This window comes from Ixodes scapularis, unplaced genomic scaffold (genome assembly GCF_016920785.2).
Source record: "Ixodes scapularis isolate PalLabHiFi unplaced genomic scaffold, ASM1692078v2 PGA_scaffold3__209_contigs__length_174095766, whole genome shotgun sequence".
Lineage (NCBI taxonomy): Eukaryota > Metazoa > Arthropoda > Arachnida > Ixodida > Ixodidae > Ixodes > Ixodes scapularis.
Genome location: NW_024609868.1, coordinates 91,806,660 through 92,383,375, shown reverse-complemented (window position 1 = coordinate 92,383,375; position 576,716 = coordinate 91,806,660). Strand labels below are relative to the sequence as shown.

General features: G+C 46.2%; 3 protein-coding genes, 2 long non-coding RNA genes and 1 pseudogene across 8 annotated transcripts; 3 read left to right on the top strand and 3 right to left on the bottom strand.

The window, feature by feature from the left end:
• The first annotated feature begins 101,677 nt into the window (after positions 1–101,677).
• LOC115330819 lies at positions 101,678–116,912 on the top strand (annotated as a pseudogene).
• A 75,769-nt stretch (positions 116,913–192,681) lies between these two features.
• On the top strand, positions 192,682–415,091 carry LOC8029921. The gene is made up of 5 exons (XM_042292550.1): positions 192,682–192,730; positions 287,039–287,101; positions 293,919–294,085; positions 359,595–359,799; positions 414,856–415,091. The coding sequence occupies exons 1-5, from the start codon at positions 192,682–192,684 to the stop codon at positions 415,089–415,091; spliced, it is 720 nt and encodes a 239-aa protein (XP_042148484.1).
• Positions 415,092–460,453: 45,362 nt separating this feature from the next.
• LOC8029922 lies at positions 460,454–506,597 on the bottom strand. 2 transcript variants are annotated; one of them, XM_029992855.4, is made up of 11 exons: positions 506,347–506,597; positions 495,348–496,952; positions 492,701–492,814; positions 488,619–488,865; positions 486,236–486,274; positions 484,965–485,075; positions 484,087–484,176; positions 481,505–481,576; positions 479,094–479,155; positions 473,439–473,487; positions 460,454–462,827 (listed from the first exon to the last, which is right to left on the bottom strand). In XM_029992855.4, the coding sequence occupies exons 2-11, from the start codon at positions 496,916–496,918 to the stop codon at positions 462,693–462,695; spliced, it is 2,490 nt and encodes an 829-aa protein (XP_029848715.2). In that variant the 5' UTR covers positions 496,919–496,952; positions 506,347–506,597; the 3' UTR covers positions 460,454–462,692. The 2 variants fall into 2 exon arrangements, with proteins under 2 accessions (XP_029848715.2, XP_002408325.3); XM_002408281.5 differs by lacking the exon at positions 479,094–479,155 and having other exon boundaries at positions 462,735–462,827; positions 506,347–506,551.
• A 1,318-nt stretch (positions 506,598–507,915) lies between these two features.
• On the top strand, positions 507,916–519,406 carry LOC115318326. 2 transcript variants are annotated; one of them, XR_005798827.1, is made up of 5 exons: positions 507,916–508,115; positions 509,041–509,236; positions 510,393–511,360; positions 511,654–511,839; positions 519,272–519,406. It is a non-coding gene; the product is annotated as an uncharacterized LOC115318326 (long non-coding RNA). The 2 variants fall into 2 exon arrangements; XR_005798826.1 differs by having other exon boundaries at positions 507,930–508,115; positions 510,393–511,839.
• A 6,974-nt stretch (positions 519,407–526,380) lies between these two features.
• Positions 526,381–534,847, bottom strand: LOC115320908. Of its 2 annotated transcripts, XR_005798829.2 has the most exons (5): positions 534,651–534,836; positions 533,530–533,725; positions 531,405–532,373; positions 530,926–531,111; positions 526,381–526,517 (listed from the first exon to the last, which is right to left on the bottom strand). It is a non-coding gene; the product is annotated as an uncharacterized LOC115320908 (long non-coding RNA). The 2 variants fall into 2 exon arrangements; XR_005798828.2 differs by having other exon boundaries at positions 530,926–532,373; positions 534,651–534,847.
• A 10,265-nt stretch (positions 534,848–545,112) lies between these two features.
• LOC8029923 (S-adenosylmethionine synthase) lies at positions 545,113–568,719 on the bottom strand. The gene is made up of 9 exons (XM_029992856.3): positions 568,470–568,719; positions 566,751–566,828; positions 562,974–563,096; positions 559,895–560,007; positions 558,682–558,825; positions 557,657–557,875; positions 552,930–553,112; positions 548,029–548,162; positions 545,113–546,047 (listed from the first exon to the last, which is right to left on the bottom strand). Exons 1-9 carry the CDS (start codon positions 568,609–568,611, stop codon positions 545,945–545,947), a joined length of 1,239 nt encoding a protein of 412 aa, XP_029848716.1. The 5' UTR covers positions 568,612–568,719; the 3' UTR covers positions 545,113–545,944.
• Between the last annotated feature and the right edge of the window lie 7,997 nt (positions 568,720–576,716).

Here is a 576,716-nt window from a genome sequence, read left to right as displayed (position 1 = left end):
CGCGCAGAGGCTCTCGCATGAAGGCTCTCGCGCGGAGGCTCTCGCGCGGAGGCTCTCGCGCGGAGGCTCTCGCACGGAGGCTCTCGCGCGGAGGCTCTCGCATGAAGGCTCTCGCGCGGAGGCTCTCGCACGGAGGCTCTCGCGCGGAGGCTCTCGCACGGAGGCTCTCGCGCGGAGGCTCTCGCGCGGAGGCTCTCGCATGAAGGCTCTCGCACGAAGGCTCTTGCGCGGAGGCTCTCGCACGGAGGCTTTCGCATGAAGGCTCTCGCGCGGAGGCTCTCGCGCGGAGGCTCTCGCGCGGAGGCTCTCGCATGAAGGCTCTCGCACGAAGGCTCTCGCGCGGAGGCTCTCGCGCGGGGGCTCTCGCACGGAGGCTCTCGCATGAAGGCTCTCGCACGAAGGCTCTTGCGCGGAGGCTCTCGCGCGGAGGCTCTCGCACGGAGGCTTTCGCATGAAGGCTCTCGCGCGGAGGCTCTCGCGCGGAGGCTCTCGCGCGGAGGCTCTCGCATGAAGGCTCTCGCACGAAGGCTCTTGCGCGGAGGCTCTCGCGCGGAGGCTCTCGCACGGAGGCTTTCGCATGAAGGCTCTCGCGCGGAGGCTCTCGCGCGGAGGCTCTCGCGCGGAGGCTCTCGCATGAAGGCTCTCGCACGAAGGCTCTTGCGCGGAGGCTCTCGCGCGGAGGCTGTCGGGCGGAGGCTCTCGCATGGAGGCTCTCGCGCGGAGGCTCTCGCGCGGAGGCTCTCGCGCGGAGGCTCTCGCATGAAGGCTCTCGCACGGCGGCTCTCGCATGAAGGCTCTCGCACGAAGGCTCTTGCGCGGAGGCTCTCGCGCGGAGGCTCTCGCACGGAGGCTTTCGCATGAAGGCTCTCGCGCGGAGGCTCTCGCGCGGAGGCTCTCGCATGAAGGCTCTCGCACGAAGGCTCTTGCGCGGAGGCTCTCGCGCGGAGGCTCTCGTGCGGAGGCTCTCGCATGAAGGCTCTCGCACGAAGGCTCTCGCGCGGAGGCTCTCGCGCGGAGGCTCTTGCATGAAGGCTCTCGCGCGGAGGCTCTCGCATGAAGGCTCTCGCGCGGAGGCTGTCGCGCGGCGGCTCTCGCATTATGGCTCTCGCACGAAGGCTCTCGCGCGGAGGCTCTCGCGCGGAGGCTCTTGCATGAAGGCTCTCGCGCGGAGGCTCTCGCACGAAGGCTCTCGTGCGGAGGCTCTCGCACGGAGGCTCTTGCATGAAGGCTCTCGCGCGGAGGCTCTCGCACGAAGGCTCTCGTGCGGAGGCTCTCGCGCGGAGGCTCTCGCGCGGAGGCTCTTGCATGAAGGCTCTCGCGCGGAGGCTCTCGCACGAAGGCTCTCGCGCGGAGGCTCTCGCGCGGAGGCTCTTGCATGAAGGCTCTCGCGCGGAGGCTCTCGCACGAAGGCTCTCGTGCGGTGGCTCTCGCGCGGAGGCTCTTGCATGAAGGCTCTCGCGCGGAGGCTCTCGCACGAAGGCTCTCGTGCGGAGGCTCTCGCACGGAGGCTCTTGCATGAAGGCTCTCGCACGAAGGCTCTCGCGCGGAGGCTCTCGCGCGGAGGCTCTCGCATGAAGGATCTCGCACGAAGGCTCTCGCGCGGAGGCTCTCGCGCGGAGGCTCTCGCGCGGAGGCTCTCGCACGGAGGCTCTCGCGCGGAGGCTCTCGCATGAAGGCTCTCGCACGAAGGCTCTCGCACGAAGGCTCTCGCGCGGAGGCTCTCGCGCGGAGGCTCTCGCATGGAGGCTCTCGCGCGGAGGCTCTCGCACGGAGGCTCTCGCGCGGAGGCTCTCGCATGAAGGCTCTCGCGCGGAGGCTCTCGCGCGGAGGCTCTCGCATGAAGGCTCTCGCACGAAGGCTCTTGCGCGGAGGCTCTCGCGCGGAGGCTCTTGCATGAAGGCTCTCGCACGAAGGCTCTCGCGGGGAGGCTCTCGCGCGGAGGCTCTCGCACGGAGGCTCTCGCGCGGAGGCTCTTGCGCGGAGGCTCTCGCGCGGAGGCTCTTGCATGAAGGCTCTCGCACGAAGGCTCTCGCGTGGAGGCTCTCGCATGAAGGCTCTCGCACGAAGGCTCTTGCGCGGAGGCTCTCGCACGGAGGCTCTCGCGCGGAGGCTCTCGCATGAAGGCTCTCGCGCGGAGGCTCTCGGACGAAGGCTCTTGCGCGGAGGCTCTCGCGCGGAGGCTCTTGCATGAAGGCTATCGCACGAAGGCTCTCGCGCGGAGGCTCTCGCGCGGAGGGCTCTCGCGCGGAGGCTCTCGCATGAAGGCTCTCGCGCGGTGGCTCTCGCGCGGAGGCTCTCGCGCGGAGGCTTTTGCACGGAGGCTCTCGCATGAAGGCTTTCGCGCGGAGGCTCTAGCGCGGAGGCTCTCGCATGAAGGCTCTCGCACGAAGGCTCTTGCGCGGAGGCTCTCGCGCGGAGGCTCTCGGGCGGAGGCTCTCGCATGGAGGCTCTCGCGCGAAGGCTCTGGCGCGGAGGCTCTCGCGCGGAGGCTCTCGCACGGAGGCTTTCGCATGAAGGCTCTCGCGCGGAGGCTCTCGCGCGGAGGCTCTCGCGCGGAGGCTCTCGCATGAAGGCTCTCGCACGAAGGCTCTTGCGCGGAGGCTCTCGCGCGGAGGCTCTCGGGCGGAGGCTCTCGCATGGAGGCTCTCGCGCGGAGGCTCTCGCGCGGAGGCTCTCGCGCGGAGGCTCTCGCATGAAGGCTCTCGCACGAAGGCTCTTGCGCGGAGGCTCTCGCACGGAGGCTTTCGCATGAAGGCTCTCGAGCCGAGGCTCTCGCGCGGAGGCTCTCGCGCGGAGGCTCTCGCGCGGAGGCTCTCGCATGAAGGCTCTCGCGCGGAGGCTCTCGCGCGGACGCTCTCGCGCGGAGGCTCTCGCATGAAGGCTCTCGCGCGGGGGCTCTCGCGCGGAGGCTCTCGCGCGGAGGCTCTCGCACGGAGGCTCTCGCATGAAGGCTCTCGCGCGGAGGCTCTCGCGCGGAGGCTCTCGCGCGGAGGCTCTCGCATGAAGGCTCTCGCGCGGAGGCTCTCGCGCGGAGGCTCTCGCGCAGAGGCTCTCGCACGGAGGCTCTCGCATGAAGGCTCTCGCGCGGAGGCTCTCGCGCGGAGGCTCTCGCACGGAGGCTCTCGCATGAAGGCTCTCGCGCGGAGGCTCTCGCGCGGAGGCTCTCGCGCGGAGGCTCTCGCATGAAGGCTCTCGCGCGGAGGCTCTCGCGCGGAGGCTCTCGCGCAGAGGCTCTCGCACGGAGGCTCTCGCGCGGAGGCTCTCGCGCGGAGGCTCTCGCGCGGAGGCTCTCGCGCGGAGGCTCTCGCACGGAGGCTCTCGCATGAAGGCTCTCGCACGAAGGCTCTCGCGCGGAGGCTCTCGCGTGGAGGCTCTCGCGCGGAGGCTCTCGCGCGGAGGCTCTCGCATGAAGGCTCTCGCATGAAGGCTCTCGCGCGGAGGCTCTCGCACGGAGGCTCTCGCACGGAGGCTCTCGCATGAAGGCTCTCGCGCGGAGGCTCTCGCATGAAGGCTCTCGCACGAAGGCTCTCGCGCGGAGGCTCTCGCACGGAGGCTCTCGCGCGGAGGCTCTCGCATGAAGGCTCTCGCACGAAGGCTCTCGCGCGGAGGCTCTCGCGCGGAGGCTCTCGCATGAAGGCTCTCGCACGAAGGCTCTCGCGCGGACGCTCTCGCACGGAGGCTCTCGCGCGGAGGCTCTCGCATGAAGGCTCTCGCGCGGAGGCTCTCGCACGGAGGCTCTCGCGCGGAGGCTCTCGCACGGAGGCTCTCGCGCGGAGGCTCTCGCGCAGAGGCTCTCGCATGAAGGCTCTCGCACGAAGGCTCTTGCGCGGAGGCTCTCGCACGGAGGCTTTCGCATGAAGGCTCTCGCGCGGAGGCTCTCGCGCGGAGGCTATCGCGCGGAGGCTCTCGCATGAAGGCTCTCGCACGAAGGCTCTCGCACGAAGGCTCTCGCGCGGAGGCTCTCGCGCGGGGGCTCTCGCACGGAGGCTCTCGCATGAAGGCTCTCGCACGAAGGCTCTTGCGCGGAGGCTCTCGCGCGGAGGCTCTCGCACGGAGGCTTTCGCATGAAGGCTCTCGCGCGGAGGCTCTCGCGCGGAGGCTCTCGCGCGGAGGCTCTCGCATGAAGGCTCTCGCACGAAGGCTCTTGCGCGGAGGCTCTCGCGCGGAGGCTCTCGCACGGAGGCTTTCGCATGAAGGCTCTCGCGCGGAGGCTCTCGCGTGGAGGCTCTCGCGCGGAGGCTCTCGCATGAAGGCTTTCGCACGAAGGCTCTTGCGCGGAGGCTCTCGCGCGGAGGCTGTCGGGCGGAGGCTCTCGCATGGAGGCTTTCGCGCGGAGGCTCTCGCGCGGAGGCTCTCGCGCGGAGGCTCTCGCATGAAGGCTCTCGCACGGCGGCTCTCGCATGAAGGCTCTCGCACGAAGGCTCTTGCGCGGAGGCTCTCGCGCGGAGGCTCTCGCTCGGAGGCTTTCGCATGAAGGCTCTCGCGCGGAGGCTCTCGCGCGGAGGCTCTCGCATGAAGGCTCTCGCACGAAGGCTCTTGCGCGGAGGCTCTCGCGCGGAGGCTCTCGCACGGAGGCTTTCGCATGAAGGCTCTCGCGCGGAGGCTCTCGCGCAGAGGCTCTCGCGCGGAGGCTCTCGCATGAAGGCTCTCGCACGAAGGCTCTTGCGCGGAGGCTCTCGCGCGGAGGCTCTCGGGCGGAGGCTCTCGCATGGAGGCTCTCGCGCGAAGGCTCTTGCGCGGAGGCTCTCGCGCGGAGGCTCTCGCACGGAGGCTTTCGCATGAAGGCTCTCGCGCGGAGGCTCTCGCGCGGAGGCTCTCGCATGAAGGCTCTCGCACGAAGGCTCTTGCGCGGAGGCTCTCGCGCGGAGGCTCTCGGGCGGAGGCTCTCGCATGGAGGCTCTCGCGCGGAGGCTCTCGCGCGGAGGCTCTCGCGCGGAGGCTCTCGCATGAAGGCTCTCGCACGAAGGCTCTTGCGCGGAGGCTCTCGCACGGAGGCTTTCGCATGAAGGCTCTCGAGCGGAGGCTCTCGCGCGGAGGCTCTCGCGCGGAGGCTCTCGCGCGGAGGCTCTCGCATGAAGGCTCTCGCGCGGAGGCTCTCGCGCGGAGGCTCTCGCATGAAGGCTCTCGCGCGGAGGCTCTCGCGCGGAGGCTCTCGCGCGGAGGCTCTCGCACGGAGGCTCTCGCATGAAGGCTCTCGCGCGGAGGCTCTCGCGCGGAGGCTCTCGCGCGGAGGCTCTCGCATGAAGGCTCTCGCGCGGAGGCTCTCGCGCGGAGGCTCTCGCGCAGAGGCTCTCGCACGGAGGCTCTCGCGCGGAGGCTCTCGCGCGGAGGCTCTCGCGCGGAGGCTCTCGCGCGGAGGCTCTCGCACGGAGGCTCTCGCATGAAGGCTCTCGCACGAAGGCTCTCGCGCGGAGGCTCTCGCGTGGAGGCTCTCGCGCGGAGGCTCTCGCGCGGAGGCTCTCGCATGAAGGCTCTCGCATGAAGGCTCTCGCGCGGAGGCTCTCGCACGGAGGCTCTCGCACGGAGGCTCTCGCATGAAGGCTCTCGCGCGGAGGCTCTCGCATGAAGGCTCTCGCACGAAGGCTCTCGCGCGGAGGCTCTCGCACGGAGGCTCTCGCGCGGAGGCTCTCGCATGAAGGCTCTCGCACGAAGGCTCTCGCGCGGAGGCTCTCGCGCGGAGGCTCTCGCATGAAGGCTCTCGCACGAAGGCTCTCGCGCGGACGCTCTCGCACGGAGGCTCTCGCGCGGAGGCTCTCGCATGAAGGCTCTCGCGCGGAGGCTCTCGCACGGAGGCTCTCGCGCGGAGGCTCTCGCACGGAGGCTCTCGCGCGGAGGCTCTCGCGCGGAGGCTCTCGCATGAAGGCTCTCGCACGAAGGCTCTTGCGCGGAGGCTCTCGCACGGAGGCTTTCGCATGAAGGCTCTCGCGCGGAGGCTCTCGCGCGGAGGCTCTCGCGCGGAGGCTCTCGCATGAAGGCTCTCGCACGAAGGCTCTCGCACGAAGGCTCTCGCGCGGAGGCTCTCGCGCGGGGGCTCTCGCACGGAGGCTCTCGCATGAAGGCTCTCGCACGAAGGCTCTTGCGCGGAGGCTCTCGCGCGGAGGCTCTCGCACGGAGGCTTTCGCATGAAGGCTCTCGCGCGGAGGCTCTCGCGCGGAGGCTCTCGCGCGGAGGCTCTCGCATGAAGGCTCTCGCACGAAGGCTCTTGCGCGGAGGCTCTCGCGCGGAGGCTCTCGCACGGAGGCTTTCGCATGAAGGCTCTCGCGCGGAGGCTCTCGCGCGGAGGCTCTCGCATGAAGGCTTTCGCACGAAGGCTCTTGCGCGGAGGCTCTCGCGCGGAGGCTGTCGGGCGGAGGCTCTCGCATGGAGGCTCTCGCGCGGAGGCTCTCGCGCGGAGGCTCTCGCGCGGAGGCTCTCGCATGAAGGCTCTCGCACGGCGGCTCTCGCATGAAGGCTCTCGCACGAAGGCTCTTGCGCGGAGGCTCTCGCGCGGAGGCTCTCGCACGGAGGCTTTCGCATGAAGGCTCTCGCGCGGAGGCTCTCGCGCGGAGGCTCTCGCATGAAGGCTCTCGCACGAAGGCTCTTGCGCGGAGGCTCTCGCGCGGAGGCTCTCGCACGGAGGCTTTCGCATGAAGGCTCTCGCGCGGAGGCTCTCGCGCTGAGGCTCTCGCGCGGAGGCTCTCGCATGAAGGCTCTCGCACGAAGGCTCTTGCGCGGAGGCTCTCGCGCGGAGGCTCTCGGGCGGAGGATCTCGCATGGAGGCTCTCGCGCGGAGGCTCTCGCGCGGAGGCTCTCGCATGAAGGCTCTCGCACGAAGGCTCTTGCGCGGAGGCTCTCGCACGGAGGCTTTCGCATGAAGGCTCTCGCGCGGAGGCTCTCGCGCGGAGGCTCTCGCATGAAGGCTCTCGCACGAAGGCTCTTGCGCGGAGGCTCTCGCGCGGAGGCTCTCGGGCGGAGGCTCTCGCATGGAGTCTCTCGCGCGGAGGCTCTCGCGCGGAGGCTCTCGCGCGGAGGCTCTCGCACGGAGGCTTTCGCATGAAGGCTCTCGCGCGGAGGCTCTCGCGCAGAGGCTCTCGCGCGGAGGCTCTCGCATGAAGGCTCTCGCACGAAGGCTCTTGCGCGGAGGCTCTCGCGCGGAGGCTCTGGGGCGGAGGCTCTCGCATGGAGGCTCTCGCGCGGAGGCTCTCGCGCGGAGGCTCTCGCACGGAGGCTCTCGCATGAAGGCTCTCGCACGAAGGCTCTTGCGCGGAGGCTCTCGCACGGAGGCTTTCGCATGAAGGCTCTCGCGCGGAGGCTCTCGCGCGGAGGCTCTCGCGCGGAGGCTCTCGCATGAAGGCTCTCGCACGAAGGCTCTCGCGCGGAGGCTCTCGGGCGGAGGATCTCGCATGGAGGCTCTCGCGCGGAGGCTCTCGCGCGGAGGCTCTCGCGCGGAGGCTCTGGGGCGGAGGCTCTCGCATGGAGGCTCTCGCGCGGAGGCTCTCGCGCGGAGGCTCTCGCACGGAGGCTCTCGCATGAAGGCTCTCGCACGAAGGCTCTTGCGCGGAGGCTCTCGCACGGAGGCTTTCGCATGAAGGCTCTCGCGCGGAGGCTCTCGCGCGGAGGCTCTCGCATGAAGGCTCTCGCACGAAGGCTCTTGCGCGGAGGCTCTCGCGCGGAGGCTCTCGGGCGGAGGATCTCGCATGGAGGCTCTCGCGCGGAGGCTCTCGCGCGGAGGCTCTCGCATGAAGGCTCTCGCACGAAGGCTCTCGCGCGGAGGCTCTCGCGCGGAGGCTCTCGCACGGCGGCTCTCGCATGAAGGCTCTCGCACGAAGGCTCTTGCGCGGAGGCTCTCGCGCGGAGGCTCTCGCACGGAGGCTTTCGCATGAAGGCTCTCGCGCGGAGGCTCTCGCGCGGAGGCTCTCGCGCGGAGGCTCTCGCGCGGAGGCTCTCGCGCGGAGGCTCTCGCATAAAGGCTCTCGCACGAAGGCTCTCGCGCGGAGGCTCTCGCGCGGAGGCTCTCGCATGAAGGCTCTCGCACGAAGGCTCTCGCGCGGACGCTCTCGCACGGAGGCTCTCGCGCGGAGGCTCTCGCATGAAGGCTCTCGCACGAAGGCTCTTGCGCGGAGGCTCTCGCGCGGAGGCTCTCGCACGGAGGCTTTCGCATGAAGGCTCTCGCGCGGAGGCTCTCGCGCGGAGGCTCTCGCGTGGAGGCTCTCGCGCGGAGGCTCTCGCGCGGAGGCTCTCGCATAAAGGCTCTCGCACGAAGGCTCTCGCGCGGAGGCTCTCGCGCGGAGGCTCTCGCATGAAGGCTCTCGCACGAAGGCTCTCGCGCGGACGCTCTCGCACGGAGGCTCTCGCGCGGAGGCTCTCGCATGAAGGCTCTCGCGCGGAGGCTCTCGCACGGAGGCTCTCGCGCGGAGGCTCTCGCACGGAGGCTCTCGCGCGGAGGCTCTCGCGCGGAGGCTCTCGCATGAAGGCTCTCGCACGAAGGCTCTTGCGCGGAGGCTCTCGCACGGAGGCTTTCGCATGAAGGCTCTCGCGCGGAGGCTCTCGCGCGGAGGCTCTCGCGCGGAGGCTCTCGCATGAAGGCTCTCGCACGAAGGCTCTTGCGCGGAGGCTCTCGCGCGGAGGCTCACGCACGGAGGCTTTCGCATGAAGGCTCTCGCGCGGAGGCTCTCGCGCGGAGGCTCTCGCGCGGAGGCTCTCGCATGAAGGCTCTCGCACGAAGGCTCTTGCGCGGAGGCTCTCGCGCGGAGGCTCTCGCACGGAGGCTTTCGCATGAAGGCTCTCGCGCGGAGGCTCTCGCGCGGAGGCTCTCGCATGGAGGCTCTCGCGCGGAGGCTCTCGCGCGGAGGCTCTCGCGCGGAGGCTCTCGCATGAAGGCTCTCGCACGGCGGCTCTCGCATGAAGGCTCTCGCACGAAGGCTCTTGCGCGGAGGCTCTCGCGCGGAGGCTCTCGCACGGAGGCTTTCGCATGAAGGCTCTCGCGCGGAGGCTCTCGCGCGGAGGCTCTCGCATGAAGGCTCTCGCACGAAGGCTCTTGCGCGGAGGCTCTCGCGCGGAGGCTCTCGCACGGAGGCTTTCGCATGAAGGCTCTCGCGCGGAGGCTCTCGCGCGGAGGCTCTCGCGCGGAGGCTCTCGCATGAAGGCTCTCGCACGAAGGCTCTTGCGCGGAGGCTCTCGCGCGGAGGCTCTCGGGCGGAGGATCTCGCATGGAGGCTCTCGCGCGGAGGCTCTCGCGCGGAGGCTCTCGCGCGGAGGCTCTCGCATGAAGGCTCTCGCACGAAGGCTCTTGCGCGGAGGCTCTCGCACGGAGGCTTTCGCATGAAGGCTCTCGCGCGGAGGCTCTCGCGCGGAGGCTCTCGCATGAAGGCTCTCGCACGAAGGCTCTTGCGCGGAGGCTCTCGCGCGGAGGCTCTGGGGCGGAGGCTCTCGCATGGAGGCTCTCGCGCGGAGGCTCTCGCGCGGAGGCTCTCGCACGGAGGCTCTCGCATGAAGGCTCTCGCACGAAGGCTCTTGCGCGGAGGCTCTCGCACGGAGGCTTTCGCATGAAGGCTCTCGCGCGGAGGCTCTCGCGCGGAGGCTCTCGCGCGGAGGCTCTCGCATGAAGGCTCTCGCACGAAGGCTCTCGCGCGGAGTCTCTCGCGCCTGGAGGCTCTCGCACGGCGGCTCTCGCATGAAGGCTCTCGCACGAAGGCTCTTGCGCGGAGGCTCTCGCGCGGAGGCTCTCGCACGGAGGCTTTCGCATGAAGGCTCTCGCGCGGAGGCTCTCGCGCGGAGGCTCTCGCGCGGAGGCTCTCGCATAAAGGCTCTCGCACGAAGGCTCTTGCGCGGAGGCTCTCGCGCGGAGGCTCTCGAACGGAGGCTTTCGCATGAAGGCTCTCGCGCAGAGGCTCTCGCGCGGAGGCTCTCGCGCGGAGGCTCTCGCATGAAGGCTCTCGCACGAAGGCTCTTGCGCGGAGGCTCTCGCGCGGAGGCTCTCGGGCGGAGGCTCTCGCATGGAGGCTCTCGCGCGGAGGCTCTCGCGCGGAGGCTCTCGCGCGGAGGCTCTCGCATGAAGGCTCTCGCACGAAGGCTCTTGCGCGGAGGCTCTCGCACGGAGGCTTTCGCATGAAGGCTCTCGCGCGGAGGCTCTCGCGCGGTGGCTCTCGCATGAAGGCTCTCGCACGAAGGCTCTTGCGCGGAGGCTCTCGCGCGGAGGCTCTCGGGTGGAGGCTCTCGCATGGAGGCTCTCGCGCGGAGGCTCTCGCGCGGAGGCTCTCGCGCGGAGGCTCTCGCATGAAGGCTCTCGCACGAAGGCTCTTGCGCGGAGGCTCTCGCACGGAGGCTTTCGCATGAAGGCTCTCGCGCGGAGGCTCTCGCGCGGAGGCTCTCGCGCGGAGGCTTTCGCGCGGAGGCTCTCGCATGAAGGCTCTCGCACGAAGGCTCTCGCGCGGAGGGTCTCGCGCGGAGGCTCTCGCACGGAGGCTCTCGCGCGGAGGCTCTCGCATGAAGGCTCTCGCGCGGAGGCTCTCGCGCGGAGGCTCTCGCGCGGAGGCTCTCGCACGGAGGCTCTCGCATGAAGGCTCTCGCGCGGAGGCTCTCGCGCGGAGGCTCTCGCGCGGAGGCTCTCGCATGAAGGCTCTCGCGCGGAGGCTCTCGCGCGGAGGCTCTCGCGCAGAGGCTCTCGCACGGAGGCTCTCGCGCGGAGGCTCTCGCGCGGAGGCTCTCGCGCGGAGGCTCTCGCGCGGAGGCTCTCGCACGGAGGCTCTCGCATGAAGGCTCTCGCACGAAGGCTCTCGCGCGGAGGCTCTCACGCGGAGGCTCTCGCATGAAGGCTCTCGCACGAAGGCTCTCGCGCGGAGGCTCTCGCGCGGAGGCTCTCGCACGGAGGCTCTCGCACGGAGGCTCTCGCATGAAGGCTCTCGCGCGGAGGCTCTCGCATGAAGGCTCTCGCACGAAGGCTCTCGCGCGGAGGCTCTCGCACGGAGGCTCTCGCGCGGAGGCTCTCGCATGAAGGCTCTCGCGCGGAGGCTCTCGCGCGGAGGCTCTCGCATGAAGGCTCTCGCACGAAGGCTCTCGCGCGGACGCTCTCGCACGGAGGCTCTCGCGCGGAGGCTCTCGCATGAAGGCTCTCGCGCGGAGGCTCTCGCACGGAGGCTCTCGCGCGGAGGCTCTCGCACGGAGGCTCTCGCGCGGAGGCTCTCGCATGAAGGCTCTCGCGCGGAGGCTCTCACGCGGAGGCTCTCGCACGGAGGCTCTCGCATGAAGGCTCTCGCACGAAGGCTCTCGCGCGGAGGCTCTCGCGCGGAGGCTCTCGCACGGAGGCTCTCGCATGAAGGCTCTCGCACGAAGGCTCTCGCGCGGAGGCTCTCGCGCGGAGGCTCTCGCACGGAGGCTCTCGCATGAAGGCTCTCGCGCGGAGGCTCTCGCGCGGAGGCTCTCGCGCGGAGGCTCTCGCACGGAGGCTCTCGCATGAAGGCTCTCGCACGAAGGCTCTCGCGCGGAGGCTCTCGCACGGAGGCTCTCGCATGAAGGCTCTCGCACGAAGGCTCTCGCGCGGAGGCTCTCGCGCGGAGGCTCTCGCATGAAGGCTCTCGCGCGGAGGCTCTCGCGCGGAGGCTCTCGCGCGGAGGCTCTCGCATGAAGGCTCTCGCACGAAGGCTCTCGCGCGGAGGTTCTCGCGCGGAGGCTCTCGCACGGAGGCTCTCGCATGAAGGCTCTCGCATGAAGGCTCTCGCACGAAGGCTCTCGCGCGGAGGCTCTCGCGCGGAGGCTCTCGCGCGGAGGCTCTCGCGCGGAGGCTCTCGCACGGAGGCTCTCGCATGAAGGCTCTCGCACGAAGGCTCTCGCGCGGAGGCTCTCGCACGGAGGCTCTCGCATGAAGGCTCTCGCACGAAGGCTCTCGCGCGGAGGCTCTCGCGCGGAGGCTCTCACACGGAGGCTCTCGCACAAAGGCTCTCGCATGAAGGCTCTCGCACGAAGGCTCTCGCGCGGAGGCTCTCGCGCGGAGGCTCTCGCGCGGAGGCTCTCGCATGAAGGCTCTCGCACGAAGGCTCTCGCGCGGAGGCTCTCGCGCGGAGGCTCTCGCGCGGAGGCTCTCGCGCGGAGGCTCTCGCACGGAGGCTCTCGCACAAAGGCTCTCGCATGAAGGCTCTCGCACGAAGGCTCTCGCGCGGAGGCTCTCGCGCGGAGGCTCTCGCACGGAGGCTCTCGCATGAAGGCTCTCGCACGAAGGCTCTCGCGCGGAGGCTCTCGCGCGGAGGCTCTCGCACGGAGGCTCTCGCGCGGAGGCTCTCGCACGAAGGCTCTCGCGCGGAGGCTCTCGCGCGGAGGCTCTCGCACGGAGGCTCTCGCATGAAGGCTCTCGCACGAAGGCTCTCGCGCGGAGGCATTCGCGCGGAGGCTCTCGCACGGAGGCTCTCGCATGAAGGCTCTCGCACGAAGGCTCTCGCGCGGAGGCTCTCGCGCGGAGGCTCTCGCGCGGAGGCTCTCGCACGGAGGCTCCGTGTTCGATACCAGGGAGCGGACTCCTTTCTTATTTATTCTTTAATAAAAAACATATCAATCAATCAATCAGTTTATTTTTCCCTTGAAGGGGTACACAATCCTCCGAATGGCACCTTGGCGCACAAGGCAATCGTGGCACTTGACCGGGCACTAAGGTCCAACAGGGGGGGGGGCAAAGTCCAGCAGCAACAGCATTAAGGGTTAAACTTCGACAAGAGAAAAATACTTATACAAGATATAACGGATACACACACACATACACACAAGTGAAAATGGATGAACTCATAAAATTGTAATAAGGAATACTCGCGCACATTGATGTTGCTTATGTTAACATTGTCATAAAAATAAAGATTAAAAAGTAATATAAGACATCAAGTAAAAAATAAATAAATAAAAATAAGAACAGCACTTTCGGTATAAACCATAAAAGTGAAGAAGCTAGATTACACATTCATAAATTTCCGGCACATATAAAAGTAGCAATCTGGCATTGTCCACACAATAAAATCTAAAAATAAACGTATCACAATGTATACAAGGTGTGTAATAAAAGCGGATGCACAAACAATGCTGGCTAAAATATTAAAAAAAATGTATTTCAACATATCTAGAGAATTATCAACTCAATGGCAATCAAAAAGGACCGTAGATTTTTTTAAAATGTAGTTTGGTTTGCAGTAATTATGAAATTGTTGCCGACTGCATTTAGGAGCTGGGAAACCTAAAAATTAATTATTTGTTTTCCGTAGTTAGTCCTAATAGATGGTAGTCTGTATGTCCTTGTTGTCCTTAAATTATATTGAGACAAATTTGCAGGAATGAGGTCAAAGCCGTTTACTCCGTTTCTATGAATAAGCTGCCCGAGCTTATAATGGTAAAGTTTAGAAAGTGGAAGGATATTCAACCTGTCAAATAGGCTTTCGGCTTCACTACCGTGATTCGAGTTGGCCATTATTCTTAACGTACGTTTTTTTTAAACCTATAAGTCCATTACAGTTGGTTTTAACCGTTGTGTCTCAAACTAGTAAACAGTAGTAAAGTTTTTGATAGAAGAGGGTGTAGTATATTTGCGTTTTCAACCATGCCGGTAGGAGGTCTTTTGTCTTATAAATTATTCCTATTGTTCTAAAGAGGTCACTTTTTATATGCTCAGTTTGTGTTTTCCAGGATATTTGCAATCAGTTCTACGGTCCATAATGCAGTTGTTTATTGTTAAACATGGCAGTTTATTGATCTTTTTATTTTATGCCGTAAATAACATGTACTTTGTTTTTGCAGCATTTAGTTGCATTTTGTTTATGCCGAGCCACCTGTTTAAATCGCATTGGTAGTTATTAGCTTCTTGTTCTATTTCATCTACGGAGGTACCAGAAAAAGACTAGTATCATCAGCATACATGACTAAGTTTCAAGAAACTGAGATGTTTACAATGTAGTCTAAATAGATTATAAAAAGCAGAGGTCCTAATACTGATCCCAGAGGAACCCCGTATTTAACGGTCTTACGATCATAATGGATGTCATTGATTTGTACGAACTGCTCGCGATTTTGTAGGACACTCTTTATTAAATCCAATGCTTTACCCCTAATGCCATAGCGGGGAAGTTTTTTGTAGTAGGATGTCATGATTGATACTGGGTCAAATGCTTTTCGAAAATCTAAGTATATGCCCAGAGTAAGAAGTTTATTTTCAATGTAATTTAAAATTTTATCTTTTTTATGTAACAAGGCATCTTCTGTTGATTTACCCTTTTGAAATCCGTACTGAGCTGTGGATAGAGCTGAGAATTTTATTAAGAAAGCTTAAATTCGACTGATTATTAATTTTTCAAGAACCTTCGATAGTACGGGGAGCACAGAGATGGGACGGTAATTGCTAATATCCTTTTTATCGCCATTTTTATGAATGACAGTTACTCTCGCAGTTTTTAAGGTATGTGGGCAACTACCTGTTTCAAATATAAGATTCATGATATGTTGCAAGGGCTCACATATAATGTTAGGCAAGTATTCGATCGGTTCGGCTTTTATGTTATCATCCCCGCAAGCGCTTTTATTTTTTAGTGATTTTATAACAGCCTTAACCTTAAAAGAAGTGAAAGGATTCAGCATAATAGTATGTTCTAGGTGTGACGTGGTAATGTGATTGTAGTCCTACGCTTTGAACGTATTGTTGGACGCAGTGAATGGCTGTTTGGGCAATGTCACGAAGGTTTTATGGCTGTGACCCGAGACCCATATGCATATGTCATCTGAGTGTAGCGAAATTTCATTTGGAACAAAGAGCTTAGGCAGTGCATCCGGAAGGCCAGCCATGATGACATTGAAGAGCAGTGGTGATAGCACGCTTCCTTGTGGTAAACCGCGAGCGCACGAACGAGAAGTGCTGAGGGACGACCCGAGCTTTATCTTCAGACTTCGGTGGCTCAACAGGTTGCTGAGGAAGCCTTGGACGCGATCAGTAATTCCCATGGCTGTGAGAGATCGAAGAACTGCTGAGGGATCAATATTATCAAAAGCCTGTGTGACGTCAAAAAATACTGCCAGTGTTGACCTTCCTTGATTGGTATTGTGCTCGATGTCACTTACAATATCAAGAATGCTGTCTGTTGAGCAAAGTCGTGGCCGAAAGGCAGTCATGCAATGTGGGAATAACTTCTTTCTGTCGGTTCACCACATAAGCCTGGCATGCACCATCCTCTCCATAAGTTTACACAGGCACGATGTCAAAGATACTGGACGATACGAGGACAGGAGATCTGGATGTTTGGAAGGTTTCTTGATTGGTATCATCCATGCCGTAAGCCAGATGTCTGGTGTTTTGCTAGTGATCCATATTTCATTGAAAAATTCAAGATATATTTTATTTAGGTGGTTGGAAGGTTTTGTAGCATCTGATTGCTGATTTCATCAGGGCCAGGGGAACTCTTCCGCCTACATGCTCGCAGAGCCGCCTCAAGTTCTTTCGCGGTAAATGCCGTATCCAGAGCCGATGTTGAAGTGTCTGGTTGAATGTTGCTTGGTGGCTTGCTTTGAACTGCTGCGTACCTGTCAGCGAACTCTTCAGCAATATTGGCAATGTTGGTGCCACGCGAAAGGGCCAAGGATGCGTACGGTGCACGCGGTTTTCTTCTACCGGAAAGGCTGTCGATGATGTGGTATACCTTGGAAATGGGAGTGTTCATATCGGAGCTAGAGCACAGCTTTTCCCACTGCGCTCGGCTCAGCTTCTTTGCGTAACGGCGAATAAAAGCATTGATGCGACTAAATTCGGTTTTATATATGCCAGCTCCCGTGCGCATAAGAGATAGCTGCGAAATCCGCCGTGCAGCGCAGATATTTTGTAACGTGAGATCGGGTGCTGGGAAATGCTCTGGAAGCCGAATTGTTTTTGTTGCTGCCTTCTTGCTTTGAATTATTGTGTCCACGATACTTAGATTTGAGTCACCAAGGCCAGAGCGAAAAGTGTCCCAATTTGTGACATGAAATGTTCGTTGTCGGGAGGTCTGGTAACCTTTCATAGAAACAAAAATTGAGAAATAGTCGCTGCCCATCGTGTCAGGAGCTATTTGCCACGTTACTTGAAGTTCCGACAAATGTGCGGTCACATCTATGGCACTCAAAGAGGCAGGATATCTGAAAAAGGTAGGTGATCCGTCATTTGCGATTGCGAGCTCTTCAACTTCAAAGATTTCGGCCAGTAGTCGTCCTCGTTCATCAATTATTGCGTCTCCCCACAATTCATGATGAGCGTTCCAATCGCCAGATATAATGACTGGCGTTGGACAGCGTTTACAAAGTTCTTTTGCTCTAGCGTCTACCGCTACCTTTGCACGAGGCCGTACATAAACCCGATACGACGCCGAGATATTTTTCTCTAAGTTGCACTCTGGCCGCCGCTAGGTCTATCAACCCTGTGCACAAATAATCAACTGGTATATCTATGTGAGGCACTCCGTTACGCACATCGAGTGCTGCACTATACCATTGGGAAACGATGAGATCGATGGGTTTTTGTACACGTCGTACCCGGAAATTGTTCGCTGCAACGGTAAGCCCGCTTCACATAGTGCAAGATTTGGGATAGGCATTGTCTGTAGCAGTAACTTTAACTCGGAAAGACGGGGTTGGATTCCAGCGCAGTTCCACTGAAGCAGCAGTGGTACTTTTCTTGGCGGCTTTAGATTTCCTCCACTGCTCGTGGCCTCAAATAAGGCTTAGGTGGTGAAGAGAGTGACGAGCGTTTTCAGTATTGAGTGAGAGGTTTGAGCCCAGGGTGCAGCGATTGAGGCAAGTACATTGCAAGATAAATTGAATAGGAGCTTCATAATCGAGGTCCAGGTTGTCTCGACAGTCTCTGTTTCCATCTCTGGGCCCGTTTGCTCGAAGGGCTAACCGCGGCTAAAGTTAGCCGCAGTACCTAGAAGAGGGATTTTTTAATCACGTGACTGGTTCGATAGGGCAACGGATGCGGGGAAACATGGCGGTGCCCCGGTGAGTGAGCGCCGCTCGCTTTGGAACTAATATGTCGTTGTATCTGCAATATCGGGCGCGTTAGTCAGCAACGAATGGTACAGGAGGCCTTCGCTTTGCCTTACCTCACTGCTCGCAAAGCATGAGCAATGACCTCGCCGCATTTTTCTAGATTGTCTTTCGATTCTGGCCATTCCTAAGCCTAAATGAACGCGATAATTGTTGGCATGGCAACGTCTTCGGAAAGCGGATTGCCTTGACTTAAGGCCGGTTCAGACACTTGCGTTTGAGTGCGTTTGACTGCGTTGCGTCGAGAACCAAAAGCGAGGCACCGGCACATTTGTGCTTCGTATGAAGCGTGGAATCCAATTCAAGGAATCACCTTGGCACGCGCTATAAGCAGCAGGGATGTCCTGGTTTCTCGCTGCCGCAACGCAGTCAAACGCAGTCAAACGCAACTGTCTGAACCAGGCTTCAATCGGCCGGGTATTGATAGCACACAAAAGCAGACAGCGTCACAGTAAACCTTTTTCTGAATCACCCAAGCATCGAGGAGAACGCTGGAAGTGTATTTCTATGGCTCGCGCTCGCTGGCCTTCCCCTCATAAAATATTCCAAGTAAATAATCATAATAAGGCTTTGACGAACGCGCGTGCAAAACAAAAAATTTGTTTTAGACTTTTTGCTTTAGAACAATTACTACTGCAGACAGCACGTACAACGCGTGTAACTGCACTCGTAGCATGCACCTCGGTGCTTGGGCGTTCATTTAGGCTTAGGGATGGCCAGAATCGAAAGACTATCTTAAAAATGCGGCGAGGTCATTGCTCATGCTTTGCAAGTTAAGTGAGGTAAAGCAAAGCGAAAGCCTCCTGCACCATTCGTTGCTGACTAGCACGCCCGATATTGCAGCTACGACGCCATATTAGTTCTAAAGCGAGCGGCGCTCACTCACCGGGGCACCGCCATGTTTCCCCGCATCCCTACCGAGCCAGTCACGTGATTTCAAAATCCCTCTCCTAGGTACTGCGGCTAACTTTAGCCGCGGTTAGTGCTTCGAGCAAACGGGCCCTGATGTGTTTTTCTTTGCCTATCTTGGTTCCTGCTTTCGCTCACTCACCGTACGTGAAGGCTTTGAATTTGGTTTCGTTTTGGCAAAGATGACTGAAATGTTTGGTTCCTGGTCTGCCAGCGCAGCGGCATACGTTATTCCTGGACGTGGAGGTGGAGGTGTCTTCTGCACTTCGATCTCTTTGCTTGGCTTTACAATTAGTGGTGGGTCAGTTGGTTTTATGTTGGGTTGTGAATTCTTCTCTGCCAAGTTGCTCTGCTTCAGCTGCTGGAGTGCAGATTTTGCCGAAGAAAAGCTCAGATCGTGGTTTTTGGCATAGGTTAGAATGTCTTGTTCATGTTTCCACCTAGGGCATAATGGTGACGTTGCCTCATGCGAGCCGTTGCAGTTCAAGCACTTGGCGGGGCGATTCGAGCAATCGACCTTTTCTGTGCCTGTTATTATGTGCCACTCACCGCATCTACTGCATCCAGGAGGTCTCTTGCAGGCAATGGCGCGATGTCCGAAGCCACTGCAATTTTTGCACTGGATCGGCCGATCCTTGAAAACTGCCACTAAGTGTCAGACGTGGCCAAGGAGAACATGGGATGACAATTCGGTACCAGCGAAGTTAATCTTGACAGACTCGGAGGCGCCCAGTCTACGCAGTCTTGTTATGCGAACTGTGGATCTGATGTTCTCAGTGATCTCGGCGTCCGATAGGTTGATTTCGACATCTCGAATCACACCTACTGCCGCAGAGCGCGAGGAATGTTCGTAGGCGGTTACTTGTAGGCCGCAGATGGACGTGCAGTTGAGAAGCGTTCGCGTTGTCTGGCCGTTTCGTGTGTCTACGGCGATTAAATTGAGTCTGCAGTGTCATTGACGCGTACTTCGATGATGCACTCAGGACAAAGCTTTTCTAAAGCTTTAGAGATCTTGAGGCTTCCAAACGTAGTGATAATCTGATCAGGCTTGTTTGATGTAAAGATTACCGTCAACGACTCAGTGCTTCTTGAGGTTGTGCAATTTCCTGAGAGATGCACGGTAGATGAGGAGGTAGAGCTCCCCTGCTTTCCCTTTTTCGAGTTGATTTAACAGGGTGCCACTTGCCGGACGCATTATCCTCGGCGTCCATGTCGGCGATGTCACTAACGGATAACGGTGGGAAGAGTTCGTAACGGTTGCCTTCAGGGAGGGACGAAGGACCAGGAGGGCTATGTTGCGCTTTTTGCACTCCCAGGAGACTTGGAAGAGGGAAGTGACGTCAACGACACAGCAAATGCAGATGGGATGTTGACAGAAGAAAACGAAATCAACACCCAATCTGCGTTTGCCGTGTCGTTGACGTCACTTCCCTCTCCCTAGTCTCCTGGGAGTGCAAAAAGCGCAACATAGCCCCCCAGCATCGGTTGGGCAAGTTTGCTGACCAGGCGTGATGGCAGAAAGGGCTGCTGAGCTGTCGCTTGAAGGAATCATGCCCTCTCCGGCTTGCTGGGACATCATTGGGGCTGGAACGAGGGCCCTGAAAGGGCGCCCTCTTCGACTTCAAAGGAATGCGATCCAAAAGTAGGGTTTCAAGAAGCCGCGAAGGAACAGAGCGTCCGCTTACGACCACTTCTTCGTCTTTCTCCCATGTCGTAGAGTTGAGTGCGTGTTTACCTCAAAGTTTTCTTTCTCTTTCTGCACCACAGTCTCGGGTATTTAACGGCATAATTAGCTAAAAAAAATCTTGCTACGGCAAAAAAAAAAGAAACTGCAGCGTTGAGCTTTCATTTTCACTTCGTTCCCCTAGCTCAGAACATGGTTACCAACTCGCCCAACTTACTACTCCCCTAGCTCAGTGTTGTTCAGAGGTTAAAATGAAATACTACAAGTAACAAATTATAGACGAGAAACCAGCAAGTGACTATCTCCCTCTTTCAAACCGATCGCTAAGCTGCCTCAGCGGCGTCATTACATAGTTCGCTCGCTCTTTCGATTTCTTCTTTTTTTTTTTTTCGCTAATACGAACAGCTGGTGCCTCGTTAATGAGAACTAATGAAAAACAACTTAAAGGCAAAAAAAAAGAAGAAAAAAGGTGTTATAGATGTGTTGTAGAGCCTGCGATGTTTTAACAATATCGCGCAAACGCCGACCGACCTAAAGTCCCTTGATACTTCTTTTCCAAGTAACGACAACCAATACAAATGACAAAATGGCGCCATTCAGTTCAAACCTGCGCTGTGCGTCGCCAATCGCTTCCTAAGAACTGCACCGGCACGCAGTCGGCGCTTCGAAGAATTGTCGCTACTTGTAGGAAGCCCTTATCTAGGGACGTAAGACCGATAGGTAGTTCAGCGTCTTATTGCGACGCCACACAGCGAGTCAGCGAGGTTGGGCGTGTGCCTTCTGACACACGCGCGTATACGGAGAGAAAGTCGTCTGCTGCTTGCGCAGGAGGTGCGGTGACGTCAAAACGACGCCGAGCTCTGATTGGCTTTGATTGCAAGAATAGATGCCTTAAAGTCCGCCCACTATTTGTTTTCAATCAGCTCGGCGTTCTGATATCCTCGCAACCCCTGTGCAAGAAGCAGACGAACTTGCGCTCCGCGTAGTTTGGCTGACGTGCTGTTTCACGCCGCGATAAGGCGCTGATCTATACCGGCCGGTCGGCGTTCGCGCGATATTAGGGAGTTTTAGAATAACGTGCGCAATTTTAGCGCACGCTAGCGCTAAATTTAGCGCTTGTATTAGCGCACCCGACGCGAGAGAGGTTTAGAATAGCGTTTCTCCGTCGCGACGCAAAAGCCCAAGCATCTCGCGCCTGCGACGCCACCAAGACACAGTCACAATTTTTATTTCACCCACGAAATGCTGTAACTTAAGAAAAAAAAAGCTTTTTGGTCCAGAGTATTATTTTAGATTTGTTTAAACGTGATAATGCGACGCGAGCGGTTGACCGGTCGTGTCCGCTTGCGTCGCCTCGGCAAGAGAGGTCTCGTGTACTGACCTTCTCACATCGTACCTTCGCCGAGAAATGTTCGCGCGTCACAAGCACCAAGCTGTCGGTGATCGTTGGCAAACCGAGTACAATGCCGTCCCGTATTGAAAATCGCAGCCGCGAGGATGCCGCCGACGTCGCACTCACGACGTCGCCAAAGCAGCCGCTGACATATTCCTGGAAGCCGTCATTTTCTTTCAACTCTGCTCGTCTTGGCTTTAGCCAACTTCTCATCACGAATCCTCCTTGGAGACGCGCAAAGAATCTTTGCGTACGCACGCTATTTCCGAGAAATAGCGCACGCTAAAATTGCGCACGCCAAGCGCAAAACCTGGTTTGCGTTCGGAGCATGCGCAGTGGCGACGACGCTATTCTTTGCGCACGCAAAGCTTTAGCGTGCGCTATTCTAAAACTCCATATTAGGGGGTTTTAGAATAGCGCACGCTAAAGCTTTGCGCACGCAAAGAATAGCGTCGTCGCCACTGCGCATGCTCCGAACGCAAAGCAGGTTTTGCGCTTTGCGTGCGCAGTTTTAGCGTGCGCTATTTCTCGGAAATAGCGTGCGTACACAAAGAGCCTTTGCGCTTCTCCTAGGAGGATTCGTGATGAGAAGTTGGCTAAAGCCAAGACGAGCACAGTTAAAAAAAATGGCGGCTTCCAGGATTATGTCGGCGGCTGCTTTGGCGGCGTCGTGAGTTCGACATCGGCGGTATCCTCGCGACTGCAATTTTCAGTACGGGACGACATTGTACTCGGTTTGGCAGCGATCACCGACAACTTGATGCTTGCCACGCGCGAACATTTCACGGCGAAGAAACGATGTGCGAAGGTCAGTACACGAGACCTCTCTTGCCGAGGCGACACAAACGGACACGACCGCTCAACCGCTCGCGTCGCGTTCTCATGTTTAAACAAATTAAAATGATACTCTGGACCATAAAACTCGTTTTTTTTTCTAAAGTTACAGCATTTCGTGTGTGAAATAAAATTTTTTACTGTATCTTGGTGGCGTCGCAAGCGCGAGATGCTTGGGCTTTTGCGTCGCGGCGGAGAAACGCTATTCTAAAACTCTCTTGCGTCGCGTGCGCTAATACAAGCGCTAAATTTAGCGCTAGCGTGCGCTAAAATTGCGTACGTTATTCTAAAACTCCCTATTGTTAAAAGATCTGGAGGCTGTACATGGGTCATGGGGCTAAGTGAGAGGATTTAATTAACGAAGTAAGTAGGAGAAACTCGCGAGATAAGTCTGGGAACGTGAAAAGGGACATATGACATGAGCTCGGGGCGATGAATTGATTCGTGAAGGAATTTATACAAAACATATTAAATCTCGCTCACGTCTTCTTGAATGCAATGTAGGGCGGTAGACCGGTTACAAAATTCCACGCTATCACCTGCCCGCCGTTGCATGATCACGTGCTCTGAGCATGTATTGGACACGAAGGCTATGTGCGCGTTCGGCGAGGACTCGGATCCAATTGCACACTTCCTGCCCAAGAGAGATGGATGGATGCAAGTTGATGGCTATACCCTTTGTAGCGGGCGGCAGCTTGCGCCACCTAGCCTAAGTCTAAAAACACCAAGTAATGGCGACTGCCAATGTTGCTTGATGGATTTTTGAAAAGCGTTTATTCAGGATGAAAGTGAGTTCTTGTTTGAATGTGTTTTCTGGTAGCGCTTATTTTCAAACTTAGGAAAATAATACTTTGCGCAACATTTTAATTATCTTAAGTGGCACACATCGTGTGGTGATGGATTGGATTTTTTTTTATGCGCAGACATTTAAAATAAATCCCTATCGCTGAAAGACAAGAAAGGTTGACTTTGTTTTTAATGACAACGCGGCTTATATTTACCATCAAAACTGTTTAAATGAAGTCTAAGTTTAAGGCATAAGAAAATTGAGAAAGAATTACTTTTTATGCACGAAAGCTCTGGTCCTTTGTTAAAAAATCTAATAATACATCTGCAACATTAAAAAAAACATATAGAGACTATTTTTTTAGATATACATAGGTAGAAATTATTTAAAGCTTATTCAAATAAAATAAACCTTACTTATTAATTTTAAATTAAAATTTTTTTATTTCACACAAAAGTAATTACATTAGCTTAAACACATCAGTGTATTTGCCTTACAAAGTATGATGTCAAGAGGGCTTGAACGAAAGATTGCTGGAATGTGTTCAATCATGGCTTTGGATCCACGTTCCAATTTATATATGCTTACATTCCTTTTCAATTTCGCTTCACTTCGGAACGTTTTTCGAGAGTTTCGATGGATTCTGCCCATGAAAAGACGTCGCGCAATATTCTACAAACGCATGGCGACTGCGGAAATGTAATAAATGTCACGATACTTCATTCCTGAGGGGTTTTAGGAAGCCAACAATACACGAATAATCCAAGAAACGCGCCATTTTTAGCTTCGCCAGAAAAAATCCCTATTCTCTTTTCTTCTTACGAAAAAAACAAACAAACTAAAAAAAAAAGAAAAAAAAAGGTTCTTTCGCGTTTTTTGGCAGCGGCAATAAAGGTGAGCTGAAGGAACGAGCACAGTGAAACCAATATGTTCTTTCCGCTTCCTTTGTAGACAGAGCGGATATAGAACAAAATTTCTTTAGAAACGAATTGGGGCCCAGAGAGCACGCTGCCTGCTCTCTTTCCCGGCTTAGTGCCCATCGATTATCGGTCCAGCGTCTGTGCATAGAGCCGTCAGTCTCTTTTTTCCTCTCTAGTCATGCCAATCGCAGCAGGTCGCAACGAGGGTATACCGGAAACTTTGTCGGATATCACACGTACTAGACACAAAGAAGCAAGAAGCTGTCAAAGCAAACACGAATACCATTTGCAGTGGATAGGTGTTGTGGGTACATTTTACGTGACTCGAGTTTTGTTGGTTGGCCTGTTTGACCTCCGTGCAGGTAGACGTTTCAGTTGGGGCCATTTCCGTTGCAATTTCAAGTGTGACGTCGAGCTGCTCCTGACTTTAGACTTTTTTAATCGAATACCGCCTTGTGCGCATGTGCGTGCCGGTGTAATCTGGGTCCAATGGATCTGACCCATTTTAATAAATTGTAAGCGTAAGATTTTCATGCTACGGTTCTGTAACGTATATCGTGTAAGTGAGGTAAGGCGGTGAATTGTTTTGTTAAAATATTGAAAGAAAATATTTTCTTATTGTGAAGTTGCCAATAAAACAAAATCTTCCAGTGGCAGTTAAGCCGTTTTCGAGGCAAAGTGAAGAAGAAAAGGTTCTGTGGGCCATTAGGGCGTTTCATTTAACTAAAAAAAAAAGCAGAAATTAAAATTGTGTTGACCTGGCCGGTCGGATGCCAGCCATTGGCTGATGCCTGGCCAAAATTCGGTGCCATCCGGGGTGGCACACCGAGAATTCTGTTGAAATGCAGTCACCGAAAATTTTATTGAAACAAATAACTCGCCAAAATTCTATTGAAATGCAGTCTCCAAAAATTCGGTTGAAACACAGTCACCGAAAATTCTATTGAAATACAGTAGTCAAAAATTGTATTTAAACACAGTCGCCAAAGAGTCAATTGAAGCACATTCGCCAAAAATTCTATTTAAACACAGTTACCAAAAAATCTATTGAAACGCTGTCACCAAAACTTCTATTGAAACACAGTCACCAAATATTCACATGAAGCAAAGAAGCCAAAAATTTTATTAAATGCAGTCGCCAAACATTCCATTGAAAGACAGTTGGCAAATATTCAATTGAAACGGTGTCCAAAAATTCGATTGAAAATGCAGTCACAAATAATTCGATAGAAACGCTGTGGCCAATATTGTGTGAGGATTCTATATGAGAATATCAATTGTTTCAACAGAGACTAAACATGATGTATTGAGTGAATCCTTTATACTTTCAATTAACACTCGCTTACATTTTTGTAAGGGCCCTTACCAAAATGATCAATGAGTATCAATTGGATTTCTAATGTATTTCTATAGTCAATTGAAACTCGACGTCTGATGAGTGATCATAAGAAACTCAATATCGATTCTATTGCATTTACTCATTAGGAATGCAAATGACTGGGGTCATAAACTCAATATCGGTTCTATTGAATTCACTCATTAAGGAGGAAACTGAGTTGTCTAAGGATTCCATATAAATTATTTTGAATTTACTCATTAAAAAAATTCACTTCAGTTCGCTCATTATCAACTCAATATCTATAAATTTTAATTAACTCATTTGGTATGCAAACGAGTTTTATCATCAAGAACTCAATAGCGGTTATTTTAAATTTGCTCATTACATTTGCAAATGAGCTTCATTATAAAGAGCTCGATATTGATTATTTTAAGTTCACTCATTAAATACATAAATGAGTTTCGTAAATTTTTTTTCATTTTGAGCTTAGTCATTAGACATGCACTTGAGTTTTATTACTTCACATACATTTGTTTGTCTTCCTATTAGAGATTAAACGAGTTGTTGTCATTGAGTAGTCGACATCAGCTGGTTTACGCCCTTTTGCTGTTGAGAAACCCAGTATGGGGACAACTGACAATAACCATGAGTCTATTGAGCCTAATATATTAGCCAATTCATAAAAAAGGAAGCAATACAATATTTTAAAGCGAGCAACTACCATGCTTCATCTTGTTCTGAGTGGTGCTATGCAGAGAAACGATAAGATACCGGCTAGGAATCACTTTTGTGGATTTAGAGATTCCACCGAAGGATTATTGCTTGTACCAATGTTCTTTTTTATTAAGGGTTAAAGTCCAGTGACGTCGAAACATTGTTTATCATTTACCAGACTTCCGAGGAGGGAATAGCATACTGGGAACCTTAATAAATGCTGAGGTGGTCACCGGCCAAACGAATATCTTTCATATGCAGGGTACATAAGGCGGTAAAGTAGTTATGGGCACTGGCCCAGTATAGTTACGGGCACTGGTTCTATTTCTCATTACTCTGATTGACTGATGATTAGGGAAGTGTGGGTAGTGTGTTGTGAGTACTTTATGGGCTGTGTTCCAAATCTTACCCAAATGGATCCGAGTTACTCCGGCGGGTATTGTCACGTGACATCACAGATTGAAAAGCGCTGGACGCGGGCAGGTTTTGAGACGCCAAGGTACAAAGCCCCTACCCTGGAGTAAGATCGAGTAAATTTTGGAACACGACCATGATGTTTGTGTTCGTAGATAAATATTCCCAACAAGTTGCAGGATATTTTGTTTAAACGCAGTTGCAAAAGCTTCTATTGGAACTAAATTGCAAACACTATATTAAAACATTATTGCCAAAAATTCAATTGAAATGCCTTTGCTAAAACTTTCATTAAAACTCGGTGGCCAATATCCTATGACGGTTCAATGCAAATTCACGAGAAAAAAGCTATTGAGTTTTAATTGAGACTCATCGAGGTGTATTGAGTGAATCCTTTACACTTTTAATTGAGAGTCGTTTTAATTTTTTGTAAGGGTTGGTTGGTGTCGGACTCGATCGATCGGGCCTGTTGCTCGTTTGGCATTAGCCTCAAATAAACGCCGTGTGGATCATGTGTGCATCATGCGGTACGTTCTCTTTACCTCTTGAGCAGGTGACCTTTCTTCGTTTTAGTGGTGGAAACATCACGCAGCAACCTTGGGCATGCCACGCCAGCTCCGCGATAGGGCTACGCGTTTACGTTCATGACTTCTATGTCTGTTTTCGTGGTGCTCACGGTGTCGCGGTAGCTTTCGGCAGTTTATGCGACTGCCGAAGCGGGCACAAAAGCTACTACTCGGAGACCAAAAGCTGGTTCCAAGATTCTACGGCCAAAGACGAACAAGGCAGCGCAGCGACGGGCTTCTGCACCTCAAGTAGCAAACAAACTAGCTTACCTAAATCAAACCACAGAAGCGAAGCCAGTTAAGACCACGAGCCAATTATTTAAGCGGCGGATTTGAGTGGTACGGAAGTGAACATAATGTTTCTTTGCTGATTGTTTCGCTGTTACGCTTGGACCATGCAACGCCTAGAACGGCTCTCTCACCAGCGACGGGTGCCATCTTGCTTCTAAAGTCACCGACGTCATGTCAGCGTCACGTTGTGATTGGTTACTGTATCGTAGTTCGCGCGAAAGTGCTTGAGATAACTCAATCCATAAACGGTAAGCAAAAAAAAAAAAAAAAAAGAAGAAAAAGAGAGGAATAAACAACATTTTTTTATCGCTCGACTGAGATTGCGGTTGAAAACGTGCGGATCCGCTTCGCGGTTGCTGATCCGCTTCCTTTGTGGATGGCTCATTGAACCGGCAATCATCGGTGAAAAATCTCATGGAAAACTAAGCGTTCAAGTCTAAGAAGGGAAGGGTTTCGACAAAACCAAAACCAAAATTTCCCGAAATCGGAGTTTTTAGGTTTTATCTGATCTTGTATTGTTCACACCGGCAGGTGTTTGTTGGTGCACCTCAGTTTTACCCGACTTTGTATTTTTGACACAGACGAATGTTTATCAGTGTTCTTAGATTAACATCGAATAGTTTACAGCTTATGTATGTATAGGCTTCTGTACTTTGTGAGGGAAATTTCGGGAGTGGGGGTTCCAGCATGGGGTGTGCTATGGGAATGTTGGGAGAGGGGGTGCATAAAACACTGGTATCAGTGAGCCGGCACATCCATTTAGCGACCGCCCGCGCGCAGTTTGTATTTTGTGCGGCGCAGTTTATTTATTTATTGAAAGTACCCTCAGGACCCGAAGGCATTACAGAGGGGGAGAGCACATACATAAAGCAAATATAGTAGTATAGTAACAAGTCAACAATATTAAATATGTAACAAACAAAGAAAAACAACAGGTCATGGGTCACTGCTAAAATAGTTAGTGATGGAATTTCTAAACAGGTTAGTATCCGTTATAGTAGCAGTGAAACCGGGGAGGTGGTTCGATTCCTCGGCTGTGCGCGGTAAAAAAAAAGATTGAAATATTGTGGAACGAACTTGCAACTCCAAATTTATACTGATGGTCAAGACGGAATGAAATGTAAAAGGGAGAGTAATCGTCTGACTGCGTAGGAAAGGATTATGAAAATACATTTTATGAAATAGGCATAGGCGTGAAACTTTAAGTCGCAAGGAGAGAAGTGGTAAACATAAACTATTTTTCATCGATGTGACACTAGCAGTACGATGGAAGTTGGAAAGAATGAAACGGGCTGACCTATTCTGAATGGATTCTAATGCAGTGATTAGAGCATTGTGACCGGGATTCCAGATGGAGGCTGCACCTTCTAATTTAGGCCTGATTAGTGTTTTGTAGAGTCTCAATTTTAGTGGAATAGGTGCCGGTGACAAGTTGCGTTTTAAGTTTCTCAACACGCAGTGAGCACGGGTAGTAGTATACTGAATATGGCGCTTACATGAAAGGATATTTGTTAAGTACAAGGTACAAGTGGCAACGTACAAGGCACTTGTACGTTGCCACTTGCTCCAAAAGGTTGCCATCTAGGTGGTAACAGGGACTGTTGGCAGGTTCGCGGGACACTCTCATCTGTTTACATTTACTAGTGTTTAGTTTCCTTAGCCATAAATCACACCGACGGGAGATAGAGTTGATATCAGATTGAGGTGCAGACAGGTCAGAATCATGACAGATTTCACGGTAAATTGTACAGTCATCAGCGAAGAGACGAACGGATGACGACGCGTTAATTGGAAAATTGTTAATGTAAATTAAAAATAGTAGTGTGCCTAAAACAGACCCTTGAGGAACTCCAGAATTCACAGTCACAGGAGGAGAGTTTTCTTTGTTAATTGTTACATATTGTGAACGGTTATTCAGGAAAGACCGAATCCATGAGGGAACGTTAGGGTCAATGTTAAGTTTTGAAAGTTTTAGCAGTAATAGCTCGTGTCACTCCTTATCGAATGCCTTGGCGAAATCTAAGAAAATGCAGACCACCTGGGAGCCTCGGTCAAGAATAGAATGGATGTGATGAGTGAAGGATAGGAGCTGAGTTTCACAAAATAATGATTTACGAAATCCGTGCTGTGCTTCAGTGAAGAAATTATTCGACTCTAGGAAATGTACGAGTTGGGAGAAGATAACGTGTTTCAGAAGATTACACGGTATGCTTGTTAATGAAATGGGACGATAGTTGTTAGGGGAATGTTTATCGCCATCTTTCAGAATTGGAACCACCCGCCCCACTCGCCAATCACAAGGTAAAATACCATCGTGCAGCGACTTTTCAAACAGTTTGAAACGAATAAGAGAAAAGTATAATTCAGTGTTTTTCAGAAACTTGGAATTAATACCGTTCACTCCTGATGAGGATGATAATTTTAGTTCATCTATAATTTCTGCAATACCAGCAGGATCAACGAAGATAGCATCTATTGACAGGTAACAGGAACAGTTCATCGAGAGGTAACTTATGTTGCTAATATTGAAGAATGATTCAATAAATATACTATTTAAGAAAGTTAGCACATTCGTCACTGGGCACGCTATCACCATTTGAAGTTTTGAGAGAAATCGAAAGAACGGTCCTTTTTGTTAACAGTATTCCAGTTTCCTTGATAGTGAGGTATATAAACTTCTACTAAACATATGTGCTTTTGTAATATAAGCAATGCCCGGAGGGCACGACACCACTGCGGAAGCCATGACGCAAATTCGCTTGTTCGTTCCAGGTTGGTTACCTCAAACACGTCAAATTCTATCGCTGCAATGACCTTTGTTTACTTTTGGTGTCATGCCCCAGCGACGATGTGTGCTCTTGGTAGAAAGTGATTTGTTATTACTGTTTCCAGTACTCGTACATTTTTTTTCGGTCTCTCAGCTCCTCTTATTAATGTCGGGAGAGGTCGAAATGCATCCGGGCCCTGATACCGCCATTGACCACGTAGCTAACCCAGGACCTCATACCGACAGCGCCCACATAGCGAGTATTGCAGCTGCTGTGCAGAGGATCGAGGCTACGCAGACAGACATGTTGGCGAAGGTTGTGTCTCTAGAGAGAGAGGGCGAAAAGCTACCGATATAGCAGTTCAACAACTGTTCTCTAGTTTAAGCGCTGTGGAAGCTAAGTTGGCTGCGACCGACACTGCATCTGAAACTACGCTTCAGCATTCCCGAAGGCATGGCTGTCGAGCTGGTGAATACCCAGAAAAAATGTGAAAACAATGAAAATCGACTTAGAAGGTCAAATCTGTTGTTTTTTTGGTTGCCCTGATAACCAAGCCGAAACGTGGGGGCAATCAGAAGAAAGAATCATCGTTTTGCGCGCAGAACTTGGGAATTGAGTTCGACCCCTTAAATCTTAAAAGATCACACCCGCTAGAAAATTCAATTCCAAGAAAAAATTAAAGATAAAGAAAACATTTTGTCCCTCTGGTTTCAAGCTAAAAGATACCCCTTACGCTGTGCGTGAAGATTTTTCCGAGTCTGTGCGACTTGCTCGGAGCAAACTTTTTCAATACGGAAAAGACTTAAACGTACCGTTTAAAGTACGTTTTAACAAATTGCATATAAAGAACAAACGATTCGTATTTAACCCTGAGTCTCAATCTGTCATCGAACTCTTCTAACTAGCTCGGCAGTATAAAAAAACCAAAACGTTACCTCCATCACATCAAGCTGCAACACGTGATAAAAAACCAAAATGTTTCTGCCCTCTTCACAAACATTCGCAGTTTCATTCCAAAACGAGACGAGCTTCATGACGTACTCGAGGATAGCGCATCAGACATAGTGATTTTCACAGAAACGTGGTTGAAATGCGATATTGAGGACAAAGAAATATTTTCTATTAACTTTAACTATAACGTTAAAGTTAATACCACCACCCCCTGTCCACTCCGGCATGACCGGAGTGGACAGGGGGTGGTGGTGTGCTCATTGCGATAAAAAGGCAGATATCTTTTGGCGTGTGTGTATTGAACAACAGCTTGGAATTTACTTGCATATGCGTTTGTACTCCCTCGAGTAAGATTATTATAGGAGTGTGTCATAAGCCACCTGACTCTGCTTCATCCTTTCATACCGATTTGTGCTCTCTTCTCGTTGATATTAAAGGTCGTTTTCTTAAAGCCGACATGCTGTTATTTGGCGATTTTAATTTTCCTTTTGACTGGTCCAAGTTATCCCTTGGTGGTACAGCAGCATCTAAGAAATTCCTGGAAATGTTTCTCACTTTAAACTTCACACAGTTAGTTGATCAACCAACCCGTGCAGATAATATCCTAGACTTGATACTGACCACACCACCAGACATCGTAAAATATATTCACTACTGTGAAAGGCTAAGCGACCACAGGCTACTGTATATTACCTTATCACTTCCCGTTATCGTAAATCATTCTATTTCTAAGATCATTCACGATCCTAATAAGGCAGATTATGAATCAATAAACCGCGAGTTGACAACTTTTTTTTACTCTTAGGTTGATAATTTTTACCTTAGATCGGTGGAGCATAACCCGGTGCTGTTTAAAACAAAAATGAATGAACTTGTGAAAATATTTGTTCCTACAATCCGTATTCGTACAGATTCGACTAACCCATGGTTTACAAAAACTTTCCTTTCATTGCGAAATAGAAAAAAAAAAGACTCTTTGCGAAGGTCTAACGTGTCGACACGACCGAAGTTTGGGAGGCTTACAATTCTTGCCTCAAAGAGTACACCAGGAGCCTTAAGCTGTCCAAAAATAGATTCTTCTTCCATGACTTACCGACCATCCTGCGGACTAACCCAAGGAAGTTCTGGAACTTAGTATCACCAAAAACTAATAACCCTACGTACATCTTACCCATGAAAATGGCGACCTCATCCCTGAAAGCGAGAACCCTAAAGTACTAAACGACTACTTTTCCTCAATTTTCACTATAGAGTGCTCAGCCACTATCCCTACTTTCACCGAAGAGCTTCACGAGCGAATGTCTCCAATCAGTATAGACCCTGCTGGTATCGTAAACCTACTAGAAAAATTAAAATTCACATCGTCCGCTGGTACTGACAATATAAATTTAATAAATTCTCAAAAACACCAGCATTATTTCTAGTGAATTTTTGTCGCTCATATATAATCAGTCCTTATATGAAAGCCTCCTTCATTCAGACTGGAATATTGACAAGGTTGTCCCGGTTCTTAACAGGGAATTCGCTCTACTGTCTCTAACTATCGCCCGATACCTTTAACATCTGTCTCATCCAAACTACTTGAGCACATACTTTACTCTCACATTATGACTCACTTAACAACAAACAGATTTTTCTTTATGCATCAATATGAATTCCATAAAGAACTACCCTGTGAGACGTAGCTCTGTGACTTCGTTCATAATCTACACACTAACCTCGAGTGTCATGCTCAGACAGACGCCGTCTTTCTTGATTTCTCCAAAGCTTTCGACCGTGTCCCCCATCAACGTCTCCTTTCCAAGCTGTCCTCTCTCCACCTTGATCCTTTAGTGTTTGCATGGATACGCGACTTCCTTTCCTCCCGCGTACAGTTCACGGTCTTCAATGATCACTGGTCCACCTTCACAAATGTCTCCTCTGGTGTTCCGCAAGGGTCCGTTCTCGGGCCTCCGCTTTTTTAAATATTTATTCATTACCTTACTTCCACCTTTTCCTCTAAAATACGCCTCTTCGCAGACGACTGCGTCGTCTATAACAAAGTAAAATGTGTGCATAATCACAAACAGCTACAAGATGACCTTCTAGAAATTAACCAATGGTGCAACACCTGGTTTATGTCACTAAACAAATCCAAATATAAATTAATCCGCTTCACTGAAAGGAATCTATCCTATATCATCAGTACTTCCTCGACTCTGACCTAATCGAAACCGTTTCAATGTATCTTGGTGTAAGACTAACATCAGACTTTTCATGGAATAACCACATTGAAGCCATACACGCTGACTCATCGAGAACTCTAGACTTCATTCGACGTAACCTGCGCACCGCTCCTTCAGTCGTTTGCAAAATGGCGTACGACACGCTCATCAAACCAAAATTAGAATATGCAGCTTCCATCTGGAGTCCTCATCAGGCTTACCTCATAAACCACCTGGAAGCAGTGCAAAATCGGGCCGCTCGTTTCATCTTGACCACCAACGATTTTTCTGTCAGTGTATCCACGTTAAAATTCAACTGACCTTGTCTTCCTTGCAGCTCCGCAGAAACCTCTCTCGCCTCTGTCTTCTTCATAAAGCTTACTATCATTGCCCCGGCCTCAAGAACTCGTTTTTATCACCTCCCGACAGAACAACTTTTCGTCTTAACAATGCCTGTACAATCAAACGTATTTCCGGTTCCACAAAAGCATTCAATCAGTCTTTCCTTCCTCAAGTGATCTCCGACTGGAACAGCTACCATCCTCCATCGTCACCATCGTGGACCCAGAGGTTTTTTTCTACTAGGCTTACGGATTCACTTTTATTGTTATTAGTATTTTTTGCCAGTAAGTACTATTAATGAGCTTGACCTGGATGTATTAATTAGCTTGTGTTTCTTCCTTTTCTCGTTTGCATAACATGTATATATTCCTCCTTTATGTAATTCCCTAACCGAGCCCTTAAGGTGAATATAAATCAAATGAAATGGAAGATGTCAAACAATAGATTATAAAGTGTTCATATTTGACTGGCACCTTCGAAGGTTTATGTTGTACTTTTTTATAAGTAACAGTAGGTTTTGTGTGTACACGCACCTGCAACTCTTTCGTTATTTCCAATAAATATTACTCCCAGCATAAAATCTGATTTCTAGAAAGGCAGCATCAATCATCGACTTTTTAATTTAGAATACAAGATAATTTGGTAGAGAACGTTCAACGATTAGTGAGAAACAAAGAATAACAGCGTTAACATAACCAATCCTGTGCCACCAGAAAGAAAAGTACAATGACACGAATGATGAGAAACCGGCGTAAAATCAGTTTATTGATAAAGAACAAGCAAACACTTTTTGACTCTGAAGAGGCGGTATTTGCGCTTTTTTTACGTTCTGAATAACATCACGACGGTTATTACTTTATTTTGTCAATATCTTTCTTACCACCCGTTTTAATACGACGCCCGTGCAAGGGCGAAACACGAAAGTTGAATCCTGTGAATCCTCAGACGGTTACTTTGCGAAAAGAAAGACACCGCGCAAAAGTTCAGATTCCGACCTCGCACGAAAACTCGCATTTTCCATTCTCAATTTTCGCGCGACGCTCTCCCGAATGAAGAGCGCTGACGGCGCGGAAAGGGGAAACGAACGCGAACAAAACCGAACAATACTGTGATACGCCAGGCATCCGAGGAAGATCGAAGAGAGTAAGAAAATAAGAGAGAGAGAGATAAAGAAAGAAGAGAAAGAAGTGTTTGAAACTTGGATATGAAACAACATGTCCGCTCGCGTGCCTTTTATCTTTCCCCGTAGCAGTGCTCGAAGAGGACGCGCGCAGCAGGCACACACAGACGGGCGGAAGCGCAGAGCAACGCCGGGGAATCCAATGCCCCTCGGAAGACAGATAGCCGGGAAGTGCCCGTGGCGGTTACCAACACACAGAAACACAGGCACACGCAGCCCGCCGTATACACCGAGCGAGGGCGCCTTGCTCGCGAGAGCCGAGGAAATCAAGACTGCCACCGCGCGACATGCATCACCCGCGAGAAAACGACGCCTCCGTCGCCTCCCCCAGCAGCGGCAACGCCGACCAGAGAGCTCTGCGTCTTCTAAGAAAGGCGACTTCCTTTCGATGGACCCCATTGGACGCTACGAGTCATCCGCAGCCAGTCCAGTGCTGTGAACGTGCCGCAACACTGCGCGACACCCATGCCTCAAAGCAGCGCGCCTTCCGAAAATCACGTGACACTGACACCGCATTAGATTGGCCCCAATGACTGGTGCTGCGGTTCATCGGAAGGAGCAAACGGAATATACTGACCTCACGCTGGGAAACTGCACGCGCGGAGATGAAACAACCGTACGCCAGCGGGGAAAGAGAACGATGCTGCTGTTTCGTTTGTTGTCGCGCGGACTACCCGAGAAAGAAAATTTTGTTAGCAACGAGCGGGCAACGTGCCGCAAGGCCCTTCCTTTCCGTTCGCTGTTGTTGTTCTTCTTCTGGGTGTATTTTCAACTTCTGATTTGGTTTGTTTTCCGCGACTTTTGTTTGGTCTTGCATTGACTTGCTCCAGAATTGTGGCCCGCGTATACCGCGGCATACCGCGTGCCACAACGAGGTCACCGAGTCGTTGTATCGTGTGTTCTTGAGAAAACAGAACCACGTTTCTCGGCTTGCGTCAAGTAACTACGTGTTCCAGGAAGCTGAAACGCCGTGAGAATGTGACGCTAGGGGTTGGGATAGTACGCAAACAATTTGAGAACATGACGTTATCCGGATTAGAAGATAAAAAAGAAAATCTAAATTAACCTGTGAGCCGACTTCCACCTGAGACTAAAATTCTCAAAACAAGAGCTGACGTTGTGGACACATGTGGGATTTATATAAGTGAAAAACACTTGGTTGCATAAAAGAGAAATATTGATTTCTACCTCGTCGACAGTTTCCGTGATAGAAGTGGCACTTGATATTTTGGAGTAGGTTCCGTTGGAGGCAAGGCATTGACTTGGAGGTGCCATTGACTCTTTTGGAGCAGATGCCAATATCTGTTACCACATCACTTGAAAACAAAATTTGACTGCATCCTTAAACGCGTTTACTGTGATAATGACTATAGGGCTCTTTTCTGATACTGGCACATTACTTATTACCATTTATAATAAGAGTACGAAAGAAAAAAACAACAGACCGTTAATATAAAAAAACCGAGACTGTGGAAAAAAACAACACATAAACTAAAATATCCTTCTAGCATATGTGTCATTTTTTTCCTTTTAGTGTGTTGTTTCGTTTTTATCTGCAGCCTCTGGGTTTTTGTTAGGCCTAATATTTACACAGATATTCCTTTTTTTAGAACAAGGCTGTTGTCAGGGTAAGTTCCAATTACAGTGGATTTATATAAAACAAATAGGGCTCCAAAAAGTATTATAGAGCATCACTTCTGCTCGGATAAAGTCTCACTCCCCTCCGCCTTTTATACTCGGTAGTTTATTTAGCCCGTAAATATAAGATCTTTGAAATGCCATCAAAAACAAGCATATCCATTATTTCTCGAGACAGATTTTTTAAAATGAGTGGTTAACCTACAATTTCAAGGAACATAGACCAGTTATAATATTTATAATTTCCGAGGCTATCGCACTAACCCAGGCGCTCCTCCATGTCAGCCGCTGCTCCTAGCACTCCGGTGCGAAGCGGGGAAGCTCGACCCTCGCGCTCTGGTTAGAGGCGCTGAAGGTTGACGCCCCCGAAATCCAGGTCCAGCCGACCCTATAACATACACATGTAATTTGACACCCCCCCCCCCCCCCCCCCTTTCCCGCATCCCAAGTCATGGCCATCCCATCTACTTTAAAGAGGTACTCCGGCGATTTTCTGAGCTACCCCTGCTAACTATATTTACTTAGCCCCGGCGTTGACCCTTTCCGGTATGTTATTTAGTGTCGCGGAATTTATAATAGTTTCAAACTCAGCTACTCTTTTTTTTTGTTTCCACAAATCCTCATACACCTAGAAATCTAAGGCCGACTACAGCCATCACTAAACTTCCACAAAGAGACCTTCAGTTACAACAAAATAACATGCACCCTTGTATCTTCAACGTTCGTCACTTAAAAGATAACCAAAAATCAACCGTTACTCCTCTTCCCCTTCTCCCCCACCTTCAAAATAAACAACAAATCCAACTACACCAAGAAGCAATTGTAGTTTTTAAGACTGACCTTCCAAAAGCACTAGCCTCTTCTTCACTTGCTCGTCTTGCGTACAGCAACATCGAAAAGCAACTGTTGTTAAGTTCGAACACGGGATTTTGTTAAATTGAAACGTGTGAGGTTGTTGTAAAACGCTCGTGCAATGAGGGGGAAAAGTACACTTGGCTCGTCTAATCGCCCACCACAAACATAAATAAATAAATATATATATATATAAAAAAAAACAGATTTCGAAGGTGAATATATCAACAAGTGAAACCCTGCTTCTGCTTGTTTTCTGCTTGTGGTGCCCTTCCGTCACGGCATTCAAATTCGTGTGTTGCCATTTGATAAAAAAGATTAAAAAAAAAAAAAAACTTTGCTCGATCTAATTAAATTTTTTAACTGTAGCGGAAACGAGTTTTTTTTTTTTTTTTCACGCCTGAAATTTGTAACGGGAACGCATTCCAAAATTTAAAAAGGAACGAGGGATAAGCTTTCGTTCTCTTTTTTTTTTTTTTTTTGAGGAACGTGTACAACACTGGTTTTGTGTCAGAAACAGGCCCAAATGATCCATGTTGTACGCATGGGTTTAGTTCTCAATCAATTTCGCTGCTAGAGACATGACGGTTCCATCTAATCCCCAAAATAATCTCAGAACCCCCCCCCCCCCCCCCCTTCCCGGTCTAAATACGGGGGGGTTGCTCCGAGACCCCCCTTACTTCAAGCCTTCTGGAAATATCTGCATCCGCGATTCGCCCCTAGGTTCAGCCGTTATAAAGACTTGAATTTGTCAGTCATACTCCACTGGCTAAACTGGCCTCCTAAAACGGAGACATCAAACGCCGTCAAACAAACTTCATATGCCGCCTAAACTTGCACGTATAACTAATTTCGCTTTAGAACAACCAACGTGAACGCTCTGCGATAGTGAGAAGCTTGTTTCGCATTACACGACACGCAGTTCGCGAAACACCGACTCGGTATAGTTTCACGATTCCTTTAATAAAGTAACCGTACACTTCTCGAGAGGTTAATTGTGTTGCGTGTACGTTCACACAACGGGAAGTTCGTGAGTCCCAATGGGCGTCTGGTGTCTCAGCCCTAGACGAGAAATACGATGCCTAGTTCCCAAGTAGTTGGTTGTTGGTTGAATAACTTGGAGAGTAGTCGCCGCCCATCTCTAAGCCGGATTAAACGTTGCGCCCAGGAAAAGCTCCTCTTCGCGCGTCTGGGCAGATGCAACAACAACAAAAAAAAGATAAAACACAGCTGCGAGAGATTCCGGACAATTAAACGAAATGGAAAGAGAGGTCGCTGTGTCTGTCCACGGTGGTATGTCTGTCCAGTTTATTTACTCGCCCATCCCATCTTTTTTTTTTTTTTTTTAGATGTTGGGTGCGATGCGCCGTTCGCACTGCGTTTCACTTTACAATGGACTGCAGGAAACGCTGCGCACCATCCCAGCCAATGTGGCGCTGTGAACGCAACACGTGACGGTACGCACCCCGCGCGGCACACGAACACCCCCTATAGAACAATCAAAGCCCGTGCTCTAGAAATTCGACGTCATCACACCGAAATCGAACGCAGATTATAGATTGGACACGAGGGCTATGTCAGCTCTCGGCTGGGCCCCCGTGTCCAATCAACGCCATCGAGGAGACGTGGGGTTCGGGCCCGATTGCCGAGTTGGTGCCATCCTGGTGTGACGCGACGTGACGCAGGAGAGAGAGGAGGCTGTTCGCAGGTTATGATAATTCCAGATGGCGGGATGCGTCTCTCCCGAAAGGCACGTGACACTCGCATGGCATTCGATTGGCTTCCATGTTTCGTAGCGTCCTTTGTGGTCCATCGTAAGGCTCAAGTAGATATGAAGCTTCTGGGAGGTGGCAGGACGCAACCAGAGGTGAAGACAGAAGTGTGGAGAGACAAGCCCCCAACGATGACCAAAACCACAGCTGTTTAGGTCACCCTCGGGTGGCCATCCGAGGTTGACCTAAACGTACCAGCTGAACGCGCAACACTCACGTTTAGGCAGGCAAGTGCTGGCTTTAAAATGGCTTGTCCCGTTTTCTTGTATCCATTACGTTCAAAACCTGCGGCGGTGATGGCGCAAGCGAACTTCCAGAGAATTTAGCCTTATTTTATTTTATTTATTTATAAATACTGCAATCTTTAGCTAGGATTTTAGCAGGGAGGGTTTACAATGGTGAAAGTATATATACATAGCTCGAACAAAAGCAAAGGAAAAAAAATACATACAAGATGTAACATAATGAAATTAAACAAATACAATGCGAAAAAATATTAACTAAGGTAAGAGGCAAATAATGTCAAAGATGGCTACAAAACTAAATCATTAGTCAGGATATTCAATCAATTATTGTTCTTGGAAAAAAGAATACGCAATTATTGCGTGTGCGGAAATACCTTACCATTAAATCATGCCTCTGTCTAGTCGCATATACCCGGACAAAAAGGTAACTAGTTGAGATATGTCAATTTTATAATACCCTTTAATAAGTTGAAACAGAAACTTGAGACGGGAATCATGATTTCTTCGTGTTAACGGTGGTAAGTTGGCTCTTGCTAAAAGCTCGGTTAGAACTAGTAAGCCCAAAATTGTTGTATAGAAAGCGAGCGTCCTTTCTCTGCCCGCTAAAAATTTTAATAATATTAGTCATGGGGAAAGGGTCCCAAATAATAGCAACGTAATGTAGCCTTGGCTGAACAATTGATTTATCTGCTAGAAGGCGAACAGGACGGGTACGTTTCAAGGCTTTTTTGAGAAAGAACAAACTTACCTATGGCGTTAGATCCTACGGAGTCAATGAGCCGAGTCCAAGTAAAATAATTTGAGATCCGCAGACGTAAGTACTCATAGTGTGTTATCTCGGAGAGAAAGGTATTATTACCAAAGTAATTAAATTTTAATGGTATTTTCTTGTTAGTGATCCTCATAAAAACACTTTTGTCATAGTTCATACTCATCTGCCGCGCATTACACCAAGCAGCAACTTTTTGGAACGCACTAGTTAGCAACAAAACATCCGATATACGTTAAACCCGTTTAGAACGAACCCACGCACAGCAATTATTGTCGATATCGAACTCGCGGAAAATTTAAATAAAAATGCATGTAAAGAAGTACTTTTGATAACGAACAGCATATTGGCTATATCGAACTTTATCCCCCCGGGAAGGCTTCCAAAAACGCGCAAACAATCGTCTTCTAGCCTGTGCCCCCCCCCCCCCCCCTCAAAAAAAAAAAAAAGTAGGGAAGAAATAAATTTTCAAGAAGCTCAAGTCGCGGACAAAATTGATAAAGAGATGCGATCCAGAAAAGGAGGAAGCTAAAAAAAAAAAAACATTCTGCACGCACGCACAGAAAACAAATCTTCATCCCAAAGCAGTTGCCCACGAAGGAAAGGGATTCAAAAGAGAAAATAAGCAAAAAAAAAAAAAAGAACTCTTAAGCGTTTTGTTTAAAGGTGGAAGTGAAGAGATGAGAAAGAAGGAGAAACTCTCGCCTTACAACGAACGCATCGTGGAAGTTCGTTGTAAATGGTTTTTGCTATATCGAACTACTTGCTATATCGAACTGGTCGTAGCGTCTCCTGCTGTTCGTTATAAATGGGTTTGGCTTACTATCTATTTCTGAGTAAATTGCACAATCATCAGCGTATAGGTTAATTTTAACCGGAATGTCCTGCAAAATGTCATTAGTCAGTATTAAAGAAAAAGCAGTGGTCCAAGAAAAGATTCATGGGGAACGCCAGAGTCAATGGATAGTTTATTAAAAGAACATTTGTTAAACACTACAAGTTGTTGTCTATTAGAAAGGTACGCCGAAATCCATTTAACTTACCGGGTGTTTTTAAAAAAATCTTATCTAGCTTGTATAATAACTTTTCATGCGATACCTTATCAAATGCTTTCGTAGAGTACAGGGTGTCACAAAAAATGTACAGGTATTTTTTTACCACAAAAATAAACCAGGCATCGCTGAACGCTCATTCTCCGCCCAAAAGTAGCGCTAGAGGTCACAACCAGATGCCAAAGTTTCAGCCCGATCCGATACCTTATTCAAAAGTTATGTGATTTTCTGAAAAGTTCAATGGGAAAATTAAGCCCATTTTCGCCCGTTTTCAGTTTCTGGGACCCATAGAGCCCCATGTATTCAAAAACTCCGTCAGCCGCCATTCTCCCATTGAACTTTTCAGAAGATCACTTATAACTTTTGAATAAGGTATCGGATCAGGCTGAAACTTTGGCATCTGGTTGTGACCTCTAGCGCTACCTTTGGGCGGAGAGTGAGCGTTCGGCGATGCCTAGTTTATTTTTGCGGTAAAAAAACAAAAACAAAAAAAGAAGAACCCTAAATTTTCTTTTGTAACAGCCTGTACATAAAAATTGCATCTGTCTATTTTCGGTTATTGATTGAGGTTGAAAAATCGTGCATCGTTTCATTTGGCTGAGAACATTTTGAGTCCATCCTGAACCCATGTTGATGTTTAGTCAGGATATTGTATTTATCGACAAACGCCTATATATTGCTACGTATTATGTGCTATAAAAGCTTGCATTACGCTGATGTCAGTGGAATAGGATGGTAGTCTTTGATGCTCTGCTTCCTCCCATTCTTATGGAGCGGTTTCACTCTGGCAGTTACTCAGTCGTCTGGAATTCGGCCTTCGGGAAGGCTTTGGAAGGATTAATATAGTGCCCTTCCACCGCACTAATGAACGAAAGTAAGCATAGAACGCCCGGTTCACGGGATTTCGTATATAGGTTGCGTTCAGAGCGTCGTATACGCAAGACGCTGATGCACAGTATACGGCAAAGTCATTAGAGCAACTGTTCGCCCTACACAACACGAGATGCAATGCAGAGTGCGCCTGATTTGTTACGCGGTTTTCTCCGCGGCCCTGTCGTACCTGCCATTTTGGTTGCTGTGGACACAACCAACAGAGATTCACTCGCTTTACTTCAGTGGCCGTCGCGCCAACCACCGACAACATGCAATCACGCGAGCCACAAGAGACGAGCAAAAATCGCGAAAGAACGCGTTCCGGCCAGTTGTGTGTTTTCCCGCTAGTTGCCGTTCGTTTCGCCGGAATCGCGAATAGGGAGGTGCCTCGTCCGGCTTGTTTTCCACAGAGTTGCATGTTTACTCAACACAAAGCACGTGGACTGGATTTCATTACGTCATCTTCCTCGACTGAGTACTGCGTCAATGCTCGACTGGGAATCGTCTTCAACGCACCACTTCCGAAAATCCCAGCACGCAACAAGACGCGCGTTTCATTATGGGACCTATTTGGCTATGGAGAGAAGTGGCAAGGAGTTCGTCAACGGTGCTTTCGGATTCAATTGTCCTTGGACGAAGCAGTGCGTCTCAGGAATGCATGGAGATAAAGTCAGCGCTCGTCTGCATTGCACCCATTCACCTTCGTGAGAGCCCCCTTTGAAAAATGAACCTCCAGCAGTCGCAAGAACCTGTATAAACTTAGCGTGGAGTACGAGTACGGCCAGTGGCGCCCCCTACGTTTCTAGCAGCCTCACTAGCACTCCAGAGCGCAGCATGACCGTCCAGGTTCACGAATTGTTTAAGAAGCCCACTGAGGGGAATATGGAACAAGATGGCTTGCCCAGTACACTTCTTCTTCCAGGGGCTTGCGTAGTCCTGTGTTCATCTACGCACAAACTGGCACGTCAAAAGCACCCCTTTCTCTTCCCCCAAAAAGTAAGAAAAAAGAAGTACTTTATCATTTTATTTTCATTAGTGGGCGACACCTACAGTAATATAAATCCAAGAGAACTCATATATCTAAAAATGCAATCACTGTATTGGGTAGTGACACGGGATATCGTGAAGTGAGGTTGACAAATGGAAACAGAAACTTAGTTCCAAAAGGTTCCAGAGATGCTTTGCGCGGCACTAACCGCTAGGATCGCTTCGATTTTGTGAGAGCGCTCTACTGGCGCTTGACCGATTGAACTCGAGCCCAGCCGAGCGATGCGTCAGAAACTCAACCAAAAAATTCATGTTGTTGCTGCGCCGGGTTTAGTTCTCATCTGTGCTACTTGGCTCGCGTCGGTTGTATTTCCTCCCCAATAGCCCAAATGCCTCGCCTCTGGGAACGCAGACAAAGGACTCGTACAATACCCTTCGTACAAACCGGGGCAAGGGTACGAATCAGGGCGTCATCTAGAGGGCAATTTCACAATACATCGTATTTTAAAAGCTTGAAACGGACCAGTTTATTAATGTAATCTTTACTCGAACAATGCCAGGTGGTTCTTCGAGCCCTACACTACTTTTGGAAGCGAGCAGTCGCTTTACTTTACAGCAGCAATCAATATTGCACGCATTTGCTCTCCGGAAGAGCCGATACCCCTTGCTGCTCAAAAATACTTGGTTTGAGAATTTAAAGGGTCTGCCCACTCCGAGATGTAAACTCAAACCTCGCGGGAGTCGTTGGGTTAGAGCGCAAATCTCGAGCGCAGTGGGAGCTGCGTCCATTCGGGCCTAATATTAGTCCCCGTGCAAGCGAACCGGCAGGTAGAACGGCAAAAAGTAAACATTCTCACGCTAGTGAAGTAGCCAGGATTTTTTTTTTTTTTTGGCCGGGAGAAAAGGGGGGGTACGAGGTACGAGGCGGCTGGCGTGTGCATGATTTGGAGTGCGAAGAAGGGTGGGCGGTAAAGATGCATGTGTATACTATAGGGAGAAAACTTAACCTCCACCCCCCCCCCCCCCCTCCCCCAAGGCTACGCCACTATACTTCGTTTCAGCTTCGGTCCGAGCGCAGCAAATGTTATGAGCCGAAGGGCCAATCAAACAGCCAAAGAGGCACAACGTCATGGCGTGCTCTCTGAAGTTGATAGGACCAGCTGCTATTCGCCGTCTCTCTGTGCGCGCTCCTCCGCCGGCTAGTCCTATCAGGCGCAGAGAGTACGCCATGACGGTGCGCTTTTTGCGCTGTTTGATTGGCCCTTTGCCTCATAACATCGGCCGCGCTCGGACCGAAGCTGAAACGAAGTATAACACACGTACAGCACGCTTTATCTAGTGGTTTGCCGTTTTCTAGAAGAGATACGTCGCACTGGCCGTGCGTGCGTGTGTGTTCATGCATGCGTGTCTTTGTGTCTGTGGTTGTGTGTGTATGTCTGTTCATGTGCGCGTGTGTATTTCTTCGTATGTGCATGTGTGCCTGTGTTCATCTGTTTGTGTGTTTGTCATTGTGCTTTTTCGCGTGTGTGTGTGTGCGTGCGTGCGTGCGTGTGCGTTTGTGTGTGTGTGCTTCCGAGCGATTGTAGTCTGTCGAAACGGTTCCACCCGGGGCATTCTCTTATCGACGGCCTGGGAGAGGCATACGTGTTTTGCATTTCTCCGAGCTGAAAGCACCAACTCGTTGCTTCGGTGAGTCCGGGGTTTGCGGGCTATCGAGAGCCGACTCTGCCTACCGAAAGAGCTAGACACTGAAGCCTGGAATTACCGTCAAACTGCAAACAGGCTCAGTCCCTCTGTGTCAAACAAATCATATCTCCGTGTCAAACAAATCAAGGGGGCATCGTCGATTGTGTCCACATATATTTGTGGTAGCGACTGGCCATGTGTGTGGCCAGAGCGGCCAGAGCGAACCAGGTGTGTGTGCATGTGAAGAGGATGTGCCCCGGCTTGCACAGGGCACGAGACTGGGAGCTGGACTCGCACGAGACAGGGCCTGAACTCGAACGAAGCAGGGACCAGTTATGATGATGTAAATAAGTGGAATTACATAAAACATGGCATCAGAATAGAGGAACGACGAGCATTCTTCACCTGCTGCAGAGAAAGGTGAACAATGGCTGAAGCCAGCCTCAAACCTTCTGCTTCGATGGCATCGTTTATGATTCAGCCACCTGAACCTTTCTGCTTTCCGTTACCAAATGAGTGTCCCAAATGGAAGAAACGCTTCGAACGGTTCCGAACCGCACCAGGACTTTTCGCAAAGCTTGAGGAGCACCAAATTGACACCTTCCTTTATATAATGGGAGATCAGTCAGAGGACGGTCTCAGCACTTTCCAGTTGTCGGCGGAGGATTCCAAAAATTTTGTCGTCGTACTGCAAAGGTTTGAGAGCTACTTCATCCCAAAGCGGAGCATAATTTTCGAGCGAGCACACTTCAACATGAGATCCCAACAAGACGGAGAGTTAATTGAAGAGTTCGCAAAGACACTTTATACCCTGTCAAAGGACTGTGACTACGGAAATCTGCGAGAGCAACTGGTGAGGGAAAAGCTACAGCTTAACGCCGACCTAACGCTTCAGACAGCGCTGGAAACAGCCCAACAAGTAGAAAACGTGCGCAAACAACAGGAGAAACTAAACACCAAAATCGAAATTCTAACGTCCACAAGATTTCGTCATCGATCAAAAAAAAAAAAAAAAAAAAAACTGCTTCTACGGTTCTCAGTACAAGCAAATGCGAGTGTCCTGATGATAGGATACAGAGGGAAAATACTCCATACCAGCGATGCAGGTGGTGTGGGAGAGACACGCATCCACGCACCTCGTGTCCAGCGCGGTCCAAAGTATGCACAGATTACCACAGGAAAGGGCACTTTTTCGAGGTATGCCTATCAAAAAGAATGACCTTCGTAGAATCTTTAGTTCCGAAAGTTGGTTTATGAATAGTGACAAATCCGCAAGCAAATAGTTGGGATGTTGATGTGTTAGTCCAGTCCGAGCCAGTGAGATTTAAGATCAACACAGGCGCCGACAAAACTGTAATCCCACCAGCGGTGTTCAACAAGCTTGAACCACAACCGCTACTGCAAAATCCACCTCGCCAACTTCGTGAACCAGACGGAAAGGCGCTAGCAATACAAGGTGTGGTACTCATCGCAATGTCGTACAAAGACCGAGTGTCCGAGCAGAGCATCTATGTTCTTCAAGACGTCACCATATCCCTTCTAGGAAAGCCGGCTATCGAGGGGCTCTAACTATTTTCACCAATCAACAGAATCGAAACGACGGTAAACCCGAAAGTCGACTTTCCATTACTGTTCACAGGGTTGGGAAAATTATCTGGGGAATATCACCTGCAGCTTCAGGAGAACACGAAACCGTCGTGTCGCGATCCCACTGTACGAAAAGACGAAGCAAGAACTTCAGCGTATGGAGGACATCGGCGTCATCTCCCCCGTCTGTGACCCAACCGAATGGTGCGCACCCATGGTGATCGTACCAAAGTAGACTAAAGGCCGGTTCTCACATGCAGCGAAGCGCTGATGTAGCGCTCCTCGCGTGTCGTCAGCTAATTATCGTCTGCCATGAGCAACAGTTTTGGTGGTGCAAAACAAAGCTGGTGAACGCTCCCGTCAGCACGCGCTTAGCGCGAGGTCAGCGCTAAGCTTGTAGCGCTCCGCTGCATGTGTGAACAGGCCCTAAAGCAGTGCGCATATGCGTTGACTTCACAGAATTAAACCGCTATGTCTTGACAGAGTGGCATCCCATTCCGTCCGTCGAACATACTCTTGGCCTTCTTCAGGGTGCGAAAATCTCCACGAAACTCGACGCTAACTCCGGGTTTTGGCAGATTCCCTTGAGCGACGAAAGCAAGAAATTCACAACGTTCATCACACTTTTCGGGAGATTTTGTTTCAACCGACTCCCATTCGGGATCTCATCTGCTCCAGAAAATTTCCAAAAACAACTGTCAAGCATCCTTGAAGGACTCAGCGGTGTCGTATGCCTCATGGATAATGTTCTGATTTGGGGATCCTGCAAAGAAGAACGCAACGAAGGACTCCGTAACGTCCTTAAAAATATCTGCAGTGCAGGAATTTCTCTTAACAAGGACAAATGCATGTTCGGTGTACAGGAAGTCACGCTTCTTGGTCACCGAATAGACAAATGGAAATTCGACCCGACATTTCAAAACTTAAGGCTGTTATGGATATACCACCGCCTACATCAAGGACAGAGCTACAGAGGGTCCTCAGAATGGCGACCTATTTGGCTCGGTTCGTGGCCAACTTCGCCGAAATCCTGCAGCCACTAACCTCGATGCTCTCAAAGAAGCCAGAGTTCGTGTGGGGACTAGTCCAGCAAAACGCATTTGACATATGGAAAGCTGTCTTGTCATCTGAACCAGTACTGGGCATCTACGATGCCAGCAAAAAGAAACGGTAGTGACCGCAGATGCCTCATCGTATGGACTTGGTGCCATTCTCCGTCAACGACAAGACGACGGGAGGTTCCAAGTTATCGTCTATGCCTCGAGATTGCTGACAGATAGAGAAAAACACTACGCGCAAATAAAGAAAGAGGGCCTCGCGCCAGTGTGGGCGTGCGAAAAGTTCAGCGACTACCTCGTCGAGAGAAGATTCAAGTTATAGACTGACCACAAACCTCTCGTGAGTCTATTTGCTTCCAAGTCTTTAAACGATCTCACTTCACAACTTCAGCGAATGCCCATGCGCATGATGAGATACGCGTACGAGATAACGTGCGTTCCAGGAAAGCAGCTCATGGCCGCCGACACGCTCTCAAGAGCTCCTCTTCCCCTAAAAGAGTTGTTTGAACTGGAAGAAGAGGTTGAAGCATTCGTCCAATTTGTAAAGTCAACCGTTCCAGCTGCCAGTTCCAGCCTCCAGCGGCTTATCGACAGCCAGGAAAAGGATCCGTCTTGTCAACAAATAAGATACTACTGCAAGAATACATGGCCCTGCCGGCGTGTCCTCAACAGCGAAGTTAAGCCTTTTTACCCGTTTTGCCATCAGTTCACCTTTGAAGACGACTTGCTTATGTTAACAGCAAGGATCCTTGTGCCAACATCTTGCAGATCGGAAATTTTGCGTCTTCTCCACGAGGGACACTTTGGCATCGAGAAGACCCAGGCGCGAGCTAAAGAGAGGTTGTGGTGGCCAGGAATGATGAAAGAAATTGAAGAAAAAGTTAAGAGCTGTCATCTTTGCATCGAAGCATCAACAAATAGAAAGATACCGCTAAAACTTCTCGAACTCCCCGAGAGACCCTGGCAACGGATCGCAATGAATTTATTCTACCAGATGGGGCAGTGGTGGTTAATCGTGACCGACTATTTCTCCAGATATCCATAGATCGCCTGCCTGGAGAATACGACCACACAAGTCGTAGTGAACCATTGCAAGAGTATCTTTGCACGACACGGTATTCCAGAAGTTGTCTTCTCGGACAATGGCCCACAATTTTCACGAGTGTCAACTTCAGAATTCGCCTCTTTTGCTAGAGAATACAGCATCCAACCTATAACCTCGAGCCCTCACTATCCACAAAGCAATGGACTTGCGGAGGCTCCACGAATAAGACAAGAGACCCGTATGAGACCCCGCTGTCTTATCGAACAATACCCCTGAAAAACGGGTCCAGTCCAGTCCAGTCAAGGTATTTATTTATTTATTTATTTATTTATTTATTGTACTTTTCCGGTGCCCCTAAACAGCCCGTAGGCCTACATAAGGGTGCACCATTGAGACTTACATGCAGTTTTGCATAAAAAGAATGCACTCAAACGCATGCATAATTTGAAGAAACAAAAAAGTGAAAGCCGTTTACAAATCCCTGTAACGGCGAATTGGAGCGCAGCTCTTGAGGAGGAGGAGTGAAGGGTACTGAGGGGAGGGTAGACCCCTCCTCCTCCCCTCATTCTTTAATATGCTCCGGGGGGCGGTCACGTGACCTCGGGGGGGGGGGGGGGGGGGTGTCACGTGACTTCGGGGAGGGGGGTCACGTGACCTCAGAGGGGTCACGTGACCTCAGAGGGGTCACGTGACGTGGGGGTCACCTTGGGGTCACGTGACCTTGAGATGACCTTGGGAGGGGTCACGTGACCTTGGGGGTCACGTGACCTTGGGGAGGAGACCACGTGGCCTCGGGGGTCACGTGACCTCAGAGGGGTCACGTGACTTGGGGGTCACGTGACCTTCAAAGGGTCACGTGGGGTCTTGGGGTCACGTGACCTTGAGATGACCTTGGGAGGGGTCACGTGACATCGAGGGGTCACGTGACCTTGGGAGTCACGTGGGGTCACGTGACCTTGAGATGACCTTGGGAGGGGTCACGTGACCTGGAGGGGTCACGTGACCTTGGGGGTCACGTGACCTTGGGATGACCTTGGTTACGCCGACGGCGACGTCGACGGCGACGCCGCTCAAGCCGGGAACGGGCCCCTAAGAGCTGCGCTCTAAAACGTGAAATATAAATATAAATGAGAAGAGTGCATAAAGTTGAAAACAACACTGTTCGCTAAAAAGGCTGATACAAGAGAGCGTCACATGATAAAAGCACTAGCAGAGACCGCATACTACAACTTTCCCGCAAAAAGATGTCTACTTCGGGCGTGTTTGCGACACTTGACATGTTAAAATTATACTGGATACGCTCAAAGGGTCATAAGCTTTTTGGCTCAGAGGAACCGAAAACACGATGGGAGCGAAGAGACTTGCCAGGTACAGCAATGAATACGGATGAGGTTAGCTTGGGGCAATCTATGAAACCGTGAAGACATTTGTGTAAAAATAAAAAGTCTCGTGCCTACCTCCTTTCGGAGACGCAATGCAGGTTTAAAATCTTCAACAATCGCTCATGGCTGAAATAAATTCGCCTGTTAAAATAACGATCGTGAAGTAGTCGAACAAACTTCTGTACATTTTCAAGTTCATTTGAGTTTGTCTGGTTTAAACGATTCCAAACAACGCTGGAGAAATCCAGTTTAGACAGGATGAGGGATCGATACAAATGCAAAACGCAAGAATATCCCCTAAAGTTTCGAGTCATTCTGGTAATCGCGCCCAAAGTACGGTAACGTGTATTGCTCAAGTATGCCAAATGATCATAGAATTTAAATTCACAGTCCAAGAAAACTCCTAGATCACGTACAACTGAAACGCGCTCAATCGAGCACTTGTTCAAAGTGTAGTCAAAGGTGTTAAAGAAATGTTTTCTCGAAAAAAATGACTTTTGTTTTAGCCGGGTTGAGAACCAACTTGTTGTCCTTGCACCAGTCTGCCAATGCTGTAATATCTTTCTGTAGCTTATTGCACTCAGAAATGTCAACAATAGCTCGAAAAAGCTTAACGTCATCGGCGAATTGTGACATTTCCGAGTGATTTATGCATGAGCAAATATCGTTCACGAAGATGTTGAAAAGCAGAGGCGATAGGCTAGAACCCTGCGGGACTCCCGATCTGGAGAGGTACGCGGTTGATGGTGCACCACCGTATGAAACAGAACTCCATCTGTCATGCAGATAGCTCTGAATCCATTCGCAAAGTGGTAAGGAGATACCATAGGACGCAAGTTTCTTAACTAGCAATGAATGGCTCACTAGGTCAAATGCTTTTTTAAAATCAAAGTAAATTGCGTCGACCTGCTGCTTCGACCCTAGTTTGGCACCCACAAATTCCGTAAACGCGATTAAGTTTGTTTCCACAGAACGATTTGGCATAAAACCATGTTGTTGCACGTTTATACGCCTGGAAAAAAAAAAGCATGATATGACAATGCATGGCCTTTTCTAACACCTTGCCGAACGAACAGATCAGTGAAATTGGACGATAATTACTGACAGTTAGTGCCGACCCATCTTTGAATATTGGCACAACTAGAGAGTACTTCCATGCAGTTGGAAAAAGCCCATCTTTCAACGACCGATTAAATATAAAAGTTAAAATCGGAGCTAACACGTCACCGCACCCTTTCACTATAAACAAAGGAATTCCGTCGGATCCAGCCGATTTCTTAGGTGGTAACGCCCGAATCGCCGCAAAGACGTCGTTAATGCTGAGCTCGGAAATTGATAAGCATACGTTTTCCTGGTCTGGCAATGTGCAAGTTTGAGACGTTTTTCCCGTGGAATCAAAAACAGCAGAAAAGAAATCTGCAAACGCTTGACAGACGCCGCTGAGACTGCTGATATGTTCCGAACCGTTAGATAGTGTTATCTTCTGTGCCGTTTTCTTTTTATTCGAGAAGTTCCTGGTATATCTCCAAAGACTTTGCAGATTTTGCTTTAGGCTTGATTCAACACTTTTGAGTATGGCTTCGGTGGTCACGACGATAAAGACGCTTCGCTAAAGCTCGCTCCGATTTGAACTTTTCGTAACAGAACAGATTATTAGTCAGCTTGTAATGTCTGTGATAACGTAGCTTTTTCCTCATTGTATGTTTCAATTCGTGGAAAAACCAGGAAGGGTAGTGATTTGTGACACTATGTACGTAATCCGGAATGAACATCTTCATAGCTGTTGTCACTAGGTCTGTAAACATTAGTACTTGTTTTTCCACGTCATCTTTACCTGATGTAATGACTGACCAATCTGTGTTCGCAAAAAACTCGTAAAGCCCCAGGTAATTCCCCTTTGCATAAGAAAAAGCAGTCGCTTGCGGACATGCTGTACCTTGGTTATCAGCTATAGTCAAATCTACTTCAAACGGGACATGCCAGGTGTCAACAGGGACAAGTGGGGCGCTAGCTTGTTGTAGTATACATTCGTTATCATTGGTAAGGAACAAATCCAACACGTTGCCTTTGTAGTAAGGAACAAATTTAACACGTTGCCTTATGGGATGCCGATTGCGGTCAAAGCTTCCCATCCCGAACAGACTGCTGAGGCCAACAACTCCAAACCTAGAGCAGCTCGAGAGGTTTGAAGCAAGCAACCGTCTCAGGCAACGGTTGGCCTATGACAAACGCCATGGTGTCCGCCATCTGCCCAACATAGTCGATGGAACAGATGTATGGGTTGTTGATCTCCAACGGAAGGGAACGGTGCAGTGCCCAACATCAGAGCCACGTTCATATCTCGTTGACACCGGCCAAAGTGTCATGCGAAGAAATCGTACGCATCTCATATCATACACCAATGAGACCACTCAGACCTCCAGGCATTTGGCGGCTTTTGCCGATAGTGATGGGCAAGAAGTACTACAGGATGGATGTGAGGACGCATCATATCCTCACACAAGAACGGGACGCTGCATTAAACATCCTGCTCGATACCTAAATGACTGATCATTCCCAAGGAGAGGGCGATGTGTGGTAGCGACTGGCCATGCTTGTGGCCAGAGCGAACCAGGTGCGTGTAAAGATGATGTGCTCCCGCTTGCACGGGGCACGAGACTGGGAGCTGGACTTGCACGAGACAGGGCCTGGACTCGAACGAAGCAGGGACCAGTTATGCTGATGTAACTAAGAGGAATTACATCAAACAATATATTCCGGTTCTTCGGATACCCGCGTCCCACTAGAGCGACATACAGAAACAAAAGAACGATAAGCCTCAAACCAGACTTTCGCGATTTGAGAGGCTTTGTAGAGTAAAGGAGGCTATGCTCAAACACGAGCATCATGCACGCGAGAGTATCTTTGGCAGGCTTGCAATCGCTCATGCTTACTTCGCGAGCACCGAACATATAAACGGCTGCCAAAGGTACCATCGCGAGCATGCTGCATGGGTTTGAGGCTTGTCGCTGTCTTCTGTCTCTGTCTGTCGCTCTAGTGGGACACGGGCATGACCGATTCGGTTGCGATTCGGCACTTGATTGGATTGATGCTCTTGGGGTGAGGACATGCGTTCTATTACGCTGGGTCTTACACGCCGTTTTGCTTTTTTCTTGGATTGTGTTTCACTGTATGTCATTTTTTCATTCTTGACTTTATTGGCGCTTACTAATAATGTCGAGCGAACCCGAAGATATACAAGCAAGAGCACGTCGCTTTGAATGGTACTTCCACACTGCACCAGGTTGTGTGCTTGTAACAGATTATCTCAAAACGTGACGCTCGTTCTTGTATGAAGGCCCCTACGCACAGTTGCGTTTGAGAGCGTTTGAGTGCCTTTGGCAGCGTTGCAGCTGCGAGAAACCAAAACATCTCTGCTTCCTATGTAGCGTGCCTCGATGACTCCTTGAATTAAATTCCATGCTTCATACGAAGCACAGATGTGCCGGTGACTCGCTTTCGTTCCTCAAAGCAACGCGGTCAAACGTACTCAGACGCTTTGAAACGCAACTGTGTGTAGAGGGCCTTAGGTTTGAATTGCACGCGCCGTTTTCTTATGTTTGCTTACGTTACATTCAAGTCACCGAAACATTCGTTTTTCGAATGTCGTGTGCACGGCTATCTCCTTGAATTGGTAACCACGATTTTTTTCGATTTTAGGGTTACCACTGTTTTTATTGCAGGAAGTATTTTCGAATGACGATGTGTAGTTTTTTTTTCGGTGCCTCGTCTATTTTTGTAAATATCTTATCTCAAAGTTTTATTTCGGAGGTCTCCGGCGAAACCGAACATACCGAGTCGAAAAGATGGCAACCCTGGTGATGAACTGCATGTCCATCTTGTGATGCAAGGTTCGTACCGCGGTGCCGGAAAATGTACGACTGGCTATAGTCGCAAGAGCAGTTTCGATCAGTCATGTAAAATTATACAGCTGTTTTATTGCTATGCTTCGTAAATATCAAGCATCTGTAGCAAATATTAATACACAATGCCGGCCGAAAGGCGAGCGTTCGCCGCGATGGTACTCACTGGGCGTCATTAGGGTGCCTAGGTGTCATAATTGACTGTGGTGTTTGCAGCGCAGGGCTCCGAACAAGCTTCCACTTTTCTTCTGAGAAGAACTGCGATCTTGGTGGTGTGCAATGCACGTTACAGAAGTGTTGTGCGTGCTCATCGTAAGAGCGTACTAAGCAAGAACCAACGTTACTAGAACACTCAGTTGGGAAACTCGCCGTCGAATCCTAGGCCGCTGGCGTCCACCGAGACCGAGCTAAATACGACAACAGCGCCACTCTTATCATTTGTCTGTACTGTGGTCACATTGAGCTTTTAGAAAGCATGTTTTTGCGTAAAAACAAACGGAAAAGACTCTTTTTGTATGAATTTTGTTGGAGTTTAGTACAAAATGAAGGGCGCGTGATGTTTTTATCATCTTTAGTTTGCAAGGTTCTGCGGAACAATTACTATTGTTTTTATACAACCATGCCTCAGCGGTCCTTTCAGGTGGCGCGTCCCGACCTAGGTGCATTTTAACTCCGGTAGTAAGACGCGGCGCGTCCGCTGAGGAGACAAGGGCGGCACCCCTGTAACCTCTTCCGCCGCACCTGTTTCGGCACCAAAATGGCCGATTTAAGCCAAAATAGATGTAACATGCAGTTCCTCAAGTGGCCGCTGCGGAAGAAATGGCGGCGTTGTGTTCGCCATTAGCTCGGTTCTGGTGGACAGATTGGGGCCACTTTTTCAGAGCAGTCTGTGTGGGAGTTTCTCAACTGAGTGGTTCTAGTAACGTTGGCAGGAACGAACTCAACTATGGCGGCCAGTGAAGGTTTTCGGAGTCCCCGGCTTTCCGAAATCTCTTCGACTAACGGCGGCGACCTTGCTCAACTCCGAGTTTTGGAGGAAGTGGTGAAAACGCACAATCGGGTTACGCAGCCGGTTGTTTGCGCAACCCACATCACAGCAAGGCGCGCTCGACGTTGCAAAACGATGCCAGTCCCTTGGGCTTTATGCAGTTCGGCCAGTGGCATAGCCAGGAAATTTTTTCAGGGGGTGTTTTTCTTTGGTTCAACCGTTCAAAATGCAAAGAAAGAAGAAAAAAAAAATGCGCAAACACAATTTAGTTACTATTTTTCTGATTTTCAGGAGACAAAATTTCACCCCTTTTTTGTTACATCTCGTTACATCTTGTTACATCTTTAAAGAGGGAAACTTTAATGGTGAACAACAAAAACACGCAATCATGAAATATAATAATGGACTTTGAACAAAAAAGTCCAGACAGGCCCATAAAACATTCCGGTGTGCACACTTTTTTGCGGAACATTCGGGTATTCAGTGACTAAAAAAACTACGGAAGAGTGCCAGAGTATAGTGGTTTCGAATACGGTTAAACATAAAAACTATAATGCGCACTGGGGCAATGAGCAAGTAAAGCGTAACGTTCATTGTTCCTGCGCGGATCACATTTTTGAGAAATGATCGTGCTATGATCATGTTTTGGGTTCATTCCATTTTTCGTTGTTGTTTTGCGAGAAACAGGCAGAGGAAGGTACCAGTTTCTATCATTTTGTGGGGAATAAACATTTAGTGGAAGTCGCCGTCGGTCAACAGAAAGAAGCGAGGGGACACTTTCGGGGCTGACTTGGACGTTCCGGTGAATGTTCAGAAACGCAACACCTAGCAAGCGCTCCTTGGACGTTGAAGCTCTAAGGTAAGACCTGAGTCTTCGCAGTCTCGAGTACGAACGTTCCGTTTCAGTAGTGCTAACGGGAACGGTCGCCAGGATTTGCAGCGGGCGGTTTACATTAGGATACAAGGCCTCCGGGCAAAGGCAAGCTGGCTGTACCGATGCGACGCGCTAAGCGGTGCGGTCCTTCCAGATCTCGGTGCAAACCTGAACCTCCCCAGGCAGTTTATTTCACGAAATGAATGTTCCGCAAAGGCTGGAGATTCGCTCGAGGTCGAGGCTTGCAACCTAGAGATCAATGTCGCTGGCCACAACTTCACTTTCGCATAGGGAGGACGATGCTGCCAGACGTGAATGTGCCGACTCTGTTGGAGACCTTAAAGGACACATGCAAAGGAAAAAAAAACATTTTTTTTTTTTAGACAGCTTCAATGGAAAAAAAGATGTCATAAAAGGATTTTACAACGAAGAAACAAAACTTTTAGAGCTATATTTACGGCGCTATACGAATTTGTAGTTGGCGCTCGCGGGAGCCGCCACTGGTCACGTGGTAGGCCCGCGCCCCGCAGTGCTGCGTCGAAGCCGCACGCTGAGCGTTGTGCGAACGCCGCTTCAACGCGTTTCTCCAAGCCGCCGTCGCCGCCGCCGCAAAAGTTCGCTTGCTTCGGGGCGCCGCCGCCGTCGTCTGACCGGCGCACAGGTCTATCACATCTGCTCGCGCTTTTTCAGGAGTTTCCTTTGGGCTCTAAAAGTTACTTATTCGTCTTGCTTTTTTGTTATACTTCAAACAAAGATGAATAAGTTACTTTTAGAGGCCATAGGAAGCTTCCGAGAGAGCGCAAGCACCACGTGATAAATAAAGACCAGTCACGTGATAAATACGGACCACTTTTCCGCGGTGCCCGCGGGCGCCAACTACAAATTCGTTTTGCGCCGTAAATATAGCTCTAAAATTTTTTTTTCTTCGTTGTAAAATCGGTTTATGGCGTCCCTTTTCCATCTAAACCGTTTAAAAAAATTTTTTTTTCCTTTGCATGTGTCTTTTAATGACACACTTGATATTATAGGTCAATAATCATTCTTGAAAAAAGCGTCAAGCGATAGCTTGGCTATGTTCAGTAGCCAAGCTATCGCTGGACGCTTTTTTCAAGAATGATCATTGACCGTCATGACTCACGTGCTAAACGGATAAGTATAAACATTACCCACTGCAGCGATTAAAGAAGTCAACTAGGACGCTTTGAAACCAAGTGACAATGAGCATTTGAAAGTTGTTTCCACGGTGCATATGCTGCCACGTTTCCTCTCGCTAAGTTTTTTTTTTTTAATTCTTGTTTTATTAAAGGGGAGTTTTTTTTTTAACATTTTGGTTGGTTTATTACTGAAAGTAAAGGAGTGCAGGCTAGTAAACTCTAAAAAAGGGAAGGACGGGACGAAAACAAGAAGGAAAAAAAAAATTACACCATCTTCCCGAGGGGAACCATGGGGTGATGCGGAGCACATTTCCATCATCATCGGAAGAACGGAGTGAAGTGGAGTCAACAGCGGTGAACTGAACGCGCGCAGAATTGGTTTGCTCTTTAAGTTTATACAGCCTTGACGGAGATGCGCCTCAACGGGTAATCAGTCTCTTAGCTGTAGATGTGAAATTTAGCCAGTGCAGTACAACCGCTAACCTGGGGTTTTTAACGTGCACCACGCATTAGTGATCACACGAACGCGTGCCGGTACGAAACTCATCCAGATCGAAACGGGCGGGGGCGGCGGGGATCGAACCCAGGAGGTTCCCAGCGGAAGGTTTCGCTCCACGCTCCGAGCTGAGACGCCCTAGCCCACTCGTCCACTTCCACCCCTGAACGCGCGCAGTGCGCTACCGCTGCTTATATTCAAACTTGAAGGAGAAGAAACTAGAGGAGGAGAGTTGCGCGCGCGGTGTGAGTAGAAGCGAACGCACGCGAAGTGCACGCAGCTGGTAGAGAGAGAGCGGAGAGAGTAACGCGCAGCTGTTGGAGAGAGGGAAGGAGGAGAGTTGCGCATGCGTAGTGTGAGTGCGGACTACGACGCCGCGGGACATAGACCCGAGCAAAAGATGCTCCGCATCTAAAAAAAAACAAAAAAAAAAAAACAAACGCAAAGTTGTTTGTCATTTCCTCGTACTGTGTTCACTGTAGGGTTTGCTGCCCTAAAATTGTCGTCGAGTCCTTGAGACTCAAAGGGTAGGGGGAAGTTAGTCGAGCCACGTGCCCTCTCCGAGGTGAGGTGAGGGTCCAGCGAGGTCAGGATTTTGCGGCTGTTGTGACGTCGGGAGCTGATCCATTCGCACTTGAGAGCCTGAAGAAAGACTTCGGTTACACGACCGAGTTTGACGAGGGCTCTTCGGAGAGCCGGAGCCGGACTTGCGTTTTTCGCTCAGGGTGAATTTCGCGCGGTTCTTTCTGCGCGCTCTCGAGCGCTCTTTCCAGGGCGCGCGAGATCGGGAGGTGGAAAGAGAGTGCGGTGGCCTGATCGGCTGGTTCTTTCCGAGGGCGCCACTTCCTCTCACAGCGCTCCCTAGCACTCCGTCTCTAGACGTCGGAGTGCGGAGCGGCGCAGGCGTCGCGTGGTACTTGGACGTGGATCACGTGGTTTCGCATGACGATGGCTGGCAGTGATCTGTAGTGGTGTGCGGGGTCCGGCATGACAGCGATTGATATGTGGTTCCACAAAGTGATTGTGCATTTGATGGTGCGAGGATTACAACGGGCGGAGCGACATTCGTTTGTGACCGTAACAAGAAAGGTCGAGGTTGATGTATTCCCAGTGCTTTCACGAGATGGTTCATGTCACGTCGGTGAATCCGCTAAGCCAAACCGACGATGAGACAGCTTGCAGAGCTCGTCACTGTTTTACCGGGTTTTATGGTCGCCTGAAGAAATTTTCGGGTTTGGGAATGTGCGTTCAAAGGTTTGTGTTGTAAAATAAAGGGAGAGCCGAATATAATGTACTGGACTTGTGTCACATGGCGATATGTGCTATACCCTGCTTGCACGATATCACGCTGAGAAAAAAATGTGGTTTATTAAGCATTTTATATTTGCCTGTTCTGCTGTACGCATGACCGCTATCGCAGTGCGTTCACCGTCGAAAACGCGTTGAGTTGACAAATCTTTCCAAACATTGGCTTTCGTTCCGTTCTGCAAAAATCAATTCGCACACTACCGTTCTCTTTTTTACATGTCGATGTGTAGGACAATTTACGTCACAACTGTTATTTCATCACGTTGCGAGCGTAAATTTTGCTTAATTGTCAACCGTACGCTTTATTTTTTTTTATGCATGAATAATGTTAAGGAGTTTTACTTCCGTGACGTAAATCTGATAATTTCGGAGCGCTCTGAAGCCAGCAATTGTGATCGGCTGAAAAGGATCCCGAGTAGCTCTGGCGGCGAGGAGGGGGCGCTCTGCTGAATCAAGGTCAGAGGAGAGCACTACATAGCTCCTTCGGAGCAGAGTAGCGCAATCTAGAACGCCATCTCTCGGCGACTAGCGGCGAACGCCTGGGGGTTCTAACTCCGATCGGAAATGCATGGGGAACGTGAGAAAATCGTTGTTTTTTCAATATTGTGGGGATGTGCGGAACGCCAATAGTTTTTGAAATAATACAGAAACATTTTAGAATAATTTGCACTAAGTTGCGTGCCATGTGAGTACGTAATTTTTTTTTAATTGCCTGAGTGGCATCACGCAGCAAACGACGCGGTGACGTCACGGCAACGTCGCACCGTCCACGTGACCCGCTCCGGCCAACCCAGGAAGTCCATCTCCGCTGCGCACAAAAATCGTCTGCTTCAAACGCCATTGCCTTGGAAGTTGCCTTATAAAAATTTTCACACGCATCTGATGTTATGAAAACTTTGACAAAGTGTTTAGTGCTTTACCAACTTCACGACGGACTAGTTTCGAAAAGTATGAACTCGGCGTTGTTCTTTTTAATTAGCAGTGTTGCGTCGATCTCCATGTGCTCTCCCATAGGGCGGGCCGCCTCCTGGAACCCTGAGTACCTCGTGACTCGCGCCGAGATGCTCTGTCAGCCATGCCATGTTGTCGGCAAAACACGCGGATCAAAGGATTGCGCTACTCTGCTCCGTAGGAGCTATATAGTGCTCCAGGTCAGGGGAGAGAAGTGACCACCCGAATAGACCGATTACATCAGGAGTTGCGCGACGCCACCGCTGCCGTGGTGCACTCTGGTACTTAGAGTTCTCCCCAGTTTTTCGGCCCCGTCAATGCGCATTGTACACCCGGCGTTTGCAAATTTTCGGGTTAGCACGATACTTTTAGCCAGGTGTTTAGTCATGGTTTTCAAAGGGTGGCTTCACCTGTTGTATGCCACGGAGCTATAATGACAGCACCAGGCAAAAAGGCCTCGGATATTGTCTTCCCGAAAGAAAGAAGCATGGCAAAGAAAGGTAAACAAGGCCAGACAGAGCGGCAGGAAAAATATCGTTTTACGATTTGTTTCGCGATTTGCTTTATAATTTATATCCATCCTATGGCACGTCAGCTAAAATGTGTAAGATTACAGGGCACGAGACAAAGAGCGTGCCGAAGTGTTCCGTACGCTGGAATCTCTCTGAACAATCGCTCCGTAGAAGTCTATGCGTTGGTCTATCTCAAATAGGACCTCCGCACTGGTTTGCGGAGGCCCTTTTTAATACACTTTTTGCTCGATGTATTTTGGTGGTTATAACTGTTACTGCGACATGTTTCAAGCACAGCTGGGTTTTGTATTTTGCGAGGTGAATCTTCTATGGGCGTACGTCGCTGGGCCGAGTGTTCATCCCAACGTAGCCTAGGGCAGGTTGCTCCAAGCCCGCTCACCTCATTTGGAGTTTTGCCGGCGATAGCCAGTTGAGTCGAGCGAGCTCAACCCGAACGAGAGAATCACACAGGACACCCGATCTGTCAGGCAGAATCTGTCTCGAATCCTTTTTTCTCGTGCTCCCTCTTTTTTCTTTTTCTTTTATTTCCCAGGGCGCACAGTCGTGCCATCAACTTCGATTGGACGAGGAAGTAGAAGAATTTGAAAACACTACATTCTTCCTTCCTTAAAAAAAAAAAAAGAAAAACTGGGGAATTTTACGCTTTTAACAATTCGCGTGATACAAAATGACGCGATTTCTCTAATTCACTTATTTCCTCTCTTTCATGAGAAAAAAAAAGAAAGGAATTAACAAGATTGTCTTTGCTCATCGCCGCGGAAAAGAAAAAGAAAACTTATACCAAGGTAAATGAAAAAAAGATATGTTCATAACAAAAAAAATGTTCATTACAAAAGCTGCACGGACACTATAGTCGGCATATGTCTCTCTTCAAAGTTTTCCATCGATATCACTATATGGTCATTTTGAATAGAAGACAGTCGTAGCACCAATGAGCTGCACATAGTCTTTGAGGTACACCGGAGGTCGGATCTGGCGGACTGGTCGACCTTGACTTTCTGTTAGAGCTGCAGCTGGATCACTCGAAGTAGCTGGAGCACCTACTACAAGTGGAGCACTCACATCACCTATGCTATCACTGCACTCACTCGTGCTGCCTTCGAGGGGTTGCATTGATGATGCTATGCCGCTGGAGGGTGCTTTGGGGTGGGACAGAGCTGAATCACCAGAAACAGCCGGTGACGAGTACTGCCCCGGATCTGGAAGAGCCGAACCCGGGCCCTGGGCGCAGGCTTGTCCAGGATCCAAAACAGATACAGGCGTGGAGGCGTTAGGTGATGGTTCTGTCACCGGACCAGGCACTGGAGTGATGTCGGGGGAGGGTGGCTCCTCAACCAGTACAGGATCATGAAGTAAGTCCCTTTGTGGTGGTTGTGTCACCACTGGAATGAAACTTGCATTTGACGTAGATGAGTTATAAAAGTGCATCGGCTGGGTGATTGGGGAAAAATCGTCATCATCCCAGTCAAAACCGAAGTCGTCATTGTGTCCTTGCGGAATGTTCACGGATGCCTTCGTCAACTTCGCAGCATTCCATCTGCGACCATCAGAAAACTCGTAAGTGGCTGGACCGATCTGGGCTTTGATGACTTGAGGTTCTGAATATCTGCTTGTCAACTTATCTCGGTGTCGAGGCTGGAAAACCCGAACAGCTTGTCCCGGCTGAAACTGAGGTCGTTTTACAGCTCGACGACGGTCGGAGTACAACTTCATCTTATCTTGATAGTGGTGGACCTTAGCCGATAGCTGTTCCCGTTCTGAAGGAAGGGTTACTGGAACTTGTCGTGTAGGCAAGCCCTGTACATCCAGCCTTGAACGATGAATTCGTCCATGAAGTAGTAGCGAAGGTGGTTGACCTGTTGCTGGGTGGCACGTCCTACGGTAGGCTTCCAGGTGGTCGCGGACAGCGTCGGGAAGCGGGCGGCCTTGGACCACAGCTAACTGGAGCCAAGATTTTAGGACTCGGTTAAACCTTTCTACTTGACCGTTGGCCTGAGGGTGGTACAAGGATGTTTTGATATGCTTAATGCCATGTAAGCGGAGATACTCTTGAAACTCATGAGAAAGGAATTGAACTCCGTTGTCGGAGACAATCTGTAACGGCAGTCCCTCACGGGAAAAGACATCCTTAAGAAAGTTGATGACTGTTGTCGTTGTGACAGAAGGTACAGCTCGAACCTCTGGCCACTTCGAGTGGTAATCGATTAATACAATGAAAAACCGTTGACTAGGAGGTGCACGCTCCACAGGTCCAACAATATCAAGTCCGAGTTTCTCCCAAGGCTGCTTGGGAAACTGGACGGGTTGTAACGGTGCAGGCGCTGCTTTTACAGTCTTGTCAGTGGAGTGGCAGACAGTGCAGTTCTCCACTTTAACCTTAATGTTCTGATTCATCAGAGGCCACCAATATTGGTCTCGGGTGGCGCTGATGGTTCTGGAAATCCCCTGGTGTGTTTCATGTGCGATTTCAATTACTTGATCGCGTAACCTCTCCGGAACAACAATCTTCTCTCCTTTGAAGAGGATTCCCTCGTGCAGTGACAACTGGTCGCGGATGTTAAAATAGGGCTTCAACTCCGGTGTGATGTCAGATGGCCAGGATGAGATCGTATACCTGACCACGCTGGGCAAAACCAAGTCATTGGCCGTAGCCTCTTGGAGGTCAGTGTTGGACAGGGGGGTCACTATAAGAGACACGACATCTTCTTGAAACACAGTGCCGTTCTCTGTGTCAGATACAGGTAGACGAGAAAAAGCATCGGCTACAACGTTAGTGGAGCCTTTCTTGTACTCAATCCTGAAATTATAGTTTAGGAGTCTCGATGTCCAACGAGTGATGCGTAGAGGTCGGACACCTGAACCTCGGTTTGACAACAAGGTGACAAGGGCTTGATGATCTGTCTGTACGGTGAAGTGACGTCCCCACAAAAAAATATGCCACTTTTCGCACGCCCAAAGCACGGCGAGGGCTTCCTTCTCTCCCGTTGAATACCTTCTTTCGGCGTCTGTAAGTGAACGTGACGCGAAAGCGACTGGACAAAGCTTGTTGCCGTGCTGCTGTTGGAGGACGGCTCCCAAACCGTAGTTGGACGCGTCTGTTGCCACGACGATGGGCAACGTCGGGTCAAACATGGAAAGAATAGGCGCGTGCTGCAAGCACGTCTTTACTTTTTGGAAGCTGGCCTCAGCCTCTGGGGACCAGACGAAGCGAATTCCTTTACGGAGCAACCGGCGCAACGGTTCAACCACAGTGGAACAATGACGTATAAATTTACTATAATACTCGACAAGCCCCAGGAAAGCCTTGAGCTTTGCTGGATCGGACGGCGTCTCACAGTTCAGGACTGCATCCACCTTAGATGAGAGGGGTGCTAAGCCTCTCGTGGAAAGATGATGGCCCAAGAACGCAAGTTCCGTAACGTTGAAAACACATTTCTTGTTCAGTTTCATTCCCGCCTGGGAAATGCACGTAAGTACGTGGCGCAGATTATCGTCGTGTTCTTGCTGAGACGCTCCATACACAATGACATCGTCTAAGTAAAATTGTACTCCCTTACAGTCCTTCAGCAGCTTGTGCATCAATTTCTGAAAAGCAGCGGGCGCGGACGCCAGTCCAAAACAAACCCTTTTAAACCGGAAAAGCCCTTCGTGAGTTACAAACGCAGTCAGGTCGCGACTAGCAGTGTCGAGTCGAACCTGGTGATAGGCGGATGCAAGGTCCAACTTCGAGAAATGTGCGGCTCCTCGCAAGGAGCTCAAAAGTTCATCAATATGTGGCAGAGGAAAAGAATCTATAACAACAGCTTGGTTGGGAGCGCGCAAGTCCACACACATCCGGATGCTACCATCCGGCTTCTTTACTATAACAACGGGGGACACCCATTCTGACGCGTCGATGCGCTCGATTACGCCTTGGCGCTCGAGCTTAAAAATCTCTTGAGAGACGGCATCTCGCAGCGTGAACGGAATTCGGCGAAGCTTAGATTGTACAGGCGGCACGCTGTGCCGCACCTTGACTGAGTGGGTGTAATTTTTTACCAACCCCAACTCGGGACCGAACAAAGACTCAAAATCTTGAAACCCCGGGGGTAGCTTCGACGTGTCACGCAGAGGGACACCAGCGGGACTTGCGTCGGAATGTGCATTTGGGCACTGAGATGCAGAAGTACTGGAGTTGCGTTCATAATGGCTCACTTGTATAGGGTAAGTTGAGCTCGACGGGAAGCAAACCGGCCTGGCTGACGATAGGTAGCCAGGGTTCCCGACAGCCTGTTGACCCGTTGCATCACCTGCCGATGACGGACGTGGGTGGGGAACGTTGGTACCCGACGAGGGAATCCCGAACGGATCCTGAACACTTGACTGCTGGCGGCGCGACGATGCTGTGAACGGGCCGCGCCGCTGAGCGTCAACGGGTCTCACATCTCGCTGGACAGGTCGCCCCTTGTCAGCTGCATCAACATGTGCACATTCATTTTCGGCACCCGACAAAGTAATCTTGAGCTCTCTCACAGCGTCGATACCAAGCAAGGAACGTCCGCTTGAAATGACGTAAAACTCGAGGGGTGCATATCTGTCCTTGAAAACCGTCTGACCGAAAAAACACCCCAAGACAGGGATTGTCCCTTGCATGTAATGCACAAGTCTCTTGGGTGGCGTATGCAGCCGGATCTTGCAATCAGGGTCAAGTTCACGAAAAATCTTCTCGTTTAGAATGGAGACATGAGAACCAGTGTCAATGAGTAGGCGTAAGGGAAGTCCATTTACCTTAACGTCCGCGATGAAAGCATTCATGCGGGATCGATCGAAGGTTCTTTGTTCCGTGGTTGATACAAGAACGGCGTTGTCCACGGCTGTTATGCTGTACTGGTAATCGTACAGGGGGTCGTAGTCCTCCTCTGCAACGACCTCGACCGGACTGTTCGGCGACGCTCGACTGCTGTACTGTCGCGCCGCGTTGCGACCTCTTGCCCGGGATGGAAATGCAGCCGGGCGTTGATCTCGCGGGAAGGACGTTGGAGGAGATTGACGACTCCGGCAGACAACGGCGAAGTGCCCCATCTTGGTGCAGCGAAAACACTGCGAATGTAGCGCTGGGCATACCTCCCTGGGATGGTAGCGCCGGCCGCAGAACTAGCAGTTGTCGCCGCCACTTTCCCACTCCCTGAGACGATAGGGAGGAGGTTCTCGTTGCGGTGGTTCACTCATTCGAACTGGGGCGCGTGGTACATGACTGGCCGTCAATGGCCTCCGGGACATCCCAGGAGCGACCGCCGGGGATGGCCAAGAGAATCCAGGCGGGTAGGTGTGATGGCCATCTTGCCGAGGCCTTCGCGGGCTGGTACCGCTCGAGGGACCTGGAACCTCGATGTACTCGACAGGCACGTTCGTCGTTGGGGTAGCAGGCATTAGCCGTTGGTTAAACTCGCCAGAAACCCGCGCCAGCTGTTCAAACTCCCTTGCTAGCTGAACTGCGCGCTCGAGAGTTGGCACGTCGGTGCCCACACACTCACGGAGGATGCGATCTTGCACTCGCTTCGACTGGAGTCCTTCCAAAAACGTTTCACAAAGGTGCTCATCAAGAGTGTTGCCGTACCCGCAGAACGAACCTTGATGGCGCAGGGCCGCAAGGAATTCCAAGACCGTCTCGCCGGGCAATTGAACTCGCGCGCGCAACTTCTTCCGCTCCAACACAATGCACCCCGAAAACTCGAAGTGTTTCTCTAACGCGCTCAGAAATGCGTCGAATTCATTTACGCCTTCAGCAACCGGCTCAGCATCAAGACGAAAAGCGGTCACAATCCGCTGACCCTCGACGCCTAGCAACGAAAACAGAATTTGCTTCTTGCGCTTCGGCGCAACATCGTCTAACCCAGAAGCGCCAAGAAACGACAGGAATGCTTGCTTCCAAGACGGCCAAGCCTGCAACGGCAAACCAGGGACAGCAAGGAAAGGCGCAGGAGGGGGAAGCGCCGCCATAGCCATAACGACGACAGTTCAATGAAAGCCTAAAGTGCTTACAGCAACGGGCCACTACCCAGAAGACGGAACAAGACTTGGAACTGTATCGAATTAAGCAAGTATCCCATCCTCGTCGCCATTTTGTATTTTGCGAGGTGAATCTTCTATGGGCGTACGTCGCTGGGCCGAGTGTTCATCCCAACGTAGCCTAGGGCAGGTTGCTCCAAGCCCGCTCACCTCATTTGAAGTTTTGCCGGCGATAGCCAGTTGAGTCGAGCGAGCTCAACCCGAACGAGAGAATCACACAGGACACCCGATCTGTCAGGCAGAATCTGTCTCGAATCCTTTTTTCTCGTGCTCCCTCTTTTTTCTTTTTCTTTTATTTCCCAGGGCGCACAGTCGTGCCATCAACTTCGATTGGACGAGGAAGTAGAAGAATTTGAAAACACTACATTGGGCTTCGAAAAATCAAGACAATCACAAAAAAAAGAGCAGCAATTCTCGATATGCATAGCTTGAAATGAAAAAACTTTTTTCGGAAGCAGTCTTCACTTTTCTTTTTTACACAAACGTAAAAACACCACCTAATGCAATTTAGAAGTGCAACACTCACCGCCAAAATGTAACAAACGAACTTCGGTCATTTTGCGGTGGTCTATTAGGCTGTGTTTCTGATCCAGAAAAACGTTTCCCCCGTCGGGCGAATATTAGCGTTCGGAGCTTGCGCAAACACAATAAAACTGAATAGAAACTACACGAAAAATCATCTCCACCCCCAAGCTTTCGGATATCTGTCATGGTTGCTTCTTTTTGACATGTCAATTCTTACGGCGCGTGAGGCATGGCCTTTCTGTAGACATGGGCGTACCAACCGAGGGGGGGCAGGCGGGCGCTTGCCCCCCCCCCCCCCCCCCCCCCTCCTCCCATCCCTTCTGAAACAGCCGTCACTGGGCAGGGCAAACACTGGACGGTGGCGCCCAAGGAATACCAAGGGCACGGCCGCCGGCCCCGGGGGGGGGGGGGGGGGTCTGATTTGCCTGCCCCCCCCCCCCCCCCCCACACACTCAAAAACAAGTTGGTACGCCACTGTCTGTAGATCATTTCGTTGTGTGCAGGCTTCTCCCGCAGTTCACCTGTCCCCTGTCGCACAGGCTGTCAACCAGAATGCAACAACTTTTAGAAAACTATCGCTCACCGAGAAAGTCTGGCTCCTCTTACTTCATCGTTGATTAAACGTTATCACAAGACAAAGCACTACCAATCTCAATTTTTCACCAACACATTTGATGCTGTTCCGCGGTGCTACACCGAGCCGATGGACCCTCGAAGTTTTTTTGTTTTTTGCCATTGCACTAGATGTTCACTTGTTTCCAAGTTAATCGAGACGTTCGAGCAGACGGAATGCTCGAGTAGTGGCGTCGTTGTTTTTTTCCCCGCGGCCGCAGTGGGACCACCGCGTGAACGGCTGTGGGTTCACGAGTTCATCAAGACAACGCAAGAGGCGACGATGAAGCAGACGACAAAGCGAGTCCAAAGCGATAAGACGATTGAAGTTGCTTTTCTGCGCTTGCTTACAAATTAATGCCTCACAAACAACCCGATCTTATGAAGTAGAGACATGCAGGATAATCAAGCTGATACCGGAGCATTCCAAACAATAATCTACGATGACGTACGCGCAGCCCTATATGTAGCCGGGAATCCGGAAAAGGATGACTACAATTTGCATGACGGCGGCACCACTTCCGGAATGGTCGCGACTGCGCAGTTTGCTTGGTGACATCGGTCTATTTACCATCAGTCCACGGACAGTGTCGTCATCTTTGTTTTTCCTTGGGATGTTGTGGGCCCAGCCCCTCGCCGTAGTAAGTTGTCGAACAGAAAAAAGAATTACATGTGATTTTTACTGCCTTGACACACACACACACACAAAAATACCGGACATTGGGAAGCGAAAAGTGCATATAACTCTAACGGAATGTATTCTGGGTAAAAAAAAGGCGTAAAAAAAAAAAAAAACGCGACGCGACAAAATGTTTTTTAAAATTTTTTTGATACAGTGTGTTGAAATTGAACAAAAAGTGAAAACTTTCTCTGTTTCATACTTTATTTTTCAGTACTCGTGCATGATAAAGGCACAAAATTTGCTTAATTTTGAAGGCAAGGAAAGGTTGTACACGTTGTATTACTTTAAAAGCGATACTAAACATAATCGACTAAAAAAAAGAAAACGCAGTTTAGGTCACACTTTTTCGTGAAGGCATGTTTGGGGATTTTCACAAAGATTCGATCGAAGAATTATGAATATTAGCGGGAAGGTCGTTTTACCGACTTGCATATATATCACAATAAAAAAATATAGAAGCTCTATTTTGAATCCTTTGAGATTGAGAGTGGTTCAAAACGCCACCACACATGACAATTGTCAAAACCCACCATCGGCATTTGCTCTTTTTTTAGCATATTTGATGCTTAAAACTCAAAACCAGTGCATATACCTCTAACGGAATGTATTCTGGGTAAAATAAGGGTGTGAAAAGAACGCGACGCGAAAAAAACAAAAACAAATTTAAATTTTTTTTTTTTAAACAGCGTGCTGAAATTGAACGAAAGCGAAAACTTTTTTGTTTCATAATTTATTTCTCAGCGCTTGTTCTTGATAAAGGAACTAACTTTACTTAATTTGCAAGGCAATGAAAGGTTCTACACGTCGTATTATTTTAAAAGCAATACTAAACATATTCAACAAAAGAAAAAAAAATCAGTTATTTAGGTCACAGTTGTTCGCGGAGGTATATTTGGGGATTTTTACAAAATCGGAGTGACAAATAATAAATAGTAGTTATAATTTCATTTGACCTACTTGCATATATATCACACAAAAAAAATATTTACGCCCTCTTTCGAATACTTTGAGATTGAGAGTGATTCAAAAACGACACACACGACAATCGTCAAAACCCCGTCGTTCTTTCCCGCTTCTTTGAGATATCTTTTTTTCTCAGAAAATAAACATGTCGGGACATTAAAATAAAAAGGATTGCTCTTCTTGAAACATACGCCACAAAATGTAAAAATTTCAGGCAAAATAAAAATATACGACTGCACCTCGTTGCCTGAATCCCAGTGAAACCGCCCATATATAAATGGGTGATTTCATCTCAAATCGTCCAGGAAAAAAAGGTAGAATTTTTAATTTTGGTGAAAAAATATATGTTATTGCGTCGTCTCTAAAAACGTTGTCGCGACCAACCGCGAGTTTGCTGGATTTTTTGTTCTCAATTTACTAAGTTTAAAAGAGGCCGGGGCGGAAAGCAGTGTTTTTCGCTTCCGTCGTGGGTCGGATGTTTCGCTCGATGTCCCGGCGTGGATTTTCAGTTAACAGTATATTAACTTTTTTCAAGCACTCTGTGAGCACAGTTAAAAGGCTCTAATACCATGAAATATTTTTAGGCGCTTTGATTGTTTTTCTGTAAAAATGTCAAAAACACCCCTAGGTTAATTGTTAATGGAATTTGACATTTAAATACTGGCGATCTACTGGGGTTACGTCGATATTTTTTATGTCTACGGAGAGTCCAAAACACGCTCTGTATATATATTATAAAATAATTGAGCTGTATAAAATTTCCTTTGCGGTACGTTTACGTTAATGTCATGCTAAAACCAAAAAGTATCGATTTTCAGATCGATTTTCTAAAGAACAGTTTTTATTTTTTTAATTTGGTTTTGGACGACGCTGAGCAAGTTTCTAATTAGAACCGTATGTCTATTTTCACTAATTCAAAAGTTAATTAGTGAATTTTAATTAATTAGCCGACTTATCACGAAGATTAGCCACCCACATAATGTCCCCCTGGGCGTATAACTCACTCGCACAAACCGCATAAGTGCAGCTTTCATAACCTTAAAAAAAAAAAAAAAAAATATATATATATATATATATATATGAACGAATATGTGCAGATGAATGAACCGTACTTAATCCAATGAATTAAAGAATCCAAGTTTTCAGGAACCCGCCGAAAGCCAAAAATTGGTGGAGCCAGGATTTGAACTCTGGGCCCCCCAATGTCCGGTCGGGTGTGCTAACCACTACACCACTCCACCTTGGCTTTCTGGCGTTTCCTACCTGTCTTATTAATGCACAAGAAACGAAATGTATCCAATCGGAGGTGTTCTGGAAACACACGCCGCCGCGTGGAACGCGGTACGACGTTTAGTGTCACGTGGTACGTGCTCGTTTGTGCTCCAGAAATCCTCCCACTGTTTGTCTCGCCCCGTGTACATGTAGTAGTATTCTTTGTTTATGAGCTTTAGAGACACGGTATCATCATCATCTGCGAGAATCAAGAGCCACGTTATTGAATATACAACACGGGCACTTCACGTCATCGTACGTGGTCTCCGAGGAGGATATGAACGAATATGTGCAGATGAATGAACCGTACTTAATCCAATGAATTAAAGAATCCAAGTTTTCAGGAACCCGCCGAAAGCCAAAAATTTGCGGAGCCAGGATTTGAACTCTGGGCCCCCCAATGTCCGGTCGGGTGTGCTAACCACTATACCACTCCACCTTGGCTTTCTGGCGTTTCCTACCTGTCTTATTAATGCACAAGAAACGAAATGTATCCAATCGGAGGTGTTCTGGAAACACAAGCCGCCGCGTGGAACGCGGTACGACGTTTAGTGTCACGTGGTACGTGCTCGTTTGTGCTCCAGAAATCCTCCCACTGTTTGTCTCGCCCCGTGTACATGTAGTAGTATTCTTTGTTTATGAGCTTTAGAGACACGGTATCATCATCATCTGCGAGAATCAAGAGCCACGTTATTGAATATACAACACGGGCACTTCACGTCATCGTACGTGGTCTCCGAGGAGGATATGAACGAATGAATGAACCGTACTTAATCCAATGAATTAAAGAATCCAAGTTTTCAGGAACCCGCCGAAAGCCAAAAATTGGCGGAGCCAGGATTTGAACTCTGGGCCCCCCAATGTCCGGTCGGGTGTGCTAACCACTATACCACTTCTTTTTTTTTTTTTTTCTTTATTGCCGACATTGACACAGAGCAACCAAGAAGTACAGTGCTGTAAAAATGCCGTCAATCACTTACCGACTGACTTGGCATGGTTAAAAAAAATTTACATTTAACAGAGTTTCCATTGTTGGTAACCACTCCGGGACATTTGATCGAACCTTCCAAACTTCGACAATATAACGGACAGACTCGGAAAAATATTCCCCAACAGGCCTTGTGTCAACATCTGCATGGCGAACCGCCATGCGGCATCTCCATATGCTGTGAAGGCCGAACAACATGAAAAGATCGAAAGGCACACAATTCTCGTTTTCGACTGCTAGGAACCGTATGCCATGGGAATCCAGAGGAAACTCCTTTTTTAGAGTACGCTGCAACACATCCCAGAAAAATATAGCGTCCCAACAGTCCAAGAAGACGTGTTCAACTGACTCAGGTTTCTTACACAAAAAACAGTGGTCACCCCACGCGACAAACATACCCCTCTCCACCATCCACGTTTTAACAGGCAGGGTACCGGTGTGCAACTTGAAAAAGAAGGTTTTGATGCACGCTGGGACGGACATTTTCTTAACGCGTTTCAGGACATCCTGTCCCGAACCTGTAGAATACAGAGCTCTATATAGTGGAACCGGCAGGGTAACGTCAACAAGGTCCTGGTACAGCTTTTTCCTAGTGACTTCACTCAGATATTCCAACGAAAAGCGTGCTCTTAGGAATTTGTACGCTCCCACCACTTCGCGCATATAACCGAAAATACACCCACCATATCCATACTCTGACGATACTATGAACTCGGGCAGAACATTACACAATCGCACTTGACAAACTGTGCTCAAAAACGGGTCCTTGACTTTACGTAAGAAAAGGAAACGATTTACCAGCTGCTTTAAAAACAAATGAGATAGCGCCAGGCCTCCATCACTCACACTGCGAAAAAGACTAGTCCGGCTCGTGCGCTCATAGGAAGAGCCCCAAATGAAGACCGCAAACACCCGATGCATTTTTTGGATATTCATCCTGGAACAATGTAAAACCTGAAGCACATACCACAATTTACTGATTAGGAACACATTGCAAACAGTGGATCGGGCAAATACCGAGAGATCCCTTCCTCTCCACTTCTCAGCTTTTCCCTGCAATTCGACTACCTGGGTCCTCCAAAAAGGGTCGCTGTCCCGATAGTTTTCCAGGGGGACCCCTAAATACTTTACCGGAGTCGAGACCCATTTGACGTTTTCAAACACACTGGGCTTCACGTCCCACTCCCCATGCCAAAAACCTATGCACTTTTCCCAGTTTACGGCACTACCACTTGTATTGCAAAAACGTTTTACTAGTGCTATCACCTCTCGTACGCTTTCTCTGTTTGCACAGAACAACGCGATATCGTCTGCGTAGGCCAGTACTCGCACCTCGGAAGCATGTAGCTTAAAGCCACGAATGACGCTGCTTTTAACTACGCTCAAGCAGAAAGACTCTATGTATATGCAAAACAAAAGCGGGGACAGAGGGCAACCCTGTAGTACGGACCGGAGGACGCCAATACGTTTACCAACTGACTTGTTTACAACCAGGCTTGTCGTGCACCCCTCGTACGCCATACGAACACCCTCTATAATTACGGAGCCTACGTTTACATGTTCCATTATCGCCATCAAAACCTCATGTGACACACGATCGAATGCTTTTTCCAAGTCAATCTGGAGCATTGCAATTTTATCATTCGTTGCGTCACAGCATTCTAGTACACTTCGAGCGGTGTGAATGTTTGTTGTTATCGATCTTCCTTTTATTCCACACGTTTGGTGTGAACCAACTATTTCTCTTATTACTCCTTGAAGCCGTCGTGCCAAAATCTTCATTAGTACTTTGTAGTCTACGTTTGTTAAGCTGATTGGCCTATAGGATGTAACCGAACGCAATTTGACAATATCTTCGGTCTTGGGTATTAACACCGTGTGAGACCTCACAAAGGAGGGTGGTAGTTTTTTTCCTTCATAGGCCTCGTTAAAGACATTGTGTAGCACTGGCGCAACTTCATCTCTAAAGGTCTTATAGAAAGCTGCACTAATTCCGTCGGGTCCAGGTGTTTTTCCAGGGCTCAATTCGTCTATCGCTTTCACTATTTCTGTTACGGTGATCGGCATCTCAAGAAATTCCTTTGTCTCCTCATTTAGCTTCGGCAAGAGCACTAAGAACTCCTCCATAAATTCTGTCACTTTCACTGGGCTGTGCGCGAACAAGTTTGAATAATACTCAAAAAACGCTTGTTCAATATCTGTTTGGTCCTTCATAATCTTTCCATCTTTTTCGATTTCACTTATAGTGTTCTTTCGTGCATAACGTTTTTCCATGCCCAACGCCTTTTTTGTCGGAAATTCCCCTACAGCGAACTTTTCTGCTCGTGCTCTGATAAGAGCTCCGTGATAACGCTCTTGATCAAGGACTTCCATTTTTTCCTTCAATTCACGTATATCGTTTTTGAATTCGCCCGGTGACTTACTTTCTTCTCTGATGAGCGTTTGAAAGTTTCTGCGCAGGATCGCCTCCTCATGTCTCTGAAGTGCCTTTACAGCACAGGCTTTTTCTATGGCTATCATTTTAAACTCTTCTTTAAAACCCTCCCATTCTGCTGCGTAGTTGCTTGAAACTTCTTCTAACTTGTTTAAGAGGCCTCGTACCAATTTTGTAAACCCTTCGTCGTCTAGGAGTCGACAGTTCAACTTCCATAGTTCCCAGGAAAACTTTGGTCGCCTATGCGTGCTTCCCCAAACAAAAGAAACTAAGCAGTGGTCACTGAACGATACCGGAACTACTTGATATTCGTTGCAGACTGGCACTTGTTCTAATGATATGTAAACTCTGTCTAACCGAGCATGGCTGATTCCTTGGAAATGAGTGTACTGAACAGTTCCCACGTGACCGATGCATTCCGCTACGTCATAAAGACCTGCCTCGCTGACGATGTCGTTCAATACCAACGTGCCAGCATCTCTGTACGGGGTCACTCCGGTCTTATCTTTTGCTGAACAGACACAATTGAAATCTCCTAGTAAAATAACATTACGTTCGCACATACAGTACCCACGGACAAATTCAAAGAAGATTTTCCGGTCCACTGCAGACGTCGGCGCGTACAGACAAATAACACGCCAGTGTGTCGAATAGTATGTGAAATCACAAATCACAAGCTTACCCGTTAGACATGTGACGACAGACTCTACAGTTATACCTATTGAGTCCTTTAAGAACAAACAGCAACCTCCGGAAGTTCCTACTGCATGACTTACACAAACGTTGTACCGCGATGTAAAGGGTCGTAACATGCTCTGAGTGCGCTCGTCGCTCTCCACCTTTGTCTCTTGTATTGCAACTATGTCTAGCTCTTGGTCAATAAACAGGCGATTCAGCTGATACTGCTTACGCCTATCACTTAGACCTCGAACATTCAACGTGCCTACACGCAATGGCTTTTCAAGGACTGGTGTGGTCATTTGCGTGTGCGCACAAAGAGCATATCATGCCTCAATAACAAACAGTTACTGGGGCGGCGGGCTGCCTTGAGACAAGGACGATGACCGCCTTGGTGACCCCCCGCGACTTTTCTTGTTCTTGACGTCGTCCCCCTCTTGTTGCGAGCTCTGCCGAGGCTGCTCACCTGGTCCAGCCACAGCCGCATCTGCCCCTTCGTGTCTTCGCTTAATCATCGCCTGGTTGAAGTCCATGTCGTTGTCGTGTTTCTCGCCCTCGGAGGTTTTCGTTGTATCAGATCCAGGCACAGTCCTGTCTTCGCTACTTTGCGTCGTCGAAGAAGTCTGCTCAGCCTCCGACTTTCCTTGCCGTTCTTCATCCGTGGTATTCGGTGCCTCAGTAGGTGCTTGACTGTTGCTACCGTGTGCACCTTCACTCTTCGCACCCCCGGCCACGCTTGCAGCTTCCTCGGCCTCGACCTCGTCCATCAGTTCCTCGTTGACGCCGCCACCATCGTTGTGCACTGCCACAGCCCGGGCATACCTGCGGGTGCAGTCCGTGCTTTCGTGCCCGAAACCACGACACTCTGAGCACCAAGGCGCCCTACACTCACGCCGTATGTGCCCAATGCGTCGGCAACGTAGGCAAACGGGCGCACGCCCCGGAACCACTACCAGGACCGTGCCCCCGTAGAATCGAAGCTGGTGTGGCAGGCTCTCCAGTGTTAGGTCCTGGCGGAGAGTTAGGACGACGGACAGCGTTGTAGACTCGACGCCCACGAGTCCGTCTACCTTCCACATCTCACGAACGACGCTCTTTACCTCGCCGTACGGTTCGAAAGCGCGGCGGACAGTGTCGACGGGCACGTCAAAGGTCACCCAATGCAGCTTCACCCTGACCTCTCTCCGATATGGGTCAATCGCTAGGCAGCGACGCCCCTTCACCTGGATTTCACCGGCTTGCAGCAGCTTCTCCTTGGCCTCTGGTGTTTTCAACTTGAGGAGCCACACGTGACCCATTTGATAGGCTCCGAGACCCGCCAACTCCGACAATACTCCAGCCTGTTGTAACGGTCGCACGAAATCTTCGGCCCGGTATGGGCGTCCGCCGGTGTCGCAGTGCAACACCACGCTGTTCTTCACCATTTCTCCTGTGGGCAAATGTGGCAGGATGGTCCGGTATTCTTCAGTCATAGTTCCCTTAGTACCGGCCGAAGCCTCAACAGTTCCCCGGCCTGTGGCCGTTGAGTTTTCCTTGGAGAACATTGAAAAGCGTCCGTTTGGAACGGCGTCTTCTTCTTTCTCCCACTATACCACTCCACCTTGGCTTTCTGGCGTTTCCTACCTGTCTTATTAATGCACAAGAAACGAAATGTATCCAATCGGAGGTGTTCTGGAAACACAAGCCGCCGCGTGGAACGCGGTACGACGTTTAGTGTCACGTGGTACGTGCTCGTTTGTGCTCCAGAAATCCTCCCACTGTTTGTCTCGCCCCGTGTACATGTAGTAGTATTCTTTGTTTATGAGCTTTAGAGACACGGTATCATCATCATCTGCGAGAATCAAGAGCCACGTTATTGAATATACAATACGGGCACTTCACGTCATCGTACGTGGTCTCCGAGGAGGATATGAACGAATGAATGAACCCTACTTAATCCAATGAATTAAAGAATCCAAGTTTTCAGGAACCCGCCGAAAGCCAAAAATTTGCGGAGCCAGGATTTGAACTCTGGGCCCCCCAATGTCCGGTCGGGTGTGCTAACCACTATACCACTCCACCTTGGCTTTCTGGCGTTTCCTACCTGTCTTATTAATGCACAAGAAACGAAATGTATCCAATCGGAGGTGTTCTGGAAACACAAGCCGCCGCGTGGAACGCGGTACGACGTTTAGTGTCACGTGGTACGTGCTCGTTTGTGCTCCAGAAATCCTCCCACTGTTTGTCTCGCCCCGTGTACATGTAGTAGTATTCTTTGTTTATGAGCTTTAGAGACACGGTATCATCATCATCTGCGAGAATCAAGAGCCACGTTATTGAATATACAATACGGGCACTTCACGTCATCGTACGTGGTCTCCGAGGAGGATATGAACGAATATGTGCAGATGAATGAACCGTACTTAATCCAATGAATTAAAGAATCCAAGTTTTCAGGAACCCGCCGAAAGCCAAAAATTTGCGGAGCCAGGATTTGAACTCTGGGCCCCCCAATGTCCGGTCGGGTGTGCTAACCACTATACCACTCCACCTTGGCTTTCTGGCGTTTCCTACATGTCTTATTAATGCACAAGAAACGAAATGTATCCAATCGGAGGTGTTCTGGAAACACAAGCCGCCGCGTGGAACGCGGTACGACGTTTAGTGTCACGTGGTACGTGCTCGTTTGTGCTCCAGAAATCCTCCCACTGTTTGTCTCGCCCCGTGTACATGTAGTAGTATTCTTTGTTTATGAGCTTTAGAGACACGGTATCATCATCATCTGCGAGAATCAAGAGCCACGTTATTGAATATACAACACGGGCACTTCACGTCATCGTACGTGGTCTCCGAGGAGGATATGAACGAATGAATGAACCGTACTTAATCCAATGAATTAAAGAATCCAAGTTTTCAGGAACCCGCCGAAAGCCAAAAATTGGCGGAGCCAGGATTTGAACTCTGGGCCCCCCAATGTCCGGTCGGGTGTGCTAACCACTATACCACTCCACCTTGGCTTTCTGGCGTTTCCTACCTGTCTTATTAATGCACAAGAAACGAAATGTATCCAATCGGAGGTGTTCTGGAAACACAAGCCGCCGCGTGGAACGCGGTACGACGTTTAGTGTCACGTGGTACGTGCTCGTTTGTGCTCCAGAAATCCTCCCACTGTTTGTCTCGCCCCGTGTACATGTAGTAGTATTCTTTGTTTATGAGCTTTAGAGACACGGTATCATCATCATCTGCGAGAATCAAGAGCCACGTTATTGAATATACAATACGGGCACTTCACGTCATCGTACGTGGTCTCCGAGGAGGATATGAACGAATGAATGAACCGTACTTAATCCAATGAATTAAAGAATCCAAGTTTTCAGGAACCCGCCGAAAGCCAAAAATTGGCGGAGCCAGGATTTAAACTCTGGGCCCCCCAATGTCCGGTCGGGTGTGCTAACCACTATACCACTCCACCTTGACTTTCTGGCGTTTCCTACCTGTCTTATTAATGCACAAGAAACGAAATGTATCCAATCGGAGGTGTTCTGGAAACACAAGCCGCCGCGTGGAACGCGGTACGACGTTTAGTGTCACGTGGTACGTGCTCGTTTGTGCTCCAGAAATCCTCCCACTGTTTGTCTCGCCCCGTGTACATGTAGTAGTATTCTTTGTTTATGAGCTTTAGAGACACGGTATCATCATCATCTGCGAGAATCAAGAGCCACGTTATTGAATATACAACACGGGCACTTCACGTCATCGTACGTGGTCTCCGAGGAGGATATGAACGAATGAATGAACCGTACTTAATCCAATGAATTAAAGAATCCAAGTTTTCAGGAACCCGCCGAAAGCCAAAAATTGGCGGAGCCAGGATTTGAACTCTGGGCCCCCCAATGTCCGGTCGGGTGTGCTAACCACTATACCACTCCACCTTGGCTTTCTGGCGTTTCCTACCTGTCTTATTAATGCACAAGAAACGAAATGTATCCAATCGGAGGTGTTCTGGAAACACAAGCCGCCGCGTGGAACGCGGTACGACGTTTAGTGTCACGTGGTACGTGCTCGTTTGTGCTCCAGAAATCCTCCCACTGTTTGTCTCGCCCCGTGTACATGTATGTAGTAGTATTCTTTGTTTATGAGCTTTAGAGACACGGTATCATCATCATCTGCGAGAATCAAGAGCCACGTTATTGAATATAGAACACGGGCACTTCACGTCATCGTACGTGGTCTCCGAGGAGGATATGAACGAATGAATGAACCGTACTTAATCCAATGAATTAAAGAATCCAAGTTTTCAGGAACCCGCCGAAAGCCAAAAATTGGCGGAGCCAGGATTTGAACTCTGGGCCCCCCAATGTCAGGTCGGGTGTGCTAACCACTATACCACTCCACCTTGGCTTTCTGGCGTTTCCTACCTGTCTTATTAATGCACAAGAAACGAAATGTATCCAATCGGAGGTGTTCTGGAAACACAAGCCGCCGCGTGGAACGCGGTACGACGTTTAGTGTCACGTGGTACGTGCTCGTTTGTGCTCCAGAAATCCTCCCACTGTTTGTCTCGCCCCGTGTACATGTAGTAGTATTCTTTGTTTATGAGCTTTAGAGACACGGTATCATCATCATCTGCGAGAATCAAGAGCCACGTTATTGAATATACAACACGGGCACTTCACGTCATCGTACGTGGTCTCCGAGGAGGATATGAACGAATGAATGAACCGTACTTAATCCAATGAATTAAAGAATCCAAGTTTTCAGGAACCCGCCGAAAGCCAAAAATTGGCGGAGCCAGGATTTGAACTCTGGGCCCCCCAATGTCCGGTCGGGTGTGCTAACCACTATACCACTCCACCTTGGCTTTCTGGCGTTTCCTACCTGTCTTATTAATGCACAAGAAACGAAATGTATCCAATCGGAAGTGTTCTGGAAACACAAGCCGCCGCGTGGAACGCGGTACGACGTTTAGTGTCACGTGGTACGTGCTCGTTTGTGCTCCAGAAATCCTCCCACTGTTTGTCTCGCCCCGTGTACATGTAGTAGTATTCTTTGTTTATGAGCTTTAGAGACACGGTATCATCATCATCTGCGAGAATCAAGAGCCACGTTATTGAATATAGAACACGGGCACTTCACGTCATCGTACGTGGTCTCCGAGGAGGATATGAACGAATGAATGAACCGTACTTAATCCAATGAATTAAAGAATCCAAGTTTTCAGGAACCCGCCGAAAGCCAAAAATTAGCGGAGCCAGGATTTGAACTCTGGGCCCCCCAATGTCCGGTCGGGTGTGCTAACCACTATACCACTCCACCTTGGCTTTCTGGCGTTTCCTACCTGTCTTATTAATGCACAAGAAACGAAATGTATCCAATCGGAGGTGTTCTGGAAACACAAGCCGCCGCGTGGAACGCGGTACGACGTTTAGTGTCACGTGGTACGTGCTCGTTTGTGCTCCAGAAATCCTCCCACTGTTTGTCTCGCCCCGTGTACATGTATGTAGTAGTATTCTTTGTTTATGAGCTTTAGAGACACGGTATCATCATCATCTGCGAGAATCAAGAGCCACGTTATTGAATATACAATACGGGCACTTCACGTCATCGTACGTGGTCTCCGAGGAGGATATGAACGAATGAATGAACCGTACTTAATCCAATGAATTAAAGAATCCAAGTTTTCAGGAACCCGCCGAAAGCCAAAAATTGGCGGAGCCAGGATTTGAACTCTGGGCCCCCCAATGTCCGGTCGGGTGTGCTAACCACTATACCACTCCACCTTGGCTTTCTGGCGTTTCCTACCTGTCTTATTAATGCACAAGAAACGAAATGTATCCAATCGGAAGTGTTCTGGAAACACAAGCCGCCGCGTGGAACGCGGTACGACGTTTAGTGTCACGTGGTACGTGCTCGTTTGTGCTCCAGAAATCCTCCCACTGTTTGTCTCGCCCCGTGTACATGTATGTAGTAGTATTCTTTGTTTATGAGCTTTAGAGACACGGTATCATCATCATCTGCGAGAATCAAGAGCCACGTTATTGAATATACAATACGGGCACTTCACGTCATCGTACGTGGTCTCCGAGGAGGATATGAACGAATGAATGAACCGTACTTAATCCAATGAATTAAAGAATCCAAGTTTTCAGGAACCCGCCGAAAGCCAAAAATTGGCGGAGCCAGGATTTGAACTCTGGGCCCCCCAATGTCCGGTCGGGTGTGCTAACCACTATACCACTCCACCTTGGCTTTCTGGCGTTTCCTACCTGTCTTATTAATGCACAAGAAACGAAATGTATCCAATCGGAGGTGTTCTGGAAACACAAGCCGCCGCGTGGAACGCGGTACGACGTTTAGTGTCACGTGGTACGTGCTCGTTTGTGCTCCAGAAATCCTCCCACTGTTTGTCTCGCCCCGTGTACATGTAGTAGTATTCTTTGTTTATGAGCTTTAGAGACACGGTATCATCATCATCTGCGAGAATCAAGAGCCACGTTATTGAATATACAACACGGGCACTTCACGTCATCGTACGTGGTCTCCGAGGAGGATATGAACGAATGAATGAACCGTACTTAATCCAATGAATTAAAGAATCCAAGTTTTCAGGAACCCGCCGAAAGCCAAAAATTGGCGGAGCCAGGATTTGAACTCTGGGCCCCCCAATGTCAGGTCGGGTGTGCTAACCACTATACCACTCCACCTTGGCTTTCTGGCGTTTCCTACCTGTCTTATTAATGCACAAGAAACGAAATGTATCCAATCGGAGGTGTTCTGGAAACACAAGCCGCCGCGTGGAACGCGGTACGACGTTTAGTGTCACGTGGTACGTGCTCGTTTGTGCTCCAGAAATCCTCCCACTGTTTGTCTCGCCCCGTGTACATGTAGTAGTATTCTTTGTTTATGAGCTTTAGAGACACGGTATCATCATCATCTGCGAGAATCAAGAGCCACGTTATTGAATATACAACACGGGCACTTCACGTCATCGTACGTGGTCTCCGAGGAGGATATGAACGAATGAATGAACCGTACTTAATCCAATGAATTAAAGAATCCAAGTTTTCAGGAACCCGCCGAAAGCCAAAAATTGGCGGAGCCAGGATTTGAACTCTGGGCCCCCCAATGTCCGGTCGGGTGTGCTAACCACTATACCACTCCACCTTGGCTTTCTGGCGTTTCCTACCTGTCTTATTAATGCACAAGAAACGAAATGTATCCAATCGGAAGTGTTCTGGAAACACAAGCCGCCGCGTGGAACGCGGTACGACGTTTAGTGTCACGTGGTACGTGCTCGTTTGTGCTCCAGAAATCCTCCCACTGTTTGTCTCGCCCCGTGTACATGTAGTAGTATTCTTTGTTTATGAGCTTTAGAGACACGGTATCATCATCATCTGCGAGAATCAAGAGCCACGTTATTGAATATACAACACGGGCACTTCACGTCATCGTACGTGGTCTCCGAGGAGGATATGAACGAATGAATGAACCGTACTTAATCCAATGAATTAAAGAATCCAAGTTTTCAGGAACCCGCCGAAAGCCAAAAATTGGCGGAGCCAGGATTTGAACTCTGGGCCCCCCAATGTCAGGTGGGGTGTGCTAACCACTATACCACTCCACCTTGGCTTTCTGGCGTTTCCTACCTGTCTTATTAATGCACAAGAAACGAAATGTATCCAATCGGAGGTGTTCTGGAAACACAAGCCGCCGCGTGGAACGCGGTACGACGTTTAGTGTCACGTGGTACGTGCTCGTTTGTGCTCCAGAAATCCTCCCACTGTTTGTCTCGCCCCGTGTACATGTAGTAGTATTCTTTGTTTATGAGCTTTAGAGACACGGTATCATCATCATCTGCGAGAATCAAGAGGCACATTATTGAATATACAACACGGGCACTTCACGTCATCGTACGTGGTCTCCGAGGAGGATATGAACGAATGAATGAACCGTACTTAATCCAATGAATTAAAGAATCCAAGTTTTCAGGAACCCGCCGAACGCCAAAAATTGGCGGAGCCAGGATTTGAACTCTGGGCCCCCCAATGTCCGGTCGGGTGTGCTAACCACTATACCACTCCACCTTGGCTTTCTGGCGTTTCCTACCTGTCTTATTAATGCACAAGAAACGAAATGTATCCAATCGGAGGTGTTCTGGAAACACAAGCCGCCGCGTGGAACGCGGTACGACGTTTAGTGTCACGTGGTACGTGCTCGTTTGTGCTCCAGAAATCCTCCCACTGTTTGTCTCGCCCCGTGTACATGTAGTAGTATTCTTTGTTTATGAGCTTTAGAGACACGGTATCATCATCATCTGCGAGAATCAAGAGCCACGTTATTGAATATACAACACGGGCACTTCACGTCATCGTACGTGGTCTCCGAGGAGGATATGAACGAATGAATGAACCGTACTTAATCCAATGAATTAAAGAATCCAAGTTTTCAGGAACCCGCCGAAAGCCAAAAATTGGCGGAGCCAGGATTTGAACTCTGGGCCCCCCAATGTCAGGTCGGGTGTTCTAAACACTACACCACTCCACCTTGGCTTTCTGGCATTTCCTACCTGTCTTATTAATGCACAAGAAACGAAATGTATCCAATTGGAGGTGTTCTGGATATATATGTGCAAGAATAAAAAAAAGACATCCTGTATATGTATATATATTTAGATTTTTCTGTTGAATAATTATAATTTTTTTTGGTGGTAGTCTTAAATTGCGAAGTGGCTTTGGGCGGGTTCTCTAGTCCTCGCAACAACACTAAACCAATGGTAAAAGAAATCCCAGAATTGTTTTTTTTTCCTTTGCTAACATTTTTTTTTTCATTTTTTGAAAGGGAGAAAGACTGCCACAGATCCAACTTATTGACACACGCAGGATGAGAAGGGGGCAGAGAGATGCTTCAGTTGTCCGTCCTCCAGCGCGAGCTTGCTGCCTTCAACGACGTTTCGGCTTCTCGCGAATTTAGTGTGTGCACGCGCAGCCAAGTACGGCAGAAGTCAACGAGAGGACAACATTGTGCGATATATATTCATCTAAGAACAATGTTATGCTTGGTTTTGAATATCTTGATATATTTGCCGAACGTATTAAAACAGGATGTTATAGGTTTTCTGTTTCAGTCAGTATAGTCATCAAAAAGAAACATGTGCACGAAAACTCGAGACGGTCCATATGTCGTATAATTCGGTGTTGGTGCGGCTGACGACACCTCCAGATACGCGAGGCTTCCAAGACCCTGGCAGTGGTTCTGCACTGGCCAAATTCTCAATGTACGGCTGAGTCAGCGGGTGTCGCTCGTGCGGTGCAGCACGGTAACGTTTAGTGTCACTCACCGAAGAACGCACTCAACATCGAGTGTGTTCCGTAAACTCGCTACATTTGATCCAGAAGACCGAGTGTATAGCCTCCATGGCAGTGCTTCAGGAGTAAATAGAAAACTGCATTAAGATTAAGGCTCTTGTCTGTTTACTTCCTCGTCCTTCCTAGTAGAAAACAACAAAGCTGCATAAAATTAACGCATTTTTGTTTAGAGAAGTACCGTTAGATATGAACTCGTTTCATGCCAACAAAAAGTAATATATCGCGAAAAACATAAGGGTAATATAGCTCTCAGACTTTTCGGCGTATATACATTGCACTTGATTGCGCAACAACGCTCGGCGCCCGTTTGTGTTTTTCAAATACGAGCCGAAGACAGGGGCGGATACAGAACTCCGTTTTGGGGGGTGGGGGGGGGGGGGGAGCGAAAAATTTGCAAGGATACTATCCTCCCATTCTTTCATGTGCACCGGGGGGTCCACCCGTGTCAAATTGCCCTCCGAGCAGGGGGGAAGAAGCGGGGTCGTCTTTTTTTTGGGGGGGGGGGGGAAGGCCGCCGCCCCTGTCGGACCCCCCCCCCCCCCCCCCCCCCCCCCCCTTTTTGGATCCGCCCCTGGCCGAAGAGGTACCGATTGAGTGCGAACCGCTAACTTCGGGTCGTATAGTATGGAGCAGTCCGCAGCCCCGCGGACCCCAAGTCACCCATGGTCCGAACAGAAGACCTTTGCTGCGATAGACTGGAGGAAGAACACCTGGAAGACCTTCGTCGCACGAAGATCTTTCTGGTCTGGGTGCGATGTCTCTTTCGTAATTGCCTCGGCTCGTGATGGCTCAATATTTTCACCAAATTGGCCAAAAACTTTCTAAATAACGTAGCAATCTCTCGTGACATGTTTCTAATAAGGACATAAAACCGAAAAGAAAAATATGCGCGTATATTTTCAATTATTTGCGCACTTTTTACTTTACTCATCGTCATTGACATCGTTTCCGAGTGACACTAAATTTTGCCGTGTAGCACGAAAGCAGTCGTAGTGACATTCGATGCACTGAAGTGCACTCGTTCGAAGTGAGACTATTTGAGTCCATCTGACGGCGGTTACCTTCCGCTAATCTGACTTCATTTTTTTTTATATGGTGAAGTTTAATTATCGGTATTCTACGGTTGATTTTGAAATACTCGGGCACGTGGTAGACCTAGTTTTTTTCGACATCAACTAGCACAGTGCGCAATAAACAGGCTCGAACACACTTCTCGCGACGGCGCCACAAAGACCGCGTTGTTTGAACGAGCAACACAGTCGCTGGAAGTCTTTGGCTCAACAGACTTAAAGCCGCGGTTGCACTCCTAATACATCGTAAAACAGGCAGTGGGCATACGGATGCGTGCTTCTTCCTTGCGTGACGGTCACGTTGGTCGTACAAAAACCGTCTGCAAACGTGTTCTAAGCATACACACGTATGACGCGAACATATTTCCAAGATGTCTGTCGCGGCGTTCGCAGATAACTCTCGTCATCGTGTCTTGAGCGAACGCCGTGTGTCATTTATATGGTGTTTTCGCAATGCAACTGCAACTTTAGCATCCATACAGGTAATCTGACTTGTAATTTCTTCTTTTTTTTTATGGCGGTGTTCCGTGAATGAAACGATACGTTTGATAACTGACATATATACTTCGGCACATTGTATAAGCCTCTGTCTTGTCGACAATAAATCAAAGAACGCGTAATATGATATGAACGCTCGAATCCAACTTGGGACGGTGCGACAAAGACCGCGTTGTTCGAGCGAGCAACACGTACGTAGACGTCGAGGAGCGAAGCGAGCGAACGGAGTCGTGCACGGCCATCACTGCGAGAGTTGCGCGCGCTCGCACCCGCAGCGCCGCTGCTTCCGCTCGCGGCGCCCGAAATCAATTAACCGTAGAAGAAGCGGCCGTCCTCCTCCCTAGAGCTAGCTGCATGCAGTCGCGACTCGGCGGGGAGGCTGCAGGAGCGAGTGCCTGCACCGCGAGGTCGCGGGCGGAAGCTCTAATTTACGGCTGCGGTCTCAGCCGCGTCAGCAAAATGCCGGCGGTCGCCAAACCGGCACTAACTTTCTCTTTTAGCCGTCGGGATATATACGGTCCTCCCGCTGGTTGGACAGGACGAAGCGTGGCCTGTGAAGCTATCGTGTATCCGAAGTACGGGGTGCTCATAAAGTGTTTGGTTAAGTTCGGGGAGCACAATGTTTACGATAGATCGATTTTTTTTTGTTTGTTTCGCTGAATATTGTTGCGTGCGTGGCGGATGGTTTAAGCCATAGAGTTATTACAATAAACGCTAGAGGCTCAGCTGGCGCTAGTGTCTACGGGACTTCCGGTTGCAAATTGAAGCAGACAGCAAGCAGTCTACTTTTGCAGTCTTCCTGTGTATTCCTATGGGAAACCGTACGTGATATTTTTCTCTTCGCCTGAGAATAATAGAAATCAGCGTAGTTTCTTTACTCGTAACGGGTACTACGTAGCTTTATTCACATTATAAAAGTGAAATTTTTTAGTTAATGGGCCTCTTTTTTTACTACTGAGCAATGTTTAAGTTGGCAAAAATTAAGGCCCAGGGCCCGTTTGCTCGAAGTGCTAACCGCGGCTAAAGTTAGCCGCAGTACCTAGGAGAGGGATTTTAAAATCACGTGACTGGCTCGCGAGGGGTGCGAGGAAACATGGCGGTGCCCCGGTCAGTGAGCGCCGCCCGCTTTAAAACTAATATGTCGTTGTAGCTGCAATATCGGGCGCGTTAGTCAGCAACGAAGACTGCAGGAGGCTTTCGCTTTGCCTTACCTCACTTAAATCGCAAAGCATGAGCAATGACCTCGCCGCATTTTTAGATAGTCTTTCGATTCTGGCCATTCCTAAGCCTAAATGAATGCGATAATTGTCGGCATGGCAACGTCTTTGGAAAGTGGATTGCCTTGACTCAATCGGCCGGGTATTGATAGCACACACAAACAGACAGCGTCCCAATAGACCTTTTTCTGATTTTTCCAAGCACCGAGGTACATGCTACGAGAGTAGTTACACTAGGGTGCCTCAATGTCCTTCTGTTTAGGGTGATGCCACCCTTTGTAGTACCAGATGCCGACAGCACGCGCTCACGGGGAAAATACAAAGAAATCGACGAAAACAAAATGTCGCCATAGCACAGTCAGCGCCACAAGCGCGTGCAGGGAGACGCTCTTTCACGCGCTTCTGAACAAAAAATAAAAATAAACGTGTGTGACAAAATGGCGAGATGCCACCACCCTAAGCAAAGCGCACATGAAGGCACCCTAAGTTACACGCGTTGCACGTGCTGGCGTCTGCAGTAGTAATTGTTTTAAAGCAAAAAGTCTAAAACAAATTTTGCCTTGCACGCGCGTTCGTCAAAGCCTTATGATTATTTTACTTCGAATCTTTTATAAGAGGAAGGCCAGCGCGCGCGAAATGTAGAATTACACTTCCGGCGTTCTCCTCGATGCTTGGGTAATTTAGAAAAAAAGGTATATTGGGACGCTGTCTGCTTTTGTGTGTTATCAATACCTGGCCGATTCAGTCAAGGCAATCCGATTTCCAAAGACGTTGCCATGCCGACAATTATCGAAGTTTTGCGGTGTAACGAGCCTCGGTGATTTCGCTGGGGCCGCTCAAGTAGTCAGACCTTGCCCAGGAAGACGTAGAATCAACAATTCGAACGCGAAAAAGGGCAGGGGGACTCACACCGACGCCGACAACATCGCATTTGAATGGTTTGTTTATGAGCGACGGCGAGCTTCTTGCCCACACCCCCATCGCGCATACGCGGCGCTGATGGCGTCCGGCAGGGGCGCTCCGGTTTGTTTGTAAACATGAGTTGGTATATACCAAAGCAGTGGTAGCGTGCTGCTTTTGGGACAGCCGCCCTTACGTCCCGGTGCAAGATGCGCGGTATCTTTCTCCTGAAGTTTCTAGGCGCAAGTAAGCTTCATAAAACGTTTATTTCCAGTTCTAAATTCAGATTTTTTTCTTATTCCTTGTCAATATGAAGTGACTGGTGAAGGTTGCAGTCGTATTACAGTTTTGGGCACCATGGTACTCCTAAAAAAACTAAGGAGCGTTTTTTTTTTGTGTGTGTGTGTGTGTGTGAATGAATGAATGAATGAATGAATGAATGAATGAATGAAATGGCATTTCCACAAAACTCAGGAAAGATTTAATGACAGTTTGACCTTACATACTTCTGGCTTATACTCTTGCCCGAATCCATGCTGGGACGCTTCGCTTCATTTGCTTCTATGCGCGAAGGCAGTACTTTCGAGCTTGCTCGAGTGCTATCTCTGAGGTTATTGTCGACTGCGCCCGCCCGAGCGGTCGGCGACGTAAAAGAGCCTCGACTGGGGGGCTAAGCTCGCCTCCGGCGGGAATCTCTCCGATGCCACGTCACGAGGGAGGGGAGGAGCTTCTTTTGACACCGCCCCGGTGAGTTTCCCACTCCCCCTCTTACATTTCCGACCCCCCCGGCGGCGGCGAGTTCCCCAGCGTAGCTCCGATTTTTCCCTGCGCTCCGCAGTGAAGGGTTTTTATTTTATTTAGATCGGGGGATCGGTGGCCGGCTGGGCTAGCGCACACCAGCTCGGAGCACGTCGAGCGAAAGGTCCGTTGCAGAACCAAGGATGTTGGCTTCAATCCCCACCCCTGCCCGTTCGATGTTGATGAGCATCGTACCGGCGTGCAGTCGTGTAACACTACTGCGGGATGGACGTTAAAGGCCCCAGGCTAGCGGTTGTACGGCACTGCATGGCTAAATTTCTCATCTACAGCTGGGAGAATATTCCCCGTTGAGGAAGACCAAGTTTTAGGCAGTATCAACGTACATACAGACCAATTTTTTTATTTAAATCGTAAATGACAAATAAGAATAGGTAACAGCAGGGATGCTAATTATACAAACATTGCTTGGATGTGGGCTAGTTGACTAGACATTGTGATGGTTTGCTGCGCCACGTAGATGCAAGAAAAACGCTCTTGATAAAGATATAAACTAAAGCAGAGTATATACGAAAAACAACATACAGGAATTGCGCAGACTAACAACTGTGTAATTTCTTTCTCATCTTTCTCCCCCCACACCGCCACACAGCCACAATATTTTTTTTTTCTTTCAGAATAGGGTGCACGTGGAGCGAAAGCTCGCGCTGCAGAACCCAGGGTCGTAGATTCACCCCCACCCCTGCCCTTTTCGGTGTTGATGAGCATCGTACCGGCATGCGGTCGTGTATCACTACTACGTGGTGCACGTTAAAGACCCTAGGCTAGCAGTCATACTGCACTGGCTAAATTGCTTATCTACAGTAGGTGACAATGTCGCAATGTTCTGGCATGTTCTCCTGCTGTATAAACAACTAACGGCCAATTTGTTTGTCAAAATACGGTGTGGAAGAAGAAAGATGAGAAAGAAATTACACAGTTGTTAGTCTGCGCCATTCATGTATATTGCTTTTCTTCTGTCATCTGTTTTAGTTTGAATTTTATCAAGTGCGTTTATCTTGCATCTACGCAGCACAGCAACCCATCAAAATAATTGTAAAAGCCTGTAGGTAATGATAAATTGCGTTCCTGGTTGCAGATTGCCGTAAAAACACATTTGTTTCTAGGATTCACTTTGTAGAATTTGGATGTAGGATTCACGACGGGGGCGACGGTTCATTTACGGCTCCATCGCCTCAAGCCCGGTTCGCCACGCAGTTCATCGCACAGCCACCTTACCACGTCTTTCGAGAGGCGATAGTGTTGTTGAAAATGAACGTCGTCCATGTCCAACACATTGGCGTGGTTTAAATACCTATGCCGAGGGCAAAACACGAACGAAAACGCTGCCATTTTGGACGCTTCTCCCTGATCTCGCGCCCAACTCGCCCAAACTCGCCTAGGTCGGAGCCGGCAAGCTTTTCCCATCCGCGGCGGCTTCTGCCACGTCAGAATGACGTCACCGCATCTCGCCGCGAGTTCCGAATAAGCAACTCGCCGACCGCCTCAAACCCTCCGTTTAACGTCACGACCTAGGGAGTGTCGGCGCGTGTCGTCATGCACGGCGCCGACCAATCGCGGCGGTCGGCGAGTTTGGCGAAGAACTCGCCTCGATCTCGCCGCGCCGAGCTTAGCCCCCCTGGCTCGACTTTTATGTACACAGATTTTTATTTGGACTTAAATCGATCCGGCACTCGAGATGTCGGAATATGAGTGGTCAAAATCGCCCTAGCAGATGCCACAAGGATGACCCCAAAGAAAAAAAAAAAGAGAAAAAAACGGGGTAAGCCTTGGTTTATATGACCCCAATTCTTCCCCGATCGTGCTTCTTCAATTCTGTCGTCGTCGGAGCCACTGCTTTTGCTTATGCGTTACACCAAAACCGAACAAAACGCTAATAAAAATCGCTTACCTGCAGCTAGATGAATGAGAAAATGGCGAAAAACGCCAACACCGTGGCCGCTCTGTGCTTACAGGAAGGGAAAAGTCGTTTCGTGAAATCTCCCTGTACAGAACGGAGTATATGGGAAACCTCCTCCACCATGTCAGTCTACTTCAAAATAGACTAAAGAAAAAAGGAAAACGCGAGAAACTAAAACACGTATTGACAAGGGACTTACCCTGCGAACCTTTTAATTTTTCACAACGCTGCTTCACACTTCTTCGTGCACCGAGCATATTGTGTTGGCGCGCGGGACTTTTGCTGCGCTGCCCAGAATTACTTCAACATAGAATCCGTCCGTGTCTCCTCTTTCGTTGAGGTGGGTCCTCCAATTTATCATCGAGTATGTAAGCACTTAAAAAACAATTATATTTGCTTACAGCATTTGGATTTCAGCTAATGGGGAGCATTCACTGGAGCTCATGACTGAGTTACAGTGTTCGACTGCCGAGCGCGTGCTGAAGGCGAGCTACCACAGATATTTTGTAACGTGCATTCAGCACCATCAAGACTGCCGGTCTTAGCGGGCTATTAACGTGAGCTCGCTCTGAGAGAAATCGTGATCCTTTAATAAATAAATGCACTTTTAGAAATTTCGACGTTCAGTTAACTGACGTCGAGCTGGCGATACCAACTTTCACGAGCGGCTTGATAGCTGTTGAATATAATGTACTAAATAGCTAATGTGCGTATCAAAGACTAAAAAAAAAAAAAAAAGCAAAACAAAGAACATTGAGGTTTTGAGCACGACTGAAAAAACCTTGATTGTCTTGCTGTATTAGCGGCGAGATGTTTTGGTGGCGCACTCGTACGGTTCCCCCTTGTGACGTCATTACCTTGCAAACAACAAGTTCGATGGTGTTTGTAAATTGTATGGTGGAAGCTTGAAATCATTGCGCTCTCAAAGGAACACTGCCAACACCGTCAAAATTAAAGTTCTTTCATTCCTCTTATTTCCGTCGATGATAAATTCTTTTCTGACCTCATAGTCAGCGTTCGGCCAATCGTAGAAGGCCGACCGCAGCGACGCTTTCGGTCGCGCACGTCGCCAATAGCCTTTGATGCATACATTAACATTTAAATAAGTTTTATCGCTAGACTATCGAGGCGCTCGTGAAAGTCGGTATCGTCGGTTCGACGTGGCTGGACTGAATGTCAAACTTTTGTTTTGGGGCGTTACATTTGGCTCAAGGAGTGTACCCCATACACCCCCTATTTCTGAGAGTGTATGGCGTCCAGCGAATATTCCTTACAGATGACCATTCGCGACTTTCACGGCTTATAGTGGGCGCGCTTGTTTCTATCAAAATGGCTGTCGCCTAGATGACCGTCGTAGACCAGCGGTATACGAGATTGGGGCTGCGACGCGCAATTCTCATTTCTTGAAACACGAGCGATATAAGGGCCTTACCTCACACTTGCACGTCAGAAAGGTGCGAGAAAGCACCTATATTCTGAAGCCAGTCATCCAGGAGCAATAGGGAGTGCTATTCTCACACAACGGCACCACCGTCGTTAAAAGTGGCGACTAAGTAAAGCCGAGGTCACACAGCTCGTAGGTACATCATTCGAAAGACAACAGTGTTCGCAGCAAACACGATGAGAGAATTAACTGCGGACGCGCCTCATCAATGTTCGAAGCACGTCTCCTTCATACGTATGTTTTGAACACGTGCGAATAGTGTTTTTGTACGACCAACCTGATGGAATTATTATACACAAGGAACAGACATGCTTCAAACAGTGTCCGACTGCATTATGCACGATGCATTAGTAGTGGGACGTCGGCATAAGTGAAGAAAAGATAGAAGAAAGCGCGGATGTGCGGCAAGAGAGAGAGTTGACAGTGTTCGCTCTGAATCCCTTTTCGTCGGTGTTTAGGCTGTTTTAGTATTAACAATTACTTTCGCACGCCCGAATGCTCGCGTAGGGGCCCCGTGTTCCCAAATATTGACGACCGTCCGCCACCAAAGAGCGGAATTTCCGCTCGCGCACGTCACCGATACATCATTCGTGTCCAGGTCACGTGGAAAAAGAAAAGCAAAGGAGCAAGAACCATATCCCTTCCAAAGAGAGAAAAGAAGTGGGCGTCACTTGGCCCGTTTTCTTTTTACATCCCCCGAATTTCCTCTCCTGAATACCAGCCAGCCGACGCAAGATGCGCGTACGATCATTTTTTTTAAATATTTATTGCCCAAGCAGCGGCCACACTATTACATTACATAAAAGACAGTCTATAGACACTACCTGAGGCGTGTTTCTTTCTCGAATAACGGTCCTCTTACATTGGCCATGCACACATTGTCCGCAACCATGTTCGAATCATAAATATGTATGTATGAAGCAAATGTAGTGGCTGCTGAAGCGGAGAAAGAAGAAGAGAGCTCGTGAAGGAGATCTTCACGAGCCAGGGCCAGAACAGAGCGGCTGTACTGCCAGTGGTAGTACGTAAGGGAATAAACCATATTTATAGGAAGACGCCTCCACAATTTGGTGACCCGGACACACACAAAAAAAAAAAAAAAAACGCACCATGCAAGCTACCGGTCAGCCCTCTACGACCATCGCTACTGTTACAGTCAAGCTTCCGCCGTTCCGGCCTGGAGATCCAGCTTTCTGGTTTGCACATATTGGGTTTCTATTTGCAACACGCAGCATAACACGGCAGTAGACGAAGTTTCATTATGTGGTCAACGCACTTCACCCAAACAAGGGCGGCGAAGTCTGGGACATAATTATGAACCCTCCCACTGAACATCCGTACGACAGAATCAAAGAAGAGCTCATTAAAGGCCCGTTCACACGATGCATTTTTCTCGCGCATCTAGTGTCGCGAAACGTAGTTTCGCGAAATGGTTGCGCCGTCTGAACGAGTCCGAATAGGACGCGCGCATCTAAAAAAAGTTGCGCGCACACCTCGCTTCTGGAGCGAGCTTTTGCTGAAACTTTGCCGAGTCCTGTCAATCACTGTGAGGGCACCGCCAATGGCCGCTCAGAAATGCTCTCACGTGGCCTTTGAGGGGGGAGCAAGCCGTTTGAGAAGACCACTTCACTGCCGGTGTTGTAGCCAAGCGAAATCCGAAAAGAACCGAAACCACGAACGACGGATACTGCCGGCGCTTCCGCAAGCACGTCAAACACCACTGAAGGAAAAGTGAGTAGCATATCGGAAAAAAATCCAGCGATGGACGACGACGTAATTGGTGACGATGATAATTCGCGTCGATTTTTAGTTATAATTAAGAAATAAAACCTTGAGACAAGGAAACAAAAAGGGACGTACACAGTACCGTCTCAAAACCAGCACAGCGTATACAGCTTTCATTTACTTCCACAACAGTCTTCTTCTTTGTCAACCTCCATCCAAATTATACATATTCAATAGTAAATAAAGTAAATGGCAGTAAATGATAATTCAACAACTAGTAAATGACAATTTAAGAGTAAATTAAGTAAATGGAAGTAAATGACAGCTGTATGCTGTGCTGGTTTTAAAACGGTGGTGTGTATGTCCCTTTTTGTTTCCTTGTCTTAAGGTTTTATTTCTTAATTATGATTGTTCACCAGCTCGCCTGCGTTTTGACTCTTAGAATGTGGCGGGAGATGGAAAACACGACGCTGAATGGCTAATGGTGATGATGATGATGTTGGCTTTCAACTGAACCGCCACTTTATGGTCAACACCCAAACTATTTTCGGGAGTCTGAACGTCATCGTTGTTGCACGTGAAGCGGTACGTGTGAACGAGCAGATTTCGCGAAACCTGAGTGTCGCGAAACTGTTGCGCGCCTAAAAGATGCATCGTGTGAACAGACCTTCAGCTGATACGATCCATGTGGCAACTTCCCGGAGATCGCGCAACCCCCTTTGATGACGCTATATTGTGCGAACTCTTTCTTCCGAGGCTTCCTAATAATGCACGCATGGTATTGGTAACATCCAATAACATCTCTTCGGAATGTTTAGCCGAGCTTGCAGACAAGATCTTAGAGACCACTGCATGTACCATCTGTGACTTCAGTCACACTCGCTCCCATCAACACAGAGGCGTTGGAAACTCAACAACTCTGAGACGAAGTACGCCAACTCGCACAAGCGATCAAGTCAAGACTTCGACTACCTCGTTTCATTAGCCCTCGCAACGTAAACCAACGTGGCTCAAACGACTTAAGACTTAGACGAAGCTGCCCATCGCCACGTCGGCTCCATCGCAGCACTCCAAGAGACAGATCTCCGGAAGGTGCCATCTGCTGGTACCATCACACGCGTTTGGTACCGAGGCACGTCAATGCCAAGACCCCTGCTCTTTCCAGGAAAACAACCGGAGGAACTACTGACGGCGGCCAGTTCAGTTCAGTCTCCTACCAGCCGCCACGCACTCTTTTACACCACCGATCGTCAGACAAAGATTCAATTTCTAATTGACACAGGAGCAGAAGTTAGTGTAACTCCCGCAACTTGATATGACCGTGAGATTACCACATCCACGAATTCTCTGCAAGCAACAAACGGAACTGTCATTGGAACTTACGGGAAGAGGTCCACAACAATAGATTGTGGATTGCGCCGCACACTAAGATGAGTATTCATCGTTGCAGATGTTCGATATGCAATTGTTGGCTCCGATTTTCAAACTGACTTCGATCTTGTAGTCGACATGACACGCAATAAGCCTTTACATGCTACCACTCATACTGGCGGACTCCGAATTCCCTCAAATCCTCCATTACCGAGCCCTTCACTGCTTTTCGCAAAGACCAATACCAAGTACGACGCAACCCTTTGCAACTTTCCCAACCTGACCAGCCCTGCAACACAGATCAACCTTTGAAACATGACATGCAGCACTTCATCACCACCACCCGTGGACGTTCGTACCCGTCGTCTAGCTCCAGAAAAATGTCGAGTTGCACGTCAGGAATTTTAACACATAATGAATTTGGGATTAATACGACCTTCGTCGAGCAACTGGGCATTCCCACTATACCTAGTTCTAAAGAAAAGTTAAGACTGGAGACCCTTGCGGTGATTATTGTTCACTAAACAACACAACAATCCCAGATCGGTATCCCGTACCTCACCTGCAGGACTTTTCTTCAAACCTATAAGGCATTGGTGTTTTTAGAAATAGACCTCATTCGATCGTATCATCAGATACCCTCAAACCTGCACTCTAAAAAATGTTTGTGCGTCTACTTTCACGCACAACACTCGGAGAGCCAATCAGCGCAACTTACAGAGGCAGCTCAGCGAATGACAATGCCGAAACATATGTTTAGACCAAAAAACGCAGTCTGAGTTCTGACATTAAGCAATGCAAAACGTCACGCATGCATTGCTTAATGTCACAACTCAGACTGCGTTTTTTGGTCTAAAAGTATGTTTCGGCATTGTCATTCGCTGAGCTGCCTCCGTAAGTTGCGGTGATTGGCTCTCCGAGTGTTGTGAGGAAAAGCAGACTTGCGGTCTTTTTTTAGAGTGTGACGACATCCCTAAGACAGCAATCGTAACTCCATTTGGCCCCTGTGAATTCGTTCGGATGCCATCTGGGCTACGTAATGCTGCGCACGCCTTTCAAAGTTTCATGTGGCCGGTTCTCAGAGGACTCAACCCTTGTTTTGCTTATCTGGATGACATCCTACTATCCAGTGCATCCGAGAAAGAACATGAACCCTCTATGAACTTCTCAAACATCTTAACCAGTATGGAGTTCTCATCAATGTCGCCAAATGCGAGTTGGTCTACCAAACCTAGATTTCTTGTGGCATCATGTCAATAAGCATGAACTTCGACCACTCGACGTGAAGGTTAACACTATTCACAACTATCGAACACCGTCTAGCGCACATCATCTGCGGGAGTTCCTAGGACGGGTAAATGTTTACCGTCGCTTCATACCCGGCTGCGCTCAAATCGTCCAACCACTAAATGACCTTTCGGTGGCTCCCAAGAATCACAAACCGTCATTTTTGGTGGCCCAACTCAGCATCTAAAGCATTTACCTTCATGAAGACCACGATTGCGAACGCCATGTTGCTAGTGTAGCCCAAACCGGATGCGCCTAGCAGCATCATGGTGGATGCTTCGGGCACAGCAGTAGGAGCAGTACTAAAACAACACATCGGACAACAATGGAAACCTCTCGCTTTCCTTTCCCGAAAATTAACAGCAACCGAGACTCGCTACCGTGCCTTCGGACGTGAAATACTTGCCAGATATCGCAGCGTCAATCATTTTCGTTATTTGGTCGAAGGTCGTGAATTTTTTATTCTCGCAGATCACAAACCACTCACTTTCACGCTAACATCAAATGGAAGGGCTTACATTCATCGAGAAGAAAGGCACTTAACATTACTATTATGATCAGCGAATTCGCCACCAATATCCGGCATATCACAGGTAAGCAAAACGTAGTCGCTGTTGGGTTAACACACGTGGATAGTGCCGCGTTGAATCTACCTGGTGTTGAACAGGTTTATTTTACCGCTCTTGCAAAACATCAGCAACATGATGTATATTGCCGAGTTGAAACACCAGGCACATATCTCTGACTGAAGAAAACGCTAGTACCCCAGACAAACATTCCTCTTCTTTGCGATGTTTCAACCGGAACCCCATGGCCATACCTTCCAACCGCCTTCCGCAGGAAGGTGCTTGATACCCTGCACGGACTGTCACATCCCGGAATGCGAGCTACGCAAAAACTGATCCCTGCCCGTTTCGTTTGGCCGAAGATAAACACGGATATCCGCACTTGGACGAGATCATGCAGCTCCTGTCAAAAGCTCAAGATTCATCGTCACACCATTACGCCAGTTGAAACGTTTCCGTCAACTACAAGACGTTTTGGTCATGTCCATCTAGACCTGGTTGGCCCCTTACCTCATTCCACAGGTTTCACATATATTTTGACTTGTATAGACCGCTTCACATGATGACATAAAGCGATTCCAATTCCAGACATCACCGCTGCCACTATTGCCGCGGCTTTCGTCAAAGACTGGGTTGCACGTTTCGGGGTCCCCTCGGCGGTCACTACAGACCGCGGCCGGCAAGTCCAACCTCTTCGCCGACCTCCTGCGACTCCTCGGCATAAACCGTATTCACACAACAGCATATTACCCAGCTGCGAACCGAATGGTTGAACGCTTTCATAGGCAACTCAAAACATCACTACGTGCCCACAACTCTATCCTGAACCGAGGCTCTTCCCGTGGTTCTTCTAGGAATTCATTCCACGATAAAAATTTACATGGGAGTCTCTGCAGTTGATTTTGTTTATGGCAGTACGCTACGTCGGCCAAGCGAATTTATTCACTCTACATCACCTGACTCTTCTTCTCCTATAACTTATGATTTCACAAGCTATGCTCATCGCCTCAGGGAATACTTCCGACAGCTTCGACTTCGTCCACCACAAGAAGCTAACAATCGGCCTGCCTGTATAAATCCCGACCTTGACACCTGTACCCAAGTTTCCGTTCAAATAGACAGGCCAAAGAGCTTGAACAACCCTACTAAGGCCCATTCAAGGTCATCAACCGTAATCTCAAATTCTTCACCATTGACATCAATGACCGCCAAGAGAGATTATCACCTGATAGACTAAAACCAGGTTATACGAATGAACCCACCCCAAATTCTATCTTGAAGACAAGGAGAACACCCAGTGGGCTCCAGTTACCACTCGATGCGAAATACAGCTTGCATGTACATTGGGACCGACGTAACTACTGATTTCATTTTTATGAAACTTTATTTCTGCGGAGGGGGAATATCTGTAGCGGCTGCTGAAGCGGAGAAAGAATTGAGAGCTCGTGAAGGATATCTTCACGAGCCAGGGACAGAACAGAGCGTACTACCGAAGAGAATAAACCATATTTCTAGAAAGACGCCTCCACACAAACATACTTCTAATATACTCGGGGGCAATTCGTTGATAATTCTCTTATCACTTCTGCAACGAACACCTCTTTTGTATGACGTATATGAATTGTGAGTGCGATTTAAAGTTAGAGGCCTCTTCCTCTGCAGAGAGTGAACCATTATAAGCGATAGCAATAAAGGGCGCGCGACTTCGTGTCTCCAAACAAAAACATAAAGCGAAAGAAAAGCAGTTTTTTATTCGAACGTTAATATTTCTCGAAGAAAGCAGTTTCCGGAACGACTCGGCATCGGTCGCAAGGTCCCCGATCTCTCGGCGCGGCCTAGGGACATGGGACATGAACCCGCCGCCAAACGCCAGGAGTATATATTTTATGCAGCCCGGCCCGACCCCGGGGTCCGAGTTTAACGATCCGCGGCGGGGCTAAGACTCTTTCGAAGGAGGTCCTCTCGGCTGTCCCCTCGGCGCGGACCCGGCGGACCGGGGGTCTCAATCACGTCGACCGATATATTTCTCTACGCAGCGGTCCGACGCCGTAAAACGCGAAAATCTGCAGAGGCGAGTACTGCGCCGTTTTGCTCGGAGCCATTAGGTCCGACGAGGGTGGCTATCGAGGGCGTCGTTCGCAACCGCCGGCCGTTTCGAATTCGTCGAGAAGTCGCCGCGACGCCACGATACAGACTTCCCGCTATCACGGATATAGGTCGAATTTGTTTTGGAGTAAGAAGCAAAAGGGCGCCAAAACGACGAAGACCCAACAGGGAGGCGCAGAAACGAGACCCTGTCTTCCTGTTGTGTCACTGTCCTTTAGCGCCTGTTGCTTACTACAATGAATCGTCCAATCACCCGATCCTCCATCAGAGATGTTCATCAACCTCGTATAGTGGTGATTAGTGATTTCTGCTTTATCAATCGGTTCCTGTGGTCATTCTCTTGTATTTGCAAAGCAGGTGAAAGCAAGAGTTTCACACTGTAATAAAATATATATTGGGAATACCACAAAAAAGACTTATATGAAAAAAAAAACAGAGTTGCACTGGCCTATTTGGTTCTTTAGTTTGGTGCCGCCGTGGCATCACAAAACCTAGTACCGCTCTCGCACGGAGGTCAACATTTATTTCATAAAATGAATATTTTGTTCCGATATTCAGGGACCGGCTGCTTCAAACTCAAGAAAAGAACAGGATCGAGGCACGTCGTGGGAACACAAATTATGAAATCTGTACAGTCTCCGGCGATGTGAAAGACCCGCTGGGAGCGCGTGGCCGAGGCGGTGGCTGGCGGGTCGCTGCGAGCGCTCCGGGCAGTTCCGTTCTGCTTCGAGGGGAGGACGCTCACTCGGGGCTCAGCTTGTGCTGAGCCCCGAGTGAGCGTCCTCCCCTCGAAGCAGAATGGAATTGCCCGGAGCGCTCGTAGCGCCCCCGCCAGCCACTGCCTCGGCCACGCGCTCCCAGTGGGTCTTTCATATCGCCGGAGACTGTACATAATTAATAATGCACACACGTCTAGCAGTAATAATAACTTACACAATGAGAAGGTGCCCGGATAAGAACATATATACATCAAATTACAGTAATACAACCAGAGGACGAAGACACGAAGACACGAAAGAGACAAACAAAGGGCTCTGACTTACAAATCGGCAATATTCGTCTTCTAACTGCGTGTCCCCCTAGCTGTTATGTCCTCGTCGTTTGGCGCTGCAATTGCTTCATACTATGAATCACCAACTCGCTTTAGTCTCCATCTTGTTTTAAAGATGTTCATCGGCTTCGAGTGGTGGCGGCACGTGACTTTCGTGGCATCAGTCGCGTCCTGTGGATTATCTGGTCATTCTCTTGTATTTGAAGAGCAGACGAAGACTGAAGATTCACAGTACTATAACAAAACACTGGGAAGAACAAAAACACGACATCCTAACTTGAAAAAAAGAAAAATGCTTCCACCAAACAATTTTCATCTCCCTATATAGTGGGTGGCAGGCTAAGAGTAAAGTAAAATCTCCTCCCACCTCCTTCCACTTTAGCAGAGCGAACGCTAAAGAGGAGGCGACCTCCTCTCCAGCGTTAGCTCTTCTAAAGTGGAAAGATGCGGGCCCTATAGCCAGTGACAGGTTAAGAGTTCAAGGGAAGCTCCTCCCATCCCTTTCCTTTTTAGCAGAGCGAATGCTAGAGGAGAGGTCGCCTCCTCTCCAGCGCTCAATCACTCTGCTAAAGTGGAAAAAGATGGGAGGAGCCTTCTCTGAATTCTTAGCCTGTCACCGACTGTAGTTTGTTGCTTGGCACCCTTTGCGTTCCCATTCTTGGTAATAAAGTGGGACGGAGCATACTTCCATTTTTTACCGTAGCGCGCATGCCTATGGAATGTGGTGCCCAGAGAGCCTAGATTTAAGAAGGGGAGCAACTGAAACCATGGATATCGTTTTAAATTCAATAACAGACGCCTTCGGGTATATTCCTTGCGAGTGCGCATGCGTTGCATTGTTACGCGGTGAGGAGAAGAGCGGGTGGAAAGGCGGAGACGCTTGTAGACCATCGACCTTTTCGTCACATCCTCCCAGTTCGTATTGCAAGACCCGGCCCGTAAACTACGTGACCCCGATCGAGCAGCTAGAGACACTTTGTAATCACACCTGGTTGAGGCCACTGCTCCAGGCGGTTAGGGAGTCCGGCGATGTGGCCCTTTATTTTACGAGTGAAGAATACAAAAGATGCACCGTCCAATACGACTACGTCCATCACTGTGCATCGCACAATAAATTAAAAAAAATTTTTTACACAAGGCTGACCTAAAACAAATCAAAATGAACAGTTCCGGTGTGGTCCCGACGGCATGTAGAGTGTATAATAAATCTAAAGGAAATTTTCCGTCACCTTCTCATACCTTTCAGCCGCCTCAAAACGACGGGCCATAGCGGCCGCAATCGGTGGTTTCGTTGATCCTACATTTCTAACAGGGCGTCGTCTCCGCGCGCCAGGGGAAGAAGACGAAACTCCGACCAGTGCTCTCTGATGCATTCCGAGCTCTGCAAATTTTTGCCAAAAATCCCGGAATACTTCACCAGTGACCTTTCAAGCTGCACCAAAAGGTCAGTATACCTCACTTGAACCTTCTAGCAGCAATATCCCGGACCTATTAGACCTGACATTAACGCCCAAGGTAAACTTCACCTCCCCGTGCGGGAACCGACTCGGTAACCCTGACTATCGGAGAGACAGCCGACTTGACCCTGCACTCAGCCTGGCCACCGTCCGCTCGGCAAGGGTCCTACAACACGTTCCGACAACATCGACGTCATATTTATCGATCGAGTATATTCCCATGAATGGCAGATTTTCGGCACGGCACCACGGCAGCCCCACACCATGACCATTATGGTAAAACTACCCGACAACATCAACCTCTGCATCGTGGACACACATATGCTTGGAGCCAACGTGCTTCACGCCACTGGCCTCAACACTATCGAGTTAAAGGACACCTATATAAAAGTACGAACAATCCAGAACCTCCTCGCCATCGACACTTACAGACCTTCGGCCGTGAACAAGTTACTTGCTCTGAAAACTGTACATATTCAAGGTAAACAGCAAGAAATCAGGACATACAAGGCTAATTATCCAGCAAACGCACGTGGAGTTGTGCAGGGAATCCACACGACATTATCAGAAGAAGAAATCCGCAATACCCTCGAAGTGGAACACACCAAGCTCCTGCACCTCCGCCGCATCGGCACGTCGAACACCATCCTGGTCACAGTTGAGGGACCACAGTTACCACGCTACGCCTTTATGAACCGCGTCGCCATAAGACAGCACCCTTACCAGCCGCGAAGCATCCTTTGCACGCTCTGCTGTGTGATCGGACACCGCGCCGACGTCTGCCCCAACAAAACTCAATTCACCATATGCCTCAACTGCAGCAAACAGTTCCCCGTGGATCAAACTGCTGTAACTCCGCATGAATGCGAGCCACACTGCCTAAAATGCGGAGAAGACCACTCGCCCACTTCCCATAATTGCACCACTCGACTGCAGGCAAACCAAGCAGCTCAGACGCAAGCCCTACAGAAACGACCACATCAACTCCAATCTCTGGCCCCACTAAACTCTCAAGCGTGGCCAGAGTTACCCACCCACAACCGGTTCGAAGCCCTTCAAACCTCGCAAAAGAGCAGAGGCAGGAGGTGAACCCGGGACGAAACATCAAGAGAGCTATCAACCAAACCACCCAAGACAACACCACCACTCAAGAGACCAAACCCCAAGTTACCAGGGACGGCCCAAAGAACCACCATCCCTCCCACCAATGTGAGCGAGTCAGCTCTCCAGGGACCCACCTCCTCCCCATTCTCCCACCCCTTAACATGTCAAAACATTACACCCGTCCTATACGCAAACCCCTACTGCACTCGCAACCTTACTCATCACTTACAGCCGCTTCATCACAGATAGAGGAGAAGCTAGATGCCCTTGTGACTAAAGTAGACAAACTGGTAAACGCCATTTCGGCGCTTCAGTCGACCACACAGCAGATGCAATAGGTCAACCAAAGGCGAGACGCACTCATAGAGCAAATCATCGAACACAACAAACACTTGACTACTCGCCTCGATAACGAAGCCGCCACTATATTAAAACTAGAACAGGCCATCGATGCCTTGGAGCTACCACGCAAACGGCAGACTAGAAGCAGCTAAGCAGAAACATCCCACGGCACAGCCAAGATAGATATCGATATGAACCAAGATGTCTAATACTGCACCGCCATCACCCGACGCACTTAACTCTTCTCTGAACACGCCGCAAGCCACGTACACCATATGGCGATGGAATTGTAGAGGCATATGTCGCAAAAAGGGTCTCCTTACTCAATACATAAAGGTGGCTGACGCCAAACCTGACATCATTCTTCTCCAAGAAACAAACGGATCAATCACTATTCTGGGTATAAATTATTCATACAACCTAGCACCACGCACAAAGACAAACGGTCAACCACGGGCGTTTCGGTCCTTATCATGACCGCCACCTATGTATCCAAACACATAGCTGCTACGCAAATCGACACCTCCCACCTTAACACACCATCTAATGAATACGTCACTGTCCAATGTCGTCTAGGGCACAACAGAAGGACACTAACATCACGAACGCCTACTGGCTACCTAAACACACTAACGCAAACCTAGGATGGCTAGCTAAACACTCAGCAGGGTACCAAGTCTCATCCGGTCCTCATAGCAGGGGACTTTAACAGCCACAACACCTCCTGGGGATATAAACGCACCACTCCGAATGGCCGCAACCTAGCGCAGGTCATGGAAGTTCATCAATACACCCTTCTCAATGACACCATCCTGCCCACACGCACAGGAAGCGGCGTAGAGAACGACAGCTCACCCGACCTCACATGGTAGAACGGACCAGTGCCAGCGACATGGGATAACCTCCAGGAAACTTTGGGGAGCGATCATTGCATTTTACAGACCTCGCTCACTTACCTTCAAACACAGGGAGGACTGCGTACTAGAATGACCAAATGAGATAAACCTCGAACGGAACTAGAGGAACTACCCACCATTGCCTCCTACAAGAGTGGGTAGACATTCTACACTCCGCGTACCACAAACACACAAAGCACATAATAAACAGCCCAGACCACGAGCACGTAGACTCACACCTTTCTTTGTGGGACAAATGACATTGCATGGTACAACGCTGGAAAAAGAACAAGACCAATCGCCCCCTCAAAAAAGCTATACAGGCTATCACTGAGGAGGCCGCAGGAATATGTATACACCCCTACTACCGAGAACTGGCTCCAGACATGCGATGAGCTTAACGGACAACTACGCACACCTCGAGTGTGGCAGATCCTTCGATCTCTTCTGGGACAGGCTAAATCTAGGCACACACTAAAAAAGCTTCTCATGCATGCAGGAGCAGACCCTGAATCTCTTGCACGAGACATAGAAAAACTATTTAATCTACACAAACCAAATCTTTCCCCACTGCCCGACCATCCTCCCGAATCACCCGATTTTCTTTCCACCGGAATCAATTCTTTTTTCAGCATGAATGAGCTACAAGCAGCTCTTCACAACCTGAAAAGGAACACTACCCCAGGTATGGATGGAATCACCTAGACCACACTACGCAACCTGCCTGAGCACTTCCTCGAACCTCTCCTCGACCAAATCAATCAGGCATGGAAGACTAGAATACCCCCTGATGAGTGGAAAACGGCCCTCATCATACCCATCCTTCAAAACCCGGAAAACCTTCCAACCAGATCAACAAACTCTGACCTATCTTACTTACCTCTTGTGTTGGCAAACTTATGGAGAAATCATGGGTGGAACCAGCTGAACATTTAGGGAAGGAAACACAGAAAAGACAACCACTCGCTGGACTACCAACTCTTTTAATAGATCGTCCTCCTCTTCTACTAAATCTGATGCGTATCAATTTTTTTTTAAATTTTTTTTTATTCCTATGTTTACTTAGCAGGAAAGCCCTTCAAAAAGAGCTTTCCTTGCGGCTGTAGGGTTATTGAAGCGGAGCTCACGCAGTTTTCTTCCTCGTTGTCTATAGCCAAGGCCTCCAACATCTCCCTTGCAAGCTGGTTCTTATGGTGCCCTATGGTGCTGGCTTGTTAAAGTTTTGGTTTGCACTTGCAAGTTCGACAATGGGCAGCTAGGTGTCCTGGTCCCGCGAGATTTCTAACGTTGGCCGTATGTTCACGTGCACGGTCATTTATACATCTCCCCGTCTGTCCAATATAGCATCGTCCACATGTTAACGGTATGCTATAAACGACTCCTTTTTGGCATGGAAGGTATTTCGTCTTGTGTCGGGTGTCACACCTGTCTTTCATGTCCGTTTGTGTCTCATTAATCTTGCGGCATAGTGAATATGCCTTATTGGGGGCCGAGCACACAACTTGAACGTTTTGCCGGTTTGCTATTTTTTTCAATGTGTGGGTGACCTCATGAATGCACGGGATTACTGCGAAGGACTTTTTTGTTGTCCTCGCTTGTTCTTCACTTTGGGAATTGTTTTTCTTGACACTGCGGCTTAATTTTTCACATATGGAGGCCAATAAGATTTTTAGATATCCGGCATTGTGAAGTCGTGAAATCTGTGCATCAAAGCTTTGTTGGACTTGATGGGGGCAGGTCTTCTTTAGGCTTGCGGAGTGGGCTGCGATCGCCACTCCTTGCTTAACATTTTTTGACTGTTCAGAATCATAAGGAAGAAACCCTTCTCCCGATCGTGCTTGGTATTGCCAACAGACATGCCCTGCTTGGAATTTTAATTCCAAATCGAGAAACCGAATTGATTTATTCACTTTAATTTCGTGGGTGAAAGTGAGGCCCATGCAGCTTTTTTTGAATTGTGTCAAGGTGGTTTTAAGGCATCCATCGGCTTGTTCGTCAACTTCTGTGGTGCACAAAATAAGAAGGTCGTCTACATACCTAAAAATAACCCCTATGCGTGCATTCTGTATGGCTTCCTGGATGGCTATTCCACACCTCGCAAGAAAGATTTCGCATAGATGCGGGGCTACTTGAGAGCCAATACAAATGGCACTCTTTTGCATATTCTGGTGATCTTTTTGGGCCACAACCGTCGCTGACAGGTAGAATCTTAAGATTTCCAAGAAGGTGCTTAAGCTCATTCCTGCGGCGTTTTGGAGTTCGGTGAGCCCTTTGTCTTCAATGGTGGTTTGGAGGACATGCATGAGGCTTGCGTGCATGTCCATGTTCATGTTCAGTTGTTCATGTTCATGTTCACTTCAATGAACATGAACATGAACTTCAATGAACATGAACGTGTTCATGTTCAGTTCAATGTTCAGCTGGTTCCACCCATGATGTATCATAACCAACTAGCTCAACTCCTTCCCGTAGTAAGTTATGGAGAAAATGGCTCTAAATCGCTTTCAATGGTATCTAGAGACCACAGACTTCTTAGCATACACTATGATTGGGTTTCAATCGCATGTTAGCACACAAGATGTCATGCTTCGCATATACGAAGATATATACCAGAATGCCAGTACCACACAACTGCGTACCATAGCAAGCGTAGACATTCACAAAGCTTTTGACTCTCTAGCGCACCACACAACACTAGATAACCTCTTGGACACGGCAACCGGCTCTAGAATGTATAATAATATCAAAGCTTTTCTAACCGATCGAACAGTACAGATACAGGCCAAGGATTTCATATCCCCTGTCCAAATCTTAACAGCTCGAGTACCACAGGGAGGATGGCGGATGGGGGAGCGGAGGGTCGCGGAGAAACCGCTTAGTTTAATTCAAAAGGAATGTTAGGTCGGGGTGGGCCAAAAGAAAATTGTCGATATATGACTATGCCCAGAGCCCGCGTTCACGAAGAGTACTAGCGATGGCCGTGGCCAAGGCTTGCATTACGAAGGGTGCGCGTCTGACCCCAAAAGGAAGTCTAGTGAAACAAAAATACTGGCCATCAAGGCGGAATGTAGTAAAGCGCTGAGCCTAGGGATGAAAGGTCACGTGATAAGACGCCTCCGCCAGATCCACTTTGGTAAAAAAATGAAAGCCGTTTACAATTCCCTGTAACGCCGGTTAGAGCGCAGCTCTTGAGTAGGAGGATGAAAGTGTACTGAGGGATAAATGACTCCTTGAGGTCACGTGACCCCAGGTGGGGTCATGTGATGTCAGGGGGTTCACGTGATCTCAGGGCGGTCACGTGACTTGGGGGGTCACGTGACCTAGTGGGGTCACGTGACCTCGTGGTTACGCCGACGGCGACAGCGACGTTGACGCCGACGCCGACGGCGACGCCGCTCAAGCCGGAAACGGGCCCCTAAGAGCTGCGCTCTAAAAGGCCGCGTGCGGCAGGGGTTTCTGGAGAAGGACTTTAGGCAAAGGGTCAGGGCTAAAAGGGGGTGCCAGTAATTGTGGAGTTAGATGGCTAGCATCTAGCACAAAACGCGACTCTCAGGTCGACTTAGGGGCTAGTTGTATCGGGCTCAAAAAGGTGCCTCGAGTGGTGGGGCCGATCAAGCCGGATTGCAGCATGGACTTGACTCCAGGGCCCGTTTTCTCAAACGCAAACCGTGGGTTAAAGTTAACTATTGTTCCTAGAAGGGGGAATTCTAGGTCACGTGACTGGGAGAGCAGGGGCGCCGAGGGAGAAGCAGTACCTACAAGCAAAATGGCCGCGACGTCGCTTAATAAGGGCTAATAGTTCTGTTTGGTTCTGCTGAACATTCATTTCGAACCGGCTGTTATATTAATGACGCACCATCAACCTATTAGCACGTCAAGCAAAGCGGTAGTTCAGAGGGACTACTAAATTAACCGACGGCAGCATTCCGCGAACGCATCACTCTTCAGCAGTTCGGAACCCAAGACATATGACGGTACATAAGCCTCGCAAGTGTTTTAGAGCGCAGCTCTTAGGCGCCCGTTCCCGGCATGAGCGGCGTCGCCGTCGCCGTCGCCGTCGGCGTCGGCGTCGGCGTAACCGCGAGTAACCCTCGTAACCCTCGTGAGGGTTACGAGGGTTACGAGGGTTACTCTCACGAGGCTTATCCTCACGAGAATTACGAGGGTTACTAACCCTCGTAACCCTCACGAGGGTTACGAGGGTTAGTTACCCTCAAAAGGGTTACCCTCACGAGGGTCACGAGAGTTATGAGAGTTACCCTCTCGAGGGTTATGAGAGTTACCCTCACGAGGGTCACGAGAGTTACCCTCACGAGGGTCACGAGAGTTACCCTCATGAGGGTTACTAGGGTTACCCTCACGAGAGTCACGATGGTTACCCAAGTCACGTGACCCCCTCCCAAGGTCACGTGACCCCCGTTGACGTCATGGCCACTGATGACATCATCAGTGACGTCACGGATGACGTCACTGGCATCCGCATCGTCATCGTCATCATCACTGATGACGTCATTAGTGACCTCACCGGCATCCGCATCGTCATCGTCATCATCACTGATGACGTCACTGATGACGTCATCAGCATTGTCACGTGACCCCCCCACCACAGGTCACTTGACCCACCCCCCCAGTGCCCTTCCCTCCTCCTCCTCAAGAGCTGGGCTCTAATTCTGCGTTACACGGAGTTGTAAACGGCTTTCATTTTTAGAGCGCAGCTCTTAGGCGCCTGTTTCCGGCTTGAGCGGCGTCGCCGTCGCCGTCGGCGTCGCCGTCGGCGTAACCGCGCGGTGCATTATGGGTAAATTTCCCCGCTAAACCTAGCGGAAAAATTTTCCCGCTAAATCTAGTGGAAAATATTTTCCCGCTAAATCTAGCGGAAAAATTTCCCCGCTAAATCTAGCGGAAAAAATTTCCCCGCTAAATCTAGCGGAAAAAATTTCCCCGCTAAATCTAGCGAAAAAGTTTCCCCGCTAAATCTAGCGGATAAATTTTCCCGCTAAACCTAGCGGAAAAATTTTCCCGCTAAACCTAGCGGAAAAAATATCCCCGCTAAATCTAGCGGAAAAAATTTCCCCGCTAAATCTAGCGGAAAAAATTTCCCCGCTAAATTTAGCGGAAAAATTTCCCCGCTAAATCTAGCGGAAAACATTTCCCCGCTAAATCTAGCGGAAACATTTTGGTCACGTGACCCGGGGAGTCACGTGACACCCCGAGGTCACGTGACCTCTGAGGGGGGCACGTGTTTGCCCCCCCGTGACCCCACCAAGGTCACGTGCCCTCGGGGGGGTCACGTGACCCCCCCCCCCGAGAACACGTGGCCCTCAGTACCCTCCCCTCCTCCTCCTCAAGAGCTGCGCTCCAATTCGGCGTTACAGGGAGTGGTAAACGGCTTCCACTTTTTTTATGGTGAGTAAAAAAATGTATTGCGAACGAGTGTTGGTATATATTTATACCAACACGTTTAATTTGTTACACTATGCACGCCAACTCGTGAGCAGCGATTACTTTGCGGAGAAAGGGGGTTATCCTCGATAAAGTCTTCGTTCCGTGTGAACAGCTAGTACATTGTACTGTTTTTTTGTTCGCAGTGCGCCGACAGTATGCCGACAGCATCGAGGTTTCTACATGTCCCCGGTGGCCAGCAATTTAACAGTGACGAGAAGCTAAGCTTCTCGTCACCGGTGGCCCGGTTGGGCAAACGGAAGAGAGGGCAAACAATTGAGATCAGCAGGAATCGCAGAAACGTGTGTCGCAAGGAACAAAAACGAGACTACAGCACCGGCGTTGCGAGACTGGAAGGCACACGGGAAAGTTATCCGTTGTTTATGGCGAAACATATTGAAGGAAATGTTTCTTACACAATCCACACACACATAACACAACTTGGCCTCACATGCTCCCCCCCCCCCAAAAAAAAAAAAAAAAACAGAATACATTGTTGTTACCAGCGCCATACGGCACCTAAATTCCCCTGTCCCATAAAGCGAAGGCTGTAATGTGTGGCAGCCAGCCCGTTGGCTGGCGCGCGGCGTAGTTCCAAGAAACGCCACCCCACAGAGAAGCCCTCGCCATGGCGAAGCGACCCGGCCGCCGGTAAAGGGGTGTCCAACCAGGACACTACAAAACGCACGACTCCGACAAATCGTGAAAATTGAAGCGGACGCGCCCGTATCGCGCCCGCTTCGCGCCCGCTTCAATTTTCACGATTTGTCGGAGTCGTGCTTTTTGTAGTGTCCTGTTTGGACACCCCTTAAGAGGGCGCCGCCGGCCGCGCCAGGGCCAGCAGAGCCCACCCGGGCATACTCCGGGGAGACTGCACGGCCGAGCTCAGCGCGGCCCGCAGCTTGTAGGAATACGCAATGTATACGAATGCTTTCGCATTTCGACACTTCAGCAGTCTTATGTGTCTTTGTAGATTTTTTAATATCTTCTATATATATATCTTCCACCATGACTTTGCATGACCGTGATCGAAACATCACGTGCATCATATTTTCACGCCACCGATGTACTTATTAATTCGTCTTCTCGCGACCCCCGCCAGGGTATTATTCGGGGCTTCTGATTGGCCACGTTCGAATTTATGAAGAAGCCCGGGAACACGCCCAGCCCGCTTTCGGCAAATGGCGCCTCCTCATCTGGAAATGAGGAGGCGCCACTGGGTTGCGATTTTTGCCTCCTCATTTGAGGGTTGCGGACAAGGGTGGCAGAGATGTTGTCCTCAAGCCCCGCACGGAGAATCTCAGCTTCTTCTCTTCAGTAGCCTGTTGGTCGGTGCGGGCGCTCAGGCGCGAAACATCCCCCACGAAGGCGGTGACTCTCGTTGGGGCCTTGTATGCCGGAGCGAAGCTGGTCGTCGGCTCTTTCTCGTTGATGTTGGCTGGCGAAGGTGCGCCTCAGATCGGTCTTGCACACTTCCCACGACATCAAAAAAGATGCGTGGTTCTCAATCCAGTGAATGACAGTCTATTATACGCTTTGCTTTGCTTTGGTTGTGTGATTTAGCTCGTAGAAACATAAACCGTTTGCTAAGTATATTTTGCTTTTGCTATGACGCAAAACGTGCGTAGGATTAAATTTAAAAACAAATCTGAACACTCCAAGTCAAGCGATTGGAAGTTGTGTGTACACTCTCAGAAAAAAGGGTGTTTTCTTACAACCGTTGTCCCATATAATACACCCCAAACTTCAATTCAACGTACAACGCCCTATATTCGAATGGACGGCCTCAAAAATTACGAGGGGCTCGACAGCCGTGTGGCACAACTTATTCAAATAGCTAACGTACGTGCAACTAACTACAGAAAAAAAAAATCGGGGTTCTCTTCGCTCTACTGCAAAAGCTCAGTGTTTTTCTTTATGTGGTTTTTGATACGTAGTTTAGCTATTTAAAAAGTTATATCGCACCGTTAAAACGCTCTTCGTAAAATGTGGGGCTGTCTGTTCGATTATAGGACGCTGTACGTCAAACTGAAGTTTTGGGGTGTAATATATAGACAAAAGGGTGTAAAGTGATACCCTTTTTCTTAGAGTATAGGTTACGATGGAATCCTACGATAGCTTCATGAGCCGCCAACACTGCTTTGATACTTCGCCGTGGAGACCAAACGAGCATGCGTTTACGGGCTCCTCGCGACTTCAAGCAGAAAAATAAAGGAAATACGTACTGGAAACTGCGCTGCTCGGTGAGGGCAACCTAATTCACGGATTCCGGAAGCAACGACAACAATCCCACCGATTTGGGCGGCCGAGTCGGCGGGAAGGCCTAGCAAGGTGGGTCGGGAGGCTTTGCAAGGCGCTTGTCTCTCGGTGTTAACCAGCTGCCTTATTAAAAATAAAAAAAAATGTTCGCGCGACCCTTCCTTTTTTTTTGTTTAAGTAAACTTTTTTTATGTGAATAGGTTGAACCTTCGTCTATAATCATAGATCTTCAGGTTAAAAGGTGAGTATTATCTCTTCGTCGTAGCCGAGTCATTTTCGAAGTGTTGTGCGGTGATGGCGGACGCTCTCATAACAGTGGCACACTCATAAATCTATTTGCTGTTTTCTTTGACATACAGCTCAAATAAACACGGAATGAATTCCCCTGGCATTATGTGGTACGTAGACTTTATGTTTCCCATGTGTCTCTAAAACCGCGCAAGAAAACTGCGAGAAAAAAACATAAAAAAAACAATCGTGCGATCGGAATGCCAAAATTGATGCCTGCTCGGCCATCCTCGCGACTGATTTTTGTTTGCTCTGTTTGTTTCCGACAAGATGAAAAAAAATTAGAGGAGGACACTTAAAACTGCTTGCCTGTAGGAATTCGGGAGCATTATAGTCCCGTGGGTGAAATAAGGGCAAACGTGGGCGGCCACGTTTGCCTGCAGAAGCCGTCGTAGATGTAGTCGCTGCTGCCGATGTCAAAACTGTATACTGTATATGTAGTAGACGCGGTCGCCTCACAGTTCATCGCACGAAGGACCCAACGAGCAAAAATGGAGTCCGAAGCGCGCCTTTTGCACACGTCGCTTCGGCGGTGACATCACGTTCCCGCACTTGAGCGTAAGCTGCACGTGCTTGATGACGTATTTTTATGGCCATCTTTCAGGCACAACTAAAGCCCCTCGATATGTTTGCGTTTGTCGTGCAAGTAGCGTCAAATGCGCGAGTACACGAGACCCGGGTCTCGAGCGGCCCTTGGAAGCGAATGGCGGCGCAGCACTGAAATGAGCGGCCCTAGGAAGCGAATGGCGGCGGAGCACCCGCTCGTGGCACGTGTCTCGCGCGGTTCCACAACAATGGTTGGCGGTACTTGTAAAAAACACCTGCATCAAGGGGCTTTAGGCACAACGACTCCGCTTTTTCAAGTAATGGAACAAATGAAGCTTTTGCCTTAAAAAAGGAAAAGAAAGAAGCGTCGCGTGGGGCGTTTAGGTGTTCCAAAATCTACCTGTTTGGGCACTTGACAAGCCTCCGAAGCTACGACGACGACCGACTCGGTCGTGGTCAGTGCGATAACACGAAGCTGGGTCACGGGGTCCTGTTCCGTAGTCCGCGAAATAACGCTGTTGTCGCGCTGCTAAAGCTTAATTTTGACAAGAGGTACAACGAAAAAGTTAGGTTAACCCTAAACTCTCGTTCCAATTCCCGAATTATACATGAATTGTAAACGATACACCTCAACCTACGGGGTGTCTCAAATTCCGGTCAGGCACTTTAGATTGACCGAAAAAATCGGCTTCTTAACCTATCGCGCTTTTGTGGAGCGTTGTCCACAGGTGATGAATGTTTTCTATAAAATTGGTAAAAAGCTAACTTACGTGAGAAAAAGTAAAAAGAAAGAAAGAAAAAGACTTAAGTTTTATGTAAACGCAACGAAGCTACACGTGTTCAAACAATGAGGCGCCTTATTGTTTGAAGACCGGTGGCTCCTCTGCGTTTCCATAGGATGAAAGTCTTTTTCTTGCTTTACTCTTTCTTCAGGTAAGTTCGCTCTTTGCAAATTTTACAGCAAAAGTGCACCACCTGTGGGCAACGCTGCACAAAATCGTAACGCAATAGGTTAAGAATCCGATTTTCGCGGCTTATTTTTTACAGCCTGACCGCTATCTGAGCCACCCTGTAGATGCGACCAACGAAGCGCAGAAGCGGTAACGTGATCCTGGCCACTGCGTCATAACAAGGAGCCGTCAGGTGGCGCCGCTCTATCTTCTCGGGGCTAAAACAATCACGTAGCACGCGCTAGCCATATTAGAGTAAAATATTCGAAGTAAATGATCAAATTAAGGAATTTAACGCTGGAGCAAAGTTGCATTTGTTTTAGGTTTTTGCTTTCCTGCTGCAGACAACAGAACGTGCAGCGACTGTAACAAAATTCGCAGCATTCTGCTTTGTGTTTTGATAAGAGCAGAAAGGAATGTTGAAAAACTTCAACGGCGCCACTGCAAAATGAACATAGTATATTCCGGTCTATAAATTGCACCATTGTATAGGTCGCACCCCTTATACACGAGTGTTAAAAAAACAACCAGGTTCGTATATAAATCTATATAAATCGCATCTTTCTGTAAGTCACACTTGTACAGGGTGCGGCCATAATGACTAACACATTTGGCGCGCCTTGCAAAATTTTAATTTGAAGCATGAACACTTGAAATTAGGCAGGAAAACGAAGTTCCGCAAGACTTTAGTTCTATTTTTTTTTCAGAGCTCCAGTCAAACGTGGTAAAATATTAAAAATAGAGCAAAAACGGCGACCGCGCATTTCCCATGACTTACGCCCAATGTTTGCCGTCCGCACACTTGTTTATGAGCTTGCTCCCAGATGGTCATTGTCCATATATTTCGCTAAACATATTAATCATCGCGATTATCTTGCTTATCGCCAGCCTCTCCTATAGACCAATCTCACTAAGCGTTCGGCGCATACGTGACGCCGCCATAACTTTAGTTCTCAGGAGGCAGACGGCCGTGTACGCGAGAGCTCGTGCCTTCTCGTGCTTTACACGCGCAGAGCTCCAGCGGGGTTGTCGCACGTGCCCAAAGACTAAAGTTCCCTCGCTGCATTGCGGCAGCGGTGGCGTAGTCAAACTGGCTGGTGAGATCGGTCTATTGGTTTGTAGGGTTTTTTCGTTCAGCAAGTGTGAGCGCGTGGTATCCTTCGCCCCCTTTTCTTCTTTCTATTACCTTAGACGCGCCCCAACTGAGAGTGCCTGGGGACGGTAGAAAAAGAAGCCGCCCTCGTGCCCAGTCCGGACTGCACGTGCGTTCCGGCCTGGTGCCAGTCTCGGGCCTGTTGAGCCTTCGGGAAGTCAAGCCAGCCACCACTAACTCGCTCTTACCGCTCATTCACACTGGAAGCGGATCCGCGTTCGCAAAGCAGTTGCGAACGCGGTTGTATAAAGATCCAGTACAATTGCACGCGCACTTGATGTCATTGAGTGCGCGTGCAATTGTACTGGATCTTTATACAACCGCGTTCGCAACCGCTTTGCGAACGCGGATCCGCTTCCAGTGTGAATGAGCGGTTAGCCCTATTACTTAACGTTTGTCTTCAAAAGTAAATATAATTTCCTTATTCCTTTCCAAGACTCGGCCACCATGTCTTAAACCTGGCGCAGTCAACTTTGAACCGTGAAAGCCTACAATAACCCGACCGCCAGCCTTGCCTTGATTTGCCTGGTTCCGCCTACGCCCCGTCACGAATACCTGCAACCGTTCTTGATAAAAAGCCCGAAAGCTCTGGAACGACGTGCTCCCACCCATCGTGTTGTCGCAAAGCATTAAGAACGCGCTTTGTTTCTGCGGTTACTGCTGGACGGAACGTTTCGTAGCCCTTTGGTAAGCCTTGCCTGACACAGCCATGCCCGGCATTGTCTGGAATGAACTGGACGCAAGAACTATGTCGCGTCTAAGCCTCGAGCTTATTAAAGAAGAGCTCGCTGCGCGTGAGCTAGAATCTTCCGGCACAAAAGAAGGCCTCAGCCAGCGAATTGCAGCGGACATCGAGGCGCGCGGCGAATCTTCGCCTTGCCTGGACCAAGCTTCGGTCTCTGCCGCTGGCTCTTTGGCACTAGACCCCATCACACTATGAAACCTTCCTGTTTTGTTGCAGCAGCTGCCTCGTCCTTCCACGACAGTTACAACGCTACCAGACCTGTCCGCATCACTGTCGTAGTTTGAGGGCTCGCCAGAGTAAGACGTCAACGACTGGCTTGAGGACGTTCGTCGCGTCCAGCAACTTGCGTTATCGGATGACGCCACCACCCGGCTCATAGAAGCTAGCAAGTTGAAAGGTACAGCACGAAACTGGCATCTCGCGTTCGGAAGCGTATACGACTCGTGGCCAACTTGGAGAGACACCCTCAAAGAGACCTTCATACCAAAATGGACCCTGATCAAGTGGCAGGAAGGGGTCATGTACGTGACTGAAAGGATTGGCGAATACCTTCATCAGTACGCCTTCGCCAAATTAAGGATCATCCGACGCTGCCCGGTAACACTGAGCGATGCGTAGATCGACTACCTACTCCAAGGCATGCGGGACCAACATATCGTCGCAGCATTGGCAGCCAACAGGCCAACAACCATCCAAGCCTTTCTTGCGACAAAATGTTTAGCTGGGCTTGATGGTTCATGACTGGAAATGAGCGCCAAAGGAACGGGGACAGGTGAAGAAGTGGACGATAACACGGGATGCGACATGCACGAGCCTGCATAGGTCCGCCCAACACGCCAAGGCAAGCCCTTTGACTACTCCAGCCCAACCCAATCACCAACATCATTCGTCTAGGTCGGCTAGATCCGAAAGTCCTACCCACCCTACGCAGCGCTCTGGCTTGACATCACCGTCACCCGCAGCCTCACGTCAACTCACCGAAGACCTGCCTACCGACTAGCGAGAGGCCAAATACCAAGCCATCTCGTTGCAATATGGAGCCCTAGCGTTCCGTAGTGGCCAAGACTTGTCCCAAGCGGTCTGCTATAAATGCCAGAACCTCGGACACCTCGCATCGAAGTGTACAACATTCACCAATCAGTCAGCACAGGCATCATCATCGGCAGCTAGGGTCATGCCTGCAGTGCCGTTACCACCAGCTCTTCACAGCATGCCAGCGACCCTTGAATGCTCTCAGCTGCAGTGCACATTCTTTTTAGCCACCAGCACTGACATTGAAGACTATGCTGCTTTCCCAGACTCAGGTTCCAAGCTGACTCTTATAGCAAGGTCGCTTGTTCCAAAACGCATGCTACATTACTTGACTGAGCCTTTCCTCGCAGTTGTAGGAGGTACCACCGTACCCCCAGAGGGTGCAGCTTTACTTAAGATCACCATTGGCCCGATCGGGGGGTCGTCCAGACCGTGGTTCTGGAACACAACATCCTCCCTTTCATCATTGGTGAAGATTGGTTTTGAGCAGCATAGGTGCGTCTGATCATACGGCGACAGGTCTGTCTATCATAGTAGAACAAAAACTAGCACCACGGATATACAATGCCGAAATTCTCACCCAATCGAGCCTTAATTCACAAGTGCAGACCATGTCACAAGACTGCTCACAGAAAGAACCCTTGCCGTCGCCAGAGCAGCCATCGTGGCAAGCCTTCGCCGAGGAGTCTCCACGTTTTCGTAGCCCCAGTGCCGAGCCGCCAGCCCAGATAGCCGATACTGTTGCTATAGTCCCGTGGCTCTCAATCATGGATGTTTTGCGGACCCCCTGTGGATCGACAGAGATGGTGGAGGACCCTGTTCGTGGTGAGGGGAAAAGACAGGTTAACTAGCATATTGATTTAATAAATGAACACAACTAAGATCTAGAATGAAGCAGACTTCTCTCATTTACATACACAATTTCATGTAAATACACACGAGAAAACTCACCCGAAAGTTGGAACGTTTCTTCTCAATGTGAAAAGGGACAACTTTTCTTGTCGGGCTTGACTGATGAGGCACGGCTTCGCGGACAACTAAAATTCCTTCGCGGACCCCCATTTGAGAACCACTGCATAGTCCATCACCCTGATCTTCCGCCAGCCCTCCTTGGAGATCAGTTATCTTTTAGTCAAAATATTGTTCTTACCGACATTTCGACACAGCAGAATGGAGTTTTCGCCCGTCACGAATTTGACTTAGGCCACTTCACAGGCATGCAGCATCGCATTGACCGGTTACCAAACGCCTTGCCCTACAGCCGTAGCCCGTACCGATATGCTCCCGAAGACGGACGATTCGTGAAAAAACAGATGAAGAAATTCCTGGGCCAAGGTGTTATTGTTTCAGTATCGGGCCGTGGGGATTTTCCAGTGGTTGCAGTTTCACGCGGAGACAAGAAACGTTTGTGTGTTAACTATGCACCACTGAATGAACGCACTATCCCAGTGGTGTACCCCCTTCCCCAAGTGGATGATATCATCCATGACATCGCTGGATGCGCGTACTTCGCTACCATGGGCTTCAAAAGTGCATACTGGCAAGTCAGCCTTTGCCCCCGTCCAGGACCATGAGAAGACAGCTTTCATCGTTGTGTTGTTGGAGTTGGATGAGTTGGGGGGGGGGGGGGGGGGGGGGCGGACTGAACGTTGCCCCGGCCGTTCTTATTTTTGTTCTAGTAACTGTCAGTTTGACTTAACGCCAACTAAGGGACTCGGTTTTTATAGACACGGCGGGAAGTGAGTGTGTTCGTCTCTTTCCTTTTTTCTTTAGCGTATTTCTGAAGCCCTTGTATTCCAGCGTCAACCATTTACCTTCATTTGAGGCTAGCTGTGAGTGAGTGACTATTTTCTTTTAATTTTAGGCTTCGCTTTTCATATTTTTGATGTTAGCTATAGCCTTGTGCTTCTAGTGGTAAACTTTTGAGTATTTGTTTTAAATATTAGCTGATAGCCATTGCCTTCTGCGTTCTTTTCATTTTGTTTTGTTGTAAGCAAGCTGTTTGTTTCTTTTGCTCTAAACCAAGAGACTTGGTATATTTAGGCTGCGGTGGGATATGAGCGCGTGGTATCGTCCACCCCCTTTTGTTCTCTCTATTAGCTTGAACGCGCCCCAACTGTGCGTGTTGACGGCAGACAAAGAAGCCGCCCTCGTGCCCGGCCCGGACTGCAGGTGCGTTCCGGTCTGGTGCCAGTCTCGGGCCTGTCGAGCCTCCAGCCAGTCAAGCCAGCCACTACTAACTCGCTCTTAGCCCTATTACTTAACGTTTGCCTTTAATGTAAATATACTTTCCTTATTCCTTTTCAAGTGTCGGCCACCATGCCTTGCACAAGCCACCCGGGAGTGCGCTCGAAAACCAGTGTGCAGACGACAAACGGGCTGGTATGGGACATAGGAGATGCACGACCTCCGATTTCGCTTCATTTTTAATATTTCAGTACTTCAAAAATAAGCTCCAATAAAAAAAAAAAAAAAACACGAACGTTTTGGTGAAACTACGTTCGTGTGCCCAATTTCGGGTATTTACGTTTAGAAGTCGAATTTTGCAAGGCGTACCAAATGTTGTAGTCCTCACGGCCTCACCCTGCAAATTTGTACGCTCGGCGCGGCAAAACTGAATGCATAAACCTGCATATTTGTATTGGGATTGCGACATATGTTCATACGGGAGCCAGTTTCAACATTCTTGCCAACGAATGAAAGAAGAAATATGGCCCCCGCAGAAAAATTTCCATATACTTGAAATACAAAACGCACATATGTCTCACTGTTATATAAAACGCCCATACGAAATTTTTTTAAAGAAAGAAAAAAAGAACGCAATTTATACAGTGGAGAATACGGTACTCAGACTTGCGCCAGCTCTCTTTCCTGCTTTTCTCCACTCTTCCGTCGCTCCCTTTTACATCCCTTCTGTGGCGACTCAGGATCTCAGCTTGTCAGGGCTCACAACCTGCCGCTCTCCACTCCAGTCTGTGCAACCCTGTGGCAAGGATCGATCTCGGGGGTCAGAACCCTCGGGTCTGCAGCGCGAACTTTCCCTTGACGTGGCGTTAGGTCGTAAACGTCGCGCACACACGTGTGAAGCCTCAATCGCCCACGGCATAAAAATTTCTATTTTCTGCGGACGTCCTGCGCGATGCGAAGTCTGTTTTCGTAGAGGTTGGCCGATCCAGAAGATGCCCGGTGTCCCGTAATGGCAACTAAAGCATGTATACCTCTAAAAAAATAATTGTTTGTTTTGTCGACGCATGTGCGTCAGATCGTTTAGAGGATAGTTTGCACTTTCTCTTGGCTTCAGACAAATTATATTATTATTTCGTGTAAAATCAAAAATGGAAGACACTTTAACGCGTTTCGTCCCCTTCCTACCGGAAAAAAGCAAAATTGCATATATGATATGTTTAATAGCCCTACCAAAACCTATATAAATTTTATTGGGACATATAAGGCGTTCATAAGTTCTTACGTGATTATATACGCTCTCACGTGTCTTTTCTTACGGTACGTTACTTTACATAGTTCGAATCTCCACGTACTCGGCGGAGCTAAGCGGAAGAGCTATCTGATTGTGCCGGTACCGGGCCTATTGGCTGACAGTAAAAAATTTGGCTTTGCTTGCTTGCTTACGTGTGGGAATGCGAAAGCATTCTAGTCCCTTTGTTCAAATGTTTTCGATTGATTTATTCGACATGCATTAAAGTTGTTTCTGCTGATTCGGTGCATGTGTTTGCGTATACATTGGCCGCAGTGCAATGACGCACGCACTGGGCACACCTTTAGTCAGCCGGAACCGTGGAGCCGCCGGGGCGTCGGGGAAGTGTGCTGGTCCCGCACCCCAGAAGTCCTGGTTCGATTCCCACCCAGACCGAAATGTATCAAATTTGCTTTTCGAAGCCATTAATTTACTTCGTTTGCAGGAGCCTCCCCGAAATATTTCACGTCAATCCGAGAATTTTTGACATTTTTTTACTCTTCTGCGGCAGCGGCCATTTTTGGTACCATCACTCGGTCACGCCGCCGCCGCCGCCGGATTTTCGCGTAATGGGGCATGGAATGTTTTGTCATTCAATGGAGATTTCTTCGCAGGGTGCTCAACCGAGAGAGTAGCATCACACCACGTCATGGTTCGTCCCATACATATAGCCACAGAACACTTCAGAAATGGTGGGCGTGGCTTGTGATGTTCTTGCTTCGGGAATCGCCCGTCAGCCTTCTTATCGGTGAATGCGGCAAGCCCATTGGCTGCGAAGCCATAATGAGAGGCCCACGACGCACCTTTCCCTGCGTTTCTTAGGTTTGTTAGTCACTACAGCTTGAAGAGTGTCCAAGAATGGGCGCGTTGTAAGAACATCACGCCATAATAGTGCCTTACTCAGTTTCTTTATTTGTCAACGTGTTCCTTCTCTCTTCTGTCGTGCGGTTTCAAGGCTCCGACTTTGAATGCTTCCAGGGTGAATCCCTGCCACGAAGGAGTAGTGTGGGTGCCTAAGGAGGATCGCGATAACGCTTAAAGGAGCAAAAGGTTGAAATTTGAAACAATGATTGTGCAGATTGCTATTATCGGGTCATAGGGAAGTTTCTAGATGTATAAAGAGAGGCCTCTGTCCTAATTTTTCTGAACTGGGTGGGGAGGAGGGAGCATGGTAGAGGAAGTTGTTGTTCTTGCAGGGTTTGAAAAACGCTTTCTCTCAAAGAAGTAAATAAAGGAAGAGTTGGAGTAGGGAAAAAAAAATTGGCAGCGAATTTCCCTAAATTGCGTGTAATGTAGTGTTGGAAATGTGATCGTTTCGTTTTGTGTAGAAGACAATAAACAGTCGTTTCGGGAATGAGGAAGAACGTGAAATGTGAAAAAATTTCCCGGTAAATCAGTTAGCGGGGTAACTAAATTGGTGTATAGGTCACGTAAAGTCGTAGCGTGGTGTCAATTTCCCCGCTAAATTTAGCATAGAAATGCACGGACAAACGGACAGACGGATGGAAAAAAGCTCTGTGTTCCGTTAAAAAGCATTCCGACCTTTAAAGAAAGAGGTGCAAAAAATGTAACGGAGAATAAAAAAAAATGAAAGCCGTTTACAACTCCCTGTAACGCCGAATTAGAGCGCAGCTCTTGAGGAGGAGGAGGAGGGGAAGGTACGTAGAGAGGGCTATGCCCCTCCTCCTCTCCTACTCGCCCCCATTTAGGAGAAATTTTTCGCTAAATCTAGCGGAAACAATTTCCCGCTAAATTTAGCAAAGAAAAATTTCCCCTAAATTTAGCGGGGAAATTTTCCCCTAAATGGGGGCGAGCAGGAGAGCAGGAGGGGAAATTTAGCAAGAAAAATTTTCCCTGCCAAGTTTAGCTTGAAAAAATTTCCCCACTAAATTTAGCGGGGAAATTTATCCGCTAAATCTAGTGGGGAAATTTTTCGGCTAAATTTAATGAGGAATGTTTTCAGCTAAATTTAGTGGGGAAAATTTCCCGCTAAATTTAGCGGAGAAAATTTTCCGCTAGATTTAGCGAGGAAAAGTTTCCGCTAGATTTAGCGGGAACATTTTTCCGCTAAATCTAGCCGGAAAAATTATTTTTTCGCTAAAACGGCGACGCCGACGCCGCCCAAGCCGGAAAAAGGCGCCAAAAAGCTGCGCTCTAAAAAAAAAAAAAAAAAAAAAAAAAAAAAAAAAGAAAAAACAGGAAAGAAATGCAGCTACGATGGCGTCGAAATACATGAAATGCAAGCAGGCGCGCCCGGCTATGAACGAAGAAGCACACAGATATCGCGCGCTTAGCCCCGACAGGGCCGTGTCCTCTTCCATGACAGCGAGCAGGAACCATGGCCGATCCCCTGCTCCCTGCATCCTGCATCGGCGTAAACAACTACTCTACACCATTTCACTCGGGTCTAGGCCAACTCGTCGAAAGCCAACTCGACGACGGCCAACTCGTCATGGCCCATTCGTCGAATAGGCCAATTCGTTATAGGGCAAATTGGTCGAAGGAAAACTGATCGAAGCGGCAAACTGGTCGCCGCTTTTTAAAAGCCAAATTATATAATAATAATGCAAATAATGCAGAGGTGCAAGCGAGCCCGACAAGAATGACTAAAATCATCTCTAGAGAAGAGGAACAAAGGGGAAAAAGGCAAACACAAATATTCAAACACAGCTAGGTGACTTGTGCGCGACCGAAAAAAAAAAGTCCGTCTGGTCTTGATATCGAACTAGGACGAGGCGGAATTTTTCGGTCGCGCACCAGTCACCTAGCTGTGTTTGTCCTTTGTACCCCTTGTTCCCCTTCTCCAGAAATTATATTCGTGAAAATATATCATTTTTGTCCTAAAATTTTTAAAGACAATAGTAATTCGTATGTACTCTTTCTTGACCAAGATATCAACTTGCCGCTTTTGCCGCTTTCATGGAGCAGTGGGAGACGGTCACTACGTCGTGCGCACGTTTCACTGGGGTGTGTGGTAACCCTAGTATATCCATCGTGCCATTACATCCATCGAGCAAATACGTCCAATTTCGTGCCATTACATCCATCGTGCCCGTACATCCATAGTACCAGCACATCCATCGTGCCATTACATCCATTTTTGGTCAGTTCATCCAACGTGCGATTACATCCATCATGCCGTTACATCCATCGTGCCATTACATCCACCGCGCCATCACATCCACCGAGCAACTTCGTCCAAAAGCGTTTCATTACATCCATCGTGCCGTTACATCCATCGTGTCATCACATCCATTTTGTCATCACATCCAACGATCAGCTTCTTCCAAAAACGTGCCCTTACATCCATCAATCACGCAGGTTTATTTCTTTGTTTAACTACGTTGTATAATAGTTGACAATATTTTGAAGAGTTATACGCTAAATTGAATGTACTAAAGCGAGTGAAAGGACCCTCTCTGCGTCATGCACTTTCTGCGGCCCTTGGCGTCTCCAAAGTCGAACATGCATCGTCGGCTCGTTGTTCGTTGTTTCCACAGTGATCACACTTAGTTGCTGCTTTTTTTCACCCTCAAATATAAATAAAGATAAACTTCATTATATAATTTGGACGGTACACACAACTACACCTTTTATTTTGCTTTGAAAAAAAAAAATCAGAATGTCTTATCGAATTTAATTGCGATTTACTAACGTTCTGGGGCTTACCGTTTGTTATGTCCCTGTGGCTCCCGAACCAATCCGGAGAGCAAGTCGTTTGCTTCTTGCGCAGGGGTCGCGGTGACGTCATAAGGACGCCGAGCTTTGGTTGGCTCTGAATGAAGGATAGTGGATAGACGTCAAAGCAAGCTGCCTTGAGCTCTAACCACTATCGCAAAGCTCTCCGCATAAGAATGCGAATAACGCAAAAAGCCCAATGGCGGCAATCTTGGCTTCTACTAGATGCGCTAGCACGATGGATGTAATGGCACGTTAGGCGTCGTAACATAGGATGAGAAATTACATCCATCGTGCAACTACGTCCATCGAGCATTTACATTCAACGAGCAACTACATCCATCGAGCAGCTACATCCATACACATGTCAACACATTCAAAGAGCTAGTATATCCACCGTGTCATTACATCCATCGATGGATGTAATGGCTCGGTGGATGTACTGGCTCGATGGATGTGTTAACACGTAATCTGGTTACCCTACCCGGCCCATCCGTTCATGCCGCCTCGCGGCGACAGTTTGGGGCGGCTCATTACAAAAAAAGTAACAAAAAAAAATTGGTTGATCCTGATATGACAGATTTCCCAACTTGTCGTATGTGTCTATGCTGCCTTCGCCCTCTTCTGATTCTTCTTTCAGACTCGTAACTTAACAGTGGCGCTGTCCCTAGTCCATACACAAATAAAAATTTAGGTAAAGAGATAACAAGAAACCGCGGGACTGTCATTCAACCCATTCGACAAATCGCCCTTCGACATATTGCCCCTTTCGACAAGTTGCCCTTGAACGAATCGCCCCATTACATATTGGCCTATTCGAGGAATTGGCTGTCAACGAATTGGCGATGAACGAGTTGGCTTTCGACGAGTTGGAGGGATTAAAGTCCGGAGGGGGGATCCCCCCGTTTCACTCTAGGTCCGACCGCAGTCGACCCTACTATCCGAATATCCAATCAGGTAGCTCCAAAAGGGCATCGTCACGGCCCTCATTGTCTTTACGCTTGCTTTCGCCAGCTAAACTAAAGCCTGATTGACTTAAAGTTGTTAGATAAGAGCTTGCTACAAGTAGAGAAATTTCCTTGAGGCGCCTACCGACAGCCTGACGGCGCAGGTTTTTGGAAGCGAATGTCTGCGCACAGCAGAGGACTGAACTGAATAACGCTAATTTGTTCCAGCGGATTGTGTTTCGTCATTTGTGTTGGTTGTCGTTACTTGTAAAAATAAGCATCAAAGCATTGAGTAACTTTAAATTTAACTCCATCTAATTATAGCGTCAGCTGCGGTCAGCCTCTGAGTGAAACACAGTCTTTCCCATAGGCTAATAAGGCTCGCGAGGCCTAGGAGTAGTTGTTGAAGCGTGTGTGATGTCGATGCGTGGATCAAAAGGGATATTCAATATCGTTTGTTTCACCGGCACTGCAATGCCAAATCATTCGAACTTGTTGAAAAAAATCATGTTGATTAAATTCAGAATCATGTCATAATCAAAGCAATTTAATACATCTTCCAGATAAAAAACCATGTTTGAGGCTGTCCTTTTTTAAATTTGAGATATATACAAAAAAAAAAAAACGACTATTTGACTGTCAGTTTACTTGTCAAGTTCGAGTTTGAAGGAATTTTTACTAAACAGAAATGACCGGAGACCAGAACACAGATGACTTCCCTCTAGTGATGCGATGGCCATAAGGCATAAGCCTTATGGCCTTCCGGCAACATAAGCTCTTGGCTTATGTTGCCGGAAGTGACCTGGAACACTCCATGGCAGGCCTTATGAGGATCTTCACCTTCTCAGCCATCATGTCATCGCCTTATAGAAACAAAGATGGCAGATCTTTGTTTCTATAAGGCGATGACATGATGGCTGAGAAGGTGAAGATCCTCATAAGGCCTGCCATGGAGTGTTCCAGGTCACTTCCGGCAACATAAGCCAAGAGCGTCAAGAGAACGTCAGTTTTTCGTTGGTAATCCTCAGCCGGACGCGTCCCATCCATGAGGCTCGAGGGTCTTTCATCTTCCGGAAGAGCTCCCGGAACCTTCTCTTTGACTAGCCAGCGCCCTGCACTCCCACAGGGTCTGGTATAGTTTGGAGACGATCTAATCTTCCTTGAACCTCTGATATCTAGGGTAAGGAGGAGCAAAGGGCTCGAATATTTTGAGTTGAGCTAAGCCAAAAATGGACTTGAACCACGGCGTGATCGCTCCACCGGATCGGATCCTGAGGAGAGGTAGCGTTTGCTTGCGCTTGAAGGGGCCTTCGGGAATCGGGTATTCATCCCCTTCATCATCTTTTGTAGTTTGCAGCACCAGTAGTTTTCGTTCCTTAGACGCCGTGCGGATGTTCTCTATCCGGTCGTACTTGCAGAGTGAAGTCCGTCTTGATTCGCCAGACACCACGGAGCCACTCAAGGGAGACGCGGAGACGTGACGATACACATCTCCCTTTGAGCTGATTCATGAGCCGTCTAGTTAGCCGGTATGTCTTCGCGCCCGGGAACCCACCTTATGCTGACCCTCAGTCCACAATACTAGGCCAGTGCTTGTCCACCACAGGCAGTAACAGCTTCTTCGAAACATAACGAGAAACAATTTTACACTCGATTTTCTAGATGATAGTCTAACACGCGGGCACTTGCAGATGTTTCACATGCTACTCCGCATCTGCGCTTGAATGCAAGTGCCTTCGCTGATACTATTTCAAGTACTGCGAAGGACTTTTTAGCGTAAATATCTAGATTAGAAACCATGTGGCGTGGCTAATTTGAACGACATTCGTTGTTACGTCATTGGGCCCCGATTGTATACTTATCAGGTGGTGTTACAACATCCCACATCACAGACTGCACAGTGATAGTGAGATGGTCGGTCACACCTTTCCAGTGCCTATCAACATATCTAAACATGTAGAGTAGCTTGGTTGTGGATGTACGCGTCGTGTAAAATACTTATAGGCCGTATACTTCCCGATTTTAACAAGAAAACAAATATCAACATCCGTCAGTGTCAGAAATACTAAATAGGTTAAAACCGTGAACAGCAATTAGGAACCGTTGATGTAAAAAATAGAAAGTATGTAAAAAAAGAACACCAACAGTATAGAAATTTTGTTTCAGGCTTTTGTCAAAACTCCCTCTCAAAATAAAACTCTCAGTTTTTCATTAGATTTTCTAAACCCATAACTATCGCCTTCCGCGTCCGTCCGGTGGAGGTCATAGAAATACACCTATATTTCAAAGATAAATAAACACCAAAGCACATCCACCGATTTGCACTCTATATATTTAGACACTGAAAATCCACGGCCTAATTATTGAAGACAAGATATCCGATAGGCTCGCTCGGATTGTGATCACAATACACACAAAGATGACAGCAGGCAGCATGAGCGCGAATTTGGGAAATGGTCTAGGACATTTTATTACACAAACTGATTTCTATGTATGCTGAGTGCTATTGGAAAGCTAAAAAAATGTCGCGCCCTTGCCGTACCAGCGTGATAAAGGCAGTGGTAACACAGAATGTGGCGTGCTAGTGTGGAGAAACTTTGTAGACATGTGGAAACTGGTTGGTGCGAAGCGGCCCTGTGTCGTGCAACTGCAGTTGCAGTGTAAATGCGCGACTTTCTCAGAGCCTTTTGGAGTAGAAGACGCAATAGACCTATTGCTATATTACCCAAGCATCAAGGAGGATGCAGGGATTGGTGTTCCACACGCCGCACGTGCTGGCCTCAGCAGTAGTAACGTTTCTAAAGCAAATACCTAAAACAAATGGCATCTTGCACGCGCGTTCGTCAACGCTTTATTTTGGCTTTTATACGGGGAAGGCGTGCGCGTGTGACGCGTGGAATACCAATCCGTGAATTCTCTTTGATGCCTGGGTAATATAGCAAATGGTCTATTGACGGAGCGTGAGGAAAACAGAACGACGGGAATGCTACAGCGCCGAGAAGAGCCCTGGCGCCAGTTCGCAGCAGAAAGAAATCCAACGCGGGAAAGCGAGCCTCTACTTTTTTTTATTTTTGGCCGCTCCCTTTTACGCGATTTCTTTGGGAATGCCGGAGCGCGGTCGTCACACGGAGCAGAGCACCGCTGTATGTATGCACACGTGATGTTTTACTCCTGCCGGGGGTGAGCGCAGCCAATCAAAGAGTAGGTTCAGCTGGCACTGCATGGTGTTCAATAAGTGAGGACACGACCGCTGCGTCAGCGTTAAACTGGCAGTCGACCCATAGACTTCCGTTGCATGGCGCCTAACCGGATAGGCTTACAAGACAGCCCTATCACACATTCTCTGTTAGACGCTCTTTCATTTATTTATTTATTTATTCATTCATTGTACCCTTAAAGGCACCTCTTTCGAGGGCACTACAGAAAAAAAGGGAAGGGAAGGTGAATATACACGTCAACATTTTTTTCCCCCGAGGAACACAATGTTGGTTGGTGGATGTCACCTAACAGTGCTGACACATTAAGAAAAGAAACAATAACAACAGAAATGAAATGGCAAGCACAAAAGCAGTGGTGGGAAAAGGTAGATTTAAGTTCAAAGCCAATAAATTATTAACGCGATTCATTAGCTAAAATAGGAAGGTATAGCATTAAGAAAACGAGTTGGGGAAATCTTGTACCACTATTTGGAATGGCAGGTCATTCCAGTTTATAACAGTCTGGGGAAAAGAAGAAAAAAATCTCGATTAAAAAAATAAGCGTGTCCGCTCAGTCGCGACACATGGCAAGAATGATTTAGTCGTGATGATGCTCTGCTAGGCGGTAGCAGTACCGAAGAACGAAAAGTTGGGTTATAATAATACGTTTTATGGAAAATACTTATACGTGATATTTTACGACGTACGGTGAGAGTTTGGATATCGCTGTTGGTGTTTAAGAGAAGCGACACTTACTGAGAATAAATCTTTCTGCTCGGTTTTGGACAAACTCAAGATGGTTAATGTGGTAAATTTGATGTGGACTCCAAATTGCCCATGCATATTTCAATTTCGACCGAACATATGTTTTAGAGGCTAGTTTACTTAGGTGAGAGGGTGCTGCTCATTAATTCTTTTGATATAAACAAGAGTGCCTGAAGCTTCAGCCGCTATAGTTACAATGTGGTTGTTCCAGACTAGATGACTAGCCAGGGTAACGCCGAGCAAGGGACGGAGTCAGTTTGTTCAGATAAAATATAATACAAAAAATTGGATGTTGTGTTTTTTCGAGTGAAGTGAACTAGTTTACATCAAGACATGTTTGACGACGTGAGCCATTTAGAAAACCAGGAGTTCCACAGTGAATTATTTCGAGTTCATTGTGGAGTTGGAGATGGTCATTAAAGGAAGGGATTTTCCGATACAACACCTATTCATCAGCGAAGAGGCGAGTGCTTGATAAAATAGATGGAGGCGGATCATTAATAAATTAAAATTTTAGAAATAGTAACCGACTAAGTACGGACTCCAGCGGTACTCCAGAGATGTGGGTAGTAGAATTGAACGTTTTGTTGTTGGCCACAGTGAATTGGGTGCGAGAGAAAAGAGAATCTCGAATCCAGAAGACAAGAAGAGGGTCAAGGCCGATGACAAAAAGTTCAGTCATTAGGTGAAGGTGAGGAACTTCGTCAAAAGCCTTCCAAAAGTCTAAGAACAAAGCATCTGTTTGGGAATGCTTTTCAAGATTAGTGAAGAGCTCATGAGTAAATTCTAAAAGTAGCGTCTCACATGACAATCCCCTTCGGAAACCATTATGATCACTATGATAAAAGGTTCTTCTCTTCTAACAGTGAAATAATGTAAGAACATTTTACAGGATCAAGAAGCTTGAACGCGATGCAACTTAATGAGATGGCTCGGTAGTTGGAGGCCAGTTCCCGATCATCGGTTTTAAAGAGCGCGGAATGACCTTGCCCATATTCCAGTTCATCGGTAAACGATCTTGTTGCCATGACGGAAAAAAAAATACTAATTTGAGACACTGACTGAATATAACTATGGTGTTGCTGAAAACCTTTGGGGTCAATATTATCAGGACCGCAACATGACGCAAGTTATAACACTTGTATAAGATGAAGTATACTAGCAGCCGAGATTCCAATGGGAGCCATGGGAACAAAGTCAGACACCAGCAGTCTCTGAATATCATCATTGCTTTCCCAGGTGAACACAGAAAATGTATAACTATTTAATACGGCGACACATCGTCGCCCCGAAACAGCGCCTCCGTTTCAATTAAAAAGTCGGATCAAATGAGTGCTCTCCCTAGGCGAGACAATTTTGCAAAATTGCTGGGGATTAATTTGTAGGATTCTGGGTAGGTTCAGAAATAAGAATTTTTGTTTAGATAATCTGACAGACTTTGTATAATTTATAAGGCACGTCAAGCATCGTTTCAGAGTAAGTCATCATTCATTTTATTTTTTGCTTCTATGTATAAGCGCTTATTTTTGCTGTTGAATGAGCGCGTTTGATTATACCATGGGTTTTTCCGGTCACTATGTACGATGACAGTGGGTACAAATTGCTCGGCAAGATTCCCTAATTTGGTCCTAAGTAATAACTAGTTTACTTCAATCGAGCTCGAGCAAATGTTTTCGGTTAAAGATTGGAAAAACACCAACAAGTGTTATTTTCTTGCCTAGTAACTAGCTTTGTTGTAGTCACGGATAACTTTAACAGAGGGATTTCGCGTATAGATAGGAACGGGCAGGGCAATTAGTAAGATCTCGTGGTCACTTAGACTATCAATATATTCGACACTTTTGTATTAGTTCTGGAGAGCTAGTAAGGGCAATGTCGAGAATGTTTTCGCCACAGGCGGGATTATGAACAACTTGGGTGAAATTACTAATCTAAATAATCAAGAAGTTCTTTAGCATCATTCGACCCTCTTGTGGCAAGCTTAATCCAGTTGATATTATGGAAATTCAAATCACCAGAAATGAGAAAATGCGCATTCGGGTAAAAATCCTGAATAGCAAGGAAAATGGAGTGCAAAATATTGAAATAATCAGAACTCCGATTCGGTGCCTGATAGCAAGCACCGATTATGATTTGCCTGATCACTGAGGTAACGGAAAGAAACGCAACTTCTAAGGCAGGACAGATTTGAACACAGAAGTGGCCTGAAAATCCTGAAAATAACAGGTATAGAGTTATTTTATGACAGATATTGAATAGCCACTGCCAATATAAACAAGAACAAGTACAACAAAAAGGCCGTCCTTTTTGTTTTTTTGCTTTTGTTTATAATAAAGAAGAACCTAGGCCCTTGGTGCCATAATTTGGAAAAAGAATCTACAAATATATGCCTCTGAGCTAGTTTGCGGTAAAGCCAGAATCCAATACCCAAGCGCAGACTGCGACAGGTCACTTCTTTTTTCCGCCCCTTTCTTTCTACCCCCCCCCTCCCCCCTCTCCCTTACTTTCGTTTTCTTGCCCACACACTCAACCACCTCATAAAATTTGCACAGCCGACTTCTTCCGCCGGAGTCAAACAACTCAACAAGACCAGAAAGAAAAAAACTTCTTATCTGTGCTCAAGTTTTTTCCGATTTATAAACACGCCACGATTTCAATTTTAAAACATCTTCGCGGGTAGACATGCCCCGGAAGTAAAGTTATCTCGGCGAACATTGCTCTTTAAAACTTCCTAGAGCTTTTGAAAGCGTTTGGGCCGATTTCTTGGCGGTTTGACAATTTTTGACGACTTGCCAACTTCTTCCCAGAAGGAGAATAAATACAACAAAAACACACTGAATCCAATAGTCTATGTCATGACCGGAGGGCAGCCTTTCGAGCCGTAGATGGTAATCGTTCTCAAGACGTTTTCCAATATTTATGTGACAACATTTATAAGCAAAGTAAAAAAAGAACGAAAACAAACTCAATGACCCAGGGAAGAAAAAACATGGACACCGTTTGGGAAGGCGTGCAGTGCCGCTGAAAAATTGTGTAGGTCTTCCGATGCCACCCAAAAGATGTCGCTTGTTTAGGCAGCTGCTCTGGATGACTCCATTTATATTTTTTTTTATATACAAACCTTTAAAATAAAAACTTAACACTCCCACGCTTATTTAGAAGTTTGCTTTGATGTCGTCTTCGCGCACGCCTTTATATCTCATAAAGTAAACAAAATCCAGCACATCCACGCCGAACGCTTAACTCATGTGTATTTTGATGATGGTGCTGCACTCATAGAAAAAACGATTACATATTCCTCCATTAAGGGAGGAACGACCGTGTAACCCATGTTCCTTCAGAAAGGGAGGACATTTCGTTCCTAAAAGCAGGGGACAAAGTTTTTCCCTCGTCTGCATCTCATTATGAGTGGCCCAAATCAAGCGAATCGAGCTCGATAAGGCTTAAAGGGGAACTCCGCCGATTTTTCAGCTACTTAATCCAAAGGCATTATCTGTACGCCGGATGGCTTCCTGATTCCGAAATGCTATCTCGTTCCTCCAGATTCATTCTAGTTAATTAAGGAAGTGATATATTCTTCGCTTCTAAAACTAATACATCGTTCTGCTCAAGGTTTTCCTATTTTTTCCCGACATCCAAGCGTGTCGTAAAGGGGTATCCACACGAAGGAGAAATCCGCCCCTTTCCTCCGCGGATCGCGCATCACGTGAGACATACGTCATCCCTTTTCGACGCCTCGCGGCGCGTTCTCCTCCGTGTCGGAGGCGCGGAGGCTTTGTGCTGACAGCACGAAATCTCCGCAAGTGCACGCGGCGGAGCCGGGGGCGGAGTTTCCCGGGTTGTTGACGTCACGACATCCGTCCGCGGAGTTCTCCTTCGTGTGGATACCCCTTAATGGGGTATCCACACGAAGGAGAAATCCGCCCCTTTCCTCCGCGGATCGCGCATCACGTGAGACATACGTCATCCCCTTTTGACGCCTCGCGGCGCCGTTCTCCTCCGTGGCGGAGGCGCGGAGGCTTCGTTCTGTCAGCACGAAAGCTCAGCAGGTGCACGCGGCGGAGCCGGGGACGGAGTTTCCCGGGTTGTTGACGTCACGACATCCGTCCGCGGAGTTCTCCTTCATGTGGATACCCCTTAAGGGGTATCCACACGAAGGAGAAATCCGCTTCTTTCCTCCGCGGAGCGCGCATCACGTGAGACATACGTCATCCCTTTTTGACGCCTCGTGGCGCCGTTCTCTCGTTCTCCTCCGTGGCGGAGGCGCGGAGGCTTCGTACTCTTAGCATGAGAACTCCGCAAGTGCGCGCGGCGGAGCCGGGGACGGAGTTTCCCGGGTTGTTGACGTCATGACATCCGTCCGCGGAGTTCTCCTTCGTGTGGATACCCCTTTAAGGGGTATCCACACGAAGGAGAACTCCGCGGACGGATGTCGTGACGTCAACATCGCGGGAAACTCCGTCCCCGGCTCCGCCGCGTGCACTTGAGGAGCTTTCGTGCTGTCAGCACAAAGCCTCCGCGCCTCCGCCACGGAGGAGAACGCGCCGCGAGGCGCCAAAAAGGGATGACGCATGTCTCACGTGATGCGCGATCCGCGGAGGAAAGTGGCGGATTTCTCCTTCGTGTGGATACCCCTTTAATAGCCGATTCACACGACGGACTGATCCGCGGACGGATTGATCACGTGACGACATATCCGCGGTTCGTCCGTCTCCCAAGCACATCCACACGAGGGAGACGACGAGCAGACGCCAGGGAGGACGGACCGAACCTGTTCGCACCCCACAGTGCCGTGAAACTCCAACATCGCACCGTAGCACCGTTGTCCAAGAGAGAAATCGACGGTTGCTACCGCGATAAAGAATCGTACGCCGCTGGTACGTACAGATCGAGAACAAAACACCGGGACAGGCTTCGCGCGAAGCGCCACTAACTTTACTAACCCAAAGCATGACAGTGACACAGGCATGATCCTGCCCGAGAAAGCTTCGGCGTAGACGCGACGAACTTCTCGGCTCGCGGAGGGGCGTTTGGAGATGCCTTCACACACTCCGCGCTCGTGCACAACACTCAAGCACACCACATCCACAAGCTTGCTCGGTGAAATCCTGACTGGACGTGCAAGAATTATCGCGGCGTGCTATAGACGAGTTTTGACGGGAACTTCTTGACACGGACCCGGAGGAGCACCGGAACCTGCGTCGCGTCAGCCGGACAAAGTTTCTGGAGTTTCTCTCACGCGTGGAACCAAGAATCGTACGACAAAATGAACCAACAAACGCACAAAACGCAACGACGTGCCATTTTTGTTTTGAACGCACAGAAGCAAAATACCAAGAAAACCATGTACCGTTGCCAGACTAAATGCTTTCCAAGTCAGTCTGCCGCCAAACGTCCGCGAGTGAAAAAGGCGCTCGACTTTATCAGTCCGTGCCTCCGCGGAGGAGGCGCGGATCGCAGGAATCGGTGACGTGCCGGTCACGTGGTACACGGTCCGCGGACGAAAATTGCGATTTGGTCCGTCGTGTGAATCGGCTATTAGCCCCGAGAGCGAACACAAGCGTCGCTGCGGTCGCCGCGCCCTGATTGGGTGAGGTGTACCGTGACGTCAGCGCGAGTACCCCGCTCCGCGATCTCGCATCGGGTCGCTTCCCAGCACCGGTTTCCTGGTTTGGCGTTGTGTGCCGCAAGCTCTTCGAGGAGCCGGACTTCGTTTACCCGATGTGCAAGACGTTGAGTTAGGCCGATATTAACGTGCTTCCGTACATTTTATAAGCCTGCTTATCCCTTTTACCTTTAAAATTGGGTTACAAATCCCGAAAACTATCGGCGGAGGCAATTACGCCGATGAACCTCCCCGTCCGTCCACACGACGCAAGGCAATCTTGAGAGGGGTCGGTGAAGCGGTGACGCAAGTGTTTCAGACGCTGGAATTCTGTTCCTTGCATGTTCATGATTTAGGACGATATTACATCCCGCTTTCAAGGCATCTGAAGCGGCCTTTATATCATGGGCCTTTAGGTAGTCGGCAAATTAGCTCGCGACCCCGACTCTGCGCTGCCACTCTGCATGCGCTGGTTTGCAGACGTTTTAAAGGCCCTGCGTCTGATGATCTTTGAAGTGCTCACGGAACAGGGTTGTTTTACATAAATGTAGCATCTTCCTGAATCAATTATATAGTTTATACGCGTATGCAGGCATATTTCTTAGAGGATTCACAATTACTGGAAATTAGTTTGTATAATAGCAGCAAAAACGGCCGAATGTCCCCCAGTTGCCTCTATGATATGTAGTAAACTGCCCAAAATATGCACAGCAATAGTGCCGTAATTTGGAATGTTTATACGTTTTCCTGACATTCTTTATTCCAGCCTTTCGTATTCAGAAAATACACCGTTTAGTCTGAATTGTCATTTCCATTTAAGAGTCACTGCCGCCGGTCCCCAAAAGCTTCCTCAGCCTCCAAACTCCCTGCAACTGGACTCTCTGACAACAGAGGAAAACAGGAGTAAAAGCAAGCATTCGAACGTCTGTCCAGTGGTAGATGCAGCACTGGTAGCAGAAAATGTGGAACCTGTGAAGGGCGACAGTCTGCGTGAGAAAAGCTTCTGGTACTTTAGCTTCAGGACAATTCGATTTAAGTAAAATCTTAATTTTAGGGCTTAATGGACTAATAACGAGCTAGGCACCATAACTTACGTTTGTTATATATTACTTGAGGATTCATATAAACAAGTCCACAGATATCACCCGTGTAGTCCATTGAAATACTATCCGAATCCAGCAAAGGTCAAGTGCGAGCAATGTATATAATAAATGTTCCTTGTTTGTTTTCTTACTTTGCCCCTGCACTTGGGCTGTCTTACTTGTGATTCTCTCCCCATGGCCGAGACTGTATTTAGCACGTTGCTCGAGCAGCATCAGCTTTTCTGCTTCGGCGATCTTGTTTAAAGACACAGATACAAAAAAAAAAAATAGTATATATAATTTGCCGATTCATTCGGACCATCAGCAGCGTTTATTGTGCTAGATGTAAATCTGTAGTGATGCCCCTGCAATTGTGGCCATATTTCTTTATTTTCACATACCAGCTGTGGTTCATGCGTTGCCTGGCCTGTCAGCCATGATTAAAATGTTCGTTGAAGTTTCGCCTGTAGCTACAGGCCATACCTCAATAAAGGCATATTATACTTCCTACGAAAAACACGCCAAAAAAAAATTAAATAGAAACGAGCGCGCCGACAGCTGGCGTCGTCACAGCCTCCACAGGGCGAGCGGGGTGAGTCGGGGAAAAATTCTCTCCTCGCCGTGACGTCACCCCGGTTCGCCGTAAGGGGGCGCCAGGCGAACTTCTCGGGGCTAATAACCGGCGGGCAGCGAGGCGCGCGGCCAACAATCGGGTACGCTCGCGCCCGCCTTTCTCGCGTCAAATAGCGAGAAAACAGAGGCGTTTGTGCTATAATAATCTCTAGTTACACAAAGTATGACCTTGGCCTACGTGCTGAACTATGAGAAGGTAAAAAAACGGAAACAACTGGGATTTTGAGAGAATCAGTTTTGCAACTCGGTACGCTAAAGCCACGGCTGGCTAGTTTCGTGACATCGCTAGCAAATCTATTATCCTTGTATCAGAAGCTGGCAGTTACGCTAAAGAAGAAAGGCCGAAGAGTCACGCAACACATTCTTTGACAAATTACCCAAGCACCGCGGAGAATGCCCGGAATGCGGGTTGCCCCACACGCTCGTGTTACCTGAAGGAATGTGCCATTTGTTTTATATTTTCTTTAGAAACGTTACTGTTACGGTCTCCAGCACGTGTAATTACTCTTGTAACATGCATATTCTCCTTGGTGATTGCTCAATTTATAAAAAAAATATCTATAGATCGTCCAGAAAAGCGCTTTTGGTCGGCGCCATTTTTGGCGTTCGCGCGTGTGGCGCGTGCTTTGCTCGCCTTCCAAAGCGGCCAACATGCGCTTGCCGGACTCCGAACTAACACGTCTAGACTGTGATTCTCGTAAACAATGAAATGTATGGAATAGAATGAACCGCATTCCTGTAGGCCAGATAGCTGGTTACTGGCTGATGAAGATCATGCTGAAATGACAATAAAAGAATTGCGCAACCACCGAGACAAACGAACATCAAGGTTCAATGAAAGACGTATAAAATACACAAATATACTCTTCATCTTCAAATAAAGATTATTTGCTCGAAGATACAATAGTGCGTGAAGAATGGAAATGCATCATCAAATTGTTAATTCAAAATAAGTTAACAAAAGTTACTATAGCAAATTGTAACGGTATTTCTCTTTTATGTTTATTTTTTTTTGGGACGGAGTAGAATACAAACCGCTCGAACAGTCATCCACGACTGCACGTGGGAAGGAGGTAAATCCATATAAGATTTCTTAAAATTAAGTTATGGTGTTGCACAGCTTCCATCAGCTGTAACTTTGCATGCCTCCCCTCAACGACATTAATCATTTTCATGGGTTTAAAAGCTTTTCAGCCCTATATAACATTTCTCCGCAATAGAATAAAATAAAGATGTTTTCTCCAGCTCTTCTTTGAGAGAACATTGCACGCCAACCACTTGACAAACCAGGCACCGACTCTTTCGTACATTAACGGATCTCAACACCTGTTCCATAAACCTCTGTAATACCAGACACAAATAGCAGTGTGTCGAAAGATGTGTCTAAGCTCAGACTTGAACTTTGTTTAAACGTTTCACCTCTCGTCTTCAACAAATAGGCCGCGTGAGTGAAACTACGGGAGTAGCCCGAACTAGATTGGATGTCCAAAACGGATATATTGTTTATGGGAAAAAGAAAAAAAAAAAATCATGAAGCAGTTGTGAACAACAAATGTGACTTCGTCAAATGTCAACTATTGTGGTAGAATGCGCGCTATTTTTCTCGATATTATTGGTGCTCTTCTTTGGACGGATGTCGTAGTGGTCGCAGACGGCTTGAGTCTGCACTTGCCGCTCTTGAAGCTGTTCCAGCTCGGAAGGATACTCAACTCGCAGCACGCTGCTATGAAGTGTTCCGAGCATAAGTGAGAATGTTTCACGTGACACTAGTTAGCTCGGCACACAGCTCGCGCAAAAGCACCTTGGCGTGGCTGGCTTCCATTGCTGCCGGGGAGCGCCTTTTGTTTTTACCACGAAAACAAGGGTAACAAAAAAAAGCTTTCCCCGGCACTGTTCCTACAATCTACCGCGGAGCGCAGATTGCTACACATTGCAAAGGAACTTTTAACCTTGGAGCTGCGAGAAAATAATCTCGATCGCTGGCGCCTGGAAAGCCACTCCGATTCTGGTAAATTTACGTTGTGTGTGAGCTGCTGACTGTCTAAAAAGAAACGCTGAGACTTTCAGAAGGGAAGGGAGCTGAAAAAAAAAAAAAATCCAATCATCGCCGCAGGGAGCGCACGCCAGCAAGAGATGGGTCGACGACGTAAAGCCTCCCACACCGCTGCCGCCCGCTGCTCTGGTGTGTGTGCGCGTGCTGGGTTTTTTGATCCTTCCCGTCGTTTCATGGTCGTCACCGCTGTCTCCGGTAGTTTTTTTTTTATGTGTTCGCTTGATCCTACGGCATTTACATGGATTCGCGGAACAAGTGCTGCTACGGTTTGAGCGACTTGTGTGGCAACTAGCCAACGATAACACTGGTCGATTATCGATGGACCTGAAAGAGACTTAAAGTTCGTGTTCAAATGTTTTTGTCACGGATATTGTGGGACGTATGCATACGACCGATAGGTGAGAAACAACTTATTTACGGGCTTTCTTGGTCATGTGGGACGCAAGTAAAGTGCTGCAGTTTTTTTTGTTTTTGTTTTTGTTTTTCGTGATAGAATGGCATCTCGTTCGTCGTTATCCATGTGCGGTTGCGTCGACATTTTTAAATATGCGTGGTAATCTAGTTTTCACTGGAAGGTGAAAAACAAGTTTGTGTGATTATTGAAAGTGCGTTTTTTGTGGTTATGTGTTTATTTATAGCAATGTTATTGTATTGCCTTTACCGCGTTTATACTAGAATCCTAACTGTATTAAGGAATAGTATTATTGCATACAAAATAAGTGATATTTTGTTCTAAGGCAGCTTGAGCCTATAAGGAGAAGTAAATTAGTTGACTGTAAATAGTAAGTTTAGTACGCCTGCCACACGGAAAGTTAATATATTTTCATTCAATGATATGAGATTTAATCAGCTCGCGGTCTTGAGTGAATATACGAGCGTCGCAAGCTGATTTATCGACTCCATAATGTCATTCGATTGAAATTACATTAATTTTGCTATGTGGCTGGAGTACGATGCAAGAATTCAGTGACTGCACGCGATAACATCGCTTACATGATCATAAGTGGCACTTGTCTAGCCGCGTCCGCGTTGAGTGCGTCTACCTGTTTTTTAACTGTGATCTGTTTTGCTGTGTCCAATCCCTGCGTGTCTCGCCATTTTGTCGAAGAGTTTCAGTGTAAAATAGGCATTCCTACAGCAATAATTTCGTGACTCAACGTTTTCTCTTATACGCCTACCTCGTACCATTTCATACCGATTATTTGGCGGTGTAATATTTTGCCCGTGTAATAACATATTTCTGAGACCCCTTGCTATGTGCAGCTTTCGTTTTAGCTAATAAGACACGCGTATGAGACTAAAAGCGCGTTACGACGGTCGATCCACGCGCGTTGCCTTTGCTTCGCCGCGCGCCGCCGATGGCCTTCCTTCGCGACGTCACGAGAAGAGCGATACGTCCTTTTCTTCTAGGAGGTGTCGGATGTGGTGCGTGAGTTCGTGAGTTCGTGAGTTCGGTGAATGGAGTGAGTTCGTGGTATTCACTGAATTCATGAGTTCGGCGAATTCGTGCGTTCAGTGAGGCTCGTGAGCTTGTATGTTCGGGGAGTTCATAAGTTCATCAGTGAGGACTTGAAGTTGAGTGTGGCCATGAAAGTGAGGTTGAGTGAGTTTTTAGCTTTTTTTTTATTTTGAGCTAGCTGTGGGTGAGTGAGTTCAACCTTAAATAACAAAATCTGGCTGTTGCACCCCTGGTAATGGAGTATCGACACGAAGGAGAAATCCGCCACTTTCCTCCGCGGAGCGCGCATCACGTGAGACATACGTCATCCCTTTTGACGCCTCGCGGCGCCGTTCTCCTCCGTGGCTAAGGCGCGGAGGCTTCGTACTGTTACAGTACTGCCAGCACGAAAGCTCCGCAGGTGGGCGGCGGATCCGAGGACGGGGTTTCCCGGGTTGTTGACGTCACGACATCCGACCGCGGAGTTCTCCTTTGTGTGAATACCCCTTTAGCGAAACACATGGTGACATTGGCGAGTCGACGATTCCTGTCTTTGTTCGCAACGCACACTTCTATGGCGATGTTGGTGACACGCGGAAGTACAAAAACCACGGCGATCGTCGCTGGCACCATTGGCACTCGGTTTGCGGTGTCGCGGAGACGGCCATCTTAGCCCAGTTTTGGATTGAATTGGATTGGATGTTGTGGCTTTTCCCTTTGTAACGGGTGAGCAGTCTGTGCTTCACTCTAGCCAAGTTATTCTCTATTTTTCCACCACCAGACTTCTATAGTCTACGCTTGGTGCGTTCGATCGCCCCCTCGGTCGCTTTGGTCTTCTACCGACCCGCCGCCGGGTGTGAAACCCCTTCGTCTACCTCCACTACCATCGTGAAACCCAGGGCCTCTGGGACCGAATCCGTTTCTGGGTGCGGTGTTAGACCGCGGCAGGCACGTAGCACTGCTGTCACTGCTCCAGAGCTTCGCTGTTTCTAACGACTTAGTTTGCCCGTTTGACAACATTAGTGGTAAAAACGTGATGCGTGATGTACATGTGCAGATATATCGAGCGGACACTGTCCCTTACTCACGCACTGTCAAAAATATCCTAAGGCTGTCTACAAGGTCATATGCGAAAACAAGCGTAGTACCCACGGTGGAAAAAGAGTGCAGTATCGGAACAAGGCGAGACGGGGGGTCCAAGTTAAACTGGGGCTTAGCGGTACCCCAGCCCTCCAGTGCCACATGGGCACTGTCCGGTTGAGTCTCCTCACGCAGGCGCAGTCGCGCGCCTCGCGGCCTCGAAAACGTGTGCGCCCGAATAAGGAGAGTTCCTCAAGCTCACATCACGCTGAGTCATCTCATTGGCGTTAATCAGAAATAGGAGAGAACCTTCGACAGACTTGCTCCATGGCGCGGCGGCGCCGTCCGGACACTATTTCCCTTGTCCACCGGGGTAGTATTCTTGGGCAGTGGCGTAGACTTTCCATTTCCCGGGAGGGGGGGGGGGGGGGGGGCAGGCTGAGAAGCTTTCTGGGGGGGGGGGGGGGGGAGGGTGCTGAGCGTTATCTTTTCTCTAGAACTAGACACTGAAGCTAACGAAAGCATGCTAAGATTCTATTTCACATGTATTTTGCCAATAAAGGCAACGTGGGCATTATTTTGTTTACATGCCTAGTGATGTGATTGACCTAAGCTAATTCGGAGCACCTTTCGGAGCAGCCAGAACAGTGTTTCGGAGCAGCGAAAGTGGCTTTTGAAGGTGATATTCTTAGAAAAAAAATTTTTGTTTTGAGTGCTGCACAAAGGAAGGGCACCTTGTTTTGTGTTCTGATGTGACGTGTTGTGGCGGAACTCGCTGCTTGTCATTTTACTGCTGGGACATCCCACAAGTGTAGTTCAGTGCTGTAAGTATTGCCGAGCGATTCCGAAAGACCGCTTGCCACCGTTTTCCTGATTCCCGAGATCCAGATTTTCGTCAAAAATAAACAAACGTAAAACAATGAATTGCAAGCGTCCCGGCAAGTGCCTCTGTCGTCCAATCATGTTCGTACGCATGTGAGGGCGATTTCGGCAGGCTTGCAGTTGCGCGCTCTTTTTCGCGCGAGCGGAGACAACAGTTTTTCGATCGAAACCGAAAGCCATGCCACTCCGCTCCGTCGTTAACTGATTCCCAAAACTGTATGAAAAATGTAGCTATACGACAAAGAACAGCCCAGCGGCTCATGCTTTCCAGGCCGACAAACAATACACAAGCTAAACACACGCAATAATAAAAAAAAAAAAAAAAAAAAATCTGAGCGCATGTATGCAAGACATCGCGATCCAGAGTCAAAACGTTCTTGGAGCGCTTTGTGCAATGACTGAACTCGAAACAAACAAGCGCGCTGTGCGGATTCGGCGTGCATAGATTGCCTTCTTTGCTTTTAGCTCGCTTCTCTTCACCAACTTTCCTTCGTGGCAGGTTTTTCACGTACCGGGGTCCCTCTCGAAAGAAAGCCCACCGAGAGAAACCTAGGTAATCAACACTTGGGCACAGCAGTCCGAGTTAAAGAGGGATTTTTGTAGATTGAAACAAGAACAGGAATATTGATGAACATGTGGCGGTACATTTGTTTCAGTTTAGAAAGTGCCATATCTGCAGCGACGTGGGGAGGGCAACACCCGACGTTGCGCCACCACGGTGACTGGAACGCAGGGACCAAATATAGTTTTCTCACGGCCGTTGCTTTCAGGAACGGGTGCTTCAGCTCACAAAGAAACTTCCGCCGGTCAAAACTTACCGCATCTCCACGCGGTGAATGATGTTGATTGGGGCGAAGCTCGGGTGGTGCTGATGATACTGATTTTGGTGATAGGTAGTGCTGATGGTGCCGTTTTCATTCATGTCAGTAGGAGAATGTGTGGTTTTCTTCTTTTTTTTTTTTTTTGTAAGAGGACAGATGGGATGGCATCTGAGAGCCCCCTATTTTTTTTATCTTTTTTTATTTTTTTTTCTTGCTCTCGCTGCTGAACTCGCGAACAGGGGCACGCCGGAAGTTTTTTTCCTTTTTTTTTTCTTGCTCTCACTGCTGAACTCACGAGCAGGAGCTCGTGAGCTCCTGCTCGAGAGCTCACGAGCAGGGGCACGCCGGACGGCGGACGGACATAGGGACTAGGGTGCCTTCATGTGCGCTTTGCTTAGGGTGGAGACATCTGGCCATTTTGTTCCCACTTTTACATTTATTTTTTGTTCAGAAGCGCGTGAAAGAGCGTGCCCCTGCACGCGTCTCTGGCGCTGACTGTGTTATGGCGACATTTTGTTTTCGTCGATTTCTTTGTATTTTCCCCCTGAGCGCGTGCTGTCGGCATCGGGTACTACAAAGGGTGGCATCACTCTAAACAGAAGGTCATTGAGGCACCCTAATACGGACATGGCTAGGAGCTTCGCCCCTAAAACGTAGTTTCGTTTCACAGCATGATGGCATGGCTGGTACCCGGCACGCTAGCGTCGGAGCGCCCGCACACATTCGCGCCTATCGTTAAAAATATATAAAAAAAGAAAAAAAAAACAAACAAACAAACGTGAGATTAGACCCACGAGACAACGAGAGCGCGAAACGCCAGACAGCGGGAAAACCATGCAAGACCAGAGGGACAATTAATGCAGGGTACTTTGCGTCGGGCGGCCGCTTGTGCCACATGACAGATGCATGCTCAGTTACGGTAGTCAGTTTAGTTTCGGTTTTGAAAGGCGATCGAAATCGGTTTTTGGCGCGGGCTTGGCGCAGATTACCCATATCATAATGTAGCCGGATGTAGCAGGATTAGCCGCTTGGCGCAGTTTGGCGCAATTGGCGCAGCAATCACATCACTGCATGCCACTTCTAGAAGCTCGTTACATGGCACGTAAACAGCGTCTCGGTAAGGATCATGGCCCGGGCCCGGGGGGGAGGGGGGGGGGGGGGCGGGGGCTTTCCGCCCGGATCTCACCAGAAGAAACACGAGCCCCGATGCCCCCCCCCCCCTTCCCCCCCCCCCCCCCCCCCCCGAAATCTACGCCTATGTTCTTGGGAACACTATAAGGATTTTTCGCAGGTCGTATGCCGCCTATAGCAGTCCCTCCGGGGATGAGCTCCGTTCAAGCGACGGCACGAGCTTCCGTTAGGAACGCAAAGCTTTTGCGTGCAATCCATAAACCTTCCCTACTGTCTCAGCATTTTGTTATTATGTATATCAAAATGATGCACACGAAACGCTCTACCGCACTGCGGATCGTCCGTGGAACGGTCTACCGCACTGCGGTTCAGATCTGGAGTGAAAGCTCATCTACATAGGCTCAACTAAAAGCGAGGACTGCGACCAGATCTTCGTCATAATGCGCGTGGAACCCTTGCATGATACAGTCCTATCTTGTTTGTGCGGACCCGGTGAGTATGAGCACCCGGTTATATAAACGACATTTTGGGGGACGAAACGGCTAAGTACGCGCTTTTTTGTCGGATTATTATGGACGACTCACATTATGGGCCATTTATTGAGAGAAACTGAAGTGTCCATATTAAAGAGATACGACTCTACGTACCTCTTTTAAAACCTGACTAGTATAAAAAAAAGAAAAAAAAAGAGAGGGGTGGGTTAGGGACTTGAATGGGAAAACCGCAAAAATTACGGACATCCCTCAGTGGCTGTGCGGGATCTAAAAGTTGGAGTTTTCATCTCGACGAAAATACGTGACTCGGCTACTTATAATGCGCCCTAATTTTGAAAGAGAAGGGCCCTCGAAAAACGTCCGGAAAGAGAGAAACCGATGAGAGGCCCGAAATAAATCGAATCCGGTTTCGTTACTGCCTCTTCAAAAGTCCCCGAAAGGGCCGCGAGGGACGTGGGTGGAGCGACGGGAGCGCGAGGGGTTCACTTCCGTGTTTCCCCCGGAATGAGGAATTGGAAAGAGCTGCGTACGCCGCGGAGTGGATCTCGTGCGCAATAGTACAAATGGCCGCAGTGTGTTGTCGAGAATCGCTGACTGATTGCGATGACAAAGAAAGGAGGTCTTGCAACGAAAGAAAAGGAGCAGGCAAAAAATTGGTGATCTGCGAAATGCTTCGCTTGCACGAGCGCTCGCGCAAGAAAATCACTATCTGAAGTTAGCCGATCGCGGCCGTGCATCGCACAAATCTGCGCGCAACTCTAGAGCAACAGTATTGGAGCGGCTGACTCGAAACGACGGAAGACAACTTTTCAGCGACCACAGGGAGGAATAAAGCATTGGCAGGACTTTTCGAGAATGCACACTGGAATATATTCCGCAGAAGAAATAGGCGTCAAGTAAGATTTTTAACGCGATTAAGCGTGACCCTTTAATCATGTATACGATTAATCGGTATCGTTCATCCCCACGCATGATGGTGTTGAAAAAGTCAAAATTACACTTTTTTCCTTCGCTGGAAATGAAAATTTTCAGATTTTACATCAACCTCGATGCGTAGTTGAGAGCGGTCAAAACACACCCGCACTCACACATAATTACTTTAGCAGCTGAAGCAAAGAGGTTCGTTGATAATCTCCGGCAATAGCGACCTCCTTTGAATGTTCGCAACAGTCCCTGCTGCGCTAAACGGGCACTTGCACGTAACCTTCACCACTTGATTAGAGTTACAAATCACGCCCCTACAGTTTACTTTAGGTCAATGTTTCCCCAAATGTTTGACTTCATACAAGTGTACTCATCCACGTCTGCGTAATGAAAACGTTAAATTAAATAAAAAATTGGTTTGTAAAAAAATTAACCGTTTAATTGGCTAAACATTAATCGTGATTGAAATATTAATCGGTTGATCGGTAGGTAAATCGATAAAGTGCCCATTTGCGTACTAGGCCGGGTTAGTCAGTGTTAAAAGGAGACGAACTGTAACCGTGGTACTTAAAGAAGCGGTGCAACGATATTCAATTGGAATGTTTTTTACTTTACAAGACCTAACTGGCACTAGTACGACTCAAGGATACTCGCACGCAACGAACCGGACGAAGAAACTCCTTTGTTGCGGTGTAATTTCAAGGACAAAAGCGATCATTTTCATTCAATCTCTCCTTCGCAAAATTTGATGACGTAACGTGGAGATCGCATTACACCCCAATGACGATATTTGAATGTGGTTTATAGATTGAACCCGAGCATTGCGTGGGCACTCGATTTGGGCTCGTGATAATTACTAGCTAGAGAAGCATTCGGGTAGTGGCCCGCGTCCAATCACTGCAACGGCGACAATAGCCGAGCCTTAACAATGTATGGAACTCAGCGCGTGTCCTGCGCTTTGCCAACCCCAGCGCGTGGCTATGATCAACATTGGCGGCAAATAATCGGCTCCAGATCACGTGGCCGCTTCTTCTGGCTGCGAGTTGAGGGAATGAACGCTGCTCGTTTTTCTTAAATTTTTTTTCTGGGACTTTTATTGTTTGGGGTGAATAACAAACCCGTGTTTCATAGATCATTAACGTCAGGGATCCGTTCTAAGCGGTATTTGCACAAAGTACAAATATTGTTGTATTGCCCCTTTAAAGTCGCACTGGTCATACATATATGGTCAGTGCTGACATGACGATGTAATATGCATTTGCAGATACGCCCCGAGAATTGTTCGAAGAATGTTTGCTTCAAACATGTCTGCAGAGGGTTTCTCGACGATCAGGGTGTTACAGGACACAAAAGCTCGTCTAAGACAGTGTCTGCAAATTGTCTTTTGCGCTATGGCAAAGTTCGGCCCAATTGAAGCACCAGAGGCGCGCGCGCTGCCGACGTTAGGAGTCAACCAGTCAGATCGTTTCGGAGGGCCCGTAACGGATGGATGTAAGGTTCGCGGTGAAGCCGCCAAGTTGTTGGATGTGTCTATACACTTTCGTAAAAACCCCACCGCCCCACGCATTCGTCGATCGCCGAAATAATGGACGATTGAAAATGCCATCTATGGTTGAGACCTCTTTTTTTTTGTTGTTGTTGTAATATCTGAAGCGCCACGTGAAAAAAGAAAGAGCTTTATCTGATTAAAATAACAAAAAGTCAAAATGCTTCAGATTCGGTTTTTTTTTCTTACAATTCTGATTTTTTTTTGAACTTTTCACTCATAATTGCATATGCGACGCTTATGGTGACGAAACTTACAAGGGCGGAAACTGCCGAAGTTTAAAGAACCAGTCAGCAGTTTTGAAGCGCTTGATTCTCGCTTATATCTTTGCATAAAAATCATTAAAACAAGCGTTATAATTAATGAATATCTCTAAGCTCGTTAGCCATTCGCAAAAATTGTTTAAATTATTTATGCTCCAATTGTAACTGCCAACACTACTGCAACATCATCATAGCGTAACAAATAAATAATGAACAGGTTAATTAAAATATGAGTTAATTAGCCACCTTGCTGCGTTTCTTACTCCCCACTCAACGTCCACCGAGGCTGCTAAGATAAACATGTGGGGAAGACGGCGTCCCTGTAATTTTCACCAGTTTAAAACAAAATGGCAGAATTCAAATCAAACACCGCGTATACGTAACTATACGCCCGTACAGTCGTTTCGTATTTTTCTCGTGTCTTTGTTCGGTGACAATGCCAACAACATACAAAGAAACTTTCAATGCTAATGACATTTAAAGTGGTTCATTTTTGTGTGTTTTGATGTCAGAGACAGCAACTAATGTAGTTCCATTGTTCTGTACTCCTTTTGGGTGGCAGCGAGCACCCTCTAGCCGGAGTTGTGTTAATCTGATTACCATTGCGTCAACAGGAAGGTTCGAACCAAGCATGCCATCAAAAAGAAAAAGAGTGGAGGACATAAAGACAATGTAGCTCTCCGGTGGCAAAGGAGTTGCTGATTCTCGCCAGGAACGCTACACGCACGAACATCCCCGAGGGAACGTTTGCGCGGTTGGGACCAAAACCACAAGGCAGAAGATTAAACACTTCGCCTCCTCCCGTCCTTCTACTTTGCTTGTCGGCGCTGGTTGTTTTTATGAGACCGCTAGGGGACAGTGAAAGACGGTCGAACCACCGCCAACCTATTATATTTGCTAGAAAGCCTGGTTGATCTAAATTTGAAACAGACCACATAAAAAGTTACACCCTCTTAGCTAGCAAGTCTATGACTGATATAATACTCACTTGCAATAGTCTACTATATATAATTTATAGGCTTGCCATTTTTATGGTGACCTTTGCGCACGGCACTTTGCTGTATTTTCAGATCGACCGTAAGAAGGTGGAATTTTTTAAGTAATCTATAATATGCGATTTCATTAATAACAAAAACGCAATATTTTGTTGATGTTTAGGGAGTTAAGTGTGTAAGAAGTGATGACCATCTTCGTGCCCAACAATCAAACAATAAGCCTAGATTTCTGAAAAATGACTCATGCACGTTGCTTCTTACGCGATGTAGCTTTCAGTCCCTTTCGGCACAGTGCCTTTCAATAATGCCCGGTCTCACTAGAGCGCCGAAGAGAAGATACCGACACGGACAAGCCTGGAGCACGTGCAGCATGCACGTAAATGAACTTTTCGCAGGCTTACGGCATGTTTGTGCTCCTGAAGCAAGCGCAAATGATTGCAAGCCTGCCAAAATACCATCGCTCGCCTACTACTTTGTTCGAAGCTTTTCGATGTCGGTTGATTTTGTTTGTCGCTCTAGTGGGACAATACTCCGTCTCACTCGAAGTGTGAGCGTGGCAGAAGCTACAAGAGCAAGCTCCGTGGGCTTTCAGCTTCCATAACCAAGGATGCGCGCTCGTGCGGCGCAAGCACTGTTCAGGGCCACATGCTCGCGCTTGTAGATTCGGACGCGCTGGGCTTAAAAAAGTACGGGAACAAAATTTTTGGCGCTTATTTCTTTGCTTAGATGTGGTCTATGTTGTACCGGCAGCCCAGAAACACTGACCTATACTAGTGTTTTTGGGCTGCAGGCGAAAACGCCAACAAAACTAGTTTGATAGCGAATGAACATATTTCAAAATTGCGTTTGGTGGCGGTCTGTCAAGCTCCGTTGGAAGGCCTCGACATCATGAGTTCCTTAGAAGCAGCGCCAATTCGCGTCTGTATGACTGGCTCGTGGAGTTAATTAGCCAAGTGACTTGGCGGAGAGCGTTTGCGCGTTTATTATGCTCCGTTCACGCACAAGCTGAGACTGCAGCCAAAGCTACAAGCGGGAGCTAGCCCGCGCTCCTGGCTTTGATAATCCATGCCATAGCCTCCTCTCTACTGACAAAGCCAGGAAGATCGCCACGAGAAGCGGCCGCCGAAATTGAAAAGGTAGAGCGGCAGACAACGGATGAGAGGGGAGCCAGGTAACGGGCACCCCGCTTCAGCGAGACGCCGAAACACACTTGTCCCGAGCGACGGAATGTCCACGCTCGTACTCCTCGCGTTCCTCGCGCTACCGCTTCTTTTCTCGTCGGGTTTGAAAACCATGCTTCTGGCCCTCGTCGCTGCAAAAGCTGTGCGCTGACGACCAGGTTTCTTGAGAAATGCTCTGTGCTACCAGATCCTCGCGCACCAAGTCTACGACCGGGCACTCCATGGCCCCGTCGTCGAACTGCCAGGCTTGATGAATATAGAGGGGGATATGTCCCTGCATATCTAGCGCGAGCGTTCGTTCTGCGGAAGAACTCTTTAAAGCAGCAACCTCGAGCTTTCGCCCTCGGAGATTACAACTATTCTTCATGTGCTGTGGATGCGCGAGCGGCTAGCCTGACTGCTTTGACTGGAGCACTCGCTGCACGAGCGCTCATGCAGCCGCCGGGGCTTCATCCAAAGCAGCTAGCTCGCGCTTTTAGCATGCGCGGATAACATTAATTAATTCATGCTAAGGTGACGCAAAGTATAAGGAGTATTCACTGGACGCCATATTTGTGGGTGCTGTCTACAGCGCATGCTCAGAACGATTTCATAGTAATAGGTTGCTAATGGCGAATTCCACTGGGCGCTCCATCGTGCGCTCCAGTCTGGATCTGGTTCACCAGACCCGGACTGGAGCGCACGATCCGAACAAGGTCGCGCCGCCTGCGAATCCCCCGTGGAACATGACCACTGCTCCGGGATCGGCAGATGCCTTCCCGTCATTCAGCTGCCCGGGAATCCCCTTTCCGCGGCCGCCGCGGTCGTTTCGAAGACGTTTTCGCAATCGCGGCGCTAACACGTGTTCGACGCACGAGCGGCAGGAATGGCTCGGGCGCTTTTAGCAAAGATTGCCGGAATGCCTGTAGCGCCGGCAAATACCTTCTCTTCTCCATCCTGGAAAATGAACCGGCTGTGGAGCCAAGAAGTAAGCAAGCGGCCATTACGAATTCTTCTGTTGTCGAGACAATCTAGGAGCCCCGCGACGTGCTTCTTCTTCTTCTGGGGTGAGATGGGCGAGATCAGGCGAAATGCCCCACGAGAAAGGAAGTCACGTGTGTGCGCCGAGGGCTGGCCCGGATGGCTTCCGGTTGAATCCGCCGAAATCGTGGGAGCGACTTCTCTCGGATCCAGATCGAGATCTGGAGCTGGAGCTAATCCAAAACGACCAGTGAAACACGTCGGTCTCGATCCCGATCGCCCAGGGAAATAGGCTCGCTCCAGAAAAGTCGATCCCGGCGTGCTCCAAAACGACCAGTGGAATTCGCCATAAGACCGGCAATCTTGATGGTGGGGAATGCACGTTCCAAAAGAACCGTGGAAGCTCGCCATCTGCACGCGCTCAGCAGTCGCGCACACAGCTATGGCCGCCAGTGAATACTTCCTATAGTCGAGATTGCATTGTCATGCGTTGACGCAACCCAGCAGCAATGCGCGCCACTGCAGCACCCTTGACCATGCATGAACTATTGACGTCACGAGCGCGATACGCATTACGCTTCTCGCTGTCCGACTTTGAAGCGAGGGGCAGAGAGCTCGCGCTCACGTCATTTCGTTTTCGTACCCCTTTAAAGCGATACGGGGTATAAGTGTTTTTACAGTGCAGGGTTATACCCGTTTTGTATTTGTACTGCTGCGGCTTTGTTGAATTTGTGACCCTCGGTTTGAGAATCCTTTCTTATTTCTTATTTCACCTTTTTTTTTTTTTTTAAATCTTCTGACCTAGAAATTACAAAGTAGCCGGTGCCGTTTTGAAGCTTAGCCTCTGCAGTCTTAATTTATATTTTCCCTTTTCTCCAAACACGTTTAGATTACCAGTCGTACCTGCAGGTACTGCGCGATAAATTTCGGTGAATTCATCAACTAGGCACATTTTGTGACATCGGCACATAAGTGAAATACAACACTTTTATGGGGGCCTGCTTTGCTGACTTTGACACAGCGTGAAAAGCAGACGACTCGCTCATTCCCTTTGATTGGTAGGAGAGAGTGAGTAGAAACAAAAACAACTAGCCTTTGCGTCTGCCGACTAATCTCTCCAATCAGAGCTCGTTTCTAAGACGCCCTCCGCGCTTTCATCTTCTTGCTTTCTTTGGTATCTCTCCGTACCGGTTGTTGTTAGTACTCAGCGAAAGCGATGTCGACGACAATAAAGCTCTTTATTTCTCAAAACCTTGGCTTGTTTATTTTCAGTCACCTTAAATCAACTTCTGGTGTCTTCTTAAGTTCACATTTATTGTTTATTGTTTCATACAACTGAACTGACTGAACTGAACAAAATAATCGCAGTCGAAAATTTGAGGTAGAAGGCAGTCGGGGGGTGCGGGAAGCAATTAGCGCGGCTTGGGAGCAGTGTGCCTAAATTTTAGAGTGTTTACAATGGATAGATTATGGTCCCGAGGTTTATGGGCCACACTTGCAATAAGAGATACGAGGCGGTGACGAAGGCGTCCATTGTCTACAAGCGTCTCTGCCTTTTTGCCCGCGTTCCTCGTTACTATGCTCCAATGCAACGAGTGCGCACTTATGACCAAATGTGCGCAGAAGGCGTCCGCCACTAAATTGCAAATACCCTTTGTAGTCTGCGCTGCTTCCTTTCTTAAATCTAGTGCCTTTCTATGGGAGCTTGTTGGAGGATTAGGAAGAAGCTGTCAACATAAAGGCTTGAGAATTTCGAAGGACTGCCGCGCGAACTTTTTCCCAATCAGCGAACGAACCAAAGAAAGCGGACGAACTTGACGAAGATTCAGCGGCCTGTTAATGAATGAAGCGACGCGATTGAATACGTATGATTATGATAATTGGTGTTTTGACAAGTTGAGGGACGAACTATTATTCAATTCACAAACACATTCAGTGCTGGAAAATGCGCAGGCGCGGGCGCGCGGCTTTGGAAAGGTCTTCAATGCGTGAATTATCGTGCAAATAACGAATTCTGATGAGCTAGGGTAACGCGCCGGTACATTTGTCTGCATTGCCGACAGTTTTGAGAGGAACTATAGATAGAGGTTGACGGGTGCACTGATTTTGCCTTATGTCAAGAGCTGTGTACTCAGTGAGTGAAGCAAATGTACTGCAGGACATTTGTTTTTATCCACAAGATACTCGCCTTTGCAGTGAAGTGAACTTTGGAGATCTTAAAAAACAGGTCCCTTTTTTGCCCACAATGTGAGACGAAGTAAAAGCAATGGCTGTAAGTCGCCGTGTACGCGCGGCACGGGCGGTCTCTCGTTAGCGATCCCGAGCCGCGGAAGCCAGCCGTTCCCTCCGTGCTCGCAGGACAGAGTGCGGCCTTGTCGCGGCTGCGCCGTTAGGAAGTCTGCGACAGTGACGACGCTATTGGAGGCGCAAGCTTTCCCGGTGTTGTTGAGCGGCGAAGGGATAAAATAATGTTGACTTTTTATTTAAAAAAATGCATTAAAAAAAAAGAGGTGAAGCTCTGCGGGGAAGGCATGTGGAAGGCGACGAGTTTTAACAGAACTTTATTTACGTTTCGAGTTGGGTTCGAGAAGCAGAGATGTCATAGTAAAATCTAACGCGGTGGAAGTTTAAAAAACCCTCCAATATTACGCGTAGCAACTGTATACTGGCAAAGTGGGATTTCGTATAACGCGAGTAATGTTTGAAAACACCTGCTTTGAAGTAATTGTTAGAAGACGACAGGGTAAGAACGCTCCGCTGGCGCCCCCTCGTCGTCTCGCCGTTAGTGGCAGGTCGTTGGGGCTTTGCTCTCCTCCCTTCTCGTAAGACGCGTCCAATGGGAACACCTGACTTCTCTCTCCTCACGCCACGAGGGGAGGGAAGAGTTTTTGCATCATCGCAGCAACGACAGACAACCATACCTCGGCAAACCTCACTCATGAGAGCCCTCACTCACCCTCACTCACCCTCACTCACCCTCATCTTCCGAGAGGGTAATTCCATGTCAGTTCACGCAATCATGGTCCGGTTCATAATTTATATATTTTTGTTAAAAAATATATGTGAAAGTCATGTTCTTGGGAGGAACATTCAGGTATATATGGACGCCGTAGCCATTTATTTTCGCTAAGATATAAAATAGAGAAGCTCGAGGCGTGGAAATTCAGAAGATTGCACTATGCTACTTTGTACAGTCGTCATTTCCTCATCGAAGCTTTCACGTCACCATAACTTTTTAAATACATTTAAAAAACTATACAACACATACACAAAAAATTGAAAATATCAATATAATATATATACGCAAAAAATGCCATAAAAACGCGTTTTAGAGACATATTCACAATTGTTTTTGCAAATAAACCATCTTTTATAATACTTCACAAAACATATCAAAATGGGCGTCTTTAAAGATTCTTTACGAATATGTAAAACTTATTAGCCCATCATTAATTTTCTTTTTGCTATTAACGCGGAAACGCAACTGCTTTCTCAAAATGTGGCAAGATTGGGCATCTATATTAAAAAAAAAAATAAAAAAAACTCCATCTTTTATTTTTTTCGAACTCCCCTTGGCACTTTGCAGTGACTTGAACTAACTTGTGATGGCAAAACATTGAGTAACATATGAACTCCAAACGGGGAAAGCTACGACAAACCTTCACTCGGAGCGAGCTGTCTTTTTCATCACAGCGGCTTTGCCGCACAGCACCAAAGATTTTAAGCGTTAATATTGGCATGTATTTTATATTTATCAATTATTATTTTTTTAAAAGGCGTGAGTACAACTGATGCGAAAAGGGACTTTGAGCTATAATACCATTAATTAGCTTAAAATTCTCAAAAACAAAACGGCCCACTCTGCAAATTCGCTAACTATGCGTACATAAGCTTGACGAAAATAATTCCTGGAGAATTAAATACAAAGGTGCAAGTGAGCTGAACAAGAATGACGAAAATAATTCCTGGAGAAGGTGAACAAGAGGGACAAAGGACAAACACAAATCTCCAAACACAGCTAGGTGACTGGTGCGCGACCGAAAAAATCCGCCTGGTCCACTTGCACCTTTGCGATTAATTGCATTATCATCATAACCTTACATTGCAAACTTCACCATTGTTGGTATCAGACTGGTGGCAGCTGACAAAACCCGTTTGCTCAACTGACGTCTAACCCCTGGTTAGCTCAGTTCGTAGAGCGCTCCACCTGTAATGGAGAGGTCCCGGGCTCGATACCCGGACCAGGCGGATTTTTTCGGTCGCGCACCAGTCACCTAGCTGTTTTTGGAGATTTGTGTTTGTCCTTCGTCCCTCTTGTTCCCCTTCTCCAGGGATTATTTTCACCATTCTTGTCCAGCTCACTTGCACCTTTGCATTTAATTGCATTCTAATCATACATAAGCTTAAAGCTCTCAGTTGCGCAAGTGGCCATGTATACATCCGGCCTCTCGCCATATGATGACTTCCACAGATGAGATGCCTGGATTCCTCTCACAGGTTTTACGATGGTCCACTGTGCTTGCTTCACCCCACGAAACTCTCGAACCAGTTCCGTAGACAGGTGGAACACGCAGACATTTACTACTTTTTCACGTAGCACTTCCACAATGTCTTTAGCGGTGACAATCGTTGAGTTGAGCGAAGATCTCAAGTTGGTGAGCGTTGCGTGGTGGGGTTTAAAAACACCATCTACTCCATCACAAGCGCCTTTTTTGTGTCCAGTGACTGAAAAAATACATCTTGCCGAAGAGTACGGCTTCCGAGACAGTTCGTGCAATTGGAAGCGATTCTTGAAGGCGGCACGACAACGATGCGGTCACCAACGAACCCCTTCTTGTTTCTGCTGCAGGTGTTCGTCTTGATTGCCCTTCCTTCAGGCTACAATCACCATGGACAGTCCAAAGCCGAGGAGTGCCAGCTTTTCTCGGTCCCAACGTCAGTTTACCCTTTCAACGTCCAGTCAAGGACTGTCTTTGACGAGCGAGTTTTCGCTTTTGTGTCATCGGTGAAACCTTGCTGCAGCGTCGCTTCGTCATCGACATCAACGACGCTTTCGACATACGCCCCCAACGGTATCAGCTTCAGTGGGCAAGGCGGCACGACAACAATGCGGTCACCAACGAACCCCTTCTTGTTTCTGCTGCAGGTGTTCGTCTTGATTGCCCTTCCTTCAAGCTACAATCACCATGGACAGTCCTAAGCCGAGGAGTGCCAGCTTTTCTCGGTCCCAACATCAGTTTACACTTTCAACGTCGAGTCGGGGACTGTCTTTGACGAGCGAGTTTTCGCTTTTGTGCCATCGGTGAAACCTTGCTGCAGCGTCGCTTCGTCATCGACATCAACGACGCTTTCGACATACGCCCCCAACGGTATCAGCTTCAGTGGGCAAGGCGGCACGACAACAATGCGGTCACCAACGAACCCCTTCTTGTTTCTGCTGCAGGTGTTCGTCTTGATTGCCCTTCCTTCAAGCTACAATCACCATGGACAGTCCAAAGCCGAGGAGTGCCAGCTTTTCTCGGTCTCAACATCAGTTTACCCTTTCAACGTCGAGTCGGGGACTGTCTTTGACGAGCGAGTTTTCGCTTTTGTGCCATCGGTGAAACCTTGCTGCGGCGTCGCTTCGTCATCGACATCAACGACGCTTTCGACATACGCCCCCAACGGTATCAGCTTCAGTGGGCAAGGCGGCACGACAACGATGCGGTCACCAACGAACCCCTTCTTGTTTCTGCTGCAGGTGTTCGTCTTGATTGCCCTTCCTTCAAGCTACAATCACCATGGACAGTCCAAAGCCGAGGAGTGCCAGCTTTTCTCGGTCTCAACATCAGTTTACACTTTCAACGTCGAGTCGGGGACTGTCTTTGACGAGCGAGTTTTCGCTTTTGTGCCATCGGTGAAACCTTGCTGCAGCGTCGCTTCGTCATCGACATCAACGACGCTTTCGACATACGCCCCCAACGGTATCAGCTTCAGTGGGCAAGGCGGCACGACAACAATGCGGTCACCAACGAACCCCTTCTTGTTTCTGCTGCAGGTGTTCGTCTTGATTGCCCTTCCTTCAAGCTACAATCACCATGGACAGTCCAAAGCCGAGGAGTGCCAGCTTTTCTCGGTCTCAACATCAGTTTACACTTTCAACGTCGAGTCGGGGACTGTCTTTGACGAGCGAGTTTTCGCTTTTGTGCCATCGGTGAAACCTTGCTGCAGCGTCGCTTCGTCATCGACATCAACGACGCTTTCGACATACGCCCCCAACGGTATCAGCTTCAGTGGGCAAGGCGGCACGACAACAATGCGGTCACCAACGAACCCCTTCTTGTTTCTGCTGCAGGTGTTCGTCTTGATTGCCCTTCCTTCAAGCTACAATCACCATGGACAGTCCAAAGCCGAGGAGTGTCAGCTTTTCTCGGTCCCAACATCAGTTTACCCTTTCAACGTCGAGTCGGGGACTGTCTTTGACGAGCGAGTTTTCGCTTTTGTGCCATCGGTGAAACCTTGCTGCAGCGTCGCTTCGTCATCGACATCAACGACGCTTTCGACATACGCCCCCAACGGTATCAGCTTCAGTGGGCAAGGCGGCACGACAACAATGCGGTCACCAACGAACCCCTTCTTGTTTCTGCTGCAGGTGTTCGTCTTGATTGCCCTTCCTTCAAGCTACAATCACCATGGACAGTCCAAAGCCGAGGAGTGCCAGCTTTTCTCGGTCTCAACATCAGTTTACACTTTCAACGTCGAGTCGGGGACTGTCTTTGACGAGCGAGTTTTCGCTTTTGTGCCATCGGTGAAACCTTGCTGCAGCGTCGCTTCGTCATCGACATCAACGACGCTTTCGACATACGCCCCCAACGGTATCAGCTTCAGTGGGCAAGGCGGCACGACAACAATGCGGTCACCAACGAACCCCTTCTCGTTTCTGCTGCAGGTGTTCGTCTTGATTGCCCTTCCTTCAAGCTACAATCACCATGGACAGTCCAAAGCCGAGGAGTGCCAGCTTTTCTCGGTCCCAACATCAGTTTACCCTTTCAACGTCGAGTCGGGGACTGTCTTTGACGAGCGAGTTTTCGCTTTTGTGCCATCGGTGAAACCTTGCTGCAGCGTCGCTTCGTCATCGACATCAACGACGCTTTCGACATACGCCCCCAACGGTATCAGCTTCAGTGGGCAAGGCGGCACGACAACAATGCGGTCACCAACGAACCCCTTCTTGTTTCTGCTGCAGGTGTTCGTCTTGATTGCCCTTCCTTCAAGCTACAATCACCATGGACAGTCCAAAGCCGAGGAGTGCCCGCTTTTCTCGGTCCCAACATCAGTTTACCCTTTCAACGTCGAGTCGGGGACTGTCTTTGACGAGCGAGTTTTCGCTTTTGTGCCATAGGTGAAACCTTGCTGCAGCGTCGCTTCGTCATCGACATCAACGACGCTTTCGACATACGCCCCAACGGTATCAGCTTCAGTGGGCAAGGCGGCACGACAACGATGCGGTCACCAACGAACCCCTTCTTGTTTCTGCTGCAGGTGTTCGTCTTGATTGCCCTTCCTTCAAGCTACAATCACCATGGACAGTCCAAAGCCGAGGAGTGCCAGCTTTTCTCGGTCTCAACATCAGTTTACACTTTCAACGTCGAGTCGGGGACTGTCTTTGACGAGCGAGTTTTCGCTTTTGTGCCATCGGTGAAACCTTGCTGCAGCGTCGCTTCGTCATCGACATCAACGACGCTTTCGACATACGCCCCCAACGGTATCAGCTTCAGTGGGCAAGGCGGCACGACAACAATGCGGTCACCAACGAACCCCTTCTTGTTTCTGCTGCAGGTGTTCGTCTTGATTGCCCTTCCTTCAAGCTACAATCACCATGGACAGTGTAAAGCCGAGGAGTGCCAGCTTTTCTCGGTCCCAACATCAGTTTACCCTTTCAACGTCGAGTCGGGGACTGTCTTTGACGAGCGAGTTTTCGCTTTTGTGCCATCGGTGAAACCTTGCTGCAGCGTCGCTTCGTCATCGACATCAACGACGCTTTCGACATACGCCCCCAACGGTATCAGCTTCAGTGGGCAAGGCGGCACGACAACAATGCGGTCACCAACGAACCCCTTCTTGTTTCTGCTGCAGGTGTTCTTCTTGATTGCCCTTCCTTCAAGCTACAATCACCATGGACAGTCCAAAGCCGAGGAGTGCCAGCTTTTCTCGGTCCCAACATCAGTTTACCCTTTCAACGTCGAGTCGGGGACTGTCTTTGACGAGCGAGTTTTCGCTTTTGTGCCATCGGTGAAACCTTGCTGCAGCGTCGCTTCGTCATCGACATCAACGACGCTTTCGACATACGCCCCCAACGGTATCAGCTTCAGTGGGCAAGGCGGCACGACAACGATCCGGTCACCAACGAACCCCTTCTTGTTTCTGCTACAGGTGTGTAAACCGTATTACCGCTGTAAAATCAAAATCAACTATTTGTGCTTGGTAGTGCTGCCTTGCCCGGGCGTGTTGTGTGAATGTCTGGCTGGTTGTTTCGATGCGTTCTGCTTACTTATACTTTTACTGAGCGGGGTCGTAAAGTTAAATCTCGGACCTACCGTAAGTGAGCAGTTAGAAACTATTCTCCTAAGCCAACGGGATATGACGGCAAGACTCGCGTCAATAGAGCAGAGGCTAGAACAATCAGCTGCCAGTGCTAATGAACGGCTAACTTCAATTAAGCATAGAATTGAGGCACTTTCGTTTTCAGCCCAGAAGCTTGAACATTGTGAAGCCACTATTGAAAGCTTGAAATGTCAGGTCGTGACGTTATTGGATAAGGTTGACGACTTGGAAAATCGCAGCCACCGGAACAATTTAATTGTCTATGGAATAAACGAGGAAGATAATGAGACGCTTGCTTCAATAAAAAAGGCGGTAATTGAGGATCTTTTTAAATCGAAAATGAAAGTAAATGTTGCAAGCGTTGAGCGCATACACAGACTAGGTAGAAAGGCGGCATACAAGTCACGACCGGTTATCATTAATTTTTTTTATTACAATGAAAAAATGCTATTGATGAAAAACGCTCCTAAACTTAAAGGTACTAAGATATCAGTATCTGAAGATACTCCCGTCGAGTTCAAGACATTCGAAAACAGCTGTGGCAGACGGTTAAAGATAACAGAACATCAGATGACAAAGTCTTTCTTCGCTATGATAAACTTATCTTAAACAACGACGTGTACGCGTAGGACCACGTTAACAACACAATAATTAAAGTTACATCCGCACGTGCGGAAAAGTGACTCTTGAATGATCAGCAGCGTCAGCTAAAAATAATAAATGTCAATGCAAGAAGCCTGGCGAACAAAGTTGAGGAGTTGGAGCGTATACTGCTTGTTCATTCTCCTGATGTGGTGGTTGTAACAGAGACATGGTTACATCCTAATATAGCAACTTCAGAGCTATTCCCGCCTGAATATAACATAGTTAGAAAAAACAGGGCTTCTAGGGGAGGGGGCGTAGCTATAATTCATAAAACGTCCTTGCAGTGTATGCCTCTATCTACACCAATTGATCATGAAGTATTGCTGTGTAAACTCTAGTACGTCAATGTATCATTCATGGTACGTGCTGTTTATAGACCACCCAATGCAGCTATCAGTATGATTAGCGATCTCAATGATTACTTAATTCAGCACGTTAAACCCTCAACTAATTTCATCCTACATGGAGACTTCAATCTACCGCACATTGACTGGAGTACACTTAGTGTGTCTAATAAAGATCGTGCGAGTGGAGAGGCCCTGATTGATTTAACATTTTCACTAAATTTAGTTCAAATAGTAAATTGACCTACTAGGGGTGAATCACTGCTAGATTTTGTTTTTTTAAATGATCGCTTGCTTAGTAAAAAATACAGGAGAGAAGTTTGCGAAGGTATTGCTGATCATGATATGGTGCTTGTGTCAATTTATTTAGATCAGCGATTACGATCTTTACCTGTTCTGTTAACAGTTCCAGATTTCAACAATGCTGACGACGTTTCTATCATCGATTTTTTAGAATTGTCTTTTGATAAGTTTGAACAAATGTCTTTTGAATGTGGTTCTAACATTGAAGTGCTGTGGTACTACTTTAAGAATATTGTAAGCAAGTGTATATTGAAATATGTACCTCATCGAAAGAAAAGGACTAACGTTCATAATCCATGGATTAACAGAGATATCTTGCATTTGAAACGTAAAATTGCCAGAGTGAAAAAGAATTCGAAATCTAATAGAACAGAAACATGTCGCCAGCTTCTTTCTGAACTAAATGCACGACTTAAACTTGAAATCTCAGAAGCAAAGAAAATATATTTTAATACTTCGCTCCGCTCTTTCATTAAAAGTGTGCCACAAAAGTTCTGGCGTTATCTCACCTAAGGAAAAGTCATCTGTCCAAAGTAATATTACCGCGACTGAGTTCAATTCTTTTTTTTAAATCGGTATTTACTACCGACGACGGAGTTATTCCAAGCCTCGAAGTTAACGATGCGGACGTAATTAGTGACATTTTTATAACTCAGGAGGGAATTTTTAACTTACTTTTAAATGAATTAGACGCTAAGAAAAGTACTGGGCCGGATATGATACCAAACATTTTTTAAAAAGGTATGCAAAATGGATGTCCAAATATTTACATGTTTTGTTTTGTTTTTCTCTTGAGCATGCAGTATTATCAAATGACTGGAAGACAGCAAAAATAATTCCGATACATAAACAGGGTGACTGAAGTGCAGCATCAAACTTTAGGCCAATACCTTTAACTAGCACCACGTGTAAATTGCTAGAGCATATTATTTTTACACATATTTCATGTCACTTAGATAAGCATAACCTAATATATAGAAATCAGCGTGGGTTTAGGAAATCACTTTCGACTACTACTCAGCTCATAGAATTTACGCATGACTTGGCTGAAGCCATTAACGAGAGGGGCCAGACTGACGTAATATACTTATATTTTTCTAAGGCGTTTGACACGGTGTCTCATCCAAAGCTGCTGGTAAAACTTTCTAACATACTCAAAAACTCACAAATTCTAAATTGGATAACCGCGTATTTATCAAACCGAAGCCAATATGTTCACTATAACAAAGTTGATTCGGATAAAGTGCTCGTTACTTTAGGAGTGCCCCAGGGTTCCGTACTTGGGCCACTTTTGTTTTTGATTTACATTAATGGCATTTCAACCAATATTGATGTCCCGAATAGATTGTTCGCTGACGACTGTATTATATATAAAACAATAAAAATCCATACCGACAATCTTACACTGCAGCAGGCTTTGGATGAGATACTGTGTTGGACTAAAAAATGGCAAATGAAGTTAGTTTTTTTTAAAACAGCCGTCATGACAGTGTCCTGTAAAAAAAAAATAGCCAGTTCAATTTAGTTACCTACTGGAAGGACAACCAGTAAAGCGGGTCGAGGAGTACAAGTATTTAGGACTTCTTTTTAACAATAAACTGAACTGGAACCAGCATTTGGAATTAACGGTTAACAAAGAGAGGGGCACTTTGTTTGCGTGTCGTAGGAAATTAAAATTTGCTGATTTTGACACTAAACTTATTGCTTATAAAAGTTTGATTAGGCCTGTGCTTGAATATGCTAGTTCAGTATGGTGCCCTTTCACTCAAAACGGTATTAACAAGCTTGAAAGTATCCAAAAGTTAGCTGCTCGGTTTATTTTTAATGATTATCGTAGAGAAAAATCGTCCACCGAATTAGTTATTAGAGCGAAGCTTCAACCGTTGCAAATGAGAGCGAAAATTGATAGATTAAAATTGCTGTTCAATATTCTTAATGGCACTCTTCATGTCCAAAGCTCTAGCTATATACAACCATTATCGACTGGGTCCTCACGTCTAAACCACATGAGAGCGTTTAAAAACAATACAGGTTCAAAAACGACTGTTTTCGATATTCTTTTTTCCCTCGGGCAATTCAAGAACGGAACGAGTTACCAAATGATGTCGTCGTCAACACAACTGTTGCTAATTTTGTATCTGCTCTAGAATTTATACTTAATTGAGTTTTCATTTATAAATCTGCATCTTGCTTAGATGTTTTGTACCCACTCCTACCATGGCTCCTTGAGTGGAGCCAGTAGTATTCCTAAATAAATAAATAAAAATAAATAAATGGCCTCTATGGCTAGAAGAGCGTGAGCTGTGTTATGTGTCGTGTCATCGCTGACAACGGCAAAGCTTTGCGTACCTTGCGTGGACCTAACCACACATGTGAAGAGAGGCACTTGAGTTTTTTTCCAATGAAAACTCTGATTTTCGGTTGGGAAGTTTAGTATCCAATTTTCCGCAAAATCGAAGTGGAACATCACTGCCTTGGGTGGTAAGGCGATTCTTGTGTCAGATATCAGGCTTCGTTGAAGATCGCGGATGTAAAAAGGCCTCATACACTCATATAGTTTTCGCTCCACGACTCCAATACCCGCAGGAAGGCGCAAGTGTCCATAACCTTTTTGATGAGTTCGCCGGCGTCCCATAACGCGAAACAGATCTCTTCATCTTCGTCGAAAGGGAACGACTGGAGCGAGATGCTCTGCATTTTCGGGCACTTTTCGCAACGGCGCAGGGAGCAATCGTTCTGTGGAGCGCTGCAGAGGTAGATGCGCCTGAGGTCGTCTTCAGTAACTGACTTCTTTGAGGCATTTATATTGCCGTTGAAAGCAACTGAAAATTGACACACTATAAATACATGCGCACACCTCGTGTTCGAAACTCTTTTTTTACCCATTTTGGTCGTAGGGAATAAAATTTGGATATGCCTAGTTCTCGATGGGGACGGTCCTTCCTAAAACAGCTAGTAAGCTTCCTCAATAGAGCGGGTCATAAACCTTTTTACGACTTTGTTGTCGTTCATCATGGCTTTGACGACGTCCTTTTTGTTGGGGCTTTGAACACAGCATGCGAGGTCGTCGCGTGTGTAGTACTCAAGTGCAACCCTCACGTCTTCGGCATTCGCCTTTTTTCCCGTGTAGGGATCAAAGGTTGCCCATACACGCACCTTTACGCTTAAGTTTTCTTGTTTGATCAAGTATGTTGGCAGTCGCTTCCGGTACCAGACGCAATATTTCTTTCTTCGAGACGCTTGGTGGCAGAACCGTGTACAATCGCTTGCGTTCCTGGTGGAAACTGTGTGCCTTCAGCGCTTCGCAGAACGCGTCAAATCACTCCGTGCAGTGCTCAGAACTGTCTTTGCCGGTTTTCACGCCATAAACGCTTGACAGCTTTCTTCTAATCGAAGAACTAACTTGAGCTTGTTTTTTCTTCGAATTTGCTTCGCGCCTTTTTTTTTTATGGTTTTACGTGGTTTCAATGGGGTTACCGACGGACTAGCAGCACACAAGTCTTCACTCACTTCAGCCAAAATTTCATCAGAGTCCCGGAAAGAAGAGTTCTATGTACTCACGTTGTGAGCAGAAGTAATCTCATTCTTGAGGTGTTTGTAGCATTCTTGGCATAAAAGGTCAGATTCGTTCACTGCCCGTGGAGCCAGTAGCTGTTCCAACCGCGCTTTGTTGAGTGGAAAAGCCGGATGCATACATGGCCACTTGCGCAACTGAAAGTTTTAAGCTTATGGATGCATAGTTAGCGAATTTGCAGAGTGGGTCCGATTTGTTTTTGTGAATTGTAAGCTAAATAATGGTATTCCAGCCCAAAGTCCCTTTTTGCGTCAGTTATACTCACCCCTTAGAAAAGAAAGAATTTGAAAAATATAAAATACATGTTATAGTTAAAGCTCAATATGTTTGGTGCTGTGCGGCAAAGCCGCTATGATGAAAACGTCGGCTCACTCCGAGTGACGGTTCGTCGTAGCTTTTCCCGTTCGGAGGTCATGTATTACTCAATGTTTTGCCATCACAGGTTAGTTCAAATCACTGTAAAGTTCCGAGGCGACTTTAAAAACAATAAAAGATGGAGTTTGTTTTAAATATCGACGCCCAATCTTGTTACAATTAGAGAAATCAGCTGCGTATCCGCGTTAATAACAAAAAAAAAACAATTAGTGGTTGGCATATAATTTTTACATATTCGTAAAAAATATTTAAAGACACGGGTTTTGATATGTTTTGTCAAGTAATATGGGAGATGAGTTATTTGCAAAAAAAAAAGTGAACATATGTCTCTAAAACGTGTTTTTATGCTATGTTTGATATTTTCGTTTGCATAGAAATCTTTTGTTGATATTTCTCATTTATTGCGTTTGTGTTGCATATCGTTTGTAAAGTGTATTAAAAAGTTATGGTGACGGGAAAACTTCGATAAGGAAATGACGGCTGTGCAAAGTAGCATCGTGCAATCTTCTGAATTTCTACGCCTCGAGCTTCTCTATTTTATATTTTAGCGAAAAAAAAAAAAACTGTCACGACATTCATATGTAGCTGAATGTTCCTCCCAAGAACATGGCTTTCATAAATATTTTTAACAAAAAATATCCAAATTATGACCCTGAAGATCATTTCATGAACTGACGAGGAATCACCCAGATGAGACTTGAATGAGTTTCTGAACCAGAAAAATCCACGAGTGTGAGAGTGAGTGAGGGCTTGTTAACACCGCAGCTTGGTCTAGTTGGTTTTACATAATTTGTACTTCACAGCGCATAAACGTCTCACAATGGCAAGCACTCACTCAAGTACAGACAGAAAAACATACACACAGCGCTGACTCACAACTCGGTCATTTAATGATCAGGAAAAAACAGAGGAATTACCCGAAGAAGTCTCGGTTGGCTATCTCTGTGTGGGGATGGGGAGTGGGAAAACAGAGGACAAGAAAGAGGAAAAAATAAAGGTAGCGAAATACAGAACTCGTATAGTCTGGTGAAACAAATTAGTTATCACAGAATAATGATAATTTGTAAATAAGTACAGAATGAAAAAAACAAAAAACAATTTTGTAACGGTACAGTGCTAGGGTTCAAAAGCACATCTTCATGTATAACAGTCTGCAGCATTCAACATTTTGTTCTTTCAAATTCAACCGTGAGGTCTCCGGACACTTTAAAAGACCGTCACATAAGAGATGTCACAATGCGCGGAAACGGATATTCAGATATTCCTACAGTAAATAAAGATAGGCGCTCAGTAACTGCCCTTTCCGCCTCATAAAGTATCTACTGCACACCGCATCACTTCCCTGCCTTGTCAAGAAGACAAGGCAGGGAAGTGATGCTGTGTGCTTCGTTTTCGTCTACTTCGTATTAAAACAAAATCTGGAAATTGGTTTGTCATTTTTTCTTCTTCTATTAAAACGAATTTGTAAAATAGTCCGCGGTTATCATCTTAAAGGGGCCATGAAACGAATTTTGGGCTAAGATAAAGGATTTTAAATTAGGACTTTACTAGTTGCATATCGTTTAGTTGGTCAAAAGGAAGAGGATAGAGAGTCATAAGTCAGCTTTTCAGTACGAACATTTGAAAACATAGCGAACTATTTTGTACCTCCTTTCCTACGAGAGCTCTCCGTCTTTTCACTATGATACATCCGCGGTCCCCAAAGCGCGGCGGGCGGGCGGGCGGGCGGGCGGGCGGGCGGGCGGGCGGGCGGGCGGGCGGGCGGGCGGGCGGGCGATTGCTATAACACAATATGTTCTCTGCTCAAGTGTTCCTATCGGGTCAGCCTGCGGTTTCGGCGAAGATTACTCCCTTTCGCTTTTGGGCTATCTATCACTCTAAGAGGACTTTAACCCACATGACACTGAGTTTCGATGTTTCGCGTCGTGGACGCCACCAGCATGGTTGCTTTATTTGGCGGCTTACAACCCCAAAGTGATTTATTTATAAACTACTTAAAAACTAGCTGAATAAGTGGCGAATATGGGGGGGGGGGGGCAGATAAATCGCTGCGCCGCAAAGCGTTTGCGGTGGTGGAAGCTAACCGGGCGATAAGGGGGCTGAGCCGACGATTTGAGTACGGTGTAATGGAAGTAAACAGGGTGGCGTACGAGGCTCCCTCCGGCCCTTTTACATGGGGCATCCACTACTGTGGAACCCCCCAAAAATAAACATTGTACATTTTTCGGGGGTCCCGGAGCCCTGAGGGCGCCGGTGTAAATGAGGGCCAAAATGTAGATAGAGGGGGAGCGTTTGGGAGGGTGAGAGGAAGCCTCGCAGGACTAGGAAAAAGAAACAGCTTAACATAGGGTTTATAAACATGCAGGGGGGCAGGAACACAATAAAGTGGGAGGAGATTGGGGAGCAATTACAAAGCGAAAACTTTGCAGTGTATGAATTGGCAGAAACACACCTGAGGGATATGGAAGAACCACCGCACATACCGGAATATCATTGGATGGTATGCAACCGGGCCAGTGGGGTACGCAAGGGGTGTTAGTGAAGGGTCAGGAATGGGAAAGGGAACGAGAGGGCTGCAGGGAATACATCTGGGTCAAAGGCAATATTGGGGGTTTAGACACAATCCTGGGTTCTGTGTATCTAAAAGCAGGGAGTGATGCAGGGGAGGAAAATGCAGAACACTTGGCATGTATATCAGGAGACGTTAGGGAAATCGGCACTAACAAGGAAATAATTATCTTGGGGGACATTAATGCACATTTGGAAGACTTTGATGAACATACGGATACAACAGAAAGGATGTTAGAGGAGTTCTGCGAAGCTCTTGATCTGGTATTGGTTAACGCTGAGGTGAAATTTGATGGAAAAATAACATGGGAAAGAAAGAAATCGCACTCGATTATTGACTAGTGTTTAATGTCGCGTAAGATATACAACAGATTAGGAGGTATAGAAATAGATGAGTAAGGCACAAAAAGTCTGGGGAGCGACCATAAGAGAATCAAGATCAGATTTGGCACTGTAAAACCGGAAATGCAATATCAAAAACAAGAGGGTAGGAATAACTTAAATGATAAACAACTGCAGGAGGTATCTAAGCGAATCGAGAACATAGTATCCAAGCAACCGGAAAGAGAATGGACATATGAAGACTTAATTAGTGTTTTCAAAAGAGAGCTAGAGAAATATCGAATCAAACAAGGAGAAAGAAAGCTAAAACGCAAGCTCGAAAGCTGGTGGGATAAAGAGGTTAAAGCAGCAATATCGAGACGCAAAGTGGCATCTAAAGTACACAGGTGGGAAAAGAAAAAGGGATCCATACCAGCAGAAGTAGCATCAAAATGGGAGGAATTTCAGGAAAGAAAGCGGGAGGCATTAGCAATACAGGCAAAATTGGGAGGGCTCGGGTCCAGTGGATGATAGAGATAAGCCAGAAGGATAGGAATGCAGCAAAAAGGTTCTGGGAACACATCAGTGCACAGAGAAAAAGACCGAAGGATACCAGCAGACACTAAACGCACAGGGAGGAACAAACGTAGGGGCGGGGGGGGAGAGGCAAGAGGATACATTAGACATACAATCGAAGCAGCAATTTTGGAGTTAGAATCAGACCAGGCCGTAGGGAATGATAGTGTCGACACAACAGATGAGGAGGATCATAGTGAAGAAGAGTAAATGACCACTGGCGAGTGGGAAAAAGCAGAAGGAAAGGTTCTGGCTGGAACTGCGACAGGCCCAGACGGCGTACCACTGAGATTGATAAAAGTTCTAGGCAAAACAAGCAAATTGAAACTAAGGCAGGTGATTGACCAGATACTTATGGGAGGGGAGGTACCCAGTGACTGGAAATTGAGCAGAATAAGATTATTATATAAGGGCAAGAGAGACAAAGACAGTATCGAATCATACCGACCAATCACAGTAACTTCAGTAATATACAGACTAGCTATGTAAATTGTAAAAAGAAGAATGGAAGAATGGGCAGAGAGAAAGCAGATTCTGGGGGAGCTTCAAAACGGTTTCAGGTAAGATAGACGACTAGATGACAATTGATTCGGAATCACTCAGTGCATAGAGATAGCAGTGACAAGCCAAAGGCCATTATGGATAGAATTTTTAGACATCAAAGGGGCATATGACAATGTGAATCAGGAAAAACTCTGGAACCAACTGAAAGGAGGTGGACTAGGGGGAACTATGGTTAAGTTGTTAGAACGGGTTTATATGGAGAATAGGGTGGTTATAATATGGAAAACCAAAACTACAAGACCAGCAGCAATAAAAAGAGGTCTTAGACAGGGTTGCCCATTATCTCCCCTGCTCTTTATAATATACCTCAGTGAGACGGAAAACAAGGTTAGAACAGTGCAACCTAGGTCTTGACCTGACTTACAAGGAGGAAGGACGTAAAGTAAATCAAGTATTGCCAGGGTTAATGTATGCAGACGACATTGTACTCTCATCAGAAAGTCGTGAGACAAAACAGGAACTGATTAGGATTTGCAGCAGGGAAGGGGACAATTTAGGACTAAAATTTAGTTGGGACAAGTCGGGTATAATAGCTTTCAAGGACGAGAAGGGGGAACTCCTGGAGATACGGGACACATTGATAGAACACGTAGAAAAGTACAAATATCTGGGAGTATGGTTAAGTGAAGGAAGACTGTATCCAAAGGACCATGAAGATATTGTAATAAAGAAGGGGAAACGAGATTCAGCTATCATGAAACACAGGACACTATGGAACTATAATAGATGTGAAGTTGTTAGGGGTGTTTGGAAGGGAGTCATGGTGCCAGGACTGTCATTTGGGAATGCGGTATTGTGTATAGGTTAGAAATCCAGGCAGGTTTAGAGATACAGCAAAGGAGCGTGGGTAGGTTGGCGTTGGGGGCACATGGGAATATACCAAATGAGAGAGTACATGGGGATATGGGTTGGGCATCTTTAGAGAGTAGAGAAGCGATCAGTAAAGTAAAATGTTTTACAAAGACTAGCTGAAATTGAGGATACACGGTGGGAAGCGAAAGTGTACAAGTATCTATATATGAAAAGTCTAAAAACTAAGTGGACAAACCGAACCCGCAAGCTGAGATTTAAATATATTCAACGAGATGGAGCCGATCAGAGCATACCAGTAGAAAAAGGAGTAAAGGAAACTGAGAGGAAATTATGGAAAGAGAGAATGCAGGGGAAATCAACTTTAACAATATACAGGGTACAAAAAACAATAAATAAAGAAGGAACTGCTGTATGATAATTCAGTGGGGAGCTCTTTGCTGTTTGAAGCTAGAATGGGGGTGCTAAGAACGAAAACGTATAGGGCTAAACTCCAGGAAGTAGACACTATGTGTGATGTATGCAACCGCGAAAGGGAAACTATAGAACATGTAATTTTAAGCTGCACGAGGCTTCGCCCCACCCTCTTGGGGATGACTACGGATTTGAAGGAGAAACTGGGGTTTCCGGACATGGATGGACGAATGGAGAGGGAAATAATTGCGGTAAGAGGAGATCGGAAGAGTGGTGGAACAGATCTAGGACACGATAAAAAAAAAACAGATACAAATAAACAATGTAATAACTTTAAAAAAGGGGGGGGGGGCCTGTTATAACAAAATTCCTACAAATTAAAAAAAAAAAAAAGAAGAGATGACGAAATGTTAGGCTAGGTGGCGCAAGCTCCGGCCCGTTACAAAAAGTATAGCCGCTACCATCGATCTATCCATCCATCCATCCGAGTTCCCGATCGGAGCCACTTTTTCAAAGCAGGCTTTTATGGCAGTTTCCGAACTGAGTACTACGTTGATGCCAGCTTACGGAACGCAGTGCATGGACTCTTATGTTCACACTTCATGCTTTGGTATTGGTTCCTTGCCGCTCTTATCGGCTAACGCCACAATTTGATTGGCTGCGGAGTTGTTGTCAGAGACTGGAGTTGAATGTCGAAAATTTAAATTGAGAGAGAGAAAAAAAAGGCGCATTAGAATATTCTAAGAATAAGGCAAGAAGCGAAATATTTACAACAAAACATGCCCACTGTACACTGTCTGTTGACTTGCAGAGTTTGTGACTCGCAGACAGTTTGTGACTGTTGACTCGCAGAGTTTGTGGGACGTGGCAGTATTTATGGTATCTTCTAGAGCTCGGCTGCTGAAGGTGGGAGAGACGTGGTGTAGTGTTCAAGAAACGATGTCTGGGAGGATGTTAGGCTTCACGAAAATCCTTGTGATGGTTCGCCGTCTTGACTCTACGGCTAATTGACCCAAGTGCTGGTCCTGTTGGTCCATGTCACCCGGCAGCTCAGCCCCGGTTCGGGTCGTGCCTCCCAAGTGCCCACGCCCGGCTACCGGTCGCTGGCTGTCTACTACAACTCGGTGCTGTTCTTTTACACCTCTGTACTATTCCTACACAGAGAGAAACTGAAGGAGTTCAAGACCTACAACGTAATACACGCACACGCAGTTGTGTGGGGGAACCGATAGTTATAATATACAAACACACGCCGTTGTGTGCGCCTCTCAGTTATATTTTCTTGTGAGTCTTAAGTGAATAATAAAAGCAGAACGCTTAATACTTCCTTGAGTTTTCTTTTAGTTCGGTGTTCCAAAATTAATATGCTAATCATTATCCGTTGCTTTTATGTGTAATTTTTACGCGGTTTAAGTTTTACATACAGGCCCCACGACCCTCTACAATTGCGCAGTCTCCACTGAAGAATCAAAATCGTGAGTATTGATTATCCGTGCAATGGTTCCCTTAACCCCTTACCCGTTTCTGTTCTGGACGTTCTGGACGAGTATAGCTCGTCTGCTTTCCGAAGTTCACGCACTCAGCCGTTTCGAACGAACCAGACTCAATCATGGCTTAGTTTGAGGCCCTGCCAACATGTGGAAGCCCTGCTTTTTTCATTTTGTTTGTGGCTAGAAACTTGATTTTGAATGCAACAAATCTAATTTGAAGACAACAGTTCTTAGCAGTTGAGGGTCAGAAATCCTTCAAAACTAAAAACGATTAAGTGCCTAATTTCGGAATTAAATCAGTATCTTCACAAAGAGTCTCGATGACGAACCTAAGAGATAAAACACGCTTGCCCCATCTGCGTTCTAAAGAAATGCTCGCATGTTCACTTTTCTGTAGAACGTATGGTGTCCCAATCGCCGCTATCAACAAAGCGTCCTCCGTGAATAATGAGGCGAATAATACCGTTTAACTAGAAAACGCGATAAGGTTGATCAAATCAACATTGCGTTTTTATGCCTCGTCTTTTCTGAATACGTTCCCATGCAGATAGCTCGCATTGATCCGCTTGCCATGTTACGCAGTGAAGCGAAGTCGCAGTAATAGTTTTAGTGTGGCGTGACTTAGGCCCTTTGCGCTTTTTTTTTTTTATTGAACTAGGAGGTTCATTTGCAGAAAGCTTTCGGAAATCGCTATCAAGTAGGGCCACTCCCTCTGGCCGTCGAAAACTGTCTCTAATACACTTATCCTATTCACCGAAAGCCTGCCTGACTGGCGCGTGTGCGCTAGACGATCCTTCACGGGCAATAAGCATATCTTATTACACTGGGTTTAAATAGTTTTGGAGCTAACTAGCTTTAACGAAAGACAATGTTGTTTTTGTTCCTAGAACAAAAAATCAATCATGGTAGGATAATCAAATCCCCCAAAGCCCGCACTCTGAAGTCTCGACCGCTCGCTGAGCATGGGCTGATGAAAAAGGCCTTGAAACTAACCACGAAGCTATAGAAGCTTGAACATAATAAACCAGGCTCTGCGTTTCTTAATAAGAATGACTGGATACAAAGGCAGACAGTCTTGGGTCTGCCCACTAATCATTCAAACCAGAGCTCGGTGTTCTGACGTTTCCGCACACTCTGGTCCTCTCCTCTCTCTCAGCTTCTGCCCATAGAGGGATGTAGCGAACTTTGGGTGAACCTCGAGGTTCGATTGATTCGGCGAACGTTCAACCTTTCGACAAAAAGTTTAGAAAAGTTCGGCCTGCAAACAGTGTTGCCTGACTTCTAAAAAAAAGTTGAACACTCGGAAGAAAACATTATTTTGACAGTTAGTTTCTTTTATATATTGCACGATATAATGGCGAACTCGGATCCTTTTCATAATTAGTTGGTCGGTAAAAACCACTACGCGTGGCAAAAAGTTCACTTCTTCACCGCCAGATGGCGTCAGCTCGTTTTTAATTTCCGCCCATGCTCAAATAATCGTCAAACATAAAGGAAAATTTTGACAAACTTTAATAAGTTCAAAGATCGAAAAAGTCGAACTTGGTTAAGGCACGAACCCTGGCAGGTCTGCGACATCTCTGATTCTGACTCGTGGAATGAGCAAAATTAATTATAAGGTGAAGCTTTCCTTTTTTTTCTTTTTTTGCTTCAAAACGTAGTTGACCCCGGCTTCCATCCACTTTGAAAGATGGCCATCGGCATATTTTCTCGCAGAGCACCGGTATCCAATTACAACGATCTAAACGGAACGAGCTCGGTACATTACGAAATTGGATCACCGTTCCAACCGAAAAGTGGAGCCTTAGATGCGATACAGAGTATACTCTGTATCACGTCATGCTATGTGGCACATGGTAAGCTTCTCTTCGGGGTCATCACTTTTTTTTTTTTGACCTCATCAGGCACCGGGATTTATCAGTAGTCCACAATGATTGGCGCTCCCCAGCTCACTGCGTAAAAATACAAAATGTCCACAAAAAAAAAAACAAAAAAACTATTTTTTTATTTGCAAAACTAACTAGTGATGTCCGAATACCGGTTCAAATCGAATAGCGAATTGTCATTCTTAGCTTTAACACTGTTAAGGAAACCGATTGTAGTGTGTTTCCTTCACGTTGCAAAGGAGATACGAACGACGCAGGAATATTCGATTCGAACCCGTATCCGCACACCCTACCACATGCACACCGTCGGAAGCTCAGTCTTTGTCCTAGCGGCCCGGGACGAGATGCCAATGCTTCAAAGCTTGCCGTTTGCTGGTTTAAAATTTAAAAGCAATTTTTGGAAACGTAAAATGAAAAAAATGTGGGCTGAAGAAATCCACAAATGCATGGAGCTGAATGGAGTCACCTACAGAGAGCAGGTCCCATTTTCCCATTGAAAGTTTCAGAAAATCATTTATAACTTTTGAATCAGATAATGCTTACCTCTGGAACTTTGGCACTTGTTCCGGACCGCTGGCACTACATTTAAACGGAAACTAAGCGCTAAAAAAATGTGTAATTTATAAAAAACAATTTTTTTTTTTGTAGGGGGGAGGGGGGGGGGGGGGGGGTTGGGGGGGGGGATTTGATGCAAACGCGCGATCATTCTTGTTAGAGTGTGGTGCGCAGCGATGAAATCAACAGGTGTTATGGAGAAAAGTGCGAGCTTCGTTTTAGCACGAATTGACAAGGCGAACGCTGCCAACCCTGTGAGCCAGACAGAACAACGGACCGAAGTACATGACAGCTCTCCAAGGGAGGATCGCAAACACGCCGCCGAAACGGGGTTACGTGGTTCGTTGTGATGTTTTGGTTGGCTCGCTGAAGCTCGAGCTTTGCAAGTTTCCCGGATAAGCGGAAATAGAATACTAGCAGCATTGGCAGATGGCAAAGCGGTCGCGAGACCAAACTCAAATTGAAATTTCATCAGATTGCACCAGACATTAAAATAAACACGAAAAACGTTTAAAATACATCGAGCATTCGGGGTCCTATCATGTATTTTCGGAACAACGTAAAGTAACCCAATCACAATCAAGTTCCTTATTTACAGTCCTCAAAGTGCTCAATGACATAAAACTACAGTTAAACAGACCAGTGTAGCGCAAATGACATAGTTACAATTTTTACCCATTTTGTTCTTAGCCCGAGACTGAGGCACGAAAAGAGGAAAGTTTCAAAGTAGAAGAAAAATGAACAGTCGAGGACACGTCTCTAGCACAGCTAAAAACAATTTTATTTGTTCACCCTCTTATATACACTCCACGGATTTCTCCACAGAACCTTCTCGACGTGAAGTCCGTGGAGTGTATATAAGAGAGTGACAAAATAAAATTGTCTTTAGCTGTTTTCGAGACGTGTCCTCGACTGTTAGTTTTTCTTCTACTTTGAAACTTTGCTCTTTTCCTGCCTCAGTCTCGGGCTAAGTACAAAATGGTTAACATCCACCAGCTCGCCTGCACACTCACTACTTTATCATAGTTACAATGTCACCTCAAGAAAGAGAACATAAAAATATCTAAGTTTTGTGCGTAGTTTATGCACTGCACGAAAATGTTCACAAGATTTAGTTGAGAGAGAATATGTATATATATATATATATTAAACATGTGCCCTTTAATTAACTAACAACTCATCTTAGAAGGCACTCAAGAATGTTGTCGCCATCGGACCGGTGTGTAAGCTTCCCTCCGTCGACTGGCATACTACCAACACCTCCTGGAGGGTGGCGTTTATGCAAACTATTATTCTCCATTTGGCCTCTTAGCGACGGCTTCCACCCGAGCGCTGGCTGTTGTTAGTGCGGCACCGGCAGCGTTCTCAGTTGCTTAAAGTCGCAAGATCTCCAGATTCCTTTGGATTTTATCTCGTGTCGTGGTTCATTGACCAGAACACGAAATGCTCAAGATTTTTACAAGATTTTTAATATACGGTGACAAATTTCACCAGCTGACAACACTGGCGAGTATATCTATACTGGTGATAGATGCAAAAATGTAGAGAAGGAGCGCATTGACTGAGAAGGGTGAGGGGATGAGTCATACTTTGGGTTTCTAGGCTGCTGCCGGCCGTTAAAGAAGGTTCAGCAATTAGCATCCATCGATCCTTCCATCAACCACTAGAGACATTAAATACGCTTTAGCGTATTGACCCCTCATTCCCCGACCGTTTTATGGGTGCTGCCATTTTGTTGCCCTGTGCATTGCGGACGCAATCGGCGCTAGTTGTGATTGGAAAGAGTGCGAGTCCTCGAGCTTTTGATACAGTGACAGGATGCTCGGGCAATAGTGTTTTGCTTTGTCGCGGTCTGTTTCAACATTCCTAGGGGACGGAAAAGCGTTTCCCGCGGCTTCAAATTAAGTTTTTCATAACTGGCGACAAAGAATTTCAGGGAACAAGATGGTTGAAGTGAAATGGTTTCTCTGAAGCAACAAGATGACTGAACAAAGCCATTGAAGGTGCACCTGAGAACGCGTTAACGGTATTAATTTATTTTCGAAACCCGAGGCGAAGATCTCACAAAAAAATAAAGGGAAAAACTAAACGTCTATTTGGGAAAAGATGTCAATTTCACCACATCTTTCTATACACCATATTAATCCGCAGCTCAATTCCCTTGCTCCACGAGGACTTCCAACGTACTAAGGCAATGAAGACACGACTGAGCCTGAAACAACAACAGCAGGTAGACCTGCATGTTCTGCTTGGTTCTGGGAGTCATTTGCTCTGTGGTATAAAGATATGGAAGGTTATTCTGAAATTCCTCAACAAATATCACCTGCACCACAGACTCCATTAGCGCCGAGATGCTTCGCTGGAGCCCTTGTACGGTTCCCATTCGCGACGTCGTGCAATCGGCATTTGACTCGCCGTGACGTCATGAGCTGTCATCTCGACTACTTATTATCAGTTGCGAACGACAAGTTCGACACTGTGTGTAATGATAACAATGAAAGCTTGGAGTCATCGCATTCTTAAACCAACATAGTCACAGTTGACACTCTGACGTCGCGCCGATTTTCGTCAAAAAAAGAAAAAAAATATCTAAGTGAAGACGTCACAGTGAGCGTTTGGCCATTAGACCGATGTCCCCATGCGAACTGCGCAGGCGCAAATTCCGGAAGTGGTGGCGCCATTATTCTATTTTGGCTCATTGCCTTCCGGCTTCTCGGTTGCATAGGGTTGTGGCACGCGTACATCATCGTACATCATTGTTTGAATTCTCCTGCATGTCTGTGCTTCATGAGATTGTGTTGTCTGTGATACCTGTTTGTCAGCAAGCGCAGAAAAGCAGTTCCAGTCGTCTTATCGCTTTATAATCACTTTGTACCAGCTCGGAGCACGTGGAGGAAAAGCTCGCGCTGCAGAACCTAGGATATTGGGTTGAATCCCCACCCCTGTGCGTTTCGATCTGGATGGGCATCGTACTGGCGTGCGGTCGTGTATCACGACCGCGTGGTGCACGTTGTACTGCACTGGCTAATTTGTTCATCTACAGCTGGCAGACAAGTCGCTCGTTGAAGGCAGCATAATCATACCCAGGACCAATTCCTTTTAATTGCTTAAATTTGTCGTCTGCTTCGTTGCCATCTGGTTATTCCCCTCCGTAAACGCGTGACCCCACTGCATTCACGCAGTGGTTACCCTCTGGCCACAAGAAAAACAAAGACGCCGCTACTTGAGCACTCCGACTGCTCGGACGTCTAAATGAACTTGGAAACAAGGGAACATCTAGTTCAATGGCAAAGAATACGAAATTTCGATGGGCCATCGGCTCGGTGTAGCGCCGCGGAACAGCATCGAATGTGTCGGTGGAAAACCGAGCTTGGTAGTGCTCAGACTTGTGCATGACGTTTAATCGATAATGAGTAGAAAGAGGTATATATACTTTCTCGGGAAGCGATAGTTTTCTCAAAGTCCTTTCATTCTGGTTGACAGCACGTGCGACAAGGTACAGATGAACTGTGGGGAGAAGCCTGCACAGGAAGAAGAAACGTTCTTCAAGAAAGACTATGCCTGAGGCGTCGTAACCACTCGAACCTGTCAAAAAAAAAAAAAGCAACCGTGCCAGGTACCTGAAAACTTCGGGTAGAGTTGAGTTTTTGTGTACAGTTTCTATTCAGTTTTATTTTGTTTGCGCGAGCTCCGAACACTAACAGTTGCCCGACAGTGGAATGTTTTTTGTGCGGTCTCGACTGGACTTAAAGGGATAGTTCAACGAAATTTAAAACATACCCGTCGTGTTCAGAAATAGGCTGAATATGATCCACAATATCCGTAAATGACAACCGAATGTTTGTACTTTGAGCCTGATGGCTGTATTTTTTGTTACAAACGGCCCACTGTGGCTAGCGTTCGGGGAGCAGACAGTGGAGAGCACGTGACATCCGGCCAACCGTGACGTAGCCTGTCTCGGGACGAGCAAAGCTACGGCCAACATTATTAGATAATCCAATAAAGCTGCCTCCCAGTTGACAGCGTGATTTGAGGCGTTTCTGTTTCCGTTTCTGGTTTGGTTCTAAGCTCCGCATGCGGAGATCAAGAGAATTGGCTCGGCTCGCTTTTCCTGCTGGGCAGCCGAGCGTTTGGATAGGTTGGGCCAGAGCGCGCGACAAATCTCGGAGGCCATGAGAGTACAGGCACGGTGAGCCACACTTCCGCTGAGAGACGCTGTTCCTTGGTAGCCTCTAGTTTGAGGCGAGGCAGGCATCGTCACCGTGATCGTCGCCACCTGTCAATGTTCCTAGACGGGCATTACAAACGAGGCTTTAGCGACGTCCACCAGGGGCTCTTTGCTAATTGTTTTATTTCCTGTAAAATTCGTTTTCGTGCATTTTTGAACAGGCGATTTGTGTGTCTGATGTGATACTGCTCACTGTAACACGTATAGACTAATAAATAGGCGCTGAAATTTCGTTGTAGTATTCCTTTAATGCAAAATGGATCAGTAACACCAGCCAAAATCAAGTTGTGGCATAATAGACCATTACAAGGTGGGTAAGGTTCGTTTGATACCTTTTTGGCGGTCAGTGTTGCACTTTTAAAATGCATTGTTCGGTGTTTTTACGTTTATTTTTTTAAATTTTTAAATAAAGACTGCTTTCGAAACAGTTTTATTTCAAATGATGCACATCGGGAATCGCTGCTCTCCTTTTAGTGATTTTCCTGATATTTTGAAGCACATTTGTGCTTGAAACTTGTCGTCGCAATAACAGTTATAACTACCACAATACATCGAGCAAAAAGTGTATTAAAAATGGCCGCCGCAAAGCAGTGCAGAGGTCCCGACTGAGATAGGCCAACGGATAGACCGCTACGGAGCGAGTGCTCAGGGAGATTTCAACGTACGGAACACTTAGGCACTCTCTACTGGTGCCCTGTAATTTTACACCCTTTCACTAACGTCCAATAATATATAGTACGAAGCAAATTGCGAAACAAATCGAAAAATGCTCTTTCTTCAGTAGCTCTGTCCGGCTCTGTTTACCTTTCTTAGCCACTCTTTTCAGGGGCTATTCTTTCTTTTTTTTTTTTTTGGGGGGGGGGGGGGGGCGGGGGGCGGGGGGGGGGGAAGACATAAAATCCGACGCATCTTTGCCTCATGCTGTTTTTGTAGCACCCTGGTACTCCTTGAAAAACCTGGAGTAAACACTCAATTAAAAGTATCGTGCTGAGCCGAAGAATTTCCGAACACCGGGCGTACAACGCGCATTGACACGGCCGGAAAACTGGGGAGAAGTACAGGTACCAGAATGCACCGCGGCAGCGGTGGCGTCGTTATAAAATATATTAAAAATATTAGTTTTCAACTTTACTTAGCGTGTTCAGTGCTATACAATCATCAAAATTTGTAAATATAACAACATGCTAGTCACGGCGTCACAGCAACGAAAATAAGTTCTTCTCCCTGGCACTGTATTCTAAATATTAATTTTTAACTTGACTCAAGCCCAAATCAAATATGGTGCGATTTTACTGGCGACTTCGCAAGTGCGGCAGCGAGCACCAAAACTTCCACCACACTTTTATTTTTTTGACGCACAAGCGACGTTGCAGTTGCGAAATCACAAGTAAAATCGCGCCATGCGATTTGGCTCCAGCATGCTCAGTACCGTATTCCCAACCTGCTCTGTACTCCATGGCATCGAGCATATTTTATGCAGTTGCGTACATTGCCGGTACTTCTCACGGAGGAAACATTGAAGATAAACCTTAATCATAAAACACCATCGAAATATTGTACTCTAAAAGCAAATGTGTCAGCGAGTTTACTTTTCTGTAGAAAACACAGATGTCAAAAGAGGGAGAAACCCTAGCCAATGAGCAAGCTGAGAATGCGAAATAGGAGTGATCCTACGCGAAATGCTTCGTCTAAAGAAGCCGCACCGTGGCGTCTCTGTCTTGTCGCACGCTTGTTGCTCTCAACTCTTAAGTTCACGCTTCGTGATTGGTTGGATCGGCGTTCTCGTCGTCTCGTGCCGCACCCTCATTGCTTCCCGAGTAATCACGAGATGACTCGCCACTCCATACGTTTCTTAAGCTGTCTTAGACAATTTAGTCTGTCTTGAGGACCAGTACAATCTCGCCCTTATTTATTTTTTCTGGGTTTAAGCGTGTACTTTTAATTAACAATATAAGCTCCTTCTTGCGGCGTCTCCATTTTAGCGCATAGAACAGTGAACTAAAATACGAACGTATCTTAATCTACCGCGCAACCAATAGACTACTTACATAAATCCGTCACCGCGCGCGTTGTATTCTGGGGACCTGTGGGCCAGGAGCAAAGCGCGTATGGATTTTGCTTCGCACGGATTCCCACAATGCATAATGTGGCATTACGACGCTATGCTTGAGGCGCTTCGAGTTTTGATGTAAGCCTATAGAGGACTGTCGTGCCAGATTTGCACGCCCTTTTTTATCCGTGCGACAAATATTCTTTTACGCAGATAAACTCAAAGTTCGATTGTATAATAAAATAGAGAAGTAGAACACATTTCGGCATACAAAACTCGAGTGAAAAAAAAATATATAGACCCGCTTTTCTAGCAGTCACTGTCAATGATCTGGTATCGGTAATGCGATAAAAAGGAGCCTGTATAATATCAAAACACCGAGATTTTTGTTTTGTATGATAATTTGCGCGGCATATCGTTGCTTCCGAGTTTCAAAGTAAAGGATATATCTTCAACCTGTATTGGCAACGTGTGGGACGAAAAGCGTCGCTGTGGCCGGCCTTCCTAGATTGACCAAACGGGCTTTATGGTGTCTTGAATATGATGAAGTCTACGCTTTTCAAAAAAGAGGAATGTCAAAATGTAAACTTGGACGGTGTTGACTCGAGGGCGCGATGACTCCGAGCTTCCACCTTGCTTTTTGCACACGCCGTCAAAATTGTCGCTTGCAATCGATAATCCTGGTTGTGATGTTACAGACAGGAACCGTAAGAGGGATTCATCGAAACATCTCGTCGTCAATAGGAAATGGACTTTCACGAACCTTTGTGTAGATGGGACACGAGAGGACTGAGTATACATAAGTCCACATTGTTTGCGAAGTTATTCAAGAAGGGTTGAATTGAATATCAATCCTTCAGGCACGCTCTACAAAAATTAAGTAAAGTCGAAAAGTCCATCAGTTGCATGAATGACATTTGGCATTCTGGAAAACTAGATGAACGAAAAATAAACAGTATTGCGTTCTACTGACGCCGTACGACTTCCACTTTCATACAAAAAAAAAATCAATTATCTAAGAGATGGAACTAGTTTTATAGTCACTGACAGTATAATAACGGCAGAGCATGTCTTCAGAACACCCGACCCAGAGCCGTTTCTACTGAGAGAGTTTGGCCAATGGGCGGAGCTTGCTGCCCGTTAGATAGAGCGGTTTTCGCGATAAAACTAAATGGCGTTACATCCTTCTTTCCTTTACTCCTGAAAAATCGTGTAGGATTCCCCTGAGTCAGAGCCCGAAAATGGCGGACAGAAGTAGTTATCCTCCGGTTGTCAGACGACGCTGCTATGGTTGCCAGACTGTCAAAATCTCAAACGGTTCGGACCCGACCTTCAGCACTAGCTTCATGCCTTCTGCTATTCCTTGGCTGCGCGCGCGTGCTTGAGGTACAAAAGCATAGCCTATTATACACTGACAAAGCCTGGCAGATCGCCACGAGAAGCGGCCGCCGAAATGGAAAAGGTGCAGCGGCAGACAACGGATGAGAGGAGAGGCACGTGACCGGCGCCCCGCTGCGGCGAGACGCCGAAACACACTTCTCCCGAGCGAACAAGTGTGTTTCGGGTCCTCGCCGCTGCAAAAGCTGTGCGCTGACGTCCAGGTTCCCCGAGACATGGCTCTCTGGTGTTCTGTGCTAGCAGATCCTCGCTCGCCAAATCTGCGACCGGGCACTCAATGGCTCCGTCATCAAACTGCCAGGCTTTGTGAGTATAAAGTAGGCTACGGCACAATACGCTGAAGCTTTGTTGAATGTAGGTCCCTCGTGCTGGAGACGGGACAACTGAAGCTCGTCCTTGCCGTTCAACGATTATAGCTCTCAACAATATGCTGTTCGTTTACTTTTTTTTTCCTCTTTAGAGCCGGGTGATGAGTACTTTGGACCATAATTACCAGTTACTAGTGTGTCCTTCAGGAAGAAAAATATTTAAAAAAAAAAAGCTTCGAATGCTTGGCGACGTAAACACCCATAAAAAACGCAGTTCTCTACCAAGATATCTTCGGGAAAATTGACGCAGGAAAAGAGGAAACGAAGAGGTGAGGAAAGCTCCCAAGATGGAAGTGGTTCCAGCTCAGTTCACGTGATCACGGCACCAAGAGATGTAGCAGATAAGTCCGGACAATGAAACAAAAATATAGGAGCGCGAAAATAACGTTACCTTACATATTAAAAAAATGTGTATCGAAAAATTAAAAAAATGGCACCGTATTAACTTGAAACGCACTATATAAAATTGAGCATAAACTACAACAAAAAAAGATTGATTTTCAAAACCAATTTAATTTTTTTTTTTAAAGCGAGTGAGGGGTAATTGACAAATAAAAAGAAAAAGTAAAAACAAGTGCTTTATTTCGTAGGAACTTTTCGTTCAGTTTACATCAGTCAGCTTTGATGTCATTCATTGAGATTCGAGTTGAATATATAAAACCAGCTCCTCCTTATACTTGATTACTTTTGGGGAAAGGAAATGGGCTCTTTCCTTAATAAATTGCGTTCACGAATTTCACAGATGGACAAAAAAATACCCTAGACATAAAAATGTCGAAAGACGAACAAAAAATGAGGTTGCTTCCGTCAGTCAAAGTTGTAAGGAAGTAGAAACAAAAATTAATTAATCCGTGCGTGGCGTTTGAATAATGAACGACGAATGCGGTAGACAGATTAATGGATGTACGCTTTTATTTTGCATATACTGCCGCGACCTAATGAGCGACAAAATACGCTACAGCGGAGACATAAAATTTTCACTTGCCGAGCTTCCTTGGCAGTCCGTAGTAGTAGTAGTTCCTATAGATGGGGGCGAGTCAGTTCAGGGTTGGGGAATGGGTTAGAGGAGGGAAAGATTAAAAGAAAAGAAAGAGGGAGAGAGAGAGAGATAAAAACAAAAGGAAGGGGTGGATGACTGTCGCTTGTTGGCACTCTGCACCTAAGGTCGGGTACTTGTGGTTTATAGGCAATCAAATAATTCTGTGTCTTCTAAGAATGTGAGAAGACGTGTGAATGTTTTAGAAGCGGTCCCGGCCGGACCCGCGGGAAGAAGAATTTCCTCTCTAGCGGCATGTGCGACGCCGGCGCACTGCAGGCCGTCAACGAGGGATTTTCTCTTTTTCGTTAACGTAGCGCAGTCCCAGAGGAGGTGGTCGAAGTCCTCAGGAACATTGCAGGTTGGGCAGTGGGGCTCGACGGCAGAGTTTATGCGGTGGAGGGCTTTTGCCGTGAAGGCACATCCAGTGCGTAGCCTGTGCAGCAAAGAGGCGCTGGCTCGTTGTAGCTTCGGTGGGACACGTACAGGAAGTTTTCCGCCAGAAACCCGTGGGTCCGGGTGATGAAGGATTATATCTCGATGTATAAGTAGTTTGGCTTCGTGTATTTTAGGTATTGTTACCACTGAGACATCAAGGTGATGAGCCGCTGCAGCGAGGTGGTCAGCGGCCTCATTGCCCGAGATGCCAGTGTGCGAAGGCAACCACTGAAAGGTTAATTGCCAGCCCTTTGCTTGTAAGCTTCTCGCTACGTGCGCGACAAATCGAGCGTATTGCGGTGCGTCTTCAAGACGATCTAGCTGTTGCAGCGCCATCCTAGAGTCTGTGAGGATTAACGCTTTGCCACATTGAGGGAGGGTGCCAAGAGAGTCAAGGGCAAGCCAAAGTGCTACAAGCTCGGCAGTTGTCGACGTAGTAGGAAAACTTAGCTTCCTGGACTCGGTCATGTTGATCTCTGGGATACACATGGCAGCAGTAGACGACTTACGGCTGTGAGGCACAGAGCCATCGGTGTATACCCGCAGTCAACCAGCGAAGGACGTTTCTACGTGGTCTTCAACAAGGCTCCGGACTACATACAGGTTGAGCTGTGTTCCATTTACTTATGAGAGCGGGAACAGACTCATTGATGTTTAGTGGTGGAGCGTATGGTGGTGGTGTCGCGCAGATAATGTCTGGGTCACCAACGAGTGCTCTGAACTGTGCTGCCAGTTGTTCGAGGTGTGAGAATGGACGCTGATGAAAGCGCTTTAAAAGTGGGCCTGTTGATTGACAAGATGACTGTCTCGCAATGTGCCGAAGTGTCATTTCCCTGCCGTGATTTTCAACGAGATTGACCCTGGCTTCCACTAATGTTGGGGTATTTGGGGATTCTCTTGGTAGGCCCAAACATAAGCGAATTGCAACTCGTTGAAGAGTCTCTATAGCCAAGGATTGGGTGTTGCTGGTGCGGACCAGCGGCAAGGCGTATCGTAGCCGTGAGAGGATGAGCCCTCTATAGAGCTGCATCATCATAGCCTGGGGTGCTCCCCACCGACTGCCCATAATCATTCTAATAGCGTTGAGATGCCGGCGACACCTTTAATGGTTGTCTTCACCGCGGGGCGCCAAGAGACGCGGTCGTCTAACAGGAACCCCAGATAGGTGTATGTTCGGACTCGTGTCACATCTGACCCGTCGATGGTATAGACCCTATTGATGGATGATCTGGCCGTCGGATGATACTGAAGGACTGCGGTTTTAGAGGCGGAAAGCGTAAGCCCTAGTCTTGATATTTCGTTTGCTACCGCTGTTAAGCCTTACTGGAGCGTTCGCTGCATAATGCTGTATACGTTAGTAGGAGCTGTAGCCCAAAGGGCAACATCGGGCAACAAAGGGCAACAACAACATAATCTGAGATTGGCTGTTTATGCGTCGTAAGACGTCTGGGAGAGCTGCCATCACTATATTGAACAGAAATGGGCTTATGACGCTGCCCTGGGGAACGCCTTGAGCAATTATAATGCAATTAAATGCAAAGGTGCAAGCGAGCTGGACAAGAATGACGAAATGAATCCCCGGAGAAGGGGAACAAGAGGGACAAAGGACAAACATAAATCTCCAAACACAGTCAGGTGACTGGTGAGCGATCGAAAAAATCCGCCTGGTCCGGGTACCGAACCCGGGACCTCTCCATTACACGTGGAGCGCTCCACCAACTGAGCTAACCAGGGGTTAGACGTCAGTAGAGCAAACGGGTTTTATCAGCTGCCACCAGTCTAACACCAACAAGGGTGAAGCTTGCAAATTTAAGGTTAGAATTATAATGCAATTAAATGCAAAGGTGCAAGCGAGCTGGACAAGAATGACGAAATGAATCCCCGGAGAAGGGGAACAAGAGGGACAAAGGACAAACATAAATCTCCAAACACAGCCAGGTGACTGGTGAGCGATCGAAAAAATCCGCCTGGTCCGGGTATCGAACCCGGGACCTCTCCATTACAAGTGGAGCGCTCCACCAACTGAGCTAACCAGGGGTTAGACGTCAGTAGAGCAAACGGGTTTTATCAGCTGCCACCAGTCTAACACCAACAAGGGTGAAGCTTGCAAATTTAAGGTTAGAATTATAATGCAATTAAATGCAAAGGTGCAAGCGAGCTGGACAAGAATGACGAAATGAATCCCCGGAGAAGGGGAACAAGAGGGACAAAGGACAAACATAAATCTCCAAACACAGCCAGGTGACTGGTGAGCGATCGAAAAAATCCGCCTGGTCCGGGTATCGAACCCGGGACCTCTCCATTACAAGTGGAGCGCTCCACCAACTGAGCTAACCAGGGGTTAGACGTCAGTAGAGCAAACGGGTTTTATCAGCTGCCACCAGTCTAACACCAACAAGGGTGAAGCTTGCAAATTTAAGGTTAGAATTATAATGCAATTAAATGCAAAGGTGCAAGCGAGCTGGACAAGAATGACGAAATGAATCCCCGGAGAAGGGGAACAAGAGGGACAAAGGACAAACATAAATCTCCAAACACAGCCAGGTGACTGGTGAGCGATCGAAAAAATCCGCCTGGTCCGGGTATCGAACCCGGGACCTCTCCATTACAAGTGGAGCGTTCCACCAACTGAGCTAACCAGGGGTTAGACGTCAGTAGAGCAAACGGGTTTTATCAGCTGCCACCAGTCTAACACCAACAAGGGTGAAGCTTGCAAATTTAAGGTTAGAATTATAATGCAATTAAATGCAAAGGTGCAAGCGAGCTGGACAAGAATGACGAAATGAATCCCCGGAGAAGGGGAACAAGAGGGACAAAGGACAAACATAAATCTCCAAACACAGCCAGGTGACTGGTGAGCGATCGAAAAAATCCGCCTGGTCCGGGTATCGAACCCGGGACCTCTCCATTACAAGTGGAGCGCTCCACCAACTGAGCTAACCAGGGGTTAGACGTCAGTAGAGCAAACGGGTTTTATCAGCTGCCACCAGTCTAACACCAACAAGGGTGAAGCTTGCAAATTTAAGGTTAGAATTATAATGCAATTAAATGCAAAGGTGCAAGCGAGCTGGACAAGAATGACGAAATGAATCCCCGGAGAAGGGGAACAAGAGGGACAAAGGACAAACATAAATCTCCAAACACAGCCAGGTGACTGGTGAGCGATCGAAAAAATCCGCCTGGTCCGGGTATCGAACCCGGGACCTCTCCATTACAAGTGGAGCGCTCCACCAACTGAGCTAACCAGGGGTTAGACGTCAGTAGAGCAAACGGGTTTTATCAGCTGCCACCAGTCTAACACCAACAAGGGTGAAGCTTGCAAATTTAAGGTTAGAATTATAATGCAATTAAATGCAAAGGTGCAAGCGAGCTGGACAAGAATGACGAAATGAATCCCCGGAGAAGGGGAACAAGAGGGACAAAGGACAAACATAAATCTCCAAACACAGCCAGGTGACTGGTGAGCGATCGAAAAAATCCGCCTGGTCCGGGTATCGAACCCGGGACCTCTCCATTACAAGTGGAGCGCTCCACCAACTGAGCTAACCAGGGGTTAGACGTCAGTAGAGCAAACGGGTTTTATCAGCTGCCACCAGTCTAACACCAACAAGGGTGAAGCTTGCAAATTTAAGGTTAGAATTATAATGCAATTAAATGCAAAGGTGCAAGCGAGCTGGACAAGAATGACGAAATGAATCCCCGGAGAAGGGGAACAAGAGGGACAAAGGACAAACATAAATCTCCAAACACAGTCAGGTGACTGGTGAGCGATCGAAAAAATCCGCCTGGTCCGGGTATCGAACCCGAGACCTCTCCATTACACGTGGAGCGCTCCACCAACTGAGCTAACCAGGGGTTAGACGTCAGTAGAGCAAACGGGTTTTATCAGCTGCCACCAGTCTAACACCAACAAGGGTGAAGCTTGCAAATTTAAGGTTAGAATTATAATGCAATTAAATGCAAAGGTGCAAGCGAGCTGGACAAGAATGACGAAATGAATCCCCGGAGAAGGGGAACAAGAGGGACAAAGGACAAACATAAATCTCCAAACACAGTCAGGTGACTGGTGAGCGATCGAAAAAATCCGCCTGGTCCGGGTATCGAACCCGGGACCTCTCCATTACAAGTGGAGCGCTCCACCAACTGAGCTAACCAGGGGTTAGACGTCAGTAGAGCAAACGGGTTTTATCAGCTGCCACCAGTCTAACACCAACAAGGGTGAAGCTTGCAAATTTAAGGTTAGAATTATAATGCAATTAAATGCAAAGGTGCAAGCGAGCTGGACAAGAATGACGAAATGAATCCCCGGAGAAGGGGAACAAGAGGGACAAAGGACAAACATAAATCTCCAAACACAGTCAGGTGACTGGTGAGCGATCGAAAAAATCCGCCTGGTCCGGGTATCGAACCCGAGACCTCTCCATTACACGTGGAGCGCTCCACCAACTGAGCTAACCAGGGGTTAGACGTCAGTAGAGCAAACGGGTTTTATCAGCTGCCACCAGTCTAACACCAACAAGGGTGAAGCTTGCAAATTTAAGGTTAGAATTATAATGCAATTAAATGCAAAGGTGCAAGCGAGCTGGACAAGAATGACGAAATGAATCCCCGGAGAAGGGGAACAAGAGGGACAAAGGACAAACATAAATCTCCAAACACAGCCAGGTGACTGGTGAGCGATCGAAAAAATCCGCCTGGTCCGGGTATCGAACCCGGGACCTCTCCATTACAAGTGGAGCGCTCCACCAACTGAGCTAACCAGGGGTTAGACGTCAGTAGAGCAAACGGGTTTTATCAGCTGCCACTAGTCTAACACCAACAAGGGTGAAGCTTGTTGCCCTTCTCCAGGGATTCATTTCGTCATTCTTGTCCAGCTCGCTTGCACCTTTGCATTTAATCGCATTATAATTCTAACCTTAAATTTGCAAGCTTCACCCTTGTTGGTGTTAGACTGGTGGCAGCTGTAGCTTTCGGCGCAAAGCACGGAGCTTGATGTATGTCAGGTCTGGGTTTGGTCGATATATTGGAATGGTTACAGTTCGGGTTGATTTGGAGAAGGCCTGAGCTATTGCTGCCATGTAATCGACATTGTCAAGAGACATTAGTTGCTCACAGTACATCCGGTAATTGTCCCAATTCGTCACCGTGCAAGCCTTATGTGTGACGGTGCGCTCGATAGGAAAGTGATCTTTATAGGAATATGATCACTGCCCCAGCTATCGGGTTCCGCTGACCATATTGCGCGTATCGAGTTGGTAGCAAAGCTCAGGTCAAGTACACTACGCTTTACCCCTGGGCGTACAAACGTAGCGGTTCCGTCGTTCAAGCACCGAAGACCAATGGCTGTGGTCAACTCTTCCAGTAATCTGCCGCGTGCTGACGGTTGTTTGTCTCCCCAGGTCTCGTTATGGCCGTTAAAATCCCCCAGCTGCAGCGTGGCTGGTGCGCACCTAGAGCGTATCGTACGTAACATCGTAGGGTCCCAGGAAACGTTAGGCCGTACGTAGGCTGTGACGATGGTTAGGTTTGAGTTACCTTTGCTGATTGTCACAGCCACGTGTTCAGCTCTGACGTCACAGAGATCAGAAATATCCACTTGTATTTGAGGTAAGTTCCGGTGAATGTAGAAGGACGCCTTGGGGGCATCTGCTGATGTTGAAGTTGTTCGGGGCATGCTGTCATATATGACATATGGTGATGGTCGGATCTCTCCCAGCTTAACGTTAGTTTCTTGTAGCGCTAACACTTCGACTTGGTGTCTTTGTAGGTGCTGCCTTAACTCGTTTATTCGTCCCCGGAGACCGGTAACATTCCACTGGATAATTGATGGGATGAAGCTTGTTTTGGAGGAGCAAGGATGTCTAACTCCTGTTACATGTATTTTTCCGTTGTTTAGGCTTATTTCTTACCGATGCAGCCTAATGACACCAGGAGGTGATAAGTGGTACAACAATGTCAATAATTGTGATTAATGATTGTGCAAACTGAGAATGTAGGAAAGCCAGGAAAGTGCGCAACATTGTGGTGAGTGTGCACAGCGCATTCCCCAAGGCTTTGTGGGTTAGGTGCTGCGTCAGATCTTGAATTCTTGTAGGTAGGTTGTACGCTGGACTTCCTAGTTGGGTTTTGCTTATCTTTCAGAGGACGGGTCGTAGTAGCTTCCTCAGCGCTTGGAGATACTGAAGGCTCTACAGTAGTAACTGGTGTCTTTGGCGTCGTTGTGGCTGGCTGCTTCTTCAAAGATGGGAATTCATTTTCACTGTTTAATGGAATTGCGATCCCTTTGTTTTCATTTGTGCGTTGAGGACGCCTCCGAGGTGTCCAGTACTTTCCTGTGCCTCGGGTTTCTTGGTTGTTGGTGATGGCTGACTTTGCTGAAGTATAGTCCATAATGTTCGAGCTTTTGTAATTTGTAATTTTTTTCCACCTTGTAGATTGGACACCTTGGTGACGTGGCGTCATGGCGCTTGCTGCAGTTCGTGCACTCAGGTTGTTCTGCTCCGCACGTGCTGATGTCGTGTTCGCCTCCACATCGGCTACAGCGATGCGCTTTAGAGCAGGTACTTGCAATATGCCCGAAGCGGTTACACTTCGGACATTGTCGTGGCTTTTCCAAGTACGGGAAGACTTCATATCGAGTGTGGCCTATATAGACGTGCTCGCATGTCACTCCCGAGGAGAAGGTGAGCTTTACTGCCTCCGTAGTTCCAAGTCTTCTTACTTGAATAACAGGCGCTTTTTCTCGTAAAGATGCGCAAAGTTCAGCGTCTGCGATTTCAGTGGATACGCCGCGAATCACTCCAACGTAAGCAGATGGTGGAGGTGGTTCATACGTCATAACTTGAACCGCACCCAGGCTCTTGAGTCGGAGTAGGGCTTTTGTGGATTCCACATTACGTGTGTCAAGGGCCAGCAGATTGAGGCAATAGTTCGGTCTAATCTGTATTTGCCGTCAGGAGCGACGTCCTCCAGTTTCTTTTTCAGAACCAAGGGGTTGAGGTTGGTTACGAGTTTTGTTGGGTCAGTAGGCTTGACAATGACGGTGAGATTTGGAAGTGGTTGACTTATGATGGTTGATTGACTCGAATTAGAGCCATGGCGTCTCTTCTTTGTCATTTGAGTCGTCCATTTGTCTCCGTCGTCAAACTCATCCGTCATAGAAGCATTGTCGTCAATGATGGCCGGCTCACCACATTCGACGTCGGCGGATGCTGGCTTCGGTGCTTCATGGTTGCTCATATCCGTTGAATCCCGAAGGGTGGAGACGGATCTTTGGAGTACCGAAGGAAGATGCTCCGAGGAGTTCCGTCCGGTACGTTGGCTGTTGATTGTCAAAAATACTACGATTTCTCTGGAGCGATGAGAACGATCGTCCTTCCGAAAGCGTCGTCGTCGTCGTTTTTTTTTTTTTTTTGGCAGCCCGCAAAAGCAGCGAGAGCGCTTATATGCGCGCGAACTGCCGCTATTTCGTTCCACGGAGAAGCTCGAGTGTTAAGCTAAACACGGCAAAATGTTTCCGCAGAGCCCTCGTACGGTTTCCGTTCGTGACGTCACGACCAGGGTTTGCCTCGGCATAACGTCACGAATTTTAAACTTGACTATTTATCATGGGTTCCGAACTACACCTTTGATGGCGTGTGTAACAAAATCACGAACGAAGCTCGAGGGTTGCTTGGAGTCATCGAATTCTTAAAGCAAACACCGACAAAATAGACAGTTTGATGTAGTTATTATTTCCGTCGATAAAAACAAAATTATTAAAAAGAAAGTCACGGCGAGCGTTTGGTTTATTGCGAATGTCGACCTCCTTATGCATATTATGTCTCAAGCTTCTTGCTCCGTGATCTGTTCTTCGGCGTTTCTTATCCGCCATTGTTGCAATCTGATTCGCAGCGGAGCGATCATGAGATTCTCAAAGCTCGACATGCTCAGCGTTTCTAAGGTTGTCAGCGGCAACTTAAAGGACACATGCAAAGGAAAAAAAAAATTTTTTTAGACAGCTTAGATGGAAAAAGGATGTCATAAAACGATTTTACAACGAAGAAACAAAATTTTTAGAGCTATATTTACGGCGCTATACGAATTTGTAGTTGGCGCTCGCGGGAGCCTCCGCTGGTCACGTGGTAGGCCCGCGCGCCGCCGCGCTGCGTCGCCGCCGCACGCTGAGCGTTGTGCGAACGCCGCTTCAACGGGTTTCTCCACGCTGCCGTCGCCGCCGCCGCACAACTTCGTCTGCTTCGGGGCGCCGCCGCCGTCGTCTGACCGGCGCACAGGTCTATCACGTCTGCTTGCGCTTTTTCAGGAGTTTCCTTTGGGCTCTAAAAGTTACTTATTCGTCTTGTTTTTTTGTTATACTTCAAACAAAGATGAATAAGTTACTTCTAGAGGCCATAGGAAGCTTCCGAAAGAGCGCAAGCACCACGTGATAAATAAAGACCAGTCACGTGATAAATACAGACCACTTTTCCGCGGTGCCCGCGGGCGCCAACTACAAATTCGTTTTGCGCCGTAAATATAGCTCTAAAAAATTTATTTCTTAGTTGTAAAATCGTTTTATGGCGTCCTTTTTCCATCTAAGCCGTTAAAAAAAAATGTTTTTTTCCTTTGCATGTGTCCTTTAAGTCAGACCGCCCGCAGGTACAAACCGATAGCACTCACTCTAAAACTTCTGGGGGAAAAAAATGAAGACTGTATGGTTATCTATTGGCGACACTTATACAACCCAAAGCGTGATCGGCATTCGAGCGATTCGTCCCACGAGGCACGGACGTGGTCAGTTGGCGTATTTGCACGATGATTTGATGCGCCTCTTGCGAGACAAACAAAAGGTATCGAGGGGATTTTACTGAAAGCATGGCACTATTCGGTTTGACCTATAGGGAGTCGCGGAGCGTGAGGTCACCTGGCACGTTCTCATCGCTGGATTGGCTGCATTAATAGGTCGTGACATCGGCCGCGGTCACTGTATAGTACACCCGTGAGGGATATGAAGGTGAACAGCCCTCTTGTTTTTCACGCTCCTGCAAATTTTGGAACAAGCTCTGTTCCAGAAGAGGGCTAGAATGCAAAGTTTAAACCGTTGGCCGCGCACCATTTGAGACGTTGAGAGTTAACATAGCTTTGGGGAGCCGCAAAAGAGGCAAGAAACCAGATAAGGTGTTCACCTTCATATCGCCGGCGGGCATTTGAAAGTGATAGCGCGTCGCGCGTCTGTGAGACTGCGCGCTACCATGGCATCACTGCGTCACGTTTCCGTCGCCTCTAATTTTTTTTTCTTTTTGTGGTGCACCATACAGAAATTGCAACGAGATATCGACATAGACCACTCTCCGTCAAAAAACTGACCTCTGCGTTGTCAGGCAAACGACGCGTTGGGCGAGCCGCCGCCATCCGTGCAAGCTCCAGAAAACAACAAGACTAAATGCTCTGGCATGGGGCATTTGGTGTTGGTGTCGCCGGTCGTTGAACTTATTAAAAATAGATCTAGCGAAAACTGTCTTGTTCAATTTATTTGCACAAATACGCAAACACCTCTACATGTAGTGTCCCCCTCAGGGTCTTAAAATTAAGATAGGAGAGCTCTCTAGTACACTCAACCGTACGTTTTTTCACCTTTATCTCCTAAGTAATGTTAACCTTAACATTCCTTAAAAATCCGTCCAAACGGAAATACTTCTGAATATTATTAAAAACCTTTTGAGCTTTCAGGGGAATATCTAATGGCCGTACGGCCCTTGTTGCATCTTCATAATGAACCTTCAAAAGAATCAATGCTCAGGTTTGTGTAGGGAAATTTTCCCCTTGAGTGACGAACATGTGAATCACCCTTAAACAAGGAGCTATGAACTGAACTGATCTGACGTTCATTTTGCAGGTCCGCTGACTGATAGCGCGTGAATGCATTTATGTATGATTGTATTATCTTCCTCTTTCTTCATTTTTTCTTTTACTTCGCCCTCTTTTTCTTACATCAGGTTTCTGTTTCTCATCCGCTACTTTTCCTGAAAGAGTAGCACGAACCAACGTTTGAACACTGATTGGCATTGTCGTGTTTCTGTGGATACGCGAACGTGATACTAACCTTTGATCTCTCCTGGAACGAGCATGTAACTTACGTGGTTGATAACGCCAATAGTATGCTTGGTTATCTCGAACGTAACTTATTTGTAGCTCCTTTATCGTTAAAGTTTTTTTTTATTTTTTTTTTTTATTATAAGACATTGGTGGCGTTCGAAACTTGGATATGCAGCCTCCATCTGGAATCCCGGTAAATAACTCATTGCCTCCCTTGAATTCCTATAGAACAAATACGTACGTTTCATATTGGCTAACTATAATCGCACCACCAGCATAACATCAATGAAAGACAGCCTACGTGTTCCCGAGCTCGCACATCGATCGCCGCATAATTTCGAGACTTTGTCTCTTTTACAAAATCTTTCATGATAACTCTGTGCTCAAAAATGAGCTAATAGATCTCCCATAATTTGTTTCAGCACGTCTTGATCATCACCATAAGGTTGGCATTTCTTTTTATGGTTATTACATATCTTATTCATCATTTACTCCTGGAGAATCCAGTGACTGAATCGCCTACCTACATACCTTGCATCAATTGACGATTTTGCTGTTTTTCCTACTGCACTTAGTAATCATATATTTTCTTTTGCTTAATTACTCTTTATGTCCTTTCACTGTTTAACTAACGTGTATTTTGTCCATATTGTTGCAACGTTTGTATTTTTTCCCTCTGTTTATATCGAAAAAAAAACAAAAAAAAAAACACTACTTTCATTTGTAATGCCTTTGGCCCTGAGGTTAAAATAAATAAATAAATAACTGATCACGGAGGATATACTCATTTGCGCTTGGTTGGAATGAAGTATCGCAAACTGGTGCTGGTCGAGTGTTTTTTTGTTTTTTTTTCGAGAACATGTTCACGCGATTTGGCACAGCGCACATCATCCTAAACGGCGTAGAAAAAGGGATGTGATTCCACATCTTTTTGTTGGGGTCTCGCATCCGCGTGTTCGCCAAATCGCACCACTGCACTTCCCTGAATCTTAACATCGGCACTCGCACGGAGTTGTACAATTACTGCGATCGTTTGAGGCACCATATGTATGTGCGCGAAAAGGAAATGTTTTATAGTGTTACGCGCACCGATAACGTTCAAATTACTCGCTTTTATTGGGAGCCATGGACTCCAAAATACGGCTGGACTATCGCTCGCTCATTGTTGGAATTGCTTAAAGTTTGACGGACGCTCACAAATAATAAAGCAAAACAAAGAAACAATCTCGATTTTTAGAACTCGCGGACGACCTCACGATCAAGACCGCCGAAAGAATGGAACGCGCCCCCTTTAACTCGATTCTCCTCAGAAAATCTCTCAACCGTTCGTTCGCGAAAAAAAGGATGACACACGCACACAAACCCCACGCCAATCAGTCGTCTCTCCTTTGAACAAAAGAGGTTCACAGTACGTGGAGAAGGAAACGATTTAGAACAAAGTCAGCTCGGGTAAACGCCGACGGCGACAAAAAAACAACCCTGCACGCACGTCCCACCCCAGGGCGAGTGTGTGCGGCAGTGGAAAGGGGGGGGGGGGGGGACACACAATCAGGCCCCCACCGAGGCCTAGGGCCCAGCGAGAGAAAGGAGACGAACGGCGGTCTAAAGATCGCCCCTTCCCCCTTCTTCCGTGCGCCGACAGAGGCAGCAGCAACAGTGCTCAGAGAAGCGCCGCCAAGCCGATCCGGCGCATGCGCAGAGGGGCCCCGGCCGCAGGGAAGGGGACGATGGTCGGCGCGAGCTGACGGAGCAGGCAGCAGGCATGCCGCCCAAGTACGACCGGCGAGCACAGACACAGCGTACCGAAAGCCGTGAGTCCCGCCCCTCTTACTCGACCCCGCGTTTAAGCCTGAGCCCGACTCGGGCCTACCAGGTCCGCCATTGGAGTTGTCGTGCCCGCGCGAAAAGGGAACCTACGTTCCCGGATCGGGAGCGTGCGCGCGCGCGCGCGCGCGGCCGAAGGGGGCTTGGCGAACAGCCCGAGCACGTAGCGAGGGAGAGCCGAACGCGCGGGGGCACCCCGACGTCCTTCGATTTTATTTCGCGAGGATATATATCGCGCTGGGGGGCGGATATCGTTTTAGGGAACCCTGGCTAGGGGCCTGGCGGGCAAGTTTCCCGTGGACCCGTCGTGCGGACCTGTGGATACTCGACTGGCCCTCTTTCTTATTTTTTTTTTACCCTCTCTCAAACCGGGACGTCGCAACTCGAGTCAGGACCTCTGCTCGATTTATCGGGGCAGGCCAACGATAAAAGGGGTGGCATCTACCGTGCCCAATTTATATATCTATACCTCGGTCGTGCTAGGCTGTGTGGGTACACGCGTGAGGGGTTCCCTGACAGCGGCCGTTTCTCGACTCCCCGAGTCGTGCGCTCAATTGATTCGCGTACGCGTTGAAGCGCTCACCGCCCGAGATTAATCTGTTATGAGCTGAGGCGGCGCGGTCGAAGTTCCCGCCGAATCGAGACCGGTGTTTCTTTTGAGGTGTCTGCTGCCTGTCGGAACTTGTTCTTGGAGGTCGAGATTTTGGAGGATTTAATTAACGAGCAGGCGCTGAACCGCATAGATGATCTTCGCTGAAAACAACATATAAAGTAGCGAGCGAAGACTGTAAAAAAAAACGATGCTTTTATTCCGTCTCGTGCACGTAGATTTAACTGCTGTCGTTCCGTGTCAGTGCCGTCAGTAGAATGCACGGAGAGAGACATGAAACGCTAGCCGGACTTGATTCTTTGACCTTGCGTACTCCGCGGAGATAGACGGGGCTGCGAACAAGAAAACACAGCCGAGACGTGCGAGCGGCATGATTTGATTCCACGAGAGGACTATTTCTTCTCGGTGTTAGAAGCGACGAGAAAATATATAGACGCATTCTTTTACGAATTTTGTTTGCGCTTGATTTATTTCCATTCTTTGGAGAGAAACCAGTGTTCGTGGCAAACGCTATGTCTATGTCGTCGTTTCTTTTAGTAGCTCGTTGCATTATGAACTTTAATTTTGATGAATTTAGATTTGAGGCATGATATAGCGGTGGTTTATCAAGTATTGGTTCTAATGTGAAAATAAAGAATTACGTAATACTGGCACTCTGTGCGTCCGGAAGGATCTTAGAAATTAATCTTGCTCTCCAGAAAAGGGTGAAGAACACATTTTTAGAAGCTTCTTCGTATAATGTAATGTTTCTAGGAATGTAAAGCGGGTCTATAAGAGACACAAAAAAAATGTTCGACGTGGAAGAGAGTGCTTGTCGATTGTTCAGCTTACGATAATTAATCGCGATCACAGACGTCGGTACTACGATGCTTCAGGGACAGAGGGGAGTTATGGCGAATTCTGTTTTCGTAAAACAAAACTGCCGCGCGCCCGGATCGGTATCAAACTTGCGAAAACGTTTTGCTAAAACTAGCCGTTTCTCTGGGTTTGTTAGACTTAATCTCCTGGAGTTCACCATGATCACACTTTGGTTGCTCAGGGCACCAATTTCCTCTATACCGTAAGGTGGGGCAACATGAAACAAAACATTTCAACTTCAATGGAAATATTTATGTATTCTTCAATTCTGAAACAACACAACATGGAGATATTCTTGGATGTCTTGCCTCTATGCTCAGTAAAAATTCCTTAACTGGAGCGAGAGAAACATCAGGCAAAATAAAAATATCTGAAAGTAACTTAATATCACATTTTGCCCCACCCTGTAGGGCGAAACGAGACAGCGTAATCAGGGAAAATGAGACACATTTCAAAAACCCTGCTACGCGTTCACTTTTTTCCATAAGAACACTTGAAACGTTCTGTGCGAGCTCCAGCGCACTCATCACGAGCCCACTCCTTGCATCCCATGCACTCGATTCATATTGAACGCGGGACTGCTTGGCTCCAGACACATGCCACTCTCTTGTGGTATGCATCGCATGGTCTGCAGAACGTTCAGACATTACGCGCTTCCACTAATGATATTTCCCTTCAGTTTCAATATTTATATCTTTTGGGGAGAGGTGGGGGGGGGGGGGGGGGGGGGGCAGTGGAACTCCGGTCCTTGGTTGTTTTCGCCAACAGAAGCTTTATCGTGTGGGATGATGACGTTAGAGTAGTGCTGCTCTCAGACCTGCTTGTTCTCTTTTTCTGTCCTATGTTAGGTAGAGAAGGGACGTTCTTGAAGCTTGAAACGTGGGCGAGAATGCACCTTCTGTAGCCCAGCGGTTTCTTTGTAGAGTTGCTGCTCTTCACATCCCCCAGTCGCTTGGCTCGCCTTTGAAGCGCTTCCTTTGGTGCGCCAAAAAGTGCGGCAGCAGTGCGAAGGAAGTGACGCTCTTGCTGGACACTTTCAAGAGCTTTGTTCATGTGACTTTCGCGCCATAAAGCCCTTGTTGTGTTTATTTTATACGTTCGAACCATCGCAGGCACTGAGAAGAAAAAAAAAAAACATAGCGCAGGATCAACCAGAAGGCTTGTGCATTATTCATATGCTCGTCATGAAAAGCCAGATTGTCGCATTTTGCCCCGCTCGTATCCCGTTATGCAGATATTTATCTCGTTTAAAAAGCCACCACAGCTTGCAAAAACATTTGGTCCGCATGGACCTAATAAAGCATAATTATAAAATTAAAGCTTACCTTGGCAGAATAGTTGGTGCCAAACAAGGTGTACGTTTCCAAGCAAAACCTCGCACTGAAATTCGCGCCTTTTTGGCGGGGGGTAAACGCGTCAACCTCAACTCCGCATATTGTTCTCTCCACAACACTCTCGCCGGCAGCTCTCATATTTTACGCATGTAAAGTGAAAAGACCACGACATTTTCTCGTAAAATTTAAAATTACTCCAATTGTTTGTTTAGGAGATGGATGGCTGTAAACACGAACTGTCGCATTTTGACCCGCGTCACATATTACCCCACCTTACCCTACCGTGTGCAACATATGTTAGGCTATAAATTAATTTGAGTCAGTTCGCGAATCTAAGAGGTGATCCATAAAGCACTTCGTTCGTGGAAAGGTGTAAACGCGCGACTTTAGCGTTCCGCGAAATATTGCAAAAAGCGTTATTTTTGAAGGTTCGGAGAACATGCTGTATTCTATTCGTATGATTAGAGTCCCTCGATAGTGTTTAGCGTTCAAGCATTATTTTATGATTGGATGACTTTTACAGCCAACGGGTTTGTAACATTATAGTTCTTGCGTAATGCAGGGTCTCGATTGTAAGGTTTCACTTCTGACTATTCTTTTTTTCATCTTCAAAAATCGTTTTTCAACTTAAAAAAAAAAAAAAAGAAGACACTTTCATGCAGGGCTTTGGCAGCACTACCTTGGTTCGAAAATTACGTCCTTCAAAGTATTAAAAAAAATCTCAGCAGTCAAAAATCCACTTGTAGTGAAATATTGGCTGGTGATGTCGGGGTGTCGTTCAGCCGTAAAACAATGTTAGCTAAATGTCTTTGGGTCAGATTTTTTTATTTCCTTAGTTATAAAACGTTTTTAGCCCTTCGTTTTTATTTATGCGATAAATACTTCAGAGTGATTTTGCGACCTGTGTGGAAGTTGTGGGTACATGCGATTGGCAACAACATATCGTGGTCGCGCAATTGTTTTACATGGAGACGCCAGAAAACGTAGTACCCGCCAACATGTTGTTATCGCATTAAAACAAAAAAGATCCATGTGCACATGACGAAAACATACACGAACCAGGCTTGATAACGCCGGCGTCCTTGAACGATCAATTAATGTCAAGAGCGCTGCTCTTTTGGAAAAGCTATCTGCACATATAACGCAGTACACAATGGTCGATATGCGTAGTACAAGAGAAACAGTTGCAGGAAACTGATAGCGCAACGGAAGTTGGCAACGCGTTTTGAGAGCAAGGCTGCCGATGGAATCTAGAGTATTTGAACGAAACATGTCATTCATATGCAGTGCTCAACATGACTAAACGAGAATGCACGCAGACTGTACAATTAAGATACTGTAGTCTGGTGGGATGCCAATCATACCTTAAAAAAAAAAAAGTTTTGCTAGTTTTTTTTGCAGATGAGTATCTTTGTTCGGCACGACGTGGATGTGAATATCCACGCCGCCTCCGTACTGCATAAACTCGCAGAATGTTTTTTTATCGTTTTCGTTTGTTTATTTAGATATATAATACATTTTGTGGAGTTCCTTTCACCCTTGTGACGTGTTTGACGGATTGAGTCTCGTACCTACGTCACTGAAGCGCATGCTCGCTCTAGTAACGTGTCCTGTAGACGTAAATAGTAAAACAATTACGGTATATTTAACCGAAATACTTCAGGAATAGTATGTAAGGGCATACATGACAGAAAAAGGTATAACTAGGCGTACACGATTTGTTTTACACCAGTCTAAAAATAAAACAAACTTGTCCGATGCACGCTATAAACCAGGTGTGATCTGCACCAAAAAATCAGCCCTCACAATGTTTGGAAAAAAAACGATGCATCTCGGGGTCCCACCCTACAATACGACGTCTCACTGCCCTGCTTCAGAAAGACAGCCTTGGCTAATGCGTGGTCACAGCGCAGTATTGAGAGGATCAACTTCCACGCTTCAGCATGTATCACACTGAAGTCTGTGGCCCCGACAGTATACCACTCTAAAAAACGCCCGTGCGTCCACTTTCCCTCACAACACTCGGAGAACCAATCAGCGCAACTTACGGAGGCAGCTCAGGGAATAAGGATGCCGAAACATATGTTTAGACCAAAAAAACGCTGTCTGAGTTGTGACATAAGCAATGCAAAACGTCACGCTTGCATTGCTTAATGTCACAACTCAGACTGCGTTTTTTGGTCTAAACAGATGTTTCGGCATCGTCATTCGCTGAGCTGCCCCCGTAAGTTGCGCTGATTGGTTCTCCGAGTGTTGGGCGGGAAAGTGGATGCACGGGCTTTTTTTAGAGTGATAGAAGCTCTGAAACTCGCGATACACTCTAAAACAAGCCCGTGCGTCTTCTTTCCCGCACAACACTCGGAGAGCCAATCACCGCGGCTTACGGGGGCAGCTCAGTGAATGACGATGCCGAAGTACAGGGTGTCACAAAAGAAAATTTACACGGTCTTTTGTACCGCAAAAATAAACTAGGCATCGCCGAACGCTCATTCTCCGCCCAAATGTAGAGCTGGAGGTCACAGCCAGATGCCAAAGTTTCAACCCGATCCGAGAACTTAATCAAAAGTTATAAATGATTTTCTGAAAATTTCAATGGGAAAATGGCGGCCGACGGAGTTTTCAAAGACATGGGGCTCTATGACACCAGAAACCGAAAACGAGCGAAAATGGGGTCCATTTTCCCATTGAAAGTTTCAGAAAATCACTTATAACTTTTGATTAAGTTCTCGGATCGGGCTGAAACTTTGGCATCTGGTTGTGACCTCTAGCTCTACCTTTGGGCGGAAAATGAGCGTTCGGCGATGCCTAGTTTATTTTTGCGGTAAAAAAGACCGTGTAAATTTTCTTTTGTGACACCCTGTATATGTTCAGACTAAGGAGGAATAATGAGATGCTTGGGTGTCGCCCTGCGTATCCGTCGATCATTATAATATAGTAAGGATAAAATAGAATGAGAGATTTGTATGCCGTTCACCACTGACCAGCCGTGTGACAACACACACCGACCCGTGGGAGGCTAAACCAGAGACGGCACTCTCCGCTCCTTTTCGGGACACGTGTCACGCACGGTGACGTCGTTATTCGGGAACAAAAGTCATTACTAATTTCTTCATTCTCAATATATTAACGAGTGTGCCACGTTCGCCCACCAACCAAGAAATGAAGCATGCATTTACTCGTAGGCAAGTGTTCACGACGTTTCCTCCACCTACCTCACAAACAGGCAATTCGGAACTCGACCAGTGCAGTTAGCGTCCATTGAGCTGACTTAGTTTCATGCAAGCCGAAGGGGGTACAATTGCGCATGGGGTGCCTCTGATATGCTAAGTTGTGAAACCGACTATCACACTGTGGCAGAGGAAAACGAAGCAGTCGATTGCAACCTTCTTTTTTTTCTGCTTAACCGGACTCTTCGCGCGGCTTCTGTGCCAGCTTAAAGGGCCTCTGACACGCCAATAAAAATTTTTTTTTTTCATGCTAGGCGTTTAAATGGCATGTCAGGACATAAAAAAAAAAAAAAATTGTTTCACTAAAGAGTTGCGTAGTTTTTTTTTATAAAAATAGAAATAGGAGGCCGAATTGAAAGTTCCCGCCAGTGCACTGTGACGTAACAGTGTACCGCAAGGTGTCGGGGCGGTCAGAAGGGAGGCACCGACCTACATCTCTAAAAGTGGGTTCGCAGGAAGTCACGTGAGTTTCACTCCTCGTGCTCTCCGCGACCGTGCCTAAGACTTTTTTTTTTCTACTCTTTGTACGAGCGATTGTAGAAAACGAAGTTTCAGTTCCACTAGCTCTTTATCCCTGCACCGTTGATTAGTTTGCGTGCTGTGAAAGTTGAGGACGAAGGAGTCAGTAAGGTCAATGATGAAAGCGTTGCGACTACAAGCCAGTGTACGAGTGTATGTGATCAGTCCAATGATACAGAGCTATACTGGGCGCAAAAGAAGCTATCAAGTCTTGCACAAAAAAAAATTTTAGAACGCTCGCAGAAATTAGGATTGCTTGCGTACGACACGCCCAATCGCATTGCTGAAGGTTCGGACACCGAGGTCGTCGAATCATCGTATGCTCTCCAGGCTGAAGATGCCTGCCGTCTCTCGGAAATTCATGCAGTGTGATCTCTTCTTCAGTTGCTGAAATACCAGGATAGTCCCTCACACAGCACCTTCTAGGCATTGTAGTTGATCACGTCAATTCACTGACTCCTCTTCTTTTACCTTTTCAGCAACATTAAGCGATGAAAACCAGATAAAGGAAACCTTCTCTGCTTGGATCGCTCGTGGAGGTGCGGAGAACAACAAAAATATTTAAAAAATATTACACGCGCTCGCGGTAAGCTCGAGGAGGGATACAACTCACGTGACTTCCGCCGATGCCTCCCTTCTGACCGCTCCGACACCTTGCGGTACACTATTACGTGACAGTGCACTGGCGGGAACTTTGAATTGAGCCTCGTATTTCTATTTTTATAAAAAAAAAAACATCTACGCACCTCTACAGTGACACAATTTTTTTGTAATGCCCTGACATGCCATTTCAATGCTTATCATGGAAAAAAAAATTTTTTTGGCGTGTCAGAGGCCCTTTAACCTCAATGCAGCTGGGCCAGCGCATATTATTGCTGACTTTACTCTTATGAAAGGAATCTCATTGAGGGAGCCAACAAAAAGTCGTAGAGACTTGCCCCCAACCAGATATAGCGGTAGAATGCCTCGAACATATTTGAAAAATTTTCTATGCGCTGACCTTTTGCACTCTCATTTCGTTTTCTACCAGAGTGATATTCTCCCGCTGGGAGGCCCCTATGTGCCTTGCCTTCTTTTTTACCTAGACATAAGCATCAAACACGCCACCACGTTCGTCAGCTTTAGAAGGTCAAGGGATCTCCAATGAAGCTCGTCGTAGAACCAGTTTCGAAACCACGAAGAGGGCAAGAACACGCTGCTTGAGAAGCGAGTTGACGCGGAAATAGACCATGTCCGTCTCCTTGGCACCCCAGGCGCCAAAAAAGTGATTTCTCCAAATTGCGGTCCGTGTGAGCAACGCGCGGCGTGCCCTCCTACTCCGATTCCAATCTAGACGCCCCCCCCTCCCCCCCCCCCTTCCCGGCCCCGGCAAAGGCGCAAGGCGCCATCCATAGTAACTCACTTGACTCAACCGAAACGGACGTGAGCCCCATACCTGGGTTCCCCTTGGACAGGTGGGGAAGGGAGGCGGATGAACAGAAACAAAACCCCGGCCGCCGAGAACACAGAATTCCGTCGACGCTCGGCGCCCAACTACGTGTACGGCGTCCTATTTTGATTCGCTACACTTTCCCCGTATTTCGGCGCCGGCCGCCCAAAATATCTTAAATTGCTTCTTACGAGATAGTTTCGTAGACGGGAGACGTGACTTCGTTGTCACGCGGTGCCTTTTGCCCGGGGGGCGACGACAGCCGTTCGATTTACTTGCGAATGTGTTTCATGCAAAGGTGCTCGCCAATTGGGCGCACTGTCAGAAAAACGCCTGCGACCATATACTGCCCGCAACGCAATGAAAATGCCAATTTTCTTCGGCTCATCTCGAAAGCTAAGCGAAATATATGACGCACCCATTGTTTACTGAATCTAAGTTGCAAAAGAAGAGTTCACTTGTCTTAAAGCAGAATGCTTTCGTGGGCCAGTTTCCAAGTCTTGAGCGCCACGAAAAGTCGTTACGAAGATATGTTAACAGGTTCCCAAAGGAACCATGCGCTTTCACGAGAACACGAGTCAGAACATATGCTGCTACGGCGTCATGTCGTGCTTTTTCGTGACGTCACAGTGTCAGATCCCTGTGAAAACTGACCTCACGTCACGTCCCGTGACGAGAATTGACACCACAACGTGACGCCGTGACGGGTCACAGAGCCGGTGTGACGTGATCCCGTCCAAAGGGAGACATAATATGACCACCGTCACGTGATGTTCGATGGTCACGTTATAAATGTCCCTGCGGGCCACGTAGGCACATGACCTTGTAGTATGAAATCAGGTCACGTAACGTAGTTAAGTGTCCCTCAGTCCACATTCTGCATAATTCATACGTGGGATCCCAGTGATTAAATTTTTCCAAATTAAATCTACTAACATGAGAACTTTGCAGCACCACATTTCTCTTCCTCCTCTATGAAGAATTTGAATAGGAAAAACAAGTATTATCAAAGATTGATGCTTCAAGGGCATTGCGATGCAGCATACGTGCAAGCATTTCTAAGAGGGCAAAAAGAACACAGAAGCGACATGTCCATGGCGACGTAGAAAAGCACGATACAGCATGCAAACTAACGCGTGTAAGGCGTTTCAGACGGCCCGCAAAAATCAGTTTCTCCGCGTTTCTCGCCGAAATTGACTACAGAGGTGCAAGCAGGTGGTGAAAGCTTAAACTAAAAAAAAAAAAAAAAAAAAAAAAAACAACAAGGAATTGACTTACCTCGTTCGAAATAAACAAAATTGTTAACACTTACGTGACGCGTAAGGTGAAACACAGCGACAGCTGAGGTGTGTCGTCGGAGCCGCTCTGGTGCCATTTCGGAGCAGATGGACTGAATGAACGGTAAAGGTGCGAGTGCGCACCATAGACGTACGCAGGGATGGGCAAAATACATACAAATATGTATCGAAATACAAATACAAAATACTTCGTCAAAAATGTATTAAATTACAAATCTAATTACATTTCCAAAAAAGCATTTAAGCACAAGATACAAATACAACCAAATGTATTTGGTCTCCTCCAAATACTTTTCCAAATACATTCCTCAAAATTTGGGTCAGCGACTTCAGGGCACATGCAACGGGTTTCTGGGTATCTCATTTTAATTTTGCATCGCACACTCGGGAGTTAGTGTGCGAGGCTCTAGTAGCGTAATAGAAATATAATCACAAAAAAATGTAATCAGCTTGGACGTAATATGTGAAAAAAGTACAGAGCTTCAAGCAGCTTTTTTTGTCGATTACATTTTGGTATAGACCAACAAAGAACCGAGACGACCAAGACGCGCAGCACTAGCAAGAGGATTTGTTATTGTTGCAACTCGCACCAGTTACAAAATTCTGGACGACCCGAGCATTTAGAATGTTCCAATCAAAAATATGGATGGAAATCAGACTGGAAAGCATCACAAGTTGTCACAGGCACTTATTTAGCCAGTCTGCCTGTGAACGTCGATTTCGTCACTATTCTTGCCCTGGACTGGCACCGTAATCACAAAGTTACTAAACGCTTGAGCTTGATTGAGAGACACTGCATTCGTTGCAGAACGTAGTTTTCTTCCTGCTCTAGACAGTGACAATAAATTTGAAGGATGTATTTTCGCCCACAAAATTGTATTTAATTACAATTGTATTCGAAATACCCACGTTTTAGTATTTAAATACACACGTCAAATACATTACCCAATTTGAAATTAAATACAAATGCAAAATACACAAAGTATTTGAAATACGTATTTCAAATACTTGTATTTGAAATACTGCCCATCCCTGGAAGTACGCATATGCCCGTTTCGCATTAAACCGAGTAACATACCGGAAGAAATGTGTATAGCCTTTTGGAACCAATGAGGGTGTATGAAAAGGACACTGACAGGCTATTTATGCTCGCCAAGGTTTTTATTTGTACATGACATACGAGAACCCATCTACCCAGAAAACAATTCGCGGCTCGAAATTTGTTTTCTTTCTGCCCGAAAGCCGCGGATCGAGAACTGGCCGGTTCGAATCGCGCTCACTCTCTTCTCAGTGGTCACGTGCCGTTTTCTATGGTTCAGACACAACCACCAAATGTAATCAAAGTCGTGAATCATCGAAGGCACCCACAGAATATTAAAAATAGAAAAGAAATATGGTACCCATTTTTTGTGGCTTTGAGAAAGCTGCAAATACGTTGATTAGAAGAAGAAAAAAAGTTGCACAGTCACGTGACTTCCACCAACTCTCTCCTCTTTTATATTTCTCCTTCCTCCCCAGTCCAGTTTCAGTTTCGAGCAGTTGTGTTTTTTTTTTTTGTATTATTATTAAAAATATATGTGACGCTGTAGGAAAATATTGATTGGGTAGTCTTCTGACACCATTTTAAATCGCCTAACAATTTTTGTTGGAGGATTGTTAGTGTTTCTTTAAGTAGAGAGCGTTTCGGCTGTCTGCGTAAGAGGGGAGCGTGTTTTCGTACGTCACTTAGGTACAAGATCAGACGTGTTAAACGAAAAGCGTCCAATATACAGGGACAAGAAAGTAGACAAGACGAAGTGCACTCTCAAATGAAGGTTTATTGAAACAAACACACACTATTAAAGCCATTTTTCTGGCTATTCGTTTAGAAAATAAAACTGTATCTGTCAAGAGCATTGACGGAGCACTAACGCACTTGTTTCCCCTTGCGTTCTGATACAGAATGCATCGTACATTTCTAAGGCAATTTTATCTGCGTATTTCCTGCGAATTGTTGTTTGTGCTATAGCACAAACAACCATTCGAAACTCTCTTTTACTCTGTCAGGGCAGGACTTGAACAGAGCATGTATAAAACAGAGGTTAACAATTCCCCTTTCCACAAGTTTGGAATGCGCTGAAGAAAAAGGCAATATGGGTTTCTTAGCCATCGGCTCATATATCCAGCACTCATGGCCGTGGTCAAGTTGAAGGCTCAGATCCAAAGAACCTAATGGCCCCATTTACAGGTACTTCATGCGTCAGCACCCGCGGTTTCAGACACTCTTTAAGCGTTGACAAGACAAACGACGCAGCAGAATCCACATCTTCTTTGTCACAATCTAAAAGCACCAAATAGTCATCTACCGTTTTAAAATCTATTTGGTGCTCCTAGATTGTGTCAAAAAAGGTATCGATTATGGTGTGTCGTTAGTCTTGTCAACGTTTAAAGAGCGTCCGAAACCGCTGGCGCTGACGCATGAAGGGGCCATTAGGTTTTTGAATCTGAGCCTTCAACTTGGTCATGGTCATGTGTGCTGGATATATCAGCCGAGGGCTAAGAAACCCATCTTGCCTTTTTCCTCAGCGCATTCCAGACTAGTGAAACAGACTAGTGAAAGGGGGAAATTGTTAACCTCTGTTTTAGAAACGCTCTGTTCAAGTCCTGCCCCCACAGGGTGATAGAGAGCTTCGATACACAAGCATCAAGGCTCAGATATACGGGATATTCGTCTTACCTGCTGACGACAGTTGCGGAGAGCCTACTTAGGAAAGGACGCAAGGAAACAACCCAGCAGGCTCATAGGGTTTACAAAAAAGTAACCGTTTTACCTTACCTGCGTAAGATTTCTCAAAACGTAAAAAAAGGTAGCCGAAGGGTTGTTGTTAATGAAGTTTTTTCAGTTCCGGAAAAGCTGTTCCGGTTGCGCAGAAAGGTGAACTCCTATTTTAAAGAAAAGCAGGGTTGCACCAAAAAACACCATGACAGATTCGTCCACTGTGGGGAGGTAGTAGTGTACTCTGTTCCCCTCTTGTGCGGCTGGAGATACGTCGCGAAAACGGGGCGCTGCCTCAATGATCGCTTGCGAGAGCTTAAGTATAACGTTCATAGGTGGTGTGCGCGCGTGCAATTACTACCGCCTGATGCACATTAGCAGTCGTACTCTTCCGAGCAAATGGCCCATCTACGTCCAAGACACCATACGCCGTTCAAATGCAGCCTAACTACCCACCATCGAGACCACCGCAAAACAAATGTGACCTTTTCTTAGTGCATTCACTCCGATAGTCCTCTGAAGTTAAACAAAATACAATCTGTCGATGTCAAGGAGAATAATATTTCTTTTTTTTTTAAATGTACGAGGCAAAAAGAAAAGAAAAGATACTACTACAAAATTTTCAAATCAGTATATCGGAAAACTTGAAACCGAAATTTCAAGTGTCGATTCAACAGATGGCGGGGTTTCACGGCTCAGACGCGAGCAATGTTTATGTGTTGATACTGACGCGAATGCTGATCTCTCAATAGCGTGCATAACCATCTAAGCACTGGTCGTTTGTTTGCTTCAGCCATTTCTCACGCTCTCCTTTAATCTTAGAAAGAAAAAAAAAGTGCCATAATGTTAATGCGTCTGTCTCAGGGGCGACACCATTACGCCCTTTTATTACACCGTGCTTCATGGTCTTCTTTGTTCCGGAGAACATGAAAGAGCATTTCCTTGCACTATAGTCTAGCTCCGACCCGTACTCAGCCTCCAAATTTTTCATACATTTTGCTTCGTAATATTTTGTTTTGTGATCGTGCGCCGTCGGAGTTATGCACAACTAAAGACTACACTAAAATACATACAGAAAAAAGTAGAGAAATTTCTTCTCTCCGTGCAATTCCTCCCCCTCCCCGACACTGCCTTCTTCGGCTTCATGGTTCACTGCTTTAGGAGGGGGTCGGTTACTTTTCAGCCTTTTGTGCGTTCCCAAGAAAATGTTGGCTAACTCTGTATGCGCCATTCAAACAGAAAGCAAAGGGAAAAGTTTGCCCAACAAGTTCAAACTACCTTTTTATACGGTGCTTTTAGTCACACCAGTAGAGAAGGACAACAACTAGTCAACTCGAGTAGTTTCATTGAACTGCCTTAACTGTTGTGAAAACCATAGTTAAAACTACTCGTCAACCGCTATGGATATTGTTAACTTTCTTCGAAACTTAAAGAGTTACTTCAACGAAATTTGAAGCCTACCCGTCGTAACAGGCGCCCCCGTTATAACCGACAAAACGCGAGAAAAAAAAAGTCACGCCACCCCCATTAACAGAAACGCGTGACGCTGAGAAACGACGTCACTGGAGCATCACGTGACCCCCCGGTTGATGCTGTGCAAGTAGCAACTCCCACAGTGCATGCGCACTAGCGACAAATTTTTGCCGGTGGTGTCCGTCAGTAAGATGCAAACGCTTTCCCGTTGTTTCAGATGGACCGTCTCTACGATCTAGGCTCTCTCAAAATTTTCATCGCGTCTCGCGCTCCTCTTTGTCATTACGCGCATACGACGCCCGGCACATTTCCCCTTCCTGCCAGAACTGTGGTTCGCGGTACCGGACGAATCTGTCTAGCTTCGAAGGAGAAATCGTTTACCGATCAAATCAAATTTCGATTTACTCCGTATACGACACGCTCAACCACCGGGCTACAGGGCGATTCACACACTTGCGTAAAATCCGACCTACATACGGGTTGCTATGGCAACAGCTGCGACGGCTCCAACGAAACGGGGTAAAAACCGGTTTTGTTGGAGCCGAAGCAGCTGCTGCCATAGCAACCCCTAGGTCGGTCAGACTTGACGGAAGTATTCGAATCGCCGTTGATTTGCACGAGGACGTCGCCGAGTCGTCGTCCCTTCTCCTGGCTGAAGACATTGTTCGTCTTACGAACACGAATTGGTAAGAGCTTGAAAAACGCACAAACGTCAAGCACAAAGTGCTTGACTTTGGCGTTTTTCGTTGTGACGTGCGAATTTTTCATCTGTCTCGCACGGCCCGAAAAACAAAGGAAAAAAAGAAAGAAAGGAAACCGCGGTTTTTGTAGTCACGTGACTTCCAGGAGCTCTCTACTCTACGTATCTTGTTGTCCCCAGTCCAGTTTTGGTTTCAATTTCAAGCAGTTGTGTTCTTTTATTAATTGCTTATTATTAAAAATATATGTGACGCTGTAGCAAAATAATGATTGGGTATTTTTCTAACACCACATAGAATCGCATGGCAAAAAAAAAAATATATATATATATATTTTAGGGGTGTCAGTGTCTTCTTAATTTGTTAAAAGGATTAAAAACAGCAAAAAATTCGAAGGAACAAAGAAGTAACACGGACGAAGCTCTTACAACTGAGTTTATTGATCGCAAAATCGCTATACATACATGCGTTGTCATGAACAAAAACAAAAAAGAAAAGAAACTAAACAAGGAATTCAGCCCGCGTGATACATCACCAACAAAAAAAAAAAAAAAGAAAAACGCCATGACACAGCCGTACAGAGCACGCGTTAAAAAACAAGCAAGTCAACGAACTAGAAAATTCATCACTTTGCCTGATAGGGCCACAGAAGGACTAAGCAGTCCTTCTGTGGCCATATCAGCCTCCAGAATTTCACGAATAAGCTGGTCTCTGTGACGATTAACAACCTCACACCGTTGGAAGTCGGGTAGGCAACCGGAGTCGCGGCAATGAATGCCAAGATGACCAGACCCGGTGGTGGAGACACTGTGGGCGTACACTCTTAACCTGCCAACGGGAAGCTCCAAGCTGCTCTCTATTTGTGTAAAAACACTTAAATCGTCTTCGTGTGAATTAGGATCCCCAGTATCGAGGTTATTTTTCAGTTTGGTTCACGGAGGCTGCAAAAATAATTTTCAAAGTATCGCTGAAGCCCCTCCTTCCCGAGCACTACGTCACAAAAGGAGTTTTCGGAATCTCCGCTGTCGCGCATCTTCAGCACCTATCAAAGCTACGCACGTGCACTCTTGCTATTTAAGAAAAAAATGACAGAAAAAGACGTCACGACTGGTGTCCTTGCGGGGGAACATATCTAGCAAGCTTGCAATCGCACGCGCTGCCGACACGAGCAACACGCGCTTGGCGACCGAAATATCCTTTTATGACGTAACGACTGGTTGGAGGTTTTTGGTGTTTTCTCGCGTTTAGTTAGATCTTCGAGGAAAACGAGTGTGATGTTTAGATTGACGGGATAAAAATACTCTAAGATACACCTCTAACTCGTTTTTTTTTTTTTTTCAAAAAACTTTTTTAGCTTTATTTTAAAGGGACACTGTACCCGTTGGATACTGCACCCACGCCTCCTATGCCAGCAGCGCCGAGCTTTTTTTTTTTTTTTTTTAATATCCACGCATTCGCATAATAACCGAACTTCGGCCGAATCTTTGCCGGACTTGTTGTCGAACGTAACAAAGAAAAAGTAAAACCTTGTCTATCTTGACCCCAGTATGTTCGCAAAATTCCTATTATACTTTACCCTATTATACCACAACCTCCAGAAGGAGGTTATCAGTATGTTTAAATAGATTAAGAAATAAATGAGGCAGATGAATAACGAATGCTTCGATTATTTCTTGACAGTCTCTCCGTAGTTCGAAGTATTTCGAAAGTACCATGTTCCCAGTCTCTTTGTCTGCATGCAACAAATAGGGGATACAATATATCATCCGAAGAAGAATACATTTGAGGCTCCTTTGAATCGGCTATTTTTAAAAACAAGTTGTTGACACAAGTTAGAAGCTGTTCAGACAGTGCGTTTTCGTATCAGAGCAAAACAAGTTGTGAGAGGTTCCCTACATTTCCATCAGCAAAGATTGGTTTCGGCGGTAACATTTTCTTTCATACGGTTTATGTGTCTAAATGATCGAGGCAACAAACAAGTATACCGACAAATGGCGTTGCAGTGCAAAACTTTGAAACAACTCAAAAGGGGTTCAACTTTTAATGCATAAACCTAGAAACGTACCGTACGCCAAACCATAGCCTCCCCCCATACGGTTAAAGCCTGCGCCTTCCGCACCAAAACAATGAGACCGCCAGGTCGCGCTAAAAAAGAAGGAAAAAGTGGCAGGCGAAAGGAGAAAGTTCTAAAGCACGCCCAAAAAAGCCTGGTGGTCGTTTGCCGAACTACATCATTTTTTTTTATAGGAGGTTGCGGGTCAAATTCGCATCGGAGAACGGGGGCAGCCCCTTTGTATCAATGTCTTTATTTCACATCAATGCACAACATAGCCGCGGCCACTGCTGTAGGCGTTACTTAAAAAAAAAAAAAAGAAACGAAATACATTACTCGTTACTTGCAAAATAAAGGAACGGGTTACCGACCCCCGTTACCTCAAAATAAAAGGAACGTGTTGCCGTTACCAAAAACGAAGTAACGCCCGTTACCTTTGCGTTACTTTTTATTTTTAAATTAACAGTAGCAGCGTTTTTTTCTTTTTGTTTTGAGACAGCGTTTTTTTTTTTTTTGACACATGGTACAAAGAACGTGGTCGGTGTGGTTTTTCTAAATTGGGACCTTTTATGTGGAGAAAGACAGGCAAAATTGTGAAGGTATGTGGAATGAGTGCAATAATTAATCTACGCCTATCCTTTGTTTCAGTTTAAGTCTAGACGCAGCCGACGCTACGAGCTAATGGCACCAATCAAGCAGAGTAAAAAGCGCGAGTCACTAGGCCTTTTTGTGTTCATGATTGGTTCAGCGATGACAGAACACGGACAGAAACATGAGGAACACGATGATGGTGCCCTCTTGTGGTTGGTTTCATCAGCTCGTATCGTCGGCTGCGTCTTTTCTTAAGAAACGAAGTATAGAAACGCGAAAGCAATTTGTGTACTTTTTTGCATGCCTAGGGAAGAGAATGTAACGAGTAACGTAACTGCGTTACCCGTTACATGAAATAAGTAACGTAAGTACGTTACCCGTTTAGGCCCGTTCACACACTTGCGACTTCTTAAGACCGAATGCTTGGGCGCTTTACGACGAGAGGACAGACTGAAGCCACTATTGGGTACCAGTGGAAACTTGGCGGTCCGGCATATTTTCTATTTCTTTCGCGCATTATACTTTCTTTCTTAGTTCGAAAAACATTTGTCGACATTAGAAAAGACCATTTCTCATAGGTATTACGCACAATTCATCTCGGAAGTCAAGGAAAACCATTGCTCAAGTGAAATGCAGTTCCGGGGTCACTGCATAGATGGCGCCAGCGTGCCCGTTTGTTCTTTCGTCCTAAGAAATGTTAAGAGATTTCAAGGCACCCCGTTCTAAGAGGTCGCAAATGTCTGAACGGGCCTTTACTCTATTGAAAACGTAACGAGTACTTTACTACGTTACCGAAAAAAGTAACGCGTTAGCGGTAACGTCGTTACTTCGAACGCGTTACCACCAACACTGGCTGCGGCCAAAGATAGGCAGCATACCAGCCAGCCAACTGCCAGGAGCGTCTCATGTGACCTTGCGGTCGGAGGGCAGCCATGCGTGGAGTGGGAAGACAGCGCGCTACGCTCGCGGCGCTTAATTAGCTAGGATTGTAGAATGCGATGTTTGCCGCTGTCCTCAAAGGCGAAACGGAGTTCGTATTTTTTTTAAGCTAAATGACGCGAGTGAAAGTAACTGAGCATAAAGGACAAAGAGTGGGACGAGAGGGAACGAGGATACGGGAAAAGCAGAGCGGAGCGTCGAAAGGTTAACCCCGCCCTTTCTATTTCTCGGTCGGAGATGATATATTTGAGCACAATAGAGGCAGCTGCGCCTCATTAGACCAAGGTCTGAGAAAGTTTCTTTTTGAAGCGGATCCTTTCAAACTCTTTCCTTCGGCGGATACAAATATTTTCTTGTAGCATCCGGTGGAAAGTTGTCCAATGCCCGCCATATAAAATGTTAGTTCCAAAATAGCGTTCCACGATCGCTCATTCGAGTAGTTTTTCGGTTATACACGCTAAGAAAGAAGCAGAATGAACACAAAAGCGTCGAATGAACGAAAGATATGTAATGACCAGTTGGTCGATGAGTCCACGAAGCCCACTAGGCTTTGTTCGGCAGCGGATATCATTCGAAGACAGGAAACTCAAACAAAAGGAACAAACCCAGACGGAACTTTATTTGAGCGAAGCGACGCCTGGAGACAGATGGCTTGTATGAACGGTTATTCACATGCAAACTCGCAGGCCGCGAAGCAAGCGATCTAAAGCGACGCTCGGAGCGCAAACTTTACCGGAACTGAGCCGGTCTCCTTAACATAGCAACCGGAAATAAACTATAAACCAGCATTAAAAAAAAAAAAAAAGGTCTTAGCCTGGAATTTACAAAGTGCTGGCCAGGATAACATGCAGATTTTCTGGCACTCAGTTCCATCGCTTATGTTAATCACGCATGTTAATAGAGATGGCGACCGCATTATGCCCAATGGCAGTTTCTAAAGAACGTGACTCTTTTTTTTAATGTGGTTCGTGATTGGCTTTTAGCGCGTGATGCTTTGCATTTACAGGCCGTGCATTCTTAAATAAACTTTAACAATTCAGAAGAGTCTGCTTTCCCTCATAGCACTTTGGATAGCAGCCAATCACTGACATCATGACCTCGGCCAATGACACGGCTAAAATATGTTTAGACTTGAAAAAAAAAATATGTCTGCGCTTTGACGCTGCGTATGGTAAAGTCTGTGTGACAACGTATACTAGTCTTTAAGTCTAAGTATATGCTCAGCATTATTCGCCGAGTTCCTTCCGTGCTCATCCAAGTGCGTCCGTCTTTTCCAAATGGTTAGTGGTAAGCTATATACGCACCATTATTTTTTAGAGTGCGTCCTATGACTAGCCGTTCCGTGTTTTCGAAAAAAATTCGATAAACTCCGAAAAAGACTTGAGGGTAAAATTTTCTGTCGATTCGAATTTATCCGAAAAAGCCTCAGAGTTTGAAGGTCACTGTGGCTAAATAAAAAAAAAAAAAGACGGTATTTTACAAGTTAAGTTTTTCTGAGCACAAGGTTATTGGTTATAGGAAAAGTCTAATTCAGTCTTTTTATCTTGGACTCTTGACAAAAATGAGCTTTCCGTTTATCTCGTCAATGCTTTTTTCAGTACAATGGACAGATGTACTTCTGAACCATGACGAAAGCCACTATTTTTGATACCTGTTTGGACCATACTATTTGTAATTCAAGAAGTCATAGGATGGGGAGGTAGCTGAAGGTTATAAACGTCTAGAAGTTTGGCCATTTAAAAGTACTGACGTGCATTGAAGTAACCCTGTTTTCAGGATTTGTCGTGGGGCAGTAGTACAACCAATCGCAAGGGCATCAACGCCAAATGCAGCTGCAGAAGTATCGTCGATACCGGTGATTTTTTTATTTTTTTTCGAATTTAGTGTACTTTTTTGCCCGAACATTATTTATTAAAAAAAAAAATAAAAATAAAAAGAATCACGACAGAGTAATATTACATTCTGACTTTCGAAGAATTGGGCATCTAACGAAAATAAACTCCAAAAAACCCAGAATATTCAGCTAAAAACAAACTAAAAGGAAAAAGGAAACACCTCCAAATTTAACAAACACACATGAAAAATAAACTCCGAAAACACGGAATCCAACCTATGACTAACTGGACATATTCTTCCCCTACAACATAAATAGTTTTTTCAACACAGTGTCTTACTTTTTCATTACTTTCATTACTTTTCATTTCTTGCATTAAATCGCATTACTTGCAGGTCTTCTATCACAAAATTTCCACCTCGTTTACTTTGTTACTTCTTTTTACCGAAGGGCGTATAAGGTATACACATTATGTGGCTCGTTGTCTTCACTGGCACCAACGATATAGCCACCGCCGAACTTTGTTTCGCTCGATTCTCTTTCCCTGATCAGGATGTGACGATACCAGATGCTGGCTGCGGCCAACCGCGGCTAACTGCCCGCCATTTTGGAGCCCGGGCAGTAACAGTGCCCGAAAACCGAGGACGCTCAGCAGAGAAACGCCTTCCAAACTTCGCGCGTACGCTAATTGCAGCCTTGAGAAGAAAAAAAAAAATATTTAGCATATATTGTATGTTTATCGACCGATATTGGTTTCCAAAGCTGATGCTCCCATTTTCAGGTGCCCCACTAGCACTATCGGGCATTTTTTGAGACCTGTTTGCTAAAACGACGTATTCTCTGAGAAGTCTGGAGAGTCCACTTATCCCGCAAAGCAGCTGAGAGAGCCAGTCGCTGCCAACGTTACTAGATCGGCTTAGTTGACAAGCTCCGCATTAGCCGCACTTTGGAAAGCCGGCCCCCTCCGTTCGTGCGAGCGTGGTGGCGCCAGGTGGCGCTTGAGTCGCAGCCCGCTAGTTCGCAAGGCCGGCCAAACCACGGACAAGCTGGGGACGCTGGATTTGCACTGCGAAATTAAGGGGTCGACAGCAAATCGGCGGCCCCTGCGCACTAATTAAAAAAACGTTGACTCTGCGAGTACATTTTGCTGTAGTCACGTGATTGTAAATATGCGCGTTTTCGATTTCTTAGATTTTAGACGGTTAAATGAAACAGATATAAGCCTAGGCGCCTAGCTTTGGCTCGAGCTTCCGAGTGCGGTTTTCTGTTCTCTTAATATTAAAGTAAAACGGGATTTATCTTCTAGCTAATGTGTTTCATATTCGTCCATGAGTATCCACAATCAGCAGCTCGCATGCACTGTCAGAGCTGGAGTTTTATTTATTTATTTTTTATTTATTTGACATACTGTCAGTCCTGATTAGGACTTTGACAGGAGTGGCAACGAGTTACACTTGTAAAGCAACTGGTAAAACAATATGGCAACGAAGCACAATGCAAGGAACATAAAAAACAATGCAAATCAAGAATAAACAATAGTTAGGTTGCGTCCATCTGGAAAAGGAAAAATTCAAGATCGGTGAAAAAACGACATGTTTTGGCAACAGATTCCAGTCCCGCACCGTACGAGGAAAAAATGAATACTTAAAACAATCTTCATTGAACGAAAACTTTCGTAAGTGACGCGAGTGTTCGTTACGAGTGATACGGGATTGATGAAGGGTAAGGTAACGTGATTGGTCAATGAGAAATGAACCAGAAAGTATCATAAAAAAAGCTTCAAGTGTTTATTTTCCCGTCTAGACTGAAGCAACGGAAGATTACACAGCTCATACAGCTCTGTCGGCGAATCTAATCTGCGATATCTAGAATAAATGAAACGCAGGGCCAGTCTCTGTACACTTTCTAGGTCCAGGATTAGGCTTTTCATGTGCGGGTCCCATACTTCCGACGCGTATTCCCCTCCCCCACCACCCTGTTCCTACCTCCCACAGTTCATGCTCGATCCCCCCCCCCCCAAATACATAGACTCCAAATCTCACACTAAGTGACGCGAGCACAGAATACAGCGCCTAAAGAACAGCTTCAAGCCCTCTCACAAGACGGCCATGTCGTCATCTACACCGACGCCCACTTCAACCCCCGCGACCTCACCGCACGCACCGCCCTCTACTCCTCCCAAATACCTATATCCCAAACACAAAACTACACTGACGTCCCCTCCGCTTCTCATGCCGAAACCCAAGCAATTGCTGATGCCATCAAGCTCCTCTCCACACTCTCCCCCTCCCCCTTCAACACATCATCGTAACAGACTCGCAGCAAAGCATCCGAAACGAACACACACTCGCTATCCATCCATTTTCCCTATCCACCATAACTAGCGCCCTCGACCTGATACCCCAAATGTCCCTCCGCGTTATCTGGACACCTGGCAATGGAGCCATCGCCGGTAACGTTCGAGAACACGCGCTCGCCCGAGTTAATTTCACTCCGGGGCCTGCGATCTCTTGGCCAACCCAGTATTTGCCTGAGGACCAAAGACGTACCCTCCGTCGCTCCCGAAAACAAAACATGCATAGCCTCCTCCTCTCTGTCACCCCTCTTTGCCCCCATCCCGCTCCTTCTCTCGATCGCAGTCTGCCACGCTACGACAGGCCCAAACCGACTCTCTCCCAACCCCACACATTATACACCGTATACTCAACCTGCCAAGACACCTCTTTTGTTCTGCCTGCGGAGGTTACCCAAACAATGAACACGTCTTCTGGAGCTGTCCACGCTCTCAATCCCCCCTCTCCCTACACCCCCCACACTCTCCCCACTTCCCACCACGTGGAAGGAAGGGCTCACTCACCCTCACACTGCGAGCTCACCCAGCGTCACCTCCTGGAGCATATCTCCAGGGTGTCAAAAGATCTGGCCACAGACACCCCTACATAGCCCTTGACCCTTTAAAGCCGGAATTGGCACAATAAGGACGTTTCTCTCTCTCTCTCTCTCTCCGACGCGTATTCAAGCAGGGGACGAACCAGTATTTTGTAAGCGAGCAATCTGGTTTCTAGTTTCAAGGACCGTCGTAGAAATGCTAGTCGTGTATTAGCTTTTTTAACAATGTTCGTCACATGCATGTTCCATCGAAGGTCGCTCGATATAGTAACACCGAGGTACTTATAATTGTCAACTTTTTCAAGGAGGACGCCATCAATGCTGTACGGATAAGCTAGGGGATTTACTTTATGTGTGATGGACATACAAACGGTTTTTCCTATATTCAGAGACATTTGCCACTTCGTGCACCATTCCTTAACCCTATGCAGGTTCGCGCTTAAATTACTTTGGTCAGACATAGTTATCATCTTAGTGTACAAAATACAGTCACCTGCAAAAAGTATCGCGTGCACCGACATGTCTTTAACCAGATCGTCTCTAAAGATAAAAAAAGCAACGGCCCCAGAACTGAGCCTTATGGCACACCAGAAGTAAGAGCACAAAGATCCGAGTAGTTGTCTTCAATCCTAACAAACTGCTTTCGATCGGAAAGAGATGGCCCTATCCGTCCTTACAGAGTTTCGTTCTTTAGCATAGGTCTTACCTTGCACATTACCTTTCTGTGGTTCTCCTTATCGAACGCCTTTTTAAAATCAAAAAAAAAAAAAGAACGTCGACCTGGCATTTACTATCTAAAGTTTTCGAAAAGAAATGCCTAATTTCCGTCAGTTGCGTAACAGTAGAAAGCCCCTTTCGCAGTCCATGTTGGCAGCTGTTTAGTAAGCCGTGCTCAGCCAAGAATGTATGAATATGTTTGGAGATGATGTGCTGAAGTATTTTACAGCATGTTGATCTTAAGGAATTCAGTTTTTGATCAATGCCCCCAGATATTGGTCACAGGAAAACTAAACTACGTGTTCTAATTTTCACTTCTTGCCACAACAAATCTTCGTTAATGATATTATCGAAAAGGAATACTGTGCAACATTTATTACTTTTTTCACAAAAAAAAAAAAAATCACCAGCAGAATTCGAAAAATTGAAACTGAAAATACCTGTATTTGGCGATAACAGAAGCCGGCTTTCTTCTTTGCCACTGCCACCTTCCCAGTCACCTCTAACTTTCGATTGGTGCATCGCGTAGAACTGCTTTCGCGTTACAACAGCTGAGTAGTTTGGCAATGAAGCTTTTACAGTGGTCCTTGCACCCCAGCCTTCCTATGTCGCATTCTCAGGGACTCACATTGAGGTAACTAGAAATGTCTTTATTTCGGCTTGAAATAGATTGCACAAGCGTAATGAGATCCAGAAAACAACATCATGAATTTATCTTAAGGACAACGGCAACTAAGGAAGGAGTAGTTAGCACAAGCGTATTTAAATTAGCGCCCTCATATAAACGCAACAACAGGCAGTTGCTGAATCCGGCACGTCATATATGCTTACATAAACGAACACGTTTCACATAGAAAACGAGAGTGTCGCACAATTCGTACACCATTGCCGCAGAGCTGTAGCAGATACTATAAAAATAACGGCTCAAATATCTACCGCAAGTTCACACGTAAATCTTCAGGGTATGCACTCACGAATCCGCGCGGATCAGCTGATCAAAAATGACGTCTTGAAATTTTTACCCCTTAGTCACACGTCTCCGAAATGGCACGCGCGTGCAAAGGACTGAGGTTGTCACAGACAAAAAGAACACACGCGAGGAATAACTCAGCCGTTTTCACCGCCTCTCGTGTTCTAGCAGTAGGCCTCGACGTAGCCAAATAGAATAACAAAAGCAGCCCGTTTTTTTTGTTTTTTTTCAAATGAGTAAGACGTCTTCAAATCCGTATTTTTTTCTTAATGCGGCTGTGGAATATATACAGTAGTTTAGGCTTGAACCTCTGACGCATACACGGAACACCAGAAGAAGGAAGTTCACGGTATTTCGGTCCGCAAACGACCAAAACACGGCGGTCCATGTGCCGGAAATCAGGATAGACGCAGCCATTTCTTCGAGCTTGCTTGCCTTGCTGCCGAATGTCGATTACTGCTAAAACTACGAAGGATCGGTGATCGTGAATTCACCTCAGATGTCCCAGGAAATGTTGTCTAGACCTGGACATGATATCACACTGGCCACAGTTGTAGGTAATAGACTTTTTATACCCGCACAAAAACGACGTGTTTCACGGCGCATCCAAGGGCACCAGGACACTGGGGCCTGTCAGACCGAGCGGGTCGGGCAGGCTGCGACACGAGCGCCGCTAGGCGGCAGTGAATGGCAGCGCGTCACTCTTTTTCTCGGGGCTTATCAATTTAGCCGATCCAGTAATGTTGGTAGCTGCAATCTGCGCTGGATCTCCAAAGTGCTATGTGGGAAAGTAAACGACACAAATTTCTTACAGCATACACCCTAAGAAAGGTCCGTGGGTCTACTTCTCTGCAGAACACCGAGGCAGCCGATCACTACGAACGACAGAATGATTCCAGCCAAAGACGAAGCTTAAAATTCGATTATAAACACACAAGAAAGCGATTCGACAGTGAGCAAGATGTTTCGCTTGTTTATTGTCCCAGCGCCCAACGATCTTTTCTTTTTGGTCTCACAGACCCTCTTCAAATGTGCGCGCCATCTAGTAGCTACTGCGCCAATGATCCGAGTGCGCCGTTGCTTGGGCACGCACTCTGAGAGTGTATTGAACACGAAGGTTGCGTCAGCGTTCGGCGAGGATTCGGATCCAACCACGAGCTTCCTGAGCCAAAAGTGGCGACCGCCCAATGTTGCCTGATGGATTATTGAAAAGGGTCTGCTTGTATTGTGAACTTCGTCATAGACGAAGTTAAGAATACAATCGGGATCTTACTAGTGTTTGCCTGGATTGGTTCTCTCCGAGTTATGCAAAGAAATAATCTCAAACCCTTTTCTTAAAGGGCAACTCCAGTCCATACTTTCGATTTTGGGATTATGACTGCTTTTAGTGCAGTCAGCGTCCCTGAATTGCAAGGTGTAATTTTTTTCTCGTTATTGTGCGTAGTTTTAAAGATATCAACGCCTCAATGTTTTGTTTGGAGCGCGGCCAACAAAACCGAAACGAGCCGCTCGAGGCCCCGGCAACACTGGAAATCAGCCGCTATGTGAACGTGACGTCGAGATCGTTCTCGTTCAACGAGTACGCAGGCCGAGCGGCACCTATACCTCTCTTGCGCTAGCCGTCTAAAGATAGGAGCTAAGCTGATTTTGTTTTAATTCTGTATACGTGGTAGTTATCCAGCATATGTAGCAAGAGTTATTGCGTATACCCAAAAGCTAGCGACTGGAAAACCCGTGAACTCGTTCGATGCCGTACTCAACGGCCGACGCCGTGCGTGCGCTATGCCGTACTCGTCGCTTGTATACCCAAAAGCTCTAGTGGCAAACGAGTGAACTCGTTCGGTGCCGTACTCGGCGACTGTCGCCGTGCCTGCGGTCTTCCGTACTCGTCGCTAGGCCTAAAATGTCATCTGGGCTCTGAGAATGGAGCGGCGTTGCTTTACGCCGCGCTGCCAGTGGCGTACAGTACTGGGGGCCCTCTCGCTTTCGCGCTGCGGTTCAGTCCCTGCAGGCACGAAGGTTTCAGGCTCTCCGGCGCGGGCCGCGGCGCCCGAACACACGTGTGCTGGGTTGTACACGTCTGTTTTTTCGTTCTTTTTTGCTCGGGTGCGTAAAAGCCGAAGTCCAAAGTCCACTCGTCGAACAGCGTTCATCCACACCTTCTCCAATTTTCGGTCCGTCAGAAACTTCTGAAAAAGCACCTCCGTGTTGCACAGCGGGTTGTTTGAGCAACCCACAGCGCTACAAGTTGCACTTGGCATCTTTCGAGAAACAGCTGAGCAGTCTTGGGCGCACTGAGTTGCTCGCTAAAACGAGTCTTAAAGTCCTCACAAGCAAATAAACAAAAGGCTATACCGAAGCTACACAAGCTACAGATAAAAGCAACGGCTAAACACGCCAATCACAAGCCGAAGTAGCGGTGGTAGCGGCTCAAAGAAGCGCACTCCGCGCAACGCCCGGACAGGAGGAAAAAAAGAGAACGATACGGACGTCACGGCCCAATGTTGCTTTAGCGATCGGCAACCCGCTGGCCGCCCGCTAAAGGTGTATTCACACGGCGGACAAATTCCGGGAACGATGTCCGCGGACCTGGGAAATATGCGTATCACGTGGCTTCGACGTCACAACGGACAAGTCCGAGGACATGCGAATTAATACTTCATGGTTGCCGTGAACCAAGGCGAGAACTGCGAGCCCGAGCTCGTACCTTTCTCGCTGCTTTCGCTGAGCGAGCAATACTCTTTAGGGTTGGTATTCCCCAACACTCTCACCTTGCACCAAGAGCCTTGGTTGTGCTTCGCTGCGTTCCAAGCTACAAGAGAACGGCTACGCAACGCACGTGACGGTCGATTCCAATCGCGCCAGCGTCTTATGAACCTGGCATTGAAGACAACGATGAAGGCCCTCAGCGATGAAGCGACGCTGTTTTTAATTGCACTCGTAGAAGAGTTTCCACAGCTTTGGGGCCTTCAAGATGACCAGTACCGCAACAACGACATAAAATCAGAGCTCTGGAAACAAATTGCCAATGGAATGGTATTAGATGCTTCCGCGACTTCCTCATCCGCCATCATGAGGGCACAAGCCACAACAAATCGTGAAGCCTTGTTTACCTCCATGTTCGAGTCGAAAACATTTTCCAATCGTTTTCTTTCTTTTTCTTTTCGGCTCCTCTTTTCACTATGCGCAGGAACCCTCGAGCATCTTCCACAGCTGTACCTCGTGCGTACTAATAGTACTGGAAAATGAGCAAAGCTCCATCAATGTACGAGAACCGTGAGAGGCGTATAAAAAAAGAGAAAACCGCTCGTGCAACTAAGTGTGCCACGAGCACTTTCACGCAGTTGGTTCCCGGGCTTGACCGCGGACTACAGCGGACTCGAAAAAAGACAGAATCTGATCGCGCTCAAAACCCCCATAATCGTGGTGCGGCAGGTCCGCAGACGTATTCTATGACGTTCGCGCACGTGATACGCAAGATACACCAGGTCCGAGGACACGTTGTTCAGGTCCGTGGACATGTCCCTTGGCTTTGCCTGGTGTTTTCGCCAGAGACATGGCCGATTTCATACCCCAGAAGAGGTGACGTCATGCCTTTCGTAGGAACTTGTCCGCGGACAAAGTCCTTCGTGTGAATACACCTTAAGGGGCATCCACACGAAGGAGAAATCCGCTCCTTTCCTCCGCGGAGCGCGCATCACGTGAGACATACGTCATCCCTTTTTGACGCCTCGCGGCGTCGTTCTCCCGTTCTCCTCCGTGGCGGAGGCGCGGAGGCTTCGTGCTGTCAGCACGAAAGCTCCGCAGGTGCACGCGGCGGAGCCGGGGACGGAGTTTTCCGGGTTGTTGACGTCACGACATCCGTCCGCGGAGTTCTCCTTCGTGTGGATACCCCTTTAAGGAGCAGCGGCTCGCGGCGGGTTGCATTTTTGCTATCGGCATTAGTTGAGAATGCGGCGTCCTACGGACGTAATATTTTGGCTGGGGTCGTGTTTTGTGTCACTACAGCGATACCAGTAATTTATTTCATTTCGAGTTTTGGCCGGAGTTGCCCTTTAAGGAGTTTGGGGGGGGGGGGGGGGGGATCTGCATTGTGGTCAGCCTTGCCGAAGATAGCGTCAACTGTTTTGCATACAAATGACCACCCTAATCGTCCATTTGTGAGAAGCGGGTTGCTTCTCAACGCCGCCCGTGAAGCGCCGGCTAAATCTCCTCAGGCGAGTCGGAATTTTATTATTTACCACAGTCAATATTAGCGCCGCTTAGATCCAGATGTTTAGTGCGAGTGCGTTTTTAATGACCAAACTCATCAGAAAACTGATGGACAGTCTTGTACGTCGTTGCTGACGTCATTTTGAAACAAATATTCACGTTGTTAAAAAAAAAAAAAAGTATCCACCGTATAAATTGCCGGAGGGAAAACTGAATATATCATATAGACCTTTCCACTAAGTGCTCTCAGGGAGGCGCCATTTTGTCACATCCGAGAAAATGGATGGATTCGGAGGGGATAAAAGGAGGAAAGGGCACGCGTCCGACCCCGATAGCAGACGACAAACCGGCCGTTCTTAACGTTGGAGCAGTATTCGTGGGCTGCACGTTGGCTATACCGAATATTTAGCGCTCGCTCGCATATACCACTGAGAAATTATTCGGGTTTCCACAACATTTCTAACTGCTGCAAAATTAGTCTAATGTATTTTTTTTTTTTTAATTTCAGAAACTAGCGTGTCTTAGTTCGGTTACTTGAATAGCGATAACGTCTACTGACAGTACTACTAAATACGTATTACCTTAAATCGCTGTGTATACGTCAGCCGAAAATCGTGTGGTTCCAGGTTCGAAAAGGATTTGCTGTTTCTGTAGGACGCCATAAAAACTTTATATTCTTATTTGGGGTTATTAGCGGCGAGATGTTTCGGTGGCGCCCTCGTTTAATTGCCTTTCGTGACGTCATTACCTTGTGAACAAGTTCGATGGTGTTTGTAATGGGCATGATGGAAGCCTGAAATCATAGCGCCCTCAAAGCAACACTGCCAACACCGTCGAAACTGAAGTTTTTACATTCCTTTTATTTCCGTCGATGAGTCATCCTTTGTTTACTTCATAGTCAGCATTCGGCCAATTGTGATGGGCCGACCACAGCGACGCTTTCGTTCGCTCACATCGCCAATACTTTGTTTTATACTTCATATACCACGCTGTCAACGCTACTAGCACGAGCGCGCGGCTTCATCTATGGTTTTGTTTGCGCGAGAACGCGTGCAAATGAGCAACGAGATGAAGCCCCATGCTTCCGCCATTAACCTTGACAGCGCTGTACACTAAGCACGCAGAAAGGTTTTTTTACGTGTTTCCATCCCTATGCAAAATTATTTTGTTATCCAAGAAAGCGCCGTGACATTGAAGTTGACTGCGTTACTTTAATTCTTATTATGAAAACAATAAACAAGTTTTGTACAAAACATGCTGCCGGCGCACGCGCATCGTTAGGCTTTCGGCAATGCATTGAAGTCAATTACGCACCCGTTAGTCGCTGCCCAAGTACCACCTACGCGTAAACAGCACAGAACGTTGTTACCACAAGGCATTTTGCTAACAACTAGACCACTGCAAACACCTGCGATTACAAAAACCCTCTAAAGCCTTCATATATGCAATTGGCTTAGCAGGCAACGAATTCTGTGCGATATTCGCGCGGTTGTTGTTTTTTAACTTGGTAAGAACATTCGTTTTTTTTTTTTTCATCTAGCCTTTCCACTTGTAAGTGCTAAAGGCTAGAATCATTACGAACTCTATCTAGCAAAAAGCTACTGCAACCATATTTACTATTCGCCGGAAACGACAGACGTACCACACTGTTTACAGAATTGTATAAAATTTTTCTCGTTTTATTTGCGCGGCAGGTGAGAGCAGGACTGTTAATTCCCGGTTAAGCCGGTGTCCACACTGCTCTATATATTATACAAAAGACAGTCCGCAAACACGAGTCACCGCAATATCCGGGGTTCGAATGCCGCGTGCCAAATTTTCTTCTTGAAGTCATTACCAATGCGGCATTCGAAGCGCGAATCTCGCGGTTACCCGCGTTCCAATTTGTATGCAGATTGTCTTTTGTGTAATGTATTTATTTATTTATTTATTTCATATACCCTCAGGGCCAAAGGCATTACAGAGGGGAGTGGGTACAATGTATAACTATAAAGTTTTAAAAAATGCAGTGGTTATTAGTACAGTAAATTGACTCTTATTTATTCAATGTTAGCTATGGCGTTCTTGAACTGCTGGGGATTTTTGATTGTTGCTGTCGGGGTGGGAAGGCCATTCCACTCCACTGATGTGCGAGGAAAGAATGACTGAAAAAAAGCATTAGTTCTACACGATGGAATCCCGACTTTATGAACATGATCTAATCTAGATCATGTTCATAACGCTTACCTGTTTTACACAGAAGGTCTGTTAACGTGAGCGATGAATTTAAGTGAAATAAAGTCGAGAGGAATGTAGTGTGTGTTCAAGGTTGGAGAGCATTTGGTTTACGCTTATATACTGCTAATATGCCAGTCGTGTCTAGTGTTTAGGCGTTACCGAAAAAAAAAAACACGAAGTACGTTACTCGTAATTGCAAACAAAAGAGACGCCTCACCAACCTAGGTCACCTAAAAAAAAAAAAAAAAAGGAACGCATTACCGTTATCGTTATAACTTAGCGCACGTTACTTTTGCGATAAGGAAAGAGGGACATTGAAGAAAATCAAACAAGACAAGCTTCAGCGTCCCTCTTTCCTTATCGAAAATTAGATACCAACACGCTCAACCATCTACATCATACGTTACTTTTGCGTTACTTTTTTAATTATGTTTTACTCTTTGACGTTACAGGTATGCCTAAAAAGCGTCATATGTCAAGAAGCATTATGTCTATCAAGAAACTGAACCTAATTACGTTATCCCTTTTACGGTTCCACCTAAACTCACGAAAAAATACGCAAGAAAAACGGAAAAGACGCAGAAAATTTGTTTCGCTTGGCGCTCAGAAACAAGAAACAAATTGAAGTGCAATTTTCTTAAGTAAGTCTTGGGAAGAAGATGTAAAGAGTAACGTAACAACGTTACCCGTTTCTCGTAATAAGTAACGCAAATACGTTACCGGTTTCTGTTTTGAAAATGTAAAGAGTACGTTACTACATTACCGGAAAAAGCAACGCGTTACCGGTGACGACGTTACACGCGTTACCGCCAACACTGGTCCTGTCACATATATGAAAATTACCCCGTCGCGCATCTTTACGAGTGGTTAAAACATTGAAAATGTTAAGAATGAAGTACGGGGACTTTAAAGGTGTCTCTTTCTATTATTTCCTATGCCAAACAGCGCTCTAATCGGACACGTGTTTTCTGGCTTTTTTCTATTTTTAGGTCTCGAGCGTGCGGATGATGTTTTGAACGCAAAACAAGCATTTGCAATAAATACTTATTTATTGCAAATCTGACTATATTCACGTTGCCATCGTTTTATTCTGATCTCCTTCGTGCACAGGGAGTTGCATTCAGTGTTAGTGCGTAGTTCTTGTCGTCTCTTGGTTTTTTACATGTCCATCGTTCGCTAGATACGTAAATCCGAAAAGTGTCGATGCCGTGTTCGCGCTAATGGTGCCCGACAGTGCACATGAATTCACGTATTAAGCTATATCAGCACCGTGTTTAATGACATGAATGTGTCGAAAAAAACACTGTAACTGACCAATATCTTCATTTACTTGCTTGAGATATGTTCCAAACTATTTATTACTTTATAATTATTTGTAATATTTGCCCTTATACTCAAAGGTCAGAAGAAAAAAAAAACGCATCCTCTTTTCCTCGAAGAAATGCATTGCCGGAAGTCAGTTTTCGACTGGTTGCTGTCTGCTTCAATTTGCAACAACACACTAACGCGGCAGCTGAACCTTTAGCGTACATTATATTAACTCTCTGGTGCAGTGGAGACAGAGGCAGCTATAGCTTGAGGTCTACTCACTAAGTATTCCAATCAGAGCTCAGCGTTCTGATAATTCTCGCGCGCTCCCGTTTCGTCGTCTCCCTCAGCCTCTGGGCGCCTAATTCTGAAGTCTCGGCTCGACCAAGGCTCTTCCGGAAGTTGCTTTAACCTGGTTCGGCCTGGAGAAACATTTTCCTAGCGTTGGATTGACCTAACTCAACCAACCTGCGAACGTTTTTTTTTGTTTTTTTTGTCGGGTTGCCTCGACAAACGAGACGGTCCAGAAATTTGGCTGTTGTGCGTTTTTCCCTTTCCGAGCTTTAGAGCCTGAGCTACGTTGTACGGTGCAGGAACGCCAAGAGGCTAAGCACTGTTTGCCGGTCAATTGAACGATTCGGAGCCCTTTCGATCAAAGGCCATTCAAGAATGGGCCGTCTAGTGTTTGTTGAATGGCACTTCCCATGTGTGGATCGCGAGCTGATTCAGCGCGTTCCTAAAAACCTTCTGCAGTCTTTCGACTTCAAAGGCTTTTGGTTCTTTTGTTTGTCAAAGAGAAGAGTACGCGAACAATATTTTTCACAATTACCCTAACTTTTCTTCTCAAAACATATCTACGTCAAAAGTGAAATTGGGAAGTTTTGCGTACCAAGCCAACGAAGGGCATCTGGCACGCCCCAGCGGAGGACTGAGGGTTGATTTCGACGACCTGGGATCTTTTGACGTGCAACCGAAATCTCGGTTACCCGGCGCTATCTCCGCATACGCCACCGTCAGATTGCGGGCACCTCGGCCGGGATTTGAAGCCTCGGAGCCACCGAGGAGTCTCAAATTTTACGCCATCAACGTCGAAGGACACAAAAGTTGTATTCAGATATAATCAAGAATGCCAGCGGCGTCTCTCTCTTTGCGAAAGCGGCATAGCTGTAACCTTCAAGTTGTCAGCAGCGGCCCTGGCGAGAAAAATAGAATATGGTTAGGTCTCGTTTCGGTACTCCTTTACCAGGCTCCCACATGTTAGTATACATTTGTAAAATAAAACAAGAACCAAAAAAAAAAAAAAAAACTAAGCGTTCTAATAAAACCTTTTTTTGGGACTTACGCAGTCAGGGTCGAGCGCCGTAGTGGGTTTATGAGCACTTTTTACCATAGGTACCTGATTTCGGCGCCTAAGTTTTGACATCGTACATTTGTTGACAGTCATTACAATCCCGATGTCAAAACTCGAAAAAAGGACGAACCCCACAAATTTTTTTTTTCTTGGAATTATGACTTTAGTTCAGTTTTGAGTATTTGAGATAAAGGTTGAGGCGCTTCGGGTAGTCTTGCAGAGCGCGTTTACGCGTCAGAAAGTTATTTCTGCGTCATCAAACGCAAGGCTACATGATGTCTGTACACACTTTGGTGTTGCAGACAAAAGGTCCATGATCGACCTTTAAAGTCACTCGAACATGTTCTTTTAGCAGCCCACACACCTTGGGTGAAAAGCTATACAAAGTATACAAATTTTCACTTCTCTAAAATAACCAAAATTACGTTTAATGTATATTTCCAACGTACTCGCAATATCCGAAGTGCTCATTCAATATTATTTTAGTGCGTGTACCTCCTATCTTAGCGGCGCGGTTCGCGCGTCAACTCAGTCTGGCAACTGATGAGCGTACAAAAAGTATGTCTTTAATTTTCTCTAAATTAACTAAAGCTGTACTTAAAGCGCATACTTCGCGAAGTGTTTCGTAAAAGAATAAAATACGTATACTTTTAATGTGTTACTTTTTTTACCGAGGGCAGTTTCGGGAAGATAAACTAAAGAATTTCATCTGTTTCTCCCGCACCCACATACACTATTGATAAGCCGAAGTCACGCCGATTATACGTCTCTGCAGATGTGATGAGAGATCTATCCGCGTAGACGCCTCAAACTCGTTGGAAGCATGTTTTCTCCATACGTACGTGTCCTTCGAACGTGTCTGCACACTGTATAATGTAAGATGTATTAGCAGTACTAAAGATCGCTGACAACGGCACAGCACTGCCAACCTGGCGTAGCTTTCGGACGTGCCCGATCGACATTCTACGCAGCATTAGTTTATCGATAAAAGGAAAGTGGAGAGGGCAAAATTTGGAAGCCCTTCGATCCTCGGTCGTTCTTATTCGCGAAGCAAAGGAAACACCGTGCCTGCATCGATTGGTAACTTCCTCTCGCATCTCCGTTGAATCGACAGATGTAAATAGCAGACTTTCTCCGAGGGATGTAGCCTCTATTGACTAACTGGTTAGACGAGTGATGTCTGCATGTAATGCAGACGACGTTCCTCCGAGCCGTCGGGGCGGCCGTGCATCCAGTGCCTCACCTCTCATCAATTTTTTTTTCTTCTCCTTTCTCAACCTGAGACCGGGGCACCCGATCAATCAGGCCTACGAAGCCTCCGGTTCGGGATTATCGTCGGGACTCAACGATGGCTTTAAGTGAAGCGGAGTCGGACAGCGTGTACTTAAGGTATTCAGGCGGAGCGCGCCAAGTTCCGCCGACATTTCTGTCTTCAATCAGAACCCTTAGATACACACCGCTAATCGAGCGCCCGTATTAACCCCTCTCCGATGCCGAGGCTGTGTAAACTTTGGCTCGATGCAGCGTGAAACTGCAGCGCAAACTACACGCAGCGATTGGACGAGAAGCCAACCGAAATCACCCACGGAGGCCGGCCTAATCCAATTACTGGAGTGTCAACAAGTCGGAAGCTAGCCGGCTCGGTTCGCTTAAAACTTCGTTACAGAAGAAAGAGCGGCGGGTAAAGACATTACGGCTCGGCATTGAATCTAGCCGGCCTGCCAGCCAGCAGCCAGCGTGCCCGCCGAAGTTTCGTATACGCAAGCCACTTATTCACGCGGGCACGATATATGCCCGCGTCCGTCCAGCGCAATTCCCCAATATTCCCTTCTCCGCTTCATGAATAATTCACGAGTGGACCAATTGCCGCGTGCGTGCCTTCGCGCGTCCGCGGTGCGGATATCCCTCGTTTCAGCGCGCCCAAAACAGCTCGGAAACTGATACGAGGCCCAGTGAGCGCGCCAGCAAGGCCACCACAACGGCACATCGCGAGCGCCGCGCGCGACATCATCTCGGGCAACAATTGGGCTCTGCAGCCCGCTCGTTCGAAAAGGTCTTTGCTTCGCGGAGTACAAGGGGGCGAGGGGGGGGGGGGGGATTCTGGGCCGGTGCATGGAGTCCCCGAATTCGCCAAAACATTGTGAACGGGGTGCTTCGGCGAGCAGCGACGCTTTGCTGTCGTTGATGGTGGTCGCTGGACTTCAGATGACAATATGCGTGTCAATAAAAAAAGAAAAAAAGACTTTCTTTGATTATTTCCCTTGTAGTTGGGTGGGCCGGGTTTGTTTGTTGAACCTCTACGGCTCTGATACGTGCGTGGAGCAAGGGCTGGCACTGCGGAGCTGCCAAACGAAACAAGAGCGCAGTTCGCAGCGGGTCAATCGTCGAAATGAATTTTTTACCGTCGTTCGTTCGTGCAATCGTGACTACACGCTCGCAGGCTATACGGCGTGCAAGTTCGTCCGCTTCTTGTCCCTCTCGTGCGTTTGTTAACCCTCCCCCCAAATGCGCTGGCCTGCATTTTTTTCCCCTAGACTCCTGCATGGCGCGAGCTTCCCAGCCTTGTCATCGCGCGTTAACATACGCAATCATTCTCAGCGTTGCCCTTTGCTTGGCGTGCCCCTCTTCGCGTTTCGATGCGGCAAAGACGCAGTGGAAGACCTGATCACTGTAGAGTCAACGACAGCATAAGAAGCGCGAGGCGTGGTCTCCTACGGTCAGACGTCTTGCTCTGCGATTCCTTTTTCGGCCATCTTATCGGCAAATTCTGCTGTCTGGTTGGCTGTGGGGGAGAATGAGATTCTCGGCCACGCCCAGCGTTTCTTAAGCCTTCAGGGGCTTTAGCGGTCGTACTGTTCTAGACCGAATAAAACACAGCGAGTGCATTTTAAAAGCAGACTACCTACTTGATGGCAGTAGAGATTTTCTTCCACCTTATATATGAAATTATGAACCCAGGAGAATCTTATCAAATAGCTGACTTATCTTTCTGACAAGTTGGACATAAATAGGTAGCAAAACCTCATATGAAACGGGAAGTAAAAGTTTGTTTTAATTTAACATTCACGACATGCGTTTTTATATAGTTGACAAGAGATGCGGCGGTCATCGAGCCAAAAAGAAAACATGTCGACATAACTGTCACTTCACTCAGACAAGTTCTTTTATTTTTTTTTAATTGTCACAAGGTAAACCCTTTACATGTAAGTCAAATCCTACTTATAACTTTAGCTAAGAGTCTGAAGTGCAATTTGAAACTCTGTCCTTTTTTTGCGTTTAATAAACTTTAGCTTTCACTGGGGCAATAATATCTGCAGGGTCAACGTTTACTAAATTTGCAGGCTTTCTTTCTTCTTATCACTTATTAAAAATTTATTATTTTTAACAGAACGTTTTTTTCTTTCATCCAGACATGTATCCTCACCAAAACAAGCACCATCCCTTGGCTACTTGAATTTTGAGAGGAACAATCTCACGCTCGCAATATTGTTCGTTTTAGATAACTTCCAATTAATTTATTGGAATTACATTACACTACTTTTGTAGCGCTATAATGCTTGTCGTAACGATACATTCCTTATAACAATGATAGATTGCTCTTCGTAACGCATAAATAACAAAACAGAAGCGACAAGGCGACGAGGCATTGCACAGGGGAGCTGGGGAAGTGGGTTTTTGAGGCGAGACGGAAAGGTTGCTCTGGCGAAATTGCCGCGCTGGCTTTCTTCGAAGAATACAATAAGAAAGAAAGAGGGAGAGTAAGTAACGAAGAGGGAAAGGTAAAGATAAAACGAATTCGAAAAGAAAAAAAGAGAAAGACGAGGCAGATAAGGAAGATGGGATAAATTGGACTGGGATTTGAGGAAAACAGCTGCAGTCTATCGGCGAAGCCGGAATTGACTCGCCGGGGCAGTCAAAGGGAGAGTCCGGAATCGTCGTCCGGCGACGGCCAATGGAGCCAGTCGGAAAAGCGATTCCGTTTTCCCTTGTTTTTACAAAAAGAAATACAAATGGCAGTACACACAAAGATCAGTATTCATATCCAATGGCTGGTGACAGATCCTTTGAGGAGAATGAATACAATGTAGAATAGCGAATCACCGGATGCACGAGTAGGCATGATAGCTACGAATGTTCATATTCTGTTGATATGGGATATCTTATACGGATGTTATGCACATAAACCCACGAGTAAGTATGAGAGCTGACCTAATATTGTAATAAAAATGATCATTTGTTTTTCTATTAACACAAAGTTTATCTATAAATTCAATCTATAAAGCAGGTACAATTTATTATGAACGTTTAACATCATTGCCTATCGACTATCACAGCCTTTACTGTTTTTGAGTTGCTTTCTTTAAAAGGGTGGTCTTTGCTCGAAGATCATCAGTTACAGTCGCGGGAAGCTTAGCGAGCAGATCACGACGTACAGTGCAGCGGACGATAGGGCGGAACGTGTGATTATCGAAGCATTTGAGCAATCCAGGAGTGATCTTAAAGCAACAACGTAAAAAGAGCGTGCCTTATTTTATTTTATTTTTCTGTCCCATATTTTAAGTTATTTAGTGCAGGTGCGCTGCAAAGGAGGCGAACTGATATGATCATTTCATGCCTTCTAAAGGTTCGGCGTGATCGCCTATTGAAACACGCAAGTCTTGGGGTTAAACGTTGTAAACTGTACAGGGTGTTTTTGCATTTTTATTTAACAGAGTTTTTTCTTATAAAATCATTGAAGGCTATACAAATTTGGTCTCTGTAAATAAGTTATACGGCCAGGTGGACATTATACTGAGGAGAGAATGCAACAAAAAAATGAATAATTACCAGAAATTCATTATTTACTTTTTTTGTTAGACGCTTTAGGGCGCATGTTTATATTGAAGAACTAGAGGCCATCAATGTTAAAGGAAAGTGCAGTTTAAAAAAAATAAAATTCTGGGATCGAGCTTGCGTTCCAAGTTATTAAATGTCAAATTTTCTTCTGGAAATTTGTCAAAACCGTAACCAAACGCACGATGCCCGCCAGAAGGGCGACCCTCGATTTGACGCTGGGGGGTCACGAGTTCGGGCACCTCAGCAGCCGCGACAAGTTGCTTTGCTCTGCTTCGCGATATCACTGGCATTTTTTTTTTTCTTTGACTAATTTGAAGACGGCGAACATTACATACCAGAGTCGCGGCCGCTAAGATGGCTTGTCGCTTTGGTTCGCCAGCCACGGAACACTAACTGCGATCGGCTCCAGCGCGCTGTGGCGCAAAAGTGACGCAAATTTCGTCATTAACACGTGACACTCCGGCGTCAAACGAAGGTTCTCCTTCCGGCGGGCCATTCGCGCGTTTGGTTTTGGTATCGACCGATTTCCAGGAGAAAATTTGGCAACGAATAGCTCGAACTCCGTGCCCGATCCAGGATTTTTAAGAACAAAGCTGGGCTTCAACGTTGATTGCTTCCATTTCTTCAATACGAACATGTGCCCTCAAACGTCTAATTAAAAATAAATTAGTGAGTTTTTTAATTAGCCATTCATTAGTTGCATTTTCTCTTGAACATAATGTTGGCCTGGTAGTATAGCTCACATGCGCGAACCGCATTTCTGTCGCTTTCAATTTCTTGTTTTGTTTCGTCAACAAATTTGTATTCGATTAAAACAAAAATATTGTATCTGCGAGTCCTTTAACTTACTTGACTTACAGTAAATGTGTTCATTTGTACTCTGCAGAGCTTTACTGCGCAAGCAAACAATTAGCAGAACAAGGCGCAGTGGCGCAAAATGTCTATGAGCGCAAAAAGAAGAAGAAGAAAAAAAAATGTACGAATACGCGAATTGGGCGTGCAAATGCACGATCTTCTGTTGAAGAATATCGCCTGGTTTCGAGTTCCAAGGCAGCCTTCTCCGAGCAATTTCAGGCATCTTGCCCCGTTCACTTTTTCGCTTCCGATCTTCTCTGGGTGTTTTGAGACGCGCTCTGTCGACATTATTCTATATGGACACATTCTTTCTACCGCGTTTCGTGTACCCACAGCCTAACCCGCGGCACACAACCCCCCGAGCCGGAAGATGGCCACGGCAAGTTCCGGCCTCGTCTAAATTGACGTCGTCTGCACAAGTCTTCGGTCTGCCAACACAGGAAGCGTTTGCTTTCCTTCTGCCGCTTTCTTTTTTTTCTCTCTCCCATTTCCTCTTTCTTTCTCCGACCAGAGATAAAAAAGCTTGGCGCTACAACGACACACATGCTTTTTTTTACCCCTATGATTTCACCCACCCTCATTCTCCAGAGAAGAGAGAAAGCAGAGTGCAAGACATAATATAATTGAACACAAAGAGAGGCTTTAAGCTTGCTGATAAAATAAGAAATACTATAAAAGGAGAAAAAATAACAACAGAGGCCACTGCAGCTAGTTAACGACGAGCACATACAAGACACACGGTCTCAAAAGGCATACAAGGCGAACTTTTTTTTTAACATAATTTTTAGATGCCGTGCTCCTCAATTAACCAGGAAGATTTATCAAATTTTTGTTTCGTCTAAAGAAAAGCTTTCTTTGTATAGGGAAGGGGAAGGGGGGAGTGGGGTATAAATATTTATGGTGGTAAGTACGAAAAATACACAGGGACAAAGAAAGAAGTACACAGGATGAAGCGTTTTAGCTTCTTTACCACCATTGCTTAAGTACCAACTAGCCCAACTCGCAATATTCAATCAATCAATGTTCAATATGTTTAAGCTATTGTCTAGGGTGGTTACTGATTTCTTTCTGGGAAACATAACTTAAGAAAATGGGATATGCTTTTTCTAATAGAAACCAGCTAGCGTTCCTTACTGCTTTATAAAATAAAGTCGAAACAAATTGACTCATCTGCTCCCTGTACTCAAAACTTGAAAAAAGTTCTTTTAAAAAATGGGGTTTTCTGAATGACAATTTAATAGTAATGTCCGGCCATTTTCTTTTTGTCTAATAAGGCTGGTCTTTATCATGAAAACACATTATCAGCAATATTGTTCATAGAATTTTAACTGACGACATCGCGCGTTCAATTGTTATAATGGCGGTGCTGTATTAGCGTTGCAACCTTCCAGGGTACACGGTGCGACACTGCATGCTAGCGCGAACACGACACGGGCGGTTTTTGGCGTTTTACTTCGGAAGGGTATTTGCGGACACTAAACTTTACCGCTTAGATAAGTGTCCCAAATGGTCACTTCTAATCGCACTAGTTGTTTTGATGACCGCTTTTAGATTCTAAGAGAAAACTAGAAATAAAAATAAAAACGGTGATCTCTTGTTTGCTCTAGCAGTGTATACGTCCCCGTGGCAACGTCGGACCAAAGTTGAAGACCCCTCTGCCGCATTGGTATTAGAAACGAAATGATTGCAATTTAATTACAGCTGCGGCTACACTTCAAAAGCTCCCGGAACATTACTTATTTCAGTATGACTTCACGTAGAAGGTCGTCTGCTTGGTGATTCGAACAATAACTGTCACCTTTTGGATTGAGGCCACGTTTATGATATAGCAGCCTCTGTTTTATTGTCTCGTTGGGGTGTTCTATGTCTCCGTGCTAACAAATCAGTCTACGGAAACAAAAGTCGAGCACAACTAATGGCGAAACAAAAGAAAAAAATTGGATTGTCGGCGATACAGAACGTTTAATACAGACGTTTAATACCCTGGATTCGTCATTGATGGGGTGTCCAGGGGGGCTATGCTACGCTTTTTGCACTCCCAGGGCCCGTTTTCTCGAACGTGAACCGTGGTTTAAAGTTAACTATTGTCCCTAGAAGGGGGAATTCTAGGTCACGTGACTGGGAGAGCAGGGGCGCCGAGGGAGGAGCAGTACCTAGAAGCAAAATGGCCGCGGCGTCGCTTAATGAGGGCTAATAGTTCTGCTTGGTTCTGCTGAACATTCATTTTGATCCGGCTGTTATATTAATGACGCACCATCAACCTATTAGCACGTCAAGCAAAGCGATAGTTCAGAGGGACTACTAAACTAACCGACGGCAACATTCCGCGAACGCATCACTCTTCAGCAGTCCGGGATCCAAGACATATGACGGTACATAAGCCTTCCAAGTGTTTTTATGGTGAGTAAAAAAATGTTTTGCGAACGAATGTTGGTATATATTTATACTAACACGTTTAATTTGTTACACTATGCACGCCAACTCGTGAGCAGCGATTACTTTGCGGGGAAAGAGGGTTATCCTCAATAAAGTCTTCGTTCCGGGTGAACAGCTGAGACATTGTACTGTTTTTTTTGCTCACGGTGCGCCGACAGTATGCCGACAGCATCGAGGTTTCTACATATCCCCGGTGTCCAGCAATTCAACGGTGACGAGAAGCTTAACTTCTCGTCACCCGTGGATCGGTAGGGCAAATGGAAGAGAGGGCAAATAGTTGAGATCAGCAGGAATCGCAGAAACGTGCGTCGCAAGGAACAAAAACGAGACTTCAGCACCGGCGTTGCCAGACTGGAAGGAACACGGGAAAGTTATGCGTTGTTCATGGCGAAACACATTGTAGGAAATGTTTCTTACATTTTCGAATATTCGTCGACAAACTGTAGCATAGTTGCTAAAATTTCTTCGTACCATCGGAAGCAAATAAATTGGTCTTCAAGTACAACAGTACTATATTTTGACTTAAAATACCATACTAAATCGATGACGACCAGCGGAAAAAGAGGATAAACAAAATGACTGGCTTATTTCACCGATAGATGGTGCATCTTATTGCCCATTCAAAAATAATTATTGTTGTTCTATATCCAGCCGTTTATTACAGTACCTAGGTACTTTTTCCTTCCTAGGCACCGTGGTTTACCAAAATGGGTTTACCATCGCTTCGAGAAAACCGGCCCAGGAGACTAGGGAGAAGGAAGTGACGTCAACAACGCAGCAAATGCAGATTGGATGTGGATTTTGTTTTCTTCTGTCAACATCCAATCTGCGTTGTTCTAGTCGTTGACGTCACTTCCTTCTTCCAAGTCTCCTGAAAGTGCAAAAAGCGCAACATAGCACCCCTGTTTTTCTGTCTCCAGCGCTAAGCATATACAACTACACTCTCACTCCAGTTCAATAATCGGTGTCTTATAATGGAGTACCAAGCAGTGGAATCGTATAAAAGAAAATCGGTGGCCGGCAATAAAGAAAAAAAGAAAGAGAGAAAATCGAGTGCCGAGTGCGTTAGTGCAGGACAGCTCGTAGCACTTGGAGCGAAAGCTCGAGCTGCAGACGCCAGAGGTACTCGGTTCAATCCACGCCCCTTCCCGTTTCGACCTGGGGCTCTAAGCTGGACACTCGGCGAGAAAGTCGGCGAGATTTCTGACTGGCGCGATTGGATAACGGCCTAGCGCCAAGGTCACGCGCGCGGTCAGAAATCTGGCCGACAATAGGGACCTTTAGCAAGCCGTTGCCATGCTCCGCGTAACGCACTACCGGAGCCTTTGAAGCATATTCTTTTAAGCGCGCGCCCGCGTGGTACCGTGACCGCGGGGCGCGTGCTTAAAAGCATGCTTCAAAAGCTTCAGTGGTGCTGTACGCGGAGCACGGCAACGGTTTGCTAAAGGTCCCTATTCTCGCCGAGTGTCCAGTTTAGGGCCCTTGAATGAGCGTCGTACCGGCGTGCGGTCGTATATCACTATTGCGTGACGCACATTAAAGGGGGTACTCTGGCGTTTTGTTCATAGTCCCCGATTTGACTGAAAATTTGCTGACCACACAAACAAACATAGCTGAAATAATGACCCAAATATTGGGGCAAAATATATATATTTTTAGGAGTTTTACAATATTGTTTTTCACCGTGTTTCTCAAAGTGAAAGTTTCTACTGGCAATGACCTAAAGGTGACGTCAACGGATGTTTGTTCCATTTGGGAATAAAATTTGTTCATTTGGGAACTTTGTTCCCAAATGATTACAAGCGGTTTCATGGTGTCAAATTAATACTTTGGAAGCTCGCTGCAGCAACCGCTCAGCAGCACGATGCAAATGCTCGGCATATAGTGCATTTTGAGACTGCCCGTTCAACCTGCAAGCCTGCCTTCCCTTGATGTCACGAAACTGAAAAGGGCGGGTATATTTGAATGTTGGTTTGGACATCATCTTCACTTGCCGATTTTCGCAATAAATATTTTAAATTTCACGATACTAATAGCATACGGGAAAACTTAGTTGGAGTAGCTAAGAAAGACTGCCGGAGTATACTCCTTTAAAGACCCCAGGCTAGCAGTCGTACTGCACTCGCTAAATTCTACTCAACAACGGAGGCATCAAACACCCATTGGGGCTGACTAAGTTCCCGCTGTCCAGACAAACACACGAAACAATTACTAAGTCGTTTGAGTATGCGAAACAGAGGAGTGAATAGAAATCTAATTAGCGCACCAAAACAATTTAAAGTGTTGCTGAATTCTTCGCCCAGAAACGCAATGCACCACCCGTTTGGTCGTTGAAAAGATAACAAAGAATTAATGGTCGAAATTCAGTTGTACTAATTAACGTTCGCGAAGCCCTATTCTCTGTTACCCCTCTTTTCATTTCAATTTTCCATCCTGTTTTCTCTTCTCCGCCCTTTCAACCCAAGTCATTCTCCCCTCCTTCTCTCTCCCTTTCTCTCGCTTCCCTCGATTCTCAGATTAGTCTGGGGTTCTGGTCAAATAAGCCTAAACGTACGGCAGCGTTATTACGAGTCCGCCGGTGCGTCCGGGCACGACGGACGCAGCACTCGCGAAACGTATATTGTAATCGAGCAAGCTGGGCCTGGTCCAGGCGGCGGGCGCTTTCGATTTGGGGAACCTATATCGCATACGGTAGAGTGGGGCGGACTCCCATTTTTATTTTCTATAGCTCAAAGCGCTCGATTATACTCCGTTTCACGGTAACTTGGCGACCTGTGGAGGTTGCGGCCCCCGCGACCCAATAAGGTTGCCGTAGCAAGGCACGTGATAACGCTTCGTGGTCGAGGCCACCGGGGCCTTGTTACTGCCACGCCAACAGATCACTCCGCGACAAAAAGTAGTTCTAGGCTTCTTTTTCTTTTAATAGCAATCGAACTTGCGCGATTCCATCTATAACAAGATATGAAGAATAAAGACTAAATATTAAGAAGTTTATGTGTTTCAATTATATTTGAACCAAAAGACGAAAGACGTTCACAAATCTCTGTAATGCGAAATTAAAGCGCAGCTTTTGAGGAGGAGGGGAAGGATACGGAGGGGAGGGTATGCCTCTTCTCCCCCTCCGTACCCTCTCCTCCTTCCCTCCTCCAATTCAGTTTTGCCGCTAAATTCAGCGGGGAAAATGGCGTCACATGACTTGGTGTCACGTTACCTATGAGCTAACTCAGTTTCTCCGCTGAATCTTATGGAGGAACTGAATGTCCCCGATAAATTTAGCGGGGAGTTGAATTGGTGTTGAGGGAGGTCACATACGTCACAAACAAATCTAGATCGTCTCTTATCTACACAAAATCGAGCATTACGAGCAATTGGAAACAGAATTCTTTAGAAATTCCACACCATACTTCAGAGCGTACCAAATAGTAAGCTTTAAGATCTAAACAAATATAAACTGTCTCTCGAGATGTGGCGGCAATTTCATACTGACAAATTGTTGTTCCATGCAAAGTACCCTGTGAAAATTGTCCCATACAATTTAAGACAAGGTGTAACAATGAAATCTTGTTCACGGACAAAATATGGAGATCAGAAGCTAAGTTTTCAGATACCAGATTTTTTGAACAAACACCCAACTATTTTAGACCTCCTAAATAGTGCCAGGTCACCCCTTATTTATAAAAAAAGTGTGAAAGAAATTTTATTTACGGATTAATAAAACAACGAAAAATATGTCCTAAACTTCTTGAATGATAAATGCATGTGATTACACACACAAAAAGACTAATTTGTTAAAGATCTGTAGAAGCAAAATGTAATATTTTTGATAACTATAGCCCACCTCTGTTCGCACACCACTGGTTGTTTCTTCTTTGTTTTCTTTTGTATTTGTTTTTTACTGTATAGCAGTGAAAGCTTGTCACTCTTGTTGTCTTGTTTCGCTACCGCTGTTGCCAAACACGGTGGCGTGGCCTCGTCAGGCACTTCAAAGTGCCTTTAGCCGTGTCCTCTGAGACTTTCTGTAAGTCTGTCTCAAATAAACTCATACAAACAAACAAACAAACAAACAAACGTAAAAATGCAAGAAAGCGTGAGCCAAAAGATTAACTAAATGCACTATAAAACTCAAAAGACACTCGACTTCCGGCACAAGCATCGAACTTCCGGTTTCTTCATGATACCTTTATACAGCGGTCAGGTGTCTGCTTAGGATCATGTGTGGTCCCTGTTCTTAGTGATATTTTTCTAGCAAGTGTTGATAGTGCAATTGAGGGTGTCCTCAGCAGATCACAAGTATCAAAGGTGTTTCGATATGTTGACGATTTTTCACTTGTGTATCCAAAGTCTGCTGAAAGTTATAGCGTTGATAAGGTTATGAGCGTATTTTCCGGGTGTGGCTTTGGTCTTAAGTTCACAGTTGAAAAACCTTTGGACGGGAAGCTACAATTCCTAGACCTTTCGTTATCACTTCATGCATGCCATATCTGCTGGAGTTTCTCACCTAGGTAAAAAAAAAGGGCATCCTTCATTTCGCATCTGCACATTTGAAAGTAGTTAAAAGGAGTATTGTGATTACCATACTTGGGGCTGCGCTTACGAAGTCCTGTTTTCACACTGTTGGTGAAAGTTTTAACGCTCAAGTTGAAAGACTCCATACGTCAGGCTTCCCATCAAAGATTTTAAACGAGGTGGGGGGGGGGGGGGGGGGGGGGCCTTGGTACGTAAGAAAGGAATTTAGCGGAAGAAACCTATAGATCAGCAGAAACGAAATGTATAGTTGTACCATAGATGCAAAAAGCCTCGAATAATTGAAAAAGGAGCAGCCAAAAGGTAAGATGTGCCTGTGGTGCTTTCAGCACCCAAAAGAATGGCGCAATCTGTCAAACATTCGCTCGATAGCGGAAAACCTTAAAAAAGACAAGTGCCAGAGACACCACAGCCACCCTTATGTGTCGTGTTCGATAGACCGATCTCTATTGCCGCGCGGAACCACTAAGTGTCCTTGGTGCAGTCTTTGTAGGGAAGCTGCTGAAATCACCGTCGCCGTACCATGAAGGAGCAGCCGTCTCTTTGGCAAGAAAAATCTGTTCAGATGTGTACAGCCTGCCGCCGCTCAAAGGATTTTGCCTCAGAATCGCAACTCCAACTAACTATAAGTGGCGCCACTAATTTTCCAAAATGGCGGTTATAGTGAGGGTCGGAGATGCGTGCCGCTGTTGAGCCTGTCTAGTGTGCTGGATTCACTGAGCGACATAAATTATTTCTGGTAATACGAGGAAGCTAAGGTATTATGAGCGCAGGTCAACTCTTTACCTTGAAAACAAGAACGGAGTTTAGCGCAATATTTACGCTAGAATGCGTGTTTTAATTCTGGAGCGAAACCGAAACTAACCTTTATTTTGGATTTAATTTCTCGATATAGGTCTTAATTTCGGATTCTTTCATAACTTAAAATCATGGCTGATATTTGTAGTTGTTGTAACTATTGAAACAATCAGTGATGATATTTGCGCGTCCTCGATGCCTTTTTCGCTCAGATAATTGTCATGAAAGATTATGAACTGCGGGCCTTTTAATGGATTTTGGGGTATTTAGATGATTAATTAGTTTGCCATTATTGCCATAACAAGAATAAGAGAATAATTCAAATTTTTACAATATGTCCACTAAACGTAAAAATTATAAACGCTGTTCTCACTGAAGCTACCCAAAGACTGAATCCGAGTCAGGCAACTGAAGTGTGTTTCTGTGTTTTATAGCAACGCGTGACGCATAGGACTTTATGTTACATCCAGTGTTTGACTGTTTGTCTATCTTGATAACGATGTCAGAGTTTTTCATGAGCTAAAAAGAAAAAAAAATTATACTTTTCTGGAAAGACTATTGTGGTTAAATGGCGTATTTCTGTGATCTGGCGTTAATTGGGGGCATACATTACCGTGATTTGTATTAATTATAATAATAATATTAAAATTCAGATATTTTAATACGTAATTTTTTAAGCTCTAATATAATTTGTTGCTTATGATCTAATTTCAAACGCGGGAACAGATATAACAATCAAAAGTGTGCTAATTATCATCACTCGTGCCAACTGCAGCATTTTTTAATTACCAAGTAATACAATAAAAATAGTCTAAAATCAATGAAAACAAGCTTATGTGTGAAATTCATGTAAAATTACATTATTGGGGGTAAAGTATATTTTGCTATCAAAGTCGCGACTTTGGACAATCGGCAAAACGTCCAAAATCGCCGCCAATATCCTTCCAAACCAAATGCCCATAAGTGAAAAAAAAAAGGAAACATTTTTTTTTAATTATTAGTTTACATATAACATTTAGTTACTTTCATTTTTACGCTCTGTCGTTTTGCCAGTCTCAGCCTTTCCAGTTCGAATGAACGCCGACCTGCTTGCACGTCTGCTCGCTGCAGCACGTTTCGGTGAAACAGTAGTGAGTTTTACAGTATTGCGTATACGAGCGAACGCAAGCGCTGTGCGTTTGCGTTAGCTCTGCGTGTTCCACACTGAGCGTCCTCGGAGCCCAAAATTGCGGTCTTGGATGGCGCATGGCGATGAGGCGCACGCACAACGTGGCGCACGCAACTCTAACGCAAACGCACACCGCTTGCGTTTGCTTCTATGCGCAATACCAAAACTCTTTGATAAGGTACAATCCCATACAGGCTGCAGCACTGCGTTGGGACAGTGAAGAGTGTTGTTTGGATTCGGAAATGACATTTCGCGAGCCATGATCGCGCGCAGTTCCGCCGAGCCCGCTGAGCAGGAGAATCGAGAGACCCTCACTAGAGCGCTTCCTCTTTCCGCCGCGGGAGGGCGAGCGTCGAGCTGGAGACGCGAATAGCTACTCTAGCTGGTCACATCCTTCCCTCCAAAACAAATAAATTCTCGTTCTGTCAACAATAGAAAGGATAAACCCTAAGTTTGGAAGCGTTGACGTTCCCACGCTTTGAACCAAAACATGTGACAAGGTTATTGCAGCATTGAACGGCGACTGTCACCAGAAAAACGTCATCTTTTAGAATCCCTGCCGCCGTGGTACAAAGGTGCGCCCTCTCGCTGGAGAACAACTCCCGTTCAGAAGGTCGCCTCTCACCAAATCCTCTGGGCATCCTTTCTTCCATAGCACCTCAAAGATTAGACGAGAGACTCCGGCACCAGCACGGACGGCACCTTCTTTGTATCGCAGTTCGTCAGACCTAAATAGCGTAGTCATCCACAAGAAATCATGTTCCCAACCCCCTGGCATTCAAATTCCGAATTATCTATTGCTGGACGCTGCGCCCGCCTTTTCCTTCTCGCAGCTCCTGGTTGTGTGTGAAGGCTATTGTACCATTCTTCTAGAGAGACACATTCGTAGCAGTGACAGTGATGGCTTTCGTCTGCTTCGCCCTTACTTTGCTGCTGCTGCCGGCGTGAAAAAAAGAAAAAGGTGTTTGGCCATAAAAGAGAAACTTAGGATAAAGAGCTTATAACCGCTCGCCACCTTTTTTAGTCATATACACACGTAACGATACTGCGAGTAGGCATGCGACTATAACCAAAGCATGGCCGGCACTATACTTCGTTTATAATCACCCATAATCATCGTTGGCTATAATTATTGGTTATAATAAGCGATCGGTGTCCTTTTTTTTTTGGTGGTCTACCTAAACCGGACCGTTACTAAAACCGGCGTGGCTATGAGTCTGGTTCTTTGTGAGCAGTTCGTGTACTGAATAGGTGTCTCCTGTCACGTAACGTCTGCTTCTAACCAACAAGGCCGTTTTAGAACGCTTGCTATAAATTCCCCTTTTACTGCCATCTCCCACTCACTTTTCGTGCAAGATGACAACGGCCACTGAAACTCCGTTACCATGGCCCGGGCTAAGTGCTATGTTTGGGCTGAGGTAAACCAAGTCAGACAATTTGCGGTTTTCATGTCTAGTCTGTATGCCGAAACTCAAGCTACTGAGCACACCATGGACGTAGAACTCTAATATGAAAAAGCACATTAAGGTAAGTTATTCTTCAGTGGCACTTACTTTTTTTACGTAAAAATGTCGGGGTTAAGTTTTGTTAGCCAAAAGAAAAGAGCTTTGTTAGTCGCGTAGTTCTTCAGCTATATCTCTGAGTGCTCATTAATGTAACCTAGTCAAAACACTTCGAAAATCGCTTAATTGAGTTTATTTGTATATTTCAGAAGGAGAGTAAATAAGTCATGCAGCTATATATAAACACGACTATTTAATATTTGATTAAATTTGCGATTTAGTTCGACAGTTTTCCTGTCCTAATTCGTGATGCAATTTATATAGTTAATATTTCGTAGTACCACACCACTGATAACTAGAAATTAACAGCGGTCCTTTGCATCAGTCCCAATTTTGTTCTTATTTTCCGCCAGTTCCTCCATTCGCAGGAGCTATCAGAGTTCTAGGTGCTTTCAAAAAAACAAAAAAAACCGAGACTGCAACCCACTTTCCCGACGCGCCCTTGCTGGTGTAGATGAAGATCGACCGTATGCACCGAGTTCCCGTTTCTCAAGAACGGTTCGACAAACTTGCGGTGACGTTTGTGGCTGAGACGCTATGCAGTCACATACTAATAGTCATATACAAACAGCTGTCATATTCTAACAGCGAAACACAAAGGAACGACAAGCTAACGTAAAAGTAACGTCCGTTAGTCATGGCAAGTAACGACACCGGTATTTCTTTACATCTAAAAAATGGTAACGGAGCTCTGTAACAGGTTAGCTTTTTTCTAAGGTAACGAGTAACACTATTTCGTTACTTATTTTTGGTAACGCGCACAACACTCCTTCATCACGTGGGGAGCAGAAAATGAGGTCAGGCGACGGAAGGAAAAGCGCGGGTGGTTGGTCAGGCGAACACGCAGTTCTCACCCTTAGGGGTGAACCGAGTATACATGGCTTGCGCCGGCGTCAGATCAGCGGTCATTGTGGTGAACAAGCGTATACCTTCTGCAGCAAACAGTCCGCACGCTTAAATTAAGTTTTCTCGGCAAGGACAAGCAACGACCAGCGAGATGTGATGATATGGCGTCCATTTCTAGCGTAACGGACTCGCGGGAAGAAGTTTGAGCGAAGAGGAGCTTCCTGAGAGTGCATGCATCAACCATTTTTTGTTGTTGCTGTTTTTCTTATAAAGAAAGAACAAAAACAAAAAAGAAAGAAACGAGTGCTGATTCTAAATCGTTGCTTGGCTCGCGTGTTTCAGCGAGGCGGGAGGGTCAGATCTGCTGTAATCGGTTTTCCGCCAAACAATTATAAAGGAGTCGGTTTTAAACGCGGGAAAAAAGTACCGAGAGAAATGGCTTCCGCGTCGACATTTTATATTTTATCTGTCTGCTTTAAAAAACAAAAAAATGAGAGTATTCTCTAAAATTTACGCTTACTGTCATAGGGTGGTTTTGCGCGAAAAAATAAACAACAAAAACCATAAAAAGCCTGCTTTTATAAAAGGTATTTCATCTTTAATTCATAGTCGTTTATTCTGGAGGGATTCGTCGGCGTTTTTTGTGAGAGTAACAACAGTCCGGCAGCGCAGCCTTCAAATGGTATCTATTCTGTCGTCTTATGTCTTCAACGTTGACGAATGCTTTGCTGTTCCCGAGAACACGAGATGGTGAAACCGTCGAGTGATAACACGAGATGCGCTTATCTTTGGTGGGCAAAGGCACCGCACATTGTTCTACCCTTTTAAAAATAAATGGCTCTGGTTTAAAGTTATTCAATTGCGATTTGTATATAAAATCATCCGACTGACAATGTGTGCGATGTACGCTGCTCCTTAACGTTCCCGTTGCTGAGGACGTTCTGCCGAGAGTCACTCATCGTCAGTTTAGAGATTGTTTTGGTTCAAACAGCGGCGAATAGCACTTAGGAGGATCTCTGGGAAACAGTGAGCCTTGCAGTGAATGATTTGTCCCACGGCGAATGGCACTCAGGATCTCTCTACATAGTTCCCCCTGAGTGTGATTCACCTCTCCCAGCGGTGCTTCAGAACTGTCTGCCGAAACGATTCCAGCGATGTTTATTTCTTTTTTTAAAGGACAACGTTGTTTCTGACGTTGAGTGCGCTAATGTCACTGTCGATAGGAAATGTGTATAGGGGGACAACGAATAGATAAGAGGAGAAAAAAGACGAGGAGAGAAAAGAGAAAGAGAGAGAAAAAAAAGGTGGGATGTCTCAGTTGTCATCTGTAGATTCGGTCGTTAGGTTTCTCGCGATTTCTATTGCAGTTACTTGGGACCACATTAATTGTCAAGTCATCAAGATGATGTCTTTGCCGTTACCTTGCTCGTCGCACCCCGCCGTGGCAACACCACTTAGGTAAGGAGGAAGCCTTCTTACCGTCATCACAGTCAGATCGATCAAAGCCTGAGATTGGGCACGAGTGCTGCGTCAGTGTTCGGCCGGGGCTCGTGTTCAATCAACGCGTCCAAGGTCAGACTCGGGCCCAACAGCCGAGTTAGCGCAATCCGACTGTGATGACGTATCATGAAGGGAGAGGAGGCGGTGCAGGGGCTGATTATTCTAGGTGGTGGTGGTTGTGGCGCATTGACGGGCGGGTGGGCTCCTAGAGGGGTTCCAGGAGTTGTGCTATATTCAGGAAGGTAACTAGTGTTTTCAGTACCATGTCAGTCTTAGCTTTTGATGCCCTTGGAGAGTATTACTCAGAAGTTCGAGGGGGGGAAAGGAAATGCGTCTTTGAGTTCGTTCATCTTCGTAGTCGGCACAGTGCAGGAGGAGGTGCTCAGTGTCGGCTGGTTTCCCGCAGGTCGGGCAGTTGGGGTCCACAGTGGGCCTGAAGTGACCTATCCACACCTGGGTGAACGCGCTTCCAGTCCTGAAAGGGACAATGAAGGCAATTTCGGATATTTTTTTGACGATTGAACTGGGTTCCTATCACGTCTCAGGCCACGTTGCCCAAATTTCAGCCGAAACCGGCGCTTGTGTGCCGCGCAAATCAGTTAAACAGTCGCGGTAATAATCGTACCGGGATCGACGGGGCGACGCCCCGAGAGTTGCGGGAGAAGCCGGGAAAAGCGGAGCTCACGTGACCGATGCGGGGCCAAGAAGCGCGACGTCACAAGATACGCGTCAGCGATTGGTCGAAATGAGAGACGTGCCCTCGGTCACCTTTTGGTTCGCGATTTTTAGAAATACTGTTCTAATTTCCGCTTGAATAACCATGAAAAGTATAGATCGGACCGGAAATGATGACTAAACCGTAAATAAAACAGCATACTTATTTTTTTCTTTGATACGCTGGACGCGAAACGGGCAACGAGCAACTATGTTCAAACAAAATAAAAAAAAAAAATGAAAGCCGTTTACAACTCCCTGTAACGCCGAATTAGAGCGCAGCTCTTGGTGAAGGGGAGGGAAGGGTACTGAGGGTCACGTGTTCTCGGGGGGTCACGTGACCTCACGGTTACGCTGACGGCGACGCCGCTCAAGCCAGAAACGGGCGCCTAAGAGCTGCGCTCTAAAATACAGCGCGGAGCACGCTGGAGACGTCTGGTTTGGGTTACAGATGTCAATGTCCTGTTTACTTTGGGAACACGGTACTCGAAGGATTCTGCAAAGTGTTAGTCATGCCGAATTTATGCGCCGTAGGTGGCTGTTTAAACGGTCGACTGAAGACCAGTAACCGTTCGTGTTCTTTGACTACGAAAAGTGTCACGTGACCCCCCAGACCCCCTCAGGGGGGCTGGGGGGTCACGTGACAGCCCTCGGAGGGACCAGGGGGCTTCGTGACACTCCTCGGTGGGGGTCAAGGGGTCACGTGACACCCCTCGTGGGGGTCAGGGGGGCCTCGCGACACCCCCCGGAGGGGGTTGGGGTCAGCGGGTTACGTGACCCCCCAGGAAGCTCAGGGGAGTCACGTGACCCCTCAAAAGGGTCAGAGGGTCACGTGACCCCCTCAGAAAGGTCACGGACCCCCCTCAGGGTGTCACGTGATCCCCCGACGCCTCCCGGAATATCACGAGGCCCCCTTTCCCCCCCCCCTTTCCCCGAAGGGTGTCACGTGACCCCCTGAACCTCCGAGGACAGTTACGTAATCCCCTGATGCCCCTCAAGGGGGTCACGTGACCCATCTGAGGTCACGCGACCGCCGTGACGTCACGGAACTCCCGCGAAGTCGCGTGAGTCGTGCGAGGTCACGTGACCCCCGTGAGGTCACGAGGATCACGTGACGTCACGAGAGTCGCGTGACCTCACGGTTACGCCGACGCTGCTCAAAGGGAGGAGCAGCATGATAAGGAGGTGAGGAGGAGAGAGGAGGGGTATACTCTCGCCTCAGTACCCTTCCCTCCTCCTCCTCAAGAGCTGCGCTCTAATTCGGCGTTACAGGGAGTTGTAAACGGCTTTCATTTTTTTTTTTTGACTGTGCCTCCTGAATTTGGCATCCATGCAGTCTGCCGGGACATCTGCCGGGTTCTCTGTGATCCATGAACGTCGCTGCGCTCGCCCTCGTTTTGACTGGAGTTCAAGCTACTCACGGTCGGGAATGGGCCAAATTGTTGGCACTCTTCACTGGTGACCTTTCGAAGGATGCTTGAGAACGTCTCCGAGGAGAAGGGGGCTGCTGCGTTAATCTTTTAATGCGAAAGCATTAACTTTTTCGAACATGGTTCGGTGTCTGTACCAAACAATAACCCGGCATGTCTTCAGGGGCTCCTTTGTTAATTTTCCGAAGACAATAGACCTTAGCATTTTTGGCGCCGCCTATTGGCACGTTGCGGAAAATGCCGGGCTCCAAGCATCAAAGATGGCGGCTTCTTCGTCTGCGTTGCAACCACGGTGGAAGAAACACATTTAGGTGATCACTCTGGCCGCTCTTCCCACGGAGAGCGAGTGACTAGATCGTGTTCAAAGCTAGCCTCGAACCAGGAGTAGTTAGTTCAGCGCCGCCGCGGAGGGCGCTGAGGTATAACGCCCCTCCTCGGCGGCCACAGTGTCGGCGCCGCATGCTCGCCTTTTTCGCGGTGTGTTGGTGCGCTGGCGGTGTGCGGCCAGTGGCTGGCCTCGTGTTTTGCTTTGATGATGTGTCGATCACAGGTGCCAACATCGTGCACAAAAGTGAGCCTCTCGGTATCCGTACTTACAGCACCTACGGCAATGAGCCAATCACCTTGGCTCATTGCCATAGGGCACAAAATGGCGATCACCATGGCAACCAACGGTAATGAGCCAATCACCTTGAGAGGTTTTGTTGTCTGTACGTTGGTATTTGCTTGTGTCCGGCTAGCAGGTGGCAGGGCAATGCCGCTACTTTCCAGTGACTTTAATCCGCGCCACCTAGGGGGCGCTGAGGGGATCTACTAGTGATGACGTTTAGAGGAGGAAACGCGCAGGCTTTGTCTTCTTGGTGGTATTGAACGAGCGCCGTCTGCGGAGATGTCTTCGAGCTATAAATAAAGGGCACCCTAACTTGATTCGATGACACAAGCTGAATTTATACGACCGGAAAATCTATAGCCTTTGAATAAAAACGAAAAGAAACATGCATGAGACGCAACCTGGTTTGAGGTAGTAGAAAACAAAAATCGATTCTATAAACTAAGACAAGCATTTTACTTTCTTTTTTTTTATTCCGAAGCTTACGTTAGTTATAAAAAGATAAAGCGTTAGTCCGATTTACGAAGGCGCAGCTGAATACTTAATTTGGGCGGCAAATTATGCGGGCCAATTACCGCGCCTCACTCGCTTTTATTTCCGCGATTGTTAATTAGAAAAACCGTAGCTTCCGACCCTAAATACTTTTTTTTATTTCTTTTTGAAGAAAGAAGAGACTTTCACTCTCCCCCAGCCGTCTCTCTCTTTCTCTCTCTTTGCCCAAAGAGCAACCAACCGGCTTCCCCTCGCCACATTCACACGCTGAGATCCAGTTTAAGGGCGAGAAGTGGGCAATAAAAAACACATATTGCGCGGCTCGGTATTTTTCTGTTCTCGTTCTTTTTTCCTTCACTCGCAAATTTTTACTGATCATTTTATTTATATAAAGAATGAAATTGTGGTAGCGTTCCTAGCTTACATAATCGATCCTCGCATCGCTTATTCCTGCCTCGGTCGTCTCTCTAATAGGCCCAGTGACAGGTTAATGGGCTACTCCGCTCAATATTTTAAGCTTTTTTGAGTTACGGCCATTTTGTTGTTTTTATTTTTAAGCGTAGTTAGCGTTTTTGGTCTGGTCTCTATATTTTAATTCTCGCATTTATGCGAAAACTGAAATCACGAGGCTCCTTAACGATAATATGGAGTTTTCGTAGACCGTTTTTTGCCCCCCTTCGCTATGCTTTCGGCAAAGGAAGACGCCGCCGCTAGTGAGCATGCACGCCGCTGGCCTCGACTACAGTTCCAGATCTCGTAGCGGGTTGCTGGCAAGATGTTCTTGCGGACCGCAGGAAACAATCCAAGACCACTCCCTAAAGCCTCGACCACAGTGCTAATATAGCATAAAACAGGCAGTCTGCAGGCACTAGAGAGTTTTAGGGGACCGTTTTCGCACATTCGATAAGGTACGATAGGCCCTCCGGTACGAACTACGCATGCGCTGCCGCAGGGGTCTCCCATATGTGCAGTTTGTACCAAAGAGCCCATCGTACCATATCGGACGTGCAAAAACGGTTCCCCATAAATCCCTATTAATGAGTTTTAGGGAACCGTTTTTGCATATCCGATACGGTACGACGGGCCCTCCGGTGTGCACTGCGCATATGGGAGACTTCTGTGGTGGCGCATGCGCAGTTCGTACCGGAGGGCCCATCGTAACGTATCGCATATGCAAGAAAGGTTCCCTAAAACAGAAAGTTTTAGGGAACCGTTTTCGCACACCCGATACCGTAGGATGAACCCTCCAATACCTCCACCCCCCCCCCCCCCCCCGAACTGCGCATATATATATATATATATATATATATTTTGTAGGCATCCTTCCAACGCCTGTCCTTCCTGGCACCCCTTTCCGCGGCCTCTCGGGTCTCCGGGCGGGCGGGCCCTGTCGGCTAGGGGCCCCGGCCTTAGGCTAGAAGCCGCGGCCTTCGGCTAAGAGCCGCGGCCTCAGCGTCGCCCTGAAAGGGTTCGGGGATCACGAGGGAGGGCTTGTGAACATATCGTGGTGGTGCACGTGATCGGCCGAGGTTGAGGCTATAAAAGGCGCGCTCCGGACGGACGAAAGGGGGGAGAAGACGGACGACGGACGGACGGCAGAGACCAAGGACTGGCGGACAGGCGGCCCCGCTGACGCCGGCCGCTCCCCGGAACCCAGCTCCCGACGTCCCGGATCTGGTGAGAGACCACGGGGACGACCGAACGACGCCTCTCCTGGCAGGACGGATCGCAGGAGCCATGGTGGAGCATGGCCGGCTGCGTGGGCATCTGCGGTGCGGACCACAACCAGCGGATCCACGGACCAGCCTGGCTGCGACGATCTCGGGGCAGGCCACATCGGGGCAAGCTAACGCCGGCCACAGCTCGGCGATCGACAGCATCCCTCGCACGGACGTGAGACGCAAATAAACAGTTGCACCGAGAATAGCGTAGCGTGGTCCATTCGGAGACAGGCGGCCGGGAAGGGGAAGGAACTCACAATATATATACCTCAGAAGACTCGCACGTATGCAGTTAGTGTCGTAGGGCCCATGGTACCGTATGGGATGTGCAAAAACGGTTTCCTAAGACTCCCTACTGTCTGAGGAGTTTTGACGGTCATGTCACATTGGTCACAGAAAAACTGTCCGCAGACATGTTCGGAGTATTCATATGTACGAAGCCATCCTGGCTGCATCTCTCGTTGAGGCTCGTTTCGGTCGCCTGGTGCATCCGAGGCTGGTGGGCCCAGTTTGGACCACGGCACGCAGGATTGGATCCACTTCGGGGCAGTGCCACGCCACTGTAGGTTCGAAGCTCCTCTACTTCCACTGTTAATCGTTGCTGCAACGGCGCTGCGTGAGGCACTTGATTGAGCAAGGTCAGTGCAATCACAAACTGCACACCTTCCAGGCCAGCATTCGGCTACACTGTCTCCTGCTGTAGCCGTTGTTATTTAGGGTTTACGGTCCAATCAAGTTGGAGGTGCCGCTGCTCTTCTGTTCTGTTGCCTTTCTGAGCTCGTTTGTCTAAAAAGCTTTTGAGACACTAACCAACTGACCCGCGACCATGCGGCTACCTTGTTCGCTGTAATGTAGCCGATCCTTTTTCATATCTCTTCGAACGCCAAGTCTCGGCTTAGAATGAAGTACTTGGAATGAATCCTTTTACACATTTTCATGAGCCTAGTGTTCAGCACCATAACCGTTCCTTGGGTCTCCTTGCCCTTGTTCGTCATTTCTGGGATAAAGCAAACCTTCGAGGCCACATTTATGATGCTTCATTTCTTTCCCAAGCACTGTACTACATCATGTGGTTGGTGCCCCTGAAGCAAGTTATGGATCCCAATATGTATGCTATATATTCGGGGGACCACCCTTGCCTTTCGCCTGGTAGTCGTCTAACGTTTGGTGAGCTGTATCAGCTGTCGCTCCTCTATTTAACAGAATATCGAAGTTTTGGCCGCTGCCCATCTCCTCGGAGGAAGCCCCTAACAAACCGCGCAGCGTTAATGTTTCCTTGGTTTTAGCGGGAGTGCCAGTGACCTTATTTTGCAGACCTCCATTCTTTCTCCATTCTCACGGCTCTGACCCCGCTGTCTGGTACTTTGTCTGCCGAGATCGAATACACCTCATTTAGTTTTCTTTCGCTGAAAACCGCATTCTGCCGATTGTCTGCAAAGACATTTTGTCAACCTGCAAGTCCGTGCCTCTGGGACAATTCTTCCGAGGATGAATTCTTTTCCCGGGAGGTGGCATGGGTCATCCGTTGCGCCCTACTCGTGCTCCAGAGTCGCCTGTAGTCCAAAAGGTTGCAGTTCTTGCCGCGTAGAAGGCACTCCTTTATAGCATGCTCTGTTTCTTTCATTTGGTGAATCTAAAGGCAGCGGCACTTGATCCCTTTCCGAAAGTTCACATCGGTCAAGCAGTTCGTTCAGCACGTCCCGCCCTTCCGCATCACCTCTCCTCTTCAGCTCCGCAGACCCCATCGCCTGTCTAGCCTGTGCGGCCTTGTCTCTGTGAGGCTCGCCTCGTTGCAGGTGTTCTGTCAGTCGGTTCACTTGGATCTCCAGCTCGTAAATCCTCTTGGAATTAGCAATTACCGTAACTTCGATTGAGATACATCCCTGGTGCTTTAATTCGAAGCTTTGTTCGGAGTCTGTATCCGTAGGCATCACACCGCCTCGTAGGAATGGCCACCCGCACTTCTTTAACCTGATGAAACCTTTCTTTACCTTCTGAGTTCGTTGGGAGCTGACCTGAGATGACATGTTGCAGGCTGCGTCCCCCTTGCTTCTCAGTTTATCAGTCAGCGCTGTTGAGGGTGCCTTGGATAAACTAGCACTACACTTTGGGAATTTGCCACAAATCAGTCTCGTGTTCACAGCCATGCTACCGTATCCACAGGTTGCAAGACCTGGTTGGTAGTCAGTGAGATGGCGCAAAACTATATCGGCCGCATCAAGGGATAGCGCTCCCCGCAGGCGTGCTCCAGGTGACGTGGTCGTAAATATAGACGAGGTCGTGGTCTGCACACTCGTTCGTGAGCTTGCTCCCGAATTACTGCTATTAGTTTGCTCCTTGCCTGCCTCTATTATTAGTTCTTAGTGGGTTGTTTTGTTGTTTTTTTTTTTTGTTTTCAAGCCACTTTTGGGCGAACTCATAATCCAGTGTGCAGACGAGGAACTTCTGGTGGAGGGCATAGGAAATGCACGGCCGCCGTTTTTGCTTTATTTTTAATATTTTACCACCTCTAACTTGATCTCTGAAAGAAAATAAAAATATATATATATACGTGAATATTTTTACGGAACCACGTTCGCGTGTCCAATTTCAGGAATGCCATACGTGCCAAATCTGTTGGTCCTCACGGCCGCGCCTTGTAGATAAGGTTACCGGCGCGCATGCGCAGTAGCGACGTTTCGGTTGCGGTGGACGTAGAGAAGATGGACACACGGTTTGCGACAACTCTCTAACAACGCCGATATTGAGGAGTTCCACATAGACGTTTGGAAATTCCCGATACTGTTCCAGGCGAGCGCTTCTTAAATTTTAGAATTTTATTACATCGTACACTGCCTGAAGCAGTCCCAAAGTTCGCGTGCAAGGCGTGGCTCTAGTATACAGTCTACCAAAAGTCTCTAATATATCTCCTTAATTTTGAAGCGGCACCATGTTTACGCTCCCGATCCCAACATGGCCTTCAGCCACTAAACATGCTATTGGCAACGAGATGTTCCGGTGGCGCCACCTCGCGGGTGCCCCCCTGTGACGGAGCTGCTAGTACGCGAGCAGACGACTTGCCATGTCACAGCACGTAGTGGATGTTAGTTTGCATATATGTTCATTAAAATTATTTATTTATTAAAAACACCTGTATGACGGTCTTGACACTGATCTTTCTAATAAATAACAGCGCCCCAAAGTATCTTTTTTTTATAAAAAAATAAAACTGTCAAAAACAACCTTGTGTGCTTCATGTCTTTTCACAGCCTCTCTGATTCTTTTATTCTGATCTGTGGAGGTTACTGTAGAAAAAGGTTTTGCATTCACCAGAGTAAATGACGTGTTGTCTTCTTAGCTGTGCACGCGCGTACAGTTATGTTGCAAAGCGCCACACACTTGTTTTCGCTACATTGAGCTTGCCGATACTGACGCTTTTATTCATGTGTGACTCGACAGTTACTGACGAGCAAATGCTCGTCAGAAACTGACGCTTGACTCCTCCCGGATCGAATCCCTGGCAAAGAGGTTCGTCACATCGCGACTTCTGCTCGAAAGAAAAAAAAAATTCATAAATTCTTAAATTGTCGGATATGGCTCGGCAAATTCAGGCGATTGACTAATTCTTTCTATCCAGTTTTACTAAAAAATGTTTCCACTTTTAAAATCGGTCACTGAGGACCGCATCGCGCATTATACGCATTTAGGTCCGCAAAATTAGACATAGAAACGATAGTAATACATAGCATGTGTAGACCTCATTTTCGGGACGCTGGAGGGTTACAGAGTTGCTAGATTGAAGACTTCGATCGCGAGGGAGTCTCGCACGTTTCACGTCGACCGGGTAAATAGGGTCCCTGCACGAGAACATAATGCAACGCTACTACCGGTTCGTAAATCTCACCGGAACCCACCGGAATGCATGTTGGAGGCCCTCATCGCTGTTATGATATGTTTTGTGTGCTCTGAAGCTGTGTTTGCACTGTCGTTTGTTCGCTCACGCGGGGTTAAAAATGGTCAGTTGCGTCGTAATTAATTGTTTCAGCCGGAAAAATTGACGACAACGGAGCTACAGCCAGCAGCATTGTTTTTTCTTGAATTCAGGAAATTATTATGAACCAGTGCAAGGCGTCGGTTCGTCGGCATTATGAATGGCTTCAACGGATACGCCGGCACAAGCTAGCTCGACCAAGCGGGTCAACGCGGGAGCAGAACGCAGCAAATCCTGGGCGCTAACATCTCCGGCCCTAAGAAAAAAGACGAGAAAGAAACCGACAAAAGAGCAAGGAAATAAAGCAGACGAAGGTTAGTCATGCTCGTTTCGCCGCGACAAGTTGAAGTTAGTCGAGCGCTTCTCCACTTCATTTAATTTTATCAATGTGCGATTTCAATATTTTTCTGCAATGTAAAAAATAAAAAAAAATACAGGGTATAGAGACCTTACACGTGATATTTTGCTGCTTCTTTGTGCGTATCAAAGCGTCGTCAGCGATATTATTTCATCGGGACCGCCGACAGGTACTGCCCAGCCCATGTCCGCTTCTATGCGCCGCCGTCTGAAGCGACCAAATTCATGGGACCTTTCGCTCTATATTTTTATATCAACTCTATGATCTCAACAGAAAAAGCCTTGTTGCCCGTTTGTGGACTGCACTTAGTGTCAGGCGAGGAACCTCTTTGCGATTGACTAGGACAAGAAAATATTCTGAAATGTGGTCAAACAAAGAGAGCTCTATGACTCTACGGCACTACTTCCACCACAGTAAGACGCTGAATACCTCCAACATGGCGCCAAGGCTCTGATAGCAGACGGCAATGTTGGTTTCGATTTCGAGTCCAACCGGAAGTGACGCCAAATGACCGCTTCGTTCTGTCAGTTATTTTATGGAAATGTGTGTTTTCCGGTTTATACAATTCAAAAACGAATCAACTTGGAACTAATAAGAGACCAGCACTCACAAACAAATTGGAACCAACAGGATAGATAGAGTCGCTTCCATTGAAGTGATTACTATACACGAGAGAGGTTCTCGAATTCCGCCTTTCCGTGTTCAATTTGACGAGACATTCCTTTCTCAGTTTTATTTTGTCCGAATCATAATAAAACAAAATGCACCCCATTAGCCATGGTAGATGTTGTAGTGGGGTAAAGCGCTGGATATTTTATTTTCATCATACAGATTTTTGTACTATAGGTCAGGGAACAGCACAGCACCATCCCAACGCTTCGACACCTCAGCGCCAAAAGTGTTTGGTAGCACTACGCGTGCCACGGTTTAAAGCTTTAGTCAAATATTCCTACTACAAATATCACTTCACGAAATGAACACAGCGCGTAAAACAGGCTTTTCCGCGCGCTACCTTAACCAACGATAGCGCGAGCTGAAGAGCCGAGGGATCCAAGATATGCGCGGTCTCTCTTACCCGTGACGTCATAAACGATGATGATGGTAGGTAGAGAAGCGCCCTCTGTAGTTATGTTGCCTAAAATCAGCGTCGCCAGTTACTTAAAAGCTTTAGTTTAAATCGCAGGACGCTTTCTTTTTTTTCTTTCTGCACTCCCGACATTCCAAGACAGTGAGCAACAGAGCGAAATGACATCGCCGGCGACTTGCCCGACACCCAATACAGTCGGCGCAGGAAGTCGCAATTTTTCGCTCGAGGAACGCAGAGCGGCGTGAGCAGTGCACATCTCATTATAGCCTTTCTACCAACCAGGTTGCTGCATGAGCCGATCGAAACTTCGAAGGACCATTCGCGAAGCGTGAACATTTTAAACCTCGCTTTTCTTTCAGTGATTATAACATGCTTAATCAGTGATATGCAAGTTGCGTTCTCTCGTTTTCACTGTCTCGCCTTATGGTCATTGACAGAATGAGAACAGGAGGAAACTCCTTTTATTATCCCGCCTCCAGCACGAGACAACTATATCATAGCCTCCTCTATACTCACAAAGCCTGGCAGTTCGACGACGGAGACATATAGAGTGCACGGTCGCAGATTTGCAGCGTGAGGATCTGGTAGTGCAGAGCATTTCTTGGGGAACCTCGACGTCAGCGCACAGCTTTTGTAGCGGCGAGGACCCCAAACACACTTGTTCACTCGGAAAAAGTGTGTTTTGGCGTCTCGCCGCAGCGGGGCGCCAGTCACGTGGCTCTCCTCTCATCCGTTGTCTGCCGCTCCACCTCTTCCATTTCGGCGGCCGCTTCTCGTTGCGATCTGCCATGCGTTGTCAGTATATAGGAGGCTATGACTAGACCTTCAATCACCGCTTCGGAGTCTCGAGAGCCTCGACGGTGCACGCGCAGCCGGAGCATGACGGAAGGCAACAAGCGCGTTGCTGCATTTCGGGCCTCCGAAAGAGATGACGCCCCGCCGTTCTCATCTTGTCAGTGACCATAGAATAACAAAGCGTCCTGATGCTGTCTCGGAGCGTTCATAGACCAACACGCTGTTGATAAACGAGCCGGCGTTTTGCCGGGACACCACGTCCGGGCACTGCGCGTACGGTAGAACTAGATCCGTGTCAAGTAAATGGCCCTGCTTTGTGGTTAAGCACGTGATGACAGCGAGCGTTCACCCAGATTCCTTTCACACCGTCAAAAGTATATTGTCCGTGGCACACGATAAGCTGAGGCCTGCACGCTGTGGACAAACGACTCCGTCCGAAAACTAGCCCACACCAGGTGTGGTCGGCGCATGCTGCCTGACGTCAGAGCCTCCCTCGTGTTGCCGTATCAGCTGCTAAGCCCCCCTCGAGAGAGGTGGAAAGTCGCTGCAGTAGAGCGCGGCGCGTCCGGAGTGTATTTACGAGGCGATTGGGGAACAAATCTCATCACGGCGAATCAATGCGGGACAAGTGTGCCGGGAAGCTAGATACATACACAAGAACCAATGGCGAGTGGCAAACGCAACGCCGCACTTTTCGGAACGATTTCTCCCGTGAACCAACAACAATCCAACATCTAGACAGATAATCGATATAAGCTGGAGTGGCTCTTATCGATTGTTTGTCTCATCGTTGGACGTCAGAGTTCCTTTTAATGTGCGTTACTTTCCCGCGCTTGTCGCTGGTAAATAAACACACCAATCGGCGAGCTGTGTACAATTGTATTCTTTGGAGAACTCTTTAAAGTTCGTGTTATCTCTTTTTTTTTTACGTTTGTATCTAAACTTTTTTGTTCTTATGACATTCACGCAACTAAGGAAAAAACATTCAAAAAAGAGATATTTAGGCATGTTTCGAAATATATCTCACACTTACCAAACAATAATCTATCCCTGGCTTTTTTTATGCTTATATTTAAGCCAGTCAAAAAATGCACAACACGATTGGGCTACCCATGATTAATAGATCTTTTCCCGTATCGAAGCGCACCTGGTGGCACGGTGGCACGAAATGAATTCTGGGTACCCCTTGGCCACTTAGTTTTGGTTTCAGTTTCAGATTTTGTCGTGATCATCGTGCCGTGACGAAAAACGCTACTTACATTTCCATTGCTGCGACTTCCAACAACTGTACAATGCTGTAGGAGTGGCCGAGAGATACTGAAAAAAAAAAAAAAACACTCTGCACTGTTTTATGGCTCCCGATGTGCCGGATTTCGGGCAAAGGTAGGCAAATGTAGATTGATGGATTGCAACGTCCCTGCTGGTGCCCCTGTCGCGCAAGCACGTTCGCATGCGCATGAAGAAAAGTTATCCAGGCTGTTCCTTGGCTCCTTTGGCGAAAAAAAAAAAACTGGGCTGCGTGACTGCGGTCGTGCGAACGTGTTTCGTGCTCTTCATTTCTTATCGGATGTTGTCCTTCCCCAAGCCATTGACACCATTCGTACGCTCTTGCCCGTGGCATCGCTTGTTTCCCATACTGCGCTTGCAACCGTCTCAAACTTTAGCTGGTTTAACCTCCTCCTTCACCAGGAATTTGACTCTCGACCGCTGTTCCGGAGATGCAGCCACACTGCTCGCCACTACGATTGTTGGAAGTGCCGTGCGCGCGTAAAATACGTCGTTCCGAGCGCGGGATATTCAAGGACTGCGTTACCGACCCCCGCCAGTTTCATCGTGCCACGCCTGCATGGCTGTAGACTCATCACACACGAAGTTGGAGCCAAAAGTTTCCGGAGCAGCGCTGGTTCGACCTTGGCGAGGAAAGCGCGGCGTCATTGTTGCGACAGTCCAATCAGCGGTCCCCATAAACTTAAACCCGACCTTTCTGTTTGACTAGTCTAGGATCTCTGCTGAGTGACATCCCGGTCAACTTTAAAAGACCCTGAATTATAAAATGCAAATGTTCCTGCGGCCTTAAGTACCAAAACTATGCTTATATAAAAAAAAAAAAAAAAAAAAACACGAAGAGGAGGATGAATATAAGACCAAATGCTACGAGAGTTGACTCATTTGCATTTGCTAAAGTGACGGTCGCGTCAGGGTGGATTATGGCAGTCGAGCAGATCTGTGTACCTATTCCGCTTTTTATCGCCGTCCTGGCACATAACAGTAAGTAAAATGCAAATTATACCTGAGAAACGAATGAAATGTCTTTTGTATGCGAGGACTAGTTAACCATATTCCCCTGAGCTTGTTCCCCGAAGTAAGGCGAATGTTGGGCCGAAGTAGTATAAGCCTTGGTAAGAGGCGAGCATCGACGAAGCCGGTATCCCACGAAATATTAATCAGTATTTCGCCGCACTGCGCATTCGAAACCTCAGAGGTCTCGTTCATCCTCCTTTTATCAAAGACGTCAGAAAACAATAAAAGAGAGAGAGAGAGATAAAAAAAAAAAGAAAGCAGGAACCGGAAGCTACGGATGAGTCTAACTCGAAAGAAGCAGAAAACAAAGAGGCTCGACAGGCGCGAAAACCTAAAAGAATAAAAGCGAATCCCGAAGCTAATCCAAATTAATGCCACGGCCGCTTGCGCCAAGTTTCTTCGCGAGTGAAACATACACGGAGGGCGTAAGTACGGAATAATTATTTCAGATAACGCGGGTAACTCATCGGTTGCGAGCAGCTATGGGCGTCGACATCTTTTATGCGTGTATGTGTCTGTGTGTGTGTTTGCGCGTGCGCGCGAGTGTGTGTGCGCGTGCGTGCGAGTGTTTGTGTTTCTGCGTGTGTGTGTGTGCGTGTATGTGTGAGTGTGTGTGTGTGTATCGGGGCGTCTGCGCTACTCTTCGTTTACCGTCATGAACACCTGATTAGCGCTTTCGTGAACAGCGTTTGTGAGCCTATCGCTTTGCGCCGAACTATCTCCCGACTTTGGTCATAACGGGTGCGTCCGGAAACGATATACACGGCCACGAGGAAAAACACAGGGAAGCATAAATGAAGCTACCGAAAGGCTGGAACGATAAATTGACATTTCTGTGTTTCCGGCCTCTTAATACTTGCTGTGCTCGTCGTCAACTTCTTTTTTTGTGGTGTGCGTCGTCGAGGCTAGCGTTCTTTTTATAGTCCCACGTCTCTGTACTGCTGCGAGAGCAAGTTGCTTCGTGTAGCGTTCTCATCATGACGCGCTCTAGTGCACTTAAAAACTTGGGAACAAAGGTAACTGCTCTTCTCTCTCAACTGTCCTACAACCTATGCCCTACGGCAAGAAAGGCGTCCAAATGAATCCTGCAAAAAGCGGTTTTCTTTAAAAAAAGAAAACTTATATTTCACTGGAATTATTCTACCTAGTGACGCCAACAAACAGAAATTTTCAAGTTTATCAAAGAAAAAGAAAAAAATCAACGAGCGATTGCAAGAGGGCCCATCGGATTAGACAACGCGAATTTATTGTATCTTTCCGCCTTTAACATACGTTGATTCAAAATAGATGGCGAACTAAACCTAGTAACTTATGTATAACGTGAACGTGGTCCATGTGACATTACTGGAGCGGCGCTTCTTAGAGAAAAAATTGAAGTTTTACTCCGCTAATCATAGCCATGTTTGACATGGGCTTGGTCAACTCCGTGTTAGCAGACGTACTTTGCGTTGGATGGCACTTTTTGTATCAAACAGTGCAAGGTGTTTCTTAAAACAAACGATGAAAAAAATTTAAAAAAAAACGCAGCACGATAGAGTTTATCACAGGCCGCGTACTGAGCCGCATTCTCGAACGGTGATGAAGTATTTATTTTGTCTTTCCCCACCGATCCCCGAGCATATTATTTACAAATATATCATATGAGTGGTTTCATTTGAATTCGACCAAACTTGTCCAGGGAAAGGGTGAAGGAGTGGAGGCTTTAGATTTTTTTTTTTAAATATTATGTGACAGCTTTATTTACCTGCGATAAACGAGGCTGTGCTTTTAAAAAAATTATAACATTTTTACAGAATTATAATTGCTACACGTTGGAATGCGTCAAAAACGCGATTTCACTTTGTGGCGACTTTTGTCGTTGTTTAAGGGGTATTCACACGAGGGAGAAATCCCGGGGATTTCTCCCCGGCACGCGCATCCCACGACGAAAACGTCAGGCTTTGCGATGTGCAAAAGCCTCGCGTTTTCAACTCGTGATGCGCGCGTGCTGGGGAGAAATCCCCGGGATTTCTCCCTCGTGTGAATAGCCCTTTATGAACTATTGACTTTACCTCGTCTGAGAATATTTTATCACCTATACCTTTTCCAACTTCCTTGGACATCAACAACTCGGCTCATGCACTCTAATAGGAATTTCAACTCGTGAACAACAAACATCGCAATGTTCCCCGGGGGGATATTTTGTATGGCAATCCTAAAATATGAAGAACTAGAAATTAAACTTTTGGCCGCGCATATTTTTTTATAGCAGGGCTCCACAACAAAATTGTAATTTTTTTTACTAAAGATAGTAATTGCAGAAGTGTTGTAAGTTGGGCGAGTTGGTATGATGACATGATGAACAGAACAGCGCACATAAAGTTAGTAATTTTTCAGGACAGTAATTGCCTGGGTATCACATAACACAAATCAATTAAAGTTTTGATATTTCCTTGAAAACGTTTTATCCCACGGAATGTCCCAGACAGTTTGCCATTAGCGACAATAGCGACCGTCTTTTTTTTGTTCAACTTACTTTTAGTGTTTGTGGTTATTTTTCTACAAATCGCAAGCGTGCTGTGCCAAGTAATACTTTACTTTGTTCAAGAAAATCAACCGATGTGAACAATGACATAAATCAACTATTCATACGTAGCTATACGCATCAATTATCTAATTATACATTATTCAATTTAGCAACATTTATTTAAATATATAAATATATATATATATATATATATATATATATATATATATATATATATATTGCTCTAGACTTGCTAAATAAGGTACAATTTGGAGGACTTTGAACCTGATTTTATTTAAACGGCATTTTTTATTTTTTTGTTAGCCTTTTGTATTTATTACTCGTAAGGTAAAAAATCACAATATATAAATATTGCTTGAGATTTTCTGTTGCATTTTAGAGACAATAAGAAGCCACTTTTATTTTTTGCTTCCAATTTGTTCCAAACCCAAAATATGGGACATCGGTCGATTTACTCAAGAATGCGATTGATTGATTTTCTTCTAGCTCTTTGCATTGATGAACCATGAAGCAGAGAATCGCATGACACAAATATTGATTGACTTTTTCATGATGTATTCTCGAGGCAATCAGTTAAATAATCATAAAAGACTTCTTTGTTTTCTCCGCACATGTTAAAATCGTAAGACTCAAATATTTGAAAACATTTTCTCAAAAACACTTTTTTATTTTATTTTGTTTTTATATTTTTTCGTATTGATTGCCCATAAGCTTGAGTCGCTGGATACAAATATTGGTCGACCTTTTTTGCTATCTTATCGAAACAATCGGTTCAATAGGCCACCTTTCGAGTTGAGACGTGATTGCACATGTTACCAAAGAAAAGTAATAAATTACAACTACAATTCCTCTTGGCTAAAATGTATTCAGCTAGATTACTCGATTACTTGAGAGGAAATGTGATGGAACGTTACTTGAAAAAGTAACCGTCACATTTTTTGATAAGTTCAGGTGCTTCACGTTGTTACCACTTGCAACATTGAGAAACTCGATATCAGTATAAGCAAAAGAGAAACATCTATGTAGGATGAATATGTGCCCTCCTTGTGGATTATTTTATACAGACAGAGGCATGATAATGCTTTGACATGTTTATCGCTTCCAGCGTTCAGCAGCCGCTTTGTATGCCTTATTCAACTCGCGCAAAAGCTGGTGCTCGAAGATAGCGCCCCTCACTTTTCCGCCCTTTTTGTCTACAGCTGTGCTTAAAACTCTATCAACAGACGCGCTGGATTGTAAAGCAGTGTTGCTTTGTTATCCAGGATGAAAAATATAGCAAAGGCGACAAGTAATTTCATTACTCCTAAAAATAATCAGATTACACTCGTAATTATATATCTCATTATTGTGTTGGGTGTATGTTTAGATAACTGAAAGTTTGTCGGTGTCACTGGCCGTCTGCTGTCTCGGCTGAGGATGATAAACTTGGCCAGTTTAGTAGCACTGCCAGTCTGGGGTCTTTAACGTCCACTACGCGCATCTTATGAAATTAATCAATCAATGACAAATTTCCTTCAGAAAGAAATTGATGAGAAGTAATTTTATTAATTCTAATGTTTGCGATACAAGTCTGCTGGACTCTCAATGTTTGACTCGGGTGTCCTGGCTCAAACCTTAATGTAATTGGTGGGCTGAAGAACAGCAGATGCCGTAAAAAAAAGTGCTTTAGCATGACGTGTTCTCTGCTAAATGTTGCTTTTTTTCAAATCTAAGACCCAGAAATTTTACCTCGCCCCAAAATGAAGCACTTCGGTTCATATATGTGGCCTAAAGTCCCAGACCTTAGTGAACCAGATATTATATCTCTAGCTCTGTCAGAAGGTTATTCTTTTCAGTGGAATGAGTTTTGAAATGTTATGAGACAATGATATATAATAGTATCTGAAGACGTGAATTGCATAAAATGAAGTAAAATAAGAAATATTTTATTTAGAGATGTTCTACATGATAATTATATTAAACACCCGCAACATAGCGCTCAGTTATTATTTTTTTTTTTTTTTGCAGCCAAGTCTATACCACGGTAATTCAGACAGCGATTAAACGATGCATAATACATTTTGAGTTTAATATTAACGGGCGGAAAGCTGCAGCCCCTGGCAACCACACTAACTGCACATGGAATCATTTTGACAGATATTCAATCTGGTAGTTCCGAGTCGTGTATTTAGAAAACAATAAGTCTAGAGTTCTATTGCAATGCACCACACTCTAAGAAAAAGTCCGTGCGTCTACTTTCCCGCACAACGCCCGAAGAGCCATTCAGCGCAACTTATGGAGGCAGCTCAGCGAATGACGATGCCGAAACATATGTTTAGACAAAAAATCGCACCCCGAGTTGTGCTAGCGGAATGCAGGGGTTCACTCTTTGGACGGTAGGATTTTTTTCCAACTGATTCCAAGCAGTTTCATGGTGTCAAAAGAATGCTTTGGAAGCTCGCTTTAGCACCCGCTCACAAGCACCGAACAAATCCTTGGCATAGTCTATTTTGTAGACTACTTGCTCGACTGGCAAGCCTGCCTTCCGCTGACGTAACGGCACTCAAAAGAGTGCGTATATTGAAATATTGTTTTTTGCACCATCTTCATTTGCCTATTTCACAATAACTGTTAAAAATTTCGTGATACTAAATAGCATAACAGAAAGAGTAAAGGCCCGGGATTCAAAAACTACTGTTTGTTGACGTACTAGTTCAAAAAGTCACCGAAGTACCCTTTAACACCTGCTAAGTTTTTCACTGGTCTAAACAAAATTGTTTAAGGCTTTTTTGTGTTCTTTTTTAATTAATTTCTCTTCTACAGTAAAAACGTTTATTTAAAAGCAAGCTTAGATTTCCTAACATGAACGGCGATATCCTCATAGGAAAGATTTGCGTACTCTCACTTCTCCTTAGCAGTCTAGCCAGGAAAAATATAGGGTGAAGTATGAAACTCCACGCACGAGTAGTTTAATTTGCTGGTAATTTGAAAGAACTCTTAACAGGAATCATTCCAGGAGATAAGCATTTATTAAAAAAGTGCACTGTGTTCACCTTTCAATGGTTGACTGCAATAAGAAATAATGTGTAGTTTGGTATGAAGTACGAAACAACAGAAAAATCTAGTTAGCGAGAGAGAAACGCAGAACGTTATTACCCCTTCGTAAAAGTTAAGGGGGGCTCTAATGTTAAAAAAAAGTGAAAAGTTCTCCCTTTTTTCAATAAACATGAATGGAAACAATGGTGAACATAAATAGAAATAAGGAGAATTGAGGATGCGGAGAAAGAGACGAACAGCTGCAGACGCTAGAACTGACAGGCCTTTCTTCGGCCTATGCAAAGGCTGACGTATGAAACAAGTTCGTTCACACTGGTAAAGTGCGGAATGAACATTCCCCTTTGGTATTTTCAATATTCCGCGTTATTTCCCGTTTTTTTATAGATTGTCGCTAAAACTTCCCGTTAACGTCAAACATAAAAAGACAAACGAAGAGGTAAATACGCAAGTAAAAAAAAAAAGAACAAACCCAAATCGTTGTGGTCTAGAAATAAGGTCAGGACTGTCACTGTAAATATAGTAACATGAGCTGGAAATATGACGTACCCAAAGCCACAAAGTAGACATCATTTTTTAGGTAAAAATTTCTTTCTTTCCCGGCCTCGTTTTTCACCACGCTTTCTCCGTTAACCGCAGTGCCCTTCGCGTGCTTTTGAAGGACCGTAAATGGCCAGGAATTTCTTTAGAACGAGTATGTGGCTATCTTGTTTATAAAGCCAGTATCGGTGGTGCTTCTTTTTTGTTTCGTTATTATTTGTGGCCCGTGTGCTTCCTGCGGGTCCACCTCGAGCCTTCTCCAACGGTGGGAAATTGTTGAAGCGTGCCATATTCTAGTTTATGCATTATTATCCAACGCTTTGTGAATTCTGAGAATGATGGACTTTGGCATTTTTCGCCGTCGAAATTTTGCTAGATTAGTTCTTTATTCGCGTACCTCTTAATCTGATTTTCTTTTTTCTCATTTACTTCGAATTTTTGTTTATTGTTCGTATTTTTGTTTTGGCCGCTTAATATAAAATCAGGCACTTGTACACTGTCTATAGAGCTTTCTTTCGAATCCCAGGAGACCTTGCAACGAGGGGAATTGCGGTTGTGTTCAAATGTACGTTCGTGCCAGCTGGAGCGCTTCGTATATCCCTGCAGCGGCACGATTCATTATTTCTCACCATTAGGAGCTCAGAACACATTCAAAAATTAAGCGAACGGAAGAAAAGGTCATCACAAATATTGTTTTTCTTTCCTTCCGCCTTCTCTGCGTTTTGAAATCACGAACTGGAAAACTAAGGTCAAGTTCGTCTTCGCTTCTTGAATAATTTCACGTGCCGTGCATCTGAACGTCACAATGCGAAAAGCAGACCTTGAAGGCACCACGTATTTCTGGAAACGTCTACCTCATGTCTACATACTTAAAAAGGTCAATTACACAAATAGACGGACATAGATATTTTCCTTCAAGTTTTTCTTCAAACTTCTTCTACACGGCGGTCCCCGTCTTGAATAGAGCTTCGAATGTAGGCAAAAATATTGTTTTGCTCTCGCTACACCAATAAAATGCTTTGACATTTTTTTCAGGTAAGTCTCACTCGTCCATGTCCTGCGTCACTTACCTATGTTTTTTTTTTTTTTACTTTATTAAGGTAGAAATGTTACATTTCATTTTCGTTGCCCATGCCCTATACCAGAACCACTTGGATGGACAAAAGGCTTTATATAAATACTGCCATATCCACATTGTATTATTTTTCTATTTCGGTATTTTAGAGCGCAGCTCTTAGGCGCCCGTTTCCGCGTTAAGCAGCGTCGGCGTCGGCGTCGCCGTCTGCGTAACCGCGCGCGTTGCATTGTGAGGCGTCACAGAGCTCTACACCGATTTAATTCCCCGCTAAATTCAGCGAAGAAACTAAATTGGTGTGTAGGTCTGTGATGTTCCATAATGAAACACTGCGCATTCAGTTTCCCCGATAAACTTAGCGGTAAAACTGACGTCACATGACTTCAACCGCAATTCAGTTTCCCCGCTAAATTTAGTGGAAAATTGAATTGGTGTTGAGGTCATCTGGCGTCAGTTTTCCCGCTAAATTTAGCGGGGAAATTGAATTGGGGTTGAGGTCACGTGGCATCAATTTTCCAGCTAAATCTAGCGGGCAAAACTGTGACGTCATGTGACGTCACAGGCCACGGCTTCAAGAGATGCGGCTTGACGAACCCCGGAGCGAGTAGTCAAAAGCGTTTCACGTTGAAACAAACACTGCGCGCGTTGCATTGTGGGGCTCTCACCGTACCCTCCTCGTCCTCCGCTGGCCTACCCTCAAACAAACAAATTGTGCGTGTATATATATACTGTAAACGACTTAATTTTCACAAATTTAGTGAGCCGTCCACGATTCGCGAAATCTTGAGCCCGCGACAAATAAATCGTTTACAGTATATATGCTTCTGTCTCAAATTCGTTAGGACGGTATATCACAAAAATCAACATACCTTAAGAGTTGCGCTCTAATTTCGCATTACAGAGAGGTTTAAACGCCTGTAATTTTTTTATCTTAACTCAGGCACGGGTTTAGTGTAGAATATTTTATTTTGGCAAAAAAAAAATGCATATATATATAGTGTGAGAGCATACTTAAAATAAAATATAACACAAACAGCAAACTTAATTTTCTGCTTTAATTTATTGACCAGTGAAGCGGCCGAGGCGGAAACTGACGTTTCTGCTACGAGGAAAGGATCTTATGTTTGCCTGCTCACTATTTTTTCACTTTCCGAACTAACGCACTAGGAATCATTTGTGACACTGCCGAAAGAAATTTAATTTTGCTTAGTAAGTTGAAAAAAATACCATTTTTTTTAATAACTTTAAAAAATACCGAACTTTGTTCCTTTGAGGAATTTGGGCAAAGTTTAGCAAGTTCTTACGTGCGATTTATTTATGATATTTTAACCACTGTGACGCTATACAAAAGCTCAAACATATTTATTTTCAGTGGGTAGTAGTTCGATAGTACGTGTACAAAATAATATTTATTGCGCACATTTGACCGAACCAATGTTTTGAAAATGTACCAAATTCAAAATCAGTTTTCTCAAAACCTCATTTTTTAATTGCGCCGTTTTTTATCAGTACTTAAGTATAGTAGGGGTGAACCATCAAATATAAATATTAACTATTGTATATTGTTTATAGTATCGCAAATGAAGCTCGAATGTTGCCAGATGTGCGTTGTAAAGCGGCACGCTTTATTGCGGAGTAAAACAACATTCACCCCGCATTATGCAAATATTCACTCATTGCTAAGCTCACAAGGTAAGGTAATTAAGGTTAGATAATTAACCCTTTTCACAGCAGATTGGCCAGAAGGACACTCATGTGAAGACGCAGTCGCAACGCTTAACTGCCAAGATTCGAGCTTTAATTTTGGTCTCACGGACAAAATACAAAATTTTCTATTTATAACTATTGATAATCCACAATCAATAAAAAAGCAAGCAAAAACATTTAAATTTTTGAGAAAATCGATTTAGAATTAGCTAGATCTTTAAAAATATATCGTTTCCTGAAATGTACGCAACTGATTTTGTTTCTTTAAGAGACAGGGTATAAATGGGCTAGTTGGTAGAGGTCCACCTTGAAACAGCGCGAATGTTGCACGGACGAAGGAGGAAAGTGGACGATGCAAGCGCTGACTAACAACTTATTCTGGATAAACCGCGACAAAAAAAGAAAATTCAGAAACAGCGCGTATGTTACACACACGTACGTCCGTATAACATTCGAGCTGTTTCAAATTGAGGATTTTACTTTCTGCGTAGAATAATTAACTTGTTTCGAATAAAAACGAAAAAAACCGAGTTTGAGCTTTCTGGTGATGTCAAGTCCATGCCATGCTGCAAACACTGCCTTGAGGAACGTTTCTCGCTAGTATGGCGCCCCTGTCGCACGTTGGTCGTGCAAAAAAACTGTCTGCAGTAATATCCGAAGCATGTGAGCAGCAAACATGATTCGAAAGTGCTTGGGGCATGAGCGCAGATAACTGTGTCGTCATGTCGGCAGCGAAAACCGTCTTTTGTATAATGTATCGGCAGTTTGGCTTCTGCAGCTTCAGCGGGCATCGCCCATGTATTTCCAGCTGGTTCCGGCAGTTATGATCTTGCTACGGTTTTTATAACTTCCATTCGTATTTGATCAGTCCCGGCCATTAATTTGCATATTTCGAATATCCTCCTCTTCAGCAACCATGCACAAAAAAAAAAAAGAAAAAAGAGTCGTAATATATGCATGCATATACTATACCACTTTTATCTGCCGGGTGTTTAAGAGAAACGAAACGGGCGTTGTGTTTTATGTTTGTTTGTTTTTTGATCGCTAAAATAAACGAGACGTTGTTGAACACGAAACCTCCGTCCAAATGCAAGCTTTGGAGATTTGCGTTTCTCCTTTGTCCCTCTTGTTTCCATTCTCCGGGGATTACTTTCGGCAAGCTATTGCTGCTCGGATCAGAGGGCAAAACCTTACTTCAAACATTTTAAATCAGCAAAGGGTGGTGAACGATGCTTGGGAATGCATGGAAACGAATGGTGCCTGCTGCCGGGGACAAAACTCACTGTTTCCTTAAAATATGAAAAAAAAATATTATAATCCTTTAAAACTTTTGAATTAGATAATGGAAAGTTCTAAAACTTTGGCATCTAGTCATAACCTTCTCCGGTTTACATTCGAGCGAAGACTGAGCGTTCGGCGGTGCATGTGATTTATCTTTGCGGAAAAATACACAACAAAAAAACTATGAACACGGCATTGTATTTTCTCAGACATATGGCGTTATATGCACTATGATTTAAATTGAAGCGAGGAAAACAAATTAAGAATATCAGTGAATATATTCAAAGTCTTCCCCGGAAATGTTTTCCCGTCGAGGCTTTAACATTATTTAAATAAAATAAAATAAAACGAAAGTACTTATATCGGAAAAAAAATATTTTATTCCAATATCGAACACACTAAAAATTAAAGGGACCATGAAATGACCTTTTTACTTTTTCCACATAACTCTTACATTAAACCGTCAATGTTCACTGAATGCCGAACAGGCATCCGTTTTCGTCTCGGTTTATTAACTTCTACACAAAAAATTAATGAAATATCGACTTTTTCTTCCTCTCCAACTGGCCGCAAAACAAGCCGTGACGTACGCTGTTTCCGGAACCGGAAGTTTTCTCGGCAGTAGGAGAATGGGAGCGTTAGCGGCGACGAGTTGGGGTGCGCCGGTAGGTTTTACTGCGCTGATGTCACCGACGTATTTTCTGAATCGGCGCCTCTCATCGCCGCATCGCAGCTGAGCGAAATTCAATGAGATATGTTGCGCTACAGCGACAGCATGGGACTAGTCCCATACGCCGGTATGCCTGTTGGGAAGTGCAGCGAGTCTTCCGGTGAAGACTCCAGAAGTCACCCCAACTTTCATTGTTGATAAAAGGCAGCCCGTGTCAGACGTTTGCAAAGCGACGTAGATGGAAACAAATTTCCGCGGCGTTTTACGCGGCCTCGGAGATGCAGGAGCGAGCCAACTACGAGTGTCAGCAAGAGCCACGTAAATACCTGTTCACACTTGGAGCGGACGCGCACGTTTGATAAAAGTGCTGTATTCGCGCTGTCGGTAAGTGCTTCGGGACCGATCTTTTACGATTGCAACTCGATACTGACGCGACAGTCGGCAAAGAAAGGTTGGACCGGCATTGCACGGATACCTCCCACGAACTGTTATAGCTCGACAGTGACGTGCAGTCTGTCAGAATAAAAATGGCATACCAATAACAAAGTGTACATACCGTGTTACGAAGGTAATCCATACGGCGTTTATTTCAGCTCTATATCACATAAAACAAAAAGATAGAATCGACGAGAGTCCCTTTTCGACGAGTGTTCGTCAACACTGCCTCGGAAAACAAGGGGAAGAGATTGACCTCACCTCTTAATCTAAAATTGAGGTCAGCGATCAAACTATAATACGGAAAAGGTCCACAAGGGTAGCGCGGGCATATTCCATTCAGCACGCCAGCCGGTCATAGGCAGACGGTCTTGCGACGAAGCAACGCTGCGCCGAGTCGGAGTGCCTGCTAGGCCTATATTCTGAGCAGCTCGCTTCGTCAGAGTCGGTGGATTCGTTGTCGTTGTCGCTTTTCTCGGGTGTTTGTGGATCCAGCGTTCTTGTTCGTCGTGGTCTGTTTTAAGTACTTTTTTTCTTGCTGCTTGAAGTCGGCACGCGCGAGAAGAACACGTAGAAAAATAAACGTTCAGTCAGTCAGAGTTTCGAGAGGAAGGAAATCAAAGGAAATAACCGTTCGTCGGTCGTCGCGACCCAAGCGACCCAAGTAACTGAAGTCGGCCCTGCCGTACTGCGCACGCGCAGTAGTTGCTTCGTTTACCACACGATAGATGGCGCTTGGCTCTCAGAATTATCAAATTTGGTCAATTTTCGTCACACATCTCTAACTATGCTACAAAATGTGGATCTGAATATTATTTAACAAAACTTTTAGGAAACATTCGCCGGCTATTTATTGTTTACGATCGCGGTGCTGGTGAGGTAGGCTCTCACCCAATACGCCTCCCAAGTGGGCTCATTTTCGTCTTCTGCGCATGAGAGAGGAAGTAGCGGTGACGTCAGAGCGCCGAGCCCTGATTGGCTGATTGCGACCCCCTATCTCAGCGTTGTCTGCTCCTTTGCGACGTCGTCTGCTCGCAACATCGTCTGCGTCTGTCTTACCTTTCCTGCGACTTTCGGAAGTGCAGCTCTTTACGAGCGAGCTCGACTTCGCCTTTCAGAGAGGGCAGACGAAAGTACTCGAGCGGTACGTTGTTTTTGTCTAACTAGCAGACGCGCATCAAGGAGGGAAGTCAAAGGAGTCACTGGCGAGGTGTCCTGAGGCGCCGAGGTTTGTTTGCTAAGAACCGAGAGTGAGCGTGTTAGTGCCCGCAAGTTCGCTCCCAAATACTTTTTCCCTCCTTTCGTGTGCGGCGAGACCCCTCATTCTCAGCGTCGGAGGGTTGGCGCAGGCTTTACGTCTGCTAGTCAAAGCGATGGCTGCTTTACCTTTCCTGCGTCTGTCGGAGATTCACCGCTTTTTTACCGGCGAGAGTCTCCGTTGCCTCGGGAAATAAGGAGATAACAAGAGGAAGAAATTGACCTCTTAATCTAAAATTGAGGTCAGCGATCAAAGTATAATACGGGAAGGGTTCACAATGGTCGCGCGGGCATATTCCATTCAGCATGCCAGCCAGTCGTTTGCAGACGTTCGCCGAGTCGCGGAGTGCCTGCTAGGCCTAACTGCCGAAGCTCGCTTGGTCGCGTTCGGTGGAATCGTGGCCGTTGAAGCTTTTCCCGGGTGTTTGTGGATCCACCGTTCTTGTTCGTCGTGGTATGTTTGAAGTACTTTTTTACTTTTTTCTTGCTGCTTGAAGTCGGGACGCGTGAGGAGCGCACGTGGAAAAATAAACTTCCGTGGGTCGTCGCGACCGCGACGCCGTCGGCCATGCTGATTTGATCGTAAGAAGTGCGTAAGACAGCTTCGGAGCTGTCGTAGGATTTCGTCGTAAACTGCGCAAAACTTACGAAAATTTCGTTTCGTGAATACGAATTTGTTCTTAAGTTTTGTCTTACACACATTTTTGGCGTAACATCATTTTGTGAATCTGGCCTCTGCACTTCCGAAAGCCGCAGGAAGGTAAGACAGACGCAGACGACGTTGCGAGCAGACGACGTTGCAAAGGAGCAGACGACGCTCAGATAGGGGGTCGCGATCAGCCAATCAGGGCTCGGCGTTCTGACGTCACCGCTACCCCCTGCGCAAGAAGCAGACGAACTTGCCCTCCGCATAGGCGACGTGGATTCGGCTGACGTGCTCCGTTTCCGCGGATGCATCGTAGTGAAAAGGCAGCGAGCTTTCGAAAGAAAGAAGGCGCAAAAGAGTCCAGTTTTCTTTTAAAAGTTCTATAGCAAATAATTTTTTTGGCTCCCTCTTTTTGTGTTTTTGTGTTTCTTTTCACACCTTTTACGACGTGCGGTGAATGAAATTCAATTTTAAAATCATTTCATGGTCCCTTTGATATATAGAGATGTCTTTTCTGAAAAATATTGAAATTTAAGAAAATTTATCTGTTTTTTTTTTTTTATAAATCTGACATCGTTGGGATAATGTAGAGAGTTTTTTAACCAAAGATACTAAAAAAGAATTTTAATTTTGCTACTTTCCTGCGGTTCGTGTTTTTTATATTGAACTCTCATTAGGGGTGTGGGAGAGAAGTGTGTCATACGTTGGAGACACTAAACGCATACATTTGTTTTGCACATTTTCAAAAATGCTAATTAGTCGCTATATGTAAATCCCACAGTTCGCATATTTCAGAGTTATTCTAATCGAACAAATATTGCATTTGAAAGAAAATTCTTGGGTTACCACCGAGGAACATATATTGTAAACATATTTTGCCCACCTAAAATGCTTTTTTTTCACAAAGGATTTAAAAACCGTCTACTTCACAATACTTGTGCTATTAATAGCGAATACAGCCCTTGTAAAAGTTACAAATAAAACAAAATTTATGGAGGAACCTTCCTGAAAAAAAAAAAGAGGGTGCTTACGTTTAAAACATGCAGTATATATCATGGACATACAGGTATTAAAAAAAGGTTTCTGCATCCTGTCACCGCAGCATATGTCATTATTTGGATAATTGTAAAAAAAAAGTGGAAGAATATCGTTATTATTCAAACTTCTGCTTTTTCGTTTTTTGTTCAAATTATTTGTGATTTTAATAAATTGCCAGAAGCTTATGTTGGCAATGCTGATCGTTTTTACAATACGTGTGGACACGGCTGCCTATAAGTTCGTCAAGCACTTTGGTGTCGTCTGCTTCGTGCCTAGCAGACAACCAACCGGCGGTGCCGCCGACTGGAACAGCTCGACCACCGCTCTGCGCATGCGCGGCACTGGAAATGCGGAAAGGCCACCGTGGCCGCGTGTTACAGCCAGCTGTTTCCAAAACAGTACTTCACGGGTAAGTGAACCGATGGGGAACTATTCGAAATGTCACCAAGCTCGAGAAAGAAAGCCCGCTTCACACTTTCAGCAGAGCGTTCGTTAAATATTTCGCTCGTCTGCTCTGAGGCAGAGACTAGAGCCACTATGTAGCATGAGGTTCGCTCAGAGTACTACACTCCATTCCCCGCATGCCCTGTGGGCGCCGCCATTTTGCTGCCCAGTGCAAAGCGCGTGCGCAATTGGCGACAGTTCCAATTCGAGAGTTTGACTTTTTGAGCGTTAGATAGGGTGCCAGAAAACGCAGGCAATACCGTTTTGCACCGCACGATCTTTCATTTTACACTTATGAAGGACGGAAGAGTGCTTCGTTTGATTGCCGATAAAACTCCAGATCCCTGGCAACAACGTTTTCGAGAAAACAAGATGGCTGAAGTGTGGTTACTCTGAAGCATGTAGGTTACTTAGTGGACTGGAACGCGTCTCCGACTGGTGGTGTTTACCGCGGCCAAAAAAGTGGTCCCTCGATTTCCGCCTGATGACGTCAAAGAAGTGTCACGCTGTCTCCAGTCGCGATCCTGGCGGCGTCCCAGCAGCGGTGGTGCATGTGGCAGGTGCTTGCTTTGCTGCAGGTGTTACAGACCTCGGAAGCTTCGGCAGCCAGGAGTTGGGACGCCGCGACGACAGCGGCGCTCACGTTCGTTCATGCTTTCTTCGCCAGCATTTCTAGGACCAACCGCTAGGATCGCGACATCCGACAGCATGGCACTCAGGCTTTTGTGACGTCATTTGATATGCCGCTTTGGGACCCACTTTTGATACGTGGACGGATTAGGACGCTAAACATACTAGTCGGAAGCACACGTTTTCCCTTTTCTGCCGTTCTGTATCACGTGTGTTCCGTATCTGATATGCGGGACGAAAAAATATTAAAACATTTCAACCTTGAATATACGAGAAAATATATGTGAGGAAAAACAAGTGTGTGTGACAATCACTATTTTTTTGTAAACAACTTCGTGCGGCGTGGAGAGATGAAAACGATGTTTTAACGCATGCCTGAAGTGACGAAATTCAAGATGGCTGCGTCCTTGTAGAAAAGGTGTATAGCTGTGACCAGACTCGAACGATAATCAAATAATCAAATTACTCGTAATCCATTACTTCTCGGGGTAAGTTTGTAATAATTTGATTGCTTTTATTTAAGCGTAATTACGAGAGTAATGCGATTACTTTTGGAAGTACTGAAGTTACTAGCAACCGTTACTGTTTTGCCCCCCCCCCCCCCTTCCTATAATGGCGCCGTTTGTTTTTTACGAGTTTCCTACCAAGGAACCCTCGAACAAAGCCTCCGACAGGAGGGTGGTCTACCAAAGTCAGTGTATTGAGTACATGAGCGTTTCGTAATTCGGTGATTCTAAATCGATATTAGATAGTATCAAAGGCCCGTTTTAAAATTTACAGAAAATGATATCCCGAAATTTAAAGGTAATCGGAAAAGTAGCGGTTACTCTCTCGAGTAACGTTGCATTGCTTTTTCCTGTCAAGTTATCTAGTAATCTAATTACTTTTAACCTAGTGTAATTTGAGCTGTAATCGAATGATGCAATACAGTGTGGCGACCACCCTCCGGGTTTTCGCAACGCCACAGGCTTTTGGATTTCAGTGCATGTACAGTAAGTAGTACACAAACTTGACGCTGAACCCCCCCCCCCCCCCCCACACGCACGCACAAAAGTATACGAATTACTGCTCCTAATGCGTAAAGTGAGCTTGTTAGTTGTACTACAGTTTCTCAAAACGAGGTCAGACTTTGGACACCACAACTCTCAGTCACAGTCCAATGTTAAACTGCAACCTATACCTCGGTTTTATCGTTGCCATCGCAAAAGCACAGACATGCAAGTTTACTTTTTTTTTTTTTTAAGCTCCCGACTTTCCGTACATGCATGCCATCGGGTAAGATGTTGTCGTGTCAAAATAAAACGCCGTACCTGTGACTGAATGGCGTGAGCATTTAAAGAGACAATGCAATACAAATTGAAACATAGCGCTCGCTTTCAGAAATAAGTTAAACATGATCTATAATACCTGCTAATGACTATCGCACGTTTTCCATTTTAAACGGAGGGCTTTATTTTTCGTTCCAAACGGCCAATTCCATCGAGCGCTCCGAGAAAAGCAATCGGAGAACGCAATCCGACTCGAGAAATCAGGCGCTTTTAGCGTGTTCGTGACGTCATGCTTTCCTTCACAGGCAAGGTTACAGGGAGAGGGCGTGGTTGTGAGTTTCGCCACTTGGCGAAGCTCACAACGCGTTACAGCCGTTCAGTTTGGGATGGCAGACGACTGGTTCTGAAATGCCAGTCGAGGCAAAAAAGTGATTCCCCTCTGCTTCAAACCTCTCCCTGCTCCTCGCAGAAGTTGAATATCTGCGGGAAAGAAGCGAAATTCCGTTCGGCCAAGTTTGACAGCCTACGCGCGCATCGCCGCGCCGAACTTCCTCGGAGCGGCGTTGCTATTATGGGAAGTTTGACATAATGACACTCGGGACCATCCACCGGGTGCAATCTTGTAATTGGCTTATTCGTTTTAAATAATGTTCCGGTGCCCTTTCTAACAACACATAGGTGTCTTTGTGCTATGACCTGAACGTGGTTGATATATATATACCATTATTAGGCTCGAGAATTTCGTTGTAGCACCACTTTAAAACGTTAAGACTCGTTCACCCATTTGCGGCGGTGGCGTATAACATGCACCACAGAAACGACCAGAACACTGGATCGACCGCGACTCATGTTCGCTTTGCGAAGCTACGTCTTGCATCGCTTGCCAGGCTGTGTACAGCGAACAAATGCTCCGGAGACTGCGTCGTTGTTGTCGTTTGGGTTGCTGCGAACGCAACCGACGCAAATATGCGAACCAACCTGTATAAAAATAAAATGAATAAAATCTGTTTTTCTTATTTGTTGCGTTACATCTGATGATCGCTGTGATTGGCCAAGATCCCCTAGGCAAAAGGGCCGTAGAAGTGCTGGATCTTCTACGTCACGTAACCTGGGCTAGAGCTGGGTGCATACAGAATAGACACGACCCCCGCACTACCGATCGGCCGGGACCCTTGTCCTCGTGATTGGACACGAATCCCAGCCGAACGCTGACGTCATACTCGCGTCCAATCAGTTCCCAGTGCCGGCCTCCGCTGTGTGACGTCCCAAGTACAGCCCTACGGCCTCGTTATCTAAAAAAAAAAAATTGGATTAGCTCTGTTAAGAATTTTCGCAAAATAAACCTACATGATTTTATTTTTTTAGGGTGAACGATACTATTATGATAGAGCGGGAACAAATTACAATCGATCATTAAACATTGATGCCTCATGAAAAGACTACTCTTGAATCAGGAGACCCTACTTAAGCCAATTGATAGCCTTTTCTCTTTCACAAACTTAATAAATATCTACCAAATATTTTAATCAAAAGAAATCCGAGCTTCTTCTAATGATTTCCGGGTCGTTCCATTTGACTTGTCCCAATGCACATTTTTATTGATTTACGGGCCCTGGGGACGACCTTGTTTAAAATGAAATATATACATCGCTAATATTTACGCGTATCTTCCTTTTTTTTCGGTTTACTGACTTTTCATTTTTGTGTTTCGCCCGCCTTAAAAGGATTTTAATCCGGCAGAATTAAGAGGGAATAAATTGTCCGCTTTATGTCCGTGCATGTGCGTGTGTGAGCGGATGTGAAGTTGCGGCTCTAACGAAAGGTCTTTTTTGGGGTCGCTCTAAACTTTATTTTCTTCCTGCTTGGCCCGAGCCTGCTCTCACGTAATCATTCCGCTCCAAAGATATTATAGAGTGCCTCGGATTTATTTTTATTTATCTTTCCTCATTAGAAAGTCTCTGTGTTGTTCTCGGTGACTTAAAATTAAACTCTATATTGTTTCGTTGTTTCGTTATCATTTTTATTGTTATTAAAGTCGAGTTGTATCGAAAATGAAGTGACCGGCTCTAGTGGAGTACTTTTTCCGCGATTTCTACTTTGCTAAACATAAAAACGCACAAAGTGATAAAACGTAAGAGGAGAATCGAAACGTAAAAGCAAGTAGGACCAACTGGAGGGCGGATATTCGAGTAGATTCATTAAATACTAATTACGGTTTAATTCCGGCCCTCTCTTGTTTTTACGTGTAAAGATTTCTGGGTACGAGTACATCGACGAACCGCTTCAGGAAAAGATAAGCGAGCGGGGACAATTAACATGAACGGGAAAATATTGAACGAATAGAGTGGGCGGGATGCAGAATACAGCGACTCTCTAAAACCGTCAAGAGGAAGAAATTTTTTTATATTGTACAACTATATATAGAAACGTATTCAAAAATAATTGCGAGTGTACAATATATTGTACGCTTTGCAGTTATTTTGCTCGAAGGCACAGAATGTATTCTCTGGACAGATAGAGCCTAAGTAGGATTAGGGGAAACAAGAGAATTGCTTTAAGATTTGAACTTCGATATTTTTTTTTTTTTATTTTTGCTTGCAGGATGTACTATTTAAAGAAATAAAAATAAAGCCAGTTTTTTTGGAGTTTGACTGGGACTGTACAATGGCAATCTGATCCAAATTTATGTGAGGCACTCGTTCCTTGAATGTGCGTCCTCAATCACGGGGTTCGTTTTTCTTTCTGGAAATTTCGCCTCCTTTTTGCTCACTGAAAAAAAGCAATGACACTAGAGTTTTCAACTTATATTGTGTATCTTCAATCTCGAGATTTGTTTTTTTCTTTCTGGGAACTCGGTGTGTTTATTTTATTTTTTTTTACTTTGCTATTTCAAGATACATTCAAATGGAAACAAGAAAGCGCATACACCGTAAAAAAAAAGTATGTGCGTCTACTTCCACGCAGAACACTCGGAGAGCCAATCAGCGAAACTTACCGAGGCAGCTCAGCGAATGACGATGCGGAAACATATGTTTAGACCAAAAAACGCAATCTTAGTTGTGACATTAAGCAATGCAAGCGTAACGTTTTGCACTGCTTAATGTCACAACTCAGACTGCGTTTTTTGGTCTAAACATATGTTTCCGCATCGTCATTCGCTGAGCTGCCTCCGTAAGCAGCGGTGATTGGCTTTCCGAGTGTTATGCGTGAAAGTAGACGCACATACAATTTTTAGAGTGTGGCTTTAGGTGTAAACTGCGCAGCCTGGCGATGGGCAAGCGAAGATTGCGCATGCGCAGTGAGGCCAGGGGAGGGAAGTTTCGTTTACAACTCTGACATGCCTTCGCCGTCACTCGGTACGTCAGATCTTTTATTCGACGCGCCTATAGACTCATTTCAAAAGTCACGTGCCGATTATTAGAGGGTCGGAAACACTGCAAAAAGGCGGAACAACCGCATCGAGGAACGTGCAGGTCATTTTATAAGATAGCGAACGTCAGAGCTCGGCCAACACTACGAGTCGACGAGCTAATCCAAGAGCGCTGGAAGTGCAACGTCACTGCGTTCATCACCTCTTTCTGTGGATGTGTTCTTTTTTTATGTGTGTGTGTTCTGACGTTGAAGATTTAGTCCGCCATTGTGCAGGGATTCCACAGCTGCCAACAAATGGCAGCATTTTGCAAGGTGTCTATAGAGCCACTAAATAAGCTACGCTTCAGAATAACGACAATTCAGCCGGCTTGGGGCTTAAAATCATGGTTTCCAGTTATCTGACGTTTTATCTGAAATCGCAGGAAACGCTTTTTTGTCCTTCAAGATATGTTAAAACAGTGCGTGACAAAGCGAAGAAGTATCACATGCGCTTCGTAACAGCGAATCTATAGCTGAGAAAAGCGCATTTTTGAGTTGTGACGATTGACAGCTGCGTCTGCTCTGCGCTATGCACCAAGATGGCGGCACCCACTCACTCTAAAAAAAGCCCGTGCGTCCACTTTCCCACACAACACCCGGAGAGCCAATCACCGGAACTTATGGAGGCAGCTCAGCGAATGACATATGTTTAGACCAAAAAACGCAGTCTGAGTTGTGACATTAAGCAATGCAAGCGTGACGTTTTGCATTCCTTAATGTCACAACTCAGACTGCGTTAGCGCTTGCTGACCAAGTGTTGGTCAAGGCCAGTGTTAAAAATATCGTAATATTGTTTTGAAGAAAAAAAATAGAAATCAAATATATATGTATTGTTAAATTAAAATCACATTTATTTTATCTAAGCCTGTGTAGCTATAAAAGAAGGATTATTTATTGCTAGAGGTATTTTTAAACGTTGCAGATTGATTCATCTATTCGTCCAATAACTGATAACAACGCCAAAAAGAAATACAGTAAATTTAAAGTACCGTTTAATTAACAACGTTTTATTCATGTAATTCCCACAATACTGGGGCAAAAAATTGCTTTTTTAGTTGATAAGTTTTATTTCTTTTTTTTTTGTCGCGTTTGTATTTGATTTCAATAGGAAATTACTTTTCTAGTGTTGCCTTCGTTCTTCTGCATCTTGTTTTTGTGGCATTCGGACGTCATGTGACTGGCGAACGAAGTAGAAGAGAGAAATCCAGCTTAGCGTTCAAGGTTGCTCAGAAGAACACTTCTTTCTGCTCGTGTTTAGCCTGATATAAATGTTTCTTGCTTAATAATTCCCTGACCAAAATTTAAAATAAAAACACAGAGAAAATACCGAATGATAGACAAACGGCAAATAAAAATATATTATCTGGATTTTTTTTTTTTTTTTTGCGGGAATCGTTTGATTTAAATTATTACAGTAAAATTGGCGCATGACCTAATTTTGTGGCGAATTTCGTGAAAACAAACATAAAAACAAGAGTCAAAATTATATTTGATATGCGTTTATGACACCCAGGCACGTGTAGTCCTCGGGAACGTTACAATATTTTCTCAAGAAAAGCAGAAAATTTACAATTTTGTTTCCGTGACCCGTACGGTTCAATGAAAGAAACATTGTAGAGTTGTAATCTAAATTATTTCCGGGGAACATTGTCATGTTTGTTGTTGTTGTTGTTTAGTTGAAATTCTCATTTTAGTGCATGCGCCGAGGCGCTGATGTCCAAGAAAGTTGGAGATGTGATTGGAATTTGACTTTTATTGCGATTTAAATCGCAGTAAAACTGACGCGACGTACTTCCGGCTTGAAACCTTGCCGGACGCCATGTTGTCTTTTCCGTCGTGATCGACTGCGCCCGCCACAATAGTCGGGGACATAAAAGAGTACCCTCTCGAACTCGATTTTTATTCCATACCAGTTTTTATTCGAACTCAACACGAGCCGGCGATCGAGAAGTCTACACGTCGGTAGCCAAAATGGCCCGCCCCGGCAGTACATCCCTCCGGAATGACTCGGAAAAATATAGAGGGATCGGAGTAAGCATACGTTTATCCGGCCCAAATGCGCCCCACATTAGTATACTCACCGCTTTCTGTCGTTGACAGTGCTGCTCGCCATGCTAGTGCGTTTCAACAACACACTCACACACACAAAAAGAACGCCAGGAGCAAAAGTTGGGGCTCCAGTCCACGCTGTAAAAATGGTTGGCCAGCGAAGCTGTGGTATCGCCTGCAACGATTGCCATCATCTGGTGGCAAACGCCACCAGGTGGTGCTTCAGTCTTTGACGTCACAGAGAACTTCCGGTTTATAAAAAGAATGAACAAAGGCCACCTTAACACCGTTGCTTGAAATGTAGATCAACGTTTAACAACCAATTTTCTAGGTGAACTCCACAAGAAGGAAGGAGTGCGAGACCTGTACAAATGTCTCGAGTATTCTTGTAAACTAACGTGCCTCCTCCAAGATATAATATTGTGCAGCCGAGGGCCTTCGTTAAACCTCCAGCTTGTGTTGTCCATGTGGCATTTATACTTTCTAGCACTGGTGACATAGGCAAACTCAACAGGCTTGCAAAGACGCTGCGACCGGAAGTCGCTCGGTATGCAAGCGGCAGTTCGTGTTTGTAAACAGCAAAAGGGTGTACCAAAACTTTTTTTGTATCAAACTCTTCATACGCTGCCGTTGCCGCAGCAGCTTATACAACCGCAATCTTTACCGAGGAACGCATGCCGGGAACGCTGCATGCTTATCATCGTTCGCGCGCGCCTTATCATCGATCACATAATTTTGACACTTCTTTTGTATGTTTTTTTATTAAAATAAGTGTTAAAACCATATGATACGTGATAAGGCGCGTGCGAACGATAATGAAGCTCGCGCGATGGTTTTTTGTCGACTACTGCCCTGTCGATGGACGCGAAAAAACTCGACTAACGAGTCATATACAGCTTCGCTGTAAAGCATTCTCTGCATGCAAACTGATGCCCGAGTCCCACGAGAGCGACAAACAGACACAAACGACAGCGACAAGTCTCAAACCAGAGTCTTGCGCGATTTGACAGGCTTTGTAGGACAAAAGAGTGACGTAAGCACGATCACTCGTGCTTACTTCACTCGAACAGACCGACTATACGCCTGCCAAAGGTACCATTGCGAGCATGCTGCATGTGTTGGATGCTTGTGCGTGTCGATCATTTTTGTTTGTCGCTCTAGTGGGAATCGGGCATAATGGGGAAGGTGGCAGACACTGTTCATCAACATGGTGGAACGCGGCTTATAGGAAGCGAAGTGGCGTCTCTTGATTCCGCCTTCCTTTAGAACTAAGCTCCGGCGTAACATGTAGAAAAGCGGTTGTCACTGAAGTTTAGATTTTGCAATTACTGAGGTTGAAGAGTAATTAAATTATAACTACATTTATTTTCCTTAAAGTGAATTAGTTACAATCACAGATTACGCTAAAAGTAAATAAATTGTAGTAACTCGATCACTACCATGAAACGACTACTTAAGTAAGCTGCTGTTGCCGTAACAAAATGTCACTTATGTTTTTTTTTTGTTTTTTTTGTGTGAAAGTTTTTTTTGATTAGTTGCTTCAGATTTTGTGAAGCCGCATTTCACGAAGGCGTGACCTGTGACGTCACATGGCTTCATGTCACGTGACCTATACACAAAATCAGTTTCACCGCTAAATTTAGCGGAAATTCGGCGTCACGTCACTTGATCACGTGACCTATACGCAAACGAAGTTTCCCGCAAAATTGAGCGGGAAAAATGACGTCACATGACTTCGTGCCACGTGACCTATACTACCGAATAACGCAGTATGACTTTTCACTCTCGGTATTATGGAACTGGAAATCTGTCTCTGGAAATCCGAAATCCAGGTTGCAGACAAAGCAATAATCTTCGAAAACCTCAAGTCCAGATAGAATCCAGACAGATTTCCTGTTCCAGAATCCAGATAGTGAAAATTTACACTAGGTTTTGTGGTAGGGTATACACAAACCGATTTCCACGCTAGATTTTGCGGCGAAATTGTCGTCACGTGACGTCAACACAAATTAAGTTTTCCCGCTAAATTTAGTGGAGAAAATCACGTTCCGTGACTTCACGTCACGTGACCTATCCATACATTCAGTTTCCCCGCTACAATATAGCGGAAACATGGACGTCGCGTGAACATGACCTTTATGCAAGTTTAGTTTTCCCGCCAGATTTAGCGGAAAAATAATGTCACGTGACCTCTACATAAATTCTGTTTACCCGCTTCGCTACCCGTCATTGGCCATACTCTGTGAACAAAGGCCGACCCGACGGGGAAAGTCAATGGGTCAATAGAAAGTTTTCGTAGATCGTTTTCGCCGTCCGGCAACGCTCTCGGCAACCCGCTACGGTACTCAGAACTCTACAGTCGAAGCCATTGGCGCGCACGCGCAGTAGTGGCTTCTTCGTTGTAGAGAGCTTGGCAGACTGGAAAACCTGGTCTACAAAAACTCCCTAATGAGTCAATGGTGTGGAGAGGAGTGGAGAAACCTGGAGGCACAGCTCGAGAAGAAATGTCACAAGGTATCTAGCGTTTGTGGTGTAAGAACGTTTCAGTATCCAATACAATTGCCTAGAAATTTGCAATACATTTTTTTTCCTGTAGCAGAAACAGGTCATTTTTCAAACTACATAATTCAACTTCCTAAAGAAAAAACGTGTCCAAGTACCTTTTTTTTTTTTCATTTTCTTCGGCGGAGACAAAAGCGACATGAATTAGTGCGCAAAAAATGCAGGTTATTGCCGACGCGGCGCTCCTCGAACTAACCAATTAAGAAGAATAAATACACCTTTCCATTTCGCCCTTTTTTCAAAGCCTGGTGGCCTTCAGATTAAGACAGCCAAGGAGATAAAATAAAGATTTTAAGTAGAAACAAAAATTAATGGCCCGCTTAACTACCAGCAACTAAAAAGCGTGCCGGTCTCTCGATGGCTATTGTTCCTTTCAGAGTTTCATTTTTGTGCTGTCGGTACGCGAGAGAAAAAATAAAAGCCTAACAAAAACCAACGTAACAAATGTTTGCACTGTCACAATTTTTTTTTCTTTTTTAAAGCGGCATTGCAAGGATTTTTACGTAGAAATAAGAAAGAAGTATTTCTCATATTATTTATCTTGGTAGAAGCGAAAAAAAAACGCGTTACTCTTTCTAAGAACACTCCAATTCCGCCGCGTAATCGCAAAAAAGAAAAACTCACTTTTTCTCCTGTAATGCATTTGCGTGCGGTGGTCATGGGTACCACAGTGAAATGTTTTCGCAACGCCATCAATCGGATGTCGACAAAAAAAAAAAACATTTCTTACTCACCGTTACCCTCTCCCTCGTTCCCGTGACAAACGGTACTGTCACGATTGCTCGCCGTGACCCTCGAAGCTGCTAAGCGGGTGCGGTGCTCTATTGTAGCGCAATCGGATCTTTACAAGTCGACAATCGCGAAGGGAGGACTGTGGGTCCAAAAGACAGAACCGAACGTGGTATTCCCAGTGACGTCACTGTGCACCTCACTGAAAAGATGGTGGAAGTTGAGGGGTACCCTGAGCTTCGATTAATTTTTTTTTTTTTTTTCAAACTAGCGCACCCAATATGAAAATAGTTTTCTGTTCGTCGTTCTAGAGGTGACATTGACTAAATCCAGTAATTAATTACCCACAGTTTCAATATTGTTGCACCGTTCATTTAAGAATATAGCCCCGCGGTAAAACGCGTAACAGACATCAACTAATTGCATATATAACAACATTTTACCTCGTACGATTAATGTGTAAAGTAAACCGCCCGGGGGTTGTTACAAACGTATAAAATTTGCCATTGCTTGGTTTGAACACAAAGCTTTCTTTTTTCTTTGAGGTAATCGATTGTCTGGCGACATTTAGCTGTGTTTTGTATTAGTTGCTGTTCCCATTTTTGTGTTCTCACCGCTGTTTGGCTGCCAAAATAAGTAATCATTTAAAACTTGGAACTCGCGACAACGCTCTTAATATCTCTTACGTTTAAATCTGAGAGTCGGATAGGCTTTATGATTCGAGGGACCTAGTATACAAGAAATGTAAGAGTACGGTTTCTTCCTACGTTGCGAGAGCGGTAAATATTAAGACGCGGATGTCGTATTCCGCAGTCATGCCGCTTCGGCCATTTAGCTAAACATCGCAGAAACGATTATCCCTTCATTTATGCTTATTGGCGGTGAATGTGTCCTATCAACTAAATTTCCGAAATCACTCGAACCCTCCGGAATTCTATTCTCCCGCCACTCTTCCTCCTCCTCCCCCTTTCTTTCTCCCTCTTTCTTTCTCTCCTTTTATTTTTCTTTCTAGACTACTCACACCCTACGCTAATCTACCGATCCGACCAGCCGCCAACCCCTTCCTTTCCGTTCGTGAAACTCTCAAGTTAAATTCAACTTGACCGGACGGAGGGACGGTGGCCCTCCACTTTCCAGACGGATCGTTTTGGCGCGTCGGCCCCTTTAAGTCGGCTCCGTCGCACAGAGAGCCTTGATGAGGGGAAGCGCGCGCTTAAGGGGCAGGAACGCGCCCGACTGCATTTGACGCAGGCTGGCCCCGTGAAAAGGAGGCTTTGCAGCTCTCCCTCTCTCCCTCTCTTTCTCTCTCTCTACCAGTCGGTCCCAATTTGGGGGCTCAAGCGGCGCCGCCGTCTGCGCGTCGGAAGGCAGAATGAATGTTCTCCCTTTGGCGCCGCGTAGTCTAGGCAAGATGTAGAGGGGGAGAGCGGTCGCGTACTCGGGAGAAAAGTTTGATTCCCGGGGTTATATCCACGATTCTAATGAGTGAGAAGTTGGAACGGGCTTGCTCCTTCTCTACTCAGTTCGCCCCTAAGCTGACCTTGTGGCGGAAGCTACGTGCTCGGTCGCTTGACCGGTTGTATGTAAATCTTTCGTCGCGTGATCCCCTTTTCCGCCCGTACCCCGCGCGCAGAGGGCGGGTTCGGGTGACGAAAAGGAGGCAGCTGATTGGCCCGACGAACGAGTAGCATCCACCGCACTGTCGACTTGGGGGTCGAGTCTTCGCGGAGCGGGAAAGCATACACGCGAGCTGACGTGCCTCGCGCATACATTTAGGCTCCTTTGGTGTGTGTGGGCTTACGACGAATTTTAGTTGTTAACGTTTTAACGTCATTTAGTTCGGAATAGTTTGAGAGCCGCGGCGTTTGCTTGTTGGTTTTACTGCCAAAATTGTCGCAGGTTTACAGCCGTAATGAATTGTGCTGCGGTATAATGCGGGCTTGTGCATAGGCTGGTGTAACTAAGACGATAGTTTTTGCCTTTAAAATGTTGCTAACTATTAAAACACGTGTGTAAGTTGTAGAAAAAGCTGTTATATTCTTTGCCGGTTTAAAAAACGCGTTGTGTGACTCGTTAAACTATGCAATGCTTTTTCACGGATTTTGTCCGTCCATCCGTTTGGACATTTCCCGCTAAAGTCAGCGGAGAAATTGAATTGCTGTTTAGGTTGCGTGACGTCAATTAACATCACGTGACCTGACGTCACCTTTCACCCTTTTGCACCCGCCAAAGTTCGCGGGGAAATTGATATCGCATGACCTATACACTCATTGGTTTTGTCCATTAAATTTAACGGGAAATTTGATGTCATGCGACCTGACGTCGAGACCTTTACACCAATTAAATCTCCCCGCTAAATTTAGCGGAAAAATGTACATCACGTTACCCGCTATTGCGTGACCTATACACCAATTCAGTTTCACCACTAAATTTGACGTGGCATTCGATTTCGCTTGGCCTAGACACATTTAGTTTTCTAGCTAAATTTAGCGAAACAATTTACGTCACGTAACTTTGCGTCACGTGACCTAGAAACAATTCTGTTTCTCCACTAAATCTAGCAGAACAATTGACGTCACGTGACCTTACAGAACTTTAGTTTCCTCTGTAAATGTAAATTGATGTTAAGTAACCCGTGAACCCAGTTTCCCCGCATAGCGTGCAGTGGAAAATGGATAAAACCAGCGTTTTATTCTTCACTCCCTGAAACGACGGTTTATTGTCTTCTAAATAATTTTAAACGATCGCAACTTAAGCGACGCATTTCGTGCATTCAGTGACTCTAGAGATAAAGGTCGCTGCTAATCTTTATGTTCATGCCTCGTAATTCGTCCGTCGGCGTTCTCCTTCGCTCATGCTGCAATTTCATTGGCTAAAGAGCCAGAATAAAATGCCCGAGATTCGCACCGCCTCGTACTTCTCACGTTGTCAGCCACTATGCGGCGAGCAAGTCGTCCGCTTCTTGCGCGAGAGTGGCGGTGACGTCAAAAAGACGCCGAGTTTTGATTGGCTCTGATCGAAGGATAGTGGGTAGACCTCAAAGTACGCTACCTCGAGGTCTACCCACTATCTTTTATTTAAAACGAATCAGAGCTCGCCGTCTTTCTGACGTCACCACAACCCGTGCAAAAGGAAGCAGACGAACTTGGTCTCCGCAGAGCGATAAGAAGGCCTAAAACTAACATTCCCGAAGTTTAGTGCATGGTGGATTTGTTTTGTGTTTCTATAAATAAAAGCTCTGTCTTAAACTACGTTTGTTTTTTTTTTTCGTGAATACTTTGATGTTTTTGATTTTCACCAAGAAGCGGGTTTATTTAACATTACTCTAAAATTCTCCTCAATTTTCTTCTAAAACGACGAAAAAACTATGGTCATTCACAGCTTAATAAACGCCGGGCGTCACTCATTATGTTCGAGGAGCTGCTCGCCTCGTGTGATTGGTTCTTCGGCGCCGTTATCTGCGAATGTCGCAATTTCATTGACACTGGACCGATAATCAAATTTTGGGGACTCGACACACCGCGTCCTTCCTAGGTTGCTAGCGACTTTAGTTTTTAAGTAGGATTTGTGGACGTAACGAGCTTAGCGTATTAAATTATCACGCACATTTATTTACTGCGGTGTTAGATTTTTTTGGCACGGTAAACTTGAAATTGGTTTATCCTTTGTCGTAAATAAACTGCTCGCGTCCTTCTCTTTTATTTTCAGGATCCAACCTAGTTGGCAAGTTCACAACATCCGTAAAGAAGTTCGTCCAGGATGTCGAGTTCGGTAAGTGCTCAACACATATCTCTTCGCCTAACGTTTAGAAAATTTCGCTAAATTAAACGTTTTCGAGCTTCCGAACCTAATTTCGTTTGAATACCGTCTATAACACAATAAGCGCTCTTTCCTGCTGGGGAGGTTTGATTTGATTCCAGTGCGAAACGTACCGCGCGTAGCTCTCGCTACGCGCGGTATTTTATATAACTACTGTTATATAAAGAAAAAACATTGAAATACTTTTAGATATTTTTTTTTCTGGGCAGAGAACTTTGCAAAGCATCCTCGACAGTGTAGTGACCGACTTTGAATTCTGTAAAAAATGTGTTGATTGAACAAAAAATGCACCGAACCGCTGGCGCCAATAACGCGTGAGAGAAGGAAAAAGAATGAAAACACAGGCGCACCTGTGGCCCCAGACGTAGTCTCCTCTCTTTCTTTATTTTTTTTATTTTTTTACTTTTTTCATCGTGCTCACGCGCACTTTCGTAGAGCGAAATATTCGGTTTCGCAATCGATGTCCAAGCTAGATTTTACGCGCTTCTTTTGCTTTGCAAATAAATACGAGTTTGAACGTTCTGGAAGATTTAGGCCGTTTTGGTAAAGTCCTGGTTAAACGAACAAAAAAAAAAGTGTTTCTCTGTTTGCTGCACTTCTTGAAATACTTTTCCCGGTGCCGGTGCTTCAATTTTTTTTTCTTTCTAGTTTGTTTAGATTAGTACGCAATACTCTGGATTTTTTTGTGTAAGGAAACCATTTCCATTGTGGCCGTCACAAAGGTTCCCCAGAGCGCAGAATATATTTGTTTTTTAAGCCATAAAGAAAAGACAAACCTTTTCCCTCTTACTAATTGTGCCTGAGTATTTTTGTTTTTTTAAGTGTGTGTGTCTGTGTTTTTTATATTAGGAAAGTTTTGCCCTCTAAGGTAAGGAAGGTTTCGCAAGCTGAAAACGGGCCCTTACTTTTAGAAGCGGAGATCACTCACCTTTTAAAAAAACTCAAAATCTAAAAACCAAAATTTAGCAGACGTGAAATGACGTGAAATGAAATGACATATTGAAGAGTTGGCTGAATACGTTAAGCAAAAACCCACCGGCGAACTAAAAAATGAAACAGCCGGAACTCTTGACAAAAAAAAAAAGTCATTTCGTTTTAATAAAAGAAAGATGTTGTAACTTCACTTTCTTTCAAAAATCTCGGGAAGCTATGTTTTTTTTTTGTTTTTTTTTAAAGCATATAACCTCACATTTATGACTCTGATAGCATTCGACCCCAGCGAATTTTTTTTTTTCGACCAGACTTTACACTTTCCTGTCTTGAAAGTCAGCTGCTGACACATTTTTATGCGAACAAGAGCGCAAAAAAAAAAAAAGTTTTGATAGCTTCCTTTACTCACCGCTTGGTGCTGTCAGAGTCATGCACCATCGCACAAAACCCGAAACCACAACCTTTAGCTATTTTCGAGTGCACTAAAAATGTGCAACTGATAGCAGGCAGAGGTTTGGACGTAGAAGTATCTCTAAAAAACCTTTGGTTTCTGCGGCTGCGTTGGCATTTAAAACAGCTCTCCAATGTATTCGTTTCGATTGTGTTGATTTGATGTCTTAATATGTGGCTGATATTCTTTGTTTATGTGATCGCATAAACTTCCGTCAGACTATACAAAATGTACTTCTTGTTGGAATTTTGAATTTTACGTGCGGCTTAAACTTATAATTGCGATGAAGTGTCATGTAGGGGAGGATCCACCTGGCTTACAAAATATTTTCTGAGGTAGAGTTTGATATACGTTAAAACAAAAAGGGGCCGGGGGGGATTCCTGTGTTCGATCCCCGCGTCCCACCAGTCTGGATGAGCGTCGAACCGGCGTGCAATCGTGCAACCGCTAGTGCGTCATTCACGTAAAAACCTCAGGTTAGCAGTCGTAATGCTCGCGACAGCAGCCTTGACAGCATTGTGTGTTAAGTATGAAACAAAGCATAAGCGTTTCACGTATGCGTAACGCCGTCATAACTGTAGTTCACAAGAGGCATAGCCTCCTATTTACTGACAGAGCCTGGAAGATCGCCACGAGAAGTGGCCGCCGAAATAGAAAAGGTGGAGCGTTAGACAACGGATGAGAGGAGAGCCACGTGACTGGCACTCCGCTGCGGCGAGACGCCGAAACATACTTCTCCCGAACGAACAAGTGTGTTTCGGGTCCTCGCCGCTGCAAACGCTGTGCGCTGGCGTCGAGGTTCCCCGAGAAATGGCTCTTTGAAGCTCTGTGTTACCAGACCCTCGCGCTCCAAATCTGCGACCGAGCAGTCTGTTGCTCTGTCGTCTAACTGCGAGGCTTTGTGAATATAGAGGAGGCCATGGTGGCCATGGCAGTAGTTCACAAGAGGACGCCCGTCCACGAGTTAGCTCGTGCAGTCTCGTGCTTTGCTTGCGCAGACCCCAAGTGTCGCGAGTGAAAAAAGGCCTTAGTTCTCTTGATACATGGAGACAGCAGTGGTAGGGTGTACTAGCGGTGGCGTAGACGAATTAGCTGGTGAGTTTGGCCGATTGATTGGTACGGCGAACGCGTAGCTATCACCGCATTGTCAGCTTAGAGATAGGCGGAGAGTACGCACTAAGAGATCTTACACCCTTAAAAGTGTAAAAAGGTGCTCTATCGACTTACCTCATGACTATATCCTTTCAGCACCCTTGTTGAGAATATTACACTCTTTTTGACCGTAAACTGTTGCATGGAGTAAATGGGTTTGCTATTACTATTCCAGCTGTACGTAACCAACCAAGGATCGCATTTTACAGCTGCAACTGCTATTATATCCCGAGGTTGTAACAGAAAAACCCTGGAGACGAGGTCGCACTGCTTATACATCATACAAAATACAGTCTGCATACAGATTCGAGCGCGAGTCACCGCGAGATCCGTGCTTCGAATGCCGCATGGCAATGAGTTTAAGAAAAAAAGCTTGGCACGGGGCATTCGAACCACAGATACTGCGGTGACTCGCGTTTGCAGACTGCCATTCGTATGATGTCTGGGCAGTGTGACCCCGCTTTAGGATCCTGTAATGCCTGTAGTCCCACCAGAGCGACAAACAGAAACAACCGACACCTACAAGCATCATGCACGTGCTGCATGCACGCGAAGGTATCTTTGAGCTCGGCCGGACTGGATACGCGCTCGCTCTCTCACATCCTCTTTAGTGAGGCATGACAGCACGTATGGTTCCAATGCGGAACTGCCACATGGCTGGCTGGAACCTCCAAACGGTAGCTGCGCCGCTGCGAGGTCGTAAGATACGTCGCTGCTATACATGTACATACTCGAAGAGGGCTTTCTGTAGAGCTATGCAGTCGAAAGGTACGAAAGCGCCTGCTTGAGAGCCTTATGTTTCATCTCAGTCGGTCTGTTCATAATCCTCTTGGGAATGAACACATCTGCCTTTCGCTTTTTACTTTTCGATGCAGGGGCCGATTGCTTCAGAAGGGGTTGTTGTCGGGCTTTCTTGAGTGCAGGAATTAGGTCCTTCGAAAAGTCGCCGAACACCGTAAGTCCGCCTCCACGGACCACCTTCTTTGTGCGGTATCCCGGTACACTATCCTCCGGTTTAAAGTGTGCGCTGAATGCAACCGTAAATGAAGATTTATCCTTCACAACAAACTTCTCCCCTGGTGCCCTCTTCTTCTACGCGAAGTTTAACGATCCATCGCTCGGCAGTTGGTACAAAGGCACGCCAGAAGTCTTCCCCGATGTTGACTTGCGATTCGGGAAACAACAGTCAACCATTAAGCCACATGATATAGAATACGCAGAGCAGCATTATGGAACCGCGAGAATAGTTGAATTGCAGCGCCCCCCCCCCACCCCCCCCCCCCCCCAATAGAACGACGTGCATGATTTCTCCTGCTACAAAAAAATGTCCTATGAAAAAAAAAAAAAAAAATTCGAATTTATTCGGGTGGCGCTCTGGCAGGCGTTCAATCACTCACACTTACTTCGCGAGCACCGAGAAGACTGCAAGCCGGCCAAAGGAACCTTCGTGTGCGTACAGCGCGTGCTTGACGCTTGGCGTCGGTTGCTTCTCTGTGTTGCTGTAGTGGCGCTTGGACTACCTCGGGCATAATGGTAACACCTTCAGGTTGCTGGCGTGCCGTAGCGGCAATAGCACCCTCATGGTGTGGGACCAAGCTGATCTACACCCTTTAAAAATACTTAAATTAAAACAAAATGCTTCTGAATAGGCCTAGGTACGACACTTATCTTGATTTTATTACTTCTTCGCCACGTTAAAAATATATTTTTGTGTAATACTTACGCCTTTAGGCTCAATTAAACTGCAGGTTATGGCCCACTTTGATCCCCGCCCAAAGATCAGTGGTCCCGCCCATGACTACTGGATTGGTTTGGCTGCTCGGCCGAACATATTCTCAAGCTTAGTGTTTTCATCTCGTTATGTCCGGTGCGATATACGTAGAGTTGAGCGTCTGACACCACCTGCTAGCCCCACGAGCAGACACGCGGTAGCCTCCGGCATCCTCTGCTATCTTAGCACCGTTTATCATCGCCTGCAACGCCCTTGAGACGCGGCCAGAAAAGCGGCGCGTTTGCGTCCGTTTTCTCTTAATTGAATCTGTCTGCTATTCTGCCCGTGCCTAATGGCGCATCGACACTCGTGGATTTGCGGACGGTTCCGCGCAGGCTAAAGTGGAATTTAGAGCCGGGTGGTGAAATCGACTTGTCGCTGGCGGAAAATCTGGATATGGACCCCGGACTGATCCAGATTTTTCACGAGTCGATTTTGGCGCCCGGCTACAAAATCTACTTTCTGCCTGCGCGGATTCGTATGGGAATCCGCAAGTGTAAACACGCCACAAAGCCGACTGCGAAGCTCGAAAGACGCGACCAAAGCCACGCTGAAAAAGTTACTACATCTTATTCTAGGGTAAGCGTTTTATGCTTTGGCGCTCGAAAACCTAACCACGTCCAGATTTGCTCTATCTGTGCTATCACGTGACACGACCCGACGGACTAACTCGGATTTATTTGTGTAAGATTTGGAACATAGCCCAAAGAAGCGGCGTCCTTGCGCTTCATTATGCACAAGTCCCGGTCCATTACAAGGGTCTGTCAGTGCCTCTCGATGGGCAGTAAAAAGGCACTGAAAAAATAAAGAAAAAAAACGCAGTCCTTTTCACCTTCATTTTTTTTTTTCTTGCATAGCTTCCGCGAGCAAGATGGTGAGCGTCATGACGAACAATTGAAACGCAACCTAGAAATACTCGCTCTAACAAGCCAGGATCACAGCTCAAATTTTGAGATCTACGGGCCTTCCGAAGCGAAAGGACGGAAACGTACCTAATCAGACCTAATGCGAAGCGAACGCCCGATACCTTCCGACGAAATGGCTCGCACAGTCTTACCTTTGCAGGTTGCCTCTCAGTACTGAAACCTTGGTCGCAATCACGACGGTTGCACGGTTCTCAGAGTAGCGGCACCGCTTTTACGGGAACCGACACATTTATTCGGAATCAAAACGCGCTAACAAACAAGTCGAGCCAGATAAAGAAAAAAATCGTTGACGTGGGACGCTAGGCTTACGCTAGTCTCGCCACAAAAACAAGCACCCGCGCAGTTCTTCCGAAGGCGTGTCCTTGCAACAGTTGGTTGCTGCGAGCTTCGTCGGTTGAGGAAATCTTCCTCTAAACACCTCCGTGAACGCGAAACGACCCGCACTCATAAAAACAGGTGAGCTCAACGATCGAAGCAGTGGGTCAAACGCTCGCCGAAAATACCGGCAGCAACATGTTTGTTATCGTTTCAAACCAAAGCGGGAAAGACGATCTCGCGATATTTAAAAAAAAACAGTAATGACTGTATCTATATTGTTTGTTTCTCTAACACACACACACACAAAAAAAAAGGTGTCGAATAAAAAACTACTGCAACATGGAGAAACACTTTTGCAACGAACATTCCACGCGTCAATCACCCCTCCAAGCTATGAGAGCCAAGAAATGAAGCTAGGTTCCTTGGCTGGGCCTAGAGGAGGATGTACCTCCACCTAAATTAACTCTAGTGGTTTAAAGTTTCCGCAATTTTTTGTTGTTGTTGTTGACTTTTTTTTTGCGGAAAAAACAAATAACAAATATGCATCCCCCCCTAAAAAAAACAAAAAAAACTTCAAAGCATTTTTTTTAATTTCAGCGTTTTAAAGAGACACTTGCACCCCCAAGCTGTTTTTTTTTTGTTTTTTTTTTGCCAGGTGATTTATTATGGTGTCAGAAGAATACCCAATCAATATTTTGCTACAGTGTCACGTATATTTTTAATGGAGTAAAAAAACGCAACCGCTCAAAACCGAAAGTGAAACTTGACAGGGATAAAGAAGAATTTTAGATAAGGAGAAAGATACCGAAAGTCATGTGGCTGTGCAACCTTTTTTTTATTTTTCAATCACCGTATTTGCAGTTAACAGCCACAAAAAATAGGTATCATACTTTATGCACATTTATAGTAATGAGTGTGTGCCTTCAATGGCACACGGCTTTGATTATCTTTGGTGGTTTAGTCTAAACCATAAAAAACAGCAAGTGACCACGGAGAAGAGAGTGAGCGCGACTCAAACCGGCCAGTTCTCGGTCAGACGTTTTCGGGCGGAAAGAAAACAAAAATCCAGTCCCAAATTTTGTTCTGTGTAGTTGGGCTCTCATATGTCATGTGCAAATAAACCTGGGCGAGCATAAATACCCTGTCAGTGTCCCTTTAAGGGTGTAGTCTTTGTGTAGCATGTAGCCTTTCCCTCGACGCCTCCGTCTCCATGCTGCCCAGATCACACCCGCGAGGGAGCCGTGCAGACGAGCGAGAGGCTGTTCATGGCCCAGGCCAAGGTGAGCGAGTCCTACCAGACGGTCAAGTGTGCCCTCATCAGGCTCCACGAGAGGTACGAGGCCTCCAAGCCCGAAAGGAACATCGTCCGACGCTACGCCCTCTTCAAGGCGAGTACACTGCGATCCGTGCCGGCCCATGAGTGCTGCGCCAACAAAGGCACCAGAGCGTAGCCACGTCAAGCGATCCACTCACACAAACACACAAAACCCTTTCTAAAGCACAGCAGAAAGTTGGGTTAGGCTAATTATGCGTAGTCCTGATATCTTAAGAGTGACGAAAACATAAGGGATCATAAACGTGGTGTACACAAACAACTGAATATTAACCATTGACATTCGGCGTTTTATACCTCTCTTTTGAACTCTTCTGTTTTATTTATTTTTTCGTCGGTAATATACTTTTCTTTAAACAACGTGCAAGCCCACAAACACAATTTCAAATGTTGCGTACACGCGCCAGCATTTGAGGCTTCGTTTATGTGCTTACACTTGGTCAAAAAACGACTACTGGAGACGACTTGATTTTCAGGAGGACCCATTTTTCGCGAGTTTTTCGAATCGCATACAATTTCTGAAAAATAGGTCCCGCGAACGATTCCGGTAAAACGTAAACACATCAGAATTTATATTGATATCCCACCGGGTCGCAAAAATTAGAACCCGCGAATTATTCCAAAACTTCACCTTTGACCTTAATCGCGAAGTATTGAGCCCGCGAAAAATACTTTTTTTACAGTATATATAGCGTTTATAACCTTTTTTTTATTGGACAAAGTGAATTCCTTTGAGAACGGAGGTTCTAGGATACCTGAGAGCTTCCGTACTCAGCTTCACCCTTCAGTAAGCGCGCTGGCTTCGCGACATGAGCTTTTCGCCCATACAACGTGTTCGCGAGTATGTTGTCGATCTCTTTCTTTATTCATTTCGCTACAACCGCGCCGGTATGGCATTATCGCAGTGGGCGAACAACAAGAAAAATGAACTTGCCAGCCTTTTCAGCATAAACCGTAACTTCATCAACCGCGCTCCAGTCCTTTACTGTTTTAACAAAAACAAAACAAAAATCTACGCAGAGCTCTGTTCTGGTCTTGAACTCGCACATTTTGGGCATATGATCCTTGAGGTGAGACAAATATTAAGGTTTTCAAAATGGTAAGATAGGCCGTTCAGTGTGTGCATTACACTTTATAAAAATACTTGATAAAAATTTTAAATGGATGTTCTGGCGCCGAAACTTCAAAGGACACCAGCCTAGTAACGTTTTCATATAGTGACGCTTGAAAATCGGTCGCATTGGCCCAGGATAAGTCGAGCGGTACGATTCTGGATTTTTGCCAAAATATAAATGCTTTATAAAGGTTCCACGCAGTGCAAGCATAATCTATAATAGGTCGCACGTAGGCGAGGTACGCGAGTTATTTTATTTACTGTGGAGCATTTTTCAGGTTACGTCGAACAAAGCCAAATACTTCAGCCGTCTTCATAATGACAAGGTCAGCGTGTGCATTCCACGTGCAGTAAGTTAAAACAATACCAAGATATTTTATTGAAGCTTCATTTGATACTATATAATTCTTCTGTTCACCTGAGAATCACTAGCTCTTGCTGGCGACTCTCAGGCGTAACAAATATTTTAACAAAATGTATTTGACGTGAATTCTAGCAGCGTTTTTCGTTTTTATTTTTTTTATTTATTCCAATACCCTCAAGGTTCATAGGACATTACGGAGAGGGTAGACGACACAACGAAATATACATAAATTAGAAATATCAACACAGTAACAGAAAACTTTCACGAGAAAATTAATTAGTAATGGCAGTTTCGAACACATCAGACGAGAGTATTGTTACAAAAGATGCTGGTAGGCAGTTCCATTCTGATGACGTTCTAGGTATGAAAGAATTGAAAGGAGCTGTGATCTGACAGTGGGGAAGGCCTACTCCGAACTGATGAACGATGCGTGCAGAATTGGAAGTTGGTTTTAGGGTTAGTTTCTCTCCGAGGAATGAGCTAGTATAATGTAGTCAGTAAAAAAAAAAAAAAAACACAAACGAGAGCAACGACGGCGTAAAGAAAGAAGAGGTAAATAAAGGTTATTTTTCATTGATGTTACACTCGCCGTACGATGATAATCGGCAAGTATAAGACGATCACTGCGGTTTTGAAGCTATCTTAGGTTAAATGTCAGTGTGGTCAGACCAGGATCCCAAACTGTGGCAGACTAATCTACTTTTGAGCGAACAAGAAATTTGTATAACCAGAGTTTGAGAGAGAGACAGGAGCTAAATAAAAGTTTCGTTTCCGGTTGCCTATAATTGAATTGGCTTTAGCGAGGATGTGATCCTTCTGGGTGTGCCAGGATAGGTTATAAGTAAGGGTCACACCAAGATATTATAGGAAGTTGCATAAAGCAAGAGAACGCTATAAAGTACTAGGTGGAAGGGGATATGTTACGACGCGAGACTTATTGTTTGGCATTTGTTAGTGTTTAGGGTCATGTGCCATTGTTCACACCAATCGGGTACAGCATTTCATTTTTTTTTTGAAGCAGCAGAAAGTATTATTTGTACTTTCCCTATAAATCACAAAGCGTCAGCGAGTGAAACACACAGTGGTAAGTCCTTACCGTAAATGATTAATAGTAAAGGTTTTAAAACGGAACCCTGAGGAACACCAGATACGACAGAACTCTGAGGGGAATCATAATCATTTGTACTTACAAATTGTAGGTGGTTGGCCAGAAAACTTTCAATCCACGTAAGTACGTTAGGGTCTAGGTTGAGTTCGCTTCATTTCAGAAGGAACAATTTGTGGTATACCTTCTTCAAGGCCCTGCATAAGTCGCTGGTTTGAACGGGAATGTTCTACAGATTTATTACGAATATTCGATCTATTGTTGAGTGTCAGTGTTTTAAACGCTCGCGCCCACCTTAAGTTCTACCTTAATTCGCGGGGATCACATGAATCTCCAAATTACTTGAGGATGGAATAAATTTAATTGAAGATCTAAGTTGTTACGTTCGATTAAATACATTTACTCAAAGTAGCCTCGTGATGATAAGATCGTTGACACCCGGTGTCGCGCTGCTGTTGACGATGGCCGCTATCGCCCACGTTGCGCCTCTTTTTCGTAGTTGATCCAAGGACGGTGACGCTTCGAGTATAACTGGTTTAATATGCGTTGTATTTACACAATATTTACAATATAGACAAAAGTGCAGTTCATTCTTCAAACTCCGCGGTCGCTGCTCAGATATCCTTCTCTCAACCTCTCATCGGCTCCCTGAACTGATTCTCCATATCTCAAATCTCTCTCGATGTTTCTCCCACAAACTCCTGTCTCTGCCCTCTTCGGCCCCTCGCTGTCCTCCTCTCACATTCCCGTCTTTTCTTCCCGGCGCCGGATAGGCAGCGTCCTTCTCCCTCCTCCCCAATTACAGACTCGCCCCCCGTTCCCAGGTTGTTCTTGTGTCCGCCCACTTCCGAGAAAACACAACGTCGCCAAAACCCAGTTGCCGGACGGCTTTCTCAGCTCCCGCTTGGCAGCTTTGTTCGAGTCAAGCCGGTCTGTCCACGACTCAAGAGAGCTCCTTCCCGCGCCACCCGGTTTCATGACAAGCCTTCTTTTGGCAAAATCTGCCGACACAAAACCAAAGCAACCATCTACTGGTCGTCATGAGGCGTCAAGCCGACGAGGTAATTTTTTTGTAATTTAGGTAGCGGTTATAGCTCCTTATATTAAAAACAGTGGCTGGATGGCGGCAGCTGCTACCGGACTTAAAGGGACACTGACAGGGTATTTATTTATTAGAGATGCCGCGAACTTTTTTTGAACCGCAGGTGTGATGATCGAATCAAGCGGTTCGAAAGGTTCGAACAATTTCAATTTTCCGGTTTTTCGTATCGAGAAATTCGACAGAAATCGAATTTTCGACCTTGTTAAACTAAAAGTCCGACGTTTTTCGAAATTTCGAGCTTATTACCCTGCAAAATTTTATGCTTGTCAAACTTTCGAACTTGGTTGACTAAAAACTTCGATGATTTTCCAACTTTCGAACCTCTTGCACTAAAACGTTCGTAGCATTTTGTACTTTCGAACTTCCTACGCTAAGAAATTCGATAATTTCGAACTTTCGAGCCTATTAATCTAAAGAATTCGAAAATCGTCGAACTTTCCATTCCTGAAAAGCCAAAAGTTCAACGAACTTCGAAAGACCGGCGGGCGGTTTCATTTGGATTCAAGCAATGAGGTACATTCGTAGTTTTCTCTTTTTTTTCGCATTTTTACATGCGGTGCCGCATCCCTTGCGAAAGACAATGCTGTTTATTCCTACCATCTGGCATGCTTGGTTTTAAAAAGATTCTCGAAGGAGCGAGGAAGGACGACGGGTTTTTGACAATTGTTGTTCGTGCCATATTTGAAGCTTGCTATAGCCGAAGCTATTTATGATAGAGATGTTAAACATTTAAGGAATGATATATGTATAGCGTAGGTAAGTGTCGTCTTAAGATATGATTATTGTTTTTCAAGGCGAGTTTCGAAGAAATATCCAAACATGTATCTACGGGCAATTATGCCTAAACTTGGTAAGTTTTTTCGTCTAAATTGTTTGAGGTATCGCATTTAAATTAACACCACAGACTACTAGTACATATCATCACCATCTGCAGAATACAAAATAATGTATTCATTGTTTTGTTCACGTTGAGGAATAAATTAACTCATGGGCAGTCTTGTACACGTTACTAAAAAGAAGTAATCGATTACAATTACTATTACTCTTAGCTAAAAGCACTCGATTAGATTACTTCATTACTTGACGGCAAAAGTAATTGGACATTACTTTAATACGTAACCGTTACTTTTCCGATCACTTTATTGTGTCAAGACTTTTATCTTTAGCGCTCATAACAATGAACTATTTCCAACCTTGAAACCTTGCTTGTCACAAAGACCACGTAGAGGAAATACAGGATCTTGACGTGTATCTGAACTGACTTTGTTATATTTTGCATCCGCTTTAGACATTCTTCGGTTCTGATTCTTCTATGGGCTGCGAGTAGGTACCGTAAGCAAGATTTTCTTTTATTTCTGTGTGTGTGTGCGTGAGTGGGCTAGTTTGAACAAAGGACTTACAAAGATACATTCTGCTCTCTCAAACTTTGCCCTGAATGACCTTTGTCACGCCCTAGGGCTTCCCTGGGGCTTCCCTATCCCAGCCCCAGCTCGAAAAAAAGAAAAGCACATTCCCCAGAAACTATACGTACAAAGGGGTTGACGTTGTTTCCTACAGATACGCAATTTTTTTTTCTGCTCGAAAAACAATGCAAATTTTGTTTTTCTCATTTCGGAAAAAAAAAGGTATTTGCGGGATGTGTTTTGTGGAAAAATAGTAACGGTTAGAAGTAATTTTTATTACTTCAAAAAGTACTCAGGTTATTCTTGTGATTACTGCCTAATAAAAGTAATCAACTGATTACAAAATTACTCAAAAAAGTAATCGATTACAAGTAATTTGATTGCTTGTAATGCGTACGGTACAAGTCTGCTCATGGGGGAAGATTTCTAAAACTGTTCAAGTTCAGCACGTCATAAAAAAAATAAAAAAATAAACATTCTTAAATTTTTTTTTTTTTTTTTTTACTCATTTCACGTTTCTGGGGCGTGTTTCTTTTAGCCTGTACACATTTTGGTAGGAGAAACTTGTTTTCGTAGTTCTGGGCCTCTGAATATGCAAGAATACAGCACTTCCGGCAGGTTCTTTATAGATTTTTTTCTACGGTTTTTTTATTTTTGCATTTATTGTTATGTTCATTTATTTATTATTTTTTACCAATGGCACAGCTACTCAGGCCAAAAAGACACAGCTCTGAACTTCCGAACCACCAAGCATGTGACGAGTAGTGTCTTCTCACAACGAGTTTCTAACAATGACCATCTACGCGATCTTTTATGCAGTGAAGACCGACAGCAGCTATACATATGCATAAATAATTTCAGATTAAAATAAGCTCGACGATGCCTTTTTTCCCCGTGTTGTTTTCTTTTTAACAGTCCGAAATATCTGGGAAGGAGGAGGGGGGGGGGAGACTGGAGCCCCCCCCCCCTCCCCCCCCCCCCCCTCTCTTCCCCTCCGTTTTTCCTCTTCCGACGCCACTGGTATGGTAGAACCGTAGAACGCTCATAGACCTCAAGTTGCGTCAGCTTCTGTGCTTTTTGCTCAGCGTTTCTTCCGCCCCAGAAAATAAACCTCCGAAGCAATTACAAACTAAAAAATTGTAAAGGTGCAGGCGAGCTGGTGTATGTTGATCATGATGCAAAATCCCGAGACTAGGTTCGCAATTTGCAAGAAATAGTGTAAGAAGAAAGAAAAAAGGGGACAAGACAACGTCTCAAAATCAGCTAAGTTGAGTTGGAGACGTTGTCCGGAGCTGAGTTTTCAGCTGAGTTGAGTTTGAGATGCTGTCCTGAGCTGAGTTTGAGACGTTGTCCTGTCCCCTTTTTTGTGTCTTCTTACACTTTTCCTTTCAAATTTCATTCCCAGAGCTGAGTTTGAGGCGTTGTCCTCTCCCTTTTTTTTTCTGTCCTCTTACACTTTTTCTTTCAAATTTCATTCCCAGTCTCAGGATTTTGCATCATGTACAAACTAAACTTACTATTTGCCAGCGTCACTCGGGCGGCGTTCGATCGGATTGCTACCAGCGTGCAAGGGGGTAGGGAGGCAGTTTGCCAGATAGCTTCAAGGTTTTTCTGAGGCTCAACCACCGGCCTGCCACTGGCCGTTTCGAACGGGGTGAGTATTGTTAAACAGTGTGTTCGTGTGATCACTACTTCGTGATGCACGTTAATGACCCCCCCTTCCCCCCCCCCTCCCCCCACCCCAGGCTGGCGTTCACAATTACTGATCCATGGTAACACGTCGCTCTGCACTGGCAAATTTTTTGGCACATCCGGGACACTCGTCGTTTCATTTAATTGCCTGACCAACTTCGCGCAGTCTAAATATCACACCCGAACTTTTCTAACCTGATTTGGTGAAAACCAGTGAGGCGTAAAAACGTTACTTGAAACTCAAACTGTGGCGGAACATGAAAACCGGACTTCGAACTTTGCGCACTTGGACTTAAAAAAAAAAAGAATTCGGAATCTTCGAATTTTTTTTTCTAATTTAGCCCTAAAACAGAATCGAAACCTTCGAGCTTTTCAACCTTTATGTAGAAATAAATTCGATATTTTCGAATATATCGAGCTTTATGTCCATAAGAATTCGAAACGTTCAAATTTTTCGAATTTCAGATCTAAAGAAATTTGAAACATTCAAATCTCTCGAATCTCAAGTTAGGAAAGTCTGAAATCTTCGATTTTCTCGAACCTCAAGTAAAAAAATATTCGAAATAATTGAACCTGAACTTTTAGAAACCGTGAAAGCTTCAAACTTTTCGAATTCGAAATTCCACGATTTTTGAAAGTTCCGAATTTTTCGTATTTAAGCCTCCGTACGCTCGAAAATATCGAAACCTTTCGAATTCGAACATCAGTTCGGTTCGAAAATGTTGAAACCTTTCGAATTCGAACCTAGGGTGGTTCGCGGCAACCCTAGTATTTATGCTCGCCGAGGTTTTTAGTTGTAAATGACATATGAGAGCCCAAATACCCAGAACACAATTTGCGGCTCGAAATTCGGTTTTTTTCCACCCGAAAACCGCCGATCAAGAACTGGCCGGTTCGAGTCCGCTCACTCTCTTTTCCGTGGTCACGGGCCGTTTTCTAAGGTTTGGACGCGACCACCAAATTTAATCAAAGTCGTTGGTCACTGAAGGCACACACTCAAAATTTAAAATATAAAAATATATGAAAAAAAAATTGTGGTCACTAAAAAGCTGCAAACTCGTTGATTGAAAAAAAAAAGTTGCACAGAGAACCGGAAGCATTCTGTGCGTGTGTCGTTTCGCGCATCGTGGGACTCGCAGGGACGGCGATGGCAGCGGACGACGGGCGTGGGACCTCTACTTCAGAACTGTCGTTCGCGGTATCGGCGAATTCTGTCTGCCTTTAAAAAAGAAATTTGGAACTGATAAAAAAAAAATTGGTATTCATCCCGTACGACACGCCCGACCACCAAGCCGATTTGCACGAAGACGTCGCCGAGCCGTCGCTCCCCTCTCGTGGCAGAAGACATCGCTCGCGAAAACGTCAAGCACCGCACGAAGTGTGTACTTCGAGTTGAATATGCGCGGGTACGATTTCTTTACTAGGTGGGAATGTCGCCAATGCGTGGTGCTTCGCGACTTCGACCCGGGAGTGCTTTTGCTGGAGGAAAACCGGCAGCAAACTTTCCAACTTACAGTTTACCAGCTGTATCATTACTGAGGAGGGAGTTCCCTCAGTAGCTGAGTGGAAAGACGTCCGCTTCACACGCGGCAAGACCGGGTTCTATCCCAAATGAAACCGCACTTTTTTTTTTTCAGATATTTCGCGATGTTTACATTTCTTTTTTCTTTACAATCATCACTAAAGACGCAACCAAAAAAATCAAAGCCGTTTACAATTCCCTATAACGCCGGATTAGAGCGCAGCTCTTGAGAAGAAGGATGGAAGCGTACTGAGGGATAGGCTACTCCTTCAGGTCACGTGACCTCAGGGGGGTCGTGTGACGTCAGGGAGCTCACGTGACCTCGGAGAAAGGGGTTACGTGACCTCGGGGGGTCGCGCGACCTCAGGGGAGTCACGTGGCCTCAGGGGTGGTCACGTTACCTCAGGGGGGTCGCGTGACCTCGGGGGGGGGGGGGTCGTCACGTGATCTCAGGGGGTCACGTGACTTCAGGTGGATCACGTGACCTCTGGAGGTTACGTGACCTCAGGGGTCAAGTGACCTTGGGGGTCCGCCGACGGTGACGGCGACGCCGCTCAAGCGGGAAACGGGCGCCTATAAGAGCTGCTCTCTAAAAAATAACAAACAAATGTTGTGGACGAAACGTCGCTGACCTAAATGGTATGGGATTTCATTTTGGACACCTGCGAACTCCATGTAATCACTTTCTACAAAATGCAAGGAGCATATAAACCAGGTAGTGTCCGCTTTCCGAGGTGCCCGTAAATGTTCTACAGGAATTGCAGCCAGCCATTGGGCCCGATCCCGTTGATCTTTCGGAAACTCTGTCACACAATGCTACTTTTTTTCGGACGCAGGTCATGTGAGCCAGCTCTTCACGCAACATCTTGGGTGTATTCTTTTCGGAGCCGATCACGGAAATTCACCGCGGGCACTCAATACTCATCTCCAACTCTTCAATGTACAAAACAACTCATCTTGAAGTACAGAAGAGCGAGCGGAACAAACATAACTGCAAAAGAATCGCACGGCAAACAGTTCCCGCTACGCCGCCGCGCATGTCGTCTGCTACGCAGAGGGAAAAAAAAAAAAAAGAGCGCACGGTTGGGTGTAGCCACGTGACTTCCGCCGCTGACTCTCTCCTCTCCACGTCTCCGACCTCCGTGCGCGGGTGTCGGTTTCGGTTTCAAGCAGTTGCGTCTTTTGGCTTTATTAAAAATATACGTTACTCGGTTGCAAGATATTAATTGGGTAGTCCTCCAACAACTATAATAATGCAGCTAACAAAAATTAATTTTTTTTTTTTTTGGGGGGGGGGGGGGGGGGCGGGGGTCAGGGACTCTTTAAAGTGTCGGTGAAAACTCGTGCTCTCAGCAATTGAACACGAGTCTTAGCTGAACTCTAGTGCAGCGTTCGTGTCCCAAACTCGGCCTCCATTCAGTGAACTAGAAAATGTATCACTACGGCCTTGGTTCATTAGTGACTATGATTAGTTCAACCTCGATTGGATGCTCTACGGTCGTATCCATGTAAACGTAATTCTGAGGGCTAAATTTCCATTCTCCAAGCGCAATGCTTCTTTTCAGGTGAACAGTTCTATCTCATTCCCCACAGATAGACGCGCGTTACACAAGGAAAATACAAGTTTACGTATTTTAAAGTGAAAAAATATATATATGTATATATATATATATAATCTTAAAATTCTATTATCGATTTATTTTAGATGGAGGAATTTAATGTTTCAGTTAATTTTGTAAGGCTCCACTATACCTCAAACGTGGACGAACAAATTCAGATGAGAAGGTAAAACAGCGTTGCTCACCCAACCCCAAACCACTCGGGGCCGAACTCTTTACAGTGCAGAACTCAATTCGCTCTACGACGCAGACGCAACTCGATATTCTCGACAAGACGTGCGGCTAGAATTTTTCGTTCATCCTCAAAGGAATCGAATTCGAACGCATCTGCGAGCTACATTCATCTGAATGCCACTTTAGAAATCGAGGCATGTGACCCCGAGTTCCTCACCTCCTGCCCCTTGGTGGTAGTCTCACGTAGCGTTTTTTAAGAAAAAAAAAAAAAAAAAAGGACACGCCGAAGCCTCTTTGATCATTTTCGCCAGTGACTAACCATCATTTGACTTCAACTTGAAACCAGGGAACGAGCTCTCTCCCATCAAGCTCTTCACTATAAATTTCTTTCCTGCACCTGTTCGTCTTTTTCCCCCCATCTCTACAGCCTTTGCAGCCTCTGAAGAACGGGACGTGGTTTTGCGCGGCCCACTTGATTTCTTTTAATGCGCCGGCTAATGGAAGCTATATTTCACCGTTCCGTAGGCGTTATGCGGAAGTCGTCGATTCAACTGCACTTCGCGACTTTTCCCAACTTTCTTCAAACCGAACTTCGTAATTGGTTCCGAGCCATTACACGTTAATGTACGCTAGGAGTTCGCCAAGAACGCGTGACACCTTAAAATTTGTCACCCCGACTTCTTTTCTTACTCCAGCTTCTTTATTTTAGATGCTGTTCTTCTTTATCTTTTTTTTTTGTTTGTTTTAGCTACGTTTACTAATTCCTCGATTGAAAAAAAAAGTTCCGTATCTGTGCGTATAGTTTCAGTCATCGGAAGATGCCTGCAATAACAATTAAGTTGCAGTCACACGCCTTAATCACGTTCGACGTGAGTGTGAGTTATACGCAAATACGATTCCCACATGTCTGCAGCTAGTTTTTCTTTACGCGAGACTTGCCTCAGATCGCGTCTGAAGACTGTCTCTTGGTGTGCTAGAGATGTGACCCCCACATTATGATGTGAGCATATTAATATATACACACGTTATCGAACTCTCCAGTTCTTCCTTTCTGCAAAGCCTCTCGAACCTAGACGCGCATCTTCCTTTTTTTTTTTTACTGCCAGATGGCTAATCTGCGCTGCCGTGTTGCATACCGTACCCTTAAATAACCGGGAAATAAAAAAAAAATATATTATTTCTTTACCTTTTTTATGATCTCCCTTCGCTAAGCCACCGTTCGTTTTTTCTTTTCTTCTTTTCGGGTAGTATGGCAAGTTTTGAAACTTATTTATTCCCACGAGCAGGACTAATTCATCACTCGCTCAACCCAACTCATTCGGGTCATTGAGTGCGCGACTTTGATCGAGTGCACCGACATAATGTCAGGAGTAAAACCACCTCCGAGGTTTCGGCACTCCATTCCATCACGCCTTCCGCCGTCCTCACCTCCCACCCCACCCCCCTGCCTCGTGAGAAATCTCCCGATGCTCACTCAAAATAGCTGAACAAAAATATTAAACTACGTAATAAAAAGCATAAAAATACTGCCAGCCATTTTTATCTCCAATGTCTCGAAATGCATGAAATGTACTATTTAAGGTGCGATAGATTAAAATAGTTTAGCAGACATTAAACCGTCGTTTCCGAGAATAAAACTTGACCTTCTTTTTTTTTTTTCCGTTATATTTAGCGGGGAAACTGGGTGTATAAGTCACGTGACATCAATTTTTCTGCTCAATTTAGTAGGGAAATTGAATCGATGTAATGTCCTGTGTTTTGTCATGTCACGTGACATCGTCTTCCCCGCTAAACTTAGGGGGAAAAATAAATTGATGTATAGCTCTCGACGTCGATTTACGTGACGCTAAATTCTCCTCTAAATTTAGCGGTGAAAAGAAATTGGTGCATTAGCCCTGGATGTATGATGGATGGATGAATCCGGCTGACCCCTTTGGATCGGGCGGTAGCTTACGCCACCTAGCCCTGAGAAGATGTAGTGGCGCCACCTGGCGGCTCCGTGTCGTGACGTAGAACGCGGTATTACGCGACCGCTTCTGCGCTTCGTTGGTAGCACGTAGTTGGAGTTGAATCGTTCACAATCCACGTTTGATTGGTTAGTATGAAGCAGAGTTTGAGGTTGCGTACGACTTAATTATTTCGCTTCACTTCTCGACAAAATTAAGCTCAAGCAGCGCGACAACAGTGGCGCCGCGACCTGTGGAACAGAACGCAGTGACCCAGTTTCGTGTCGTCGTGCTGACCAGGACCAAATCGGTCGTCTTGGTGGCTTCGGAGGCTTGTCAATTGACCAAACAGGTAGATTCTGGGCAAGCGTAATTTCCGGAGCGGGTTTTCTCTTCTTCGGCCTGTCGGAAACAGGCAGGCAGAAGAAATAGAAACCAATCGCGACGAGAGCCGAGTAGACGTTAAACTTACCATTCCGATTGCCATTTTTTTGTTTTTCGCAGTTTGCTCGCGCGGTTTAGAGAGACGGACGAAAAATAAAGTGTACGCACCGCATGATGCGAGGGTAATCCACAGCGTTTTTATTTGAGCTATAAATCAAAGAAAGCTGCGAATAGTATTGACCAGTGAGTCACTGTGACGAGAGCTGCCGCCACCACCGCACAACACGGAAAACGACAAGGGGACGACGAAAAGATAAGACTCACCTTCTCACCGGAAGATCTAGGTCAAAGCACAAACTATTTATACAATATGAGACCACTTCAACAACTAAAAAATGTCTCGCGAAGATATTTATTTAACGAGGCCACTGGTCGTATAGCGGCGAGGGACGAGCAACCTACTAGGCCTCCCGACACACCTTACTCGGCCTTCCCACCGACTTGAGCTTCCGCTGAAGTCGTTCGGATTGTCGTCGTGGCTTCCGGAACCCGTGAATCGAGGGCTTTCTTTCGTTTACGGGTTGAAGTCGGGAAGCGCGCGAAGAGCACGTAGAAGTATGCTCGTTGGTAACCAAGGCGAAGTATCTGGGCGGTGTTGGCGGCCATGAAGCTGTCGTAGGATCCCATCGTAACTTACACACTGCTTCCGATCGTTTCGCTCTGTGTGTTTGAATTTGTTTTTTAGGTTTCGTCCTACGCAAGTTTTGCGTGATAGCAAAAACAAAAGACATTTAGAGAACGGTTGGTTAGGTCCGGAAGTCAAGTCATGTGACATTAAATTCTCCGCAAAGTTTGGCGCGGAAAGTGAATTGGTGTAAAGTTCACGTGGCGACAGGCACGTAACGTTATTTTTGCAGCTAAATTTAGCGAAGATAGAAATTTGTCTATAGACCACGTGACATCGATTCCCCCCTACTTTGGCGGAGATGTCATGTGACATCGATTGACATCACGTAATCAAAAAACTAATTTAGTTTCCCAGCTAAATTTAGCGGGAAATGCACGGGTGGACAGACGAACGGACAACATATTAGAATGGTGGAGGGGGGAAAGGTAGCGTAAAAGCGGACATTATGCTTCAAAACTTCCCCATTAAAAGTTTTAAACTTTACATGGGGAAGTTTTACGCACACCACTGTTTTCCATTTTAGCTTTCCTCAGTCAACTCACAAATCGTGCAGCGTACCAAACAAAAAGAAACGTACCAAATGTGACAAGCATTTTATCATCGCTCCGGGACCAATTACATTGCGGCATTCGCCAATGAGAATGCCGAACAACGAATAAAAAAACAGGATGCTTGAAAGCAATGACCCAGGCACGCACTGCGTTTCTTAAAGAAGCACTGACAACACCCAAAAATGTTATATCTGTTTCCGTGCGCAGCTCTTAGGCGCCCGTTTCTGGCTTGAGCGGCGTCGCCGTCGCCGTAAGCGCGCGTTGCATTATGGGAAGCTTCCCATAATGACGTCACGAGGATTACCCTCGTGAGGGTTACGAGGATTACGAGGGTTACTCTCACGAGGATCACGAGGGTTACCCTCATGAGGGTCACGAGCGATACCCTCACGAGGGTTGCGAGGGTTAGTTACCTTCAAATGGGTGACCCTCCGAGGGTCACGAGGGTTATTCTCAACGAGGTTCACGAGGGTAACCCTCACGAGGGTTATGAGAGTTCACCTCACGTCACCCCCCCCCCCCCTGAGGTCACGTGACCGTCCATGAGGTCACGTGACCTCAGGGAGTCCCCTATCCCTCAGTACCCTTCCATCTTCCTCCTCAAGAGCTGTGCTCTAATCCGGCGTTACAGGGAGTTGTAAACGGCTTTCCTTTTTTTTATTTGTTGACAGGTGATGTAATATACTTCAGGATACTACCCAATCGATAGTTTTCTGCGGAGTCACGTACGAGTACATATTTATTTTTGCATCTTTGGGGTGCTTTTACTGCTTCCGCGTTTCTCATTCGTGTCGTAAACGTAACATATAAAAGCGATAATTGGTTGCCTCAATCATTTGTAGAGTTTCTTGTAAATGACGTACGTGGCGAATACACCTGCCGGCGCTCAAACAGCAAGCCGGCGGGAGGACGAGGAGAACAGTGGGAATGTCCTGCTGAGCGAAGCAAATTGTAAACCGTTGTGCTAGAACGCATCCAAGCAATGCGGAGAACCAGTCGTTTGCTTCTTGCACAGGAGATGCGGTGACTTCAGGACGACGCCGAGCTCTCATTGGTTTTGGTTGAAATGATAGTGGGTAGACCTCAATGTTGGGTGCCTTCAGGTGTATCCACTATTTTTTTGAATTGGCCAATAAGAGCTCGGCGTTTTGACGTCACGCAACCCCTGTGCAAGAAGCAGACAAACTCGCGCTACGCATTGACTTAAGAAAACCTTCCGTTTTATGGTCTTACTTGCTAGTTTTGCCATTCTATTTTTTTATTAAACTCCTAATCAAGCTTTCTTGCTTCCATTTAGAGAGTGACGCCTCTTTTAGTAAGGGTTAATTAAGTGCGTATGTACGAGCAGGAATGGTGTTGGTGGTATCATGAAGTTGTCAATATTTTGCATTTGTACTTTTATCAAATAGAGTAGATTCGCACTCTGTTGAGTATTGGAATACTTTTGAGTTGTACTCTGTTCAGAGTATTGGAATACTTTTGTTTGCTAAACAGGGACTTGAAACATTTGTATTTCCGAATGATAAACTGTAGTCAGTATTGGACTTTATTTCATACCATACTATTGCAGTTTGAAATGGTTTTGTCTTTAACTTATGGAACGTGTGATTTAGGTTGTTAAACACTGAAAATGTATTGTTTTCATGAGGCTTACGTTGTTTTTCTTTAGTTGCCTATACCTACTATTGTAAATCCATGAGAGGAACCAACCCGCTACCACCAGGACAGTTCTCAATGGCCGCCATTCAAATATATTTTTTGCTATGGGCTTTAATATATTTAAGGAAAGGTCATGTTTGGAAATGGTTCTGGAACGTCGCATGGAAATGCTTTTTTTATTTATATATCTTTTTGTATTTAGAAAAACACAACATCTGTGCTTATAGCACCAAGCAGCTCCAAGATTTGCGTATGCTGCTACGAAACTCTATTTTTGTTGCTCCTGAGCTGCTCCACAGCTAAACTTTTACTGCTCCAAAGCTGCTCCAAAGGGGCATCTTTGCTGCTCCCAGAGCTGCTCCAAAAAGATGAAGCTTGCTTCCACCCCTGCCGCTTTTTTTTTCTGCTTTTTCAGTATGCGAAGCAGACAACGAGGTTGCGTGCACCGTTTGTCATGAGATTGTTTAGCACTTGTCTCCCTTCCGCTCAATTTTCTGCACTTGAATATAGATTCGAGGGTACCGCGAACGACAGTTACGAAGTAGCGGGCCCACGTTTGTCGCATTATTGCTCCGTGGTCCGCCGTCATTGCGTCGTCCAGTTCGCTTTACGTCGCCATTTTGAGTCTGACGTGTACATGTACTTCTTTTGATCAGTGCAACATTTTTTTTTTTTTCGATCAGTGTATTTTCAGTTTTTTGGAGGTCGCAAAAATGGGGTTCACATTCTTTTCTATCTTTTATATTGAATCTGTGGCTGGGATAACCCACGACTTTGAATATATTTGGTACACATAGTTTGAACACCACGTGACCACGAAAAAAAAGAGTGAGCGCGAATGAAACCGGAGAATTTTCGACCGGCTGTTTTTGCGTGGAAAGAAATAATGAATTTCGAGGCGCAAATCAATCCCAGCCTAATTGTGCTGCCATTCGGTACTTTATAGTCGGTGACGGGTTAAGAGTACAGAGGGAGTGCCTGCATCCCCTGTCCACTTTAGCCTAGCGAAAGCTGGAGAGAAGGTGACCTCCTCTCCGGCGTTCGCTCTGCTAAAGTGGCACGAGCTGGGAGGAGCCTCCGCTGAAATCTCAACCTGTCACTGATGAGAACGACAGGGTGGCTTACCAGTCGTCCCGCCTTCGGTGCCAGCTTCCTATATTCTACAACACTCCAGCGTCTCGTGAGCGTTCGAGCGCGCACGCGCAGCCAAAGCACGAGGGAGGGCAGCGAGCACGTGCTGGAGGCCATAGCCTCCTCTATACTCACAAAGCCTGGCAGTTCGACTACGGAGCCATAAAGAGCCCGGTCGCAGATTGGGAGCGTGAGAATCTGGTCGAACATAGCATCAAAGAGCCATTTCTCAGGAAGCCTGGACATCAGCGCACAACTTTTGCAGTGGCGAGGACCCGAAGCACACTCGTTCGCTCGGAAGAAGTGTGTTTCGGCGTCTCGCAGCAGCGGTGCGCCAGTCGCGTGGCTCTCCTCTCGTCCGTTGTCTGCCGCTCCAACTTTTCCGTTTCGGCGGCCACTTCTAGTGGCGATCTGTCACGCTTTGTCAGTATATAGGGGACTATGGCTGGAGGCATCGGAAGGAGACGCCCTGCCGTTTTCACCCTGTAGATGGCTATTGGCGACTTATGCGACGAAAAGTGTCATTGCGGTTGGCTTTCCACGATGGACCAATTACGCACTATAACGGCTAGAAAAGGATCAAGTGTGCTTTCATCTGCGAAAATAGGAGTGAAGTCAGACTGCCAATGTCTTGAACGAATGGCCGTATTTTCGTAAAATAAGGATCCCACTGAGTGAGAATCGCGACGTTCTGTTTCATGCAGAATAGCTGAGGAGGAGTGAAAATGGCCTTGATTCCTTCCCTCTTCGCGTCCTTGTGGAGTCAAAGCGAAAAGAGGAGGAAATGAAAATCGCGACGTCCCGGGCCTTTTGTGCTTGGCTCAAGTGCGCTCTTCTTTCACAAAAATACGACCACACGTTGGGGATATCACTTTATGAATGATGATTTCGGGTTTGTTGTGTCCCGCCTATCGCTTCTGCGTTGTTTTCTGAAATTGAAACCTCGGTTCAGCATTCCTTTAAGCACGCGATGACTCCAAACTTTCATTCTGCGTTTTACACGCACCGTCAAACTTGTCGTCCGCAACTGATGATTGGTGGACCGAATTACAATATGTGACGTCACGGGGAGACAAATCCTGGTAGTGACGTGACGCGAGGGAACCACAGGTGGGCCTCACCGAAATATCCCGGTGCTAGTAGCAACCTTTTTTTAAAAATTGTAATCCGGCGAACCTTCCGCCGTTCAATCCCGTTTCCACCTGTTGTCGTACGGTCAACGGATTCTTCACTGGCCCTTTGCCTGGAAGAATTGTGGCAAACGGATACAGTGGTTAGTTGATCGTGGCTCACCAGATCGCGAAGCAAGAAGTGTTGTTTCTGCAGTGTGCTCTCGGTGTTGTCCAGATCTTCTGTACTGTGTGGTACTGTAAGTGCTCGCAAAGCCAGAGCTACGATTGCAAACCGCGCGATTTGGTCCAACCAAATGCGCACGCACTCTCATGCTGTAAGATCTTGTTCATGGAACCATTCTCGCAGTCGCATTTTGTAATTTTCGATCGCACCTGCGGGAAAATTAAAGACAGGCGATATCTGTCGCACACTTTTCTTTAATTACAAGTCAATACAAACTAACCCAGAACTTCCCAAAGCCTCAAAGCAAGTGCCTCTAAGAGCACGAAGCAATCAAGACGAAAAGCGGGCAAGAGAAGACGCCTCAAGTGCGCAGGACATCTGAGGCTGCACAGTAAAAAAAAAAAAAAAAAACACATTTGTTTTTGAAAAAAAAAAGAATATATATATATATATATATATATATATATATATATATATTGTGACGTGCATACTTCACGATGTCCCCTTCATCGTCTTTCAGCATGTTGGCCGAGGAAGACGAGGCCCGCGTGCGCTTGAACTGGATGCGCGGGCAGAGGCGCGCTGAATGCTTAAACAGTGCGGACATAAAAACGGTCGTCGACTCTTGCTCTTCGTCACATATTGGTGGAGGTGCGGTTTTAGCCCATACCCGTCTCATCTTGCGAGCGCTGGTCCTCAATCCTGGAGTTGAGGAACCGCAGACTGCCAACCACTATGACATCAGAGACAACATTCAGCGGCACCAGCCAGAATCACCACTCCATCGCCACAGAAGCACCAAGGCAAGGCAATAACCAACCGCCGATTGCCACAGGCACTCCAAGTCAGGTCAGTCCTGCCGGCTGCTATATTACGTCCCGCCAGAGAGATCCTAAATTCTTCACCGGCCTCGGCGAAGACGAAGTAGACGAGTGGCTTGATTTATACAACCGCATAGGACTACACAACCGCTGGGACGACGCAACAAAGCTTAGCAATATTATATTTTATTTTACCGATGTCGCGAGAACGTGGTTTTTAAATCACGAAGCTGAGTTTTCGACCTGGGAACGATTTACCAGCCGAGTAAAAGAAGTATTTGGCCACCCTGAAAACCGACGAGCCACCGCGGAGAGACGCCTCAACGCCCGTTTTCAGCAGCCAAATGAAAGCTTTACGGCCTACATCGAGGATGTGTTAACTCTATGCCGCCGTTCCAACCCGAATATGCCAGAGGCTGAAAGAATCCGCCACCTTCTCAAGGGAATTGCCGAAGTGGCTTTTACCTTGTTCATCCTCCAGCCTCCGACCACCGTCACCGCAATTGTCGACGCCTGCACTCGACTACAGGAGGCCAGACAGCAGCGTCTTCTCTTCCCTTACCACACAGGGCTAGTGGGAGGACAACCGATCTCAGCATCACCCTCCTTTACACTGACACAGGAGTCACTACGTCTGTTGATAAAGGATATTGTTAAAAAAGAACTCGAGATCTATTTTTCTCTACCATCAACGTTGCAAAGGCCGCTTACTGATATCCAGCAGATGATTCGCGATGAACTTCATCAGAACGGCATCCCCAGTTTGCCTGGTCCAAGCGCACGAATTGACCCAAGACCTAGCTATTCCGAAGTATTGGCAACCCCTAGCACCCAGCAGCCAGCGAACGTGCTTCCCTACCCTTCACGTCCAGCTGCACCAAGCTCTGAAGAACCACAGAGGTCTTTCGTCTTCAACCCCGCAGTGGCATCTCTCACAACCGCCCAAGCACCACCTTTGGCCCCATGGCGCCAGGACCAAAGTTATCAACAACCTTACCGTCAGCGACCAGTCTGCTATTACTGCGGCATCATGGGCCATGTCGCTCGCCTTTGTCGGCGCCGACGTCAAGATAACGAGGCTCGGTACCACTACGAGAGTTACCAGCATTCTTCTAGAAGGGACAATTCCAGGGACTATGATGACGGTTCCCGAGACAGGCGTCGCCGTCACTCGCCGTCATCGGACACATATCGACCGCCGCCCACCGACTCACCTCGACGTCGCTCCCCTTCTCCACACCGCCGCTCACTCTCTCCTATGATTCCAAGGTCAGCCGAGCGTTCCCATCCGGGAAACTAGCCGGCGCAGTTTTCGGAGGGGCAACTGCGGTACGTAATACCACCGGACACCCTCCGATTGGACCACCGAATGTTGTAGAAGTTGTTGTTGAAGGACTCCATTTACACGCGTTGGTCGATACGGGCGCCGCAATTTCTGTCATACGGGAAACTATATGCACTCAGCTTCGTAAGGTTAGAACACCTCCATTCGTTCATACACTACGTGGTGCTGCATCTGAACTCATTCGCCCCAGTGGACTTTGCACAGCTCGTGTTTGTATTCAGGGTTTTCGTTATCACATTCCGTTGACAGTATTGCCGTCATGTAGCTACGATTTAATACTTGGTTGGGATTTTCTGCGGTCCGCTGATGCTATAGTCCACTGCGACCCTCCACAACTCTCACTGGGAAACGCGACACATAGTTTGGCTTCTCTAACAATCCCTAATACAAAATTGCGTATTTCAGAAGATGTGGTTGTACCTGGCTTGTCATCGTCCGTAGTCACAGTAGTTTCTCAGACTCCACTATCGGGAAGTGTATTCGTAACGCCCCTCTCACGCGTCTTGTTGCCTCGTGGTGTAATACTTCCGCACTGCGTCTCCATGTCTCACAAAGGAAGGATACTCATTGCAGCTTCTAACGTCACATCTCAACCCATACTACTTCCTACCGGGATGGCAATTGCAGAAGCAGAGCCTCATAACTCACTTGATATAGCCTCCATTCAGTGCGCAACAACGTTGCCTCCCGCGGAACCCTCTACATTATCTGAGAATTTATTTGAGACTATTGACAAGCATTTAACTTCACATCAAAGGTCGCGTCTTTCTGAAGTCCTTTCCACATTCAGATCCTCCTTTGACGTTCAGACGTCAACCTTAGGCAGAACCCCGTGTGTCTCACACGCCATCCAAACAGCCGAAGGACAAATCATACGTCAGCGCCCTTATCGTGTGTCTTTATCCGAACGACGCACTATTGATGGAGAGGTAACAGCCATGTTGGACAAAGGCATCATTAGACCGTCATCCAGTCCTTTTTCCTCTCCTGTGATTCTGGTTAAGAAGAAGGATGGTAGCATTCGCTTTTGCGTTGATTATCGGCGTCTTAACGCTATCACAAAGAAAGACGTGTACCCCCTTCCCCGAATTGATGATGCACTTGACACGTTGCAGGGTGCAGAATTTTTCTCGTCTCTTGATCTACGATCTGGGTATTGGCAAATTCCTCTCAACGAAGAAGATAAAAAGAAAACGGCTTTCGTTACACCTGACGGTCTATTTGAATTTAATGTCATGCCGTTTGGCCTGTGTAATGCACCTGCTACGTTCGAGCGTATGATCGATAACGTGCTACGGGGACTGAAATGGCGAACTTGTCTTTGTTATTTGGATGACATTATTGTCTTCTCTCGTACTTTTGAGGAACACTTAGACCGTCTCGTCGAGGTTCTTACATGTCTGAAAACGGCAGGATTGCAGCTTAATACAAAGAAATGCCATTTTGCTGCTCGTCAAATTAAGATTCTGGGTCACCTGGTTAGTAAAGAGGGCATCAGACCTGACCCAGACAAGGTACTCGCTGTTACGGCATTTCCGACACCGCGCAATGTCAAACAGGTCAGGAGCTTTCTTGGGTTATGTTCCTATTTCCGTCGTTTTATTCCACAGTTTGCTCACATAGCTGCCCCTCTTACTCGTATTCTTCAAAGTCATGTCTCATTTGTGTGGTCTCCAGAATGTGAACGCGCGTTTAGTGCCCTGAAGACAGCCCTTAAGTCTGACCCAATACTTGGCCACTTTAATGAGGCAGCACAAACAGAGCTCCATACAGACGCAAGTGGCTATGGGCTCGGCGTCGTTTTAGTTCAGCGTCACCCCGAAACGTCGCACGAGTACGTTGTCGCCTACGCCAGCCGTTCCCTCTCCAAAGCAGAGAATAACTACACAATAACAGAAAAAGAGTGCCTAGCCGTTGTTTGGGGCATTAACAAATTTCGACCTTACTTATATGGACGCCATTTCACAATAGTCACCGATCATCATGCCCTTTGTTATCTCTCTTCACTTAAGAACGTAACGGGACGTCTCGGTCGATGGATACTGGCATTACAAGAATACACATTCACAGTGGCTTACAAATCTGGTAAGAAGCATACCGACGCAGACGGACTCTCACGCTGTCCTGTCGAGGGTCCAGACGAACGCCTAGATCATATAGATGACGCTTTTGACTTAGCTTCAATTACTACAACCTCATTCTCAACCGAACAACAGAAAGATCCTTGGATTAGGGGCATTGCTGGGTATTTAGAACGACCAACCAATCTCTTAAATAAGACACTTCGAAAACAAATGCAGTCCTTTTCATTGCGCGATGGAATCCTTTATCGCCACAATTTTTCTCCAGATGGCAATCGATGGCTTCTCGTTGTTCCAACGCACCTCCGGCCTGGCCTTCTTCGCGCTTTCCATGACGACCCTACGGCTGGCCATATGGGATTTGCAAAAACATACGCACGTATCAAACATCGTTATTTTTGGCCGAAACTTTATGACACTGTCTTTAGATACGTACAGTCATGTCTCCAATGTCAGCAACGCAAGCGCCCCACAAGCGGTCCCACAGGATTACTCCAACCCTTAGTTTGCCCAGATCGTCCGTTTGACCGCGTTGGCATTGACCTCTTCGGACCATTCCCAGTCTCTTCCCAAGGGAATCGTTGGATAGTCACCGCGGTCGACTACTTTACCAGGTACGCTGAAACGGCTGCACTCCCAAATGCGTCCGCTGAAGCTGTTGCCAGTTTTTTTATTACCAACATCCTGCTACGCCACGGTGCACCGAAATTTCTTTTAAGCGACAGAGGCCGTCAGTTTTTATCCCAAACCGTAGAGGCCATCCTAAAAGCTTGCAACGTCGTACATCACACCAACTCTCCCTACCACCCTCAAACTAACGGACTGACTGAACGCTTCCATAGGACCCTCGCGGATATGATAGCAATGTACATCGCTTCTGATCATAGCAATTGGGACACTATATTGCCCTTCGTCACATTCGCATACAATACCGGACAGCAAGACACGACTGGTTTTTCTCCTTTCTTCCTTCTCTATGGACGAGAAGCATCGTGCAACATGGACACTATCTTCCCTTATTCAGCGAGCGATCAGGACGCCCTTCTCATGCAGCTGACATGCCGTGCCGAGGAGTGCCGCCAACTGGCCCAACTTCGAACTGCTCAGCAGCAGCATACGGCAAAAACTCGCTATGATTTACGGCATACAGCCGCTACTTACGCACCAGGAGACCTCGTCATGGTGTGGACACCCATCAAACGACAAGGCTTAGCAGACAAGTTCCTACGCAAGTATGTCGGGCCATATCGCGTCATCAAACAAACGACACCAGTCACATGCCATGTCGAACCGCTCTCACCACCAGCCGATGCCCGCTTCCGAAACGACGACATTATTCATGTAAATCGGCTAAAGAAATACGCTCAGCCCCAGCCAACCCCTCCCAAACACTAATCTCCGAGATGCTCCTCACCATACAACTGCATAACACCCAAACCGCCTTCCTGTGCATAAAGACGCTCGCTGCGTCCTACTTCACCCAGACACCGCCCCCAACCACCTCTCCCTTCCCCGGGGGGGGGGGGTAATTGTGACGTGCATACTTCACGATGTCCCCTTCATCGTCTTTCAGCATGTTGGCCGAGGAAGACGAGGCCCGCGTGCGCTTGAACTGGATGCGCGGGCAGAGGCGCGCTGAATGCTTAAACAGTGCGGACATAAAAACGGTCGTCGACTCTTGCTCTTCGTCACAATATATATATATATATATATATTTACCTTGACAAGTGGTGTATTAACAAATTTTGCAGAAATATGTTCTTCGTTCGGTGATCTACAGGGTGTCACAAAAGAAAATTTACACGGTCTTCTCTACCGCAAAAATAAACTAGACATCGCCGAACGCTCATTCTCCGCCCAAAGGTAGAGCTAGAGGTCACAACCAGATGCCAAAGTTTCACCCCGATCCGATAACTTAATCAAAAGTTATAAGTGATTTTCTGAAAATTTCAATGGGAAAATGGAGCCCATTTTTGCTCGTTTTCGGTTTCTGGTGCCATAGAGCCGCATGTGTTTGAGAACTCCGTCGGCCGCCATTTTCCCATTGAAATTTTCAGAAAATCACTTATAACTTTTGATTAAGTTATCGGATCGGGCTGAAACTTTGGCATCTGGTTGTGACCTTTAGCGCTACATTTGGGCGGAGAATGAGCGTTCGAGGATGCCTAGTTTATTTTTGCGGTAAAAAAGACCGTGTAAATTTTCTTTTGTGACACCCTGTACTCGCCAAGTGGACGTCGGTATTTTTGAGGGGGTAGCGGCTCTTGGTGATGTTTGCCAGGGGATTCCGAAGTTCCTTTTTACGTTGGCCATGGCCCGATAAATCTAGCGGGAGAATTTTATCGCTAAATCGAGCGGACATATTTCTTTTTTGATAAATCTAGCGGCCAACTTTATCTACAAAATTTAACGTGGAATCACAAGGTCACCTCATAGTTTGATGTCAAAGTACGGTTCTTGAAACGCCTCTCCGACTGGTGTATTTAGCGTCCTATTCCCCCTACGCATCGAAAGCGGTACCCAAGTGGCAACAGATGACGTCACAAAAGTCAGAGGCGTCGTGCTGTTGGATGCCGCGATCCTCGTGGTTGGCCGTACAAGTGTGGTGACAGAAAGGCCTTTGAAAAAAAATCAAACAAATCTTCATCACCACAAATTAAACAATCGAAAATACAGATTGAACGTAGCGGACAGTTTTTCCGATGGTCAAGCTGCTGCACCAAACTCTTTCCTAGCGTCTTGAGCTGTTCTTCCTGAGTTAGTAGCTCTGGCGAGTCCCGTGCCGCTCGTGATGTGCGGCAATTCGTCGCTGCCACGCGAGTGCACTGCGGCACCGGCGTGGTACAACCTGGACGGCTTTTATCTCGTGTGTTTTTTTCTTTATTTTGGCTCCTATTTACCCTCCCTGGCCGTAACTTTTCCTGCCACTCCTACAGTATCAAGAGGCGATCAATTGGACTCCAGTTGAAAGTCCCTGCAATCAATTTCTGCGACCGAAATTAGGCTTTTGTGCTTGAAGCGATGCGGATCTCTCCGCCATTAGGCAGGGACGCTAGGTACTTCCTTGTCCCCATGGAGCTGGTCCCGTGACGTAAAAATCCCTCTGTCGTAGGTTCGTGGGGATGTCGTGTCATAAATAATGAGAACGAGACCGTTGGCTTTGAGAATTGTTTAAACAAAGAAGATATAAAGAAAAATATTTACAGCAATGGAATTAGCAAAGGTTCTACAAAAATATTTAGAACAGCGATATCAGTAGATGTTACACACGCGGCTTCCACAGTTCTTAATGCCAATAGAAAAATGTTCGTCATACGTTGGGTCTTGGAGTCTTCTGTCGTTGCGAAGGTGGAGATGGCTGAGCGGGCGAAGTGCTGGGTTCCGGGTCTTCAGAAGTCCGGACGAACCCAGCGAGGGCGGAGGGCAGGCTGACGAGTCGCTGAGTTCCCGGCCTTGTGGAACCAGGACGCACTCAGCGGGAGCGGTGGCCAGGCCAGCGCATTCTTGAGTTCCCGGCCTAGTCGAACCGGGACGAACTCAACAGTCAGCCAGCTCCTCGGACCGCTTGTCTTCTTCTCCCTCTTTTCGTTCTTTTTCGCTCGTGCCTTTTCTCCGGCCGCCGACGGCATATCTCGTGGCACGCGGGGCCACGTCATGGCGAAAACATCTGTAGCCGGGTGATGGTTCTCAGCCGCGCACATCACACCCTCTTGGCCGCAGCCGCGGCCGCAGCCGCAAGGTGAGCAAACCGGCCCTGGTGACCTTGGACGCTCCGCGCTGATGGACACGCAGCGCCATGGGATAAGCGGTAGTGGAAACTCACGAGCGCAGCGGCCAATGGTAGCCCCGTCGACGCGCGCCAGCAAATGGAACCGAAGGAAACTATCTGCCGTTTTCGCCCTTCAGACTGATGACGTCAGCTCGCTCCTTGAAACAATTAATGCTTTCGTATTAAAAAAAAAGTGAAAGCCGTTTACAAATCCCTGTAATGCCGAATTGGAGCGCAGCTCTTGAGGAGGAGGAGTGAAGGGTACTGAGGGGAGGGTAGACCCCTCCTCCTCCTCCTCCTCCCCTCATTCTTTAATATGCTCCGGGGGGTCACGTGACCTCGGGGAGGCGTGACCTGGGGGTCACGTGACCTTGGGTGTCACATGGGGGTCACCTCAAGGTCACGTGACCCCCAAGGTGACCTCAGGGGGTCACGTGACCTTGAGGGTCACGTGACCTCAGAGGGGTCACCTGGGGGGTCACGTGGGGGTCACCTTGGGGTCACGTGACCTTGAGATGACCTTGGGAGGGGTCACGTGACCTTGGGGGTCACGTGACCTCGGGGGTCACGTGACCTCAGAGGGGTCACGTCACCTTCAAAGGGTCACGTGGGGTCATCTTGGGGTCACGTGACCTTGAGATGACCTTGGGAGGTCACGTGAGCTCGAGGGGTCACGTGACCTTGGGGGTCACGTGATCCCAAGATGACCCCACGTGGCCCCCAAGGTCACGTGACCTTCAGGGGGTCACGTGACCTTGAGATGACCTTGGGAGGGGTCACGTGACCTTGGGGGTCACGTGACCTTGGGATGACCTTGGTTACGCCGACGGCGACGGCGACGGCGACGGCGACGCCGACGCCGCTCAAGCCGGGAACGGGCCCCTAAGAGCTGCGCTCTAAAAAAAAAAAGCTCGAGCAAACGCGAGCGTTGCTGTATTCGCGGCGTTCTTATAACTCCCGGTTGCCGAACCTTCCGCCGACTGTCAAGCAGGAGAGGGGCCTGCAGCAGGACAGGCGTCCGCAGCATCCACCCCCGCTGCTGTGAAACGAACTGTCGAGGAAATGTCATTTGATGAAATTAGTGACACCGCACAAAAAGCCTGTTTCCGAGCCGCGTTACTTAAACACTATCACAGACATCATTTTTAGATACCCATTGCCAGACAAAATGCACTCTAAACAAAAAAAAAAGAGAATGAATTTTACGTCCCTCTGCTGTTAAAGTCCACGACCTGGAATTGGATGAGGAGCCATCAGGCAAATTTGAAATGGTTCTGGACTGAACAAGATGAACTAGTTATCGGCGTTATTGGTGCAAAATTATGACTAGTACAGCGGGCTCGGGCCTGAGAGCTAAGAGTTAACGTGGGGCTCCCCAAGCCGAGGGGTATGGCGAGTGCACACCGACATTGAGAAGCGACCACCTACCTATATGATCTCGTTGCAAGCCCTAGGCCTCAGCCTTCAAAGGGCTCTGCATGATTCGTCGTATGGGATAACTTCTTAGCAGCCGATTAGACTGATCCTACAATCCTGCTCCAAAAGTACATCCCCAGGCCTTTCAGGAGGCGACCCACTTGATCCGGGTGCGAGAAGGGATCCCAAATTGTGACCTGCACTATATATTTGACCTCTGGGTCAGCTGATGGGGGCACTACGGCAGCACCAACAGAAAAGGGGATTACGCCTGTTACTGACTATACCATCACAAAACCCAGAAATACCACCATTCATTCTAAACCAACTTTAGAAGCCACCCAAGCACTCAAAAATGACCTTTCAGTACTTCACAACTCTGTCCTCGGCAACAAGTTTGGCTGCAATCTGTGCATTGTGGTTGTTATCGGCTCCAAAAAGGTTTGATTTAATCCTCTTCCTTGCACTAATCCGGGAGGCTTAATACTGAGGTCTCCATGGATGACCGCTTCACTTCATCACAGCGTTTCTGCAAGACGGACGATATCAAGCTTGAGTCGAACTGAACTCGGCCCGGTTACTGGCATTGGCATTTCCCAGATCTCCGTCCTCTCACCAATCCTTCATCAATCTTGCAGCCGACTTCTCCTCACGTCAAGCAATCGGTGCTGTTTTTACGATATATTTAAAGCGAGTACAATGTACCTCTGAAATTCAGGAAATCTATGTCACACCCCTTCAGACCGCACTTCGCCGCACAGGGCAGCCTGCTCCTCATCCACCACGAGGTGTTAGCCAACTCGCCGAAGTGCGACCCAAGAGTGATAATGGCCGTCAACTTCAAGGGAACTTTCGACGTCCCTATTATGCTTCGAAACGGAGCACTAGCATTGGGATTTCGCTCTCCACTGTACTAACACAAGGTATTGTTATTCCCAGGGTGGCCTCAGTCGTGTGAATGGCCACAGACGTCCCGTTTATGTTTCGAAGCAGATCATTAGCAGTTAGAGTTAGCTGCCAACAGTGCTGACACATGTTATTGTTATTCTCAGAATGGGCCTCGGTCGTGTGAATGGCGACCGACGTCCAGTTTATGCTTTGAAACAGATCATTGGCAGTTAGAGTTAGCTGCCCACAGTGCTGACGCACGTTATTGTTATTCTCAGAGTGGCCTCAGTCGTGTGAGTGGTCACCGACGTCCAGTTTATGCTTCGAAACAGATCGTTGGCAGTTAGAGTTAGCTGCCCGCAGTGTTGACGCACGTTACTGTTATTCTCAGAGTGGCATCGGTTGTGTGAATGACCACCGACGTCCAGTTTATGCTTCGAAACAGATCATTGGCAGTTAGAGTTAGCTGCCCGCAGTGCTGACGCACGTTACTGTTATTCTCAGAGTGGCATCGGTTGTGTGAATGACCACCTACGTCCAGTTTACGCTTCGAAACAGATCACTGGCAGTAAGAGTTAGCTGCCCACAGTGCTGACGCACGTTATTGATGTTTCCAGAGGGGCCTCAGTCGTGTGAATGACCACAGGCGTCCCCTTTAGACTCCAAACAGAGCACATGTACTGCGAATTTGCTCTCCGCTGTGCTAACACACTGTTTTGTTATTCCCAAAGGCCTCAGTCGTGTGAATGGCCACAGACGTCCCATTTATGCTTTAAAGCAGAGCACTGGTGGTGATCTATTGTGTCGTTTTTCTTAGACAAAAAGAGCTTATGTGCTATCAAAACTCTATTTGTTGCGTAGAAAAGATGTTTAGACAGCGGGAAGGGCCAATATGGCATCTGATGTCTTTGCCGTAGATGGGCTGAAACCTTTTGTCTTCACGAAGTTGAAATCTATACTGGTGATTCATGGCACAGTGCGATGTATAGACTAGCTTAGACATTATTGCAACAAAAATAAAGAGTTTGTCTGGCGGCTGCATATCAAAATGCTATATGGCAACGAGCAGAGAAGCATGACAACATGAGACACGGGAGGTCAGTGGTGGGCAAGAACAACAATCCGATTTTAAAGCATATGAGTTGTCCTTAAAAGGACCCTTTTGTGTCCCAAGATGTTCCACGCTTCCTTCATAATGGTGGCGTTAAGCTTCGTCAAGGGGCTCGAAACCAGACAGATCACTCTCGGATGGGGTGTTCTCTCCATCCAGCTGGATGACGATAGGCTGGATGTGGGCACTTGTGGCACCGCCTCGTCGGAACGTTGCTTCAATGTCAATAACGTGCCTGGCAGCATTAATCCAGTTGTCAGTGGTGACCTTGTCAACTTCTTCCTTGAGGAGTTTCCCCACGTCGACAATCTTGAACGTCGTGTTTCGGGCAGCAACGCTGTTCTTGATCCGCGCCCATATCATTTCAATGGGCTTGAACTCGCATTGATACGGTGGGAGCTTGAACACAGTGCAGCCAGCCGTCTCGGCAGCATAGTCCACACGATACTTTAGGTGCTGTGGCTTCACCAAGGCTACAATGTCGAGCAGCTGCTTCTTAACCATCTTAGGGTCCCATGAAATTTTCTTAGGCGTCAGCCACTGTCGTATGTCGTCCTTCCGGGAACTCGTCGTCGGCACTGCTTCCAACCGCCGTGAATGGTAAGAAGCGTTGTCCATGACGATAACGCTTCCTGTTGGCAGTTTGTCGAGGACACCTTCGAACCACTTCTCGAAGCGGGCGCCACCCATTTCCTCGTGGCAATCGCCGGTCTTTTGTCCACGGAACACGTCCAGGCAGCCGTCGACGAAGCCTTCATCGCTGCCGATGTGGGTGACAATAAGACATTGGCCCTTCCCCGATGGCTGCTTGAGGCCAGTCGAGAGACCACGCATGAAGGCGTCGTGAGACGAGGCCACGGTCGCGTCTACCCTTGCAACAGTGTGCCCTGCCGTCACCCACGTCTCGTCCCAGTAGATCTTCCGACCATCTTGTCGGTGACGTGCGATCTCATGCAGGTACTTCTGCTGCCGGCGACGATGTCCTCTCGTTCAATCAGCCGTGAGTTTCGTTCACTCTTGTCATGCTAGAATCCGATGCCGTGGAGAAAGCGACGCACAGTCCAAGCCTTTAACGAGGGAAGTTCAGTGCTCGTGCAGAATTCGGCCGTTATCTTCTTGACCATCGGGACCTCGTTCCGTCGAAAAAAACGGTGGATGCACGCTCTCAGCGCGCACAACTTGAAGTCGCCGCACCTGACTTCGCGCCGCCTCCTGCCTTCATTTGCTGGGCGCTTCCGAGAAGGTGTCTCACAACTTGTCCCACGGTTTCTGTCGCCTGCTTCGTAATCTCGAGGATGGTGCGTACACCAACGCCAAGCAGTTTGCTGACCTTGATGCAGGACTCCTCCACAGTCAGGCCGGGCTGGCCGGGCTTGGCGGGCGGTTCGTGTCGTACCTCAACGTACGCGTTCATTATCAGCTGCCGTGCAACTCGGTTGAGGACATCGCCGCTCTTATGCTTCCTGTAGAGGCACCTTGGCGTAGACGGCGAGGCTGCACCAGACTCTGTTGACGAAGAAGAATCGGAGCAATTGCATTCCGCTGTCTCCATGTTGGGATTCATAACGGAAAAGAAAAGACGACTTCGGATTTGTCAAAATGCGAATCGCAGGGGCTTTCAAAACCCGAAACGCATTTTCTTTTTTTTTAACAAACGCAGAAAATGCACGGAATGTACCTCATTCGTGTAGGAAGGTTATTAAGCTAAAACCAACAACCATATATGCATTACTTATAAAAGTTACAATTTTTGTTGCACTGAAGCCTTCTTTTTACTTCAACCTTCCGGAGCGAGTAATGTAGAAGCCTAAAACATATAATTTGCCTCGGCTAGGTGGCGCAAGTTGCCGCCCGCTACAAGGTCTCTCTGTAGGCAATATCTATACAATAAAGCAGAAGGAGCGTTTTTAGCGAACTTTCTCGACTACGAAGGCGTCTGAAGCGGGCGCATCACGCTTATGGGGAGGAGCTTCTACTTCCTTCTTAACATGTAACCGACTATAGAAAGGGCCAGAAGAGAGAAACCCTTACTTTCTAATTCGTAGGTGCGTGCAAAACGCTAGTCAAAATAGTTATTAGGCGGCCAAAACCCGTTTGTTTTCTTTTTTTTTCGGGGACATTCTTGGGACTTAATGACCGTCGTCAGACATTCCGAAAGTAGCGCGCGCAGCGTGCCGCGGTTCCCTGGACCCTCGGGGGGAGTTTCCACGAGGACTGCATTCTTGCTCGCATTCCCGGCCACTCCACGAACGCTCGTCGGCGCGGCACGCGTCGTCGAGCTGTCCCTTTTTCTGTTTTATGTCTCGTCCCCCAAGGGGGGAACGCACTGTAAGTCCCAGAGTTGCCGCAATCGGCTGCGAAGCGTTGTTTTGCGCAACAAAAGAACTCGTTCGAACCGGCGAAAATGCAGATGTTTTGAAAATTCTAGCAGAGTCTCGCAAACTACTTGAACATGTTCGTATATACAAAAAAAAAAGAAAAAAAAAAGAAACAGCTGTGACCTGGTCAATGGAGGTACGAGTTCAAGCTTACTACTCGTATACTATATAGGCAGGCAGCTTTTATTTTTATTCTTTTCTGCAAAGGTTACAACCTCAGGTACGTGCTCATGATCCACATCAGCGGGAGCATCCGAAACAACTGACTATATTGTCCAATGCATGGCGGAGACAATAAAGAAAATACAAAAGAATGCATGCATCGTCAACGTTGATGGCGTAAAACACCTTCATGTTTCAAAAGTAGTGCAAGGTTTTGTCGTTGCAGCATCGTGCAGCCCTTGGGAAGATCATGGCGGCACAGCGCAACACATGAGCTAGATTTCAGACACCATATTCTTCCCAGAAGTGACGCGCGGCACGTGTGTTTTTTTTTTCTTCCTTTTTTTTATTTTCATTTAATTACCTCATATCGGCCGAGGGCATTTCATGAGGTAACTATACTTCGTTTCAGCTTCGGTCCAGACGCAGCCAAGGCTACAAGCGCGAGCTCCGGGCTTTCAGCATCCCTGCCAAGCACGCGAGCTCGTGCAGTTCAAGCACTGTTCTGGGCCACATGCTCGCGCTTGTAGCTTCGGCTGCGTCTGGACCGAAGCTGAAACAAAGTATAACCTGTGACTCGTCTCGAGCGAGCACTTTCTCGGAGAGCTCGCACTTGTGCCGGCAATATCAGATCGCAATCCACGAGGTCTCTGTTTGGATGATGCTAGGCGAGACTTGAGGACTGCAATCCATGCGTCAGTGGCGGAGGGTCGGCAGAACGGACCTTCACAACAGGGATGCCACCGTATCGTTTTTTCAACCGTAACAGACGATAAGACATGTGTTCCAGGATGCTTCAGGTGGTCCACTATGCTCGAAAATTGCACAATCTTCAACGAGGTCGCCTACAACAAAAGTACCTATTGTCCTTTCATACAGCTGCGATATAAAGTTTCATGTTCAAGGCCACACCTACAGATAAAGAATACGAGCTCATTCCACCGTTACGTCATGTGATGAATGTTGACAGGGGAATCTGTATAGGACAGGGCGTTGTGACGTTTTCATGGGATTTAAGGTGACATAGAACTTATTAGAGGTCGAAGTCTTTTCGTATCCCTTATCAGACGGACAGGATGTCAGGGAAAGGACCGCGGTCAGTTCTTGATGGAACGTTTTTTTGTTTTTTTGTGCCCATTGAAGACTTTTCGCCGTCCGATACCACTACCTTTAAGGCGAAGTGCCAAGCCCACGGGAAAGTAATTTCGGGATCAAAAACTTCCACTTCGAACTGCAAGCATTATCTCAGTTGGCGTCTCAAACAAATTTGAAAAATGTATTGCAGTATCAGTATTTCTGTGTTTGAATTTCTGCCCTTCCTAAAATGTATTCCTGTATTTGTATTTCCAAATATTTGTGTCTCTATTTAAAATGTATTTCCGATACGTATCGCGATACATTTTTACAGATATATTTTAAATGTATCAGTATTTTAGCTACTATGTTAATGTATCCCAGTATTTGTATTTCCAAATACATTTTTGAGTATTTCTGCCCAACCCTGCTTTCATTCCACGCGTGACGTCATGTTTCACGTGAGTGTTATGGGTTGTTTGAAACTCCCGCCAGAGGTCATGTGGCTGGGACGTCATGACCCTTTTGACCAATCCTAGATTTTTGCGTCACGCCACCGACATCGGATTTTTTTTTTTTTTGACACGAGCTTCTTAACGCTGTGGCGTTAATAATATAATGTTCAAACCTTTTTCTTCTGTAGTGAAATGTCTCCCGTCGCAGTTGTGAACTGTATAGTTGATCCCTGAGGCAGTGCAATACCCGTCGGTTGGCGCCAGGGGATGAAGACGGGAACTGTACGTGGCGAATCCTGAGCGCTGATAGCGATGGTCCCGAAAGAATGAGCGAGTAAGAAAGCGACAGAGTAAAAAAAAAAAAAAGCGCAGACGAAAGCTTAGGCGTATTCGTTTTGCCGCAACGAGTTGAAGTTGCTCGTGCGCTTGTCAACTTTATTTACTTTTACACAATGCGCGATTCCGGTGTTTTTCTATGAAGTAAGCTAGGCAAGAACTAGGTACAAACCTTACAGGCGATCTTTAGCTGTTTCTTTCAGAATATTAAGGCGTCGTCAGCAATACAGGTCTATATGAACCACCATCTGGAACCACCGATGTCCGCGCCTCGGCCTGCCGTTCCGAAGCAGGCCGATTGTATGAAAATGCACTTCAAAAGCATCTGTTCTCTAAAGGTTCTTCAGCGACCCCGAAAACTCTTTCAGCTCGCGAAAAACGGTTTCGACCTATCGCCCCCTTGCGCACTAGAAAGGCAACTAAGCGATGAAGAACTCTTCGCATAAAAGAGGAGCTTGAAAGAACACTTTTATAGGTTTTTCTCGAAAAACCTTTTTAGGGGGTGCTTAAAAGAATTCTTAGAGTGCATACCGCAGACCTTTTGTCCGATCCGCCTCCGCCAAATACAGAACACGTCACGTTTTACTTGTCGCGGAGGCTCCCACTTTCTTGTGCGTTGTCCGTTTTGTGTCTTCTTCGACCGAAGAACGTTTCCCGCTGTTTTCCTTCTAAACAAGAATATGCTTTTCCGGGATGACTTACGCCCCTGCATCGGTTACTTTTTCTAGGGGCAGCATTCCTGGCGGAATAGAACGCTCTAAAGCGATCTTTAATTAAAAATCAGGTTGTTTTTTTTTTTTTGTGTGTAAAGAACAATTTTCTCCTTCATTGGTAATGCTTTGTCCACGAAAGTAATTTGCTGCCATTTACATTCGATTATGCACTTCGTAGTATATCACTCACTTATCCACTCTACACTGCGATGGCACACGTTTTTTTCGTAGATCGTTTTCGCCGTCCCGCAACGCTCTCCGCAACAAGCTACGATACCCGGAACACTACAGTCAAGAAAATCGGCGCGCAGGTGCACAGCGGCTTCTTCGTTGCGGAAAGCTTAGCGGAGGGAAAAGCGCGGTCTACAAAAAGTCCCCAATGAAGATTTGGAACCCAGGATATCGGAGGTCGATCAGCATACGCAACCTCTGACATGCCGCATCCGAGCCCCGATCCGCCAAATCTAAGTATTTTTTTTTTATCCATATCCTCCAGGCGGGCTGCGGCTATCCGCGGATGATCCGCGTGTAATCCGCGTACTTGCAGGGCCCTATATGGGATATTTACCTCTAGATTATTGCATTAGGGTGTTTTCGTAGACCGCGTTTCTCCCTCCGTTAAGCCCTCCGCAACGAAGAAGCCGCTATGGCGCCTGCGCGCCGATGGCCTTGGCTGTGGAGTTTCGGTTATCGTAGCGGGCTACGGAGAGCGGGCTAGCGGGCTACGTAGCGGGCTACGTTGCGGGACGGCGAAAACGATCTGCGAAAACTTCCTATCACCTTTATGATCGGCGCTAGGTGGGGGGAGGGGAGGGGGGCGATATTCTGTCGCAGGGTGGCACTGCAATAACCGTCGGTCGGCGCTCGGGGTCGCGCGAGGACACGTCGTCGCTGAAATGCTAGGATACATGTATTTACTATTTCTCCTACCATCGTCCCATAATGAATCGCGTCTGCTCATCGATGAGTTTCCTCTCCGAAGATAAAATGTAACTCGCGTTTCGATCTGCACTTGTTTTGATTGCCTGTGTAACTTCTGATTGAGTGCGCCTGCGTTCTGTCTTGACATTTGTTTCGTTCGGTTCCTTTTGTGTCGTTGAGTTGTACAAGTTTACGTAATGTTAAAACTTGTTTCGTTCAATTGATTCTGTGAATAACAAATAAATATGTTTCATTTCATTCTTGTATCTGATCCCATTAATACCGTTAAATCAAAATAAATTTTACACGTTCGATACATGCGTTTCATTTCACTGGACTCGGCAGGTAAGCGTTGCCCCGCCTAAAACTTGTGGCGATGTCGCATACACAACCTACCCATGTTTTTATTTTTGTTATGTTCATTAACATAGCTTAGTTATTGGTCAACTTACAACGACGGTAATTCCCTCATCTGATGTCCGCCCAGCCTGATCAATGCATGCGGAAGACCTAACTTGTGTTACTATCACCCCTTTAAAAAAAAAAAAAAAGTTGGATGTAAAATAATAATTTTGTTTGCAACAAAGAAACAAAAATTACTGTATTTCTTTTCTTTTTTTTTTCCCGATAGGTATGTTTTGTCGAACGATAGCCTCCTCTATACTCACAAAGCCTGGCAGTTCGACGGCGGAGCCATAGAGGGGGCCCGATCGCTGATTTGAAGCGCAAGGATCTGGTAGCATAAAGCATCAAAGAACCATTTTTAGGGGAACTTGGACGTGAGCTCGCAGCTTTTGCAGCGGCGAGGACCCGAAACACGCTTGTTCACTCGGGAGACGTGTGTTTCGGCGGCCGCAGCTGGGCGCCAGTCACGTGGCTCTCCTCTCGTGGCGTTTTCGTGGCGATCTGCCAGGCTTTGTCAGTATATAGGAGGCCATGGACGAACACTCTTTCTCCAGCTAAACGTATACCCCTAGTTGTTGGAACCAGGCACCAAACTTTCAGAAGGAAACCGTTATCTGATTCAAAAGATATAGGTAATTTTTGGAAACTTTCAGTGGGACAATGGGGTGCGTTCTCGGTGGTTGCACCATTCGGCTCCGTGTATTCGCCTTTGTCGGTCACCATTTTATCGCACAAAAATTCCCGAAAGTCGCTTTTAACTTCATAATAATACTTGCAACGATTCGTTCTCAAACCTTGCAGTCTGGTTTATAGGACCGCTAGAGCTACGTTTAAAGCGCTCGACGACGCTTCTCTTGTTTTTGCAATAAAAAAATACAAAAACTCTGTAATAATATTTATTTGTGTTTTTTTGTCTTTTTTTTTTTTTTGGTGGGGGGGGGAAGATTTTGTACAGTTGAGCGCAAGGGCTACTGCAGCATCAGAATGTGATGCAGCGTTACGGTTGTCAGCGTGCTGTCGCAGCTCAGTGAGCTAACATTTGCAGCAAAACAAAATGCAAAAAAAAAATAAAGACAGAAGCCGCTACCCAAAATGCCGTGTTATACATCGAGACAGCAACCGTTTTCACGATCCGGAACTGAATGAACGACCAAGACTGGGGTATTTCATCTCAAAACGTCGAAAAGCTCTTCAACCCGCAAAGCGCCGTGCAACGGCGCACCTTCCTTTTTTTTTTTTTTTTTTTCTCTCTCTGCTGCCACATTAAATTACGTTTCATAATGAAGTTTCCACGCAGCCGTTCTACAAACGCAGATTTCCCGCTCCGTGAACAAAACCCGACGAGTCTTTATAAACTTTTGTTTTCCTTTCTGATTTCGCACTTTACAGAGAAGAAGGAAAGGAAAAACGGTTGCGGGTTAACGGGTTTTGAAAGCGTGAAACGTTCCGAGTGTAGGCGCGCGTGCAGCGCGCGCTGTAGAATGGAGGCACTTCAAAGCTGCCTAACGCTTTCCTAATTGGATGACGCACTTAACAAGAACCGCGCGCGCGGCCAGACCTCGTTATTCTTAGGCTCAGGAAAAGTGCCGGGCCCAATCAACGTTGCGGAAGCACTTGAACCCCCCCTTTTCCCCTCCTTCTGAAAACTGAAACCCTCATCTTCGCGCGACTGACCTCGGAAACTGACAAACGACAAAATATAACCAAATAAAAAAAATTGTTCTAAACATTTTGACGAGCGAACGCGATATACTATACGCTTTTAAGACACGTTAAAAAGTGAAATATGAAGGCCGGTCTCGCTAATTAAACTCTCGTTATGTTCCGAGAGGGTTAGTTTTCACTCGCGTAAGTTCTAGTCGGCGGACCCAAGTATCTGCCGCTAAACTTAGTTTTATGTATTTTTTCTCCGTAACAAAGTTGCTGGGTGCCCGAAGACGTGCGGCGTTTCGAAGCAGAGGGGCGGTTGCGCGGAATAAATTAGGAAAACGGTCGAACGAAATCGCACAAAGCTGTCTAGAGCTTGGCTACTCACTTGTGTGCACCACCGGCACCACTTTAAGACAGACTATAAAGCAGCGAGATAGGAGGAAACTCTCCCTCGATACGAATGATGAAAATAATCCCTGGAGAAGGGGAACAAGAGGGACAAAGCACAAACACAAAGTGGAGTTTTGTGTTTGTCCTTTGTCCCTCTTGTTCCCCTTCTCCAGGGATTATTTTCATCATTACTGTCCAGCTCGCTTGCACCTTTGCATTTAATTGCATTATAATCATAACCTTAAATTGCAAGCTTCACCCTTGTTGGTGATAGACTGGTGGCGGCTGATAAAACCCGTTTGCTCTACTGATGTCTAACCCCTGGTTAGCTCAATTGGTAGAGCGCTCCACCTGTAATGGAGAGGTCCCGGGTTCGATACCCGGACCAGGCGGATTTTTTCGGTCGCGCACCAGTCACCTAGCTGTGTTTGGAGATTTGTGTTTGTCCTTTGTCCCTCTTGTTCCCCTTCTCCAGGGATTATTTTCATCATTACTGTCCAGCTCGCTTGCACCTTTGCATTTAATTGCATTATAATCATAACCTTAAATTGCAAGCTTCACCCTTGTTGGTGATAGACTGGTGGCGGCTGATAAAACCCGTTTGCTCTACTGATGTCTAACCCCTGGTTAGCTCAATTGGTAGAGCGCTCCACCTGTAATGGAGAGGTCCCGGGTTCGATACCCGGACCAGGCGGATTTTTTCGGTCGCGCACCAGTCACCTAGCTGTGTTTGGAGTTTTGTGTTTGTCCTTTGTCCCTCTTGTTCCCCTTCTCCAGGGATTATTTTCATCATTACTGTCCAGCTCGCTTGCACCTTTGCATTTAATTGCATTATAATCTCCCTCGATACCTCTTTTCCACTCGAAAAAGAGGCAGACCCCCCCAGCACCCCCTACAGTCAAGGCCGGAGGGCTCCTCCTGTGACGTCACCGCAGGAGGCGATCGAGTCGCCCCAGGCAACACCCCAGGCGCCTCGGGATAGAGATCTATTCGCCTCGGAGATCGAACCGTGTCGTCACCGTGCGGCCGAAATCGGAAACATGCGAAAGCGGGGATACCGCCGTGCGTCGTCTGCTACGGGCGCACGTTCAGAAGTGTGCACATCGACAACACAACCGCGTTTCCGGCTCAGCTTGACCCTCCTTGCTAAATGTTTGATGTTTTAGTTGTCGTTCCTTCTTACTAAAGGTTGTGTTGTACCGTTTCACATGCGTGGAAACACAGCAAAGCGATTATTCTTAAGTCGGAAGCTTCCATAATCTTAGTGTGTCGGTTCGTATTCAACCGCTGCTCCCACGTATTTCTGTTATCTCGCACAAGCAATAGATTTCATAAAACATTAAATGCTGATTCTAGCTGTGGTTTGATCAGAAAATTAACCCGACTGATCGCTACCCTTTAATAGACTAACCAATCGATAAATTCGGTAGTTGATTTTTCGCCGGTCATATTGCATGAAAGAAGTTAAAACTACACATTTTTTTACTATTTTTAGTATGTCATAAATGGTTCATTGCATTCCAATATTAAACTTCTCGTTGTGGCGCCTACAAAAATATGAACACGGGAAGCTTTTTTTTAAATTGAAGTAATTTTTAAGTTATTATTTGAACAGTATAATCAACACCTCCTAGAAGACAAGGCCGTAGCGCTCTCCTCGTGACGTCGCAAAGGAAGGCCATCGGGGGCGCGCGTCGAAGCGAATGCAACGCGCGTAGATCGACCGTCGTAACGTGTTTTTAGTCACATACGCGTGTCATATTAGCTAAAATGAAAGATGCACATAGCAACGGGTCTAGAAAACATTTTATTACACGAGCAAAATATTACACCGCTAAATAATCGGTACGAAATGGCACGAGGTATGCGTACAAGACGTCTATAAGAAAATGTGATATTTTTAAGTCGAAAACCTTGAGGCATGCAATTATTTTTGTGGGAATGCATATTTTATACAGAAATACTTCGACAAAATTGCGGGACACGCAGTGATTTGGAAACAGCAAAACAGAACAGTTAAAAATCAGGTAGACGTAGTCAACGCGGACAAGGCAAGACAAGTGTTTCTCACGATCATGTAAGCGACGTTATCGCGTGCAGTCACTGAATTCTTGCATCATACCCCGGCCACATGGCAAAATTAATGTAATTTCGATCGAATGACATTGTGGGGTCGACAAATCCGATTGCGGCACTCTTATAATCACTCAAGACCGCGAGCTGATTAAATCCTATATCACTGAATGAAAATATATTAACTTTTCCTTGTGGCAGGGGTACTAAACTTACTACTTAGTCTACTAATTTACTTCTCCCTATGGGGCTCGAGCTGCCTTAGAACAAAACATCACTTATTTTGTATATAATAATACTATTACTTTAATACAGTTAATATTCTAGTATAAACCCGGAAAAGGCAATATAATAACTTTAGTATAAATAAACACAGAACCACGAACAACGCACTTTCAATAATCACACAAACTTGTTTTTTACCTTCTAGTGAAAACTAGATTAGCGCGCATATTTACAAATGTCGACGCAACCGCACACGAATCATGACAAAGAACAAAATTGCAATCTATCATGCGACTAGAAAAAAAAAAAAAACGATTGCAGCATCTTACTTGCGTCCTACATGACCAAGAAAGCACGTAAATAAGTTGTTTCTCACCTGTCGATCGTATCCATACGTCCCACAATATCCGTGACGTACACATTTGAACACGAACTCCAAGAAGCCTCTCTCTGTCGAGAGAGAGGTCTACCGATTAATCGACCAGTCTTCGTTGGCTAGTTGTCACACATGTCACTCAAACCGAAGCAGGACTTGTTTCACGAATCCACGTAAACGCCGTAGTATCAAGCGAACACAAAAGACTACCCGAAACTACGGTGATGACAGAAATACGACGGGAAACAAGTCTCAAAAGTACCACACACGAGAGCAGCGGCAACGAAAGGCTTGACGTTGTCGATCCATCTCTTGCTCGTGTGCGCTCCCTGCGACAATGACTGGATTTTTTTTCGGTTTCCTTCCCTTCTGAGATGTCTCAGCGTTCCTTTTCAGACAGTGAGCAGCTCACACACAACGTAAATTTACCAGAATCGGAGCCATGTGGCATCAGCAGCATCGCAGCCGGTCCTTTCGAAAAGTGTCGGGTGCTGCGGAACTGCACGTAGTCCCGCGGTTACGGGGATACTCATAAATATATATTTGGTACTCTCAACCTTGGTAACGCGTTGTATATTACGTTTATATTATATATATAATAAATTGTACAAGACTGCGCTTTTAAAACGTATATTAATGCCGGATAAACGCGCATGAACACCACCGCGCCGAGGTACATTTTTTTCACGTCGATAGCGTATTCTCACGTAGTTGCGCCATGGACTTCCTTCCTCCGCCATTGTGACGTAACCTCTCAGAGCGCTCTGGCCTTCTCCTCTAGGAGGTGTTGATAATCACCCTCGGTGACAATCCCAAGCACGTTGAAGTGGTTTACCGTGCAAGCCTGTGTCATAAAAGACATAAAGAGGTCAGAAATATTAGGACAGGCATCTTTTACTTTTTTCTGACTTTCTCCAGCACACGATTCCGATTAAAGGGGAAAAAATAGCAGAGCATTATTCGAGTAATCTAAAGATTAAACGATGAACTGCCGAGTCCCGATATGCGTTTGGTGAGGGCAGAGAGTGATCGGAAAGTCTCGTGAAGGTCGCTAGCCCTCATCAGTAAAAGAGTGTCGCTGCGGCCAATGCTGTTTGTTTCGTGGTGCGGGTTGTTTGCTAAAGTTGCAGAGTCTACAGTGTTCGAATAGAAGATTGTTTAGCCAGAAACTTATAATATTAGCCTATTGACATCCGCGGCCCTCACCAAGAAGATTGAAGCGTGTGGACCCACACTACCGAGAAGAGCATTGCTGACATTTTACTTGCTCCTTGAACCACTCAAATCGTTCCAACGCAGATGTCTCATTCTGCCCTGCCATTTTTCTCGTCTTTCGTCTTTAAGCAGACTGGTGTTCAGCTTCCACAACAGCCAGTTAAGCTTTGCCTCTGGAATTTTCTTTTTTTTTAATGTGACCTTTACGAGGCAGTGGTCACCAAAACACGCTGGTTTTACGTAATAAAAGCGGATGTTATGTACACTGCACGCACGCGATCAGGCGTGCGTGCGAAAATTTTTTAAAGTTCGTAAACCGAATTTTTTTTTTTTTTTTTTTAGTTCCGCTCGATAAGTGAAAAATATCTTTCATGTTGCTTTCTGCAATTATTATACACAACAGATTTTCATTACCATCGCTATTACACGTACGTTACTGTAAATTTATTACCTGCATCGCATACACAGGTATAGTTGCCTAGAAATAGAGTGCTCCAATTTGATTTGATGTTATGTGACATTCCGTAGAAGAACAGTGTTCCCTAACTTACTTCACAAGGGGCATAAACACAAATCATTTGGCACTGGACATAAACAAAAGTTAATGTCACACATTATAAAACTCCCATGAGCATCGGTGGTGACACTCACATCAGAAAGAGGAACATATTTCTTAAGGAACAAAAAACAACCTTCTGCCGTGCCCAACTGCATCTGTTACATATACCTCGTACGAGGTAAGGAAGGGTTGTAGCGCCTTCGTAATATGCTCTTCCTCCGACATTTTTGTTTCTTGTATGGCTAAAAAGTCAACTTGCTCTTCGAGAAGCAAACGCAATAGCTGGTACTGTTCACGAATAGAATTTAAACCTCTAACATTGAGTGCTGCCAGCGTTAAGCCAAAAGTGCAAGGAGATGGACATTTGGGTGCAAACATTATTGGGGCGGAGAAGGAGGTTTGCTATGAAAAGCGGTTTACAACAACTTCACGCGTAACTTACGTAATTCAAAACTGTGGCGATTACTGGGACAGGGCGCATTACAATGGCGTACGTCCGGGTGCAATCCTCTTGATCTTGACAAAAACGACGGCACTTACCACAGCGAAGGACGAGACATTCTTTGCGGATATGGCCTGTTCTCTTACATCGGAGGCAGAACGGTGCTCTTCTGGGAACAAGAGCGAAAACAATGCTGCCGTACAGACACAGCTGGCGTGGGAGGCTTTCCTCGGTGACGCCTTTCTTCATGTTCGTTCTCACCAGTTTAGTCGTCGTCTGAAGATTCTGAAAGCCTTCCGCCCTCCGTGTGTCTCGGGCTACATTGCTGATGCTTCCGTAAGGCTCGAGGGCCCTCCGGACTCTATCGTCGCTGATGTGAATAGTACCCAGTGGAGCCATTTTCGTACCTCACCCTCACCGGGATCGATGAGCAGGCATCTTTTCTCTTTCACTACCAGTTCCTTAGCCTCTATAAGTTTTCGCTTCGCTCTCAGGAAGTTGAAAGTGAAAAGTCAGACATGGTTTTTCCTGTACGCGCCGTCTTCAACGAGGTCGCTTAGAATGCCGTGGCGTTGCATTTCTCCTCGAAAATCGTCAGTACTGTACGGGCATCCGGTGATGTCGTACTGAGCGAATACAAAATTTAAGACTTCAATACCTGTACGCAAAGATGGCGGAACCACATAGTAGGTATCCTGGGACATTTCAGCATGTGAACCACGGCTGGTGAAATCCATTGAAGGCGCTCCACGGGAGCCCATTTTCTCTGCGACCGTTTCGAACGTCACAGACTTTTTTCAGGTCACGCAGACACGCTTGCACGGCTTGGTAACGAGCGGGGGTTTAAATGTTTAGCTATCGCGTTCCACTCTTAATGGTGAAGCTTAAGCTTCTTCCTGTAACTTTTGTTATATTTTAAGTATTTTTACTACCTCTGGCTTGCGCTAAAACAAATATAGATATAACACCTCTTGCGAAACTACGTTGGTGTGCCTAGTTTTAGGTAGGTGTGTTGGGAATGCAAATTTTGCAAGGCGTGCCCAATGTGTTGCCAGCCGGACCCTGCATACTAGCCCAGATTGCACTAGGCGCAACAATCGCTGTTTACAGGCTGTTTACGAACAAACCCGCGTACGCCCACACATGGGCCCCGAACGTGCGTTGCAACCGGATTCGCAGATGGCGAACCGTCTGCGCATGCAGTGTGCTTACAGTAGCGTCACCGATGCTGCATGACGTCAGAACTACGCGAATGTTGTCAACAGTCTTGTATATTTGCAGGCTTCCTTCGCAGATCTCGGATATTACTCCTCCGCCTTCTCTGGGACGTATACCCTCTCGAACATTGGAATTGAGGAGAACAAATGCAGGCGAGATGTTTGAGATATTGACTCTCGAATGTTTTATTCCGGTCTCTGCAGCTATAGTCAACGACGAGGCGCGCGCGTGCCCAATAATGACGGCGCGTTTATTGTGACCACCTCGAAAGCGCCGGCCTACGGATCACTGTTTGGCGGATTCGAATTACGGCCGAAGTGCCCGCCATCTGATGGAGGCTTATTGAGGGAAAAGGCGCCGTACATTTAACCGAGATTTCGATTGCGCGTCGAAATATTCCTAGGTGGTCAAACGTATAATCCTCAGCACTCCGGTGGGGCGTGCCAAGTGCCCTTCGCTGATTTGGCAGATACAAATCCCTGATTCCATCAAGATCAATTGGGGAAGGGGTGGGGGGGGGGGGGGGGTTGAACATATAGATGGAGATTTAAAAAGCGCAGATGACTTCTCATTTGCGCTTTTTAGATCTGCGTCTAGAAAAATCTCTGAATTTCACTTTCTATAATACTTTTCGATGTCGAGCTTAGGACCCCGGATGTGGTCGCGGTCGTTCTCGGTCTTTCCTGTTGTCTCTGTCGCCGTCGATATTGTCGATGTGGATGTTGTTATTGCTGTTGATGGCTTCATTGTCAGTACCCGAACGCGCTGCTCACACACAAGCCCGCGTTTTCCCGCCCAAATCAATCAATCAAGTAATTAATTAAATAATCGATTGATCGATTCATCAGTTAATCAATGAAATAATCAAGCAACCAATCAATCAATCATTCAAAGGTGAAGCGCTTGCACATGCACCGTGGTGACAGCAGTGGCATGACGCTAGTGCTGCGCGAATGTTGTCAGTCTTGTATTTCAATCATTAAATTGATCAATCTATGTTTAATTCTTACATCAAGTAACGTGATAGCATGTGCAAAAGCCGCAACAAATGGAGCCTGACGAGGCCAAAGCTCCGGGACTTCTCCGAAGATATCAGAAATAGACGCGCGGTGTTTTATTCCAGCCTTCGCGAGTTAGACAACGGCGTCCTGTGTGCCCAATCATTGCAGCGTTTATGGCTTCGCGATTGGGTCCTGCTCGATTTTACCTAGACTTCGTAGAGCCCTGCAGCCACAAATTATAATTTCCGGTTTTTACGTCGTTCGGGTATATAGTAGATCAAAGAAGGTTTGACGGAGGTTCAAGCCCGACCGCAGGCGACCATAGAAATGGGCTCTCACCGACCCTCCAAAGTAATAGCCTAAAAGCTGTAGCCGTGCTCATTTGCGGCATCCGTTGCTCCACGTCGGCGGTTTGCTCCGCTGCAATCGGCACTGCCTACACAAATTATTAAGGTCGAAGCAAATGCAACGAGTCAACGGCACGCGTGTGCCATCGCCTTTTCGATCGATTCGGATTTCCTGGCACGATACGTGGCCGGGCGCGGCGAATGTTTCCGGTCATATCTTTTTTTTCGCGTTGCAGGGCATGTTTGTTTTGCGCGCAGTTTGGTCCCTGACTTGGCACACTCGTCCCACGTCGGCAAATCGAAATGGTTCATCGATGGCTGCCCAAATTCCCGTCCAGCGTACTGACATCGGATCGTGCAAAAACACACAACGAACGCTAAACTCGCCACCCGAAAGACGAGCGCGGGGGAAAAAGGCACCTGAATCTGGAATTTCTTGGCATCAACCTTAGTAAAACGCGAAATATATAAAAAAAACAAGTAATAACAACATTAAAGTGAAAAAATTTCCTTTTCAAAAAAGTTTGCGACGAATGTTTCATCATTGTTTGTTTTGGTCTTATCTGAAGACGATACACTAAAAAGGGGGCGTGGCCTGTTGCCACAACTATGCCGGTTATTCTTGTTTATCTTTTCACAAATATGGGAAATACATGTGCGAAAAATCGTGCGAAAATTGCGCGGAACTACACGCAAAAATTGATTTTATGGGTACTTACTGCACAAAGATAGAAGATATGGTTTTGCTAAAACCGTATTTAAGATAGGGAGGAGGACACAGAATATGGTAAAATGGCTCTAACCTGTCCTGCTGTGGTCATGATGAGGTAAACAAAATAAGAGGAAAGCGAAAATTGAAGGTCGGTTATGGCGGCGTCCATGCACGTCTGCTGAAAACCCTATATGAGATTTATTTATTTATTTATATATATATATTCATTTATCTATTGAATACACTTCAAAGAGCCCGTTCGGGCTTTTTATCAGGGGGGACCTACAGAGGTAGAGACAATACAATACAAAATAACACATAAGTCATAGGAAATCAACGAAAGTTTACCACGATTAATTATTACAATAGTATGCACATGTCTAGCGAGAACAAAGAACAACTAACAAAAGATACTTCGCACACTACATTCATTTCGGGATAATGTGTAATCATATTTTACATGACGTTTTGAAATTTGATCTATCTGCAAGTTCAACTCTACACTGAGTTAAAAACTTCCATTCTGAAATGGCAAGCTGTAACGGGGAGTTGCGAAATCGGTTAGTAATATAATGAGGTGAGCGAAGTTTGTGAGCATGATCATTTCTATCACAAATGCGATGGGCAGGAAGTAATAAACGTTATTTAAGAAAAAAATTATTGTATTACATGTAGCGTATTACATTGTAATACCCTACACCTGATTTCTAATAGAGGTAAACGTGCTTTTTGTTTCAGTGCCGAAACGCTCGTGTAAGGTGAATAGTCATGGAAGATGAAGCGCGCCGCTTTGTTTTGAATGCTCTCTAATTTAGTTTTCAGATAATCCTGATGAGAAGCCCATATGATGCCAGCATACTCCAGTTGGGACCTGACAAAAGATTTAAAAGCTAGCAGACGAGTTTCAGAAAGTTTTAAGGACAGTTTTTTGTCTAATAAACCCCAAGGAACAAATTGCCTTGTTCACAACATAGTTAATATGACCCCACCAAGAAAGAGTGTCGGAAATAAAAACGCCCAGGTACTTATATTTATTCAGTTTTTCGATAGGGATACCATTGATTGTGTAGTTGTGATTGATTATAGTTTTCTTTGTCAATACAGTCATAAATTTGGTTTTATCTATGCTGATAAACACATGCCACTTGTTACACCATGAAACATAAGAGTTCAAGTCGTCTTGCGAAGTACGAGCGCCGTCAGTTTTAGCTATCTTTCTGTACAACACTCAATCATCTGTGAAGTCTTATCGAAGAAGAAATGTTCGCGGAGAGGGTCATTCACATACAAAAGAAAAAGAAGGGGTCCTAACTCAGAGCCCTGCGGTACGCCGGACTTAACCTCTGTGCTGTTGGTAAGTGATTAAAGATTTAGACTGATTGTAGTCTCTTCGTAAAAAATGCTCCAATCCAAAGCATGATTAAGTGGTCAATATTAAAATTTTCAAGTTGAAGCATTAACCGCTTGTGGGGCACACAGTCAAAGGCTTTGAAAAGGTTTAGAAATATTATATCAGTCTGCTTAAGCGAATGAACATTTCCAGAAAGATCGGCAATGCAGTGAAAGGTACAGGCACGCTTTCCCTCTCCCATTATGAGTGTGCGTGGGCTCTCCTCCTCTCCCAGGAAATGGGGAGAGGAGGAGAGCCTGCGTACACTCAGAATGGGAGAGGGAACGCGTGCCTGTACCTTCCACTGCATTGCCAAAAAGAGTTGTCGCGGAGTATAGTTCAAAAAGGTAAGTTTCGCACGACCTGCCCTTTTGGAAGCCATGTTGACCATCGAAAAGAATGTTATTCTCCACGAAAAAAAAAAATGCATTGTACCGTTATAAACAAGGTCATTTATGTAATGTGTACTTCGCGAGAAATTTCTCTGAATGTGCTATCAGTACAGCTCAGAGAATGTTTTACTCGTCAATTCGTTAAGGGAACGGGGGGGGCGTCATTGGTGACAGGAGGAAGGGGAGTTATGGCCCAGTGGAATATTTGTACCCTTTGAGAGTTATCTACTCTCAAATGGTGACATTGCGCAACTATTCAATAGCACATTATAGTATGTTTCGTCTCACATGTTGACTTCCTACAAAATCTATTTTTTGTTTGATTTATTTGTTTCCAGTATTCCAGAAAAAAAGGAGAAAAAAGAGGAACAAGGGCGTCCTCCGCTTTTCCTCTTCCTGAGAACAAAAAAAAAGAAGAAAAAAAAGAAAAAAATGATGCATCATTTGAAAGCATTGTATATTCGAGTGTGGCTGGCGATCGGCATCCCCAAATCACATCATTAAAGTGTCAAATAATAAGAACTTTATAGAAGCACCGTTTCTTAGTTGTATGGTCGACTTAAAATCAATAAAAAAGTGATAAAATAAAGCAAACAACGTAACCGGCCATTTTGTGGCAAGAAATGGGCATACGCTTCGCCTTCTCCACGATCCTAAACAAATGTGAAAAAAAAAACTATCTTTTGTTGTAAGTCGAATCAGTTTAATTCTGCCAAACAACCCTTAGGTTTTCCTGAGAAGGTGTGTTTCGTAATTGCATACACAACCACGAAAGACGAAATCGCTGCCAACGCTCATGTTCGCAACGCGCAAAAACATATCCAACACTAAATAGGTTCAAAAATACGGAATTATAATTGTGCATTCACACAGTCTCTAGAGTTATCTCTGAGCGATGACGTTTACACATGCGAGACTGGCCGTCTCCATCAAATAAGTATGCAATATTCAAGTTCGCAAAATGAGCGGAATGTTTGCTTGGACGAGACTTGAGCAAGTTGTCCCAGCCCGTCATTGTTCATGCTCTGAGCATGTATTGGACATGAGGGCTACCTCAGCTTTCGGAATGAACATGACTTAGCCAGTATGAGAAACGATTGCTCCGTCAGCTCTCGGCGAGCATTCAGATCCAACCACGTGAGTCGTGCCAAAAAAAAATGGCGGCAGCCGATGTTGCCTTGATGGGCTATAATATATATATATATATATATATACAGCGGCGTAGACTTTCCATTTTCCCGGTGGGGGCAGGCTGAGAAGTTCTCCGGGGGGGGGGGGGGGGGGGGGGGGGGGTGTTGCGCGTTACCTTTTCGCCAGAACTGGAGATTGAAGCTAACGAAAACACGCTGGGATCCATTTCCCGTGTATTTTGTCAATAAAGGCAACGCAGGTGTTATTTTATTCACATGCCACTACGAGAAGCTCGTTACATGGCACGTAAGCAGCGTCTCGGTAAAGACCATAGGGGGGGGGGGGGGGGGGGGGGCACGAGCCCCGATGCCCTTTCGAAGTCTACGCCTATGTATATATATATATATATATATATATATATATATATATATATATATATATATATATATATATATATATATATATATATATATATATATATATATGTGTGTGTATACATGCATATATACATACTGCTTGCAACAAAAACAAGTCTACAAGTATGATGAAATGACACTAACTTACCACATATTATAGTGAGATTATCAATTTGAGTCAATAAACAATAAGGCGGCCACCTGCATTTTTACAGGGTCCGCGCAGAAGGGCGTTTAACTTTTTACCGCAATCAGCGAAACTAGAGCCACTAAATGAACTGCGCTTAGAATATCGGCACTCCGTTCCCCAAGATTGTTGTAGGCCCCGCCATTTTGGTGCTTGTGCAGAGCGGATGCAACTGCCGATTATCATCATTCAAAAGTGCGACTTCCTCAGCATTAGATTCGGTGTTAGGAAACTCATGTAATATTGCTTTGCTTTGTCGCTAACTGTCTAAACATTTGTGGAGGACGGAAAAGCGTTTCCTGTAATTTCAGATAAAGCTTAAGATAACTGGCAACCATCATTTTAAGACACGATATGACCAAGTTTCGTTACTCTGAAGCATAGCTTATTTAGTGGCACTAAGCGAAACCATGCATGCACTGGCAGTCAAAATCTCATTACTCCTCAGAAACCCTTAAATATCCGTGGTTTGTGCATGCCTTCATCAGTGACCTTCGTATCACGTCAAATATTCGCACGCGAACGCAGGGCGTTGTTCCCGCAATTTCCTTTCTTTTTTTTTTTCTTTTTTCGGACGAACTTCTTTTTTATGCACAGAAAACGTAGTACATACAAAAATGTCCTCACTACGTCTAATCGTGTATGCGATCGGAAGAAATTCGCGCGAAAACGAAATCATGCATCATTTGCCCAAACGTTGGGCCTTGCAGTCGGTCATTACTCTACTTGAGCGTCCTTGCTGACATTTATATATATATGTATATATAAATCAATTGCGTTGCAAGACGGCGGACAAGCCGCCGAAGTTCACATACAAAGAGTGCCGTGTGCGGAAATTTGGAGAGGAAGAGGGAACCAGCTTGATCGTGGAAAAAAACAACGAAATCAGTTTGTTCAGTGCGTGGCTGACGTCGCATATGAACGGGTTTTTTCATCGCCATTCAGGAAAGTTCTGGAAATCGAAGCTTTAATGTTCACCAAAAAAAAAAATGTACTGGGAGCATTCCTCAAATGAAAGAGAGGGCAAACGGCATGCTTGACCCATTTTCTTTTTTTTTTTTTTGTTGTTGTTCTTAAGCTATTGATTACTGAATCGTCCGAGGCGAAAATTGACGTATGTCCCCGCCTGTCAAGGATCGCTTCTTTGACCGCTCGCTACTTTGTCACTTCTTTCTTTTCTCCCAGCTGTGCGGGGGCGCGAGCACGCTACCCTTCTCAGCATTGCCTGCGTCACCCTGAACGACTGTTCTTGCCACTGTAATTGTAACTGTGGGCCAATATACTCATCTGTAATAACTGTATAGTGTGTTTATCGAAATTGGTGTTGGCTTACAATCACTAACAACCTGTTTATAAAACTACTTTTCTTTGTTTTAGAAGTCTAAGAGGGACAGATGTTTTGAGTAGGTCCTTACACGTAGGCAGCGTCCTGACCTGTGGGTCTAAGTAGTTCGAGAACTTCTCCAACTCGACCCTAGAGCGAACAGACTTCCGACGCGGTGAGTTTGCTATACCTAGTTGGAAGGAATCAAAACGCAATAGGAAGATTAGGATCACAGGGGCTTCATCGAGCCGTGGCGGTTGGAAGAAACTATTATCAATTTATCCCGGCCGTGGCCATGCTCGTGCTTGCATCTCTAACGAGCCGAAAGCCGGCCCACGCTGCTCAATCATTGGCTAAACTTAAAGGTGCGCGAATTATAAGTTGTATTCTGGCAAAGAGTGAAGTGGAAGTTTCTCCCACCTCTTTCCACTTTAGCACAGCGAACGCCGGAGAGGAGGTCGCCTCCTCTCCAGTGCTGCAGCATACGCTCCGCTAAAGTGGAAAGAGGTGGGAGGAGCTTCTACTTCACTCTTAATCAGTTCTGTGACGGAGCGGGCAGAATGCCAGCAGACGACGCGCTATGTCACAGCACGGAGTGGCTATGTTAGTTCGCGTAGATGTCGATTCATAACGGTTCATTTATTAAAGAAACGTGTATAACGTTTTTGTGAGTGATCCTTCTAATGAACTTTTTTTTAATATAAACAAAAACATTAAAATGTTCAAAAACAAGCTTGCAGCTTCACAGTCTACAGCTTGCGTGGCGTGCGTCAGGGCTCTTCAAACCTCTCTGGTTATTGTTTTCTTTTTTTTTGGATCCGTGGAGGCTTTTGTAGAAAAAGATTTTGCATTCAGTAGAGTAAATGATGTGCTGTCATCTTAGCTGTGCACACGTACATAGTTGTGCTGCAAAGCGCCGCACATTTGTTTTAGCTACATTGAGCTTGCCGATACCGTCGCTTCTGTCCAAGTGTGACTAGAAAATTACTGCCGAGCAAATGCTCGTCAGCATATCACGCTTCACTCCTCCCGCGTCGAATACGTGTCAAAGGCGTTTGTCACATCCAGACTTCTGTTTGAAAGAAAAGCAAAACATTTCATAACTTAATCAATTCTCGGCAATGGCCCGGCGAAGTCAGGCAATTTATTATTTTTGCTCTATTCCATTTTTATTAAGAATTGCTTACAAACTTAATGTCGCTCGCTGAGAAGCGCATCACGCATTACCCGCCATTTGGGTCCGCAAAATTAAACATACAAACGATAATAAGTCATAGCAGATGTACAGCTTCTTTTTTTTTTTGGGGGGGGGGGGGGGGCGGGGGGGGGGGGGGACGTTGAAGTGTCAATGACTTACTAGATTTAACGGACCTCAATCGCGAGGGGGCCTCGCAAGTTTCGCGTCGACCGGGTGAATAAGCATGGATTTAATTAAAACAACTCCGGAAGCCAGCCACCACTTCTTTCTTTTGGTTACTTTGAGAAAATGTTTGTTTACTGGTTCAAAATATTTAAAAAAAAGTCAACGTTAAGCTAATAAGGGACCAGCTGTCACAGAACACATTGAAACCAACAGTATACACGGAGTCGCTTTCAGTGAAATGTTTACTACGCACGCGAAAAGTTCTCGGATTCCGCTTTCCTACTTCCATTTGATGAGACATTCTTTTTTTTTAATTTCATTTTGTCCGAATGGTTATAAATACAAATCAATCAATCAATCATTATTTTATTTGGTGCCCAGGAACAACTATAAGTTCTTGGTGCTGCCCCACCGACATATTGAAACAATTACTAAAACGTAGCATACATATGTTGCACATACACACATAAAGACGAGTAAACCATAAAAACATTACAACTATACAAGAACACATAAGCAATACATTTCATCACTCATAGAAAGAGATAAGATTAGCACTTTGGCATTTCATTACAACTAAATGCTATATCCTCAAATTTAAAACAACGAAGCATTGCTCGCTTGACAAGAAACAATACTTTTCAGGGCAGCATTAGCTCGAACATACTTTCAACCGAATGACCGAACTTGTTTGAGCTAGAATCAAAAATATCAAATTTTTCCGCGTACCCGTTGTAACTTTCCAATAACCTGGGGATCGAGCATATAGTGCTTAAAGTTACGGGTATATAAAACGGGGAATTAAGTCTTGTAGCCACTCTAGCTACCCTGAAGCGAAACTCCGATAGAAGACACGGAGAATCAATAGCCCCGTGCAGGGTCTTAAACAAAAATAACAAGTCCGCCTTCTCTCGGCGACGGTACAGACCAAGTAGTTTGACACCTTTCAGCAGAACCTCGCAATTCAACGAACGATGATCACCTGTCAAATAGCGGTATTAAGAAATATAAATAAATTTTTGTTGTATACTTTCTATTTTGAGTGAATTCGTTTTACAGATGCCATCCCACACCACCGACGCATATTCTAGCTGAGAACGGCTGAGTGAACAGTAAAAAGTAATAAAAGTACATGGATTGGTGAATTCTCTAGTCACGCGATACACAACTCCCAAAGCTCGCAAGGATGTACGAATCATTTTCCTCAAATGAACATCAAAACGCAGGTTTGATTCTAAAAGCACCGAGATCTCTTATTTCTGCTACACGGGACAATAATTCTCCGTCAATTCGATAAGGAAAGCATATACGTTTTGCATTTTCCGTGAAAATGTCATTATTATTGTTTTTGACCGATTAGAGACGAAGCTAGTTTTCTTTGCACCAAACGTTGAATGAGTCGACGTCGGTCATTGCGCAGTCGTCAGTAGTTGAAATTTCTCGGCATATTTTAAAATCAGCCGCATACTGCAGGAATAACGAATCTGAAATAACTAAAAAGGCATCGTTCACGAAAGCAGAAAATAAGAGAGGGCCTAAAACAGACACCTGGGGCACCCCGGAGTTTGTTTTGTAGGGCCTGGAGGCAGTATGATTAACTCGAACAAAAGCTTTCTTGTGCAATAGATAACTCTGAAACCATTCAAACAGTTCCCCACAAACACCATAGCGAGAAAGTTTAGCCAGCAAGATTTTGTGATCAACTAGATCAAAGGCCTTGCTCAAATAAAAAAAAAAACTACATCGAATTGGCCCGTGCTTACACACGACACGTGAAGCGGTTGACATGAAAGGGACCAGATTAGTTGTTTTTGACCTGCCAGGAACAAAGCCATGCTGGTTAGGAATTTAGAAGTTTCTGAACGAGAAAGATAAAAAATTTATGAACAACTGTTTCGAAAAGCTTAGAGAAGGAGCTCAGAAGGGAGATCGGCCTATGATTAGATACGTTCCCGCCTTTTCCAGTCTTATGCGCAGAAACAACTACAGCGAGCTTCCACGTGTCTGGAAATATGCCCGTCTTTAAAGGGATGCTGAACCGAAATCTGGTTTCCACAAAACACGCGGCAAAAGCGTGCAACGGGATGCTACAAACACCAAAACATCACTCATACAGCGATATCTCGAAAGGATGACCGTATTTATCAAGAAAAGGAGGCGCATTTGACGAAAAGGTTCACGTCATGTTTCTCTGAGGAGGAGAGGGAACGGCCTCGCGTCTTCTCCGCCTCGTGGCCTTGAGGGAGCGAAGCGAAGAGAGGAGCAAACTAGGTATATTCACGTCACGCGCCTCGTCGGCCTAGTTCAATCTCGACCTCTTTTTCAAAAAATACGGCCGTCCATTCGAGATATTGCCTTACGAGTAGCGTTGTAGGGATCGCATCCCGCCTACATCTCCTGCATTGTTTTTGCTGGAATCCAAAATTCGATTCACCATCCCTTTAATTGGCTATAAAATATCTCACACAAAACAGGGCTGAATAGATAATGGTAAGTTTTAATTAAAGCGGGAGGTATTCCATCGTGACCAGCTGACAACTTTGGTCTCATTATTTTAGTACACTCCTCAAGAAGCTCCTCGCTGACTGAGATCAAGCCAAGGATGTTAGCCCACCCAGCCGAATAGGAGTCATGACAGAGTGCGCCTACCCGATGGTTGTAAACCGACCTGAAATGATCTGCAAATATTTCTGTTGTGCTTTCTGCAGTGATACCGTCTAGAAAAATCGCTTTTGGTCAATTTGCTTTTTCTGTACGCGAACCAACGTAGTGCCAAAACTTTCTGGGATTTCAACGTAAGTTCGACTCCACTGCTTCTTGGTGTGCCTGGCGATCGCAATTTATTATTCTCCTACACTCTTTTTTGCAGCTCTTAAATTCTATTCACCAATTTGTTAAATTGGTGTTATTTTTTCGATGTAGAAATGCTTTTCTTCCTGGAACAGCTCTCAACTGAGCAGAAAACCGGTAAGGAAATTTTTCTGTGTGGCTTGTCTTCAGGAGAACATACCTGTCCATACCATCCTGAATAATTTTGGTGAATTTTGGTGAATAATAATAATAATAATAATAATAATAATAATAGTAATTTAATTGTTCATCGATTATGTCCTTGCTTTTGAAAGCTAAACTGTCAAAATCAATATTATCAATACAAAAACTATTTAGTAAATGTATGAGCGTAAAATTTAGCATTTCATAGCTATAATTTGTTCGCTGCACGGCCATCCTCCATTTCTCTGAGTTACGTGTAGGGTTACGTGGGGGACATTTACCTTAACAACACAAGTCTTTCTAAGAAAAACGAGCCCCTTATTTTTTTAACTTTTAAAACTGGTACAGAGCCTGTATTGACAAAAATTGAAGATATAAATTATCTTATAGCTCTTAAATACATCGGCAGAATGGAAGTCTTATGACACATTACATATTCCTCTCAGTATTTTCTTCTGCTGCGAACACAGTTTTTCAATACCCCAGCGCTTTGACACGTCAGTGCGAAAAGTGTTTGTTAGCACGACTACGCCTGCCTCGTTTTCAAGCTTCGATTAAACTTCCTACAGCAAATATCACCTCACCAAATAAACACAACGCGTGAAACCGGCTTTGCCGCGCGCGTTACCCAAACAGCGCAAGAAACGAGCTGATGAGCCGAAGCATTCAAGATCTGCGCGGCCTGTCCTACCCGCGACGTCACAAATGATGATGATGATAGCGGGCTTTATGGCACTGGGGCGACAGAAAAAGTCTTCGTGGTTAGATATCGAGAAGACACGACACTTTAAAAGATATTTACATTTTCTTTATCAAACAGTGTCTAACCTCACGCCGAGCCCCCGTGGATTTCTCCATAACAACAGCCCTAGCAACGGTTTGTTTGGAGCAGAGCGCCGTGCTGTGACGTTATCACTTACGGGGTCAATAGTACAGTTGTCTGGAGGGCCGTCACAAAATGCAATGATATGCCTGACGAAACGGCAGCCCCCCCCCCCCCCCCCCCCCCCCCCCGCGCATCACTAATCATCACTAATAAGGCGCAAACTCGCCCTATTAGTGATGTTAGCAGCTACAGGAAATTTACAAATTCAAAGTGCCAGATGTGGGTGTGCTCCGCTTTTAGAACACGACAAATTTTCGGCGGCAGAACCCCCAAATACTAGGGAGATCACGGAAGCGTTTTCAAATTTGTGGTGCGAAAATGCCACGTATGTAAATGCGCCAAACCGTGTTTTTTTTTTTTCTTCTTCTTCTTCTTAAGGGGATATCAGTTTTTTGTGCGTTTTGACACGTGTATGTAATACGTGACGTCAAAAATTCTTGAGTTGCAACCAGAGCTCTGTCCGAGAATTTCAACTACCTACCCCTCGCTTTTCAAGTATGTTGTTTATTCCATAACTATGTACATACTGTACCAATTAACCCAATATTTTTGTCTTACTAGCATTCATTAAAACTTGGGCGAGTTGATGATTCATATCGTAAGGTTACAAGCGCAAGATCAATCACACAACACGACACAAAGAAGGACAAAACACAGCACGTGTGTTTGTCCTTCTGTGCGTCGTGTTGTGTGATTGATCTTGCGTGGTTATCTTAAGACAGCATTCATCAGTCTGTGCCACGAACGAAGGAACAGGTGTTGTAATGCCGTGAAACGGAAAATTTGGTTCATATCGTTTTAACTGAAATGGGAAATCCATGCTTCGGCCATTATAGTGACTAGCTATGACAATCCTGGAGGTGTGCTTTCATCCAGCTCAACATGGTCACGAAACCAGACAACTGATAGCCCCGCGCACAAAAAAAAAAAAAAAAAGACGGTATTTTTGTTGCGCTTCAATTATTTCCATCCCGCCGCTTTATTTGTTCGTGGATTTAATTTTGTCACACGGCAATATATAATTCCAACTAAAATTTCAAACAATGTAGTGACGCCACCGATATAATTGATAGTAAAAAAAATACTCTTTTCAATCCACGTGTTCGTAAACGACTCCGTCGCCGGCAAAAAGAAACAACCGGGAGACAGAAAGGTTTCGACGCCAAGTCCACGACGTGGCCGTCCCACGCAACACCGTTCCCCCGTTCGTTCAAAAGCAAACTCGGCTTCAAAATTCGCTCTGACGACCGCCACTTTGGTCCCCTCGGCCCATATCCCCCAAGCGCACTTGCTCGCTTCGTTCCTCTCCGTCCCGCGCTGGCGCAGCCTAAGTACCCCACGCGCCACTTCCCGCATAAAACCCAACTTTGTCTCGGCGACAGGACCACCTTTTTCCTCCGATCATTTCCTCGGGTACTTAGCATCGTTAGGCGGGCACGAGCTAAAATCTGCAACGTGGACAGAACCGCGGGCCCCGGCAGGAAAGAAGAGCAAATCACCCCCTCCTTTATCTCGGGGAGCTAGGTAGTCTGCTGGCGCGGACAAAGCGTTTCCCTAACAAGGCCACTTGGGCTTCGCTTTCGCCTTCAAATGGACCGCAACGGACGCTACGAGCAATCCCAGCCAGTCCAAAGCCGCGTAAATGTAACGTGACCTTCGAAAAGAGCGCCGCGACGGGCAAAGTCACGTAATGAGTTTGGAGCGCTGGATTTGGTTTGGATGGTTATCGTAGCGTTCGCTATACAGTCCATCGTACAAGCTGAAAACGGAGTCTAGCGCCCGCCACTTTGCTTCCAAAGCACAGACATGCACCCTCCCCTCCCCCCCCCCCCCTTCCCCCAAGGGGAAGCGACAGGCCTAATCGATTTCCGTTTTGCCATTCCTTCTTGGGTCACCGTGGTTTCTGCACGTATAGTGTCTAACTTTCTCCCCTTCCTTTTTTCTTTTTTTTTTTACCACCCAGCGTTCTTTCCGTCGTCGTCGATGTCCCCAAGATCTCCCTGCGGAAGCGAGCTATCCTCCACTTCCCTTTGGCCGCAGTTTGTTGCTGTTGTGCGCTCCGTGCGTGTGGGTCGGGTTCTGTTGCTGCTGTACATGCCCGTGTTTTCCGACGGACGTGTCCCGCGAGCCGCCACGGATTTCCTTCCAGGGCTCTCGCGTTACGCCATCTGCATTGGGGAAAGACTCTTCCCCGAAACCCGAGCCGCTCGAGCGTATCCTGCTCCCCTCCGGCGCGGCCGTGGGCGACCGTCTCGCCTGTGTATATAATATACTATATATACCGGCCATCGTTGGCTCGGAAGAAGGCCGGGCTCACTGGCGACGTCCTCCCAAGTCTGAAGCGAGCGGGGCGGAGAATGCAACGCTTTGTCTCCTTTGGGTTGCAGCAATGTTGTTTCTGGGGTTGATAAAAAAAAAAGAGCGAGAGAAACAACGCGTGATAGAGGAGGGGGAAAAAGCGTCCGGAAAGCCGTCTTGTGTGTCGTCTGAAAGGCGATCGTTAAAGAACGCCTTTGGGCAGCGTCACGGCGGAGTACTGCCGTCGTCACTCGTTTTCTTTTTTTCTTCTTTTTTTTTCTTTTTTAACCGCCGTGATCCACACTGTTTCAGGTTGTTTGAGTGCACATAAAGGAGACGCGCTTTTCCGCCAGCAGGGTTCGACATAATTTTCGGGTGGACCATCGAGGCAAACCGATCGAGCGAATTTTATGTACATATTACACGGTTCCCGCAGAGTTCCGTTTGTGCTAGGACGTATACCTACTAGGCTTCCACGCGCCAGTAACTCTACAAAAGCGCCTATGCAGATAGGTGTACAAGGCGGCAGCGTAGGGCTAGAAACACGAGCAACCGAACGGTAATTATTCCTTTGATCACGGTTCAAGCATGTTTCGTTCGCCCTTGTGCTCCTTTCGAGGAAGAGCTGGGAGCGTGAATTTGTTGCCCTTGGAAAGTGGATTGATTGAACGTGTGCGCTCGGTCGGCCAGAGCACACTGGAAAGGTCTGAGCTCTCGGGAACTTCTTGACGAAGTATTCGCCCCACCTTCGTTGTGAATTTCATCTTCGTTCCTCAGTTTTACGTTTCAGCCGCCAGGTGGCAATGGGTTTTATTGCACACTTCAATAGGCCTTTTTCCTCCTTCGCGTGGGGGATCGGTGGCCGAGTCGGCAGAAGTGGCGGACGCGAACTAAAGCCCCTCTATCCTGGGAAAAGTGGCGCCATTCAATATTGTAGAAATGCTCGAGGCACGTGCCGCGCGCCACTTTTGGGAAATCTAGCTCAGTGCTGAGCTGTGCCGCCATGATCTTCGCAAGGGCTGCACGTTTCACGTGCCTCGTGCATCAATGCATCTTGTGCTACTTTTGAATCATGAAGGGCTTTAACCCGAACGCCACAAGCGTCGCCCCGGCGTCTGACAGCGAGAACCCTGCTACCGAGAACCCTGTGGCCGAGATGGACATAAAAGCGAGCTCAGTAAAGCGCCGTCTTGACGACGTCGTCGGCGAGGCATCACAGGAAAGGCGGCTGCCACAGCTCGAGCGGCAATGGACGAAGAATCTGGCAAAGAAGCGCGTCCGGAACCAGCCGCGGTCGCTGTGGCCGCAGCGTGGCCACAGACTGTCCCAGTAGATGCTGCATTTATGCTCCTATCAGTGCTGATAGAAGGAAAGGATTTTTTGAAAATAACCAGTCCTTTGTTCATACAGAACGCTTGTGATTGTATAGAGATCTTGATGACGTTACCCTGGCTGTGCCGCTGTGTAGATCTCTGTATTGTATGGGTCCTGGTCAGAGTGTTCTCGAGCGAGTTAAGAAAATGCCTGTTCAGCCATCTGTTAAAACCATTTTTCTTTAAATAGACCCTTTCCGAAATTCAGTCTGGCCACTTTGATCACTATTATCATCTGTGGAACGGCATCTGTGCCATACCAATGGCGGCCTTCTAGTGACTGATAATGGAAGACGTTGAAGATGCTCCTAAGCGGATGATGCGACGCCTGCACATTCGGGGGTCAGTACGACGCGATGTCGGAATGGAACGCAAGAGCTACGTAAGCGCTTATTTCTAATAATTTAGATTCAGTCAGTCTGTGGGCAGCATACAATCGGCTTTGAAGCAATTTGGCGTATAGAATTTTCTTGAGGCATCTGAGTGGGTTGGAGCTTCGTTCTGAATGCGGGTTCTTGGTCACCATTGAATTGAAAGTGATCGAGGAAGAACTCACAATAAACAATTCCTTGTGTTTCGTTGACTTGCAAAAGTGACGGTGCCGATACAAGTTCATTTCCGCCATTGATATGGCAAAACGTTAACTGCTTCACGAACCACCAGATGGCACTGAATTTCGGAAAGGGTCTATTGCGTTCTGGAGGATTGCCGGTAAAGACTTGGTTAGAAGACAAAGGTCTGTTTATACCGTGGAGTGTAAACTGTTTCCTGTGCCAAAATCCGGAGACAGTAGAACACGTCTTTTTAGGCTGTTGGGATGGGATTTTCTTTTGGGACGTTCTACAACGTACATTGAAATAAACGTTTCCGTTAAATCCGCATGGTATTAAGATTTTAGCTGTAGAAGAAGAGAACAATGTTCCGTACGATCTTGTGATGCTTGTGGGCCTTCACAATATATGGAAATCCCGCATGGCCGTCCGCAATGCAGATACTGATGCCAGAGAGGTTAGAGAATACTTCGTTGAATCTATGCAATATGTTTTAGAAATGTGGAAGGCTCAACTTTGCGTACTTGATTTTGTATCGGTACTCGACGATGTGACTCGCTTGAAACCATTTTAGACTTGCCGCGTTAGACGTCAGTCGATAAGCGTGGCATTTGGAATTTTGTGGTATGTTATCCTGTGAATGTCCATATCTCGGCAATAAAAAAAAAATATCGGTGGCCGAGTGGACTAGCGCACACAAGCTCAGACCACGTGGAGCGAAAGCTCGCGCTGCAAAACCCAGGCATCCTGGGTTCAATCCCCACCCCTGCTCGTTTCGATCTGGATGAGCATCGTACACGGCGTGCAACCATGTATCCCTGCATGCGTGGTGCACGTCAAAGACACCAGGCTAACAGTTGTAATGCACCGGCTAAGTTTCTTATCTACAGCTGGGACACAACTTGCCCGTTGAGGCAGACTTAAGTTCTAGGCTGCATACACATGCACACCAATATATTTATTTGTATTTCTCCTTCGCGTCTCTTCCACTGGGTGTCGTCGCTCCTCTGGAGTTACGTAGAGTTACGAAGAGTGTAATAGGGGATCCCGGAAGAAATGCAACGTGAGCCGAGAAACGTGATTTTAAGTTGCATGCTTTGACATGAAGACACAGGCACAGTCGCGTAGTTTTAGGAGCCGTTATGCAAAAAAACACTCAAACAAGCAAACGAATGTGCTTTTTGTATGCTCGCGCTTGCCCCCGTCCTCCCATGCAGCTGAAAGCCTTCCTGAGATGAAATATAGTTAATTTGGTGCGCTCAGTCATTAAAGGGATACTGGAGCAAACAACCTAGTGTCCATACTAAGTGGCGCACGTTCTTTCCACAAGTCAGCAGCCGCCGGTGTGCGCGAGCACACGCAATGAAATTGACGTCATAGTCCCCCATTCGCGCTTTCTTCGTGCGAAAGAGGTCTTCATGGCCCAGTTGCTTTTTTAGTGCGCCAAGGGACGATAGTGCTTGGGGCGAAATCGTTCTTCACGAGCTGAAAGAGGTCTCGGGGCGTCGAAGAACCTTTCCAGAACGGATGTTTTTAGAGTGTGGATGACGCCGGTGTTTGTACCAAACGGAGACATTCGTCTCTATTGTATACGACATCGAGCAAGATCTGCACAATTTGCTTCTGTATTTAATTAAGGGCGCCATCGCTCGTCGGCTTCATTTCCAGATACGCTGAAAGTTTCATTGCCCTTGAGCTGTTTACTGCTACACATCGATTTGAGTTAATCTACCTTCAGAGTTTGTCAACCCATCGGTCCAGATGTACATATAATCGTCACTCTTCCACCTCTACCGCCAGCTGCGGAGAGTGCCTTAATATCTAAGAAAAACCTGTATCTTCTACACACCAGGTTTTGGGGGTACGCATGCTTGTGAGCAGGCATCTGATGCGCTTGAATGTTTTAAAACAAAACAAAAAAAGAAAAAAAAAAGATGAGGAAATGATTAGTCAACCAAAGACCCATTAACGAAGCGTCTGTTCATCCATATGACACCTCTGAAGAAATACTCAAAGCGGTGGAAATAAATACAAGCTGACATTCCCTAATTTTTTTTTCTTGCGAAAGTTCAGTTTAGTAGCAACAAAACGAACATATATCAGATCCTTATCCTCATGTCAGAGTCAGAAACAGGCGTGTGCCTCCCCGCCGACGCGAAGTCGTGCTTCACATAAACACGACATTTATTCATTTATTTATTTTATGAATATTGAGCCGTCTCCACGTCGCTGCCGTTTATTTATGTAACGCCGCGGCGCTGTCGGCACCGCCGCGAACGTCAAAAATGGTCCTTGCGCCGCCACCCAGACCAACAGCAACGCGCTCACGTCTCACTATGCCCGACTGTTTTCCAATGAACCTGGGACCGTCACGTGACATTGACGTTTCGTTCCAGGTCGGTTTTTATATTAAATATTCAATTTCAGTTTCGTATTTGGACCAGTTCGAAAAAACAATTTCTTGGTTCCCTTCTTTTTGTATTCTTTTTTTTTTTTGAGTTCGGGTTTTGTTTTACATCATGAAAATTTATTTTTGTACTCTCGAGTTCTTAGCAGTGGAGGACGTTATCCTTTGTTGCGCTCGCCGATAAGCGAATGAGCGCATGCCGTCGCAGTTTGTGGTTTTACCAGTAGGTAAATTATGTTTTTTTGCTGTAGTTAGAGTTCCTTATTATAACTTTAATATCATATCCGAACGACAGTATGAAGATAATGTGTACTCAATTTTAAATACAAAACTCTGCATTTTCCTACATAACAACATCATTTAATAATCTAGAATAGATCAGACGTAAGCTCTTTTCGAACCTCGCCAAATGTCAATTTGGAAAAGTTTTACTTTTTTTTTGCAATTTTTGCAAAAAGTTCGCATATTTTAAGGAGGTCAGTGTAAAACGCGAATTTCTTAAGTTAATGCCGTGCGGCCAAACGGGCCGACTCTGACTTTCCGACGGCCGAGATTGAAAGTCACATTCCACTCCGGGCGCTTCATTGCAAGAACTGAGGAAACCCATTTTCTCGAGCTCGCTGACTCAGAGTGCCGCCGGTATGCTGGGAGGTGATGAAACATCACCCTGCCGGGCGGTGGGAATCCCCAAATGCATCTTCATACTTATATAAAATATTCACACACGAACAGAGACCCAAATCTATTAGAACCAAGAGACGGACATCTTAAAATCACTTTCGACTTTGTAGCACCTAATGCATCTACAAAAGTAACGCCGGTATGTACTCACTTGTATAGTTTTTTTTGTTTTTTTTAAGCTTCCATTCTTTGTTTGTTTGTTTTTGTTCCAGCAACGGAGTGGTAAAAGTTGGTTCTAACCGGTTCTAGCCTGTTCTTTTCCGTGAGCGCGGATCACTTATCCCCTCTCCACTGCAGCCGGCGTGTGTTCCGAAAAAACGAGCATCAATTTATGAGGAACGATTTTATTACCCATGGGAAACTGATGTTTCTTGCCGGTTTCGGGTATGTTGCGCATGAGACTGCAATCGATGAGAGTGCTTCGGACAGGAAGGAGAAAACAAAGTTTGTAATTGTATATCCGTGGGGAGGGGGCCAAAAGAGAGCGCACGGCACGAGAGTGCCGACAGCATGCAGAGCGCACGACAATAGAGCGCCGCGACACGAGAACGGCTGTCATTGAGCGGGCGTCACGACAGCGCTGAACAACAGCCGCAGTCACTAAGGTGCTCTTCCCCGTGGCAGAACGTTCCAGTATCCGATTCCACTTTGTAGAAACTGGGTTGTTATAAATTGGATTATCAGTTACGCGACAGCCCGCACTCCACAATATGTAATTACAGCTTCATATTACCTCATTAATCATAAAAATGACCCGAATGATTTCTGGCGCGTTCCAAATTCGACGTTTTTCAAACGTTTGCCAGAATTAAGCATAATAAAGACCTAACACTGGCAAGTACGGTAGGTTCCTGTACTGCGTTACTCTCATTAAAGAACTAAAATGTTTAATTTCGAAATAAATCTTATTGTTAAACCAGTTTGTTTTCACTCATGTTGACATGTGATTCGAATTTTTGCTGCTGGGGGACAAAAATGACAAGTAGAATTCTCCCGAGAGCAAAAGTATTGACCAATTATAAAAAAGAAAGAGCACTCTATAAGCGGCAGCGATGACAATTGCGCGGTAATGTATTGACTTAAGACAGACGACCTGAACAAAATAAATTATCTTAAATGGTGTGACCGCTGCGTTCAACACGCTTGTGCCCCTTCGCCCAACTTAATTTGCGTATTCATTCAATTAAATTACATCAAGCGTTCATGATGTGACTCCCATTGGTGTCAGAATTTCCGTTCCTTGAAAGCATGCGTTTGAAAAACCCAATATCGATCATCCCCAAGGCGCGCACATGCGCTCTCGGGAGGCACGCTCTCGCGTCACGGCGTTCTCCAGTCGCGCGCTCTGATGTCATGGAGCTGTCTTGTCGCCCGATCTCCCGTCGGCGCTCTAGTGTCGTGCGCTCTCGTGTTATGCAGCCATCTGATAGTCCGATGTGTCAGCGTCATGCCTACCACCGCGGCCCCGCTGGGCCGCTATCGCCGCTCCGGAGGAGCTTATGATTCGCCGTCCGTTCTCTTCGAGTGCCAAAAGAAGAATCGCCACGCAAAGATCGCTTGCACGGCTTGGTAACGAGCGGGAGTTTATATGTCTAGATGAGTGCCCGTGAAGCCGAAGTGAGGCGACAGCTGCAACAGTACTGTCCAGAAATCCGATAGCGTGTCGGGATCTCGAACCGCACTTGCGTCTCCGAGCATGAGAAGCGAATGAAGGAGATGCGAACGGAACCCGATGACGCTATCGCATTCCACTCTTAAAAAAGCACTGACACGTCAAAATCTTTTTTTTTTCTTTTTTTATTATGCGAAACCAGTGAAAACGATGCCATACGGCGTGCTTTCCGGAAAAAAGACATTCGCCTTTCTTCGGCCGCTCCCGGGGAGGGGTCGTCTTCCGCCGGTGGATTCGGAGGCGCAATGGCTTCGCGCGATTCCTGTGCTCCGGCGCGGACTTTGGTTTTTTTCTGCAATACGACGATTGCAGATCGCCATTAAAGAGCCTAGATTTGAGAAAAGTAACAATCTAAACCACGGAGGGCACTTGCAGTTCAATGACGGGCATCTCCTGTGCATTTTATTTGCTCCTGAGCATGCACGCGTTGTCGCGAAGCAAGGAGATTATCAGGGAGAGGTGCTTGGAGACGCCCAACAAGTCGGCCACCACCTCTCCCCTTCTATTGCAAACGCTCCCCTTAGACGAGTGGTTGTAACCATTCTCAAATCTAGGCACACTGCTGTCTTTCCGGCTGGAGTGTCCCGCTGGTTTCGCTCTTTCTGCGAAGGTACAAAGTTCCCATCAGACACGAGTCGAGGCTAATCCCCTGCTTTCGCTGTGCAGGCGATGGTGAAGGACGTGACCTGCCTGGACACCCAGTACTGGGTGCTGCTGGAGCTGCCGCGCCAGGAGAAGCAGGAGCAGGTGAACGCGTACGTGCTGCGCGCCTGTGCCACGCTCGAGAAGGCCTCTGAGTCCAGGACGCAGGACGCCACCGCCAGGGCGCAGGCCGACGAGGAGGCCCGGGAACGAAAGCAGAGGCTGGACAGTGAGTTGGTCATCCTAACGCCTCCACTTTTTTTTTATCGTGCTGAAGCGTTTATTGGGTCAAAAAGAAGGGCAGAAAAACCATCCCCCAGTTCGGCAACATTCAGTATGTAAACGTTTTATTAATCCGTACACGATAGCTGTTTGATGATCATCTAGCCTCGATTGAAAGCAGTGAAAAACGGTCAGGGTAGGGGAAGGGGAAGGCGAGAAGATAGTGAAGGGTTAGAGAAAGGAAAAGGGTGAAAGGCGATTAGGGTAGGGCAAGGAGTGGATTTCGTCAACAATCTGTGGCATTCACCGCTCGCGTCCTCTCTCTTGAGTCCCAAGTAGAACTAAATTGGTTTCAGCTAAACAACGGCATAAATCGTAATATTTTCCAGAGTAAGTCTTATGGACAGCAGTAGCATAGTTTCATTGAATTCTAGCCAGAAACTCAGCATCGTTTTCTTAATAATGTTTGCAATGAGTCTTACGAACCACCGGGAAAAAAATTTAAAGGATTTTGATAATGTGTGACTACAAACATATACAAAAATTAAAATTGCATTATTTTTGTAAAACGCTTTTCATTCTTCGAGGGCGTTTTGTATTGGCCACGTACACGGGAATGCACCTCAATAGCGATCGACGGCATGAGACATTTGTACACAGTTAATACCTAGCCAACGGGTGGGGCTTCGCAATGAGGCTAAAATAAAATGTCTCGAAATGTTGGCTAAGGGGTAAACATCGACACCCGGGGCTCTAAGTTAAACACTGAGCGAGAAGGTCGGCGGTCCCTCTGACTTTCTCGCCGAGAGTGGCCTACTTAGAGCCTCTGTATGCATAGAGCGAGCGCTTCTTTAGCTCGTGCCACTTTTAGAGCGCAGCTCCTAGGCGCCCGTTTCCGGCTTGAGCGGCGTCGCCGTCGGCGTAACCGTGAGGTCACGTGACCCTTCCCATGTCACGTGACTCCCAGGTCACGTGAACCTCAGGTCACGTGACCCCCCCCCCCCCCCCCCCCCCGAGATCACGTGACCCCCGTGAGGGGAGGAGCAGAAAGAAGGGGAGCAGGGAGAATGAGCAGGGGGAACGAATCCGAATTTTCATTACTCCGAAAAATGATTTTAAAAAACTCTTATCTCTTGTCCCTCGGCTGGCTTCGAACCGGAGCCCTTTCGTTCAGGAGTAGCACGCACGATCACGAGAAAGGAGGAGTATACCTTCCCCTCAATACCCTTCCCTCCTCCTTCTCAAGAGCTGCGCTCTGATTCGGCGTTACAGGGAATTGTAAACGCCTTTCTTTTCTTTTTTTTCACTTATTGAAATGGGCACGTGGTGGATGAAAACCGCTGCCGTCTTGCAAAGTTTGTTCGTCACATGATCACTTAAAGTCAGAGACGCAGTTAGTGAGCGGTTGAAGAGGCGCTACTTGAGCCTGGAAAATATGGATGCAAACATTTTCTAACATCACCTCTTAAAGTTATACAGAACAAAAGTAAAGAAATTGAAAGAAAAAAGAACTGACCGTGAAAGTGCGACCATGTGTTTTAATTAAATACAGGAAAGAAGAAGACACGCCAGCAAATTTAAATTAAAGGGGCACTGACACCCCCCTCCTTCCCCCCAAAATATTTTTTTTTTCATTTTTTTTCAGGTGATTTTGTATGGTTGTCAGAAGACTACCCAAATAATATTTTGCTACAGAGTCACGTATGCTTTTAATAAAGCGAAGAAACCTAACTGCTCAATACCGAAACTGAAACCTGCGCACGGAGGTCGGAGAAATATAGAGGAAGAGAGAGTGCCGGAAATCACGTGTCTACACCCGACCGTACGCTTTTCTTTTCCCCTTCGTTTTTCTTTTTTAACTTTCTTGGCCCCGCGCAGTAGACGACATCACAGCGCTGCGCGTACCGTTCGCCGTGCGATTGCTTTGCAGTTTCGTTTGTTCCGCTCGTTGTTCTGAACTTCAAGATGAGTTCTTTTGTACATTGAAGAGCAGGAAATGAGTATTGAGTGCCAGTGGAGAATGGCCGTGATCAGCTCCGAAAGAACTGCCCCCAAGATGTTGTGTTAGAGGGGTACGGAAACGAAATTCCAGCCCTCATTTTTTAGCTTTAATGTGTTGCATGTTGCAGCATAACCTCGAAAATACCAGTCTTTCGTTGAAAGGCACAAGAAAACTCATTTTCAAGCTAATTAAACGATCTTTCAATGTAGACCTGGTGGATGCATGTGGAGCCTATTTGGGAGGTAATCTAGCAACGTTGGCGAACTTGCTACATAGTCATGACGTAGCAAGTTTCATCGGAGCAGCGTCGCTCTTTGGAATTCAACATTTTCCTTCATAGCTTTCCTCCTTAACTAACAAATCGCGCATTACACCAAACAATACAAAAAGACAGAAAGGAGGGACTCCCCTTTTGCTCGTTTCCTCGTTTGTGTGCACGGACACAGCCATTCTCCCCCTAGAAGATTGGCCTGTCGCTCAAAATTTGGACAAAAGTTGCTTTTCCAACCCTGTTCACCCCCAAGCTGACAGTGCTGTGGAAGCTACGTGCTACTTGGGCCAGCCACATGCTCGTCACACCACGGGTACTTCGAACGGCTCGGTTGTAACGCGTGGACGCTATTTACACCACCACATCGCTGACAACGCCATCAAGGGAAAAGCTCATAATCACACCAGCCTTGCTACGTCACGAGTGCGGGATTCTTTTTTTTCTGTTTTTGTTTGCGCCGTATATCCCATGGTGCATCGCGCTCTCCGTTCGCTTCTCTTCGAGCGCTTGCTCGAGTGCACCGTTTGGAACGAAAAATATAGCCAGTCGTTCAAAATACAAACGGGCGATTATCATTTACGGTTATTATCTGTCATGCTTGACTTATTTCCGAACGAAATATGAATATTTCACTTTTCGTTTCCATACCCCTTTAAGAGCTGCCTCACTGGTTCTCCATCCAAAAGTGGCATTGTGCGGCAGAGTCTGCGCAAGCTGAGAGATCAACGGGATCGGGACCAATGGCGGAACAGATATAGGCACCTCGGAAAGCCGGACATATCTATATATTTTTTTCTTCTTTCTTTTTCTTTAAGTGCAGGCAGCTAGTTTTTGTGTTTAGCCCCCTGTCAAACCTTCGAACCCCCTTTCAAGCGCAAATATGCTTCTCCTACCGCAACAGGGCCAAGGGCAGAGCACGCTTTACAGGGCAACGCTCTTTTCCGTTTGCCAAACACACACAAACACTTTCTGCTACATGGATTGTTCCCACAAAAAATATGAAGGGAGTCCCCTACAATTTAGTTCACCGACGTTTCGTCCACAAAATTTGTTTTTTTTTTCAGTGACAATGGTAAAAAATAAATGTAAATATCGCGAAATGTTTAAAACAAAAATACACAGTTCGCACACGCTGGGGATCGAACCTGGGTCCGCTGCCTGCGAAGCGGACACCTTTCCACTGAGCTACTCTACATTTTTGAATGGTCGTTTTCAGAAATCGTTTTATACGAGACCCAATAGGAGACAACTGCCCGAGCGATGTCTTCAGCCACGATAGGGGCGACGACTCGGCGACGTGTGGATGGTTGAGCGTGTTTGATTCTAAATCACGATAACGAAAGATTGGCATTGAAGACAAACAGACAATGCAGGCTTTCGACTTTCGACAAAACGTTTACTGGCTTGACTTCGCCTCCTAAAACTCGAGGGCGTCACAGAGATAGAGAGGGAGGGTGGCGGGTGAGAGAAGCGTGAGCCATGGGGATCTGCTCGCAGCTATGCATGAATGGCGGAAGGTGGGGGTCTGCTGTGTGTCAATCGACACGCCACCGTTTCACGGAGCCATGAGTGCCGGCGGTGCCCTCTTTGGGAAATAAGGGAAGGAGGAAAGTCGCGGGAAAAGAGAAGGAGGAGAAGGTATGGGAGTTTTGTCTTTTTTTTACAGTACAGCTGTTAGGGACTTGTTTCCCCAGTATCGTGTCCGTGGGCAGACAAATGTCGACATAAAAATCCGGATAGCTTCTTGCCGGTTGTCTGGTTGCCTCCGTCGCTCATAGATGGCGGCAACCTTTCCAGCCTTTCCAGTCTGGCTTGCCGACTTGTAGTCGGCCATTACTTTTCCGCGGGAAATTACGCCATCACACCTTAATCCTTACATTTATAAATACTTCATTCCCACCATAGAACCAGCTTCACTTGTCTTCCTTCTTCACGAAATTGCAAAGGGTGAAAGTTTTTTATGTATTTGGAGGAGCCCTCTCGGGCATCGCAGGAAGCGAATCTCTCGATCGGAAAGAGAAAAGGAAGGGCTGGACATGTTTGAGACAGAAGATTTGATATGTAAAAATTCAATGATCTCCCTGCCGAATCGAGATTTGTGCCCCCCGAAAATTTTGGTTTTCGAGAATTCAGGGGTGCACGAGGGGCAGTTTTTGGCGTAAGCCACGACTGGATGGTAAAAGTCCGGAGGAGGATACGAGATATCTTTGGCGGTCATTCACGCAGTGCCCCGTCTGACCGATGTACTAGGCTCTGCACGAACAAGGAATACTATACACCTTCTCCCTTGTGAAGATCCAGAAGCACTGCGCGTGTTTTCTAGGGGCGAAGCTCCTTAGGGGCTAGCCATGTCCCTATGTCCGTTCGCCGTTTGACGTGCCCCTGCTCGTGAGTTCAGCAGCGAGAGCAAGAAAAAAAAAATGAAAAGAAAAGATAAAAAAAAAATTGGGGCCTCCGAGATGCCGTTTCATCTGTCTTCTTACAAAAGAAAAAGAAGAAAACCACAGATTCTTTTACTGACGTGAATGAAAACGGCACCATCAGCACTACCTATGACCAAAATCAGTATCAATAAAAAGAAGAAAAAAAGAGTATGGGGTTCTGAGTTGCCATCCCATCTGTCTTCTTAAAAAAAGAAAAAGAAGAAAACCACACATTCTCCTACTGACATGAATGAAAACGGCACCATCAGCACTACCTATGACCAAAATCAGTCTCATCAGCACCACCCGAGCTTCGCCCCAATCAACATCATTCACCACGTAAAAATGCGGGTTTTTTTTTTGTTTTTTTTTTGTGCACGTGGGTGGGGGTCTTGGCTTGGCTACTCGTTTGCACAAGCTTCCCAAATTAAATTTACATTTGAAAAGAACTCTGGTGCCGAATCGATGTGCGAGCGCGCAGTCGGTGTGCCGTGTTGCGGGAATAAGGGATGCATGCAGGGCGGGTAGGGCCAGGAGGGGGCCTCCTTTGAACGGCTCCTAGACTACGGAATGAGTTTCTTGCTGACGTAATCTAGGAGGTACACCGGGTAACCTGCACTCCAGAGACTGGTGGCCTGCAGCGACAGGCTCCCTTTGTTCTTGTGATCGCAGGACTTTTTGCAAGAGGAGAAAAGGAGAGACTGAACGATTCCGCACTTAACGGTTTTAAATGATGGCTAGAGAGGGGGAGGACAGGTTTCTGGGAGCGCTGTTGAAAAGATCACTATAGACCTTGAGATGAGTGGGCGAGTCGAAGGTCGAGGAATTGGAGGCCCTGCTGAGTAGGGCCCTTTCTTTTGAAGGTGAGGCCGCTGGCGTTAGTCTTGAATACCTGAAGGATGGAAACATCTGAGATGGAGACAGGATAAAAAACGCGGTAGTCGCCAACGTACCGGAAGATCTTACATTCATTGCCCGAGCGAGCAAAATGCTCCTGCGCCGCGCGATTAAGAAAAGATGTATATATATATATATACAAATCTTGCTGAGGATCGGCGCGATTTAGGAGCCGATACACCCCCCCCCCCCTCCCCCCGACCTTTGAATAAAGGCTCTTCCCTCGTGCTCAACCAGAGTGGAGGCCAGGTAGAGCCGGAGGCGATGGAGGAAGCCCTCGACCGTGATTCCGCTTGGTGGCCGGGTATGTTCTACTTCGAAGGAAGACAGACTCGCCAGTACCGCGAACGACAGTTCTGAAGTAGAGGTCCCACTCCCGTCCCCGCTGTCATCACCATCCAGCCCGCGAGTCCCACGATAAACGGTACGACGCCACGTTGAGAATTACGCAGTGAACGCACAAAATGCTTCCGGTTCTCAGTGAAACTTTTTTTTTTAATGAACGTATTTGCAGTTTTTTAGAAGCCAGAAAATAAAAATGGGTTTAATTTTTTTTATATTTAGTATTGAGTGTGTGCAATCAATGACCCGCGACTTTTACGATTTTGTCTAAACCTTAATAAAACGGCCCGTGACCAGGGAGAAGAGAGTGAGTGCGACTCAAACCGGCTAGTTCTCGGTCAACGGTTTTCGGAAAAAAAAAAAAAACAAAAAAAAAACGACTTTCGAGCCGCAAATTTTGTTTTGGGTAGTTAGGCTCTCATATGTCATGTAAAACTAAAAACCTCGGCGAGCATAAATACCCTGTCAGTGTCCCTGTAAGCTATTTTGAAGGTATTCAAATTAGAACCTAACAAAGCCCCCCCCCCCCCTTTCCCCCCCAATCTGCGGTTTCATATTCACAAATTTACGGTTACTGTTACTCAAACATTTCTCAAAACAAATACATTTTATTTGAACTCATAAGCACATGACAACCTGATCAGTACAAAAAGATGCTCAACAGCACGCTGGAAGATCTCAACCCACCTGCAGTTGGTAACATCATTAAAAAATTAATAAAAGCGATAACAATCTCAAAACGCAGGGAAACCTAATTCAACAAAGCAAAGCTTAATTTTTTTCTCTATGTTTAAATTTGGTTAAGTTTAGATATACAAATACTCAGCCAAAAATGAAAGAACGTGAAATGTCAAAAACAACAATGAAGCTATATATCATATCTCATAACAAATAAAATGGCACAACCTTCTTACAAGAATCGCACTGAAAATATACAATGTATTAGTCCTTTATGTGATAATGGTTAATCAATTAGTTATATATTACTTCTTCTGCAAGAATTATTCAGCTTGGTGAATAAGTTTAAGTAAATAGTCTGATTAGGGTAGTTAGTACGAAATGGGCGAATCATCCAGGGCTGATTACGTCTTAGGTTCAACAAAAAGGTGCGATGTTCCAGGTTATGACTAATCTAATTAAATTAATAATGTCATGCCAAAGAACCCTGCGATACGTTGACAAAAGTTTGAATGTATGCATCTGTCGTATGTCGTAACGTTGAAGAATTACAAGGAAAGGATCTTAACAAACAGGTTTTTTTAGCTCTGGTGTTATTACAGCTCTGTTATCGCACATGGTCGTTACATTCGGACCATGTACCAGCTGAAGAGATGTAACTCCAGTGCTAAAAAAAGCTGTTGTTGACCTGCTTTACTAAACATGCTGTTCAGTTTCCTATGTCGAAAAAGGCATTGGTTCAACCCCGTTTGCATAGATATGAAATATGCATGCACAAACAAGTATCACTTAGCATAAAAACGCAAAAAACCGTAAGTGTTTCGCAAGCCGGTTGTTAATTGGGTGGCTCGGTAAAGGCGGGTACTTTATTTCTTCCTATTGTCGCGAATGACAGGCGATGAGGCAGAGGAGAAGAAAATGAATTAAAGATTTAAGGGGGGTGGGGCGAACTTGTGCCAGAAACAAAAAGGAAGAACACGATCGAACACGCGGCGAGAAGGCAGCAGCGACCGTCGGCGGCGGCAGCAGCAAGCGACGGTGCGTCAGCGTAACAGCTGGCTATCGCGAGAGCATCAGTGAATGAATCGGCAACACGGCGTTCGGCTCTATACTATGCTCGTCATCTCGAATATTTGACCTAGAATTTTTGACGAAAGACCTAGGGCGAGACTGGCTAGGCAAGGTCATCTGGACACCTTATCTTTTACGCTCGGGCTAAGAGTATACACGAATCTTCTAGATGAACGGAGAAGCGTATCTGCTCGCTCATGCACGCGGCATTACTGCTCCCTTTAAAAGTGCATCGCCCCAATGCAACACAAAACTAAACAAGATAATGGTAAGCTAAGAAAGTCCTCTGGAGCACGAAAAGTCCACAGTCCTACCGAGCGTTAAAGTACTGCCTTGAGTCGAATGCCGTGAACCACCTCGGGTCATAGTCGGCGTCGTGATGATGTTTGAATTTCGCCGGGCACCACTTCGTAGTTCAGCTCCCCGTGGTGACGAAGTACTTTACGGTGCGAAGTACCGTTTCAACAGTTTTTCGCTGAGGCCGCGGCAACGAATGCTTGTCCACACCCACACCATGTCTCCGGGATTGAAGTAGACGTCTCGACGACGAAGGTTGCAGAGGCCAGCGTCGATATGCTGTGGGTCTTGAATCCGAAGTCGGGCGAGCTGGCGGACTTCTTCGGCCCGTTGAGCAACCACCTGCGCGTCGTCACTCCAGTCGTCGGGTGGCACGTGGGGCAACATCGCCGCCAGCATGGTCGTTACATTCGGACCATGTACCAGCTGGAGAGATGTAACTCCAGTGGTCTCTTGATTTGCCCTGTTGTAGGCAAACGTGACGTAGGGTGAGACCTCGTCCCGCGTCTTGTGCTCCCCGTCGACGTACATGGCGATCATATTGGCTGTGGTCTTGGTTAGCTGTTCCGTCAGCCCGTTCGTGTGCGGAGGGTGCGCCGTCGGTTGACGGTGACTGGTGTGGCTGAACCGGAAGATCTCTCGAGTTAGCTGTGCCAAAAACGACAACCCTCGGTCTGTAATCAGTACTTGGGGGGCACCGTGCCTGAGGACGACGGATTTGGCAAAGAACTTGGCGACCTCCACTGCAGTGCCCGATGGAAGGGCTTTGGTGTCGGCATACCTTGTGAAGTAATTGGTCGCGATGGCTATCCACCGGTTTCCTTGTGTCGATGGTAGGAACGGTCCAAGCGAGTCCATTTTGATCGGCTGCAGGAGTCCTGCCGGCTTCGTCGGTGGTTTCTTGAGTCGTTGGCATTCACGGCACGATCGTACGTAGAGGTGGACAGTATTTGGGAGCTTAAGCGAGTAATTCTTTTCTCGGATCCTTGCAAGCGTTCCGCTGTAGCCCACGTAACTAGCCGTCGCATTGCCATGGCACGCTTGTAAGACTTCCGCTTGTAAGACTCGAAGAGATAACCAGCAACCACGTTGAGTTGGTGCCGCCGAAGTTTTATTTGTAAAGCACACCTTCTCGAACAGCGAAGGTTGCTGTAACTCGTGCTAATACACGTGGAACTGCACTCCCTCGTCCCTGCAGATGCTCGATGAAAGTACGGAGCTAAAGATCGTCTTGTTAAAGTACTGCCATGTTGTTCCCGGTCACCGCGCCGACAAAACACGTCGTCGTCATCGCTGCCGTTGGTGTGTTCAGACGCCAACTTGACGGGTGCCCTCGACAAACAGTTGGCGTCGCTGTGCTTGCGGCCGTACTTCTAGGCCACACTCACGTCGAATTCTTGAAGTAGAAAACTCCACCGGGCGATACGTCCTGAGAATGCTTCAGGTTTGCGAGCCAACAAACCGAGTAGTGGTCTGTGACCACTCGAAACTGGCTTCCGTACAGGTACGTGCGGAATTCGCCTATCGCCCAGACGACGGCAAGGCATTCCTTCTCGGTCGTTGAGTAATTCCTCTCTGCCTTGGAGAGCGTCCGACTGGCGTAGGCCATTACTCTTTCTCTGCCGTCCTGCAGTTGGACGAGCACCGCGCCAAGTCCTCTATTGCATCCGTCTGTGTGAATTTCGGTGGCTGCAAATAGATCAAAGTGGCTGAGAATCAAAGGCATCTGGAGTTTTTCTTATGAGCTCGTCGAAGGCCGTTGTCGTTCTTGTGTCCACTCGAACTTTATGACATCTTTCGTAAGGGCGGTCAGCGGCGTGGTGTGTTTGGAGAAGTCCCGAACGAAGCGTCTATAGTAGGCGCAAAGTCCAAAAACTCTTCGGACGACCTTCTTGTCCGTTGAACGAGGAATCTAAGCTACGGAGGACGTCTTCGCAGGGTGAAGCCGTGCACCTTCGCTACTCATGACATGGCCTAGAAGCTTCGGTTAACCATAGGCGAACCGGCACTTCGTCGGTTTGAGTTTCAGTCATGTGGTCTTGACGGCTTAAAGCACAGCCCGAATTCCCCTTAAGTGTTCCTCAAAGTCGCTTAAAAATACCGTGACGTCGTCGATGTGGACGAGACAACTTTGCCATTTAAGGCCAGTCAGCGCGGTGTCCATAACGCGCTGAAATGTTGCCGGCGCTGTGCATAGACCAAGGGGCGTTACATTAAATGCGTAAAATCCGTCCGGCGTAACGAAGGCTGTCTTCTCGCGATCTTGTTCGTCGACTTCGACCTGCTAGTAGCCGCTCTTCAAGTTCATTGGCGAAAAATATCGGGCGTGGCGCAGCCGATCTAGGGTGTCGTCGATTTGGGGAAACAGGTGGACTTCTTTCTTCGTCACGGCCGGCATTTAGTTGACGGTTCTCCACGCAGAGCCTCAGTGTTCCGTCCCTCTTCTTTACAAGGGCAACTGGGGACGACCATGGACTACTTGAAGGTTGAATGGTTTCGTCGTCGAGCATTTCCTGAACCTGTTCGTGTATCACCTCTCTCTATTTTAAACAGACCTGGTACGGCGACTGGTGAATAGGCAGTGCGTCGTCGTTAGTAATGATGCCGTGCTTTGCTATCGTCGTTTGTCACACCCTTGATGACGTCGCAAAGCACTCGCTGAACACGCTTTGAAGTTCAACCAACCGTCGCCGTTCTGAAACAGGAAGCTCAGGGTTAACGTCGAGCTGCAAAGGCAGCTTGCTGTTGGAGTGTGACGGTAAAGGTTCCTCAGAGATAGCGGTAATGCCGCTGACGGTTGAAGTCGCTCGACGTATCCCACGGCGGTACCCTTCTTTAGGTGCTGCGACTCCTGCCGAAAGTTCGTCACGAGAACAGTTGCACGTCCTTCTTGGAAGTCAACAATGCCTCTTGCGACGTCAATTCCTCTTCCCAGAAGCAGTTAAACGCTGCCTTTCAGAAGAGCTTCACCGCACGTGCTGCATCGGTCTCTATGAGTACAAGAACGCCCGAACGCGGTGGCAGGTTCACGTGGTCGGCGAGGATTCGAACCGCAGTTGCCGTTAATTTGGAGTCCTCTGGCGTCGGGTCAGGTTTCAGGAGCATCAACTTGTTCTCTCCTAGGTCGATGGCAGCGCTGTACTCGCATAAAAAGTCCATCCCGAGGATAAAGTCCCTTGCGCAACCCTGTAGAACGACGAACTTCACCGGGCAGGTTACGCCGTGAATCTCGACACGAGCGGTAACGAGGTGCCCTCCGCAGTTTGTATTTAGGTCCGTCACGTGGCGTTGTCACTTTTCGGAGGCGTCGACGGAATCCCGTACTCAAAACGGAGTAGTCGGCACCAATGTCCACGAGTGCCGACGCGTCGTGGCCGTCAATAACAACGTTGGGGTTGTTGGATACCGTTGCACAATCATCGCTTCGATACATGGCGTCGGTCGAGTGGGGGAGGTCTCGGGTATTCCTGGAGGCTGTATATGTCGTGTCGTCAGTCTACGGCAACTCCACCTCCAGGGGTAGCCGCGCTTAGTTTTCCTGGCGAGAAGTGCGGACAGGCTTCCTCGACAGGATTTATGAGGATGCGGTGCTTGACGCCGTGGTGATTGCGATCAGGATCCTCGGGAAGAACCCTGCACCGGAGACGGCGGTCGGCGCAGGGACTCCTCGACATCCCTTGATCGTTCTCTAAGACGAGGTCGAGGGTTGTTCGGCGCAAAACCTCTCAATCCCATCTGGCGGAAGCTGCACCGTCGGTACATGTGGCCGGCTTCCCTGTAGTGGTAACATATAGGGCGTTGGTCGGCCGTTCGCCACACGTCGGTCTTCCGCATGCAAGAGGCTCCTGGCAGGCATACTGGACCTGGTCGTCGTGGCAGCGCGATATAGGGGCGAGGAGGAGGCGCAGGCTGTCGCGTCATTGCGGAGTAAGTTAGCGTCGGTTGCTCGAGCGGTGCGGGGTTGACAGGAGCCCGAGGTTTGGTGGCTCTCTGAAACTCTTCTCGCACGACTTCGGCAATAAACAGCGATGCCGAGGGGTCGGCAGCAGGCAGCAGCCTCTTGAGTTCTTCGCGAACAACGTCGCGGGTGATCTCGCGAAGCTCGTCGGCGCTGGTGCTGAACTCGGTGCAGACCGATGCCAGAGTTGAGACGTCGCTAAGCCGACGATAGTGACGAGCTTGGACCGTTAGCGCTCGCTCGATGTTTGTTGCTTCTGCAACAAACCCGTCGACTGTCGTTGGAGTGTTGCGGACAAGGCTGTCGAAGATGGCGCTTTTCCTGCCTCTCATGAGGACGTGTAGTATTTCTCCTCGGTGGGTTGAGGGCCTGCACGGTTACTCAGCCGCAAGACATCTTCGACAAAGCTGGTAACGGTTTCGTTGGGTGCTTGAGCCCTTGCCCGGGGAAGGTCTTCGGCCAGCTGCCTACGATGCTTATTCATGAACGTCCGCTTCAGCTCGGTGACGCAAGCGTCCCACGACGTAGGCGAAGCTTCGTAGCTCTCGAACCAGTGCGTCGCCGTTTTTCAGGGGGAAGTGGAGATTTTGGAGGCACTGCTCCGTAGTCTATTCGTTATGACGTGCTATGCGTTCATAATGCTGAAGCCAGACCTCCACATCCTCGTGAACCTCCCCATGGAATGGCGTCGGATTGCGTGGGGCGACAGGCATGAAGATGAGGGATGGTGCGGTCGAGATCTGCGGCGACTTGGTGCTCATAGCTGGTCTTGTCGGTGGGTTGGTCTTGCTCCTGGCTGGCAGTTTTTCTTCGGTGCGGAGGCCTCCGCCTAAAAAAAGTCTTCTTTCGCCGGGCAGCTGGCTTGCACCATGGGCCCTCGGAGGGGTGCGCTTCATGCGTTGCGATACCCCGCACCTCCACGGAATGTCACGAATGACAGACGATGAGGCAGGAGAAAACGGAGTGAAATAAAGATTTAATGGGGGGCGAATCTGGTGCCAAAAACAAAAAAGAAGAACACACGTCGAGAAGGCAGAAGCGAGCGTCGACGGCGGCAGCAGCAAGTGACGGTGCGTCGGCGTAACGGCTGGCTATCGCGAGAGAATCAGTGAATTAATCAGCAATACGGCGCTCGGCTCTTTATCTAGGAAGCTCGTGATCTCAAAAATTCGACTTAAAATGTTTGGGAAAGAGCTATAGGGCGAGACCGGCGGCAATATTCAAGCGGTGCATTTCTTTAAGCCCAATGGGGTCTTATACTGTTGAATAATACTAAAAATTAATCAAAACGTAGGACGAATTGTGTATTGCTGCAAATCATGCCATGATCCGAAGACACTGTGGAAAGGTGGGACCCTTTTTCGCTCCTCTATCTTCGCGAACTGAAGTAGGCATTAGCCGGCCCTGGCTAGCTTCGACATTACGGCAGCTCGTTATTATTACCAATGTGCCTTGTTCCTCGCGAGAGAATCGTTGTTTGTGCTAAAACATATTGCATGATAAAATTAAATTTTGCGTTTACGTGCCAAACCAATGGAGGATATCCGTCACGCCCCATGCGAAGGTCTGAGCATTCATTTGAACCCCACGGTGATTGTTATAACGTGCAAGCTGAAATATCCGTGGTCCATTGTAGACGGCATAATACGCCGATGTCAAAATGTTGGTACCGAGGTCGAGACACGCAAAGTGAGATCTTGCGTGGTCGCCGCCACCGAAAATCTATTAATAAACTTTGTTCATATGGAGGACGACCAACGCTTTACAAACACTGTTTCTTTGGTGCAGCTAAAAACAACCAAACTAGCACAATAAAACAACTTCAATTTATGCGGTGAGTCATACTGATACAGATGTTTATATTGATACACTTCTCCATACGGATCTTGATACTGACCTTAACACTGATTTTAATACTCATCTTCACACAGATCTTGATGTTCATTTTTATACATGCTCTAAGAGGTTATGTACTTCAGGTAAAGTAGTAAGCATACCGGGCGCAATGCGCTTGAAGTCGTAGGACTATCAATACAATGTACATAAAAAGTAAAGTACTAGTACTTTCGAACACACTCTTTTATGGGGGCCTTTCAGTGTCTTTAGTTTCTTTTTTTTTTAACTGGTATGCATTGCCCCAAAGGTAATCGAAGGTGAATCAGTTATTTTAAAAAATGGCGAGGAATATTGAATAAAGTCAAGTGGCCGCAGAGTAGTTGTTTTATAAAACTTTCCAAGAAAGAGCGTGTGGCAGGTGCCATTTTGAGTGTTCGCGCGTATGGCGCGTGCTTTGCTCGCCTTCCGAAGCGATGCACACGCACATGCTGGGCTGGGAAGATCGCAAGCTGGGCTGTGATTTTGTAAACATTGGAAAGGTATATAGTCTCGCTGACGAACTATTTAATACAGTCAACGTACAGGACACTTATTTGTATTGGTTTTATATCCACCATTGCTTCGTTGAGAGAAATGACACAATGAGCGCTGCGTCATCAGCTCGTGTATCTGGTGAGAGAATATCCCTCACAGGTACTTCTTCAGAGTTGACACAACGTAATATTATGATACAGTCTCAACATTACCGAATTTGGCGAATATACCTTGAAGTCGGAAGTTGTACTTTCCGCGGAAAGTACCAGAAAACAATACTTTAAGTAAGGTACAAGTACAGTCGGCACGGAATGAAATGCGAACAAGGAGCGCATGGTTTTCGACCCACGCTGAGTCACCTAGAGACGCAACACCGAAGGTTGGACGCACTGAGCAGGAGTCTAACACATCGAAGGAGGAGCCATCTTCTTGCAGCTCCCATCTGGTTCAGGTGGTGCAGCATCTAGCGAAAACCATGCACCCACTGTTCGCGTTTCATTCCGTGCCGACTGTACATACTTAGAGAATGTACAGTGCACCCCAAACTTAACGCCGCCACTGCGTTCCCAAACATTAAGCTCGTGTCGGCTACTTACTGTTAAATTTGTCACCAAAACGTTCGGGATGCCTTCTCAGGATGGAATAGAAATCGGGAACACAAGCATTCTTCAGATAGTTCAATCGGCAGCCGCAGGGAGTGTCAGAAACGGCAAATTCCGTGGTGCCGTTATGTTTAAGGCGCACTGTACTTCAAGTAAAGTACAAGTTTTCTAAACCTACTTGAAGTAATACATTATGTACAATGTACATAAAATACTTTCCGACACTGCATTTAGTACACTTAAGACGAATGTTAGTAGAATGAAACAACTGCTGGTGCGACCGGATGAGCTGATACCGATACAATAATACTGATTCACACTGACAGTGATTTTTATACCGATAGTGGCATTTCTTTTGCGACTTTAGGAGAAATAACGCTTTACAAGCATTGTTTATTTAGAACAGTTGAAACAAATTTAGACTAGCAGAAGGAAGCGATTACTGGTTTGGTGAGAAGATATACTGACATTTACACTAATTATTACACCTACACTTACATTAACCCTGATTCGAATTTAGGACGAATAATGCTATGTCAGCATCACTTCTTTTGAACAGATAAGAAAGGAAAACTAACACAAGGAATATGTTGCTAACTGGCTTGAAAGGCTTACGGAAGCCGATTTACCTAGATTTGTTTTTATACTGTGAGTGATGTAGTCGACTCTAAAACGAACACCCTAAAAACACCTGCGGTTAAAATAAGAAAACAAAAAGGAGTGATTTTCGACTGAGTGGGCGAGCATTGGGGCAAAAAGCGAAATATTCTGCGTTTTAATTCCTCTTGTACCATAGCAAAGACATGAAACACAATGTTAAATTTAGGCTTGTACTTAATACAGGTATTTTGTAAAAAATTTTTCCGCTGAAGAAACAAAACCTTTTATACTTCCACAAATTGAAATGAGTAAAAATTTTAATCGATTTCTATCGAGTGACCAGTAAAGCTAGTTTGCGTCTTTTTCTGGGGAACGCACGCAACATCAACCCTACCTATTTTACGTTTGAACTCGTGCTGCATTCACGTCTCAATTGAGATCCTCCAGAAGGACGAGTTGGAAGACACAAAGGTGCACCTTTTGGTAATTTAAATTAAACATCCACTATTCATTCGAAAGTTTCCAATACTTGCCCCTTACGAGCCTCATGCATTTGCAGTTCGCCCTTTTTCTTTAATGAACTGGTTCAATCCACCTTGCTTGATGCAAGTCCACGTTCATGAAGAGTCCAATTTGTATGCTTCCTACAGTAAATGAAAAGAAGGCGGTTACGAGCACTACCACGATGGATCCTTTTTAACACACTCTGGCACACAGAAGCATGAATGGCGCAGACGCAGTGAGAATTCCATTGACCATCATTCGAAATTAGGTAACAAAAAACTTTTTTTTTTCAGAAAGCGACAGAACATCGGCGTTTTTAATTTTTTTTTTAACAGAAATGTACTCGCACAGACTAATTTCATAATAATATCATCATGAGAAGCTGTAACGAAGAGCCGTCATGGGGACGCCATGACGTTAAATGACCTCATGACGTCACGTGACGTCACACACAAACACACACACAGCACACGCCCACCTCGCTCATACCATATTCTGTGCTCCCCAGTCTTTGTCAGCATAATCAAACTAGTGTAATTAGTCTTTTATTTTAATTTATTTGGCCATCTAACACGCTGTCTGACTTGTCCGTTGTTGATCGGACCTTTGGCCAGTCTTGTAATGACTGCCACCCCTAAATTTAAGGTGCACCGCGCATTAAAAAGTGTGCGAGCGCACGTCGCTGCGCTGCCTGTCCAAATCGAAGCGGACAGTAGTGGGAAAAACCCCGATGTCTGAGTTTGCACACCTGGGTCTTTCGCTCCAGCCTCCATGCGCTGTCCAGCTGCAGTGAGTCACACTCGGACAGCGATAAATGGTTCACTTGTACAACGAAAGGTGTACTGTACGAACGTTGAAGTAGAAATGCAGCTGAGTTATCTCTCGGTTCATGCCTGGGATAGCAACTTTAGGCAGGTACAGATGCAAAAACAAAAGTCTAGCTTTTACTTTCTTACCTTGCCTACAAATTAGTTCTTCTCCCGTTCTAAAATAGTTATAAAATTGAAATGAGAAAATGCGTCATTATAGATGCAAATGTAGTGATATCAGAAAGTGCTCTCTTTTTCTGGAAAAACGTTTTGCAGTTATGACGCGACTAATAAACAAGTATAGACGCGGACCCTAGTTGTATATATATGTAGTTTATTAATTTTGCTATGACAGTGACAAGTTTGTGTACGATGCCCGTAAAAAGTATTATAATAGTCAGGGAGCGAAATATTCGCCTCTTTATATATAATTTAGGAAGGTTAACATGAATAGATTTTGTTTTGTGCAAGCCATAAAGTGTAAGATCAAACAAATGTATGCTGTTTACATTGTCTGACGTAACACGACGTAACCCTGCTTATCGCGAGTCGGCTCCGTGGCGTTTGTCTCCCATTCTCGAGCGCGTGACGCTCATGAAAGGCAAGATGATCTAAAAAAAAAAGGCAAAAAACAACAACATAAGAATCAAAGACAAGAAAGTACGGAACAGTATCTACAGGAGTCTTCCGACAGTGGGTGGTGCCAAATTTTCTCACTATCATTAAATATCATCCAGCCCGTTTTTGACTATGTATACCTTCTAAAGAGCAGCAGGCCGCATTGTCTCAGGCTGGAGCCCAAAACAAATATTACTTAATCGAGTACCCTCGTTACGCAAGTGTTCGTGGAAACAGAACATTTATGCATATACATATATACTTTCGTTTTCGTGTGTTCTGCAATGCTTATATTGCTCTATTAGCGCCGATATGTTTCGGTGGCGCCCTCTTACGGTTTCCGTTCGGGATGTCACGATTAGGATTTGCCTGGCTGGGAATGGCAGGATTCGCCTCGCTGTGAACCGGCGATTGGGCAGGCAATACCAGCATGCAGGAAGCTAGGGTTTGGCCAATCGCGAGCGCTGACCACTAAGACGCTTTTGGTCGCGTACGTCGCACGCGGTCATTGCCTTCTTTCGTGCTCTGGCTGCGCGTGCATGAGACGTCGAAGCATCATCGAAGGTAGGAGACACGCACTGGAGGTAGGACAAGTGAAACTCCTCTCTCCTGTTCTCATCCTGACAGTGACAATGCAAACTTTTGATATTAAGAAAAAAAAAGGTTGCAATTCCTGCATTGCTCTTTTAACCATCCCGCACTTGCATTCTAAAACGTTTCCCGACGTCTTCCGCTAGATCCCGTCTTTATCTTAAAAGAAAACAAATATGCGTTCTAATAGCGTTCCGCTTTTGCGGAGTGACCCGGTCATTCTAGGTTTCTTCGAAAGCGGAACACTTTAAAAGCACCAAGGAGCCAAAAAAGCAACGTTTCTTGCTCTAATGCGTGCGCGCTCCTTCCCCTCAAGCTCCGTAATGGCCCGTACCATTGTCCCGCGCCACAGCTGTGGACGCTGTTTGTGTAAAGGGGGCTTTGTAACTCTACCGTTCCTCTTGCCTCTCTCGGGCGCTCTAATCCAGGAGCTGGGTGCATTTGAGGCTCACAAAACCCAACAAAAAAGGCGACTTTTTTTTTTTTTTTTTGCCCGCTTTTTGTAGCGTTGCAGGTCCGTTTCAGGCCGGGTAATTTGTCAGATACACTTGGCGTGAGGGCGCATTCATGATAAAGTATAGCTTCCATCGGGAACTTGCCGTGGGCTTTAGTTTGTTTCCCTTAATGTATAAGGGAAGCCGAAGCTACAACCCCGAGGATGTTGCCCCTGAACGAAGCCATGCACTGCATGAGCATGCACGCTGAAAGCCCGGAGCTTGCTCGTAGAGCTGTTACGCTCGATGTTAAAGTGAAACGGGCTATATAGTTCGTTTATGCAAAAGTGTTGGATTTTTTTTATATATTTATTTGTATGCGACGCTTGTGGAAGACCTTGGCACGCGTAGACTGAGGCGCCCCTCAGTAGAGCTGGAGCCACTAAATAAGCTACGCTTCAGAGTAACAACACTTCAGCCACGTTGGTGCTTAAAATCACGGTTGTCAGTTATCTGAAGTTTTATCTCAAATCGCAGGAAACGTTTTTTTCGTCCTCGAGAAATGTTAGAACAGTTAACGACAGAGCAAAACGATATGAACTCAGCTTCCTACCACCGTGTCTAAAGCTGAGGAAGTCCAATTTTTTTCATTGTGACGATCGACAGTTGCGTCTGCTCTCCTCTAAGCGTCAAGATGGCGGCGCCCACCAGCAGATAGGGGAAGAGAGTGCTGATACTCTAAGCGTAGCTCATTTAGTGGCTCTAAGTAGAGCTACAGACGATATGAGCGGAAGTGCTCTGAGGACTTTTCGACACGTGTACGTCCGGTTGTTTTTCGGGTGACCCTGTTTGTCAATAATATAAACAAGGTCGCGCATGCAGGCTGCGTACTCCATGTTGTAAATGTTCGGCAAACAAATGACGTAATTTGCCCCGCGAAACGCTCGCTTTTCGCGCAGCGTTAGCGGCCATAGTTTTCCATTCTCAGAGAGAACGCCGCCGGTTGAAAATCGTCACTACTTTGCAATTGTCCGCAGCGTATTCCCTCTTTATTCTTTAAACGTTGACTTAACAAAGTAACCAGTGGGACCTGCCACAAAAACTAGGAAAAAAAACAAAGTACAACATTATAAAAAAACATTACAAAGATCCCATCAAAAAACCTAACGAACAAATTTAATCTCACGATATCGTAACTTACCGAACGTTCTATTACCCGCAATGGAATCCGCACCCTATAATCTAACGACAGAACAGTTTTGTTTTTGTCTTATTTTTATTCTAACAGCCCGAGTCTTCGTTCCTCGATGTGTTCAAACTGAAAAAGCCAAAATCCTGTTTGACAACGACCTAAGTGCAAAATCAAAACTACCACCTTGGAAGCTTCGGACATCTTTTTTTTTATATTTTATTTCTTCGTCTTCAATATGTCTAATGCGTTCGAGCTGCATTTTTCAAGGCGCATAAAGTGTTTCCGTTAAATGTCACTGGAATCCCCGGTTGAACATGGGCGAGACAAAATCTATATGGCGATGATCCTCGTCTCCATAACTCAGGGATGTGACAGGCTTCCAATCTTCTAGGCGAGAAACAAAAGGAAGCCAAAATGGAAATGAAAAGGCGGAAACGTGTACGCGTAAGAAAAAGCAACACACAATGATGTCAAGGCGCGCGGAATACAATTTCCATCGAACGGACCCGAGAGCCTGACAGACGTCCGTCGAGAAAGTGAAAGCTTGATTCAAAATGGAAACACTGTGTGATATCTCGGATAAAATGCCCTCTGCGTTTATTTCGCGTCGACTGACATTATGTGCGTGTGTGTCTTTGTGTGTGCGCGCATGTGTGACTGTCTGTGCGCGAGTGCATGTGCGTAAAGTGCGTGTGTTAGTGTGTTTATATGTGTGACCATGTGCGTGCCTGTGTGCGTGAGTGCTTACATTATGTGTGTGTGTCTCTGTGCCTCTCTGTGTGTGCGCGCATGTGTGACTGTCTGTGCGCGAGTGCATGTGCTTAAAGTGCGTGTGTTGGTGTGTTTATATGTGTGACCGTGTGCGTGCATGTGTGTGTGTGTGTGTGAGTGCGCGCATATTTGTGTGTTTGAGAGTGTGTGTGCAACTGTCTCTGCGCGAGTGCATGTGCGTTTGCGCGCGTGTTTGTGTGTGCGTGCATGCGCGTGTATCTATGTGTGTGTTTGTGTGTGTGCGTGTGTCTGTTTCTGCCTGTAAGTTTTGTCGCACATGAGATCACGCCGAGGAAACGAAATGGGCAAGGGCAAGGGTTTCAGCGGCGCAATGTGACTGGCACTCGCGGTTGTTGAGTAAGGAAACTAAAATATAAGCTACCAATTGACCATGATCGCTGTAAACACGTCGGTTGAAGATCACTTTTACGGAAAAAATGGGTGTTCATGATTTCTTCCAAACTCGCTCTGGCTTTGAAAGAGCGAAAATACCCTAGAAATTGGGGTAGTTCTAGTGGCCCTCAAAACGGCGGCCAAAACTGCAGTAATTCAGTTGAATTACTTTTATCTCAACACGAAGGTTAAGGTTACTCAGCCGGGAAAGCTATCCCAGGCATACTAAAGAAAGCCTGGGTTTCAGACATAGGGCGCATCAAATTTACATGCACAAAAAAGAAAAAAAAAAGAACTTCAATTTGTTTTAGCGCATACGGTTAGTAAAAAATGCAGATAATATCTGTACAAATCCACACAATGCCAATATAGCAACCAGACTTGATAATCAAAAAAAACAAATCAACTGCAACAACCAGAGAAGGCACAAAATTAAAAAAACACAAAATAAACGTAACTAGAGGCACGTGAGATGTAAATACATTGAGTTCATTAGACGCGCTCACGGGCAACAACAACCAATGATGATAGATGCTGACAAATTTGCAAAATGCTGCTGCGACAGTTCTGTATAAAACATAAGAACAAAAATACAAAAAAAAAAAGCTTCAACGTATAGATTTATTTACTTATTTATTTATTTACTTTTTCTTTTTAAGAAACTGACACTGAAACGTAGTACTGTCTACAAAATACTCTCGAAATTTTTATGCAAGGAAAGTCCATGGAATAGACATTTTGCTCGTTATATTTGTCTAGCAGTAGAACTCTACACGTTCGCGACCGCAAGAGATAACCACTGCGTCGGCGCGGTACCAGTCGCCTGGCACAGCTACCGACGCGAGAGTTATTTTTTCTAAATTTCGGGAATGGTCTATTTCAGCGGATACGGCTACTCTCGGCGGAACGTAAACCCGCTAAATCTAACGGTTGGCGGATTCCTGCGTTGCTTTTAAGTGTCGCCTTTTGATGTCGCTTTCTTATATGTCTTTTTTTTTCTTCCCCTTTCTGCATAACAGGGCCTATGAATATAAGCAACGTTAAAACGCACGAAGAAAAAAATTTACGCTCCTGGGGCACTGCATCGCTTACCCACAAGCACGCTTTAAGGACCACCCTTTTGGCGAGTCGCAAATGAGAATTTGAAAGACGCAGATAGTAAACGCGCGCTCTTCCGTTGCGAACACGGGTCTCTCCGCTTTCGTTTCGGTATTCCCCGGTACTTAAGAGGGGGGCTTTACCACGAAAGCTATACATGCATTTCCTTTTAAATAAGAAACACAAAATGGCTGTTTTCGGCCGCATTATGTCCCCGGAATTACGATATAAAATAAAAAAAAAGTTTCCATATTTGTTGAACGAGTCAACGAGCGGTCGTCTAGAGCCCTGGACACAGTTAATCTGCTCGTAAAACCGCCGCGGCGGCGTGTATACATTGCCTCGCGTGCGCCCGTATCTCTCCCATCCCAGCCGTTCTAATTTTCTTTGGCCTTCGGACACTGCTTCCAAAAGGGATACACGCCACACAAAATCGAACAAGTAAAAACACTTCGTCCATGTCTTCGTCTCTTTTTTTTTTATTTTATTTGTTTTATAGGCTTAGCGTTTGAGGATTAATCCGCGAAGAAGTGTCGGAGTCACTCCTCAAAACTAAGTACACACCGCGTCGCGGTATAGGCTTTACTTTTGAGTTCGGGGATAATTGATCTGTTTTCAATTTTAACGGGGTAGGGCTTGGAGTCGTGTAGTCGGTTTTACGCGACACGGCGACAGGTAAATGAATAATAAAAATACGCTTCATTCAGTCCCGTTGGTTTTAAATATCTTCTGATCCCCGTTTATTCTCAATTAATAACATTATAAAGAGGTATAAAATGTGGGTTTGTTTGTTTATTGGAACTTTTGACAATACAAGATTGTCATGGTGCTGAGGCAAAAGGTGGCAGTAAGTCACCTGACCAGGCCCCTAGCACCAGACTACACTTGCAGCAGATGCAGCAGATGCCTTCTACAATACTTTCTGCTAGTATACGTGTTTGTTTTTTGAAACAAAAAAAAATGGAACGAAAGAATTTGGCAATCTGGAAGTGTCTAAACAGGCGCCATGAGCAAAAGCGCGCCATCGTGGTATTCTTTTTAATGCGAAAGCATTAACTGTCTCATGGAGCGAGCTGACGTCATCAGTTTGAAGCGCGAAAACGGCTCCTGGTTTCCGCGATCCCAATAGGAGCGATTCGCCTTCGGTTCCATTGGCTGGCGCGCGTCGACGGGGCTCCCATTGGCCACTGCGCCATGGCCTCCGAGATCCCGAGGCGCGCGCGCGCTACTATGCAGCAGACGACAAAGGGAGCGGACGAGCAGACGACAAAGGAAGCAGACGAGCGGCTTGCATGCTTTCGCATTCACAACTCATAAGAAACGTTTAAATGTACCTCGAGTTGATTTTTCTTTTTTTTTTTCTATGTGTTTTTATGAAGAATTCTTTGCTGTGTAGAGCAACAACTTTTATTATCTATACAGATTTATGTTTCATACTTGTACGTGATTTTTGCAGGTTTTTTTTAGTTGCGATATAAAAACACGGAGTGACCACCCCGCCCGATAAAAAAAAACAAAGAAAAATGCTGAACTTTCCCAACATTTTTGAGTGATCGGATATAACACGTTTACAAAAATTAGGCTTTACTTTAAAAAACCGTTTAGCGCAATATTTACGTCGCGAAATCAATGCTGGGTATCGCGACTTGCTTCCATTTTCAGACAACATGCCAAAAAAAGAAGCACCATTTAGAAATCGCTCCTCACTCAAAGTGACTCGCGGCGTAAATATTGCGCTAATCATATTTTCTCTTATTTTTTTTTAAGTTCGTTTTGCGGCATACGTGTCCCATCCAAGCACTTAAAAATTCGGAAGAGACACTTAAAACTGCTTGCGTGTAGGAATGCGAGAACATTCCTACACGCAACGCATTTCTACAAGGAGTGCGCCACATCTTACTTTTTTCGCACGGCACTGCGGCGGTGACATCAGGCTCCCCCACTGCGCAGGCGCGGCGCCCCCTCCGGCTCCACGGCTTCCTTGACGATGCATCTGCGTTGCTGTGCTTTTCTTTGTGTTTTATTTCTGAGGCGCGTCCGCTTTGACCTTCAGCGCCCTGCCGGCTTCAGTGACGAAGCATCTTATATGACGCGCCGCAGCCAATGGGAATTCCGCTTGGGGGTGCCGTTTTTCTGCTACAGACGGTTACAGACAACGCAGGCTTCGCTCCATGGGACCCCCAGTTCATGCTTTCGCATTAAAAATAAACGTTTTGCGGACGTTTACGATGTTTTTGAAAATCTTCGAGGTTTTCAAAAACACCGCTCTGTCAAAACAAGACCTCCTTGTCACAAAGCTCAAGAAAACAAAAACAAAAAAAAAAATGATTCCTCTCAGATGCGTGCTTGAAGCTGCACCGAACCTTGGCGTGGAGAAAAACCGATAGCTTTTTCCCGAGACTAAAAAATGCAGGAGTCGATTCTCGAGTCGAACTGGAGGCGGCCTGGCATGTTACCATAATTTGTGAATGTTTCAAAGATAGTAGAATGACGACCACACTTGCCTTTGTGTGGACCCGCTCCGAGAGCGCGCTAGTTGCCATCCTTCCCACCCTTCCCCTTTTCCTTGCTCGTGCCCCCTTAGGGTCTTTTTTATTTTGTTTTCTTTAAAAAAAATCTTACATCACGCTCCAGTTGAAAAAAAGGAAATCCACATCCCACTTCTTCTCTGCTTGTTGAAGCAGAGTTATTCTTGACGGCCTTGTACTCTTTTGCCCAGCTGCTTGTCCAGGCATTTGGTGAGCTGGTTGATTGAATACGCCACCTTGACACGCTGATGGGGAACTTCCATTTGTCCCTGGACGCAAACGTACCTGGGCCACTGCACAAAGCGGCTCAGGTCGCGCTTTGGCTGGATGACCTGGCCAATATGAAATATCTGGGGCATTTTTTGAACTGGGTGGGCACCATCTAAGTAGGCATCCATGATTTTTTTTTCTCTGGCACCAAGTCAGACTGCTCACTTTTAATGGAGTTTTTAAAGACCTTCTCGCATATGTTTGCTCAAAAGCCTGGGAACTCTAGCATGCACCAAATTTACACGGGGGACGCTTTGTTCACCCGATTCCATGCACGACCCATGGGTATTCACAAACGCACATTCCTCGAAGGAGCACTGGACGAGATAATCCAGACCGGCGCCGTGCGACACTCAGGGAGTGTCCATCGGCCTTTCCGATTGTGCTAAGAAGGATGGTACGGGACGACTCAGCGTAGATTACCGTCCACTCAACGCCGTGTCAAAGCGACGCGCATCCCCCTTGCCACCTGTCTCTTCTGTTATTTATGCGCTGTGATCTGCACGGATATTCACCGCTTTCAGTTGTGGTAGCCTCTCGGGCAAACGAATGCCGTCTGTGTCTGCTGGGATTTGCAGAAATCCTTTAATCTCAGAGTCGCGGGATGGGGCCCTACTTTGGGCGTCAGATGTAGAGACGAAGAATGACGACCCTTGCTGGCGTCTAAATCCGGCCTAAATGCGCGCTGCTTGCCCCCCCCCCCCCCCCCCCCCCCCCCCCCCCGGACTGACTCGAGTCTTTCCGGGTCTTCTTCGTCTTCCTTTATGAGAAAATACCCCACAATGTGCAAAACCTGTTGAAAAACCCACTATCTCATAAGTCGTGCACAGTTTTGAGAAAGCTACCACCGTAGAACCTAGGAATTATACTAGGCCTCGATGCCCGCCCCTGCACGATTCAATCTAGATATGATCATCGTACCGACATGCGTTCGTGTAACCAAGATAGCAGTCGTATTTCATCGGTTAAACCTTCTCATTTCTAGCATGAACCCGTGTCTCGCCCTATCGACCTCTCGCTGTCTAAACACTTACAACGCCCTTTTTTTTTTATTTATAATATTACAGGTGAGAAATAATTGCTTCCAATTTTTTTCTTCCAGTGCGGGTACTCGTTCAAACAAAGCGTTCCGAAAATTCAAGCTCTCGTGCCCATGACCTCTCCCTCTCACAACTTGTAAGATGGAGAAGGGCGGTTCGTTGCGTTTCTCCTCTCCGGACCAATTTCTCAAAATAGACTCCGCCGTCACACCGTCAATATTATTCTAAGAACTTGCCCAACGCAATCGGATTTCAAAGGCGATGTTCACTGGAAGTGCCGGCGGATTTATGTCCATGCTAGGAGGGGTCTGCAGAAAGATCAGACGTCAGGGGCGATGCATTACCCAGATCTACTTTGTTGACCAAATATTTGCCATTTCACAAAAAAAAAACCACACCTTTTTTTTTACTACAAAAGTTGGTGTATGTTGTTTGTACAAAAAGCAGTTACCCTTGAGGCGCTTAGAGAAGAGGGGGGGGGGGAGCTTTTCTAAAACAAATATTTTTCAGTAAGAAGCCATTTTCGACGTAAGTTATGTAACACGTTTGCTTAAGCTGTGGCTCGCAGACTGGCATAACTTAAACAAAAAATGCTACAGCGACAATCGAGTAATAACGTTCCCGCAAAAATGACTGCCTTCGAGCGCAAAGAAACACACAGAGTAAAATCGGTAGGTTATTCCAAGCGATAAAACTCGGCAAGACAAGCTCCCCCCGAACCTCGAAGCCGGGATCTCCGTTTTGTTTCATCTTACGACGGACATGGGAGAACGGTACGAGCCATTCAAAGCCAATCCAATGCCAGGTGACCATCACGTGACCTTCGGGAAGGGCCTCAGGGGCACGCGGGGAAAGCCGTCACGCGATGCGGCGTATACAGCGCTGGGATGGCTCTTATAGCGCTCGCTGCGGTCCATCGCAAAAACGGCGTCGTACAGATGGCCCGTCATTTCCGGCGTACAAACCCGGTCCCAGTAACGGGCAACGATCCAGTTTTGTCCCCCCCCCCCTTCCCCCCCCCCCCCCCCCCCCCCCCGCCTTCAGGAACGTTCCTCGAGCGGGCGATCATTCTCGGAGACTTCGCGGCTGCACCGTTCGTTGCGAGGAACGGCCGAAGAAATGCGGGCCTTCGTGCACGGCCATCAAGCGGCCGAATTAGACGCCGAGTCTAGCGGAAACGGCGCTCAGTGACGCAATCTTTTCGAAGTGCCGTGCGTACTCCTGACCGTCGAATGGCGTGCGATGCCGCGAACAACAAAGGCGTTCGGTGCTTTTTTTTTTGTTTTTGTTTTTGTTTTTTAATTATATGTGTGTTAGGGTTTCTCCCCGGTTCTTACGCTTTTGTTATGTTAAGCTTATTCTGACAGCTACTCTTTACGCGGTAAACATAGGCCATTCTGGGCCAGGTGATGCGACGAGTAAAGCGATTCCTACTCATCATTAGAAAGAGACACGGGGGGGGGGGGGGGGGGGGGGGGTTTATGAACTGAGGGGGGGGGGGGGGGAAGAAAGAATCATACTCTACATTCTATCGGAGAGTGAGATACAGTATAGGGTAGTTTTGGTAAGAGAGAGTTCTAGTACATAGTTTCGTTGACTCCGATAACGAAAACCGATACACCGCCGCCGCCTTTGTGCATGCGTTGTATCGGCGTCGGGTATCGAAACCGGGGGTATCGGAACGATCTACTAAAGCTCTTCAATAAGACTTTTGACGATATCGCAAGATAATCAAATCCTCATACGAGAAACACTGCGATTTCATTGTTCAAGAAGGGACTAAGCACGCTCGGTCAGAAATGTTTGTTGAATACAATTACATCCTAGGCTCTGGGACAATGCCCAATATTATCATCAATGTTTCCGTGCTATACATTGCTTACTGAATTGTTCCCTCCCTAGAGCAACTGAGACGTTAACATATACACCTGTTGCGCAGCAATGTTGCGTTTTCCAGGTCACGCCTCCATCAAAATGTCAAGGCCGATTGTCCTCAATGTCAATCTTGTCAAGTCACCTTCCCTGTTTTTGCACAGTCTAAACAAATGAACATGAAACCTAAACGCAACAATTTAGGAACATGAGAAAAAAAAATTTAAGACAGCCAGAGGGCAACACAAGCCCTCTGACTTTTGCTTCACGGCATAGTTATACCTTAGAAATATTGAGACTAAAGAACCACAACAACTGTACTGGCGCAGTCTCGACCAAGTGCATGTCTTGTCTGAATGGATGGGTGAATGTGTGTGAATCAAAAGAAGAAAAAGGAAAAGTGGATTGTCTGCTACGAAATGAGTGCCACGGGCTCACAATGTTATCGATTTCACGTTTAAAGCCATTGCCAACCCGCGCTTCTTTTGCAAATCTCAAGTTGTTCTGGCGTTGTCTAGACAAACTGGCAATGACCGGTGGATGAGATAATACTAAAGACAAGCTCATCGGATGTTGCGAGATCTCTCTCGCCATTTGTACGTCGTTGAGCCGGTCTCACCGAAGTACTGTCCGATCGTGAACTCGCGGAGGATGGATGGATGGATGCTAACGGCTGTACCCTTTATAACGGGTGGTAGCTAGCGCCACCTAGCCTAGAAACTAAGAAAACACAAAAGTGTGATCCCTTATCTTGCCCTTCTAAGCCAATTAGGGTGAAATATTTCACAAGGTTCATTACGCGAGTCCAGCAGGAAGCCGTGACGCCATGTGCAGTCAGCAGCCCAGAACGTTCTCGCTCTCATCTTGACCGAAATCGGACCCCAGGAGCGTTAGGATGAGGCCAGGAGGCGTATTTCGGCTTCAAGACCTCCCAGGCATCCACGGCAAGGCGGCCAATGGCCGATCGGTTAGACTTAGGCGAAAAATATTAGAGAAATGTTCGCTAGAAACAGAATAAATAAAAGTACTTCCCGCCCAAAAATAGCGAGTATTTTATTACGAAACGCTTAAACAGGCTAAACGGCCCAGGTGTTTTCACGTAACCTTTGTTTGCATTACATATGCACATACATCTTTGTTATACACCTTGCGATTTTAATATCTTGATCGTTCATTATGAATTTGGCTTTCTTCTTTTTTTTTTTTTTTCGTTTCTCGGGAACCAGTTTTGCAGGGTCGACATTTTCGTCTTCTTTTCACTTCACCAAAAAAAGAAAAATATCTTGCGTTACAGATAAACAAAAACATGAAAGCTCCTTTTTTTTAAATTGCTTTCCCTTGTTCATATCATCGATCGTTTCAATTCGCATCAAAGGGCTTGTATCGAACAGAGCTGCGCCATAACGCGGCGTTTCTTATTTTCTTTCTTTTTTTTCGTGTAACCTAGGAAAATGTTCTGCATGTTTGAAGAACTGGGACGGTCAAATCAGATTCCGTTTTCAAAAATAGGGAGCTTCCGAAAACTTCATTTGAAGCTCCTCGAGATACGTGCTTGCACACTTTTAACCGAAAAAAAAAAAGAAAAAAAAAGTAACTTTGTTTTTAACGTCTTTTTTTCGCATCCAACCATTCCCATTTTTGCACCACCAAACTTCTCCAAGGAGGCGCTATACACCTTCGTCTTCCAGTGTTGCCCTTTAATTCGGCACATCTCAAAGCCAAATTCAGGAACCAGCTGCCGCGTATAGATGCGGTACTACGTGCTCGAGCAAAGTAAACGAAGCCCGCCGTAACACGCTAAAAAAAAGGAAAAAAAGATAGAGTAAAACCCCGCATTCACGCACACACAAAACAAAAATCCCCATTCCTCTCTGCCAATTTACATTCCTCCCTTTTTCCCCGCCCATGTTTTTCAATAATCCCCAAGGGTCCCCAACAATCTCTCGAGGCGTCGCTCTGTCTCGACGTTCTGTCCCTTTTTCCTTAAAAATATTTTTACTGTTTCTTTTTCCTTTTTTTTGCGTCCTTTGCACATTTTTGTTTGACCGGCTAGAGGACCGCTCCGAAACAACGGAATCTCGTCGAAAACAGTAGCAGCCGACGAAAGCTTGCTTATTTTCAACGCCCGGCGTTCTCCAGATACCCTTTTTCTACCGTCTTTTGTGTCCTGGAGCTGCGTATCTCTTCACTTCCCCCACCGTCTCTTATACACCTCCCCATTTTCGCGTCGTTGTCAGCCCAGAAGACCCAGCCACACATCGGCCAAGAAAGACGCCACTCTGGCTCCCTGCGGGAAGCATTTTCCTGTCTTTTGTCGCCTTGGAACCAAACACACAAAAAAAATGTCGCGTTTTGCTTTATTTCCTTAGGAATCTCTTCTCTCTGGCTCATTTGAAAGCGAACACGCGTGTAAAAGTGGGTATTTCGATTTGCATAAATACACACACACACACACACTCACATATATATATATATATGTATATATACTTCAGATTTGTTTCAGTCAGTAAAAACAACAGCAACAAAAATACTTACAATAATATTTTAATGCATAATACGCGACCTCTTTTTCAGTTTAAATTGAACTTTTTGTGTGTAGTTCATGCTAGAAATTAAAAAAATGCTAAGCATCTTACCTATTATTATAATGCAATTAAATGCAAAGGTGCAAACGAGCTGGACAAAAATTACGAAGAAATCTCTGGACAAAGGGAAAAAGAGGGACAAAGGACAAACACAAATCTGTTTGTCCTTTGTCCCTCTAGTTCCCCTTCACCAGGGATTATTTTCGTCATCGTACCTATGGCGTTTTGCGGATATGTTTGGAACCTTGTACTTTAGAATTGATTACAAATATTGCTTACTAAATAGTGTACACCCGCAGTAGTCTACATGTGCTATCGTCTTTTGGTACAACTTCAGTTTAATTTATTTTCAAGTAATTTATATATTTGTTTTCATTTAATAAAAAAAATTAATTTAACCATAATTTCAGCCCTCCTTTTAAAAAGGGTAATTTTTAAAATGTATTTCTAGTCTTTATTATTATTATTCCAAATGATGTTACCTAGCTATCTTTCGTAACAATCAAAGTTCCAACTTTCGTTGTATGTTCTGTAGAAGTGATAAAATACACATCATGAATGGAATGACCTCCCTGAAAGTGTGGTTGATATCTCAGACTGTGCACAGTTTAGGAATGTATGTGAAGAATTATTTAAGTCAGTTTAATTTTATACGCTCTCTGGTGTGTAGCTGTTGTGTATATAGTATGCTGTGTATGTGTGCGCGATCTGTCGCGTGCTGCTTTCAATGTTAGTGTTTTCTTGTTTTTGCAGCGAACTTTTTCTTTTGTCTCTCCCCCCCTCATGTAATGCCTCCGGGCGCTTTGAGGGAACAATAAATGAAATGAAATGAAATAAATGAAATCCACGGTCCCGAATCGACTAGTAGTTTCGCACGTTGGCTTCACTGCAAGCTTTTTTTTTCTCTCTCTTTCTCTCTCACAAAGCTGAGGGGAGTGGCCCTGCAAGTATTCGGTGTGTGAATAGATGCGTGGTGTATGCTCCTGTCGTCATCGGAGAAAAAATGTCTGCTCCGACCCCTCCGCTGTTCCGACACCATAGGCTACGCGTGTCTCTTTCTTTTTTTTAATTTGAATTTGGACATTTGAGTCGGGTTGTATAATGCTGTTTATCTCAGCTGAGTAAATATATGATTTTGTATGTCCAATCTAATTGTTTTTTCTTTTTTTTTCTTTTTTTTTCTTTTACAACGGAGGGCATGGTTTGATCCTTACGACTTTTAAAAACCAGAAGACGAGATCTTCGATCCTTGTGTTGTAGCTAGCATTCTAAAACCCTGCTTCAGTATTTTTTTACTTTTTTTGGCGTCTGAAGTTGCTAGTGTCCAGATTTTTCAATAGCTGACGTTCACAGATCTGGTCGAGTCTCCATGCGATGGATCATGGTCGACATAAAAAGAAGAAATATCGGAATAAAAGTTTTCGGTCTATGAAGTACCTCAAAGTGGATCTGATGAGGTCAACTGACAAAAGCTGACGGGCATCCGATCTTGCATTGTAATCTCATCTGAGAGCGGGAGGATAAACAAAGATTGGAATTCGGTAGAGCAAATGTAGGAGCATACTGTTTGCTTTGAGTTGATCTTCATTCATTTTGAACGCTGCGAATGAAATGTTGTAATCAATGATTCTGCCTCCATAATAGCTTTCAGAAACATCAAATACGTCTGCCAAATAGACCTTATTACGTATATCTTGACTACAATTTCCTCGTTGCAATCCTTAATGACTTCTAGGGCACATTTTATGTTTCGACATTGATTTAAACATTCAAGGTCGTTCTTGTGTTGTACCCAGTGGCCAAGTGAAACAGCTCTTCTTCTTTAATAAATTACTTTTTGAGATGTTTTTACTGTCCGTGTTGTGCAACACGTCAACGCTACTCTTCTACCCGAAGTAAAGATATCACAATTTTCACGCACCAAAGTGAGTCTGTAGTTGCTCCGCTTTCAGACCACCTTTTTTTTATGTTTCGGGAAATCAAGCAGGAAATCACAAACAAGGCAAGAGACAAAAAATAGTATATATACTAATCTAAGATAAACAACAATATCCACACCCACTAAAATGTCCTAAATCAAACTAAAAAAAAACTCTTTTGTTTGATTATTAGACAAGTACCATGCAGAGAGGACAGAATGTCTCCAGCGTGCCCCATAGGTGTGCGGGACACTAGCATAACCCACGCTCTGTATATGGTTTGTGATGGTTTTTCATTGTGCACCACAGATGTTAATCAGGACCATCCACGGCGGCACCAAGCGAGCGCGATGTCGCCCTGGGCGGATATCGCCGTTGATCTTGCGCGAAGCGTGACGTCAATGAAGTGAGCGGTCACATTATACGACGTCACACCGCTCTCGCCGGCGCGTTCTACCGGAGCCCAATCCTTCTAAAAATGCTGTACTACGCAGTTTAGTGGCTATTCCAGTGGCACACCGCACCGTCCCAGGTTCGAACCCCGCTGGAGCTTGAACATTATGTACAACCTTGAAGTGTGCAACGCACCCAGCGTGTCGATCGCTCATGAGGCTGGTTGATTATGATTTTATTATTTAAAAAAAAAAGACTCATAAAGCGCATTTCACGTTAAATTTATAAAACAAAAGAGCACGCGGGGCCAGTGCTGTCGGAACAACGGAGGGGTCGCGGGGCAGACATTTTTTTCTCTAATGGCAGCACGTCCATACAACACTCTCTTCATCCCCCCCCTTTCCCCTTTCCCCTTTCATCGTCAGCTCCCGCCACCCCCTTCACCTCCCAAACACTCGCAAGGTTAGTGCCCTTAGGTTTTTAAGCCTAAAAAGCTTAGCAGTAAAGCCAACTTGCGAAACTACCATTTTGCCGATTCGGGTCCGTAGATGCGTGTTTGGTCACTCCTACAGAAAATACAACAAGCAAGGGGGGAACTCTCATTATGCCAAAAGATAGGTGACATCATTGGGAGTAATAGCAAAAACGAGAAAGTAAGAAAAAAATTATACCTTTTTCTTTAAAGCAAGCTGGAAAGATGGCGAAATGAAATTGTTTATGAAATTAAGGCAAGAGATATAATAATTAGTTCGCGAAAATAACTTACGCTAAAGTAATAAAGGTTTTATTGAAACTAAAAAAAATAGGTCGAACGTTAAATATATTTATAAAATATTATTCTGCGTTCTTTTTTTATTAATTTGTAACAGCCGACAAAACTGGGTACAAAAAAAAAAAAAAAACAGCGGTTGAAACGTAGCATTTTACCTCGCTTTTCGCTTAATAATTTTTGTAGGAGGAAATATATTTTCTACAAGTTTTTGAAGAACGGATTTGTTCATTACGAAAGTGGAGATACAACATGCATATTTTGTATGCAAATCAAAATACCCTCCCCCGCACGCGTGTTCGATTCCAAATGAAACCCCCCCCCCCCCCCCCCTTTTTTTCTCATTCCTCCCTTAATCCAGCTCGGACGTCCCTAGTCGTCAACCACGCTTCCGTCCGACTAGTTTCCCTTTGTTTTTCCCCCCTCCCCCCGTCCCTAACTTTTTGTTTTCTCGCGCTTTCCCCGCTCTAGGTGCTTCTTCGGGGACCTTTCCCTTTTCTCCCGCTCTCCCTTCTCTTCTTTGTTTCCCTTTTTTTTTTTCTTTTTTTTTCCTTTTTGGGCGGAATTTTCTTGTCAGAAAGGAAAAGAAACATCTTACTATTCTTTCACACGTTATTCTTTTTTTATTCTTTTTTCTTTTCTTTTCGGCATGGCACGAAGCATTGCTAGAAAGCCGACAGGTCTTCCCTGCCCGCAGCAGAGCTTAAATCAACCTCAGCCTGCTCTCTGCCGTTTCTCCTGTTGCTGTTTTTATTTATTTTTATTTTTATTTTCTTTTACGCTTCAGCGTGCCGAAACCGATATAAGGCGTCGTCGACCGTTTTTCCTTCCGCGCGGACAGTTCCTTCTTCTTTTTTTTTTTTTTCTTTCTTTCTTTTGCGGCGTTTGCGAGACGGATTTATGGGGATGTGGCGGGCAGGAAATTTGTCCGCTTCTCATCTGGGGCACGGCGGCGACGGCAGCAGCCCCACGGCCCTGCCAGTTTCTCGCGCGCCCATTGAGGGGGGGTGGGGCAGGTTCGCGACGACGTATGTCCTGATTTCGCTCTCTTATTATTTGCGCCGGTTTCAGCGTAACGCGAGAAAGTGGAAACGACGACGCTTTTTCCGGACTGTTTTCTTTTGTTTAACCTTCAGGTTGCAGTAACGGAAGGGCACAGGCTACTTACGCCCGCAAAATGTCTCAATTCAAGTCGAGGCTGCTACTTGTTTTCTTCTGCGTATGTCAAGCATAAAATAGTTTGTTCTGTAGCTTGATTTATATGTATTATTTTCTAGCGTTAGTGTCAGCTTTCGCTACAACTTTTTTTCTTCGTTCCGTTTGTTTTTAACCTTAGCGAAGTAACGCAGATGTATGGGAGTTAGGTGCCGGTTAGGTTTGCGAAAAAACGCAGTGGGGTTCACTTTGCAAAAGGGTTCACTTTCGCGCACATCCGAAATTTAATAAAACGAGTCGAGAAAGAGTGAATTTAAATTTAGTTTCTGGTAAAATGGTACGCGGAAGGAGACGAAACGATAAGAAATGCGTAGTCAACGAGTGGATTCTTTTTGCCGGTGACGTCTTTATCTCTTCCCGTCACCAGCGAGTGCATTTGCACAAACGCATGGCCGCCTCACGAGTTCCCGCGTACGTGTGCACATTCTACGAGCAATGTATATATGCGATGATTGAGGAGGTTGACACCATTCTTTTGAATTATACTTACCATTTGGCTTTTCAATGTGATCTTTCTGACTGCTTGAAAATATTTCAATAAATAATTTTAAAGTTGCTCTAGACAGACCGGAATAAAACTGACGTTATTAAAAAGAATACAAAAACAGCGTTACGTTTTATTACTTTTAGCTAAACATATAAAATAGCGCAAAACAATAACGAAATCAAGGACAAGAGGTAAAGAGGACAGGCGCTAAAAACGGGATAGCGCTTGTCCCGTTTACTTCTTGTCCTTGTTTGTCTGTTTTTTGCGTTTTTTTTTTTTAATGTTGATCTAGTTAAGTCAAAATGTGTTTTTATTTGGAAACATTCAAATGTTTTCAAGGAAAAATTTTGAAGGAACCCCTTGGTAATAAAGGATTTAGTCAGCAAGTTGGCACCATTATATATAAAAAACAAAAAAAAGTGAAGAAAAAATAATAAAAATACGAAACATGATTGCGGTATGTACATAATCAAAACATAAAACCAACTGAAAAGAGAAAGAAAAGCTAAAAAGTCATGGAAAAGAGAATATTAGTGTGTGTTTGTGCGTGTGTGTAATTGTGGGAGTGAAGAATGAATCGGGGGGGGGGGGGGGGGGGGGGGCATAGAAATTGTTGATGACGAACCACTAAAAGAAACCAACTAGCCTAACAACGTACCTTACTAGATTTCATTACTTTCTTTTGCATATATCCTTCCCCGCTATAAATATGCTAAACCTGAGAGGGCATGCCTACCCAACTTCATATCAGAATAGGTCACGAAAGGCGCATGAAATAAAGCCAACACATTCCGATTCCCGACGTTCTAGAAAAAATAGAAGAAGAGAAAGGATGTATAGTTACGATCGAATTAGTATTGTTTGCGTTTGTCATCCTTGACATGATTCCCGCAAGTAGGGTTTCAACAGCATCGAGTAATACCATGCCTAATAAAATCCCTGTGTCAGCCACTCACTGGACCATTTGAGATTTTGTCCAGAAAAACGCGAATATAATTATACAATACAATATTTTTCTTCACCATACTGCGGAAGTTCACTAGAATTATTGATTTCAGAAAGTAGGATGTGGAGAACGGAATTAATTATATAAATTAACTTTTTTTTGTACAGTGCTTCTGTTTTTGCTCCCCGCTCCACGAGTACCGCAGTAGAAAGCTCTCAATCTGTCACTCTTAATTAACGCAGTGTACTTTCAGCCGGTTACAACACCGGAGAAGCTGGTGGGCTACTTGTGGTAGAGCATGTTTCGTACTTCTTGATTTCCAAAGACGTTCCCTGAAACCTCCTGAAAACGCTAGCCGTTTACCCGGATGAACCAGAGGGCGTTCTTCACAAGCTCAGAATGGCTAAAACAAAGTATATCACAGCTCAACTTAGGCTGCCTTTATGGGCTGATCCTATATCCACGCCTTCCTTTTCAAACATAGGCACTTAAATCAAGAATGTGTTGAGAAGAAACGGCGAGGAATGACGGGTGAAACTTATAGACTAATTGGAGATTCGGAGAAAGAGAGGTATAAATGTTGTAGTTTGGGGAAAGGGGTTGGCTGCCTTAGAAAGGATACTGGTTACTTCACGGGATTTAGGAGTTAATTCGTTGGTTTAGTTTGAACTGATAAAATCTTTTAGAGCGCAGCTCTTAGGCGCCCGTTTCCGGCGCTTGAGCTGCGTCGCCATCGCCGTCGGCGTAACGGCGCGTTGCATTTTGGAACCTTCCCATAATGACGTCACACGTGATGTCACGTGTGACGTCACGAGGGTCACGTGTGACGTTATCCTCGTGACGTCACACGGCGCTTGAATTTAGCGGGAGTATTTCCCCGCTATATTTGGCGGAAAAAATTTCCTGCTAAATTTAGCGGTAAAACTTCCCCGCTAAATTTAGCAGATAAATTTTCCCGCTAAATTTAGCGGAAAAAATCCCCGATTTTAGCGGAAAAATTTTCCCACAATATTTACCGGAAAATTTCCTCGCTAAATATATCGAAAAAATGTTCCCGCTAGATTTAGCAGAAATTTCGACGATAAATTGACCTTTAAAAAATTCCCCACTAAATTTAACGGAAAAAAATTCCGCGCTATATTCAGCGGAAAATTTTCCCCGTTAAATATAATAGAAGAAATTCTGCGCTAAATTTAGCGAAAAAATTTCCCCGCCAAATATAGCGGAAAAATTTCCACGATAAATTTAGCGGGAAATTTAGCGAAAATTCCCCGCTAAATTGAAGGGGAGGGTACGAAGGGGGAGGAGGGCCATACCCTCCCCTCCGTACCCTCCCCTCCTCAAGAGCTGCGCTCTAATTCGGAATTACAGGGAATTGTAAACGTCTTTCATTTTTAGTATATCACAATGATTGCCTTGAGTAGACAGGCTTATCGAAGGTAGGTACAGGGATGAGACAAATGTTGCCTTCTAGAAAGTTTCTGATCGGTGACATATTTGGCTGCTCTCGTGCCTATAGAGCGCATGATTAGAGACTTCTAGTAGACCATATGCTAGAGCTTATAGTGCTGCTAGCGGGAGCTTGCGACGTTACTTCGAAGCATGGATTGAACACGCGCCCCCTATGTTCCCATTTCGGAACGTACGGTCTACCAAAACTCTTCATTTTCTCACTTAGCAAAGCGGGAACGGGCGTTTTCTATTCGCGCCTCCAGCTCGACGCTCGCCGTCCCGCGGCGGAAACGGGAAGCGCTCTAGTGAGGGTCCCCCGATTCTCCTGCTCAACGGGCACGGCGGAACTGCACGCGATCATGGCTCGCGAAATGTCATTTCCGAATGCAAACAGCACTCTTCACTGTCCCAACGTATAGTGCTGCAGCCAGCATGAGATTGTACCTTACTGGTGAGTTTTAGTGTGGCGCATAGAAGCAAACGCAAGCAGGTGTGCGTTTGCGTTTGCGTTAGAGCGTGCCCCACGTTGTGCATGCGCCTCATCGCCACGCGGCATCCAAGACCGCAATTTTGGGCTCCGCACACGCGCAGTGTGGAACACGCAAAGCTAACGCAAACACAGCGTTTGCGTTCGCTCGTATACGCAATACTAAAACTCACTACTGTTTCACCGGCTTCCAACGAAAACGAAAAGTGCTGCAGTGAGCAGACGTGCAAGCAACTAGGCGTTCCTTCCAACTGGAAAGGCTGAGATTGGCAAAATGACGGAGCGTAAAAATAAAAGTAACTAAATGTTATAAAAAACTGATAACTAATAAAACAAAGTTTTTTTTTAATTTTTGGTCTATTGGTCTGGAGGGGTATTGGTGGCGACTTTGGACGTCTTGCCGATTGTCAAAAGTCGCGACTTTGATACCACTTTTGATTGTCATATTTTTTAGCGCTGTTCGCGTGTTTGAAATGAGATCATACGCAACAAAATATACTAAAGCATGAAAAATTACGTATTAATTTTTTTTTTAAATTTTAATGCTATTATTATTATAGTCGGATGCAACCTGAGAACAATCTTTTAGCTCCACCCACAAGCGCATTGCGCCCATGTGAAGTGCCTCCGCCGTCGAGAAAGTAGTTCGCTAGCAACGTTGCTTTTTCTTCCTCCAGGAAACGTGTCTTAAACTACTACAATATTTATTTAATTCATTCAGGACATTTAAATAAGTTAGAATACGTTTTTGTCAACGAAATAGCTGTTTAGTAAAGAAAGAAAGTCATGTCCAATGTACCGTCTTCCCAATTCATTTTCTGTCCAAGATACTGTCTGACATACCGTCTAACATACCTCTCAGCAGTGCTAAGCCTCGCGCCCGCTTCGAAATTTTCGTTGGCGATAGCGTCGCTAGATTCTCACGCTTTTGCGCAAAAACTGCTGCAAACGCAAGCCGATACCATTAAGATTTCGTGGCGTAACCTCGGGCACGTAAAACACGGTGCAAAAAAGCAGAATAATTGTCACGAGGAACTAGCGTCGCGTTGCTAAAGCCAGCAGCCATGTTGAGCTTCTTTTTTTTTTTTTTCAAAAGGATCGCGATTGGTTCACGGAATCGTGACGTCATGAAAACGATTGGCTGGCGTTTCTCGGCGTAGGAATACATTTTTTCCTCTGAGAGGCATTTCCGGTTTTTTCTTAGCTTGCAACCAACTATAACACAAATCGCGGCAATATACGCCCACAATTAACGAAAAGATAACGAAAATACGCCTATCTAACCATGATAGTCATTCCAGAAAGATATAATTTTTTTTTTTTTTTTAGCAAATGAAAACCTCTGACATCATTATCAAGATAGGCAAACTGTCGAATACTGGATATAATATCCAGTCCTATGCTTCACGCGTTGGTATAAAACACACACACACATTTCAGCTGTCTGACTCGGATTCCGTCTTTGGGATGTTGCAGTGAGAGCAGCCTTTATTACTTTATGCGTTTTGTGGACATATTGTAAAAATTAGAATTATTTTCTTAGTCTTGTGCTGAAAATAATGTTAAACCAATTAATAATTTAAATACCCCAAAACCCATTAAAAGGCCCACACTGTGCATTATTTCCCGTGACAATTATCTGAGCGAGAAAATGCAGCAAGAACGCACAAATATCAGCACTGATTTTTTTTAACAACTACAACTACAAATTTCAGCCTGGATCGAACATGTATGTCACAAGATAAAGTTTCCGCGAACAACTTCTCTAACTAAATAATTACGATGTGAGACACATCTTGAGTTATGAGAGAATCCGAAATCAAGACCTATATCGAGAAATTAAATCCAAATAGAGGTTAGTTTCGGTTTCGCTTCAGAATTAAAACGGGGCTTTTGGCGTAAGTATTACGCTAAACATCGTTCTTGCTTTCAGGGTAAATAGGTGACCTGCGCTCATAACAGCCTAGCTTCCTCGTATTACCAGAAATAATTTGTGTCACTCAGTGAAGCCAGCACACTAGACAGGGTCAACAGCGGCACGCATCTCCGACCCTCACTATAACCGCCATTTTGGAAAATGAGTGGCGCCACCTAAAGTTAGTTGGAGCCGCTAATAGGCTGTGGAAATTGCAAAGCTAGGCCGTGGACTTAAAGACCATTTCACCCTCCCCCGCATGGGCGCTGCCATCTTGGAATCACGTGACGCGGCAGCCATTAGGTTGCTTCAACTTGCTGCTCCGCTCTCCCTTCCGCGCCCTGCCGGATGCGTTGTATTCGAGTTTTTCGTCGCGTTTCACCGCGCTTTCTTGCCTTACTTCGGAAAATGTTGCACGATATGTCTACTCGACCAATAAAACATCACGAGGGCTCAAAGGCCCTTATGACAATTGAGGTTTGTTTAGTAATAGTGGCGGAACATTCTCAGTAAAAAGAGCGTATATTCATATCGCGCATTTAGAATCGGAAGGCGTCACGCGCAAGGAGACTATCTGTATTTCCTGAAAGTACTGTTCTTTGTATTCATAATATATTGAAAACAGTTTCTTTTGATTATGTGAGGACAACATCAGGCGATTTGTTTGTTTATAATATCACACCTACATGTGAATGAGGTTCTCAATCTTTTTTTGCGACGTAACCATTCGGTTGGCCGGTTGGTCGGACTTTCCGCGTAAGAAACTGCCACAGAAAACTGAACAGTAGCGAGTTTAAAAATAGCGTGCACAGATAAATAACGTCGTTTCTATTTGCAAATCTAATATGCGGTTTGGGTTCGGCGCATGCGCAATAATGACGAAACTTTTTTTTTTTTTTGCGTATGCTGTTTTAACTTTTGCCAGCATCCTCCGCAATATTTGACGCTCCCCCCCCCCCCCCCCCCCCCTCAAAAAAAAAAAAAAAACGTCTGCATAACAATTATTTGAGTCCAGGATTGTCGATGGCGAATAGAGGTTTACTTTTGGTGGCTGGCGACGCCGAAATTTGCAAACCGAATTCGAACAAAGAATTAAATATTTGTTCACACGAGTCCGTGAAGTGGTGTCTGTCGTTAGAATTCAACCAAACTTTCCGCGGTATTTCTCCTCCTGCGCCCCTTAATTTAATAGGGCCAATTTTACGGAAAACAAATGCTAGATTTAATTTGACGGGCCTGTCACTTATATCTTGAGTAAGCGAATGTTCATATCAAATAATTTATTTCCTAGGGCCAATATCGCGAAATGCTGCTTACGAATACTTTAGCTGGGTTGAAAATTTAAGCAATTTCCTTCTCGGCCTGTCAAAACATGTTATAATACTGAATTAAAAAAAAGAGGTCGAGACGATACTACTTGTTTATGTTAATAATCTGCGTCATTACACGATACGTTTCTAGTCTGCAAAGTTCAGTAACGGTTGGGTGCCCACGAAAACCAAACAGTGAGTAGTAAACTCGTGAGTTCATCTGTTCTGGCCGATTCAGCACATTGCTAATCAAGCTGTCGATATGCTTTTTTTTACATTCACGTGTTAGTTTCTTCATTAGTCTGTTTTCCGGAAAAGGGGTGTCATCGGGTCCGGCCGTAGGCCATGGTAATCTCCCCTGTACATTGAATCAGGCGTTTCGCAACCGACCATGATCAGATACATTAAAGGAGTTGGTAAAAAAGAGCCCGCAATTTAGGCTAAAATACACCTCGTAGTCCTCAAAGTGGCTCAATACCACTGTGTCATTGGTTGTGTGCTACAAGGGAAATAGTCGTATCAAAAAATTAAGCAAAACAACGTAAAACAGCAACATAGCCGCGTTAGCTTTGAAACCTAAACCTACCGAATTGAAGCAACCTAATGGCGTTGAGTGCGTCAGCGCCCTCTATCCGCCAGTGAGGCAACTGCTAAAATGAAAAGGTCTATGAACCTAAGAGTGCTGTATATATATCGTGTCCACTTGTTGGTTCGATATAAGTAGATCGAGAGGGGTAATAAAGCACACTCATGCTACTAGCTCAAAATCTCGAAATCATTGTGCGAAGAATGTTATTAGTACAATAGAATAGCTTTTCTTTTTAAAACTAAGACAAAACAAAAACAAAAACTGCATCCCACTTTAGACGAGGGTTCCTGTTCTAAACTCGTGTTACACAATACACCATCAATCCCTCTCCAAACGCCTCCCCCAAACACACACACACAGAAACACACACAACACACACACACACACACACACACACACACACACACAAACACTCTTTCTCTTTCTCTCTCTCTCTCTCTCTGGATTGCAACATTAGCCGGTGGAAAGGATGACAAGGAGGAGGTGCCTCGTATGTGTTGCTCTTACGGTCCGCGAGGACAGAAGACTGCTCCGTCCACTCTACGGTGGACCGCGGAGGTCTGTTTACGAGCCATCTAAGTCAATCCAATGCGGCGTGAGAAGCACGTGACCTTGTGTAGGCGCGCAGGGCGTGAAGTCGCGTGATACACCCAAAGCGCTGGACGGACTGGGGCTGGTTCATCCGCCGCGGTTCATCGAGGTGGAACGGAGCGCGAACTGCGTAGGTTCACAGCGGCGTTGGGTGCCTCGCTTGGATGTCGGGAGAGCCACTCTGCGCTCTCCCGACAGCGCGGGATCGGCGAACAAACACGCGGAAAAGGACTCTAATAAATGGTGCGGCAGAGAGCTTGCGCCGAGAGGGAATCGTTCACTCTGCCCCGAGGACAAATAAGGGAGGATCGCGTGATACAATGGCCCCCGTCGGAGGGTGCCGGTTCCAGACCGCGGTTCAGTCTAGACCAGTATCTCATCGCTGGGACTCTATAGCTGGAAAGCTTTCCTCCAGACAAGCGATGAGACTGCGCAAGTCTGTATGTGCGCAAATCTGCGCATATACAGACGTAAACAAGTAAGCATAGTTTATTATGCCATAATCTTTTTACAGTGAAGCTGTATACCTCTACCAGCCAAGGAAATGGTCGTGTCGTTGGCGTTGTGAACAAAAAAACTCCCGGCGAACAATTGAAGGCCAAACAGCGTATCTCTTTTGAAATCGGGCATACAGAAAACAGCTCAGTATCCGTTTCAATAAAGAAAACCACAAAACAACCATCAAAACTACACGATGGATGATAAGGCGCGTGTAAGCAATAGGAACACCCTCCCACGCGTTCCGGTAAAGATTAGGTTCGCAGCTGCTTCGAAAAGGGTTGACGTCATTCGAAGCCCTCGTGTGAAGTGCAAACCGCATAATGGATGATAGCAGCGCCTGCGAACAATGCGAAGCACGTTCCTTCTCTCCGCGTGTGTTTCCCGGTGAAGATTACGGTTGCGTATAAGCTACTCCGAGTGGAAATGTACCCAACAGCATAGAAATCACGTACTGACGTCACCACGCTTTCATATATAGCATCTGCTTCACCAGTGCAACTCAACCAACCACCATTCATGGATCATGCATTGATTTAACCTTAGCAAAGAATATCTCTTCAGTGAGAACTGAAAATCTCAGTGTGTATCACACTGATCATAAAGTAGTCGTGAATGTCGCTGTCAAGTAATAAAGGGTGTGAATAAGTACATTTCACTTGTCTCTGGTTTCACTCATAGTAGAGCCATGAATTGCAATAAAATGCTTAGATGGGCCAGTTGGTACATCATGGGAAATAAGCGCCAAAAGAACAGAGACAGAGAGTAGTATAACAACGACACAGGGCCACGTGTGTGAATATTTAAGTGACGTCGCAAGGGGTAATCGTTCTGGGTGTCGTTTAAAGCTTCGCTGCCCAACCACCTTCACAGCGTGAATTAAAGCCACAGTTTTCTTTTTTTTTTAACGGGAGTGTTTATTTTTATGCATTTTGCCCTCCATGCGGTGATTTCCTTAAACACTCCCCAGAGGGGGTGTACACTCCACCTCCCTGTTTTTCTTAATTGTCAACGACTCCTCTATTGTCAATGTCCTTCCTACGCCCCCCCCCCCCCCCCCCCCCCTAATTTCAATTCCTAGGGAAACCCCTGCCCTCAGGCGTCCGAACACAAATTTTCCTCTAAATTTAGCGTGGAAACTAAATTGCTCTATAATTATGCGCCGATTCAAGTCGCGTCAGGAGGGGTGACGTCACGCCACGTGGTCACGCGAATTCACATCAAATGACGTCAATTTAGAAATACGCTCTTCTTCACACACAACCCCCCCCCCCCCCCCCCCCCCCCAAGCAACTGTTTAATGTCTTGTAAATGCATTCTACGCGTTGTGAGTTCGGAAATAAAGGTCGCGGACAATCTTTTTATGGTTCTCACGAACAACAAATTTTGTTCTCTTACGACGCGCATAAAACAGAAAGACCACCCAAACCTATAGGTCGATGGTGACTTCGATTTTTTCTTCTTTTTTCTTTTTTAATGTATCACATTGAGTAGCTTAAAATAAACTTCTAGTTCTTATATCTTCACTTCAAAAAGCTGCCTCGTTGAATCAAATGTTACACTTGGTCGCGCAGAGTAAGACATCGCAGAGTATCTTTCATGTTACGGGCGATTCACACATGCACTTACGTCTAGTTGGACCGACTGCTACTGCAGCGGCTTGCGACGTACGCGTTTCCATGGCAGCAGCTGCTTCGGCTCCAACAAAACCGGTTTTTACCCCGCTTTGTGGGAGCCGACGCAGCGGTTGCCATAACAACCCGCACGTCCCAAGCCGCTGCAGTTGCAATCGGTCCAACTCGCCGTCGGCGAGGTCGTCGGAGGGGTCGCCGTCGGAGTAACCACGCGGTACATTATGGGTAAATTTCCCCGCTAAATTTAGCGGGAAAAGTTCCCCGCTAAATTTAGTGAAAATGTTTCCCCGCTAAATTTAGCGGAAATTTTCTCCGCCAAATTTAGCGGAAAAAATTCCCCGCTAAATTTAGCAAGAAAATTTCCCCACTAAGTTTCGCGAAAAAAAAAATTCCCGCTAATTTTAGCGGGAAAATGTCCCCGCTAAATTTAGCGGAAAATTTCCACGCTAAATTAAGCGAGAAATGCTCTCCACCAAATTTAGCAGAAAATTTTCCCCTAAATGGGAGGCGAGCAGGAGAGAAGGGGGGGCATAGCCTTCTCTCCGTACCTTCCCCTCCTCCTCCTCAAGAGCTGCGCTCTCATTCGGCGTCACGGGGGATAGTAAACGTCTTTCATTTTTGTTTCTGTTGTTAATATTGAGTATGTGCCTTCGATGACCCACGACTTTGATTATATATTTGGTGGTTATGTGACTCTCATGTGTCATGCACAAATAAAAACCTAGGCGAGCATAAATACCGTGTCAGTGTCCCTTTAACCTCGCAGTTCCCGGGATCGAAGGCCGAACCAGGCGGAGTTTTTCGGCAGCACGCTCCTAGAGGACGCGAGATACGCTCCGTCTCAAGTGGAAGTCGCCGTCCGTTTATTCTTGCGTACGATCGATGTTTAATTATGTCGAGAATGGGTGTCTGGAGAAGTCGTTTTCAGGACGACGACAGACCGGCAGACTCACGCAGGCAACGCCGAGTGTAAGCGGCGATTGATTGGTTGGCTGATGCGTGGGGGGCTCTGTAATGATCCCTGCGAGACGCGCGACTTGAGAGCCTAGAAAGGGAGTAACTCAAGCCCTGGAGAGCTCTGCACAGATGGATCTCACGTGCGCGTGTGTGCGTTTCGTGTGGCGAGGATGGTTGGGCGCGGAGAGGCGAAGCAAGGAGCAAAGGGAGGACGCTCGCAGACGTTGGACCACGGCCCTTAGATAAATTACTCACTGACCTGGAAACTTGGCCGGTTTCTGCCCTAGCAAACTTTGCCATTACAAGCGGTGCTGATCCATGTAGGAGTTAAAAGAAGTGGACAAAATTAGAAGTTTAAAAAGAAAACCTCTTGACACATTTCGATAAACTTTTTAAAACAGGTAGTAACACACCTCCACGTGGCGTTTCCATTATTCCGAAATAATATTTACGCCTAAAAATTTTCAATCATCCACTTGTTTTTTTTTTTCTTGTTTTTTGTTTTTTTTTTATCTCCGGGGTTTTATTGTGAAATGTTCTTTGGCTGGGTGTTCGGCATATCGGGAAACCTAAAAGTGAAGCCTAGAAAATAACAAAAACGTGGCCACTAGGCCCGACTCCAATTGGTTGACGGGTGGGAGAGGAGGAGAGAGGTGCTCGACGCTGATTGGCTAACGGGAAGGTCACGTGACCAGAGGGGTAGGCGAGGAGGAGCTCGACCACCTGTGCGCACTGAGGGAGAGGAGCTCGCGAGTATGAAATGCTCTGGAAGATTGCCAGGCTTATCAGCCAGATTATGGCCGATTAACACAACGGACCGATCCGCGGACAGATTGATCACGTGACGACATGTCCGCGGTTCGTCCGTCTCCCAAGCGTATCCACACGAGAGAGACGACGAGCAGACGCCAGCGAGGACGGACCGAACCTGTTCGCCACCCCACAGTGCCGCGAAACTCCAACATCGCTCCGTGGCACCGTTGTCCCAGAGAAAAATCGACGTTTGCTATCGCGATGACGAATCGTTCGCCACTGTTACGCACAGATCGAGACAGAACACCGTGATAGGCTTCACTCGAAGCGTCACTAGCTTTACTAACCCAAGGCATGACAGTGACACAGGCATGGTCCTATGGTCCTGCTCAAGGTGGCTTCGGCGTAGAAGCGACGAAGTTCTGGGCTCGCGAAGGGACGTTTGTAGATGCCTTCGCGCACTCCGCGCTCATGCACAAACGTATACACCACGGTCACAAGAAAGGTCTTGCTCGGTGAAAGGCCGATTGGACGCGCAAGAATTATCACGGCGTGCTAGACAAGTTTTAACGGAAGATTCTCCACACGAACCCCGAGGAGTACCTGTGTCGCGTCAGCCGGACAAAGTTTCTGCAGTTTCTCTCACGCGTGGGACGAAGAATCGCGCGACAAAATGCGCCAGCCAACGCACAAAACACAACGATGCGCCATTTTTGTTTTAAACGTCCGATAAAAACAACAAGAAAACATTGTACAGTTGCCAGACTAAACGCTTTTCATGTCAATCCCCCGCAAAAAATCCGGGAGTGAAAAGATGATCGGCAATTAGCGCTAGTACCGCTTCATTCTAGTAACAACTATCAAGTGTACGCATGGTACGCGTTAAAACAACTCACGGAGAGCGCCGTGAACGTAAACGCATCCGGCCTCTTGAAACTCAGAGAAGCGTTAAATGTTCATGGTTCTAGAATGTTTCACGCATGCAAGACAAGTACCTAACAATTCGCCATACATTCTTTTATTTTTTTATAAAAAATGCAAGAATGTATTGTCTCATGTCTCGTCGTTAGCCCATGGAATTCGTTAGGTTCTCCGAACGATTTGGTTGGTTGACACCTAACGTTGCCAGCGTGACTCTCATGCTTCACTTTGTCCCGATAGAGAAAAAGTTTCCATGGCGTGCCGAAAAATTCCAGGCCATAATCCGGGGTTGTTGCAGGTTTTCGCCTCGTCTTGGCACCTCGTCTTGAAAAAGACGGACCATGAAGCACGTGATGCCGATCGCCCAGTTGGAAGGCGTCTCATATATCTAGGCACTTTATACAGGCGGGATAGCGTGCGGGCACGCCACATGCCGTGATTGCGGCTGCGAAACTCGTCGTGTCGTTTCGGCGTCGATTTCCCGGGAGCCGCCGCGCTCGCTTCACGCCCCTTGGGGCCGGTCAATGGGCGGATTAGATGACCGGAAGTGATTTTGCAGAGTCCGATCAAAGGCGGTGCACAGGGGACAACTCTCACGCACCTGGATTTAATCAGAGCGCTAGCGTAAAGCAACCCGTTTGGGAATGAGCTTGCAGGTGTCTATGGTGGAATTCCCAGATATAATCAAATTAATGAAACCACACAAAAAAAAAAAGCTGCGACCATTTTTTTTGTGTGTTTGTTGGAAACAGAATTTTCCTACATAGCCCAAGGCTGGAATAGCAAAAGCCTATCTTACGTCATTGTGCTATTGAACGAATGTCAGTGGTTGTCGGACACAAAACAAAGAATGCGCTTACGGAAATACAGAGTATCACGAAACCCAGGATTCGGCAGTCTAAGGGCCGCTGAGGCCTCATTCCGCTGAGCCTTCGCTTATAGACGTGTAGCCTCGGTTGTTGTCCGAAAACATAAGGACTAGAAATTTCCTTGAATTTAACATTTTATTTGTACACCTCTAAGTAAAGGTATAGTAAGTTGAAAATGCAGAGACGACGATCATATCTATAATCGACGCCTCCTTTCTCAATATTCGTCCAAAGCATGTTTGTTTGTTTGTTTGTTTGTTTGTCTGTTTATTTATTTATTTATAGCAAGAATACTATCGGCCAACTTTTGTGAGCCTAGGCATAGTGCAGGTGTCGACCGTAGAGCAGAAACTCAACAAAAATGCGCGATATAAACAAAGCATACTTTCCAACAATAAAAATTAAGAATAATCAACATACGGCTATAAAAAGGGACAATAAAGTAAGCTTCGTTCATTGTGCTAGTTAAAGAATTAAATGCACCAATGTCTGGCACACTGTGAGGGAACACATTGTAATGCCAAACTGTCCGGGCAACAAAGACAAGAAAAAAAATGTTCAAAAACATATTTTTATATCAAGACTCACCGAGCAATTTTCCGTGCTCCTGTCCTATGTAACGGTTCTCGCTGTACTTTCGATAATCGCGTCATACTTCATACCAATTTTATCGTGCACTAAATTGTGCAAACAGTTTAAGTGCTTTAGTTCTTTGTTTTTTGTGACACAAAAAAACAAAACAAAAAAAACATGGAAATGGCGTTTCTTTCTGCCTGCTCGTTTTAAACTTTTCACCTCCACACTTTTACGGCGGAGCTTTTAAGGGCTAGTTTCCCCAGGATCGTGTCCCCCGCAAAGAAATGAAGACACCGAACTCAGGACACCTACCGCCATCTATGAGCGACGGCGTCAAGCCACGTATCTGGTTGCCGCCGTCGCTCATAGATGGCGGCAGCCTTTCCACCCCCCGTCAACATGGCGATATAGTCATGGCGATTACCCGGACTTGCCTATGCTGACGATCTAGTGCTGATAGCGGACAGTGTAGAGGACATGAGGCGATTGCTGGTCGCATGTGAGACAGAAGCAAACCAACTCCGGCTACGTTTCAATAACGACAAGTCAGCGAGGGTATTTTTTTCTGGCGAAGAAGGTAGCCTGGGATCACTCAATCTGCAGGGTACAGCAATTCCTGTGCAAGCCAACTAAGACACCTCGGGGTGACGCTGTCGACTACGGATGGGTATCTGGTTGAATGCCATGAGGGCCTCTAGACATCTTTAGAACGAAAGAGTAATGTAATGCGAAGGCGGAGCCTCTGGAGCTACGAGCGTTATGCTGTCACCCGATAGCTTTGAAAGGCTGTTGCTGTGCCCGGTCTGACATTCTGAAACGCCGTCATCCGCGTTCCCAGCGAGGTCCGCGAATACCTTGAACGACGCCAAATGGCGGTCGGACGTCAGGCATTGGGGTGCCACGGACAGGTAGGGAACGAGCTTGTGGAAAACGACCTCGGCTGGTCTTTATTTGAGGCGCGAGGGGCCCGAAGCAAGCTGAAACATTACACGCGTCTCAGGTACATGGATGCAGACCGCTGGGCTAGGCGTCTCTTCATCTACATTCACCTAAAAAAATGTCAACTCGACGTGAAGAAAGCGAGTTGCTTGTCTTGGGCACAAAGTGCGGGATTGTTTCTTTGGTCACCGAACCCCAATCTGAAAAAGAATGAGTGAGTGCAGTGCGAGAGCAAGTGAAGACTATAGAGAAGGACCGTTGGATGTTAGGGATGCAGCAACATTCTACCATGCATCTTTACGCGAACTTCAAAACCGAGATAGCGCCCCTGACTTTCTGCGGAAACACGCTGGGCGGTCGACTTCTTATGGAGACCCGTGCTGGTGCTTTACGTACCAGACCTTAGCGACAGAAGTACGACTGCAACGTGACGGACACGATGTGAGCGTCTGTGGAGCGTGCGAAGAAACGCTCGAACACCTGCTCATCGCGTGCAAGGCACTACTTCTAGCGCCTAACATGGAATCCCGTATCGAGCAAGCACACGGTTTTACTGAGGAACACAAACCAGTGTTGCGGAATAGGCACCTCCATTCCATTCCAATTCCATTCCGGGAATTAGAGTTTTTGGTAATTCAATTCCTTTCAACTCCTAGGAATGGGGACACTGGGCCCATTCCCACTCCTAGAATGGCTCAATCGTTCCATTCCATTCCTCTAATTCCTAAACGTTAAAATTGGCACTTGACAGCTACATTATGTTTGCCGGCATAAGCAGCATAAAGCTGACATATCAAACGCATAGACAGTTGCAAAAAAGAAAAAAAAGCTAAATGCCTCAAAAAAGCAGATTTTACTAAGCTCACGGTCCTAGATTGCCAGGGGTGACTCGTAGCGTCCGAAGCGGTCCATCGCAAAGTGAAACAAGGTATGCAGAGACTAAAGTCAAAGGAAATGAACATGCATCATCTAGCTTGCTTGTTGCCCTAAAACACTTGAATGTAAAACATTTAACACAGAAAACAAGCATCGGAACAAAGACCAAGGAAAGGCGGACTTACACATAAAAATGCAGTGCAAAAAACAAGCGTCGAAGCAAAGCGCAAGAAAAGAGAGAAATGAATCTCGCTTTGTTTTAATGCCCAGAGCAAACCCACATTTCGCACTTCAAAGGAGTGCACGCGAATGAACGTGGAAGGCAGCAGGGTTGGCCAGCTGCTAAACAAAGCTCCTCATACTATAAGAAAACAATAACTGATCATCTTTCGGCGGCGCTCGAGTCAACGAGTTATCAGAGCTCTGCGAGTTATGAGTCGACCCCGTTCCCAGAGCTCAGTCTGTGCGCGCGCATTCATTCTCCATGCCGTCGAAAAAAAAAAAAAAAGACAGGAAGGATGATGAGGAGTCGTGCATGGCGGTTTCATTCTTTGCCGCTCCCTTCGTTTCTTTTGCTTGGTTTCTTATTTCGCTCTCGTGTAACACAAGTGAAGCCCGTCGTCTGCGCGTCCGCGAAAGGCGCCACCGCCACCCCTCCTCCCCCCCCCCCCCTTCTTCCCTACCCCCCCCCCCCTCCACCCTACAAATGATCTGATTGGTGCTTTTTCCTAGTAACTGCCAAAATATTTTATTCAACCCATCTCAATCCACATCTTTCCCTCCCTCTCCCCTTTGGCTATGCGAGTCTTTTCCCTGCCTGGAGAATAACATTTCGCATAGCCATTAAACCCCCTTCCTCGTTTTATACACCACATCCCCCCCCCCTTGTGTTTTGTATTGCATTTTTTTACGCACAGTCTGTTAAGGTTCCACACAGGCTAGCAGTTTCCCGCTGCTCATTTTATTGCTAAGCAATTGACTCGCTGACTTGCTGGGTTTAGCTGAACGTAACCCCCCCCCCCCCCCTTTCCCCCACATGAAAAAAAAAGAATAAATAAATAAATTAATTAAGAACCGGGCCCATTCCATTCCCCTCAACGTTGCCGCCATTCCATTCCCATTCCATTCCGGGGTCGCGAAAATGCGGAATGATTCTAGAATCATTCCAACTCCGGAGTGGCAACGCGGCGACTCGACTCATCGGTGGCACCAGTGGTTTATTGTTTTGTCTTGGTTTTTGGCGCGTCTATACCATGGACTCTCGTTACAAAGAGATTGCGCTGCAAATATACATAAATATACATACATGGCTTGCCGACATGCGGACGGCCATTACTTTCCGTTGTACAGCTCCGCTGGTCTTCCTTCCTCACCAAAGTGGGAAGGCTGAAAGTTTTCTTTTTTCTTACTCGACACTTTAATTTGTTACACCTCGTTCCTATGTCCATCTTTCCGAAGTGGCATTTCATGTCTCGCTTTCATTCCTGTGCTTTTTCCGTTGACCTGCTTTCCATTCTGCAGCATCTGACCTAAAGGTGGCTCTCACGTCACGCCGCCGCTGTCGCCGCGGTCGCCGCGGTGACGCTGCTGTTGGCGCATGCGCCGACGATTCACGGAAATCTAGTAGAGTGCCTTCATACACACGCGCGCTTTTGCTTGAGTGGTGACATCTCAGCCATTTTTCCGCCCAATCGTTTTTTTATGCATTTTGAAGTGCGCGCAATCCGGTGTCACTCAGCTCGAGCGCGTAGCTTTGGCTGATGCATAGACGCCATCTTACCGCCCAAGTCACGCACCGAGTGCGCGAGAGCGTCACGCGCTGGCGCATTCCGGACAACAATGGATGTCTTCACCCTGAGACAGACAGACATCTAGGCACCCTAAAATCTAGTTTCGCGCAGCGCCCTCACTCGGTGGGGGCAAACAGAAACTTTTACAGCCGCCATTTCTGACCTCACTCTCGTCTTACCGAGGTTCCGAGCTACTGAAACGGTCGTTGACGAGCCTCCAGAAAGGCCAATAGTAAGGAGAAGGACGGTGTAGAATCTGAAATGGCAGTAACCTGGCCTGCTGTGGAAATGATAAAGGGAAGTAAACAGAACAATAAGAGGAAACAAAAACTGAAGGTCTGTTGTGATGGCGCCCTTGCACAGCTGGTGCAAAGCGTCTATGCGCCGTGAACGCGAGGGGACGTCAAGATCGTCGAGCTCTGGTTGGAACGATTAGTGGGTAGACCTAAGGCTAGCAGCTGTTATCTCCAGTGCACTCGTCGAACGCGTTAAAAACGCGGAAAGCAGGCATCTGGCGTTTGGCTGTAGCATTCGAACGTGCTCGACAAGTGTAACGGATTCAAAGGCAGCTAGCTTTAGGTCTACCCCCTAATCATTTGAACCAGAACTCGGCGTTCTGACTTCGCTCTCGCCTCCTCCTCGCCCTCCCTTTCTCGGCGTGTACGCCTGGGGTCTCGTTCGGTGTTAATCCACACACCGCGTGTTTGATTGCAGGCGGCTCATCAAAAACCTTTTCATTCGGAACTATTTTATCGACCATTGTCAATAAATCGCACATTATTTTCAAAGAACGCTGATTCATAGTGTCTGGTAAGGAAACCAGTAGCTCCTAGAGCTTCGCTGAGATTCTGCCGTTCTTCTGATTAGGGTGTGAACAAACCGACGAATCATATTCTATACATTGCTCGCGTATATGTGCGAAATGTCGCGGAGATCCACTTTATTTATTCGGTGAATCTCTTTAAATACAAATATCTACACGTCATGTTATAAATTTCAGAAAATAACTCTTCTCGCTTAATGAAACAAACTAAATACTAGGGATTGGCGGTAGTTCACGAATTTGAGACGTATCTAATACACTTTAGGTAATTCGTATTTTGTATCGAGTATTGTAATTATATTTGCCGAATGAGTCAAAACACTACAATTTAGCATGGCAATTCGCTGTGATTGAATACAATTTGGCGCATGCCAATTGTATTTAATCATTTGCGATGTGAGTTGTATGTCAAGAGAATGACCATGGCCACCGGGTTTGAATACAATATTAAACACAAATAGGAGGGGAAGAACAAAGAACGCGCGACCAAAACTGAAACATTAAGTTTTAGATTTTTTTTTTTTTTTTTCGTCAAGCTTTTTCCAGATTTCTTCCGGAGCTAACTACTCTTCGAGCAGAAACTCCCGTACTTTTCGTACTTGAAAATCCCGTCTCGCGAGGTCCCCTCGCGACTTTCAGATTATTTGCCCGTGTTCGTAGCCAACAGCATTACACAATGAGAACGAAAGCTACTTTCAAAAATCTCCCCCCCCCCCCCTCCCCAAAAGAAAAAAAAAAATTGCTTCTGTTTTTATTGTGAATTATCTTTCGCATCGAAATAAACTTGCACAAAGTGCGGCTTGTGGTGTTTCGGCACCTCGAGGATTGCCACACCAGTACTGTAGGTGCCGCTGTGGTTATACGTTATGACTTACTACATATAGCGCGAAACAACAAGGAAGGATGATGGACTCATGATGGACAACCGACTAGCCCGCCAGATCATCTTATTGGTTATACGTTTTGGAAGGTTTTGTGGTATTTGCGAGACCAATTGTACTACGAATACTATCTACAAGAAACAGTCGTTTATAACACTCTCAGACGTTTTTTCGAGCCGAAAAAGAAAGAACGATGCACAAAAAACTATAGGAAATATACAGAAATTCAAAGCGTTTTACGACTACCCGGCATGTGGTGTCAGTGTCCGCTTGCGTAGGGCGCACGGTCATATAAGCAGTCGCAAGTGTGTGCACGAGCCTATGTTGTGCTCCGTAGAACGTGTTTTCGTTTTCTTGACAGACTCATTTTCTGTTGCAACATATTGATGAGTCCTGTCCAAGCGTCCGGAAATCTGTGTTATCTAAGAGGCGCTAGAAATGTTATTAATGTCTATATACGCTAGCATTGAAGGGAAAAATATTACCTCTCCTGATGGTTTACCTGCCTACCTTTCGTCGAAAATCGTTATTGCTAACATTTTTAACGCGGTATGTGTTTCATCAGCCGAGTTTCTGAGAGTTCTGTAACGTTTGGCTGTAACAGCCGGCTGTAACGAAAAACCGACACCGAAAAGCGTTACGCCCATAGGGAACCAATCAAAAATACTTCAGATCCCCTGGCAAGCTTTGAACTTACCACCGATTGTGAGCCAAGTAATTTGCTGACTCGGCTGTCCAGAGGCGGTGGTCGGAGTACACAAAACCGAACTAATTAGCGCGACGCACGACGGCGCGGTCGCGCACTTCGCGGCCTTTCCTGTTATTCTATTAGAGCGAATCTAATTAGAGCGAATCTTTGGTAGACGATTCCGTTCAGGTGCCCTTCTCTTCGTCCTTGGACTGCCTATCACACATCGTCGCTTAGTCTTTGCAGACATATTCCAGCTTGTATGCTTCTTTTTAACGTTGTCAAACATAAGGAACAAAATGTCTTTGAAAAACTATTTGAAGATGATTGACTAAAAAGTAATTGCATTCGAAAGTGACAGGTGTTTATCTGAGTATGTTGTATATATATTTCTATACCTTTATGCTAGTATATCGTCCATAATTTGCTAAATATAGATGAAGTACGATGCAACAGAACTCGCCTAAGAAATATCGCGTCGTGAGTGCATCACGCGATTCCACCGAGCATTCCTGAAATACTTCGCCCCCGCGTGCGCTAATCTTTTTCTATGCCGGGTCCTGTCGCAGGCATGTCGGTGCAAGAGATCGAGGACGAGAACGCCCAGTACATCAACGACCTGTACCGGTTGCTGAAGAAGTACAGCAACCTGCGGGGCATCGTGCACGGCCTGCAGATCGCCTACACGGACGCCAAGGTGTACCCGTTCATCCCGCGGTACAACATGCTCAAGGATATGATCAAATGCGTGCTACGGGACCCCAGCTACATGGAGGTCTGTCACGAGGATATCTCCAGGACCTAGCAGGGCTTCGTCGTGCCGCTGCCATTGTCGAAATCGTATAGCTTGCTCGCTAGGTGGTTTCAGCCTCTCTCCGCTTGTTGTTGATGATGATAACGAATACGCAGTGCCCTCTGCCTTCCGCGTTTTTTTTAATCGGCTCGTGAATCAGGGATCTCTCTAGCCTCGTGAGTGTCGCGCGGCGGTTGCCCGGATGGCAAGAGCAAGGGACCACGAGAGGGGAAGACGGCGAGGCATTTTTTTTTCCCTCCGCTCTTCGTGATGACGATTGCCGTCTCCTTTTTACGCTGCCAGTGGAGACACTGAGACCTGTATAGAATGGTGTAGCCAGAGGAGCGTTTGTTCTCAAATGTTTCGACAACGATACTGCTGGAGACTGGCACGAGCCTGCTGAGGAATCTGGACACCCTGACAACGACACTCTTCCGTCACTGGCGCCGCGAGAACATTCGGGTGAATGGGCTTGCATTCTGGGAGCTGTCCTGGAGCTGGAGGCACTGGAAACACTGCAGATCTGTAACAGACGCTTCGCTAGGCTTCCTTGGCTATGAACGAGCTGGAAGCGATGGCGAAGCGCTCGCAGCCATGGTGAGGTTTTTTATGCGCTCTGTTTTCGAGTAGCATCGCTACAGCTTTACACACAGCGTGCAGCCGGCAACAAGGCGATGCTTTGTGAGAAAGATGCGAATGGTGCCTACACATGGCACCATCGTCTTATCATGTCTTAAGTGTGGAACGAAGAACTCAATAAGGTGCCCATCGAACTCGACTCCTGGAAGACTTCCTAGTTTGTCTGCGAACTGTGCTACGCATCTATGGAAACTTTAATATACATTTTTCTTTCTTTTTTTTTTTCTGGCAGTAGAACGCGACGAGCTTACGTGCTACTCTCGAAGTGTGTATGCTGAGAGGACAGTGTTGTACATTTCCGATATTAGCCCTTGGTCATTCCTGTAAACATCTGTTTTCTGGTTTTGATGTGACCTAGGTCAACTCGTTCAAACAGCGTTCAAAGCGTCAATTAGTCAGGTTACTAAAAAAAAAAAGAAAGAACAGAGTAAGAAACAAGAATCAAGATCAACTCCAACGGAAAACATCTAAAGTCGAAATCTGAAAGTAGATTCCTCAAATAAGTGTCATAAAGAACAAACATTGCAAACATTAAGTTGTTTTGTTCTGTGCTGTTGTGAATTAGCGAGAATGGAATTGACACATTCATAACTCGCCCTAGCCGGTAGCATAGACATCGTGCCATGAACTAGGACTCCAGTACTTGGTTTTACTATTAGATGTCGTCATCTAGACATGTATTGCAAACTGGTATTACCACTCCGGATGGATTACGCAAAACGAAAAAAAAACCTAGCTACCCAGTCTTTTGATATTGAGCGAATCTATGTTACATAAGATGTAGAGCCGCTAGTAGCCCGTTACACCACAGCTTTTTCCCTCCTCAAGCCGAGCACGGCACCGGTAAAGCATAGACGCTGTCTCAATGTTGTACGTATACATATCACAGTGTCAACAAAAGTGAAAAAAGGCAGGTGACGCGCGCTACGAAAACTGTGCATGCCTTGTAAAGCTATTTGTACTTTTTTGGTGTCTCAATGTGATACAGCGAGGCTTCTTGTAATGTACATGTATATATTACAATATACTTGCGCCAGCGTGCGTGGAAGGTAATTTGTTTTCGTTGTTTACCCTCCCACGCTGAGCCGAGTAGTGACAGATACCAAGCGCTACCGCGTACTTTGAACAGACGATTAACCCTTTTTTTTATTATTATTATTCATAGAGTGCATTGTGAATACTACTCGATCCAACAGTGAGAACAGACAAACAGACACTATCTTTAGAGAACGCTCTCGTGCCCCCATGATCGTAGCAAAACATTTGTTTCTAGAGCAAAAAAAACAACGATATATTGCCCAAACAATTTGCAAACCCAAGAGCTCTTAACATGTACATTCCACGTTTGGTCTGACGGCAATGCACCGAGAGCAAACTCAAAATGAAGATATATTTCCGGTCTTCATTCGTCTCTTTCCCTTTTATGCTGGCGAAAATAGTTGATGTGCCATTTGCGCAGACTACAAGCGTCCGGGGGTTTTAAACCCAGTCTGCTCACGAACAAGACCAATGATTATCTCTAAAACGAACAGCTATCTTACCCGACTAATGAAGAAAAAAACGCAAATTGACGACACAATGGAAAGAAAAAGAGACATACAGGACAGGCGTTATCTTGAAATTAAATTATAATATCCTGCCCCTTTCGTTTCCCTAACAAACAACAACGTCACAAAAAAAAAAAAAAAAAAAAAAAAACGGGGTTGCGTTTTGAAATTGCGTCGCTGCAGACTAACGTCGCAATGCGAGAGCATTTCTATCTTTCTTCTACGATTGCGATCTACCGCTGATCAAATTGATGTGATTCTCGTTTCTTCAGTCGGCCCTCGGTCGGAGCAAATCGAGTCCCGTGCTTTGATATTCGCAGCCAAACGCTGTTCCCTCATTTCCGGCGTCTGAATGGCACTACGAACAGGCTGAGCGTCAGTAGGCCGCCGTTTCTCTTCACCCAATGTGCTTCTCTCAAACGTACAACAGAACATGTGCACTGTTACTACGTTTGGGAGCCCAAAGTGTCGCGCGCATTGGCTGAGAGTTTATTTCAATAAACGTAAAAAACTCGCCGTTTTTTTTTTTTTTTTTTTTTTCATTTGTGAACAAAGAGCAGTGAATGAGCTTTCGATCTTCTGCGAAACTATACTGTGGAACCGTGTCTACTTCGAATCTTTGACTTAACTTTTTGAAGCTCGTGTGCAGTATTTTCTAAAGAAACTTTTGAGAGGTTTCGAATGACTAGTAAGACAGAATTTGCAGTCGTCAGTAACTGCTGATAGGTTATTAAATTATACAAACAGCGTGCCAATCTCTGTCGTCTGCTGCCATCGACGAAATTAGCCTGCTCGACTGTTCCGAATCGTTGTTGTCACGCTGCAAAACTTCAATTTTTGCTTAGAGGAACTCACAACACAAACACCGATTCTAATGGTAATGTTTTAAAAATAAGTTAATTTAGCAGGCAAGAGTAGACTTGTCATCAGACATCGTCTGCTTTGATTTGGAAACAAAAATGATTCCCCAAACGCAATCTGCAACCCTTAATAAGTAAAAATATAAGTCAGCATGGCTTCGAACCAAACCTTTCTTGCTGCTTGCATGACGACGTGGCTGCTCGTGGGGCCCGTGGAGGAAGTCCACAGATGATTAGAAAAGTATTTTCCTCCTAAAACTTCAGTGTAGGAATGTTGGACATCTCAACACAAACCTTTCTGGACATTCCATGAAACCTTCGTGGAAGTTTTGTCGCGCAAACTATAACACAAATTAGAGAAATCTCACTACACGTTTTTCTCTGTAGGGATCATTGCATTTGCCCGTGACAAGCAATGGCCACCGCTGGTGCCACTCGACCCCAGCAAAACAAGTCTCGATCCGCGATCCAGCCTACTACTATAGACGTCAGTCGGTGGGAGAGGATGTGGAGGCCGCTCTGCCGCGCCGCGTGTGAACACTCCAGCTGCGCTGTGCTGTCTGCAGCGCCGGGAATAATTCTGTGACGTCCGAAAGCTTTTCGCGCTTTCGGCCTAATCAACACCTCCTAGCCAACGTTATTACATTAGCTGAGTTACGGAACTGCTCATAGACGAAGTTCCACCGTACTCTATGGAGCACACAGTTCGTAAACGAAAATCTAGATGGCGCTTTGAACGACGGGAGGCGGACATAAAGTGAGTGAAGGGGGGAGGGGGCCGGGGGGGGGGGGGGGGGGGGGGTACACTTTTCCGGTAGTTCCAGAACTGAGGTAATCTATAGTAACGTTGCTTCCAGCTAACAAAGTTGTCGTGCTACATTATCGGCGCCACCTAGAAAAGACCAACGCGGTGCTTTGTTTAAAACTCGTTCTCCAAGAAAAGGCTGTGACTTTTTTTTCTTCATTCTTTCGTTGTCTAGACGCCGCTAAGCGCAAACATCATCGATTCAGGTAAAAGACGTCAGTTGCGACGTGCGACGGGAGACGCACTGGCCCGCTTCCCGTCACCTCAGAATTCGCCGGGACACTCGGGAGTAATTCGATTGGACCTTCGATCGGGGAGCTTTTTTAGCGCGCCAGATTTATTCGAGCGCGACGGAACGAAGGCCGTTCCTCCGTTCGATCGCGTCACGGAACGTTGGCGTCGTCGTGTCGTGTTCACGCCTCCCCCACACTGCAGCTCGATGAGAGCTTAGTCGGCCATTCTTCAACATTCATGAACATCGTCGCGCGTGCCGAACTCTCTACTCAAACAAATGCGGCCTTGTTTTCGTTTCTTTTTTATTCAGAACGTATAAGATTTGACGTGATATAGCGCTTTGTTGTTGGCTGCTTCAAATTCCATTTTATTAATTGTTATGGTGTGACCTAAATTGCAAAGAGCGGTTGCAGGCTGCTTCAATCATACTGCCGCTGCGCGATGGCTATACGCCAATGCACTGTTAACAAACAATCATCCGCGCATGCGCAGTGCCGACAGCAGCGCCATCGTGCTGGTGTGACGGCCAACGCTACCAGCCGATTGGGCCAATCAAAGAGCGTCAAAATCGCAACGTCTCGGGGTTCGTGATCCCCCGTGATGTGTGCTATGATCGGCTAAACCAGGGATCTCGAAATCCCGGCCCGCGGGAGTATTCCGACCGGCCCGCGACCTGCTGCGGTTCTTGCAAAGAAACCCGCGGCCCGCTTCCAGCAGGTCCGCCCGGCGCAAAAATAAGCGCGCCTAAAGAAACGGCGCCGCAACACCGCAACAACCGTGTAAACGAAGATGCCGGAGAAAACTGCATGTCGTAAAGTGTGTCTTCTCGTCGTACTAGTCGTTTGACATCGTCATTGCCAGCATCATCACATTGAAACTTCGGTCCTTCCGAAGCGAAGAATAAAAAAAAAAAATAATTATCATTAATATTATTAACATTCTTAGTCCCCTTTTCATATCTGTGTAACTACGTACGTTGACATTCCTTTGCGTTCCCATATAAATTCGTGCTTAGTGTCTCGTATCAATTTGCAAATCACCAGCGTGAGTTCTAACATTGTATCTTCTGCCCCTGTCGGAACATGCCAAAGTTCATACGCACTTTGATTTATGCCTCGGCGAGTTTTCTGGGTCCCAATTGTTACGCGATTTCATAATTAGGTAAATGTTGAATATATAAATAAGGTAGATATATTCATCCCCTTTATATTTTTTTTTTATATTTTAATGTTTACTCTAACTTTTAGTTCTCCAATTCAAACGTTTATCTATAAACATATTTATTTACTTTTTTGTCTCATTTATATTTACTTATATGTCTTCTGGCCCTCGAGACAGCGACTGTTCCATTATCCGGCACCTTAGCAAAATAGTTTGGAGAGCCCTGGACTATGCCAATCAAATACGGTGAATGCGCCGTCATCTTGCAGTTTTGATATGTGTTTTTGTGTTTCCATTTCTTCTAGCCTTTGCGTTCAGATTTAAAATGAAACGAAGTATAGCGCGGGCGTGGCAATTTCAAGAGCGAGCAGTTCGCACTCGTAGCTTTTGCTACGGACGATGTGAGCGGGAGGACAAATTAGCGTTGCTTTGGCCGTGGCCAACCCTATCGCGAGAATGAGGTTTGCCCGCTTTCCGGAGAGCTCATCTTACCGAACCGTATGTAAACAGAGTTGGATCGATTTGGGTGAGCTGGGGTGGAGGTGGGAGGAGGGACCTCGCTAATTCCTTTAATGGTGTCAAGGCGAATTGATTCGACTTCATTCAGTTATTGCCTCTCGAGAACAAGTGTAGATAATATGGCGTCAAACAAAAAGAGAAAAAACGAGGTTAACGGTAATATCTGATGAGCACTATTTCGTGATTTTTAAACTGTCTAAAGGACCGAAGAGCTGTTTTGGGTGTGAACTTTATTTTCTCGAAACTTCACATCGCGTTTTGTGGATATTTTTTTTTTTCATCGTAACAATCAACCCAAAATGAGAGACATTGATTCTAACCTACATTAAAGCGGATAAAGCGAGCGATGTTCGCGCTAAAGAGACTTCGTGAACAGGCGTAGTTTTGTGAAGGACCGCTTTAACAACGTCTCAGGAAACCAAAGTTATGCCACTACCAAATTGCACGTTTATCTCACCGAAAACGTTATTTTCCCCGAGCCCTGATTCTCGATACGAGCCTCTCTCTCTCTTATTATTGACGTTCGCGTATGAAAATTCCGTTTGTTTAAAAGCGGCCATCCAAGCACACTATACAGTTGTTGACGAAAAAAAAAAGTCCTCCATTGCAAGCCACCTACGATGCCCATTTCTAGTGTAAATTCACAGTACAAAGGAAAAAAAGAACGCGGACACACGAACGTGAACGAACACATCGACATGATGCGTCTCCCCTTACAATATGAACTGCGGAGAAAGGGGGGGGGGGGGCGCTACGAGTTATCGAAGCCAAACCAATGTTACGTGAGCGTCACGTGACTTTCGGGGGGGGACGCAATGACGCTGTCGCCCACTACGTTCTCAGCCCTGGATTGACTGGGATGGCGTAAGGTGTAACGTCTGCTGCTCGTCGTTAAGCGTGAAACGGGGCCCCCTCATTCCGCGCAAATGGCACATCCTATACCCTCGGTCCCGGCGGCGAAACCGCTTTCGCGCGATCACATCGCCAGAACGATGTGCCGAGAAACCAAACGACCGTGCCTAACGGTGTATATCTCCCGACTGAGACAAATGAACGCGAGAACAAAAAAAAAAAAAAGAAACTTCATCAAAGAAAGAATAAGCCATCGATACAAAGGCGACCCAAAACCTTCTTCTTCCCAAAAATACTCAGACAAAACGACGAAATTGATGATAATCATTAGCCACTTGGCGAGACAAGTTTTAATTTGCACCGCCGCGACTGGTCACCGCCTAATTTAGAGTATATACGAAGACTTTCGTGTCATCGCGAGAGCCCGGACGACGGAGTAATTGCAGGTTACACAGTCCTCGAATGCGCGTGAGGGCGTTTTCACGCCGAGCTGCTTGCTGCGATTACTACCCGGTTTTCTACACGAGCAAACCCCTACGCCGTTATTTTATACCTGGAATTATCCGTACTTTAATCACGCCGGTGCTATGCACTTTTATAAACGAACAAACATTAAGAACTCGTGGAACTGAGTTTGGTTGAATGTACCCGTCGATTTGTGTGTGGGACCCTTCTTGAAGCGACGACGAGAAACTATATAGTATACATATATATATACGAGCGAAAGAGTGCGCACAACCAACACCTTAACAAAACCCGAACACACGCACACACACAAACAAACACACCCCTTAAACCCATCAATATACACACACACTAAGAGAGAGAGAGCACATGCCACGTCATTGGTTACGAGCTAGCGTTAGTTACATTACGTGATAAGCACTAATCTTTCGATGTAATCACGTAGACGTGTATTTTCAGATAGCTTTCATAGGCTAGCCTTAGCGTGTACTTCTATTACATTTGTATAGGTGTCCTGTGTTACGTGTTTCAAAAGCAGAAATCTTTGTAGTCCACTCGTCCTTCAGTGTGTCGCATTCAGTGTTTAGTCACCGACTATTTAAGAAACGCAAGGCGTGGCAACTCCCGAGCATCTCATTATTTCTCCGCAGTCAATCAGACTGCGTCGAAGAACGAATCACAAAGCAGGAAGCGTGACGTCACACGGGTGGGTTCACACATTCGCGTTCGGGAGCGCGACCTTACGGCACCGCAACTGCTTACGACTGCTTACGGCGAGATGATTAAAGCGCTGGATAAAGAGATGATAACTCACTGGCGCCATCTGTCGGCTAGCCATGGCCCACTCACGGTCCGCGTATATTTCCCGAACTAGATTGACGGTTTTTGCAGTATTTGAGAGATCAAATGTACGTACACTCTAAAAAAAAAGCCCGTGAGTCTGCTTTCCCGCACAACACTCGAAGAGCCCATCAGCGCAACTTACGGAGGCAGCTCAGCGAATGGCGATCCCGAAACATATGTCTAGACCAAAAAACGCAGTCTGAGTTGTGACATTAAGCAGTGCAAAACGTCACGCTTGCATTGCTTAATGTCACAACTCAGTCTGCGTTTTTTGGTCTAAACAGACGTTTCGGCATCGCCATTCGCTGAGCTACCTCTGTAAGTTGCGCTGATTGGTTCTCCGAGTGTTGTGCGTGAAAGTAGACGCACAGACTTCTTTTAGAGTGTACCATCTATGAGAATCGATCGCTCATAATGCGAGAAAATCAATTCGAGCCCACGGTGTAAGAATGACGCGCAAAAACAATTATATATATACTCGGGCCGGAAGTGGGACAGGGCTACTCGATAGATGGCGCCAGTAGGTTTTTTCGTCGTCAATAATCAGTGACGAGCGGTTGCCACGTAGCCGGTCGCATTCAAACGCAATTGTGTGAACCAGGCAAAGTAAGTCACGCTCTACGTTTCTTGAGCTGTCGGTGATATGTAGTCGTTCGCTTTCTTTAAGACTACATCTTTCCACTAGTGATAAACCCGCATGTCAAAAAACAACAAACAAAAAAAGTAAAGCAGCCACGTTGCTTGGTTATTGGTTTGAGCGCAGATTTCTGTCTTTTGGTTTTCCATCAGAGATTGTGTTTGATGCGTACGATTAAAACAAAAAAGAAGATGCAAGCGAAAATTTTGTCAAACAGAGATGCCTTAATATCGAATCCCGAACAAACCATCCTTTCGAGGACGAATTGGGTTGAATGTGTTGCTACGATCCCTGTGTTCGAACTTGTGCCTGACATTTAGGTCGCTGTTTGTAGACGGATCGTCGTTTCTGAGTGTGTCGTCGTCGATATAAGGAAGAAAAAAAACAGTCTATGTCACGTTCCCCCGCACCTCTTCGCTGCTGCAGTGTCTTAAATACTCCGCGAGGGCATTTGCCTGTCCCTTCGATGCCTACTACGCCGTTGTTCGTGTGTTCTTTAAAAGGCAGTTGGTGCATATCAGTGTGGACACAAAGTGCTCGTGTTCCTGTTGCAGCGTCAGTGTTGTCTGTGTCGGGTTCTTTTCGAGCTTACTGCCACTTTTGCAATGTCTATTATAGTCGTTGACAGCGTAATAAAGGCAGGTTGCGGAGAGTACGGAGAATCTTATGCATAGAGCAAGTCGTCTGCTTCTGGTGCAGGAGTTGCGGTGACGCCAGAACGACGCCGACCTCTGACTGGCTTCGCAACCCCAGTGCAAGAAGCAGACGAACTTGCGCTCCGCATAGCGCCGCTCCGCAGCCAATGAGATTGCGACGCTAGCAGACGAGAACGACGAAGAACCAATCACAAAGCGAGATGCGTAAATATAAAAAGCTACGCCCTACTTTTCATCTTTTTTTTAAGCTCTCAGTGACAATATAGTTTCACTATTGGTTGGTAACTAGCGACCCCTGTTCTTGGGTTGTCGCATCATTTTATGAACGTCGCGAGCATGGAGGTAGGACGCTTCTCGAGGTGACGTGACGCCACCGGAGGTGGCGCCATGTCACCAGAAGTGAGGAAAGCACACGCCCCCAACGATGACCAAAACCACAGCTGTTTTGTTCACTCTGGGTGCCCATGGTCCTGAGTGTTCGCTAAGGCCTAACAACCCTTATTGAAACCGCATAGGGACGACCTTGTGGGAAGGTGCATACCCTTTCTTTGGTTCGCTACGAAACCTAATCTGAGTGAAAACGGATTTAATCCGTTCGTAGTACGAGGTTGCCAAAAACCACATCTGCGTAAGATGTTACTGTCCAAAAGGAACGTTTCCCGAAGCCGTATGAAAACATATATCGTAAGTATTGTGTAACTTTATAGAATACAAAATCAACGTTTCATTTCTATTCAGAGCGAACACAAAATACGCATTAATCTGTATTGTAATATAGTGAAGGGAAGTCATGTAGCCGATTCTAAAAAAAAACACAGCCGATTTTGTAGGCGGCGTTTCTTAATAAGAATGAGACAAAATAATGTTTAGCATCATGCACGTATCAAAAACAAAGACCCAATTCAGCCATTAACACATATCAGACATATGTGCTGGGCAGAATAAAACGTAACGATTAGAACAAAGAGCGGTAAAATCTATCAGCCTTCATTTAACTGTTATTATTGTTAGAGACAAGAGCTGATTCGTACGCATTCAAGTGCGACAACAAACTCTAGAAGTGACACATTTCATTTCAGCAGCACCCTGTAAACTAAGAACCGTCTATCAGTTAAAGCTAATTCTAAAGTGTATTTGAAATTATTTCTTTCTGTTAACCGTGCGGTTTGAACTAAAACAGAGCTGGTTCCACGCACTGTTGCAGCGTGCAAGTTTTAGCCGAAGCACGAGTGAAGAAAATAGTGCGCTATTATAAGCGATGGAGCGTTACGAAACACGAATTAATTAGCAAAAGGCGTCAGGTGTTTTACTTCCGGATGTATATGAGACAACTAAGGCGTTAAACAACACAAAAAATATTGTATGTGCATTTTATTAAAAAAAAACGATTGAACGATATGTTTAGACTCGCGCAGATGTATCAATGATTCGCCTAACTGCGGGCTATGCGGAGCAGAAGTTCGTCTGCTTCCTTTGCAGGGGCTGTGGTGACGTCAGAATGCCGAGCTTTGATTGGCTCTGATTGAAGGATAGTGGGTAGACCTCGAGGCAGCTTGCTTTGAGGTCTACCCACTATCCTTCAATCAGAGCCAATCAGAGCTCGCCGTCGTTCTGACGTCACCACGACCCCAGCAAAAGGAGCAGACGAACTTGCACTCCACATAGGTTTGAGTAGCGTACGAACTTGGCTTCTCCAAGTTTCAAAACAAACAGAAATATAATGTTTGCGTTTTGAATGTTTTAATTAAACTTGATGCCATGGTGCTTTTACTTTATATGGCGTGGCGTTCAACGTAAACACACACACACGAAAAGGTGTTTTGATCGCATGTTTGGAAACCAATGCAACAAACCAGACTCACCGCATAGCTCTTTCGGTTTCAGACAACGAGCGTCGGTTCAGCCCGAATTTACAACGATCACCGCAAAAAGAAAAAAAAAAAAAAAAAGCGGGAACATGCAAATAATAAAAAATACGTCATAATAAGAAGTCCGGAACCTCTCGGACATCGAAGCGACGTGTGATTATACTCGGAAGATGTTCATGGCTATCCGACACGCGTATCAAAGGAGCAGGTGTAATGACACCCAACATTTGGGCCCTGAAAAAGAAAGAGCTTTTTTAAATAAAAGAGCTTCGGTGCATATACCTAGGTTCAAATAATATTTTGCAGCCTCTGTTCTAAACAGAACGAACGGTCGCAAATGACAGTTTGGTGCTCAGACCCAAAAGACCTGGGTATGTTTTGTTTGTTTTTTTTATTTTTATTTTTTAACACAAGTTAGCAATAACAGTGGGTATCAAAAATGGCGCCAAATTATACGCTATTCAACATTGTCGTTACATAAAGGTATCTGTGTAAAGAAATAGCTTTATGTAAATGGAGATTAGCTAAGGTCATTTTCTAAGGCACGCGGATTATCAATTCATTATTGAAACCAACGAAAAGCAAGCGCTTCATTAGAGTATAGTTTATTATATATCGTAGCACTGCAACATTACTTTCGTTGTTGTCTTTTATTGAGTGCCTTTCGTGAAAGCTGTGCGTTTTAACTTGTCTCAAATTACTGAATTATTATTATAAGTAAAAAAACAAATGTCGCAGTGTTCAAGTTTTGGGTGAAGGTTTACCTGCATATATTGTTACCAACCCTTCTGAACAATACTGTTATTTACGTTAACGAAGCACAATTCTCTATTTTACGAACAAAGCTATTTTTGCATTTGCAGTTGTGTGACGTTTTCTCGCAAGTTTTGGTGGTACACTGTTATAGATATACGTTTTCTTCTTTCTTCGGTCAGAACACGCATAGTTTTAACAATGTTCTCCATCCCGTAACGATGCCTCTTTGGTGTGCTTTGTCGGCGTGTAACCCACCTGTCTGAAAAAAACGAACAAAAAAAAAAAAGCATTTTGTACGTGCAAATGTGATTTCTTTCAGGAAAAACCTATGGATGGTAAATACATTTGGTTGGATGTTTTAATGTGCCAACTGTTGATGTTTCGGAGGCCGTGTGTGTGTCGACTTTATACCAAGAGACTGTACACACTCTCAGACATAAAACTTGCGTGTGTTGACATTGAGTTCTGTTTCCTCTTCTTCCTTTTCCAGTTCTACCGAAGTGTAATTTTGGCCTTGGTTTGGTTTTGGCCTTGGGGGATGGGGGTGAAGGGGGATGCTTAAACTGTTTCATTTAGAATTTTAGTATTGCGTATAGAAGTAAACGGGAATCGCTGTGCGTTTGCGTTAGCATTGCGTGCTCCACGTTGAGCATGCGCGCCGTCGCCATGCGCCAATCCAAAACCGCAGTTTTGGTATCTACGTACGCGCGGTGTCGAACACGCGTAGAACACGCAACGCAATCGCACAATGCTTGCGTTTGCTCGTATACGCAATACAATAAAAGTCACTATAGTGTTCTAAGAAGTGGGGTTCGCTAGCGCGTACGGAGCGAAAAGTCGCACGCCAAGCTGAGGCATATCTCAAGTTCACTGTTTCAACAAGGACCAGCGTTGCACTCAAGTACATTTGTGTTTTTTTCCAACAACGCGGTGAAAATTGAGAGCCTTAGGTGCAGTCGTGTTGCACTACTCGCAACACCGGAGGAGACGACGCCCCTCAGCGGCAAAGACGTGAAGGAGAGGAGAGGGGAGCTAGCGTCCATCCGAACGTGCAGCGAAAAGTGCCGCGGCCAGGCGGCCTAATTTCGAAGCAGAATGAAGGGGACTTCATGCACCCACGCCGCTGGTGTTCCGAATACCGGTATGGTGAACAAAGCTCGGCGTGAACGTGAATGATAGATACATTGCGGCCTTCTTCGCACCCGCAGTAGTAAGTTGCTACAAAAAGCCGATGTCGCGTTTAGGCTAACTATGCTTCCCGTCAGCAAACGATAACGAGTAAAATACCATCCATTGAAAAGTGGCCGATGTAAAATAATAATGGCACCTTCATGGAATCTTACGATGTGTACACCCTTTAGGGGTGCAATAAAGCGAATATTAAAATTTATTTGTAGTGTTCCGACAGGTGTATAGCTGGGATGCAGTATTTATTAATTAGCTAATTATTTAATAGCACTAATCGCGTTAATGAATGGTTAATTATTTAATACCACGTTCCGGAAATATAGGAAGGATTCTCGTAAAATTTATTTGGTAATAGAAAGGGGTGGCTTCATCTCAAATCGGGCAATCCAAAAGAATCTAATTTTTAATTTTGACAAAAAAAATATATGTTTTGGGGGCATTTCTCAAATGAAGGAGGGCGCAAACCGCATGTTCCCCAGATGTTTTGTTCTCGAGTTACGAAGCGTAGAAGCCGCAGTGGCAGAAACTAGTGTTTTTCCCTGCCGTCGCAGGTCGCGTGTTTAACACCCTCTGCGGGCGCTAGTGTTTTTCCTACACCATTTTAACTTTTTCCCCTCATTTAATAGGTATTATAAAAATACCTTGACGTATTCAAAAAAAATTTTTTTGGAATTTCATTGTTTTCTAAAAAAACATGTCAAACTTGTCACTCCCGTCGCTTTTTGGTCAACTCTGACAGGTCATTACATTGTCTGTACTTAAGGTAAATGTCCTTTCTTTAGCTCTACGGAAAGCCCAAAGCAAGCCCATTATAGATATAATAATATCATTATCATCTGTCGACTAGCCGCTCGGCTACCGTCACGTAAACATTGTAAGAAATAACAACTTGCTGAAAGTTTGAGGTCGATTTTCTCAAAAACCCCAGTCTTGTAAATTCTTATTTTTAAATCCTTTTAGACATATTAGTCGACTACAAGAAAAAAAACAGTCTAGAAATGTAATATTTTGGTTGTATGTCCTCTGGTTGAGCCGCAATCGCGTGAAATGTGTGAGCATTTGTTATTTTCACAGCGTTTACGTGAAGGTAGCAGAGCGGCTACTCTTCAGATCATAATGGTATTACTGTATTATACTAGGCATGCTTAGGGCTTTCTATAGAGCTAAAGAAACAAAATATACCTTAAGTAAAGACAAAGTAATGATCTGTCAAAGTGGACCAAAAATCGACTTGAGTGACGAGTTTGACCTCTTTTTTAAGAAAACAATCAAATTATTAGAAATATTTAAATACGTCAAAGTATTTTTATAGTATTTATTAAATGAGGGGGAAAAGTTAAAAGGGTGTAGAAAAAACACTAGCGCCAGCAGAGGGTGTCCAACACGCGACCTGCGACAGCAGCCACAAAAACTAGTTTCTGCCACTGCGGCTTCTATGCTTCGTAACTCGAGAACAAAAAATCTGGGGAACATGCGGTTCGCGCCCTCCTTCATTTTAGAAGTTCCCCCAAAACACATATTTTTTTCGTCAAAATTAAAAATTGGACCCTTTTAGCCTGCCCGATTCGAGATGAACAGCCCAAAGACAGTCGCCACGGCAGCCGCGTCATGGCGCTGATAGCACGGACCGGCCGACGGTCCGGCGTTCACCTTCATATCGCCTGCAGGTGTACGTAGCAACGGCAGGTACCAAAATACATTGGTGGAAAATATCGCGATACGTGTGACAAGTTATACGTTTAAATAGATAATGAACATGCAAATACAGGAATGCGTTTCGAGTATTGCGATCGAGTGCGTGAATCGGAAACTCATAGTTACACAGTTCTGAATGAGCAAAAAAGCGTTTGAGCCAAAAAGGACGGAGTTTGGCCGGCACCTAATAGGAATGCCATCGACACAGTCAAAGGATGGAGGTACATGGGTAAGTATCCAGTGCCTTGTAAGTCCCAGCAGCTTGGTGAGCCAGGCCAGAACACCACCTAGAGTAACTAAAGCCCATGCCACACGTTTCGACACCTTCTGAGTGAGAATCGAGCGCATAGACACGGATGGGAGTGCCGCCTCAGCTGTTCTCCCGGGCCTCGTGTCATTAGGGAGTTTCGCAGACCGTCTTCCAACAAACTCTGATTCCCCGCGACGAAATACTTTCCCAAAAATCGCCTTCTGCGCACAGCCATCTTTGTCTGCTAGGCTGTGGAACGTCTCCTGAGCATGCGCTCTTAGCTCTGGTATTGCGGGCGGAAGAAACGATCTACGAAAACGATGCTCAACGACGGGATAGAGTCCAATTGTTGTCCAGACGCCATACGATTATGATGACGTTTTGCGAGCTTTGATGACTCTTGGTGGTGTTAACCAAACGCCCCGCATGACTCTTTTTTTTTTCTCTCTGATAGGCGTTTTTTTTTTTTTAAAGGGATACTTCAACGAAATTTGAAATATTCCCGTCGTGTTCAAAAATAGGTTTAATATGATCCACAATATCCGTAAATGACAGTCGCACGTTTGTATTTTGATCCTGGTTGCTGTATTTTTCGTTATAAACGGCCCACTCTGGCAAGCGCTCGGAGAAGGCCCAGCTTAGAGCACGTGACATCCAACGCAATCGTGACGTAGGTCGTCTCAAGACGAGCAAAGCTACGGTGAGGCTGGCGTCGAGAGGATGGCCTAGTTGTTCCAGCCACCGAAGCGGCTGCTTTTGTACGAATTTTGAGCGACGGGTTAATCTTCTATAATCTTCTAGGGGGACAATAGCGACTTCTGCGACACACAAAAGGGATTCTCGGGAAGAGGGGAGTTCCTCCTTCCCCTTTTCTCTCGTCGTGGCCGGAGACGAGACAACCTCCGTCACTAGCTGTCAAGGTTCCTAGACGAGCATTACAAACGAGGCGTTAGCGACATCCACCAGGTGCTCTTTGCTAATCGTTTAATTCGTTTTAAAATTCCTTTTCGATACTTTTTTAACCAGATATTGGTATGTTCCATGTGATACTGCTCTTTTGAACACATATAGACCAAAAAATGAGCGCCGAAATTTCGTTATAGTATCCCTTTAAGCGAGCTCGCCGCTCATTGCTCCAGGCGTGAAGACGAGTCGACATTGGGAAAGGGCACTAAGTGCTTTAGGAACAAAGTAATCGACCGGTCAACAAACCACTGGGCTATGATTTACCGCAGCATTTCGTTTTATCGTATAATAGACCGTTTCAATTATCGCATTCTGGGCTCTCCCATTTTTGGAGGAGGAGTGACCGTGACGCCCCAAGCGGTTAACTTTAGAACTACACGAATGGGGACAGCAAATACAATGACTCAGCGCTCGGCCGACATAACCGAACGCGGCGTCAGCGTTCGGCTGGAGTTTGTGTTCTCCGGTGAGGGGGACGAGGGGCTCTTTTGTTACAACTCCGGCTTGCGTGAACAGTGCAGTATGCACGGTGCCAGGTCAGCACAAAAGCCGAAGTGGGTCAAGCTCGCATTCTGACGACTGCTTTCGTGATAGATCCGTCACTTAACGTCACTTCGTCGATTGTTAGTATTTTTTTACATTACACTGTGCCCCGCGCTCTATTGTAGAAGATGACAGACATGCCCATAAGGCCTGCGGGCATGTGCACAGGCCTTGTGTTGAGTAAACACCGAGGTGCGGGGACAACAAACGGGTCAGAGCGCCCCCTATAGTTCAATCTCCTGCCCAATACAGTCCCGTGAGACATCCGCGGAATATCAAACGCCCGGCATGCGTCCACAGCCCAGCGACTCTGCACTTTGCTGTCAGGATGACATGCTGCGGTGGCGCTGTCGTCGGTAAGACACATGCGCAGCCGCGTCACGCAAATCTGGTTCCTGCGGGCGCGCAATGCCCACACTTGGTGGGGTCAAACACTGACTGGTTTGTTAATAGCGAGTTGCCCTACAAAGGCGATACTTTCTCGACGCTGTCCTCATCTTCGGCCACTTCGGTCTTTTATGTGGTTAAAATATATCACTTTTCTTCAGGCAGGAGTGCGCAATCGGTATTATATTGGGTATAGGTTTCTGCGGAAGCTTTCAGACATCCCTAAAAATGTGCTGCTAGAGATAAAAAGATTTTTTTTTCGGGGAAAAAACTACAGCCCTCGCGGATTGGAAAAACCATACTTATTAGCGAGATAATTAACTCATATTTACCGATTCTTATTTTGTAATTAATGACAATTAACATGTGGTTTCAATGACAAACTTACTAGGCATCATGGAAAACCTCAAAATCAACTCGTTTTAGAAAGATATAAGGCAGGGCAGGCACGTATCCAGAGGGAGGGGGGGGGGGGGGGGGGGCCGGAGGGCCTATTGTGCCCGGCACTCCCCCCCCCCCCCCCCCCCCCAACCCGGAAATCTTCCAATATGATGGGGCTTCCTCTCCCCCCTCCGCCTCGTGAACCATTTTTTCATGGGCGGACTCCGCCCCCCCCCCCCCCCCCCCCCCCGCTTATGGTCTGAATGTCCAACGAGACTGAATGTCCAACGAGCCTGAATGTCCAATCGGTCACGTGACAGGCGAGACGGAATGTACAACGAGACGAAAGATCCAATCGAGACGGAATGTCCATCGAGTCTGAATGTCCAACGAGACGAAAGGTCCAATCGAGACGGAATGTCCAACGTGCCTGAATATCCAACGAGACGAAAGATCCAACCGAGACGAAATGTCCAACGATTCTGAATGTCCAACGAGTCTGAATATCCAACAGATATAGAACGAACCTTGCAAAGAATTTAGAAGATATTTCTTTGTTTAATTGTAGGATTACTGATAGTTACGGCGGTGAAAAATGCGTTCGATGAAATGGGGAACCGGCCATTTCGGTGCGGAGATATCGGTACGCGATCATTTCGGTATGTGGTCGCTTCGGCACCGGGCTTTTCAGTAGCGGGATTTTTGACGCACGGCTATTTTGGTATGCCGCTGAGCTTGTCCCACTGACGTTGCCTCTGTGAAGTCCCCAAAATGAAATTAAAATTATGCTCGTATAATTTGTAGACTTCTTAAAATCCCATAAACAATTCATTTATTGTTCGTTTTATATATCTAAATATAAAGATGATATCTAGAATTAAAAAAACAAAGATGTTTAAAATGTCACACATGCTACAAGATCAAAGACCGAACTCGTTAACCATTGACAACCTGTCACGCGTTTGATTTTAGAAGGTCGTACCTCTGGAGCGGAAACAAATGTGGGACCTACGAGCGTCCTCAGCCACCGTTTTTCCGTATTGTACGAGTCGCTGTATTTTTCTTATTCGTGTTCCTAGTCCCGCAAAGATGATGTCCCTCGCATGGAAGAAAAGCGCCTGTTTAAATTTTTAGTATTATAATTATTATTAGGCGATGTCGGTGTAGTATGTGTAATTACTCTAAATTGTAGTTTTTGCTTTCTTCTTTTTTACAGAATGAACGTGAAAGTTTTAGACATTTCTGATTGGACGTCTCGGTCCCCAGAAACAAAAATTCGATCCTCATATCAAAATCAGTGATAGAATACAAAGTTCCTTCTATTAAGCCTTTGTGCAACTAATCTCCTCAATTGGTGAGCTTTTGTCCGGTGATTGTGCATTGACGCTTACTGCGACGATTAGTTTCGCATGCTTCGGCCACCAAAGCGATTGCTGTCGCAGTGAACCATGTATTAAGCGAAAAGTAGGTAATACTCATAATTAATACAATAGTTTTTTAGGGTTGGCTTCCGTCGTTCCCGCCTTTCCCGGTCCCGTGGCATGCAGCAATCGCACCGATACGCGCCCAGGTAGCATACCAAGGCTGCGATCGGATTTCAACTGGTTCTAACTTTGTCACAGAGCCGCTGTGACAGTGCGACCGTTATTTATTCATATGGGTACATTACAAGTGCACATATGACCACGGCATCAGGAGGTCAGCCCCTCGCTCGGTCTTCCCAAATTCCATAATACTATAGTTGCGAGTGAACACACTCACGAAGAACCCGACTTTTAACATTTTGAATAACCCGGGTACGATTCACTATCGTACCCTTGCCAATTCTGATATCTGCATTTGTTATCCTCTCTTTTTTTAAAAGAAGGTCTCACTGTTGACCCCTTCTGTCACCGGCAATCTACACACCCAACCCTAGTCAACTGTTTTCGACAGTTCGACAAACGGGGACTTTCGCCCCATTCTTCATTCTGCGAATCGGGATGAATCGTCAATCTTCCAGCTGTCCAGAGACCAATGGAATTTCGACGAAGTGACCGGATTCGTGATGCAATACGCTTACCCTACAAGAATAGAGAGCCACTTGGAACGATCTATTGTTATATTCACACATGATGCAGGCTATTAGTACATCCGGGTGTGAACATTCTGCTGCACGCCGAGATGGATGCGTTCGCTTCCTTTATCAGCAGTCAAGCTCCCACCTACCAAGACGTCATGAACTACCTTGACAGAATGGCGAGCTTTGGAGTGCTTCCAGAAGCCAGTTAAATTACATGGGCTTCTGAAAACCACTATGCATGTCACATGAAAAAAAAAAAAAAAAGAAAAAAGTTGCGTACTGTGTGATACTAGTATTATCGCTCTGCTCACTGACATAAAAACCTATAGGTGACATTCACTTGACGTCACTCGCTAGGTGCGCTGGCATCGGCCACCACGGTCGCCATCTTCGAGGTCTCCTTTTATCCCACGTAGGTGTCAGGTGCCGTCTGGCCGGACCTTTCAGCGCGGGTTAGCAGCATTTTACAACTTTAAAGGGTATTTTTGGCCGAAAATAGGGGTTATTTTTAGACTTTGGTGCTTTTGAAGCGCCGTAGGAATATTTTGTGTGTGTTTTAGTTCGTTTTTGTCGCTATCGGACTTTTCCACGGCGGTCGCGTTGCTCCCTCGGCTCCATGCAGCGCTCCGTGTCGCGCGCCGTGCACACAGCGGTATCTCTTTGGCAAGAACTGTGATTTTCTACTTTGGGGTTTTTGTAGCACGGTGTGATTACTCTTTGTTTTGTTTTGCTAGTTTATTTATTGTTTTTTCTCGAGCGGATTTTCTGCACTACGGCCGTGTAACCGTGTTGCTCCATCGCCTCCGCGTCGTACGTCGTGCCTTCTAGTTCGTTCTGTGCAGAAACGTACCGTGCGGCTCGCCGAGTGCGCTGCTAATGAAAAATGTGTCGTACTTTTCATTAGCCCGAACGATTTAATACCGCGTGCAAGCGATTTGGCGAGCGACGATACAAGCGACGGCGACCCGCTTCGCTGTCGCTCGGTCAATCGCGGAACGAGGCAAACCGCATGGAAGCGACGGAAGCAAACGACCAAAGTGTTGAGCGCTAAGTTTTCTAAAAATCCAAAAACTGAGCTACGCGACGAGCGACAGTGGAAGGTGAACCGCATGTAAGCGATTTAGCGAGCGACGACGACGGGAGTCGGCGACGAGCGACGGAGATTTCTCATGGTTGCTCGTCGCGTCGTTCGGTTTTTAGATTTCTGGAAATCGTCGCTCATAGCCTTGGTAGCTTGCTCCCGCCGCTTTCATGCGGTTTGCCTCGTCGCGCGAGTGACCGAGCGACAGCGAAGCGGGTCGTCGTCGCTTGTCACATCGCCGTCGCTCGTCTCGTCTCGTAGCTCGCTAAATTGCATACATGCGGTTCAGCCTTTACACACGGTACTCGGCGGCAACAAAGGAATTAAAACGGCCCGCCCCCGATATAGACTGTTTTCTCTATTCTGTTAAACGAAGCTGCTTCGACGATGTGAAATTAGCACACACAACCAACTGACGACCGCATAGACAAGCCAATCAAACGTCAAATCGCGACCTGGAAGATGGCGGATCGACGGTGGTGCTCCATGGCAAAATTGAACCTGCAGGCTCAGTGAATTCCGCCTATTGGTAGAGAGTGGATGCGTATGTAAACTACCGACGACTGAAGAGTACAGTGAATAGTTGTCTGTTCCATAGATAAACGAACAAAAATTAAAATTTCTCAAAATTCACACAATTGTTCCGCATTTACTCAGGAATTGTCCGGTCACACCAGCCACCACCCCCATGCATTTACCGGCGCGTTAGATGTAGTTTTTATTTGAAAAAAGTTATCTATATTTTTTTATTAGTGGGAAATTACGCTTGTGAAAACTCTTGATGACTCGCACCCACAGCTCCCAAAGCTCCTTTAAAAAAAAAAATTAAATATTGACTCTGCGCATAGTCAGTGGCGCTGGCGGGCTTCCATGTGTTTGCAATGCCGATCTCCGTATGTAGCTCATCTATAGATCGAAACGGGCAGGGATAAGGACTGAACTAGAAATTCCTGGGTTCTGAAGCGCGGCTTTTATAGACGTCCCCCAATTTCGATCCACTAGAACAGCCGTACATTGCATCCCTATTATATATTTCAAATTGGCTGACCTATGTCATCGGAATATTCCAAACATTTGAACTGTTAATATCAAAGGAGCGTTTGGCGTCGTACAATCGACACCTTTAACCGATTGGTACATAGCTGCGCATCGGCACTCAGCTAACTAACCATCAAGCCTTCCTATAGATGAAATTATAATGCTTGTGTCTCCTCTGTTTCTTTGTCGGTCCGTCAACGTCGGCTTTTGTGGCACGACATTTTAGTATGATGTAACTACGGCAACGCCTGCAGGAACGCGGACTAAATATACACACAAGTCTGTACATTTAAGAGGGCAAATTATTCTAGCACGTGACAGGCGAGACGAAATGTCCAACGTGCCTGAATGTCCAACGAGACGAAAGATCCAACCGAGACGGAATGTCCAAAGTGCCTGAATGTCCAACGAGACGAAAGATCCAACCGAGACGGAATGTCCAACGAGCCTGAATGTCCAACGAGACGGAAGATCCAACCGAGACGGAATGTCCAACAAGCCTGAATGTCCAACGTGCCTGAATATCCATTATTGGATCTTTCGTCTCGTTGGACATTCAGGCTCGTTGGACATTCCGTCTCGTAATCCCCCCCCCCCCCCCCCAAAAAAAAAAATATATATATATATATATATATATATATTCTTGCTACGTGCCTGAGGAAGGGGCAGCTTTAGGGCGCTCCGTAAAAAGCTCCATTTGGACGCTTTTCTAGGCTCCGTTTTCAGACCTTACCTCTGCGCCCGCGGTCCTGCTCCCCAGCGATTGACAGGCGCAACACGTGCGCCATACTTCCTACGATGGAGGCGAGGCGGTGGATTCGCGCCGTGACCACTGGCGAGCAGGACCGCGGACGCAAAGATGCGCTCCAATAAGAAACCGAAACCCAGAAACGCGCCCAAACTGAGCGCTTTTTCAGAACGCCTTATATATTTCTAAAAAGAGTTGATTTAGTGGCTTTCGATGTTTCTCAGTGAAACCATATGTTTATCTGTACTTTTCTTTTAAATGAGTAAATTCTAGATTTTGATAATCAGTATGTTTTTTTTTTTTTTTTTTTTTTTTTGCAATCCTTGATGTCTGTCAAGTCTGGTAGTTTGTTAACGCAAAGCATTTCTTTTTAACTCAAACAGCATATTTTTAGGGATTTACGGAAGCTTTCGCAGGAGCACCCAGTCCGTTTTCCTGGAGTTAAGTGCACGAATTTAGGGTTGTGAAACTTGGACGTAGTTTGACTTGACCAAATATCCCGGTAATTAATTTTCAGTCATCATGTTCGGAGCTGCTAATACGGGCGCTTCTTAGACGAAACAGTTTGTCGAAGTAATGACTGACCTTTCATCTGTGCGTTATACTAAACGAGCGGTCACTCCAGTCGCGGTTACTGTGTCCAATCACGAGTCAACGCAAACAAGGCACGAAGCCCGGCCAGAGCCAACAAGGGCAGAGGCAGAGTGCCGAACCAGAACCGAATCGAACCAAAAACCGGAACCGAATCGTTATTTTTAGCCGAACCGGAACTGAACAGAACCGCAATCTACGCCGCCATCTTATAACTGAAGCGGAACTGAACAGGAATAAAGTAATAACGGTAACCGGAAAAAAAATGGGTCAAGGCAATGTTTTCTACTTTTTTAGATCGCAGCTCTTAGGCGCGCGTTTCCGGCTTGAGCGGCGTCGCCGTCGGCGTAACCGCGCGTTGCGTTATAGGACGTTTCCCACAATGACGTTACACATGACGTCACGAGTGGCGTCACGAGCGCCACTAGGGTCACTCGTAACGTCACTCGTAACGCGCGTTGCATAATGGGACGTTTCCGATAAGAACGTCACACGTGACGTCACAAGGGTCACGAATGACGTCACGAAGGGCACTCGTGAAGGTCACGACCTTCACAGTGAAGGTCACAACCTTCACAGTGAAGGTCACAAACTTCACAGTGAAGGTCACATGAAAGTCACGACCTTCACGTGATCTTCACTCGTGAAGGTCACGACCTTCACGAGGCCTTTACGATTGACGTCACTAGGGTCACGAGTGACGTCACAAGGGGGAGGGAGGGCGGAAGGGAGTAGAAAAAAGGAGGAGGGGGAGAGGAGGAGGAGGAGCATATTCTCTTCTCCGTACGATCCCCCCCTCCTCAAGAACTGCACTTTAAAGGGGCGATGCAACGATTCTTGTATTTTGCGCAAATACCGCTTAGGATGGATCCCTGACGTTAATGACCTGTGAAATACACATTCGTTTCTCACCACACGCTATCAAAGTCGCAGAGAAAAATAGAAAAAAACGAGCAGAGTTCACCCCCTTAACTCGCAGCCGGAACAAGCGGGCACGTGATCTGGAGCCGATTATATGCCGCCAATGTTGATCATAGCCATGCGCTGGGGTTGACAAGGCGCAGGACACGCGCTGAGTTCCAGACATTGTTGTGGTTCGGCTGGTGTCGTGATTGCAGCGATTGGACACAGGACACTACCCGAATGCTTCTCGAGCTATCGATTATCACGAGCCCAAATCGAGTGTCCACGCCATGCTCGGGTCCAATCTATGAGCCGGATTCAAATATCGTCACTGGGCGGTACTGCTACCGCCCAGCTACGTCATCAGGTTCTACGAAGGAGAGATTGAATGAAAACACTCGGTTTTGTCCTCAAAATTACAGCGCAACAAAGGAGTTTCTTGGTCAATGGCGTTGCGTGCGATTATCCTTGAGTCCCACTAGTGCCATTAAGCTCGTGTAAAGTGAAAAAAACATTCCAATTGAATATCGTTGCACCGCCCCGCCCCTTTAATTCAGCATCACAGAAAGTTGTAAACGTCTTTCATTTTTGTTTTCTTTTTCTTTTAGAGCGCAGCTCTTAGGCGCTTGTTTCCGGCTTGAGCGGCGTCGGCGTCGGTGCCGCCGTCGACGTCGGCGTAACTGAGCGGTGCATTATGGGAAACGTCCCACATACACCGCGGTGACGCTTAGACACGGTGACGTTTCGGCGCGAGTGACGTCACCGTGGCGAAACGTCACCGTGACATCTCGGTCGAAGTCACGTGACGACGCGCGTTTTGCGCGTGAAAGAAGGAGGAGGGGAGGAGGAGAGGGTACGGATTAGGAGGAGGGGCGTACCCTCCCCTCCTTCTCAAGAGCTGCGCTCTAAATCGGCGTTACAGGAAGTTGTAAACGTCTTTCATTTCTTGTATCACAAATTGCAGATTAAAGAGCAAAAAATTGGCAGCTGTAGTTCTCTGTATCGATAAATCGTCAAATACAGAATTGCTACGAATGTGATATCGTGGGTTTTATGTGCGCTTCTTTTTTGGGACTAGGACTGACCACGTGTCACGTTGCCACGTGACGTCATGGTGTCAATACATGCTGCCAAGTAATGTCATGCCACGTGACCCCCTGGCGTCACATGACGCAGTCACGTGATTCACTGCGTCAATTCAATTTTAATTTAGAACGTCACTAGATTTATTACCATTATTCACACTCTGACGTCACATGACATCACAACTTTGCACCACGAATCTTGTGACATCGAGACGTACTCGATTGTCATGAGCCCGAGTCTAGTGCACGGGTTCATGACAATCATCATCACCAAACATTCGGGTAATGGCTCGTGTTCAATCAAAGATGAAAATAGCCGAACTCTAACAGTGTCTGAAGCTCAGCCCATGTTCAATTTGCAATCCCCAGCGTATGACTATGATGAACACTTAATGTATGTAAGTTAGCGTCGGATCACGTGGCCGCTTGTTGTAATTGCAAGTTGAGAAGGGAAAAGGTTATTTCCTTTATTTCTGTCTGCGCCTGCCATTGCGCGGAGAGGAAAGCTAATGTGTGTTGTTCTTGCAAGTTATCAACGTCATGAATTAGTTCTTAAACTGAAAGTACAAAAATTTTTGCACGACCCATCTTACATGTACTCATCATCATTGAGGTACCCAAACATATGTTCTTGGTGTTGCTGAACTCCCTCAGAAAGTTGTCCCGAGAATATAAGCCCTGAAAGGACTAAACGTGACTTATTAATCTGAAGTTACATAAAACCACAAGTGTGTACGGGAGGAATAAGCGAGACCGAAGCAGGCTACAAGCGCGTGCATGTGGCCCTGAACAGTGACTGCACTGCACGAGCGCGCGTGCTTGGCTGGGACGCTGAAAGCCTGTGGCTCGCTCTTGCAGGTTGGCATTGGGAGCGTACGGGATCACACCGAATGAGGAAGTATTGGGAGACGTGGGCTGATCATATTTTGAGAGCAGAGAGGAATTCAGTAATATTTAAACGGTTAACTAAAATGGAGACCCTACTGAAAAATCCGGAAAATCTTCCAGTGACATCCGGTGAACTTCCAGTGACATCCGGTGAAACTGGTAAATATTCACCCGTTTTCATCCGAAACCAGCGTAGTCTTTGCTGGAATATTTGCCTGCACCAGATTTCGATTTCCAGATTTCGCCGGAATTACACCGGCAGCCACTTTCGCTTACCAGGTGGTGGAAATTTTACCGGAAACAAATGGCTCGTTTACCCGCTTACCAAACTTCACTGGAAGCCGACACTAGGAGAGGGGGACGCCGAGACGAGCCGGGGACTGGGTGTGTAATTATGATCTCTAAAACGGACCAAGGACGAGTCCCCACACACCCTCTCTCCCTCGCAATTGAGTTCGTGGGGAAATGTGAGGGGGTCTTTTTGCTGTCTCTTTTGAATAAAACCGGTTTCTTTGCACGTCGACGAGCGACGGCCCCGAACGGACGCCCAGTGTCGGCTTCCCGTTCCATGTGTGCGACCCGTATCTTCCAGAGCAGCTGGGTGTGCTGATAAAAAGAAAATATCTTTCAGTGACCTGTTTCTTAGGCCTCTTCGTCCGTCCGGCTTCAAAAGCATCCAGCGAGCGAAAAAGACATCCGAGCAGCCTCTGTGACGGCATCAGCGACGACGCCGTGACTGCACCCTTGATTTCTCAACGGTGGCGGATGTTGGTGCGCGCTCGTGGTTTCCGCTAAACGTGCTATCGACAGTGTGTGTGTGTGTCCGTGTGGTGCACTTGCTCGGTTTTATTATAGTCGGTTACTAGTTAAGAAGCTAGCGGCAAATGCCCCTGAAAAGGAATCATATATCCCTCCGCCACCTCCATATCCAATAGCGTCCCATCGTTTCTGTGACGTCGCGGCCATCGCGCGAGGAGGGTCTTGCCTTTTGTACATATTTGCTTTATCTTTCGACTTTGGCTTAGCATTGTGGAAGCCACGAGAGGGAGATTAGAGTTTTCCTCTCCGATGGAAACAAATACGACTTTCGGGAATTAGCTTCCCTCTTCGATGGATACAAAGGCTGCTTTCAGGAGCTCGGTTCCCCCTCCAATGAATACAAAGGTCGCTTTCTTAAAAAGTGGCATCGGAGACAAGTTGGAATCCATCGAAGCGGAACAAGGAGCGTTTCCAGTGAACTCTTCTTTGACTGCGGAGAGATTTGAAACGGGCACATCACGCTTGTGGGAGGAGCTTCTCCTAAATTCTTGACTTATGTAACCGGCTATTGGGGAGGAGGACAGACCGTGACTCCCCAAGTGGTTAACTTATCAACTACACGGATGGGGACAACAAATACAATGACGCAGCGCTCGGCCGACATAACCGAACCCGGCGTCAGCGTTCGGCTGGAGTTCGTATTCTCCGGCGAGGGGGAGGAGGGGCTCCTTTGTTTCCACAACGGCCTGCATGAACAATGCAGCATGCACGATCCCAGCTTAGCACAAAAGCCGAAGTGGGTCAAGCTCGCATTCTCTGAGGATAGATCCGGCACTTAACGTCGCTTCGTCGATTGTTAGTATTTTTTACATTAAACTGTGCCCCGCGCTCTATTGTAGAAGATGACATGGCCATGCCCATAAGGCCTGCTGGCATGTGCACAGGCCTTGTGTTGAGTAAACACCGAGCGTGGGGAAAACAAACGGGTCAGAGCGCCCCCTATTAGCCCCGAGAAGTTTGCGTGGCGCCCCCTTACGGCGAACCGGGGTGACGTCACGGCGAGGAGAGAATTTTTCCCCGGCTCGCCCCGCTCGCCCTGTGGAGGCTGTGACGACGCTAGCTGTCGGCGCGCTCGTTCCTATTTAATTTTTTTTGGCGTGTTTTTCGTAGGAAGTGTAATATTTTTTTTATGTGCCTTTATTGAGGTATGGCCTGTAGCTTCAGGCGAAACTTCAACCAACATTTTAAGCATGGTTGACAGGGCAGGCAACGCATGAATCGGAGCTGGTATATGAAAGTAAAGAAATATGGCCACAATTGCAGGAGCATCACTATAGATTTACATCTCGCACAATAAATGCTGCTGATGGTCTGAATGAATTGGCAGGTTATGTATACTATTTTTTGTTTTGTATCTCCCTTTTCAAACAAGTTCGCCGAAGCAGAAAAGCTGCATGCTGCTCGGGCAACATGCTAAATACGGTCTGGGCCATGGGAAGAGAATCACAAGTAAGACAGCCCAAGTGCAGGGACAAAGTAAAAAAACAAGGAACATTTATTACATACATTGCTCGCATTTGACCTTTGCTGGATTCGGATGGTATTTCAATGGACTACACGGGTGATATCAGTGGACTTGTTTATATCAACCCTCAAGTAATGTATAACAAACGTAAGCGAAGGTGTCTAGCTCGTTATTAATCCTTTAGCACCTAAAATTGAGATTTTACTTAAATTGTCCTGAAGCTAAAATACCAGAACCTTTTCTCACGCAGAATGTCGCCCTTCACGGGTTCCACATTTTGTGCTACTAGTGCTGCAACTACCACTGGACAGGCGTTCGAATGCTTGCTTTTACTCCTGTTTTCCTCTGTTGTCAGAGAGTACAGCTGTAGGGAGTTTGGAGGCTGAGGAAGCTTTTGGAGACCTGCAGCAGTGTCTCTTTTAATTGAAAATGACAATTCAGACTAAACGGTGTATTTTCCGAATAACCAAACCTGGAATAAAAGTGTCAGGAAAAAGTATAAACATTCCAAATTACGGCACATTTGCTGTGCATATTTTGGGCAGTCCAATACATCTCATACAGGCAACTGCGGGCAATTCGGCCGTTTTTGCTGCTACCATAGAAACTAATTTCCAGTAATTGTGCATCTTCTATGAAATATGCCTGCATACGTGTATAAACTATATAATTAATTGACGAAGAAGCTACATTTATGTAAAACAACCCTGTTCTATGAGCACTTCAAAGATGATCAGACACAGGGCCTTTAAAACATCTGCGAACCAGCGTATGCAGAGCGGCAGCGCTAAGTCGGAGTCCCGAGCTAATTTGCCGACCACCCAAAAGCCCTTGATATGAATGCAATTTCAAATGCCTGCAAAGCGGGATGTAATATTCTCCTAAATCATGAACATGCAAGGAACAGAATTCCAGCGTCCGAAACACTTGCGCCAACGCTCCACCGATCCTTCGCTAAATTGCCTTGTGTCGTGTGGACGGGCGGGGAGGTTCATCGGCGGAATTGCCTCCGCCGATAGCTTTCGGGATTTGTAACCAAATTTTCAAGGTAAAAGAGACAAGCAGGCTTATAAAATGTACGGAAGCACGTCAATATCAGCCTAACTCAACGTCCTGTACACCGGGTAAACGAAGTCCAGCGCTTCGAAGAGCTTGCGGCACACAACGCCAAACCAGGAAACCGGTGCTGGGAAGCGAGCGGATGCGAGGTCGCGGAGCGGAGTACTCCCCCTGACGTCACGGTACGCCTCACCCAATCAGAGCGCGGCGACCGCAGCGACGCTTGTGTTCGCTCTCGGGGCTAATAGTTCGATCTCCTGCCCAATAGTTGAACTACCGCACATCTACGAATTTACCCAGCAACAATGTGAGTACCTTGAAAGATATTTTTTTTCGACAAAGAACCAGGTTGTTCTTATTTGGTCTCATTGATTTTGTCGACAGCTGAGCAAACTGTTTCGCTGGTATCGACCCTGTGAAATAAATACATGGAACTTTCAGGTCTATACAGGTTTGCAGTCCGGTCTTAGGGCGCCGTCATCTTGCCCAGTGGGGTGCGCTTGGGCGCGGCCATAATCCGATTACGACGCCTAAGCAAGGCATAGTAATCGGATTAGGACGCGTCCAAGCGCGCCTCAGCGAGCAAGATGGCAGCGCCCTGAAGCCGGACTTTGCAAACGTGTATATGCATAACTTTTAATTGTTATCCGAATCGTTCAATATCTGGTAAACATACACCACCCATGGTTAATGGTTTCTTCCTAAATGCCTTCCCTTGACGTCCGAAACAAAAAACAGTAAGTTCCGGTGAATTGCGGCAAATCCGATTACTTTCGGTAATTTCTGGTCAATCCAGGCAAATTCAGTGACTTCCGGCAAGTTTGGGCTTTACCGGAAGTGAAAAAGTCGCATAATCCAGTAAAATAATTTTTTACTGGGTATGAATTCCGGTAAAAAAAGTCGTTTTCAACAGGGAGGCTACGCGGTGGGTACGGGAGAGTATACAAGCAAATATATGCAAACAAATGTAATAGTCGGACTTATTCCGAAAGTCACATACATTAGTGGGAAAGGGTAAAATAATCAAAAAGAAAAACGTGGGAGGGAAGAGAGGAAGAGACATCAGCTTTACAAATGTACGGGTCACAAAAACGGGACATAAAAATAGGTGTTTGATAGTTCACAGGGAAGCTCTTTACTGTTTGAGGCGAGAATGGGACTGTTAAGGAAAACGATATACATATAGGGCTAAGTGTAAAGAGACAGATACATTTGTGCCACATGCCGTAGCGATAGCGAGACGCTAGGACATGTGGTTATGAAGTGCACTGTGCTTCGTCCTGCCCTTCTTGAAGGAATTAAAATATTTGACAGGAGCGTTGGGTATTGCTGGCGAGGGAGGAACACTGAAATGGAGGAGCAAAAAATTAAAACTACAAAAAGTAGGATAGAAGATTGGTGGAGAAGTTTTAGAAAAGCACGATAATACACAAAATAGGTGGGGTAGGTGATTGAACGATAGACGGAATATATAGCCAAATTTAAAGAGCTGTAAATGTTCCTAGACTAGAGAATGGAAGCTGCCGCCCGATACAAAGGGTATATAGCCAACAGCATCCATCCACCCTATGACAGAGGGGCTGTGTTCCAAAATTTACTCTATCCGACTCCGGGGTAAAGGTTTCATACCGTGACGTTTCAAAACTTACTCGTGCTTACTCGATGACGTCAGAACTCGTGTTCCACAAGCGGGTTGTTTACTCCGGAGTAATAAGTCACGGTACCCTCCTCGATCGGGGGGTAACGACGGATCAAATCGAGTAAATACGTCACGTCGTCTATTCGTCGTCTGCTTTCGGCGCCGACAGCCGTCAAAGCTCGTTTGCTCCGTTGGCTTTGGCGCAGACTTTCGAAATACTAAAGAATGAGCTGCAGCCATTTATGTGGGGTTACTGGGTGATTTCAGATAATATCGACCAAAGGGTGGTTGATCGACATTTTCAAATCAACTATTGTTTTATCTGCCATTGTCTAGTGTCTGGTATAAACAAAGCCACACTTAGTTTCGACTAGAAAAAAAAATTGGGGAATGGAAAAGTCGTAACGCATGAAGAGGTGGCCAGTTGCATTAACGCGCACTGATGGAGGGGGCACGTTTGAAAGTGAATAACTAAAACGATAAAATTAGAGAAATTCTAATATTTTTTCGAAACAAAGTATGGGTCCAGCTAGCTTGTAATATATAGTAATAATATTTATTTATATTAAATTTATTTTCTAAAAATTGCCAAATATGCCTGCTCGAACAACAATTGGCAAAATTTGGAGGCCTGTATCTCATGAAATAATTTAGTCACCATCATATACTTTTCAGACAGTATTCTACTTATATATGACTATTATTTAGTATATATATATATATATATATATATATATTAGATGTCTTAGTGATACGGTAGTCGTGATATATTTAGGAAAACGTGAGAAACAAATTAAGCAATGTGAAATACTCATGCAAAGAAAAACACCACCTTCGTTTTTGTTTAATTAAGTACTTTCTTATACATTATATTGGCATTCGTTTCTATTGAAAAATGTTGAATTATTTTAATTAAGAAAGAAGACAAAACTACCCAAAGTAGGGTCCTTTTTCAAAGCTTACACTTAGCAGTGCCCTATACGAGAAGTGGTTCTGAGTTGCAATTTTATGAAACTAACACACATCTTTCATATATTTTTGTTCAGATGAGGTCATTGATAACTAGGTAAATCGGTCATACAGTAAAAGTGACGAGAAACGATATACTGAATTTTGCATAAAGCGTACAAAGAGGTATCATATTAGAAACTAGTGATTCGAGAAAAGAGGATGCAGTATGAAGTTTTACTTTCCGGTTTAATTTATATTTAGAATAAAAGAAAGAAATTTACTTCCACACACACACACACAAAAAAAAAAGATAGAATACTAAAATTGTTTAGGTTGGCTATGTATTTCCGGGTACAAAGAATTTCAGGTGGGGGGTGCCACTTTGCCTGACTGGCGCAGCTCTCTCAGTTTGCGAATGGATCGTAGCAAGCCGATATATTTTATCCTGCGCTAGGATAACGTTTCGTGACTCTCGTATGGTGAAGAGATAAAGATTTTAAGCAATCACCAACTAAAACAGTAGGTCAAATACCCCGCGAAGAAAAGTGTGATAAATAAGATGTCCCTGCATTCAATATTAGAAGTCCTTGGGGAATCGAATTCGGCACTTTACGCTAAGGCTTTTCTCGTTGTACCCATTTAATAAAGTTTCTTCCAAACAGATCCGACTGTCCGTGCTACATATACGTCGAAGATCCCTCCTGTTGATTACTTGCACAGCCACCACGAGTGCCAAGACTGAATGCCACGGAAGGCGCGCACCGTAAACCACTCTTCCTCTTTTTTTTTTTTTTTTGTTTTGTTGACGATGCCAAACAACCTCATTTTCGTCCAGATACACAAGATGCACGCCTTTCAGTTTCTCGGATAGAACGCTCACCATTGTCCTGGCCGTCTGAATTGCGTTTATTAAACGTTCTCCCAGGTTGTTCAGCGTGGCCTGGTGCTTCACGAGTCCGCCAACTCCCTCACATGCATTTTTCCCATGCCCAGATGGAGAAAATAACCACAGAACTTGTAAGTAATCGTTCTGTGCAAACTGGTGAAGCTGGTGGCGATTCTTGAAATGACTGATGGCCCCGTCACTTACGTACATACGTCACGCGCGAGTATACCGGAACGTTGCCCTTAACCCACTATTTCACTTTTTCTAGAGCCAAGCAAGCGTGAGCAGCGTCGTGACAAGGTCCTCACTGATGATAGCAAAGCTGTTTGTAGATTTTCTTGTCGTCGCTGCACATGTAGATATTGAAACTTTTTTTTTTCCAGTGGTATGGTTGAACTTTCGTCAGGATGCACGATGGTCAAGTTTTCAGCAAAGTCAAAATGAAAGACAATGCTTCCGCGTTGCATGCACTGCTTTTCATCGTAGATCGCTTTACCTTGCGTTTTTTTGGATATGGTTGTGAAATATCCAACTTGCAACCGTCACTTGAACGACTTTTAGAGAACTCTCAGGATCCAACGTTTTTTTCACAAGGTCACCGGACTCGCATGCTGCAAGCACAATCTCTTCATCCTCTGGGATATGAAGTTCCTCGAATGTAAGAGACTGGCCTTTTGGGCAGTGATCACAGTCTCACTGAAGACACATACCTGTTAGTGGGTCGCTCAAAAATGCTGAGTTTATTTCACCCGTGTTGAATGATGAGCCTGTAACGTTCTCTAGAGAGGTAATACAAAGGTAATAATTGCCGTCGCCTGATTCGCGGGGGTTGGCAGGGGGGTTATGTTGGTGGACCCTCGGATTAGCTTTTGCTGTCCTGAGCTACCGCCTGTAGTGTCTTATCGCCGGCTGGTGTCAACGACGAGAGAGAGAAATAAATTATTTTTATTAAAACAGAGAGTTTAGTCTGACCTAATAGGTTTTTCTGTGATAGAGAAGAGGGGGGGTGACAGAAAGGCGATCAACATAGGATCAATGATGATGAGATGAAATTTTAAAATATATACAGGCTATAGTGTCTAGTTTCAGAGTGATAAATGAGAGAAAGGTGAGAAAAATAACTTTAGCACTGTCAGCAAGTCAATGTCCTCGAGGAGTTCAAAGAGAGCTTTTAAGGCTACTCGATGTTTCTTAGCAGGCCAAGGTTCGAGAAGTTTTGGTAGATCAAAAGGCCTACAGTCAAAAGAGTCCGTAGAGTTTTTGTAAGCTTTGCGTTCATTTTCATATGCTTGACACGTGAGTAAAATGTGTCTGATGGTTTCCGGCGCACCACATTTCTCGGAATCCGGAGTCGTGCGTTATTTTATTTTGAAGCGATAGTTCTTCGTGTACGCACAGCTGAGACGAAGTCCACGTATAAGAGTTTCTAAATTTCGTGGTAGGTCGCTTGAAAGTCGTGTTGTTAATAAAGAACATCCCACGTAGCACGAGAACGTTCTGAGAACATTCCGGGAATGTTCAAAATAACATAGACAACATTCTCGGAATGTTGAAGATTTACGTAAGAACATTCTATCAACGTTGCCAGAATGTGGCGCAGGCACTTATCGCTACATTCGGGGAATGTCTTCAAAGAGATATTCTTAGAACGTTCTGAGAACGACATAGAACATTACCAGGTCATTCAATCAACATTGAAACATCCTAACAAGGTTCTAAGAACGTTCTCGGTACATCCAAAGAACTTCTGCAACATTCTCTGAATGTTGCAAATTTACGTAAGAACATTGTATCGACGTTGTCAGAATGTGGCGCAGGCACTTATTGCTACATTCGGGGAATGATTTCTAGGGGATACTTTTAGAAGGTTCTGAGCACGACCAGAACATTTAATCACCATTCTTACAAGGTTTTGAGAACGTTCCCAAAACATCCAAAGAACATCTGCAACATTCTCTGAGGAATGTTTACAAAGATTCCACAATTATGGCTTGCTTAGTTTACAGCCCCACTGAGCGATACTACATAGATTGATATAATAAATCTCCTCAAAGAGCGATCGATATTTTTTAATCGAAATATATTTTTTCCAGGCCTACACAATCTAGCCGCTTTTATCGCACATTAGCCAGAGCCTGTACTATAACGGCAGTTTACTCCTACTTATCAAAACGTGCTGCATACTTAACCGATTACTCATTCCGAGCATACAGCATCCCTCACTCAAGCGGGACGTACCTTGTTCAAGGTAATGAATCCGAGATGCTAAAAATCGGGTCTATTCAAAACTGCCCCTCTACATACGCAGTGAGTGCCAAGCTCATTATCAAATTTTGAAGACCATTGCTTTTCTCCTACCACTTTATCTCACATTCCTCGCTAGACTTGTATAAGATAAAACTGATCCCTTATGCTAAGTTTTTAAAACCTCTACTTAATTTGCATATTTTTGGCACAAGGTGGCATATAGTAAATGGTGTTTCGAAACACAGGTTGCTTGAAAGCTCCGTAAAGTTGACTTCACCTGCGAATATTCTAGGAATGTTCGCGCACGAACGTTCCAAGAATGTTGCACATATGAATGTTCAAAGGGGAACGTTCCGAGAACATTGTGGATACGAATGTTCGCCAGCAAACGTTGCTAGAATGTTGAGCAGCTTACCTTGTAAGGAATGTTCGCGCACGAACGTTCCTAGAACGTTCCGAATGGTGTTTTAACGTTCCTTCAACATTCAGAACACCCAGGGAATGTTCGCACGACATTGGATGCTACGTGGGATATGTCATAGAGAAATTTGTAGTTAGAATCCGTTGAGGTACAAAGCACCTCACGTGAACTTTTTGCACTTCGTCTTATCAGAGATGTACAATCGACTTTCATAAAATTAACAATTTGTGTTGAGACGTGCTGGTGGGCCCTCTTGGCTGATTTGTCAGTGCATTCAATCCCGGTCTTCATTGAAAGGTAATTTGGTGACCTTATTCGAACGCTAGGTGGTGGTGCTCAGCTATTTCTAAGGAAGAAATAGAATACACTTATTTCTTTCTAATAGGACTGAGCGACTGTAAAGCGCATTTTGAATCTGTAAATAAGGTTCATTGTTGTGGTGGTTGTTGACATATATACTTGATTGCTTCCTTAATTTCGTGAAGCTCAGCGGCTGTTGATGATGTATGATGGTTTCGGCGACAAGATCTTGCAAGAAATCTCGATGGAACGAAGAATGCTGACGATGAAGTCGTCGTCGTCGTTGAGCCATCGGTATAGATGTGCGTTGTTTTAGAGTAAGTTTCATATATGTAACTCACTACAAGTTTTAGCATAACTAAACTACTCTGTTGGTATTTTGCTAGGATTCCAGGGATGTTTAGATTAATATCCATTTTTCGAAGCGTCCATGGAGATATTTTGGAGCATTCAGTAAAAATTGCCCGCTTTGGAATATTGTCAATATTTAAGCATCCCCATAGATGGAGTTTGGACGTTTTATGCGTATTTTAGTAAGATAGTGATTCTTGTGATGAATTTTATCGCGTAAATGAATTCGTACTATTTCTCGTTTCTGTAATACTTACCAAGGATGGCATCTGGCTTCTGCTACCGTGCCAGGTCCTGATGAACCGCTTGGTAGAGCAAGGCAGATTCGGATGTATTTGTTAAGAGCCCCTTGAAGCTTTCGATTACTCGTCAGGCTTATATTTGTTAGGTGTGGAATAGAGTATCTTATTAGACCTTGAACTAGAGATTTGTTCAGTAGAATCATTTATCTGTAGTTACATCCCCAAGCTGTTCCTGCAAGGCAGCGTAGAACATTAATTGCATTTGTGATTCTTTTTTTTTTTAGAGAAGTAACTTTTTTGTTTATGAGAGATTTCGATTCATGTTGATCCCTTGAAATTTATGTACTTTGACGTAAGGAACTGTATGTCCACCTAAAAGTGTCGGGTACTTTTTCATAGATTTCTTCGTAAAGGCCATGGCAACTGTTTTCTTGGGAGAAATCTAGAGGCCTTTGGAACCTAGAAAACTTGCCATTATATGGACAGCATTTTGCAACCGCAGCTTTACAGTCAGTCTAGAGCGGAAAGTAGTCCATACGCAGATGTCATTGCGTATATGCTAATACCAACTCCTCGGGGAAGATGCTTCCTTAATTTTATCAGTGTGATGTTCAATAGTGTTGGACTTGGTATTGCACCCTGAGGCACTCCTTTTACAACATCAAAATAGTTGGTATTTCACTCTGAAGTTTCAATGTAAAATTTTCTGCACTTGAGATAATCGTATACCCATTTATAAATGCGTCCTCCAAGTCCTAGATCTGCGAGAGCCATTAATATTGCCTGATGTTGAACAGAATCGAATGCTGCTGTAATATCTAAGAACAGGGCGGTGGTCGTGTGACCTTTGGCTTTACCTTCTTCGACACTCGTTGTAAGATCAATAATGCAGTCTGTGGATGACCGTCCGCAGCGGAAGCCATTCATTTGCTCTGAACAACATTTGTTTTGTTCTAAAAACCATGAAATTCTACCGAGTACCATTTTTTTCATTAGCTTTCCTATACAACTCAAGAGTGCAATTGGTCGCAAAGATTCGAGACAAGTGAGCGGCTTTCCAGGCTTCAAAATCGGCACTATTTTTGCATTTTTTCATTCTTGTTGTAAGGCTCCTTTAATCTAGGAATTGTTATAGTGTTCAAGGAGTCTGAGCTTGAAATGTTGGGATAGGTGTGCCACAGCGTTATATTCAATGCCATCACTACCTGGTGCTGAATAAGTTGCACCTTGAATTTCTGCGTTTAGCTCGTCAATTGTGAAGGGCAAATTTAGACTTTCGTTTGTTGCAGCAGGTATGGCATGTCCTGGAGTCGAGATAACACCACCACGTGTACCACCACTTGTCAGAAAAGCGCAGTAATTGTTCGCAGTATCGACTTCAGTTTGATTTTCTCGGTGAGAGCGCTTTAAATATATGTTGTTGTTGAGGGCTTCACCTTAGACCTCTGATAATTTTCCATATGTATGGAAATGGCTTAGGAACATCGAGATTTCTTCATATCTCCCTCCACCTCTTTTTTGCTAATTTTTCGAGATGTCTCCGAATGTTTAATTGTGTCCGTCGTGAACCTCGCATATCTACCGGGTCTTTTGTGCGAAGAGCTTTCTGCTCTGCCTTTGAGTATTTTTGATCGCATGCATCTTCAACTTAAAGGGGCAGTCAAGTGGTTTTTGAGTTCGTGTTTTGATAATGACAGCTGAATTTAGACGCCTTAAGTATCCCTAAAAACCAAAAAGTATAGTCATACGGTGATTATTTCTTTAATAAAAATGTAATTGAAGGCCGCCAAACCTCGGATCCATCCGAAAACGAAACCACCCTCATTGGTCGTCGCACGCTTATCGAAAGGATCTCGGGCCAATGGCGTTGGACGACGTTCCGTCGCGCAGTGATCCCGAGGTAGCCGCATCGGCCGAACCTCTTTGTCATTCGAGCTTCGATCATGGCGGAGTTCTCTACGCTCGAGGACCTGACGCCGTTAGAGGTTGAAGTTCTTCGGCGGACAGCCGACCTGGGGATGATTTCCTATGACGCCACTCCGACGTGCGATGTGGACGATAGCAGCGCTTCGGAGTCATGTTCGGGTTCCGAGAACGACGAAACGCAGACCTTTTCGGGCGTTCTTCGATTTGCGGTTGGGGCAAGTCGTAACCAAACCAACGTTTGACATCGCAGCGTTACCTCTGGTACGTGATGTCAAACGATGTCGCCACGTTGACTTTCGCCTCCGGAGAACGGGGGGAAGGCTGGTTCAGACATGTGCAACGAGCGCGTACCTACGACTGCGTCCGTTGCAACCGGAACGACCGCACTGCGCCGCGCATACACACACCTGTAACCACTACAACAAGCGCAGCGGGTCGTCAGCACGGCGACCGCTTCTGTACGCCGCCGTCAGCTGTGTCAGCGGCCCCTCTAAAAAAGGGGACGCACTGCTACTCAATGCCGTAACAGAATATAGACAGACAGTTTTCTAGTCTAAAGCTTTATTATTTTTTCTTGATAGGCTTGCAGGGTACAGCGAATGAAAAAAATAAAATAAAAATATGCAGCGCCGTCTTGGACGATCACGACTCTGATACACGACATTGCAATAGTACAAATATCGCCACACGCCTTTTCTACGATTATAAAAGACAATGTAATCTTAGCAGCGATATAGCAACGTAGAAATATGATTTCGTGATCAGATAGACGTTGCGAGCGTTCAGGATTGCTAACACTAATCACTTTTCTCCGGTGATGAAAACACGCGAAAATTCGTATCCTTTATACGGTACGCGCCAGTAATACCTTGAACTTGAGCACACGCATGAAATGCGCCAAACCAGAAATCCGGGCGATGTTCGAGGACACAAATGCTTAGAAAGCACCACTGTAGTCGAAGTAAACAAACACGACGGCACGGGCGTTTCTGCTATCTTGAGAGTGCCGCCACAACATCGCCGCACGAGTAGGTGGATGTTCCCTTCTAGTACGTGCTGGGTTATCATAGCGAAACACGACGAAAATTCACAGTCAAGGATAGCGCTTTCACGCGGAACGATGAGCTTTCACCAGGCCGTCCATTCCGACGATCACCACCGACGCCACGTTTGCGGATAGAAGGAGCCGGCCGGCCCGCGACCGGCACGACCGGCCTGCAACGCGCGGAGATACGTGCGCTTCCGCGCATCCCTGGGGAACGGGAAATTCACCCCCCGCGGAGGAAGGCAAATAGAAAACGTAGTCCCTTGTTTGTGAAACGATAATTGCGCTATCGCGTATTCTAAACTAGAAATATTTTACGTCTTGAAATTATCATGCACAACATATTTAAATGAACTGAAAATTGTTTTTTTTAGCGAAACTTTAAAAAGACCGCCAAAATTTTCAAACATACGATAATTTCATTGGTCCTCGCAAGTACAGAAAAGAGTCCGCACGTATTTTATTCCTGCGTGATTAATAGGCGTTTCTGCCTTCTAAAACTGAAGATACTCATTCACTGACACTTCCTTAACACCATCGCACCAAAAAGTAGCTTCTCCAAAAACCGCTTGAGTGCCCCTTTAACGCACAAATTGAAAAAAAAAAAAAAAAAATGTTGCCTCAGTAAAGGAATATGATAAAGATTCATCATCACTTGTCACAGCTGTTACGCCTTAGTTTGTCATTTCTCTATATTTGTGCCAGTTGATGGATCGTATTTCAGGGGCGGACCCAAAACTCCGTTTGTTTGTTTGTTTGTTTTTTGGGGGGGCGGAAAATTTTTAAGGATACTATTCTCCCATTCTTTCTTGTGCAAGGGGGGTCCACCCATGTCAAATTGCCCTCCGAGAAGGGGGAAGGGAGGGGAGTCGACTTTGTTTGAGAGGGGGGGGGGGGGGGGGAGGGGGGGGGCGGCCGCCCCCGTCGCCCGCGCCCCTACCCCCTTGGATCCGCCACTGTCGTATTTGCTCTTGAGGGGATTCCGTCTAATGTCGTGAGTATTGGATAATGGTCGCTTCCTCGCGTTTCAAGGTCCGTGTGCCAGGACATTTCGTTGAAGAGGTCACTGGATACGAAACAAACGTCGAGACAGCTTCCCGATTTCGCATTTTTTTAGAAATGTTACACTTCCGTCATTAAGACAAAGAAGCTCATATTTCTTCATAACGTCGGCAAGGGCTGTACCTCGTGACGTTGTTTTTTTACTACCCAAAGTTGATTGTGGGCACTGGAATCTCCACAGACGACGTTTGCGAAATTCGATCGAGTCTTCCTGAAATAAAAGGGACATTCGGTTGAATGTATGCTGTGACTATAGCCAGTTTCGTTTTCCCAGGTCCTACTGTGGCACAAAAATATTAATTTGTTGGGTGGGGAGCAATAATGTGCTCGACAACTGTAACGTCAGTTCGGCATCCGAGGAATAACCTACTTTGTTCCCCGACTCTTTCGAAATGATATAGTGGATAGCCATTTAGTCGAAATAAGGTAGCAACTCTTCACTCGGAAATAGTTCGCCAATTGACTTAAAATGACTAATTCCCTTTTTATTTAGTGAAAATAGACATATCGCTCCAATACATACCTTTCACGTGACGTCACTTCCTCTATACTCCAGCCCGCCGGGCGCCATTGCCAGGTACTGAAAAGCAAACGCGGACGCTGCTGCCGCCGCAAGTGCGCTGCTCGATTGCGACTTGACTACGAAATTTGTATGGCCCGTACAGCGGTACGGAGCAAGCCATTCACCTTAAGTTTTGCCGTTTCTACTTCGAAGAGCTTGTGGCCCCACACGGGCTCGATATGAAGTGAAGATGTGCAACGGCGCGGACACCATTCCAGATGAGGACGTGCAGCCAGCCAGCCAGCCAGCCGACCCCCCCCCCCCCCCCCCCCCCTTTCCCCCGACGTACGTGAACATAATTAACGATCTGGCTTTGTCGACGAACGACGTACCTTTGTGGTGCGGGCAGAGGAGCAATACTGTTTTATTTCTTCTTGGGTTAATTTCATTTTACTTAAGTCTCCTCTATCTATTTAATCATTGTCGCTGCACCAGATGAAGGCCTTCAAGGCCCTGGATGCCCATAGTTATTTCACGAGTGGATGGGTGAAGAGCCTGACAGCGATGCGTCTCCCATCGAAGCGTATCGTCGTGCTGAGCGAAGCGAGTTGACAAGCGTCTTTGTGAGATCCGAAGAGTCAAATGTTTGAAGGTTTGCCTGCAAACGAAGAGATGCGCCCGTACTTGCTGCATTAGGCAGAATTTGCAGCATCTTACCTTGGTAAACTCGGCTCCGCCGCCGTAACAAGAATGCTACAAACACTACACAATTACCACGTTCACAATTACAGAAACGCTGCGAGAAAGGTTAAGAACATCCCTGCAGCGTGACTACAGACACCAAACACTGTCTCGGCCGCTATGGCAATGTGCACAGGGTGCAAACAGAAGCATACAACAATTCACGTTCAGTTGAGCAACGTATTTCTTATCGGTAATGAAGCGACGACGCAGACACGTACAGTTCCGATGTATGCGAGCAAGCCAGAAGCTTCGGCGTTTCTCGGACAGCAGCTTTGTACGCTTACAGTGTCGCGTTATCACCTTTGGCAAATGTTGCAGCCCTACATTTGTCTCAGTGTTATTAGGGAGTTTTCGTAGACCGCGTTTCCCCCTCCGCTAAGCCCTCTGCAACGAAGCAGCCGCTACTGCGCCGGCGCACCGATGGCCTTGACTGTAGAGTTCCGGCTAGCGTAGCTGGTTGCGGAGAGCCGTTGCGGGACAGCTTGAACGATGTACGAAAACTCCCTATTCTGCTGCGCAGAGGACTTGGTTCTGATTCCCAAACCCAGTCGGTCCCCCCCCCCCCCCCCCCCCCTCCTTAAAAACGCATACTACTACTACTCCACCGCGACCGCGACCACACGCCAGAAGAAACGTGCACTGTGTGTGCCGCAAATGCCGTAGCGACGCAGCCAACGCTGCGTCCAACGTTGCCGGCGCCGATCCCGATGTCAGTACCTCGTAATGGCGCTGACATATCCGATAAGCCCCCGCTGTCACGTCCTGGGTTTATCACGTCGAGGGCGCACCAAAGATACCGCGCTCGTGCAGCAGGCGCAAAGCTAGCAGTGCCGGAACGCGATTATAATCATCCGCGTTCCGCCACTGCTAGCTTTGCGCCTGCTGCACGAGTGGTAACTTTGGCGCGACCCCGATTTCCCACGAGCTTCAAGTCGTTCTAAAAAGAGTTGATTTAGTGGTTTTCGATGACGCTCAGTAAGTTTCTAATTGGAACCTTGTCTATTTTCACTAACTAAAAAGTTAATTAACAGATTGTAATTAATTAGCCGACTGATCGTTACGATTAGCCCCCTATACCATGTCCCCCTGGCCGTATAACTCACCTGCACAAACCGTGTAAGTGTAGCTTTCGAGCCTTTTTTTTTTAACAAATTTGTAAAGCCTCTTTGTCTGCTGCGTACTTTTCGTCGCCTGTCGGCACGAGTGCTCCCCTGGTGTCCTTGGACGATGCGTGTTAACGGCGCGCTGATGGACACGCAGCGCCATGGGGTGAGCGCTCGTGGAAACGGACGAGTGCAGTGACCAATGGGAGCCCGTCGACGCGCGCCAGCCAATGGAACCGAAGGCGAAATCGCAGAAACTAGGTGCCGTTTTCGAGCTTCAAACTGATGACATCAGCTCGCTCCATGGGACAATTAATGCTTTCGCATTAAAATTAGAAAATTCCCCGACCTGCAGCCGCGAGCGGCGGCCATGAGAACCACGCGGCATGACGTCGATGGGGGTTTTGTAGAAAGATAGCAAGTTGTGCGAATACCTGCTCGATAGAAGGTAACTTTTGTATAAATCTTGTCGTTTCAACATAAATATAGATGCGTCAAAACCTGGTATCATCGACAAAACTTTTATTATACGGAGTTGAGTGGCGCCATCTATCCTATAGGTTCACAAAACCGTGAGCTCTATCTGCTACCGCGAACAGCCGCCAGAAGCCGGAGGGGGACAGAGCCGGACGGGTATGGCCGGATCTGGATGAGACTTTCCTCCTTTCACCATATTATTCGCGCTGCGCCAGCACGTGGTCACGCGGCTGCGAGCGGATGAGTTCTCGCTGCTCACCGATGGCTTTAGAGCGCTTCACCGGAACCCGCGCGACCCCCATTGACGTCACAGCGCACGTGACTCGGAAGATGGTGAAGGAGTTGAGAGGTGCCGGAAACCTCAAATCTTTGTCCATTCGAGACACCGGCTCCCAACTAATTTAAGCAAAGCACTGAAGTTGTTGCACAGCTTTTTTAACATTTTGCTGGATGTTCGCACAAAACCGTCACATTTTGGCGAAATGTAGCAAAATGTGGGAGAGCAAGCAGTTTGGTGCAGCAATCGCATCATGCGCAACTGGATCCTGAGTTATCTTTACACATAACATTGTCAACTTTGGTCTATGCTCAGAGCGGCCGAATTCGGGCTGTGCATAATGCGAGGAAATAGCAATGATGCGGCACATAGTATTTCTACTCCAGTCGCATGCACATGTTTAGCAGGGGTGGCACTCAGTTCGTCGAAGGACGTTTTAGCAAACGCCGACTTTTCATCGAAAGACACTTTAGCGACTGGTCGGCCGCCGCGAAGCGGCGTTTACGGGTGGGCCAGATGACTTAACATTTTTTTAATGAGTCGCCGCAGACTGGGGGGAGGGAGGGGGTGTTAACACGCACTTCCGTCATTCGCTAAAACATCATTCACTCATGTGATATGGACCCCTAATAAGTCGGTGTTCTGTGAATGTCTAAGTTCACTCTAAGAAACTGTGCAAAAAGACAAACACAAGGAGAGAAAGCTACATTGTTCACCCTTTATTCACACTGCAAAGGAAAGTGGGAAATAGGAATATCTTTCATCCACCTGGACATATCCGGGTGTTTCAGCAAAGACTGACAAGAATTCCTAAAATTCGTGTATTCCAGCTAAAACAATTATCAGCCATTCCACTCGGTGAAAATGGATGACCAGCGAAGCTGTTTAGCACATGAGACAGAATTTTGAACAAAGGTACGAACACACTTATGCACGATCATCGGTGGTGTTTGCCTCCCGCCACTGCCGCCGACATTCTCGTTGCCGTTCCCGCCGTTGCTCTTCGTATGCGCGTTGCTCTTCGGGAGGCCGGACTACACGCGGCCTCCCCATTACAACGAGAAGTGAAAATGAAAATGGAGAACGGCAACTTGTCTTTCTGGTTTTTATATACATTCGCGTGGACGACTATCACCTCCCTGAGGAGCCGGAGAAAACTAGACACGCGCGACGGGTCCGCCACCTCGGCAGAGCGGAATGAAACTAGGCACGCAAGCGCTTGGAACGACGACAACAAAGGTGCCGCGAGTTTTTGTTGATGCAAATGAAAAATCCACGGAAACCTAGCCACATAAAGCTTCGCTGTAAAAGATCATTTTCTCGGGACCCGCGTTACTCGTGGTGGCGGAAGTCAGAAAATGAGAGATACTTGCTCATTAGTTCGCTAATTATTTAAAAATGACTAATTAGCTTTTTATTTAGTGAAAATAGACATCTGGTTCCAATTAGAAACTTCCAGAGCGTCATCGAAAAACACTAAATCAGTTATTTTTATAGAGATTGAGCGCGTGAGAAGCGTAGTAGTGCACTAAAGTTACCACTTGTGAAGCAGGCACAAGGCTAGTGGTTGCTGTAAGGCGCTTGCGCGATTTTCCCGTCTCTTACAAGAGCCCCGGCACTGCACCTGCTCCACGGATGGTAACTTCAGCGCACTACTACGCTCCTCACGAGCTCAGTCTTTCTAAAAATTACTGATTTAGTGGTTTTAGATGACGCTCATCAAGTTTCTCACTGGAAACATATGCCAATTTCCCCTAATCAAAACGTTAATTAGTAATTTCTAATTAAACAGCGAACTAATAAGTATTGCACATTTTCTGACATCCGCCATCACGAGTAAAGCGGTCCCGAGAAAATTATCCTCCTCGAATACACTAATTTTAGGAATTTTTGACAGCCTTTGCTAAAGGCTGTCAAAGAGGCCCATAATAGGGAGTTGTAGTAGATCGTTTTTCTCCTCCGCTACGCTATCCCCGAAGAAAACGGCGCAGCTGCGCATGCGCGCTGCCAGCCTTCTCTGCATAGTTCAAGGTCTTGCGGCGGATTACGGAGCGCTATCCGGGTGCTTAGCGGGCTGCGTAAACGGTCTACTACAATTCCCTAATGGCTAGAGTGCAGAGAAACAACTTATGTGCGCACCAAACGATAGGTCGCTCTGTCCAACCATGCTGAGGTAATGTACATTTACACAAAAACGATTATGTGTGTCATCAATCGTACAGCCAGCAAAAAAAAAAAAAAAAAAATATTGTTTGTGTTTTCAAATGCCTGGGCATACTATCAGCTTTATATTTTCATCACAAGCCCTCTCTGGAGAAAAATAACTGCTACATAATAAAATCATTAATTTCGATATTTGACAAATGACTGTTCACGTGTAGCTTATGCAAACTGTTTCTTACACTGTAAAATGAAGCGGAAAAACCGGTGACTGCACACAGAAAGTTCAAACTTTCACAGAATGTGCATTTATGTGGTGGATGTGTGCAGACAGCCGAGTTAGCGATGAATGTAAGCAGACAATGAAGTGCGTCGTCTGCTTGCTGTGCCTATTGTAGAAGGCGCCATAAGTACAACCATCAATGATCTGGTCATCTGCGAACATGCTCGCCACTGACCCTGGCAAGTTCGTCGGTCTCATTTTTTACAGGAACAAAGTTATGCCTTAAAATTTTGGGACATAAAATGCACTACTAATGCACATTGATTAAAATTTGTGATTGCTATGTGCAGAAGCCGATTTTTCTGGCCAATTTCACACATCCATTATGTGGAGATAAAGTGTAACTTTAGATCACAGGGTGTGAGAGATTTGAAGTAGTCTACATTTCTTCTGCAACAGACAACTTCACAATTATCAATGTAAATATCCTTTTGGGATTGGGTCAAATGATTGTGGCCCCCGGGCCGTCTCGGAGTTACGAGCAAATCCAGCATAAGGTGGCACCACCTGTCAAACTAAACTTCATTGCCCAGGGGGTATAGTGAATTCTCCACTGTAATTAGAAAATGTAAGAAAGGAAACTACATTACAAAATTAAAAATAAGCCAAAACCACCCACAATTTTATAATTGCACACATAAAAAAGCAACTTTTTGAACAGAACAAGTTTGGCCTTTAAATGGGAAGGTAGAAAAGAACCTGCAAAACTATTCCCACAAAGAAAGTGCAAGTAGCAGTAAAATCAAAATAGTAACAATTCATTCCACGTCTCGGACACACAAAAGTACAAAAATAAACTCTTAGGGTGCCCTGAAAGTGTGCATGTTCAATACATGTTGTAGGAAGTAAAAAAAAAAAAAAAAAAACTTGAAATGAAGTGTGAACAACTTATATTTTGCAGCGATTTAATTTGCATTAATTTATTCACAGCCCTGAATATGCGATCATATGGATAGATCGCTAATACAATGGGCAAATGAACCAATTGATTTCTGTCATAAAATTCAGTTCTTGAAAAACATGACAACGAAAAGAACATGCAAATTTGTGAAGAACTGAGCCCGTGAATACACCGTCTGTTACAGCACTTCAACATAAAAAATATAGGCTTATAAGCTGATTGCAAATGCTGCAAAAACAAAATGTGCCAAAGTCAAGTATACAGCAGTGTCATTCCCTTTTCCCCAGTAGCATTTTACCACTGATGCACAGCAAGTATTAAAGATTAAAATAGCTGAAGGATAAAAGTGAATGTCGTAAAACTACAGGAAAAACACTGAAGTTATTAGCCATATACGAACAGAAGAAAACAAGAGGCAATGACAAAATAAAAGTGACAAGACTTCTTTCTAAGACCATAACCCTATGTTTGATATATAAATACGCAGGTTTTCCTAAGCAGTCCTTACAACACACCCAAAAAAGAATCAAAAAAGCTATCTACAGATGCACATATCATACAGTGTGATACACAAACACCGGCTGTTGCATAAGGCCTTTGAGGCTCTAGCTTCAAACTTTGGCTAGACGTCCAAATCCTCTGCAGGGGGACTCAGTTCTACACCAAACACGCGGGACCAGACAGACAGTCAAAGCTAGCACACTGGAATTGAGGGAACCTCAGCAGATCGAGAAAACAAACCACCGCTCGATTCCCCCAGCTGCTTACGTCACCCAGCTGTATTCACAGATTCACACTTTTCACTAACACTTCATCTCGGTACAAACCCCAGCCCAAACGGCTCGTGACCCGCGTGCCCCCCCCCCCCCCCCCCCCCCCCCCAGCTTGACAAATAAAATAATAATAAAAATGGCAATATTAACATGCAAACGCAACCAAGCGGCATGCTTCGACAAATATCTGTTGTCAACCGTACACAATCAACCTCTACAAAAACAAAAAGTAAAAACAAGACACCCGTTTCACGACACGGCCAATGTGCAGACAATGAATGGTGGTGCGCAACTCCCGCTGTTTTGATCCCAAACTACACACAACCGTCACATCAAGAGAGCAGCTCCCAATTGGAGCGCGACCTGTTCAATTGGCGGGGCTTAGAGCTGTGCAGGCGTAGTGCCTGAGTGATGTTGCACAGGGACTTGGAGACGTCCTCAATCTTGTTCTGGAAGCTTGCATGGCACTGCAACGGACGGCACAAAAGATTCACCCAACATCTGGGAAGCTTCTGCTGCTCATTTTTAAGCTACGACAGGCACTCAAATCAGTTTTATGTCTTGGATGCGTGAAATGCAAGACTGCACACTAAACGCGCTTTTTAGCAGCTGTGCATGGGTACAGCCATAAGTTATCTGCACTCTCTGTTCTCTTTCATCACTGTGGTCGTCCTACATGTCATTCACCTTCTAGATACCACAATGCTTTTGTCCCCGACGCAGGATTTGTATGAATTTGTCATGGTGGCACAAATCTGGCACGTGCTGAAAGCATCTACAGTCGGACGCCTTTGTAATGAACGTCTTTAATAAAGTAAAATAGAGTCTCGGCGAATCTCCCATGAGTTCAATGTGTTTCCCTGACTACAATAAATTCCTGTTTAACAATTTATGGGCTCCACAAAGCAAAAATGACCAATATTACGAATCTTCTAGGTGAAGACTAATCGATTTCACATTATTGTCGCTCTTAAGTAACATGTACAGAGAAGAGAAATAGTTTGGCAGTGGCAACAATCGAAACTGTCGCCGCCCTGCGTTCAGTTTTGGGTCTAGATAATTTGTTAGTGCGCAACCTTGTGTCTAAATGGCGCTATGGAACTATGTTGCTGCGCAGAAAGCCTGTACGCAGCAATAGAAAGCCTGTATTACAGAGAGTTTTTAACTTCATATGTACGTGGTGTCCCAGCAACGAATGATTAGTACACTAATGAAATTTGCACAAGGACAACAAACAACACTGATTGTCTCATGCTCGAACCTCATAAATTGAGGAGCCTCCTTACTTTCTAGACTAAGTACGAATGACATCTGCCGATTATAACGGGCCAGCATGTAATGTGAAGCAAATTCAACTTGAAAGCTAATGTATAGTCATTTTCAGCCTGGAAGAAACCCTTCTCCACCTACGTCTCCTCACAGCTCCTCTCCTGCTTGCCTGAGCCACCAAAGAATTGACAGAGGATTTCCTCCTTTCTGATTGAGCACTGGCTTTTAAGGTGGCGGTGCCTACATTAGGAACATTCTTAGGTCGATTTTCTGTTAAAAACACTAAAAAACAAAGTTTTTTTTTTTTAGAGCAATATTGACGGCAAGAGATTTATTTGAAACTTTGCGCGCAAAGTTCATGACGTCACGGATTGGCCATTCTGTTTTCGGACCTCAACAAGATGGTCATTCGCCCTTTCCACCTCAACGTAAAGGCGAAGCCGATTCACCTCTCCTCCATGCGCCCAAAATGCCGAAAAGAAAGACAAGTGGAAAGGAGGCGACTACCGACTAAATCGCGTCATGCGCCGTCAATATTGCTCTAAATATATTTTTTTCGTCTAATTTAATTTTTGACATGCATGTCCCAACCATACTATAAAAATTTTTTTTTTTTCACGAGTTCTTTAAAAGTTGAGGGAGACACTATCTGGGAATGTCAACTTGTGAAACGCTCACTCAATTGCAGTGATATTCGCAGGTGGTGCTTGTAGCCATATAGGAGGGCAAGCAGTTTCAGAAACTGTGAACCAATTTTAAGGGGTTCACAGTTTCTAGGGTACCCCCAGAACGAAGTAAAGAACGAGCTTTGCACGAAATCTGATCAATGAATCTGTCCTTGAAAAATGGTGTTGATAACCACATATTTTTCTGATGAACTGCATACTGGAATACCTGTTGCCAGTTATTATGAAAAGAAAATTAAAAAAAAAATGCATTATCCAAAAATATTAAAGAAAATATGACAAAAAAAATTTCACATTTATTGAGTTCTGCAAATTACAATTTTTCACGTAAATGAACATGAAAATGCAAAATCTAAGTTTAAACTAACCGGCTCCAAAAAAGTTCAGCATAAAAGCCGCAAATATTAAGTCTCTCGATCGTTTCATACTGAAACAATAGTTTAATCATTGAGTCAACGTTATGCCAAAAAGTGGAAGGGAGAAAAACATGTTCGAAATGCTTGAACCTCTCCCTTTTCTTTAGCATCAGTGGACCAAAAATATTTTTAATAAAAATAACTATGCAGTGTGAGCACATAAAACTTTCTGAGAATACCCTCTAAGGTGTTGGTGGATATAAATATGACATTTTTCAAAATAAACTCTTCTAGCAGAATTTGTTTTTTTTCTTTCTGATTAGTGTTTTTTTGTTTCTTTTTTTAATTTGACTTTGCAAAGAAGGTCAGAGATGAAATGTTTCGTTTATGTGGGCTCAGCGGCAAAAAAGGGTGTGTGCAGGTGAGCTATAACGAAACTGACAGAGAGCTCCAAGTCTAAGTAAAGGTTACTTTCTTGCAGCACAGCAACCGGTGAATAGAGGAATCATTCTTCTGTTCACTGGGGTGTCAAAGCAGCATAGAATGTTTTTCAAACAGACTTACCGTTGACTTTGAACATGTTTCGAGACACCACGTAGGACAGAAGTGTTCTAAAGGTTTCGAGAACAATGACTGACTCATAGAATGTACGGTAAAGTACTGCTGAAGCATCCACTGTTAACATTTGCCAAACTTGGGAATTCTGCAAACTATATGTTAAAAAAAACACTAAAATGGGAAACAAAAATTTTTTTTAATGGTCTTTCTTAACAGGGACACATTACTTTTTTTGTTAACTTTTCCATGAAGCAAACAATTTTTAAACCAATATTCACACCATTAGACAATTTAGTTTGGGGTAGCCCTGCTTTAGGCCCCGCCCCATGCTTACAAAATTAAGCACCTTTTCACGGCTCTCATGGGTTGGAGAGGTGACTGACATGCGAAATGTTGGTGTTAAAATTGTTTCTCCATCCCGTAATAGGATTCATATCGATAATATTTTTTGGTTGGAGAAACAAATAACCTAGACAGTCGTTACTGTTTTCGAATGTCCTGATATTGCATTTGGGCTTTGGCTTTAAATGATAACAAACATGGCTGCCAGCGTTTGTGGCGTGCTCGACGAGCATAGATCGTTGAACTTGTTTATTTTCATGGCTGTGAGTCGGTCTGCTTTCACCGAGGTGTTTAGTGGAAGATCTCCTCAACCGACCTAGTTTGCAGCAAACAACAGTCGCCAGTACGCACCTTCGGAAGCACCGCGCGGGTGTTGTGTTCATGGTGGGACTGGCCTAAGCCTATCATCTCACGCTTTGGGAAGCGCTGCGCTAGTGCTTGGGTTTGAAGCGGGCCTGGCCTAAGACTAGCATCCCATGCCTTCGGAGGCACTAAGCGGCTGCTTAGGTTCGTAGTGGGACTGGCCTAAGCCTAGCGTCTTATGCCATTGGAAGTGCTGTGTGGGTGCTTGGGAACGTAGCGGGACTGGCCTAAGCCTAGTGTGCAACGCCTTCGGAAGCGCTGTGAGGGTGCTCGGATTTGTAGCAGGACCAACTAAGCCAAGCATTAACGCCTTCGAAAGCGTTGTGTGGGTGCTTGGGTTCGTAGCAGGACTGGCCTAAGCCTAGCGTCTTATGCCATTGGAAGTGCTGTGCGGGTGCTTGGGAACGTAGCGGGACTGGCCTAAGCCTAGTGTGCAACGCCTTCGGAAGCGCTGTGAGGGTGCTCGGATTTGTAGCAGGACCGACTAAGCCAAGCATTAACGCCTTCGAAAGCGTTGTGTGGGTGCTTGGGTTCGTAGCAGGACTGGCCTAAGCCTAGCGTTTTATGCCATTGGAAGTGCTGTGCGGGTGCTTGGGAACGTAGCGGGACTCCATGGCCTAAGCCTAGTGTGCAACGCCTTCGGAAGCGCTGTGAGGGTGCTCGGATTTGTAGCAGGACCGACTAAGCCAAGCATTAACGCCTTCGAAAGCGTTGTGTGGGTGCTTGGGTTCGTAGCAGGACTGGCCTAAGCCTAGCGTCTTATGCCATTGGAAGTGCTGTGAGGGTGCTTGGGAACGTAGCGGGACTGGCCTAAGCCTAGTGTGCAACGCCTTCGGAAGCGCTGTGAGGGTGCTCGGATTTGTAGCAGGACCGACTAAGCCAAGTAATAACGCCTTCGAAAGCGTTGTGTGGGTGCTTGGGTTCGTAGCAGGACTGGCCTAAGCCTAGCGTCTTATGCCATTGGAAGTGCTGTGAGGGTGCTTGGGAACGTAGCGGGACTGGCCTAAGCCTAGTGTGCAACGCCTTCGGAAGCGCTGTGAGGGTGCTCAGATTTGTAGCAGGACCGACTAAGCCAAGCATTAACGCCTTCGAAAGCGTTGTGTGGGTGCTTGGGTTCGTAGCAGGACTGGCCTAAGCCTAGCGTCTTATGCCATTGGAAGTGCTGTGAGGGTGCTTGGGAACGTAGCGGGACTGGCCTAAGCCTAGTGTGCAACGCCTTCAGAAGCGCTGTGAGGGTGCTCGGATTTGTAGCAGGACCGACTAAGCCAAGCATTAACGCCTTCGAAAGCGTTGTGTGGGTGCTTGGGTTCGTAGCAGGACTGGCCTAAGCCTAGCGTCTTATGCCATTGGAAGTGCTGTGCGGGTGCTTGGGAACGTAGCGGGACTGGCCTAAGCCTAGTGTGCAACGCCTTCGGAAGCGCTGTGAGGGTGCTCAGATTTGTAGCAGGACCGACTAAGCCAAGCATTAACGCCTTCGAAAGCGTTGTGTGGGTGCTTGGGTTCGTAGCAGGACTGGCCTAAGCCTAGCGTCTTATGCCATTGGAAGTGCTGTGCGGGTGCTTGGGAACGTAGCGGGACTGGCCTAAGCCTAGTGTGCAACGCCTTCGGAAGCGCTGTGAGGGTGCTCAGATTTGTAGCAGGACCGACTAAGCCAAGCATTAACGCCTTCGAAAGCGTTGTGTGGGTGCTTGGGTTCGTAGCAGGACTGGCCTAAGCCTAGCGTCTTATGCCATTGGAAGTGCTGTGAGGGTGCTTGGGAACGTAGCGGGACTGGCCTAAGCCTAGTGTGCAACGGCTTCGGAAGCGCTGTGAGGGTGCTCGGATTTGTAGCAGGACCGACTAAGCCAAGCATTAACGCCTTCGAAAGCGTTGTGTGGGTGCTTGGGTTCGTAGCAGGACTGGCCTAAGCCTAGCGTCTTATGCCATTGGAAGTGCTGTGCTGGTGCTTGGGAACGTAGCGGGACTGGCCTAAGCCTAGTGTGCAACGCCTTCGGAAGCGCTGTGAGGGTGCTCGGATTTGTAGCAGGACCGACTAAGCCAAGCATTAACGCCTTCGAAAGCGTTGTGTGGGTGCTTGGGTTCGTAGCAGGACTGGCCTAAGCCTAGCGTCTTATGCCATTGGAAGTGCTGTGCGGGTGCTTGGGAACGTAGCGGGACTGGCCTAAGCCTAGTGTGCAACGCCTTCGGAAGCGCTGTGAGGGTGCTCGGATTTGTAGCAGGACCGACTAAGCCAAGCATCCAACGCCTTCGGAAGTGTTGTGTGGGTGCTTGGGTTCGTAGCAGGACTGGCCTAAGCCTAGCGTCTTATGCCATTGGAAGTGCTGTGAGGGTGCTTGGGAACGTAGCGGGACTGGCCTAAGCCTAGTGTGCAACGCCTTTGGAAGCGCTGTGAGGGTGCTCGGATTTGTAGCAGGACCGACTAAGCCAAGCATTAACGCCTTCGAAAGCGTTGTGTGGGTGCTTGGGTTCGTAGCAGGACTGGCCTAAGCCTAGCGTCTTATGCCATTGGAAGTGCTGTGAGGGTGCTTGGGAACGTAGCGGGACTGGCCTAAGCCTAGTGTGCAACGCCTTCAGAAGCGCTGTGAGGGTGCTCGGATTTGTAGCAGGACCGACTAAGCCAAGCATTAACGCCTTCGAAAGCGTTGTGTGGGTGCTTGGGTTCGTAGCAGGACTGGCCTAAGCCTAGCGTCTTATGCCATTGGAAGTGCTGTGAGGGTGCTTGGGAACGTAGCGGGACTGGCCTAAGCCTAGTGTGCAATGCCTTCGGAAGCGCTGTGAGGGTGCTCGGATTTGTAGCAGGACCGACTAAGCCAAGCATTAACGCCTTCGAAAGCGTTGTGTGGGTGCTTGGGTTCGTAGCAGGACTGGCCTAAGCCTAGCGTCTTATGCCATTGGAAGTGCTGTGCGGGTGCTTGGGAACGTAGCGGGACTGGCCTAAGCCTAGTGTGCAACGCCTTCGGAAGCGCTGTGAGGGTGCTCAAATTTGTAGCAGGACCGACTAAGCCAAGCATCCAACGCCTTCGGAAGTGTTGTGTGGGTGCTTGGGTTCGTAGCAGGACTGGCCTAAGCCTAGCGTCTTATGCCATTGGAAGTGCTGTGCGGGTGCTTGGAAACGTAGCGGGACTGGCCTAAGCCTAGTGTGCAACGCCTTCGGAAGCGCTGTGAGGGTGCTCAGATTTGTAGCAGGACCGACTAAGCCAAGCATTAACGCCTTCGAAAGCGTTGTGTGGGTGCTTGGGTTCGTAGCAGGACTGGCCTAAGCCTAGCGTCTTATGCCATTGGAAGTGCTGTGCGGGTGCTTGGGAACGTAGCGGGACTGGCCTAAGCCTAGTGTGCAACGCCTTCGGAAGCGCTGTGAGGGTGCTCGGATTTGTAGCAGGACCGACTAAGCCAAGCATCCAACGCCTTCGGAAGTGTTGTGTGGGTGCTTGGGTTCGTAGCAGGACTGGCCTAAGCCTAGCGTCTTATGCCATTGGAAGTGCTGTGCGGGTGCTTGGGAACGTAGCGGAACTGGCCTAAGCTTAGTGTGCAACGCCTTCGGAAGCGCTGTGAGGGTGCTCGGATTTGTAGCAGGACCGACTAAGCCAAGCATTAACGCCTTCGAAAGCGTTGTGTGGGTGCTTGGGTTCGTAGCAGGACTGGCCTAAGCCTAGCGTCTTATGCCATTGGAAGTGCTGTGCGGGTGCTTGGGAACGTAGCGGGACTGGCCTAAGCCTAGTGTGCAACGCCTTCGGAAGCGCTGTGAGGGTGCTCAAATTTGTAGCAGGACCGACTAAGCCAAGCATCCAACGCCTTCGGAAGTGTTGTGTGGGTGCTTGGGTTCGTAGCAGGACTGGCCTAAGCCTAGCGTCTTATGCCATTGGAAGTGCTGTGCGGGTGCTTGGGAACGTAGCGGGACTGGCCTAAGCCTAGTGTGCAACGCCTTCGGAAGCGCTGTGAGGGTGCTCAAATTTGTAGCAGGACCGACTAAGCCATGCATCCAACGCCTTCGAAAGCGTTGTGTGGGTGCTTGGGTTCGTAGCAGGACTGGCCTAAGCCTAGCGTCTTATGCCATTGGAAGTGCTGTGCGGGTGCTTGGGAACGTAGCGGGACTGGCCTAAGCCTAGTGTGCAACGCCTTCGGAAGCGCTGTGAGGGTGCTCAAATTTGTAGCAGGACCGACTAAGCCAAGCATCCAACGCCTTCGGAATTGTGTGGGTGCTTGGGTTCGTAGCAGGACTGGCCTAAGCCTAGCGTCTTATGCCATTGGAAGTGCTGTGCGGGTGCTTGGGAACGTAGCGGAACTGGCCTAAGCCTAGTGTGCAACGCCTTCGGAAGCGCTGTGAGGGTGCTCGGATTTGTAGCAGGACCGACTAAGCCAAGCATTAACGCCTTCGAAAGCGTTGTGTGGGTGCTTGGGTTCGTAGCAGGACTGGCCTAAGCCTAGCGTCTTATGCCATTGGAAGTGCTGTGCGGGTGCTTGGGAACGTAGCGGGACTGGCCTAAGCCTAGTGTCCAACGCCTTCGGAAGCGCTGTGAGGGTGCTTGGATTTGTAGCAGGACCGACTAAGCCAAGCATCCAACGCCTTCGGAAGTGTTGTGTGGGTACTTGGGTTCGTAGCAGGACTGGCCTAAGCCTAGCGCCCCATGCCTTCGGAGGCGCTATGCGGCTGCTTAGGTTCGTAGCGGGACTGGCATAAGTTTAGCGTCCCATGCCATTGGAAGTGCTGTGCGGGTGCTTGGGAACGTAGCGGGACTGGCCTAAGCCTAGTGTCCAACGCCTTCGGAAGCACTGTGAGGGTGCTTGGATTCGTAGCAGGACCGACTAAGCCAAGCATCCAACGCCTTCGGAAGTGTTGTGTGGGTACTTGGGTTCGTAGCAGGACTGGCCTTAGTATAGCGTCCCATGCCATTGGAAGTGCTGTGCGGGTGCTTGGGAACGTAGCGGGACTGGCCTAAGCCTAGTGTGCAACACCTTCGGAAGCGCTGTGAGGGCGCTTGGATTTGTAGCAGGACCGACTAAGCAAAGCATCCAACGCCTTTGGAAGTGCTGTGTGGGTACTTGGGTTCGTAGCAGGACTGGCCTAATACTAGCGTCCCATGCCATTGGAAGTGCTGTGCGGGTGCTTGGGAACGTAGCGGGACTGGCCTAAGCCTAGTGTGCAACACCTTCGGAAGCGCTGTGAGGGCGCTTGGATTTGTAGCAGGACCGACTAAGCCAAGCATCCAACGCGTTTGGAAGTGCTGTGTGGGTACTTGGGTTCGTAGCAGGACGGCCTAATACTAGCGTCCCATGCCATTGGAAGTGCTGTGCGGGTGCTTGGGAACGTAGCGGGACTGGCCTAAGCCTAGTGTGCAACGCCTTCAGAAGCGCTGTGAGGGCGCTTGGATTTGTAGCAGGACCGACTAAGCCAAGCATCCAACGCCTTTGGAAGTGCTGTGTGGGTACTTGGGTTCGTAGCAGGACTGGCCTAATACTAGCGTCCCATGCCATTGGAAGTGCTGTGCGGGTGCTTGGGAACGTAGCGGGACTGGCCTAAGCCTAGTGTGCAACGCCTTCAGAAGCGCTGTGAGGGTGCTTGGATTTGTAGCAGGACCGACTAAGCCAAGCATCCAACGCCTTTGGAAGTGCTGTGCGGGTGTTTGGATATGTAGCAGGACCGACTAAGCCAAGAATCCAACGCTTTCGGAAGCGTTGTGTGGGTGCTTGGGTTCGTAGCAGGACTGGCCTAAGCCTAGCGTCCCATGCCATTAGAAGCACTGTGTGGGTGCTTGGGAACGTAGCGGGACTGGCCTAAGCCTAGTGTCCAACGCCTTCAAAAGCGCTGTGCGGGTGTTTGGATTTGTAGCAGGACCGACTAAACCAAGCGTCCAACGCCTTCGGAAGTGTTGTGTGGGTGCTTGGGTTCGTAGCAGGACTGGCCTAAGCCTAGCGTCCCATGCCATTAGAAGCACTGTGTGGGTGCTTGGGAACGTAGCGGGACTGGCCTAAGCCTAGTGTCCAACGCCTTCAAAAGCGCTGTGCGGGTGTTTGGATTTGTAGCAGGACTGACTAAGCCAAGCGTCGAAAGCCTTCAAAAGTGTTGTGTGGGTGCTTGGGTTCGTAGCAGGACTGGCCTAAGCCTAGCATCCCATGCCATCGGAAGCGCTGCGCGGGTGCTTGGGAACGTAGTTTGACTGGCCTAAGCCTAGTGTCCAACGCCTTCGGAACCGCTGTGCGGGTGTTTGGATTTGTAGCACGCCCAACTAGGCCAAGAGTCCAACACCTTCGGAAGCGTTGTGTGGGTGCTTGGGTTCGTAGCAGGACTGGCCTAAGCCTAGCGTCCCATGTCATCGGAAGCGCTGTGCGGGTGCTCGGGAACGTAGCAGGACTGGCCTAAGCCTAGTGTTCAACGCCTTCGGAAGCGCTGTGCGGGTGTTTGGATTTGTGGCAGAACTGACTAAACCAAGCGTCCAACACCTTCGGCAGCGTTGCGCGGGTGCTTGGGTTCATAACAGGACCGCGGCCTAAGCCTAGCATCCCATGCCTTCGGAAGCACTCTGTAGGTGCTTGGGTTCGTGGCGAGACTGGCCTAAGCCTAACATACCACACCTTTGGAAGCGCTGCGCAAGTGCTTCGGTTCGTAGTGGGACTGGCCTAAGCCTAGCATCTGGCATCAACTATGTTTCTTGAACTGGCTCGATTTGTTCCTTTGCACATGTTTTTTGCTGAATAAAGATGTTAATTCCCACCAGGGCTGCCAACCACGGGGAACTTTTCTAGATTAAGGTAATATTCAGCTCTGTGGGAATAAGGGAAACCTTGCTAGCTTGAGGGATTTTGAGCACCGTATATATCTGGAATTTTATAGGTCAATTGTGAATTTTTACCCGAAAAGCTAGAATGCCACTATTATGGTTGCATCTTTTGAGCATTGCATAAGTTTTTAGACGGGGGGGGGGGGGGGGATGGCAGACGGGCAGAGACAAAAATGGATGCCAATGCGCAGGTTCTATGTCTGCATCTCACAGGCATTGCACACGACGATAGACGGGGAAATAGCAGACAATGCCGCGTCTCCTCGTACAACTAGCAGGCAGTGTCAGACGCCAGACTAGACGCACCGAATGTCACGAAAGGGAGACACTAGGCTTGTTTGCATGTTCAGCCGAGCCAATCCAGTAGTAATGAGGGGGGCCACTGATCTGTGGGCGGGGCTTAGAGAGAGCTGTGACCTCCACCTAAATTGCGTCTAACACAAATATTGCGCGAAAATTGTTATTATTTCGTGAAAACGTTACTTAAAAAACTGTGTCTCATTTATGCCCTTTAAAAAAATTTCCTTTTCATTTCAGTGTTTTTTTAAGTGCCAATGTCAAGATGAACCCAGTTTTCAGTAAAAGTGGGGTGAGAGCTCCTACGTTATTTCACAATACTCAAAAGAGAAGTAAAAGTGCAATAGAATTCAACAAAACTACTACATCTATGAAGGAGAGGAAAAGATTTGCCCTTTGAACAAGGAAGGTTAATAGAAAACCATACTCACAACAGAATTTGTCTTAAGGTGCTCCTCGAAGCTGCTCTTCATTTTAGAACTGAAAGTGAATGAGCATTCACACACATGACAAAGGCAACTTTCTAACGGCATATTGCATCCGTCCAAGACTACCGCAGCTTACATGTATGCAATACCCATCCCCGAGACAAATGAAACTGCCTTCAAGAAGAAATCAGGCGTAAAACAAGTAGAAAGAAAGAAGTGTGATGTGATGAAATGCATTACTTTCGATTCAGTATTTTCCCAAGTTTTACCATTATTCTTTTAAACCTCAGTCACAAATATCAGTTGCTGTTTTTTTGTGTGTAGTTTCCAGAAGCACATTTGTTTCTTGAGCCGTGTTTGATGACTTGAGTTAGGATAAATCAAACTTGTTGTAAGCATTTTTTTTAGTGACCTTTTTGGTAACATTGCTGTACACTCAGGGTCACTTGAGCGCTTCTCGAATTTAGTTTCTCGACTTGTCCGTGTTGAAGTGTTTTGCATCAATAACTTATGGAGGAGATCCACTAATTATAGGAAATTTGGGGATTTTGTGGATTATCGTAATCCTGGCCATGGTCATAGGGCTCACTCGATGTCAAGCTACCCTCGTGTTGGCTTCATTTTTGTTCGAGAAAGAAGGGTGGGGATGGTGGGGGGGCTTTTTTAGTTTTCTTGAAAAGTCATAGTGTATGTTGTTCTTTGACCTTGCCTGTTCAAAAGGGTGAGGTTGAGGTTATAAAAAGGGGGATTTTTGGCAGGATCGACACAGCGCAAGCGGCTATCTGGTTGGCCCTCGGCTCGCCATGTCCCCTGCTGCTTCGTCGTGAGTGTGCTTCTTTTTAGACGGCAGCCCTAAGGCGCCTGTTTCCGGCTTGAGCGGCGTAGGCGTCGCCGTCGGGTGTAACCGTGCGTTGCATGGTGGGAAACGTCCCATAATAATGTAAGCGAACATTGCTGACTGGGAAGGAAAGTCGTCCATGTTTCATCGCCCCTTAACGTCATAAGTTCAACAGATCCCAAAATACCAAAAGAAAATTTTTCAAAATTTTTTTTATCACATTTTTAAAGTTAGTTTATTCTTTATTTTCACCAAATTTGCTCTCAATTTTAGGTGGGTTATCTCTTGGGATATTACGCCAACTTTTTTTTCTTCCCTCAAACTGCTTACGTCTACCGTATTTACTCGAGTAATAGCCGCACTGTTTATAAAGAAAACCTGAGGGTCAGCTTTTCTGCGGACATCCAATCACCGCAATCGACAGCATGATTCCAGCGGTTTACAGGACGGAGATAATGTCTTTGTGCAAAGATACCATCTGTGAAGGTTTCATTTGTATGGAGACTCGTGTTCTTGATTTAGTTATTCGCTATGTTATTTATGCGCAACGCGATAAGTGGCTGTATATGTGCCCTGCAGGAAAGTAGACACAAGGGCCTTGTGCATAAATAGTGCGGCTATTACTTTAGTAAATACGGTAATTTCTCTGAGGGCAGTTTCGTTCATCTCAAGAATCAGGCTATCGCATATATTTTTCAAGAAAATCTAGAAACATCCGACAAGCTTGTTTAATTCTTAGTGAAACCACCCAAAATTACTGAAAAGTTGGTATGCAGCAAATCAAGAGCTGTTGCATCTGCTCTTCGGTTCTAATTCATTGACATCATACAATATATAGCCTGCGTAACAGTGTGAGTGTAGCATTCCTTTTTTTTTTTTAATCTATAGTCGTTAGATAGAACAGGTAGAACTACTACTACAAGAAAGTCATACTAAAGGTTTTTCTTGCTTGTCTAAAACCACCTCTACAACTACCGATCCAAATCATGCATCTTGCTACGTACGCAATAGTTGTGCAGCTGCGTATGTGTGTCCAGCAAAAGCGTAACAAAAGTGAAAACGAAGAGTGGAATTAGTGCACCTCGCTAAAATGATGGAGCAAAAGTAAAAACAAAAATATCTTCCCCTAAATTTTTTAGGCAATCTTTCAGCGACGCAAGTTCTCGGACATGCACTGCAACTCATTTAGAGATGCACTAAAGCAGTTTCTAACTCTACCTTAATATTGGGTAAAGATTACCTCCCTAACGCAAAAAGTCTAAAAATTCACAAATTACTCCTACATGCTTCTATTTTCTAACACATGCAGTCGAACTCGCACCCTTTCCCACCACTGCACCAACCTAAGGAAAGCCAATGAATCCTTAATTTTCTTTTCACAGCAAAGAGGAGGAAAAGGATGCTCCTTTCATCAAGCATTTTATATACAGGTGGAGTGTTTATGCAAATAATTTGATGGTTTTTAGACCTTGTGAAGTAGCGAGTAAACTGCTTTAATGCACCTTCAAGGCAAGAGCATGCAAAGAAATGGCTCAAGTTTACTAACAGGTCTTTCTATTTTGCGTGCATAGTTACAAAAATTGCAAGGGCTGTCTGAAGAATGCCGACAGCATTTTAAGTTTTAGTTTACTTTCGCTTCTAGAAGAGTCCTCAGGGCTAGGCAATGATGCGCTATGCTCAGTAAAGTTGCGCCAACACATTCGAACTAGTATTTCAAAACATTTTACACCTTGGCCAGCAAAGGAAAACGCAGCACAGGCAGACTTTGGCGTATTTAAACTGTAACTCAAAACAACTTTAAATGATGACTTAATTAAAACAGTAACTTAAATAGTTTTCATTAAAACAATTATTTTATGCCTTTGATATATAGGAATACGAAGAAGTGTTTAACAGTATATATGCCCAGCCCCGAGAGACCCACAGTATGTACAAACTATTATGCGCAACAGCGTTTCTGCTATGAGTCCTTGCCAAACACTATTCTTTTTTAGAGACACATCAAAAGAACCAAATTACAACTACACTCAGTTACATTAGACCCTTTTACATTTCTTTCTGCACATGCATGTTTTCTCCACTATACAGTGCTACCCCACATGCATTGAGAACACATATTATAAAAAAAAAAAAAAAAAAAAAAAAAAAAACTCTCTTAAAGCGGCACCAGTCAAGCAAGTGTCAGGCATGTGAGAAAAACCATTTGACACAGTGCAAGTGATCATACCTGTCCAATCCGGAAGCTGTGGATAGCATCGTCAAATAAAGCAAAATTCACAGGCTTACGACTCTGTCCTTTGAGCTGGCTTCATTCACCACATCATAACGAGAGAACAGAGCTGACTTAAAGTTCCCATCACTGCAACACTCCCAAATACACTGGTGTGCCTTCAAAACGTGTTGCATCACAAACCATCACCAACTACCACCAACCACCACCAAGAGATTCTGCACACACCATTCATTAGGCATGTAATCATATATTTTCTGCAGCCCTTTTTTTTCATCAAACGCATCACGAATGGCACGTTTGAAATGAAACGCCTGCACAATAAGAAACTCTTTCGGGGGCTAAAGAAAGGAAAGTTTGCCAAGATCGAAGTAGATTTAGACTTGACTCAGTTTGGGAACAAACAATGTGCTCTACGCCTCACAATAAATACCGAGCTGCTCCGGGCGAAGGCTATGGAATAGGCCCTTTTTGAAAGTCAGTCTACCCACCCTGTGTAGAACCAAACCAGATGCTCTAAGGGCGGCACTACACGACTTCTTCACACCAGAAAAAGCGAATGTTTTCGAAAGCATAAAGCAGAAAGGGGAAAAGGTGTTGGTTCTTTTACGTCACCTTTGATTCACAAAATCAAGGGTGCTTTATTTAGCTGAGCACGACCTCCTATCAGCGGCAATATTGGGAGCTGTTGGGACTGCCACAAGGTGACTCGGACTTTCGAAAAGGGTCTATTGCATGTTCTTAAGTCACATCATACTTAGATAAAAAAAATTTCATTCATAATTTTTACAATTTCTTGGCATGGCACATTAAATAGCTGGCAGCAATATTCCCTCAGAAATAGAAACTTATTAGCCCTTTCAAGCACCGCCGGCTGTTTATCTTGGACTACATTTTCTTCATTAGAGAAGAAACTTTTCACTAAAAGTTTCTTCAGACATTTTGACTGCCAGATATACAGTACAGAATTCCCCTAAAATTGTTAAAATGACTCGATATACCATACTTTCCGGACTATAGCCCGCACCCATTGCATAGTCCACAGAGGGAAATTTGGGGTCAAAAATACACGTGCTTAGATAGTCTACATTTAGTGCCTAGTCCGAACGTAAAAATGATCCTACACAGCACAACTTGACAAATGCCTGCTGTATTAGCTCACAAAGAAGCTTGGATCATATAAAAATCAACATGAATATACTTGGTTATTCATAAAATCCTTTAAGCGTTGTCACAGTGAACGATCTAGAGAAAAACAAATTGTTGATAGTCCGCACCTGTAGACAGTGCGTACCGGGTAAAATGTAAACTTCTAAACATGTATAGTCTGCAAACTATGGTCAGGAAATTATGGTACAATATATTCCTGAAAAAAAGTAAGGGTTTTAGATGTGCAGATTTGTGTACGCAGCATTTGAAAGGGTTCAAACAAGTTACGTACCATTCAGCCTGCAATGGGTAAAGGCCGCGAGTCGAATGTTACTTTTGCGCCTGGCTGCCATCCTAAATGACATTCCGTTGAACGCTATTCACAAAACATCACTAAATTTTGCTAAGCTGTTATTTTGCCACCGACAATAAGACATTAGAAATGTCTCTGGGCCATTCCCACTACATACAGAAAAGGGCAAAGGTCAAGCGTAATGTCTCGCACAAACTTGCTACATCCAGGTTGAAAACATATTCTATGTTAAAACTTGGGCAGCTAAATATTTTAGCAATGGGGGGACAATTGATTCCTCCAATATAGAGCATCATGAAGGTTACAGGCATGAAGTTAGCATGAAGTTAAAGGCTCGGCTTGAAAGGAACCGGCTCCTATGCGTTGTTGCTAGTGCGGTAGCAGCAACTTCAGGGACTGAGGGCCCACTCATATATCCGGTCCTGGTTACACAAAATTGGTTGTGGCACCACCCTTATGAGCAGCACAACCATTTCCAATAGGAAAAGGCTCCGTTCAATCTACATTCCCCCGTAGTAGGACCTTCAATGCGACGAACACAGCTGAGAAGTCGCATGCAGCAACCATGTAATCCAGTCGCCCAGTTTTCATTGAGGTATACATCCCGATATTGTCATTACCTCAATCCAGTGCCACCGCCCAACGCCAAATTATTAGGGATGCGAGAATATAAAAAAGGTTTGAATATGAATCTAACGAGTTGCACGAAAAAGTGAACCTGAATTCGAATAAAATGTGCACGAAATAAAAAAAGCGGCAAATATTTTAGACGGAATGTTCCATGCTTGAGTGTTTGACACTCCGTCAAATGTTGGACTGCGGCCGGATTTTTGCGAAGTGCCGTATAGGAAATTAGCGAGTCGAGCGAAATATAAAAAATTTTCCATTCACGTTCTAAATTTCGAATATTCGCACATCCCCGCAAATTATAGAACCTAGGTTCGGTCGGTTGGACACACAGACCCATCCTTCGCAGCGTTCTAATAATTACATTCCCATCCAATCCTATCATTGGTGCCTCAAATCAGAGCAAACGGCTCCGGCGTTCCGCCAACCTTACACTGCTCACCCCCGGACAGAGAACCCGAAACCTGATGCGTCCTGCAGAGAAAAAGGGGAAGGACCCACCTCACTAAGCGCCCCGAAGAGGAGTCGTCGGAAGAAGATGAAACGTTCTGGAGGAATTTTGGCTGCGTGCGACAGACACGGAGGACCCGTTAGTGTACGTCACAGCCGCAGCCCCATGCACACACAGGGCAGACCACACTTAAGGACAAGACAGGCGTCCTCTCCGGAGGAGCACCTCGCACAAAGAGCCAAGACATTGAGGTTAGGCCCTCAAGCAAAGAGAAGCAAAGGATTCCCAAAGCTCGGATAAGCCAACACCCCCTATACTCCGTTTCTCATTGCAACGAACCACGAAGGTTGAAGCCAATCCAGTACCACGGTGGCACATAAACTTTTGTAAAAGCCGGTTCACAGATTTGTGTCTGACCGTGACTGAGCGTGCCGTGATCTCTCGTAACCGCTTAACAGGCTGGTGCCATCTATTAGGTATACCTGAGGCCCCTGTAACCTGAGCACAACTATACTCGTCTTCACCTCGAGAACTGTAGTAAAAAAAGGTAAGACGCCTCGCACAGCACTACCGATCTACCCCTTTACGTGTAGGGTTAAGATATACGTACAGTCGCCGACCGATTTTTCGGAGCTCGTGGGGCTGAAAAAGCGTACGAATAAGAAAGCAGTCCGAAATTTCTGCAGATTACAGAACTTCGCTTTATTGAGCCTAAGCAGGCTTAAAAAAGTCGCTCAGAGTAAGTTGTGTCATGTTACGCATGCGGGCAATCGTGTCCGTTTGAATTCGCTTCAGCTTGATGTTCTCACCCGGCGGAGGTGCAAGAAGAGGCCATGAGGTCCAAAGCATGCATCGACGCGGGGCAGAACAACGAAATTGCGAGGCATTTGGGTGCGAGTTTCAGAAGCTGTCAACAGCACACTCCACACTTAAGGATGGAGACTGGCACGAAAACAGAAGAAAAAGTTGGTTGGAGATGGAAAATTGACAGCAAAGAAACCGAGACAATGACGACGACCCGTATAAAAAAAACAAAATACATAGTATAGCATGCCTAGCGTCTGGTTCGGCGGCGCTAAAATAGTCCTGTCAAACCTACCCCATCCATCTGAAACATCGAGCGAGCCCAAGGTCGAGCCAGCCAAAAATCTAAGATGGCAGCCTCTCGGCGGCCGTCATTGTTAAATATTTTAGTCTGAAAAATCAAACTTTCGGATTGCAAATTCTCTGAAAAATTGGCTGTTAATATGTACTATTTCAATTGGGCGCGTCACGGTTGCTCCCCGATGTCTGAAGTAACGAGCAAATACCAATTCTCGGCGTCTGAAAAATCGGTCAGCGAGTGCAAGTGCATTTTAGAGCAGATATATGTTGTTAGCAAGACGTGCACATTTTGAGCACCGAAAGCGTCGCTTCTTCCTTCGACAACCAAATCTTGTAAGAATTACCTTGCGCGGCGTATGAAGGAAAATGAGTATAGAATAAAGGTTTTGAGTGAATTTGTGACAGATGATGCCAGTGCACAAAACGGTTTCAAGGGATCCCTGTGTGCTCAGTCACAGACAAACACAAGTGCGAGAAGCAGATTTCAGGGCGCAGCGACGCGCTGGATGCTCGTAAGGTGGCACGTTCCCGGCGCTGTGGTCCAATTTTGGTCGAAGTTGGAGCGAGTCTTCTGGGCCACTGACTGGACATGGGAAAAACATTTCTTTTCTTTTCAGGGGCCCTTTAATATTCTTTTATCCCACCCGCCGATGTGGATTTGTGTACGGCAGCAAAACGTGAGATTTGCAAACGAAGGGTGGGTTGTCAACGGCCTCAGACGCGAAATAGCAGACGATCGCAATTTCTGCCTGCGGCTTATCTCACTTTACCTCGGCAATCAATTTGTAGCAGAAAATAAACTTTTTTTTTTAATGTCTGTAAGTAGGCGACGTATTATATTTTCTCGTTTTAATTTCGTCCGTGAATGACACTCCGCAGCAGACGAACTGCATATTTGGCTCGCATTAGCGGACAAACCGCCTACGAACGCCACCTGAGCTCGCTCTGCAAGAGGCAAATTAGATCTCGCTCTCACAGCGAATAAAATCGGACTGGCATGGCTCGTAACATCTTCTGCGGTCCGTTGCAAGGACAAATGGAGTGCACACAACAAGTCCGCAGTGCCGAATTTTCTATGTCACCTAGAAGAAGCCAGCACGAGGCAGATCACACGCGATTGCTGCGTCGGCGTTCGGCCGAGATGCACTTTCTTGCTGATTGAACATGGGTCCCAGTCGAAAACTAAGGTAGCGCACGCGTCCAATCTACGCTTCCCGCTGGTCTCCGCTGGGTGACTTAAAAAACCAGGCGCCACGGTCCTGTTGTCTGGGAGGTGTTGGTTGCGCTCCTGGCATTCCCACATGCCCAGTGGTAGACAAAGCCCGGAGGAAAGACGAGGCGGGAGACGATGGCCTACCCTTTCGGTCTGAACGGCGGCATTGGCCCTCCCTGGTTCTTTCTCCGTGCTTGCTATGTTCATGTATTTGGTCTGCGGGGAAAAAGGAAAAATATTACGAGGGTCTTAGCTTTCTTTTCAAGCATTAGGGCACAAAATAAAAAGGTGCACAAGGTAGGAAGCTTGACAGAAAGCAACACTTTGACGACAATTGTATCACTTCCATGAACGAGGTCTGCGACCTTGCCAGCAAGTGCACTAAATGCCCTCGCAAACTCTCCGAACAAGTGTTGGTTATGAATGCGCTTTATCAAACTCAATATGATGTATCCGTGGATCACTAATTCACTGGAGTCTCTAATTGTGAGAGGCCTCCTCTATGACCGTTACACATAAAGTAGATCCGAAAACTTCACACTATAAATCGTTTGAAAAATTTCGTGACACCTAAAATGGAGGCGCCTCAAAGCTGTGTGCAGGTGCTGTGGCAACACTGCATCAGTCACCACTAACACAATGATGTCGACATTATTTCAAGCACTTGCATTCTGACCGCTAATCGGCAGCTACACGGAGGATTTCTTTTCATTACAACATGCAGCTTCGCAAACAGAAAGGCACGAAGGACAATAATGGAAACAAGATATCTTCTGTGTCGTCAATCAATATGAAAAGCTATGAGCTTATTATTTTGGACAGCAAGGAAATGCACAGGAAAATTGCACACATGTATGAAACATTAAAATGCACTATAGATGAGAGATCTTAAAAATGTCTGTGGCGATACATTTTTGATTTTGTCAGGGAAGACAAGCTCTGAAAGGTGTTACGGGTCCCACAATTACCGTTGCAAAAAGACCCTTCAAAGACATGCGCACGTGCACACTCCTCACTTCCCCCATGATATGCTACGACGACGACGTCGACAGGCCCACAAATTTCAATAACAGCGCGAGCTTGATTCCGACCAACCCTCGTCCTTCTTTTCTTACCGAAGAGATCCGGATCGGTGCAAGAAATGGGTGATTGCGATTAAATGCGACGAAGGCAAATGCATCACCATTACGAAATTTACCAAGCTGTGCATGCACCAAATTCTAGCTTTGAGAAGCATTACCATGAACTGCATAATGTGCAGTAACCAAAAATGCAGAATCGTTAAGTTGTCCACAAAGAAACGTTGCCATCTCGAGCGATGACAGTTCAAGGTAGCTTTCAGCGCAGTGTGTGGCTACGCCGTTGTCACAATTGCAGTCACTCGACTTCGGGGTGGCACGGTACAGAATAAAGGGACACTGACAGGGTATTTATGTTCACCCAGGTTTTTATTTGAACATGACCCGTAAGAGCCCAACTATCCAGAACACAATTTGCAGCTAGAAATTCTTTTTTTTCTTCGCCCAAAAACAGCTGGTCGAAAATTGGCCAGTTTGTCGCGCTCACTCTCCTTTTTATGGTCAAGTCGCGTTCAAACTATGTGTACCAAATATATTCAAATTTGTGGGTCATCTAAGGAACACTGAATATTAAAAATAGAAAATATGAACCCCATCTTTGTGGCCTCCAAAACTCTCAAATATGTTGACCGAAAAAAAAAAAAAAAAATGTTGTGCAGATACATGTACATATGGCAACGAACCGCAGACTGGACAATGCGATGGCGGTGCATGACAAGCCACTGTCTCGACAGACTTGGGGCCGCTACTTCGTATCTGTAGATCGTAAAACCGGCCAATCGATCTTCAAGCGCAGAACATCGAGCAGAAGGGATAAAGGTGCGAAACAATCGCACGACAAACGGTTCACTCAACTTCATCATTGTCAATGTCTGCTTCAAATGCCTAAGTGGACAAAAATGACAAGCCGTCGGGTGTAGCCACGTGACTTCCGGCCATGAGCTTCCGTGCTCGTACTTTGGTATCGAGCAGTTAAGTTTTTTGGCTTTATTAAAACTATATGTCACTCTGCAACAGAATATTGATTACGTAGTCTCCTGACACCCGATTAAATCGCTCGACAAGAAAGAGAAAAGACAATTTTGGGGTGGAGTTAGTGTTTCTTTAACTATGTCGATCGCGAAGTGATCAGCAAATGCAGCCAAACTTCAGCTTTGTCAGAGACCATTGGGAGTCTCACCAAATTTGGGTGTTTTAAGTGACAAACGAACGAAGGGCATCTGGCACGTCCCAGCGGAGGACTGAGAATTAATTTCGACCACCTAGGGATCTTTTGACAGCATACTGAAATCTCTGCAAGCCTCTGTCAGATTGTGGGCACCTCGGCTTGAATTCGAACCTGCCACCTGGGGATCCATGGGCAGGAGCTTTGCCTCGGATCCAGCGAGGCGGCTCCCATTTGGAGTTCTGCACTTGCCACTCGCTACTGTACAGGCCACCACACCAATGGTGGCACCCGCAGTTGTACTCTCCAACATCAACCAAACACGGCATCTCACAGTTGCCAGCAAAAATTTTCGGAAGAGTCTATTAATTTAAAAAACGTGCAAGCAAAACAACACAAACTTTGTGGCAAAAGATTTTTTTCTGGAAAACACTGGTAAGAAAAAAGTTGTCTCATGTTGCGGCGAGAAAAGCAACACCCACCATTTGTTGCTGCAGTAGATGAATCGTGCGATCCTTGTCTTCCAACTGCTGCTGCCTCAAAATTAGCTGCCTCTTCAGGTCAATGTTTTCCTGAGCAGGAGAAAGAAAAGTCACTCTTAAACCATTCACCTACAAAGTGTGTCGTAGACATCCGTGCCGTATGTTCACTTCTGGCTTTCTTTTGAGTTATGCACTGGAACATGGATGAATGCCTACACAGCCTTCAAAGGCAATAGACCCCTTTTAAAATTCAGTGTGGTAACTTCAATTCCCATCATTATCGGAATAGTGGCTGATGAAGGAAGAAGTTGAAGACATACATCTAGGTAGCCGACAGGACACCTGTGAATTTGAGATCTTAGTACTCTGTGATGCACTAAAAAGGTACAAGCACTGCATCAACATTGGTTTCGGACTCTGGTCCAAACAATCTGTTGCAAAACCCCGGTTCTAAAGCACTTTGATGAGGTAAACATTTCCTAGTCTAAGGTTTTCACTGGGCTGGCACTTCATACTGACTGGTTATTCCTCTGTCACCTTCGAAACTGAAACGAATAAATATAGCATGGTTATGAATGGATTCTCGTCCGATGTTTACATACGAGAGTAACGGTGTTCAATGGAATACTACTTTCACTACCACTATTAGTAGTACAACCGAAGTTAGGCAATTGAAGCCACTAGATGTCACTGAATATTGGAAGGGGTCTAAAAATGCACAAATACCTAAGCAAAATAAAAGCCTTCAATGCCATGCTGTTATTTAATAGAGCAGGATTCGCACCGCAATAGAATAGTGCTAACGCGGTCAGGCAAAAAAGGTTCATACAGACATCTTCAAGATCCCTAAAGGCAAGCAGCAGTGCAAACGTTCTTGCCTGGAGAAGTTCGCTTGCATCCATGTGGTGAAACTCTGGAGTATCTCCAGTTGGAGTGCTGGTGAAGCCTGCTGGTGGGTCACTATTTGCCAAGGCATGGTAAAAGAAGTTCTGCAAAGCAGAAGGTTACAGTGTTTGCTCAGCTTATCATACTCAGAGCAGTTTAGTAGCTCACCCAGCCAAATAAAGCTTTTATTTCTCTGAACAAATATGAAAGCTACCCAGGAAATGAAAGCTGGACGGTTAAAGCTAGAGTTCAACAGAAATGCAGATTTAATCCATTTTCCTAGACTCATAGCTCACAGCATCCTTTCTCCTAAAATAAACCTTGTTGAAAAAAAAGAAAATAAAAAGAAGTGAAATAAGGCAATGAATTTGAATTTAAAGGGGATTTAAAAACCACTTGTCTGAAAAATGTGGGACTCAATAAATCGAGCCACTACTCCACAAATTCTTTTTAATATATTTTTTTTTTTTGTGAGGATTGATATGATTGTTTGCCATGACATACTTTGTGAGCTGAGGGCAAAGCTTGTTGACAAAGCCATGCATGAAAGTTTTTGTGTTTCTTAAGTAGAGAACTACTCCAGAGGAAACAAAGGTTCAAGAGTCACAAAGTAAGGCCTCAAGATGCGAAATCCGCAGTGCACAAAGGAAGTTAAAAAATTGTTTCACAGACTCTTTTATAAAAAAAAATATGATAAAACCTTATTTATGAACTGACCTCCTCTTTCTTTAGTTAGTTTCAATACTTTTGTTATAGACCTCTAATTCATTTTTTGTTACCGTGGCCATACATTGTGATTTTCATAGTTTAATCAGAGCACATTTTGTCCAACGTAATTTTGTCATTACTTGAAATGAAAAATATTCCAGCCATTTCAACACCTTACTTTAAGAAATTTTTACATGCACTTTAGGCAACACTGGTCTGATCAAGCCGACTCCATATTCATAAGCGAAACTACCAGCCCATAGGCAGGCTACACTTTCATCCCTAAAGACATTGGCAAGCTACAAAAAGTGTGCAAACATTGACATTCTTTTAAACATTATTTTGCTAGGTATTAGTTTTTAAACCTCAGGCCTTCATAAACCTGAACATTTGTTTCCTCCCTTGGACACATTCATAAGCGCAAAATCGCAAGAAACATTCACATATAGCTTTCGCTGCAGCCAAACCCGCAGTTTGCACCAAATGTTGCGTAGCATCTCGTCAATCAGTCAAAGACACAGCATAAACACAGGAAATATTATGACAATCTATTTACCTTGGTGTTAGTGACATCAAATGGATTCAAAGTTTCTGCCTGTAAAAAAGACAAATGACAAGAAAGATTGTTAAACAAACAGTTCATTGTAATCTTTTAGAGTAGCAATTGCAGAAGCTGAGAAGCATACTGTTCTTTTTTCGGTCAAATTTCAAATCTTTTTTCGGTCAAATTTCAAATCTTTTTTCGGTTAAATTTCGAACTGTGTATAAATAATAGTTAGAATATTAATATGAGAACATTAAACCCTGTAGTGTGCGTAGGAACGAGTCCAATCTCTACCAACAGCACCTGAAGTGTGTAAAAATGAATGGGTAGGTGTAACACTGAAGTGGCACACTCCATCTCCCAAGTTTTCCGAAATTGTATTACAGGGCAACTCCCCTCCATAGACCGATCTCATCAGCCAGTTTGACTATGCCACAGCTGCCGCAATGCATCAAGGGAACTTTAGTCTTTCTGAATGTGTGACAGCGTCACTGAAGCTCTGTGGAGCACGGGACAGTACGAGCCCTCTTGTGCACTGCCGTCAGCATCCTATGAACTAAAGTTACGGCAGCGTGCCGCATGCGCTGAACGCTCAGTGAAATTGGTCTATTCCAGAAATTTTTGATAATGAGTGATTTCACATTAAAAAGCTCTAATAAAAAGAACGAAGTCATTTGCTTTGCGAAAAAGGGCATATATATATAGTTAAATCTTACTTTAAACATGAGCAGATATCCAAACCGAAACTTCAACTCCATCCAGCAACATTAGCCTCAAGCTGCCAAAAACATGGCTATCACGTGACCCACTACGCAACGACAGGCAGGATCGGGGCAGGCCGGCAAGCCACTGTTGCAGTGGGCATGTGCCAAATGCTAGTCTCGTGCACACCGCACTCTTCACCACATTTCGGTGTCTGCGGCATTCGACGTCTGCACAACTGCGACATCAGTCTGCGCACGTAGCGTGAACGAAACTCCGAGAGAAAAAAATCAGAAACAGTGAGACGACGATGGCGGTTGTGACAGTGGGACAACCGGACGGCTCCAAAAAAGCGTGCTGGGCAGGCACATTACACCAATCACGTGGACACCGCTGACTGCGGAGAGGAAATGTTGCTGACATCACCCAGTACGTTTGTCCAAAGAAGTAAAAATAAACAAAAAGGGGCAATGATGATGATATTTATCTCAATGCTCCTTACACTGACGCCACAGCCTCGACTGTGCTGCTGGTTGCACCTCAATTCACCCGCTAGTCGGCCAATTTCGGCAACTTGGCGCGTTGCAAAATTCACCGGACCGTTTAAGAAACATTAAGACAGAACTAAGTTGTAATATTCTACATGTGGCCTTTCTCGGAGATACTGAAGAGGACTGCATGGTCCTTTCAAAAACAAAAATTAAACAGAGTTGCCCTTTAAAGGGACACAAAGAAAATTACCGCTCTGCCAAGCACATTTTTCCACCAATAACCAGAGGTGCCCCAACAAAGAACAGACAGCCGAGACGTCTGCCCACTATAGAGATCGCTACTCCACAAACCTACCATCCGCCCGGGACAAGCTTGGCCCTGCACACGATCAATCGTCCTCCTTTCTCACGCACCTCCCCCCTCGTGCACAGAAAGACGAGTTTGAGTCGACTTGCTCACAATGCGCTTCACGAGTTCCGTACCTTTCGTGTGTCAGAATAAATTGGCTTTCTCTATACCCTGTGCGGCGCTAGTAGACGCGAACAATTTTCGTGGAAAAATCTCTATATGTCTGGAGGGAATATGACGAGCCCGTTGGCGAGCCAGACGGTACGGGACGCTAAACATGAGGGTCTTTGACTGGCATGTTTAGCGTCCCGCACCGCAAGACATCGCGATCCCGGCGATCTCCACCCTCATGCCACCGCCGGGGCTGTGGCGGGCACGAGCAGGACACGAGTGTGACGTCGTCGGGTTGAAATTGAGACCAAAAAAGAGGTTGTGGTAATCGCGCCAGTCGTGAACACGTTCCAGGCACCGTAACATCGTCCAAATGCTGTATCCTCGTAGTTCCGACATTACGAGCGACCATTTCTCGTAAATTGTCGCTCTTAAATTCGCAAAATTCGATCCCGCAAATAACGCAAAACCTTCGGTCTGTAATCGACGACAGGTTAAGAACTCGTGACGACAGGTTAAGAACTCGTAAGAAGCTCCACCTCCGGAACGTGGTCATCGCCTTCCGTTAGGCCTTGGCCACTCGCATCGTCAAAGGTAGAAGGCTAGCGCTCGAGGCGGAACGCCCACAAAATTCTTAACCCGTCGCGGACTAAAGGTGCAAGTGGATGGGGTTTCCGGAGCCACCCGACGGACGGTGCCAGCACAGGAACCAGCCTCGAGCAAGGAAAAGGAGGTCCCTCACGTCCTGCAGCACCCGCTTGAGCTTGAGCAGCATGGTCTTGACGCCGTTCAGGTCCTGGCAGACGGAGCGGTACGAGGATGAGTCCAGCTTGATGCCCCCGTCGTCGCACTCCTGCATCACCATCTGGCGCGGGGGCCGCAACGGCAGGCTGATGGTGCGGGGCCGGCCCTCGGGGCCCGTCAGGGGGGTTTTCGGGGTCCACCGGGACGCCACGGACTCGGAGGCCCTCCGCAAGGAAACCCCCTCGCTGTTGACGCAAAAGGTTAGAGGTCGGGTGTCTCGTGGCATGTCGGCAACACTTAACGCATGCAGCACGACGCTGAGACAGCTTGAAGTCGTACCTGCATCAGCAATACTTTCATCGCGAAGTTAGCGCTGTATGCGTCAACGGGCCTTAGAGCTACTGGTTTATTTAGGCTGTTTTCAGTGCTTGAAATATGCTTCCGGCTAGACAACTGGAAGGTACAAAGGCTACCTCGAATAGGTTGCACCTTCGTTGCAAGGATGTGAAACACGGGTTCAGATCTGCAAGCTTTCGAGGAAGCAATCCAAACTAGCCCCGAACCCCTAGGTACCATAAACTCCTAGATACAAATGCCTCCGAAGTAGTGGAATGCCAATCTCACTTCTCGTATAATATCGTGCTCGGTTGTCTGCGCCAACGCCCGTCGTTGAAAACTTCAAAAACATCCTCATTTTCCCTGGGAACGTAGCTATGCTTCAAATTGATATGGTTAAAAACAAATCTGCTATTATAATACACCCTCGATAAAAATTCAACATTGTATTTGCAGGCGCAGATTTTCAAGAGCCTCATGGTCTAAAGGCCCGTTAACACACTTGCAACTGAGTAGGACGGAGAGAGACAAGACTGGTTTTTAAGCCTCTTGCGACGTCTTAGGACCAGATAAGCTGCTGCGGAGCTGGTCCTAAGACGTTGCAAGAGGCTTAAAAAGCGGTCTTGTCTCTCTGCCTCCCTCTTGGTTGCTTGTGTGTAAACAGCACTTAAAGGGGCCCTGCAATCATACTTAATCGTCTACCTTTTTTGTGGTTTCCCCGTCTTGGGGTTCGAGCAAGCCAGCAGGCACGGAGACAGTAACTAAATATCAGTGCATCACATTTTAACCGGACGACGCGGAAACCTCCTCCACCTATGGGAACAACCCGCTGTAACAAAAGCGCGCAAAATGTCATGTCTTTGGTCCTGGACTTACTACTGGTCAGAGCTGCTAAAAGCTTCTTTTTAGTCGAAATACAAAACATAAGTGGCGTGAACCGTTTCATAAATTTATAAAAGTAGTTTTTGTTCAGTATTTTAGATCAGAAAAGAAGCAAATGCAGTTTGTAAAGTACGGAAACAAGAAATGACCCGTCAACATACCCGCCACAAAGCGGTGGAAAAGGCGGCGCATACTAGAAAGGTGTAGTGGGATCAGACACCGACGAGCAGCGAGTGTAGAAAGGTCCCGGTGGTGGTGCTGCGGTTGTAAACGGATTAAGGATCCAACCGGTTTCGAGCATTCCGAAGGCCTTCGGCGAGCAGGTTTGGCTTGCGTATGGCCGTTTGGCGGTATGACAGTGTGAAGTGGCTCCTGTTGTGAACTGATCTTTACCCCGTGTTTGCTGTCGTTTGTGGCCAATGAAATGTCATGCCGAATTAGTGTTTAATCGCGCAGCAAATGCAATGCAAGCCGCCCTGGCTCCCCCGAGCCTATCCAGAACATGCTTTAGTGGCACCCTCTCGAGCCGTCGACACGGAGTGCGGCAGCTGTGAGCGCTTGCTGAGCTCACTACTCCTTTTCTGGTTCATGGCCACTCAAGCAACCAAGGACGTCATGAAGGAGGTTATTCTTCGATTGTTTTTGTAAGTTTAATTCGCCTATACCTTTAAGAATAAAGCGAAATTTGAGAAAAGAAAAGTTTTATTAAGTTACTACGTTCAGTGCATTCAGGTTCGGTGCGAATTACTTGCTCTTTATATTTATATCTCACATTTTACTCCTGCCGTTCGGACAAGTGTCCGAGTAAGATAATGTCTGTTTCGGCAATACTCTGTAAAGAGGCGTGGCTGTCGGCGATGTAGCAAATATCTCAGGTGTGCACACAGTCCCCAAGAGGCAGTGTTGTTGCACAACCACTTTCACAAATCTTAGTCCCGTCAAGGCTCGAAAATATTTATTTACAAAAGGTACAGGCGCCGACCGATTCTTCGGACTTCGCAGGGACCAAAAGAATGTCCGAATAATAAAGTGGCCTGAAAAATCAGCGAATTAAAAAACTTGCCTATATTACGTCTAAGCGGGCTTAAAAAAGCTGTGAATAGTGCCTTGCTTGAGGTTACGCCTCGGCTTGCGTTCGGCCACTTTCTAATCGCTTGAGAATCGCCGCCTTACTTTCTAGCGTTATGCTCACATACTTTCTACTCTTCTTATAACCGATTCACACGATGGACGAAATTGCGATTTTTGTCCGTGAATTATGCACCACGTGACCGTCATGTCACCAATTCCTGCGATCCGCGCCTCGTCCGCGAACTGGTAAGGTTGAGCGCCTTTTCACTTGCAGGTTTTTGGTGGGAGATTGACTTGAAAAGCGTTTAGTTTGGCAATGGTACAATATTTCCTTGATTATATTGTTTTCGGAAGATTAGGATTAAAACAAAAATGGCACATCAATGTGTTTTGTGCGGTTGCTGGTTTATTTTGTTGTGCGATACTTGGTTTCATGAGTGAAAGAAACTGCAGAAACTTTGCCCGGCTGACACGACGCAGGTTCCGGTACTCATCCGGGTCCATGCCAAGGAGCATCTGTCAAAACCCCTCTAGCACGCCGCAATATTTCCTGCATGCTTAATCAGCTTTCACCGAGCAAGACCTTTCTTGTGGCTGTGGTGTATTTAAGTGTTGCACATGAGCGCGGCTCCAAATGCCCCTCTGCGAGCCCAGAACTTTGTCACTTCTATGCCGAAGCCTTCTCGAGCAGAACCATGCCTGTGTCACTATCACGCCTTGAGTTAGTAAAGCTAGTGGCGCTTCGTGCAAAGCTTATCACAGTGTCTTGTCTCAGCCTGTACGTAACAGCAGCGGTAGCAAACGTCAATTTCTCTCTTGAACAATGGTGCCACGGTGCGATGTTTGAGTTTCGCAGCACCATGGGGTGGCGAACAGGTTCGGTCCGTCCTTGCTGGCGTCAGCTCGCCATCTCCCTCGTGTGGATACACTTGGGAGAGGGACAACCGCGGACATGTCGTCACGTGATCAATCCGTCCGCGGATCAGTCGATAGTGTAAATCAGCCATTAGCGACACTTTGCGGCGGAACAACAGATGGGGCCATGACGCTCAAGCCAGTGTAGTCAGAAAACATGATTCACCCAGACGAGATGAGAAATGCAAGTCCACGACTGCAGAATGGCGAATGAACAAAGCAAAATGGTAACAACGATGATGATAATGAAGTGCGGTAGAAAAGCCATAGCATAGAGTCCTCTAGCGGTAGGACTTAGCAGCACTCAAGTAGCCCTGCCAAACCAAGCCAATCCATGAGCAGCCAACATTAAATCTAAAATGGCGGCTTCTTGGTGGTGTTTCGCGCTGATCGCTCGCGACGATTTTGTCTGAAAAATTAAACTTTTAAACTTCAAGCTGTCCGAAACATCGGTCATGAATATTCATTATTTCTATTGGGTAGGTCACGGTTCCTCCTTTGGGTCCAAAATATCAGAAAGTCTGAATTATCGGCGTCTGAAAAATCGGTCGGCGACTGCATATCTAAAAAGTATAACGCCTCCCGTCAATGTCAACGCCCCAGATATAAAACATGCATACAAAAGACGAAGTGGGCAGAAGAAACTTGAAAAGGAACCTTTTGATAGCCTCAGAGTGGCACCCCACACCTCACTAAGAGGCTTGGTTTCGTCAGGGCACCCAATATCTAAGTGTATTTCACACATTTCACTTCGACTACTTCAGAGGGTGAAATATTTTAACTCGTATAAATAATTGAGGAGGAAACGAGGTGATCTGCACAAATGAGACGACGGATGCCATGCCAATGAAAAATTCCGAATGCTGCAGCCCTCACTCCGAATGGTTGCTCTCCCAAGAATTCCTCTTCTCAGCATGATGGGAAGCCACGCCACGTGACAGTCTCCTCAACGGTGTTGTTGACGGGTATTTGACGCCGGGAGAAGAAGTCCTGAAAGAGAAGCGTTTTTACGTGCAGTCCCAATTTGAATATACCATGCCAATGCAAAAGTCAGGAAGCATACAATAAACATGCTCATGAATACAAGTCTTCATCACTAGTTCAAAATTCAGTCTCAGCAGGAACAGCGGTAATTGTTCATAAACAAGAACAAAAATATTATACTGGCTTAAGCATTATTTGTCCCACACATGCCACTTGACGGCTGAGAGGAAAAGATAAATGTTTTGGCTCGGCCAATTTCCTCACCAAAGTATAAAAATAGCACAATGTGACTAACGCATATTCCACTGTGCTTGTGCACTAGCGATTGATAACATTGCTCTAACGTTTCTTGTTCAACACCAATATAACTGTCTTTCTAGACCTTACATATTCCAATTTGTTAAAATTTGAAACCTTAATCAAAAGTCAGATCACGAAATCAGTACGCATACATACACTAGCTGAGATTGCCCAGGCTCGCGGATTTTAAATCTAAGTTTAAATATGAGGTATTTCTGTTTTTGTATTTTTTATAATATAGCAATACATCATCCCTAGTTACAGAAAATAAATAAAACTTAAGCAGTGTCTATCGTTACGTCCGACGGAACCCGAAATTAAAATTAATGTTAAGTCCGACGTAACTTTACGTCAAGGTTTTGAGTTACGTCCCACGCAGCCCAATATGAACATTAAAGTTACGAAGGACAGAACTCCAAATAAAAATTAAAGTTACGTCCAACGGAACTCGAAATAAAGAACAAAGTTATGTCCAACAGAACCCGAAATAAAAAATTAAAGATACGTCCGATGTAACTTTCTTTACCCTGAGGTTTCGAGTTACGATCTGTGTAACCTACGGAACTTTATTGAATGTTACACTTTGTGGCCGAAACACACAAAAATATTATAAACTACTTCTGCATTACGTCCGATGCAGCATTCGCAAATTGGTTAAAATAGCAGCTCTATCCATAACTTCAGGTTTGTTGAGGGGGTGGGAGTGTGTTCCTCGTATGTAGAGGCTGTGTAGGCCGGGCAAGTTCGATACCCGCCACGTAAGTTAGTTTTTTCCTGTTTTTTCCCTTTTTGTTCAGCAATTTCTTTCTCCTTTAAGAGGAGGTTTTTTTGTTTTTTTTTCGATTTGTTTTTGATATGAAACCACTATAGATGCGACACACAAAAGAAAAGAAAAACATTACCAAAATGGAAACCGCAGCACGCATGCTGCGAGCCTGAGACCCTGATATATCAGTGTTGGGGTGTTGGTTCAAAAAACAGATTGAGGGCCCATTGTATCGTCTAAAGCGTCTAATGCCCCTATATGTGCGTGATCTAGAAAAATCGTGCTGCTTGTATGTTTAGACAGTTTTGATGCTAGTACACCTCCACGGGTGACTCGTCTCATAGCTGTAGATGAGAAAGTTAGTCAGTGCAGCACAACCACTAACCCTCTGGGGTCTTTAACGCGCACCACGCAGTAGTTCTTACACGGACGCCAAGCAGGTACCACGACCTACGCCGGTACGAAACTCATCCAAGTCGAAACGGGCAGCGGCTGGGGGTAACTATGTTTTGTTTTGAGCTCCGTCGGACGTAACTTTAATTTTCAGATTGGGTTCCTTCGGACATAACTTGAAACCTTGGGGTAAAGCTAGGTCGGACGTAACTTTAATTTTGATTTGAAGTTCCGTCGGACGGACGTAACCGTAACACTATACACTGCGTAAAACTTAAACATAATAAACTATAATAAGTAGAGAATAGAAATAGTTAAATAGACCTGGAATTCACACACATCTTGGTGGGTATTGTGGTGCTCGGCCCTCCTAATTTTAATGAGCTACAAAAATTACGTAAATACATAGTTCACATATTAATATTAAACACATTAAAATGATACACATTTCATGATTAGTAATTTCTAACTCCATATTATTTTCTCCTAAACAGGACACTTTCAAGAAAAAACATGGATCATCCTCGTCGTTCTCTTCCAAGATTACCAAAGGGCACAGACCATGAAGGACAGAAATCAATATTAAAGCAATAGACTTCTAAACAGCAACAATTTAAATCATTTATAACACATGCCCGAATGAGCTTCTAGGTCCGTTCCTGATCCCGTGGTTTTGATGCCCCCAGTTTTTCTTTATAATTGGCTTTAATAACTCATTTCCTTTTCGGTCATTGGACCCTATTTGTTTATTTCTGATTAGTTTAAACCTGTTATGCCATTTGGAGGTGCAGGTTGAAAGACACACCTTTGTTTTCTCATTTTTTATATGCGGTTAGAAATTGTAATTCTAATCGTGCATGCACACTCCAGGTGCACGAGGCGCTGAGGCATTGTCGGAGGAAGGAAGCTTGCGCTGGAGGTGGGTCAACTGAAACTCCTCCCTGACATTCTGACCTTGTCAATGTCTATATAAACATCGTGTTGCTCCATTTGTTCCCAAAAATGTGATGGCAATATAGCTACGCACAAAGGTGCTAAAAAGACAAGATGAAAACCTCCACCGAGCAAAAGCCCACTCACGCTTCGTTTCCATCTTTGGAAGGTCCGTCAAAGTCCAGCATGAGATCGTCCGAGCCCAGGCTCGAGCACGAGGATCCGTGGTCCGAGCAGAGGGGATGGTGGTCGTCGAAGGAGCTCCTATCCGGCCTGCCCTGCCGCCCACTGAAGGACTGCAGCGCGTGCAGCTCGAAGATGGACCGCTTTACGGATGGGGCCGCCCTTCCCTTCGTCCTCTCGAGGGCAATGAGTCCCGGCTGATCCGCAATGTCGTCGTCGATCAGGAACCCATCTGAAGATGGGCTCAGAAAGCCCGGTCCCTCCTGCTGCGTCTCCCTCTCCTCTTTGGTGGCGGCGAGCTGGGCCGAGGGCACGCCCTTGGCGGTCAATACGTCGCCAGACTCGCGTTCCTTCGTCGCGCTGTGAACCGACTTGGCTCCCTTCGTCAGGATCCCTTTCGCGATCACCGCCCTTGTCGGACTGTCGCGTGGCTTTGAGTCCTTCTGTTCCCCGAGCGACTTCCACTGTGGCTGCTCCACGCACTTCTTCAGCGGCGGAATGCGCCGGTAGGACAGGATGCCCCTGTAGGCTGCGTACGAGTCGGGCTGGTCGTAGACCCCCGTCTTCGGCGCTGCGCCGTCAACCGACGCCTTCCGGTCCCCGGGCAACGGCTTGGACACCGTAGACACTGGAAGCCTCTCGCCATCAACCGCTTCATCCGACCTCTCGAGCTCGGGGGAGCACTCTTCATGCAGCGCCATGCTGCTGCTCCGCCTCTTCCCGCAGTGCTCAATGCTCGCCAGGTGGTCGCTGAGCGAGTGCCCCAGTCCGGAGTCGTAGTCCGTGCTGTCCCCGCTGTGGCTCCTGTCCGAAATGCTCTCCTTGTCTGGCGAAACACGATGCACGCCCTTCTCCACACTCAGGTTTCCGATTGGTGAAGTCTTGGTCTTCTCGTTGACATTCCGCGTCGGTGGCGGTGGCACTGGCGCAACCCGGTTCGTGACAACTGCCACCTGCGGTTTGGGCAGGCCGCTCAAGTGTGCCGTGATCTTGGTCGGTATCTTGGTCGTGCCGTACTGTATCCGGACCTCGTCACCGTCGTCGGCACCGCCTTCCCGAGAAGACTCTTCGGTGCCAGACTCCAGAAGGTTGTTCGCCGCGTCCACCGTCGCCCTGTCAAGGACTTCTCTCTTGAAGGCCGTGAAGTCACGGACCGGATTTCCCTCCACAAAATTGTTGTTGTTGTTGTTGTTGTTCAAACTTGTGTTGTCCGTGTTGTCGTTTGTGCCTCTCCTCCTGCCTCCCCTCCCCGTCGGAGTGTCCAAAGGTGGTGGCGGATTGGCGGACCTGGCAAGACGAGCGAGATTGGAGGGGTGCTTCTCGGCCACCTGGGCGGCGCGATATTTTGTCGGCGGCGGGATGCATCGCTTGAAGGTGGCCTCGGCGGGTGCCCCGGCACTGGCGCCGCTTCCCCGGGCGTAGGGTGTAGGCCGCGGGACGCGTAGGGCACTGTCCTGGGACGACGAGGTCGACATGGGAGCAGACGAGTACGGCTGGGACGCGGACTTGCTCTTACTGGAGTAGCATGTGCCCATCAAGACATGAAGAGGTGTGCAGGAAAGAAAAAGGCTGCAAGCACAAGGGGAACCTCGTGTGAGCTCGCACAAGTCTCTTCTATGAGGCAGGTGGATGATATTAAGGATGCAGGCTTTGCTGGATTAATAGGGACTTCACAGAAAGCACTAATGAAGTGTACTAAAGGGAACAAGGTTGAGACTCTGGGAGGTACTCAGTTGCTTTCTGCCCATAAAAATCGACATGAAACTTGGTGTAAAGAGAAATCTTCGGTTGTCATTATAGCCATATGGCTTGCTGCAGAAAACAGCAACTATTGAATTCAGAAAAAGCCACAATGAACAATAAAGTTTGAAATTGGATGTATAGGGCATCTGAAGTCACCAGACCCCAATCTAAAATGGACCGTAAAAATCGACGCCTGCACGAAGCAATCGAAACATTTTGTCAAAGGTGTATTTCAAAGGTCCGTTTTTTCTTGTAAAATTACTAAGAGTAGCTCTCTTTCTGTAAGAAATAGGACCAAAAAACTTGCCAAGGTCAACGGCGAGTGGGGACGTAGACGACAAAGTCGAGCGAAGGGGGCACGTTTGGCGCACGTATTGATAGATGGCGCCAACTCCTTATCGAGACTGCTCGCGACGACCGTGATTTACTAAAATTAAGATAATCTTTTTGGTTTAAAAATAAAGGCAAAAAAGACATCTTGAGGTTAAAAAAAAAAAAACAGCGATTGCATAAAAACAACGTTCTTGCCGCCGACGGATTTCGTCTGCGTGTTGTCTGCTTTCTTTTGATGGTCGGCTACACCTACAGATGCTACTTCCGATGACGTCTGCCAAACGCACCCCGCCGCTCGATTCAGTCGTCTGCGTCGCCGCCCGCTGTTGACCCTGGCAAGTTTTTTGGCCCAATTTTTTATAGAAAAAGAGATACGCTTTGTAATTTTGTATAAAAAAAATTGACCTATCAAATACACCTTTGATGAGAAGCTTGGATTGCGACATGCAGGCGACGATTTTTACGGCCCATTTTAGATCAAGCCTGGTGACTTAAAGGGTAACTGCAAAGAAACAAAAGTGTATTTTTAAACAGCCTAATTGGGACAAGCATGTCACAAAACAATTTTTAAGCCAAAGGCAGAATTTTTTACAGCAATATTTATTGCGCGAGACCGATTTAAGTTTGCGGCTATTTCGTCCGTTTTAAATCGCGTGCCACAAAGCTGGTATCCTACGTCACGTAGTGGCTGCTATCGTGACGTATAACAGTCACTCCGCGCGCGTCGAAAGAGCGAGAGTTTCAAATGTGGAGAGGTTGTGACTTCGATTAAATCACGTCTTGTGGCGTAAATATTGCTATAAAATATTTGTTTTTTCGCGGAAGATTTGTTTTGTGACATGCTTGTCCCATATAAGCTGTTTAAAAAAAAAAAAATTTTTTTTTCTTTGCAGTTACCTTTAAACCCTATGATATACGTAAAGCAGGTTTCCTAAAATTTAAATATGTTCTTTTAACAGCGGAGCTGTTAAGGGCTAGTTTCCCAGGATCATGTCCGTCCTCAAATGACCTGATGACACAGAACTCTGGACAGCTACCGTCATCTATGAGCGACGGCAGAAACCAGACAACCAGCTTGCCGGTTGCCTGGTTGCCGCCGTCGCTCATAGGTGGTGGCAACCTTTCGAGCCTTTCCACTCTGGCTTGCCGACTTGCGGCCGGCCATTACTTCATTCCCACCATAGTACAGCTTCGCTGGTCTTCCTTCTTCACCAGAGTGGAAAGGCTGAAAGTTTTTTCTTTACAATTACTATTAAGGCAGTCATGTTTTCAAAGAATCCACGGCACCGTCATTATCAGCTATTTTGAAGACTTGAAGCAAATAGGGACAATCAAAGAATATAAAATTTAAAAAAAAAGAAAAATATCTTGTACAGCATATTCAACAGTTGGGCTTCAACACTAACACAACAAAGGGAAAGGTATAAAAGAAAACAATTTTTTAAGGGGTCATAATTGTGTGCAAGATGACTAAAATGTGTACAAATCATTCTTTTTTTACTAGCGAATAGTTTGTTAAATTACTGAAGCCCCATGTGCATGCCTGTAGGAAAGATTCAAAGTAGATAACTAAGATAAGGCAATGAAGAACATACATGCAAAGTGCCACATGTCTTTAGAACCTTGCTTTAATAAAATTACTGTTGGGGACACCCACCTACGCAGCATGTGTATCTCAAGCCCAAAATACTTTTTGGCATTTTGATCATTCAGGAAATGATTCGTTAGGTTGTTTTTAAACCACAAACTTATTCGCCATGACATTTGACATCTTGCAATTTAATTTATGAGCCACAAGGGTCAGAACACGTGAAGCAGTCCGCAGGCCGCCACTCGCTGGGACGCAGCCCGGAGCCAACCGACTGCGAGCCCCTGTTTTCATGTCTCAAGAGCTAGAAATGACATACACCATAATCCCCTCAAGTCGTCAATTCATTTCTGCTGATAACATACATAGATCTGCTCTTATACATTTTATTTGCCTTGTGTTTGGTGTAGTTTTTGCTTTCCAGCTTTTCGCCATCTAAGGACCTATGCAGCAATTCCTGTACTATTCTCGCCTTCAGAAAATATCACCATTAAAATACAAGTATTTTCCGAGATCGCCGCTATTAAGATTGTAGGAAAGCAGGAGCTATTGTATGAAGAATATGTTCTTTCTTTTTTAGAGACACAATAAGTTTGACTAATTTTTGAGTGAACTGAGCAACGAGAGAGACAGTGTGATTACTCTCCTGTGCTGTTAAAAAATGCCAGCACGTTGGAGGGGTGGCGCCATTCTAACTTTTATCTCAACAGATAAGGACCCAAAGTAGTCCTATAAACAAATCTAAATTAAAGATGTCACTGACAAAACTGTGAGTTTACAAAAAACAGAGAGCACGAGTTTCCTTATAAAATTTTGTAACACCCCCTTCAACCTTGCATCTGCCCTTGACTCTTTCGGGGGTGGGCAATCTGGAGCCCACAATCAAATAAGTTTGAGACTCCTGATGTATCACTTCATCTTACTCCAAAGAAAATGTATGTTCAAAAGAGTGAATAATAAAGATGACTAATATAAAGAGGTAATACTCCGGACATTTGTTTCTGCTTCTCCAAAAAAATATGATATAGAGGGACTAATAAACAGATGAGAAATTAGAGGTTGGATTGGTGATTATACTGTAAAACCTTTCAATTTCATGAATCTTGCGAATTGAAAATTCCCGACAATTAAGTGCACGCGACAATTTCGGTTCTAAAGAGTTTCAATACAGGTGTCTGGAACTCACAAAATTTTGTGGCCACGATTATGTCCTCTGTGGCCCATTCGCGAAAAATAAGGGCCGCGAAAAGAAAGGGTTATACCGTAATTTAGAGGGATCATTAAACGGACGTCACAATTATGTGTCCAGTGCTGCAAGTAATTACTGAATGCACGTCTTCCCCTTTTTTTCTCTCTCCTTTTCTTTATTTCTGGGGGTCTACGGCCCCATTTGGCATTTCTCCCATTCGACCTGCACCATGACTGACAGAACAGACTATCAATCACGAGTCATAATGCCCTTCCACCGCCACTTTTGCAACGGCACTGAATGCAATAGTAACATAAGATCATTTGTAGAAAAAAGATAATTGGCTGCAGAGACAGGGAAAGTTTTAGTCTCACTGTTTATTGTTTTGCAAGGCTAGCACGTTAAACAAAAACTGATACTGTAAACGACTTAATTTTCGCAAAGACCTAATGTTTGTGAATTTCGCGAATTGCCTACAATTCGCGAGAAATAAGTCCTGCAAACAATTCCGGTAAAATGTAAACACACGGGAGTCTATATTGAGATCCCACCGCGCCGCGAAAATTAGAACCCGCAAATTATTCCAAAACTTCAGCTTTTATCTAAATTACAAAATATTGAGCCTGCAAAAAATAAGTCATTTACAGTACCTATTCCATAGAGTACGCATTAATTGGACACCATATGAAAAACAAAAAAAGCTATTAAAGTTCCTTTAATATATCGTACAGAAACCAACATTGTTTTCTTCAACCTTTGTTGAATACAGGTAAAACTATAAAATCAAATTAGGTCATCTGCTCAGTGAATGCCAGAGGGGCCTATTCAGGAGGGCCATTTGGGTCCCTTGAATAAAGCTGCCTGGGCCCTCTCTCCTGTCTCAATGTGAGGGAAAGTGGGACTGGGTGACACAGCCGAAAACATTCAGGCATTAGACAGCCCCCCTGCACTCTTCACAATCCCATTTCGTGTTGGTCTTGACACTTGTCATACAATTATCATTGGATGTTGAGACATCGGAAATACCACATAATTAAAAACGGGAGAAAGAAAAATTAGTTGTCACTTTTAATATAAACTTCAGTTTTCAGACCATATACATAGATTCCTGCACCAATGCAAGCTTTATATATATATATATATATATATATATATATATATATATATATATATATATATTTCTTTTTTTCTCTTTTTTTAATGGTAACTTTATTTTTTTGTGAAAATGCAAAACAAATTAAATAAACTGAGCCATCCAGTGATGAGAGCACACATAAAAATGAAAATGCAGAAACCAAAACACAAGTCGAGAATGGCGGCATGAATGACACGCATGATTAGTATGCGAGAAGTGAGGTCAGATTACAAAGATGTATGATAGCGTCATTAATGGTTTCCCCTCTACCTGAATTAACCCAAGGTTGTCAACTTGTGCTACTTTGAATGCTAAAGTAATGCTAATATGTTGCACATACAGTCGCTCATTAGACCTCCAGGGAAGTTTTGTCTAATTGCGGTGGCATCAATACATTCAAAGATCCAGGTGTCTCTCTTTTTCGTTCTTTTGACTCTTCATTCTTTTGACTTTCAGGGTTTTCACCAATAATGTATTTCATATTGTTTGATTTCATTAACTATTAAAGGGATACTGAGCTGAAATTCAGATTTTGCAATATAAGGCTGCAGAAGTGTTGAACAGGATGCTACAAACTCCAAAACATCCCTCATTCATCGATACCTCGAACGTATAACCATACTTTTGAAAAAGAAGGCCGCAATCAAGCAAGGACTATGACGTCATGGTCCTCCTGGAACATTTAAGAATACAGGGAAGCGGCCTCGCTTCTCTCCTCCTCGCTTCGGTTCACCAGCTCAACGGGACATAGAGAGGAGGAGAGGGAATGAGAATTGTGACGTGACTTGTCGGCTGTATTTAATCGAGCACCTTTTTTTAAAAATATGGCGATCCATTAGAGACGGGCACGTAGCCAGGGGGGAGGCCCATGGGGCCCGGGACCCCCCCTCCCAAATTTTTTATTTTGCTGTGAAAGGCAGGACAGAATGTCGGTGATATAGAAACAGGGCCAGAGATAGATCGAATAAGTGATACCGTACCCCCCCATGCCACAACTGACAATAACAAAAGAAGGAATTCTGTCAAAACTGTTAGACCTCGACACAAAGAAAGCATGTGGTCCAGATAAGATACCGACTACTTTTTTCAGGAGGTATGCGGAATGGATTTCGTTTTATTTACATTGTTTATTTGTAAGTTCTTTACAGTCATCCCAGCTTCCCTCTAATTGGCGGTGTGCACGTGTTGTCCCGATCTTTAAAACGGGCGATAGACTGGCCATAGGCAACTACAGGCCAATTTCTTTAACAGCTGTAGCATGTAAAGTCATGGAGCATATAATAGCAAAACACATATTTCATCACCTTGAAACTAACAAGTTGCTTTATTCCGATCAGCATGGGTTCCGGTCTGGACTTTCGACAGTAATGCAACTGGTTGAGGTAACCCATGACATACCAGCCACACTTAATGATAAACAACAGGTTGATGTTATTTGTATAGACTTTTCTAAAGCCTTTGATCGCGTACCTCACAGGAAACTAATATTAAAGCTTAAAACAATTGAAATTCACTCAACGATTACCGGATGGATAGAGTCATATCTAACTAATAGAAGCCAGTATGTAGAAATTAACGGCCACGCCTCAAACCTTCTTCCAGTTTACTCGGGCGTGCCCCAAGGCTCTGTCTTGGGGCCATTGCTGTTCTTAATATATATGAATGACATAGTACATGACACTCCATCAGACATTCATATAAGGCTCTTCGCCGATGACTGTATTATTTACTCAGCTGTTAATTCAACCGATCGACAAACTTCACTAAATGAATATCTTAAACGAATTAAAGAATGGTGTGACAAATGGGATATGAAAATAAACTACACAAAGTCCGTGTATTGCCACATCACTAAGAAGCGAAGCGCTTTGCCATTTAAATACTGCATTGGAGACATAGAATTGAGTAATGTCGAGCACTTTAAGTACCTTGGTGTCACGTTTTCTAAAGACCTAACCTGGACCAAGCATATTGACACCGTCTGCACATCGGCATATAAAAAGCTTTGTTTTTTGAGACACAAGTTAAAACATACAACTAAAGAGATCAAAACGGTTGCTTATAAAACATACGTTAGGCCCATCTTGGAATATGGTAGTGTCGTCTGGGATCCTTATACAAAAAAAGACATTGATAGGCTAGAAAAGGTCCAGCGACAAGCTGCGCGTTTTATTCACTCTAACTACAGACAGACAGCATCCCCAACAGAAATGCTCAGAGTTAGTAATATAGAACCTCTGCACATAAGGCGAGAAGTCGCACGTCTGAAATTGCTTTATTTAATGATCAACGACAAACTAAATTTAAGCCCGAATAAATACGTTCTCCCATCCAGCTCAAAACGATCAAGTAGATTGAATCATACAAAAACATGTCAAACTTATAAAAGCCGAATAGATACCTTTAAACAGTCTTTCTTTGTAAAAACTATTGAGGCTTGAAATTCCTTGCCCAATGATGTTGTAAATTTGGAAACCGTGTCCTCCTTTGAAGATTCCATTGCAAAGCTGTTAACATAATGAGAGCTTAAAGTGATGTCCTTTAAGTGTGCAATTTGTAATAATTATGTGGGTCAATTTGTTCAATTTGTTTATTTGTTTAGAGGGCCAAGGTTGTGCATTGTTGTCATTGCTTGTTCTAACAGCAGTGTCTGCTACATTGACAATTTCTTATGCTTGCGTCTTTTTTTATGTGTCATCACAACGATGGATACTCTCCCTGTAATAGCCCTCAAGAGAGGGCTGACAGTATTTTCAAATAAATAAAAAATAAAATACAGCAATTTGTCATGGGCAAGCCCCCCCCCCGCCCCCCCGAACCAAAATCCTGGCTACGTGCCTGATTAGAGATATTGCTGTTGAGTGATGTCTTTTAGTTTAGAAGTATTCCGCCTATCCGTACAGCCTTGTTTTGTGAGTTCTAAATTTCGGTTCAGTATCCTTATAACGTATGACCGAAGCACAATAAAAATATTCGAACTATATATAAAGAATATGAAAAATAAATGCCCGTTTATACCTCAGTAGTGCAGTCGAAAATTCCATATTACGATCCTCACATTCTTTTTGGACTCTTCAAGTTTAGAAATCAGACGCAAGACACCCATCTTCAAATACAAAACATGAAAAAAAAAAAAAAAGACTATTGTTGATACTTAGGTTTCCTTCTTTTCTTGGGTTACCTGTAGAAAATGCTAATTAAATCAATCGAGCCAGAAGGAGGTGGACCAATGAACACTTTTATAGTGTCGTAAAGCCTCAGAAGCAGTAAAACAAGTTTAAAACAAATAAAAAGACCCCTGCAGTGACTACCCACTCGAGGCATCTAAAGTAACATGTCCCACCAATATCACAATCATGCAAGTTAACGAGTGGGACCAGAATTATTTATTCAGCCTCTCAACATTGGCTAGTTTTGTAGTCCCTTCACTCCACCACCATATCCATTTTGATTGTCTCCGAATATGCAGAAGTTGGTTGCCCCTCCAGTGACATCCGACCCTCTTCCATCCGGCAGAATCACCGGCAGAATCACGCAAGCCACAGGAGCCCAAACAAACAAAAACTTTGAGTTGCAGCAGCGTGTGAGGAGACCTCTTCAAGTGTTTGCCCAATTTGCAGGTTGCAACGTTTGTAAACAAACGTGCAAAGAGATTAAGGGACCCAGCTGGTCCTTGGGCCACTGTACTACTTCAAGGAGAATTTATATCTGGAAATGCTTTTATCATAAAATCCCCCAAAGGATGCTCACTGAAGATATTATTTATTCTAAGTTTACATTTAATGGTAAATTATGTCTGTCTTGCTGATGCATGTTTGTTATTTTAAAGGATGCCAAGTGGCAAGAACCAAAGTTAGGACAATGCCGAGTAAAATGGTTCTACAATCTCGAAGAAAATATTAATGCTTACCTAGATGAATTAATGCAGAGATGAGAAAACTGTCGATTTTAATTGTTTTGAAACCCTTAATATTGCATTTTGATTAGAAACTACCATCAAAACGTTGTTCTTATCTTTTATTAAAAAATTAAAAAAAAGATTACACCCAAAGATACGTAAACACTCGACATGCTAGCAGTTTTAACTACACTTTATAAGTGCCAACTATAACCTATTGGCATTCTGCACAACAACGTAATATGTTCCGAAAAGTGGTACGACCATGGTCAAGAAGAAATTTAAAATTATTATATTCCACCGATTTCGGTGGTCAAACGAAACTTCCGATTACTGAATCTTGTGCCGCCTGGGCACACATACTGGTTTCCCGATTGTCAAGTGATTCTTCTTTTCAGCTCACAACAACATCGGTGGTGCCGAGATACTTACCGAGCCAGACCCGCTTATTTCATTAGCACTTATCAGCCTGCAAGTTCGGTCGATTAGAACCAATTGTCGGAGGGGAAACACGGAGGCTCGAGTCACGGCCGATGTCAAACAAGCCACAAACACAAGCACAAATAAGAACTTGCTCACTCACTTGATTTACTGCACAGGGGATCGTTGGGCCTCACAAAATAGAACGAAATATGAAATCGATAAATAAGCAAGACAAGCGAAAACCAGTGAGGCTACTCCCACCACCCACAGCTGTCAAACGTTTAATCCCACGGACCATATGTAGAACCAAACAATTGTGTTTTGATCGAGGTGATCACATCTGTGGCTTCTTGGCGAGAGCTTGGCGGTACAGTCAACGACACACGCTTCGAGGATGGGATTTCACACGCGAAAAGTATCACGCGGGCGCCAACCCAACGATCCGAGTGCGTCGAACTGACATTTGGCAGCCCGTCCGTGGTTCCCGCAAATTCTACACTCACCGCAAACAGAACGAACTTAACGCTAATAAACCCTGTTTTGTATTCGCAGTATGTGTTTCTGCCGGATGACGCAGAGAGTGTACTGGGGTGCCGAGACGACAGTAATGGTAGTTGAAAATTGAATAGGAACTCCGGGTATTCGATCACGTACCTGAAAATTCGTCCGTAGCTCCGTGGCCGCGTTGCCTGTTTTCATGAATAACTATAGTATTGCACGGCGAAAAACGAATATATTACGTCTCCCACATATTTACCGCGTCATATACGCGATCGGCATTCAATTATATGTAGAAAAAAACACGGAAATGCCGCGCACACACATGCACAATCAGCCAAGACCACCGCGAAAAAACAACCTCAACGTATGCGCGGCATTGGCCGTTGACGCAAAATTAAGAAATTGAGAATGTGCGTCAGGGGGCGCTGGCAATTTAACAATATTAATAATATTCGTCACGAGGTAGATTTGTACGTTGTTTTCATAAAAATAAAGTATTTATAATTGCTTTAATACATTTTTTCATCTTAACCAAAATGTCCTCACATATATATTGTCGAAACAATTCGATATTTACATTTTTGTTTTATCACAAAGAGTAAAGCTATACGCACTCCGGAGTGCGCTTCGCGCGGAAATGGCTATACGCACTCCTCCGAGAGATCATGCCCACAGTGATCATGCCGCTCGGGCCACCCTTTTCGAACGGCGCGTGAATCACTGGGGCCTGCGGATAGGTTGAGGCTAATGGATGGGGAGCAATGGGCACGAAAGGTTTTCAGCTATTTATACATGAGGAGTGTAGACACAAAGTGGAGACAGCGCACTAGGAAATTAAGAGGAAAGTTTTTGGGCTATAGCGAAGATACGGAAGAGCAAGTCTCAGTTAAGAAGAAAGTTAAGGCCACAGAAAGAGATCGGTGGCTAGAGGGAATGCAGACAAAGACTGCTCTGGAAAGCTATAGATTAAACAAAAGAGTTATTGCCAAAGAAAGCATTTATGACAATTCTAGGGGAAGCTCATTGCTGTTTGAGGCAAGAACGGGTGTTCTGCGAACCAGAACATACAGAGTGAAGTACCAGGAAATTGATACAGTGTGCACTGCTTGTGGAGAGGAGGACGAGACGGCTGAGCACTTGATACTCTACTGTAAAGGGCTTCACCCTATGCCTACCGAAGACAACATAGATTTAATAAAGTCATTGGGTTTTAGAGACAGCGAAGGGAGAGTGGATTTCAAGACTGTAGAGATTACCAAGCAAAGATTAAGTGAATGGTGGCAGAAATCGAGAGAAAACTAGGTATTTTCTTATTCACTGATGGCAAGGGGGTTTCATAGCCTCACTTTCTTTGCTCGGCGGAGTGAATATAGATTACACATTTAAATATTCTAAGCTTAAATGGTAAAACAAAATGGCTAGGTGGCGCAAGCTACCGCCCGATCCAAAGGGCTCAGCCGTATTCATCCATCCATCCATCCATCCTGCGTTCACGCCGCTTCGCGGCGACAGTATCGGCTGCTAATTACAAAGCGTAACCAGTACACGCACGAGCGATTCGGAGGAGGAATAATGGCAAATCACGTGACCCAACGTCACCGGAAGTGACGTCACAAATATAACGTCACGTGACAAAAAAATTTTGTTTTGCTTGTTTTTGTTTGTTTTGTTTTCTGTGACGTCACGGTTTTTAGCGAGGAAACTTTTTGTTATTTTTACTTTGTTGACGTCGGGTGACCGCGTTTTCTGCGCTACAGACTGCGCTTTTCTGACTCCTTTGTTTGATATCGTGTCGTATCGTCGTATTTATGTAGTAATTAGGAACGGCAAGCCTACGTTGTTGCGTCCTTTACCTGAATATCGTGACCGAATCGAGTGTCGTCGATTTGAATCGTGTCTTGCGAACCATCGTCGAACAAAAGGTGAGTGATTTACGTTTTCCTGTGATGTGATTTCGATGTGTTCGGTCCACGCGTCCGAGCTGCTTCTTCGTTTCAAATACATTTGGCGCCGCTGCCTATTGTTTGAGCCTGTGCTCACGATGAAAACACGCATCGCAGAAAGCTGAAAGCCCGCCAAAAGAGCTCTAAAAACCGCATACTTCCGACCCCAGACCTGCCGGCAGACTTCCGAGATAAGCCTGATTAAATAAAAACGTTTGATCCGACGGAATAATGTGTTTAATATTACATCCCATGTCAACAAGGAACTGCGCTGTCTGTCTTCGCCCCTACAGGTTTTATTCTTCCGGGTTTTTCAAATCTTTACAAACCCGCGTCCGATCGTAATACCCCGATCACAACAAATAGTTGGTCGTGCTCCGATGGCTCCTAACATCAGCCGGCAAGGAAGTTACGTTTTTCGCTTCTATATTTTGACCCAAGTAACCCCATATTCTCAAACTATGTCATTCTATCACCACCTCCAGTTGCACATTCTGGCGCACTTGCAGCTTCGTGCACCCTTGCGAGGTTTCCTGCTATCGTACCCTGGATATCATGGCTTTCTCGCCGTACGCGAGAGCTCACGGAGGCGTGCTATACGCTCTGTATCATAAGTTGTGTGCAGCAAAGGCGCAGGCCCGAGCACATGACAATAAAAAGCGCCTTTTTTGCACGAGTACCCGCGCAAAAAGAACATTCTGCAGAGCTGCGCCCTCGCACCCGTGCGTTCGCTGCACACAACTTATGAGACAGTATAATAACCGAGCCGTTTTTGTTTCTTTTGCACATTACTGTGAAAGAAGTGTCATTGCTGTTTTCTTCTCAAAGAAAACTCGGAGACGTTAGACAAAAGCAAACAGATAGGAGACTGCACATTCACACGTTTTTCCCCCTTGTGCTACAGGTCATGGCTGGTCGCGGTTCATCAGCGTTTGTTTTGAAACTGATGGGTGCCACAAGGCATGAAAGAGGTGACTTGCAGCAGCAAGACACCGCAAGCCTTCGCAGCAACTGGCTAGCCAGTGCTGCTCTGTTCTGAACTGTACTGCGTGTCATGTGGAGGGTTTGTGCAAGCTCTCTGGGCGGCGACGCTAGCCACGGTAAGTGCATTCTATGCAGCTTTCTTTTAGGGATATATGTGGCTCGCAGGCCATGTCGTGCCAGCGAAATATCTGCCACCCGAGTGACAGCAGTGCTAGTGGCAAGGCTGCGCTGACAGTAATCAACACTGCACTGTGTTTTCATTCTATAACTAGTGACAAGGAACCAAATACTCCCGAGAGAGTCTCGGTTGTGCTTTGATGAACTCCAGCTCGCTTATGAACAGGTGGATGGCACAGATGGCTTTTCCTGATGGACTTGGTGTCCGTGTTAACAATGCAACCAGACTTTCTTTCAGTTTGTGATGTTTTTTCGTTGCGGGTGACTGGCATTGCAGTAGAAAAAGATGCAAAATAGTATAATGTTTGCATTCGTTACCTAAATTAATGGCAAGAACAACTGACCTACATTTCCGCCGACTGCATTTCTCTGAGGAATCGCCTGGACTAAAAAGCTCGCTACACTATGTCGTTCCCTCTTAGCCTGTACAACTCTGCGTCTTCCCTCGATTGTCTTATGTGGCTGCTTCTGTGTCTGCCTAGGCACACGGTTGAAATGGGAAAAGCTGTCTGCGTTGCACATAACCGCCATAAGAGCCAGCGTGGGCGTAGCTGGGGTAGCCCCCGCTATGGCTTCTCCAGCTCGACACAAGTAACATTCCTACCGCTGTCGTGTTAGCAGAAAACGGACCTGCTTAAAACGTACAGTGCACATAGTACACAATGGAGAGGTTGCTCGCCAATAATTTTCTTGGAAGTGTGAGTTGAGCCCCTTTGAGGCAGTTTGCTTCCGCACCGTGCACTATAATCTGCCCGAGAAAACAAGATGAATAACCAGTAGGATTTCTTTGTTCCAAGGCTTCTTGACGCAGAAAAAGACTAGGGAACCAGTATTGTTGCTTTTTACTACCCCGTGCGAGACTCAAACCCGACATGCAAGGAAGTGGAAAGGCCTCTTCCTTTCTGCTTTCTTGTGCCTTGGGTTTTAGCTGTGCTCACAATTCACAGCTCGCCTGCATGCCTACTCTTTTGTTCACTGTGTTACTGAAGTTTTCTGTCGTTGCTGTCCCAGATTGGCTTCGTGGATGCACAGAAATACTCAAGGCGCTTGATGTCTGTGGCTCATTTTTTTTTTTTCCGGTACCACGGCATGAAGGAGCTGGCCTCCCTCCCTTCCGTCAGCTGCAATATACTACAAGCACTGGGCTACAGCTGCAGCTAGCCCATGGGTACCGTTCTGCGTCCTGTACTGCATCTAGTTCGAAAGGCCATGTGAAAGGCAGGTGTGGTCTTTATGGGCTCTGTGAGTATGTGCATTTTCTGCAGCTTTTTCGGGGCAACTTCATATTAAGATTCAATACGGACTCGAGTGAGAGGGGGGCATTCTGAGAAAGCCAGCCTCTTTGTTAAATCATTGGGACTGCTATTATATCTATAGAGTTTATTTACACCTTACGTTATGTACTTTTTCATTTATTTTTATTTTACTAGTTACTTATACTTCAATCTGACACGACAGCCACCAAAAATGTTGACATATTGGCCTTTTTTTTTTCTGTCAGTTTGTTTGAAGAGCCAATGTTGGGGGCGGTCAATCATGTTATATTTCCCTCACGCACGTCCAGCCTATGTTTACGTAAAGCCCAATTGCCCCTTAGCAACAAAAATAATTTATGCGACAGACTACACGGCAGCATTGTGGACGAAAACAGGCCAGATTATATCTGCCATGTTTAAAAACTACATTCGGCGACAGGTTATGAATTCAGTGGCAAGAATGCACACCGCCTGCCAATCGCTGCCGTCAGTTGTCCTGACGTCATGTCTGCTAAGAAACTAGAATATATTTTTTTTAAATGGCAGGTTTTCGTTGCTGACGCCACGTAGCATGTCGGCACTCTAAGCACTTCTTCTGCTCTTGGCCTCTCCGGTTTTACCTTGCGAAGTCATGACGGTGTCTGCTTTTGTTTGCAGTATTTCCCGTGTGTCGACGTGAGAAGGCAGCGGTTGTATCGCCAAGGAAGTAGCAATCAATCTGCGCGCATTTGTTCCAGCGGCACAGCGTTTACAAACCGGACTTTGCCCTTCACCGAGGGGAAAGTCTACCGACTCGCCCTACAGTTGGTAAGAATTGTGCAGCCGTGAGCGCGTAAGTTGTCCGAATGCTTTCGTCTGTATACAGTGACAAAATGACTCGCTGAAATGCGAAGTACCATACAGTACCATGCCGTACATCAAACCATCGATCACTTGCTGCAGCAACTTTGCGTTTTAAGTCGTAATAATAAACTGTATTTTAAGGCTAAAATCATTATTTCAAACTGCTCAATTATTCGGAATTCTGCACGATCCCCATCGGGTCTGCAATATCGGTCGGTGGCTGTATAACCTTTAAACACAATGGTTACACACCACAGGTACCGGGGACCATGACATCAATGAGCTGGCTTTCACCTTGTCCAAGGCAGCAGCGGAACACTACGGGCGGGACCCTGGATCACTGCACCGTGGATGCCGTTCTGTACCCTGCACGGCACTGCGTGTGGCTTAAGTGGCCAAGCAGAGGGTCATTGCACGACTTTTATGAGGTGCCGCTAGCCATTGTAAGTATATTTTGGACACTCATGTCTGGTGATGTACTTTTGTGCTCTACCACAGAGCACATTTGGTGGCGGTTCAGTCTTGCCAATTACACCATTTTGAAACGGAACACATTTAGTGGTGGCTCGGTTTAGGTTTCCTGGATCGGTGATCTTGCAACAGTGCCTAGACTTGGCGTAAACCTTTTTGTACTTTATTGTCAAGGCTAGTGTAATTTCTGCAATGCCGTTGAAGCCACTTCTCCACGCAAACAAGATAAAAGACGAAGCCACATGCTCGTGCACAGTGTATGACTACATGTATGCATGGGCACTCGTGCCCATGCGTACCCACTCGCAACATGGAGCAAGTTTGTTTCGGCCGACACTCCTCGCGTTCATTTCGGCGTCGCCACTCCACACGTCCATGCACTCGCTGCACCTTGAGAATCAAGTGTGCACCAGAATGCACTCCCGTCATGCATCACTCAGGAGGGGAACAAGAGCAGACGACTGGGGTTTTTCCGCCATAAGGAACGAGAACCGAAAAAAAGGGGATTTTCTGCTAAGAAACTGCGTCCCACGGGCAACAAAATCGGATGCGAGCTGGGCTATTTATTCTGTGAAGCAAGCAATCGACAACCTGTGCTTCATTTTCAAGTTTTCTTTCAGTTTGTTGCCACACAGACTTTTTTATTTTATTTATTTATTTATCAATACTGCCGGCCCAATATAGGGCCAAGGCAGGAGTGGGGTGATACAGTGTCATACCTGCAAATTATAAACACAACAGTTCTAAACAAAAAGCAATCTTAGCACTGAAAAATATGTACGACTTAATCGAAAGAAGAAAATCAATCAATATTAACAGTAATACAGTAACCAAATGTATTGCTAGTAATAACAGTAACAGTACAGCAGTAATAACTAATAAAAAACAAAGACAGTAAAAATAATGTCATAACAGCAATAAATGCAATTTTAGCACTGAAAAATAATATCTACGGCTCTTCCGAAAGAAGAAAGTGAATCAATATCGATAACATCACCGGGAAGGCTGTTCCAAAAATCAATTGTATGCACAGAAAAAGATTGTTTATGGCTATTTATTCGAGCTTTAATAGGGGCTACGGTCTGTGAGTGATGCAAGCGATCCGAGTAAAAACTTTTTGTTTTTAAGTAAATCACGCTATCAATTTTTATACTATTCTTGAAAATCTGAAAGAACAGCTTTAAACATTGGCTCTCTCTTCTGTTTGACAGCGGGCTTATATTGGCTCTCCTTTTAAATTCGGTCACAGACATAGTTTGTCTGAAATCTGAAAAAACTATGTGCACAGCTAGCAATTGAATATCTTCGAGTTCTCTGACCGGAGAGCTCTGCCATGGGCTCCACACTCCAGACACATATTCTAACGCAGGTCTAATAATTGTCTTATAAGCAAGAATTTCAACGGAAGGGGGAGATTTACCCAGCGTTTTCCTCAGCTACCACAATTTGTTAGTTGCCCGCTTCTTAACATACTGTACATGCCTTTTCCACCCAAGGTCACAAGACAAAATCACTCCCAAATATTTGTAACTGTCTACTTCAGTCAATCCTATGCCAGCAACCTCATAGCTAAAATTTTAGATAGTTCTTTTTTTTTTTTGTAATATGCATGTACTGAGTTTTGTTAATATTAATCTTCTTGTTATTTTCATGACACCAAGACGCAACGTTAGCCAATGCGTCACTCACTTTTATCTGGTCTGTAAAGTTTATATTCATCTCGTCTCGTCTCGTGACATGAAGTCGCTCGTCTTCGGGTCTGTGCTGACGTCGTTGTCGCCGATTGCCAGTCAAGGGTTTTAGTGATGTCGGGATCATAGACTTAGGGTTGAATGACTTGGCTTAATATGCAGGTGTTATACACAAAAATTGCAGCATAGTTAGAGTTCGCTAGTTCTCAAAACTCGATGGCCTCTGCCGTTTAACTCTCTAAGTGACACCCCTGCACTTTATCCACTCGATTTTTCCGCATCGCTCTTGATGGGCCTTTTATCTCAACTCCTGCTGCATCGCTCTCGATGTGTCTCCTCTCAAGTCTCTCAGTCAACTCCCCCTTCTCAACTCTCCCACTCCCAACATAGCTACCCTCGTCTCTCTCTTTCACTCTCTCCCTCTAACATGCATTCTCGTCTCTGTGGTAGGGCTACAGATATCCCGACAAGCAAAGTAATAAATGAGTTCAGTTGGCGCTATCCAAAACAAAACGGCCCTCCACCGCTGACTCTGTAAACATTCCAATCTTAGACCCCTACAAGCGCATTTACAAGTCCTTAATATACCTCTCATGTTTACAATAGCCGATTCCCCGTACAACCTCGAAAGGTCGACAACATGGGATGGGACATGCCATCATTGGCATAATGCGGCACAATGTGCGTCAAGGACAGCTAAAATAATACAAAGTACCTTTGTAGGCAAAGAAGTTATATGCGGAGTTCTATATAAACAGGTGTAAGGTTATAATGTTCACGTTGATGCCTCCACTTGGGGCCCATCGACCCCGGGAGGGGGCATGCATGGTGTAGTAAAGATGCTCGAACCCCCGATGAAGGCAAAAGGTACAAAATTACACAACACGCCCCTTTAACCGAAATGATAACATATAAAAACAAGATTTGCGAGCCTCTGCTCACGAAATGCCCATTGTTTTCATTGCACAGTGCAACTCCTCCTGTAATACTGCTCTATAAAACTAAGCATCCGAAACAGACACGCACAAGTGAAATGCTCTAAATACAATAAACTTTTTTCTTTTATTTTTTCACATTCTCAACGTTCAGGTTTGTAAAAATAAAAGAAAAATCTTTGCGACTACATGTTCAGTGGAGAAGCAGATCGCAAGCCTTGGCAGGGCACTACATTCTGATCATAGTGCTCATAGATACGCGACAAGGCGTCCGCATTCGAATGCAAGCAACCCTGTTTGTAGTCTATCTTAATCTGGTAGGCCTGCAGCAACAGGCTCCAACTTTGTAGACGGTCATTGTCCTGCCTGCTGTTGTTTAGCCACCGGAGCGCGTTGTGGTCCGACTGGACTGTGACATTTTGTTCATGAACATACAGATGAAAATGTTTCATGGCCCACACAATTGCCAGACACTTCTCAATTGTTGCATACTTCTTCTCACGAAGAAGTAGCTTACGGCTGGCGTACGCAACGGGGTGCTTGACACCCTTGCTAGTTTGAGCTAGAATGGCCCCGATCGCCCTGTTGCTAGAGTCTACTTGGAGTATATAGGGTCGACTCGGGTCTGGGCTCCACAGCACTGGACTGCTGCATATTCTCTCCTTCAGTGCGCCGAATGCGCTCTCGCATGACGGCGTCCACACTACTTGCTTAGGTTCAGCCTTGTGTGGGAGGTCGGTCAGCGGTGCGGCCAGCTCCGCGAAGTTTTCAATGAAATTCCGGTAGAAGTTAACTAGTTCCAAGAAGGAACGGACTTCTGTCTTCGTGTAGGGCCTCTCGATCGCCTGGATGGCCTCAATCTTATCATGGTCAGGTTGTGCTTGCCAATTCCCAATCATGTGCCCCAGGTAGTGCACTTCCCGCCTCCCAAACTGGCACTTGTTTATTTTTTAGAGCCAGGCCTTCCTGATGCAACTTCTTTAGGATGGTGCACAAATGAAGCAGGTGTTGCTGAACACCTGCCACATGTTGCTGAACACCGCTATGTCATCTAAGTATGCCCGAGCGAAGTTTTGGTGCTCTTTCAGGAGGTCGTCCACCAACCTTTGGAATGTCGCCAGTGCTCCTTTCAGTTCGAACGGCATCACCGTAAATTCGTACAAGCCGGTGTCCGTACGGAATGCTATCTTAAAAAAAGCCTCCTCTGATAAACCGATTTGCCAGTAGCTTTGGGACATGTCAAGGGTGCCGATTATTTTGGCTCTCCCCACAGTCTCAATCATCTCAGGGAGTGAAGGCATGGGGTAGGCATCATCCTGTGTTGTCACGTTCAGCCTCCTGAAGTCGACACAGATCCTCATGCTGTTGTCTTTCTTCTTCACGCATATTATCGGGGATGCCCACGGACTTGTCCATGTTCGTATGATGCCCCATTTCCAGCATTTCCTTCAGTTGTTCCTCTACCCCCGCCTTGATACTGTACAGAACTCTGTACGCTTTCGACGCAATCGGGTCGGCGCTCTTTGGGATCTCGTGGTTCTACCTGGCCTATCGTCGAAGATATCACCGTACGACCGAACCAACTCGTCCAGTTCTTGAACCTCGTGAGCCTGAACTTCAGCATCCACATTCAGCCCTCCGCTTGACCCGTTCTCTCGGGTCCGTACATCAAAACACGCAATTTCGCCACCGATTTCGTCGGGTGCTTCCATTACAAAGGACATCCCCCGGGTAACGTTTTCGGTACGTTCAACATACTTCAGCACATTCACATGGTACCTCTCCTCCTTCTTGCGCTTGCCTCCGACATTGATTAAAGGGACCATGAAATGACCTTTTTACTTTTTCCCAGATAACTTTTACATTAAACCGTCAATGTTCACTGAATGCCGAACAGGCATCCGTTTTCGTTTCGGTTTATTAACTTCTACACAAAAAATTAATGAAATATTGACTTTTTCTTTCTCTCCAACTGACCGCAAAACAAGCCGTGACGTACGCTGTTTCCGGAACCGGAAGTTCTCTCGGCAGTAGGAGAATAAGAGCGTCAGCGGCGACGAGTTGGGGTACGCCGGTAGGTTTTACAGCGCTGATGTAACCGACGTATTTTCTGAATCGGCGCCTCTCATCGCCGCATCGCAGCTGAGTGAAATTCAATTAGATATGTTGCGCTACAGCGACAGCATGGGACTAGTCCCATACGCCGGTATGCCTGTTGGGAAGTGCAGCGAGTCTTCCGATGAAGACTCCAGAAGTCAACCCAACTGTCACTGTTGGTAAAAGGCGGCCAGTGTCAGTCGTTTGCAAAGCAACGTAGATGGAAACAAATTGCCGCGGCGTTTTTCGCGGCCTCGGAGGTGCAGGAGTGAGCTGACGTTAAAAAAGATACATTTGAACTACGAGTGTCAGCAAGAGCCACGTAAATACCTGTTCACACTCTGAGCGGACGCGCGCGTTTGATGGAAGTGCTGTATTCGCGCTGTGATGCGACACTCGGCAAAGAAAGGTTATAGCTCGACAGTGACGTGCAGTCTGTCAGAATAAAAATGGCACACCAATAGCAACATATCGTAACATACCGTGTACGTAACATATGGTGTTACGAAGGTAATCCATACGGCGTTTATTTCAGCTCTATATCACACAAAACAAGAAGACAGAATCGGCGAGAGTCCCTTTTCGACGAGTATTCGTCAACACTGCCTCGGAAAACAATGGGAAGAGATTGACCTCACCTCTTAATCTAAAATTGAGGTCAGCGATGAAACTATAATACGGGAAGGGTCCACAAGGGTAGCGCGGGCATATTCCATTCAGCACGCCAGACGGTCTTGCAACGAAGCAACGCTGCGCCGAGTCGGAGTGCCTGCTAGGCCTATATTTTGAGCAGCTCGCTTCGTCGGAGTCGCTTTTCTCGGGTGTTTGTGGATCCAGCGTTCCTGTTCGTCGTGGTCTGTTTTAAGTACTTTTTTTCTTGCTGCTTGAAGTCTGCACGTGCGAGAAGAACACATAGAAAAATAAACGTTCAGTCAGTCATAGTTTTGAGAGGAAGGAAATCCAAGGAAATAAACGTTCGTCGGTCGTTGCAGTCGTCGCGACCCAAGCTGCCCTACTGCCCACGCGCAGTAGTTGATTCGTTTACCACACGATAGATGGCGCTTGGCTCTCAGCATTATCAAATTTGGCAATTTTCGCCACACATCTCTAATTATGCTACAAAATGTGGATCTGAATATTATTTAACAAAACTTTTAGGAAACATTCGCCGGCTATTTATTGTTTACGATCGCGGTGCTGGTGAGGTAGGCTCTTACCCAATAGGCGACGTGGATTCGACTGACGCGCTCCGTTTCCGCGGATGCATCGTAGTGAAAGAAGGCGCAAAAGAGTCCAGTTTTCTTTTAAAAGTTCTATAGCAAATAATTTTTTTGGCTCCCTATTTTTGTGTTTCTTTTCACACCTTTTACGACGTGCGGTGGATGAAATTCGATTTTAAAATCATTTCATGGTCCCTTTAACAGACGGTCTCCGAATAAAATTCAAGCAGACGCTGCTGAGCACGACCGCTTTTATTTGATACGGGTATTGAAGAAGTCTTGACAAGATCATTAGAGGAAAACCGAGTGACTTGCGAGAGCCACTGGTTTCCCTCCCCTGAGAAGGTGTAAGCTGCAGACATTCCGGCCAGAGTCGTCTGGCTTCGAGCCTGCTCGTTCTGTATCATGTCGGGGAGAGTACACCACCCTTCTGGCCTACTCTCACACTTCCCTGCACATTTCCCGTTTTCAAGGGACCAGCCAGATCACACGGGACGGTCCCTCCTCCAAGTGGACGTCGCCCGGAGTCCTGAAGTGGACTCTAGGCGACGGGTAGGGTGCAAAGAGATCCTATGAATGCTATGCAATTTAGAACACCTTTGGGAAGTGCCAAAGAAAGTATTTTTTTGTGGATGTGGTGCTGTCTGTTGGATTTTTTGCTAGCCAGTGTTAAACTCCCAGAACTCTGTGCCGAAAAACTGAGGGAGAGGAGGAGACGAGAGTGCGGGGACGTCAGAACGCAGAGCTCTGATTGGAACGATTAGTGGGTAGACCTAAAGCTAGCTGCCTTTATCTGTTCTGCACATGCGGAACGACGGTGTCTGGCTTTTGCTTTTTGCATTCGAATGCGTTCGACGAGTGCAGTGGAGACAAAGATAGCTTCTGTCTCTGCTGCACTCGTCGAACACATTTGAAGATGGAACGCCGGCATCCAGCGTTTTGTTCTCTCATTCGAACACGTTAGAACGCGGAACGCTGGTGTCCAGCGTATGGCTTTCACATTCAAACGCCTTCGACGAGTGCAGTGGATACCAAGGCAGCTAGGTCTACCCTCTAATCATTCCAACCAGAGCTCTGTATTCTGACGTCCCCACATGCTCTCGTCTCCTCCTCTCCCTCAGTTTCTTGGTGTATACTCAAGTGCTCTGCATCATGTGCGGATTTTTTTTTTGTGGGGGGGGAGTCACGTCCCCCCCCCCTTGAGGTTAACTTCTTAATGAAAAATCGACATACTCCAGCTTTTCCTAGGAAGAAATTGTTAGTTTTTGGTTATTAGGTCAACAAAACACACCTGGGCAACATTTTGCCCGTGATATCATCTTGCAAACCGCCCCCCCTCCCACCGACCCCACTCCAACCAGCCTGACAAATTCGCCCCTGCTGTTCATTGCCTTGCATGTTTGGGTCAGATATTGTTGCTGTTGACCTGATGGACTCCCTTGTTCTCTTCATTCCTCATAGGTTTCAAACCGTCCTGAATCACGGACCGAGCCTTGCAAGACCTCACTCTTATGCCCTCTCCTTTCTGGTAGATCGGGTCTTGCCATCTTCCCCTCTCGTGGCTCCCTGTCTTAAATAAATAGTTTGTTTTTCTGATGACGGTGTATACCTCTTGCTTCACTTCACAAAAGGAGTGTGGTAAATCCATGCCACAGATCACTGTGAAACATGTGAGAAGGTAATTATTGCAAAGATGAAGCCCCGAAAAGTTTGATGGAAAGAAGATAGATATCCCTGTTTAATTTTTCTTGCCACCTTAACATGCTATGTCCGAAGTGTTTCAGCCTTTCGTAGCATTGGCTTTTGACCATTCACACTTTTAAGGAAAGGCTATCAGCAAGAAAAGTTCCCAAGTCTTTGTTCTGTTTGCATTCAATTACTGAGAAAAGGTTCTTGTGGAGCGCAGGTTCGTCTGCTTGTGGTTACGTCGAAATGCCGAGCTCTGATTGAAGGATGGTGGGTAGGCGATGCTAGCTGCTTTGAGGTCTATCCACTATCCTTAATCACAGGTTTAGCTGCTTTGAGGTCTATCCACTATCCTTAAATCGGAGGTTGGCATTCTTACGTCGCCACAACCCATGCAAAAAAAAAAAAAAAAACTCCACGTAGACATTGCCAAGTGTTTAAACACGTCTATGTGTTTAAACCTTAAGACTATTTTTTTACCATTATTTTAATGAGGTCTTGCTAGGGGAAGTACGTTTTCCAAAGTTTTTGCAATTGCCATACATAAATCTGAAGAAAAATCAGAAAAAAAAAAACATTGACTGCATTTGTCCTCAGAGTTTTTACAGAATACACATCGCTATCATCATCACTATTTTTATTTTTTCAAGATGGCCGTTTTGTTACGCGCATGTTTCGCGAACGTCCTGTGATTTCGGCGATTTACGTGATTTACGAACAGCACTGCCCAATTGGTACGTTAATTTTTGGTGGCTATTTATCGCGTAATATTGAAAGTATCTTGTATTTGTACTGAAAGTAGTATTTGAGGTTTAGATTCGTACAGAGCATTAGCTCGGTGGGTCGTCTTGTCTCCTAAATTGCTTGTTTGCCTTTTGTCCACGTTTCTTTTCCTTACCAACCCATCACACACTCATTTCCCTGTTTTCAGTACCTACAATTTTGCTAACGACAGTCTGGTTATGTATGAATCCGGAAACGTAGAAAGTGACGAATGTCGCTGTTCGCTAAAATGTCATTCGCTCATGTGATATGGACCCGCACCTGTGCTGAGATGTTTTACTTCCGAATGTCCGGAAAGCATCCTCGCCGGGGCAGCTGTCAACAATCTAGGGACTAGCCGAAGCGGGACGGCAATGTTAGAGATATGAAACTGAATAGTACCCAGTGTAAAATATTTCTATGTTCGCTGATTTCCTAGGCATCATGACTGAGGTGCTTTGTTTGACTGTGTGCCTTTATTTCATGCTAATGGAATGTGCTGCACCTACAACTGCTGCTCAGTTGCACTCGTGCAGGGGTCTATGGCATTTGACCGAACACCATATCATAGAAGCGTGTTTTCGAGGACTGGCACATTTTATCGAAGCTCAGTTTACAGCAGCATCATTTATTGAAAAAGGGTCGCAGTTTAGTGAATCCATTCGATTGCATTAAGATAAGCAAATCTGGAAGCACCTAAAAGCTAGCGCATGATTCACTAAGGCATGATTTAAGCCGTAAAACAAACAGAACGTAAAAGTACTATTGCGAAAACAGCAGGGTAGTGACATGCACGAAAACGTGTATCATACTCTGATAATGCTGGCCGCCCAAGCGAGCGACTCGCTGACTGGCTCAGCTTCACCGTCAGCCAAGGCAGAACAAGCGAATGCTAGAGCAAGCAGTCGAGTTCGGTGAATTGTTTTCCTAAAAACAAATTTGCTAAAAGGAGGTTCGTTGCCATTTTCTCTAAACTGGGCATCTTTTTGAAAGATTTAAAAAATATAGGGGTTTCTAAACCGGTGCTTTGGAAAATAGATGCCTCCCCTTGGGCCATACATGCCATCGTTCTTGGATCTATCAGTTGACAAGCTCCACGGAAAAGCAGCATTCAAAAACAGTTTTCTGTTGCCGGCATGCAAGCAGGTAAGGGTGGATAACGTTCTTAGCGCCACAGCGTCAATGCCTCCACGGTCAGCAAAAAAACATTTTTTGAATACTCTTTTTGCGTTAAGTATTGTGCAGACCTTATGTTTACTATAAGAACCACAATAAAACCACTTTCCACCGCAGGTAATGTGCATCCGACGAGCTGATAGTGTAGCAGATGCCATTGAGCGGATGTGCCTCAAAAGGGCGTCGGGCATTTTCCGAGTGTGTCAACTGACCTACATCTAAGAACATTTGTACACACATTGCTACCATTGCCAAGCAGGTCCAGATATTGTTGGAGATCTGCTGTTTGCTGAGGAATGTGTTCACAACATTCACACTTTCGTCAATGCAAGCACATCTTTTTTTCAGTAATATTGAGGAACATTTCAGCAATCAAGGAAGTTGACACCGAAATGTTAAAAGCAATAAAGAAATTAAAACGAGGCTGTTCTTGGGTGCAGATTTTATATCTTGTTTTATTGTTAAGGGCAGCACTGATTTGTTTGCCCCATCACTGAAGCATGCATATCACCTAAGGAATCGTGCTCTTCCATTGTTGTGGAGAAAGTCTACTGCAGTACCGGTATACATGAACTCAGCTCTCCTACGTCACGCCATGGTGGTGGCGCGTCGGGCGCACTTTCGGTCTGGGGTGGTGGGCAGAAGTCGCGGTGCAAGACATGCATTCCTGTGTTCTTTTGGGAGAAACCAGACAAAAAACCTGCCTTCTCGTCAAAATGCTGCGACGGAACTGTACCAAGAGACTCTGGAAAGGTTTAAAGATCAGTTTTCATGTGTTTCTGCCCCTCCATTCGTCCAAAAACGTGGATAGTATTCGTGACAAGGGCAAACCAGACGCTGTCGAACTACGATTGCTTATGCTGGCAACGCTTTGTGCTCGACAGATGTAGTTGTGTTCCAACATGAACGAGAGAAAACCGCCATGTTGTCCGGACCACCCGGGGGTTCAGCGAGTCTTCAAATTCACACGGCCGCCTGATCGTTCAAACTTGTCTGCTTTTAGAGCGCAGCTCTTAGGGGCCCATTCCCGGCTTGAGCGGCGTCGGCGTAACCAAGGTCACGTGACCCCCCAAGGTCATTCCAAGGTCACATGACCCCTTTCCACCAGCATCCGCATCGTCATCATCACTGATGACGTCACCAGCATCCTCATCGTCATCATCCCTGATGGCGTCATCGGTATCGTCATCGTTACTGATGACGTCATCGGCATCGGCACATGACCCCCCCCCCCCCCCCCCCCCCCCGTTCCCTTCCCTCCTCCTCCTCAAGAGCTGCGCTCTAATTCGGCGTTACAGGGAGTTACTTGTAAACGGCTTTCACTTTTTTGTCGTCTGCTCGTTCAAACAAAAGCGGCCTGCGGACCAAACTTTGACCGGGTGATTGTAATAAGAAGTAATTGCAAGCCTCAAAAGATTTAAGTGGGCTCGGCGAAAACAGTAGATACAAGATGTTGATCATTGGCACCAGTGGCCATCGCCGACTTGTTACGCTTGGTGTGTTCCAGCTTCCTATCTCCAGTATTGACGTTGTTCATCGCCGCTACCTTTTACACGTTTGCAGCACAAACAATGTTGCGACCAAAAATAGCTAGAAGAATCTCATCATGGTTTCGGCATCCATTCTGCGGCGTTCATGTGAATGAATCGCGGCACGTCAAATTATTTACGCAAAGTGCAGCGTCGTAACGAACCTTGATAATTTCGCTCAGGCGATTAAAGTGGTAAGGCATTGCTATGAGGACATAGAATCGACAATTCCAACACGAAAAAGAGTATGCAAACTCACACGGAAGCCGACGTGACATTCCAATGGTTTGTCGACGCAGGACGCGGCGCTTCTTGCCCGCACTCCATTGCGCATCCGTTCGAACTGTCGTCTGCTCTTTCAAACGATAGCTGCCCGTAAACCAAGTTTTGACCCGGTAATTGTGATAAGTAAATGCAGGCCTCAAAACAATTTTGAAGGTTGGTTGGGGTAAGTAGGCTAAGTGTAAGTAGATACAAGAAGATATTGATCATTGCTACCAGCGGCCGTCACCGACTTGTAATGATTCTACTTGCCGTTTTCAGTATCGACGTCCACCATCTCGGCTACGGCCTACGCTTTTACAGCCCGAGCGACGTCGGGACTGAAAATAGCGAGATGACTCATCGTGGGAGTCGGGCTTTTGCGCTCATTCTGCGGCGTCCACGTGAAATGAATCGCCACACGTCGCATTATTTACGCAGTTTTGCGGTGCAACGGACCTCATTAATTTTGCTGAAGCCGCTCAAGTAGTCAGACATTGTTAGGAGGACGTAGAATAAACAATTCCAACGGAAAAAGAGCACGGGGACTCACACCGACGTTGACAACGCAATTCAATGGTTTGTTTATGGGCGACGGCGAGCTTCTTGCCCACCGTCCACCGCGCAGCGTCCGCTAGGGGCACTCTGGTTTGTTTGTAAACATGAGTCTGTGTGTGGGAGGCGGGTGACATGTCTAGGGTAGACATTCACTGCCCCATTTCCTTACTGTATGTTTGTTTGAAAGTGTTTGAGATAGTTATACACAGACATGGATCTTTTTACTCCAGTTTTGAACAGAGCACCATTGAACGCAATTTTTTTTAGAAAGTTGCTCTGTAAAAATTGGATTTTGTAAGCTTGAATACACAGTGCCATTTGTTCTCTCTTGGAAGCAACTTAATATTATTCATTTAGATTTATAACGAGCTTTTGATAAGATGAACCACAAATTACTTTTGTAAAAACCGTTATTGTATGGTGTAGCATTGCCACATTTAAAATGGATTAATAACTAGCAACTCGCAAGATGAGGACGGCAGGGTGAAGCTTCAGTTGCCCTCACTTTAGCACGAGTTTCCTACCTTCAGCAATGCTTTGAGCCCGAGCGTATGGAAGACACGGCCATACATTCTCATTCCGTTAGGGACTATATCTAGCATATTGCCCGGATCGTGTACAGGTGTTCAATAGACTATCGCATGTTTTTCTACCAACCTGGGGTGTGCCTCGAGGATCAAATGTAGGACAACAAGAACTGCAGGGAGGAGCCTCCTACATTTGGCAATGCTTTGGCATCTTGCGAGCCTCAACAATGCATGCGCAGACAAAGCATGAGAAAAGGCAACAAATGCTTGCTGGAGGCTGGGCGTTAAGAGATGCCCTGCGTTTCTCACCTTGTCGGCAACTATTAGCACCGAGATGTTCTGGTGGCATCTTTTTTTGTTCGCAACATCAGAGGCAGTTTGATACTTCAGCACCATGTTCCAGACAAGAAGAAAAAAAAAAATTTAGCCTTTCCACTTTGGTAAAGAAGGAAGAGCAGCGGAGCTGTAGCTTCTGTTTTCGGTGGTGGCTTTTCAGGAGAGCGATCTGCTCTTCTTTCGTAAAGGAATCTGAAGCGCTTGACGCAGTGGAACTTTAGGTAATAGCAGAACCATTCGTGCTGCTGCGCACATCACTGCTCGTTCCGTTCCCGCTCTTCTTCCTCCTAAGAAATATTGCCGCCATCTATCAGCGATGGCAGCAACCAGTTCTCTGGTTGCCAAGGCTAGAAAGGTTGCCGCGATCTATGAGCGACGGCGGCAAACAGTGTTGTGTCGACCACAGGTGTTGACATTTGTTTGGTACCGGACATAATTCTGGGGAAACTAGCCCTTAACAGCTCTGCTGTAAGAAACTCCTTTCATGCAAGGCTTGTCAAAATATTAGGTGCTAGAAAATATTGGCCATACACATTCAGTCCTTATTGAAAACTCTACTCTATGTTCATGTCCTGCAGCCACATTGGAAAGCACTCCAAACAAGCAAAATCATGCTCCTGATCTCGTCACAACTGTCTCTCCTCCTGTACAATAAATTCTGCATGCTATGGTCACCAATTGTCAATAGATGCATATGCCAATGCAGCAACTGAAGCCAGCTACAGCCACACCATCTTCTTAATGCCAAATTCCTACCAATGCAACAGTAGCTTGGGCTCCGAGCTAGGCAGTCCCCCCTGCAAATGGTTTTATGCCATCCCTTTTTTTTTTTATTTCTAAAATTCTTTAGACCTTTTCACCCTCCATCGCATGGGTGCTGCAATCTTGAAATCACGTGACACAGCGGCCATTAGGTGGCTTCAAATAGTCACTCGTTTCTCCACTTCGCGTTCTATTCGTTTTTTCGTCGCATTTTACTGCAATTTTACAGCGAAGCTGTATATGACTCCGTTGGTCAGGTTTTTTTTCCGTCTGTTAACAGAACAGTAGTGGACAGAAAAGCATTGCGCGGCGCACCTTGTCTTCTATCACATAGTTTTGACACTTGTAGTTTTCAACAAGAAAACCACAAGTGTCAAAACCACAAGATAGATGATAAGGCACGCGCAAACAATGTGAAGTACATAGCTCCCCGCATGCGTTTCGGTAAAAATTGCGGCTGCGTAAGCTGCCGTGGCAACGGCAGCGTACAGCCGTTCATCTAGACCCTTTTGCTGTTTACAAACATGAACTGCTGCTTGTGTCCCAAGTGACTTCCGGTCGCTCAGTCTTTGCAAGCCTGTTGAGCTTGTTCATGTCACCAGTGCTAGAAAGCATAAATGCTACACATACATCAAAGTTGGAGATTTAATGAGGGCTATTGGCAGTACAATTTAATGTCTTGGAGGAGGCAAGTTGGTGTACAAAATATTCTAAACATTTTAACATATCTCCCGTTTCTTCATTCTTTTGGCGCTCACCTGGAGAATTGGTGGTTACACGTTTTATCAACATTTTAGGCAGCAGTGTCAAAGTGGGTTTTGTTCATTCTTGTTTTGAATCAGAAGTTCGCTGAGACGTCAAACAAACTGGAGCACCGCCTGGTGGCGTTTGCAAAGAAAGGGGTCTATATAAAAAGTCTCGGTACACTGCGTTTCGACTGTAAAACGTGGTTGGCAGGTAATGCGCACTGTCATAAAAGAAATACCAACAATTTACTATATGAAAGACACGAGGGAATGGCGTACAAGACTTGATCCAACAAAAGGCACTGGGCCTAAAGAGAACTTCCATCTTGCAAGGCTTGATCCACGATTCAGGGCGGTTTGAAGCCTATGGTGTATGCAGAGAACGAAAGTGCCCATCAGGTGAACAGAAACAGTACCTTACCTGAACATGTAGGGCAACGTACAGTAGTCGGGTGCAATAAACTCGCACTTGAGCAAACATCGGTTTAACAAGTATTTCAGAATAACAAACTTTAAAAAATCTATGGCGGTTTTCCTTTGCATTCTATGCAAAAATGTTTGCTCTACGAAAAATAAATTTCGGAATAGCGAATATTTCAGTTCAACGAACTTGATCGGTGGACCCAGGATTACTGTTGTGATCAGTTCAACGAAGTTTTGTGCTCTGTAGTGCTGGCGTAGCTGATGGCCGCCGCCGCCTTTGCAGCAGCGGTGCGGTAGACAAAAACGAACCATGCGGTGCATATTTGTTTTCTTTATCATTGGTTCCTTTCGGCCATCTTAGTTTTGGGTAACAACGGCAGTTTGTGCGCCCACTTACGTAACAAGTATGACGAAATGGAAGCGGTTGTCTCTCGGACAAATTGAAATACTTTCAGCATCTGGACGACGGTCAAAGGCAAGTGAACGTTGTGAAGGACTATCGGATGCTACCGTCGACGTTGTCAACGTTAGTGAAGCAAAAGTCGAAGCTTGAAAGAGAAACTGTATTCAATCCCAACAGGGAACGACTCTGCACAGATTTCAAGCCAGTGGACAGTGCCGTTGCGGTACGACTTCCTCACAGCAACTAGCCGTGCCAGAGGATATGCATAAAAAAGATACTCTCTGGGCAACTTTGTTACTTCATGCGCTTTCAGAGCGCCGGTGCAAATGAAAATTATTGACTATTTTCAAAATGAGAAAGGCAGCAGCGTAACTGTAATGCACTTTGTATATATCAATGTACATGACTCCATAAATTGCATTTCACCCTTTTGACTCGATGTATGCTGTGCCCTATGCTGTTCCATATTCCAGTGAATATATTCAGTTTAGTGGACTCCTAGTTAAGGGAACTATTTCCTTGAGTCCCTAGAAGTTTGCTCAAGTGAGAGTTTACTGTATAGAGTTCCAGAACTTAAACGATACTGGCTATTGAAGAATATAACAGGCAGCAAAACATTCACCACAACAGAGATCTTGAAACATGCATTGGTAGTCCCGCAAGTTATGTTTCAAAACAAATTTGTGTTCACAAACAAGAAAATTGCCCTTTTACCACACTATTGAGGCAAAGGCACTGGTAAGGCCTCATTCATGCAAAAATTGATCACTAACCCGTTAGAATGTCCAGCAATAGGTTTCGTGGCACTTTAGATTCCGATCGTTGTATACACTTCTGATTTTATCCCTTATGGGAGAGGTGAGGATGAGAGCTTTCTCAAACAACATATAATGGTGTAAGATAACTAGTGTAGGTAAATGTCAAAGGGGCCATGAATCGATTCTTCAACTTCCTTCTTAGCTTTCCTCAACTTACAAATTGTGCAGTGTTACCAAAGGTACAGGAACGTAAGTATACCTCTAGCAGTTCGAGAGGAGGAAAAGGAGGAACTCCCCTCTTGCTCATGGCGCTTGGATCCTCATTTTTGTACTCTCACGTCACCATTCTCCCCCTAGGAAATTGGCCCTTAAAGGGGCCCTGCAAGGACTTTTAACTGTTTTTTTAATTTGCACCGAACCTGAGCACACTGAACGTAGTAACTTAGTGAAACTTTTCTTTTCGCGAAATTCGCTTTACTTTAAAAGTTATAGGCAATTTAGAATTACAAAAACAAGCAAAAAATAACCTCCTTCATGACGTCGTAGGTCCTGGCTTGAGTGGCCGTGAACTAGAGGAGGAATAGTGAGCTCATCGAGCGCTCACGGCCGCCGCACTCCGTGTCGACGGCGCCAAAGGGCGCCACTAAAGCATGTTCTGGATAGGCTATATGCAGCGGGCAGCCAAAGCGGCTTTCATTGCGTTTGCTGCGCGATTAAACACTAATTCGGCATGACACTTCATTGGCCACAAACGACAGCAAACACGGGGTAAAGTTCAGTTCAGAATGGGAGTCACTTCGCGCTGCCATACCGCGGAATGGCCAAACCGCAAGACAAAGCCTCTCGCCGAAGGCCTTCGGAACGCTCGGAGCCGGTCGGATCCTCCTGTCCATACGACTGCAGCGCCACCGCGTACATCCGGGATTTCTCCGTGTCTGCGCCTTATCTCACTACTCCTTTCTAATATGCGCCGCCTTTGCCACCGCTTGACGGCGAGTATGTCGACGAGTCATTTCTTGTTTCCGTACTTTATAAACTGCATTTCTTTCTTTTTTTCATCTATAATAGTGAACATAAACTACTTTTATAAATAATTGAAACGGTTCGCGCCACTTATATTTTGTATTTCGACCAAAAAGAAGTTTTTAGTGGCTCTGACCAGTAGTAAGCCCAGGACCAAAGACGTCACATTTTGCGCGCTTTCGGTACCGCGGGTCGCCCTCGTCGGTGGAGGAGGTTTCCGTGTCGTCCGGTTAAAATATGGCGCACTGATATTTAGCTACTCTTTCCGTGCCCGCTGGCTTGCCCAAACCCCAAGAGACGCGGAAACCGCAAAAAAGGTAAACGCTTAAATATGATTGCAGGGCCCCTTTAATGCTCGTCGCTCAACATTGAGACAAAAGTTGCTAATCCCCCGCCCCTCCCCAGCCTGTGGCTTCCACAGTACTACGCACAACTAGCATATAAACCGGAATATAGGTCGAATTTATTGTTGAAATTGGACCTGAAAAAGTCGACCCTCGTCTTATATGACAGTCATTAGCGGAAAAACAAAAATAATCTCGCAACACTGAGTGCCTGAAGACGCCATTTTGTTTTTCTTTGCAATGGCCTCGCACTCGTCCACTAGTCTTGATTCACTTTTACTTGTGCTCCTTGGTTTGTTACATCTACCGTTGCTGTTCCCAGAGCAATAATGAGCGGAAGTAGAAGACAGTTCACAGTAGCCTTCTAGAAGAAGGCTATCGCCTATGCAGAGATCCACAAGAATCTTGCAGCGCATACGCTACTGGCAAAACCAGAGACAAAAATAGGCGGCATGCAACAAGGCGAAGAAAACTTAATTCCGTGGAAGGACTGCAGTGTACCCTGAATTGGAAACTAAGGTGGCAAACTTTATTCGGGATCTGTGCGCCAGATCGGTACCTGTGATGTCGGAGAGCATCCGTATAAAAGGCGTTGAGGTTGCTCGTGCCTCCGAGCTCTCGAGGGCGCAATTCAAAGGGACGGCATCGTCCCTTTGAATTGTGCTAGTGAACTCGTCGTCGGACGAAGGCTCTGAGGAATCTGAGTAGTAACACTCGCATACCTCCTGTTTTATTGAGTGCAAAACAATTAAATAAATCTGCCGTGTTTTCTCGTCCTTCCATATACTTGGACAATTTTGTCACCAAGGTAAGGTTGCATTTTCTTGCCATAAGAACTTTTTTTGCATCTTGCAACTTGTAAATTAAGGGCTCGACCTATATTCCAGTTTATACAGTATCTTCCGTGCACCCCTAAGCCGACGGTGCCGTGGAAACTATGTGCTTGTTGGGCCGGTCACACTTGTGTCTTCAGCCACATGATCACGCTCCCTTGCGCATACCCACATGTGCAGAATGGGGTCAGGTGATGGACAGGAGGGCAAGCGACGTTTGTCAACTGAAGTCCCAATTTTTCACCCCCGCAAGGATGGTGAAAGATCTCGCGGTAGCTGATGTTGGTTCTGAACCTTACTTTACCCCATTGATGTATTTCAATGTCTGTGTGGCAACAAACTGAAAGAAAACTTGAAAATGAAGCACAGGTTGTCGATTGCTTGCTTCACAGAATAAATAGCCCAGCTCGCGTCCGATTTTGTTGCCCGTGGGACGCAGTTTCTTAGCAGAAAATCCCCTTTTTTTCGGTTCTCGTTCCTTATGGCGGAAAAACCCCAGTCGTCTGCTCTTGTTCCCCTCCTGAGTGATGCATGACGGGAGTGCATTCTGGTGCACACTTGATTCTCAAGGTGCAGCGAGTGCATGGACGTGTGGAGTGGCGACGCCGAAATGAACGCGAGGAGTGTCGGCCGAAACAAACTTGCTCCATGTTGCGAGTGGGTACGCATGGGCACGAGTGCCCATGCATACATGTAGTCATACACTGTGCACGAGCATGTGGCTTCGTCTTTTATCTTGTTTGCGTGCAGAAGTGGCTTCAACGGCATTGCAGAAATTACACTAGCCTTGACAATAAAGTACAAAAAGGTTTACGCCAAGTCTAGGCACTGTTGCAAGATCACCGATCCAGGAAACCTAAACCGAGCCACCACTAAATGTGTTCCGTTTCAAAATGGTGTAATTGGCAAGACTGAACCGCCACCAAATGTGCTCTGTGGTAGAGCACAAAAGTACATCACCAGACATGAGTGTCCAAAATATACTTACAATGGCTAGCGGCACCTCATAAAAGTCGTGCAATGACCCTCTGCTTGGCCACTTAAGCCACACGCAGTGCCGTGCAGGGTACAGAACGGCATCCACGGTGCAGTGATCCAGGGTCCCGCCCGTAGTGTTACGCTGCTGCCTTGGACAAGGTGAAAGCCAGCTCATTGATGTCATGGTCCCCGGTACCTGTGGTGTGTAACCATTGTGTTTAAAGGTTATACAGCCACCGACCGATATTGCAGACCCGATGGGGATCGTGCAGAATTCCGAATAATTGAGCAGTTTGAAATAATGATTTTAGCCTTAAAATACAGTTTATTATTACGACTTAAAACGCAAAGTTGCTGCAGCAAGTGATCGATGGTTTGATGTACGGCATGGTACTGTATGGTACTTCGCATTTCAGCGAGTCATTTTGTCACTGTATACAGACGAAAGCATTCGGACAACTTACGCGCTCACGGCTGCACAATTCTTACCAACTGTAGGGCGAGTCGGTAGACTTTCCCCTCGGTGAAGGGCAAAGTCCGGTTTGTAAACGCTGTGCCGCTGGAACAAATGCGCGCAGATTGATTGCTACTTCCTTGGCGATACAACCGCTGCCTTCTCACGTCGACACACGGGAAATACTGCAAACAAAAGCAGACACCGTCATGACTTCGCAAGGTAAAACCGGAGAGGCCAAGAGCAGAAGAAGTGCTTAGAGTGCCGACATGCTACGTGGCGTCAGCAACGAAAACCTGCCATTTAAAAAAAATATATTCTAGTTTCTTAGCAGACATGACGTCAGGACAACTGACGGCAGCGATTGGCAGGCGGTGTGCATTCTTGCCACTGAATTCATAACCTGTCGCCGAATGTAGTTTTTAAACATGGCAGATATAATCTGGCCTGTTTTCGTCCACAATGCTGCCGTGTAGTCTGTCGCATAAATTATTTTTGTTGCTAAGGGGCAATTGGGCTTTACGTAAACATAGGCTGGACGTGCGTGTGGGAAATATAACATGAATGACCGCCCCCAACATTGGCTCTTCAAACAAACTGACAGAAAAAAAAAAAGGCCAATATGTCAACAGTTTTGGTGGCTGTCGTGTCAGATTGAAGTATAAGTAACTAGTAAAATAAAAATAAATGAAAAAGTACATAACGTAAGGTGTAAATAAACTCTATAGATATAATAGCAGTCCCAATGATTTAACAAAGAGGCTGGCTTTCTCAGAATGCCCCCCTCTCACTCGAGTCCGTATTGAATCTTAATATGAAGTTGCCCCGAAAAAGCTGCAGAAAATGCACATACTCACAGAGCCCATAAAGACCACACCTGCCTTTCACATGGCCTTTCGAACTAGATGCAGTACAGGACGCAGAACGGTACCCATGGGCTAGCTGCAGCTGTAGCCCAGTGCTTGTAGTATATTGCAGCTGACGGAAGGGAGGGAGGCCAGCTCCTTCATGCCGTGGTACCGGAAAAAAAAAAAAAATGAGCCACAGACATTAAGCGCCTTGAGTATTTCTGTGCATCCACGAAGCCAATCTGGGACAGCAACGACAGAAAACTTCAGTAACACAGTGAACAAAAGAGTAGGCATGCAGGCGAGCTGTGAATTGTGAGCACAGCTAAAACCCAAGGCACAAGAAAGCAGAAAGGAAGAGGCCTTTCCACTTCCTTGCATGTCGGGTTTGAGTCTCGCACGGGGTAGTAAAAAGCAACAATACTGGTTCCCTAGTCTTTTTCTGCGTCAAGAAGCCTTGGAACAAAGAAATCCTACTGGTTATTCATCTTGTTTTCTCGGGCGGATTATAGTGCACGGTGCGGAAGCAAACTGCCTCAAAGGGGCTCAACTCACACTTCCAAGAAAATTATTGGCGAGCAACCTCTCCATTGTGTACTACGTGCACTGTACGTTTTAAGCAGGTCCGTTTTCTGCTAACACGACAGCGGTAGGAATGTTACTTGTGTCGAGCTGGAGAAGCCATAGCGGGGGCTACCCCAGCTACGCCCACGCTGGCTCTTATGGCGGTTATGTGCAACGCAGACAGCTTTTCCCATTTCAACCGAGTGCCTAGGCAGACACAGAAGCAGCCACATAAGACAATCGAGGGAAGACGCAGAGTTGTACAGGCTAAGAGGGAACGACAGTGTAGCGAGCTTTTTAGTCCAGGCGATTCCTCAGAGAAATGCAGTCGGCGGAAATGTAGGTCAGTTGTTCTTGCCATTAATTTAGGTAACGAATGCAAACATTATACTATTTTGCATCTTTTTCTACTGCAATGCTAGTCACCCGCAACGAAAAAACATCACAAACTGAAAGAAAGTCTGGTTGCATTGTTAACACGGACACCAAGTCCATCAGGAAAAGCCATCTGTGCCATCCACCTGTTCATAAGCGAGCTGGAGTTCATCAAAGCACAACCGAGACTCTCTCGGGAGTATTTGGTTCCTTGTCACTAGTTATAGAATGAAAACACAGTGCAGTGTTGATTACTGTCAGCGCAGCCTTGCCACTAGCACTGCTGTCACTCGGGTGGCAGATATTTCGCTGGCACGACATGGCCTGCGAGCCACATATATCCCTAAAAGAAAGCTGCATAGAATGCACTTACCGTGGCTAGCGTCGCCGCCCAGAGAGCTTGCACAAACCCTCCACATGACACGCAGTACAGTTCAGAACAGAGCAGCACTGGCTAGCCAGTTGCTGCGAAGGCTTGCGGTGTCTTGCTGCTGCAAGTCACCTCTTTCATGCCTTGTGGCACCCATCAGTTTCAAAACAAACGCTGATGAACCGCGACCAGCCATGACCTGTAGCACAAGGGGGAAAAACGTGTGAATGTGCAGTCTCCTATCTGTTTGCTTTTGTCTAACGTCTCCGAGTTTTCTTTGAGAAGAAAACAGCAATGACACTTCTTTCACAGTAATGTGCAAAAGAAACAAAAACGGCTCGGTTATTATACTGTCTCATAAGTTGTGTGCAGCGAACGCACGGGTGCGAGGGCGCAGCTCTGCAGAATGTTCTTTTTGCGCGGGTACTCGTGCAAAAAAGGCGCTTTTTATTGTCATGTGCTCGGGCCTGCGCCTTTGCTGCACACAACTTATGATACAGAGCGTATAGCACGCCTCCGTGAGCTCTCGCGTACGGCGAGAAAGCCATGATATCCAGGGTACGATAGCAGGAAACCTCGCAAGGGTGCACGAAGCTGCAAGTGCGCCAGAATGTGCAACTGGAGGTGGTGATAGAATGACATAGTTTGAGAATATGGGGTTACTTGGGTCAAAATATAGAAGCGAAAAACGTAACTTCCTTGCCGGCTGATGTTAGGAGCCATCGGAGCACGACCAACTATTTGTTGTGATCGGGGTATTACGATCGGACGCGGGTTTGTAAAGATTTGAAAAACCCGGAAGAATAAAACCTGTAGGGGCGAAGACAGACAGCGCAGTTCCTTGTTGACATGGGATGTAATATTAAACACATTATTCCGTCGGATCAAACGTTTTTATTTAATCAGGCTTATCTCGGAAGTCTGCCGGCAGGTCTGGGGTCGGAAGTATGCGGTTTTTAGAGCTCTTTTGGCGGGCTTTCAGCTTTCTGCGATGCGTGTTTTAATCGTGAGCACAGGCTCAAACAATAGGCAGCGGCGCCAAATGTATTTGAAACGAAGAAGCAGCTCGGACGCGTGGACCGAACACATCGAAATCACATCACAGGAAAACGTAAATCACTCACCTTTTGTTCGACGATGGTTCGCAAGACACGATTCAAATCGACGACACTCGATTCGGTCACGATATTCAGGTAAAGGACGCAACAACGTAGGCTTGCCGTTCCTAATAACTACATAAATACGACGATACGACACGATATCAAACAAAGGAGTCAGAAAAGCGCAGTCTGTAGCGCAGAAAACGCGGTCACCCGACGTCAACAAAGTAAAAATAACAAAAAGTTTCCTCGCTAAAAACCGTGACGTCACAGAAAACAAAACAAACAAAAACAAGCAAAACAAAATTTTTTTGTCACGTGACGTTATATTTGTGACGTCACTTCCGGTGACGTCGGGTCACGTGATCTGCCATTATTCCTCCTCCGAATCGCTCGTGTACACGCCGCTTCGCGGCGTCCAGCCGGCAATCCAAGCCCCGCTGTCCCCGATCGCACCTCCGGAAAGGGAGTCCGATACCATTGGGCGCGTTAAGTTAGTGAGCTCCAGACTCCGGACACCTGCGCTCGAGCGCGCGGGTTCAGAGCGTAGCTTAACGGCGCACTTTAGTACCGAGGCGCCATCTGACGCCTGCTTTTTTAACGTTTCCGGTTCCGGCTTTCTGGCGCGCGCTTGAACATGGCTCCCGTCCCGTCGAAACATCGAAAAAGTGTTTGGTCGACGAGGACTTCGATGAAATAAGTGCGCGGAGACGGCGGCAACAGCGAGAGCTTGTATTTATGCTGCACGCTGTTGGTGCGGCGATTAAAGGTACGCCGAACGCCTTCTGAATTCCAAAAAAGCCTGAAAGAATGACGGCCGAATGGCCGAATTTATTGGATCGCCCGATTCTGAAAATGCGGTAAGGTACATGAAGAACTTCGACAAGCATTTAAATGATGTATGCATACCTTTCTACACCAGCACCATGCTTTTTTTTTTTTGTTTTCCACGATGACGGAACGACTACACGAGCTGCCAAGCGATCGCCGTCGAAGTATCCACGCATCCAAGCAGGCGCGACTTGAGCGTCGGACGGAGTCCCTAAAGACTTCGGCGCAAGTACGAACAACGCCGAGAGCTCCGAGCACTGCATCGTAGCGCAGAACGAGCAGCTCCTACCCACGACCGGCCTACCTCGGTGCCGTTCCTGGCTAGGCCGGAGCCTTTCGGCCGCGGGGTTCGGTTGGTGCGGTCGCGGTCGGCGAAGTTTGCCGAGGCGAACGCGGTGGCATCCTCGGAGCGTTCGGAAGCGAACTCGCTCGCCAGGGATTGCGCACACCCGACGCCTCTGGTCCAGAGTGGCCCGGCGGCCCGGTCCGGAGTGTCCGGAGCCCAAAACGCTTGGGTTTTGATGATTCTTCCGTCTCGAGCGAGACCACCGCACTACCGAGTGAAAGTGAAACCGGTGAAACTACGACCACCGTGCAAAATCGCCGCGAGTAACCGCGAGACTGGCCGCGAGAGCGGAAACGCCGTCATCTTACCGGAAACCAACCTGTTCGAGCTCTCGCGCACCATCTCCGACGATGGAGCTCGCGGAGCGCGCTCCGCCACCGTGCACCGGAAGTGAGACGTTGTCGTTTATAGCATCTTCGATCAACTCGCACCGGAATCGCCCTGAAACCAGCACAGTGCACAGCGCTCCTCGGTCGTGCAGCGCGATGTCGGTGCAACATCGAGGACAAACTGCGCCGCGCCGGTGCACCGCGGCGAGCTCCACCTTGCGTCACTTCACGTTTTGTTCGTTTTTTCTTGCGCAGGTCAGCGCACGGTGCCCGTCTGCTGTCAATTTCTTCTATTCTTTTACTCGCGGATTAGACGGTCCCACAGAAATAAACATCGTGGACGTGATTGTCGATAGGGTCACGAAGCGGGTGACAATTCCACATGTATATGTTGGCCATCATTATTGGTTCAAGAAAGCGAAACACCAGATAATAGCCGTACCTCGCCGTCATCGAAACGCCTCGCGCCGCTTTCCATGAAGTTCGTGCTTTCCGGGCTCTCCTTGCCACCGCAGCAATCGCCAATAATCGCGGCGATGGCGAGAAGCTCGTCGTCTCGCCGTCAGAAGACCCGAGGAAATCATCAAGTGCAGATGCGAGGCGTGTTCGTTTTTGCAAGATCGCCATCTCGATAGTCTGCGCGTCTGCTACTCCCGCCATCTTCTCGATTCCCGCTCCTGGCCGCAATGCCTGATGGGACTGCCCCCCGGCGCACCGCCGATTTTCTTGGTGCGCGTTGGGGCAACGAAAAGCCGCACCGGGAGGGTGCGCTTCGTTGATCGAGGACGTCCGGTGCGCACCGGTGCACTTGATCGAAGATGAAGGGGCGCACCTCAGTGCCCCGGTGCGCACCGGTGCGGATGATCGAGGATGCTATTAGTTTAGCTCGAGTGCACTCTGACCGCTGGAGCGCGCTCGAGCGCGTTAACTTAACGCGCCCATTTAGTTCTGCGAAGTTTCTCGACAACATTCGATTTTTTTTTTTTTTTCTTTTTTTTTGGTCATCGCAAAAAAGGAAATGTCGTAAATATCGCCAAATGCCTCGACAAAACAAAATGTTTGAGAAAAAAAAAAAAAAAAAAAAAGTAGGCCCGCCGCGGATTGAACCCGCGTTCACTTGCGTATGAAGCGGACATCCTAACCCCTATGCCATGGCACCGCTTAAGAAACTCGTTGTGTCCACTCTTTTTGTTCGAGAAAAGCGGAGTGCGTATAGCCATTTCCGTCCGAATCGCACTCCGGAGTGCGTATAGCTTTACTCTATCACAAAATGAACCATGACGTTACAGTACCTCGAATGAGTTGTTTTGACTAGTTTTGACTACTGACCGGTCTGATATAGTTTTACTAGTTTTACCTATCACTTTCAGAAGTAAGTTAAATTTGATCAGCACTATTTCTATCTGACAATCACATGCTTGTATTTTGAACAGATTCTGGCAATCGGAGCGTGAGATCCGTCTCGGGAAGTTCGGCGCATTTGTGACGTCAATTGTCTCAGCACGGGCAAGGCTATGGCGAGGCTGCCGTGTCACGAGCTTTACCACCGCATTACAACCTAGCCGTTCAAGATATTCGAGGCCCGTGTTATTCGAAGCGAGGCAAAGCGATCGACTTACCTGCATGCTCACCTGCATCTCCAAGCTTGACCTCCTCCTCCACTTAGTGTTACCCCCTCTCCCCGCCTTTTGAATTCCCAAGCTGCAGAAGTGTAACACTCGGGCACCGGTGCACGGGAGAGAATAATTAATCCCTTAAAGCAGTTTGACAAGCAGCGCCCAGGCGAAAATTTCTAACTGGGACCAGTTGGCACCTCAACTGGTTTCAACTGGGACTAACTGGTCCCAACTGGGAATTAACTGGGACTAACTGGTCCCAACTGGGAATCAACTGGGACCAATAGGAGTCCAACTGGGGCCAGCTGAGGGGTCAACTGGTTTGAACCATTCCCAGTTGGGAGTCAACTGGTTTGACTCCCAGTTGGGAATGGAGTGCACTGGAACCAGTTAGGAAAGTAACTGGTTGGAGCGATTCCCAGTCGGACTTCAAATGCCTTTCCCGTTCCCAGTTCACACTGGGCAACAATTTGGACAAGTTGGGGGTGTATTGACCTTTGCTAATGAAGAAAACTAAAAACACTAACATTTTTAGATTTATACAAATAGGGAATTTTAATTACTGGGGTACATTTATATATTTATAAAAATAATATAAAAATTTTAATTAACTAAATAATTTTTAATTGGAAAATATAATTAGTGACAAAATGTGTTCACCTAAATGAACATTTAGTGCATTATTAAAATATATTAAAACATTTATTTAAATACCTACAGTATTTTTTTTTTCTTTTAATAAATAAATTTATCTTTTGACTAATCAGAGCTAGCCGGCCGCCGTGGCACGCGGGTGCGGATTAGTGGTACGCGCTGCCGACAGATGGCGCTGCCTATGCTGACGCCGGAGTCGGACGGACGCGGTCGAGAAGGGTCGCCATCGCCCATGTTGGCGTCGTTATGAAAATGTCAAAACTACAGCTGCGCTTTTTTGGACCTAACTGTACACACACCACGGTGGCGGCGGTGAACTTCGAGGATGGAAAGATGCAGTTCAGCGATCGGAGGGCACCCAGGAAAGACCGGACGGAAGAGAACACGCCGCGGAGAGCACAATGGCGAAAATGGCGGGAGGTCTACCTCGAAAATGTTCGACTGTTGTGACAGAGATTGCAAGGTGGGAGCGCTACCGCATCTTATCTGGACTTCACCTGCGCAACGCAGGATCACGGGTGAGCACGTTTCTTCACGCGATGGGAAGAGAAGCTGAGGACGTCTTCACTAACAGACGCCAGCGGCCGATCTTCCTTCATCTCATGAATACCACCTCTGAAAAAGCGATTCAACCGTCGCAAGCAAGTGGCTAAACCCGGAGCGTGTACGTCACCAAACCTATTTAGTTTCATTCTTCAAGTTTTTGACAATAAAGTATTGTCAACCTTCCATTTTGTGCCGTGTTTCATTGTTGCTGGAGTTGGTACCAACTCCAACTGGGACCAGTTGTAACTGGGACCAATTCCAGCTGGGACCAACTCCAACTGGGAGCAGTTGCAACTGGGAATTGTTCCATAAACCAGTTGCAAATGGGAGCAACTGGTCCCAGTTGAACGACTCCAACTGGGACCAGTTGCAACTGGGAATTGTTCCATAAACCAGTTGCAACTGGGACCAACTGGTCCCAGTTGAAAGTTTTCGCCTGGGCGTGCACGCATAATTTAGCACCATACTTCTGCAAGGGGACGTCCCTGTCGTTTCGTTGAAATATGTTTCGTGGAAACATGTTTTGTGGAAACATGTTTCATGGACGCATTTCAACGACACACGTTTCGTTGACAAACATTTCATCGACACTCGTTAAACGAATTGAATTGCACCCTCTAGGAACATTTCGTAGCGCGTGTATCACTGGGGCGCATGTATCCGGCCCATCTGTTGACGTCAGGCGGTTCATTACAGAAAAAGAAAAGCTAATCTGGGCTGTCGATGAAACAATCTGTCGAGGAAACAATCTTCCTAATGTATGTGGATCGGGTTATAGCAAAACTGAGTCGACGGCACACGGGTGAAAGGTATTCAGGCACATAGATGATGAATCCTGTGGTGCACAAGGAACAGATTGACTCAACCTGAGACCATCCTCAAAGCTTCCACATCAAGCCCCATCGCGGCCTTAGATTCAAAAGCTCCAATTCCTGGACCTTAACCTAACCTGATCTAACGTGCAGAACAGAAAAACGACAACTGACTTTCACTCATAATAAGCTGACTTATCTCAGCCATTATAGTCTCCGAACCTGCAGGGGAATGTGTTGGGAGTTCAAACAGAGATCAAAGAAACCAGTTCTCCCATTTACTAGCAGCCACTCGAAAACAGTCAAGCTAGGCCTGGTTTCCCTCCTGAACAGGGGTTTCCCCAGGGATTGAAATTAGGGGTGTGTCTAAATTTTTAGGGGGGGGTCAGGGGAGAGTTTTAATCATAGTGGAGTCGTTGCGAATTAAGCCAGGGGTGCCTTCAAGAAAACAAGAGTATACAACCTCCCCCCCCCCTAGGAAGTGTCTAGGGAAATCACTGCTCCTGAAGACCGCACGGGCTAGGTCCTTACCTCATCTTGCCACCCCAGTTAAAAATTCTCATAGGTCTCCATCGGAATTTTCCCATTGGTACCAGTTAGGTTTTCGGACAACCGATATTGGTCACTGCAGCCAATGGGAACCAATGGGAACCATTTGGAACCCATTCAGGTTCCAGCTGGAAAAGTAATTCTAGTTGGTGGGACCGATTGGCCAGTGTGCTTCTGGTTAGAACCCACTAAAACCAACTGGTTCAAATTAAAACCAGTTAAAATTCCAATTGGATCTAACGAAAATATTTAGCTGGGACACAGTGTTAACCTCCAAACAGATAGACTGAGGAAAGCGGGCTACTCAGAAAGCCTTCTGGCAAATACTCTAAAGAGGTCACATCCTCCAATGGACCTCCCTCTACACCTCGACCCCGCCGGAAACAATTAGCTGATGCATTCCGTACGTGCGCACAGCACTGCACATCGCGCCTCAAGGCGCTGACCTCACGTTTCGACATAGGAGTCGTCTTCATTTGTGTAAATTCAAACTCAAGCAGATGTGCTAACAGGTTAATACTTCTTCCCCTCCAAACCTCTGCCCCAAGAAACATGAAAGCAATTCGTTCCCTGCCGAAGAGAGGGAATCTATTCCATCCCTTTCTTTTGCGGAGGAGAATTCGGGCAAACGGGCCGATGCTAAATGACCACTTGAGAGAGCTTCTGGGAGGTCGCCGAACCCATTCAGCCGAGAGGGGATTCGGTGCACCTGATGGCATGCACATCACCACACATGCAAAGCATGTGCGCACAGGTTCAGGAAAACGTGCGTTCTCGGGTGCCACCTCAGAGATACGGGAGGGAAGTATAATTGAATCATTTGCAATAAAAAGAACTCCGCAGTCAATGTCTCTTCCCCCTCGCTAGCCCCCTCCGATGGGGAGATGAATTTTTTGCACCTGGAGCTTTCCGGGGGGACTGGACGACTTTGGTGAGCGGCCCGTCGCCAACAAGTCGACACACCGCTCCACCCTTCCCACCCAGCCTTCCTTCTAACTTCCCCGCTCTGCCTTTTCCCCCTTTCCCCAAGAATTCATGGGGAACAGGCAATCACACTCCATGAAATGAACTTTGTTGCAAGTTGAATGTGCTCGTCTGTGTTTCCTACTCTGTTTTATTCTTTCTGCTATCTGGTAGAACTGCTTTTTCTTCGAATAACTTCCTCACCCCAGAGCACTTAATGTTACAACTTTCCACTTCTACTACGGACGTGCTGGGTGCAGGTACCACAGCCGTGCAGTCAATTAATTTATTGGTGAAATATTCTGCGGAAGTTTCCATAACCCTAGGTGGAGTGATAGATGAATGAAAACACTGCAAGAGTATAGACAAACAGTGGCCCAAGAAAATTTTTTTTTATTTATTATTTTTTTGAGAAGGAGGGGGAGGAGGGGATGTGCTAAGATGGCTGGGATCTCTGACCTGGGGAGTAGAGGGGGAGCCAAACACATATTCGGGCATTGGCGGCTGAAGTTAACTGGGGCCAAAGCGGCACTGCGATGATGGCCGTGCCAAGGAAGAAATCATAGCAACATCCTATAGCACAGATGGCAGTGGGCAGCTGTGAAGTAAAACTCGTGCCACTAAAATGTTTTGACAGCTATTTGGAAATTGTTCAAAACATTGAAGAACCGTAATCAATTCAAATAACGAGTCAAATAAGGAAATATTTGATTCACTATTAAAAAACTGATGGATTTTCACATATGCCTACTTGGTTTTCATTGTTTTCATGGCTCTTCCTTTCTCCAACAACAAAAACAAGCAAGTCTTTCTTTGAGATGGCAAGTGTAGTTGTCCGTTTTTTTATCCGTTCCCAGTCTCATTTTTTTAAAATTATTATGAAGTCTTGCTTTACTCCCTAATCACTTCTTCTGCTAACCCCTAAGCTGAGCGATCGGTAGGAGCAATGCCCTTGCCGGACCAACTAATCTCGTGTTTTTTATCGCCTGGCCCCCCCTCTCTATGGTGGAACGTAGGCGTGAGCAAGAGTGATCACCGATCATGTGAAGAAAGGTTGACATACGACTGGTTCAACAGGGACGTAGCTTCCACCGATCACCGACAACTTAGCGGTGAACGGAGACCACGGAAACCCACCTTCCAAACTATATGAAGGTGGCCAGCACCCCAGCAGAGGCTATTCACTGTAGGTGGCCATATCAGTGTGTAGCTGCTCAGCACATGCTGACAGCGAGCTTCCACGGTGCTTTTGCAATGTGCACTCCACACTATCAAGACTGCCAGTCTCGGGAATCCGTACGTGCGAGCTTGTTCTGGGCATGCCCAGTGAACAGTGCACTCGAATATGGTGTCCGGTGTACAATACTTGGAGACAACTTTCTGTGTCATTTCCAAGGGAATTGGTGTACTCAGTTCTAATTGACACTCTATCTAGCACATGCCCATGTACCTCAGACTGCATAGCCGTAGTAAGTAACCACTGCAGAAGAACGAGTTATCTAGCCTGTGCTCAAGCTATTAATTTCCGAAACAAAACCTTTTTTTTTTTCAGCTGGTGGCAATGAGCATTGGAATCCCAAAAGAAACATGTTTATCCCACTGCAAAAATTAACTATGAATCACCAAGTGCTCAAAGTTAGCTCTAAAGCTCGTGCTAGCAGTAAGAACCAGATGGTAAAGCCTCGGGGCCTAGCATTACTTTATTCAAGTTATATTCATAAATTTTCAGCGAGGAAATGACCCAGTGGCAGACATGCGTACACACTTAGTAAGAAAAATCAATTTATTCGTCACTTTAAAAATTAAAAGGTAATTTGATAGTCAACGAAGTTTGGCATTCTTTAAGATTTAGATACCAAAATCCAAATATCTTCCTTCAACCACTTTCTTTCGCTGTTTGCTCCCTTATTCCTTTTCCAATATTGGAGCATTGGGTTTGTATATAGCAAACAGAATTCGTTTCATAGTGCAATAAGTGAATGTTCCTGTCCAAAATCAATCAAAACCAGAATATGACCCAAAGGGTTATTCAAGCGCAGTCCTAGAAATATGCCCATTCAGTGTACTAATCAGTATGTCCGAATCCGTTCCTCAGCGTTTAAAGAACACTTGCAAAGTGTTGCACCTGTCGGAGCAATTGGATTACGTCTACAATATGCAATTTCAATGTGAAAGCATGAACTCTCCCATGGAGCGAGCTGATGTCATCAGTTTGAAGCGCAAAAACGGCACCTATTTTCCTCAATCCCAAAGGAGCAAAGTAAAGCTGATGGATTTCGCCTTCAGTTCCATTGGCTGGCGCGCATCGACAGGTTTCCCATTTGCCGCTGCGCTGGTCAGTTTCCACGACCGCTCACCCCATGGCACTGCGTGTCCATCAGCGCACTGTTAACACGGAGCATCCAAGGTCAGCGTGCCCAGGGGAGCATGCGCGCTGAGCTGCGACAAAAAGTATGCAGCTGCAGACGAAAAAAGGAGCGGACGAGCGGCTTGCATGCTTTCGCATTCACAACTCGCAAGAAGTGCATATGTGTGCCTCAAGCTTTTTTTTTTTGCTACAATTTAGTGCAACACTAAAACAGCATCGTCAATGATCATAATTAGTGATGGGCCAAAGTTTTGCCGAGCTTTCTGAAATCGAAGACCGCAGATGAAATAAGGAAAACACACTAACGTCTCAATGAGCAAGGAGCGGAAGTATGCTGGTTAAGAAACATAATAACCTAAACCCCGAGACAAGATAAAAAATGAGCCAAGCAGAGTTCAAACCGAACACCGATACAATCAGTGTCCAACACACGCTTAGATTATGTGATCAAACTATAGCAGGCTCAAATCACCGACACAGCAGCTACTGGATGGCACGCACCTTTCAAAGGGTCTATTGAAGTTTTGTGCCATTTCCAGTTTAAAAGCATGCGACTTAAACCAGTCACCTGCTTGCTTCCCTTCCCTTTCTGGAATATTTGACAAAGGTTCAGCAAGTGGTATACGATAGTATCCATTTTATTAGCTCTTTCTGCAGCATAAATTGCAAAATAAAATCATTGTTCCTTTTAAATGCACATTTACCCCTGCAAAGGACTTCATTGAAATGACATGCAACAAATGTGCAAGTGTGCCAATCCAATTAAACATTGCAAGTGCATTCACTCTTTTTCCTGCATTTTTGGGGGGTTCACATGCAGTTCAGCAATGCCAGGCCATTGTTTAATGGGCAAACTCTAGTCCCATTTGCTGTTGCACCACAGAACTGAATAAATGAATTCAAGCAGTGCCTCACAACAGGGACACACTTCTTTCATGTAAATTGAATTTCATTGCTTCTGCAGCATGCTTGGAATGCTTCTTAATAAAGCTTTTTGAATTCTTGTGTTGCTGCATCATCTTAGACTCCAACTTCAACTTTAGTTTCTGACAAAATGAAGCCCCAGCCCGTACTGTTCCATGCACCAATGACCCAGTTCCCACATACATAGATATCTACCAGATTTTGTTAAACCTCAATCCGTTAGCTATAAAAGAAAAACTATGCAAAGGTCGGAAATTAATAGACTATGCAACCCACCTCCAGGTGTTCCCGGTATTGCACACGACCTGTGTCAAGGTTACAAAGACGACAGAAGGCTTAAATCTGAACCACAAAGTCTAGCCAACTAAACAGGAATGCTGCAAGAGGCATTATAATTTTGAACTCTGGAATGCACAAAAAAGGATAACCAGTAAATGAAAGGAGCGTATCAAGATAGGCAACAGAGAAATCTTGAAGACATATGCAAGAGTGTGACTACCAGCCTACAATGCTTTACTGATTCCCCAGAAAAGTGAACACAAGGCAGGTTTCCCCAGAAATTGTTTTATTAACGGGAGAACTCAGCATTTAAAATAAGATTGTAATTTCATAAAAAAACAATGAAATGATCCGTGGAGAAAAAAAAATTCAAGCAAAGGCAAGGACTAATAACCGCCAAGGTGGCCAAAGCGTCGCACACTGCCTTATATTTTTTTTTAAACAAAACAGGTTAAAAGCAACTTGTGAAGTTTAAATACTGACCAGAAAACCAAACTAGCTCAAGTCCCATCTTCCATTACACAATATTGTAGGAATGCCAATTTCAATAATTAATGGCAAGCTCAGAACACCCCCACACGTGCAAGTACAGAGTTCAACCTATATATATAACGAGACACTCGCAAATAAACAAAATTTCTATAAAGGATCACATGGAAAAAGACTCCCGGGGAAACCCCAAGTCAAATCCACCAAACCAGCTGCTGTCACACTTCGGCCGAAAGGCTGTCCCACTTCGAACAAAGGGTTGTCACACTTCGGCCAAAGGGCAGTTGTGGCAGAGCGGGTAGCAGAATCCTCAATGCAAAATTATGTAATCTGTTGAAAACGTTTAGTCTTGGTTACATGTGGCAGAGTCATTCACAACCGTGCACAATTCATTTCAAAATCTGGCCAATACCCACACACATCTGCCTGTTTATGGAGCTTGGATTGAAAGAAAAGGGGAAGAAAGGGAGGGGGGAGGGCCAGCCATCCTTTGGAAAACGTGCGGACGTCGTTTCAATTTGCAATTTCATTGTGTCAATGGATGCCGTGCCGTCACGGCGCGCAGCGTGGCTGCCACACCCACAATGTACACGTATGAAGGAGAAAACAACGTTAAAGAACCAATGGCTTGGGGACTTCCCACGGGAATTCTTTACGTCCGAAGTGTCCGTAAGCACTCGTGCTCTGGTAGATTGGGTTCTTGAGGCACAAGTCCCTGCAAAAGAAAACGGTCGCTAAGTTGACGTGAGTGGCCGGTCACGCTGTTCATATTGAGTTTTCCGGCTTACATGATTTAGCTACAACTCAAGCAATTTCTATGAGATCTGATTTCTATGAAAAATTTCAGTTAATGACACTTATGTGAATGAAGTAAAATGGACAAAAGCCACTGAGTGGTAAGATAGATATATGCACATGAAAGACGCATGTGGTTGAAGACTTCCCTCGTGTTCCGAAAAAATATATGGGGTGTTCACGAAATGCAGGTCAAAATTTTCTTGTAAACACTACGCAGAGTACAATACAAAGAAAGAATGATGCCATACTGGTCGTTTAGAGCATGCTTAGAGTTTGAAATAATTAGCTGAAAAAACAAATTTTTAGTTAGCAAAAATAAAGGTATGGTTTTAGTTTAAAACTTGGTGGGCATCATCAGAAAACACTAGCAATTACATCAACCTACACAATGACCCACAAGTCTCTCGAAGCTGGAAGAAACTGAACAGCATTGCATATTAGAACAGCAGTAGACCCTAACTGACATGTTCCCAGTCTATGTGTTTCTTTTAATGTCATGCTACCAACGCTGGTCCCATTAGGCTCCTATAGATTTCCGAACAACTTCCGATTTGCTGCATCAGACTTCTTTATTACGAACGAGTCTCGAAAGGAATTCGGGCTTTCCCAGCAGAATGCTAACCTCTCCTTCTCTTCCCCCGGCAAGCGCTCGTGTTTTGACGCGGGGGGTGCATCTGGGTGGGCTCGGTGGGCTTGGAAATTTTGCTCTCTCTTATAGACCGACATTCCTGGTTTGGTATGGCAAAGGAAAAAAAAAATGCAAACCAATATTGGAAGCGGAGCTCGGGCACTTTGGAATGCCCGGGTGTACCGAAAATGTATACCCGCAATGCTACAAAGGCACTGCCAAAGCCGACATTTGAGTTTTCCCGCACAGTCCAGCAGGGTAATGTGGCCTGTCGTATAACTTCCAAGTCAAGCAGGCAATCTATAAAGTACAATATTTTGTTAGTTTTGTTTTTTAAGGTGACAGCTTTACAAAAGACACTTTGCCGAGATTTCGAGCTCGTGGGCTGTCGCCACTGCTTTGGAAAAACCCTTCTCTCCCCTCGACGTGAGGAGAGGGAAGTCGGGTCGTTCGGTCGGAAAAAGAAGACGGGGGAGCCCCGGAATCTTGCTAGTAACAACGCGAGAAAGGGAGGGTCTTCCTGTCGTCTGCCTGAACACTTGTTTCCAAACATTACTCGCACTGCACAGAATCCCACTTTGGCAGTATCCAGTTGCTACGCGCAATGTTTGATGGTTTCAGAAACTTCCATTGCGCTTACCCACTTACTTCGCATATCACCAAGCACTGGTGGTTGTCACCAGTGGCATCCACGACGCCTACCACGACGGCCATTAGGATTAACCACGTCACACCACCGTCCTCGATACGTGAAAGTACCATTCCACCCGCGTTGCGTGACTGTGCTACAGCTATTGCTTTCATTTCTTTGCACAATGTAAAAAAAAAAAAAAAAAAAAAATCGACCTTTTTTTTTTTCTTTTTTTTTTTTAAAGTTTTGCTGGTGTGAGTTTTCTAAGCATTCATTTCGTACCGTCAAACTTCTTGCTACCCGCCGAGAACAAGCTACACAGGCCTCAATTGCAAATTTGGCGTCATGTTTCGAGCGTTGCCTGTAGAGCCTTTCAGCCTCTCGGACAAAACCTAAAAATTTAATAGCCTTGCAAAAAAAAAGAGACAACATTACTGCGACTCGTAATATGGGTTACTAGTTCAGATGTGTCTATTAATGCATTGAATAAATTTTGAGGCAAACTGGAGACCATAGAAATTTTGCCAGTCTCCCCTTAAAGTCGTTTATTATATATCGTAAAGTTTTACTCCAGTCCCCTGGAAAACGCGTCGATGGTGTTCAACCGCAGTTTTATTGTCAAGCTTGAACCCCACTCACCGGATGATGACTCCTGGTCGCAGATCAAAGTTTTTCTTGACTATGTTGAGGAGTTCCTTCTGAGAGTACTTCGAAGTGCCGTAAGGCAGCACCGTGATGGACAGGGGCTCTGCTATGCCGATGGCGTACGAGACCTGCGAGGAAACAAGTCCAGTCATCGCCACCATCGTCGGTCGGCACGCCGCCACACGAGCAGTGATGTGATTGGCCTAAGCCGTTTTGGAGCACCTTTTGGAGCAGCCACAATAGTGTTTTGGAGCAGCAAAAATGGCCTTTGGAGCAGCCAAGACAGTGTTTTGGAGCAGCAAAAGTGGCTTTTGGAGCAGCCAAAACAGTGTTTCAAAGCAGCAAAAAGTGGCTTTTGGAGCAGATATTTTAATACAAATAAAAAATATTTATTTTAAGTGCTGGACAAAGGAAGGGCTCTTTGGTCGCCACAATAAGCAAATTATGGTCAAGTTAGACGACCTGGGAGTCTTTCAAGTTGTTAACTGAAATGTCAATGACACAACATATTTTGCGATGCTTCAGTTAAATGACATATATATATGTGGCCACTATAGATAAATAAGAACCAAATTGCACATATTAAATTTATTTGAAAATGACCAGCTTAGCAGTAAATATGAAAGCATAAACTTCACTAATTATATAATAAATTGAAGCAGTATCCAACTGATGAAACACGTAACTACTGCAATACAATACGAAACTGTACACATGAAAAAGGTGCAGTACGACTGGTGGGTGCTTTTCCTTTTGCTTGTTGAAACTTTCTGCAAGGCTGCTGCAAGCCTCGCTTAGCTTTGGGCAAGTAATGAATGTCCACTTTCAATGTCTCCAAAGAGACGTTGAGACATCCCACAAGTGTACAGTGCTGTAGGCCTTGCCGAGCAATTTCAAAACGTCACACACCGTTTTACTGGTTCCCGACATGCCAGAGTTTCGTCAGAAACAAGCAAATGTAAAGCAATGGATTGCAAGCGTCCCGGCTGGTGCCTCTGTCGTGCAATCATGTTCGCATGCACGTGAGGGCAACTTCGACAGCTTGCAGTTGCACGCGCTTCGTTATGCAAACGGAGACTGCTGTTCGATCGAAACCGAAACTCTGCCACTCCGCTCAGTCGCCATCTGGTCCCCAAAATTGTATGCAAAATGTAACAATCCAGCATAAAAAAAAAAAGAAAAACAGTCCAGCGGCGCGTGCTTGCAAGGCCAGTATGCGAGGCACAAGCTAATTTAAAGGGTTAAAAAGCGCAAACAAAACAAGGACAATAAAGCTAATAAAAAAACAAAAGAAACATGAGCGCATCAATGCAAGACATCGCGAGTCAGGGTCAAAAAGTTCTTGGAGCGCTTTGTGCAACAACTGAACTCAAGATAAACAAGCGCGCTGTGCGGGTTCAGCGTGCAGACATTGCTTTTTTTTTGCTTTAGCTAACTTGTCTTAAACTTTCTTTTGCGACAGAGTTTTCACGTACCGGGGTCCCTCTCAAAAGAAATCCCACCGAGAGAAACCTAGGTAAACAGTACTTCGACACAACAGTCTTCGAGCTAAAGGGATTTTTGTAGTAGCGTTTATTTAAACAAGGACAGGATTGCTGATTATCCTGCAGCGGTCCTTACGTTTCATTTTGAAAGCGCCATATCTGCAGCAATGTGTGGACGGGAACACCCGACGTCATAACCACGGTGACTGGTAGGCAGAGACCAAAAATAGTTGTGCCACGGCCGTTTCTTTCAGAAGCGAGTGCTTCAGATCACAAGTAACTCCCAATGCGCAAAAACGTGGTTTCGTTTTACAACATGACGGCATGGCTGGTACCCGGCAAGCTAGCGTTGGGGCGTCCATATACGCCTGCATCTATCGTTAAAATATTTCAAGAGGATGCGAGACGAGACCCACGAGAGCGCGAAATGAGGAACGGCGGGAAAAACCATGCGAGACCGGATGGACGATTGGTGCAGCATACTTTCTGTCGGGCGGTCGCTTGCGCCACCTAGCTCACGCATGCTCAATTACGGTACTCAGTTTAGTTTCGGTTTTGAAAGGCGACCGAAATTGGTCCTTTGGCGCAGGCTTGGCGCAGATTACCCATATTTCGGCGGAATGTAGCAGGATGTAGCAGGGTTAGGCCCTTGGCGCAGTTTGGTGCAATTGGCGCAGCAATCACATCACTGCACGAGGCCGCACAAAACGAGGGCTCAGATATTTGTAAACCCCAAATGTCAGTGGGTTTACCCAGAGCCTCTCGACGCGTTCGTGTCTGTCTAGAGGCTAAATCACACGCTTTCATTTGACTGTGGCTGAGCGCGTTGCGATCTCGCTTACGACGAGAAGCCACGCCGGTGCCATCTATCTGGTGGCCCTGGAACATTACTAGTCTGCGTTCACCTCCTTGTTTTTTTGTGTCATTCTTTCACAATGGGCTTGAGATGTTTTCTGACGACGTTAGAAGCGACCGTTTCTCGTAGATGGTGCGTACATGTGATCTCACAAGTGGTCACAAAAAATTGCGACGCACACGTTTACAGTCAAATGCAAATGTGCGAACCGGCCTTCGTAAGTAGCAACCAATGTGTCAAAGCACAAGGTGCACTAGCCCTTGGAAGCAAATGAGGGCGCAACACTCGCTCGATGCATGTGCCTCCCGCGCCTGCACAACCATGTTCGTTAGCACCTATCAGAAACGAAAAATGTGAATTATATCGAGGCTCACCTTAGAGACCCAGCAAAAAAGATTAGAGAAAGCTATGCTGAACGAAATTCAGAAATAGACTGCGTAGCTCTAATACCGTATTTGCACGAATATAACGAGAGTTTTTTTTCGAAATTACGTGCTCCAAAACGCACCTCGCGTTATATTCGGAATCGAGTTCAGCCACGAGGCGCGCGAGTCTGGAGAAAGCCAGAGGAGAAAGACATCCCTCCGGCTCAATGCAAAATATCCGGTGGGAAAAGAAGTGGGGGTGTGGAAGGGAATTTATTAGCTATTGGGCCACGTGAAGGGGAGAATAGAAAACATAAAAAAGCATTTTTATCGCTTTTGTGTTTGTACAACGCGCGCACGCCGCAGAAACTCGGCGCGCGCGCGCGTGCGTCATGCGGGCACTGGCCAATTCGAGCCAAGCCAAGCCAAGCCGGGCCGAGTCAAGTCAACACAAGCCAAGCCAAGACCACCAACCGCGTTTACGCAATCGTGGAACACGAGGCATTTGTTTATGCAGAGGGACCAGAAGGAGAAGTGTGATCGTGTATCAGATTCAGTAGTCTTTTTTTTCTGCCTGCACATTGTTTAGTTTCTGCTCCAGAATGATCTGGTGTTTGTGTGTTGGTGCTTCTGCTTCGTGCCTTGTTTGGATTGTGGGCTGCCGAGGAGCTCGCAAGAAAAGAGAACTAACAGACAAGCAGGTGCCGTGCTGTGCTGCTGCTTATCTGCGTAGTGGCCAAGTGGATTGTAAACGGAAGGACCTGAACTGTGAGGATGAGTGTAGTCAAAACATAAACTGATATTTCTTCTATTTCCATTGACTTTTCGCATCTGCTATGCCCCCGAGTGCGGGAAATGGACGCGGCCTCGGTTCGCGTTATAATAGTAATAATATTTTTTTTTTCTTTTTGAGGGCATCAAAACCTGCCCTCGCGTTATATTCGTGGTCGTGTTATATTCGTGCAAATACGGTAACTAAGGCCATGAAATCGCCCCCAAAAATATTTGTCTGTAGTTGCGTAGGACTTTTTCCGAGTAGTTGACAATCAGAAGCACTTATTTTCCCTCGTGTGCAAAGCATCTCGTGACACAAGCTAATAAGAAAAACAAGCATAATAATGTCACAAATGACGAGGTGACGAAACAAAGAATAACTGAGGAAACTGAAACGTTTAATGGGGTGTACTTGTGCCCAAAACAAAAAGAAAACGGAAGATAGCAACAGACCGTTGCGGGCATCGAAGTCGACGTGACAGCATGATTGAATGCCGGGGGTGAGACTGACTCTGGCTTGCCACTGAGCACCTTTGGTAGCCCCATGGGCTTCTGGAACGTTCGGCCTACAACATTCGGCGCGTAGAACATTCGTAACCCAATCAGACGAGAAAGTTCTCCAATTTGCAAGAACAAAAGGTAGAAAGAATGAATAGAAGAACATTCCGCTCCCTGGAATCGAACCCAGATTCTCTGCGCGATAGCCAACCACGGTACCATTCGGCCACGTACGCGCTCGCCCAGCGACGCGCGAGGCATTACGACAAATAAGCGAAGCAAATTTGTTTTATGCTTAAGACTAAACAGTATGGAACCTCCCTTTCTAGAACATACGATATCGACCCTGATTTATACAGACACACAGAGGCCTAACAATACCGTGCAAATCAATATAACAAGAAGCATACAAGAATTCTATGGCCAGAAGTTGCACCTCAGCAGCAGCCGGGTTAGACTGCTTGGTCACATTATTTCAATTTTATAAGCGAGCGACCACCTACATCCATTCTAAACAAAAGTCACCTAAGACAGCCCTGTAAGTTTATACCCACTTCTTAGCCCATCTCTACATAGCCTCAAAACAATAAGTCGGCAATGTCACGAGGCTCAAAAATGTCACTGCGTCGCCGAAGCCGGCAAAATAAACACCAAGTCAGCAATGTCAATAGACATTGCGAAGCTGTGCAAGGTCGCAGCCAACCTTAGAAGGAGGTGAACAATTTCAGTGTACTCCCAACTCGGCAGACACGCAAAGGCAATCCTTCTCACCCCACACATTCTTCTGTCACCAACGAGAAACGGAAACGCCAGACTGCACTGCAGCCCAACTACGCATCGGAGACACTTTCCAGGCACCACGACCCGACCTTCCGCCGCTCGAGAACGAGACGAGAATAGGAAAGGACGGCCCCGCACCTGGACGAGGCAGCGCTTGCAGATGCCACCCTTGACGAGGGACTTGGCGACCCAGCGGGCGGCGTATGCGGCAGACCGGTCCACCTTGGTCGGGTCCTTGCCTGAGAAGGCGCCACCCCCGTGGGCCCCCCAGCCGCCGTACGTGTCCACAATGATCTTGCGCCCCGTCAGGCCCGCGTCTCCCTGGGTGGGCAACGAGAACGAAGGAGAGTCAAACAACGGGGCGACCAACCGGAGAGAACCTTCAACAAAAGTTGGAAATGCAGAAGTCGGGACAGAGGGTAGACGGCATTCGTTACACTTTTGACTTGATGCTAAAGCGTCGGGTGTAATGCTAAACTTGATGGGGGCTGGACGGGGACTTCCCCAATGGCAATGTCTTTTTTTTTTTTGTTTTGTTTTGATCAATTTTGGTGGAATTGAAACAGTAAGAGTATATGTATTTATAAACAAAGACTCTGCCTATCCTTTAAAAAAAGTCTGGCCCTAAATCGAGACGTTTCACACACACTGCAATAGAGCAAAGACGAGAGGAGACTCAAGAACTATACTACGTGTCACTAGTTGCGCGCAGCGCCGGTGAAGACAACGCTAAGCAAAGACAGAAAGGGCAAGCACTAGGAAGGTGGGATATGAGAGAAGGGCAAGGAAAGAAATGGAGGGCACTAGAAGCATTAGAGAGGAGAGGAGGTTTCTTTCATCCTCCCCAGTCTACCTCGTTTGGTGTTGCCTTCACTTGTACTGCACGCAACTAGTGACACGGAGTATAGTTGCTATTCGCAAGTCCAGCGCGCCGCTCGCCCTCCCGCGGACGAACGGAGAACCAGAGGAGCGGGGACGGCAGCAGCGGCGGCGGCGCGGAAACGATGGCAGGGAGCCTTGATGCATGAACCCGTTTTAACGAAAAAAAGTGAGCGCGTTAAAAAAAGAATTCTTGTGCTCCGCCTTGCAACTGCCTTGCACGAAGGACCGGGATGTCTAATTTCATTAGGGACTTTTCGTGGATCGCATACACTGCGGATTTCTGGTCTTGTGCATGGCCGCCAGCTCAATCTGTGCTCAACGTGACGTCGGCAAAAGCTCCCGCTATTAATGTAGAGCTCTATAGTACGGTCTACGGAATGTCTATTCTTTGGCATAAGTAGGAAAAAACTCGTCGCGCAACGGTATGTCGAGCAGTATAAATCGGGAATTGGTTCGCGTTTTAAGGTCGTTACAAGGAACAAGACGATTTATTCCAAGCACTTTAAAAATACGGAATACCCGTACTTGCTTTCAGGTAATTATAAAGAAAAAAAAAGAAATGCTCGAGGCAATTTAAGCGCATCTGTGTTAGCCAGCCGTTCGTGACGAGAGCTTAGAATGCGAGTTTTGGCCAAAGGGACCGCAATGTAGCAAATAACACTGTACAAGAAATGTACGGTATATTAAAATATCCATTTTTAATAGAGCAATAAATAAAGACCCTAAACACGCCAATTATGTTAATAGGCAGTTTTTGCAAAGCGTACGGCACCCCTAAACTTCAGTTGGACGTACAGCGCACTGACGTTCAACCGGCGCTACCAACTTTCACGAGCGGCTTGATAGCCGAGTTGTACAACTTATTAAAATAGTTTAAGTAAATGTAAATGGCTGTAAAAATAAAAAAAATAATCGGGGTTTTCTTGGCTTCACTGCGAAACGTTGGTGTTTTTTGTTTTTTTTTCCTGTACTTTATGATGCACACTTTAGCTGTTTAATATCTTATACTGCGCCGTCATCAAGCCTCTCGTAAAAGTTGGGGCCGTCAGTTTGACGTCAGTGGGCTGCACGGCGAACTGAAGATTTGGAGTGTCATATATGTGACAAGAAGTGTAAAGACTACAACAATTTTTTTTTTTTTTTTTTTTTTTTTTTTTTTTTTTTTAGAGTGATGAGCACGGCAACGCCTAAAGGTGCTCCAAAACGGCCTAAGCCGTTTTGGAGCACCTTTTGGAGCAGCCAAAACGGTGTTTTAGAGCAGCAAAAGTGGCCTTTGGAGCAGCCAAAACAGTGTTTTGGAGCAGCAAAAGTTGCTTTTGGAGCAGCCAAAAGAGTGTTTCGGAGCAGAAAAAGTGGCTTTTGGAGCAGATATCCTTAGAAAAATAAACATATTCCTTTTAAGTGCTGGACGAACGAAGGACACTTCGCTCGTCGCAATAAACAAATTATGGTCAAGTTCGACCACCTGGGAATCTTTCAACACGTAACTGAAATGCCAATGACATGACACATTTTGCAATGCTTCAGTTAAAATATGCATATATATGTACCGTTAAGGGGGGACATGGGCCTAAATTTTAAATTTTTTTGAAAAAATTCATTTTTCAATTTTGATGTGTTTAGTTTTAGAAACTAATTATACACCCTTACACCAAATTTGATAACCATATGCCAAATATTTACATTGATATAAAATATTTTCAACACATTGTGAGGCAGTAACAAAGTAAAGGAGTTCAATGTTTGAATGCATTTTTCTCAGTTCCACTTTTTGCTGCAAATTTCATACGAAGGAATCTTTTGTTCGAAGGTGAAAGTATTCTAATACCACAATCAACATGTTTCTGAACTGAAATTTACTGGGGAATCGGGCTATCTACTTTATTTGGTTTTAAGTTGAAGTCCTCAGTGATAAAAAACTAAGTTTTCAAAAATTGACATAGAACAGATATGCATCTCATAGTTTGAGGTAACAACTTTTCCTAAAATTTTTACATTTAAGTTATTAAAACTAGATAGCCCGAGGTCCCATATTCCTTACTTTATATTCAACCAGTCAAAACGGTGCTTAATAGCTTCATTTGCATATCATAGATTTCTTAACGAAGAGTGACACATCACCTTATGCAGCTATGTAAATTTGCCCTAGAGAGCTGAAAGTTTGCACAGTACACCTACATCTGAAGCTAAATCTTCCCTGCAAATTTCATTCCGATCTCTCGAGTAGTTCAAAAGTTCGACCTCTAGCCAGTGTCCCCCCTTAAAGATAAATAAGAACCGAATTGCAGATAATAAAATTTATTTGAAAATGACCAGCTTATTAGTAAATATCACAGCATTAGGTTGACTACCGTAGTTATATAATATAATAAATGGAAGCTGTCTCCGACTGATGAAACACGCAACTACTGCAGTGCAATGCGAAATTGTACTCAAGACAAATGTGCATTAAGACTAGCAAGTGCTTTTCGTTTTGCTTTTCTAAACTTTCTTCAAGGCTGCTGCAAGCCTCGCATTGCCTTTGGCTAGTAATGAATTTCCACTTTCAACGTCTCCAAAGAGACATTGATACATCTTACAAGTGAACAGTGCTGTGGGCGTTGCCGAGCAATTTTGAAAAACCGCTTGCACCGTTTTACTGGTTCCCGAAGTGCCAGATTTTCGTCAAAAGTAAGCAAATGTAAAACATTGGGTTGCAAGCGTCCCAGCTGGTGCCTCTGTCGTGCAGTCATGTTCGCATGCACATGAGGGCAACTTCGGCAGGCTTGCATTTGCACGTGCTTCGTCGCGTGAGCGGAGATGGCTGTTCGATCGAAACAGACACCATGCCACTCCGCTTCGTCACCAAGTGGTTCCCAAAATTGTATGCAAAATGTAATTGCCCAGCATACGACAAAAAACAGTCCAGCGGCACGTGCTTGCCAGGCCGGCAGGTGAGGTATAAGATAGACACACAGAAAAAAGAACCTGAGAGAGTCAGGTCAAAACAAGACATCGCGAGTCAGGGTCAAAAAGTGCTTGGAGCGCTTTGTACAGCGACTGAAGCACTCAAGCGTCAACACATGCCCGCGCCTATTGTTGAAAAACCTTTTTTTAAAAAGACGCGAGACGAGACATATGAACGACTGGAGCGTGAAACGAGAGGTGGCGGGAAAAACTATGCAAGACCGGATGGACCATTGATACAGGGTACTTTTTGTTGGGCGGCCGCTTGCGCTACTTAGCTCATGCATGCTCAATTACGGTAGTCAGTTTAGTTTCGGTTTTGAAAGACGACCAAAATTAGTCTTTTGGCGCAGGCTTGGCGTAGATCACCCATTTTTTGGCAAAATGTAGCAGGATGTAGCAGGGTTAGTCCCTTGGCGCAGTTTGGCGCAATTGGCGCAGCAATCACATCACTGTGCTCTTCCGAAGCTTGACGGTCACAGTTCGCGGCTCTCTTTTTAGAGCTCTAATAGCCAGACGATGTGCAAAAATATCTTCATCACCCTCAAAAATATTCTGCCACAAACAGTAACATGGCTGGAGCCTAAAACGCGCTCGCTCACCACAAATCTTCACAAGTTGAGGTTTCTACAACTTTTTAACAGCAGCATGCTCGTTTTCCTAACGTTCATCAGCATCTCTGTCACCTGTAACATGATCCCCCCCTAACCGCTTTGCACTTTTAGACAAATTAATCATTTTTAGCGTACTGAACAGCGCCAGCGAGCAGGCGCATGGGATACCCTTGAGAATCTATCCCCGTCTCTTCCGCCATCTTGGAACTACCGCCCCACCACCTATAGGGCGTTGAAGTTGCGAATACTATGTCCCTGTGCTTGTTTCATTTCTTGTTCCTAGGTGCTACACCTTGTGTCACACTACATTCTTAAAGACAACACTATATAACTGAGGCATTCAATGGCTATGTGTATCAGTAGCGAACGACTGTCTAAAGCCCCTCAAACACTGGGACGAAAAAAGAGGGGGGCCTTGCTCACCATGGGTCCTGCCTGGACAAACTTCCCACAGGGGTTGATGTGGTACACTGTTCGTCGGTCCAGGTACTTTGCGGGGATGACGGCCTTGATGACCTTCTCCATGACCTCCCGGCGGAGGTCCTCCAGGGAGATGTCCTCAGAGTGCTGGGTCGACACCACCACCGTGTGCACCCGGATAGGCACCGCCTTGCCGTGGTCAAAGTAGTACTCGCACGTCACCTGCGTCACACACGCACAAGGGGTTCCGGGACTTGGCAAAGGCACTTCGGCAGAGAAGAAACGTGCACATCCCCTCGAAGTGTGCCGCAGACAAGTTCCCTACAGTCGTTCCACGCTTTCACCACCGCTCCGTGTTCATTCACAAGCGGATAGCGATAATTCTGTTTAAACATGTTGCTGTATATCCAGAGCATTCATATTATTGCTTCTTATCCCCCATCCAGTCCTTCTCATGAAGTTGAACTGCAGTTTGTTTCACAGTAAGCACAGCCAAACCTACAAGCCTGTTGCCCTACACAACGCTCGCACTACACGAGCGTGCATGCATGGCAGGGCCTCTGAAAACCCGGACCCTGCTTCCGTAGCCAAAGAGTGCTGCTCATTTAGTTTGCCAACAGCTGTTTTGGTCACTCTTGGAGGCATCAAGTCGGCTCTCCTTATTGTCGAATAGAGTCTCTTGGTTTCGGTCATCATTGGGGGCATGTCCCTTCGCACTTCTGGCTTCACTTCTGGTGGCGTGATGTCACATCCAGAAGCTTCCTACCTCCATGGCAGACACAGACAGAAGAGATGGCGGAAGGGGAAGTGGCATACGCGACCACCAGCTAGATCCAGAATTCAAAGTTCCGCGATCACTCACTACAAATGGGAAGCCAAAGAATCCAATCCAATCGTCTATTTTTTCCAAAACGAGACCTCAGGGTTCGACAGAAGTTCCCGAAGCACATCTTGTTCTTGTACCTCGTGTTCAAACAAAGCTGTCCAATTCCCACACAATGGCCTGCACGAACCGAGACATTCCTCACCTGAGTTTTGGAGTCGGGGCCCGCCCAGGGGAATGTGCCATCTCTGCGCAGATCTGCCAGCTGCCTGTTCAGCTTGTGGGCAAGCACCACCGTGAGGGGCATGCACTCCTCGGTCTCGTCCGTGGCATAGCCAAACATCAGGCCCTGCAACCAGAGTCACACCGGGCAAATGAGAGCCACCCGTTAAAAAGCGGCGAGCTGGAAACATACTAAACACCGAAAAAATACTATGGTTTACGGACAGCAAAATGTAGACAGGTTTTCGTACGGTCGACTGCGTTCGTGACTAAGAATATACGAACGAATGAGGAACATAGAAGACAATACAGGCGGCACTTGTTCGAGCCCGTGTTATTTGTATTATCTTCTATGGCACTCTTTCATTTCCATAGAAAGAGGCACCGTACGGCAATAAGTGCACGATGCCCGATGAAGACATTTCATAAATTTAGTGGCACGACGTGACTTGGTAAAAATGGAGTGAACCCGAACATATATTCTTTAAAAAAACTTGTTCTCTCTAATGTTTGCACACTAATTTATCGTGTAGATGCACCTAAGCAGTGCATTCGTTTTGCAAAAAAAATTGAAGCAACAATGTGCCTCAATTAAAAGTTGGAAGTAAAATCAGAAACATACATATGGATCTATTTTCAATGTCAAAGTGAAAAAGCACTTCCAAGCAAAACGGCATTTACACGGAGTAGGATCCAAAGTTTTACTGCTTCTCCCCAAAGTGTTTCTTACAAGTTTTACTCAAAGTAGGCACTACCAAGCCAATGCTGGATCATGAAACTTCCCACTTCAGTAATAGATATGTCAAAGACCGCGCCACGGAAGAAATAATGCGCAACCAGAAAGAAGGAGAGTCTTCTATTTTCGCTGCAGTCACCGGCAGGGCAAGAAGTGCAAGGCACCTCCTTCAGATGCCCAGATTCAAGCGTGCACGCTATCCTTAATGCTCCGGCTGAGCATGCACACTCAAAGTTCACGAGACGTCATAGCGCTAAGGCAGAACAACCAAAAGACCTCCCAGACGTTCAGACCCTGTCAGAGCGTTAGCAACCCTACCTAGGCCACACGAATGAAAAGAAGTAGAGAAAGCAGGGCCGGGGAGAGATCTTCAGCACAGCCGAAAACTACTCTCGAAGCCAGCGATCCGAAGCAAGCGAACGCGCACGGTGCCCAATGCCGAGAGCCATCTCCGTCTCACCTGATCTCCGGCTCCGATGTCTTCCTCTCGCCTCAGCTGGTGCACTCCGGCGGCGATCTCTGGACTCTGTTGCTCTATGGCTACGAGCACGTTGCACGTCCTGTAGTCAAATCCTGGAAACAAGGCCGGGGAAAGGGAGATTAGCCTTCTTCTCTCACGGGAGACTGATCTCAAAGAGAGTCTGTTCTCCTTTCAATTTGCCTTGGGAACTGTGTCCCCAGTAGAGGGGGAAAAAAACAATTCTTCTCGTGGATTTTTATACTTTGCTCAAATCTAGCGAGTACATGCCTTTCTGAATGTCTCAGTAATAATTTAGATCTAAGATATCTCTTCACGAACAAAAAATATGCCAAAATATGGCATCTAAATGTCACTTCTTATGGGCAAGTGTTACTTCTCATTGAGGAGTTTTAGAATAGCGTCATAGCCACTTTGCAGGTGACAAACGCTAACCGTGGCTTGCACTTTGCGTGCACAATTTTTATAAATTCCGTGCGTACATGAAGAGTCTTTGCACTCCTCCAAGGAGAATTTGTGACGAGTTTTTGTTGGCTAAAGCCAAGAGAAGCAATGACAAGAGCTAGAATATGTCAGCTCCAGGACCGCGGCTGCCGCCGCTGTGGCGATTGTGAGTACAACGTCGGCGGCATCCTTGTGACTGCGATTTTCAATGGAGGACGACATTGCACGGAAGTTATACGTTGCAGACGGTTTGGAAGACTTAGCAAGGTGGGCAACAATTGCTGGCAATATGCTGCTCGTGACGTCTGAACATTTCGGCGAAAGTCAGTACACTATAGCTCTCTTGCCAAAACAATGCAAGTGAACACGACCGGTAGACCGCTCATGTAGTATTCTCATATTTAAACAAATCTAAAATGTTACTCTGGACCCAAAATCTTATTGTTTTTTTTTCTCAAGTTACAGCACTATGTGCGTGAAATAAAAATTGTTAATAAGTCTTGGTGGCGCTTCAAACGCAAGAGGCTTAGGCTTTTGCGCCATGGCAGAGAAACGCTATTCTAAAACTCTCTAGCGTAGCATGCGCTAATACAAGTGCTAAATTTAGTGCTAAAATTATGTACATTATTCTAAAATGCTTATTAGGGGGACGATACAACAATTTCTGTACTCTCCGCAAGTACCGCTAAGAATGAATCCCTCACGTTAATGACCTATGAAACACAAGTTTGTTTTTCACTACACGCTAGAAGTCACAAAAGAAAATTAAAGAAAATCAAGCAACGTTAACACCCTCAACTAGCAGCCAGAACAAAGAGCCACGTGATCTGGAGCCGATTAAATGCTGCCAATGTTAATCATAGCTATGCGCTGGGGTTGGCAAAGCACATGACACACGCTAAGTTACAGAGATTGCTATGGTTCGGCTATTGTCGTTATTGCAGCGATTGGACACAGGCCACTATATGAATGCTCATCGAGCTATTGATTATCACGAGCCCAAATCGAGTGCTCACACAATATGACTCAAGTGGAGAAGGTTTTGTTTAAACTACTTGGCGATTCCCAACAGACCACCAAATGTGCCAACGCTAATACAATGACCATAAAGGTGTTTTATTCTTCTTAAAAATAGCTACCGAAAACAAAACAAAAATTCTAAGTGAGCATTTCAAGAATCTAAATTAGGAGCCACACTGAACTAACCAAGTGTCCCCTCTATTGTGCAGGCAATAGTAGACATAATGACAGTGACTTACTGCTGCCTAACATGTCAAAAAACACCAATTCAATTCAACCTTTTCACATGTTTAGTGAAAAGAGGTGCAGATTCCAAGCAACTAAAAGACACAAAAAAAAAAAAAAAAAAAGGCTTGAGGTACACCAAAGCACTTCTTGTAAGTTGTGAATGCGAAAGCATGCACGCCACTCTTCGCTCCATTCTTTATCCTGCGGTGTACAACGCGCTGACCTTGGACATGGAACAGTGGAGCCACTGCCTCGTGGACACGCAGCGCCATCGCGTTCAAACTGTTTTGTGCCTTGCGGCGCGAGAAAGAAACATACGGCAATGTAGTTCCCAGCAGAATGAACCGCTTGGTTTATTCAATGCGCGGTATATATTGCCACGCGCGGTACAACCAATAAGAGGCAAACAAACAAGGTAATCAGTGATAACACGGTCAGGACGACACCACACAAACTGATGCGCAGCGGCCAATGGGAGCCTCGTCAACGTGAGCCAGCCAATGGGGCGGAAGTGTAAAAAGTGCCGTTGGCCAGCCTTGCACGTGGTTTCATTAAGGTGCCGTTTTGCATCATTTCAAAGCTGATGGCGTCGGCTCGCTCCATGAGACAGTTAATGCTTTTGCATTAATAAAGTTACCCTGATCTGCTCCTGCGTTAGCGCTGCAGACTTAAAGCCAATTTAAAATAAATAAATTAAATGAATGTTCAAGCTTAAAAAGAATGTTTTCTTTTAAATTTTATTTAGGAGAAAAAAAAAGCTCTACAAGCCATCAAAGCCAATCCAAGGCCATGGGAGTGTTACATGACCTTGGAGAGGGGGCGCAATGATGCGCAGAGAGCCTATCATGTGCTATGTTCAGAGGGCTGGATTTGCTGGGATGGCTCGTAGCGTCCACTGTGATCGGACGTAAGCTGGAAAGGAGCATTTACTCCGTTCACCGTCAAAGGCCGATGACCAGACATGAGATTCTGCAAGGCAGGGCATCCTCCTCACCCTGGGGGAGGAGGAAATGGGCAACGGTGGACTTGGTAGAAGGGGGAGATGAGGAAGCAGGGGAAAAGTGGAAAGTGCGAACTGGTCGTTGGTCTTTAAGCTAGTAGTGCAGTGTACACTATGTGCTCGTTGAACCCGTCGCGCGTCTATCTCACCACGTGATAGAGCTCTCGCCCATACCTATGCAAACAGAGCGGGCCAGGTGATGAAAGGGAAGCGGTTGAGTGGATTGGCGGGCGCACAGCTCCCACCACACTAACAGCTTAGGGGTGAACAGAGTATAGTGGGACCTCAGCCAAGGAACAGGCCAGGTCAGCAATTAGAAAGAGAGGCAGAGAGAATATTAGACAGTCTGGTAGCAAAAACAAATCTTGCCTTTGGTGCTGCAGTCGTAGCCGATTTTCTTCACTGCGTCTCTTGCCACCCGCTGATAGTCCACCACGGCGTTTGACGTGATCTCCCCAAACAACATAATCATTCCAGTTTTAGTGGCAGTTTCTAAAAAGAAAAAAATCAAGCGAGTTTAACATTTCTGTCTGATAAGAGTGACTACTCTTGCTACGGGCAATTGTTGAGGCACTTTATGATAGCAATATCTGGCCAGTATTAGCGCATGAAATGCAGGGTTCAACCGCAGTTGCACATAAGATAATGATAAAAGAAGCGATACAACAATTCTTGTACTGCGCGGAAATACCACTTAGAATGAATCCCCGATGTTAATGACCTATGAAACACCCGTCAGATTTTTTCAACACAATCAATTAAATAAAAAAAAAGAGCAGCGTTTATTGCCTCATTTTGCAGCCAGAACAAGCGGCCATGTGACCTGGAGCCGATTATATGCTACCAATGTTGATCATAGCCACGCGCTGGGGTTGGCAAGGCACAGGACATGCGCTGAGCTTCAGACATTGTTATGGTTCGGCTATTGCCGTTATAGCAGCGATTGGACACGGGCCACTACAGGAATACTTCTCGATCTATTGATTATCACAAGCCCAAACCGAGTGCCCATGCATTGCTCGAGTCCAATTTATGAGTCGCATTCAAATATCGTCACTGGAGGATACTGTGATCTCCCAGTTACATCATCCAAGTTACGCGAAGGAGAGATTAAATGAAATTGCTCGCTCTTGTACTTGAAATTACACTGCAACAAAAGAGTTTCTTGGCCAGTAGCATTGCATGTGAGCATCCTTGAGTCCCACTAGTGCCAGTAAGCTTGTGTAAAGTGAAAAATATTCTACTTGAATATTGTTGCACGGCCCCTTTAAGATGCTACTTTAGACGCTGCTTTTACCCTACTGTGCTGGCACAAAGTTTTCTGCTCCTTTATCTTTTTCTTTGCTGTGACAGTAAATTCCCACACTTTAAAATTAGCCTTAAGTAGAGCTGTGACAGTGAAGTTCCCAGAATCTACTTGAGGTTAATTTCCTCATGCCACGTTACTAATGCTAGCATAGTTTCCAAAGTACTGCAGCACCACACTACTGCGCGAGCACAGCCTCAACTATCGCCTGCAACTTGTTGCTTCGACGGGCAAATGCTACTCGGCAAAGGTCTGTGCGAGACCCCTCTTGCTGAGGTGGCGCAGGCGGACACTGTCAGTTGACCACTCCCGTCCAATTCCCAATAGTTCTAAACTGTTAAACTAAATTTAAAAAAAAGAAAAAAACAAATATTTTATTTAATGATTTTATTTTGTATACACTATAAAAGCTGCGGCAGCATCTTAGTGGCATTCCAAGTGCGAGATTCTTGTGTTTTGCAATGGGGCAGGAACGCTATTCCAAAACTGCTTTGTGTTTTGGTGCGAAACATGAGTACGCCTTTTTGAAGCTCCGTAGTTATGCGGGTGAATGCACTTAAAAATATTTTAAACAGAAACTTAAAAACATTGAGAGGCACTTGAGGAGCAACAGAGACTTTATAACACAGACGTTTCAGGAGGAGGCTTCCCTTCTCCAAGATGTACCCATTACAGTTGCAAAAAGTTTTAGCATCAGGGTTTTTGTATTTAATACCCCAATACAAAAATGTTCTGCAACTGTAGTGTACACACATTTGAAGAAAAGCCTTTTCCTGAAACGTCAGTGTTAATAAAGCCTCCGTTGTCATTCAAATGTCTCCTCGACATTAATGATGCGAGACAAGAATCACATAGCGGGCAACATATCACCCCCCATAAACAAAAAAAAAAAAAAAACCCCAGCAATATAGAAGGCAACTTAATCACTACTGAACTGGCACAGTTTCAGCCAGCTGAACGGCAAAGCCATGTTTGGCTGGAGTTCTCGTAGCAGATCACCTCCCCTATACCCTTTCTATTTTCGCTCTACAACTTCCGTTGAAACCTGATAAACGAGAATGAGCGCAGAAACAACCACTGGCGGACGCCGCTGGATGCGAGGTGCACACCTGTGCAATATAGTTCTACAGAACACAGCCCGTGTCTCCCTGAAAACGGCCGCTAACAAAACAAATAAAGACTCCCAGCTCGCAACAGCTGCAGTGACTACGTGTACACACACACACTGTGCATCGTGGCACTAATGAGCGGTCCGGTGGTTGTTTACCACTCTTTTGCAGGTTTGGAAACCTGCGCTCAGAACTGCAAGAAAAGAAAGTATGCAGACGAGCTGGTTGTCCGATTCTTTCTTCTCTCAGGGTTTACATTACGAAGTTTCCTGGTCAGCTCACCTGCATACCGAGATTCTGTGCCATTAATTTGATTTTCTTTGTCTCGTGGTTTACATGATGATCTGAAATGCTTGCATAGTGGTACGGGGGTCATCAATAGAAGCAGTAAATTTGGCATACGACGCTAACCCGTACGGGTAACGGGCATCGAAGTACCACATTCATGTTTAGTCTATACCAAGGGTAGCTAAACTGCAGCACAAGCACCTCTTCACAGGGCCAAATGTGGCTCGCGGCTCCCTGGGGGGCGTACCCTCCGTAAGATCAAAAGGGAAGAGATATAGAATAAAAGACTGCTGTAGTTACCAATTGAGATAAAATAGATAGAAAAACAGCCACTCCACAATTTTATGGTGGCTCCCGACTTTAAATATTTCTTTTTTATGGCTTTTTGCATATGTCCTTCTGACCACCCCTGCTCTTTATCATCATGTGTGCTCGGTTTGCCGCATTTCAATGGTGTCTATTTAAATTCATAGAAACAAATGTGGCATATGAGGGTTATTGAATATCACTGTTAAGAAGAGGCACTGCCCTTGAAACTACTAGAGATCTTGTTCTACTTCAAGATATTCTGCATCTAAACTGCCAATATGGCTGCATTTCTCTTGAAGAAAGCATGGTTCTGCCACTCCATTTTTTGGACTCCACTTATTAAGGATAGCAGATGTTACATGTTCATTAACAAGATACAAGAGCCTGGATCCCTGACCTTTGATTAACCCTTTACTTTGAAATGAGAACCGAGAAAAGCACCACTGAAACTTTTGTAGGTCTAAGAAAAGGAAGAATGAAGCAGTAAAAACACCTTAAAGGGTGTACAAAAATGATAACGATGGAATGAATATACTCTTTCAAGGCAGTGAAAGGACGAGCAAATTTATAATATGAGCTTCCCTATCTGCCAGACACAGTATATTTATTCCAGCTTCTTCAGTTAAATGCAAGGACAGCAAGGTATAAATTGGCAATTCGAGCATGTCTACGTGGCTGTACTCCAAAATCTTTATTTCTTGTAACAAAATAAGATATAGAAACGATGGCACTCACATTCCACGAAAGAATGAATAAGAGCAGAATTATTGGCCACTCTATGGTTAAAAGCAACAGAGAACAGAGTAACCTACTCAAGCTATTCCAACAATAGGATACAATGCAACAGATTCATTTAAGAAGTAGACAAGTACAGATTGCTGCTGATCTGTTTTTGAGCAAATTTTCCATGAATGGTTTTATGTATTCTAGCCACCTTCCCAAGTTATAGAGCAACCAGTTTAATCCTATCAAGCTCTTCATTCCTCTGTCGAGAATATCTTTCCTTGGGTGCTAATGATAAAAAGAAATGCTTTCATGAGTTTCAAACTTTTATCACATTTTCAAGAGATCTGCACTGTGCCAATTTCAGTGAAGAGGCATACTATTTGGTGACAGAAGAGGGGCATGTCTTACCGCATGCTACTTTGGCATTGGGATCTTGCTTAAGATGTGCGTCAAGGATGGCGTCACTGATCTGGTCACACATTTTGTCTACAAAGAAAATGGAAGAACACATAAGTGAGGCTACTGTGTCACACTCACATCATGACAAAACAAGCAGCATCCAAATTTATATATGTATTACCAAGTGCTTGCGTGAAATGATGTCGTCTTAACGAATAGTGGTCATAAAGTTTCTCTTAGTTGTGCAAATGCAATTCAGAAAAGGGTAATGTGCAGGCCTAGAGAGAGGTACTATTCGAAAGCGAAATGCACCCCATATTGAGACTGGCATATTTTGCAAGCAATGCAGTCAGCCACAAAGCAATAAGTTCAAACTACGAAAAAATTAAATATGGTAAAGCACAATCCGCAAACAAGCAAGCCTTCCACCAGCTTCAGAACAAGCTGTAAATATAGACTCCTTGAGTCTATTCCTGTCAATCACTATAAACGCCAAGTTCATCATTAAAAAAAAAAAATATTTTATCACGAAGACACTGTTCTCTCTACTCATTCTTGTGCTAAGATGGAGGCACCCTTTAGGAGGGCTCCATGCTGCCCAAACACTCCATAACTTAACACCCAATCATCACCTCAAACACTTCTTCCTTACTACTTCTCCGTATAGCCTTCTCGGACACAGGTCTACTGTGTAAACACATGTGGTACGACAACGATTACGCACGACGACGGTCCCGCTTCGAGGAAAAATGCCGAGTTGAAAGTTTTCCCCGACCTTCAAAACTTAAGGGGTGAGTTTCGCAGGGAGAGGAAGCTCTTATTTAAGGACAGACAAAAACAAACGCGAGGCAGTTAGCTGACGCTTTTATTGCACGCGCAATCGCAGCACCCTTATCTTTCGGCATCTACCAAGTTCCACGGCTCTCTGTTCGCACTGAAGGAGCGAAATCCTTTTATCCTTCGGGGCATGATGAGTCTCTGATCAAGCGTCCAAAATCGACCACTGTTCCACAGATTAACCCTGTGAAGTGAAACAGGCGCTCGAGATGATGAAATCAAGGGTGCGCGAATCGGAAAGAAAAGAAACAAACAAACAAAAAGGAATCGATGCGTTTTACAGCCAGCCACGTGATCAAACAGTCGCGCATCAGCGCACTGACGAACGCCGATCTCTTCGCTCTTTTACGTTCCAGTCTTCTCGAAGAACCGCGGCGATAGCGATAACGGCGCCTGCTCGTTTTCTTTTTTTAATCATTTTTTTTGGTTTTGATAAAGCGCGTGTTTCACGCGAAACTGTTGCAACGCGGTTTCGCCGTGCTTCTGGCGGCGGAGCGCTAACCCTAATCAGCGTGGATTGACCGCCACTGGGAAAACGTGCTACTTTTTCGCGTTCACGAGCCCACCCGCCTCTCGCGCAGTTCTGAAGTGTACGCTGCCCGGCCAGTCCCAAATCAGTCCAGTTTTCACGAACTCGATGAACAGAACGTCGCTATTTCTCTCCTTTTTACCGCTGCTAGCGTATCACTCTCACTTTTATTTGTCCTCAGCATCTCGCTTGAGAAAAAGCGCGGCCTCCTAGTCGCTCCGGTACCTCGAAAGCGGAAGACCGGAGAAAGATCAGCGTGCCCTCGGAGTAAAACCGGAGTTTCGGCAAGAAAACCAGCGAAGCGCCCGTTATGGAAGCCGAGAAAGCGGTATCGAGAAGTTGGGAAGCGCGAATGAACTTACCGGCATGTCCCTCGCCGACCGACTCCGAACTGAACAGAAATGTCTCCAATGAATCATCGCTGAGTTCTTCGTTGTCGTGAACGTCGTGCACAGCTTCCCCGTTGGTGATAACGTGGTTTCCTACGTTATTGTTCAGTGCCATGATTGAACTCAGGCCTGACCCTGTATCAAGCCTGCGCCGACGCTACGATTGAGGATTTGAGAGGCGAAAGCGAGGGTGTACGCTCCTTTATATAGCGTGACGCTCGTAGTCACGTGGTCCCAAGCTCCTCCTTTCATCGAGTGGCGCGACGTTTGACTGGGCGGAGCAGAATGAATGAACTCTGCGCACAGGTGTGACATTTCCTTCGGATCTTGATGTGTTTTATTTATTTATTAATTTTTTTGCGACGACTGAATCGTGCAGTAATTTTCCCAGCTCCATCCGCTCGTTGCACTCGATGCACCGGATTTGAGAAATTAATTCCCGCTGACATTCGACTTCGACGGAAATGAGATGTCCATAGCTATAACATCCCCCGCTCCGACAGAATTGTGCCCATGCTTTACCAGATGTAATGTGCGGAAGATTTATACGAATAGTAGCCCTCCAGAACGAAACAAATTGCGAGCCCCGTTTGATGCATCTACTCGTTCGTTGCGGTTCCACTCATTCAAAGACTCCAAGATACCGAACTGAAAAATGGACGTCGAAAACACATGTTCCATTTTCGCATGGCACTAGACACACACACACACACACAAAAAAAAAAAAAAAAAAAAATTCATTTTGTAAAAAAAAAAAAAGTCTACAACTGTATTTTATTCGTTTAATTTTCCAACGAGTTCTAATCACGACTGTGATCAAGAGTAAGGTCACAGCAAGACGACGGAAAAATAAGACGAATCCCAAGGCCCGACTGACAAAGAGGGAGAAAGAGAGGTCATAATTAATTACACATGTTACAGCCGCAGCACGCCTTTGGCTTCACACCTTTCATATACAGGGTGTCACAAAAGAAAATTTACACGGTCTTTTTTACCGTAAAAATAAACTAGGCATCGCCGAACGCTCATTCTCCGCCCAAAGGTAGAGCTAGAGGTCACAACCATATGCCAAAGTTTCAGCCCGATCCGATAACTTAATCAAAAGTTATAAGTGATTTTCTGAAAAGTTCAATGGGAAAATGGAGCCCATTTTTGCCAGTTTTCGGTTTCTGGTGCCATACAACCCCATGTGTTTGAAAACTCCGTCGGCCGCCATTTTCCCATTGAAATTTTCACAAAATCGCTTATAACTTTTGATTAAGTTATCGGATCGGGCTGAAACTTTGGCATCTGGTTGTGACCTCTAGCTCTACCTTTGGGCGGAGAATGAGCGTTCGGCGATGCCTAGTTTATTTTTGCGGTAAAAAAGACCGTGTAAATTTTCTTTTGTGACACCCTGTACACAGGCTACAACAGATGGCTTGCTGTGGTTTGCCTCATGGCAGCCCCTTGCATCGACGGTGCAGGCAGCCACCATCCGTCTGCTTTGTCGACCCCTGGCTCCTGGTGGAAGCTCCTCCCGCCCCTTTCCACTTCAGCGGAGTGAACGGTGGAGAGGAGGCCGCCTTCTCTCCAGCTTTTGCACTACTAAAGTAGAAAGGGGTGGGAGGAGCTTCCACTTCTTTCTTGACCTGTCACCGACAATAGTGGATGCTCCCCGCCTCCAGCCCCTCCTCACCCGAACAGCAAGACATCATGGTTCTTCGTGGTTGCCTCGTGCTGTAGCACTGTGGCGACAGCTGCCCTCCACTCTCACACAAACATTTCTCCTTGATTGCCACGTCCTTGGACCTATTCTGAAGGCTGTGCAGCACGTGTAATGAACTCTGACATACCTTCCCCCCCCCCTCTCTCTCTCTCTCTTTTTTGCGCGTGTCTGTGTGCAATAATGGGCCCAAGGTTGGGACCGCAAGCCTTCGTATACGGGCATCACTGCCTTTTGCGACCCTGTGCGTCTGTATCAACCCCGCCAAAGTGCGAATAAAGTGTTATTATTATTCTTATTATTATTATTGTGCATCCTTAGAAAATGCAAGCGTTTAAATATGGTTGTTTCCATAGTCTGTTGTCAAGAAAATACATTTCAAACAAAGATATGTTTTATGAGCAACCATGGAATCGCAGGGCACGGATTTTATCATATTTGAACTCCTTACCTGAGACCGGCAAAGGTCTCAGATAAGAAGTCTCGACCTCTGGTCTCAACAAAGCCCACAGGCCTTGTAGGCCGGGAAGTTTGATTAGCGGAATCACGTGACAAAGCGTTGTTTAATCTCCAAAGATGTAAGTGACTTTTCCTGGGTTAGGCCGCGCGCCACGTCCGCGTTTCAGGTTCAGTTGGTTTTTGTGTAAATTTGATCGAAGTAATAACTGTCAGCGGTCGTGCGGAGCGGACGTGTTTTTGATCGACTTACGAAGGTTAAGTGCCCTTTTGTCTTGTCTACATGGCGCAGTAGAGGTAGTTTGAAATAGCCACTGGATAAGGATTTAGAATTGCGTAGACGGCCGGGCAGGCCATTGGAATATAATTTCGAGCGGGCTTTGTTTAGATTTCGGCGGACTTTTTCTTGGTGAGAGACACGGGACTTTCAGTAACTAGCTCAGCTAGGTGATGGCTCGTAAGATCAGGAAGGCTAAGGGGGGTATGGACATGGTAGTGTGGGGATTGTTAGAGTCACTAAATGAAGCTACGCTTTCAGAGTACCGAAACTCCCAAACTACGCGTCTGAAGCGCGTCAGGCGCCGCCATCTTGGGTCCACGCGCAGATGGAAGAGCGCCTGAGCCAAGCCGAGCTGTAGCCGTCGCCTGCGCCAGTTGCCGTAGCCGCAGCTGTGGCAGCGAATCAAGGTCGTGTTGTTCGTATCTTGACATAAGAAGGAAGAAGTGCGTGCTGAGAGACGGACTTCAGCGTGCGCGCGCAGTAAACAGTAAAACAGCAGCAGGCAGAAGCAGGCAGCGGATCGCTGGTGGCTGGACCCAAAATGGTGGCGTTGAAAAAAAAACGCGATGATGATGATAGCGACTCACGTGACTGCCACTCTCCAATGATGCTGCAGCGAACCAGAACATTGTTGAATAGAGCGACTGCACTGCCGGCAAAGTGCCAAATAGTGCCACTAAATAAGCTACGCTTCAGAGTAACGTCACTTGGCCATATTGTGTCTTAAAATCATGGTTGCCAGTTATCTGAAGCTTTATCTGAAATCACAGGAAGCGCTTTTCCGCTCTCCACAAATGTTCAAACAGTTCGCGGCAGAGCAAAGCAATGTTACATAACCTTTCTAACACCGAACCGAATGCCGAGGAAGTCGCACTTTTGAATCATGACGATCGGCAGTTGCGTCTGCTCTGCATACGAGCCAAAATGGCGGCGCCCACAACAATGTCGGGGAACGGAGTGCCGATACTCTAAGCGTAGCTCATTTAGTGGCTCTAGTGCCAAAGAAGAAGAATGCGGTACTCTGAAAGCTTAGCTTATTTAGTAACTCTAGAGATTGTAAGCGGAGAGTTTTTACTTGGAGGAGTCTGACTTCTACATATGGTATTCGGGCCACTTCCGGCCGCCATGACAGGGAGCCGAAAACACTTCCGCAATGAAAGACGTCTTCTCTTATGTTTCCCGCATCCACTGGCTTCTTGAAGTGCTGTAATGCTTTGCAATTGATTAGGCAACTTTGCTTTGGCAGATCTCCGCGAAATGAAAGATGCAGAGGAGCCGCGGCGGCGGCCGTCGAGTACGAACAGCGTCTGCGACGCACGCGTCGATTAAAAATGCACACATCTGACTCCTCCGGACAGTGAATATACTTGATCGAACGAAACACTCGAGTTGTTATGCAAATAAAGATTAATTAAAATATTAATTAATATTCGCCAAAAAAATTATTTTAGCAATGCAGGTTTTCATAACACAAACCAGCTATTTATCGTCTTTTTTTTTTTTTTTTTTTAAATCTTATAGCAGAATTACTTGCTGACGTTAATTTTTGTGTGCGTGCGAGCCAATGAACAGATGGTTTATGCGTGTCCTGATCAAACTTCAACAAAAACTAACAAACAAACTAAAAAAAAAAGTAAAAAAAACAAAAACACGTGGGTTTTGGGAACCTGTGTCAGCGGTGAACTTCAGAACGGGAGGGATCTTTTCGCGTGGAACCGAGCCTGGGGTGCGGTTCAACGTCGATTTCAGACACGTCAATTTCGAAGTTCGAGAGTCAGAATGTTTTTCTTTTCGGCGTGTGACCAAGGGTCTTTTCGTGACACGATCAAAGTAAGACGTGAGGCACAAACCACTGGGACCAGCCTTTCGATTTTATTACTCGCTCACGCCGTCAAACAAAACAGCGCTTCTGTGTCTGCCCAAACGGAACAGTTCGAACAAATATGCCCCCATACGAGAGTCGCGCGATCGCAACAAGTCGGACGCGAAACTAGTTTTCTTACGGTGAACAACATAGAGGTCGAAAACCGGACGCCACGAAGAGAAACGTGTCATCCGGTTTTCGTCCTCTATGCCATCCTCCTCTAACACCGTAACTTAACCAGCACGCTCCATTTCCAAGAGACTAGTTTTCTTACCTTATCGCCTGGATTCTAGAATTAAAGATTGACTTTTGAGCATATTTTTAACGCGCAGGCGATACAAACCCTAGCAACGGCGCTCACGCCGGATTGGCTGGTTCGTGGAGATAGGCACTGCCGCCGTCATCATAAGCAGTGGTTGTAATGCGAGTTTCCGAAGCGGTAGCGTAACTTAGTTGTGAGATACCTGCCTCATACGTAGCAGACCCGGGTTCTATCCACGGTGTGGACTTCTTTTTTTTTTTCTCGAACATTTTGTTTTGTCGAGACATTTGGCGATATTTACGACATTTCTTTTTAACGATTAACACTGAAAAAAAAAATGTTGTCGACGAAACATTGCTGAACTAAATCGTATGGGGCTCTATTTATGGATGTGCATGGGGGACAGCGGGGCTTGGGTTGCCGGCTGCAAAGCGGCGTGTACGGTGGTAGAATTGGGGGGGGGGGGGGGGGGGGGGGGGGCTCTAAGTGGGTTAATAGTTTTGTAATTAGCAGCCGCACACTGTCGCCGCGAAGCGGCGTGAACGCAGCCTGGGGGGGGGGGGGGGGGGGGGGAGGGTTATATACATGGCGCTGTCCGAATCTGAAATTTAAGTTCCCGCGCGTTGCCGAGCAGCCAATCCGGCGTGAGCGTCGTTGCTAGGGGGTCTATCATCTGCGCCGTAAAAGTTAGTGATGGACCGAATCTGCCGAACTTCAGATTGGGCAAAGTTCCGCACGTCCCAAAATTTAGAAAAGAAGTTCGGCAAAAAATCGGCAAAAATCCGGCAAATGTCTGCGCGCGCGCACGAACGCGACGGGGCCATGGATCGCAAATGGACGCCGCGCAGTCGCGCGGTTACCATCGTACAGTTTGGTACAACCAGCGGTTACGGCGAGCTGTGGAGTTGGCGACACGGTAACTGTGCGTTTGGGAGCTTTTGCGAGTGTGGTTCTCTTCAATACTTTATGCCTCAAGGACAAAAAATCGACCAGTAATTTACGCAGTCCACTGCGCAAGTGACAAATGATGCAGGATTCCGTATAACGTGAGTTTCATTTGACCTTTCCATTGATTTAACGAGGTAGTTGAAACATTGACTGACAACTGACAATTACGCTCAGTGTTCGTAGCTCACTGCTGTCAAACGGGGCAGAGTCACGAGAGCTTGCCAGAATGTATGGGATGCAGGTGGCATGCATCCTCGTCATAATGTGATCTATGTTTTCTCCCTTCTTTTCTTTCCTTTTTACGCACTTTTATATATCGGTTTTGTTTTTTCACATGTGGTGGCGGGCTGGCAGGCGCTCTGCGTAAGGGCTTTCACCTATCTGCCTGGCCCGGGCCGCACACCACCACATGGGCCCCTTCCAGTTTGTGCAAATAAAATTATTATTATTTTCTTCACTGTTTTATGAGTTTTTTTAACTATTATTTTATGACAACAAAGCAAGTTATGAACATCTTCAGTGTCGCAGGAAGTGGACAAGAATTTCTACTACTTTCAATGGCGAACAATGGCGAAAAGTGGCGCGAGTGCCTTTGTGTGTGTGTGTTTTTTGTTTCGTTTTTAATGATTTTCTGACTTAAAATGGGTTTTTTTTTTTTGAGGGGAGGGGGGAGCGTCAGTATGCAGTTGGAACTGCTGTAAAAGCTTAGTGATAATTCAGCCTTTTTTTTTCTAGAACCGACTCTTTTATTTTATGCAATTACATAGCTGGTTTTGCCGCAGAAATCTATGATAGCTTTGGCGAACCTGCACTGTGCCTTGATTATGCTCTTCCTTCACAAATAAAATTATTATTATTATTATTATTATTATTATAACAATCCTATTTTCGGCTCACAAGTAGTTTGTGCCAAAACAGAATAATATTGCTTTTTAGTTCGCGTTATTTTGCGATTTTCCCCCATGTATCTGCGTAAAACTAAACACAGAACTATATATCATGCTCGACGTTGCACATCCGACATTCCTAACTCTCCTCATCTTTCTAAACGTCCGTGTGTGTCCTGACACCAGAAAACGGAATTTTAAAGGTTAAAAACGGCACGTTGTGAATATGGAACGCACACTTTCATGCAAAGCTGACATCAAGTGACTCAAATCGAAAAACATGCATATTTACAATATTGTTCCCTCTTCTGGCGAAGGCTCAGCAACCGTTGCATTCCTTTTCGCGCTCGAAACGGCGACTCCCAGAGAAAGTAGGAACGCAGTGATTGCCTTTATTTTAACAATGTAAACACATTTGCAGGCGTGCGCGGATGAAGTCTCAAAATCAAAACTCTGGTAGCGGGATTCGTGACTGCGCCGACGGCGGCTACTACCCAACCTCGTTGTCACGCCATTTTCTGGAAGTAGACACTATAATTGCAAGTAAACACACAAAAACGACACCGATGCACTTATCTTGCATAATATCACCTTATTTAGCAATAACTGTGTCAATAGGCACTACATGTTGTGTTTAAGCTAAGAAAAAAAAAAAACATAAACCTTTTTTTTTGTGAAAAAAAACTAAATATCAACGTTAAGTCTGGAAAATAGCTAACGTAATACCTGTTCACAAAGCTAATGATCGCCAACTAATAAGTAATTACCGTCCCATCTCTCTCGCCAGTGTTCCATCTAAGCTCATGGAGCATATACTTTACTCAAATATAATAAACTTTCTTGACTCTCATAACCTTCTTTTTGAACATCAGAACAGATTTTGTAAATCTTACTCTTGCGAAATCCAGTTAACCACCTTCCTTACTGATCTTTATTCAAGCTGCGATTCGAATATTCAGACCGGCGCCATTTTCATTGATTTCTCCAAAGCATTCGACAAAGTACCACACCAACGTCTTTTAACAAAGCTTAACGATATTAATATTCATTTCTCTGTTGTTAAGTGTATTTCTGAATTCCATATTAGCCGTAAGCAATATTCTTCTGTTAACAACGTAAAATCTCCCACCTCTACCGTAACGTCAGGTGTCCCCCTTCTGTGCGCCTGTTCGCCAACGATTGTGTTATTTACGGACCCATTCTTTCATACAATGATCATCATGCTCTCCGGGAAGACCTTGAGTCTGTAATACATTGTGTGAAAAATGGCCAGATGACGTTAAACTTCAATTAATGTAGATCTCTAAAATTTTCCCGCAGTTCGCGTGCCGTACACCATTTCCGTATTACCTAAATAACACTCAAGTAATAGCATGCTCATCTTGTAAATACCTGGGTGTTCATCTCACCTCTGACCTATCATGGACTACTCACATAACTTTTGTTATTTCTGATACTAACCGTTCTCTCGGATATTTGTGCCGTAACCTCAAACTTGCTACACACTCCGCAAAAGGACCAGCGTATACTACTCTTATAAGATCGAAGTTAAGATACGCTTCATCTATATGGTTCACCCATGGCTGTCCTACCTTGCAAACAATCTAGAATCCGTCCAAAACAGAGCCCTTCGTTTTATTTATAACAACTACTCACCATATACCGGCATATCAGGATTACTCCAATCAGCTAACCTTCATTCACTTTCCCTTCGCCGCCAAATATCACGCCTTCCTCTCCTCCATCGAAATTTTTTTTTTTTATCACGATAACCACCTCAAAGAATCACTGCCCATCGTATTTTCCAGCGTCTAGATC

Coding starts and splice junctions, on each gene's coding strand:
- LOC8029922 (XM_029992855.4), bottom strand. CDS start 496,918: ATGGGCACATGCTACTCCAGTAAGAGCAAGTCCGCGTCCCAGCCGTAC. Junction 492,815..495,347: donor TCCAAAGATGGAAACGAAGC/GTGAGTGGGCTT, acceptor CTTCTCTTTCAG/GACTTCTTCTCCCGGCGTCA. Junction 488,866..492,700: donor TGGGAGAGCAACCATTCGGA/GTGAGGGCTGCA, acceptor TTGCGTCAACAG/CGAGGGGGTTTCCTTGCGGA.
- LOC8029923 (XM_029992856.3), bottom strand. CDS start 568,611: ATGGCACTGAACAATAACGTAGGAAACCACGTTATCACCAACGGGGAA. Junction 560,008..562,973: donor CTACGACTGCAGCACCAAAG/GCAAGATTTGTT, acceptor CCTTGTTTCCAG/GATTTGACTACAGGACGTGC. Junction 548,163..552,929: donor GCAAGCGCTGCCTCGTCCAG/GTGCGGGGCCGT, acceptor GTTTCCTCGCAG/GTCTCGTACGCCATCGGCAT.
- LOC8029921 (XM_042292550.1), top strand. CDS start 192,682: ATGCCGCCCAAGTACGACCGGCGAGCACAGACACAGCGTACCGAAAGC. Junction 192,731..287,038: donor GACACAGCGTACCGAAAGCC/GTGAGTCCCGCC, acceptor TTTTATTTTCAG/GATCCAACCTAGTTGGCAAG. Junction 359,800..414,855: donor ACGAAAGCAGAGGCTGGACA/GTGAGTTGGTCA, acceptor GTCCTGTCGCAG/GCATGTCGGTGCAAGAGATC.